General features: G+C 27.6%; 18 protein-coding genes, 2 long non-coding RNA genes and 3 other non-coding genes across 37 annotated transcripts; 10 read left to right on the top strand and 13 right to left on the bottom strand.

Moving 5' to 3' along the window:
• The first annotated feature begins 2,481 nt into the window (after positions 1-2,481).
• LOC107068871 (odorant receptor 49b) lies at positions 2,482-5,666 on the top strand. The gene is made up of 5 exons (XM_089178030.1): positions 2,482-3,394; positions 4,083-4,182; positions 4,276-4,371; positions 4,902-5,057; positions 5,145-5,666. The coding sequence occupies exons 1-5, from the start codon at positions 2,583-2,585 to the stop codon at positions 5,193-5,195; spliced, it is 1,215 nt and encodes a 404-aa protein (XP_089034156.1). The 5' UTR covers positions 2,482-2,582; the 3' UTR covers positions 5,196-5,666.
• A 10,671-nt stretch (positions 5,667-16,337) lies between these two features.
• Positions 16,338-51,432, top strand: Vmat (Vesicular monoamine transporter). 3 transcript variants are annotated; one of them, XM_015325811.2, is made up of 13 exons: positions 16,338-16,573; positions 28,376-28,518; positions 32,296-32,526; positions 32,611-32,767; positions 32,915-33,057; positions 33,131-33,313; positions 33,784-33,885; positions 33,979-34,153; positions 34,585-34,636; positions 36,428-36,611; positions 36,863-36,996; positions 42,727-42,838; positions 50,886-51,432. In XM_015325811.2, the coding sequence occupies exons 2-12, from the start codon at positions 28,404-28,406 to the stop codon at positions 42,793-42,795; spliced, it is 1,545 nt and encodes a 514-aa protein (XP_015181297.1). In that variant the 5' UTR covers positions 16,338-16,573; positions 28,376-28,403; the 3' UTR covers positions 42,796-42,838; positions 50,886-51,432. The 3 variants fall into 3 exon arrangements, with proteins under 3 accessions (XP_015181297.1, XP_089034118.1, XP_089034117.1); XM_089177992.1 differs by lacking the exon at positions 16,338-16,573 and adding an exon at positions 20,203-20,298; XM_089177991.1 differs by lacking the exon at positions 16,338-16,573 and adding an exon at positions 25,778-25,963.
• On the bottom strand, positions 31,878-31,949 carry TRNAA-CGC (transfer RNA alanine (anticodon CGC)). The gene has a single exon. It is a non-coding gene; the product is annotated as a tRNA-Ala (tRNA).
• TRNAK-UUU (transfer RNA lysine (anticodon UUU)) lies at positions 34,374-34,446 on the top strand. Its single transcript has one exon. It is a non-coding gene; the product is annotated as a tRNA-Lys (tRNA).
• TRNAG-GCC (transfer RNA glycine (anticodon GCC)) lies at positions 36,687-36,757 on the bottom strand. Its single transcript has one exon. It is a non-coding gene; the product is annotated as a tRNA-Gly (tRNA).
• A 247-nt stretch (positions 51,433-51,679) lies between the features above and the next one.
• On the bottom strand, positions 51,680-53,028 carry LOC107068872 (uncharacterized; the record flags this gene model as incomplete). The annotated part of the gene is made up of 4 exons (XM_015325693.2): positions 51,680-52,040; positions 52,114-52,197; positions 52,424-52,556; positions 52,771-53,028. Coding segments are annotated over 4 exons (624 nt in total), but the record flags the coding sequence as incomplete, so codon positions are not given.
• A 695-nt stretch (positions 53,029-53,723) lies between these two features.
• Sou (required for meiotic nuclear division 5 protein souji) lies at positions 53,724-56,598 on the bottom strand. Of its 2 annotated transcripts, none has more exons than XM_015325830.2 (7): positions 56,424-56,598; positions 55,758-56,041; positions 55,336-55,473; positions 54,951-55,249; positions 54,787-54,889; positions 54,530-54,705; positions 53,724-54,471 (listed from the first exon to the last, which is right to left on the bottom strand). In XM_015325830.2, the coding sequence occupies exons 1-7, from the start codon at positions 56,557-56,559 to the stop codon at positions 54,408-54,410; spliced, it is 1,200 nt and encodes a 399-aa protein (XP_015181316.1). In that variant the 5' UTR covers positions 56,560-56,598; the 3' UTR covers positions 53,724-54,407. The 2 variants fall into 2 exon arrangements, with proteins under 2 accessions (XP_015181316.1, XP_015181317.1); XM_015325831.2 differs by having other exon boundaries at positions 54,551-54,705; positions 56,424-56,597.
• A 574-nt stretch (positions 56,599-57,172) lies between these two features.
• Positions 57,173-58,680, top strand: LOC107068913 (uncharacterized). Its single transcript, XM_015325759.2, is given in 4 exon segments — positions 57,173-57,491; positions 57,580-57,660; positions 57,849-57,937; positions 57,939-58,680. Coding segments are annotated over 4 exon segments (927 nt in total). The 5' UTR covers positions 57,173-57,403; the 3' UTR covers positions 58,608-58,680.
• Positions 58,681-59,211: 531 nt separating this feature from the next.
• On the bottom strand, positions 59,212-61,213 carry LOC107068914 (V-type proton ATPase subunit e 2). Its single transcript, XM_015325760.2, has 4 exons — positions 60,994-61,213; positions 60,776-60,823; positions 60,615-60,702; positions 59,212-60,175 (listed from the first exon to the last, which is right to left on the bottom strand). Exons 1-4 carry the CDS (start codon positions 61,089-61,091, stop codon positions 60,155-60,157), a joined length of 255 nt encoding a protein of 84 aa, XP_015181246.1. The 5' UTR covers positions 61,092-61,213; the 3' UTR covers positions 59,212-60,154.
• A 349-nt stretch (positions 61,214-61,562) lies between these two features.
• On the bottom strand, positions 61,563-64,948 carry LOC107068873 (uncharacterized). Its single transcript, XM_015325694.2, has 7 exons — positions 63,981-64,948; positions 63,809-63,903; positions 63,539-63,721; positions 63,048-63,265; positions 62,587-62,807; positions 62,253-62,494; positions 61,563-61,904 (listed from the first exon to the last, which is right to left on the bottom strand). Exons 1-7 carry the CDS (start codon positions 64,191-64,193, stop codon positions 61,670-61,672), a joined length of 1,407 nt encoding a protein of 468 aa, XP_015181180.1. The 5' UTR covers positions 64,194-64,948; the 3' UTR covers positions 61,563-61,669.
• Positions 64,949-65,115: 167 nt separating this feature from the next.
• Positions 65,116-71,760, bottom strand: LOC107068874 (glutamate receptor ionotropic, kainate glr-3). Its single transcript, XM_089177990.1, has 7 exons — positions 68,949-71,760; positions 68,125-68,219; positions 67,871-68,044; positions 67,412-67,638; positions 66,645-66,862; positions 65,964-66,217; positions 65,116-65,563 (listed from the first exon to the last, which is right to left on the bottom strand). The coding sequence occupies exons 1-7, from the start codon at positions 69,165-69,167 to the stop codon at positions 65,311-65,313; spliced, it is 1,440 nt and encodes a 479-aa protein (XP_089034116.1). The 5' UTR covers positions 69,168-71,760; the 3' UTR covers positions 65,116-65,310.
• Positions 71,761-71,965: 205 nt separating this feature from the next.
• Ror (tyrosine-protein kinase transmembrane receptor Ror) lies at positions 71,966-316,729 on the bottom strand. The gene is given in 15 exon segments (XM_015325750.2): positions 71,966-73,679; positions 73,754-74,022; positions 74,104-74,445; positions 74,533-74,749; positions 74,822-74,955; positions 75,049-75,273; positions 75,375-75,928; positions 76,002-76,126; positions 76,218-76,246; positions 76,249-76,481; positions 77,560-77,653; positions 100,240-100,399; positions 100,608-100,818; positions 109,539-109,632; positions 316,587-316,729. Coding segments are annotated over 15 exon segments (3,459 nt in total). The 5' UTR covers positions 316,660-316,729; the 3' UTR covers positions 71,966-72,980.
• LOC149030722 (uncharacterized) lies at positions 77,557-82,239 on the top strand. The gene is made up of 3 exons (XR_016178407.1): positions 77,557-77,694; positions 78,015-78,660; positions 78,795-82,239. It is a non-coding gene; the product is annotated as an uncharacterized LOC149030722 (long non-coding RNA).
• Positions 210,811-255,452, top strand: LOC107068912 (uncharacterized). 3 transcript variants are annotated; one of them, XM_015325755.2, is made up of 6 exons: positions 210,811-212,633; positions 223,882-223,920; positions 224,015-224,380; positions 225,997-226,386; positions 249,796-249,932; positions 250,365-255,452. In XM_015325755.2, exons 4-6 carry the CDS (start codon positions 226,218-226,220, stop codon positions 253,080-253,082), a joined length of 3,024 nt encoding a protein of 1,007 aa, XP_015181241.2. In that variant the 5' UTR covers positions 210,811-212,633; positions 223,882-223,920; positions 224,015-224,380; positions 225,997-226,217; the 3' UTR covers positions 253,083-255,452. The 3 variants fall into 3 exon arrangements, with proteins under 3 accessions (XP_015181241.2, XP_015181242.2, XP_015181243.2); XM_015325756.2 differs by lacking the exons at positions 210,811-212,633; positions 223,882-223,920; positions 224,015-224,380; positions 225,997-226,386 and adding an exon at positions 233,553-234,447; XM_015325757.2 differs by lacking the exons at positions 210,811-212,633; positions 223,882-223,920; positions 224,015-224,380; positions 225,997-226,386 and adding an exon at positions 237,155-237,862.
• Positions 316,730-318,468: 1,739 nt separating the features above from the next.
• LOC107068876 (uncharacterized) lies at positions 318,469-324,016 on the bottom strand. Its single transcript, XM_089178275.1, has 11 exons — positions 323,952-324,016; positions 322,759-322,903; positions 321,524-322,004; positions 320,946-321,024; positions 320,682-320,853; positions 320,498-320,579; positions 320,188-320,295; positions 319,965-320,121; positions 319,268-319,486; positions 318,740-318,809; positions 318,469-318,607 (listed from the first exon to the last, which is right to left on the bottom strand). The coding sequence occupies exons 1-11, from the start codon at positions 324,014-324,016 to the stop codon at positions 318,539-318,541; spliced, it is 1,647 nt and encodes a 548-aa protein (XP_089034401.1). The 3' UTR covers positions 318,469-318,538.
• On the bottom strand, positions 322,955-329,911 carry Spt5 (Transcription elongation factor subunit Spt5). The gene is given in 12 exon segments (XM_015325698.2): positions 322,955-324,780; positions 324,875-325,050; positions 325,164-325,565; positions 325,696-326,051; positions 326,255-326,841; positions 326,962-327,313; positions 327,423-327,552; positions 327,555-327,920; positions 328,023-328,255; positions 328,367-328,622; positions 329,172-329,260; positions 329,355-329,911. Coding segments are annotated over 12 exon segments (3,354 nt in total). The 5' UTR covers positions 329,525-329,911; the 3' UTR covers positions 322,955-324,543.
• Positions 329,912-330,419: 508 nt separating this feature from the next.
• On the bottom strand, positions 330,420-351,826 carry Gyg (glycogenin 1). Its single transcript, XM_089177988.1, is given in 10 exon segments — positions 330,420-332,903; positions 334,527-334,629; positions 334,780-334,992; positions 335,881-336,978; positions 339,156-339,185; positions 339,187-339,337; positions 339,436-339,725; positions 340,356-340,530; positions 340,617-340,752; positions 351,522-351,826. Coding segments are annotated over 10 exon segments (3,741 nt in total). The 5' UTR covers positions 351,529-351,826; the 3' UTR covers positions 330,420-331,365.
• On the top strand, positions 343,447-345,706 carry LOC149030721 (uncharacterized). The gene is made up of 2 exons (XR_016178408.1): positions 343,447-344,023; positions 345,578-345,706. It is a non-coding gene; the product is annotated as an uncharacterized LOC149030721 (long non-coding RNA).
• A 581-nt stretch (positions 351,827-352,407) lies between the features above and the next one.
• Positions 352,408-369,029, top strand: LOC107068887 (guanine nucleotide exchange factor DBS). 3 transcript variants are annotated; one of them, XM_015325709.2, is made up of 16 exons: positions 352,408-353,070; positions 359,429-359,524; positions 359,633-359,747; positions 359,835-359,925; positions 360,027-360,257; positions 360,359-360,618; positions 360,710-360,944; positions 362,028-362,222; positions 362,300-362,476; positions 362,577-362,762; positions 363,493-363,828; positions 363,916-364,233; positions 364,323-364,523; positions 364,589-364,797; positions 364,866-365,064; positions 365,207-369,029. In XM_015325709.2, exons 1-16 carry the CDS (start codon positions 352,893-352,895, stop codon positions 365,432-365,434), a joined length of 3,255 nt encoding a protein of 1,084 aa, XP_015181195.1. In that variant the 5' UTR covers positions 352,408-352,892; the 3' UTR covers positions 365,435-369,029. The 3 variants fall into 3 exon arrangements, with proteins under 3 accessions (XP_015181195.1, XP_015181197.1, XP_089034109.1); XM_015325711.2 differs by lacking the exon at positions 352,408-353,070 and adding an exon at positions 354,726-354,866; XM_089177983.1 differs by lacking the exon at positions 352,408-353,070 and adding an exon at positions 358,961-359,182.
• LOC149030719 (uncharacterized) lies at positions 354,727-358,253 on the top strand. 2 transcript variants are annotated; one of them, XM_089177987.1, is made up of 3 exons: positions 354,727-354,866; positions 356,642-356,798; positions 356,943-358,253. In XM_089177987.1, the coding sequence occupies exons 2-3, from the start codon at positions 356,697-356,699 to the stop codon at positions 357,960-357,962; spliced, it is 1,122 nt and encodes a 373-aa protein (XP_089034113.1). In that variant the 5' UTR covers positions 354,727-354,866; positions 356,642-356,696; the 3' UTR covers positions 357,963-358,253. The 2 variants fall into 2 exon arrangements, with proteins under 2 accessions (XP_089034113.1, XP_089034112.1); XM_089177986.1 differs by lacking the exon at positions 354,727-354,866 and adding an exon at positions 356,203-356,383.
• An 874-nt stretch (positions 369,030-369,903) lies between the features above and the next one.
• Ak2 (Adenylate kinase 2) lies at positions 369,904-373,668 on the top strand. Its single transcript, XM_015325714.2, has 4 exons — positions 369,904-370,260; positions 370,339-370,575; positions 371,069-371,236; positions 371,339-373,668. Exons 1-4 carry the CDS (start codon positions 370,156-370,158, stop codon positions 371,735-371,737), a joined length of 909 nt encoding a protein of 302 aa, XP_015181200.2. The 5' UTR covers positions 369,904-370,155; the 3' UTR covers positions 371,738-373,668.
• LOC107068921 (M-phase inducer phosphatase) lies at positions 373,524-472,960 on the bottom strand. Of its 7 annotated transcripts, none has more exons than XM_015325773.2 (5): positions 472,277-472,960; positions 465,315-465,536; positions 440,982-441,021; positions 380,860-381,040; positions 373,524-378,309 (listed from the first exon to the last, which is right to left on the bottom strand). In XM_015325773.2, exons 2-5 carry the CDS (start codon positions 465,505-465,507, stop codon positions 376,777-376,779), a joined length of 1,947 nt encoding a protein of 648 aa, XP_015181259.1. In that variant the 5' UTR covers positions 465,508-465,536; positions 472,277-472,960; the 3' UTR covers positions 373,524-376,776. The 7 variants fall into 7 exon arrangements, with proteins under 7 accessions (XP_015181259.1, XP_015181258.1, XP_015181260.1 ...); XM_015325772.2 differs by lacking the exon at positions 472,277-472,960 and adding an exon at positions 468,891-469,784; XM_015325774.2 differs by lacking the exon at positions 472,277-472,960 and adding an exon at positions 468,952-469,784.
• Positions 472,961-473,135: 175 nt separating this feature from the next.
• loco (regulator of G protein signaling family member locomotion defects) lies at positions 473,136-487,717 on the bottom strand. The gene is given in 16 exon segments (XM_015325779.2): positions 473,136-474,587; positions 475,098-475,189; positions 475,277-475,421; positions 475,525-475,608; positions 475,710-475,858; positions 476,004-476,277; positions 477,420-477,629; positions 477,969-478,161; positions 479,053-479,273; positions 479,403-479,627; positions 479,768-479,878; positions 485,055-485,452; positions 485,455-485,716; positions 485,803-486,405; positions 486,485-487,203; positions 487,302-487,717. Coding segments are annotated over 15 exon segments (4,107 nt in total). The 5' UTR covers positions 487,121-487,203; positions 487,302-487,717; the 3' UTR covers positions 473,136-474,083.
• Positions 487,718-488,483: the final 766 nt, after the last annotated feature.

Raw genomic sequence — 488,483 nt, 5'->3', positions numbered from 1 at the left:
ATAATAATATTAATAATAATATTTAAAAATAATTACAAAAATAATTGTACTTATTTATAAATATTATTTTAATATTTTAATATATAACACGCAGGTTAAAAAATCCAATATGTATTGGTAACGTGATAAAATACTTTAACAAATAAAATTATTTAATTAGGTAACTTATTATTATTTTTTTCATACTCCACCTTCAAATTTCATACTTATCACTTGTAATCTATGCAATTTTTTTATAAATAAAATTATTATTTATAGTAAATATTTTTTAAAATTTAATTTACATAAATAATTTTAAATACTGTTTTGACTAAGTTCTTATGATAAAAAAAGAATTTATTTTTAACAAATGTTCATATTTCTGAAATAAAGTTATACTTATAACATATATATATGTATAGTTAAAACATCATGCGCAAAAGTACGTATGTCAGATATGAAAATTATCAATTCAACTCATCTTATTGCATCGTCGATATTAACCTGCGCATTGACTTCTTATTCTTGGATGCAGTTGCGCATTTAACAGCGACTGGTTCATTCGAACCAATGGAGTATAACTTAGACCCCACCCCCATTTACTTAGAATGTATATATGTATTTGTATGGTATGTGCTTAAATGTATGGAGAATATAAATATTACTTTTAAATAATAATTAAAAATTATTTTCAATAGTTAATATTTAGTTTATTGTCAAAAAAAAGAAATTAATGAAAAATATTATTAAAAAAAAACTAAATGAAATATTTTCATTTATTCAGATGTGAATGATCAAAAAATAATATTATTATTAAATTATTTGACAGTGTAAAACATATTTGCAGTTATATAATGAATATAAAAGTATTTATTTACAATTATACTAATAAATTATTTAAAATAATTTAACGTAATATTTATTGTTTAATGTAATTTTATAAATGTGAATTAGTTAATACGATTCATTATACTAAACGCTTTTAAGGATTATTAGGTTTAATGGTAAATGTGGTTTACCCCATGTTACTTTCTAGAACAAAGAGCATAATCTATCTAACAAAATTAATAATTATTAGAAAATTCATAAAGATTATTTATCATGGTTTAGTTATCTTGAAATTATTAATTAAAATCAATGATTGATAAAAAAAGAAGAGTGTGTTTCTGAAAATCTGTATACAATTCCAGACACTAATCTCCAGAAAGATCTTTTTATTTATTCATTCTCAAAACGATCGATTAATTATAGTCTTTTAGTTTATATCTCACATATACACACACACGTATATATCAATCGTAAAAGTTTTCTTTTATCAAAAGTCAACTTTGATATTTTTCCTTTCGTGTCAGAGAGTAATTCCGTAGCAGAAACAAATACTTTCTTCCAAAAATAGTAAAAGTAAGTCTGATATGTTTTTTTTTTTTATTGACGACTGTAAAAAAATTTACTAAGAAAAATTTACGAAAAAAATGTTTAAGTGCATAAAAGATTGATTCTATATTGAACATTATTTTTTTACCATTTTAAAACTGAAGTGTTCGATTGTTGTTTAATTTTTTTTAGATTGATAATAAAATTTTAATAAATAATATAATAATGTTTATAATTATTTTAGAATAAATAATAATAAAAAGTAAAATATTTTCAATAGTTTTATTTTATGTACATTAAAATAAGAAAATCGGAAATATATATTTTGGCAAAGTTTTATTAAATAATTAATTACAAAACAAAAGGACACTAAATTTTTTTAATTCCTAATAATTATTAATTATTAGTAATTATTATTTTAATAAATATTAAATTTAAATATTAAATACATTGACAATTTGATTTTTCTTAATTTATATTTTGTGATTCTAATTTTTTAATACTACTTTAATTATTAGTAATTATTTTTTTTAATAAATATTAATTTAAATATTAAATACATTGACAATTTAATTTTTTTTAAATTTATATATTGTGAAATAAGAACAAAATATAATTTTAGAAGTTTCACGTAAAAGATTCGTAAAAGAAGAAAAAATTTCAATTATATATTTTAACAATGTTTTATTAAATAAATCATAAAAAAGAAAAACTGCAAAAAAAATAATATAAAAAAAAATATCTAAATTTCTTAATTTCCATTATTCATAAAATTGAATTATTTATTAAATAATAATTCAATTCATGAAGATACATTTAATATCAACAACTTATACGTAAAAATACAACAGGAAATGATTTTTGTTCAGAAATTTCATCCGTCGGGCATTGAAACACAAAAAAAAAACATTGGAACTTTACTCGAGTAAGCAAATACAAGTAAGTTAGGAAAAGAACTATTATAGTTGGAAAATATTGGTAAAGGGTTAGTGTTAACACGAAGGTACAAACGGAATTGCGCAGGTGCAAAATTCTATCTTCACCACATAACTGATTTTTATTCGGATACAGTGTAACTCTTTAGTTCTTCGTGATATCAATTCGTTTTTTTTGTGATATTAAAAAAGAAGAACACAATAATTGAATAAAATTTCATAAAAAACTTCAACAAAATAAAGAAGAATTAAAAACAAAAAAATATTAAAATACAAAATAGAAAAAAAAATAAAATGTCTGCCGATTCGTTCAGAAAAAACGTGATATCGGTGAATTTGTTTCTTTTAAAATTCAGCGGAATAATACCGTGCAAAACAACCCTATTTTTCAACATCGATTGGACCAATCTACTCACAATAATTGCATTTTTTTCTTTAACAACTTATTCAGTTACTTACACTTATGAATTTGTTAAAATAGTTAATACAATACACGTTGACATTGCTTTAGAATTTTTTTCTATGATAATATCCTTAATAAGTGGACAAGCACGTTACATCATTTTATGGATTAAAAGAGAGCAATTTTTACGAATGTTAAACGTTTGTGAAAATCTTTGGATCGAATTGGATAAATCGGAAAAACATTTTGTTCGTAATTGTACAAACATAACTAAACGTTTGACGTATTATTATTTATTCGGTTGTGCTTTTACCATTTTTTTTTATGCAATTGCGTGCCTTTTCGTATCACCAAACGTAGATGAAAATAATCCGAATGAAACTGTTCAACGTAATTTACCATACGCTTTTATAATTGAAGTTCACGAGTCACCTTATTTCGAGATTGCTTATGTTTTTCAATTGAGTAGCATGATTAATGTTGGTTTGACTTGTGTTGGTGTAGACACCGTTGGACCAGTTCTTATTTTAATTGCTTGTGGACATCTTAAAGTAATACAAAATAAAATGTTGTCGTTGAACGAAAATATGAAATCTGAGTTCATTGAAGACAAAGATTTTGTGGATTTTCATCAATCCATTGTTTTGAAAGATGTTCAAATTAAACTTAATAATTGTGTTAATTATCATATTACGATTTTAGAGTAAGTATATTAATGTATGTGTATGTGTGTAATTTTACAGGGTGTCCTTAAAATCTAGATACAATAAATACATTTGAAATAATCGAAATTATTTAAAATTTATTTTTATTTATCAAAATTTTTCGCTTAACAAATGTAATCAAAGGTAACGATTGTAGAAAAAAGAAAAAAGAAAGAAAGAAAGGAAGACGGATGAGTGATAGAGTGAGAAGGATGATTTTGTTGGAAAAAAATATTTCTACAACGATTTACTTTTCATTTCTTATATTCTATCATACTCTAACACTTTTTCGTCATATCTCGGTATATTTATAATCTTTTTTTTTTTTAGTTTACCTTAGTTAAACTTACGTTCCCATTTTTGTTATATTTTGTTTTGGGAAGATACGTTTGATATACCAAAATTTTTGTTTAAAAATTTGTATTTATGATACAATTATTGGATTAACATATTTTAAATAAAAAAATGTTTGACTTGTAAGAAAAAAAATAATTATTATTATTGTAATTAAAATAATGTATTTTAATACAAATTAAAATTGCAGTAAAATATTATAAATATTTTTAATCAAAAAATACAACATAAATAAATATATTGAATATTTAAATATTTAAATATTATTAATAAATATTTTGAAATACATGATGTAAAATATTTGAAATAAATTTTTGTATTTTTTTTGTATAGATTTTGTAAGAACATCGAAGAATTAACAAACATCATGTTCCTAACACAATTAATTGGCAGTACTTACAACATATCATTAGTTGGATTTAAATTAGCTGGGGTAAGATGAAATTATTTAATTAAATTTAATTAATAAATAAAAATCATTTAAAAGATTCTGGATTGTTATGTCATTTTTCATGTCATGTTGCAGAATGACCCTGATAAGTACAAATATACTACACAAGTATTGATTGCAGTAATACAACTTTTCCTTTGCAATTGGCCACCAGATGTACTACTTTTTGAGGTTGGTAATACTTATATTATCAATACTAAAAATCAAATATTTTATTTTATTTCATTCTAAAACAAATGTAAAATTTAATATGAAAATTTAATATGAAAATAACCACAAGTTTTTATGAACATCTTCGTGTGTAAGTCTCATTTCTGTAACAGAAATCTTTTCAAATTCATTATAAATAAAAATTAAAAACTATAATGGTTGCATTAAAGGTTTTGCATATGTATAAACAAAAAATTTATTCGTAATATTATATTTAACAGTCTCATAACACTTTGTTCTTATTTTTTAATGTAAAATTCAGCTATCAAAGTTTAACTGTCTACTTTTAGGATAGGTTGTATATATTTATTTATATATTTATATATATTTATTTATTTAGGAAACTTTGTATATATTTATTTAAGTTTAACTGTCTATTTTAGGACACTTTGTGTATATTTATTTATTTAGGACTCTTTGTATATATTTATTTAAGTTTAACTGTCTACTTTTAGGAAACTTTGTATTTATGTTTCAATTTTTTATTTTAGACTGCTGCAATAGCTAATTCGAGTTATTCGGTGCCTTGGTACAATTATTCAACAAAATTAAGAAGATCAATTAATATTATTATTATGAGATCTCAAAGAGCTGTACGTTTAACGGCTGGCAAATTCACATCTCTGTCCTTGGAAACTTTTGCTTCTGTAAGTGATACAAAAAAGAACAAACAAAAGAAACAAAATTTGCGAAATTTAAATAAAAAAATAAATCATTCATAAATTTTGTTTTAGATGATTTCAACGGCTGCTTCTTTCTTTACAGTGATAAGTAGTATGAATTAAAAATGATAAGAATGAATTTTTATCCTACTTTAATCTCGCATTTGCTTATTAAGAAACAAACAATTTAATATAATATTATAAACAAAATGTCTTTTCTCGATAGTTTTTTTTTTCTATTCAGAATTTAGTGTTTGTTGTACGTGTAAAAAGAATGGAATGAACAGATGAAAATGATTCAGATAAGGGATAAAATTAAACGAACTTTGACCTTGATAATAAAAAAACAGTAATGTCCGAATTATAAGAGAAAGACAGTAAGAAAAAAAAAGAAAGAGGAAAAGGCTTTTGATGTAGCTCTTGAGTTAAGTCGAGCATCGATCATTTTCCTTTTGCTTTAGCGTTTCTTTTTTCTTTCCCTTTCTCAATTCACCCACCCGAAATTTTTATTTCATTTCATTTTTTTCTTTTCTCGTGATATTTTATATTTAACTAGGATGTTATTTATCAAATTATTTATTATATCTTTTAATATTTATGAGATTAGTGTTTTAGATATGTTATTTATTTGTTTGTTTATTCATTATTATATTTCTTTTATATTTGGTGTATTATAATTAAATAACAAATAAAGTAAATATAATTTATTATAATTATTATAATAATGTATTATATTTATTATTAATATAATTAATATATTATAATATTATAATTATTAAATATATTATATTTATATAAGTTATAATAAATTAAATTATATATTATATTTATTATAAAAATTATAATAAATTAAATTACAATTTATTATAATTAAATATAAAACTATAATAATAAATTAAACTAATTATCAAGATTATAGAAAGAAAGAAAGAAAAAAAATTATAAATAAACACAAAATTTGTTAATATTTTTATTATAATAAATGATCGATATAAATAATCACACATTCTATGATCTTTTAAAAAAATATTCAGAAAAACAAAAATATTAAATAATATTCACTATATAAATTGAAAACACCTTTTCACAATTATTTAATATAATAAAATTATTATACTTTAATTTATCTGCATAGCATAAAATATATTTTTTATTCTTGTGTATCATTTACTAAAAAAAATATGTTGAATAACCAAAAAAAAAAAAAAACACACAAAAACTCAAGAAAGTAGAAAAGTAGTAGTAGTAGTAGTAGTATTTCAGAAAGGAAATCCATAATTATTGGCTAAAAGGAAAGAAGCCACGTTTCTTGAGAAGTTGCTTGCTTCGATCATTATAACACTGGAATCGGAAACATTCTATTGGCCTAGCTATCGATGATCACGTTCTATTTTACTTTCTTTCATTCTCTTTCTATCTCTTTTCCTAAATCTCCATGCTCTCAAAAAACTATGCCGTGATAATCCCATGAAAATTTCAACTAAATCATTCAACGTATTCTAAAATAATCAAAAATACATTCACATGTTGCTTTTTTTTTTAAATGAAAAATAATTTAAAGGGAAAGAGAAACATTGTTAGTAATACTCGTAAAATAATACTAATTCATATAAAAATAAAATTAGATCATTTCACTGTCAATGTTCATCAACGTAAGTTCGTATAAAGACAATCAATCAAAATAATCGACAAAATTCAAATGATATTCGATAGTTCAAAGATCATAATCAATAAGAAATTAATCCTATAAATAAAACGTTATATTAAATTATTATTTTTTCACATTAAATCAACCCTCTTGGACCCAATCTTGATACAACCTTGTTCTTTCGTATAAAAATGACAATGAAAACCTTTATACAATTGGATTATTATTTCGTTCATTGTACGTTTAACGTATCGTGAACAAAATAAGATACTCGAGGTACACACAATAACTTTAATAAAAAACAAAGAAGTAGAAGAATAAAAATAATAATAAGAAGAAGAAGAAGAAGAAGATACGAGATAAGGTGAAACTATAACACAAGTGACACGGTAAATAAACAGGAGCCCCTATAAACGTTGAAATCGGCTTGTTGGATATAGAAAAAAGCTAGAAAAAAAAAAGAGAAAAACAGTGGAGAAAGGGGAGGGTGTGGGTAAGAGAAAGGTAGAGAAGAAACTCATTGCTTTTCATGAGAACGCCCACGAGACGAGGAAAGCTAGTAACTCTGAGACCGATGGTCATTTCTAGATCCCATCCAATTCTTCTGCTAAAGTACTGCTCCGTCTGTTCGTTGGATTATAAATAAAGATGAGAGAGAAAGAGAGAAAGTAAGAATGAAAGAAAGAAAGAAAAAGAGAGAGATATATATATAAGACAGGTTTGCTAGAAGCTATCGAACTTTTTGATAAATCGTCTGGACTATCGGCTAAGCAGGAATGTTGTCTGTCATCAAATCAAATTCGATTAATATTGGTCCTTCTTCTTGTTTATTTCTGGATTTGAAAATAAAGGAAGAGAGAGAGAGAGAGAGAGAATGTAGGTAGGGAAAATTAGGGCAATGCACTTTTATTTATTTCATCAATTCTGAAATGTTATTGATTGGTATTTTTTTAAATAAATGATAATTAATTGGAATATTTGTTAAGCAGAAAATGATTTCTACCATTAGTTAGTTATTTAAATCATATTCGATTAATGTTATGATTATTCCACTTATTTATTTTTGGATTTGATAATAAATATCGACGTAACAAATGGCAATGATTATTTTATAGCTCGAAATTTCTTTTGAATTTTATCTAATAAGATTCTATTTTCGTTGCCACTCAAAGGATAAGAGATCCTGCGAAACGAATCACAGACATCCCAGTTTTAGTATTTTCCTCTCTTCTTCTCTCTCTCTTTCTCTCTCTTTCTTTCTCTTGTACTTTCTTTCTTTCTCTTCAGCAATTACAGGATAAGTGAGTTCTCCTGTAATCTTGTTATATTTGCCGCGATCCATCTGAAACCTTCTCGTATAAACCTTCACACCATTCTACTATTTCTTTCTTTTTCTTTACACCAAATATTCCACCCTCTTCCTTCACCTATCTACCCCCTACCCCTATTCTTACTTTTCCCCTTCCAAAATATCAACTTTATCTTATGATAGTTCGATCAATGATCCTAATATACGAACATTCCAGTTGTTTCTAAAAAAGAAATTGATCAATCGTGTATTTAACAAAGTATTGAATAATTGATCAATAAATAATTTAACAATATTTATTTCGTTATATTTATTAAATTAATAATGTTATTTATTTTTGATTATATCAGTCATTGAAAATATGTAATTTTATCAAAACTTTTGGTTTATTAATGATTAATAATATCATAATATTTATTCGTTTATATTTAATTTAATAAGAAAAAATTAATAATTTATTAAGTAATAATTGGAATATTAATAATTTTTAATTTTAAGTATTTTCTATTAATAGTTTCTAGTATTTTTTAAATTTAAGTAAATAAAAGATACTATTTTATATTATATTTTGTATTAAAAATATTATTTTTATTTTATTCGAAAAATAATAAAGTTTATATTTTATTATTAAAATAAATCATAGGACAACAAATATTAAATATTTTATAATTAAATAAATAATACGTAATAGAATATTTTATTTACTGAGAATTCTTTTAAATAAACATCACTAATATTTGAAACAATTTAAAAATTCCAACAACACGTGTAAACTAATCCCAATTAATAATTTAAAATACCAAACAACTTATAATTTAACTTTCCTTCAATTTTACCTGATGTAACCTTGTTGCAACTGATATAATGTTAAACCAAAAAAATTCGAGTACATGTATATTCGAACTGAAAATAAAAAACTTAATAAAGAACACAACGAAAAAGAGAAAGAGAAAGATAAGAAATAAAAAAAGAGAAAAATAGCAATTCACTTTAGAATTAATTGCAAGAGACGAAGATGTGTTGATGGAAGTGAGTGGTAGGGAGTAGAATAGGGGAGGGGTGTGGGTGGTTGGTTGAAATGAGAAAAGAGTCTGCCTGCCACGAACAGCCCTTTAGAAGGGTTGCTCCTGCTACTGGAAGGAAAGAAGGAAGCAAGCAAGGAAAGAACGAAGATGAAGAAAGAAAGGAATGGTGAAAAGGATGAAAGGGTGAAAGAGAGGAAAAGAGAAATACTAGTCCGTCGTTCTCTGATATAGTCAGCTCAGTACTCAATGTAGTTCGCACAATAAAGAAATTCCGCGATCCCCGACGTAGGTGATGATACTGGCACACGAGACCTAAGAAGAAGGTTAAATGAGGAATAGGTGTTGGGAGGGATGAGGAGGGGGCCGAGTTCAGAAGGTGATGGGCTGATAAAGTGACGTTGGTAGAAATGGAAGAAGATGGGGATGATTTAAGAATCAAGAAGGGCTTGAGTAGTGAGTATATTGGAGGGGTGAAAGGTTGAGTAGTGAGTACAGTGTGGAGGGGGAGGTGAAAAAGTGACTTAGGAAGGGATGGGTAAGAATGAGGAGACTGAAGAATTGAGAATCGAAAGGGTGAAGGGGGACGAAGGGGTTGATTGGTAAGTACATTGGAAGATGAGGTGCTGAGAAAGTGACATGGGAAGAAATGAGGGAAGATGAGGAATCTGAAGAATCAAGAATCGAGAGAAGTGAAAGGTGAGAGGGTGAAGTAGAAAGACAGAGAAAGAAATGCCAATGACGAAGTGAAGAAGATGAAGAAGAAGAAGAAAAGGGGAGGCTTCTTAGCGAGTGTTCGACGAACTTCAACGGAGATGTACGATCCTCGAGAGTTAATGAAATCCATTTTGCCTGGTGACTACTTTTTAACCCTGAGAAATCTTTACTCGAATATACAGACAACATCGATACCGCTGTAAGATATTCTACCAGCCTCATTTTATTTTTTTTTATTTTATGTTTTTTTTTTAACTTACTTCTTTTTTCCCCCTCTTTGTGAGTATTGGCGTTGTTTTGTTTTTTATTTTTTTCTTTGCAATCGTTATCGATTGGTAAATGGTATTTTGTTGGTTGGTATTAATGAATGGTATTGAATAAATTCGAGGTGGTTGCTTTTTTTTGGATATGTTTGAGATGGAGAGATTATTTTTTTAAATATAGTGAAAAGGATTGTTATATTATTGTTAAAAAAAAGTCATTTTTTTGACCCACCCTAATATATATATATATATAATATATATCGAAATTTAGTAAATATTTAGAAATATTTTAAATTAGGATAAATAATTTTTAAAGTACTATAAATATTTCGAAGTAATTCTAGTTTTATTTTTTATTGAATGATCCGAAATTAGATTATTGAAAAATTTAGAAATTTTGTTGGTAATAAATACACTGATAACAAAAACAAATAAAAAGTATAATTAAATATAATTTAGTTTAATAATTTAATTAATAAATTAAATTGATAATTTAAATAAAAATTAAAATAATAGTAAAAAAACATACCAATACTATTAATAAATAAGGAATTTTCTTTTAATTAAAATAATTATATACTTCACACATACAAAATAAATTACATTGAAACATTTATAATCTATTCTCATCAAACAAAATATTAGGTGGACCAGAAAGTAATGTTACTTTTTAACTTTAAAATTCAAACAAATCAATTTTTCAAACAAGTTTTTATTATTAATCAATAATTAAATTAATTAATCACGTTATCAACAACTTTTTTCTATCTGGTATTTAAATTTGTAATATCGTAACGATAAAAATCATCAATCGTTTTTTTGTTTGAAAATATTAGAAATAATTTGTCATGCGTAGTAACGATAATGACATTACTTTTCAGTCCCCGTAATACTACAAATTACAATGCTATTTTTTAGCCAACCCGATAGAAAAATGAAAATAACAAATAGAAGACAAATTAGAAACTAAAAATAGTGAAAGAAAACAAATAAATCGATCGTCCATTTCTCAAACACTGCATTACCATAACAACGACATGAATTGGCATAAACAAACAATCCAAATCAGACTAATCGTTACCATCTCGTCATCATGGTAGGAAGAAGGAAGAAAGAAAATACTAAAACCCGATATCAATGAAAATTTTCTAGTCAAAGTTAAAGTTAAAGTAATTCAATGCCAAGTGGACGATGATCATCACTGTCTAGAAGAAAACCTTTCAATTAACCCCACTTTCAAGATGGCGAAACAATCAGGATTAAAAACTTCTTCTTTGCTTTCTCATTATCGTCCCATGAAAAGAAGAAAAAAAAAAAGAAAAACTATTTTTAACGTAAACGGTAAGCTAACTAATTCAAAATCAAAATATTAAACCAAAAAATTGATTGACATTCTGCAAATCGGCACGAACTCTCTTCATTGGCAGTTCGTAATGGCTTCCCAAAAAGTTCATGCCGATTTTTTGACATTTTTTCAAATTTTTAAATTTAAAAAAAGATATTTAATTTGGTAAAAACTTGTTGAACAACCCAACGAAATTTATAATCCTTTATTTTATCTTAAAATCGTTTTATCTCCTTGATAAGAAGTTAGATCAAAGTTAGGAAACTTAGAAAGTGTTCATAATACCTTCTTGCTTTTGTGGTATGTGTGTGTGTGTAAATATATATGTATGTTTCTCGTCTCTTTCCGTCTCTCTTGTAAATAGTGTATTCGCTCATTGAATTCTATTCACTTCCAACGGCTGAAGTTGCACGCCGATTCGATTATACACCCTTCTGGCCCTCCCTTGGTCTCTGCTTTGCTTAACGAATCTTTCACGACGCGTCTTGATTCGTCTACTGATCGTCTTACTTTCGTCAAAACGTCATATATACATACACACATACACGTGTTTCAAATATTGTCCGGAATATGAAAACCTTGATTTTAAATTTCAATAAAAAGAACAAACTTTTTAGTATTTTCTTTCCATAAAAATTGATTTGTCAAACTTCGACGATGATAATTAATTTTTTTGTGTAATAAATTAAATATAAATTATTTAAATTTGTTATTAATTAAATTTTATTAACTATAAAAATTAATATTAAATTAAAATTAAATTAAAAATTAATATTCACATTTTTCTCTTCCTTTTTTTGTTAACAGTTTATCGCAAAGATTTGAACTTTGAATAAAAATTCTGAAAAATTTTGCATCTCTTGCAACGAATAACAGAATCCAAACACCTGTAAATAAAAAAATAAATTCAAATGAACGAATTGAGATATTCAAGGATGTTAAAAAAAAATCACAAAACACGATTTTAATTCTGAACAGTTGGTTATCATTCATTTGGATAGAAAATAGAAACGTTTCAATCATTGACACCAAAAAATTCGTTTAAATCAGATGAAATATTTGTATTTTCTTTCATTTTGCGATCTACTGAGTTCTCAATGAAGGAGGGACACTTATCATTATCAAAATCAAGTCAAGATTTTCAAGTCAATAAACCCTAAAGGCGGAACAACTCCCAGGGGGTCCTTCAACGTCCTAAACTTTTATCCGATGATTTCTATTATTTTATTTTTTTATTCCTTTCTCTCATTGTTCATTCTATTTTCTTTCTTTTTTCAACTTATCACCATTCCTTTACTTTCTTTATTCCTTCCTTCTTTCCTACCTTTCTAAATTTCGTCATAAAAAATTAAAAAAAAATAAGTTTACAAATACAAAATACAGAATTGCAACAAAATTAAAATTTCGATGTTTATGAAACATGATAAATATATGCAAGCAAATGTATACCATTTATACAAATAAAATATGCTAAAAAAATGCTAAATGTGTTAACATATTTTAAGTTTAATATGACAAATAATTTATTAATATATTATACAAAATATTTAATTTTATTTCAAATATACATTTTAACTAATTAAATTTTGATCAATAAATAATTAATTATTTAATCTGTATAAATTTTTATATTACAATTACAAATGTTATTAAAATATTGATGCATTAAATAATAAATTAAAATTATTAGAATATAAATAGATGGAGGCAACAGGAAGAAAATGTAAGTACAATTATAAATGTAAGTCTCAAGGAAAGGGACAGAGAAACACAGGGCCAACTGCAAACCAACAAGATAGACGAAGCGAGGTACAACAGGAAGTATAAAAGGATAATATCGGCCACAAGACCAGAATACCTCAACAGGTGTAGGAGAGGAGGAAGCCAGAGATTAATAGCGAGGGCGAGATATGGAAACCTAGAGGAGTGCAATAAGTATTGGCTAGATGAGCGCAAGAGGAAGTGTGCACTATGCGGTGTAGAGGCTGGGACATTGAGGCACCTGATGGAAGGTTGCACGAAGCTTGAAAGAACAGACTTGAAGGAAGAAGAAATTTTAGAGGGGAAAATGAACGAAAAGGTGGAGGGATGGTTGAGATATGTGAAGAAACAGAGGAGGATTTGCAGAGAACATGACAAAGGGAGAAGAAGAGAGACAGGCCTAGGGATGATGCAAGCAGGAGAAGCAATAAGGAATGAGTGGGATGGATGAATGAAGAGAAGTGGATGGATGAGTGAAGAATGCAAAAATGTAAACCAAGTCACACCACATGGCTGTAAAGCTGGGTTAAATAAAGATTATCTTATCTTATCTATCTGTTAAAATATAAATTATATTAATTTATTATAAAAAAAAAATATTAAATCAAGCTAATACCTTTTTATATTAATTAATATAATCCTAATTATTTATTTATACTATTTATGAATCATATTTAATTATTTCAACAAAATAAAATCACAATCCTTTTAAATAAACTTTCCAGTTTATAAAATTCCAATGAACACTGTTCTTTTATTTTTAATTCTCATTGCATAACAATAGAACCATTTAAACTTTGCTAAACTTTTTTTTCATTTAATGAATTCAATTCTTGAACAATGGACCATTCAATTGCTAATTATTTGTACCTGTGTATCCGTAATTGTGACTTCACTTTGAAAAAAAGTTTCTTTTTTATCCATTTCAGTTTATCGCACCTTTAAGACGATTATTTATAATAAACGCGTGCGCACGATGTGTGTATATGTGTGTGTGACGTCAACTACTACTATACCAAATCGGCTCAACGAAGAGGATTCAGTTTTAGCAACAAGTTGCACTCTACCTCGCGTGTTTTCCTCCCGGGAGCTTGATAAAATCAACAAGTGAGTTCGCTTTCTGTGCCTGGAATTTATATGTCACCTTCCCGAGACGTCGACTCCACAGGTGGTAATAGAAAAACTTTTTTAAATTTATATGCAATTATTCATTAATTATTTTTATTATAATTCAAAACTAAATACATGAATTTTTATACACAAATATATTGAAATTATTATTTTGATAAATGGTGTTCAAAAAAGTTTGACGATCAAATTGCAAGGATTTCAGAACTAAATACATAAATTTTTATACACAAATATATTGAAATTATTATTTTGACGAAAGGTGTCCTGACGAAAAGTTTTGCTGATCATTCCAATGTTTTCGAAAGTAAACTCTCAACGAGTAGAATAATTTTTCTGATCACGTAGAAGCCATAAAAAAGAAGACATAAAGAATTACTGAATCCCAAAGCCGATGATATGTGGAAATCCAAGATGATTTTTTCATTGTCAGTGAATAATAAAAATTAGATACCATTTTCAAGATATTATTTTCAACTTTTCTATCATTTCAAAAAGAAAAAGATTCAAATAAATAAAACAATTGTTATTTACATATTAAATAATTATAAATATTATATTATATATTATATTATATTAATTGTTATTTTTATTGTGTTATATATAATAATTTACTAAAAATCAGCAGAGCCCTTTTTAAGCTTCAAAGCCACACATTAAGATAAAAATATAATTCAATTATCAATAAAATAAGCAATGAAAAATTAATTAATCTTATTGATTAATTATGTTATCAAATTTTAGAGACAATTTTTATTCGAGTTTTTATTTTCATTCAACATTTATAAGGATCACGTGTTACGTAAATATTGTTCAACGATTCTTTTCATAATAAAATTTATTGAAAAAAAATGCATGGATATTTGAATGAATAACCCTTTAAATATACTTTAATGTTAAAATGACAATTTTTCATGGAATCATTTATGAGCATGATGTACTCAAAATCGACGTATTTCGATTTGTAGTGGTACGTGATAAAAGGCATCTTAATAAAGAGCCAGTTCAAGCTCAGGGATCCCTTCATATCGAGAATTCTTCGGAATCTTTGCATTCCTTTTGGTCGCACATTACATTCCTTTACTATACTTAGATGTTCTCATTTCTCGACCATAAGCGTCAGAATTTTAATAGTCTATTATTCCTTTCTAAGTAATTTTTCCTAATATTTCATTTAATTAATCACCATTCCGTTAATTATAATACAATTAATCTATTGGTTTTGTTTTAACATAATTATAAAAATTAATTAAGATAATACAGGATACGAATACTAAACATGATTTTTATGAAAATAATTTAATAATACGCAAAAATGAAAACAAATTTTTAATTTATATTATTGAATCGTTAAATATTACGTATTATTATGAAAGAAAATAATTAAATAATTGTTCCATGGAATGCAATAAGAAGAGTTTAAATATAATCTTCCATTATAATCTCTAGAAAATAATTCTCTAATAATAAAAATTCAAATATACTCAAATTTAAAACCAAATTTTTTAATTTTTTTATTCTAGATAATACACCAAAATAAAATTGTTAACTAATTATTTCATAGAATCTCCCTTAAAATAATTGCAATATAATCTCACCCGATTATTATATAATTTCCACAAAATAATATCTTAAAGAAATATAACTGAAATATAAACAAATTAAAAATAAAATCATTGAATCCTAATATAAATATCCAAATATTATTTCTTTCAAGAAATCATTGACAAAAGTTATAATATATACACCCAATTCTTAAATAATTTCCACCAAACAAAACCTTAAAGCAATATAATTGAAATATCAACAAATTTAAAATGCAATCATTAAATCCTATTATAAATATCCAAATATTGAAATCATTGACTAACCATACTGTTTGATAAAACTGGAACATAAGTAATAGGAGAGTAGGTGATTTTATCGTCTATACAGTTAGCAAGAATAAAATAGTGGGGGATGAAGGATGGTACGTTCGTGTTCGTTGGGTTAGTTCGGTAGTTGGTTTGGTGCATGCGCCCAAGTGAACTTTTGACGCGCGCGACCATTCCTCGAGGATTGAGAAGAGGAAGCTGAAGAAGCAGACGCAGAGAGACGCAGACGACGGTGGGTAGAGCGACGGCCCCGAGCCGGAAACACCGGGGTGAGATGCACCCTTATCGCTCTTATCGCTATCAATCGGCTGTGGGGTTTCCATCTGGGAGCACCGCATTTCCACGAAGGCTGATTCAACTAACAACAACTTCTGACTGTATCCTAGATTAACACGGACTTTTTAATCCCGTCTAACGTTCTCTTCAACTTCGGGGTAAGTACTTTCGATTCTTTCTTTTCTTTTCCATCCTTTTTTTTCTTCTCTATATTTATTTTTATTCAGTAATTTGAAATTTTACAATTTATTTTTATTATATTTGAAAGAAATTGTTGGAAAATAACATAGTCAATTTTATTCTTAACTTGCGTTTTGTTGCACTTATTGTTTCTTCGTAATTTTTATCGAAACAAGGATTACCGAGTTTAAGTTGAATTGTTTAAATATTGTAAAAATTTAACTTCAATTATATTTGGATAATATAATTATTTTATAAAGATATTAATTAATATTACTGATAAATCCTTGTTAATCTTAATACTGAATTGTATAAATATTAAAATATATTTAAAAAAAAATATAAATATTAAAAAATATTAAAAAATAAATCTGAATATCAGAAAATATTAAATTCTTTGTTTTTCTAATTTCCACTAAGCAAAAACAGATAAAATTAAACAACAATTTTTCTTAAACAATCGGAAAATAATTTAAAAAATAATATAATATAATTACAATGAAAATGATCAAATTATTCAATCAATTATTGACAATGAAAACCAAAGTGTGAAATCTTTTGTCCGGTGTGAATTTCAATTACACGTTAGACAGAAGCCAGGTGCGCTTTTCACTTGGGAATGTGTGTTTGAAGTGAACATATCCTGCGGGAAGCATCTGACCACTTCCGGTCACAGTTTAAAGACCCTCTTTCTTACCCTAATACGATATTTCCTGATTGTCATTGGTCGGGACGCTTTTCTCATTTCCACTTGTCACTTGCACACAATTATCTGATGTGTTTTGTTTTATTTTTTAATTCAATATAGCAAACAAACATACTGAAAGATTTTATTGTACCGTATATACATACTATAAGAACAAATACGTAACGAAATTATTTACTTAAGAATACTTGTAAACGTTCGGGAAGTGTGAATTATGGCTGATAGAACAAAATTAGCCCTTATCGGTTTTTACAGTACGATTCTAATTTGGTTGTAGCTGATTTTGGTTTGTATGCAATTATGCATATGTCGATTGTCATTTTTATGTGATAAAAATAAAATGAATAGTACCATAATTATTAAAAACAAAAAAAAATGCGTAAATATGTAAAAAAGTATAAATTATGTAGATAAAATTTATACAGTAGCAGTTAAACAACAAACAAAATGTATAAAAATAATTGAAATTATTTTAAAAAATACCCACAAAATATAGATGACAAAATAATAATCTTAGTTTTAAAAAAACAAAATATTAGCAAAAACTAAACTTTGAAAATGATAATCGATAAAAGCGTTTAGGATAAAAGCAAATAATGTTATATCCGATTGGTTCTTATCAGAGATTTCGCTACTCCTCTTCACCCTTCTTTCATAGTTCCGACAAAATCATTCGACAGGGTAGTATCTAACAGTTACAGGGTCCTAAGGTTAATAGAATGATCGGTAACAAAGTTATAAAGCAATCTGCATAAACCTGTCTCGGTACTTTGCACTACCTGGGGAGAAAGTTCTCAGCAGTAGTGCAGGCAATGTCGCAATTAACGACAATAATACGATTACCTGTTCGTCAAGGACCGTAACTGAGAAGGTTGACACAATATCCTTACTCTTCAGAATGGACACGTGACCATTAATGTAAAAAAAAAACTATTTAACATCTTTTACACATACTCTCATCTTTTCTTGGATTTACATTTTAGATTTTTTCAGTTTCTTTTCTTTTTGGTTTGTTTTCTGTCACAATTATTTTTTAAATATATGATTAGTAAAGTGAATATTACTGTGTGTTTGATTTTTAATAATTATTTATTAGAATTACATCAGGATTTTCTTTAGGGTTTCTTTCTTTTTATTATATTGCAAGAAAATGTTCACGATATTTTTTACCTGGTTACTATTTTGTAAAATATAATATATTTATGATCAATTATATGTGAATACTATTTTTATTTGGAAATAAAATTTATTTTATAGAAAGAAAAAAATTATTATACAATATAAATAATAATTTATCAATATTTAAAATAACATAGTCACTATTTATAATAGAAACAAGGTTGCATCATTTTGTTACATATTAATAAAATCTATTTACATACTAATATTCCTTTAGAAATTTAATTATAAAATTATATTATTATAAAAATTTAATTGAAATTTATAAATTTGAAAATATTGATCATTATAATATTTAATAATATATTTATTAAATTTAAAATTTTGTAGAACAAGTAAATAAAAAAAAAAACTATATTCACTAATATTACATATTTAAATTGTTATCATAAAAACAAACCATAATTAAAAAATATAAATACCAATTTACTATTCCGAACTTATATTACATATTTAAATTTTGATCATAAAAATTAATTAAGAAATATTGATCCAATATAAATATATCAGCCGATTTACTGTTCTCATTAACCCATAACTTTCAATTTACAATTTAATACTTCTATAAAATCCTGGTGTTACAAATTTCTTCATCCGATCTAATTGAATCGTAAAGTGTAATTTTATTTTGTACCTTTCTTTCGTGCCTTTCTTTCTCATCCCTCTACTAATCTTTTTCCACCTATCACGTGTGTTGCCATTTACATATATCCCCTCCCTTTTTTTCCCTCTTTTCTTCGTATCCATGTGTCTTTTCACGGATTTCAGGATATCGAATGTAGAAACAATTTTGTCATTCGTTTATAGATTTTACGAGGAAATAGAAACGAATAAGAACATACAAAAGCTTGTTCGATTGTTCCATGATTTTACGATACTGTCATTTAAATCCTGTTTTATAAAATTCAAAATATACAGTAGACATTTGTATAACATATCTAACGTGTTACGTGTTATATGAATTTCTTCTTTTAAAAAATTGAATTGTATGAAATATTTTTCACGAGTAATATAATTTCATTATTTTTTTTTTAAATATAATAATTTTATTATTATTATTATTATTATTATTATTATTATTATTATTATTATTATTATTATTGTTATATCTAAAAAGTATATAATATATAATAATATAAATTTATTATTTTAAATATAATAATTTCATTATTATTATTATAATACCTAAATATATATAATATATAGTAATATAATTTTATTATTTTAGATATAATAATTTTATTATTATTATTATTATTATTATTATTATTATTATTATTATTATTATTATTATTATAATATCCTTTATTTGTCATGGGTTTTCCTTTTAGTCACCTCTTACGACAAGCAGGGATTACTAAGGGAGGTATTCTTACCCACCCCCTCACGGGTATTATTATTATTATTATTATTTAAAATAAATATTATAGCTATGATTAAAATTCAAATTTGTTGACAAATATTGAAAACCGTTTCAGATTGATTATCTTCATCTTTGTTATTATAACAATAATAACTTTCATAATTATTGAAAATATTTGTAATTAATTTTTAATTTGAAAGAGAACTCATGTTATATATGAAACTTTAATATATTTATTTTAATCATTTGTTGATTTCTTGATAAGTATCATCCTTGATAGAAACAAATATGTTGTCTCGCCATAAGATTATGGGTAACATATTATTCTGGTTTAACTCTGTGTCACTCGTATTGGATTATTACTGACAAACATCTGTTGATATTCAAATCGAAGAGCCAGTAAATATCAGACCATTTGTACGAATAAACGTCTTCTATCAATCCTCTACTTTCGTGTGAGTTTATTATTTCATATGTTACGATTTCTTATGTAAGAATTTTGAATAATATTACTAAAATAATATAATAGTTTATTTAACACGTGCATCGTTATACATTTTTCGTTATACTTCTCTGGTTAATACATTTATGGTAATAATATACAATGTTTCATTTGTTTTGTTACAAATTTTTTCAATGTTTTTATTTTTCTGTTAATTCGATTATTGATAATTTAACGGCATAATTTATTTCAACGTTTTATTTATATTTTATAAACAAAAGTGAGAACAAACTGTTATATAAGCTTTTAAATGCCTTCACACAACTGAATTTTAAACTTAAAATTGGAACACTGAGTATATTATCATACGTGTATTTTTGTATAAAACTATTCTAACAGATTATTTAACACTCTATTATTATAATTGTTATTATTTTTTTGTATTACTTTTTTTAATAGTTTATTATAATTATAATTATATATTATATATTTATATTTAATTCTATTTTATAATTGTATTTATTTCTATTATAATTATATAAAAGATAAACTTTAAAACAAAATACAAATATAATATACAAAATTAATATAATTATAAATAATTAGAATTATATAAATTATAATATAATTAACAATTAATATACAAAATTATTAACAAATGTTGAAAACCATTTAGAAAATATTGATTACATTAATATTGCTACGAGTTTTTATTTTTATTGAAAATATTTGACGATAATTATCAATTTTATTTTATTTTATTTTATTTCTTTTATTATATTCCGATCGAATAGAAAAAGAATTGTTTAACGTTTCGCAACAGTATCGAAATGTGTTCGAATAAAACCACGATTTCGATCGGAGGAGTGTGAAAAAATTGTTCGTGTGTTCGTTTCTACGTGAAAAAAATATTACGTTGGTTATAAATTAACAGAGCAATTGCATGGAAAACTTTATGAGACGTAAAGACAAAGAACCGAGAAGGGAGAAAAGGGTTGCTCGATTACTCGCACGATCAAGTTTCATAATGTAAACAGGAAAAGACTTTTCCATTTATCGTTCTTTTTAAAAAGTACACAAAAAATGATATTTATTTAGATAGATATATAATCTTATTACAAAGAAAAACCCGAATGAAACGAATGTCATTTTTTTATCTAAGATTTTTGTTAGATGATATCAAAAATCAAACGTTAATGATAAAAGACAAAAGGATTCATTTGATCTACTTGTTGAACCACTGAAGCAACAGTTTGTTCTTGATATTTGTTCACAATAACTTTCTTGTTTTATTCTTTTCTTTTTTCAATTTCTTTTTTTTTTTTTTTGTATGTTTATAAAAACTACTTATGTAAAAATTCAAAAGTTTTGTATAAGAACAATTATAGGTTAGAACCTAACCTAAATTATTCACAAACTTTCTCATAACCCGTATCAAAAGTTATTCTCAGATTTAATTAAGCAATTCATTCATTTGACAAAACTGCGTTATATGTTCTCTGAATGTAACTGGAAACGATAGTCCCTTTAAACTGGATAGTAACTGTGCAAAGATTATAACTTTGACGATGCATGCTGGTGGATAGATAGATAGATTTCAAGAGTTATAAAGAACCCCAATTTCTTATTTTACGTTTTGTCTTTTATTTTTAGAATATATTTCAAATAATTCGATTCAATTTAAAATCAGGCATATTCATTTTATTTTTTATAAATTAAATGTAGTTTCAATAACAAGATTGGGAGGTTATGAGTTAATTTTATTGGGTCTATTTAAATTACTATTGAATAGCATATTTAAATTTAAATAAAAGCATTTAATTTGTAATCCAATTTTTGGTTTTTTAGTTTCATTTCTTATCTTATAATATTTATTTATAAATATTAATATATAGCATATTAATTTATATTATATTAGCATATTATATTAGCATATAGCACATATTATATTATATTATACAAATTATTATTATATATTATATTAGCATAGCATAATATATTATATTAATATATAGCATATTAAAATTACAACTGGGTAAATAGATTTAAAAAATTAAAAGGAACATTCAATATACACCCTAATTTCTTTTTATTTTATTTGTTATTCCCTAAATATATATATATTAAATGATATGATTAAATTCATTATTAAATTTTTTCAAACACCTATTGAGTAGATAGTTTCATAGAATTATAAATGTGAAACTTTAAATTCATTCTAGTTTATTTTTCTCTTATATTTTATCCCCATTTCAAATAGTACGATTAGACTTATTACCAAATATATCAAAAAAATCAATTTTCTTAATCATTTACCATAATATATCGGACCCACTCTACTACTATAAAAATAATCATTTCAATGACTTGCTTTTTTTCAAGAAAGTCCTTTTAAAGCTAACGCTAGAGGATGATAGTCACGTTTTACAATAAATTTGCTGACCTCGGACACACTGGACAAGATTTTTCTATTAGCAGACTTGCTCTAACGTTTCCCTTCCTTCCTTTTACTCTCTTTCTCTTTATTCGTATTATTATGGGCACAGCTATGTATGGGGTGTCATGTATAATTTAAAAAAAAAAAAAAAAGGAATATACGTATGTGTGCATGTGAAAGAGAGGAGGCAAATTAAAAAAATAAACAAAAATAGAAGAACAATAAAGAACTAAAGAAGGTGCGAATGTAGTGGAGATAACGAGGTCGAATGAGTCGGCATACAATCAAGGGGGCCCACTTCATCACCGACCAACCATGTGAGCTTGTCAATTGCAAAATCCTGTCAAACCCTTTCAACAATCCCCTACAACGCATCAACATCCCTCTCGACTCTGCCAATGCAGCTTTCCCATTCCCTATCTATCTATCTAAACTATCTTCTTGGATTTTTGACAATTCCTTCTTCAAAAATTAATTATTTTTTATTTAAACAATTAACCTAGGATATGAATAAAATATACCGATACTTTCAATCATCTCAAATTGAATAAATTTTGTTCAGAGCAGTTAATTAAAAATAAAAAAATATTATAGTAAATTTATATATCTATCGGGTATTTTGTTATATGGAATATTTTTTTGTATAATTTATTTAATGGTGAATAGTTAATTAAAAAATAAAGTAATAATAAGCTTAAAATTTAACAATAGTTCAATAATTTTAAGAATTTTTTAAGTTGTAAGGGTTCAATTTAGTTGGATATTAAAATTACAAAATTAATTTATTACAGTTTCTGTATAATTTGGACGCTATTTGCAATATATTTCCTTATAGGTCGCTAAAAAATTTTACTATCTAACATTGTAACTAAAAAATCCCCAATAAAAAAGTTCACTGTATAAGACAAATTAATAAAACAAACCTAACCTAACTTAACTTTTAATATAAACCGATTAGAAAAGTTCTGATTAAAAAATTGAAGAAGATACATTTAGAACATAATACGTATTGATAAATGAAGTAAAAAAAAAGGTCCTTTCTTTTTTTCCAAGAGAAGAATCTTGACGTAACTCACAGAATGTCAAACTTTGATGAGTGTCCACCGAATGAAGTAAAAAGTAGCAAAGCAAAGCCTTGTACAAACAGAGTGGGTGCATGGTCATTCTTCGTTGTAATTACCGAGAAGATAAGAAAGATGGTGGGTGCAAAAGATAGAAAATGAGGGGGTTGGTAAAGGGAGTGGTTGGAAACGTTGGATAGTAGGAAGGCATCGGAGCTTGTAAGTGGCAAGACAAGAGCCACTCTTTTCTGAGAATAATGCTGTGACCCAGGGGACCTGCCTTTCAAGAAAAATGCTGATTGCTTCCCCTCCATTTCTCTTTCTCTAACTTGCTACCCTCTTCCTTTTTCTTTCTTTATATACTTTTTTCCTATCAATCTTCGACTTTTCATAACGCATACATAAGTATATTTTTTGTCCTACTCATCCACGTCTCTCTCTCTCTCTCTCTCTCTCTTATATATATATATATATATATATGTTTAAAGTGTAGGAATAGTTACGTGCTTTTATTTTTTTTTTTTATGGTAAAGCCAGTATCTCATGGGAAATAGTATCTATTCTTTTTTAAGATAAATATCTCAATTCATTTAAAAGGGACGACTGACTATATCATTGATTTTAAGAATATTGCACAAATGAAAATATGTCGGTAATTATGAAAATTAATAAACAATGAAGTATAAAATTTAAATAAAATTTCTTTTATATTAATTTTATTTATAATAGGTTAAAAAATTAATCATTTATTTATTTAACCTAGTGTCATGATTATGGACACAAAATGTGAGCTCAGTGCACTGTGAGGGGTTGATAGTTTGAATTCTGGATTCTATAATTTTATTTTAATGTTAATAATAAAGAAATATAAATTGATAATGAATTATTGGAATGTACAGGGATCAATATTTATTGATTTTGAAATAATATTATAATTATATTTAGTATTATAAGATAATAATGTCTTTTAAATATTTTATATAAAAAATTATATTCATTTATTATTGTTATATATATATATATATATTAGTATTTTATATAATAATTATTAGTATACTATATAAATATACTAATACTATATACTATATACTATAAATATATTATATACTATATAATAATTTAATTAGTATATTAGTATTATGTATATATGTATATAACAATAATAAAGGAATATAATTATATTTTCATTTTAATTTATTTATGTATGAATTATATTTTTATATATAACTTAGTAATGGAGTCTTATTAATGTTTATTAAAATGATGTTAAAAGTTTTATCATAATATTAAAAATTTTTAATGTCAAAATTTTTAATAATTGTTAATACCTAATATTAGACAAACCTAATACTAATCTTATCTAGTATTTCTTATAGCTTCTTTTAGTATGGGATACTATCATATGTTTTTGTAAATTTATAAATAACAGATGGGGTTCTTGATCATACTTTAGTTTCTTTTCAATCACTTGAACCAAACTAATGAAATGATGAACTGTTGATCATCTTACTTGGAAATGAATTTGTTCTTCTACCTTGCTATTTTATACTCATTTTCTATTTTGGTTTTTATAATTTTTCCATATGCAATGTGTTGATAATTTGAACATTTGTATCCGTTTCCTTTCTTATATATCGTTTTTAATTGACTTATTTTTCATTCTTCCGTCATTTCATATGAATTTATGTATGTTTGAAATAGTTTTGTTAGATGTTTGTACAGTTTGTTGCTAACATATTTTATCAGTTCTTAGAAAAAATTGAATGATTGTGTAAATTTTTAGTAAACATATGTATGAACAATATCATATCATGTAAGAGGATTTTATATTTGTATTGTATCTATGTGAGATGTAAGAAAAAATAAATGTATAAGTGTTGTGTGTGTTTCTGTAAGAGAGAAAGAGAGAGATAAAGATAGAAAGAGGGGTAAATCGTGACTACCATTAACGCTAGCCTTTTCATCGAAGCGAGCGTGAAAATTAGGTGGCTTAAAAGCATCAGGTAACTGAGTTATTACGTATAAAGAGAAGTAGCGAGGGTGTGAAGTACAGAAACGGAGGAGTACCAGCAACAGCTCATCGGAGTAACACAGGAAGTGCCGTTAAAAGCTCGTAATTGATACGGTTAATTGTGTTTCGTTAAATGAATGGAAATTAGGTGACTCCCAATCGTGAAAAGGTTATTACATACTATATCAAAGAATAATTGTCATCAAAGTTCATCGTTCTACTTTTTATTGTTCATTCTAACATTTAGAATTAACAAGAATCATTGTTCGTTTTATTTCTATTATTTGATTAAGTAATTCCACACTTTGTATTCTTTATTATACTTTCTGCTAATTTGAGGATAAAAATCTTGGGTTGTAAATGTTGGGGTTCTTATAAAAAGAAAAAGAAAATGATGAGAGAACGATTGTGATAAAATCGTCACTAAACTTGATGATAAAAATCTTACATTAGATTGTAAATTGCAACAAAATGTAGTGGGGTTCTTAAAGAAAGATGAAAGGGAGCTAAGGGAGGTGGAAAAAGAACAAAATTGTGATAAAATCGTCACGAACAGACGTAAGTGGTAGAAAATCGGTTCGCTAGTGGTTACGAATATACGCTCGAATGAGCTCACATCTTTCTCACTTTACTATTAGATATATATAGAAATAAAGAAATATAATCATAGTTAGGTGAATAAAGTTTCATTTTTATGAAAAGTGGTAGATTTGAAATATGCAATAGAAAAATAATAATAATGATAATACAAATATTACAGATATCAAATTCTTATATATGCAAACGATTTTTCAATCGCAAAAATAAAAAAATTAATATTATTATTATACAAATATTACAATTAATAAATATTATTACAATGTATTTTACATTTATTAATTTTTGTATGTATATTGCAATTATTAATTTTTATTGAAATTGTATTTGCAAAATGTGATATATAATAAAATAAAATAATAATAAAAAATAATAAAAATAAATAAATAAAAATAAATAAGAAAAATAGTAATAAATAATTAAAACAATAATTAAAAATAAATAATGCAAATATTACAAATATTACATTCTTACATAGACGATATTAAAAAAAAAAACATACAATAAAACAAAATTTTATAAAGTTTAAAAAATTGTGTAAAAACATAATATATTAGGTCTACCGGAAAATTCTTTCCATTTTGAAAATAAAATAATAAATTATTCATAATTTGAACAATTAATTAATTGAATTACTTTTGGTTGCAATTTTTGTATATTCCATTTTAAGAAATGGGGCGTAAAATAGTGACGTAAAATTGAACTAATGTTTCTTTGAACGGACAGAATTTTCCGGTAGACCTAATAGTAATAAAAATAAAATAATAATTATAAAATAAATAATAAACACGTTAGGTTTTTTTCTTTTGTATGCACTCATCGTCAGTGAATTTGAAGAGTGATGAAAATTGATGAAAATAAATACAAATATCTTGTAAAGACGAGATAGAAAAGGAAGAAGAAAACTTAAGGGAATGAAAGATCCCAACGAAAAGGACCGAGAGAAAATTTAATTAAAAGCGCGTTCGAGCTGTGAGATCGAAATGTGTTCAAGCCGGCAAACGTCGCGAAGTGTTAATACAATACAGCCAATTTGCGGCTTCGTTCTTACTACGAACGAAGATGCTGGGCTGTTTTCCTCCTCGAGTGTTTGGCTCGATAAGCAATCGAATTTATCGTGTCGTACAGAAGATTTCTCTTTACTTTTCCAAAATTGACAAATTTCGATTTCTTACGTCTAAATCTTCCCTATGTTCGGTCAAAACCATACAATTAAAAAGAAAAAGGAACAAAAAAAAGAAAATTGTTAGGTTTCTAATCCTCCATTTTGAAATGATAATCAGAAACAGGATATTTAATTGTTTAACAAAATAATTAGAATCTTAATTATTGTTAATTTGATAGAAATTTGTTAGTTATCTTATTTTTAAATATGGTGGTGTAATAAGTATTGAATTTTCTTTTAATATTATTGTTGTAGTATTATTTAATATCGTCTTATTTAAATTTTCAAAATTAATCTTCGATAAGGTTTCTTTTTTAAATATTTAATTGGTAACAAAATAATTAGGATTATATTTATTATTTTTATATTTATTATTGTCAAATTATTAATTTTTATATATATTCTCGTAAAATTAATTAATTATATTTATTTGTTTAATTAATTATGGAAATTATTATTTTCTGATATATTAGGTTGATGTACAAATAATTGAGGTTATGACGCCATATATGACGTCAATTTTTCAAGTTACTTTGTGTTTAATTATTGTCATATAATACTTCACTGAAATGGATATTGTTGCATATTTTTCAACACTGTAAATATCGACTATAATGATTTAAGAGTTGTTAATTATTAAATCGAATTCATGTAAAACAATACGAGAGATAATAGAAGAGTCCATTGTTAAAATCACTGAACAGTTTTTTACTTGACATTAAAACAATGTATACACCATTTTAATTCGATACTTAAAAATCATAATTGATGAGTTAATTGTATTGAAATAATTTGTTATATGATTTATATTTGTTATAGATCTGGTAAAGGATAGAAGAAGAAGAGAATGGGAGGGGCAGAATGGAGTGGTTGGTTGCAGCGATGTCGAGAATCACGAAGACTTGTCCTCGTGATTGTTGCCATTGCTTTATTGCTCGACAACATGCTTTTAACAACTGTCGGTGAGTATTTTATTTATTTTAAATAATATCAATACATATTTTTAAAATAAAGATACGAAAACCGCGAATGGAGGGGTCCGCGCTCAGGGATTGGAACAATGGCGGGATTTGGTATTTGTGGCAATGAATTTTCTAGTTCCTAATGCCAATTAATAATAATTATTATTATTAAAATAAGTAAGAACTATTAATTTTCAAAAACAACAATTATTATATATATAGAAATTATATATAGAAATAAATAATAATTATATATAGAAATTTGGATTTGTGATAACTAAGAAAGGTTGAGGTTAGGAATTTGATTAGAATGAATGATTGTAAATTAAATTGAAATTCTAAACTTTTTTTAAAAACAATAAAATTCAATAACCATATTACGTCCTGTGGCATAATAAAGAGTGTAAACAATTTTTGGTCAAACTGAAATTTGGATTTGTGATAACTGAGAACGGTTGAGGTTAGGAATTAGATTAGAATGAATGATTAAAAATTAAATTATGATCCTAAACTTTTTCTGTAGCTTGTGGAATAGGCGTCTGTCACTACTTTGATCAAAAACAATAAAGTAATTCTAATCGTAGGTAATACCTGCATTTTACATCGTTGCATAACGAATAAGTTTATAGGTTATCCAACTTACTATTAGTTCCTTATTGGGTTGTTACATTGACGTCTAGAAGACTTATTGGTTTAGGAAGTTAATAAAGAATAGATTATACCTTTCGGGGGTGAAGTTTAAATGATTTTCACAAGAAGCAGCAGCAGGAATCTTTACTTTGTCTAAAGAAAAATTCGTTTCTTTTTAAATCACATCGACTTCGACAATTCCTTTTATCTCTTATCAAAGTACCACGAATGTAATCGCTTGTAAAAAGGTACACACGAAAAGAATTCACACGCAGCTCGTTAAAAACTTCTTCTACGAAGCTTGACGAAACGCACATACTGTGATAGGGAATGAAAGAAAGTTTTATATATTTTTTTTTTTTTGTTTTCTTTTCTTTTCAAAATAAAGTACAGTAAGAACCTTCTGATTAACCAATGTGATCGAGGAGACAAATTACGTGGATAAATCAAAGTTCAATGGATACTTAAAACTAGGGTGGAATTTCTTTCAAACGCATTTTATTTTTTTTTTGTACAAAATAATATTTTTTACTGTTATTCTTTTTTTTTATAGTAATGCATATGCATATATTATTATATTATTATTGCTTACATAAATAATTGCATTTATATATTATTATTATATTAAATACATATTACAAAATAATATTTATATGTTTTTTCGTTTTTTATTTATTTATATAAATTTCGTTATTATTTTTATCATAATTTTTGTATCAATTACTAAATATTTATAATAATAATAATAATAATTAATAATAATAATATTATATTATCACATATAACAATATTGAATGATATGCCTGATGATGATTTTTATATTATCATCTAAAATATTTTCGTTATATTTAATTTTATTTACAAAAAAATATTCAATATCATTTTTTTTATTAATAAATTATTTATTAACCTTCCGTCGGTATGGTGGATTATTATACTAACGCCATAGGATCAGTTTTTATCAATATTATAATTTATAATAAATTTATAATTGCTTTTTAAGATTTTTAAAATATTATCTCCAATAATTTATTTTATTATTTATAATTTTAATTTAAGAATAAAATTATTTATTCAAACATGACAATATCAACATTATCGACTGAGGGTTAAAATAAAACATCAATATACCGTCTTAAAATTAATAAACAATTAAATTGATTATTATTTAAAGAATTATATTTTCTACAATTTGTACTTTTCAAAAAAAATTTCCTTTAATACAATTCGACGATCATTAGAAATAAAATAGAAGAAATTAATAGAAATGCTTCCTTTTTTTTATTTTTATTTGGAGAATAAATCCTCGCGAGTAAAAAGAAGAGAAAAAAAAAGATAGAGACAGGAGAGGGGTAGGAAAATTGAAAATCGTATCACGGGGACATAAGTCGAAGGTAATATCAGCTCGAGGAATCAGAATCTTCGATGAAAACCTGAAAGTAGACGGGTCTCAAGATCTTGACGAGATTAGGGCTCTGATCCTCGAGACGGAAAACAATATCCCAAGGGGCGCTGGGGGTGGAAAATTAATCTAAACAACTGCATTTCTTATTTTTTTTTTCGTTCTATAAAAATTTCATTAACTAATTACGTATTAAAAATTACGCTAGCAAAACCAATAAAAATTATTTGCTAAAGTTAAATTATTTGTTTTATTTCTTTCTAAACTAATACTAAAAAAATAAAATAAAATAATTCACTAAAGCACAGACAAAGACAGACAAAGTACATGCACATAACCTTGATAAATTTTTCATTGAGTACATTAAAAATATTGTTGAATTATCTGCAACTATGATCAAAGTTCTAAAAAATGGTAGAAAACAAAAATCTAATCCTTGATCTGAAGTTGGAAGTGGTCACGCAATTTTCCGCCTTTTAACTTTTGCACTGGTACGAAACCTCGACCATTTCCTTTTGGCTGTCATGTATAATTCAAAGAGTACTTCATTCTGGTGTGCCGTATCGAAGGACGTCAGAAACGTATGGTTGTGGTCGTAGGGGTGAATAAGTAGGAAAAATAGGGGTGGAGGGTCGTGTATTATACCACCAATCCGAATAAGTGCCTCATGCATTTATGTAGTGCTATGAGATTTTTGTAATGGTAAAAAACCTAAACGTTTGTTGGTCATGTAACGTTGAAACGTCACGTGATAACTTTCAAAGAGAATGATTTAAGTTTGATGACGTCAAACTATTATTTGAATTGTTGTTATAAAGAAAAATGAAATTTAACAATTAATTTGTTGGGATATTGTCTCGATGATAGCAATTTCCACCTGTTGCTATACAATTTGTAAATGAAATTCCACTTGGTTGAATTAATAAATTGATCGAAAGATTATTATCGCAAATGATTGCACATGTTGAACACTAAAAATTGGGACATGAATTATTTTCATACGTTTATTAATTTGTAACTTTTGTTTCAATTAATTGATTAATTCATGTAAAAATTAGTAAATTATACTTTTAAATTTTATTTCTGCATATAGTAGTAAATGAATTTTAATGTAATTATATATATTTATTGTTACATTCATAAATAGAAGATAAATGAAATTTAATAATTAAGCCATCTGTGCATACTGTGCAAATAATTGCATGGTATTATTCTGTTCTTGTATTAAGCTTAGTTACAGTTAAATACAAAAAATTAAAATAATTTTCTTACGTACATTATTATTATTTATTTATTCTTTGGAGTGTTAAAAAAAAAACTGGTTAGCTGGAGGTGCTGGGATTTGAACCCAGGACTTTCAGCATGCGAAGCAGACACTCTACCACTGAGTTACACCCCCAATGTATTAAATATTGTTTATTATAATTCTTATAAACAAAATACTATAATTATTCGTTTTCATTTTATTTTCTTATAATTTATGGTATTTTATAATTCATTTTTCTTAACTCAATAAATAGAAATTATATTGTTTTATTAGTTACACCCCTAATGTATTAAATATTGTTTATTATATACTGTCTTAACACTCTGAGAATTCATACGTATTGTTTAAATAAAGTGTCTTAAATAAATACTGCAACTTCACACTGCTTTCTCCAACAGTTATTATTGAAAAAGTAAAATTTATATTTGACTAACAGTGACAATATAATAAATAATTAATATCCATGTATTGTACACAGTTCCAATAATTCCGGAATTTCTCTACGACATAAGACATCCTAACTCAACCCTAAGTGAACATCTCGAAGGAAATTACAGAGCAGAAGTCATAACAACGACTACAACTATGACTACATCAACCTCACCAATTACACCTCCAACACCAAGATGTTCTTGTCCCTGTAATAATACATCCAATAATTCTCAATTAGAATTTCTTTCTGGTACCACAATGTCTGCTGAACTGACAGGTGATACATTAGAACTTAAAATCTGGGTATTTGTTGATTTAATCTAAAGATTAGAAATTTTCATGAGTGATCGTGTGAATTTAGATTCAACTACGATAAATGCAACAATGGCTGAATTAGAACAAAAGGAACAAAGGCATAAAGAATTGTTAGAAGAAACGGTTGCTGTTGGGATGATGTTTGCATCTAAAGCATTTGTACAATTACTTGCTAATCCTGTTGTTGGACCACTTACTCACAGGTATTTGTAAAACCATCATACAGGATAGGGTCTTAATATTTCTATTTTAAGTTATTAAACAATTACTTAGGATTGTAAAATAAATCTAAGTTAGTAATTTTTAAATCAATGTTGTAATACAATTAATGATTTGTTTTGGAATTTTAGAATAGGCTACAGTATTCCTATGTTTACTGGATTCATTATTATGTTCATCTCAACGCTGATATTTGCTTTTGGTCGAAGTTATGGTATATTGTTTATGGCACGTGCACTTCAGGGTATTGGTTCCTCGTGTTCCAGTGTTTCAGGTAAAAAAAATAAAAATAAATTAATATGTATTTTATTATTGAATAGACTAGAATATGAATGTATGTTTTAAAGGTATGGGGATGTTGGCTGAAAGATATCAAGATGATAAAGAACGTGGTAATGCAATGGGTATAGCTCTTGGTGGATTAGCCCTTGGAGTATTAATTGGACCACCCTTTGGTGGAGTTATGTACGAATTTGTAGGAAAATCTGCACCATTTTTAGTACTTTCTGCATTGGCTCTCGGTGATGGACGTAAGTAAACTCATATTTGTGAAAAAAATAAAAACAAAAAATTAACGAAGAAAAAATAAAAAAAACATGTGTGTATATCACACAAGTTAGAAGTGAGACTTTCAGATAAACAAGTTTCGATGATATAATTTATTATATAATATTATAATAATATTATTTGTACTTTTAATTTGTAATTATTTCTTTAATTACACTCAAAACTGTTTATACACGTATGTATGACGGATTGCCTGCCTATCTTTCGGGCAGAAAAATTCCGTCCCGACAGATGACGCTTGCAAGCAACGTTTTTAAAATATGTCTAGAGAGTTGCATTTATACAGGCGTGCATTTTTATAATAATTACAAAGAAAGTAGGGCGTTTCATTTTTTCAAATCACACCCATTCTAAAAAAGTTTTCACTTCAAAAAGTTAAATAAATAAATAAATTATTAATTAGAGTACATATAAATGACTTGATTTTTCTCAGTATTACAACTTTTGATGCTTCAACCATCCGTGGTGTATACGGAAGCCGAGCCACCATCTTTAAAATCATTAGTTACCGATCCATATATTATTTTAGCTGCTGGTACGCATATTTATTAATTATAATTATATTTAAAAAAATATTTATTTAATAATTAAAGAGAATTTATATAATTATTAATTTATATAATTACAGGTGCAATAACATTTGCAAATATGGGTATTGCTATGTTGGAACCAAGCTTACCTATTTGGATGATGGATACGATGGGTGCTAGTCGTTGGAAGCAAGGAGCAACATTTTTACCTGCGAGTATTAGTTATTTAATTGGAACTAATCTATTTGGTCCTCTTGGTCACAGAATGGGCAGGTAAAGTTAATCATTTATTCGAATTACGAAATCTACAAACAAATTTTTTTGCAATTATTATAAATTAAACAATAAAAATATATTTTATTAATTTTGATATATAAATATAATTATTTGATTTGGAGTAAAAATATATAATAAATCAAAATTATTCAAAATTATTCAATTAATTATATCGAAAATCCGAACAAAACTAATTTTAAACTGGATCCTTTCACCGGCCTGGATAGCTCAGTCGGTAGAGCATCAGACTTTTAATCTGAGGGTCCAGGGTTCGAGTCCCTGTTCGGGCGAATTTTTTTTTCTTTTTTTTCTCGTAATTCAATATCATTTATTATTAAATTTATATATATATATATATACTCACATATGCAATTTGTTATTAATAATTTGATTATTATAATTATTAAATCGCAAAATTTATTTTACAGGTGGTTAGCATCACTAATCGGCCTCGTTGTAATTGGCCTCTGTTTAATGTGTGTAAGTAGACAAATTTATGTTTAATATATTTATTAATTAAAATATTATATTATATTCTTTTATTTGTGGGGTTCAGCCAGAAAGAAATAAAACTGAAGATGATATAATATAGTTTATTAAATTATGATGATGTGATGTAGAGCGGTATTTACAAAAAGTTTACAAAACAGTGGCGTGGTTACAACAATACAGAATACAAAAAAGTTATGAATATAAGACGGACTGACTGACTAATAAACTGATAAACTGACTGATAAAATACGCAGACGAATATAACAGACTGAAAGTATAATTATTAAACTGAGAACTAAGGACTAATACAGACGGATATACATATATTATGGAGGGTAGAGGTAAGGAGTAACCTTCTCTGTATATGAAAAGTGTCCGTCGAAATCCAACCAATTCAGGTTGCGCCACAGGTAGCATCAGGGTAAATTTTAAAGGAAGCACCAAATATTATTAGAGTAGGATTGAGAAATAAACAAGAAAAGAAAAACTTCCGTTAAGTTATAGCGCGCTTTTCACAACACAAATTCTACCCATAACTGTTTTATTATTCACATACTTTTTCATAAAATTAAATTATAAAAAATCAATAAACGTACTATTCACAGTTCACGAAATAAAATCACTTTAGCAACACATTTTCTCATAATAATTCTTTAAGGTTATATTTACTACATTATTTTGTACTACACAAGTTGTAGAAATGTTCAATAATTAACTACTTTAGTCGCCAATAATATTAAATTTTTTAACTCGGCATACTTCAATTCGTTTACAATTGCTACATTCATACATACCTGGTACCTTCACCAGTGCCATTCTGGAAAGTTTTTGAACAAATATTTTCAGAAAACGCTGGACACTTTTTCACATTTTCTCCCATAAGAGATGTTACTCCTTACCTCTACCCTCCATAACAGATATACAGACCAGTGCTGTCAGATCGTGGGTAAATCTTACCCTCTCCCTGTGCCACTGGGATTGCACACAATGAAAGTTTTCCATGTCCGTGTGTTTGGGATGTCGAGGAAAGCCGAGTGTAACCGAAGTTGGCGGTTGGCCACGAAGTGGTACACTATGAAAGCGACTCGTGTCCATGTGTTCGGACGACACGAGTCGCTTTCATAGTGTGTCACTCCGGCGTGCCCGCCAACTTCGGTTACACTCGGCTTTCCTCGACATCCCAAACACACGGACATGGAAAACTTTCATTGTGTGCAATCCCAGTGGCACAGGGAGAGGGTAAGATTTACCCACGATCTGACAGCACTGATACAGACTGATACAGATTAAGAACTGATAGACTAAGATTCACTTTCTTACTTTCTTTCACATATTTATATCATAAAAGAGTAACATACACACACACCCCTTTGGAGACGGAAGGAGATTATGAATATTACCGACCAATAGCAGAAGGATCCCCCTCCATAGTCAACCGATGGGTACAGCTTTTGTTTTTGATAAAGATCGTAGTGAAATCATGTATAAAGGAACTTCGTTTTTTAAACAACGGAATATCGTTTCCCCCCCCCCCAATTTCCGAGTAGAATTTCCTGTTACTAAGATCGATAGCATAATCAAAAAGGAAATAAAATAAAGAAAGAACTAAATATTAATTTTATCGTCTACGATAGCGTATTTAAACAGGAAATAAAATAAAGAAAGAACTACATATTAATTAATTTTATCGTCTACATATTCTATGAAACTATTATATAATAAATTAAAATAAATAAGAGAATTGTATGAAAATAATAGAATATTTTGTTTCATTTGTAGATACCTCTAGCTACCAGTATCAATCATTTAATAATTCCTAATGCTGGATTAGGATTTGCAATTGGCATGGTAGACAGTTCTATGATGCCAGAATTAGGATACTTGGTAGATATTAGGCATTCTGCTGTTTATGGTAGTGTTTATGCTATTGGAGATGTGGCATTTTGTTTGGGCTTCGCTATAGGTAAGAATTAATAAATAATTAAATAAAAATAACAAAAAATTGTATTCAATAAATATTAAATAAAAAAAAAGAAATTGCATCGGCCGGGAATCGAACCCGGGCCGCCCGCGTGGCAGGCGAGCATTCTACCACTGAACCACCGATGCTTCTTATTTAGACAAAAACGATAGTGAAATAAATGTTAGAAAGAATTAATAGCCCTATGATTCATTGATTAATTATAAATTAATAATTATAATTTGTTTATTTAGGACCTGCATTAAGTGGAACGCTGGTTAATACTATAGGATTTGAATGGATGCTCTTTGGAATCGCTATTTTGAATTTCCTATACGCTCCTTTAATGTATTTCCTCAGAGCACCACCGACAAAAGAGGAAAAGAAGGTATGTAATAAATATTTACACTTTAGTCTTACGATTTATGCGAATTATTCGTTCCATGTGGTAATTTTTTTTTATTTCACAAATTATTCATTAAATGAAGTCTTTCTTTACACGCGAAAAAAAACGAATTCAAATTCCGTAAGAAAAAAAAATCCCAAATAAATTTGATTTGTTGTCGTTAACAAATAATATTTATAATTTATAATTAATAAGTATTATATATATATCTAATCTCCCCATGTTGCCGGTACCACTTAAGATATAAAAGATATTCCTTTATTCGACAAGTTACTATTTATTACAATTAGAGTAAAATAACAATTCACAATCTCTCACACTCATTCTGACCTCAAAAAACGTATGAAACCCGCGAATATCCGCAATTTTACCGCAACTCGCTACTCACTCTCTAATTGCACATATCGTATCGCTTTTTGTCATTCGCTCTGATCACTCGGTTCTCCACACGCTTCCACACGCGCGACTGCACTCTCCTTTTTTGTTTCTGCCCCCACCCTGCATCCCTGATGGATGAACCATCATCCGTATCGTTCTCGAATTTTTCCAACGTCCGGCTCGGTCTAATAAACAAAGCACCGATATCGCTCAAGAACCTTCTAGATTCACACAGACTTGCACACACAACTTACACAATTTACAAAAAATAGACCACGCATCGTCTTTCTTTATTTCGACCATCGGGTCCTTTTTCCCTTTATTCCTTCGTCGCCTATCCACTTATCTATGTTTACTCTTCGACACAACTTAAAACTCCCCTACATATATATGTGGAATTCCCCTTCTCCTGTCAGTCTTCTGAAAGGATATCTAACAAATAAAAAGGAAAGAATTCCGTGATGTTGTCAATAGATTGATACAAAAGAAAAACCTTTCTTCACGGATATGCAATATATTTAACACATTCACGACCGGCATATTTTTTCTAATTCTTATACTAAGTACCGGCAAAAATAATGAAATTTTGAAAAAAAAAAACAATAATTTTTACATATATTCTATATATAAATAAATAAATATAAGATTAAATTATTTAAATTTATATTTAAATAATAAAATATAATAATATAATAAAATATAATTATTTAAATATTATATATAATATTATATAAATTATTAGGTTATTAACTATGAAATGTCTGATTACTCGGATTATTTTCATCTCGAAATCAGACATTTCATATTTAATGACCTAATAAAATAATATAATAATATATAACATTTAATTATATTATAGTATATAATATTTAAATATTATATTTAAATAATTAATATAAATTTTATTTATATAAAATACAAATAAAGTAATAATAAAATAATAATAAAAATAATAATAATTATAAAATAATATAAATTTATATAATATATAATATATAATATATAAATTTAGTTTTATTAAAATTTTTAAAATGTAAAATGACGTGAATCACGTTAGCGGCAACTAAGAATAGAACTTGAAAAGACGTGAATTCACGTTCAACGGTCGTGAATGTGTTAATATAAATGAAATAAAAATACAAAATAATGATATAATAAACCGTATCCTCTGATTGGCTACTAAACAATAACTGCCTCTTGGTTTCTTTTCTTTAATCTACTTCTTTGTGCGACGCTTTCGCTATCGATATTCAGCTATTTATTTTACATTGTTTGTCTTCCGTTTGATCATACCCGATACTCTCTGGCCCACCCATGCTTCAGTGTTCTCACTTACACTCTCACACCCCACGGATATATATATGTAGGGAATTTTATTAAGGGTGAGAGGTGCGAGGTGAACATACACCCAGTTTAATCCTACTAATAATATATATTTAAATTAGATATTAGAAAAAGTACAATAAAAACATCATATGTGCAGATCACACGTGTTAGAAGTGAAACCTTCCAAAAACTAAGTTTCAAGAGAATCAGACGAATGCACAGTTTCAAGAATAAGATAACTATAGGATTTATTTAATTTAATATTATTACCATATATAGCAAAGGGCACTGGTATGGTCTCTGGGTTGGATAGTTGATAAAAAGTACACTTTTTCAAATTCAAGCAATAAAAATGGAATGCTGAATGCAATAGTCATAGATAGAACCAAAATCGTAAAATATTTATCGAGGGAAATATAATGTGTCGTAAACTAAGTAAATATAGAATATCCTTTTAGTAAAACTCAGATATAAAATTTTATTTGTTAGGATAGTTTTCGATTTCTCACTTTCATCTACATTTTTGGGCTGTCTAAAAAACATTTTAGGAATGACGAAATAAAGACGTTATGAAAAACAAATGGAAAATACTACTGGACTGAAAGAAGGTTCTAGTGCAAATGTAATGAGAGATCTAATAGAGATCTTTTCTAGAAATGATTTTTCAACTCCATAGCCTGCCACACTTTGAGACCTTTATTATTTATAACATATCTCGTTTTTATTCTTTGAACCACAAACTTATCTTCTCTAAATACTCTCGTCTAAATAAAGATCTGAACAACGAAAAATCTAAAGAACGCATTGAATCGTATCGCTCTCTCAGCTTATCGATCTGTGTAAACAACGAGTCTCGAATTTGGGACCCGTGGTAAACTCCACCAATTCACGCTGGGTGTTCAGCCTGTTAAAAATGTTTTTATTTGATTAAAAAATTAAAATAAATTTCTTTATTACGTGAATATTATAATGAATAATATAATTTTCTTATATGCCTGGTTTAATACATGTCTTTGGATATTTTTTATAAAAACATATAAAAATTAAATTTAATAGACATATTTTGTCTTTATGAATTAAATATATTTTATGAAGAAGCAAAATAAAAATGTGACAGTAATTTACTTGCTTTTGAATGGAATTTGTCAGCTGTTAATAATATATTCTACAGTATTCTCTAATTCTTTTTCTCTGATGTATCTTTTAATCATTCTTTTTTGTAAAATATTGCAGACAATACAATTATTATATATTCTATGTATTTCATAATTATTTATTATAATATTTGCGAAATGAAGAATTTAATACTAATTTTTCAATAAAATAGAAACATTTTTAAATAGAAAAGATATGACACGTTTTGTAAAAAAAAACTACAGGCATGAACATTATCGCATCGATAATAAAGATTATGAATATAGATCAAATTTCAACGGACCTTCCCTGTTTTTTATAATTCTATTCTCATAAAAAGGAACCGGCTTTGGGGTGTAGGTAGCTGACAAAAACTAACATTTTCAAAATTCTATCTATCAAGATGGAATGCCGAATGCGATAGATATAGATAGAAACAAAAATGGTAGAATGCTTGTCGGTGAAAGATACCTTGTCCTAACCTAAGTAAATATAATACATCCTTTTTTGTAACTCAGGTAGATGAATTTTTTCTTTCACACTTTTCACACTTTCTGTGAATTTGAGATATCTTTATTATGGGTTAACATACACAAGTATTTCTTTTTGTGTTGTAACTAATACCTATAGATGCTGTAACAGAATGGAACAATTGTGGTGGTATTTTGTTCGTTTCATCGGGGTTTGAGATAGAACGATTTTAAAATCTATTTTTTATTTCCGTCGTTTTATTTTATAATTTTTAAAATTAAAAAAATTTTTTTTCTATATTTTAAAAATAAGTTATATTATTTTATTTTTATTGGAAATATAATAGTAAAATAGGTTTATTTGTTTGTGTCACGTGTCCAGTTTCTACTATTTAAAAGCTTTTCTATTTTATTGAAAAATTAGTATAAATTTCCTAAATACGCAAACATTATAATTAAAAAACATGTCTTTGGATATTTACAAGAAAAATATTCTACAATGTTATCTAATTCTTTTTCTCTGATGTATCTTGTAATCAATTTTTTTTTCTGAAATATTTCAGACAATACAATTATTATATTCTATATATTCTATAAATAATAATTATAATATTTGCGAAATAAAGAATTTAATATTAATTTTTCAATAAAATAGAAATATTTTTAAATAGAAAAGAAATGACAAGTTTGGTAAAAAAAACAGACCACGCACCTTCTTTTTTTATTTCGACCGTCAGTTTGTTTGTATCCTATTCTTTTGTCGAATACCTACGTGCTTATCTTTGTTTATTCTTCTACCCCTCTATTGCTCCTACCTACAAACATTTCGAGTATCGAAATAATATGTGTCCACGCTTTGTACTATGCAGTCGTACACAACACACACATATACAACCAGGAGCGATACTACGAAACATAGCATAAAGAGGAGACCGAGAATAGGAAATTCTGTCTCATTCTCTCGCAGGCTCAATCCTATATGTTTGTCTCTTTTTCTCTTCTTACTAAATATGTTGGCCGTTACAGAGCCGCTCACCGCTCTGTTGCATTGCCGTCGTGTTTTAATTTTTCAAATCACTCCTTATTCTAAAGAAGTTTTCACTTCAATAGTTTCACAATCTTACGATTACAACGTAGATAAGCGACTGCACTCTTATAACCGATAACGACTTATATTAACTGCGATTGTTACGACTGATTTACTGATTACGACCGAATATAAACTGATAACTAACTGAATAATGAACTAACCACTGCCTCAATCTATGTCCCTTTATTTTCATCCGCATCGTTCTCGAATTTTCCAAATATCCGTCTCGATACGATTAACGAAACATCAATATCGCTCGAGAACCTTTTAGATTTAAAAGGCTTATAAAGAACAGACCACATACTGTCTTTCTTTATTTCGAATATTGGTTCCCTTGTTCTTTATTCTTTCGTCGCCTACCCGCTTATCTATGTTTATTCATACACTCAAAAACTCTCCTACATTTATAGTATACCAAATATATATAATATTTGTAAATTAAATTATATTATGGTATTGTATATTATATTATATTTTAGCATTGTATATTATATTATATATTATATATTTTTTTTTATTTATTTATTTAATTATTTTTATTTTATTTATTTAATTATTTATTTATATTATATATATTAGGGTGGGTCAAAAAAATCAATTATTTTTTTTTACAAGTGACACGGAAAAATGGGTTGCTAGACACCTTAAAAGAATTCTCTCCAAATATGAGCTTTTAATTTTAATTTTAATTAAAATATTCAGAGACAAAAATCAGTACACCTGAAAGTTTGATGATGAATATCTTTTGAACGCTTAATTTAATCGCCAAAACATAAGACACCATTTTTATAGAGCAGTTAATTTCCTACAAAAATTTGTATTGTGAAATTTTTAATAGTCATTTATTGTCGAGTTATAAAATTCATAAACAAAAGGAAATTTGTCTAAAAATCATCAAATTTAAATCTTCAATATCATTCAAATGGTGAGGTTTACGAAAAAAATATAAGATACCTTTCTTGTAGAGCATTAAATTTCCTACAAAATTCGTCTTGAACATTTTTCTGTAAAATCAATAAATAATGAGGTATGAATTTTATTCTATTAGACTGACAAAAAAAATAAACTGCGATGCGGAAGATCTTCCTATTAAAATTAAGAGCTCATATTTGGTGAGAATTGTTTTAAGGTGTCTAGCAACCCATTTTTCCGTGGCACTTGTAAAAAAAAAAAAATAATTGATTTTTTTGACCCACCCTAATATATATATATATATTTGAATATATTGGAATTGTTATTTTTGAAATAATACTATATTGTTATTATTATTATTATTTAATTTATAATGTTAATATTAAAAAAATTACATTACAGTCGTTGATAATTGGCGAAAAATCGTCCGTGCGCTACGTAACGTACCAGAACGAAGAGGATGATCAATAAATCATGCAACACAATTGGCATAACTGTGACGCTTTAAACCACGGTAAATCTTTTTTTCTTTTTTTTTTAATTAACTTTACTCTCTCTCACTCACTCTCTCTCTCTCTCTCTCTCTCTCTCTCATTATCTCTCATTCTCTCTCTCTCTCTCTCATACTTTCTATCATTTTATTAATATTTTGTATTTATTTGTATTTTCTTTCTTGTTTTAGTCTTTTAATTAAAATGTTTAACAAACAAACAACGTAGTGAAACCAAAAAAATTCTACATCTATCCGAACTCCTATATCCTTTTATTCTATTTGCAATTTTTGTTTAAAACTTTGTTTTTTAGATAATAATAAAATAATTATTTATCGAAGAACAAAATGGCAGAAAAATTAGAAAACAATTCAAATGAAATAATCGCGATAATATTATTTTGAATTTCTTCGAATTAAACGCGCGCACGAATTGATCCAAATAACTTCTACTCTTGGTATATATATACAGATTACATATATACATAGGAAATTAGATAAGCATAAGTGTATAAATCCATATATATATGCATAACGCATACGATAAACAATATATATATATATGTATACATAATTGACAAAATATGTAGGCGGGAATATTATATTATTAAAAAATTATTCAAAAAATTACGCAATAAGAGTTCAAGCATCGATATCTTAGAGATGATAATATAAATAAACAATATATATGTATATGTATCATGTTAGGACAATATATTTCAGCTGTTTAAGCATTTTCATTAAAATAACGAGAACAACAGGAATGAATAAAATCAAATAAAATAACAAAATTGTTTGGAGATATCGCAAAAGTATCATCCTGAATTTTTGAGAGTGTTTTTTGAGCAACCTGATGAGGCTAGAAAAACGACGCAATGAAATTTCTTCAATGTAAAAAAAAAAACAAAGGCTTTATCTTGATAATTAGAATTGAATCATGAAAATATTCGTGTCGATTTTGACATATAATTTACGTTTTCAAATAAATCGTCACGAATTATTTTTCAATCGATTCTAATTCATTTGTAATAAGAAGGATCAAACAAAAAAAAAAATAAACAAAAAACTAACATGTTATACCGTAAGAATAAGTGTGTGCGTTCACGAAACATCGTTTAAATTGAAATATATGAATGTTTGTTATATTATGCAAGAACAAAAAAATATTGTCACATATTTATTAGTATTATTATTATTATTATTAATTAATACGATAAATGTTAAAAATACAAAAGTTACGCGCATATATATTATCTGAAATTTAGATTATTAAAAGATGCGAGTGTATTTGTTGTATCGTAAAATTAGAGGGTTGATTAATGTAGTATTAGAATAGAGCAACAATAAAAAAAAAATAAAAAAATAAAAAAAAAAATAAAAAAAGAAGATAAATAAAACGCGTTTATCAGAACGCAAATGAATTATTTTAATTTCTTTTTTTTATAATTTATTTGCAATTCGTTTATCTATTTTTGTTTTCTCAGGTAAATTTTCTATAAGCTCGAGATTAGAATTGTACAAAATTTATTTGATAACAAAAATACGATAACAGGGGGAATCACCTAATTTGGATTCCCTGAATGGCTGCAGGGAAACCGTGCGAATTGAAAAGCGATTAGGTACGATGAAGTATTCTCTAATTATTAGAAATAATAATAATAGAATTTTATATATGATTAATATAAATATTGAATAAAATGTTGAAAAACAATTCTTAATTCTCGAGCGAGAAAATTCTAAGAGAAAATAAAACTCGGTTTACCAAACTTCGAGAGTCTTATATAAAAAAAGAAAAACATAATATATATATATATATTAAGAGTAAATAATACTAATACATATACATATTCATAAACATATGCATATATTGATGAACAAAGATGCAAGAAAAAAAAATTTTGACGAGTTTCCAAGATGTAGAAGAGGAATATATATATCTATATATATTTTCATATATATGTAAAAATATTGTTAACATTAATATGTTAATATGATTATTTTATTAACATATTATTATTAACAACATTAATTTGAAAAAATATTTAAAACATATATATGTAAATATATATATATATATGTATATATTTTCTTGATATTCACGATCGTATCTCGAAAAAAAAGTCCCTCGAAATTTGTAAGGGCTTAGGTTTCGTATTTTCGATTATTTTCTTCTACGGGGGATTCCCTTGGAGTACTTTCGTGAAAGTCCTCTTTCAAAGATGTGTAATCTTACTTCGGCTTCAACGTAAACGAATAAGAATAAGAAGAAAATGAAGAAATAGAAATATTTCAAAGATTGAATTATAAGAGATATGCTAAAAAAAAATTAAAAAATAAAATTAGCATGCGAGACGTTCGCGAAAATAGACGAATTACATGAAAAAACATTATGTGAATTCGCGACGGAAAATTCTAGATGGTATGGAATTACAAATAATAATTATAATAATTAATAATAATCGTTATAATAAATAATATAAAACCGTGTTTGTGGGATCTCGAAAGAAAAAATATTAGAACGTTCGTAGAAGCAATACAAAATTAAAAAAAAATTGTAATTAAATAATATTATAAAAATATATATATATATATATATATATATATATATTAATATTTAATACATATATACAAACATACATATTTACATAAATATAATCTTATGTTTCAAATAAAGAACTCTGTATACGTGAGCGTTAAATGTAAAAGTGATATACGTATGTATGTAAAAATATATACGTGTAATAAAATAGATAAATTAATTATATATATAAAAAAAATAAAATAAATATATATATATATATATAAATGTTAGAAATGTATTCAAGAGCTTTAAGCAAGGCACAAAAAGGTTAACCATCGTATATTTATTACACTAATGTAATTTAACAGATGTGAAATCTGTTGTAACTTTCATAGTACTCGTTGAGATCCTAAGCTACCGTATATCGAGTAATTAATTAGATTAGTATTGATTAAAATGATTAGAATGGTGATATAATGTTTGCCCTAATGAAAATGCTGATATACATAAATATATATGTATATATAAATATTAATATTAACACAAACACACAATACATATTATACAACTATAGGAACGTGATATATTATAAACAAAAAATAATGCTTAATAATTTAAGAAATTATTTAAACAAATAAATATATATCTTTCACGCGTGTGTTAGTGTGTCGTTCTTTTTGTCGTAGTATAGTCGAGAGACCCACGGTTAAAAATAATTTTAAAAAAGAATTGAGAAGGTTACAAAGATCAAAAATCAATGTTTCTTGCGTGTTAACATTTGTTTCTTTGAATCTTTTGAAAATTAATTATGTTAGTAATTATGATAGTGGATTTAGAAAAAAATTGTTTAATTCAAATTTTAGTATTTTTAATATTTCGTCATTTATTTTATTAAGAAAATATTGAAAAAAATTAATTGAAAAAAAAAAAACAACAAAATTATAGAAATAATAAAGTTATTCTTTTTTTATGTAAGATTAAAATTTGATTTATTTCATACTTTTATTTTAACAAAGAAAAACAAATTCTAAAAAAAAAAAAGATTTTTTTTTCCTGTTAGAATATTAGAATAATAATTTTAATTTTTTTTTATACAAAAATTTATTATTCTAAAAAAAAAATAAAATAATTCATTTTTTTCTGTCAGAACATTAGAATAATAATTTTAGTTTTTTTTTTTATACAAGATTAAAATAAATTATATTATTAACATATATATTTTTGATTGAATTAACTGTTATAATTATCAACAGAATTAAATTATGTTCGTTTACATCGCGAGACACATTGTGTGAGGATAAGAAAGAGAAATAATATTTCTAATAAATTGCCTACAAATTCCCGTTGCGGATTCGGAAATCCACGAGGTCACGGTTTCATTGCTGTGAACTTACTCCCGGTACGAAACGCGAGTCAATTCAATTCGTGATTTAAATTTCGCGAACGTCCCGCTCCATTAACTCTTAATGTTTCAACAAAATAAACAAAACATGGATGATTAAATGATTAATAAATTGATGATCCAAAAAATAATACAATGAAAACGTGTAACAAGAAATCTTTTTGCGACAAAATAAAAAGAAAGACAGAAAGAAATGGAATGGAAACAACATTGATAAAAAATCGAAATCGTTTGGCGATTTCCAGAACTCGAAAATGAAAATGTGTTAAAAATGAAAAATATATTTGAATGTGAAAAATATATAAAAGGAAAATAAGATGAGATAATTGTTTATGTGCTACAAATGGAAACGAATAATAAAAGAAGAAAAATAAATAAATAAATAAATAATAGTAAAGAAGAAAAGGAAGAATGATGGTTAATAGAATTCATTCTATAAATCGTTAGAAGAATCTATGTATATACATAGATAAATACATATTTACTTAAATACGAATACATAAATGCATACTGATGTGTATTTCATTGATAATTTATTTCCTTGTATATATATCTACAAAAAAGATACTATATCATTAAATATGAAATATCCGATTTTTAATTGAAATTAATCTGACGTTTTATACTTAATGATTTAATAATATAATAAAGACGTATTATATTTAACTCATTTGCATCATATGAAAAAAAAATTGAAAAATTCATTCTCATCACGAAAATTTTTCTTTTTTTTTTTTATTGTATGCACTTAAGTGATTTGCTTAACAGTGAAGTGCGTGCAAATGCACAGTGCAGTGCACTTATGGTGCAAATGGTTTAAATGATTTATCTTCTTCATATTTCTTATTTGATATTTTAAAAGTATTGGTGACAGTGGCCAAATAAAATGGGCGCATATATGCGCTTATGATGCAAATGGGTTAATGGACGATTTATAATGGAAATACTGCCGCCGCTGAGATACCTTCATGTCGGATGTTCTCGCAAATTCTTCTTTTCAATCCCTTAGAAAACATTTGGAAAGTTTTTCCTAAAAGATTGTATCGATTACAAAGAAAATACCGACTGAGAGAAAAAGAAAATGAAAGAGAGAGAAATACAACAATAGAGTATTCTATAATTAATTAATTAATTATTAGAAAGGTGTATAATTTATTAGAAAATTAATTATTGTTTGTGTTGTAATATGATCTTTTTTATATTGTAGAATTGCAATTTCATTAGTTTCAATAATACTCTATAAAAAAATAGAACAAGAATAGAACTGTAGATGTGATATTGTTGCTATTTGTTTGTATTTTTCTTAGAATACAAATTTCATTGGTTTCAATAATATTCTGCAGGAAAAAAAGGCATGAAATAGAACTACAGAAGTGAATACAGTTGATATTTAATTATGTTTCTGGGTTTCGTAAAATAAAAATTCTATTTATTCCAATATTCTTCTGCAGAAATAAATAGAAAAAAATTGACAAAGTGTGCCATTTGTTTCTGTGATTCGTAGGATACAAATTTCACTGGTTCATATGATATATAGAAATGACGAAAACTGCTAATCGATTTTATATTTTACGTAAAATAAACAATTTCATTTGTTCTTACAATATTTAAAATTATTTTTCTTATTATTTATATTTATTTTTATTCTTATATATATGTCTTCATTTATTTATTATTTATTATTAATTTTTATTTTTTTTTATTTAATATTTATCTTATTATATATAAAATTATTTATCTTATTTATTCATAGAATACAAATTTTATTCATTCCTATAATATTTTGAAAAAAACAAATAGAAAAGAAAATTTTAAAAAATATTAAACTAATAATAAAGTTCAAAGTTGTTTTCGTAGAATAAAAATTGAATTAGTTGTTAAAAATATTAATGAAAAATTATTTTTCGTCTATTCTATTTCTTCCTCTCTCTCTTTCTTTCTTTTTTTATTCACAATATTTATAACATTCTCAGGACGATTAGGAAAAGTCATATCGATGGATAAAATGTTTCTATCCAATGGTTATAACATATGGAATAAATGTGTGAGGGTGCGTGTGTGTGCGTGTAAAAAAAATTCTAATTGAAAGAAAGAAAAGAAAGAAATTTATTTCTAAAGAAAGGAAGAAAAGTAATCGTGTGCATGTTCAATGTATTTTAATTGATAAACGTCATAAAATCGGCATTACTTAGCCGAAATTCATTATTCGAATTGCCGATGCAATCAAAATGCGATAAAACAGATAAAATATGAATGAAAAACCGTCGAGAGATACATGAAGTGTACGTGTGCTACGACGGTAAAAATCATATCATTAACATTTACATAAAAAAGAAGAAAACCAAACGCAAAATTACATGCATTACAAATCTTATGATAAACAAATATATCAACAATGGCAAATGATTCCTTAATTAATTATTAAATCAATTAAAATCAATTAATCAAACTAAATCAACTGAAATCGAATTAAAATCAAATCAATATTTTTTTTTCATTTCATAGTTAAAATCGTCAAAAATTTAAATTGGGTAATTGAAAAAATATTTAAAAGAAAAATAAGAAAATAAAACAAAACAGTTGCTCTATATTTAATTATTTAATTAATTTATATTTACAAAAAAAAAAAAAATAAAAAAAAAAATAGAAAATATAGAAAAATTAAATACGAAATTTGTTATATAAATAAATAATTACAAAATTTTTCGGTTCGCTTAAATTTTCCTCGTAGATCATAGTTCGATCTGGAAGTCAAAGGTTCGCCATTACTGCATTGCATTCGTATGATATGATTTAATTAATAACTAATTAATTAAAATTTCGATTAGTAATTATTAATATATATTATTACAGAAAGAATTTTTTGTTTATTAAATATTTTTAGAATACTTTTTTTTATTATAATTTTAATTTTACTAAAGTAATATAATTTATCAATGTAAAAATTTTGATAATTGACAAAAATTATTTTGAACTTTTGCATTGATAAATTTAATCATAGACCTGCTATAAATAAAATTCACTAATTTTTCATTTAATATTGCAATTAATCGTATCATATTATTAAACAAATAATAATAATAATAATAATAATAAAAAACTTGTTACTTTTACATCTTCATGCTGTCTCTCGACAACATACAAAATAATCCCAAAAGAAGCATATTTACAAAAGTCTAAAAAATAAAAAAAAATAAATAAAAAGGATAGAAAAAAGAAACTAAAAAAAAAAAACCATAAACAAGAAAATCTTTCACAAAGGATCGTCGTATCGCACGTATTATTTTAAAATGAAATATAAAGCAAAAAAAAAAGAATTATTTGAAGAAAAACATTTTAGCGAGAGTTACTCGTCGCGTTGGCTGCTATTGTGAACAGACAATAAGCAATGAAAGAAAAAAATATAACGATATTTAAATAAAAAAAAAATTACAAATAAGCGCTGAAACATTTCCTACATTTCTAAATGAAGGAGAAGAATCTGTATTCCGTATATTGTTATTTAATAATATTTTTTATTTATGTTTTACGATTGTTGCTTGCGCGGAAATGTATATCAATTTTTGTGATAAACAAAAAGAGGAAAAAAATATGAAATGATATTAATCATATCGGTACATTATTAATGTATCGAATCATTAAACAAACAAACAAACAATATAACGGATATTCCAATAATTGATCGACGCTTGTGTCAGTGTGTGTGTATACTAACATAAAATATAGTTTTCTTTCCCTTTACTACCCCCATCATCCACCTCTTACTTAACATTTTCTCAAATATGTATTAATCATTATCAGAGCACTAATCTAAAAGTGTTTCTAAACAATCCTATCGTTGTATCGTTGTATCGTAGTAGTGATATGTATTTAACCAGCTGGTGTATGGGCCCGACTTTACGCCTGTGTAATTGTCGATAATTAAAACAAATACAAATAAAGTAAATCAATTATAGGCGAGAACTAATAAAGAAGAAAAAGATGATGATGATGATGATGATAATGATAATGATGAAGCAGATATAAAAAAACATTTACAAGAAAGAGAGAGAGAGAGAAAAAGAAAAAAAAATACAAAATGAAACTATAAAATGCTCATGTAGGTATGTCTTACATTTTTAATTTATTTTTTCGTTTTGTCTTTTTAGATAATAACAGGAAATGATTATATCGATAGTAAGATATATGTAAAAAAATATGTTTTGTGAAAGATAATGATGAAATTTGTATGTCGAATCTGAAAATCGCCAAATAAGTTCGTTGAGGATCATCAAACAAACGTGTATGTAAATGGGAAGGATATTTTATGGGGGCTTATTGAGAACGTTTAAAAAATTCTACTCGTGTAGATAGAGTAGAATAATGTCTTGTTAAAAAGATTTAAGAAAAATCTTTTGTAAAAGTAGCATCAATCGAATGGTAATTTTCTGAGACAAAGAAGACACAAATAATAATAATAATAATAAATAAAAAGAAATGAAAGTGAGAGAAGAAACCGACATTTTAATAATAATGTTTGAAATATTAATATTAATATACATAGCTTATAATATACATAAAGTTACGAAGGGGTCAAATCTGTAATCTAATGCAACGTTTGTTCTAATTTATGTATGCCGCATCTATGTGTATATGTTGTAATATTAATATGGTAATATATAATGTAACGAATAAATAAATGTAATAAAAATTCTATCACCTTTTTCTTATTTTTTTCTACCCCTATTATAACTTTAATTAATAAATAATATTAATAAATAAATTTATGGTAATTGTAAATAAATTATGGTAATGTAATTAATTAATAAATAATAGATTATATTATTTTTATGTTAAAATTTCAGTTAAATTCAACTATTGAACATGACGAATAAAATAATTGTAATAAAGATAAAATTATTTATAGTTTTTGTTTCTCTTATCAATTTTGATTATTTTTATGACTTTATGATAAGCTCTTAATTATGAATTAATGTTCTTATTATTATTTTATTTTATAATTAATAATATTTTATCAGATTAATTATTATCGTTTTATAATATAACTATGGCTAAAAAATTTTAGTTACATTAAAAATTGTTATTCAAGTATTTAAAATAAGTATTTAAATATATAATACTTACATATCTGAATAAATTAATTTTATTTTTTTGTTATTTTTGATTAACTTCTTTTAAATCAGACGATTTTACACGAGTCAAAAGTTCTTTCGGTAAATCGTCCAAAACAACTTCTCCTTTAGAAATCTTTTTCATATAATTTAACACATCTTTCATTGTGTTCATTGTTCGATGAAATTCCTCTGATTAGTTAAATAAAAATTTAAAATATTGAAATCAAATTTTTCGTAGCAAATTATTAATAAACATTTTTACCAATTTCCGGATATTCGACTTGAGATGCAATTTTCGAAGATTCTGTTGTTTCGGCTGATTTCATTTTCTTGAAAATATTCTCATCTGTAATAAGTGTATCAAAATTATATAAAGTGTCTTGTAATTAGTGAACAGGAGTCGATTTTACATGAAAAACTAAGTTAAAATGTAACATAAAATTTGTTGTAAGAGAAACAAAAAGTTAGCTTGAAAATCTGTTGTTACAGGACATTTTATATATTATTATTAACACAATTTTATTTATAATAAATTAGTTATAAGTATAAAATTTTGTTTATTATTTAATTACCATAAATTTGATTTTTCGGTAAAATTAATTCACTTCGTTTTACAAGATTATCAATGTCTTTAACCCTTTGATTCGTTCTTTCAAGAAGAACTCTATTTAATTCTATACGTTTCATCAAATTTGTTAATTGAATCTGCAAAATTCGAATAACAAAAAGATCAAAAATAAATACAAATAATTTATTTATACTAAACTATTGTCAAACACTAAAATTAGTATAAATATTAGTAAAAAATAAAACTTTGAATAGTTGAGCAACTTTAAAATCTGTAGCGCGCGAAATTTGAATTCAAAAAATGACATTTGAAAATAAAATTTAGAATAAGTTGTTGTTTTTAATTACTTACGTCTATTTCCGTCGATTCATTCTTCGCTTTTACAAAAGAATTTCCCTCGATCGTATCTTCAACCGGAATTTTATTTAAAAATGTAAAAGGTTCAGTCGGATTTTCTTGTGCTCTTTTCAAAGAATCTTGTAAATTTTTCAGCTTTATTTTATCAACGTCGCAAAGTGAAAATGAAGATTTTTTAGAACCAAATAATTTTTCATAATTTCCTTTTTCAACAATAATTTTATCCAACGATTCAGAGGTTATCTTATTTTTTTAAACTACAATAATTCTTCATTATTAAAAATTTAATTTAAAAAAAAATATATATATATGCATAAAATAATTTTATAATCGTTATTAATATTACCTAGTTTTATTTTTGGATTCCATATTATTTTAAAATAGTTAATAACGTTTAAGAAAATACAAAACCTCAATTAAACTAACCCCGAGTTTGTATCTATGAAGATTAAATTCGTTTGATCAATAAATTTTCCTTCAGTACAATATTAAGAATAAAAATAAGATACAATAAACTAATAGTTAATGAGAATACTAATAGTTAAATGCTAATAGTTAATTAGAATACAATTGCATTTATGGAAAATTAGATTTAAATTTTGTATAAGAATAAAATTTCGATTATAAATAAATCACTGTAAACGAAAAAAGTTGATATGAGATAAAATAACAATATATAATACGTAATATAATTTGATTTTTTTTTTTTTTAGTAACGCATATATAACCCACATTCTTATAAATACAGTAAAACGATATATTATACAATTGATGATGAAATTAGAGAACTATTTATTATCTAATGCTTATATGATTAGTTGTACTTACAAAAGTATTATTATTTTTAATAATAATAATAATATTATTATTATTATCCATATTATATTTTTATCATCTCAAGGAAAAAAGAAATTGATAAAGACCAAAAATAATAATTACTATAATAATACGATTACGAAGCAAATATCTTATTAAATATAAAATGATATGAGATATAATTTATAATGTTGATTTGAGCGAATTAATCGACACATACACATACACATACATACATGCGAAAAAAATGATTATTCGTTAGCTTTTATATCATTTGAAATAATATAAAAATTGAAGATATTTATCTTTTAAATGCTAACGATAACAAAATAATTAGTAGCAGCCAGAACAAGTAGCAAAAAAATAATTAATTTAATTTTGATCATTTTTCAAATCGTCTTTGACTAAATATTTTTCTATGGGAAAGAAGAAGAGAGCAACATTTTTAATAGATAATTGCAAATAAAAGAAAAAAACTATGTTAATTATTATACACTACTGCTTGAAAATCAGTCTTTTACATATGAGAAATAATTAAGTGTTAATAGTAATTAATTACATTAGCATAAATCTTCTTTTAATATATAGAAAAAAAGTAAATGATTTTAAGCATCATAAGCATGAGAATTTCCTTAAAATAATAATAAAAATATTAAATATGCTGCTGTTACTGCTGCTTCTGCATCTTCTCACAAATGTAATATTTTGTCCTATCATTGGAACCTAATTATCAGACAAGAAAAAATTGCAAAACTAAATATATATATGTATATAATTTAACAATAAATTCTTCTCTATATTTATATCACAGTTATCTAGAAGTATATAAGTCTAGCATCTTCTGGATTTTGTTCCACAGGACAGTACGGGCATTTCAATCTAGAAATAAATAAGATTTGCTTTTATATAAAGTTAATTCGAAGTTGATCTACTTTACCTTCTCGTTATGCTAACATACTTGTTCGCATTGGTGAGCTTATTTAATGCATCCCTTGATATTACATGACCACAAACTAATTTCATCGGTGGATTATTTTCTGTACTTTGTTGCCGAAGAATCGGACATGCAAAAACAGAATGATAACGACTCTGTTTACCCAAATCTATTTCGATCTATATATTAAAGACAAAAAGAAATGTAAAGATCAATTTTAATGAATATTTATTAAGCATAATACTGTTAATTAGATTTACCGGAAGTTCATCTTTACCACTCCATATACCAGTTACTTGTCTTTGTTGCATGACCTGTTTAATATTAAGAAGAGCAGGAAGTGCGGTACATCCAGCATTGATACTATATAAAAAAAATATCTTTTCATAATCGTCGTTAGTAATTTTAAATTTGATCAACTTACCAAACAGAGAGCGGACTGTCAACGCTTAGGCCTAATAATGTACATGCTTCTTTAGTAAAAACATCATGAATGTCGAGCCATAATGTAGGATCTAATAAATGGCTATACGGAGATGATTCTATTCCGTTAGGTAAATAAAGTAATGTTCCCATTAAAGCCTGTACTTCTTTTTCATGACGTCCAACAAATTGTGTAAGATTTTGACGTGCATACATTATTGCTTCGGTTTGTTTTGTAGGTCCTTGTTGTACAAGTCTTATGAAATGTAATCTATGTAACTTAAATTCTAAAGATGAATTCTGTAATAATTTAAATTACATTTATTCTAAGACTAATCTTTTCTACTTCTTATATGTTAGGAATGAAATCGTATTAAAAAATTTACTTGCGCTAATAGGGCTTCTCTGTGCTTTTTAGCCCATTCAAGTGCAGGTTCTAAATTTCTTTGCTTCAAGCAATCAAGTATATAATTCAATTCTGTGAACGGTTCTTTCCTACCTTCATCGGTTTTAATTCCTGCTTCCTAAAATATTTCTAATTATATTCAACAATATGAAAATAAACATATGATTGTACACTTAAGTATTGTGTTAACAATATTTCTATACGTAATCTACTTTCAACTTCATTTAGAATGTTTTATTATTAATTAGATAAATATCATTTAATAATGAGATAAGATTAGATAAGTATTTTAATATTGAAATAAAGAAACGTTTTCATAATTAATTAAAATATAGAAATACGTTAAATGATATTAAATGATGAATAATGAGATGCAACTTCAATTATAGGTTATAAATTTACTGTTGCTAATTCATCTGCGATATCCAGCATTCCTTGACGGTAGAAATGTTGGCAGATAACTTGATTAAGAAGGTGAGATTTTTCTGGACCAGAAAATACATCTTCTCTACTCGTACTTGCAAAATCAGCAATAAAATTTCTATCAATAGCTTTTCCCACTTTTGATACTGTACTGTGTAAGTCTCGGTGATCGGTAGCCAAACGTTGTACAATATCACGAACCTTTGACATTGCCTGTTTTAACACTTGCACTTGACCTGGTGTTAATTCATGATCAGGTGGTGCTAAGAAAAAGTAATATAATAATTCTTAAATTACAATTGAATTTCAATTAAATTTCAATTAAATTTCAATTAAATTTCAATTAAATGTCAATTAAATTTCATTTATATAACCTTTAAATGTATACAAACAAGTTTAAATGCTAATTACTAAGATGTCATTTTAAAGAGGTTATAAATGTCAAATATCGTTTAAAAACATAGACATTGAATTAAACTTCATTTTGTTCATTTTCAATAATCAATTTTGATATACAATCTATAAATATAATCTTGTCAAATTATACATAATATATGCTGAATCACAACAACAACACAACGAATCTGTCCTGAATCAAATCAAGGACATGATACATCATATAATATATAAAACGATAATTCTTACCTTCTTCTAATTCTTTTTTTAACGACTCACTGTGATTTATTAAATCTCGTAAAACTGTATCCGCATGTTCGTTGATAGCACCAAATTTTAATAAAACTTTGTCAACTTCACGTTCGACAGCATTACAAGCCTCCATTGTTGTTTGTCTTCAATATACTTGTGTCATTAGTAAAGAGAATACTGAATTCCGAATAAAAATAAACGTTGATTGAAGTACACTCTAGTGGTAAATTTTATAACTTACATTAAAAGATGGCTGGCTACTAAGAAATATATATTTAATTTTGGTAATGTTGAGGTTAACTCGTTGACAAAAGTTGGCAATACTGATTAAATGCGATTACTTTCTTCCGGCTTCGTAATGTAAGCTCACCAAAGTCGCCATTTGTAAAAGTTTCCTTGATCACTGAGCGTTGAGCACCAAGAAACATCCTAGGGAACGTTTGGAGAGGCTATATTTAAACCGTAAGAAGGATATAAAGTCTAAATACATATCAATATATATAATAATCTAAATTTTTTATTGATATGTTTTCCTAACTGAAATTCTTATCTAATTCAAATTACATATTTAAATAAACATATGTCCAAAAACATTATTTTATAAGCGACTTGAAAATAATATTTAATATTTCTAAGATGATGTTAATGAACATTGAATGGAATCGGATATTATCTATGATAATAAAAATAGTTATACAATTATTTTAATTATTATTATTATTGTTGTTATTATTAGTACTATTACTATTATTACTATTATTATTATTTTATTATTTTTATTATTGTTAGTATTACCGATGATGTATTATTTAATTTCTTAAGAAATTATTATACACATAAGAGTATTGTAAAAAACAAAGTCGTGTAGAATATATTAATGTATTAATTAAATTAATATTATATCAACAATGCATATGTTCATATCGTAAAAAAATATCATATAGGTCATGATACTTCACTTTTAGGTAAAATATATCATGGAAGTAATAGAATGTCAATATAGGTTGGGAAATTATATTTATACTATCAGAGACTCTAAGGATGTACATGCTAAATTGAAAAGTGGTAATTTAACGATACTTTTAAATTTATATTCTAAAATCTTACGATTTAGGATCGATCGTGCTTACACATAGACATCTTTAATTTCCAGATCCTGTTTTTATTACAGAGTATATTAAATTATATGGTAATCATATGGAATTTGGAGTACAAAGTGTAAAAATACCAACAGGTTGGTACACACATGTGTCCAATCATAAACAATTTAACAATTATTTTATCAATGTTATATTATTTCTCTTAATAACTATAATTAATTTTATTTTTTTACGTTTGAAATACGTTTTCAATGGACATTAGTAAACTTCGACTTAAAAATGTTCTAATATTTGAATTAATTTATAGCATGCTCGATTTTAGATACTGGATTCGTTTGGACAAAAAAAGCAACGTTTTTGCTTATAGAAGAATACTATGCTAGAAAAGAAAAGTTTAAAGATACTACGATAAAAGAAGAAATCATTGTGGAAAGAAATAGCACTTGTATTTGAAAAGAATAATTATTATGTTTCTCCATTAAATTTAGATAAAAAATTTAGAAATTTAAAAAGAACTTATCTTAAAATTCGCGATAACATTAAAAAATCACCTAAGGAAAAGGTTAGAATTACGTGGGGATATTACGAATATTTAAAAACTATTTTTGAAGATTATAATGTAGATAACTATAGTACGACAAATAAAATTGTAGTTAAGACTGAAGATGATGAAAAGATATCAAAAAGTATTGTTCATAATGAAAACTCGTTATCTGGAAAATCTGTAGAGGATGATGATTCTATTTTAATATTATCCGATCAATCAGATCAATCAGATCAGTCAGATCAATCAGATTATTATAATAATACTAAACAAATTATTGATTATGTAAAACCAATTAATATACAGAAAAGAGTTAAATTAAGGACGCAAAGAAAGAGACAAGTAAAAAATTTTAGAGAAGAACGTCTTAGTTTAGAAAAAGAAAAGATCAAAGAGCTTAGACGTTTGCGAGAGGCTATAGAAAATAATAATGAAATACAGAGAGAACGTAATCAATTATTCTCATCTTTTATAATGAATATATCATATGAAACATTAAACGAATATAAGTTTGGAACTTCTTATGAGAAAGCATAAATAATATAAATTTATATTGCGAACAGGGTATCAAATGTGAGTAAGAATAAATTATTATAAAATTATATCTTTATGAGATCATTTTCTCATTATTAATAAATTTGAATTTAATCAAAATCGAACCAAAGCTGTCCGATTTGACCTAATTTATTTATAAATTATATTTACTTAGTATGTACTTTTTGTATATTGTATATTCTTTTTTGTATATTGTATGTATATTTACTTAGTTACTATAGTATGTAAATATATGTATGATAGAATCTAGCATAAAAGTGCACTTTTTAGAAAACATGTAATATCTTCATATCTAATAGTAGGATTTCAATGAAATTGGAAAAATAAGTAGCACATAATGTTTTGACGATGTAGATGAAATTTAAAAAAATATAAAAAAGAATTCAGCGCCAGTCTGTAAAAAGTATTAATAATACCCTTTCCGCCGATAGTGTATTAATCTACTGATTAGATTTATATATGTCTATAAAGAAAAATGTAAATAATAGATTTTTTTTAATAATAAAGAATATACATTGAAGATAATTACTACACGTTTGTGATAATAAAAAAAAAAATAACAAGTAATAAATAATTAATTAGCAAATTTGTCAAGAAAATTCAATTTAATCTATTTCGTCAATCATATTCTTATAATTTTGTAAGATCTAATTTTTTTCAAATGAAAATTATTTAAATGCACATCAATACACAATATTGGCAGTATATATTTACATGATACAACAATAAAAAGTAATACCATCGTTTTGTTGTCATTGAGCACTAAATGTAGAACTTGGATATAATCACATTTTTATGGAATTATTTAATACTACACAATTTTGTTGTCAATAATTCTAATATGAGCGAGTTTTAAATGGAAAATTCAAAGATAAGAATCTATGCTATATACAGGTTGTCCCAGCTAAAAGAAATCACCTAAATATTTTCTTTGATTTTTATTATACGACAAATTTTATATGGCATTACTTTGAATGGTTTAGAAATCTACAATATAGAAAAAAATCTAATGGAATTAGATCAAGTGAATATGCCGGCCAAATTATTAATTGTAAACAACTTTATTAATTGTATTAATGCCAAAAGACATGTACATTTTACTCGCTACAAGGGATAATAAAAAAAAATGACCTATAAAAACATAACTCTTTTTAAACCATTTCAAAGTATGCCATAAAAATTTGTTGCATCATAAAAAACAAAGAAAATATTTAGGTGACCTTTTTTTTAGGTCATCCTATATAAATGTATATATCTTACAATTAACTGAAAAGAAGTTTTTTTTTTTGTTATGAATATGCCACTTGTTATTCGTGCCATAAATTGCCTAAAAATATTTGTACACAAATATTTAAACTTAACATATAATAACATATAATTAATTTCATATTAATAAATACAAGCATATTTTGCCTATATATATATAACAGTACTCCTAGTTTCTCAGAATATACATATTCAGTTAATTAATACGTTTATATATATATACAAAGAACGAATTTTCATGTTACATCAATTATTTATGCGTTTTATTGTTCAAGTGGTGTACCCTAAAATAAAAGTAAACAATTTAGATTAGAATTAAAAAATTTTGGTTGAACCATTAGTAAAGTACTAAATCTAATAATTATATATACTACTTAAACTATTTGTTTGCCTAATCGATAAACTCTACAAACAAGTAATACATTTTTCATATCATTTATTATCAAATAGTCATAAAAAATATTCTCATTTATAGTAGCATTAAGTTTAATTATTAACCCCTTGCATTATTAGGACTTGTGTTTCTACTGTTTAAATAGTAATGAGTATCACGAGTCCAATAGGTTATTTTAATGCAAGCAGTTAATTTATTTCAATTATAAAAGGTTAAGTATCAGTTAAGCAATTTAATATTTTTTCAAATTCTAAAACTAAAGTTAATCGTTTAGGTATTTGAATAATTTAATAGTAAATAGAATCAAAGATTATATAAAAAATACTAACCCATTCTTGAGCCATCATAAGTATAGTTTTATTAGATAATTTAGGTCCAATTAATGGATTCATTTGTGCCATGTAACAACATAACCAACTACAATAATAGAATATTATTATCAATATTAATAAATAATTTAGATTAGGATATTAAATATTGTAATACTTACAACAACCAACAAGTAAATGCTGTTAATATAAGAACAACTTGTAGGATTCTAAAAAAGAAAAAGAAAAAGAAAATGAACAATAATAATAATTAATTGATTAATAATTAAAAAGGAAAAAAATGTTTCTGATTATTTGTTTTTTTCTTTTTTTAATTAAAAAAATTTGTTTGACAGATAGTGGGATGGGCACTTTAAAATATTTGTATGTTAAAACGTACCCACGGTTTGGTCCAGTAGGCACAAAACACGGGAATGCAATCCCAACTGCTCCCCATAAAATGGTGAATATTAATACTGGTGCTATGGATGCTGCCATTTCTCGAGACTTTTAAATTTTTTAAAAAGAAACAGGTAGAATATATTAAAAAAATATATGAATTTCAACCAGCGGATTTGCTTCTCAGGTGTGTGTAGTAATCACATGAGTGAAAATATCGATACTAATCGTTTTGACGTTTAAAGTGTCATGTGATGTGGCTTTCGATTAGATTCGATATACCGCGACTTTCAAATCGTGTCTTTCCATTGGATTCGATATACCGCGAATTTCAAATTGTATGTATAAAATACATTTATATTATTAATAATAATTAAAATTAATAATAAATATATAAGCTACTCTTATATATAAAAATCGATTAAAAATATAAAAAATCGATACAATATAAAAATTAGGAAAAGATTGAAAAAGTTATATACATCTTTATATCATTTGTTGTTTTGTGATATACGGAGTGTTACATAAATTAATTGACAAAAATGTATTATTATTTTTAATAGATTTAATTTTACAAACATTAGGCCTTACACATAATATTTTAATAAAAGAAAAAAAAACATATATTTTTAAATAATACGACAATTGCAACGATCATCATATAGATTGTTTTTATTTTATTTAAAAAATTTTTGTAATCGATACTTTCGTTGGTTCCAAACAAATACTAAATTTTCAATTACGAAAATTATGCTAGCTAAAATAGCCGCAAAACATGGTATCAAGAAAAATGTAGACACCTGTTCCATTTCAACCGGATCTGGTTGCTGCCAATCCAAATATATCTTTTTATTAGCTTTTATTTGCTTTTTTAATCGATCTATTAAACCAATCTCGAGTAATTTTATGACACTATTAAATAATATAATATATTATTTATTTCTACATCGTATATTAGCATCAACTCAATAATATATTTATTTATTTATATATTATGCTAACACTTTGAATGCCATGCTCATTTTACATGACTTGCATGTTATGTCAAGTCGAATTTGTTATTATATTGAAATATTATTTAAAATAGATAAGGTAAAGTAATGTAATCATGTGCGATGTATTTATTTTATTGAAAGTCACTGATAACCGACGCAGCGTCACGAATAAACTTAATGCTGGACACCAATGACCCCCATGGCATTCAATGTGTTAAATATATGGATAATATTTCACAATTAGAAATAATATACTTAAATTTACCCCATATCTATTGTCCTTTTATATTTGAATTTTTTACTTATTCCAGATGCAACCCATGTTTCAAAATAAACTTGTCCTACAGCTTCCAATTGACAAATATAATCTCCTTTTGTGTCATGCACATCTTCGGGAAAGAACATAACATAATCGTTAAAACATGCTTGTTCATACATTTCTTCATCCGTCTCAACTACAAGAAGTCGATTGCTTTTCCATAATTCTTTTAAAACTACATTACTTATCTAAAATTGAATTACTCTCTATAAAAAGGATTATGCACTTTTTTTGTAAAATTATCATGTTTAATATTATAAAAGTGAATATATTAATTTACCTTAAATGCTATATAAGGAACAGATCCGTTGACGATAACGACGTTGTAATTTGTTTTATTTTTCAAAGATATAAGATCATTGAATGTCGGTAAATCTACGATTTTCGTTGTCATGTAAGCAAATACGAGCACAGAAAAAGCTATATGCATAATAGTGCAAAACAAACTCAGGGATAATTCTATTATTCGTGATCTTCCCTCAAATTCTTCTGGAATACAACCTGTAAAATTTATTTTAATGAACCTAAAAGTATTCAATAATTAAATGGTTAACGTGCATAATTTAATCTCAAATTTTTCTTTATACTTGAATAACGTTGAGTAATTTCAAATACATTTTTTCTTTTTGCAAATCTGATTACACAGATTTAAAGTTTAATACTATTATTACAAAAAGTATCTTTACCTTTTTTTTTTTAAAAGTGCATAGTTGCCGAAATATTAATAAGAGTTAAATTTACCTTGTTTGCATAACATACCAAAGTTGTAGAAACAATGATCGATTAAATCTGCTTTTTGTTTGATTTCAATGTAACATGAGAATACTAATTGTGATATGTAACCGCAAATAGTTAATAAAACATACGTTGCTGCAATAAAATACCAAACATTCCAATCGAATAAATATAATACCCAACCGGAACTATATGCTGGATCGACTCGAAGGAAAAGTCGATGTCTACATGTTTAAAATGAAAAATAAATACATTTGTTGAGATATATACAATGTTAATTATATTAACACTTTGATCATCATTAAAGTTGTCATCATAAAATGTTTTAATTTATTTATAATTGATTACACTCTAATGTTCGAAATATTTAGATGGATAATTGTAATTTTAATTTTAAAAACATTTTAAAAATTGTTCTACGTATTTAATTGTTCGTTAAAAAATTGTGTTAATTTTGATAAATATTATGCAATATAATAAATCAAAATATTACATACGGTGTTTTCCAAAGTGCAGGTGTAAATCGAGCAGCATTGACTCGTTTAGAATACATCCCTATTTTTGGTACTACATCGGTTTTATTTTGTTGTAATAAACCTAACAAACCTTGATAAGTAATATTACCATTTTCATTAATAAAAGTACCCACAGTTGTTACATCTGAACGTATTGTTTTCAATCTGAACAAAATAAATATTTTTATATAAAATAATATTTCACATTAAGAAAACATTTATGAAATAATTCTTGATGATATTGATATTTACGTAAAATTTAAAGATTCAGAGAGTAAATTCCATATGTCAGCTGCAAGACCACTGACCTTAGTATCATTGTCACTGTAAGAGACTATATTTGATTCCTGTAGTAAAGATAAATATAAATTATTATTGAATATTATTTTTTAAATGATATCAAAAATGTTCTATGTTTGTTTACCTCAAAATAAGTAAATTCAATAATTTCTTTATGAAAATTATGTGTTTCGATTAATCGTTTTTTCGACAAAACTTCTTGATGAATTATCCAATAACGATTAATGCTAAATATGGGTACAAAGACACCAAGATTTTTGTTCCATATTACACCACCGATAGTTAAAGAAAATACAAATAAATCTTGAATAGTTGCTATTAATAATATACTTTTCATAGCGAGAGGAGAGAAAAAGAAAGTATTTCACTAGATGTGAATAGTAACTGAGTGCATGTGAATAAAATTCATGTTTCTCGATGAAAAAAAAAATGTGAAGATTCCTTAAAAAGTTAAAAAGTTGCGTGTTATTTCATCATTTAGCATGTTTGCATGGCATGGTATTTAGTTTAGACATTTCAATAGTGATTCGTTATCTAATTGTTTTTTTTTTCTACAAATTAGAAGTCACACATGTGACCAGAAATGTTTTATAATAAGGATTGGTTTTTTAAATGCGACCGAGTTTTCATTTCCATTAGTCATATGTTATTCTTTCGTGCTGTTTATCGTATACCTAAGTAATAATACACGTAATAATAATGTTTGCATATAATAGTAAAAATGAAAAATCAATTTCAATTAAAATGGAAAAAAGAAAACAAAAAATAATGTTAGTAGGTTTATGATTTTTAAAAATGTTTCATTTTGTTTGGTGGTGTACGTTAAGTGTTTTTGTTAAATGAACAATGAGTTAAGTGTAGACAAGAATTTAAAGATATATTTTTTTGAAAAGGTTTAATTTCGTTAAGTGTGTATTAAATTTTCGTACTAAATTGAATTTGCTCTCTTGTTTTCTTTTTTTAATTTCATGCTGAATTTTCTTCGGTATTATGGGGGTAAGGAATTATTATTTTTATAATATGACATGAGATACATAGCTAAATTATTTTCTAATTTAATATTTAATATTTTATTGTGTGTGACACTATTATATATTATTCACGCATTTATGTGAAAGCTTTATTTAAATATAATTCTAACTATAAATATAAAACTATATTTAATATATTTAAATATAAAACTAAAATATTAATAATTAAATATGTAAATATAAACTATATTCTAAATATAAAACTATATTTAAATACAATTTTTGTTTATACCATTAAGTGCCACCAGACCAAACCAAACCAAACCAAACCAAACCAAACCAGACATGTTAAACATGTTAGCATAATTATTTCAGGATTAAATTAATTATGAGTATTTTATAAATTAACAAATTTGTTACTTTGACAATAACACACATATAAGCTTAATAACATATTTTGTAAATGCATTAATTTTATTTGTATTAATATTTTAAACCTTTTCTTTTAACGCGTTTTTTTCTCATATCTTGTTTCGATTCATAATAAAAAATAATATGTTCCATAGCAAGTACTATTAAGGATATTATAAATCCTATCGATAAAATGATAAATATTACATATATTTGATTGAAATCGATCTTTTGAAATTCAGTCTTTATCTTGTTGTCAAGTTTTATAAACAACCAAGAATCTTTAAATTTGTCGATCAATCCAACTTCGTGCATTTTTATGATCCTACAAATAAATTAATATATAAGTACAATATACATACAGAATCTTCTATAATTAGAATTAAAAATACAAGTAACGAAGGGGGAGCGGGGAAGTTGTGATTTTACATGGAAAAATTAAATATTGAAAATATAGAATACAATTTGTTTAGACAAAGCTTTGTTTTTCGAAGAAAAATAAGTTTGTACATTTTTATTTAATTTATTTAATTTATTATTTTATTTAATTTATTATTTATTTAATTTATTAAGTTTGTACTTCAAATAAATTTTTTTTTTTCAAAAACAAAACCTTGTACTAACAATTTTGATTTTATATCTATTTTTCCCCCTCAATGCTCGCTTATATTATTAATTAAAAAAAAATAATTAAATAATTAATTTTTCTAAATTTAAAAACTTACGCCACATCGATCGTACGTTTGTAAGGAAGATGTTTTTGTATCCCAAAAGTAATCCACGTTTCAAAATAAAGCTTTCCTACAGGAATTAAAGTACAAATGTATCTACTTGACACTATATATATGTCTTGTACTACAAATATCGCATATTTGTCTTCAGTTTGACAAACTTGTGTAAACAAATCTTGATTTTTTGCCACGTATTGTACTCGATTGTTCCATTTAGGATTAGTTTGAAAATGTTGTTTTATTCGAGTCTAAAATATAAATTAAATATATATTTTTATGTATCAAATTTATTACATAAGCTTTATACATTTAAAATATTTTATGAATTATTATGAAAAATAATTTTTTATGACGAATGACCTGAGATGACTGAAAAGAAAAAAAGATACATGTGTATTTTAAACACTTTCCAGAAAAATCAATTCATAGTTTGTTGACTATTCGTTTTACGAAAAATAATCTTGAATTTAATATTTTTCCGAAATATTTCAGTTAATTAAGTATGACGATATATCTTGTATATTGTTTATAATTATATCAAAAGTATTTAACTATTAATTTATACATCAAATGAAAAATAAGTGAAATATTGGAGAAAATAAAGTTAGGTGGTTAACCTGGTATATGAATAATAGAAAAATTAATTAAATTTACATAAATTAATTAATTTCATACCTTGAATTCATCGTGAACCATTGACCCAAGGAAACTGATGATTACATAATCTGTTTTATGAAATAAATGTGTTATATTGTAAAACGGTGGTATCATTTTTCTATTAGTCATTTGATAAATCAAATTGGAGCTAAATGTTAGGAAAATTAACCAAGAGAAAATATTCTTCGAATAAGTGAGTATCTTGAATTTGTCGAAGAAATCTTTTGGAAGATAACCTTGAAGAAAATAATATTTTTATTTCATATATCACTGTTTTATATTTTAATTAATAATTAATATATATATATATATATATATATATATATATATATATATATATATATATATATATATATATATAAAATTATTTTTAAATTTAATTATTTTTAAAATTAATATATATTATAATTATTTATTTTTTTATTATTTTTTAATTTTATATTTATTTTTAATTATTGTATTATCTATTAATTATTATATTATATTATAGATACTGTATAATATTATTTTATAAAAATTATTTTTTTATTATTTAGAACAGAGCTTCTCAAATTGTTTACTTTTCAATTTTTTAATTTATTTTTGTACAAATTTGAAATATCAAATCCAATTAAAATTCAAAAAATTACATTTACTTTATAATTACTTGAAAATAATTAAATTTATTATTAATTTAAAGATTAGTTAAAGATTTATAAAATTCGATATTTTGCAACAAATATTACGAACAAATAATACGAAAGAATAAAATTATCGATTAATCGATATTTTCCATTTATTTTTACCTTGCGAACACATTATAGCAAATGTGTGGAAGATGTGATCACTTAAGTTGAAATTCACATTATTTTTATATTCTTTAGGATTAATTATAGTTATTTTTTGCGCCAAAAAACCGAAAAGACTTAGAATCACGAATATTGATATAATGAAGTACCAAGTGTTGGGTGAAAACATTGATATTAACCACATATTATCGTAATACAATTTTGGACGGATAATTAAATTATATCTGAAAAACAAATACAAGAATATAAATAATAAAATAAATTAAAAATTATTTTACAAATTTTTACATGAAATTCGAATTGAAATTCAACCATTTTACAAATGAAATTGAATTTTAATTTATTTTAATAATGAAACGTATAAACCATAATGATAAAACTTGTTAATTAATTAATTTGTATTTCAATTTAATTTATATATTTTTTTTAAATTTTAGAAATTTAACTAAAAATTACCCTGTTTTGTAAATGGGCATGGTATAAACCATATTATTTTGTTGAAATTTATATTCTCCGGTTCGCAAAATGACGTCAGTTTCATTTCGTTGAAACATACCCATAATCCCATCGTAAGAACCATTTGGTAAAAGTTTACCGAATGAAAAAATCGGACTTTTTACTGGTATTAATCTACGAATAAATCAAATAAAATCTGATAATCAAATTACCGTGATATTTATAATAGAAATCATTTGATTTCTGATACGTACGTAAAATTTAAATATTCGGAAAGAATTGTCCACAAATCACCTGCTAAACCTGTAATTTTGGTATCATTTTCGTAGAACATGGTCATATGAGAAGCCTAAATCAAATAAGAATCATCATTTACAATGATAATTAATTATAAATATTTTTTAAAATATCAAATTACGATAATAATTTGAAACATTTGACATGCATATTTTGTTACACCTTATTTTTTAAATTTATTTACAAATTACAATAATACAATTGTTTTTGTAAAATAAATATGCTTATGTTAGTTACAAAGTAGAAAAATAATTAATAAATAATTGAAACCTAAGTGTTTCAAAATATTACAAAACGAAAAATATTTAATTTACATTTAATTAGATAAATTTCGTAAAACTGTTATCTACTTATCAGTAAATATGTGTAAAAATGTTTAAATTAGTATTTTAAATAAATAACCTGTATTTATAATAAAATATCAAATTGTAGTATAAATGATCAGTTGTTATAACATATATATATTTATATAACAAGTTAGTACAAACGAGTAGGGGATGATTCTGTATAAAAGATAAAATTAAAAATGTAAAATAAAATGATATCAATAAAAATCTAAACATTAATCATATAAAACAATTTGAAACCTATTTTAGAATAGACTAAAAATAAAATACGAACAAAATCTATTTCATTTTTGCATTTAAATGTAAAGAAACATTTTCCTCTATCAAATATATTGAAATATAACTCGTATAGTATAAATTACACAAATAAAAATATCAAATAAATGCATATAACATTATAATTATTAACAAATATAAAATAAACATATACAAACCTCATAATAAGTTACTCTTATAGGTTTACGATCGAAATGATACAATTCTGTTTGTCGATTTTTCTCACGTGCTTCCGCATGTAAGATTGCAAATTTTGGTATAGAATACAATTGCACAAAATTTTGTTGTCTTTTGTCCCATATCAAACCACTCACTGCAAGACAATTGTTAAAAAAATATTGAAGGATCGTAAGGATGAAGAAAATTCGAACGATCATTGTAAAGGTTCTTTTGTTTATGTTATGTTTTTTTCTCTATTGAATTATTATGTTAGTTAGAAAATAGAATAGTGACCTGAAAAATGTATAGCAAAGTATTGAACGGTATTTGAAATGATTACTTCATGTTTCACACTCTAATGAACGGATGTGTCAAGATTGTATATGCCTGATAGAAAAAAAAAATACGTTCGATAGCGATAAAGCTTTTTACCTCCATTATGCCGTGATTATGTTTAAAAAAAAAAATAACAAGAAAAATGTGTGTGAAAGTAAGGAAATATTTATCTAATGCATATACGAAAGGGTATATAACTAACACATTATATATACAAAAAAACATTAATTGTATATTATACTTGATTTAATATATATATTGTTTATATATATATATATTTTTTTATTTATTTATAAACGTTATAAATATATACATATATAAATTTATAGTGTATATATATGTATATATTTATTGTGTGTATATATATATGTATAAATTAACTTAGATACTAAAACTTACTCGATGCGTCTATAATAAAAAGTACGAAAACAGTTTTATTATTACAAATCACGCGTTACAGATTCTCGATAGTTTTTAAAAAAGTTCTTTTATTTTTTGTCTTTTTTTTTTTAATTCTTTTCTTCTTTTTAATATAAGAAACGCAGTAATTCTTAATACGTTCAATCAAATTAAGATTAGATATTTATTTATCGTCTTAAACCCAACGCGCTATCCAATTTTCAAATATAATAAATATTCATAATAAGAAAAAATATATATTTGTATTTATAATAATAAGTTGAAGTTAATTTAACACAACAAATACGAATATATTTAACACCATAAAGTACGAAATCGTTAGTTTTATTTATATATTAATATTTTTTTTGCATAGGAAATAAAACAATGTTTTATTGTTTTACAAAATATTTCTTTCACGTTTAAATATAAATAACTTAAATAAATTATGTTTTTACATCGAAAAATTGATAAAAAATAAAACCTAATAATATTGTTTATTTTGGTCTTCGACAAATTCAAAAAAAGAAAAAAACAAATGATTCAAGATTCGAATTTTCAATTTCGCCATGATGGCGCGCTGAACTCGCGACATTTATTTCTTTATTTATTAAATTCTTTTGTTTTTGTAATTTTTTTTTCTTTTTTTCATTCCTTCTAATATTTTTTTTAAACCCTGACGAAACGATTCCTACGTTTCTCGTAATAGAAAAATGATAAAAAAGTATAATACAATCTTAGTCAGTCACTCTCTCGTTTCTAAATTTCATTGTGTTAGACGATATTTTTTCTAACAAATTCTAAGATCTTATCTTAGTTAGTTAGCGCATTTTAAAACTTGTATACCATTCTACGGTTCTATACACATACATGGTATGAAATCGCATAATTTTTTTTTCTTTTTTTGTCATTTCTTTTTTCTTCTTATATTTTCTTGTTTTTTTTTTTTTTTTTTTTTTATACACACAAATGGCAGCATTAATTTATATTAACATCGTTTTACTATTTTTACGAGGACAAATGGTACTTCCTTATTAGAACATTAAATATGTTCGACGATTAGCTTAATTGTACCTTGACGATACTTTTAAAATTATAAATCTGATCGTCTTATAGATTATGGAGATGCAGCACGCTAATTATGTATTATACGTATATAAAAGAACGAGTATATGTATATATATATTAGGGTGGGTCAAAAAAATCAATTATTTTTTTTTTACAAGTGAAACGGAAAAATGGGTTGCTAAACACCTTAAAAAAATTCTCACCAAATATGAGCTCTTAATTTTAATAGGAAGATCCTTCGCATCGCAGTTTTTTATTGTTTTCTCAGTGCAATAGAATAAAATTCATACCTCATCATTAATTGATTGTACAGAAAAATGTTCTGGAAGAATTTTGTAGGAAATTTAATGCTCTACAAAAAAGGTATCTTATATTTTTTCCGTAAACCTCACCATTTGAATGATATTGAAGACTTAAGTTTGATTATTTTCAGACAAATTTCATTTTTGTTTATGAATTTTATAACTCGACAATAAATGACTATTATAAAATGCGCAATACAAATTTTTGTAGGAAACTAACTGCTCTATGAAAATTTCTTATGTTTTGGCGATTAAATTAGATATTCGGAAAATTTCAATTTAATTTATAAGTTTTGAGAAAATTTACACGAATTTTAGTTTTTATCAACTGAGAAACTTCAAAATATTTTTCAAGTTTTTTTATGTGTAAGTATTAAATTGAATTTTTTCGAATATCTAATCAAAAATTTTTTAAATCAGTACACATGGAAGTTTGATGATGAATATCTTTTGAACGCTTAATTTAATCGCCAAAACATAAGAAATTTTCATAGAGCAGTTAAATTCCTACAAAAATTTGTATTGCGCATTTTATAATAGTCATTTATTGTCGAGTTATAAAATTCATAAACAAAAATGAAATTTGTCTGAAAATAATCAAACTTAAGTCTTCAATATCATTCAAATGGTGAGGTTTACGGAAAAATATAAGATACCTTTTTTGTAGAGCATTAAATTTCCTACAAAATTCTTCCAGAACATTTTTCTGTACAATCAATTAATGATGAGGTATGAATTTTATTCTATGGGACTGAGGAAAAATAAATAACTGCGATACGGAGAATCTTCCTATTAAAATTAAAAGCTCATATTTGGTGAGAGTTTTTAAGGTGTCTAGCAACCCATTTTCCTTGTCGCTTGTAAAAAAAAATAATTGATTTTTTTACCCACCCTAATATATATAATTAATGTACATATATATCATAAAACATGTGAGTAATTTTTTTAGGAAACTTTAAATTATAACACATATTTTAAACATAATCATATATGTGTATATATACGTGATACACAGTCAAATGCTTCACAACCTCTTATTACAGAGCGAATAATAATAATAATAATAATAATAATAATAATAATAATAATAATAATAATAATAATAATAAAAAATAATAATAATAATATAATTAAAAAAGTGATATATAAAACCAGCCTTTTAAAAAGATTATTTATAAATAGATTATTCAAAGATAGAGAATTCGAATTACAAAGTTCATGTATATATCTTATTGTTAAATATATGGGAAAATTCATCCATGATGGTTCAGTCCATATCATTTAATAAATATTTTGGCAGTATATTAATATATATTGTATTAAGGAGAAATAATTATTTCATTATTTAAATACGTTATATATAGTATATATACAAGATTCAGCATAACAGGTAATGATATTTTTACATATAGAAAAAAAGTCGAAGAGAATCGAGTAACACTTTTACGTTTTTCAATTTTCGTTTCCAAGAAAATTGTGTTTATGTCAGAATTCTCAGAATTAAACGTACACTGAAATCTCTCTAATTATTTATTAACAATAAACATTTTTTTCTTTTATGTTTCCGTACTCATTCAATACAAAACAATATTTAATACGAATATAAAAACTTTCCGTATGTTAAGTTGAAATATTTCTCCTGAATACAATCATTGGGATAACGCGGAAATATTCGCATGTTAGTTGTAAAAAAAGGTGACAATAAACAAAAAAATATTAAAAAAACACCTCGAGTCATTTTACAGGAGCTAAGTAAATATAATTTATAAAATATCACATGACATATATATATGATCATGAATTCATCGGATCAAACGTCGACTTATTTCAAATGCGATTTCACTTTGCTTGTGAAAACATATAAATGCATTATTATAGAAATGTGTCTTCTCAGTTATAAGTCTTTTAGAAATAATCGTTTTATTTTCACTTAGATACCCTGGTTTCAGTTGTAACTTTGCTTGGATCTGGTAACCTGACAACTAATTGTGCACCGTTTTGCATTGGTCTCGTGCCATTAGATGCGTTTGTTTTACCTATTATTGGTTGAGGAACAGAAGGTAAAACTTTCTTTGCACCGCTTAGTTTAGGTGAGCAACACTGTTTTTCATCATAGTCGTTTAAATTAATATTTGTATTTGGAGGTGGTTGGTAATTAACAGTCTTTGCTGGTGTACTATGTTCGTTAAAGATACAAGCAGATCTTTGTTCGATCGATTCAACAACATTTGAAAAGTTTTGTTGATGTAACTTCATGGCATTATTGTGATCATTTAAATTGCATACCAATGAATCCATGTTGCTTTTAAACATTTGATCCTTTTGATCACCTTTGTAAATTGGTGCTGACAGTTGTGTGGAATTTGTTTTATTCGTGCTTTTATGACTACTACCAGAATAACTGGTTATCGATTCGTTGCAAAAATCGCTTAAATATGTTTGATTCATATACCAATTGTGTAGACGGTGATGAATTTCTGGAAACTGTGGCCTTCGATTGGCTACTTCGTGCCAACATTCTATCATCAAACTATAGATCATCGTTGGACAATCTTCTGGACATGGTAGTAATTGACGAGAACGTATCATGTCGATTACTTCTTGATTGTTGTACCCATAATATGGCTACAAAGAAAAATAAAATTTAGAAAGGAATTCTTGTGTATGCAAAAAGAAATTTATAAATAATAATTACTTACTTGTAACCCATAACTATAAATTTCCCATAATACAACACCAAAACTCCAAACATCTGATTCCGTAGTGAATTTTCCATATAAAATTGACTCAGGTGGCATCCATCGAACTGGTAATAAACTCTTAGATTGAACTCTGTAATAGTCACTACTATAAATATCACGAGACAATCCAAAATCAGAAATTTTCACTGTCAAGTTGTCTCCTACTAAACAATTTCTAGCAGCTAAATCTCGATGAACGTAGTGATGACTGGCCAAATATTCCATACCTAGAAAAATATTCACAATGAATAAGAAATTACAAATTAAACTAATCAATTAGACTTCATTTGAAATTAGCTTTGACTTACCAGAAGCTATTTGCAATGCAATATGAAGAAACTCTGGTTGTTCTAATATCTTTCCAGTTACATTATTCAATGGAACATCTGATCTTGGTGAATGACAGATTAAAAATTCATGTAAATCTCCTTGCGTCATATATTCGAATAACATACACATCGGTTCTCCTTTTAATATAACACCTAACAAACAGATTATATTTGGATGTCGAAGATCCGTCATGAGATCGACTTCTCTTTTAAAATCACTTTGTGTTTTTGGACTTGCATTTTCTTTTAGAGTTTTTACAGCAACGTATATTGGTGGTTCGCATTTATTACCAGTTTGTAGCTCGCCTTTATATACTTTTCCTGTCAAAAAAATGCAAGTAAAATATTATTATTATTTCTATATGTAAAATGTAAATTAATTTACAGATATATAAATTTTGTATTTACCAAAAGCACCTTCTCCAAGTTCTTGTAATAATACCACGTTGTTTGTGGTAAATTGAGGTACTCTGTTATTCGAAGTTCTACTACTACCACTACTTAATGTTCCTGTACCTGGAGTCGTGTTACCGGGTCCAGCTAAAGAAGAACTCATTTCCATTGGTTGCGTAGCACTGCGTCTTCCATCATATATGTTTTTGTCGCACTGTATTCCAGTTAACATCTACAAACAAAATATTTAGTAAAATATACAATTATTTGAGATTATTGATTATTAAATACTTTTTGTACTAACTTTATTCGAGGGTAAATGATTCATTTGTCTTCTGGACTTTCTACTTCTGTAGCAACAGCAATAACAAATAATTATAGTAACAAACCCTCCCATTAGTACAAAACCAACAACTCCATAAATCCACAAATTTTCAACTGTAAAATAAAAATGATAAATTATTCATTTTAATTAAATTGATTAGTCATATGTGTATGTGTATATGTGTAATACATCATACGATAACTTACCACATTTAGGTATATGACAAAATTCTTTTTGCATTCTATTATTAGCGTCAACAAAACACCAAGGTTGTAAATCTTGACCGCTTGGATTTCTACAATAAGAATGTCGCCAAACAGGGTATTTATGAATCATTAATAGATGAGACCATTTCAAACAAGGTCTACCACTAATGCTGGTATTCACAGCACCTCGATAAGATTCTCCGTTACCCCAATAACAGTATTCGTCTATTAAATTAAATATACAAATACATGTATTTATTTGTAAGCATAGAAATTTCGTATTTAATGGCCTAATAATTTGTAATAATAATAATAACAATACTAACTTTCTTGTACATCATTTTCAGTAGAAATACTAACGCTCAAACAATCTTGAGCTTCTGGACTGCCTTTGAGCGGTAAGTCAGAACATTCGAGTAAAGGCACTTGTCCGATAAGTGGATGTCTTTTTGCTATAGCATATTCCGTTCTACATAATTCATTTTCCAACAATTCACATTCCTCGCGACATATTCTTCGTAATTTTCGATTCATCTCATTTTTATTTGACGAACGATTGTCTCCATAGCTTTGATTGATTATTTTCTGATTACCTCCTTTTCTTTCCTTGCTTGGATTAAATTCAAAACCAGGACCTAGTGTAGGATTTCTTTTTTTACGTAGTCCATGTGTTCTTGCATATTCATCTACGGAGTCCTCTCCTTCACCGTCTTCTAAATGTTCTTCTTGATTTGATTGAAGGCGATTAAACAATTTACTACTGAATTCAGAGAATTCACTATTCTTTGGTTTAGGATTATTTGGTGGATTTCGACAAATAGGAAACGTTGAGTAACATAACGACGGTTTGGCATAGCTTTCACAATTGGAAGATAAATCGCTATAAAAATGTAATTACTATTAGTTTCAATATTTCTTGATAAGAAAAGTTAATTAATTAATGAAGTACTTACTTAGAAAAGTTTATAACACCGAAAGCTTGAATCAATTTGTCTTCGAGTAATTTCTGCGTCATTGGATACAAAATGTAAACGGTCTGATTTCCAACAAATTGTGCACAGGTTTTACCTACGTAGGTCTATAAAATCAAAATCCAAACATACAAGATATTATAATACAGTGTCTTTATTTTATTAAATAATTATTTTGTAAGAAGTGGAAAAATTTACTTCGCAAGTTCCTTCATGATTGTCTTTTTTCCAGGTATTGAATTCATACCAGGAAATCCAGCAAAATTGACCATACCCGATGGTACTTGTATATTGACGTTTTTAAGGCCACTGAGTGTACTAAAATCCACAGTGCTTGACTGGGAACTAGTCGGTTGTGGACTAGGTGATAATACATTCAAAGAATTTGTTGGTGCCAGATGAGAGATGTGTGGCGTTGACATACCAATCCCTGAGATGTCCAGTCTGTTAGTATTATCCATTCTAAAAAATACGAATATTACAAAATATTCTTAAATTTATTTTATTTTCATATTCATCATAACATGTCATCATCATAATACATCTTTTACAAAACATAAATAAAAGTATGAAACCTAACCCTATTTAGAAATTAAAATAAATTTAACAAATATAAGAATAATAATATTATTTTATATATATTTACTTAAAATAAAATTATTATATATACATAACCTCATACTATGAATAATAATGAATAATAATAATAAATAATAAGGTAAATATAAACAAAGTTAGAATAAATTAGACAAAGATAAGAATAATAATAAAAATATAATATTGTTTTTTTAAATGAATTTATTTGAAAAAAATTATTACATAACCTTATATTATGAATAATTATAAACAACAATAATAATATAATTACAAATAAAAATAACAAAAAGAAAAAATATTCATATCTCAGAAAACGTCATGTTTTACAAAACATAAACAAAAACATGAGACATAACCTTATTTTGAAATTAAAATAAACTTATTTGAAGAAACATTTTATGAAAAAGATAACAATAATAATATATTCTTTTTAAGTATTTATTATAAACAAAAAATAAAATGACATAATACATTGTTTTTATATAACTTTTTGTCGCGAATAATAATAAAGGTTAATAATGAATATAGCGTCACCTTCTTTCCGAAAAGTTAGTAAGATTATTGCCGATGTATAACGCTCGTATAAAAATACATGTATTATTTAACAATGCTAGGTACAATAGTAGCTTCATTATTGTAAATTTAATTATCAAAACATTTAATATATATCAAGCGTTAAAAACACATAAATCATTTAACACCACACTCGCGGAGGCCATCGGTAAACTAGAATTCTGCGTGCTTAAGGGTTGTTAGAAAGGGGTTATCGCGCGTTTCTTACTGCGCATGCGCAATATCATTTTACTTGTCAATTGTGAATTTCAAGAGACGCGCAATACTATCCGGTCAATAAAATATAAATTAAAATTAAAATCTATAAAGAACGTATAAATAAGTGAATAAAAATATATATAAATAAAAAAATGAATAAAGTAATGATTACCCTTCGATAAAACTAGAACCAGCTGGTAATCCGGATGAAAATTCGTCGGTGTTTGATGTTGGATTATCGGAATGAACAATTGGGCTTACTGGAGCTACAAAAAAAAGGTTTTTTATTAATAATTAAAAATATAATGTAAGAAAAATTCAAGTAATATTAATTATTTTCATGTTTTTGTGTGTATTAATATTATTACTTTTTTTTATATTAATTTTAATTATTATGCATTTATAGATAATTCTTAGATTAATTTGTTTTTTTGTTTATAATTTAAATATAATTCTTATATTTATTTTTGATAATTAAAATGATTATAATACTTATAAATTATTATTCTATATATATTCTAATTATTTATTCAAAAATATTTATCAAATAAATAGAATGTATTTGATTATTTATTACAATTAACTATGGCGTGAAATTCAAAACTTCGATGATTATCAAAAAATTAGTTTCAGATTTTTCGTTTAATCGAAGAGAGAGAGAGAAAGAGAGAGAGAGAGAGAGAGAGAGAGAGAGAGCATGTATTTGACGATAAAACGATATATATATATTTATAAAAGTAGTACGGTATATTCATTTATTAGATGTCCAAAAGAAAAGGAAGATAAGGGAAGTACATTTACGATGATAGAAGCAAAGATGAAGGAGAAAACTTCAAAGCTTGACGCTTCGTATCATCTTCCACGACTCAATTTAAGTGTAATATCATCTTACCGCGATATCCTTTGCTCATTCCCCTTGTTCCTCCTTTCTCCCACCTCTTGTTTCTCTCTTTTCTTTTTATATACAGTTACTGTAACTTTAGTTATGAGTTACATATACTATATACTCTCTCGTTGTTGTAAAAAAGCAGAGCTCGCATAAAACTGATGTCCTTTGTAGTACCCATGTAGTTTTCAAATATAATGGAAGTTACTCCCCTTTTGTTTCTACCCATTACGTTCCAGTTCTTTTTTTTTCTTTTTGTTTTTCCCTCATCCCTTTTCCTTTTTCTCACACACGAAATAGAAAACAAAAAGGGAAACGAGAAATCTTAGGTACTTTCTAAAATACAAATATAGGAGTGTGTACCTATATACTACAAGTTACTAAGAGGTACGTTCAGTTATTTACTTTGAGGTAGTCATGATTCACTGTAGTACTGTATAGTAACGGTATAGAAGAAATAGAGTCCCCTTGGTGGTTCATATTCGAGGGTAGATTCAGATTTTTGATATTATTTGCTTTAGGCTACTGTACCAACTGATTCTGTATTTGAAAGAGAACGGGGAGAGAAATAGAAATAAGAAGAAAATAGAAAGAGATAGGAAATAAAGAAGAAAAAAAGACGAAAAAGTAAAAGTAAAAGAAGAAGGAGGAGGAGGAGGAGGAGTTCACGAAGAGAGGACAAATATATAGGGCGTCTCCCTAAAAACCAATTCCACTATAATAAACCCAAACGATTACCGTACAAAATTGCTTTCTCTTTTGGTAGAATTTGAAAAGGGATGGCTGAATAGAAAGAGAAAGACATATATCAGGGTAGGGGGATGGTTAAGGGGGAGGGTTGGAGCAAGTGGAAGAAGAGAGGTGGAAGCCAAGAAAACCGTTTGATGTGGTTCCTCCTTTTTGTGAAAGTTTCGTCCATTATAATACCAGAAAAATCGTTGGGCCCCCATTTAGTCTGCCAACTACGTAGGAATAGGTACGTGTACTGTAGTCGTTTGAAATGTCACTCAGTATTAACTTAAACCGTAGAGGAGGGTATCCCCCTCCAATTCGTGGTTTAGTTAATTTTTTTTTTCATCCTTATGCGAATAAAAGTCGCATATATTTGGGTTGACAGGAAATTTCCTGGGTGATTTATAAAAATATAACTTTTAAGATATATATAAAAATGTAGTCATCTGTAATAGGGAAGAAAGGAAGGAAGGGAAAAAGAGAAAGAATGAAATGAAAATAGAATAGGAAAATAGAATAAAAGTATTTCCAACTCGCAATACGTGAAATTTGTTGTTCACTTTTGGTCTTTTCTTTTTGTCGTCCAACCTCTTGAAAAAACAAAATGAAAGAGAGTAAGACAACAGCTAGCTGGTTCGGTTCTGCACGTGTTGGTTGGTATAGTGTGTACATATGTGTGTATAAGCGTGGGTGAAAAAAAGAGAGGGTGGGGTCCATGAGGAGTTGTAGAGAGAGATCAGATCTCCCCCCTCTCGTAACATACCTTGTCTCACGATATCTCACGATCGGTTGATCGAAGGGGCACTTTGTCACGCCTCGCTGAATTCGTCTCAATCCCTGCTTACATCGAATGTTCGAGGAGTACAGAGTTAGAGTGAGAGAGAGAGAGAAAGAGGGAGAGGGAGATATAAATCGTTCCTTGTAAAATCTACGCATACGTTTCTTACTCCCAATGTTTCGAATTCAAGTGAGAGTAATAGTTCGATCTATTCGATCAATATTTTTTTTATCAATATTTCGTAAAATAAATGATAAGTTTATATGTAGGATATTTTGTTTAATCAATAAGTAATTATTTAATTGCAATAATTCAAATATTTCTTTTAATTATCAAGAATTATTACGTAAGTTGGTAGGAGTATTATTGTATTAATATTTTTGTTTAATTTATATTTATTCGATAAATATTTTGTAACATTTTTCGTCAGTATTTTAGAAAAAATTTTTGGTTTGGTATAATTAAATTATTTTTTTTTTCATTAACGTGTGTCAGAGTTGCGTCAGGGGGTTGCGTATTATATTATTATTGTATTAATATTTTTGTTTAATTTATATTTATTCGATAAATATTTTTTAACATTTTTCATCAGTATTTTAGAAATATTTTTTGTTTAGTACGATTAAATTATTATTTTGTCATTAACGTGTGCCAGGATTGACAAACATTTTATTACAAATATTAGTCATTTTTTTTATATAAAATAAATATTATTAGAAAAAAAGAGGGTATATATAGAAACATTCACCCTAATAAAAACACACCCAAAGAAATAAAGGGACAAATATCAAAAGATAATATCAGAAAAAGCAAATTCGAATTTAACAAGATGCGAAAGAAATTAAAGTTCCAATGTCACTCGACATTAAAGAGAGATCGTGTTTTATCTTTGAGTAACATTGATTGATCTTCTGCAGTCATCTGATGTAGACGAAAGATAAGATCTCTTTCTCTCTCTCTCTCCCTTTCCATCTTAAACGCATTAATTTATTTTTCTTTTAGATCTCTTTGGAACAAGTTTGTTGTGTCCTTTCACGGTGAGGACTAAGATTTTCTTTCGTTGCTTCTTCGTTCATTTCCGATGATAAATTTTCAAATACAAACAACACATACACACATACATAAACACACACACACACACACACACACACACTATATATATAGACACTTGTAATACTTATATACATTTTTTTCTCTTTCTTTCTCTATATGTTTGTTTGTATTTGTGGTTGAGGGAGATACGTGATGCGTCCTGTGTCGTTACGTCTCGTGCGAACGACACACCACGTAGTCGATCCAAGGCATTATGTATCGCGAACAGGAAGTGGAAGAGATAAGCAGAGTCGTAGTCATTAATAACCTCCCTCTTCCATCCTCTTTCTATACTCGAGTTGTACTTCGTTCTACCTACACTTTTTCTTTTTTTTATTATTTTTTTTCCACCCTTTCTCTTTCCCCTTTTTTCTGTTTTTTTATTTTATTCTTTTTAATTACACTAGTTTTATATTTATAATCATTCATTATTTTAATTTTCATTTAAATTATCGAAATTACAATTTCATTGATTTATCTCTTCTTCCTTTTCATTATTTTTTTTTCTCGATTACAATTTTAAGTCAATACTTTGAATCATTTATTATTCTTACGTGAAAAATTCTTGTAATATAAAATTAATTTTTAACTTTCTTTATTATTTTTTTATATTATTATCTTTTTTTTAGTAATTAATCTTTCAAGTTACTCAATGTCCAACGTTCAGGGATAAAACTTATGGTTTTTTCTCGTAACGCAACAGTAAGTTCTCTTTTTACACTTAATAATGAGCAAATATGACACGATGGTCAATGATTTTACGTCAGAATGAAAAACTGGGAAAGTAATGGGACTATATATGTACATATATATAAAAGTTCGTTTAAAAGGTTTGAGTAATAGAAACGATAAAAACTACGAAGCTTCTCGTAATAATACAATATTTCTATGTGTCCTAAGTTCACACACATGCGCATACTACATGTATGTGCATCTATATAGTATCACAAAAGTAATATAAAAATACGAAAGCTCGTAGGTTCTAAGGAAAAGGTAGATAAGCATTAAAGTAGGGAGGATGATAAAATAAACCATTAACTTACGACGTTCGTTGTGACATTACGAAGAAGGTAATGTAATCTAGCCTAATGTCGTCCAATGAAACGAAACCATATTCCGGCTCATGTATCATGACTAGTATCGCGTGGTTTTACACTATTACGAGAGTCAGTATTCAGGAGGAAAAGAAAAATAAATAAACATGGAAGGAGAGGGAAAAATTACAGAAAAAATTGTCACCAGTTATATACATTTAAATGTATATATTCGATAATTAGTTTTGCAGGAAAGTTGTAATTACATACAGTGGGTGTAAAAAGTATTTGTATACCAATCAATTTAAAATAAAATCTTGTGAAATTGTAGTTTATTAACTAATTTTTTATAAACAATGAATTTGTATATATTTTTGAAAGTTTCTATATATAGATATAATGAAATAAAAGATTATTTTGTATATATAATTATTCAATAAAAATTGAAAAATAAATTTTATTATTTATATTTTAATAAAATTATAATATATATATATATATATATTATAATTGCAATACTATAAACAAAATAATGAAATTAATAATATTAATTATTTAACTTAATTCATTATCATAATTATTATCACACATACATCTACAAATTCTACTAAAAAAAAAAAAATAAGATTCATCATTTAAATTACTCGAAATTCGATTGTAAGTAAATATATCGTTCAATAGTTGGATTAAAGGGAACTTGAATAGACAAATAACATCACACACAGACACACACACGCTCGCGCGTGCGTCCATACACATGAGTACAGAAAGTAAAGTATAACATAAGTGTAAGTATGGTTTTCTCTTGGTAGTAACCTCTTCTTCATCTTTTGGCTTCTCTTCGTTGGTTGGTTCGTCCAGTGGGAGGCAAATCACGTACACGGTCTTCGTGGGGCACACTACTGAATTGAATTTCGGACAACACTTACCAGACCGAGTTCATGAATAATGCATTTAGCCGTACTGCGACCGGTGCTGTCGCTCACGGAAAAGTGTTGACCCCTTTGACCAAGATGGATGGGACATCCGTTGATTATCAAAGACAAATCTTCTCTCTCTCGCTCTTTTTCACACACACACACACATACATTCTCTCAATCTCTTTCTCTTTCACTGTCACTTTCTTGCTACCCACTACTCTCTTTCTCTTCTCTCTTTGTAAAGTGTTACTCTTTCTCTCTCTCTCTCTCTCTCTCTCATATACATACACACAAACACACCCACACACACAGAATATCTCTCTCTCTCTCTGTTCGTCTTTAAAAGGACGACTCGTAACGTATGCACGAGACAGCAGCATTTCAGGGTGGCGTGTTCCCTTGCAACCGTTTCTCCGGTAATTTGCCATAAAGAGAGAGAGAGAAAGAGAGAGAGAGAGAGAGAGAGAGAGAGATAGGGAGAGAGAAGGAATAGGAGAAGGCACCGAACGCGATTACGATCTCACGGAATCGCATGGATTACTCTAGAGATAATTCTTTAGAAAGATCGATCGAACTTCGAGAGAAGGAAAGATCAAATGAAAGTTTCTCTTGCTGGTGGTATGTAAGGGGTGGATTAATGCTTCTCGACTTCTGTGAAAAGGGTTCAGTATAAGATCGAATGGGATGTTAGGTATTTTCTTATATATATTTTTTTTTCTTTCATTAATCTTTCCTTCTCTTTTATTTTTCTTTTCTGTACGGTTCAAAGTAAGAACTAAAAGATTATGATACATATATTTGTATAATAATAATTATATACAATATATTAATCAACCTAACAGTTGTTGATTCTATATATATAAATAAGTTGCAAAAAAAGAAAGTAGCATTTATTCGTTTAAAACATTGTTTTCAAAAAAAAAAAAAAAAATTCATGTTAAATATTCTAAATTGAAATACAGTTAATTTTGATAATTTATTGAAAAAGAATAAATCTAATTATATAAAATCTTAAAATATTAAGTGAAATGAATGTATCGATAAACTCAAATCGAGACAATTATCGGTGACCACAAAATCGTCGAAATTCCGTGGTGATATCGAATTTCGTGCTAAACCACTATTGGGATAGACTGTGGGAGATATATCCGATAGGAAAATTGAAAATTCAAAAATCTCAATTAATAAACCGTATATTGAATTATCTTCGCATATTTTTACTCAATATACATACATTTTTGTGATTCCTTTTTTTTTTATCATGTTAAACAAAAGATGTATAAAAAAGAAAGGGTTAAATGAAAGATAAAATAAAATTGCACTTGACTATGAACTTTGTTCTTAAAATAGAACAGCTTTAAGTGGACAATTTAATTAGCATAAATTTAGCATAACGCATCAAGATATGAGGGTTAATATAATATAATATAATATAAAAAAAATATATATATATATATATATATATATATATATATATATATATATATATATATAACAGTAAATATTAAAAATATTTGACAACTAAAGCATGATTATTTTATTCTTGAATATACTTGAAAAATAATTTATTTCAAAGTACCGAAAATAAAAAATGCAAATGTAGAATTGTAAATGAATGACCGAATTATAAACAATAGAATAGTGTTAAAAAATTCTAAATAAAATGCAAAAACGTATTACGACATATTCTAAAACAAAATAATTATAAATTATGATTCATTAAATATTAAATTACATTGAATAAGTGACGAATAAACATTGTCCGAATATTTTTGTGAGTTGAAAATGTGTTAAGTTACTAATAATTAATTAATAATTATTAAATATTTGTCGAGATTAATAAATAATCTATTGTTAATAAAAATAATTAGAATAACATTATAAAAATATCAAAATATGAAGCAATAGAATTAATCATCATAATACATTGTCCTATTGTATAAATCACTATATACAATTAAATAAAAATTATCACAGATTTTGCGTAAATAAAAATCTTAATAATTGGTTCAGATAATTGTTCTTTCAACAACGAAAAATACACCAATCCCTAGAAGAGTAGTAACAATAAAAAGGAGGATATCTTAGCGGTGGAGAGAATCGGATTAGCTTTAATAGTGGGATGCTGCGATATCTGGTTAAAAAAAAAAGATAGAAAGAGAGAGAGAAAGAGAGAGAGAGAGAGAGAGAAGAGAGACAACGTGAGAATTATCTTAAAATTTCGGCGTAGCATGCATTTTTCAAGGAGACCCACAGTTTGGCTCACCGTTGAGACTAAAACCGTTAGAGTAGGGAACCATTTTCTAATGGTTAGTCTGACAAAGATGCGAGCCATGAAAAATAATCCTGGTGCATATTAAGGTGGATTAAGGTTTAAATTCGCGTTTCGTCCTTTAGAAAAAATAAAAGGGTATATGCGTGTATATACGAAAGAAAAAGAAGATAAGAGAAAGAGAGAGAGAGAGAGAGAGAGAGAGAGAGAGAGAAAGAGAAAGAAAAGCTTTTCCTTAATATTATTCTACGGCCATCTACCGACGGCTAATCTCCATTAGCAGAATTACATGAAATTATAATAAAACTAGACCCCTTTCGTTTTCGCCTATCTACACATTAAACATACTCTCATCTTCCATTTGGGACTGGTATAAAAGTATCATATATAAGTGTCACTTTTTTTTCTTCTTTATCTCTCTTATGTTATTATATTTTCCAAAATATGTCTAATCTAATATAAAGTTTCTTAAAATTTAATGGAAATTTATTATTGTACGATAGATTGTTTAAACATGAAATAAACAGAAAAATAGTATTGTACATATGCACGTACATAACAAACGTCTACATTTAACATATCATAAGTTTGTTCATATTCAATACAATTAAATAATTTGGTCTCTAATAATAAATATATACTAAATAATAAATACTTAATACTTAATATATTATTATTAAATGTGTGTGTGTACAATTTAGAATATAATATAAATAATTTCAAAATATATGTATATATTGTATATATGTATAGTTAAATGCATTCATTGTAACCACGTTGACGATTCTAACTATCGTGTTGAGAGGTTCGGGGGGTCCGATCATTAACATTTGTTCGTTGTTGCCATCAGGCTTAATGACGTATGCAAAAAGGTGTCCGACGCATAAAATTCGATTATGGACCGTACAAATTTTCTGTGTAAATATACGAACTAACAGTAACCTTGTGTATTCTCTCTCTCTTTCTCTCTCTCTTTCACTGTTTTACCAACAGAGAATTATCGTGAAATGCAAGTGTGTGTGTGTGTGTGTGTGTGTGTTAGTGTTGGTAGGAAAACGAGTAGGTGTTGGGGAATATTTGCGCCCTTTGTTCCTTGATTTTCCACGAGTGTACGTTGCCTTGTCCCAAAAGAAAATTAAGGACAATTTTAACAGAATAATCCTTTTAGGGGTCAAAAAAAAGTCTAACTTTACTTTTAAGTAACTTTAGCTTTAGTTTTTGAAATAAATTCTTTCAGTAATGTTAAATTATTAAATCAAAGTAGTATAGTGATTGATTTCATGATACTGGTCCACATCGAATTACTTAGCAAGATAATTAACGAGAGTATAAAGTGAACGTGATTAGTAACATGATACGTTGTCGACTTCTTTACTAATTTAATTGACGTTTTATTAAACGAGGATGTATCTACCTAATTAGTATTACGTGTGTATATAGAAAGGGGAAATCAATTACTCGATGAACATTATAAATGATACCACCTATGTTATGTACAGTATTTTAGGTATATACAATTTATAAATCAATGTGGATACTAGAATACGTTCCGATAATAACACGATAATATCCTTGTTATTTTACACCACATCATGATCGTTTAAAGGATCGGTTTTCAATTTCAATTTTGAATTCTACGTTTAAGATTATTCTGTTATACTTTCTCAATTCATTTCATTTCATTTCCTTTTATGATTTATATTCAATTTGTGATATGAAAGTTGGATATATAAATTGTTTTATTTATTAATCAGGTTAATAAGAAATTTATTATTATAAAGAAATGCTATTTGTTAAATCGGATTTTTAATATAAAATGAAAATTTTCTGTTTTAGATTATTTTGTTATAAATAAAATATTACTTGTTTAATTTGGTTTTTAATTTAGTTTTAATTTAGAATTAATATTTTAATTTAGTTTTAATTTAAAATTAATATTTTGTGTTCAAAGTTATTATTATAACAATTATATATAACTTATTTTATTTATTTTCTTTTAGTTAATATTAAATTAATTATTATAAAAAATATTATTTGTTAAATGTTTGTAATTTGATCAGTTATGATATAAATATATTTAATATAAGTATATATTTACATCAGTGTGTGGTGTCAAACACGTGGTAGTTAAATCTGGGGATGTGACCTGTGAAGTTTGAAGGGTTGATAGTATATAAAAGACCTTTATTTTCATACATTTTTTTTTGCTGGCTGAAATTTTTTTAAGCTGACCCTTATTTTTTTCGTCTACTGTCTAGACTAAGACTTTTAATACTAAAATTAATGAATACTTATTTTTAAAAGATCAAAATAAAAATTACTGATCATAAAGTATCTTTTTTAAAGAAAAATAAATCTTTAATGATAATTTTGTTTTAAAAAATTATTTTAACAAGTTTGAATAATCCTAGTGTAAAACCAAATACGTGAAACCATTGTGCAAATATGAGTTTGACATCACTGATAAATACACATAAGCTGTTTTTGTTGTTTCTTTTTTTAGATAAAGAAATATATTATCCATATGTAAACTAAAATTAAACCTAAAAAAATAATCTAGACTCCCTAAATTTCAATCTATCATTTAGACAAATTTAGATAAGTCTAGAGTTTAATCCAAATTTGATAGCTCGCTTAAAAAATATGACTTTAACACTATTGATAAATAAGCTGTTTTTTTTGTTCTAGATAAAAATAAAATATATATTACCACCCATGCGTATATTAAAACGAAACATCAAAAATAATACAAACTCCCTAAACTTTAACCAATAATAATTTAGACAAGTTTAAATATAATCCTACCGTTAAAGTAAATATATAAACTCATATTCAAATATGATTTTGATACCACAGATTTACCGCACATAAACTGTCAGTAAATTTACCGTTAACTCGTGAATCGCGTGAGAGAAATAAAGACAGATAGATATATAGATAGAGAAAAGCCAATCTATATACAATTCACGGAAGCATACGTGGCTAGAAGGTACGAATGGAATACAGAAAAACAGAAAGGGAAAAAGAGAGAAAGAGAAAGATACGAGGGTGAGATGGTCCCCGGGCAACGAAAAGGGGTGGCAGTGAGGGTAGGTGATGTCCGGTAGGGAGAAGGTTTGTCGGAGAGAGTGAGAGTGGAAGTGGGAGAGGGAGAGGGAGAGGGAGAGGGAGAGGGAGAGGGAGACGTAGTGGCCATGTTTAATAAATACATGACCGGTGCTCGGTTGCATAGTTTACACAGTCGAGCGATTTACTATCGTCCATGGATGCGTGAGCGTTTCCACGGGCCGTTGCGTGGCCTTGGGATTATCCCAAAATGTCGATGCCGAGAGGCCGTACTACCAACCGACCAACCAACCAACCAACCAACCCCATACCATTCCCAATTTATCCGTTTTCCCACTTTCCAAAACCACCGAACCTATAGCTAACTCACCCCCCTTCACCCAATACTCCACCCTCAACCCACCACCTCTTTCCGTTGGTTTTGCGATCGCACCAAACCCTTTCTCTCATTTTATGTATATGTATTTGTATACACATGTGTATAATCCTACCTCCCCCTACTCCCCTCTTTCACCCTTCCTCTCATTCTCTCACATACTCTGAAGAGTTTCTGTTCTAATGGACCACGATGGACACACTGTAAAGGATGACGTATCTCTCCCTTTCCTGTCTATACGAGATACAACAACATCAATCAGTCAGATCAAAATCGATATTTCGGTAAACGTAACGTCAATCTCCTGGGTTTAATTCTTGAAATTTGTATACTCTTTAACATTTTACTACGACTCGTTTAAAGGATTATATTGGATCGGAGAAGAAGTCTTTCGTATTTTAATATTAAAAGGAAATAAATGTTTATTTTCGTATTTATTTAGTCAATCTTCTTCTAACAGTTTACAATCCAATCTATTGATTTGTTTTTTTTCTATTGAATAAACTATGTATTTTGTTCAGTAAATACATTATGCTAATTTGTTTAGTAGGAGGTTATAAAGCTAGTTTAATTACTATTAAGCAATGCATTCCTCATTAGGAATTATTTGTGCTTTTGTTCAGTGAATATATCAGGTAACTTTGATTAACAATGTTAAGCGTTTGATGTATTCTTCAATAAATTTTCTACCAGGACTATACTGGTCATTCACAGTTAAGAAATGAGTAATTTATCTTTATAAATCTTTCGCGTATTATCAGAAGCTTCGTTCGAACTCATTCATTTATTCCTCCCATCAGGCAAGCACCCACACCTACACCTACACCCACAATCCATCCCAATCTCTGTGTGCCCCTCTCTTTAACTTTAATATACATAGAATATAACGTGGTTGCACGTGCACGTATTATCGTTATCGTTTCTAGTCGAGAATGGAGGACGATAAGAGGATGTTATCGGTGAGATCGCAAAGCGAATCACGCTTTTTCCGGTCTGTGAGAGTACCGCAAAGGCACGTATCACTTTTGTGTATATGCAAAGGTATATATGTGTATGTGTGGGCAGGTGCGTGTAGATGTAGATGTAGATGTGTGGGTGTAGAGCCGAGTGCTTAGATAGAGTGCCTAGAGAACGTAAGTGGGGTGAGGGAATAGTAGAGGGATAAAGGGGTTGAAGGGGGGTAGATAGAAGGTATAGTAGTTGGTGTTATACGGATACTGTATGCTCGTACATAGATCCTGGGATAACAAGCGTGGTCCCTCTAAAAGCTGGGATTAAAGGACTCAACAATCCGCATTTCGTGTAATCTCGCATGAATCTTCATCGCTTACCGACGACTAAGAGGACGAGGACAAGGACAAGGCTATACGATGTAACGATCTTCTCTACCATCTCTCTCTCTCTCTTGGTTTTGTACTCTCTTAGTCTGTCCTTGTCGTATGTGTATTCCCTAAATCCATTGAAACAGTTCTAATCTAACTATAAGATTCTCTAGGGAATCTTCTGTTTTTGAAGATTAGAAGAGATATTTGATCATTATCGTGACAATATTGACGAGGTCTCAATACTTTGTTGTCACAAGTTAAATAGAAAGGTTTGGTCTTGGTTTTGGAATAGTTATGAGAACTGATATAGTTTGAATTCAAAGTTTACTAAAGAATCTTTTGTTTTAGAGGTTAGGAAAGATTTTTTTGATTATTGGTGTTATAATATTGAGGAGAGTTATATCAATGTTTTGTTGTTTGAGGTTGGATAAACGTTTTAGTGTTGTTTCGGATTTTAGATTAATTACAAGAATCAAGAATTTCTTTTAATTGTTATGGGTGTTGTTTATTGGTTTTGGATTTTATATCGGTCGTATATTGGTGTGAAAATTATTGGGTTTTTCGGTTTTTGTATCAGTTAAGGTTCATTTAGTCACAGAACCGAAAAATAAAAGTTATTGGTGCATCGAACTGAAACATAACCTAAAATAATATCAAATCTAAAAATTCGCAATAAAAAACCAATACGAAAAATAATCGTATTATCAATACAAGTATTTTGATTCCTTATCAGTTTTAATCTTGCTCAAATTAAAACTTAAAAATAACAATTATAGAACATTCATTCAAAATGAAAATTTAAGGAGATAACTCTGTTATTTATAATAATAATAAATTATTCTCAATATTATTTTAATCGTATGAAAATTCACTAAACCATAAAAATAACAAACCGTAAAAAGAAAGAAAAAATAAAACACATAAGCAACAACGTTTGCGAACTTTTAACCGTACTTTGCGAGTAAAAAAAAAAAATGACGACGATGAAAGTTTTTACTTATTTTTTTTTAGTACAAAATTATTATTTCACGCTTGGCTCTGTTTTTATTTTCCATTCTTTTTTCTTCTTTCGCCGTTTCTCTCCTGTGTGTATATTTTTTTCTTTTTCTGACGTAAAAGAGAAGTTAGGGAGTAGGATAAGGAGATAAGAGAGTCGAGATTCGCGCGAAAACGTCAGCTGCTTAAAGGGAAACGAAATCACGTTGAGGTTATCGTTGAGAGTGTTGCCTGAGGCAGGTAGAAGAAGGTATATATGTATGTATCCTATAGGACTGAGAGGGCGAACAGTTGGTGAGTAACCTTTCTCTGTATTAGTGAATAAAGAAAAAAAAACCTAAAGGAAAAGAAAGATAGGAAGATAGGGGAATGTAGAAGATAACGTAGATCAAGGGGGATAGAATCTTTAGGATTTGAGAAGTCTACAAAAAAACTAAAAAGAAAAAAGTGCTCAAAAAAATCCTTTCAAATTAGTTGAGTTAGAATATTAAACAATGAATGATGAGGGATCATTAAACACGAATAATCTTAAAAACCATTTTTAAAGACGTTTTATCGTAAAGTTTGAAAAGAGATTATCCATTGAATTGAAAACTCAATAGAGAGGGAAAAAAAGAGGGTTAAAGTGAGAGAAATATCTAACACTAGTAGTAGTACCAACAATAATCATTGATCCGTACGATCGGTTGGTGGATTAAAGGTAAAAGCCGATCAAGCTCTTAAACCGATCCCCTTTCTAGGATTTATTATCTATCTAGACCGTTAACGAGAGAAGAAGAGTTTGCTTATTGCGGACTCGCTTCACGAAAAGTTTTTAATTGAACGGAGAATCTTGAACAACGAGGAAACTTTTCCGAAAGATTCAATCTCACTCTCTTTCTATCTTTATCTCTTTCTCTCTCTCTCTTTCTCTTTTGATATTTTTTTTCTTTCTCTCGTTTACTCTGTTCTCTGTATTTCTGTCTCTGTCTTTCAGGTTTGAAAGGAACGATCTTGGTATCACGTAGTTGGGATGTAAGTACTTAGATACGCGGTGTAATTACATAATTAAAGTTGGTATATAATATGTAGTAGTGTTGAATGTGTGTACGTGAGTTGCGTATATAGGAACGTTTCCTTAGAGAGCGTGTAATTACATATCTAGTTTGGAAAGTTTATATCATCGTGACAGAAGTGATAGAAGCCTTCGAGCTTTCACCTCCAATACGATATTCTCGTAATCTCAAGAGAATAAGAGGGAGGGAGAGAGATAGAGAAATAAAAAATTGTGGTCTCGGTTTGGTTGACCTATAACTAATATAAATAGAAAATAAAGGATTAATACGTTACGGTTTGATTTTGTAATTGAATAATAAATCTAATATTGAATTAAGCAGAATTTACTTATATACAGGTTGAGTTTAAATTGAAGATTAGATTTTAACATTATCTAGGAAATTACAGTTTTATTAATAAGTTTCTTATTAATTTAATTCAATTTATAATTAATATGTAATTAATTAATATGTAAAAGTAATACATTTTATTTGAAATATATATTTATTGGTATATAATATATTTATTAATATAAATAAATAAATATATATATATATATATATATATATATATATATATATATATATATATTAATATTATAATATATTATAAAATATTATTAATAGTAAATATTTAATAATATTATAAAATATAATATTATAAAATATATAAAATTATATAATAGTAATTAATAATAATATATAAAAATAATTATAATAATATATATATATATAAAATCCTATGTATAATGTTTCTTTATCAATTTTTATATAAAATATTATCACTAAAATAAATTACACCTATCAAACCTACCTTTTTGTAATTAAAAAATAGTACAAAATAATTAAAAGTAATATTAACAATATAATATAACTAATTTTAAAATATATTGTAATTTTTATTCGATTCATTCAAACACGCACACAAAATTATGTCTGTCCTAACAAATAGGAATAAAATTGTTGAGTAGCGAAAATATTTCAAAGGTATTAGAATTAGTTTTAGGTATCTACAAATTACGTAGATATAACGTAGAATTGTTGGGCAAAGTCATGTACACGCGTGGCTTGACCGTTCCAAACATTATACTCGAAATTATCCTTGGTGGGCTATATAGAGGTTTGTACTACGATGGGTGTACGCGAATGTTCCCGTTCGCTATATCGTTCTAACGGCTACAGGATGTTTCACCCGGCGTGTTAGTAATTACGTTTCGCCGCGGTCGTTTCGCTGATGACTTTAGGCACAAACGACGCGAACGAGAATTAATTAATCGCGTTGATCCTACTAACTTCAATTAGTACGTGCGCGAGCGCTCCTGTGTTTCCTCGTTCGTAGAAATAACCGTTCGCGTTCGGATTTATATTCTTTTTTTCTCTCCCATTTTCATTCTTTGCTTTTATTTTTCAAATATAAACTTTATACCATTCATTGAAACAAAAAAAGAAAACATTCATTATAGCTCGTGATTTTTTATGTTCATTTTTAATAATTCAAGTCAAAGAAAAATTCTTTTCACGGATTGTACCTGTACCCTAAAAAAATAATAAACCAAAAAAAAAAAAGAAGAAAAAAACAAGACAATAAGACGAATTAAAATCTAACCCAAATCTTAAAAGCATCCTCGATACATAGGCGTGACTGTAGGCCCTATGATTTGAGATAAGATCGACCTTAAGGCCGTCTGCTTGCATTTAGAATTTGCCTTTGCCAACTTTAGATGAGAGCCTCAGGCACTTCGGCAAGATTTCTAACTGAATTTCCGTTACCAGGTTGCTGAATATTTATCACGTTTATTTTATGCTATTCTCATTAAATTATATTTTATGATATGGATTAGAAAGTAACAAAAAAAATATGTAGAAGGTTTATAGAAAAGCAACGCGAAAATGTTATGTTCAGTTAGAACTGTTCTATGGAGAGTTAGATTAACCTCAGCATTCGTGTACAATGCATTGTGCATATATGAACTCTTATGTATACGTGATTACCTACACACGTACTATACTTCACTTTATATGTACTAACTTGGTCATAAATTGAACAGCAGCATGGTAAAGGATAACCCAGTGTTGATTCCTCGTGGGAGTCGTGTGTAGAACGTGTTTTATGAATACAGACATATGTACGTACATATATACGTATGTACGTTCACGTTTGTGTATATATATGTATATAAATATGAATATACCATATAGGAACATTTCAGTTGCACATATCAACCTGTGTCAGGAGTATTATTGTAATATCTCGCATGGGGTTTCGTATATTTCTCTCTTACTCTTTTCTTCTTCTATTTTGTTCTTTTTTAACAATTCTAAGTAGGAAGTTGAGTAAACACTTAGGAAATCCACAAGCTGGAGTAGTCTAGTGTGTATTCATAGGATTTGGAAGATAATCAAGTTCTATACCGCTTCTCTTCGTTAAAAAGCCAAAGGCAAGAGGGATAATTGAATTAGAACTGAAGCGTGGACTCGGACACCCTTTTAGCGAGGACGACGACAGCCATTTACCTGTCTCGTCGTAAACGTGTTGATAAAAATAGACTAGTTCTATATATATATCTACTGGGTGTCGCAAATTTTGACGAGCAAACTATGAATCATTTAATCTATTAAGGGGACTGAGAAAGTAATGTCGTTTCTATAAATGTCCAATTTTTTATATTTTTATCAAAAATCAATTGATTTTGATCAATTTGGTATTAAAAATTTTCCATACTACGAGGGGTGGTTACATTTATGGACTACATTATTGATTAAAAATAACAACTTGTTAGAAAAAAATTTATTCGTTTGAATTTAAGGTTAGAAAGCGACATTACTTTTTAGTTCATCTAATATATTAAAAAAAAAAAGAACAAAATATTGGTTTATAAAGATTTTTTAGAAAATATTACCCTGAAGCAAATTTGACGTATAATTCTTATTAGTTTTTGATTTTTATTTATGAAGTGTTTTCAAATTGAAGGTTTAGGTTATGGAATTGATTTCGAGCGTGAAATTTGAGCAAATAATTAAAAATGCAATTATTGAAATATTGGAATATTCTTCTCACGAGCAACATTGCATTGTTTATTCAATTGTTAATTGATTTTCAGTTTATGCTTGAACACAAAAATCACGTTTTACGTTATATTATTTTACTTAACTGTATACCAATGATATAAAAATTACGTGTTACTGCATAATAAAAAAATAAAACATGTAATTTACACAGACCTAATAAACACTCTACAACCATACCGTGTGCTTTGATAGAAAATTGAAAATTTATTCCAGACAAACTTCATAAAAAATTTTGATACAGCCTAAGAGCTCTTGCTGTTTTGTTGTTTAAATTTGAGACACCCTGTATATACTAATAAGAAAAAGAAGAAAGGAAGGAATGAAGTTCAACATCGTTTTAACAGTCCTTCATGCTAACGAAAAATTGACTTCCATGAAAATTCATCAAAATCAAGAGAGAGAGAGAGTGTGAGGGGGTGGTTTTATGATATTAGATTTTCCTCCAAATTCGAAGGTTAATTTAGTTTTTCGTTACATGATTTAAAATTTCTATTTATAAGTAGAGTATCCAGTGAAGAGGATGGTAAAGATAATTAATACTTTCGAGAAAGTGGTCTTTCTTATTTAGCTTCGAGCTATGAAACAAAATTGTTAAGGTAAGTTTGAAAGTGAAAAAGAAAGAGAGAGAGAGAGAGAGAGTGATAGTAAGTGAATGAGTGAGTTAAATAAGAGTGTGTAAATTTGTGAGTTAGTGTATGAAAGTGTATGAGAGAGTTAGTCTATTGAATTTGTTGAAGTGTATGAGAAAGTGAATGTATAAGTGAGTAAGAGTGTGAGAGAATATATGAATGAGTTATTTGTGTCATTATGAGAGAAAGAGATAGTAAATGATTGTACTTGTATGCTTGTACTAGATAGAGTGAATGCTTATGTGTGACTATGTGAGAATGAATGAGTGTTTATGTGTTAATTATGCGAGAGAAGATGAGAAGGAAGAGTATACTTGTGTAATTGTAAGAGAGTACGTGAGTTTTTGTATGTAATTGTGTGAAACAGGGTGGAGTAAGTATACTTGTGTAAGAATGAGTGAGTGTATATATATATTTGTCTGTGTATGAGAGAATGAGAAAGAGAGAAAGAGAGAGAGTGAGTGAAGGAGTGTATTTGGGTGCTGTGAGAGTAAGAGTAATTTTGTGTTAGTGTGTGAGAAGGAGAGAGATTCGTTTACAAGAGGAAGTAACTTCGCAACGTTCTCAAGGTGGTAGGCACCACCCTGTCTAACAAATTCTAATCTAATCTTGCGTGGGCGCCTTGGCTAATGTGCGAACGACAAGGGGGTACCTTAAGTTAGCGAGAGTAAGAAGGATAGAAAGATGCAAGAATATTAAGCTGTCTATCTCTCTCTCTCTCTCTCTCTCTCTCCTTGTTACTCTCGACTCCTTCGAAGGAGTCTGGTAAGGTGAAAAAGGAAAGGACGGCTTGTAGGAGGGGATGATGGTAGGAAGACGAACTTTAATATTAGCACTCTGCAAGTCAAACTCGGCGTTGCAAAATTAAAACTTCTTACGGTCGTGCGTTCGTGTGTCAAGTGGTTCGTCGTGTAGCTTTTTCAAGCTGACGAACAGTTTCAGAAAGAGAAAAAAAGAAGGAAGAAAAAAAAAGAAGAGAGAGAAGATTTTATTCCTGGCTTTGAAATGCTCAGAAGTACCCCCTCCCCCCCTCGAAGATCTTCTTTCTACAGGAAAAAAAAGGAAAAAAAAATAAAAAGACAGGAAAAGGAAGAAAGTGAGAAAAAGAGAAAGAAAAGAGTCAGAGTGTGTGTGTGTGTGTGATAGAGTGAAAAGAGAGAGAAAATTCGGAGATTACAAGGTGGTGAATTATAAAGGGTGGGCCGTGTTAGGGATAGAAAAGAGGGGTTGTTGAAGAATACTGAGGGCTCTACCGAATCCCCAGTTTTTTACGTGAAAAGAAACTTAATCGGGTTGTTTACATGTCCAAAGTATTAACGTTACTTTAAATTCATTCAATTTATATCTGTATAAGTAACTAATGTATGTATGTATGTATTTACTTATGCGTGTATTTAAGTATTATTATGTATGTTGGTTGTAAATCAACATTTAATGTAGTTCGATGTTCGTGTGTTAGTGTGAATTGTATAAGATTGTACATATGTTGTATTTATATGTTGGTGTGTATATATATACTGTAGATTGTGATATGTTTAAGTTAATATTTAATTTCTCGGACGAAAACGCGAGTTGATTAGCTCGTGATTACATTATTCAATACGTAAGCCAATAAAGCCGCGAGCCGTTTGACGATGGGAGATCGAATTAGAACGTTTAACCCCGTATCGTGATGTTATATATTATGATATAGGGTGATCTTATTAAATAACATAAATAATATTATTTACACGTGAAATAATATAAGTGAAAATAATCTATTAAAATTTCGAAATATTTTTAATACTTATTTTTAATAACATTTATTATGATTAATGGCTTGATATTATAAAGAAATTATCAAAGGTGGTTAACAATTAATAAATTTTTTATAAATTATAGTGTGATAATTATTAATTATTAAATTGACACTATAAAGGAAAAAAATTTATCAAAGGTGATTAACAATTAATAAGTTTTTTATTCATTATAGTGTTAGAAAATTTCTTTAAGAAATATATTGTATTAATTAAAAATATTACTTATGTGAAAGATGATTAAGATTTAATAATTTTTAGCTTAATTATAATTTTAAATTAATTAAAAAAATATTATTTATACATTTTTTCAATAGTGATTTTTACAGATTAAAAAATTTTTAATGTCACAAAAGTTCTCTGAAATGATAAACAATTCAAAATATTTATAAAATGTGTTTACCAATTATAATAATGTTATATTAAATATAAAAATATATTAATTTAAACATTCTTATGTTCTTTAATTATTCAGGAGAGCTTAGAAAACATTTTGAATACTTAATTAATATTTACAATTTTAAGTGTTACATTAAAAATATTTCTAATCAGTATTACAGTGCTTATCTTGTAAAATCTTTTATTACTTTTTCCAACTCGCAATTAAAATCTATTCTGTAATCTGGTAATGTTTAATGAAGGCGATCAAAAGGTAGCTCTTGAGTTCATGGTTAAATCGATTCGTAGTAAAAAAAAAAAGAAGATTCGTTTGAAAGAGAAATGTAGATAATAAAAGATCGTCTCAAGTGTAGTCGACTTTAAATGAGTAAATAATTAAGGTTCATCAAAAGTACCTGATAAATAATAATTTAAAAAAAATACGAAAAATGTACTAACATCGTTTTTGTTAATTAACTTTTGTGACTTCCTATTATTTAAAAAATACTAGAAAATATTTATTATGAATATATTTAATTGAATATTTAATTTTATACTTAAGTAATTATTTAATATATTAATATAATTAATAATTAATATATATTATTTAATATATATTATTTATCTATATATTATTTATACTAATATTAATATTATATATTATTTAACTATTATTAATATTAAATTATTTATTATCTTATTATTATTATTTTATTTATTTTCAATTCTAAATCCAAACAGTTTTCAATCTATTAACACTAGATTTACGGATGTTTTGTTCATTATTTTTTAATGACGTAATAACATTGTTTGAATAAAGGATTGAGTAAAGGAATTGAACTAATATTTACGTATATTTCATTACGTAACTAAAAACCAATAAGTTTTCAAAAAATAGTATTTAAATTTTATAAATATATAAAATAATCAAATGTTCAATGAGTCAAATTGGCTCAATTCGTAAATCTAGTGTTAAATTAATTTATTCATTTATTTTAATATTTAATTAATATTATCTACACAAAAATATATTCTTTATTAATAATTAAATCAAATCAATTAAAAACAAAAATACAGATTATCCGATTTGTTAGAAAGAGAGATAACAAAGACAATGAAAGATCGTTTGACAAGAATTCGACTTTAAATAAGTAAGTAAGTATGCAAGTATGTAAGTATGTAAGTAAGTAAGTAAGTAAGTAAGTACGAAGTTCATGAAGTCTAACTTTCAACAGAGGGTAGGTAACGCTTGGAAACGATTAAAGGTTTGAGCTTTTTCGATCGTCCGCACGAAGACTACTCTTCGAAGCGCTAATGCGGAAGTTCCACCCAAACCCACCCCATTTCCACCCTTCCCTTCTACCCAATCTACCTTTCTCTTCCATCCAATTTTTCCTCTCTTTCTTTTTCTTTTATACAAAAGCGGTGGCTGACTGTACGACTCTCGAAACGAAGAGTCCTTGTAAAACCGTCTTGATTTTCTCTTTTCACGAAAAGAAAGAGAGAAAGAGAAAGAGTATTAACTCTCCTCCCCACTCTTTTCTTCATTTTCTCTCTCATTCTATCTCTTCACCCTTGTCAGACTAGGTGCTAGGGTGGAGTTAGAATTCACAGGGAATGTCGGGGAAACATTTTACAGAATTCCGCGTCGCGATGCAAACGTTTATCGAAGCGGTTCATTATGCGAACTATGCGACAAAGTTTCCTGGACAGTTCTAAGAGAGACAGGTGGTGGTGGGTGGTTAGGGGTGGACAAAAATCTATGTATATGTATCCTTAAACTCGTAAAAGTGGTGTTTAAGAACTTTCCCCAAAGAGATGGGAGGGAATGAATGGGGGTAAAGATATTCGATGACGTCATGAAATCGTTTATGTTCAATCAAAAGTTACTAACTATTACACTATTGTTTAAATTACTATAATTGTATTAAATTATTTTTTAAATTGTTGAAAAACCGTTTTGCTAGCTATTACTTTATAAGTAATACTGAATTAGTATTTAAGTAATTTTTTAAGTAAATTACTTAAATTATTTATTTTTTATATATTATATTTTATATATTTATATTTTAATATATTATAAATTATTTATTAATTATTAAGTAAAAAATTTAGTAAAGTTAATTACTTTATAAGTACTTATAAGTATAAACTATTACTTTATAAAAAAAATAAAGTTAAATATAATTTATCAGAATAAATTTGTAGATAACTTTTTGTTACAAGTAAAAAAAAAAAAAAAAACAAATTGAAACATTGAAATCATTTGTACGTTGATTTATTGAAACAATTTTGATAATATAATGCAGAAATTTCAAGTGGTTGTAATAAATCTTAACGTCAACGGTTAAGTCTTGCATACTTGGAGTGCAAAAGGTTTTAAATTGTTGTTTGATAACATTGTAAGATGTTTTACGTTTTTTTTTTTTTATAGAAAGGAAAAGAAATAGAGTTGAGAGTAGTACTTGCCTTGCCATTTCTGAGTGGAATCGACCCGTAAAGTTCCCTCACTCTGAATCTGATCTTTACCGTTGGTCACGCGACACGAGTAAAATCCAACGTCGGAGACGTCGAGGTTCGTGATCTTTAAACGACTACCGGCTACGTTTTTAGCTGCGTGTTCGTGTGCCTGTAATATAGAAAGAGAACAAAAAAAATCAAAATGAATGATCGATTATACGTTTTATTCATCCAATCTTATTTAATACTATTAGGACCATTAAGCATGGAACGTCAGATTTTATACTGAAAGTAATCGGAGTAATCATACATTTTATACTTAATTATCTAATCAAATTAATTATTTAGTAATTTAATTGTACGAATATGATTAATACCTGTGCATGAATCTTCCTGATAGTAATTTTCGGCCGTTTTTCTTCCAATGGTGCTTCATTTTTGTACCAACGAATTTTGGTTGGTGGTGGATCACCGACAGCCTCGCAACGCATATGAGCTACCCCACCTTCGTCCTTCGATATATTTGAGAGGGTTCTGACAAATTTCAGAGTTCCACTTTTGCTGCCAGCTGTCGCGCCAACATCGGTGCTGCAAATTAAAAGAAACGATCGAAATTGAAATAAATGTAGAAAAAAAGGTAGAAGAAGAAGACAATGATGATGAAGAAGATGAAAATGAAGATGAAAAAGAAAAGAAGAAGAGTACGTTCGCTTTATTTCTCGAATAAACGCTTATAAATCAATTTACGAGCGTTCTTTAGTCGACCCTCGAGTACGATCCGATCCACCCTCTTTCTCTTTCTTTCTCTCTCACATTCTCTCTTTTCTCTTTTAACCTTTTAACCTTGCCCCTTCCTTTTCCTTTAGGCTAGCCCCACATCCCCTTGACTCTGCTTAGCCTTACTGTGTGTCGCGAACGTAGGAGAAAACGAAGCCCAATCAAAAAGTGCTTTGTCAAAGGCAGCATAGTAAAAGCTCCTCCTTCCACGATTTGCATCGGGAGAAGTTTCATGGAAGTCTCAATCAAATGCAGCTTCCGGTTTCTCTATTCGAGTGGGAACAATCTCGAGTTCGTCTACTTTGTACCGATATATAAATTCAAAAATAAAAGAGAATGAGAGGTAAATGAAAGAGAAAGTGAAAATAATGGAAAAGAAATACAGAAAGAGAGTTTAAGAGAGAAAGAGAATTTCAATTTGAATTTGAATTTATTAAGAAATTTTATAAAAGGGTTAATTAGCTTTACTGTAATGAAATCTGGTCTCATTAAAGATTTGCTTATTTATCAAATAACGAATAATGTAATATAAAAGGATATATTATTTCGGTGAGCGCGCGAAACATTTGAACATAACTTAATCGTTTGTTCCTAATCGCTAATCTGCAAAAGTACTTTACCGATTGTCTTGAAATTCTGACACAACGTTGCATTCGCATAGAGCTAGGTTTTTATTACATTAATTTATTTAAAAATTAATCAATTAATTTAAAAAAATTAGAAAAAGATACAGGTAAGTCCAGCGCCATCTGTTGGCCATAAATTTCGGTGAGTGCGTGATACATTTGAGCATAACCTAATCTTTATCATGAGCCACAGTAACGTGTAGCGGGGCACAGTTAGTATAAAATAAAAATAAAACGTTGTAAAATGTTTAGAATATTTTAAATAACTAGAATTTGAATTATGTTATGTTACTATGTTATAATTATGTTTTATTGAAAACGAAACTAGGTCTCATTGGAGACTAGCTTATTTAATAAATAATACACAGTATAATATAGAATAAAATAATATAAAATATATAACACAAAATAATACAAAACTACCTAAGATAATATAAGACAAATATAATATAAAATAATAATATAAAATAAAACATATATAGTAATAGAAGTATAAAACCTAAATAGTATTAGTTAGTATTATTAGTTAAAATTGCGGAATTATAATTTTATTTTTTTTATAATAACACTATAACTTAACATTCATATCTTCAAATGTATAAACAAATAATTATTATTCTATCGATAAGTAAATAATTATTTTATATTTTTCTTTCATTAATTAAGAAAATTGTAATATACACCCTGTATATTGTTAAAATAAATTTTAATCATAATTCGTATTCTTAATTCTACAATTAAATTTTGTTTCTTTCAAAAATTTATAATAATAATAATTCCTTACAAAAATTAGATTTTAACACATTTATAAAACTATAAAAATAACTATTTAAATATTGTTTCATTATACAGAAATAAAAATTAATCGAGTTCCGTATTAATAGAATATAATTGTACATTTCTTCTTATAGAAGAATTATATATCTTCAAATTACTTTCGCAGAAAGCAGAAACCAATCGTCGAGTTTGCCTTATCGGTTTCTCTGACCCTTTAACTATATTATGTATGTACATACTTTACCAACACATATGTGTATGCTCACGCAAACACAGAGTTACACATACAGTTATATACTAATACATATAGACGAGCTTATGGTATTGCTTGGTAGACGTATTCACGGCAGGACGTGATTGCACGTAGTCACTGAGAGTAACTAGCCCTACGTTTACTAGCTGGTTATTGAATATAAATCAAGCTATGATCAGTAAGTCATCGCTGCTATAGTACAGACTAGTCAAGAAGTTTCTATTTCTATGTTAATATTGTTTCTATTAAAACTGTCAATAAATATTTACAATTAAATTTACTTTCAAGCTCAATCTGGTATTTTCTAATCATTTTTATTGAGTTTTTTCATAACGATTGTAAAATTAATTTAGGGCTTATTTTTTTCTAAATGAAATATACATTTATGGGTTAAAATTTGCAAGAAATATTTGAAAATTAAGTAAAATAATTCTTGCGTTAATATTTTAGTTATTTATAAGATAATTGTTTTAGTTTTTGTTTTTAGCAATTATATTATTATAGCAACTAAGTATAGAATGTTGCAAAAAGGTTTTATAAATATACTTAAATATACTTTATAAATAATTAAATTAATTGAAATAATTAAAAAGGATAATGTTTTGTTTGCGACATTCAGTATTATTAATTTTGATTAACATATTATATACATTTATATTAAAAAATATTATGTGCAAATATGCATTAAATAATTTTTTATTATTAAAAAAAATATATTATACTATTAATAATTGACCTATCGCTAAAAAACAATAACAACCGTATTGTAAATAATAATAACCATAATATAATAATATATAGTTAATAATAACTAACATTTTATAGTATATTGTAGAGTTAGAATATTTTTGATATTCACTGTACATAAAACAACGATAGAAATAGTGTTAATGTTAGTATATTAAGTATAATGTTTTATAATATTAAAAAAAAAAAGTAAAATTGTATTCAAGCATGCAAGTTGAAATTTTTGTTACTATTCTTTCATAGTTAATAGAAAACGTAAGTTAACTCACGCATAAATGCATAAAGTTTTTTTTTACGATCGATAACATAACTTTAACACTCTAATAATATATTGTTATATGTACTAAACTATAGAAATGAAAATTTTCAAATAGAAAATAATAGGATAGACAAAGTTCTTTTTTTTTATTTTATGTTTTGTATTTTGTTTTTTTTTCATAGTGATCGAGAATGCGTCAAAAGATGATATTCAACGAGCAAGACGATATGCATAACACGATGTTTTGCATGGGACTATACTTATATATGGGGAAAACGAGCGAATAAGTGGCTATCCGTCCTACCATGGGACCTAAAAGATGATAGGTGAAAGAAGGCTTATGTGTATCTCCATCATCATTTTTCTTTTGTTGCCTTAAGGCTTCTAGTCAATTTTCAAGTAAATTTCTATCATCAAACGATCAGTCAAAAAAACAATAAAAAATAAAAAATAAAAAAGAAAATCATCTTACTCGAACGATTGAGAAATAATGAATGTTCAGAAAATAGAAAGAAACGTTTTATAATTTTATTCTTATATTGTTTCTATCTTATTATATCGGGTGCTCATAAATTATAAACAACATTTTAGTATTCATTATAGAATTTTGTTTTATTCGTTTTCAACAGTTCGTAATAAATTATTTCTTAATTAAACTTACGTTTTTGACGGTATTTTTAGGTTACTTTCATTTTAGATTGCAACTGTCTGTTGTATTTTAGTAACAAAATGGCGTCAGTTTTAAAGGTAGGTACAATGTATATTTGTTTATTGTGGTACGTAGAATCAAAATCAATTGTCAGTGTCAAATAATTTCAATGAAATGTTCTGTTCGGTAGATGGAACGTTTCCAAATTTCAATTTAAATATTGGAAATGCATTGAATGACAAATGCAGTGACCACTGGATTGATAGGAAATGGAAAGCGGGGAATTACTACCAATCGTCTTTTAGGAATTCCGATTTAATATCATTTGATTTTCTTTTTTGTTGGGGGGTTTATATAGAAAATATAAAATACTGAAAAAAATAAACATTAAATTTTACCATGAAAAATTGTATATAATCGATACTGTTAATGTAAACCAAGAAATTGTATTGAACACACGTTTAGTGAAATGAAACGTCGTGTGTCGCGTAATCAATTCAGAACTTGAATTTTCTTTAACAAAGATTTAAATTGATATAACAATAAAATTGAAAAAAACAATTTTATAATCGTCATGGAACAATGATAATAATCTAGTAAATAATTTTGATTATATATAAGAGGGATCGGAAAGTAATGTCGTTTCTACAAATGTGTCCAATTTTTTATATTTTTATCAAAAACCGATTGATTTTGATCAATTTGGTATTAAAAATTTTGCATACTAGATGGAACAAAATTGTTGATAATAAGGGGTGATAATTATATTAATGATTAAAAATAAAAACTTATTAGAACAAAATTTATTCGTTTGAATTTGAAGTTAGAAAGCGACATTACTTTCTGGTCCACCTAATATAATTGCTGTTTAATTTAATTTGAATTTATAAATGCATTAATAATGATCGTCGAACAAAAGAACAGTAAGCGTGAATCATAGAAAGGCAAGGAATAAAAACAAAAAAGGTTGAAAGGATTCTCGTTCCTGGTTAGAGTTCCCAGTATATTTTCTCAGTAAAAAGAACATTAGTCAGAAGACAGTCTCAGACGAGGATTAGTCGTCCGCAAGGTTTCTATAAATAATGCAACGCCTTACCTCGCCCAACAACGCAAGTTTTGTTTTCTTGATGTCACTAGCAAGCCGAAGAACGAAGAGGTTTTAAGCGGCACAATTTGTACCGCTTTTAGGTATTCTTCTTTCTTCGCCTTGCTTTTGAGTAAATACGAAACGACGTTGACGATAATGACAATCTCAGATATTCGTAAGAGAAATAAGTTTAAGAAAGTTTCATTAGAATTTGAGATTACCGAATATAAACGTAGCCCCCATCATGTGGAAATATAAATTAGATCATTAAATATTAAATGTCTGATTATTCGAATTATTTTCATTTTAAAACCTAATATTTCATACTTAACAGTATGAAAGAGTATGACATAGACAATTTTTGGCATATGGTCGACGATTGGTGCCTACACCCTAAATATTAGGTCTATCGGAAAATTCTGTCTGTTCAAACAAACATTAGTTCAATTTTTCGTCACTAGGGGTAAGGCCCCATTTCTTAAAATGTAATATACAAATTGCCACCATGTTGGTAAGAGTTCAAAAGTAATTAAATTAATGAATTGTTCAAATTATGAATAATTTATTACAAAATTTTATTTTATTTTCAAAATGGACAGAATTTTCCGGTAGACCTAATATTAAATTAGTTATTGAAATGGTATTGAATTAATTTCTACAAATAACAAAATAATAAAGACATAACATAAACGTATAGGATTGGTATTGCAAATATCTTTGACTCGAAATCTCTTTGATGTTTCTAATCGTTGTAATCGATGCTTCCTTAACACCGCATATAAACGTATACTTTCTCTTTGGAAAGCCTACAAGGAGCTGCTACGTAGGGCATCAATATTAATGGAGGTACGGCGCGTTTAGGGCGGAATAATGTATAGTGATCGCGCTAGAAGTCGACTTTGAGATCGTGCATGCACGTACGTTATACACCATAGGTGCCCATGCATATGCAGAATGGTAAGCTCTATGTTCATATATCCATATATCTCTCATTCTCTCTCTCTCTCTCTCTCTCTCTTACTCACTCTCACTTTCTGTCTCTCTATATTTCTCTCTTTCACTCTCTTCTCCTTTAATAGTCGCGTGATATCGATATGTCGCTGTTAAACTAAAATATGTCAAGACGTTTGGTTACGACATGCACTTTCAATACTCTTAAGTACTCCTATTGCATAGATTATGCGAACCTATTCGTATTTTTTTTATACTTATCTCTTGATTGCTTTAATGCTTCTTGCTTTTATTATTATATACTTCGGATTTTTAATAAAAGAAACGATTAGATTACGAACTGTTAATATTAATTTATTATACGTTTGTGTATACAATGAATTACAAAAATATTTAGATATAATAATAGAAATGTATTTATGGTTTTATTTTTAAGATATTTATTCTGCAATCATTTTAGTTATTGTTTTTAGCAATAGTTCCCCAAAATATTCGAATATCATGGTAGGAGCAATTTATGACTTTGTTCTTTGGTTTTTTATTTTAGGAATCAATCTGGTTATTAGTTTTAGGAATAACTAATAAAAATATTCTGATATAATAATAATACGAGAATAAATTTATAACTTAAATTATTGTTTAATTATTACAATTTCATATTTGAAAAATACTATTAATATTTCTTAACCTAATAATTTTGTTTCAGAACACGTTTTAATTTGTTTGTCATATTATTTATAATTTTTGAAAATTATTCTAACCTGATGTTTGCTCATTCATTTTCTAATCGAATACTTCTACCTAATTTATCCCATAAATTTTTAATGATATTTAAGTTTCGTTAATTGTGGTTGTAGATGAAGAATTTTAGTGAGTTTGAAATATTTTATGATATTAAATAGGATTTTATTAAATTCAAAATAAATAAATGAATGAGTGAATTGAATGGAAATTAATAAATGAATTATTGAATTAAATTATGAAATAATTAATTGATTAATTGAATTAATGAATGAATGACCTAAATAAATTGTTGGAAAGAAAAAACTGGTAGGAATAGTACTCGTAGTAGTTACTAGTATAGTAGAGTACTAGTATACGTTAACTGATGGTGGGGATGATAATCCCATGGGTGAACGTTACGGCACGTGCCAGACTATGAAACATATGGTGACAAAAAATGTGTCTCGTCAGGTATCTTTTCTTCTTATTTCATGGTTAATTTAAAGCAGTCAAAATAAAAGTTAAAGGTAGATCAGTTCTGATTGCTATTTTGATTTTGTTTTTCAATGGAATTATTCGGTTGTAACATATACGAAATAAGTCATGTGTATGCACATGCATGATTTTTATTTGCGAAAAATATGATTGCAAATAAATAGTTCACTTGGCACTAATCTTCTTTTTCCTCTAACATTTATTTTTAACTTCAACCAAACAAAAGATTTGCAAGACTTGAAAAAGTTGCATGAATCATTTGATTAAAATGAATACAAGTATATGATATGTCTCAAAGTAATTATTTTTTTATTCAAAAATTTGCACGGAATAAATTTAAGTACAAAAAATGTTTAGAAAATATTGCATTAATTAATTAATTATTAAAAAATACAGATGTTCTTAAAATACATTTAAAATTAACCCTATATTGTTCATTGACGACCATACACTGGTAGTATGATAAAAAATTATTGTTGAATATAATAACAATTAATTTAGTTAACAATTTGTCAATTTGTAATATTTAAAGAGGATAAAAATAAATAAATACATATTTACTAGTGATGATAATGAAATAAAACAATTTTTAATGATTAAGTCATACCGAAGAAGATTAATGAAAACCACAAACAAATGGTATTACTTTTATCTAAAATCTGTAATGCTACAACTGAGTAAATCTTAAGATTATAAAAAAAATGTTGAGATTCTTAATAAGAAGTAGATCAAAGTGAACGAAACAGAGGTGAACACAGAGGACCGGGATTGTCGTTCGTAGTTGAAAAGAAAGAGCTGATTCCGTGTTAAAAAAAAAAAAAAGGAAGAGAAGAAAGGAAAAGAAATGCAATTTGTACGTCCGGTATATAAGGGGATGGAAATGGAATTCGCAGTGCGGAATTGTAGATTGGCCCTATCGCCGGCACCTCTGTAAATTAACTCATCCGGCATCCGCGGGGATAGGGAAAATTCAAATTTAATCATGCGGCCGGGCCGCCGCAAACGCGACGAGTAACAGTGCCTCCGAGACACTGTACACACAGGAAGTGGCATTATTAACTTTCGAATCGAACCAATCAAGTCGCTTCCTTATTAAGCCCCGCGGCGTACTACCAACTCGGTTTCCTAGTACACAGAGAGATAGAAACAGAGACAGAGAAAGAGACAGGGGGTAAGGAGAGGAAGAAAAGGTAGGAGGAGGACGTTTTCCATTCTAACCACCTCTTCTTCCACCCCTTCACTCCCAAGCCAACCCTCTGTCCCTTCCTCTTACCATTATTCTATCCAACTCTGTCACTTTTCATCCCTTTATATCTCTTTAGTCCTTCCTACGCCCCTTTTACAATTAGACAGTACCCTTCACATCGTCAACTTGACATTTCTTGTACATTTAGACGATAGTTTTTTAATATTTTAAAATATAAGGAAAAATATTGATGAGATTATATACTGGGTGTTATTCAAATTATTTCTACTTATTTGTATACTTTATGTAATTAATAAAATATTTAATTATTAGGTATATTAATTAATTCGGTTTTCTTAAATTAATTATAATAAAGTAATCATACATTTATTATTTTTTCAAATAATTTCCAGTATTATCGATTACTCTTACGTGATTATTTGCATTCAAACCAAAGTTTAAATTAATTTAATATTAAAAATATAAAAAATTTAAAATTAATTAATTTAATATTATAGTGGACGTCTATATATAAGGATATGTAATTATAATTAGTTATAGTCAAACTTTTACTCTGATAAATGTGTCTAATAAATTATTATATACATATATATGGCATTCGGAAGACTTTAATTTAAAAACACTTTGCTTTAACAATATAAATATATCTAGCCCCCAAATTAATTTTTGCACCTAATATACCTAATCCAAATAATGCAATTATAATATCTTACTTTTATTAAATATTAAAATAAATAAATAATATAAAATACATTACCCGTTAGTCGTAGAATCGTATACATCATTGTAATCTTCTTCAGTATTATAATCCTGTACATCCGAGTCCAAATCTTCAACCTCGCTGTTACCACCTGGAAACAAAAATGCAAAATAAAAGAATTAATAAATAAATATCAAATTAACAGAGATAACATGAATACTTAAATATTCATTAATTACAAAATTCACTGTTGTGATCGTAGGTAGACAAAATATTTATTCAATATTAACGATACGATCGTAGCTTGGTAAATTTGATTGATTTCTAATGCGACAATGAATATCGTTGCTTATACCCACGCAACCACAACCGGGCTTGAATTCAATGAGACCTTGAAAATAAAAATGATGATAGAAAAAGAAAAAATAGAGAAACAAAGAGAAAGATAGTCACAGAGAGAGAGAGAGAGAGAGAGAGAGAGAGAGAGAGAGAGAGAGAGGGCTAGAGGGGGATGGGAGTTATGGAGAGAAGATTTCATTCTCACTGAATTTATCATTCTTTCCGATCCTTTCACGCCCACGCTCGTTCATCACTAACGCGAAGATACAACGCCATTGTTTCGCATTGCTTTTCTGTCCTTCTCTTTTCCTTTTATCTTTCTCTTTTTCTGTCTTTTAGAATATTTTTATTTTTTTTAATGGGATCCATAAACGTGAACAAACTGATTCGAACTACGATAATACTTGGTCGTTCCTTTCGATTATCCCTTTCATCCTACGAACAAGAGAAGATTAGCCTCGAGAATTGGCTTGTCGTCTCGTTATACTTCTATAATAAATCATTCTCTTTACACTTGACGTTTCTCATCCTCTATAAAGATATTAAATAACAATGATAATAATTATCCGGGAGATAGACGTGGAAACTTTTTTTAAGTATTCAAGTACTAATGTAAATTTAGTTAGGCCAATGAAAATGGAAAGAGAAAGAGAGAGAGAGAGTAAAAAGATCATTTATTTTATTAGAGATGACAGGAAATCTTTACCTTATTCTTTGTTCTTTTTTTTCATTAAAAACGTTCCAAATAATTCAAATAAATAATTTTTACGTGCTTAGAATAACAATTGATATGAGTGTCATTAAACTCAGACAATTCTACACTTTCTACCTTTTTTTACCCCACGTGACCTTTAACCTTAGGAAGGAATGCGCTTAATTTTCCCTGATAATAGTCCTGACAACCCGGTTCTATCCCATTCTATCCCAGGTCTACAAATTATCAAGAACAATATCCCTTACAATTAGTTTTAGGACAAATAACCCTATGAGATCACTTTCTTGCATAGTCAATTCCATAAACTGTATAAAATCAAACTATTTGCGACTGGATGTTGATAAATAATTACCTGACGACGTAACAATATTCATATTAAATAAATAATTCTAAGTGTCAATAAAATAATCATTAAATGAACATCTTTTGTCTGTGAATATTGTTGGTTGAATCAAAGTTGGTTGATCGATATAAAATAAAATAAAAATAAAATGAAAAGTAAAAGGGTTGAAAAAAGGGCATGGCGTTGAATTTAATTGGCACTTTGTAGGAAAATTGGCTGACGCGTAAAAATAAGGGGAGAGAAAGATAGATAGATAGAGAAAGAGAGAGAGAGAGTAAAAAGGCAACGTGATCTTTCACACCATTGTGTTTAATAAGTTGGCCTCGTGCCTAAGCACGGACCACCATGATCGTTTGAATCTACACCCCCGTTTATACATATACTATGTATATATATATAATACTTGAGTATTACATATTATATGATGAGAATGTGGTCTTGACATCGGCAAACCAACTCGATATTAAACTTTTCAGGGTGAATTACTCATTACCACGGCAACCATGTAACAGTTCAGCAGTTCTCTCTCTATTACGATTTAACGTTCCCCAATGTGTAAATACGGTCACGTAATTACACGAGGAAACGGAGTCAAAGCTTGTTCTCCTGGGATTCTCACGCGCTCTTACAGGTCAAAAACATATCCCTCTGCCATGCTGATTCATCCTAATCGTCTTAATTATGATTCATTAATAATAGGACTATTATTAACAATTCTTTTTGTATTTCAAATATACCGTAAGATTATTGAAAGTTACAAAAAATTGATAAACATTAATTATAGTCATAGTTAGGTAACGTAAGAAAATTATTTAAATAATTAAATATAATATATATATTTAAAATAATTTATATATAATTTATATATATTTATATATATAAATAATCATAATATATAATATATATTATAATATAATATTATATTATATTATAATAAATTAAATATTATAATAATATAAATATTAAAATATAAATATATAAATATTATATATATTGTATAATTTAATATTTTTGGTACTATTATTAGATAGTGTTTCTATATATATTATAGAATATTTTATATTTATATATTTTATATATATATATATATATTAGAATATTTTATATACGTAGATATTATAGAATATATATATATTTTTACATGAAACGTTTGAGGAACAGCTGAATACGAACTTGGCAATGCTGTGTGATAATTATACTTCGTTCAAGCCAAACGAGTCGCATCATTTATGCGAACTCCTCTTCCCGTCTGTTTCTCGTTAAGAGAACCAAAACCTATTATCTTTTTTTTACTTTTTTTTCTCTCCCCCTAAAAAAAATAAGTAACAAATATTTCATGTATACGAAAAAAGAAAAATATCAAGAATTCCCATCTCAAACGATAAATCTTTACGTAGGTTGTGTCCACGTGTGTGTATGTACTATTCGTTGAATTTTTTTTTCATTTTTTTTTTACCTCAAAAATATATCATATTTCGTTAGATATTTCATTCATTCGTGTCATGTACGTGTCAAGTAAAAACCGGACGGTGATACCCTATGATGATAGGAGTATAAATAATAATAAACGATTTTCAAAATAATTTAATCACGTATCTCTGATCAATGTAATATGACGTAGAGACATTTGTTTTCATTTATTTACTGTTTAATTTATTCTTACAATTTGTATTTCAAAATAATTATTTATCATATTTCTAATCATATGAGATAAAGTATTGTATAATTTAATATTTTTTGTACTATTATTAGATAGTGTTTCCATATATATTATAAGTAAATATAATATCTAGATGTATAATATTCCAATATCTATATATATATATTCGCATATAATATCTTGCGAATTTATATATCTAAATATAAACGAATATAATATATAATTACAATTGTATTTATATTAAATAATAATAATATAAAAATATATATATTCATATCATGTAAAAGAATATTTAAAATATTCTATATAAGATTATTTATAATAAAATTATATTACATTTATACATTATATATAAATAAGTTTTATTACAATAGAAGTAGCAATAGAATAATAGATTACATGATCAAACTAGGTTAATACCATATATATACTCTCTTCAATATTATAAATATTATATATGTATACCTATAAAGAATTATATAAACAATTGCATATAACTGCATAAGCTATATAATATTTATTATACCTATAATTTGAACCGAATCATTTACATTTACCCCATTAAAGTTATATAAATGTACAAAAATAAGAATTCAAATAAAATATTATTATGCTTATGAACAATAATAAATAAATTATTGTTAAAAATAATAATCAGTACGAATTTTTGACAAATAATTGAAGAAATTATTCGTAGTATAGTGTCCAAATATTTAGAAAAGTCACAGAATATTATTAGATAAACTTATTGACTTTTATTTCTCTGTCAACAAAAGAAATTGAAAGAATCATTTGAGAATTCGTTCGATTTTGAACGTAATAACATTCAACGTCTTTCGAGGGTCATTTAATTTTTCTTTTATTTCCTTCTATCCATAGTATCTATCGTAAATGTTAGGAACGTACTAGAATTCTGTATTAGAAGTAGAACTATAGAAATATAACGTGACGATGTCTGTAGAATCATGCGATGCATTTGTTGCAACTGTCGTACTTGGTAACGTACCTCGTAAAAATATACATTTAGTATTCTATACTATATACGTATCTGTATCTGTCCAGTGTGTGTGTGTGTGTGTGTGTGTGTGTGTGTGTGTGTGTGTGTGTGTGCTTATGTAGATGTCTGTGTGTTAGTATAGTCATTTCCTAGTTCGCTTTATTTCTCAATGCAAGAGAGAGAGAGAGAGAGAGAGAGAGAGAGTCCAATAAAATCGAACGCTATTGTAATCGTGTACAACCTACTCGTTTCTGCTGTTCCACTTGTCCATTCGTTTTTCCATGTTCTAGTCACGAAATACTTTTGACAGTATAAAAACATTCGCATGGTAGAAGTAAAAGATAAAAAAAAAAAGTTTAAAAAAAAAATACGGAATGTGTATAGGTATATGTGGATAGGAGTATGTGTGTGTGTTTGTGTAGGTACGTTTTCAATATACGTAAAATACAGATATATATATACACACTATAGTCGTTTTTTACGTTTCGAGACGATTGACTGCTCCGTATATATATATATATATATGTATGTACATTTGTATATATATGGTTGGTTTTATTCTTGTGAATGAGAAGAAAATATTTTGAAAAATGATTCAATCTAGATTGCACGAGTAACTTTTTTATCAGTCAATCGTAAGAGTGATTTCTGTTATATAAATATATATATATATATATGTGTGTGTGTGATTTATTTGTTTTTTTTATAATCTTCAAACTATATTTGAAAAACTGTATATTGAAAAATATGAGTTAAAAAACAATATATTTCGAGTTTACGAGATACGAAATAAACAATTATACATAGAAAACTTCAAATTTTCTAAATCAAAAAGTAATCAAAAGGAAGATAGATGTTTTTTATACTATTACAAAATATAATGCTTTTAAAAAATGAAGATATTGATAAGTGCTATTTTGTATTTTTGTTTTACTCAATATCATTCAATAATAATAGACATAATTTCAAACTAAACGCTATTCAAAATAATTTATAATCTTGCAAATAACATAAAAAATAAAACAAATATAACAAATATTAATAATAAAATAAATAATATTAAAAAATAAAACAGTCATTAGATTAAAACTTAATTAAATATTACAAACAATTACAAGATACTCTAGGCTACACAATTTAAGTACACACTTTTCAAAGTTGTAGCCACCACAGCTGATTGGTTAAAATATTAACAAAAAATTCAAAAATTAAAAATAAAGAAAAAATTACCTATTCAATAAACATCAATCATTATTCTCTTTCAAATACAATATTTCTCAGAATATAATAAATTATTAGAAAAAAACAAAATCACCCAATATCTTGCTTTAAATTGATCTCGTTCGGTTTCGAACCCTCGATCCGAAATTGTCTAAACAAAATTTCAATTTCTCTATTCCTCTCTTCCCTCTATCTCTCTCTCCCCTCTTTCTTTCTCTTCTCCTTTTCTCTTTCGAGCCAGAGAGCAATACGAAACAAGAGAACTGGCTCGGCGTGTGTCAAGAGCAGACTGACAAGCCGCCATAATATGAGCGACCCACCGGATAGGTGAACGTATATACAATATAGACAATATATACAATATATACATACACATACATGTATATACATATACAGGGTGGTCACACAATTTATGCATCTATATAACTTAGAAAATATACGTGGTACGAACAAATTTTGTATACAAAAGTTGCATGGTTTAAAGGGATACAATGTTTAGTGTATTTGTTTTTTACAGGTATTTCAAAGATTTAAATGTTAATTTTATTTTTTTAACATCTTAGGCATAGCTAAATACACAGGTTTTTTTTTGTATGGTAAAAGTTCAACGAGAATTACGTGTCAACGATAAAACGACTTTGTGTGACGAACAATGGCTGTTTTATATGCGAGTATATTTTAAACAAGTTGTTCATGATTAAATTATAATTTTTTTTAAAGAAATAATACTCGTATACTTTATTTAGACAATTTACTTTAATAATAAAATTAGGTATAATATATTTTAAAAGATGTTATCCGCAAAAGCCACTATAGTGGCGCGTAGTGCCAAAGAGGTTAAATATAATACAATATTTTACTATATTATACTTAGAATACTATATTTACTATATTATACTAAATAAGGAATATAGTATTCCATTTAAAAAAAAACAAAGAGTTAACCTATAAATTTCCAAAAATCATCATTACTATATTATTACTAGTTATTACTATATTATTACTATATTATACTATATAAAAAATATAGTATTCCATTAAAAAAAAAAACAAAGTAACTTACAAATTTCCAAAAAGCATTTACCTATAAAAATGTTGCATAACTTTTGTAGATATCATTTTAGGCAACATACTTTGAAAGTTATAGAAATGCACAAGTTGTATGACCACCCTGTATATATTTACATATACTTTCACAAAGATATATGTGAAAATCAAGTATTTTTGGCATCTCGCTAATCGACTCTCTCTCTTTTCTCTCTTTCTCTTTCTCTTTCATTCTCACACACTCTATTGTGTTGTCTGTTATTCCTTACGCATCGTTGGTTCGTTCAAATTGAATTAATTATTTAATTAATTACCAATACCTACGCATTTTCCAAATAAAATGAATTATTTTCTACCAGTTCAAAGTGTTCTACCCAAAAAAAGTCTTTTTTTTCTTCTTTCTGAATTAAATTATTTTAATACTCGTATCGCGAATTCCAATCGGGATTATTTAAAATCGTTGAACACCCGGTTAAAGCTGGCGTGGCGTTAGAGAAGGAAAAAGAAGGGAATAAATTTTCGAATAAGCTTGATTATGCCGTTAAATATGCGTACGTGAACGTTATTTGAGTATAATCTTTTTTTTCTGTAAAATGATTGAATTTAAAAAGTAGTAAAAGAACGAGAAAGACAGACACAGACAGATTCAGAGAGAAAAATTAATGTTTAGCATTGGTTATTAAATTCCAACGTCGATTCAACCATCATTGAAATGAATTTTACGTGATTAAGAAAAATGCGTTTGATAAAATACTTCAAATGTATCGTTAACGATTTCAGATAAATATAATACTTACTTACGTGCCCGTACAATGCGAGATCAGGTTTTTAGAGTTCGAGTAGTTCGTGCGAAAGTAAAGCGGCTTAGACTTTCGACGTTGAACAACCACAATACAAAAGGGGTAGATAGGAGGGTAGCTACATTTCCGTGAGTTAAATCGAATGTAAGATGTAAGCTCTATACAGGTTGTTTCATAAACGTATGTTCATATTTCAAGGGATATATCAACGCAATAAAATCAGTACAAAATTTCATACAAACATATCTCTGATAAATATTTATTTTCAAAGCTAGAAATGATTAAAGAAAATGTTTGAAGTGTCTATCTTTTTGCTCCAATTATTTCTACGAACGGATAAAAAGAATATTCTATGAAACGAAATTCTACGTTTCGAACAGTTTTCTGTAATTGACGTATTTCCAATCACATTCCTAAATGAAATACATGTCGGTTATTTCAGAATTAGAATGCAAAACAATTTGGTTGATTTCAAAAGGATTATTGAACGCTACACTAACATTATTTAAAGTTTGACAAATGGTGGGGTCTTTCGAGATCTTTAATGATTCAAAATTCGGAATTTAGTATACTAAATTTATTGCAGTATGTGTTCATATGACATATTTTATATAATTTAATAGATATTTACTGTTAAAAGTTGACATGCATTTATGAAACATATTGTACATAATAATTAATAAGTCATTACTTAAGAATTTAACATTGCAGGTTTCATAAAATATGAAACACTAACTATTCTATTACAACTATTGCAAGCTTTCCACAAATCTTCAGAAATGCTTGAGTTCTTCAGTAATTATTCATTGTTTACACACTAGTCTTCTGTATACAATTAATCGGATACTTAAATATTTTATTTTAATGTACAATTTATTCTTAGAAGATAAATATATGCATATTATTTAATTATTTATGTATTATTGTGTTTAGTTTGTTAGCAGAAAATATAATAGCTCAGGTGGCAGAGCATTTGTTCAAAAACCGAAAAATCCCAGGTTTGATTCCCTGGTTTTTAAATCATTTTTATTTATTCCATCGGAATTTGTAAAAATTGGATAATATTAAAAAATGAACCTAACTTCATTGGCTTCTGAGTGATTTATATCTTATTTTCCAAGTAATGGATGATTTTGAAGAAAATGTTTAAAGTGTCTGTCTCTTTGCCCCAACCATTTCTACAAATGGATGAAAACGTTCTACGATCAGCAACATTTAGTTGTTACAATCGATGTGTTTCCTGTTCATTTCCGTTTTCATCGCCATACACGAAATTCATTTTGATCGTTTTAGTAGAAGCATACAAAACCATGTTCTCGATTTTATAACAGTACTGTGACAATGCCAACCATTAACACTGTTCGCGAGAATATGTCACCAATAGTATACAATTTTCTTGTACTTTCTAGACAATGGACATTATTTGCAAGTATTAGATAAAATCAAAGTATTTTATATAAGATATAAAACAGTTTTTGTTGAAACAATTTTGTATCATCCGTAAATTAAAAACACTGTATGTTTATGTCATCATCTATTTTTAATGTTTAGATATATTCCTGTAAAGTATTGATAAAATAAATTCATGAAACACCCTGTATATTTATCGTAGTAACGCGCGAATAATCTAAAAGGATTGAGTCCCTATCTCAAACTCGTTTGGTCAACCTGTTTCTTGATCCTTCGACAGAAACGGAAAGCAATTTCAACGATTACTTGGTTGATGAAAAAGATTAGAGAAAGAGAGAAAGAGAAGATATCGATGTTGAGCTATTTTCAATCTCTATATCTTCTTCTATTTCTGTTCCTTTCTCTCTCTCTTTCATCCCTTCTTCAAAAGTGCCATGTCGACGCACAGGAAAAGCCGCAACGGTGAACCAACTCGAAGTTTATAGGGTTGTCTCTGACAATCGCTTTAAGCTTCCACTCGGTTTATCTTCCTTCCTTGTTCCACTAACTCAGTTCTCTTCCACTGTTTCTCAGTAGTTGTGAGAGTGCATGCATCGGACAGTTCTCTGCCGTTTCGTTGCTCTTGACCAACTTTGAGAATTCTATTCTATGTTCGTACAGCTCGTTCATGCGATACGAACCAAACGACGCTATGCACAATGCGCTATTTTCATCGATAAAAACTTATAGAAACTTAACATATATAGAATAATAAAAGATGATAAATAAATAATACCATCTGCGTGTGTTACTCTGTGCACCTGTTATACATAAACTTTAATAAGAATATTATTTTAACTGAAACACAATGAACAGAATCTTCGTACAATTTTTAATTATAAATACAATTTCTGATTCGTTCTTACATTTTTGTTCTCTACCTAAAATGAAAGGGAAAATAAAATAAAAAAAAATAAAACAAAAAGGATACATGGTCATGGTAACTATATTAGAAACAAAATCAAGTTTTCTCTTTTATTATTCTATATGTATGCACGTATGTATGTATAAAGAATACATATATACATTTATGTATGTATTTCCCAAAGGAACGTCAGGAATAGGCACGAATTCTGGTTTGCATCTACCTACAGAAGCTTTTTCTTCCTTTCTACGGCGTGTCGCGAAATTAAATTTCTAAAAGAGCGACCTGGCATTGCTTGCCACCGCATAGTACTCACTCACGAGAGTGGTAAAAAGATAAAAATAAAAATAAAAATAAAAATAAAGAGAAAAAGAAAAAGAGAAAGTACAAGAGTAGACATCGTGCGCGTTCAGCGTGAAATTATTTGGGTAGCGTCAACGCGAAATGAAACTTTAATGCGAATAGCATAGCACGAACGAAAGGGTGAAGAAGTTGGAGTTGAACATTTTGCAAGCTGGCAAACGATCCTCTCTGTCTCTCTCTCTCTCTCAAAATTTTTCGTAACACTTACATTCAAAGTGCAATACGAACATTTAGGAAATGTTGATATTTTGATAATTTTTTTATACAATTAAAATGAATTTAAAATTTCTATATAATTTAAAAAACAAATGTTTCTATTGGTAAAAAGAAAAGAAAAGGTAAATTTCTATGAAACGTGATATTGAAGTTTCGATAAAAGAAAGAAAGAAAAGAAAGAAAAGAAAGGATGCAATATCCTGGAAACAAAGCAAGAAAAATCGAGACGCGAAATATTGACTGTAACGTAGATAGTCTGTAGAACTGGGTGGTAGAACCTTATACCCTTCGGAATATTTCGCATATTCGAGTTTCTATTTCTGGTCTGAGGAAAAAGGACGGCACAGTTGTATGTCTCGGGCGTTCGTAAACCCGCGAAAAAGCTCATCGAGGCGAAGAAGAAAACGAGTTGGAGTAGTGTATAGTACTTAGAGTAGTATGATGTTGGTACGTGGTGGTAAAGTTTAACATACGTATGTGTGTATATACATGTCGTGCATGCAAAGAGCTTGCGAACGTCGAGACGATCCCCTCCCCACCTTTATAAAACTTTTATATATAGAAACAAGTGAGTGGTATGCAAGTGGAGTTTCTACTTCTCAATTAGCCAATTCTCAACATACATAATTCTCTATCTCTCTCACTGTCAAAAAAAAACAAAAAAAATCTTTAATTAATATGTAATTGGATTATTTACATATACTTATATTGTATATTATAATTATATAATTATAATTTTTTATATTATATAAATATAATAATATATTATTAATATAAAGTATATAAATTATAATATATAATTAATATATATTATTATAATTATATTAATTATATTATTATATTAATATATATATATATAATATATATAATTATTTATATTATATAATGGTTATTTTTTAATATTATGTTATTATACCATATATATATGGTATAACATGGTTCGTTATATATATATATATATATATATTTATAACAAACACATAGAAATTTCTTTGTTCGGATATAATAAATGAGAAATACCAACGGACAGTTGGATCGTTTTACGACATTCTCCTGTCAAAGAGAAGAAATTAATTTATTTTCACGTAGACGTTCTGCGGGTAGTTAAGCGGCGTATCGTCACAATGGACGTAACTTCGACGATATTTCATTGGACACAAAGGAAAAGTCGAGGTCTTTTTATTCCCTTATTCGCATTCGCAGGACCATACGCATATGTGAGAACCGTACATACGTATTGTGAATATTGTTGAAGAGCGCAGGCGTAATGCGCTTTGCCGTTCTAAGGTACAACGACGACGAGAAGGGTCCAAGAGGAAAAGGGTGACAAAAAAAAGGGAAAAAGCCGAGACAGAATAGGGGACGGGAAGGGAGGGGAGGGAGAGAGTTCATTCTCGTATATTATGCCGAAGAGTGTAAGGGGGGGCGGAACCAGGGAGAAGGGGTAGTGCAAACATGATACAGTTGTCTCGATCCCATTTCAATTTTACGTCTCACGTTGTGGTATCGGGTTGCGTCAGTAAGTAATGTCGGATTTTTCCGTATAATATCGTTTTTAGTTATTTTTTGATTTATTTATTTTATCTATTTGGTTTTCTTTTTTTAAATGTAACGTATGAAATTTTAAAATTTTAATGCACAATTTTTAAAACGAGAGTTCATCGCTTGTGAATATGTTTTGGAGTATTTTTTTAGGGTTGACGATAAACAACGTGAAGGTGTATTTTATTGATTTTTTATCTATTTTGTTTTATTAAATTTTGTTATTTATAAAATTCGTTTGATGGTAAAAAAAAATATGAGCATGTGAAATGGTTATTTTTTGATTTTTGTTTGCAGATAAAGATAATAAATATTAGATTAATGGTCGTTATAAAGTTAACTATATAAACTAGATTAATATAATAATTAATTTATATATAATAAAATAATATATATAATATATTAATAATATATATAATATAATTATATAATTAATTAATATATATTAATATATATAAAAAAAGATTTAGACTTTTCAGTGCACATTTCCTTTCCTTTCTCCCCACCCATCTACTCATCTATCCTTCCATCCATCCATCCATCTATGTATCCATCTTTCCATCTTTTCATCCATCCATCTATCCATCCAGTCATCCAACCATCCATCCATCCATGTATCCATCTTCCATGGATGGTTTATTTGGTTCTTTTAACGAACCAGCACGAGTTCCTAGCACTCTCTCTTTTTCTTTCTTTCTACACTGATACACACATAGAGATATACATAACAGTTGGATAGAAGGTAAGAAAGGAAAGATCGAGAAACGAGAAGCACGTGACGCAGAGAAATGGCATTTCTAAAGAAGGCACGAGAGGAACCTTCTGACAAGGCTCACAATGCTCCAGGACGTCCTTCTGAATTTATGCGCGTGTCAAAGTCCCCGTACTTGCACTTTGGTATGCAAGCGAATAGTTGTTACTGTGCGATATCAACAAAAAAAAAAATAGAATAAAAAAAAATAATAAAAGAAAAAAAGAGGGTTGAGGAGAGCAGAAGAATAACTTTTAACGTGGTTGAGGGGTCGCAGGGGGAAGAAAATTTTATTCGAGATCAAATGTCACTGATATATGTAAACATATTCGACGCCTCTAAAACACCTCGGATTATTTGATTCTATCATTTCGTAATAATTTTAAAAATCTATCTCTTATTAATACTACAAACACAAAAATGTAAGGATTTATTTTCAAAATTGGTTTAAAGCAAATTTATAAAATATTTCTATTATTTTCTAAAGTGTTTATCTCAAAATCACACCTTGTTGGTTTGTCCCTCTTAGTTTTCAACGTTTTATGTATCTAACATGAGTATTTATACAATTTGTATTATTTTTTGTATTAATAAATATACAAAAATATTTTTATTTTTAATTAGTAATTTAAAATATTCGCATGCTCCGTTTATTTTATTATAATACATTCAAACCTTTGTAAATTGTTTTATTAAGTATTTTATTTTTTGATTTTCTTTTTCTTAATACAATATAATAAGTAATAGTTCTTATTTATTAAAAAGAAATAATAATAAAACTCCAACTGTAATTTCTACATGAATGAAACTTTCTCGCATAGTTGAACAATTTCCTAAGACACTTTCTAAATCATTCCCGTAGAATTAACAAGTAAGATTCGTTGTTAGAAATTGAAGTAGTTTAATTTTAGAATAAGAACACTCGTACGTGATGAATAAACGTTTAATAATAATTATAAGTTACAATACCATTAACGATTACGATTAACAAAGATGTCAGAGTCGAAAATGTATTCACTTTTCTTACCGGTTTCTTACCGACACTACCATCTTTGTTATAGTAGTAGTAGTAGTAGTAGTATCTTCTCCATTTGCTTTTACTGGCAATTAACAGAAGGGACGGTAAAATTCGCTATCTACGAAATTGCTGCATTAACGTGGGACGTGTCTCTGAAATATGGCACAATCTCTTTCTTCTTTTACCTCTGAATCAGGGAAAAGGGAAGAAAGGTGTGCATATAATACTCTCCTTTTCTTCTTCTTATTCTTCTTCTTCCTCTTATCGTGTCTCTTCTTACACTTAACTGTGCTTTCTTCTTGCAGAAAAAAAGAAAGAAGAAAAAAGGAACATGAAAAAATAAAGCTGTTAAACTAAATTCCAGTTCTTTCGTCTCCAAAAATTGGTCACTTTCGAAGGGTTGATTAATCCAATATCTGAACACTATTATTACTTTATATTGTTATATATATTGCTCTTGTGCGATAATTTCCGAATGGCACCAACGTGAAGCTACCAACACTTACAAAAAGAAACAATCCATTAATACAATCATTTTTTAAAACTTTTCGTGATTGAAAAAGTTTGTGTCTATTAACACGTGTTGTATTCATTCAGAAAGGTGATAATTGAACGATGTGAGGTATGGAGAGGAACGTTGAATGTGGGAGGACTTCTCACTCGAGTTCTAGAAACATGTTCATCACGATTCTCGCAATTTTACCTTGATTGGTGGCCACGAACGATCTTTTTTTATTCATTTCTCACTCAATCGTGGATTAATTGACGTTTGATAACGATCCACTATGACAGTTTGGTTCAGACCCAAGAATTCGTAATACATCACACTATTTTTGATCCCACCAAATATATCAAGGTCTTATAGGTGTGGATATTCCTTCACAAACTCTTGAAAGTTGAAGTAGAGAGTTCAGTAGGATCCCACTCATAATTTTCTTCCCTTGGGATTATCAAAATAATATGCGACGTACTTTAACTGCGATTTTCTTGCAGTCAAAGTAATGAAATAACACGTGTTTTGAATACCAGTAATAATTATAACATATTTGTCCTTCTTCTAATAAATGTTTCAATAAAAAAAAATCTATATATCGTGACAATCATAACTATTTCATGAATCTGAACATTTTTCACTAATTTTCTAAACACATACCTATTAGCTCACTTTATATATCATATAATTGAATACAAACAAATAAAATAATAATCCTTCGAAACTAATACGAGTAAGAAATTGATATCGTACTTAACGGTAAAAAAAAGTAAAGAAAAAAAGAAATGTGAAATAGAGAGATAAAAAAAAGAGTAAAAGAGAGAGAGAGAGAGAGAGAGAGAGAGAGAGAGAGAGAGAGAAAGGGAAAAGGTAAAACTCGTTGAACCGAATACGCACGCGATATTCTCGCGACACGCAATGCAAAGCATAGGTTATCTAAAGATAGTTATATGCTTTCTCTCTCTCTTTCTCTCTCTTTCATTCATTGTGGTCGTTTGAGTCAACTCGATCAAGGGATGCCGGTGGTGACTCTCGGAAAGGACGGGGAAGGGTGTGCGAGGGTGGTGCTGTCGCATTCGCTTGAATAATGCGCCAATATTGTTGGTAGATAAGGAAAGGCGTCGCATTTATTTCCCTCTCTCATTCTCACTCTCTCACTCTCACTTAAAACTCCTCCTGTCAAGGGACAAGGGTCCTAGGTACCCACCAGAGTTCACATTTTGCTCCCGAGCGTAAAATATATTTCACTCGATTGGCGACATCGCGGCCGACATCGTTGTTGCATCGATATATATAGTATATATACATAATATAGATATAAATATGTATGTATATATGTATATATAGGGTGTCCCAGGTTATAATGAGGAAACTTTATCTATATATTGTATTTTATGACGATAAATAAGACACACATTTTTATATAAATAAAGGTTTATTAAAAAGTTATAAGAAAAATATTGTGAAATGCAAGTAATATGAAATTACTTATTTTTATATAATACATTACTATTATATTAATTATATATTATACTTATATATAATATATAATATATAATATAATATATAATTACACACATTAATTTATATATAATATATATTTTATTATAATATATATTATATTATATAATTATTATATAATATAATTACATTAATTACATATAATTGTATTAATATAATATATTATACTAATATATTATATATAATATATAATATAATATAATATAATTATTAATTATAATAACATTACTAAATTTATGTTAATCAATTTGTTATTACTACGAGCATTATTAACTCTAATAAATCAATAATTTCAATCATATATTGTAAAAAATGATAAACATTTTGAAATGAAGTATTAATTAACTCTAAAAGCAATGATGTTAAAACAAAAATACATTTATCTATACGAATTCTCAATGTGAATAGTAACAGCAATCCTGTTATTATTATTATTATTATTATTATTATTATTATTATTATTACTTGTGTATTTCATATTTTTGTTATTACAACTTTTTAATTAAAATATTTAATTACAATTTATATTTTGAAAATATTTCCTATATTTTGATATGCGTGGATACAAGCTCTACGTGATTTATATTTACATAACATTTGTTTTTTTATTTAATATGATAGAATAAATTAAAGAAAGTTTCAATATTAAAACCTCGGACACCCTGTATAGTTACTTATGTATAATGTGTAAAGGCGACAATGACAATGCGAACCTAAGTGGCGAAAACCACGCAATAAGAGAGTAGAATGAACGAGCGTGCTCCTTATCATAATACTCGGCCATAAATTCATGAAACTTTTAGATGTCTTGTATTAGTCATCGAACGATACGATCAATCGATTTTTATAATAAGAACAATTTCATTAGTTATTTGTTAAGTACATGCAGACCTTATTCTGGTTTATCTAAAAAAATATGGAAGAATAAAAAACACTAATTGTAAGATAAAAATACATTTAGATTATATTGATTTTTCTTTTTTGTGATTTTGTTACGTTCATGAAAGAAATAATAAATTAAAATCAATTTGTAATGAATAATTATTTATAAATAATTCTATAATACCAAGTTATAACGTAAAATGAAACTTCTGTTGTTTCACATATGTAGGAAGAATCGAACTAATTTCAAAATCGATCATGATTTACTTCAACGATAGAATGAAAGAAAAAAAAACGAAATAGAAGAAAAAGAAAAAGAAAAAGTAAGAGTTTCGTAACCACGATGCTACACATACACCTCTGGCATTCTCGCTTCGTGAAAGAGATCCGAATTCCACGTTAATTAGCAGGTGGCACTTTAATAAGGACAAAGAGCGTCTAGCCGTCGAGCCGTGAAACAATTCGCCTGTTTCGATACTTCAGAATGGTATAGTCAAGTATAGTACCCTTATACGTATATGTATAAGTGTATGTGTGTGTATGTGTGCGTGAGCGCATCCCTTAAAAAGGTTGGAATCACGTTAACGATCCCTTTCTAGTACCTCGAACGATTCCTAAAGTTTTTTACACTTGAACAAGGAAAAGTTGCTAATAGTTAATTAACTTGCATTTAATTACCAATTTTTTTCTCAATTAAGTTAACTATAAATACGTGTTATATATTGTTTATTGTTGTTAGTACTTTATCATCAATTTTTTTGTCTTTAATTTGATTAGTTATTATTATTTAATTGATATAAAATATAAGATTAGTTTTATATGAAGATAGATATAATATATTGTGTTAATATGTTGTGTAATAATATATATTTTATTATAAAATATATATTTTTATTAAATATTTATTCTTATATAATTTATAATAAAATATATATCTTATATACTTTATAATAAAATATATATCTTATATTATATTTTATGTTACCTTATATTTTATTAAATTATTTTTTAATTTATTTTAAATTTTATTTCATTATATTATACCTTATATTTTCTTGAAAATATATTTAATATTAAATATAGATATAAAATATACATATCAGAGATAATGTACATTTCTTATATATATTTCGAAACGTATTACTTACAATTACTATGATTCATATGTATATTTCGATACATTACTCGAGATACATATGTATCTTACATTTACAATATGAGTATTTCTATGTGAAACCAGTTTAAAACATTCAAAAGAATTATTATTGATACGATGAATTAAAAAAGAAAAAAAACCCCCCAAAAAAAGAAAGGATAGAAAGCATGAGTAAATTAATTAATTAAAGGATAATCCGTATATGCTCATTCTACTATTATATATTCACTTTAATGGACTTCTATTCTTTTTGACTTTTTTTCTTTCATTCTTTTTACAATTTTTTGTCCAAGAGGAATGCAACGGTTCGTTTGACCAACGATTATGATTGAATGAATTTTCCGATTTATCGCGTCAAAAAGATTCATTCTCTTTTCTCTCCTTTCACACATTAATTTTCTTTGTTCGTTTATATGTATTTCTGCTGTAAAATTATTGAAATGTCTGAACAATTTGTAGAATGTATAAATAGTTCAAAAGCATGCACTCGTACAAGCATCCTTTCACGTATTATCGAAACTTCAAACGCATTTTTTGCTTAAAATACAATAATGCATTTGCAGAACTGGCTTTTATAATAATTGCAATAAAAATAATTTAAAGTCAAACTTTTAATAAAGCTAATTCAATTTGAAATTGGCTTTTTTGCATTGTTAGATTTATCGAATAAAAAGAATTAACAAATATTCTTTCAATCGATTCCTATATTAATTTGTAAGTTCGATAAAATTAAAATGAAATATATATATAAATTTAAAATAATATTATAAATTTTTTGTAAATATAAAAATATTATAAATATATAAATTTTATTTATTTTTAATTTATTTTATATATATATATATATATATATATATATATATATATATATATATATATATATATAAATTATATATAATTATATGTATAAAAAAATATTATATATACATATATAAAAAAGATTTAACTTACTTTTCTTGGAAAATATTTTGTAACAATTTTCAGACATTTCGCTAGATAAATAATTGACAAAAAAAAACAATTATATAAAAGTGTATTTAAATAATTCTTTAATTACTGAATTTTTTTAATAAAAAAAAAAAAAAAATAAAAAATAGAAAAAAAAAGAAAAGAATCAAAGAGAAATCACATTCGTCGAGACGTTATATACGTTTTGACGTTTTTACGCACGTGCGGATTATCAAGTAAGTGCTTAAACGTATACACACACGTATAACATGCACTCATAACGTCGGTTGATAAAAAAAAAGAAGTAGAAGAAGAAGGAAAAAAAAAGAAAATGTTTGAAAATGGTAGTGCAGGAAACGACGATGGTCATGGCCATTACTCACGCATTGTGGAGAGAAACTCACTCGTCTTTCCCCTTCCCTTGGAATAAATACTCTCTCGTTCATCCCTTCAACTTTACCCTTAGCCACCCCCACTTACTCAAAGCCCCCCACCCGGCACTATTTTCTTCCAAACCCTCTACCACCTTTACGCGCGTGACAAAACTTCTCTTTGATGTGTCAAACGGCCGAACGAACGCAGACAACCGTGCTGTGTCCTCCCCCGCCTTCCTTCTCCACCCTCCCACCCCTTTTTTCTCTTTTCTCTATGTGCAAAGCACGATTATTGCATTCAACCTAACGTCGTAACGCTCCTTTGGATTTTCGAGTGTGCTACTCATGGATAATACGAAAAAAAGGAAAAAGGAAAGAAGAAGGGAGAGAGGTAGGGTGGTAGTAGGATTCGATAGGAAATTATGGCGAAAATGCAACGAGGATTATTTTTTTTTTCGCCCTCAAAACTTGTGATTTTATTGATTACAACGTCATCTTTAGGACGCACTTTGTTTGTTAATTCGAATTATTTTTAATAAAAAACTTATTAATTATTTAATTTTTTTATTTATTTATTTATTTTTTTTAATGGAAAGTTTCGGACATTGGTAATTATTTTATTTTAAAATGCATCCTTTGAATTTTGGTAGATTATTTTTTTTTTTTTCAATAAAACTTTGGTTTCTTTTTTCAGCCCTTAAGATATTGTAATTTTATTAATTTGGAGCCTTCCAAGTTATTTAAAAAATAGATTAGCTCATTAATTAAAATTATTTGTAATAATAACATTCTATTATTTAACTTTTTTTATGTACAATTAATAAAATTTAATTTTATGAGATATTATGTATTTTTTCGAAATTTCGAGTATGCTGTTCATTATCAAAATAAATAAATATAGATTCGTAAAAAAGAAAAAGATGATCTTGAAATTGCTTTAACAAATATTTTACTAAATAAACTACAATTCAAACTCTCACATTTTGTCATAAATAATGAGATAAAATTTACCCCACCAAATAATTTGAAAAAACCTAAATATTTCCAAAAATAAAAATTTCCAAATACTTAAACTTCAAAATATCCCATAAAACGTATTCTCACAATCTTCTTTTTCTTTTATTTTTCCTCATCATTTCTAAAGAGGTTCATAGTACCTTGAATGACAGGAAAAAGGTCGTTGTTGATGCACACATATCTCTATAAAAAAAAGACATAATAAAAAAGAAGGAAGAGGGTGTGATGGTAGTAGTAGTAAAATAAAGAGTTGGGTAGAGTAGGTTAGGGTAGGAAAAAAAATCTGAAGATACTTTCTTTTCTCCATTCTTTCATCCTTTTCTTTCCCCAACCTGAACAAGAAGAAAAGAAAGAAAAGGAAAAAGAAAAAGAGAAGGAGGTGTAGGGTGTGTAGGTGAAGGTGTAGGATGAAAAATAAGAATAGAAGAAGAAGAAGAGAAAAATAAAAAGAGAAAGAAAAGCAAGGAAGGGCTCGAGCACGCGAACACTTTTCCTTTTTGTCTCGCACTGTCTGCTCTTGACGTTTGCATTAAAGTCTCGAATGTCGAGCTTGCGAACAACCAAGAGCAAGTGAACAAACCGAACGAATGATTTTTACCGGCCAATACCATTTGCATTCGATCCTCTCCTATATTTCGAAAGATATAGACCGAGTTATTATTGCTTTCACATCGATGGATTTACAAACTGTGAAAGAAAGTAAATTCTTTCCCTTCTCCACCCCCTCCATCCTTCCCCACTTACTTTGTCTCTGTTTTTCTTTTTCCTTTTATTTTCTTTCCTTTTTATCATACCATACTTTATGTTCTTTTCAATTCTATACCGTCGAATAAGGGATAGGAAGGGGAAAACGGGACAGGACGAATAATAATGAAAATAAAATTTGTTAGAAATTCGCGCGCGTCCGACTGCGTTAAAAGGATCAAAGGAACCTAAAGAGAGAAAGAGAGAGTGAGAGAGAGAGAGGGTGGAAAAAAATCCGTTTTAATATGTCTTGTTCGTTGGTCTTTGAAAAATTCCGTTACAAAAAAAAGGAGTTCAAACCAACGTTAAAATTTCCATACGACTGTAATACCAAGATGATGAGAAGAAAAAAGATGGCGACGACAGAAATAATGATTTTTATATATGTCGTATTAATTTTTATTATCCTTTTTTTTTCGATTATTATATAATTTGTAATAATTGATAGAAATTATATTAGACTAATTTCATAGGAAGATTTATACTCGTAGTTTAATTACTGAATATAAATGTACCTTTAAGTATAAAAGTTATATAAGTCCAATAATTGATTTTATGATTTATATTGTAATACCATTAGTGATTTATTGCTTTTTTAATGTAAGTGTAATATATAATATATCTAATAATCTATAATGTAGATTATTTTATACTAAGGAGTATAAAATACAATGATAAGGTGAAAGATAACTTCAATGTATAATGGATAATCTTAATTATGGTTTCTCTGTAATCAAAGATTTGAAATTTATTTTATAAATTATATTTACTCTACTTGCAATAATTTTGTTACCTGTAATCAATTGGTTTTTATGACAAACACATTTATTTGTAGTACATTTAAATTTTACAGTCACATATTTTGAAACTTTGCTAAGTACCAAGAAATTGTTTTATTGCTGCTTGACGTAAAGATATTTTTACATCAGAGACGTCTTCTTTAATGATACTTTAATGATACGGAAGACGTTAATGTGCACATTACTTAGATAAAATGCAGATAAATTCTTGATTTCGCAGGTTCACGGAACAAATCAATAAATCTGCAGATTAGCTAGGTTATGTGAACATTAACTGCTTTCGAGCCTTAGCGGTAACATACATAGATATGTTATATTATTTTGTTATCGTAAGTTAGTATTTAATATGATTGTATTATTTATTTTTAAATAATTTGTAATAATTTATAAAAATAGTGACTGACATTCAACTGTAATTTTACAAAGTAACACAAGTGGCCTAACAGAGATTTCTGTAGAAATTCGCATGGCGCTTAGTATGTTAAAAAACAAAAATGGAGATAGAAGAGGTTCTTAAATGAATAATAAATTAAACTACACTTATTTCATTCTTCGTATATGTATTTCGATACTCTGCTGTATTTTAATAGACGTATGATATTCATATTATTTTATGTGAAATATTTTCAAGAAATTTGCAAGCGTCCAACTGCATTAAAAGGATTCAAAGGCTTCCAAAGAGAAAAAAACAATTAAAGAGAAAAAAAGAAAGAGAGTGAGAGGGGTGAGACGGTGAAAGAAAAAAAAGAAAAATAATGAGTAAGAAAGAGAGAGAGAGAGAGAGTGAGAGAAAGAAAGATTCATTTTGTTACGTCTTGTTCGTTTGCCTTTGCAAAATTCTGTTAAAAGAAAAAGGAAAGAAAAATAAAAAAAAAGAGTTCGAGCCGACGATAAAATTTCCGTCCGACTGTAACGACAACGACGACGAACGACTACGAAAAGAAGAAGAAGAAGAAGAAGAAGAAGGAGGGAGGGGGTAGAAAAAAGGGAGAGGGCAATGCAACGACGCTTCCTTTTGTCATGATAATTAACAAAAACTCGAAATCGTGGAAGAGATGGTATAAAAGAGACTTACCTTTGTAAAGGTATCATCGATCACGAAAGAAAGAAAGAGAGAAAGAGACAGAGATAGAGAGCGAGAAAGAGAGGGAAAGAATGAGGAACTAGAAAAAGAGGGTAGAAGTTCGTCGATATTCCACGACTTTATTGAAGCGTGGAATAATTCATGAAAGAGGGCGGATAGTGCCAATTATAAAATAACGAACCTGGTATAGTGTAGGCTTCGTAGTACCGATCGAAAAGAGTAAGAGAAAAGGGTAGACAAAGTAGAGAATGACGTTGAAAAACACAGACTAGAAAAAAAAAGAAGAATGAAAGATAGAGATAGGTAGATAGATAGATAAAGATAAAATAAAAATAAAGAGAAAAATGGAGAAAAGAAAGGAAGGAAGCTACCCTTCAAGCTTTTCGGTAAAGTATCTTTTGAATATGTGGTGACTGTACACCTTCTGAAGATTCTTTACCCTTTCTATCATTTTTTTTTGGTATAATATTTTTATTTTTTTTTATAATTTTGATTGTTTTTTTTTGTTTTTGTTCTGTAAATTATTCATTTGGGATAAGTGTGGTTTAAGTTTCAAGTTTGATCAACTGTGTTAATGAATTATTATTTTTTGATTAGAAATATTTTTGGGTAATTGTATAATATTGAAAGAAATTTATTAGAAGTAAAAACTTACACACACACACATAATTATCCATTAATTTATTGAATTTTTTTAAATATCCATAGCTATTTTTAAATTGAGTTTGCCTTTGTTTTTAAATTTGCGTAATTACTTGATACCTAAAATAATAAAAAATGCTTTTTAATTATTACTTTTCAATTAAAGTACATTCTGTACTTTTCATTTGCTTTATATTTTATTTATTTTTCAATCTGCAGTATTATACACGCATATGATATTATTTAATAATTGACTTTTATTTAATAAAAATACATATACTTTTATTATTTTAAAAACTTTTGTATTTTTTTTTATCAGACTAATGTTAAACATTGATTATTAAAAACGAAAATAATCGATATCTTTCATTAAAAATTTAAAATAGTCTTGAAAAGACTATCGTAGATTTTCAATTTCAGCAATACCCAAAGTTACCTATTTTGTTTCTATTTTTTTCTCAATCATCCCCTTTCTCTCTTCCTCCCTCTCTTTTGATCGTGTGGATGAATCGAATACGTTTTTTAATTCGCGATATCCAAGTTTAAAAAAAAAATAAAACAAAAATGAAAAACAAGAATAAAAGAATGCAAAAGAAGGAGAAGAAAAAAAAAGATGTCGTTCATAGCGGTATCTCGGTTGGTTATCTACTCTCCCACTCCTGTCCCATCACTATCCCCACTCCTTCTTATTCTCTTGGTTGGCAAGTGGACGCAGACTGTCGCCAATTTCGGATGTCACCGGCAGATAACGCGGAGAGCTTTTAACGGTATCTCCTCTTCTTCTTCTTTCTAACAACGAATATACTATAAAAGAGAAAGAGAGAGAAAGAAAGAGTAGGAGGAAATAGAAAGGAGATAGAGATAGTTGATCTTCGTTCCGTCACGTAGTAGGTAATCTCCTGGCTTTAATTAAACTTTAATTTCGACTCGTTCCAGGCTGTCGGACGTCAAACGCGCAAGGTGCACTGGCTATGCACCCCGAAAGAATATTTTACCGACCGCGAAGGTATTCGTCTTGGAGAGTATGCGAATCGAATGATGAAAATGATAAGGAAATAAATAGATTGTATTTGAGAGAGGGATTACATTTGGTTGTTCGGAATATCAGATTAGTTGGGTTTTATATGGGCTAATATCAAATGATAAGCTTTTTATTTAAGCTAATATCACCTGATTGGCTTTTATTTATGCTAATCTATATTCATGTATACCGAAGTTTAAGGATTGTTGATATAGTTGAATCTGTGTTGAATTAATTTAGCGGTGGATGAGTTTGATAACGAGTTATTTTCCGTTCAAGCCATGTGGGTTGTATATGACTCATTAATGAATGGCAAAAGTTGTATACGGCTTGAATGGAAAGTTTAGGAAGTTTAGTTCGTAGGTTGTATTTAACCCACACGTGGCATAGAATATATTTATAATGACTTTATTGTTTGTTCTAGGTAATCATTATTTAGGAGAATGTTATATGTGTTCTTATTTGAATGTAGTAAGCACAGTAAATCTCTTTTTATTTTACTTTAGTATTATCAAAGATTTTCGGTAATATAATTCTGATAAAAATAAATAAAATTATTATGTAAAGTATTCTAATGCAATCCTGATGATCACAAGGAAGTCCTGTGTTTGAGATCAATAGTTTTACAATTATTTTTATAGTTATTACAATAATTTTGATAATAATGATGATCATATGATGACGATTGTAATACAATAATAATAATAATAATACCAAATATAGTCTTGTGTTAGTAATGAAAATAGCTTTAATAGAAGAAGGGCAGCATAGGGTGGAACACAACAGAATACTTCTAATGAACTATCCAAGAAAACAATTGCGTAATTATGAAAGGAATAGCACGAGAAGGTATTTCTGTAAAGAATGTATATAGAGAAGGAAGAAGGGGAGTAACCCTAAATCCTTATATTGCTTTAGCAACATTTTCATGCCTAAATTTTTAATTAAACATTTATAGTAGCCTCAAAATTCGTATCACGTAAAATAATAAATTTTTATATCTAAATAGTTAATTCAAAAATTCATAAAATTATGAAATTTTGTTTTTAAATAATAAATATCCACAGAAAAATTTTAAAATGAATAAATTTAAAAAAGTATCTTTGAAACAGTTGAATCCATCTCTCAAAATTATAGTTTCAAAATGTCATCAACCCCCTTCCTACCAATGTCCCTATATTTTTATCTCTTAATCAATCATATCTACCGTGAAAAATGTGCTTCGAAGTTGCCACGAAACGAACGGTTCTTGTTGCTCCCGTGAGTTTCGTAGCCACCCCAATTTCAGATGTCACTAGCAGAAAATCGTTTTAGCCTTTATGGCGGTCCTCTAGCACCATGCACCCCAATCCACCCTCTATCCCCTCATTCCCTCTAGTTTTCCAAACAGGAAGGGAGTGTTTCGGGGGTGGTGGTGATGGGTTTGGTTGGTTGGAGTTGTCTTTCCTTCGACCGCGTCCACGAATTTAGCTTTAATTAAAGTCTACTCCGTTTGAGACAGTGAATTGGTTCCCTTCATTGAACGAGAATCACCCACTGACAAAACGACGGCCTATCGGGAGGGGTAAAAAAAGGAACCAATAAAGAAAAAAGAAACGAATTGTTCAAAAATATCGTTGATACATTTTTCTGCTGTTGTTTTTCTTTTTTTCCATTGGGATTTTAACAACAGGTTTTAAATGCGGTCAAAAACAGTGCTCGTTATTCAGAAGCGAATAATTATACGGCTTTATAATTATGTACTTTACGCCTTTTAGGGGCGAATTAACGAGACCCTGTCTCGCTTTTTCTCTCTCTCTCTCTTTTTACCCTTGTGTATAAGCATGCCAGTTCATCCCCCAGTAAATTTCCGGGGCGTCTGTTCCACTAGGGTGCGAACTTTTCTCTCTCTCTCCTGTATGTTTCATCTCTCCTATATTTTCTTTCTTTCTCTCTCTCGCGTTTTTGTTTCGAGTGTTGCCGTGTTTTGTCGTACTACGAAATTCGATTCTATAAAATCGAAAAACCGCTATTCGAGATGTAGCGATGTTTGGCTAATGACTAAAATTCGTTCGATCGGCAATTTGATTTCCTGATAAAAATCGATCCGATGGTTGGTCGTTGGACGAACTAACGTAAACTGCTCCTTTTTTTCTTTGTTTTTCTTTTTTTTGTGTCAACAAATCCGTATAAAAACAAATAAAAAAAAAATGAACGCTATAGAAAATTTGAAACAATTAATTAAATTTTGAAATGTAATACCGTCAGGAAACCTGACAAATGTTTTCTCGTTTTTAATTTCAACAAGCAAGCCTCGATAAAATTGTGTAGAGAAATTTTTACGGAATATATATAAATGACAACGTGTGTACAATTTCAGGGTTGCATGTAAAATGAAACTTTATGTGGCAGACAACAAAATATATCCTTATATTTTTTTTATTTTTTATTTTTTTTTCTTGAAATATAAACCGTAAGCTTTTAGTTTTTGACAATATCATTAGTGTGAATTTAATTATGGTTTATTTTTTAGTAATTTATGTAGCAAAATGTGTGTGTTTATTTAAAAAAAAATTACACGAATGAATTCTTGGTCTACAAAAATAGATAATATCATCTTTATTTAAGTTTATTTTTAATTTCGTTGGTGTTTTATTGATGCTCCTTCAGCATTCAACATTTTAATAACCCAACTAGCATAATGTTATTAATAAATACTTGAACATTGTTATGGTATCTCTTACCTTTGACAATTATCAAGTAACCTTCATATCTGATCAAACAGGAACATCATACCAAACGCAGTTCTCACTTAACAGGGACATGAAATTCTATACCATTTGTAGACACCCTGTATATATAGCTTATTGTGTTTCACATAAATTTGGATAGTTGTCAATTAACTTTAATGCCTGATCAAACAGGACCATCATACCAAATGCAGTTCTCATTTAAAAGGGACATCAAATTTTATACATCATTTGTAGACATTCTATACATTACTGTACTTACTGTATTCGACGTAAATTTTGATGGATGCCTATTATTTTACATACCTAACCAAACAGGAACAGTACATGAAATGTATAGTTCTCATTTAACAGAGCTATGTTTCAACAACGTAGTACACTTGTAGACACACTATACATTCAACTGACTATGTTCAACATAAATTTTGATAGATGCCTATTATCCTTCATACCTGATCAAACAGTAACAACATATGTAATACATAATCCTCATTAAACTGAACAGTACATTAGTAGACACCTTGTATATTTAGCTCGCATTCCATTTTCACGAAGTACCACTTGCTGAACAAGAAAATATTCATCTTCATCTCTTTTCCTATCTCCATTTCTATTTTTTTTTTCCTAACTGGTACAGCATACATCCCCTGAACAAGTCGTTGCAAGAAAGCGCAACTCACTCTGACTCAACCCCTAGGCGACCACCGGTAAAGTCAACGTGGCGTATTTGTTCGCGTGTAAGGGAAAGCGAGAGGACATAGACAAGAGAAGAGAATTCACCCCATGTGAACTCTACGCCTCCAATCCCACCCACCTCACAACCACCACACCAGTAACACAATCCTAATGTAAAAAAAAAAAGAGAGAAAAAGCAAAGAGAAGGAAAATATCGATTCAGGTTGGTGCAGTAGGAACTTGCACCACTTTAAATCGAAATCGAAAGGTGGACGAAAGGATGATCGCTACTGAAAGGGTTTCACTAAACTAGGTTCCATATACCATTTTACCAATACCAATACCAACATTATCCTCCCAACACTATCGTGCATTCAGTAGGGTGAAAAAGAGTCTTTGCTGATTGTACAAACGTTTTCTTCTTTTTCTATCATTCACTTCTACTTTTAGGAATATGGTCGATCCCACAATGTTTTCCAGATCGATCCGTTCACGTATCTTTCTCTTTCTCTTTCTCTTGTATCTCTCAGGCGTGGCTTAACGCTAAAAAAAGATCGTTCGAGCGTAACAAATGTTTCGTGCTCCTTGAATATTTCATGCGCCTCTTTTCTAAATCGAACATGCTCTCTACTTTTACAGAACCCTTTTTTCTTTTATTCTCCCACTCTTTGCTTCGCCCACTCACCCACTTATCTTAACCTACCCTATACTATTCTATTCTTACTTTACCTTACCTTACCTTCCATCTCAAACCCTTTTATCAAATTCTTAAGCATGCGTAAAAATGAATCAAAAATACCCATCGAAAAAGCACGTTTGAATTCTTTGAACACTACAGTACAGTACAGCAGTTTGGACGCCATTTTAATAACCGGAAGAACGTTGCCGCTTAATTAAGGGAACTCTGATTCTGAGTTGAAGGTAAATCGAGGGTGCACGCGTGGTTAACGGCTGTGCTAGACGGCTCCTTTCTTCTCCGTTAATTCTAAAGTCATTTCTTCTTTTGATTAAAATCAAAGGTTGTTTAATTTCATCGTGAATGACTGTTACTTAAGTATAGATTACGTGTAAAATAGTAGAAATAATTTTGTTTGTTGAGTATGCGAGTGCAGTTAACTACGCAATCCAATTTACTGCAATTAAAAAAGATAAGTAATTATTTTTATTATTAATAGAAATTCTAAAATTAAATTCCTTATAATTCAAGCGATCAATAAAAAAAGAAAAATATAAAAAATTGTTATGACAACCATTAGGTTACCGAGACTTCACCATTAAGCCTAAAATATTGTTCACAATTTTCTAACCAATTTACATGAGGTTACGATCTTAATTAAGACGAAAAAAATGACTACTTAATTGGAGTATTAACGCGTGCGTGCTTTACGCTTAAGAATGAGAAGGGTGAAAGGAAGAAAGGAAGGAAGGAAGGAAGGAAGAAGGGCAAAGAGAAATCCTGACCTGGACATCAAAGCAAGCCTTTAAAGCACTGAGGTACCTTTCTCGCGTCGGCTTATAAGGGGTGAAAATCTCCCCTGTAACGGGCCAACGCGGATATCCTTGACGAAGCCCGGGGCAACTACTACGAACAAAGACTAGGAGAAACTGATGAAGTAGGATGATGACCCCATCCTATCATTCTTCAAGAGAAGGAAGGATCTACTCGGTTGTTGTTCTGTACTCGACAATTACAATAGGAAGAGAAGAGATTTTTCGAAGAGAATCGAGTCATTTGACGAACTCGTTAGAACCATTCTCTGTATTTCTTGTCTCTCTGACAAGAGAGAGAGAAAAAAAAGAAAGAATTTCAAAACAAATACCTCTAATGATTCTATTAAATTGCACGAAAAGTTCTTTCCAAGTTTTGTATTGAATATATATTTGTAAATCAGCACGAACTTTCTTGGAAAACCAATAAAAAAAGAAAATTGAATAAATATTAGCTTTTTGTTGGATCAATCATGTTAAACAAGTAGCACAAAACTTGAAGAAAGATAAAAGATCTTTTTTAGTATACTTTTATATTTGTTTTTAACTACGATCGTATCCACAGACTATACTAAAACTAAATTTAGTGATTCATGTTCGTATTTAAAGTTGATTACATATGTATGTTACGTGGTTCAGCCTGTATACCAGCATTTCTCAAACTTTATAGGTTTGTACACCCTTTTTCATATAATGCGGATTTTGTTGAATCCCTTAGCATTAACTTTATTGTTTTATACGTTTGTTTAGTACAAGGTTATAAAAAACTGTCCTAAACTGTATAAGCCACATATGCTTTACTGAGTTACATTCTAAGATTGTATTTATTAAATTTTTTACTGGAATACTTGGGTTATAGAAAAAATAGTAAAAAAGTAATTTTCAACACAATTACAAAAACAAATAAAACATATTTACAATAACAAACAATCCTAATAATAAAATAATGTCAAAAAATAGAATTACAATTCCACCAATGAACATATGATGGTATGATTTGTTTCTTTCAATTAAAGAATAACAGATAAATACCAATTACCCTTAAATTAACGTTAGTGTAATTAATTGAAGTTATCAAGCGAGTTAACCCATGATTTAAACAATTTGTTCAAGAGCTTTCTAGCATCGTTAAGTCGACGAAAAGAACTAGCCACATTCTTTATACTATTAGCCGTTGTCTGTTTCACAAGAATGAGATAGAGAGAAGGACAGTAGGGGTTGAATAAGGTTCTTTAGAACCACCCCTGTACGAACCGGTCTGAAAACTTTGTCGGAGCTCACTCTGCAGTTGGGGTGGCAAGTGATTCTTTGTAGCTTGAGGGCCGTTCCTGTGGTTATGTTGCAAAATGCGAGGCTTTTCCCATTAAGGGCTCCTACCATTTCTCTTTTCTTCTTCTTCTTCTTCCTTTTCTTCCTTCTTCTTCTACAAATCCCCCTTCCCTTTCTCTGATCAACCCGTACACACTTTTCTTCACCTACATTAATTTTGTTGAATGTGTCGAGACGGTAAAGTTCAGCATTCATGTATGAGATGAACATTTTAAACATTTTACGTAAAAATAATTCAAAAAAATATCATATGTATCATAATTCTAATAAATGAACATAATTCGAATACATTCAAATCATATTTTACATCTTCCAACTGATAAAATGAAACATTTACTGATCAATTTTGACATAATCTATAAATATTTTTTAACAAACATATCTCTTGTTTAAGAATTTGCCAGATATTTTTATTACACCGCGTATACTTTTGACAAAAGAAGAATTATTTGAAAAAAGGGATAGAATGGATGTTATCAATAAAGGGCAAGAGAAGGTAAGAATAAAATCGAAGCGACAACTTTCTTGCGATGATATATCTTCATTATCTGATAATATATCTTCCAAGACGACATACACATTTTTCTATCTCTCTTTTTTCTTACTTATCGGTCAGATTCTTTTCAAAAGAATAAAAAAAGGAAAAGAAAAATATAGGGAAAAAAAGAAAAAACAAAAAGAATAAAGGTATCGTTTCTATCTTGACGAAGAACAAAAGTCGGTGAGAGACCGAGTTTCCAATAGGATAAAGAGGAATAAAAGAAGAAAGATAAGACTTGGTACTATAACTGATTGTATAACAGAGAGAGAGAGAGAGAGAGAGAGAGAGAGAGAGAGAGAGAGAGAGAGAGAGAGAGAGAGAGGGAGCATACAGACAAACAGACAGAAAATACAAGAACGAAAGAATGAGATGAAGTAGTAAGAAGTAAAGAAGAGTCCCGTTAGATTGAGTTTCAAGTTGTACACCAACAAAACTCAAGCCCCGTCGTTCTTCCATCCTTCGAAAGGAAACCCTTGACTTGCCACGAGCAACGGATCAGGGCCGTATCTCTGTTTTGTTGTTACCGCTGATCACTAAGAAATTACTCTTTTTTTTTCCTGTTTCCTTTCTCTTTATTTCTTTCTTTTTTTTAATGTTTCTATGCTTTACAATACGAAACAATAGAGTAGCAATAATAATTTTTTTGTAAGGATCATTCACGCGTATTACATCAAGAGTTTGAACGATTATTTTCATCTTCACTTTTTTATCATTTCATTACTTTTATCTTCAATCAACTTTGCACTTCACGATATACTTAAAGTATTATACTTTGGGGAAAGGGGGTAAGAGAAAAGATGGGGGTTTGTCTTTGTTCAATGAGAATAAACTTTTCCATTTAAAAGAGATCTCCTTTAACACTGGTTGCTTCTTTTTTCTTCCTCTTCTTCTTTTTAATATTTACCATGCTTTTAGTACGTTAAGTTTATTGATACAACAAGAGAAGTATAGGGATATTAAAAAGTACCCTATTATAATCAAAGTTTCGATTTATTTTTAGGTAGGTAATGCGTACGATATAGATTTATTAATTCTAACTAAATAGGAAAGGTTCTGATCGGTAAATATGGCGGGATTTGATCATGGCACGTGACTACTTTGCAAGTTTAATAAGTGAGGTTATGTTTATGTTTTGTATTAGGGCAGTTTTATTTAAATTAGCAAATTAATAATTTTTTTTTTTATATGCATATAAAGTAATGGGAAAATAAACAAAACAGTTTATTGAATAATTTATTATACGAAATAGATAGAAGATTAAAAATAATTTTTTAGCATGTACAGTCCACTAAAAAATATTATATACATTATGCTATAGCATCGCAAGTAACGAAAAAATAAATTAATTAAAAAACACGAATTTGTTAGATTTGGACTGACAATAAGAGTGCCTCGAGAAAACTTGTATTCATCAAGAACATCAAAAATAGAAAATGTTTAGCAACCCGTAAAACCATAGTGTTCAAAAATGTTTGATAGTAATCGTATAACGCAGTACTTCGAAATTTGATATCAAGTGAAAATGAAATAGTAAAGAAAAACTAGTAATGTAGGTGTGAAGTCCCCTAACACCTCCAAATTTACTATCCCCCACCCCCATATGTCTACAAAATATCGAGGGTTCATAGTGAAGAATACTTTGATGCGTTTCCGAGTACCAAATGTGCCCCAATTTTTCGTTATCCCCTATCTTATAACGAGAAAAAGAGAGATATAAATGAAGAAGGGATGGGAATGAGATAGAAGAAGGAATGGGAAGAAATAGAAGTAGATAGATAAAGTAGGAATGACGCATGTGTTCTCTCATTGAGAATTGGCGTAACGTTCAAGAAACGAGCGTTCAAGTATCACCCTTCGTACGGTAGTAGGTTGGGGAAAGAAATATAGGGGTGAATATTGGAGGAGGTTTGAAGAGTTACCCCCTGTTGAGAGATTCTACAGTGGACCCGTATTTCTGTCTATCGAAAAATATGAGTAAGACAGAGACAGATATAGTAATGTACGATTCGCGAATTAACTTAGTTTCGTCGTTAAGTGTTCTCTCTCTCTCATCCCATTTTCCTTTCTAATTCATTTTCTATTTCTCTCCTATTTGTACTCAGGACTTTACTTCTTTTTCTTTTTCTTCGTGACTTGTAGCAAATTGAGTTACGTGCCGCGGTGAGACCTAATTAAATTTCATAGAGTTAACGAGCAGTCCCTCGTCTTTCTCGATAATTCACGTTCGGATTACAAGTTTCGTTGTTTACTAAAGGAAAAGTCACGATCTAATAGAAAAAGATAAAGAAGTTAGAGTTCCTTATCTTAAAAGATATTTTATTTTTATTTATACTTATCAAGTATATAATTGTAAACGATTGATGAGAGAATTATTCGATTATAAATTTGATTCTAAAGAGTTACTGAAGTAGAATGATTAACATTTGTATATAGGGTTTTGATGATTGAGTAACATTGTGTACAAAATTAATAAAAAAATAATTTTATGATCGATATGATTCGAAAAGAATGAATGAAATAAACTGCTAGTTGCATCTAAATAAATAAATCAGTGAATAAAAGTAGAGATATAGAAAGAGATAGATAGATAGATAGAGAGAGAGAGAGAGAGAGAGAGAGAGAGAGAAAGAGAGAGAGAGAGAGAGAGAAAGAGAACTAAATAATTTAATCTAGGAGATTATTAACATGCAGTAACTCGTGTATTTAACGTGAAATCGCATTTCCAATGAAGCATCACCTACAACAACGTGCGATGATGCGCAAACGAGTAATGGAGTGTCTCGAATGTTCATAGAAAATGAATATCACTAGACAACGATATATTTATGTATTTATGTATTTACTTCTCTACATACTACGAGAGTTGTACATCTGTGCACATTTATGTATAGTTCTTGTCTGTATATACGTACATAGAAAATGTATATATATATATATGTATGTGTGCATGTGTATTTACCGTGCATAGAAAATGTGTATGCGTGTACATACAGAAAATATTTATAAATATGTATTGTATATGTAGATCTGTGTAAACATCCTCGTATACATAAATTTGTATAATAAATACGTATATGTATATGTAAATGTTTAGATGTGTATGTATATGAGAAAGAGAGATAGGAAGATACAGCAGTAGACAACAAAACGTAACGTCCGTTCTCGCACGCTTTTTACTCCCACCCACCCTCCTATGATGTTACTGATTAAATCCTTTTGTGATTTATCGTACAAAATACGAAACGCGACGCGTTAACCCTTCTCACGGGTATTTTAATTCCCCAAGGACGATACTCGCGGCTTTTCGAAGGTTACTCGTTTTATCCTCGTTCGTATATAGGTACAACATATGTATAGAAATATATAAATACTTGCACGAATGTATAATTTATGTTTACATACAAATATTTGATATTTACCTACATATGAATATGAATACGTATATGTATAATACTTAAATAATATATATTATGTTAATATTTCATATGTACACTTTTTTACATGTTGTTTCATTCTTTACAATTTTATTTTATGTAATTTTTTCATGTTATTTCTACCATAATTGAGGAATACTTTTTTTCAAGAAAAGAAGAAAGAAAATAAATTATTTAATTAAACAAAGTATCAAGCATTAATAATTATTAGTTATTAATATATAATTATAATTGTATCACAAGTGAAAATTAACTTAATACGATTTATCATTTTTTTTTTACATTTTCATATGCACTGTTGAAAATAAATCAAATATATGTCATAGTATTTTATTTACAACAATATATGTGAATATAAGTATCTGTATAAAGATATATGAAGTAAGCGTGAATGTATTTGTCATCACAATTTTATTCTTTTTTTTTCTTTTTCACTCCCACGCCTATTTCACGATATAAAATCATATATTTCACCCACTCGTCGATGAAAGTTACACTAGCCGGATAAAGATCAAATGCTTCACGAACGAACTACTAATGCAATCTCGATTAAAGTGTATCGAATGATATTTATCAAGCTTAAATCGATCAAGATAACTTGATCGATAATATATGGTAGAGAAGTTGGACTTAAAGGTTGCAGACTCACAAGCATTCAAGTTACTTCAATTGCAGATATAAATTATCCTATAAGAAACCTATATAAAACCGTCTTTCAATTTATATGAATTATTTCAAGCTAAATTACTTTACTTTTTAAACTTTTATTAACACAACAAAATTAAACTTATTGTTAGATAAAAAATAAAATAAATAAATGATGTTAGATTTGCAAAATTTTGATAATGATAATTGCAAATGAATTGTAAATATTTACGTGCATTTGATAATTGAAATAAATCAAATAAATTAATAAAATTTCTGATGTTTCGTTTACTCAGTCAAATTTTCTATAATCAAAATGTTTTTAATTCATATCTGTGTTTGTCTGGTTATTTAAATAAAATAAATATCATTTATTTCAATATTGGTATCAAAAAAATTGCGTTAGGATTATAGGTCTCAGGTGGCAGAGCGTTTGTTCGAAAACCGAAAAATCCCAGGTTTGATTCCCTGGTTTTTAAATCATTTTTATTTATTCCATCGGAATTTGTAAAAATTGGATAATATTAAAAAATGAACTTAACTTCATTGGCTTCTGAGTGATTTATATCTTATTTTCCAAGTAATGGATGATTTTGAAGAAAATGTTTAAAGTGTCTGTCTCTTTGCCCCAACCATTTCTACAAATGGATGAAAACGTTCTACGATCAGCAACATTTAGTTGTTACAATCGATGTGTTTCCTGTTCATTTCCGTTTTCATCGCCATACACGAAATTCATTTTGATCGTTTTAGTAGAAGCATACAAAACCATGTACTCGATTTTATAACAGTACTGCGACAATGCCAACCATTAACACTGTTCGCGAGAATATGTCACTAATAGTATACAATTTTCTTGTACTTTCTAGAAAATGGACATTATTTGCAAATATTAGATAAAATCAAAGTATGTTATATAAGATGTGAAATAATTTTTGTTCAGACAATATCTGAGTACTTCGAAATCTTGAATCATTCTGTAATCTAAAGTTACATTTTACATTATGTTCATATAATAATTTGTTCTAATTTTATCTCGTAAATTTTGGACATGTATTTAGGAAACATTCAGTATACTTTTTTCTTTAACATTTCATTTCTAGCGGATAAGGTAAATGTATTTATCTAGATGCGCTAGGATTGATTGCCGAGGGCGAAGGTCACGAATTTACGGCACGCCACAATTCGAGAGTACTCGGGGTCCAATTTGTGTCTCGATTGGAAGTAATGGCTAACGGCGGTACAATAACCATCGAACGATATGCATTACGTCGATCCATTTTGTTCCAACGCATTGTAGCACCAATGTATGAATGTCTTTAAAAATACAAAAGCGTATAGGTTGAGCAACGTTGTTTGTCCGTTGTTTCTCGTTAGTCAATTAATTTCAATGCGATTGAACTTTACGCGGATACATTCGTCCCCTGAAAATGTCATATTTTAATCGAAATTCTACCAAAAAAAAAAGAAAAAAAGAAAAACGTTATAAACGGCTACCATATACTCCCCCTCCACCGTTCGGAAAATAGAAATTACAAAATGAAAAACGGAGTAACATGTAGTCCGATTGTAACAAACAAACATCATATTTCATCTAGATTATATAAACTTAATTAAATAATCTATCGAACGCTAGTACCATTCGGATTAATTTTTTTTAATCAATTTCTCATTTAATTGTATACCATTATTATTATATTGTTAAACGTATATATCTAATTTAAAATTTAAAAAAACATTTCTTAACATAACTTTTAACTTTCAACTCTTAACATAATATTTTATTCGCTAATAATCCCCGATGGTTGATGCGATATTAAATAAAGCTATATAAAAAAAATATTATATTCTTCTTATTGATATAGATTTTTTCTTATAGTTTGATCATTTAAATTTGGGCCACCCTGTATAAATATACAGAATAGAAGAACATCCGCGTTCCGTTGCAACCAAGCAACCAAATGACGCTGTTCTGAACATATGGATCGAATCGTAAAGGTACATCGTGGAAGAAAATAAAGAAGAATACAAGAGAGAGACAGAACAACACAAATAAAGAAATAGAAAGAGAGAGAGAAAGAACCGTGACGTGGAATACAATGGTTGGCACGAGTTTACCACCGACGGTTTTGCTTTTATCGCGTCCATTGCACAGCAATCTGTTCACTTTTACTCCTCTCTTTCTCTACGATTCCCCTTCAAGGAGAGCAAATGTAAACGGTTATGTTACTTTCTTTCTATTTCTCCATCTCTGTCTCTGTCTTTCTTTTTTGTTGAGTTCACCAAAGCCCTCGAACGAACGTCCAAGCTTAGGCCAAGTAACAAGGACCATTCTAAAATACGATGCATTTCGTTTAGACTACAAAGTACTTCACTTTATTATTTTTATTTAAAAAAAAATTTAGGCACGAGTTTAACGTAAAGGTAATCACGTGGGTGACGTTCGAAGATTAATTTTCTTGGATAAAAGAAAAATGATAAATAATGAAGGTAGAATTTTAAAAATATGTATTATATCTAGCAACTATTTTATTTGACATCACCAAAGTGCATACAAGTTGCCATCAATATGACCAGAAAAAACGAACAAAACAAACTAAAAGAAAAAAAAAATACTAAAATTATAAAATAAAACACAAATTATTAAAACCATCACCAAATAAGAACAAACACAACCAGTGTGAATTAAATAATATCCTAAATAAATTTTCAAATCCTATTATTAGTAACCCCAATGATAATCATACGATAACGTTAAAGAAAACAAAAAAAATGAATGAAGGGATATCTAAAAAAACAACAAAAAGAAAAGGGACAACACGTGCGTTAGATCTGGTTGCCATTTTGTCTGACATCACACGTGTTATACTACAACTTGCCATTCAATATGGTTAAGAGATAAAAAAGGGAATTGTACTGAAGATAGAAAAAGAAAGAAAGAAAGAAAGAAAGAAAGAAAAAAAAACCGATGAAATAAAAACTAATATTGCCTTTAACGTCGCCCATTGTTTTCACCCCTCCGTTTTGGTAAAGAGCAGCGCGAGTTTAAACGTGTTGGTCCGATACAGGCCAACCGGAAGAAACGAGGGACGATCTCGTTGCTTGCAAAAGGTATACTACATCAACCCCTCAGTACCCTGTCCTTCTTCTTTCCATTCCCATCCCCCTCCACTCATATTCTTCTTCCTCTATCTCTCTCTTTTGGTTTCAATGTGTGCGGTCCGATCCTAAATAGAGACCATGGTCTTCTGTAAACAAACTCTATCTCTCTCTTTCTCTCTCTCATGCTGTTGAACCGGCTTACACGTTCGCTCCAAAACGAGCAAGTCTCGAGAATATTCCAAAAAGGAAAGAGCAAGATGAAACAGCATCTTCGTATTCACTTGATGCCCTTCGGGGTACTTGCTTTCGCATGGATGCTTTTTCACGAGTCGGCTACTCAAACTTTTTCCACAAGAAGAAGAAGAAGAAGAAGAAGATCTGTAGGGAAAGGGATAGAGAAAGGAGGAGGGAGAATAGCCAAGATGAAGTTGAAGTACATTCAAGATGGAAAAGACGGTACGACTAAAGTTCGTTTTAGTTAACAGAATTGAAAATTAGAAAACAGAGTTAAATTTTATTTTACATTAGTGTTTTATTTTTGGGGCAAATGTTGGAGTAAATGATGGATATCAGGTTATATTGTATCAGACGAGTTAGTATGAATGTAATGTGTAGAATAGTTTGGGTAATAATAGGTAGAATATATTGGATATGATGTATTCCATTTATAAATAGTAGGTAAAATAATTTGAAATAGTGAATAAAGAAAATATATAAAATATAAACAAATAGTTTAAAAATTGTTTAAAAATTTGGTTATAATATTTTAAGCGGACACATATTTAATTAGTAATAATAATTTATTATTGTTATTGTATCGTACTACACGGAATAATAAATTGCCATTTGCTAACGAACATTTTTTATTACAATAAAATATAATTTAATAATTTAATAATTTAATTTATTATACAATTTAAATAATTTAATATATAATTTTTATTATATTTACTTTAAATAAATATATATTCATTTAACTTAAATATATAATATTAACTTACACTATATGAGTTTTCAATAGTAAATGATATAGATAAATTTTAAAGTCACGATGATAGTTTCCTCTGTGTGTATTTGTCGCTTAGAATGTGTGTGTTAGCGGTAACGAGCTGCATTAATTACGAACATCAACGTAAGATACGCGTTGAAACGGAGAAGGTATACAAGTTTCTCTCGAATGTTGCACGAGTTCGAGGTAAAGTGGAGATGCTTGAGATGCTTGTGGAAAAGGAAGAACAGGGTTGAGAAGCAAGAGGAAAAGTGAGGATAGGCTCTTTTGTTCAGGATTTCCAATTTACGCTCGCGAGCCTTAAGGAATTTGTAAACTTTAACAGTTATTAATTTCACCACGAGGCAGCTACTAATCAAGCTGTTCCTTCTCTAAACGACTTTTCAAGGACTTTTCTAAGATATCTTCTTGTTTCTTGGATATATATGTCAATCAAGTTAATAACTATTATTACGTTATTTATGAAAGATAGGAAATATGATCTGAAGGAAGTTTGAAGTTAATAATTTTCATTGAAATATTCATAGAGATATTATTTTGTATTGTATGAAAAATCTGTTATATTAAGCAAAAAATATAAAAATACAGGGAATTTTATTCGCAATTTTTTGGTTTTTATATTTTATTTTAATGACTTTTTTTATATATTTAGCATTATATTATATAAATATATAATATACTATATATGTATGTATTTAGTATATTATATATATTTTGTATATATTTATTATATATTTATATATATTATAGTTTATATATTTTTTATATTATATTATAATTTTCCAAATATTTTTAATATCAAATATTGATTACTGTTATTATTTTGTTTATTACTAACGTTATGTAATATCAACAATATTTAAATAGATAAAATATGAAAATTACTAATCTCCATGCTAAATTAATTATTATATATAATATATTTTTACTTACAAATTTCAATATCTTTGAAAGGTTGTAATCTTTTCCTTCAAAATACCAATTACAATAAACCTAATAAACTTCTCAGTATTAATTAAAAACTAAAAGATACAAAATATCAGATGAAAGATGACAGAAAAAAGGGGGAAAAAGAAAAATAAATTGATCGTCTCTATTTTTCTATATTTTTGTTCTTTTTAAAATCGATGAAATGGCTCACGCATAGGATTGATTCCTCCTCCCTTGAGATTCTTTTGGATCACACGAAAACCTAACCGACGAAAGCTCACGTCCAACTTATCGCTTTTCAATGTCCTCCTTCATCTGCAATTGGAAAACTTTTCTCGTAATCCGTCAGATAAATCACACGTCTTTTATCTCCTTTTCTCTCTCTCTCTCTCTCTATCTCTCTTTTACTAGGGTACATTGAAATATTCTAAAAGGTTCCAACAACGCGTTTGGAATTTGCATCTGTTTCCGTCTATGTCAGAACAGCACCGTTTCAAATGCTTCCTTCTCCTATACTATTCTTCTTTTATATTTCTTTTTTTGGATTCTTTTCTCCTTTTTTATCTTGCAATTTAATATGAGATATATATTTTATGATATTTTATTTTCGCTCATTTTGATTTTATGAACAAAATCTTTAAATCGACTAATATAGGGTTCTTTGAACTACAATTGAAGAATTACAGTAATGCATGATCATCTTAATTATAAATTAGTATACGAAATGAGTATACATATATTATAATTTCATTTTAATAAAACGATGTAAGATAAAATGTTAATAATCTTCTCGAAATTGAAGTTATTATTATCATGTATTTCATACCTTCTCTGGTTGTTGCATATATTGCTCTTCTTGAAATGACAGCTCAATGTTTGTGGTTAGTACGAAGATATTCTCTATGTATGTGTATAGAATAAGTGTGTAAGAGAGATAGAGAGAGAGAGAGAGAGAGAGAGAGAGAGAGAGAGAGAGAGAGAGATAGAGAGAGATAGATAGATAGATAGAGAGGGAGAGAGAGAGAGAGAGAGAGAGAGTATTTATATCGTAAATATTGATCGTGTTATATCTCGCTCGTACCTGAGGGTTTCTAAACAAGGTTGACATTCTACGATGTTTACATTGACATAAGAGGAAGCAGAAAAGAGATAAACAAAAGTAAATGAATTCGTTGCAATCGTGTGTGTGTATACTGCGAAATAACGAGATATTTATTTCAAATATAATTTTTAATATAAAAATAAATAAATTTTAAAATAAATAATGTTTTATGAAAAAGATAATTACTATTTAATTAAAAAAAATTAAATTATGTTAAAAATATTATAAACAAAAGAAATATATAATAATTATATAAATAAAATATATATAATTAATAAAAAAAATTAACTAATTATGCTTTACACTTTTAATTTGTGTTAATATTTAAAAGATATTTTAATGTCGCGGATTTATTAAAAATTTGATCACATTTTTACGAACAGTATTTTGACACCAAAACCATTATTAATATTTGAAAAATATTTCAAAAGAATATCATTTATCTCTCAATGCTATGGATCATAAATTTGCGAAGTGAAGAATGCGAGGCACGTGACTCCTCGATTGTAACTTTAAACGAGTCACTTTGTTCTCTTCCATTTCTCTTTCTTTCTCTTTCTCTTTTCTGTCTCTCCAGGCAAGTTTCTTCGACTCCGTCGTAGACAACGTCCGTTTCACGTGTATCACATCAACCCAACCAGTCCACGGTATGTCCTCCTTAATTGCACACGCGCTTTCAGACTCGCGACTAAACTCGTATCACTCTTCCCTTATACCCAACCCTTCCTATTTACCACCAACCTTATCCTTCTTACCCTACTACCTTATTCCACTCTACCTACCCTTCTAGCCACCTTCCTAAAACTGTCCGCTTGTCTACGGTGACGATCGTACACCTGCCAACCAACCTTCTACCCATAAACTTTTGAATGAGATCCATTACGAACTGTCTCTATATATTTCTCTCTCTCTTTCTCTCATGTCTGGGATAGAAAATTATGATTAACTATAAGAAACTGAAAGGACTAATTTCAACTGCACAATAAATTTAAAATTAGGTAGGATTAGAATATAATATTGCATATACAAAAAGTACAGTTTTATTAATACTAATTCGAAAATATTAGGGGGACTAGAAAGTAATGTCGTTTCTACACATATCCATATTTTTATATTTTAATTAAAAACCGATTAATTTTTATCAGTAATATAACGAAAATATATATTTATATAAAATATAAAATATAATTAATAAATAATAAAATATATAAAATATATCGGTATAATAATCGATTTATTTATTATAAAATTTGCATAATAGATAAAAAAAGGTTTTTGATAACAAGGTGTGATTATATTATTAATTTAAAAACAAAAATTTAAATTAAAATTAAAAATTTATTTTTGTTTGAATTTAAGGTCAGAAAGCGACATTACTTTTCGGTCCACTTTCCAAAACTTTAAAAACGATTTGAAGTATTCAATGATTACACAATTCGATGATGTTTATTTACTGGAATTAAAATAAACACTATTGACATTTCCTAACATGAAATGTTTCAAATGTTTCACCTCCCTACCTTAATACAATCCTCAAGCTCGTCTCATTAAGTTCCGAACACATTCCAAAATTCCTGAGAGTAGTCTGTATTGTCTGACAGGCTTTCACAATTTGCTCGAGAAGCAAATTGCTGCATTATTCACATCAATTATATATAGAAACAATTTTCAATAATGTATCAATTATTAGAAGATAAATAAATTTCGATCGAATGAATGTAAAAGAATAAACTATTCATTTGTTTACATAATATAAAGTACATTAATTATAAAATTATATTTAAAATTAAATACAAAATTAAAACTTATATTCATATTTAGGGTGTAATGACATTTCTTGACATAAAAGAATCAAGTAATAAATCGATATGCATCTTCTATTTATTCAAGTTGAGATAACGTTATTTAATCAAAGTATGATACTTGAATATACTAATGAATCATTTTGATAATTTTAATATTTTTCATCGTCACGTGAACGATGATACGTAATGAATCGATACACATCTGTAAATCGTTTAAATTCATACTAAATTATGATAAAATTAACCGTTTGAGTCCCAAGCAGATTTTGTGTCAAAAAATCCTAGAACATTTCGAATGCTATGACAAATGACAGGTGTCGTCACTTATTGTCAAATTTTTCACACTCGATTAAGACAAGTTCGGAATGTTTTCTGTTAAAAGCCTCTGAAATTTAAATAGTTAAGAAAAAACGTGACAAATGGTTCTTAAAGCATTTTGATTTGAGAAAACAAAATTATTAGAAAGAAAACGCGACACAGGAGGTTAGGGAAAGATAAAAAGATAGTGTGGATTTTCAGCGGTTCTGCGGTTGAATTAGAATATAGAAGGAGAAGAAGGGGCCAAGAGAAAGAGATGAGATTGGTGAAGAAGGGAGGGAAGGGGAGGGGAGTGAAAAGTGAGTGAAGGAATAGAAGAAGTAGAAAGGCATGTTAAAATTCATGTCGCGCGCTGAGAAGGGTGTTCGTTGAAAAGCTTAGCTTCTTACTTCGTAGCCCACCCTCTGCTCCCGCAGCATCCTCACCCCCATCACCCCATTACTCCTTTTCTTCTCCTCTTACCAGTTACTTGTCTTTCTCGCATCTCCATTGCGCCGACAAGGTGAAAGAAGAGGAGAAGAAACTTTTTCTCTTTGAGGAGCTGTCCGATAGAGAGAGAGAGAAAATAGACGACAGAGTGGGGGAGGAGGTGTTAGGAGATTGTGGAGGGGAGGGGTTAGAGAGAAGAACGTTTTGTTACGGAAATTTGGTTACGTGTTAAGCCCCGTAAGCGATAAGAACGAAGCATGAGAGCTCCAAGGATATTTTCAGTCGAGAATAATAGACAGCAAAAAAAAGAGAGAGAGAGAGAAGCTTAAATAAAATATGAAAGAGTGAAAAGATAAGAACGAGAAATAATTTATAAAAAAAAAAAGAGAGAAAGAGATATGAAAATAGAATAAAATAGAAAAAAAATAGTAAAAAAGATAAAGAAAAAGAGAAACATAAAAGAAGAAAATAATATTAAAGAAAGAGAGAGAAAGGAATAGAAATTTTCTTCTTACGCTTTTGTACTTTCCTTTCTCAAGGCACGCAGGCATAAGAGACAAACGAAATATTCCGTTGAGTTCTTCTACTATCTTTTCCTTGTAGAAACAGGGAAGCACGGTAAATAGAATCTTCCTACTTTCTTTCTCTCTCTTTCTCATTTTCTTTTTCTTTATCTTGCTTTCAGATTTCAATAGATATCGTCTCTTCTTCATAAAACTTCATCAAATGGAAGACAAAAGATAAAGACTAAATAAAAATAAAGAAAGGAATCTGAAGACTAGAAGAACGTACAAAAGAATTTTTATTTATGAATTTGATATATTCTTTTGTAGATTACAAAATTTGATTTTATATTATTTATTTGTTTTGTATCGAGTATTTTAGAATTATTATTATATTTTAATAATATATTATAAAGTTATTAATACAAATAAGTGTGATTGACTAATATATTTGTAATTTGGACAAATTTGGTAACATTTGTTATTTGAATTATATATTTTTACTTTAAGGATTCAAGGATTAACACATTTAATGGATTAAAATGTGTAAAACACGAATATTATTGTAATTGTGTAATAATAAATCTATAATATTTCTGAAATTTGGTAAAATCCAAAAAATCCAAATCCTTATCCAATCATCAATCTCAAAAAATCAATACGTATATCCAAGTATCGTAACAACATTACATTCCATAAAAGTACAAACAACAAACTTTATAAAAGAAAATTAGAAGAAAATAAAATGATTTCTTCTTTCATTAGATTCGACCATCTTTCGTTTTCTCTCGTTTCGTTTATCAAAGCCCCCAAAAAGAAAAGAAAAAAAAAAAGTAAAAGAAATAAATCAAGAAAGAAAAGACATAATAGTAGACCTTGAGAAGAAAGCACGAGAATGTTCTCATAATGTGATCAAAATAAAAAGCTCTAGGCACGCGAATGCTACTACTACTCGTATATAATTCCTAATATGATACAAACAAACTAAAAAGATAGTGAAGAAAAAAAATTAGAAGAAGTAGAAAGGAAAAATGAAGAATAAGAAGCAGAAAAAGAAGAAGAAGAACAATTTTGTTCGTAACAAAGCTTCGAGAACTTTTTCAAAGACTAAAAAGAAGGAACATTCCTCGACTGATAGATACGAACACCTTCCACTTTTCTTTAAGAAGTGAGCCGCTAAAACTCTTTTATTTCATCATCCGTTAAAAGCAGAAAGAAGAAAAAGAAAGAAATAATGATAAAGAAGAGAAAGAAAAAGAGAAAGATAGAAGAATATAATAATATTTCATTCAAGAGATAGATCGAAGACACCTCTTTCGTCTTTTGCGTCAGATGAAAAGAAAAGACTATCGTTGTTCTCTGTTCTCTTGCACATTTTCAGTGAAAAATCACTGGTGATAATAAATTCTTCTCTTTGGGTAAGGAGAAAGTGAGCATTTTTTTTTTATCTGTCTTCCTTTCTTTCATTCTTTTTCTTTCTATCACTTTCTCTTCTGTCTTTCTCGAATTTCTAACGAAATCGTGGACAAAGGAGAGACGAATGTTGAACCATTGAGAATCAGGAAATGGCTCGTTTCCTCGAAACTTTCCACGATTTACGTCTTTGAGATAACTTTACCGATAACTTCCAAGATCAAACAAGATGTATTATCTTTTATATTTCGTTTGATTATTCTCTGAATACTTTAATTATTAATTACAATAGTTGACAGCCATTTTGCATATATCTATTATTACGTAGTTTCGTGCTTAGAATTCGAATTTGTATTTTAAAATATACTAGCAGGTCAGATTTGTAAGTATTTCTAATTGTTTTAGATTTTTTATTAATAGCTAAGGTCATTTTAGAATTTAATTAGTTAAGATGTTTCTTAGAATATTTAAATACGCTGAAAGAAGTATCATAGAGGTTAGAAGTATCATTTCAAGTAACCTTGTCTTGTCAAACAAAATGGCTACTCGGATGAATGCTTAGAATTACATAACCTAATTTGAAACATTCGATATAATAGTCCTATTATGCAATAAATTTACTATATTGTATTAAATATCGAACAATTAACATTTAATGATTTATTTTACAATCAGAATGAACATCAAAGCTTATAATGGCCACTTTCCTTATCCGATATATTAAAGCGTGTATAAAAGTATACATGTAAGCATATATGTATGTAATTGTGAATATTAATGATATATAAATATAACATGACGAGTGATAAAGATTTGATCTATCATTTCGTCTTCTGTTCAAACTTTGAAATCCGCTTAGAAATATCGTTCGGTTTAAAGTAGCACAGAATGGTCACGTTTTCTACTACGTTCTAAGGGACAAAAGGACGTACTTTAATCCTTTTTTCTTTTTCTGTTCGTCATAGACGAACAATTGTGTCATTCTTCCTTAAATCCTCTTTTTTTTTTATTTTTAGGTATTCTTCACGATCCCATTGAGTTTTTTATTCGAAGCTCTTATTATCGAAGTCACGAAACGTTTTCAACGATTGTTGGTACTTGTTTTGTTGTGGATTATTTCTTTTTTTATTCATGTTTTTTTTTTTCAAGGTTTTATTCTCGGTAGCTTTTGTTGAACCTGGTCAATTATAAAGTCTTCTTATGGAAGTTGGGTCGTTGACTTTTAAGTCCAAAAAATTGAATGCAAAAAAAAAGTCCAAGAATACAAAGAAGTGAACTTTTTTTTTATTAGATTAGTATCTTTGAATATTTTTGATTAGAATTTTGTACAATTAATTATTTAAATATATATTAATATTTTATTCAGTATATCAAATTGATTACAATATTATTCTTTTTAAATTTTAATTGCAGTAATGATAATTCAATTATATCTAATATTAAGTGTGAAATAATTTGAATATAAAAATACTGATCAAATAAATAAACACATAAAATCAAAAAAAGGTTCAGTATATATAAAATTAATTTAAAAATAATTATATATTGAAAATATACAATTACAGTAACAATAATTCTATTTAATTAAACATTAACTGGGTAATTATTTGAATGTTAAAAATATAACTAAAAATTATCTCGCGAAATATTGATCAATTAAATAAACTCGTAAAAAGAAAAATGATTTATTTGTTTTTTTTTCTGCACTGCATTAATTCACTTCTAAAACTTGACCATCTTACCTTTACTTTATTTTTATTTATTTGTTACTTTCAACAGAGCTTAGCAAGATATTGCACCCAGTAAAAAAAAAAAAAAAAAAAATAGGAGCCTCAAGCTGTGGCAGTTGTTTTGTGGTTGTGGTGGTCTCTTCCACATCTTTCCTTTTCCATTTTCAACGTAAATTGAATGCAGACGGTCGAAGAATGTCGCGGACGCTTTTCGAGCTTCTTAAAAAAGTTCTTGCAAGAAATGGACCAATTCGGGTTGGGGATGAAGGTCGAATAAAAGGAAACTTGTGTAGATCTTGTGGATGGTCCGATACAGGAGACACGAAAATTTCATTTCCATTTTATCGTCGCCAACGTACTTGAGCATTTTATTATTACGTATGACGTTAAAAGGATGAGAGGGAGGGGATGAGCTTGGTCGTAGGACCTCTGTGTCGAAAGACCAGACTTTTTTTGAATTTTTAACCCCTAATATATTTTACATATTTTTTCCCTTCCGTTACAAATGTTCAATCCAGCTTTTGTTAAATTAAATATGAAGGAAAAAAAAAGGAACGAAATATAAAAGATGTATACGAATGAATAGTTAAATCATGCAGATAGAAGAAGGGAAAGAGTTTTAAGTGTAAAAAATAAATCCTATGAAAGAAAAAAAATTTTGTTAATCAGAAATTTCCTTTTAGAAAAATAATAAATTACAATATCTGTTTGTTACAATCAGGATTGATGATAATAATGAAAAAAATAATAGTTTATTAACCTTTTGAATGCTATGAACGCATATATGCGTTTGGTAAAAATTACTTACCTTATCGTTCGAAGCATAATATGTGTTTGTTAATATTTATGTAAAATAATTAAATATTTATATTAATTAATTAAATTATATTCAAATACTTTATTTTTTTTTCTCATACCTTACTTCTCTTATACTTACTTTTATTCTCATACTTTAATTATTAAATATAATTTATTATTAGAATCCAGTTAATAATAAATTATTCTGTTCCAACAAAATATTTTAGGTAAAAGTATTCAACACTCAAAGGGTTAAATTTTCGTATTTGATTTTTGTATTATTTTTCTAATCGGATTACAACGATTTAGAATTCGTTATATATAAATAATTACTTGACTATTAGTTTTGTGTCCGTTTTCACGTTTAAACAGAGACAGCGAAATTTCTAAGCTTTCAGTTTATTTATTAAATTAAAAAATTTTTAAAATATTTAAGAATATTTCTCACATTAATCGTTTATTAAAAAAAAAAGAGAAACTATCGAGAAAAAAATACTTGTTCAAACTTAATTTATTTTCTATTTGATGAGGTCTGAATTTACCTTGTGATTTTATTTATTTTTTTTCATCCCTCTTATGCTACGAAAAAAAAAAATATATATATATATATATATATATATATACATGTGTGTGTGTGTGTGTGTGTGTATACAAAAAAAATATAAAAGAGATCAAAAACATTTCGAAAACGTGAGAGAAACTGGTAGAATTTTTCAACGAGAACGTGACATATGGAGAAAAACGTAAAGTGAGGGATAATCGAGAGGATTTTCAGTCTCTCTTTTTCTTTCTCTCTCTCTCTCTCTCTCCACACACACGCTCTTTCATCGATTATCGATCGATACGAACAAGCCGAGCGCGAACTTCGTGATCGCTTTATACGAGATCGTCGACCACGCCCTTTGAGAAAATCGATTTACCTCGAACGATACGTAATAATACCCACGTATATACATAATGACGGTAGACTATAATGATCTCGATAACAAGCCACTTCCCGTTGAGCAAAACATTTTTTTCTTGACATCACCGATCATCAATATAAATACACGCATGTATATATTTCTTTTTTTTATTAATTCTTTTATAAATATATTTTTCTTTATTGTTATATCGAGTTGGCAAGAAAGTAATTTCGGCTTGCACCAATAGATAGTGTTATGCTTGTTTCATTATTCTTTTGTTAATTGTGTGTACACTAAATAATGATAGTTATTTAATTTAAAGTTCATTTTTTGTACAGAAACAATAGAGTTTTATTTGACTCTAGAAAACCGAAATTACTTTCTTGCCAACCCAATATATATACATATAATATATGTATTTGTTTTTTTATAATTATATTTATATGAATGTTTTTGCAATGATGAACATTTTTTTAAGAGTGGTTTTAGATCCATGTGTATTTCTTTTAAGATTTATGCATTCAGAAATTGATTGGAAACATGTTAATTGTATACCCATAACTACCAGTATATGTTTGTAAATGGATTTATATCATAAATTACAATTGTTTCTGAGAAATAACGTAAAAGTAATTGATATATAACAAAAAAAATAGTCTTCGTTCGATTTTAACAAATTATTGGATTATCTGAGCTACTATGAACAATCTTTAACCTAAATGTGCTATTAAGAACTGACAATGCTAGTCAAGACGTCTAATGACTAAAAAATAAATCAATTGTAGTGTACAGTATCATAAATTATTAAAGATGTAACATTTATTAAAATAAAATAAAAGAATAAATAAATATTTTTAAATATATACTATGAAAATGATAAAATTATTTCTCTGTAAACAGAAAAAAAGTAGAGTTTATTGTATATAACCTAAAAAATACATACTAATTAAAACAATTCAATTTTTAATTAATTTTTAATATTTTCTGTAAATATTATATAAAAAAAGATGACTTTAAAGAAGACATGTGTTTCATCATGTAATTTTCCGAGTAATGAAGCATCTGAAAAAGCTGAAAACAGTAAAATAAAACAAACGGCCTCGACGACAAATAAAACTGAGCTTACAAAAGGAAATTATAGAAAACAAAGGAAGCCTTTGTGAAGATTTTAGTGTCGCTAATTTAGATAATATTCTACTAGATAAAAGTGATGAAGAGTGTTTTATAAATGACAAGGTTGTTGAGATGCCTGGTAGTAATGTAATAAAATGGCTACCACATGCTTACATTTTCAACTCAAACCTGTTTTACATGAGCATTTGAGTGAACAAATTTTTCCACTTTTGGAAACTAATCCGTTAATTTAATGTTGTAGTTATTTTAAATGAGAACTTTTTAAGCAGTGCTGTAACAAACATTTAACAAACAATATCATTATTTTCACATTTTATTAAATGTCCAGCTTGAAGAATTTTTTCAGCATTAATAAAATTTCGTTAAGTTGTATCGTCAATATTTTTAACTTACCAATAAAATTTACCAAAACTCAAATTATTAATTTTACCAAAGTAAAAATTAAAAATTATTGTAATAAGTAAAAATAAAAATTATAATTAATTTATTAGCTTATTTTCAGTTAACTCTGTTTGATTTTTGTTGCTTTTATTATTGAATATAATTTTATTATTGAATTTTATTATTTTATTATTGAATAGAATTTTTTTAAATACAATACTTTCTTATTATACATAACAGTGTTGAGAAATAATATAAATAAAACTGTTTCACACTGATAATGTTTTGTTTTAAAAATTCTAAGAAAAAAAGTAAAATGTCGTCATATCAAAAGTGATTGAAAAGTTATAAGAAAATAAAGTTTTCTCGCATCATCAGAGATGACTTCATGCAAACGAGCTAATTATCTCATTTATTAATATTACTAAACAAAAATGATAATATAGCGTTACTGAACAAAATATTCCTCTATCAAAAACAACAACAACAACAACGAATTAAACTCAACATAATTATAACGAACAAGTGTTGTTCGTGATCCACTCGATGCATATGCAATAAGTCCATTATTAATCTGGCATAGAACGTGAAATGATTTTCTCTCTTTTACCTTGATTACACTCACACACATATATACACATTACATATAACACATGTACAAAAATCCATGTTGTAGACGACATAGCAATATTTCGTTTCGTGACGCGAATTATCGGTGCTGATTTTTAACAACAATTTGTTGAAATATTGCCGACGAAAATTTTCCATCCAACCGAACGTTACGTGATCTACATTGGATGTGGTAATGAACAGATACCCATCCCCTTGTAACGACTCAAACCACCCCACCCATATCCCCTTCACACCACCAACCCAATTCCATCATCACAAACTCTTTTATCCTTGTCTCACTCTCGTTCAGACAGCTTTAATCGAATTTCCTGGACAAAACGATTAATCTCATTTAATTTGTCACCGAAAATGAAAGAGCGAAAGAGACGAAGGGCTGGATGGTAGGTGGATGGAAAGGTGGTAGGAGATAACATATATAGATGGATAAATACTGATGAAAATGAATACACCTGGAACATGTGTTGAAAGCAAATCTCGAAAGGTTCCTTATCCGTACCGTAATAATGGCCGAATACATTTAGGACCATTATTCGAAGGGAGCAAGTTATGTAGTCATTTTCAGATCATCAATCCCGATTGGCCTACAACCGAGTGCGTAAGCATCCGAACATCTGCACGTTGAGTTACGTACTACGGTTGAGTTACGTTCGCGTAATACATGCCAGATAACAGTGTACATAGTTTAACGAGACATGGAATTTCCTCTTCAAGGGAAATTCATTTTGGTTAAGTGAGAATTTGTTGTTGTATCTTTTAAGTAATGAAAAATGATTTTATAAAGAGGAATTTTATAATTGTTTTTAATTAAAAACGATGCATCCAATGTGACGCCTTTTTGAAACAGACAATGAAGAAATAAAATGATTTTCGTGAATGTTGTGTTTTATTTGAAAAGTATGTGAAATAAAAATAGAAAATAAAAGAATATTAATTTTTCTTAAAATTTGTATGGCTAATATAATTTTTCTCAACTTTAAAAAAAAGGCTAATCAATTGAAAAGTTAGCAAAATAGTTGATTAACGTGTAAATTAACTTCACTTCAGCGTAAAGTTTCACATAAACATTGAAAATGGCTAAACGGTATCCTTGTCGTGTTTGAAATGGCAACTGATTTAACAGAAAGGGGTAAACGAGTTTCCTAGATGTATAACCTCGCTTATATTACTTCAAGGATAAACTTTATATAACGTTTCGTCGGAGTTACACTTATATTATACTACAAGTTTGATATGCATTTGATATCAAGCTCGGATGAAGTACTTTCAAAGTCTCCTACCTTTCGATCCTACAAAATAACAACCTTACCTTTTCTAGTTTAAGATCTATCAAAGATAAATTAATAATCTGTATATTATAGTTCAACATTTCACAAAATTCATTTTTATATTAACCTTCAATAGGTCGAATATTTTTCTAGACTAATAAAAAAAATATATACATATATCTATAAATATATCTATAAATAAAGATTAAAAATAAATTCAATAGTTTCAAAAATTCTTTTTTTTTTTAAATACATTTTTAACTATTATATTATAATATATAGTTAATATATTTAATTATTATAATATTATTATAATAATTATTATTTATAATTATAATTATTATTATTAGATATATTATACTATATATTTAAATTATTTTTTAATCTTTTACACATAAAAGGGTTAAAGCAATATTTTCAAAATTGTAATCCAAAGATTCACAATTAAATGAAATCCTTACACAAAACTATCCCTTCCAATATAATTAAAAACGTAAGAAAATATTTAGAAATTAATAAATAAAATTTATTTACAAATGTGTGTGTGTTATTGGAATAAAAAATAAATTCGATTTTTAAAAACACCTCATTTTTTATAGACAATAGAAAGAAAGGAGAATGAATGGAAGAAAAAGAAAAAAAGAGGGTTGTTTGAAGGGTGGTAAAACCGAGAAACGGGAGCCAAAGAACATCCCAACCATCTGCACGTTCGGCTGGTCTTCTCAGCGGTGAATTAAACGCTTTCATCGCCCTAAGACCTTGTAATTCTCCGGTTTATTCGAGCTGAACTTAACTTGAGCGACAGGTCACGCTTGAAAGATCGTTCAAAGCTCGCCGGGGCCAAGTCGTTTCTACGCAAGCTTACTTGGTTTCTATAGAAAGGACTAGAATATAATATTACATTATGTTATATAATATTAAATTAGTATCAAAATAATTGTGATATTCTTCCTTTTTAATTATGGGATTGAGTTATTTCTCAATTATTATCATATTATATAATACTATAAAGAATGAAATTAATATTATTGATTTATTTATATTCTTTTATTTTTATTTTATTTTCATTATTTAGTACAGTACAATTTAAATATTATAAATAATTTTAGATAAAGACCCATCTAAAAATACTTACTTGGTATACAAATTATTCTAGTTTATTTAATTAAATTATTATTATATTACTTTTAATAAAATATTAATGTGTGTGTATTATTTATTAATATATAACCCTGAATCAAATTTTTATCACAAATATTGGACCATCTATCTAAAATATTGCTAAACTATAATAAAGAATAAACAAAATATTTGTACATACAAAAATTTCTATATAACAATACTAAAAAAGAATAAAAATATATTAATTAAATAGAGAGGAAGTATTAACATAATCTAATAATTTGTATCCTACTATTCTACTATAAAATAAAATGATTCACGAATTAAATTTCCTTAGTCGACAGAAATATCGCATCAAAGTTTATAATACTGTAATAAAACTAACAAGATGATACTCGTAGATAGGATTTCTAGTTGAATTCATAAATTTTCAACGACCCACGCTGGTTCTTATTACAAAACAGAAAAATGTTTACAGAATATCGTTTCATGCAGTTCTAAGCAACTCTTACAAGGACAAGGGCATAATAACAGAAACGGATCGTATGTTGTTTTCCTTTACTATTGAACAACAGCAATTCGAACGAGCAACATTCATTCGAACGGGGAGGTTAACAACGAACCCAAGAAAGAACTTTATTACGCGAATACGCGTGGGTTCTCATCATTTCAGGGATTCCTATAACGCTAAGCTAGCTTGGACCACATCATCTTCTTCCCCCACCCTTTATTCTCATTCTATTTCCCACTCACACCCACCCCCCGTTGGGCCAATAATCTCACTCAAGCAACGAAACCCCTCATAAAGACTACTTCTCTTCGTGTGTTCAATGTTCTGACTTTAATTCTCTTCTTTCCTCCTCTTTCCTCCTCTTCGGTATCTCATTCCACCACCCCCTACCATTTGGCACGATTCCATTCCATTTCTCTAGCATCACCATGCACTAATTCCTTCTAACCAACGATCGATTATTTGCTTTATTTTTTTTTATAATATACTAGGTAGATAATCTTTTTTTTAACGTAACCTAGTTCAGATTGACATTAAAATTTTTTAATAAAAATATTTTTTTTAATAATGAACTATGGTAGATTTATTTTGTTCATCATTTGAGTTTACTTAACTTAACACAGATTAACATTTGAAGGTTTTATATAATATATAAAATATTATATTAAATTTAATATTATTTAATATTAAATTAATATAATTAATATATCTTTATCTCTATAAAATTCCCCTGTCACAGTGTTTGTTATTCTTATTCTCCGAAACGACTTGACCGATTTATATGAAATTTTTTGTGTATATTCGGTAGGTATGAGAATAGTTTTTCTTATATTTCTTATACCCCTGAGTGATAAGGGTGACCCACCATAATTATTTTTCCTTTAAAAGGATATTAAGAAAAAAGAGAAAAAAAGACAAATGTTATGTGCGTAGATTCAGATCTATCTATATATTTATTAGCCACAGCAACGCGTGGCCGGGGCACCCCTAGTATTTAATATAATATTTAATATTATTGTATTTATAATATTTTTCAACCCTTTCATGATTAAACTAGTTATTAGTATGACACTGTTTAGTATGACAGTGTTTTACATTTTGTGAAGCTTTCAATGCGTGTTTGAAGATGAATACACTTTACTCGTGTCAAGAAATTTGTCTTGTACGCTAATCAAATTGGTGGTAACCAAACTCGGGTTGGTTGTCAATAAGTACTTTGTTAATTAAATAGATCATTTATTATCCTCATTTTTTAATATTTAAAATTTAATAAAAACTTACGTTCAAGTGTTTTCAATATTTTTAAATAATCAATTATGGTATCCAATTTTCTTGTTCTCCCTTTCATCCTAGTTCACATAGTTAATTCACATAATTTATTATTTATCAAATGTGGTATATAATTTTAGTTTCATTTTAGTATTTTAAATGTAGTAGAGAATGACGCATAAAAGTTGACCCCCTATCGATTTGTTTATGAATTTACGATCACGGCACGCGTTTTGATGACTCTCATGAGAGAATGATTCGTAGTATTGGAAGAACTTGCAATACCTCGGAGACTAATACTCCCTAGTCCCAGAGGTAGATGAAATTTAATCATCGATCGTAACACTCCAAGTGGTTCTACAGGTTCCACCTAGAGTCAAGTTATTCTCATCGTTATTGGCTTCTCCGTTGGCAGCAGAACGTTGTGCCGATTCGTGGCCTCAATGATATGGCTTCTCAGGAAAATTGAACTCTCTCAGTTTCCCCTAGTTTCTATTCTTTCATTCTTCCTTTTCTTTTTAGTTTGGTTTCTAACTTATCAGAATTGCCATTCGCCATTTCGTCGAATTATCCTTGATCTCATTCCTTTTCTCTCATCCCTTTTCATTTATTTTTTTTTATTCCTTACCCTCGGAATGACCTGAGCTATTCTATGTGGGTCTTCTACTAATCGACCAATGTATATCTATATATATATATCACTATCGATTATTTTATTTCTTCGAATTCAACCTTATCATTCCCGATTAACAGGATTCAATTTCGACGAGTCGTCTGAAATGAAATCTAAGAAAAATATAGATTGTAAGTGATATAGGGGTATAGAAGAGATGATAAAATATTTCTTGGATTAATGATATAGAAAAATCAAATCAAATAAAAGAAAACAAACATAAAAGTAATATCAAAAGCAATGCCAAAATCGGACACCTATCGCACGATCAGCAATTTTCTTTTCAAACCACTACCCATTATCGAAATTGTCTTCTCATTGGCTGATAAGAATTCGATAATGGGTCCTCCTAATGGATTTCACGAGATAAACTTTGAAATGGTCAGAAGAAAAAAAAATTAAATAAAAAAATTATAAAAAAAAAATCATTAAAATGGTGTTTGGTATAAAGAAGATAACATACATTGAATTATGAAAGAAACAATAAATATTTGAAATTACATTTTGGTTCTCGTTAAACGAAATATATGTTTTAACATAATGTATCTCATGTGAACGGTAAAAGCGATAAGAACGATAAACGATCTATCGAAATGCAAAGCATGAAGCAATAAAAGAGCAAACAATGTTGCTTTAATGTGTGTGTGTCTATGTGCTCGGATACGTTATTCTATTCTACGATTTATTGTATATCGTTGAATGGGAAATTTTCTATGAATGAATAATGATATACAAGGTGTTCGAAATTTCTAGTGAGAGTATTAAACTCAAAAATAAGAACAAAATGTTATATTACCATAAGTCCAGCTTTATTGAAAAATTTGACCGAGTCCATTTCATGTTGTTGCTAAATATTTAGTTGTTTTTATTTAAATTGGTTTTAAAACATATTACTAAGAAATAACAGACTTATTTTGTATTTTAGAATATTCATTGTAAATTGATTACAAATATATTATTTAATAAAAATATAGATTGACTTAGAATTATATTATATTTATAATAACAATTAAATTTAATTATTTATATAACTTAATGAATTTATATTTATTATAATTTATTATTAATGAAATTGGTCATATTAATTGATACAAATAAGGTCAGTTTTTATGGTTATCTATTTATTTATTATAATTTCTTTCTTATTTTAATATAAATAATTATAATATTATTTCATTTTTGTAGTATTAGAAAAAAACACCCCACTAGTTTTTTTGCTACTAGTATCAAATTATTTTATCCTATAGTATTATTTGATATATATATTATATAACATATAATATATGTTGTAACATATTTATATTATATAGATAACGAATATTTGTTTTAATATATAATATATATTAAATATTTAAGTATTAATTATTAAGTATTATAATTAAAAAAGAAACAAATTTACAGGATGACCTGTAACTGGTGGTACAATCGAAAAAGGAAATGATTCTGCATAAAAAAATGAATTGAAAATATAGAATAAATTTTTTTCGTTTGAAGCTTTGTTTTCGAGAAAATCGACTTTGAATTTTCGCAAAGTACGCGTGCACTTGATCATGTCTCGTTATAACGGATCTAGGAACTTTTCAGAAATACCCAACGAACTTTTCGGAAATAACCTACGAGCTTTTCGGAAATAACCTGCGAACTTTTCGGAAATTACCTACGAACTTTTCGGAAATAGTAGGTAATAAACGTAGATCCGTTATTATATGACGAGACATGATCAAGTGCATGCGTATTTTACGAAAATTTAAAGTCGATTTTCTCGAAAACAAAGCCTCAAACGAAAAATTCTTATTCTATATTTTCGATTTATTTTCTCATGTAGAATCACCCCTTTTTGCGTGTACCACCAGTTACAGATCACCCTGTATATTAAATATTAAGTATATAATAAATATTTGTTTTTAAATTTATACCATAATTGGTGTAACTTATACTAAAATACCAAAAGGTTTATTAAAACTAAACATTAAAATTGAAATTGAAATTTTATTTAATCCCTGTTACAAATTATTATATTATTTGTAATATTTTATTTTAATTTTTTTTTTTATTATGACCATGATGAATTTTATTATGACTTTTAATGTTATTGAAGAGAATGTAATTGAAAAAATGGTTGGAAAATATTACATAGCTATGTTGAATTAAATTTGAACCTATCTCCTTTAAAAAGTAACTGAACTCTAGAACGGAACGTTTCAAGAGAATCGATCTTTAAGGGTCGTAGAACGTCTTTTACAGTCCAGTCTATAGTCAGCGGATACTCCATCGCTTAAGTATCCGGTTTGGCCGTATCCGTTCGAACCGACACTTGTCCTACCGTGCCAAAAGTTTCCCAGAGCAAAGCCAATATTGAAAGTTGGCTTTCTCGCTAAACGAAAGAAGAACAAAAAGGGATGAAAAGAGAGTGAGGGAATAGTGAGGAAGAATAATGGGACTATGGTATATCATAAGATACATCTTTTTGTACTGTTTTATTACAAACCAAAAGTACTATCAAATATAAGAAATATCATGAATTATAACCATAGAAAATACTATGAAACTTTCCATTAAATTTACGTTAAGGATTGATAGTACTTAGACTTACTTACTAAATTAGTTTAAATAATTTTCGTATATATTAATATTATTATATTATATATATACTATTATTAACATTACTATATTATATACATATACACTAATATTATTATATTATTAATATTAGTATTAATTAATATTATTATTATATTTTATATTATTATAGTATTTATTAATTAATATAATAATATAATATTAATATTAATTATTAATATTTCTATATTATATATATTAATATTATTATATTATTATATTAGTAATATTAGTATATATTAATATATTATAATGTTAGTATAAATATTATACTAAACATATATAATAATAATATACTAAATATATTTAAAAAAATAATAATAACTTCCTACTGAACTTGAAACTTGAAACTTAGTGTTTTATCTTACCAACTGAATATTTATTTCTGCAATATTGTTCCATCAAAAAAAAAAAAAAATTAAATAAAATTTGATGGTACGTTAAATCGAAGTAAATCAAGGATTCGAATCCAATGGTATATATTACAACATCGAAGTGTAAGAATTTGAGAGTAGAGAAAGATAAGGGATAGAATAAATTGGAAAAGAAGTATAAAAAGAAGAAAACTTTTTGAAGCAAAAAGAAAGAAATAAAGAAAAAGACAAAAATAAAGAATAAAGGAAGAAGAGAAGAAGAAGAGAAGAGAAGAGAAGAGAAGAGAAGAAAAGGCGATGAAAAGGGGAAAAATGTTACGTAGTAGATTTGGTAGGGCGACTCGGCTTTTCCCAGGATGCTATCAGCAGTTTCGAGGCGAAGTACATCATCCCTCAGGAATACTGGACCCAGAAAGTCTCTGGAGAGTTTTATCCGAACTTGCCTTTATAAAGGGTCTCGGTTGAAGGGATGAAACGGGAGAGAGAATACGTAGATACCACTTTCTACTTTTTCTACGGCCTACATTCTCTCTCATCCCTTTCTCTTTCTCTTTCTCTCTTTTTTTTTCTTCTTTTTTCTTTATTTCTCTTTACGTAGCATGTACTAAAAGAAACTCGTGTCGTATCCAGATAAGAACCAACGGAGAACGAATTTTCAAACTAGAGTATTCGCTTTTCTATCGATGCACGGAGTTAGCCTCAGCAATTCGTCCTTCTCCTATCTTTCTATGTATCCCATTTCGTGTAAATTCTATTCAAGTGATCGAATAAAAAAAAACAAGAAAAATAGGAAAAGAGTGAACGAATAAGTGGACTTGTGGAAAACAAAACGGATCGATAGTATTTCTCTCTGCTTTTAGTAACGAAAATAGAACCTTTGATTTATCATTATCTTTTCTTTCATTTTTCATTTTTATCACCTATTTATTTAATTATTATTATTATTATTATTATTATTATTATTATTATTATTATTATTATTATTATTATTATTATTATTATTATTATTATTATTATTATTATTATTATTATTATTATTATTATTATTATTATTATTATTATTATTATTATTATTATTATTATTATTATTATTATTATTATTATTATTATTATTATTATTATTATTATTATTATTATTATTATTATTATTATTATTATTATTATTATTATTATTATTATTATTATTATTATTATTATTATTATTATTATTATTATTATTATTATTATTATTATTATTATTATTATTATTATTATTATTATTATTATTATTATTATTATTATTATTATTATTATTATTATTATTATTATTATTATTATTATTATTATTATTATTATTATTATTATTATTATTATTATTATTATTATTATTATTATTATTATTATTATTATTATTATTATTATTATTATTATTATTATTATTATTATTATTATTATTATTATTATTATTATTATTATTATTATTATTATTATTATTACTATTAATTTGAATTGGGAACTCAAAAGTTTATTGCAGCAAATACCAAATCCCTCCAGTGTTCTCGTCCCTGAGCTCGACTATTTATTTGATTTCTATTTTAAATACTAATTTTATATAATGGATTATTAAATATGAAATATCCGATTATTTTAATTACAATTTACAATTCAAAATCAAAAATTTCATATTTAATTAATTTAATATAATATTTAGTAAGAATATTCTAAATATTACATTTTGATTATTTATGAAGTAATCGTTATGATTATTAATTTTTTTAAACAATAATTAATAATAAATTTTAATGAACATAAAATACTCCGACAGTATTCGTCTATTTTGTCTAAATATATTATATTTATTTTTTATAATCGACGTACTCATGTAATACAAAATATATTTATTTAATATAATATTATTTTTATTATTATCATTTATTACTATTAACATAATTTATTTGATTGATCATTATTATCATTAAATATGAATAATTATTTGAATTATTGCAGATTATTATTTTCATCATTATCTTCATATATTATTCGTCATAATTATAATAACGATGATTATTATTATCATTATTCATATTAATATTATTATTATTATTATTATTATTATTATTATTATTATTATTATTATTATTATTATTATTATTATAATTATGCAGAATTGAGGATGTTTAATTAGTAAAATCCAATGGTTGATGTTTCAACCGTTTACCAAGAAAATCGGTCATAAATCTTACAAAGTTTACGAAAGTTTTGGTGCTGGAAGATAGCGAGCCAACGGTGGCTTTTGATCATAAGATTTCATTAGCTTCATTCCGTTGAGAAATCGAAAGGAGAATCTTGCGATAATTACTTTGCTCTCGCCTTCTTAAGTAAAGAGTAAAGAAACTCCTTCCTCTTTCCATCCCTTATTCCACCCACCCAGGCCCCACCCATCCTTTTCCTCCACATCATCCACACCTTTCCATTTTACGTTCACTTCCAACATACTTTCTTCTCTCAAAGGCACGCGTGTAATTATAAAAGTAATTCGCAACAATTTAAAAATGTCCTTCCTCGTTTCTTTTTGTAAAAAAAATTGAAATGAAAAATAAAATTTAAAAGACGTGGAATACGAATGATATTACAAAAAAAAATTTACTAATATATTCTTTAGGATTTTTAGAATATTGTTTTATGGTTTATTTGGTTACTAATAACTTCATATTAGAATAAAAATTGTTATCCAATCACGGCCCCCTAATATACTTGATTTATTAACTAAGGGGTCTATTATATTAATTTACTAATTTAATAATTTAATAATATTATAATTTATAATATTATAAAATATAATATTATTAAATAATAACTAATAAATAAATAAATAAATAAATTAATTAATTAATTAATAATATATAAATAAATATTATACTTAAAATATTAAATAAATATTAAAATAATATTAATATATTATAATAAAAATAAAAAAATTAAATAAATAATAAAATATTAATTAAAAATAATTAATAAATAAATATAATATTATTAAATTAGTTATTAATTTACTAATTTAATAATATTATAATAATTATTTTAATAATCTATTAAATACTTGTTATTATAATTCAATAATTAATCTAATAATTTAATAATTAAATTTCTTTATAAAATAACAGTTTTTATTTCTGATACCTTTTTATTTTAATTCTATTACAAGTACTGACTATTTATTTGAAAATAATAATAAATTATAAACATTTAACAAAAAAACCTTTTAGTCAAACTATTAAACATTTTCTTTTTATCCATCAATAACTTACAGATAATACAAATTAAAAATGAAAATTTAAATAAACATGATTTATTAATAATACTGATTAAAAATTAAGACCCAATAAAAAACAACAACCTTCAATAATTTTCTCCTAATGAGTGTTTCTGAGATTGGTTTAACGCCTTTTCTGAGAGAAAAAAGAAAGAAAAATGATAGAAGATAAAGTAAAAGAGGGGTCAAAGTTTACGCGTGTGTGCCTAACCCGTATCCTCACACTAAAAGGGGTTGTAGGATCGAACCCTTAAAACGAGACCCTGTGAATCTCCAGCGAGTCTTTACGCATCGTTTTTTCCTCTCTCTCACTCACTCTCTCTCTCTCTCTCTCTCTCTCTCTCTCTCTCTCTCTCTCTCTCTCTTATATCTTTATCTTTATTTTTATCTTTTTCTTTCTTTCTCGTTTTCTGTCGTCGTCGAAGAGCGCCTGGAGAGACGACGTGAAGTAATTAGAAATAATTGCGTCTCGAGGGTGAAGAGTGGCACCTACCTTTCTCTTGCATGAGCATGACCCTTAAAGCGAAATAAATGTTCGTGGCTGACTGCGAAAAGACGTTCGCTACTACTCTGTACGAGATTTCTTTCTCTTTATCTTTTTCTTTCTTTTTCTATCTCTTTCTTTTACTTTCTTTCTTTCTCTAATTGATATTTCGAAAGCTCCCTTTCACTTAGTGCCCACGGTAATTTCGTTTCTAACAAAAATTAATTACTTGGATTTCATTTCTGAAAAAGTCAAGTAAAAGATAGAAAGAGATAGACAGATAGATATTATTCGTAATGGGTTAATAAAATATTCTTTGTTTCGCGAGATATTTTCGTTGCATTATTTTCCTATTCTATTTTTTTTTTTTTATGATTCATTGTATTATGAATATATTTTTTTTCAGGGGTTTTGTATCAATTTTTTACTCCTGAAGTTTGTCCAAAGTATTATGTGAATATAACTACGGAAAAAAGTATAATTTTATATTTATTAAATTAATTATTAACTTAATGAAATAATATAATAATTGTATTATTCATAAAATGAATTAATAAAATATTTTTACTATTCATAATGAATTGATTCAAATAGTTTTACTATTCATAAAATGTATTAATAAAATATTTCGACTTGTTACACATAATGTATGAATTAAAATATTTGAAATTAACTGAGAATAAAGAAAAAAAAATCAATAAGAAACATAAAAAATAATGAAATTATAATAACATAAATTAATTTTTAAAATAAATTGAGTAAGTTGGATTAAGCACGTAGTATAAAGTTAGTCGAGTGTTTTACATAAGGGTAAATTGAACGTAGTAGACAGTACGCAATAGTGTTAATGTAACGTGATCACGTACGAACTCTGTCAACCCTCCTTTTCCGAAAACCATCTAGAGATCTCCTAGCGACGATGTTACAAAGGATTTCAATATCCTTCAGTATCCTTGGCGTCCAATCTTCCACGGAATTCGTGCGTAGTATGGTTACAATTTTACTCCAAGTTATTTTACCGAACTTTCAGTGAATATTGTTTTCTCTCTCTCTCTCTCTCTCTCTCTCTCTCTCTCTCTCTCTCTCTCTCTAACACATTGTTTCATTATGTAATTTGCTATTTAATTAAGATCTATCTAACGAAGTAAAAGCTACATTGTTTCCAACTTAGAAAGTAACATAACCATAATTTCGATACACCTCGGCTTAATTCGACTTGATGCGGTTTAGTTTGAGTTGACTTGGAAAATTTATTTCAAAAATTTATCCTAAAATGTAGATTATGTGATTAATAATTTTCAAATAATTAAAAAAAAACTATATTAGCATCTTTACGAATAAAATTAATAGAAAAATATCCTATGTTTTACATAAAATGTTAAAATATGTTAAAGTAAATTGAGGAATAATAGACTACATTTGTTTTTAAAATTCTATGGGTGAATAATAAATTTATTTGATACTCAAAATAAAAAAATATATTACAAGATATTGGTGATATTAATATTAAAATTAAAATAAAAAATAAGTGCTTTCCCATTTACAAAGCTTATTTCATTTTAAAATGTATGAATAAGGCGACCTATCACATAATTTAAATTAAAAATTATTATCTAGTAATAAAGTTAAAAAATAAATATTTCTTTCAAATTTTTCTCTAACATCAACCCACCTAAAATCAATTTACATAGTTTCACTGAAATGATTAGAGTCACCCTATAGTACATATCGACTAGATACGTCCTTGCTAAAAGTTGTGAAACGTTAGACTCTATATAACTGAACTTATGAAAGAGGAAACGCTTTTCTACGTTAGAAGAAGAGGTTCGGAGACAGCAAATAACTTTCCAACTTGCTTTCCTGATATTACGTTTCGGTAGCTCGTGCGTTTCCTCGTTGGCACGTCGATAGAGACGAAAGAGAAATACTGAGAGAAAGAAAGAGAGGAAGCTTGAATACCGTTCGATAACAATCGATATCGAACCCACTATTTCCTCTCATTCTCTTTCACTACATTCAAACCGGTCACGCTTCGAACATTCGCTTATGAGAACGCTAGAGTGGAATAATAATAACGATAATAACGCACGCACTCTCGCAAAATTTCCACACACAGTCACATACACCACATCTATTGAAAGATCTTGTTATACGAGAGAATAATGATCGAAAACTAGAACGATATTATGTTAATATTTAGTTAATTGCATTTGTATTCAATATTCAAAACCACATATTTATTTTTGTCCAATTAAAACAAGATTTAAAGGACCCTTCATTTTGAAGCATTTTGATTGGCATTAGGAAAATTATATAGAAACCAATTATACGATATTTTCTCTCATATTCTTTTCGTGATGATTTTTTATTTATTTATTTCACTATACAAATATATATCCATATGTATTTTCTTTTTTAAATTGTTTATGTGGTGTACCTTAATTTTACACATATCGTTAAATTAACGTAATACTTTTATTATATTCTTGTATTATCAGTTTTTTTAATATATGACACTAAAATAGAGAGAGGGAGGGAGGGAACATAGATTAATTAATTTCAATTGAATTATTTAAATCCCCACTATCGTTTATACATAGATTCCTAAAACATTTAGAAACTTAGAGAGTTAAATAAAATATTTGATTTTACTATCGCATCAATTAAACACGTATTTATATAAATATAAATTTTAAAAAAATCAGTAAACCTTTTATTATAAAAACACTAAAAAATAGATATATGCTATATTTTAAATATAATTGTTTATGTTGAATATTTATTTCAGTGTAGTGTGTCAACGAAGCGTAACGCGTACAATTCTAGTCTTTCAACCCCGTTCGTTTCTACGAACGAACGGTTAAGAGCCTTTTAATACCTCTCCCTTTCTCTCTCTCTCTCTCTCTCTCTCTCTCTCTCTCTCTCTCAACACGTCATCCAGTTCTCTATGTTACACGCATACACGCATTTACATTTACACATTTACATGTACAATCATATACACATCTAACTCATATATTCGCGTTCGACATTGTGAATGAACGCGAAACACCCCGGCGTAATAACATAATGGCATGTTACGGGTATTACGCAGATTACGCAGTTTCCGTTTGGTCACGCATGACGAATCCGAATTGGGGAGGAGAAAGAGAAAGAGAAAGAGAGAGAGAGAGAGAGTTAAGGGGGGAGGTGAGGGTGGTAAAAGGGAAGGCGGCGGCCCTTGGCTTCTATTCGCGATGTTTATGGGATGAATTCAACAGGACGAGGGTGCAAAGCGAGAACTTGGAGAACGAAGGCGTGGACAAGGCTTAGCCTTGTGGCGACCCATTAACAGATTAATGATTTCATAAAGGCCATTATCTTCCGGCCAACCCTAATAAATAGCTACGATGGAACTTCTGTTTTAATAACCACGTGATGACTAATGCACGATCGTGATTTTCTTGTCGAACATGAACTTCTTCCACGTTGAAAATGATTTTCTAAATGCGTGGTTAATTCATTTAGGTAACATGAGTTATATGTAGTTTGATTGATCATTTTACTGAAGTAGACAAATCATTAGGGTAATTGATTTTTTTTTCTTCTGCTGTGATCGCTAGATTAATGAACACGTGTAATATTTAAAATAAGGTTTTTGTTAACGTGAAGAGTTGTTTTACTTAACTTTTTTTCTCTTAAATTTAATCCTTAATTTAAATATTTATTATTTATTTAAGGTATGGACAAATTATTAATTAAATTATTTTATTTGAACACTAAATAAATTTGAACTAACTAAAATAATAAAAATCATATTAATTGATAATAAAATTTATATAAATTTAATAGAAGAATAATTGACTATAATGATAGGAATACTTTCGTGACATACTGTACATACAAAATTCATGCATACCCTACATACGTATATATTAGATATACAGAAGATCATAGTTTGATAAATTTCCAAGAGAATAGAAGGAAAGTTCGTGAGAAATCTCAAGACCTTAGAACGTAATTGATATTAGCTTCGATATCCTTGGTGCTTATCCGTGCTTGTAAATTCGCCTAGACAGTAATGCATACGTAAACGATGGGGGCTCGCCTTCTCTTCTCCACCCTTTCCCTTCATTCCTTCCTTATCACCCATCCCTCCCCTGAAACCCCTTCTCTCTTTCTATATCCGTCTCTTTCACAACTTAGGAAACATCCACACCGTATTCGTCTTCGTGTGTGTAGACACGTATAGTGAATGGAATTCGTCTAACCTTCTCTCTTTCTCTCTCTCTCTCTTTCTTTCTCTTTTCCACGGAATTTCATTTTCCAAGACATCCAGTATCTTCCTTCTCACCACCATCCCTCTTTTTAAACCCCCACGGGAGACAGGCTCTTACAGGGTGGGATCTTCTAAAGGCGGTGTTATGTCACAATTTGCAGGCTGACACAAGCGCGATTCATCCCGATCTTCAACTGCAACGAATTCGTCTTTCTTTCCTTCTTTCTTTCTGTTCTCAACCTTATTTTCTATTTTCTTCTACTTTCCTGATTTTTGTGATCATGATAAGTAGACTGTGGATGTTTAGGTAAGATAAATATGCAAATACGCATGTAGAACGAAAGTGAACACAGTTTGCACATTTTTGGAAATAAATTAATACATTTCAACATTTTAACAATATACAATAAACATTTAAACAGTCCATGAAAAGTATTTATATTTTATAATCCAATTCTTATTTTTATTAGACACTAATATTCTTTTTATAAAACATTGAAAATATTGACCAACAATCTTTAAATATAATGTACCTTAATAAATAAATAATGAAAAGATATAAATAATCATTCGTTTATATATTCTAATAAATAAAATAACAAAGTTAATGGTTAGAAGCCGTACAAAATGAATATTATATGAAAGAGATCCACGAACTCCTAAAGTTTAAGAACCTCTTCTCTAATCTTTCGCAAAATTTCGTATACGCGCGAAGTACCTTGATTAGTCGCCCCTGAAGCTCTTCCTTCGCATATATCTTAGAGCTTAGGGACTCCCAAATCGGATCAGGAGGAACGTAACGTGACGTTATAGTCTGAGCCAAAGATGTCTAAAATAAAATATCTTATTTCTCATTGGTTTCTATTATTTCCAAAACAAAATGATTGAATACAATAATAATTTCAATAAAAGAAATATATTTTTAAAAAGAAAATATGAAGATCAATTACAAATCAAATAGTTCATCGTTAGAATAAAATTTTATCATAATTATGGAAAATGAAATTTAAATAATATATAATTATTTAAATACACACAATAATATATATGTATATATATTATAATAAACACAAAAATATTCTGACACCAGTTTAAATTTAATATTTTATAATATTTACTTATTATTTTTATTTAATATATATTTATTTATTATTTATATTTATTTATATATTATTATTTAATATTTATATATTTATTTATTATTATTATTATTATTATTTATATAATATTTATTTAAATTTAATATTTTATTAATATTTAAGTTTTTTATTTCTTCACATTATCACTTTCCTATTACCACCATTTTGTATTTTTTCTAATAATTTAAAACATTTAATTTGACGATTTAATTGATTCCATCTTCATTTTTACATTTTTATATGATATCTGCTATGGTACTTTATTAATTTTAATTGCAATTTCGCGATACGATTTTTCCTTTCCTAAATTTTCTGGGAATTGAAGTTATTTTACAATCTTCAAATATTTTTTTAACCTAGAAATTAGCGACTTGTTCAATTCTCTTCCATTATTAAACAATTATATTATTATTATTATTATTATTAGCTGGCATTAGGAACTTGAAAGTTCATTGCCGCAAATACCAAATCCCGCCATTGTTCCCGTCCCTGAGCGCAATCCTTCCATTCGCAGTCTTCGTATCCTAATTAAACAATTATATATAATAAATAAATATTTTAAATATTTTTATTCTTTAAAAAACATGCTCTACTAAACTATAATATATTTTTTTTATATATTTATACATAAAATTAAAATACCAAATACAAATCAAGTTTATATTCGTATTCGAATATTTTTCTTATCGACTGTAGATAAATAGATAAAAGAAATAGGAAATATATGGGAAGAAAAGCGAAGTAAATGGTAAGAATCAAACCGAAGGCTATCAAAATGGCATAGGACGTTTTTCCAATAGTACACATTGCGATTTTCCTATCGCTAGTCCAACTACACACTTGTATATACTTACTTAGGTTACGTGCGTGGATACAAGATCCGTATACGCATTTCCCTTCCCACACTATCCCTTTTTTATAACGTTGCACGTGCTTCCCTTACGTCATTCGTGGTTATCGGTAAAACGTGACGTACGAGAAGCTTTCTCTCCCTACGTCTCTCTCTCTCTCTCTCTCTCGTTTTCTTCTGAAGAAAAATGTAAGTATGCTATCTAAAATTCTATCCGTCGAGAAGGAAAGAAAAAGAAGGACAGGGGGAGGGGTGGGTGTCAGATGAGGGAATGAGATATGCGATATCTTCTAAAGAAGAACAAAGAAAATCGATAATGGAAAGTAAACGAATTTCTAATTGAAAATTTTATCCGGGGTTCTATCATTTTTGATAAGATGAGTAAACTTACTTTGGTAAACTTACTTATTTTGACCATTGACAAACTTCCTTCTACTTGTTTATCCTGTCTCGAGATAATACTTTCATCTTACCTGAAAGCAGAAGAAAATTATATTAATTTTTTATTTGATAATATATTTAACGATTAAAAATATAAACTAATTTTGTTAAATGATTTACAATAATCGTAACTGTTAGCAAAAAAGAAATGTTTATAAATTATTTTAAGAATATATTCAAAGAACTATTGTTTAAAAAAAAAATTAACGATAAAAAGTTTTTCTATTATAAGCGATAAATAAATCTTACTTTGATGTAGAATTTTTTTAATACAAGATTTCAATTTTATGCGATTAAAGCATATTTTATTTTACATATTAAATTTACGTGAAACGTTTGAAGGGTATTAAAAATGAAAAAGAAGGGATTACATTTTTTTTTGTTACTCTGACACCAAATAAAATTCATTACGATTTCCATGAATTTTTATAATTAGTTTTTTCTATAGAAATGAGCGAATTAAATATAATATATTTATATATGAATATTTTTCTTTAATATTTTACTTTCGTATTTGGGCAAACTCTATTTACGTGGATTTATTTCTTCCTAGTAAAATCCCCCAAAAATATATCAATATAATAATCTTCGTAAATCGAGAAACGTATATACTCGTACAAAATTGAAAGATAGAAAAATAGAAAGAGAGAAAAATAGAAAGAGAGAAAAATAGAAAGAGTGAAAAATAGAAAGAGAGAAAATATATGTTGAGAAATACTCGTATTTAGTTTAACCATTAAAGGTAACTTCCATCGTAATGGCTCAACATTATCTCAGGTTCAGCTTCGTTAAGGTGGCACACGCGAGATCGTATCTTCTACTTCTCTCTTTCTCTTTCTCTTTCTCTTTCACTCTCCTTAAACGGCCAAGAATTCGTAGGAACTTAGGAGTACGATATTACAGAGTCGTTACTTCGCGTATAGAATTTCATCGAGAAGCTAAAGTCTAGAAATCTCCCCCTTCTCTCTTTCCATCACAAACGAACACACACACATACTCACATACACATACCTTCAAACATACTTTCGTAGATGCACACCTTTATATGTACACCTTTCCTCATACATACATTCATAGAAACTTACTATAAACGCATATCTTTATACATACAAACCTATCATAGATACAAAATTATATACGTATAAGCTCTTTTACATACACAAACATATCTTCCTACTTACGATGTTTTATATATATACGGGCTTTTCATATAAACCTTCATACATACGAATCTTCATACATACAAACTTTTCAAATACACATACATCTTCATATATATAAAGCTTATATATATATATAGATACTTTCACGTACACAAATACATATGTGAATACATTCATAGATACATACATGAATACTTTCATATACATATATAGATAAATGGAGAAGTATAAACTTGTACTTTTGATATTAACCATATAGCTAAAGTGGAGGTGCTGGAAATAAAGTTCAGCAGAGTATGCTCACGTCTGAGCGTTTAAAATCGGAGCCGGTATTGTTTGCACGAGCACCCACGCGACCTTAACGAGCGTGCCGAGACCGTTGAAATAACTCGACCCGAAAGTATGGCAGCTTTTACCCGAAAGGTGTTCGATTTTATTGCCAACTGGATATCGAGTTTCCTTTTCCTTCTTATTCTTATTTCTCTTAATCGAGGAAGGAGTAAATAAGAAGGAAATAGGAGATATATAAAAAATGATACATATGTAAAAGCGTAGGATTGGTGTACAGAAAAAACGGAAGAAGAAAATGTCACAGTCCTTGAATCCTCTTCTTTTTTCTATTTTTGTTTGTTTCTTTGCTTTTCTTTTTTTTATTCCAGATTTTGCAAAAGATAGTTTGCATTCGCACCAGGGTTCGAGCAAATTGGACGAGGAATTTCATTTTACCGGATGAGAGAGAAGCCCCCCATAAGAAGAAAAAAAAATACGGGAGAAGTTTTACAGAAGAATGTAATATTCTGTGAGAAAGGCCAAGAAAGAAAGAATGAAAGAAAGAGACAAAGAATGTCATCTTGCGCGTGAAAGTGGATACCTAGAACGAAATTCAATATGATAACGTCGAGATCATCTTCCCTACTTCTGTAAAACGTTTTCTCTATTCTCACTCAACTAAAGAAAATATTTGACTTCGTTGTTGTTGTTGCTGTTGTTGCTGTCTTTCTTTTTCTCTCTTATATTTTTATTCATATTTTTTTTTACTCAAATGTGTCCATGTCGTTGCCTGTTGCATCGTAAATCCAGGAACGTTGCATCGTAAATTCGCCTATCGTGTATGAACCTTCACGTAGCCCGTAAAATTTCGAATTCTGACTTAGCTGCGTATGCAAGAAAGTGAGTACCTACTTTGAATATAAAAAAGAACATAACAAAGAAAGAGAGAGAGAGAGAGAAAGAAAGGGGGTGTGGAAAAAAAAACAAAAGCTTTCATCCCCTTTTTTCCTTTTTTTTTCCTCGTACTCATCTAACAATGGAATATCTCTAGCGGGAAGGTGCACTTCATTCGAACTGGCTAGAAAAATTCTGTAGAAATGTAAAAACGCAATCGGTCTCTCAACTCTTTCAACGTGCATGCTCACAAAAGTCGAATCGAGAATGTTTGTTCACGGTGAACTCCATTGCATGTATATATACGCACATGAACTATTTCAATAACACACGTATAAACCAGATATACATGCACATATATAGAAATATTGATTACGTAAAACGAATTCGTTTCCGGAATGTTTGCCTTTGACGATTTCTCCTTTTATTAACAAATTAAAGTGACGAACAATGATATTCTTTTTCTCGGTCGTTGAACTCTCACAACGTTTAAAAGAATTTGTATTTGTGTGTATTCATGTGAGTGATAAGGTAGGTAGATGAGAGGTGAAATGAGAGTGCCACCGAGTATTATCATTATTCTATGGCAAAATTGGTATCCATTGTTTGTTGATGGGCTCGCTAATTACCTAGCGCCACGAACTGACGTTCCAAAGGGTTCGAGGATTAAGTAGATCGGATGATATTAGTCTGCGGTTTCTGCTAAATGCGTACTGTCTACTACAGTCTGAACCTTGCAATAAGTTTCCTTAATGCTTATCTCTTCCCTTTCCCTTCCCTTCCCTTCCCTTCCTTTTACTTTAACGCTTCTTCCTTATCTTTTTTTGGATCATTATCGATATGCTTTGATTAATCCTTTTTTCACTTTCATCCATTAAATGAATGAAAGTGATATATATATATATATATATATATATATATATATATATATATATATATATATATATATATATATATATATATATATATATATATATATATATATATATATATATATAATATAATATAATATTTTTGTTACATTTTTTAAAATCTATATTTTGTATTTAATGTTATTAAATGGAATGAAGGATTTTTTTCTAAAAGGAAAAAAGGTTTTCTAATTTTTTGGATCGGTGATATTTAAATTTTTACATATGTTTGATAATGTTTTGTGTTTTATATTTATGTCAATGAAGATATATTTAATGATACTCAGTATAAACCTTAGATCCTAATATATTATTAAATATTTTTAATATTATATATGAAAATAATGAAACAAAGTTGACATTAATTGGCCAAATTATATTATACATTCCCAAATATAATATGTACATGCGTAGATAGTACATAATATATCAGAAGCTTCGACGCGCGAAAATCTATTACACGGAATGGACTCCGAGACAATGTGGTGCATTCATGTTGAAACAGTCTGTAGATTATATGTATGCTAAAGGACTTGGAAGCTCCGTTAGAACCGATCTCTCGGTGTATCGTCCTCATGATATCTGTGGGACCGAATACACGCGGTAATGGATCCTCCGAAGGGTTGAAATTAATTATAGGACGTTGCAGCTATTACAAAGGGTGGGTGAGTGAAAGAGAGAGTGGGTGTGAGAGGGTGTATGGTATGACGCGACAGCGGGGTCAGAGGACAAACTTGTTACCTGCAGCTTGCACAGGGAATTTCAAACGTTTACACGTTATGTCGAGGGTTTGTTAACTGGAGATAAGCGTTATTGATTTTTAACTTTTCTCATCATCCTTCTGACATTTCAATCTAATCAATGCATGAACTTGAACCGAAAACATAAGATATTGATATAAGATAGGTATTATTTTAGTTGTATTTTCATATCATATTTTAATAAACTTTATATACTAATAAGTATAATAGATATAACATTATATATATATATATATATATATTGGTTTTATACATTAGTATTGTTAAATATGATACTATACTGATAATTATGATGAAGATCAGTTTTTACTTATATAATTTATCTAAGGATAATATTTAATAATAATAATATGTTAAGATTTAGGACTATATTAAATAATATTAAATATATTTTAATTAATTTTAATTATTAATAAACAAAAATATAAATTACTATGTTCAAAATAAAAACATAAAAAAGAAAACATTGGTATTAAAAAATAATCAAAAACAAACCTAATAAAATAATTAAAAACAAACCTAATAAAATAATCAAACAAACCCGTTCATTTCAAACTGGAAAAAGAAGAAATGGAAGAAACGAATTGAGGAAAAGAAAGAAAATCACAATCCTGAATTTGGGATAAAACGTAGAGTTGTAGCATATCTCGACGTTAAAGAACGACTTCGATACGGAAACGGTGGTGCACTTGGTGAATTAAATCGTTTCTCGTACGTGTGCCGAATCGAGAGCTCGGCAAATTTTGTGCTGGCTGGATGGTTGGTGTAACGCGTAGCAGGTGCACGAGCCTAAACTCGGTTTAGGCGAGAGAAACGACCGCTACTTTCGAGTGTCTTCTTGATACGACGTTGTAGAAACGTAGTCAACTGTGGTAGAGAGATTCTATCGTTCGAGATTTTCTCTACCTCTCTTTTTCTCTTTCCCTTTCTCTCGAATGAAAGCCAAAGACTGTATTCCAGAAAATTTATCGACCCTGAGATCGTCTTCGTAATATTATTCTCCATGGAATAGGCTGCTTCTGAAATGATTGCATCAAGTGAACCTAGATTTTCCTAATGTTTTTATATTTATTTAACTAATACGTTTATAAATATTTATTTGTTAATATTTTGTTAAATAAATAGTCGATATCTGGATAAATGTGTATTTTATAAAATACTTGATTTTTAATTTTTGCACAAGATAGTACTATTATAATATTTTTTGTTTTAATGAAATTTTGTATTTAAAAATGACAAAATTAATATAGATTTATATTTATATTTATATTTAATACATGTTTTTTTATTTTATTTGGTTACTATTTTTTAATATATATATATGTATATATAGAAATAACTAAATAAAATAACTAAGAAAAGAAATAACTAAATTAAAATTATATATATATAGTTATGTATAGTGTATAGTATAGTATACTATATATAGTAGAAAGAGGAGAGAGAGAGAGAGAGAGAGAAAGATAGGAAGATCAAAGTCCAACGAGACAAACATCGACTATGTTTATATCGATCAGCGAATTCTAGGAAATTCAATCTTTTCAAATATACTAAATAAAAACATTCCCGAAAGACCGAGTAAGGTGAGTAAGAGGTGAGAGGTGATTCATACGAGTACATACGTGTCTTATTTTGATTTTGAACGACGTAGAGACGAGTCGTAATATTTTCACTCTTCTGGTAAGAATTTATACATACGTAATTAAAAAAATAATATTTTATTACAGAATATTATTAAATCTTATTTGATTTATAGATTTATGCAGTCATCACCGATGATGTGAATATCTCGAAATTATGTAAGTAGATCTGTAATCAAAATTACAAAACCTTAATATTTTTTTATGGTTTTATGAAAGATTTTTATCATAGTCTGACTCTTTTTATAGTTTTAGAAAAACATTTATTATCATTCAATTTTTTTTATGGTTTTAAAAAGACGTGTTCATTCTTTTTATGATCTCGGGAAAATCATTGGAAATCTCTCATCCCATTGAAATCAGATTAATCAATAGTGGAATATGTAACAACATGAAAATATTTGTATTTTTATTTTTTTTAATTTTAGAGATTTATTTGTTAATTTCCAAATGGACGTAACAACCACCCTGTGATGAGATCCGGTAACCGATATTGCTTACGGTTTCCATAAAATTAGTATAGTGCAACGTAAGCACTGTCGGGTTAATGATTGACGTTTGATATATTAGAAAACATTAACTTCTCGTTTTGTTAATTAAATGTAATGTGAATGTAATGATTTATTTAATTAATTACACGTCATGATTACTTTTTAAATTTTGATTTAAATCTATTTTATTTATTGTCATAGAAAATTCACATAAATAATTTAAAACACGTTTAATCGATGACACGAACAACTTGCTTTAACTAAATTCTGATTTTCAGAACTTCAATTGCTATTGCATGCAATGTATTCTTATAGTCAATATTTGTTTAAAAAATGTTGCATTTTGTGTATGCAATCGCAATTACTTTAAAAATAATTGATAAACAAAGCTGCGTATTGCAGAGTCAGTCTTTTTATTCGACGAATAAAAAAATCTCTTTCGGTCGCATTGAAAACAACGTAAGAATTTATTAAAACATTTTTGTTAAAAAAAAAAAACAATTTTATCGGCACGTGATTAAAATTATTAACACATTTTCGGCTAATTCGGTAGACTAGAATTTCCATTTCTATTTTGTTCACATTATATACAATATTTTCATAATAATTATTTCTATTTTTTCTAGCCATAATCTTTAATAATTGAAAATATCTTGTGGGGAATTGTGAATATATTTTATTTTAAATTAAAATTGCAATTTAAATAATAAATATTAACTATTAATTGCAGCATTTAATTTGGTGCATTGATAATCAATTTATTATGGAATAATAACAGTTGTATTATTATTTTATAAATAAATAATTATTTTCAAACGTATTAGCAGCTTGTATTTACAAAAAGCAACCAAATTAATTTCTGCATTTAATATTTACTTGTCTCGTGTGACAAGTATACTCGTCATTTACAGCTAATTAATTTAATAATATTAGTTATTTATTATAAATATTAATCACTTTTATTTTACATTAGAGTATCAAAAATTTTGCAAAATTTTCATTCAGAAAGATTATTGCTCCTTTTATAATTGTAGCAAATATCGTATATTTAAATAAAACAATTTACAAAGGAGTATAAATGAAAATGAAAATAAATAAAAGAATAAAAGTGTGATGGTGGATGTATTTACGGGGTGGAGGGTTGATGAACAAAAATATGATAAAAGAATATTAAAATGTATAGAAACATATTACATTTCAATTGATTTTAATCCAACGGATTTCTCGATGACGATTCTATTCTGACCGGTTTCGACGGATGGATTAGCGTTTAATCCGACGCGAAGGGCCGGTTGATTTTTTTGTTTTTCCCCTTTTTTTTTGAGTTCTTCCCTGAATAGTACGAATAGAACGAATAGTAGAGGAAAAACCGTGACATGAGTTGATCTCTCGCTGGGGGGATATTTTCTCTCTCTCTAACTCTTTTTTTTTCTTTCTCTTGCTCTTTGACGATATTGTGTAAAATTTTTTGACGCAAACGCATGAACCTTGCATAAAAAGAGAAATAGAAATAGAAAAAAAAGTAACAATAAAAAAGAGTACATAACAGAATGAAAGAGAGAGAGAGAGAGAGAGAGAGAGAGAGAGAGAGAGAGAGAGAGCAAGTAAAAGAGAGTAGAAGAGAATGGATGAATGAATGAATGATAAATATTTATTTAGGTTTTTTAGTTATTGTACATTGAACTATGAATTTAAATATTCTATTTTAGTTTTAAACCTTTCGCTACTATAGGCGACTATAGTCACTGTTCATAAAATGCAGCGTATTTTACATACGATTATTTTATTTATTTTATTACATTTTATTTATTTTTAATTATTTATTTTTAATTATTTCATTTATTTATTTTACATACGATTATTTTATTTATTTTTATTTATTTATTTTTTTTTATTTTACATACGATAATTATATTCATTTTAATTATTGCAGCGCATGCAATTATGGTGCATATCAAATATCCCACTCTGAACATATAATTATAGTGTTTTGTTTCTTTCGAACAAAAATAAAATATAAATATTATATATAATAAATTTACTTTTAAAATACAGGTTATTTTCTTAGTAGTAGTAAATTATTTATGACATTAAAGATAAATATACATATATTATAATATATTTTCTGCCTTATTGACACAAATTGTATCGCATGCAGCATATCTTCCACCTCGTAAAGTGGAACCTCTCTCAATGTAAAATGACTGTAAAATGATCCAGTGGGAAAAATAGAAAAAGAGAGAGAGAGAGATAGAGACGGAGGAAGGTAAAAGGAAGGGAGAGGGGGGGGACATACGAGTATCCATTGTACTTTTTTTTTTCGCAATACGTTGTTAACTCTTTTCATCGGATGCGTGCGCGACGGAGAACGGATGTGGACCGAAAGAGAGACGTGAAAAAGGGCGAAAGGGAAACGAAGAGGAGAAAGGACACACACACAGAGAAAAAAATAAAAAAAGAAAAAGAGAGAGAAAGAGAGAGAGAGAGAGATCGTTTGTCCGTTATTCTCCGCGAGCTTTTCGTTCGGTTTCGTTTTCATCCGTTCGAAGCTTTTCGGATAGCAGGGCTTTGTTTTATGGCAATCGACAAACCGCTATGGAATTTAAAAGCTTCACGTGGGACACAGAAGCTAAGGGAAATAGAGAGATATAGAACGTCCAGGGACTCTGCACAGACCTACCTCCCTGTCTGTCTACCTGCCTACCTGCCTGCTTAACCAAATTGCGTGGAATCAAATTTCTATCTCTATCTCTGTCTCTTTATTTTTTCTCTTTCTCTTTCTTTCTAAATGACATTCAAACCACAAAAAATGCTTGAAAAATCCCTTGCCAAAGGAGACTCATTCAAGGACGAAATTACAATACCGCAAAATCCCATAATGCGGTGAGGAGGTGAGGATGTTCGGGGAAGAGACAGGGGAGAGAGGGACTAATCAATCTTTAAGATAATTTTTTGTTATTTTAATTTTTTTGTTTCCCTTTTCTAATGTTCTCTTATCATTGCTCCTGTTTTAACGCATTAATTCGATCCACGTCATAGGAATTGCAGCCGTCCCACGTTCAGCTACGTGAATAGAATATTTCATGAAAGACGTAACGAGCGTGAGATACTTCGGTTTAGAAAAGACAACGAGGATAAGGAGAAATAAGGAAGAGGAAGATACATTCCGTTAATTATCTAGGGTGGCACAGAAAAATCTAATACGTGATATTTGAATTTGTATATTTATAGAAAGAAAGGAACAATATATCTTTTATGATGATTTCAATAATATTCAAAAATATTTTATTCATAATTTTTATTAAAGTGTTTATATACATACATACATGAATAAATTTTTAATAAAATAAACGATGTGAGCATATAATATAATTTTGGAAAATAATATTTGAAAAAATGATTTATCTTTATATAAGATTTAATTATTTATATTAAAAAATATAACTTATGCATATGCATATTTATTAAAATAAATTTATTAGAATTAAAATAAAAAAATAAATTTATTAAATTTATTAAAATAAAAAAAATAAATATTTGGGGAATTAAATTTTTTTATAAAATAATAATGAAATAAATAGTAATACGATTTTATGAAATAAAACAATATTAAAAATATAATGCAACTTAGGAAGATAATATTATACGATATATGTATATTATACTTTTATCAAATAACAGAAATGCTTGCACACGCGGAAACACAATTCACGTTAAAGTTGAACGTTAAGAGAGAAAGCATTAAAACCGTCTAGTTAGAATGATTGACTAAAAACAGTAATGGCGACAAGTAAGAGATAACGATACGATGTTATTTCCCTCTGTACCCCTTAATGACTCATCGATAAATTATTACCTTTATCGCCCTTAACATTAAGTATCAGGAGGGAGGGTAGAGGGAGAGGTACGGTAAAGTCCTAGCGTTATTTTCCTCGACACCTCGCGGGAATTTTTACGAGCATGGAAAAAAATCTCGATCGTGCGATCACTCGAGCGGATACTCCCGTTTAAATCTTCTTACGAGACGTTCCATTTAAAACTTTTTCCATGGTAAAAGGGAAGGCTAATAAACTTCACTGATATCTCCCTCTGGAAGTGCAAAATCGAGCGAACGAGCGTGTCTCATCTTTAAAGAGTCCCACAAACGACCGATCGAATTCTTCCATTTTTCCTCTTCTTCTTCTTCTTCTTATTTTATTTTCATCTTTCTTACACCTTTTCAAAGACCTACGTAATCGAAATGAGCTTTGGGTTCAAAAAAAATGGACGTAATTTATGTTCCTTATCTTTTTCCTCTATTAATTATAATTATTTCAGGTGACACTTAATATTATGCATTTACAAAGTAACTAATCTAAAATATATTTTGCAATAGTTGGTATGCTGGACATATTGAGTTGGAAAAGAAGTTTATTCGTATTTTAATAGAATGGTGAAATAAATTTTTATTAATAATCCATAATTCGAAAATTAAAGTATATTAGATATATATTTATATAATATTGTTTAGTTTCTTAATGTATTAACACTATGCCGTCCGGTGGCACCACCGTTGGTGCCATGCGAAAATAATCGGATAAATGCCGGTGGATGGTTTCATTTAAAAGATAAATAGTATATATAATAAAAAAAGTATCCAAAACAAAATATGAATAAATAGATAAACACATAATATAAAAAAATATAGAGGGATACCATTGCAAACTTATGGAAACTGACGATAAGATTAATAATACAGTTGTGAAAAAACTTGAGTATTTCCGAAGATTTTTCAAAAGATTATGATAATCGTAATGACATAAATAATGTTTAATATCTTATAACCCTTATTATGATAGATTTTGAAGTTATAGTTTATTATTTAAAGATTGCTTCATAAATGCATGTCAAACATTCAGGGAGAATACGAAATTTCATATGAAGTTCGATGTACTTGAATTTTCGAGTTATGGGAATAATTGAAGACAAAATGGTTTGCATACTAATGCTGAAATGAGAGACGTGTATTTACTAAATGCCAAGCAAAACGGAAATGGATTGGAAACATGTCGGTTATAGAAAACTTTCTGGAACGTAGAATTCCATATCGTAGAATATTTTCATCCAATTATACTACGTTATATCTTTCAAAACAATGAAAGTATTGCCAGATTCGATTAGTATTACCAAAGTTATCCAATTTTAAAGTCACCTATAGGAAAATAGGAATAAACTTTTTACTCAATTCAATAAAATATCAACTGATATCAGACAACAAATATGTACTTTGTAAAAAATTATTCTTCCATTAAAGTTACGAACAAGTTGAGCTTCCAAGTCTCGTTTCTAAAATCCCTCAAACGACTGATCGATTTCTTCCATTTTTTTTTCTCATCCCGCTTTAAAAGACCAACGTAATTGAAATGAGCTTTGCTTCATAAAAAAATCAACGTGATTTATTTTCGCTATTTTTCCCCCCTCAAAGTTTAGTAATGAATAATTAATTAAATAGGATGCCATAGATATCACATACTATTTTTTTAAAGTAACAAATTACAATTTGTTTCAGTTGAACTGTTAGAAATAATATTTTATGTTATAAATTAAATGTTATCAAAAGATGAATTCACTGTACAAATATATTTTTATATCATAACCAACCTTCAAAGAATTTTATTAATATTTTAAATAAAATATTTTCACATTGTACTCAATTATTTCTTTTGTTTTTTTATTTTTTAAAAATATCTACTATATTGAAATTATTTTTTCACTCACGAATCGATTAACTAACGCGTTCAAACAAAACACTTAACGGTGACCTGATAGAACGTTTAATAGGAGCCAACAGTTCATGTGAAACTTTCTCTTACTCTTTTAACCCTCTTCTTCTCATCTTTTTCTCACCTTTTTCTTCCCTATATCTTCTTGTCATATTTTTACCACGAAATCTCTGCCATACGATAATAAATTTCTCTACGGTCGCCGTAAATTTCACCGTTAGAGCGTGCTCAGAAACTTTGGTAAATAATTCTTCAAGATACGAAGAAGGTAGGTCCTTTCTATATAATTTTACACATTCACATGTAAATATATCTTATTATTATTAATATTATTATTATTGTTTTCTTTGTCAGAAAACTTTTACTGAATTTAAATATTAAATAAGCACAAGCACAAGCACAAGCACAAGCTCAAGCACTTTGACCATTTAAACAACTACCATCAACCATCACATCACTATTACCACCTTCTACTAACCCTTCCCGCCCTTTTTCACCCCTCTCATACTTCTGTCTTCTCTCTTTCATCGTAGTTGTCGTCTTCGCGAGACTCCGAACTATTCGAAATCTTCGCGGAAACTTACGAGACAGGAAACTCAAACCAGACTTGGGATTTCTACTTCAGCAACCCTCTCATCCTGTCCCCCCTTTGCCTTTTTGGGTACAAGTAGAAGCTTTTATAGGAAACTCGTAGTCAACGAGTGACGTAATCGTGCGTATCGTAAAAAAAAATCTGATTGGTTCGTTGATTTCTTTTTTATTTTGTGTTTTCTTTACTAACAGCTATTTTTTTATTTTTATATTAACTTTTAACTCTTATTTTTTAACTCCCTAAAAAAAGGGTATCGATATTTGTATTAAATTTAAACCTTTAATTTTATTTATATTTTAAATTTATTTATTATAAATAAAATTTAGAAAATAATAAAAAGCACATTTTATTTGTAATATTTTACAATCGAAGATCTGTAATATCATAAAAATCGTTGATTTTTATACATTGAATTAAAAAATATCCTGCAATTGAAAAGAAAGATGTGACTGCCATAAAAAAAGGAAAAAGAATAAGGAAGAATAAAAAAAAATCCCTATGAAGAATTCAATAAAACCCTCCAGGGAATTGAATTAAAAGGAACAATAATAAACGAAGAGCAGGACGATGGTTTTTCCCTTTAAATGGAACAAGTGATGGCACACGCCATGTAAAATGTATTTTTATATGGTGTGCGTGGTTTGTCTCGAGTACACGTGGAAATGATCTTTCACCATTACCTCTTTCTCTTTTTCATTCTTTTTTCTCTCTATCTTTATCCTTTTCTACGATTTTCTTTCACCAGGTCACCAAACTCTTAGGTTCAGCAGCACTGCATGCGTGTATTCATATGCGAGTATGCACTTGCATTAGTCGTATGACCAAAGTCGCGACTGTCTGCTGCTGTGCATCGGTGTTTCAAGTCCCGTAGCCTTTGTAAAGGGACACAACACAATAGGGGGTCGATACATAAAAGCAACTTCAATGCAACTTCGATGCAACGCGTAGCTACCTAAATGCATTTATACGTGCCGCACGAACTCACCGATCGCCCATCGTCCTTTTACAAAAGATTTTGACCTCGACCCATCCCTCCTACCATTCCCCCCTTTCTCTCTTCTCCCTTCTCTTACCGTCTCTCCTTTTATTGAACCATACAAGTTGCTACGTGTGTTTTGTTAAGGGAGTATTCTAGTGTGACCACCCATTTCGAAGTGATTTTTCGAAAATTAATTGAAAGAAACGTTTTAATTTCTACGATGTTGCTTTTTTGTACATGTAATTAATTTTTATTTGAATTAAAGATATATCATAAAATATAGACGTTTCGATATTTTAAGGTGTATTAAATAAAATGAATCAATTGATTTAAAAAAAAAATAAGAAAATAGGTGTTAGGTTTAAAAAAAGAAAATGTAATTGCATCTGCCTGATGCCTCAGTGATGTGTTCATACATAAAATATAATCGTAGAAAGTAAGAAAGCTAGTTATGTCATATAATATTATTCTTCAATCATTTATTATTTGTTATTTTTACTTTAAAAAAAGAATAATAACTCGTCCTAGTTTGAAGATTCATACTCTGCATATATGTAACTTGATCGATTTTATTGAGTTGGCAACTAAGGCATTGCTGATTTTAAAAAGCCACCTATCGATAAAATATGCAATTATTTACTTGCCAATCCAATAGATATTTTCAGTCTATACTATTTAAACGACATAAAAATAATATCAAATTAAAATCACATTTCTTATATATTAGGTCGAGTCATAAATAACTTCCGTTTTTTATGAGACAAAGAATGGCATTTTTGGGACTGATAAGTACAAGACACTTTTCAAGGAATTTTTTTTTGCACTCTTTGCAATTGTTGAACGTATCTATTGGATTTTGCTTCAATATTACCTTTAAAAGGTTCATCAAAGTCGGAAATACGTCCTGCACTCGGTTCATCTTTTAAGATCGTATCTCTAGAACGGAATTTTACAAACTAATTTCTGACTGCCCTATCAGTTATCAGTTCTGCATTGTATACGCTGCATATTTTTTCAGTTGCCACTTTAGTGCTATTGCCTTGTTTCAATTCTTAAAGCATTACATATCGAATATGCATTTTTTACTATCCATTTCAGTGGTTAAGAAAAACAGTTAAATGTAACATTGACTACATAAAAAATTTGACAGAAGACTAACTGAATCCTCATCTATATAGTGATATCGAAAATCCGTTTGTTTCGGTGACTTATAGTAAGTAAATGCGAAAAATAGATTCTGCATAGTCGCATCGGAAGTTACTTATGACTCGACCTAATATTATATCGATTAACCCGATATATCATTATGACATGTAAAACATGACTAAAATGATATTTAACAATTTAACTACTCACACATCAGTTTAATTAAATTATTAATAAAAGATAACATCTTGTGTACATAAAAAAAGGAAAAGATAACAAAATGTTTGCTTAAACGTAGTCTTATCTTGTAATCACTCGTTTTAAATGATTTATCCAGTAGGTAAGACTATTAAGCCCTTATGTTATTTTTTTTTAGAATAAAAGTTAAAAAAAGAAAAAAATGATAAAAAATAAAAGACTAAAGATAATCGTCGAGTCTCCCCAGTTGGGTATTTACGATCAAACGATGTTTATAATTATCGATGGATAGTCGATTAAAACCCATGCAGAACCCATTCGAAGGGCGGTAACGAAACGAGACTCAACGAGTACGCGTTAGTCCCTGTGAGATGATCGTTTTTGCTCGTAAACGGTCTCGAACGTAGCAATTAATACGGTGATTAAGGGGTATGGTCGATCGGAACTGAACGTTCTACTAATTTCATCTATCTAATTACCTAGTATAATATATGACCAATGAAAATGGATATCTGCTCTTTTACATTCAAGGACAACGGTTCTTAAAACTATCGATTAAAGGTTTAAATACATAATATCAGTTTATCAAAGTAAAATTATTATTGTTTTTAATCCTTTGAATCATTGAAGAATCTGTGTATATTAAACACTGTTGTTGTACTTTCAATAATAAAATATGCTGATCAATCAACGTTCTAACCACATTGGGTTGAATGAAAAAATTGAGTAGATGTCAGAAGGGTTAGTAAAGATGTTACTCGAATCCTAAATGGAAAGGTAAAAAGAAATCCAATACACTGATCATAAATATTGCGAAAAAGAACCAGAACAAACTATATGAACATGCTTTTTTTTAAATGTAAAAATGTAACTCATTAACTTCGCGACTTAATAAACATTCCTTTAATCGTACGAGTCTTCATTTGAAATTGAAATGAAAAAGAAAAAGAAAGTAAAGCACTCTCGACTAGTTGGATATCATTTTGAAAGCATTAAAATACGCAAGGGGTGGTGTTGCGTGTTAATAAGCTGTAGGACAACAAGAAAAAATCGTAAAAGAAGAAGAAAATAATATGTACACGTCTACAGAAGTATACAGTAGATTCTTGTAAACTACGAGTTGCTAGAACGTAACAAAAATATTGCTACTAGTGTTTTCATATTACAAGATTTTTTGAAATAATAAAATGCAATTGAACATAATTTAAAAAATGAAAAATACATAAATTTATATAATTAAATTTTTATTTAAATTTTAATAAAATAAAATATCTTTCACGTGTATCAATAATATGTTTGTTTGATAAATCTCACATGTGTGCAATTTATTTTAAAAATATTGTCATATTTGATAAAACATAAAAAAATGTATCTATAGAAATGATCATTAGCAACATTTGCAATATACGAAAAAAAAAAAACAATTTCTTTACAGTACAATTTCGTATACTACAAATTCTCACAACATTAAGGGTGCATTAATTCGCGTTATAGATGAGTCTACTATATTTCAAGCTAAGTCCAAAGATCAATAAGACTAAAGAGCACACCGAAATATACTAAAGTACACGTGCTACGAATAACGAAGGACGTGTTTTATCTTTCTCTGTCTTTCGTTTTCTCAAAAAAGGATCGAGAAAGGTTGTTTGGCGGCCCTTTAACGCTCGTCTTGATATTTGCATACGTCTCATTAGCGATCGTTAATTGTAAGTGGACTGGTAGGTACGAGTACTCCTTAAGTACTCCCACGGACCCTCTTTTTCTTTCTTTTTTTTTCTTTTTCTTCCTCTTCCTCTTCCTCTTCCTCTTTCTCTCATTCTCTCTTTCTCTCTTCATTCTTCTTCTTCTTCTTCTTCTTTCTTTATCTTTCTCTTCTACACACTGTTTTTCCAACGGATAATGAAGATATACACGCGTACGTTGGCGTACGATTAACCAGTTGCAACGAAGTTATTCGCTTCGAGAAAAGGATAATAAAGTATATACACTACTTACCTGTTATACCTGTGTGCCTCTATAATTAGACGTAAATGAGCAAACAGTATAGGTCGAGTTTATATTTGAGTTATTTCAGCTACGTATAATAGGTTCGATTGTAATGCAAGGAAAGAAAAACGTATTTTAAAATGATTAATGATGTATGATTAATTTTCTGTCATTCTAATGACTACTTCAATATTAATTAACTGTATAGTAAATTAATCAAGTTACTGAAAAAAATAAAGGAAAAATGAAAAGTTCTTTTGATTGTTTTAAGTAATGAGCTAATTTTTCATAGACAGATATCAAAGTTAATGTATTGGGATTTGATCAATGACGTTTGTAATATTTGTCTATAGTCATGTTGTAATTTAAATAAATACTTTGTGTATGAGTGTGTGTGCAAATACTTATAATTATATTTCGATATTTTTATTGAAAAAACTTAATATACATACAATGAAAATGATATAATTAAAAAAGTATTTGCCGTAATACTAAAAAATAGCAAAATTTTTATTTGATATTAATCAACTACCAAAAAAATATAATTTGTTATAATTAATTATAAAATAATATTAGATCTATATATATATATATATATATATATATATATATATATATACGAAATTTCTATCCTAAATAAAAAGATAAAAATAGTCGGTTTAACTTTGATTCGATTCGTGCAAACAGCATCGAAAGGAACACTTCGCGCCTCGGTTTCCCATACAGACGATAGGAAAATAAGTGTAATGGAGGAACAACGAGAGCGTGTTCGAAAGATAGAGTCTGAGTTCCCTTTTTCAACCCCTTTACCACCCCTTCTAACCCTTTCCAACCCCGTTCTTTATTATTTCTCTCTTTCTCTTTCCTATCAAGTGGAAATTCACTTTCCGTTCTTTAAAAGTAACATAGATAGGTGTATGTGTGTGTGTGTTGTACTACGTTCTATACTAAAGCACTTTAGCAATATAATACTATAGTGTAGAAAGAAAAAATTCTATACTACATATGTACTACGTATCTCGAACTCGATTAAGAAAATTCAACGCGTATTCGATTCACTAGATGCCACGTGTTATCATTCACGTGTATACGTGAGCACCGGGTGCACACGAACACATACACATATATACAAAAACGTGCGTGCAAGTGAGGGTAAAACAACGTAGGCGAAATCGACTGGAATTCCTCTTCTTGCATGCTGTTGCAAAATGTAGACACCATAGAACGTATATGGAGTATATGATGTATATGTATGTTAGAGTAGAGTATATATATATCACTTTCTTCGACATTTTCACTTCACTATGGGAGGTTGTTATAATCGTTTAACTGTTGCTTTCATCGCACGCGAATTTATGATTAATTATTCCTTCTATTTCTGAAGATGAATAACGAGTTTCGTGTTGTTTTAATAGTTATTTCTCTTTATGATTATTTGTAAAATATTTTTATTTGTTTTTTTTTTATTAAATTGAATAATTTTATGAATGTTCAGTTGAAAATTTTATTTTATATTTATTTTTTATTTTATTATTTTTATTTATTAATTTATTATTATAATATTATTTATATTATTTTTTATTTATTAAATTTATTTTATATTTTTTTATTAGTTTCTAATAAAATAACATGAAATAATAAATTAAAAATTAAATAGTATTAGAGTTATTAATTTTATTTTTTAAATAATACTATAGTTCATTATTCTTTTTATTTATATAATTTATTTATTTGATAAATTATTTATGTTACGTGTCGTAATATAAAATATTAGTATATATCAACATAGTAATGAACAAACATTAATATCTATGTTCATATTAATAAAAGGGAAAGATTAATTGCAAAGTGGAATATTTACAATTAGTATAGATAATAATTTGACAATATCCTAAATAGATGGCCACTATTCATGATAATGGTAAGGTTTTGTTAGGGTAGTTTCTGGGTTCCAATAAGGTTCCTTCCTACAGAGTGAAACAGTGCACTTTCTATCGAAACCTCTTGGGAGTACATTTAACAGTACAAGCACTGTAGACTATGTTCTAATGATGGTATACAAAACATAGTTGCTTCAGGATTATATATTTACATAGAGTAAATATGGATATTTTATCTAAATACTAAATTATCTATTCAAAATACTAACAATTTTTATATTATATTAATTAGTATAATATAACATTAACTAACATTACATGGGTAAATAGAATAAGAAATTATATAAAAAAGAGTTAAAATTGGAGTCTTGTAATTTTTAAGATGCACACACACAATGAAGAATATATTAAATTATATTACTACCTTCTTCATCTTTTATAAGATTATTATAATGATTATATAACTTACAATATATAATATTACTAACCAATATTGCATATTGATTTTTTATTGTAAATGCTAATTAAAAATATTTTAAAATGTTTTACTAATAAATAGAAGTAATTTATAAATAATATTTCTCTCTAAGCAATAAATAATTAATTTTAACAATTCTATCATTAAATATATTATGCATAGATTAAATAAAAAAATAACATTGGTCAATTATATTCTTATAAATTCCAAATATAAATTAAATAAGTAAACTTGATATTAAAATTATTGTAATTTAACCTATTCGTTTACTAATATTTATTTATTGTTTACATAAACATTTATTAATTGTTTATATAATTATTAACAATTTGATTAAAATATATATTCGTATAATTTGTTAGATCGAATTTTCTTGAAAATAACCGGTAATAGGAAATACATTTTTTTATTCTTTTCTTTTTCCTTCTCTTTCATTCATTCATTCTTTTTATTTTGATCTTTCTTTTTGTATGAGAAAACTTGCAAGTGCTTCGGCAATTTCTTCGAGATTCTTTTCCACACCCCTCGATCAAGCGCGGAGTTACTCTGAAGAGATGAAAATGAAACGCCTGGAAAGAGCCCCGGAGTCTATTGATTTCTTAAGTTTGAAACAACTGAGTACGTTCGAAGTAATAGTTTTCTTAAAAGGCATTTTCTATCTAGCATTTTTTGTTATGCAAACATTTCTACTTTTTAATTTATTTATTTTCAAGAAAATTATTTGTATCGATTACTAATAAATAATAAATCATTTAATTCATATATAAATTACTTTAATTTAAGGATTGTCAAAGAATTGTTAAATTCCACTTTTAATTATTGGAATACATAATTTTAATTTAAAATAATAATTTTTCACAAAATTTTAAGAACAAATATGAAACTAAATGTTCAGTAATTATCCTTAATTAAAAGCACAAATCATATTCTCACCAATTTCTACTTTTTTTTACGTCCGAATTAAAAATTCAATCAATATATTAATGAATCGATTTCTTTTTTTTGTTATTATTAATTAAATAATATAAATTAAACGATACTAAAGAAAAATATAAGCAAAAATCAATAATTCCAATACCTATGTTACCACCATTACACAATCAAAACTAAATAAAAAACAATGTCAAATAAAAAATTAAATACCGTAATTATTTTCGCAAAAATTCTATAAATAAATCACAAGAACAATTTAAATGTTATTAATTAATTATTAATTGAATAATTTAAATTACTAAAGAAAAATATAAGCAAAAATCAATAATTCAAATATACAACCACCCATAATACCACCATCACACGATCAAAACTAAATAAAAAGCAATATTAAATAAAAAATTAAAAAAATTAAAAACCCAAATTATTTTCGTAAAAATTTTATAAATAAAACACAAAGACAATTTAAAGGTATTTTAAGACGAAGAAACAAATTGTTAGTCCCAGTACTTTATAGGAAAACTAGTAGTTATAGCGTTACTTAAAAGGTACCTGTGAGATCCCATTATCGTACTTTCTCATTCTCTATTCTTCTTGTGGTCTAATAACGTAACAATGAAAAGAGTTAATTTGAAGTAGTTAGTAGGAAGGAAGAAGACTCCAGAATAAGGAGCAACCTTCCAGACGGTCGTTTTCCACTTGGATCCTTCTGGACGAAGGTGATCCTGGCATCTGGTACGTTATCTTTGTTTCGACCATGCTAGCTCGAGCGTACGAAGAGATCGTTTAGATAACGATCAAGAGCGTAGGGCTCTATAGAGAGAGAAAATAAATACGATGGGTAAAAAGTGAGATAGAATAAGGGAGTGAGAGAAGGTACTGGGCTTGATAAGAAAAAAAAAATACGAAGATTTCGACGAAATTCGAATGATAAGCCATTTCTTGTAAACCTTATAGAAAAAAACTTTTATTTTGCAACAGTTTTTCTTTTTTTGAGATTGTTTTTTTTTTGTCAATTTATTTATCGTTATTATTTAATTTAATTTAATTATTATAAATTACTTTTTAAATTTATTTATATTGTCAAAGTTTTATATTGCAATATATAATATTGAAATTGGAGTGCTGCCATCTACAGTGTTCAGTTAAGAAAACCAATATGGCTGATATATACTCTTAAATAGGTGCTTTGTATATTTATTATATAATATATAATCTTTGCTTAAGAAAATTAGATTATTTAAATAAAATATGTAAATTGAAACTTCACAATTTTGCAAATTTTATAACTTAATAGAAAATTTATCTAATTTAGAAATTAATTCGTATATTTAGACCTATAATGCAAATGGGGTTAATTTTTCGAGTATTTAACCTTGCAAATCTAAACCGAAATCATTTCTGATTTAAATTACAACTAATACTATTGACGGTAACATAAATTCTTAATAAATAATTTTACCAACACAGTGATAATTATTTAAACATGAAAATAGTTTCCTCTTTGAAGAATTAAAAAAAAACTGAATGTTTTTTCGTTTTAGTATAATAAGAAATGATCCACAATCTGAATATTTAAATTTATAGTTTCGTTATTGTTAACATTATTCCTCTAAAAATAATAAATTCAACAAATACGAATAATCCCAGTACACTATACAAAAAATTAATATCAAGTTCACTGTAGCATAAGTTAAATCATAATCCAGGTTGAAGATATTCTTCTTATCAGAATGGTTTTAAGATACGATTTAAACATATGTTTCAAGCTTCCATACGGAACCTGAGTTAATCCTTACGATTACACAACAAAGAAGAAATCTTATTCCTTCGGAGCTTGGTTTTCTCCTAGAACATTTCTTGTGGGATCTAGTTGAGATTACCTTGGTAGTTGTCTGCGTCTTGGCTTAAGTATCGCAACCACCCCATCTCTATCCCTTCGACCCTCTTCTCACCACACAGCTACGAAAAATCGCAAGATGGCTATAGTCTTTGGAAAAGAAGAAGAAGAAGAAGAAAAAAAAAGGAAGAAGAGAATGAAGGGGAAAGCAAAAAAGAATAAGAAGAAAAGATAGAACTAAACGAGACAGAGAAAGAAGGTGGTGCAAGTTCAACAAACTGCGCACCGAACTTTTCTGGATTCGACTTCTAGAAATAATACGAGCTTTTCCTATTGTTATGATGCCTCTTCGAGGACAATGGAAACTCGTTAGCCGCTGATAACATCCCCTCCTCCTCATCATCCCTCTCGAAACTTCTACCCTCTCTCTTTCTCTCTTTCTTCACGGTTATCTCTGGAACAACGAAAAAATTCTAATACGTGCGTATTTATTGATCATATTTTCAGTCTTTATCGTTATTTAATTTTGCTTCTTTCTTTATGTATCGATAATTCATTAATTTATTTACAAAATAGTTCGAAAAAAGGGGGTTCTTGATAAGATGTATTGTGTATTGTGTTTGTAATAAATGTTAGGTTAGAATTGATATTATTGGGTTTTTCGGAAACTAATTTCGTTTTTTCTTGACACAATAAAGGCATTAGTTAATACAAACCGACAAATAACAGCACGTGAGATTGAGGAGAAGTTAAGTTTATGAAATTCAAGAAATGAAAATTGTATTCATTTTTACAAAAGAAAAACGAAATTACTTTCCCAAAAATCCAATAGAAATTTGATGTCTACTTTTAGGTACACGTTTTTCAAAGAAGTCACCACAGCTGATGGGTTAATGGTAAAAACATTGAAATGAAATATTAATAAGACATAAAAACGTTTAGTCTAGTGATAATAATGACAAATGTTCTTTGGATCATTGTCAAAAGTATGTTGATTTAGGTAGTTTAACGGTTCGTTTATTCGCAAAAGCAAATACGTAAGAAGAAGTTAGACTTTGATCCGAAGGAAGACATCATTGATAATTCATCGAAAGTTTCCTTTACTCCCAACGTTCATCTCTTTCTCGTATCGAGCCGTACCACTCGCCGTGGCAGCTTAATCAATTATTTATCGTCACGATTAGTTCGTCCGACGAAGGGGAAAGGAGTGAATCAAGGGGGGAGAACGTTCTCTGGTGTTAACCTGTTGCTTCACTGACGGATTTATTACCTTGCGTCGATGAATATTTCAATGCGGATGTCTACCTTACTTGACATTAGCTCGATAAAAGTACAAGGAGAACTATCCTTGATAATTTTATATTACTACTTTTTAATATTGTTTCGATTATATCTAATTATTACAATTTAATAATGTTTAATCTACAGTTTAATTAAAAATTAAAAGAAAATTTTACAAAACGTGACTAAACCTATTTTACTTCTACACGTTTCGTACTATTTGTATATTTTAGTCAAAAAGTTGGATGTACAAATGTTTAAATTTTTTACTACATTTTTTATTTAATTTGATTGCTGCTCTTTTATTTATCATCTGTGATCTATAATTTATTGTTTATATGATACCACAAGTTTGATTACACGTTCAATAGAATTACTGTTACTAATTGAAATTTTTTTAATATACATTAGCAAACGTTATATTTAAGATTTTTATTGAAAATAATATTGCTGAATTAATTTATGTCAAAAATAAAAAAAATAATTAATAAATTATCTATTATACACATAGAAGTAGATTACAAGTTAGGTCTCTCAAATTTCATTAATGGAAGAAATAATGAGACAACCGATAAATCTATGTTAATTATTCCACCATATTTGCATATTTTATGATTATAAATTTCCAATACTTTGTGCATATTTTTCGTGCATACAAATTTTCAATTTTATTATCACGAATATTCAAACAATCAATTGTATTTACTTGTACTATGAAAACAAAAGAAAAATAAGTAAAAGGAAATATATAACCAATATGAAGTTTTCCGAGGAAATCGTTAAGGCAATCGAGCTTAATTAGTTTAACGAGATCTCTCGAAACGTCCTGCGTTGGTTATTGGTCCGGATGGTTGGGAAAGTTCAGAAGGGCCGACTGTCCCACTGGATTGCATCACACAAAACATCTCTCTCTCTCTCTCTCTCTGTGTGTGTGTTCCATTCTCTCACACTCTCACTTAGAGTCCTAGAGTCCGATGTTGCGATTCAAGTTAATTTGTCGCATGGCCACCGATTCGTAGTACCCACGGGATTTCACTGGCTTTGAAATCGACGGGGATTGGACCGGGACGATAGTAAGGGCTCACCGTGCTTAATGGCGCGCCATGTGGATCGAAACCTACGTCCTGTGTTACTACATCTTCGCTTGTCCTTGTCTCTGATTATCTGTACCTCGATGCTTACGTAAGTACATAGACAGATTATACAAGTTTCTAGCATTGTTTATGTTTACTCTGATCGCTGAAACGTCTATTTATAAATCCCTAGATGAACTTGGATTTAAATAGATCGTAAAAATATAACCAGTCTGTTCTCATTTATTTCGTTGTATTGTATTGACCTCAAAAAAAAGTCTATTCGTATTTTAATACAAAAGTAAAAAACAAAAGTTTCTTTTTCCAATTTTTCTTAGTTCGAAAATTAAGGTATATCAGACATATATATATATATTCATATTTTATATTGTTTAATTTTTTAATATGTTTATATTAATTCTAATTTTATGTATTTCTATAAGTATCAATATGTTTTTGTAATTAATAATTTATATTAATTTATAAATAATTATATTATAATAAATTATAATAAGTATTTATATTAATTTATTATATTAATTAATAATTTGTAATTTTATAATTGCAACAGTTTATAGAAGTTATCGTAAAGTACAAAATTAAAATATAAAAAAAATGGTCTTCGCTCGATATTTTCGGGCGACTGCTCTTACATCCATCTGAGCTGTCTAAGAAACAAGTTTTGGTTGAAAAGTGCGATTACATGAACCAATCAAGAAACTAGTAAAAAGCTTTGAAATAGTATCCATACCATCCTCTGTTCACAATTTTTCCTTTTTCACTTCCCTTCACATGTTTTCATCATTTCTTCAAAATCTTTAGCATTACAACCGCTTGTTTACTAGTTCATCTTGTAAAGGAACATATACAAACACAGTTTAAACCTAGTCATTGTTAATTAGACCGGGATTCGAACCCGGGACCTTTCGCTTTCCGAACGAACGCTCAATCACCTGAGCTACGAAGACCTATGTTCAAAACATAACATAAATAAGCTTATAAACGCTACAAATTCCTAACAACTAAATAATTGCGGATTTTAAATAAGAATGAAAATTCCAAATTTTTGAAAATATAAGTTTATTCAATTAGGTACTGTCCATTTTTGTTGATGACCATTTACACATGTGGCAATGTCATAATGCCACGTTTATAACATTTTTTATCTTTGTTATCAAAAAACTAAATTAGATGTAAAACAAAAATCTGCAATGACTTAGTTGCCAACCCAATATATAAATATATACATATATATATTGAATAATTTAGTAATATTAATAATAGTAATATAATTTTAAAACATAAAAAAGAAAATATTTCAAATCACCTCACTGTGCACACCGAAATTGTTAATATTAAAATTCTTTTGTTATTTTATATTAACAATTTTCCAATAGATTTTATAAACGAATATGAAATATAAGATTTTATCGTTATTTTTCCATAAAATGTTTCATTTTTAAAATGTTTTTAAAAGAGTTGATGAAAACTGTGTTTCATTCGTTAGCCGTCAAGAAATTACGAAGAAACACGTGAAAAATTACCCCGTGAACGATGGAAATAACAAAATGAACGAACGAAGAAACGATGGAATGATGGAACGAACGTGAACGTCTAGCAGTAAACGCAAGCTGTCGTTGACTTAGGGAGAGCTGCTTGAAAAGATAAAATCGATCGATCGATCCTTGTTGATTTTCGAAAGGAAAACTCGGAAGGATGAGACGAACGAGATGAAACATTTCTCTATCTTTCTCTTTCTCTTATTTTCATTCTCATTCTCACTCATTCTTTTTGATACTCTTTTTCTCTATCACCATCGAAATTGTCGTTTTTTTAATTACCTGAGAAACTCGACTCGGATGTTCGATTATTCATTGCGTAGAACGAGTTGCGTATCAAACGAAACGAAAGAAAAGTAAAATAAAAAAAGACAAAGAATAAAAATGAGAAAGAGAGAAAGAGTTAGTGTAGGAAGAAGGAGAAATAAAAATAACGAAGAGAAATATTCATAGCAATCCTGAGTATCCTGCAGAAAGAAAAAAGAAAAAAAAGAGAATAGAGACTCACGCCTATCACAAAAATATCGATCAACAAGAAAAAATTGTTGCGTTTTTCCTGTCTGCCGACTGAAAGTTTAATTAACTCGTTGTTTCCGTGCCCGCTCACGTTCAACGAGATGAACAAAACTCACGGATCTCGTAGATGAAACGAATAATCTTGTTTTTCTCTCTTTCTCTCTCTCTCTCTCTCTCTTTCTCTCTCTTTCCTTCTATCCTTGTCTTTTTCTTTTTAACTCTTTTTGTTTCACTCATTTTCTCTCAAACACTAATTTTAATTCTAACTTTAAGTCTCAGATACTCACCCGTACGCATACATATTAACACACATACTCAAATACAAATCCTATACGTACACGTGTATACACATATCAATGATCATGAATAAAAGTACGAACACATAGGAGAAAAAAATGAATACGCATATTCACGCACATATGGTACGAACACATAGAAAGGGGGGAAAGAACGAATACGATTTAATTCGCGTTAAATATTCCAAATACCTCTCGGCATCGTTCGGAAGGCGTTTTTAAAAATTCCATAGAAAGAATTGTGCCGCTCTTGATTAAAAAAAAAATAAAAAAATAAAAAAAAATAAAAAAACAACAATAAAAGAAATCGAAAGAAAGAAAGACAGAGAAAGAGAGACAGACAGAGATAGGAAGAAAAAAAATAAAACTAGCAAGACGAAAACGAGAGGAAAACTCATCAAGCGTGTGTCTAAAGAGAAAGAGAGAGAGAGAGAGAGAGAGAGAGGAAGAAAAAAGAAAAAGAAAAATACAAAAGCATATTTTTGGGAAGGTTGTTTTCCTTTTTTTAATTGTTTTTGTTGTTGTTGTTTCATCGACGCAGGTTTTTAATCAGCGTTCGCGATATATTTTTCATCGTGTGTATTTTTCATCGACGACTAACTACTACGACGACAATGACAATGGCGACAACGATTTTCCTATTGGTAGAGGAAAATGCGACTCGTCGTTAAACATTGACAGGGGAGATCGACTCAATTTTCGTTATTATTTTATACGAAGAGAGATGTAGCTCTTGTTAAAGGGCGGGGAGGAGGGAGGGGGAGGGAGTTTGGAAAGAGTAGAAATAGGTTGAGAGTTATGGGGGTTGGAAAAAGATAGGGGAAGGTAGTATGACACGGTATCTCGGAAAAAAAATGTAATTTCGCTGTTGGCGAGTTTTTAATCTGTATATATATATATATATAGAGAGAGATATGAGTATATATACAGGGTGTCCCATTTAAATTGATCCACTTAAATATTTTTGAAACTGTTGATGATAGCAAAAATGTGTTAGACAAAAGTTGAATGGTTTAAGGGGGTGCACATTATCTGATATTATTAGTTTTTTTTTGTGGGTGGAGGTGTTAAGGTAACATGAAGATCAATTTCAATTTTTTAAATAGAGTTATATATTTTTTAATGCACCACTAAAACTGTCATAGGAATGATTTGATATACTATTTATTAACGAATTCAATTTTGTCCCCTATCTTCTAGTATCAAAAACGTCATAAAGTGTACCATTAATTCCGAAAAATAAAATTCAAAAATTACTTTTCTTTACTCACTTAAAACAACCTTCAATTATAATCATAAAATCATAATTTCTAATATATTTACCAAATCCACTGTTACAATAATTACAAATATGTAACATCGAATAATTGATAAAATCCAAAAGTGTGCTTGTAAATTAATTAATGCGATATCAAAGAACAGTAAAACAATAATTAAAAAAAAATGATAAAAACCAGTTCTAGTAATAATTCGTGTCTGCGCGTAGGTGTGTGTGGCTGTATGTGAAAGTTTAGGGATGGCAAACTGTTGCAAACAAACAAACCGGTTAATTAAAACTCTGAGCAGAGCGAATAGCACTCACTCTCTTTCACTTTGAGAATGAAAGAAAGAGAGATAGTAGAATACAATATAGCGTTAGAAAGAGGAAACGAAAGGTCCTGGGAAATAGTCATGTGCGCGCGTGTTACTGGTGACTGTGGTGCGCCTTCCTATTTAGGTGCTCGCAAAAATATCGTCGGCATCAGCATAGCCTGCGGAGGACGAGCATTTTCTAGTGTGTTACGTGGGAGCGGATATGCATATGCATTTTCTGTGGCGTGACGTAAAGGATGCAATTTTTCGACGCCACCAATTCCTCCTCTTCATTCCTCTTTCAAACCTTCCCTCCCTCTCTCTATCTATCTATCTATCTCTTTCTCTTTATCACGAGAGAACTGAAATTATTCACCCGTTGTTTTTGGCAAAGTTGTGAGGAAAACGTTCGATCGTCCAATGAATTTGATAAATCGAGACCGAATTTTGACGAGACAATTCTTTACTGATAACAAAAATAAAAATCAAATGTTTTTTTATATGAATGATAAGTTGTTGGTAATATTTAAAATGATTTATTAATGTATAAATGTTTAATGTATGTTTTACGTGACGTTAAGGATCGAATTTTTTCAACCACACCAATTCTTCTTCATCATTCTTTTCTCGAACCATTTTTTATCAATTTCTTTCTCTTTATCATGAGAGAACTGAAATTATTCATTCGTTATTTTTGACAAAGTCAAATAAAATATAATTTATTTTATAAAAAAAAAGAAATTAAATAATTTATACCACACTTGTTACAAATTAATCAAAGATTATTATGATAAAATTTAATCTATGCCAATACTACTTCTGTTCACCATTGTATATTCAATCTCTATGTCTCTTTTACGATAATTAACCTATTTGAATCAATGTCGCATAAGTATACGTAACTATACTGATTGCTATCATCAAAGCGTATGCAAACGTTTAATTTTCACGATAATTATAATCAAAAGCAATTAAAAATCTTAATTTTTTAAATCACCATAATCAAAGTATTTTACATTCATATACAATATACAAAAGTTATACAACAAATACTTTTTTCGATATAAAAAATTCTATTAAATACATCAAATGAAAACAAAAAGAAAATGTTAACAATATACACACACACACACACACACAATTGATTTTTATTTTAAAAATTTAATAATTATAATACAAAAAAATACAAACCTTAAATATTTCTACTATATTGAAATGTTTAATTAATTTTTTAATAATTTTATTTAATATTAATTATTATTACAAAAATTATTTAATATTAATAGAATTATAAATATATATAATTCTAACTTTAAATATATAAAATTAAACTATATTCAATATGAACAAATTCATAATTTGTTATTCTCTATTATGATAGAAATGGGTTAAATAGTTCAGAATCATCTTAAGAAACATTAAATTTATCTACAAAATATGTATACAGAAATAGAAAGACTGTAGTTAGAAAAGGATGGAAATAAAGACGACAGGTGCAACCAAAGTCACGAATTTATTCCGGAACATACTGAACGAATTTCTTGAAGACTTGACAAAATTAGTAATATTTAGATACTTGCTATGAGAGTGAGTGTATAATCTTAGAAAATAATGTTGTTGAAAGTTTAAAGTATCTGTTTCTTTTTCTGTTTCTGTTTTCGCTCTGTCTCTCTCATACTTATCTGTGGGTGTGGTGTGTGTGTGTGTGCGTGTGCGTGTATGTACTTGAGAACCATTAGTAGAAAATTTATGTCAAATGTGTTGAAACGGATCGATAAAACGATCAGCAAGCATTCTTTTAATCGACAAAATCCTTGACGATAGTTATGTTCACTATTCAATGAACTTGATCACCGCCATCTTTGCATTGACAAAAGCATGAATACGCTCAAGAAGCGTTTCTCGAGTTCTCTTTTCCCATTCATAAGTTTATGACGCGTGAAACGTTGAACAGAAATTTATAGGATATAGCTATATAGTTCAGCGTTTCTCAATCGTTTTTTAATAAAATTCAGTAGATTTGTTTGTAATGTTATTGTTGATCGAATGTTTAGTATATCGGAATATTTTACAAATTTAGTAGAAAAATAAATTGAAAATATATTTTATATTGTTTTTATATATATGTTCCTCGTAATAATATTGATGCTGGAATGTTTAGAATATCAAAGTTTTTACAAATGTCATAGAAAAATTCATTTAGCGTAGTTCTTTAATACTAATACTACTAATACTAAATATACAACTTTATATTTTGAATTATACTATAATATAACTAGTATATTTTGAATTATAATATTATGTATAATGATGATAGTAATAATCGTAATAATAATGATAATGATATTAATACATTATCATAATTTTATTTAATCATTTATCATCATTATATTACTATTACGAATAATAAATGTAATAGAGGGCTTTAGTAATAGTGATAGTATTAAAAGAGCAAAGGTGATTAAGTGGAATGTAATACAGATATTATTTTACAATCCATTAAAACAAAGATTCATATATACCTAATTATATCGTAACAAGTTAAATAATTGATCAAATTATCGATTTCTAACGAAAATAATATTTCTTATTATTAAATACACAAATATTAGTTACTTAAATATATGTTTAAATAATAGATAATACTAAATATATATAATTAGATAATAATAAAACAATATCGTAAAATGTATTTTTATATTTTTAAAGAAATCAAAATCTACTTTTTTAAATTAATCTTTAATCAATGATATAATAAATTATTATAAAAAATAAAACAAAATATTTACACTTATATTTGTAAAATCAAATAAAATTTCAAAAAGAGAAAGGTAACATATTATATTTCAAATTTCAATTTGACGATTTGATTATTTGTTTTACGTTTAATAATTAAAAATATTGAATTTTTGTTAAAGTATTCGAATAACGCTGATGTATTTTATATACTGCGTCATTATGATCTCAAACAATCGTAGATTTAGACAAACATAACGAATTTTGTTAGGAACAGATAGATAGAAATAGAAATATGTGAAGAGTAATGGAAGAAAAAAAAATATACTCAAATCATTAAATCATTCAGGAAAGGTTTGTGTTTCCAAACGATTCAAGGGAATTCTTCGTTTTTTTTGTAGAAAATTTATACGATTAAATGTTTAGAATCTATCTATATAAAAACCCATATGGATAATATCAATGTTTGTGGAAAAATTTTCCGTTTTTTCCCTCTTTTCCTTTCTATTTTTCTTCAACTTTCAAAACCAACAGACGGAGTACATACAGTGAATAAATAAATATTTTAATACGAATAAAAACTATCAACCAATTTTATAATCGTTTACTGAGTTTGAAAAAAACATTGATATCAGAAACTCATTTACATCTGGTACGTAATAGTATCGAAAAAAAAGTATAGTAAAAGTATAATAAGATCGATAATAAACAAAATTGATAAAAATCTTGTAATATTTTGAACGTTTCTAGAAAATTTTGTAATATTTTTTACTATATGAAAATTTTTTCATCCGAACATTCATGTATTTTAATTAATTCGTATATTGCAAAAAATTGTATTATATCCATTTATTAATATTAGATCTATTTATTAAATTAAATGTAATTCTATTATATATATATATATATATATATATATATGTATGTATTTCTAAATTTACGTAAAAATTCGAAACTTATAATATTGCAATATTATTACTTTCCAACACTCAAATTGTATAAAATTATATTAAAATAATTATATAAAAGCTTCCAACACTAAAATTTTTATTTATAAAAATAAAACAATTTAATTAGTTTTCTAAGAATAAAAACGTCCAGTGAAACTAACCAAAGAATCTTCAGAAATAAAAACTGATGTTGAGCCATATTGGACATAAGAGTAAAAAGGTTCAAAGAGTAAGTGTTATTAGTCTTCAACTTCAACTGCAATATTTATCTTGAACCATTATATTATACATCTTACATATCATCACGTTAGAAAATTCTCTCAAGTACTATTACCATTCTTTCAACTAACCTATCAAACTCAAACATTACCACGATCAATCTCGTAATCCTGTTAAGCAATTCGATCTAACGATATTTCTGATCAACGATCTAGTAATCCATATATCTCTAACTAGTGTACTCCCTTTAAACGTAAAACGAGATATAGATAACCATAAACATGATCTACGGATGATAGTAAGTGTATAAGTATTTCGGAGAAAGATATGGGAAGATGAAACCGAGAAAAAAACAAAGACAGAGAGTATGAGTGTGAGTAAAAGAGGAATGGAGAAGGTAGTAGCTTAGGGGTTAGGGAAGAGAGGGAGGAGAGGGATGGTTAAAAGAAGAGAAGAAACGAGTCGCTCACCCCGGTGTATTCGCTTTTGGAAACGCATGTGCGATGAAAAGCTCGCGAGGGGAGATGAAGGGTGAGTGAGGAGAAGGAGAAATCAGAGGAATCGTAGGAATTGTAGAAGGAGTATGAAGAAGAAGAGGTTGGAGAAAGAAAGAGAGAAATAATAGAATGACAGAGAAAGAAAGATAAACTGAAAGGAAGAGAGAGAGAGAGAGAGAGAGAGTGAACGAAACAGTAATAGAGAAAGAGAGAGACGGAGAATGCGACGTTCATCGTTTCTGGGGTAATTTTAGATCGGTAAGATAGCGGGTTTGGATCGAAGAGTAGGAGAAAGAGAAAGAGGAGGAGGGAGAGAAGAAGAAGAAGAAGAAGGAAAAGGAAGAGGTGGAGGATGATGAGGAGAAGAAAAGAAGAAGGGGTGAGGGTAGAGGTGTTTACGAAAGAGGAAGAGAGGGAAACAGGAGTGTTAGAGTGAGAAAGGAGGCCAACAGACAGAGTAAGCAAGAGAAGTGTGCTGCTGAAGGTGTGAGAGAAAGAGAGAGAGAGAAATAGTGAGGATAAAAGAGGAAGAGGGAGAAACCGGGAGCGAACGGTCCACTCTAACGCAGTTATGCCGACCAACTCCAAGCGGGTACCGGTGAACTAATCGAACCCCGTTTCGAATTCCGCACACCCGTGCGTGGATTCGTAAAAGAACAACAAAATATTAGAAACGTGAGAAAGTACGTAAAGGAAAGTAAGAAAGGAAGGAAGAAAGTTAGAGAGGGTGCTTGTTGAATTGGGAAGAAAGAACTGATGGGGGAGTTTATACCCCGGGATAAAAAAAAAAGGGGAAAATTAAGAATAGGGAGAAAGGTTTGAAGGTGGGGAAAAAGAGGAGTTTGAAGGGGGGGGACAAAAAAATTGTTAGGAGTGATCGTCGTGTGAAAATATTGAAAAAGTAAGAACCGAAACGGAGTGTGAGAGAGTAGGGGAGTGAGGTGGAGTGGGGGCAGAACGAACACGTGGAGAGGATTGAGACACAGTGTATAAATACAAAAAAAAAAATAAAAACATATAGGAAGGAAGATAAAAACAAGAAGAAGAAGATACAAGTTGAAGAAATATCTTGTCTTCTATTCCAAGTTGGGTGATAAAAAAGGAGACATTTAGTGACATTCGCGAAAAAAGTGGGCCGGAAGGTGAAGTCTTTGGACAATTTCTTGCTCTTCTTTTCCTACGAAACCAGAGGTGGGTAACATAGCAAATAAAAGAGAAAAGAAAGTTAGAGGGTATAAAAAAGTAAGAAAGAAAGAAGAGTTAGTAAAAAAGAAAGAAAGAGAAAAGGGTGAGAAAGAAAAAGGAAGAGAGAAAGGGAGAAATTGTGTGGATGTGTGTATGCATGTTTGTGTATATGTAGAGAGAAAGAGAATGAAAGAATTAAAAAGAGAGGAAAATACAATGAGAGAGGATTAAAAAGAGAATTAAAGAGAGAGAGAGAGAGAGAAAGTGTGTGTGTGTGTGTGTGTGCGCGCGCGTGTGTGAAGGGGAGTGAAGGAATAAAGGAATGAAAAAGAGTGATAGTTTGAGATAGTTAAAGAGAGAGAGAGAGAGAGAGAGAGAGAGAGAGAGAGAGAATGAAATAGAGTGTAGTTTTGTGTGTTTATGTGTGTGTGTGGTGAAAAAGAGAGAGATGAAAAGACCATGTTCTCACTTGGATCGCGTGGACCGCGTAGCAAACGTTATTCGAGGCATCTCCATTCATTCTTTTCTCCGTCGTTATTTGTCGTACGTTCAGAAAGAAGCTAGGTAGCTAACCTCGCATTCTTAGATCGAAACGTGGTAGGAAGAAAATGCAGAGAAAGTGTGAGGTGGTATGAGGGGAAGGGAGAGGAAGTAGGAGGAACGAAAGATCTAGGGAAGAGAACTGGGAATAAAAATAAAAATACAAAAATTTCGAGAAAAAAGGGGAGAGAATAAAATAGTAGAAGAGAGGATTTAAAAAAAAGGGGGAACTGTAGAGGTTGAGAAAGAAGTGAGAGGAGTAGGGGTAGAAGGCGGAGAAAGTGGGTGGGGTAGCAGATAGATTCTTCTTCTACTTTTTTATTTTTTATTTCATTCTTTTTTAGGGCGTAAAAATATTTTATTTCTTTCACACTTTTTAAATCCAGAGCACGATCGGAAGATTTCGAATCGATTTTTTCAAATGTGATTTCAATTATTTTGGTTCGTTCCTATCTGTTTCTTTTAACTTTTAATTTTGTTTTTCTTTTCTTTGATTGTATTTTAATTTTGATGTTACTTTTAATTTTGTATTTTTCTTTCTTTCACAGGGTTGTGAAAGAAAAGTGTACAATTTTCTCTTTCGAAGGGTCTATTTTTATCTGACGACCGCTTATGTCAGCTGTTCGATGATTGTCAGGTTTCTTGTGGTTAGCGGGACACACGCTTGACTGAAAGCTTTTTCTACGTCCTACTTTTTTTTCTGTGCTGTTCATATTTTCTTTTGTCATTTGAACTTCTTTTCGTTCCTAGTTATAAATAATATGCGTGTTTTTATATTATACATACATACGTACGTAGATGTTCGAATAATTGTTTTTTGCAGTATGACGAATAACTCGAGAACAAGAAAAAATTAATACAACAATTGTTATTTAAAAGTGAGAATGTAATTTTATTTACAACTATATTATGAAATTATTTTTTTTAATTTTTACTCGTCTATTTTTATTCTTTCTTTTTCCTCAAAATAAACAAATATCATATCTCCAATAAATTACTTTAAAGTTTTTTCTTTTACTTCTTCAGAAACAAATATTTGAAAAAATAATAATAATTTGAAATATATGAATCAGAAATCTTTTTTTTTTTTTTGAAAAATTCATAATATTTTTTGGATTGAGTAAAAACAAAATTTGTAAAACTTTTCAGAGAGGATTTTCAATGGGATAGAAAATGATAACAAAGTTTTAGCAAAATCGAAAAAAGGGTCGGGTTAAAAAATGGACGATTTGACGTAGAATGTCCCATATGCTATCTATAAAACAGTAATTACACATTCAAATGAATTTTTACATAAAAATGTAACCTGCAATATATGCATATCTATTTTGTGTAAAATATACATGTGCAATCTAAAAAAAATGTAATTATTATACATACAGAACGATAAATAATCAAAATATACCTTTCAAAAGAAAATATCTGAAAAAAAAACCATGTAACATTCATATACGTGCAAATTTTTGTGAATTACGAGAATATGGATATCACATAAACAATCTACAAAATACTATAGTATTATAATTGCATTTCAAATTGTGTTAGTACATGAAAATCTGAACAAAATTAAACATTCATATACATGCAAATTCATATTTTGCTAAAATACACACGAAATATGTTACCTATAAAAAAAAGGAATTACATATAAAAAAATATACATAAAAATCCACAATTTACTCATTTCAGTTTCAAAAGTATGAAATTTTAATTAGTTGATTAAATGACTTAATTTTGTTCCTTTTTATTTTCTTCTCAAAAAAATATTATTTTTCTAATAGTAACTTTGATATTTCTTTATTTTAGTTTATTTTCTTTTTCATCAAAGAAATAAATAATTTATGAACTTTAAGATATAATAAACTTAAATAATAAATAATTAATATACAATAATTATACATAATACAAATTTATATATAATACTAATTAATATAAATAGTAAATAATTAAAAATATAATAAAAGTTATGCCATATTAAGTCACATTCTAAAACAAAATTATTTTGATTTATAAAAAAATAAATAAAGATAATTTAAAAATAAAAAGTAATTGGTTTTAACGCGATAAAAAATTTGATTTCAAAGTAAAACTAAAAGATTTTTATTAACATATATATATGAAGAAAAAAGGTGAGAAATATGAGAGATGAAATTTTGATTGAAAAGAAACGTCCAAAGTAAGTAAGTACACGATCCAACTATAAAGTTTTCATCACGATCTCTAATCGTTAGGGGAAAAAGTGATGGATAGGGGGGTCCAGGAGAGGGGGAAGGATCCGTTAGGATAAGATTCCTAGGGATCTCGAAGAGTTTTTTTCACGAAAATATATTCTTTACTTACTTCTTTGAAATTGTCGATGTTTTTTACGATAACGATGAAGGAACGACGATAAATTTATTGCGAAAACTTTTTTTCTTTCAACTTTGCTTCTTCTTTAAAAAAAAAACAAAATGAACAAAGTATACGGTAATTCACAAAAACATTTGGATATCATAGTGGAAGCGAATTTGTAGTTTGATTTTTTGGTTAACAGAATAAATTATAATTATATAAAAATATTCTATAATAATTTATTAATTTAGTATATAATAATGTATATATAGTAAAAGAGAGAGAGAGAGTAATTAAAACATATAACAATAAATTATTTATTAATCTTGATAAATATTATATATATAATATTACTAATAATACTAATAATACTAATAATACTATATACAATATGTAATATATACCTATATATAATATTACTAATAATACTAATAATATATATACAATACGTAATATATATATATACTTGAGACGAATGATTTTCGAATCACGTGACACTTTATTTCAAACATTTTCTACACAGAAATAAATTGTATTTTGATGTTCGAATATTTTGGGAGGCGGAGGACAAAGGGTAGTTTTATTGTACATGAATTCGATTTTTGGGATTTTTGTATAGAAAATTTTGGAAATAAAGTGTCACGTGATTCGAAGATCATTCGTCTCGAGTTAACCCGCATTCAAGGGCAGGACGATAGCGATCGTGACCGAAGTTTAAATTGGAGGGTCCGCTACTTAAGATTCAGTTCTACAAACTCGAAAGTTCGGTAAAGCCTTACTAGAAGGGACTAGAAGAGAAAGAGAATGAGAAAGATAGAGGGAGAGAGAGAGAAAAGTTGAACTTTGTAGGTACTGCAAGCTTCTCGAGAAAGCGTGTATGACAAAGATAGAAACTTTCCGTTGCAATTAGAGGAGCATTTTCGATGGAATTCAATTAACCAACAGCATGTTCATATATATATATGTATGCAGCAATAAATGTGGTAATTAATTTGGTATCTTAATATTAAATATTTACCTTGTACAAAAATCGGTCATATTATTTTTTTTGTAGAGAAATTCAACAGTTGTTACAAAAATGTACTAAAAAGAATAGAAACTATTTCGAATAGTAGCAGATGTACGATTACTTTATAAATAGATACTAAATTTGTTTTAGAAAGCTTCAAATTATTTGCAACGCTTAATATATTTTAACGTTAAAGTGTAAAATTTTTTAATTAATCTAATAACTAATTAAACCCTAAAGAGAACTATTCCAATTTGTTTAAGTATGAAATAAAACAGAATTAAATACTTTAATTAGGAAATAGTACACATACATTCACGAAACACAATTATTTATTTTAAGTATAAAACACTTAATTATTTCATGTAAGAGGGGGGGAAGACACAGGTTTTTTTTATAAATTAATTGAATTATATACACTTAATATAATAGTTTAATTATTGATATGTATAATGTGTTTATGCAAGTATTTCTTTTGATATATTATAAACTAAGAGTTTATATTTTGTAGAAAATATTGAAAAGAAATTTGAGTATTTGAAAAAAAAGAAAACAAAAAGAATTTTTGTTGTGTAACTTTAATAAATGAAAAATAAGAAAAAAAAAAGTATGACATTCAGCACAGTTAGGCACGAAGCAGACAAGATAGAAAAATCGTAAAGGGAACATCTGAGAGACACGGAACAAGGTGGCATTTGGATCTTTGCCAGTGACCCACCGCCTGCTGAGTCACACTCTCTTGAAAGAGAAAGAAAAAGGAAGAAAAAGAGAGAAAGGGTATAGAAAGAAAATGAGAGAGAAACAAAGAGAAAATGAGACATCGTCTAGGAAAAGTCAGTTGAAAAGTTATAAAAAAAAAACACACACACACATATAAAATACTGTAACAATGTTACAGAAATCCTAAAAGTTAATAAAAAATAAAATAAACCTACTTTTTTGTTATAAAACTAAGTTTTAGTTGAAAAGTCAAATAATGGTAATAAAATACTCGAGCAATGTTATATAAATTTTAAAAGTTTAACAAAAACAAAGTAAACTTACTTTTCATATAAAATTATATATATATACGCGTAACTTTGGAACTCTTTCTTTTTTCATTCTAATTGTAAGCCCAAGAAAACAAATTGGGTTACAATGGGTTTAATTACGAAAGAAAAAATTCATTAAAAAGTCAAAAACAAAAAGACCTAAAATACACCAGCAGTATTCCACAAATTCTGAAAAGTAACCACGCCTTTTTTTTTGTTTGTTATAAAACCAACATTTTCTTCTTTCATTCTGACAATGAGCTTAAAGAAACAAATTGGCTTACAGTGAGTTAAATAACAAAAGAGCAAATTAATTAAAAAGTTACAAACAAAATACTTAAAACAGTGTTACAGAAATTCTAAAAAGCTAATTATCTATTTTTCTTTGTTAAATAAAACTAACATATTAAAACTATTTTTTCTTTAATTTTGATAATGAACATAAGAAACAAATTGGGTTACAACAGTGGATTCAATTACAAAGCTGTTTGTCCAAAGTAGCTTTTGGGCACCTTTAGGCAGCCACTTCCAGCTGGTGTTACGTGACCGCATGTAAATCATCCGCAACACGCGAGCCTATTCTCTTCTTCGTTTCCTTCCTCTCTACTTCCTCTCGTCCTCATACTAGTTCTCGTCGTCGTCCTCATCCTCATCCTCGTCCTCGTCGATGCACGTGTTAACGTCATGCCGTTAAACGTCGGTAACACGTGTCGCGCATGTAATCCATGACCTGTCGTTACTATACTTCGAGCTAGGAGTCATAAGCGCGCTTAAAGTCTGACGTTTTCTTCATGTTTTACTACGTAAACGTTTAGGAAAACGGATTTTAGACCATACCTAAGTAAATACACATATATGATATCTATATACAAGTTGAAATCTAATTTTATTTCAAATCAACGATTATTTTCTATTAAAAAAGTATTTATTTTTCATAAATTATTTTAATAAAAAGAAGAAAATTAAATTTTTGTTGTTAATTACGTCATCAGACCTCATCACTGTGACCACAAAATGTTGGTTTCCGTTTATCAAGTTGAATCTTAAAGAGATCGTACAGTGTTAACGATTTCCGGTGTGGTATAATAGTTATACGTTGTACGAAAGTCGAGTTTAAAGTCGACGTTAAACAGACGCATAAGAAAGTAAGTAAGTATATATGTACCATAGGTATAGGAGTAAATAAAAGATGGCGGAGGGATGTGGGCGGGGAACGATATTGCTTCTAATAATCACGAACCTCGATGACTAAGCAACAGACCTAGTTTCGATCATGTGTACGTTTATAGAGATCAATAAGATCTTTTGTTGTGGTTATCTACTACAATTTTAACACCTACATACAGTTTACTGCCAAAAATATATGATCATTATAATATAATCAAATTTATGATTCGATTATTTCGAATTCATCGATTATTTATCAACCAAAATCATTCCAGTTAGCGTTTTGGACGATTTATCATTTAATAAGCTTGATAAACATATGTAGTTAATCATAAATAATTATATAGATTGAATAATTAAAATTAATCAATGGTATAATGAGGTCTGAATTTTTACTATACTGTAATACCGTAAAAATGAAGTATTATTTTTTAACTTTATAATATTTCAAATATATTATAATATGTTTATTAAGATTAATAAATAATTTATATTTATAAATGACAATATAATAATAATTGAAAATACAATTTTATTTATTATATTTATATTATATATTTATATATTTATTATATATTTCATATTATATTATATTATCTTTTTCTTTTAATTTTAATAATAATTTATTTTCTATTTGTTATGGATTATTAATTTTTGTTAGTTAATTTCTTAATTTTTTTCTACCCGTTTCCATCATTTAGATTTAAATAAAAATTTTTTCCTTCATTCTTCCAAAATAATTTTGTAAAATGGGATACAAAGTTTCAAATCAAAACGATCAGATTTTATTTTCAATCTCTCTCTCATTCTTCTCGCTTTCTCTCTTTCTCTTGCTTGAAATTAATCATAGTAATTAAAAGAAACCTACAATGTTCTTCATACAAACACCTGAAAATCAAATTTTCTGATTTTTCCAAAAAAAGAAGTTTCTAAATAATTGAAACTAAAAAGTATTCTATAAATAAAAAGATTGAATATTTGAATTTTCTTTAAATCCTTTTTCTTGGTAGCATGAAATATAGGAAAATCGGTAAATGCGTATGAAAATAATCGAATCTGGTCGATCCGTAAACGAGGAAAATAAGTTTAGGCGTCACGTTTAGAGATGGGAAATGCGCACAACTCTCCTCCCCTTCCCACAGCTCCTCACCTCAAAGCTCTCTCTCTCTCTCTCTTTCTTTTTCCTTTTCTGTTTCTCTATCGAACGATCGTGAAAATCTCGTATCGACACGGCAACCCTCGTCCTCCCGTCTGGTTCACCCTCCGACGTTAATCCGAAACGACGTAATACGTTTGGTACAGGCCATACGCTAATCCGTCGAGAACGCGACGAGAAACGGAAATCGTTAAAATTCGATGGACCACAGTAAAAGCAAAAGCAACAGCAACTGTACACCACCACCAACATCAACATTCAACATACTGACAATGAGTACACCGATATGGATATTTGTTATTCAATTATTTATTTTTTTTTTTTTATTGAATAACTTCACGCGAATATATGTGTTAATGTTAAATATATTTATATAATATATAATATAAATAAATAGTATTATAATACATATTTATATAATATTAATATAATAATTATATAAATAATATTATATATTCGTCTAGATATACCATACATAGAATATTTAAAATATTGTTCTAAATTTTATAATTAAAAACTTTAAATTTATATAATTTTATACATAAAATATAATGTATATGCTACCGTTAAATTATATAAATTAATTAATTAATGAAAAATCTAAATCTTACATAAAATAACAAAGTCTCACAAGAAAAGTATATAAGAAGAATTTTATTATACACTTTAACTAGTTATTTTAAGAAATATAATTAATTAAAATATGAATTCACGAAAAGTGAGTAATTAAAATATAAAATAATAGTATGATTGTAATTATGGTGATAATACGATATTAATGATAATAATAATATAATAATAGTAAGCATAATACTAGTCTTACATTAGTAACAGTAATAGTAGTAAAAGGTGGGAGTAATAGTAGTAAAATGAAATAGAACATATGATGATGACAACACCATGATAATGTTTGCAATAATAATAATAATAATAATAATAATAGTAGTGAGTATGATGGTAGTCTAAGTAATGGCAATAATAGTAAAAGGGAAGGTATGACGTTTAGTAGAACATAACACTGAGTACTCCAGAGTACTACAATTTAAATTTAAGGGTGAGAATACATATGGGAATATAAAAAATAAACTATTTTGTTTATATCACGCTTATAATCATTTATATTTTAAAAATTTTCTTTCAGAAAATCATTTAAGACATTTTGTTTTCTAAATTTTTATATTGTATATACAATATATACACTATAATTAAATATTAATTAAATCATTACACTATAAAATAAAAATAAATAAATGTTTAACGTAATACAATATAACCCGATATTCAGTGAAAGATTGTTAAAACAACATATAGTTTCTTCAAAGCATTAAAAATATTAAAGATCATTTTAAGGAATCAATTTTAAAAATCACTCACATAGACATTTTTTTTGTATCATTACGTTCTTTCCTTTAGATATACGTGGGACAAAGAAGAAAATAAAAGGAAACTTATAATGCTTTTTTTATATCCAAGCAGGTAGACAAAAAGTGTTCGCTTTTGCTAAATATGAGAGGGAGATGAAGGGATAAAGAAGAAAAAAGAACGGGACGGACTTTGGGGGTTTCCTGAAAATAAAAAATAAAAGGATACAAGTTGGGAGTAGGTTGTACCATCTCGCGTATCGTAGTATTTGCGTAAAAATGGCAGGAAAAGAATGGAAAGATAAAAGAATGGGAGGGGGGAGGAATAAAAAAGTAAAGTAAAATAAAAAATAAAATAAAATAAAATTTAAAGAGAGAAGAAAGGAAAGAATAAAAATAAAATATAATAATAAAAAAGGATACAATATCATTCTGATTATGCAATGCAACGTCTGTGCGCATTTTAAACGAAATTATTAACAAAAACGCAATCATTTTTCGTATACTTTTTTCTCAACGTGTTATGTGTGTATGTGTGTTTCTTTCAATGTACGCTAACGAGTGAAAGAATTATAGATGCGTAGATATATATATATATATACCCTAAAGAAAAAAAAGGGTGATTATTTAAACCTCCACCTTTCAGCCCTGTTTTATATTTTAAGCTAAAATCCGATTCGTTATTTAAAGCTGATACAAATTTTTTACTTGAAACCTTGATACGCTAATTAGATTAATTTTTGCGATAAAAGGTTACAGCAAAAGTTAATATTTAATTTTTATTTTATGTAGATCAATAATAATATCTTGGTTTGAAAATTATTTATTGAAAATATCTTTTTTTTTTATAAAAACAAGTCCTCTTTATTATTTGGAAATTAATTCAAAAACAACTAATTGTCAACTATTTTATTAATTTAATTTAATTTTTATAAACTATACAACCATTTCTTTTCTATTTGACTTACAATTGATAACAATAAAGAAATACAAATTGTGTAGAAATATTGAATGGTTTCATAAAAGAAAAACAAAAAAACGTACACATACAAACACACACAACTTTGAAAATCAAGCAAAATAATGAAAAAAAATTCGTTCCAATCCATTCCACTCTGTTGAATGATCAAAAAAGAGAAAGATAGCTAAAAAAAAAATAATAAAATGAAAGAGACAAGGACAAAGGGCGAAAAAGTTAGATGAAAGGTTTGAAAAGCTAGGAAAAGCTTTGGAAGGTCTCTACGGTTGTTTGTTAATCAATTACTCTCGCTCATTGTCAAAGCTCTATGTCCTCTGTTCGTATTCGATTGGATGAATCCACGCGACGAAGGATGCTCGGAGTAAGCTGCCATACTTCACGGAAAATGTAGGATGAACGTATCTGGTTTTATGATTTAGCTTTTTGGTAGATATCCACCCTTTTTGAAATCCCCTAAAAAATCCTCTGACCCCCTAAAACCACCCAAACGTACACCCCAACAACACTCCCAACTACCATCTCTAAACTGTTAAATCTGCACTCCCATACAAACAACACTTCCTACACCAACACAATACTTCGACTTTCACCAAGTTCAGCGTCGCGCCTCTGTATGAGCTTCTGTACGCCCTTTGATGTCATTTCACAGACTAACATAAGAGAAAAAAAAAGAGAAAGACTGAGAGAGCAAAAACGCTTTTCAAAGTACGGATTTACCTACGCTTGCTTTCCACAAGCGACATGTTTTGCTATTCTATGCATTTACTTGGTACACAAGCGGCCAAACACCGTGTCCTTGTACTCATCGACAAGAACCATGGCCTTTTCTCTCTTTAAAATCTATCTTTTAAGCTTTCTTTCTTGTTTTACATCCCCTTCTTTTCTTTCCTTTCAAGTACACTTTTGTATTTTCTCTCATCCCTTTCGATGTTTTACTAAAGATTATATTTCTTTTAATTTCAAATATGAAATGAACTTATTAGCAAAATATATTTTAGAATAGTTAGATCAATATTTAAGTTTAATAGTTTTGTAATAATATTTGCAATGATTACGATAATTATGATAATTGAGATAAAAATAATACAATTATTACTATTTATGATGGTGACAAGAGTTAAATAACGCTTATTATATTACTGTAATGATGATGATAATTCTAATATAATAATAATAATAATAATAATAATAATAATAATAATTATTATTATTATTATTATTATTATTATTATTATTATTATTATTATTATTATTATTATTATTATTATTATTATTATTATAATTAAAACAATACCTAACAATATTATTATAACGGTGATAAAAGTAAAATATTAATTAATGATATTATAATAATTATAATAACAATAGTTATAATAAAAATAGTTACAATATGATGGTAATTGGAGTAGTACGATGATAGGATAATTTAATAATAACAATATTACAATAATGATAATAAAAAGAGAATATTATTAATAATATTATAATGATGATATAATTATTAGAACAAAATTAGTTTTATCTTTCTCTCTCTCTCTTTTTTTCTTTTTTAAAAATTTATCTTAAAGTTTTCTCATCTCACATTTTTATTTTCTTTTTTTTCATGTACACTTTTGTTCTATTAAAACATCCCCTTTCAATATTTGACCAACTATTAAAGATTATTATTGTTTATTTCAGACATTCAAATATGATTAGAAGAAGATAGAAACAATACACGTGAGTATACATTGATTTACATTCCAAATGATAACAAAATAGAAAAAAATGTTTTGATATGTCTTTAAACGACTTGTATCATTAAATATTACAGTGTCACGGTTACATGTCGAAGACACATCGTCGGCTTTAAATCTCTCAAGAGGATAATGAATGCACCATCGTATCAGACGACTACTACAACGACTACTACAACGATGACTATGTCACCGACAAACACAATACCAACACTAGCACGAGAAAGTGGATGACGAGGAGACATGAGGTGGTTTTCAAGAGTCCACCAACGACGACGACTAGACCGCTTGATTCCTCTGCTAACTGTGCTCATGCGAAAAGGGAAGAAACTTTAGAAAATAAAAAATAAAAAAAAGAAGAAGAAGAAGAAGATGGATCGTAGAAAATCCATCCATTCCAAAGAGATAAATTCTTCTCAACCTGCGGGATAAATTACAACGAAGTAAGGATGAAAAAGAAAAAATATCAGAAGGGTGGGACAGAAAGTAGGGGAATGGGGCGGGAATGATGATAAAAAGAAAGAAATACGTAGTTAGGGTTTATTTACACTCACCCTCGTAAATCAAGCAAAATCTAAATTATAGAAAAAGAACTGGCAATGAGAAGGATGAGTGTACAAGATTTAAAAAAAAAAAAAAAGAAAATGAAAAAGAAAAAATGGAATAAAATAGGAGAAATGTAAGAGAGAAAAAGGGATGAAAAGAAAGTGCAGGGTTGCTTTCGAGCTTTTTCTGATAAACGCTGAGTAATGGAACGCAAATTACGTTGGCGCGACCAATGAAAAATGAAGAATCCTTTTCGAACGATTTACACCATCACTAACCACCTCCTAGTCCTACCAACCTCACTCCATATACTCCCAAACGAACGAATGAGAGGGTAATTTCGTTTAAAAATTTTTCGTAAAATCGATAATTTCGATTAGATTACTTCGATTGGCCAGTTCGAATCTGTCGTGAACAATTTTTGTAAAATATGTCTGTGCCAGAATTTAGTTTTATTTTTTTTTTAATTTTTTATTTTTATCTACTCGAAACAACTGGAAAATCGTAGGGGTTTTTGGTCGTTAAAAACGAAAAGTAATCGTAAAAAAGCCGAGAGGTTAGGAAAAATCGCGTGAGCGATTACGATGGCATTAAAAAACTTACTCGAGGAATACGAAGGTCTCTCTTTCTATTCCCTGAGCTGGCTTTTAAGCGAGAAACGCATATATACACACACATGCACACAAGTATGGATATAAACAGGGTGAGAGAGAGAAAGAGGAACAAGTAGGAAATGAAGGCTGGGTAAAAGTGCATGACTTTAAAAAGGACGAGTTTTTACCAACCTACCCTTGACATTTTTACTTTACTCTCTTAATATTTTTTTTAATCTTTTTTTCTTTAGTATATGTGATATATTAAGGAAATATATTTAATATATATATATATATATATGATATAAATATTCTATATAAATGAAATATATTAAATTTATATAATATATTAATATTTTATATGATACATATAATATATAAAAGTATATGGTATATATGGTGGTTCGTATTCACATATGGTGGTGAGATAAAAAAATTATTATTAATATTATTGTAAATAGAATTTATTTAAAAACATTCGGTAATATAGAAAACATTTTCTTCATTTTTTTTAATTCAACTCTAAAAGGACTTTATGTCGACTACTAATTACTAGCAGCAATATAACTTCAAACAGCTACTACTTCAGTCAAGTGGCTACTGTGTTAGTCAATGCAGTGGTGAATAATTACCAATATCAACTTATTTATGGACTACTTAATGTATAAATGAGTGTAAATAAACCCTAATTGTATTTTTTAGTATATACGAACATAGAATATTATTATATTAATATATTTCATATAAATATTGGTTTCTTAACATAAATTTATCCTGTTTTCTGTATTTGAAAAAAACACTCAAATTTTTGTTTCCTTTTGTTTTTATATTTTTCCAAATAAAGAAAACAAGACAGATAAATGTTACAACTAAATATATTATAAATTATTATATTTTTGATCTTCAAAATTTGTTGTTAGCAACGAAGAAGAACACAGTACACGCAACGTCTTCGAGGTTTCGTATTTTTAATACGAAATCCTCGAAGGTGAAAAATTTCCATGGAAAAGGAGTAGCAAGTGGAAAAAAATCAGGCATATTTGATTCTTCGAAGAAGACAAAAACAATCGTTAAGAAAGAACTACTAAAAGTGTCAAATCTCGAAACAGTAGAATTCGAAGAAGAAATAAACGAGAGCAACATGATGGCGGGTGCCGGTGTCGGTGGTGTTGGGATGCTCAGAGCAAGAAGGCGGGACGTCAGTGTGAAACCAAATAGAAAACTCGACCGGAAGTCCTCTAGGGGGATGATTTACGAGAACGAAGAACTCAGATTGAGAACCATTCATATTAACGCCGAGGTTGAACAAGGTAAGAAAGATTTTAAATTAGAATGAATAAACATTTGCTATCCTCTAATCTAAGAATAAATGTCATTTGTCTTACAAGAATGATTTGGATTTTTAAAATTCATTTTTTTAACTATTATTAAAATCGATTTCAAATTTTATGTAAGAATAAATCAAGATTTATATTGACATCAAATACCATATTTATGATTTTCTAATTTCCGTTGCTATGATGTTGGATTTGATTTATAATAATTTTATCAAAGTTCCTGTCAATTTAAAAATTTAAATTTAGTAGTCCAATAACTATGTTGTGTACAGTGTCATACATAATAAATCTCATAAATAGTTCAAACTAAATTGTAATATTCTAATGAAGAGATTTTTGTATTTTGTTGTTCCTGCTAACAACATTGATTCATGCATTAATTATTTCATTTGACGCCACAGTTATGTATAACTAAATTTCAAGTGAAATCGTGCATTTAATATACGGAAAGATTAATGATCGAGTGAACCAAAATGATGGCTAGTTCCAATATATCAACACAGAGACCACCAAATTTAATATAGCACTAATTGCATTCGCGGTGATTCAAATCACCGGTTTTAAATTATAATTGAAAATTTTACGTTCAATTGCTTTCTTTTATTCAATTTTACAACAATTATTACTATAATTATTTTTATACAACAAATTTTATTTTATTTTATTTATTTTAACCTAATATCAAAATGATAACACTTAATGCAACAAAAATTTAATGAATTAATCAATTTTGTTAAGGTTCGGTTATTTGATCGGTTAGGGTATAAATAAATGTATAATATATAAATTAATATACAAAAAAAAATGAAAAATATTTACTACCAAATTTTAATTATTAATATAAGAAGATTTGTTGTCACATTAACTTAAGAGGAAAACTTAAGTTAGGAAGCCGAAAAATGCATTATATACTTTAAATAATTATTCTTATTGTTAGTCAAAACAAAATCCAATATTTTGAAATTTAAGAGAGAAATTTGTGCATCTATTAACAATAACAAATAATAATAATTTTCTCTACAAAAAATTATCGCTATATACTTGACCATGTATTTGAGACACCAAAACTATAAATGACAAAGTAGAATTTGATTTGGTTCGATAAAAGCAGTGTCTCACTAGAATATCGACTTACATTAGAGTCGGTTGTATACTCTGGAGATCAGAAACCAATAGGAAATGAAATTTGGTGAGTTTGGCAGGTCTGGGTTTAGTTAGTTTGTGTACAGCGGTCACCTACAAATAGACAGAGCCCGCGTGGCAACGTATTCGGAGCTGCCGCGTGCCGAAACCGCAGCGAACTATTTTAGAAACTCGCCTGGCACCCACCAACTTTGTTCAGTCGACAAAGAGACTCGCCCAGTTTCCGTTATCGAGCGTCTTACGCGATTTATCTTCAAGAAATATACTAATAGCTCATATGAAGTAATTTCTAATTAAATGAAATTATCAGAAGTGAAACAATAATAATTAAAAATTTGTTTAATTTGATTATGGGATTGGGAAATTGGATTGGGGATCAAAGACTCGTCCAGTTTCCATTATCTTATGCGATTTATTATCTTCAAGAATTATAATAATAATTTAAAATTAAACGAAATTATTAGACATGAAGGGACAGTACCTAAAAATTTGGTTAGTTTTGAATTTTTATTGGGGTGGGAAAAATAAAATCACCTAATTTTTTTTATCGAATATCTTATCTTCAAAAGGTACACTAATAGTTCATATGAAGTAATTCCAAATTATCAAAAGTGAAAAGCATTACCTAAAAATTCGGTTAATTTCGGTTTATTGGAGTGTAGAAAAAAGAAAGAATCGACAAGTGTGTTTAATCGATTTTACACACACAGAGTTCATTTGAATAAACACATAAAAAGGGGGTAAAATGTTTCGATAGATGAGACATTAATGGCGGTACGTATAAATCTGTATTATTCATAGTCGTATATTAGTCATTCGCTTAAGATTGTTTGAAAAGACGTCTGATTAATTTTCGACACATTTTATAAAACATTTGTTTAGCAGAAATAGAAATAATTTGAATCTTTTTGATCCCACGTGTGAATATAAACATGTATCAATTCTCAATTGAATATTAATAACATAAACTAGACGTAATTATGAATAGAAATGTTTCGTTATTGGATAATACATAAAAAAGAAGAATAATAAAGCTAATAAGTTTCGTTATGCTCTCAAAAAAGAAAGAAAAAAAAATGTCTTAAGTTACACACCGACCATGGTTTATTATTATTTCGTGTTTATGACTTGCTAGCTGTTTGTATAAGGGCACAGTTATAAATTTAAGTCTTCTGTGTTCGCGTGTCTCACGAATGTGACTGGGTCGACAGTAAAGAAAGTCGACTTTTACTTGTCCAACCCGTTACTGATAAAACACTAAGACCATGATCGAAATCTAAGAGTGCTGGACAAACTGTGACTCGTGAACCATAAACTGGTCTCACAATTATTTCCTTTGATTCCTAAAACATTTATAAAACATACCAAATACTTTGTGGATCCTATTTATTCAGATTTTATATCCTTGTTTTGTTTAACGTGTAAACTTTTGAATGAATAATTTTTATTTGATAAGAAATTTAAACTATCGGAGAAATTGGACAACCATGATATATAAAAATGAACCCAATGAACGAATGAGAAAAAATGATGGAACGAATAAAAGAGAAAAATCTTTTCGAACTGAAAACGTAGCGTCTTTAATGATAGCTCATGTATGTATTGGACCCCACGCCGTGTTTTGAGAAGAGACCTTGGGGGAGCTGAAAAAGCAGATCAAACGTTCCACGACGTCGTCCTGTAGAATTTATTTCTCTCTTAACGCGACGCAAACAGCATACTTTCGAGACTAATGGTTGTAGTACACCATGAGTAATATTAAAGAAGAAAAAAAAAAAAAAGAAAAACAAAACAAACAGAAAAAAATTATCGTTTTATTTTAGTATCGTGTTGGAACGTCTTCATTTGAATTTACCGCGCTTGTAAAGAAAATCCAAACGTTTCAAATCTATAATTAGTTCATCATGGTATTTAAATCTATTTTTGCTGTCATTTTAAGATTTATGTACTCAAGTATACTATTATTATTTTTTATGTAAAAATTCTATGTGGCAATTAAACGATAAAAAAATTCAACGCTTGGATGAGAGTTTAACTTAAACACACACACAAATGCACATAGATATTGTTGATCAACCTTAACATGCAAAAAATTAATATATTTTACTATATTTATAGTTGAATCAAAGTTGTTAGTAAAATATTAAAAATTTAGTATAATTGATAAAATTAAAAATTTAAAAATTTGTTAATATTGTAATAATAATTTAAAAAATTTTATTATTATTATAATTATCAGGAACCCAGGAAAATTTGAGAAGTTCCTATGTTCGTTTGTCATTTGTCAAATTGTTTTTTAGTATCTTTATTGATTAAAACACCATGAACTTTCTTGGTAATCTGATATTCTAATATATGTATAATATAAAATATTATTTATTATAATAATATTAGATAATTGAAAAAGTTTGTTTCAAGAAAGCTTATTTTAATTAATGAAAATACATAACCTATAAGATGAATGAACTTAGGAATGACATAAAATGACTTGTTGATAAAAGAATCTTGATTTATATGTTTATACAATAATTCGTTTTTATAACTCCTACAATTTATGTTCCATTCAGATGAAGATTTATTTTTCTTTTTCTTTTTTTGATAAAAAGTATTACTTAATTTTCCGAAATATTAGCTATAAAATAAGCTATAATAATTTAAACAAATACACGATGAAATGTATAAAAAGAACATATGTGTTATACATCCTCCATTTATTTTAAAATTGGAAATTTAGATAATGCACACATACATGCAAAATTACATTCTATGAAACTTTAATTAAATATAAAATGTAATATGCACGTAAAACTGCATAAATATATTTAAACAAAGAATTAATATAACTTCCAATATTAAGATATAATCATGGAAACTTTAACAGATAGTAAACACGAGATTTCAGAATGTTTATTTTAGGTTATGTGAACCTTTTGTTTGTGAACGATACTACGTGAGCCTGGAACATGTTTATCAACCGGTCCCTTAGATTAACCATAAGTAATAAACCTATATTGGGTTACCTGACCATAGCCTTCGACAAGGAAAATATCGAGTATAGCAGATAAAACAAAGAAAACAATCTAAAACATAACAGAAAATTACAGGAAATTGTATTGTTGAGTATTTTCACAAATATTGAAGCTCAAAAATATTCTTGTATGTAAGAATGTTATTTAAACTAAATTCAGTAATCCATGCTATATACAATACACTCATACTCACCTAAATATAAAATTAAAATTATTTATTAATTGTTTATTATTAATAATTAACCTCCAAAGTTGCACGCTCGAGTTAACTCGAGCGGCGATGTATTACGTTGTGCCAAAATTGTTCCTTAAGAGGTTAATATATTATATAATATATATTATAATATATTATTATTTATAATATTATTTTAATTATATATAAAATATATAAATAAAATAATAAAATATAAAATTATATATATATATATATATATATATAAAATAATATTATTTACAATATTATTTTAATAATATATTGTTATATAATATATATCACATAATAAATTATTATTTAATTATTAAATTAAATGTATATATTTATAATAAGATATTTAAAAGTTTTAATTTAGCATAAAATGCCTAACCAAAATAACGCTAACCAAAATACCCTAATAAAATGTAAATTTTAGTTATATCTATGACGTCATCTTTGACAATGAAATATATAATATTTATAATTTACAAATTGCATAAACTTCTACGCATAGTATATAAATATACATATACAAACATAAATATAAAAAAAAAAATAAAGAAAAATAGCTAAGAATTGGCAAAAGAGAAAGAGAGAGAGAGAGAGAAAGCTTTTATTCAAGAGATATTTCTTCGCGTACTCTGCACATTCGCTTAAAGTGCGATGAGAAAGAAAAGAAAAATAGAAAAAGTAAAAAAGTAAGCCATAGGGTATTTAAGCCGCGTGGGATAAAAACACCGAGCGATTAGAAGGAACGTCGAAAAACGTTTTCCGGACGATTTCGAAATGCAAGGGATGGAGGAAAGAAGAAAAAAAGATGCTCCAAGTGAACGAACAATTGAACACCCAACCCTCCTTTTCAACTTTTTTTTTTTTATTGTACTTTCTTTAGCTTCTATATTTTTTATATATTTTTTTCTCGACACACCCGTTAGAGTAAAGCCGATGAAAAGGCCAGATGCCAGACTATGAACGATACTATTGGATACAAGTGAAAAAAAAAGGAAGAGAGAGATTATTTTGGGTTGTTTTTAAGACACTTGACAGATTACGTTTAAGTGTTAACGAAAATATTGCTGTTTAAAATTTCCGACATTTTTATTTATGTTTATGTATGTGTATAATTAATCACACAAATATTCATATATCCTTAAATTGTAAATATTTAATTTTATTATTATTATATTAACTTTAAGTAAAGTATAAATAAATTAAATAATAAAATAAGTTTAATATATAAAATATTTAAATAAATAAATTTAAATTTATTAAATATATAAAATATAAACTTTTTAAATAAATAAATTTCAATAAATATAATAATAATTAAATATTATTATATTATATAAACTTTATAATTCATATATAAATTTTAATATGTGAATTTCAAATAATTTTTATATAAATGTTAAATAATTTATGTAATTTTATGTTTTACATTTAGTAAGATTGTCGAGGTTCTATCCACTAAAACTGTTGCAGTCAAATCAAACTATTACAGCAGATCTATATTGTGATCAACTATAACTTTACTGATTACAAAAATATGTAAACTTTATCCAGCACTGTATAATCAAAAAGGTGTTGTCTTCCAACATGAAAATTCGAAGCCTCACGTGGCTTTAAAGACGAATAATCGAATGAAAATAATCCTTTTGTATATAAAAATTCGCAAATATTGATTACGAGTAGAAATGAATCGATTACAATTTACTGTATAAATACTTTTATGACCATTACTGTATATGAATTACTCGTGCACATACATGACGATTATTCGAACGTAAAACTTGCGTGCATTCACTTTAAATCGTGCCTTGAGTAAAAAAATATAAAAAAAGATTCTTCCACATGATATTGGAACGCAGGACGAGTTTAAAAAATAGTAGAAAGGGAGGAGAAAGGGGGAATAAAGAGGAATAATTATGTCAAGTGGTACGATTTTTTTTCCTCACGTCACGGAACTTGCACTTTTAAAACTTTTCATGAGTATAATTTATAGGTATATGTGTTGTATTCGTATTTTTTAAATGTGTATATATATATATATATATATATATATATATATATATATATATGTATTTGTGTGTGTTTGTATGTATATAAATAGAATTAATTGCATAAGGGAATGAAGGAAGTAATTTCATCTTTTAAAATCGTTGTCAACTTGTTTATTTTAATTTGAAATGGAACTAGGAGATTAATTGGTATAGTTCTTTGCATAAAGCATGACATCATAAACTAAACTGATTGTGAAACTAAAGTCAGATCGTAGTTAAAGGAAAACAACTAGCTGATTGATAGAATTTTATTTATAGATTATCTAAAAAGGTTTAATTTGAAATTAAATTTAGATTGTTTGATGATTTCAAATTTCTTAATTTCATTGATTCTTAATTTAGAATGAGGTATAATACATACAAAATTTTAATCAATATTTAGATATAAAATATAACATATGAAGTATGAAATATATATATATTACATATTAAATATTAAATATTAAATATTAAATATGATTATGGCAAAATATAATTAAATTGATATTAGTTGAAAAAAATTGGAAGATAATCAGGTTAAGACAGTTTCACCCTGACGATTCACTGTAACATGACATGAAATATAAGATATTATATATTTAAAATTAAATATCTTATATTTATAAAATTTATATTATTATTATATTATATTATTATATTATTAAAATATAAATATAATAATTAATTAGAATATTATTTAACATATATTAAATTATTAAATTAATTAGACATAATTGATTGAGTTTAATCATATTAGACAGTTCACTCTGCATAAAAGTTTATATGCGTGTTACCTCTCATGACGCGATGAGGAAGAAGACGAATAAGAAGAAGGAGGATAAGAATAAGAATAAGAAGAGATAGCTTACGGAAGCAGAAACTGGTAGGGGTCTAGAAAGCTTTGCCAGTGGCGTTATAACCACCCACTGACTAGTTTTGCCCGGTAACTCAAAACGACTAGCACGTCCTCGTGCCAAGCTTTTCTCAGTGCTCATCGGTATCGACGAAACCGTAGAAACTTATAGACCATAAAGAGAGAGAAAGAGAAAAAAGAAGAGAAAGATAGAACCAAAACGAAAAAAAGAAAAAAAGTACGAGAGAGAGAGAGAGAGAGAAAGAGAAAGAGAGAGAGAGAAAATATTCTACTTTCTGCTTTCTACACTTTTGCAAGCTCACGAAAATCTGTAGAGGGAATTCTTCAAAGCCAACTTGAAAGCCCGAAGCAAACATGGTGATCGATGTTTCGCTTTCGCGAAGGGGAACTCGAGCGCGTTAAGATGCATTTTTCCGTACCGCCAAACGTCATGATTCATGAGATCAAGAAATGAGAATATGAAGAGAAGAAAGTTTATTCCATTGGTCATTGTTATATGATTAAATAGTAATCATAAAAGTGAAGAACCATGATTAAGACAATAACATATTTCGTATTTAAAATCATTGGAAAATAGTGTCTATTTTGTACACGGATAAATAATTAGATTTGATGACAAATTGAATGAAGTATTGTTTGATGATTAGGAAACTATTGTTTGAAATTAATTTGAAAAGAGAGAATGAGGATTACGGAAGGTCATGAGCATAATGCAGAGAAGAGAAATAGGTCGAACACGAAAGGATGAAAAGGGAAGTACGTTTGTTTTTTTTCAAAACTACTATATTCTATGCTATTTTTTATTAATAACAATCGTCATAATTTTTGTTTATAATTTGTATTTAATTTGTTCATTATTATCGGATATTATTAATAAGTATTTACAGTAAAATAATTTGTTATTTCTTTAACAATATTTTATGAATTTAATAATCAGTGAGCATTAATTTGAATATGTATTTTAAATAGATTATAGAAATTTATAATAAGAACAGGGTTGCATCAGGGTTGAAATCTAGGTTAAATTTTGGTATAAGTGAATATATATATATTTTGTTATAATTAGTCTTTAGTTTGATTTAAAATATTTATTAATAAATTGGTAATCGTATTTATTGATATAATATTAACCAATTATATTGCTTAATAATATCCTGTTATAAATTTTGAAATATAAATAATAAATATATAATATTTATATAAATAAGAGTTATTAAAATATATAAATTTGTGTTGAAAACATTGACGGTAAATATTAAAAAAAATATATATATATTAAAAATTAAATTAAATATTAGAACTTTTCATATTAAAATGTTCTATTTCTATTTATCTTTTCTTAGATTTCTTGTAATTATTTTTTGTTGCTTCTTTTATATATCGTTTTACTCGTTTATAGTTTTTTTTTTATTTCTTACAAAGATACCGTCTACTCACAACATTTACACACCGATAAAGATCTCTAATTACACGAAGTCCCGTTCTACTCGTTTAATTTTCCCGCGTCAAAGTTTTCGCCGTTCATAGTCAACGTCGCTTGGGCAATGTTGAATTTTAAGCAAAAGAAACTAGAATGCTAAAAAGAGATAGAGAAACAAAGATAAAGATAGAAGGAAGAGAAAAGGAAAAGAAAAACTCTCGACAGATCTTTTATAATGTCGCGTAAAGCTAGATACCACTCGTTAAAAACTTTTTCGGTCGAATTTTAAACAGTCAGTACGAGCGACAGGATTAAAGAAGTCGTGATTTCGACCATGTTTTAATAGAACAATGTGTAACACCAGTAAAACTAAACCTACACCATTTTTTCTTCCATACATATACAGTCACACATGCACATAAATGAAAAAGAAAAATTAAAATATAGAAACAGACAAAAATTTATAAATGATAAACCTTGTCACTTGATTATCTTTCAATTGTTTTGAAATATTGATAATTATTATTATAATTAGTGTTAAATTTTTAAATTCATATATTTGTGATGTTACTCTAAAAACTCGTATTATTTATTTTTAATCATTGATATAATTTTGTTTAATGAAAATAGAAAGGTGGTATCCTTTTCTTAGAATATGCCATTGCAATTATTGGTTATTGACAAAATTAGGATAATTAAATACGTGTATATATAAATAATAAAATACTAATATATAAAAAAATAATAATATAAAAAATAAAATAATAAAATACGTGTTTATAAAAAAACAAATAGATGATTATTAAAACAAACTATGTAACCTGATGATCTTTCAATATTTGACAACTAATATTTACAATAACAATTAATAACTAATATTCCAACTTACGATCAATGGTGTTGGCAAATACTTTGACTATAAATTTTTAATAATTATATTTAGATAAAAAGTTGTTTATTAAAAATAAAGATTGTTTTCCTATAAATTGGTACTCTCTTTCTCTTTTTACTTTCTTTCTTGAGTTTCTGAATAATACGTAAAATCGTTCGTTGCGGGGTAAGGAAACTTTAGATAAAACACTTTCCACCCTCAACCCTCTCTCTATCTTTCTCTTACTACCCACTTTACCTACCCCTACCCACTACCCCAGACAACTCTCCTTCTTTCTTTCTTTCTTTCTTTCTTTCTTTACCTCATACTCTTCGAGCAGTTGTTACCTCACGGCGACGTTCTATGGAAAAACTTTTTAATATCTTTCCTCTCGTTGCGTAAGAAAGGAAAAGACAAGATAATCGCCACGGGGCACCAGGTGGATATGAGTTTCGTTGATAGAATCTGCGTAATCTCACAATGTTCCTTTTATACTTATTTCCTTCTCTTAGTCTTCCTTTCCTTTACCTTTTTCACTTTTTTTCTTATTCATTCTTTTACTTTTCCTCGCTTGGTATATTGTACGATTAAAATGAGTACTACGTTTAGGCCAAGTTCAAAACGAATGAATGAAGAAACGAGAATAGAATAAAGAATGAGAGAGATAGAATATCTATCATGAAAGTATATGAAAGAAAAATGAAAAATAAATGTAACGTTTCGATTCAGTAAAAGTAATAAATATTCTTTTTTCTTTTGAACGTTTCTTTATAAATCGTTGATATCAATCAAACAACCTTCCTTGTTTTTTCAATATTGAGAATTGGTAGTATCAATATAAAAGTTTAAAATTTAGAAACGATGTGAAGAAATTAAAACAAGACAATTTTGCATAGTTTTTTCATGAATTATTCGTATCAAACATTTGTTAGATGAGTATTGAGAATTGGTAGTACCAATATAAAAGTTTAGTATTTAGAAATGATTTGAACAAAGAATTAAAACCAGACAATTTTGCATTATTTTTTTTTATGAAATATTGATATCAAATATTTATTAAATTAAACAAATATTATTGATATATCTTTTATTGTTTTAGAGTATTGAGAATTGGTATTATAAGAGTTTAGTATTTAGAAACGATTTTAAAAAAAAGAAATTAAAACAATTTTGCATGGTTTTTTGGTGAAATATTGATATCAAATATTTATTAAATTAAACAAATGTTACTGATATATTGTTCATTGTTTTTGGAGTATTGAGAATTGGTAATACCAATATCAAAGTATCAAATCTCTAGTTTCGAATCGATGCATGCTATTTTAGAACTCACGTATTCATATATTCGACATGAAAGGTGGAAACACGATGACGACATGTAAAGATCCGACGTTTCGATAGATATGTTATAGAGATATATATCACCAAAATATTTCCTATCGTCTCTAGAACGAGATATGTAACTGACTGCATTTCTGTACTCTACTACGAACGAGAACGTTAGAAGTTGAAGAAGCAGCAGCAGAAGAAGAAGATGTTCTCGCGTTACGAAAGCACGTGACTTCACAAGAACAAAATTAGCATAAACCAAGATAGAAAAAGAGAGAGAGAGAGAAAGAGAGAGAAGAGAAGAGTCTACCGGCCTCGAAAACGAAATTCTCAGAAAAGTTCTAACACTCGTTGACAATAACTATACCAAAATAACAATAAAGTGTCTTTGCGTGTGTATGTATGTTTCGGTTGGTTGGTTAGTTGGTTGGTTGGTAGACAAGTTTTAAGTCCTCGTACGGCTAATAAAACGCCTCACGGTGCGGAAACGCGACCTACGATTTTCTCCTTGCCTGCTTTCTTGCTTACCTTCTTGCGAGATATGCAGTACGGTGAGTGTCGTGCTTTTGTACTTTCCTACTTTCTTACTTACTTATTTTGAAAAGAGAGAAAAAGATATATATATATATATATATATATATATATATATATATATATATATATGAATGTTGGGTGCACGTGCATAAAGTGTTTAAAGTGTGTATCATAGAATATGCTCTTAAAAGTAGAATTTCATGAGCGTTTAAATGGTTTATAGGTTTTATTATGGTACTTGTTCGTGACGTTACATTTCAAGTTTTTCGTGTCTAGATTTTAAGTAAGATTTAATATTATTTAGAACAATTTCAATCCACAATTGTACAAACTTTGTAATGATTTATATTTATGTTAGGTAAATTTTATTTTGAAGATTTTTTTCATTACTTTTTGAATATAATTTAATAAAATACGGAGGATTATTAAATTATTATATTAGATTAATTATTATATTATATTAGTAATTAATTAACAATCAATTTGATCTTATATTTTTGTTTGTATTTAAATAATATTAATTTAAAACACGTTTTTCGACGATTGCATATTTTATGTTTGCATATCTGACTACTCAAGCTTTAAATTTAACCAATCAGTGATAAAATAATAAAATAATAAAAAAGAAATTCAACAAGATCAAAAATTGATCAAATAAGTAATTACACATCGATCACATCGAAAATTTAAAAACATTTGAAGAAAATTAAACAAAAAAATTGTGTAATTCACACGTTAATATACAAACGAAACATTTTATCAATCCCAATATACAATCCAAACAACATTTAAATAATTATAAATCATTCATAGCTATAAATTCCCTAGAATTTAGACCGAATACCACGAAACATTTTCGCTAAGAAATAAACCCATTCGATTCGAGATATCGATTTCTAGATTCTAATAAGACAAAAGCATGTTGCGGTGTCTTTGGAATGGGGTTGGTTGAGAAGATAGAATAGAAGGAAGAGATGGATAGATAGGGATGGGTGGATAACTCGAACGGGTTTGGGAAAAGGGGATGATCGAGACATTAGCGTGGTTTGTTGCAGCTAGAAACTGTAGTTCGATCCTCAAACTCGCACCTGCGACGTAAGAGAAGTTACCCAAAAGAACGTAACTATGTCTGTATAGATCGTTCCAAACCGAAGAGGCCGGAACATTTGAGTTCCATGAGAATTCTCAGAAGGAAACTGTAAGAGAGTGAGGGCTTTGGGGGTAGGTAGGTGGTAGAAATAGAGTAAAGGGTGAAGAGGGTTAAGGAATAAGAAGAGACAGAGATCTTGAAGATAATCTCACGACGATGATGTTAAATCTGCTTCTCCTGGTTGACGTCATCCCTCTCGACACTTTATTAATGCTAAAACTCATTCCAATATCGTTCGAAACTCTGAAGGATATTTTGCTTCTCTCTTATCTCTCATCTCCATTTCGATGTACCCCTTAAACGTTATTATTTCGGTTTAATAAAACAATGGACTTTTAACAAGATATTAATTAAATGCAATTTTTGAAACGTTTTTAATAAACCTAAAATTGTTAGTTAGTCATATGTGTATTTAGGTCGAAATGCATATTTGCTGATTTGTAGAATTGATCTTATGTACACCTAATAATTTTCTATATAGATATGCATACTAAGGGGTTAATTTAAAACAATTAATTGGAAATATATTGAATATATTTGGAAATATATATATATATATATTACTTATAATAAGATTATATTACATTTTTAGATTGAATAAGTATGTAATTTATATGTCAAAAATAATATAATTTTTTTTTTATATTTTAAAATACATAATTTAGATATTTTTTATAAATTTTTTTTCAAAATATTTCAAATTACATAATTTAAATATTTTTAATAAATTTTTTAAAAAATATATTTATTTTTAAACGGGATAGTTTCTTATAAAAATAAAGTGCAATTGCTCTTGATAGATGCATCGGTGCATCCAAATAAAAAATAAACAAATATAAATAAAAAAATATAAATATTCGTATCCTTATTATTACCCTTTGTATAATAAAAAAAACTCATTAGTAATAATAATAATAATAATAATAATAATAATAATAATAATAATAATAATAATAATAATAATAATAATAATAATAATAATAATAATAGGTAAAAATTAATTAGCAAAGAACAATATAGCCTTTTTCAGTTCTAAGAATCAACCTGTATAGAGGGTGTCTTATAACTTGCTGTAACTGTTTGATTGTACCTCTAATTACAGGACACCTTGTATATATATATTAATCCATATACATGCACGTATATATCTGTGTATGATCTGTAATGGTGTAAGTATAAGCGTACAAAGCTTTTATGGCCAGTAGAATTTTGACAGGACTGAAGAAGAATTATCGTTTACATTAGTGTGGTAAAGAATAATACACGCATGTACACTTGTGTCTGTGTTCCCGAATACAGCAAACTTTCATAGAATTTTGTATGACGTTGTCTCTCTCTGTCTCTCTCTCTCTTTCTCTCCTCGTTTCACGCTTTAAATAATTACCATCGTAGGTATTTTTAACACGTGGATCATCCGTTAACGTCGGCCAGTTTCGTGGACCTTCTCCTCTTATGTTAGATCACTTTTCAGGGACATTTATAAATTGACGTTAAACAGAAAACTGTGAGAAAATTCTTGGAAAAGTTTTCATCTTCCTGTGACAAAGTTTTCGAAGAATTTTCATTTTATAAAAGATTCTTCTTATCGTCCCTTAATCCTCGTCTCTTCTTATCGTTCATAATGTTTCATTATTTTTGGATTATTATATTTAAGTATCTTCGTATATAACAGTCTTTTTTTATGTAAAACTATTTTCATCCTGAATAATTAAATGATAAAAAATAACATTAAACTTGATAAGTTAAATAACCGATTATCAATTATGAATTTAATTAATTACTTCTATTACTTTTTATTATTGTTTTGTCTTACATAAGATTCATTTTTATATTGTTTTAATTATTATTGAAAAATAATTTGTGTGTTTAGGCTTTGATTATTTAGACTAATAACAGATTATTGAACTATTATTTGAGAGTTCGAGTTAAAATTAAAATTTATATAATATATATATATATATACAGTTATTATTATATATTTTATATAGAGTTCGAGTTAAAATAAAAATTTATATAATATATATATATATTAATATTTAAGAATTATTATAAAAATTGTAATATAAAAATTATATTAAAAATATATTAAAAATTGTATATATAAGTATATAATTTTTTTAATTTTAATAATAAAAAATAACTTTTATTATAGTAATATAAAAGTAAACAAAATATTTTCCATTAATAGAAAATTTGTAATCAATGATAACAATTTTATGTTTTTTTTTTTTTGATATATTTAATATGGGGGTTTTTGAAGAGACACTTATTTAGCGAAGATCTGTCAACGATGAGATGTGACGTAAGTGTCACGAAAATAAAACGAAAAAAAGATAGTCATACAGAAATAGAATAAAAGAAAGAAAGAAAGAGAGAGAGAGAAAAAAAGAAAATGTTTTAATTGATCATATTTTATTAATTTTAATATAAAATTAATAAAATATAAAATTATATGAGAGTCCTTATTTAAGTGCATTTAATTATGTTGAATATAACAAAACAATTAATTTTATATATAAAAATCATCTCGTTCCCATAAATTTCGTATTCAAACGTAGCTTAAATTTTACTCTTCGTGGTTCATCCACCCAAACAAAATTTATGCTTGAACATAGCTTAACTATAATCTTATGTTAGAACAAACCCATAAATAATTCGTTCCCTTTTTTATCTATTTCTTAAACTATAATGATCACACTGGACGCAATTTTTTATATAAGTAAAAAACAATAAAGTTTTTTGGTAGATTAAACGTCGGTTGTTGCGTCAAAAATTCATGAAATTCCGGAGATGGGAGCAATTAAATCGAGCGAACAACAAAAAAGAAAAAGAAAAAAGTATAAAAAAAAAGAGAGGGAGAGACAGTCTCATCTAAAAATTAGTTTCTGGGAAATTCCTTCCGACGTTTTAATAAAGTACAATGTGTTGTATCTGTCATAAAACTAATAATTTTGAACATAAAATAAAAAAAGAAATATAAAATTGAAAATAGAATGAAAAAAAAAAACCAACAAAATTGAATGTGCCATATGAGTAGTCCTTTTTTCAAAGTTTCTTTTATAAAAATTTGTATCAACCAAATTAATTTGTACACAATTGCAATAATACACTCATACGGGGTATTATTTATTATTATTTTGAAAACCTCTATTTTTTGTATTAAAATAATGTTAAATATTGATTATTAAAAACAAAAAGAGTTGATATCTTTCATGGACTATTTAAAAAATCTATTTTTTAAGAATTTAATGTATAACATTTATAATAATATTTTTAATATTATATAAATATTAAATTTTTAAATATTAAATATTAAATATATATATATATTATGTTTATATATTATAATATATATGTATATATGAAATAATATTTGTATAAGAATATTTTGTAAGAATTACCCTAATCACTTTAAAGTATATTTGAACAAAATAATAGAAAAAACTAGGATAAAATGAAGAAAATAAAATGAAAGAAAATCATGAGACGCAAAACGTCGAAGTCTCTAACCCTCAACATCGAAATGGAAAATATCGCGTGATTTATGAACCCTTGGCGTAACCGCCGACTACATAGAACGTTCGTCATTCTGTCAATGGAATATGGCTGCCCCGTGGCGATAGTCTCGTATACACAACTTTAAATTCTACCACCCTTTTGGAAAAGGAAACAACCTGTAACGCGTCTCGTTACGATCCAATTTTCGATAGGATTGTTATCACCCAATTATATTCAAAAACATTGTGTATATTCCTGCAACGGTGATTAACAACCAGAAAACCCTTAGGCCGGATGCAGTCCCTTTAGAACTAAATACTAACAACCTATAGAAACATTGCACTTCGTTAATAAAAATATAACCAAATTTATTTATTTTTACTAAAAAATAATAAATCATCGTCTGAATGGTTAATTAATACTAAATTGTTTTCAAATATGTTTTTCCAATGTTGGAAAAAAGTTTATGAAAATAAAAGTAAAGTAAACTTATTTTTTTAAATAAGATACAGTTTACTATTAATTCATATCTTTTTATATAATATGCAGTTTACTATTAATTCATATCTTTTTATATAATATACAGTTTACTCTATTAATTAATATTTTTTTAAATAATATATTAGATTTTTGATATACTGTAAAATTTTTTAAATCATAAAATAACATAAAATAGAACCTAAACCTGTACTAAACATTTCCAATTTGAGATATTAAGCTTGACATATTTCCATTGCATTTTATGCACTTACTTTCTCTACTTTACTCAAAAATTAAAAAAGAAAAGGAAAAGAAAATATCTGTGAAAAAAGCGTATTAAAAATTTCTTTTAAAAATACGGATATTTTCTCATAATTGACATGAAAAATTCGAGTTAAAAAATTCAATAAACTTTTCGCATATTTAAAGTGCATAAAAATCAATATTTTAATGAGACAACGTGATCGTAAAATAATATCATATATTCCACTATCTCTAGTTTATTTTAGCAAAAGAAAATTTCTTCTAGTATTAGTTAACATGAAGATAATAATCGATTGAAATTGGTGGTTGAGAAAATCGTGCATAAATTTCATCGAATTTTCGGGATAATAAATCTTATGATTTGCTGTTGCATCTTCCTGATGCTTCGAGTAGCATCAATAGAAGCAAAAGCAGAAGCAGAAGCAAGGCAACTACTTTGGGCAATTTTGGCTCCCAGTGTAGGAGAGCTCAGTCTGTTAGTGATAATCTACATGGGATATTGACTTGATCTAATTTTGGCCGGCTGGCAACGGACGGATGGACGTCGGTGTCACGTTCGATTATATCTACCAGCACTCTCTCTCTCTCTCTCTTTCTCTCTCTCTCCCTCTCTCTCTCTCTATCTCTGTGTCTCTCTCTATCTCTGTGTCTCTCTCTCTCTCTCTCTCTCTCTCTCTCTCTCCCTCTCTCTCTCTCTATCTCTGTGTCTCTCTCTCTCTCTCTCTCACTCTTGGTTATCATCTGTCCAGTTTACCAGACCTCGAATGAACTAGTAATTAACGCGATGAACCTCCTATCACCGGCAATATGCCATCAGCTTGTCTTGCTTCAAACATAAGCGTGCTAGTATATTGTACAAAAATGTTCACATTTGTATTTATCTGAATAATATTGTGAAATAATTTTCATTGATATATTATTAAATAAATAATGTCAATATAAATGAATATTAAAAATTTTTATCAGTATTTTTTTTATAGATGTAATAGTAAAATTTTAGATTTTTTTGCAATTATTATAATTTTTTAATAATGATGATATTAACTATGTTCTTTATATATAAATATGTAATTATAATATAATATATAATATAGTATTATTATATTATTTATTATATAGATACTATTATATGTTATAGTAAATTACATAATATAATACCATATATATAATAAATCGATAATAATAATAATAATAAAAGTAATACAAATTATAACTATATTCTTTATATATAAATATATAATTATAATATAATATACTATATAGTATTATTATATTATTTATTTTATATATAATATTATACATAAAAGTAAATTATATATAATATAATACTATATATATAGTATATCGAGAATAATAAAAGGTTAAATTATGAATATATTAATTATAATAAAAAAAATTAATAATAATAAATAAGAATAAATGAAATAAAAATAATAAACCCTACAAATATCAGTCAAATTAAATTCTAATAATAATAATTATAATAATAATAATAATAATTATAGAATAAAAAGAATAATAATCATAAGTAATAATAAATTAAATAAAATAAATAAACGCAACAAATATCAGTCAAATGAAATCCTTCAAAACCAATAAAATTTTGGTAATAAAAAGAAAAGAAAATTTAACGATTGATAAATATGAAAGAAAAAGAAATGAAGAAAAAAAGAAACAAACCAAAAAACGAGAAGATATTAATAAAAAAAAAAAAAAAATAATAAAAATCCAAACAATAGAATGAATCAAAGACATTGAACATAGAAAAGCAGCGTATCGAATAAAAACTAAAATGCAACTTGCCCCCTTCACCTTCTTTCGAATTTTATCGTTGCGGCAGTGCATTCCATCCATTGGAAGTGCGTTTAATGGTCGTTTTGGTTTACTGCCAACATTGTGGATTAGCACTCTACCGCTCCATTTGTTTATCATCATCATCGTCTACCTATGAATCATCCCAAATGCGGATTGCCTCTCGTTTAACCACCGAGGATCGAAATACCCTCGATCTTCCTACTAAAGTGCCAACATTATTCCTCTCTCTCTCTCTTTCTCTTTTATTTTTCTCTTTTTATCTCTCTTTATCTATATCTTTTTATCTTTATGGTCGTTCCGCGTTATTAATGGTCGATTATAAAGATGAATGGAAAAAACACGTCTTTACGAAACGATGTGTTCCAACAATAATATTGAAAAAATAAATCAAAGTAAAAGAAAGAGACAATCAGAGTGAAAAAGAGAGAGAGAGAGAATAAAAGTGAATGAATTTTTGATTTCATTTAAATGTGTGTTTATGTGTATGTAGTTGAAAGTGAAATTAAGAAATAATAAGAGAAATATAGAGAGAAAACATAATAAGAAAAGAGAGGGTAAGAGAGAGATGGAAAAAAAATAAATAAAGACAGAAAGAAAGAGAAAGATGAGAAAGGTAAAAAGAAAAGCAAACCTTTTGGAGAGGTTTTCGTTTGAGAACTCAGATGCAGTCTATTTCCTTCTTATAAAAGAAAGATAAATGATAAGTTCGAAAAGGAATTCAAAGTTTAAAAGTTACGTTGGTAACTAAATATGTCTCTGGAGTTTATCTTTGATCAACATCGTCATCGCAAAAGAGAACGACACAAAGAGAGAGGAGAGGGAGAGAGAGAGAGAGAGAGAGAGACAGCAAAGATTCGAAGAAAGAGAAGAAGAAGAACACGTGAGAGATTACGAGAAAAACTCGAAGGGTGAAGTTCTCCTCAAGAGAATTCGTACCTGTGATCTTGTTTCTGCTTTCCTCACCAACATCACCACCACCACATCCACCACCACCCCTCATCTCACCCTTCTTTACCTGATTTTTTTTTCTTCTTCCTCTCTATATATTCCTTCTTCTATCATACCCTTTGCCTCTGTCTCTCATTCGTTCGTTCTCTATTTTAATATGTAAACTCTAAAGTTAATATACGCCGTTTCTGTTTATGCACTTCTTTTCGAGAATCTCTGTACGGAGGTTACTTTTTCCGCATCAAGAGTAACAGTAGTAGAAGCAGCATCAATTTTATCTTTATCCTTAATTTTATCACAAACAAACAAGCAAATAATTAATACGAACGCGTACGGTCAGATGTAAACAAGCCAATGTTATTGCTATTCCTTGAGGCTACCAAAACGATGGTGTAGGTTCAAGTTTAAAGATGGATTGATGTAATAAGAATATACTTGGAGTCTGGTTAAACCAAGAATTGGTTTTTTTATGTTTTTGTGTAATTTATCTTGTCATAAATTTTAAAAAGATTTGTACCAAGAGAAATGAGATATGGCTTTAACTCCCACAATGTTGTTTCTAAACATTTACAAATGTTTCAATGATGAATTAATATTAAAAAGTATATTAAGGTACAAAATATTGATATAGTAACTAGAATTGCGTTTATTTGACTTATTAAAAAAATAAAAAAATAAATAAATGAAAATATTTATTATTATATTATACATATTTAAAATAAATATTATATATATTTATTATACATATTTAAAAAGAATGAAATGCACAGAAGAAATATTTAATTAAAAATATAGAATGTAATGTTTTATTGGAACATATGAATCTTCAATTATTATGATGTTAAGAATGTACGGATTAAAATAATAAATAATACTATACTCTCTATATACTATAATATAGTATTAATATTATATAGTATATTATAATAATAATAATAATATTATATATAAATATAATAATATTATATAGTATATAATAATAATTAATATTATATTATTACATAGTATTATACTATATAGTATAAGTATGTATAATAAAATACCTATATACCATACTTATACTATATATCATATAGTATATACTATATATACCATAATTTATAAAATACCTATAAAGGAACAATTTTATTAATTGTTTATTTCGTGAAAAACCCCTTTTGTATTGAATAAAAATATATAATACTTTCTATAATGATCAAAATAACATATTGTTTCAATATTTAAACATTAAAATTAAAACAAAAAGAGTAATAGTAAAAAATAAATAACATTTAAAATAAAATATATAAAACGATAAATTACACACAAAAATTCATACGAAATAAAATGTTGAAATAAATGACACAAATAAAAAAGAGAAAGATTAAAAAATAAAAGAAATAATCAAAAAGAACAAACGAAGAATAAAGAGAAAATGAGGGATGGAAAAGGGGTAGGATAGGGGGTGGGATATGTGGAAGAAGAACGATTTCACGATGATAGGATGGATGGTTCGAGGTTTAATAGGATCCGAATGGGCGTTCGTGTACGCGCGGGAAATCCGAATTTATGAACCTCTGGAAGGATTTAATTTATTTAAATCTCGCGCCTCGCTAAGCTTCGTTTTAATCCTGATTTACCACATGGCTTTTCTTGTTATGCGCGCTCGCGGTTCGTTTTTGGTTAGCTGTTATCGCACGCATACACTCAAACACACGCGTACGAACGAAAACGTTCACACAAATGGGAAGCATTCGTATTGAAAAAAAGAAAGGAAATTAAAAATACAAAAAAAAGGAATATAATAAAAGGATTCGCGAATCGAGAGCAGAAACGAAATTATTCGTCGAATTAATACGATATGAAAGATTTGTTAGGAGATACTGTGACAGGAATATAAAAAAAAATTATAAGTAGAAGAGAAAGAGAACAAAATTTTAACAAAATATTAGTATTTATAATAATATAATAATAATTATTGTTAATATTAACATTTATTTTAATTTAATAAAATAAATGTAATATTATATATTTATTCTATATATAATATCATTATTATTATTATTATTATTATTATTATTATTATGTTATTTTATTTATTTGATTATTAAAATTTAAATTATATAACAAAGCATAATTAATATTTAACTAATATATAATTTAATTATATATTGGTATTTATATTTTTATATAATTTAATTATATATTGGTATTTATATTTTTATATAATTTAATTATATATCAGTATTAATATTTATTTAATCTAATTATATATTATTATTAATATTTAACTACTATATAATTTAATTATAATATAATTTAACTAATATATAATTTAATTAATATTTAATAACTACATCTCGATTCAATGTTAAAAAAATGATAAAAAATATATTAAAATAATATTTCAAGACCCTTAATAGACAAAGATATGAAATAAATCTAGATATAGTTATTAAATAATATACCTCTATCGATCTAGTCAAGTTTATTGAAAGGAATCGTTTCTCACGATTCTCAGTTTCGATTTTTCCGAAGAAGACGAGCATGTCGGTATATTAAATTCGATCTGAGAACGTAACGTTCGAGAGAACTTTACTCGTTTTCGCGCTGAGTTAAGTAATTGGAAGGTCCAGCACCGCGGTGATTTATCACTCGATCCTTGACACGTGTGCGCGAGAACGCACCAACGAGAAAGGCGAATGGTAAGAGGAGTAAGAGAGGAATAGGAGGAGGAACGAGACTAGGGGATATGGTAGGTACTAGCAAAAGGGCTTGGGGAAGGAGAGGGGGAAGGCAGGAGAGAAGCTCCTCAAAGCCCAGAGATTGTTCTCCCTTGCTGACCAATGATCGATCGATTCAATAGGTGTACCAGGCAGCCCTCAGTGACTCGACTAGTGCTAGTGATTAAGTGATTTTCGCGTGAAAGAATGAAAGCAAACAACAAAAAATACAAAGATACGAATCTTTCAGAAAAATACGAAACTTCCTCCCTTTCTCAATTTTTTTTCATTTCAGATGATAGTTCAAAGATGTCCAATTCATGGCTTACCTTGGGTAGCACAATATTCAACACTATAATGATTATATTTTAACATATAGGCTTCTTTTAAAACATTTAGGTAGTATTTTTGGCATTGTTACTGTATTTATTACAATATATTAAAATTTGTAGTAATTATATTTATATTATCTATTATTTATTTATTATAGTTTTAAGATTATGCTACTAATGACTTAGTATTACTTATTACAAAGTAATAGTACAGTAATAACTAGTAAGTAGTTATAGTACTACATATAGTATATAATAGTAAATATATACTATATAGTATATATATATATATATATATATATATATATTGGTAGTATATATACATATAGTAGTAGTAGTATATATAGTAGTATAATAGTATAGTAAAACTTAGTAAACAGTAATTTAGTAATAACTAAAAAGTAATATTACTAGTAGTATTACATATTACTAATTGTAATATTTATTTTTATCTAAACCAAATTACGTAGTTTGAGTATATTTTGTTTCTACAAATGTGGAAGCCAAAATGTTGAACATTTTTGGTATATTTATATAACACACAATTTACTTATAAATTAATAATTTAAAAAATCAATAATATATTATTTTATTAATTGTCAAAATTTCGTGGGGTAATGATTTTATAAATAAAAACGAAAATTACAAGGCCATTTCTAAATATTTGTTCAAATATGAAAGCCATAAAATGGGTACTCCGTACCTATACCTGATTGAAGACGTTAAATCATTTCCTTTGCTTTTGTTCATTCTTCTTTTAGGTCAAAACGATATAAAGAAATTGCGAAGGGAGAACGAACAGCTGCGCAGAGAGATATGGAGCCTTCGGGATGAGTACGATAAGCTCGAGGAGATACTGAAGAGACAAAAGAATCGTACTGAAAGCGACGAATCTGAGGTATGTGTTCTATATTTCTATCTGTGTATATAAGGTGTTTGTGGTTTTTTCGTAGAAACATTGTGAAAATATTCCACTTTCAAAAACAAAACACAAATGTTAAATGAACCATCAATTGTAAAATTGGTTTAAATTTATACAATATTATTTAGATAGTTACACTTGTAACTAATAATAGTAATAGCTACACTTGTAAACTATATATATTACATAATTATTATATATAAACTCTAATGATATTAACTATTATTATTATTATTTATTTGGTTTATATATATATATAATATAATTAATTATTATATTAATAAATGTATATATAGAATTTTTGAAGTTATACTGTAGAAATAAAATAATTACGTTTTTAAGTACTTCATTTACCAAGGCTTTATTCTTCGGACAGTTATTAATGAGATACTTTAACGAACGTTTCAGGATCGCTCCGAAGATGATGACGTGCTACATTCGGATTATTCCGAGGAGAACGAGCAAGAAGAGGAAGAGCCTGAGAAAATTCAAAATAGTAACGAAAAGACAAGGCAGGAGCACGATCAAGAGGAACAATTAGAGAATGCTGAAAATCAGAAAATATCGACGGAAAAGATGAACAATACCAATTTGCATCGATTGCACGTTGATTTTGATGATCTTTCTGTTGTCGATGAAGAAGAAGAGTTAAAAAAAGAAAAAGATAGAAAAGAAACAACAATAATGAGTGAAGACAATCAAAAAAAGTCTAAAGTTAGATTGATAGAACCTAGAAAACTACACGACAATATACCCTTTTATCCAGGTAGTTATGATTCTAGTCAAAGTTTTACAGACGCCAATTACTTTCCCGAATATCCATGTCCAAACACAGTAGATTCATTAATGCGAGGTGGTAGCAACTTGTCAACTGTCTTACCACCTCTTTGTCCAGCTATTTATGCGGATCCATTAATTCCTTTGGGTACATTGGATTCTCCAATATTGAATCCAATAAACGATAAGATAATACCAGAAATCCACGTGCCACCGATTGGTTGGCAAAACAATCTGTTACTTTCGGAGTCAACGGCATTGCCAAGTTATCCGAATGTATTGGCTAGCAGTAGTGTATCAAATTCAACTATGAGAATGGCAAACGTAGAAAGCTCGCAGCAACAGCAGCACTTAGAGAGTCACGCAGTTGGAAACTATCAAAGTTTCACGAACACGGCTAGTATACGACAAAAGAGAAACTTAGATGATTCGAAACAGCAGCAACAGAAGCAAGGGAAACAGCTTGCTTTAAGATTATTTGAAAATTCACATGCATACATTCCAAGACAACAAAAAGAAGTGTCGTTGGGTAACCTTTGGGATGAAATCGATGCATCCTGCGAGAAAAATATTGAAAATGAAAGATTAAATGGCTATCGGAATATCGAAAATAACGAGGAAAAGGATTCCGATGAAAATTATGCGTTCGATGGTGTGGAAAAACCGAAACACTTTTTTGCCCCATTAGCAACGACAAAATCGAAGAAATTATTGGACGAGGAGTCACCTACCGTTTGCGGTTCAAATTACTTTGGAACTGGAACTAGTTCCAGTAGTGGCAAAACCGGGTCTACGGTGATCTGTGAAAGCAATCAATTGTTAGGGTTAAAGGGTTCCATTGACCTTTGCGTTAACGGTGCAGTTTCCTATGGAAATAATTTCTACCGAGAGAAGGAAGATCTACAGAGAAACGTGTATCTAAGTACGGACAATCTGTTGATTGAAAGCGTCAAGCCTACACCGATCAATCAGTTAACTAAATCAATGTCCTGCCAGGATTTAAGCAGTGATTCGCAACCCTTGACAAAGATTAACTACAACGAGAAAGGACAGACAATGACTATGAGCGACAATACTTTAGACAATTTAACCAACGAATCATCTTCGACTAAGGCTTATAGAACTCACTTAAATGTTACATTAAAAATTCCACGTCACGATCGTGAAAAAAACGCGAATACCCCAGAAATACCACAGTTACCATCGGTGGATTATAGAATTCTCACGAATCCATTTCTCAGGAATATTGAACGAAATGTTCTTGAATCTTCCGATCGAAATTCTCCGATAACCAAACCACTTTCCGTTCAAGTCAGTGAAAACAATATAAATTATAGTTATCCAAGTTCACCGCCAATACCACCACCACCACTACCACAGCAACCAATGGGCTTTACTAGAGGACTTAGACCTAGTGAAAGATATCGTAGAAGGCAAGGAAATTTAGTACCCGATCAGAATCGATTGTTGATTCCTACCGATCAATTGATCCCAAATAAAAATCTTTCTACACCAGCACAAGACTTTCAAGTAACCTCTTTCGAAAGACCAAGTCCCCATGCACTGTTACCATCAGCGATGCCCTATGACCTGGATACTTTAAGAAGAATAAATGCAACACGTTATCTACAGAATCAAAATCTTTATCAAAATATACCATTCGTCCCAGCTGGACCATCCCACGTTTGTCCCACTTTACAAATGTATTATGATCAAAATACAAAAAAGGTACCAGCTCAAACACAAACATCAATAGACGGTGATTCCCATATCGAGGATGATCAAAGTTGTCTGCATCATCAAGAAGAAGAAAATAATATCAGTATACCGAACTCACCGAGCGGACAACGACGCAAACGAACAATGAAAAAAGATAAACTAAGTACAAAACCTCTTTCACCGTTAGCTCAAAGAAAATTGAAAAAACAGAGTAGCGTAACATCAACGGAAATGCCTGAATCCCCAGGCAAATCTGTGGTACGTCAAAGAGCTAGAAAACTGAGTATCACGACAACTACGACATCGGATGCCCTTGAGGATAAAAACGAGAGTAGATCATCATCCTCGGGACAAGATTCACCAAGAAAAGATCAAGTCAGACGAATATCAACTTATTTCAATCCAAAAAAACGACCGTCGTTAACATCAATCAAAACAACGAGAAGTGGTAGTTTAGAAACATCGAAAGACAAATATTCAGATGGTCTAACTACGAGTACATCGGACAAAGAAATAATTCATTCTGTACAAATTAAAGAAGGCACTAATATTGCTGTTAAATCTAGAAAAGGAAGCACAAGTAGTGGAAACGTTCCCTGGTGTGCTTGTTGGGGTAACGGTTGTGTTTGATTCGGGACCAGGTATACGGGTTTAAAGGTTCTCTATATATTCTTAAAGTGAGATAAGATCTTTAACGCTGTTGGTAAAGGTGAATCGTTAAATTCAAAATACCGCAGGAAACGGAATGAACTTCCAACAGTCTCGTCATGAATTCAATCTGAAAACTGTGAAATATAGGTTGAGGAGGGGTATGGTCTACCAGGAAACTTGGAAATCATTCGAAATTCAAATCTACGGGTTCGTTCGCAACTGCGACACCGAATGGGACCACGATAAATTCTACAGAGTAGGGAAACTTCAACTAACCTACGCGTCATTTTCCGAAACTAACTCATAGAGTATACGTATGCATAGTTTGTGTGTGTTTGTGTTAACACGTACGTATAACTCTGAGTGAAATTGTGACCAGGTGTATCATAAAATCAACGCACTTCTTGGAAATGAATCATAAAACTAGTCTCCAATGGTAATATCACCTTCGTGTATAAGTGAATCATTATATTTCTACATGTATGCTTGTGAGTGTATCTGTGTTAGTAATGTGAACGAAAACGCGTATGAATTACTGTGTAAAATATGAATGCACCTGCGGAATAGGTCAAAAACCTATGTATTGAAACGACTGCAAAAACGTGACTTGAAACTTTACAATTTGATCATATTTAAAATATAATATTTATATTCATAAATGAAAGTAATATACAGTATATGTATATGTGCGTTATCAGTAGGTCATTACATAGAATTTAATATTATTTTCTTTAAAGAAAATTTTATGCATTTATGCACACTTTATCGGTCATATTAACTGTGCTAACGTATTTAAAAAAAAACACACACACAATAATAGTATAAAGAAAATAATTTTTATTTTACATAATTACAATAATTAAAATAACTTTTCATATTTTTTATTTGAAAGAAAGAAAATTAGGATCGTAATATAAGAAACAATTAGCGTTCGTGTTAGTGTAATTTGATGAAGAATTGTTTATTATTTTATTATTGTTCTTAATTGAACAATTTGTAATTCTCGTTGTAACATTGATCAATATCATTGTTGGACAGTACGAAGTTTGATTAGAATTTAATGATTGTACGATAATCCGGATCATCGATAATTTGTAGCTTATCTAATCGAGAAGAAGGATAAAATCGGTCCATGAGTTACATAAGAAATTTATTAATGTTCAACGACGTGAAGGAGTACTTATGCGTAGAAGTTGTTGCCGAACATCCGGCTTGAAAAGTTCAAGAGAGTGGCGTTAAAAGTTTCGTTGAAAGTTTCACTACGGAAGTTTTCCTTCCGCTTCATTATGAGTATACGAAGAATAATGCTTAAGGACTTAAAATTAATCTAAGAAAAAAAAACTAAACAATATAGGAAAAGAGATAAACAAAAATAATTATAACAACAAAATTATAATAATTACAAAAAAGAAGAAATGAAAAAGAATTTTTGTTTTATATTACTTTTTCTTCAAATTGTATTTTTAAACTTTCTACGAGTCACGTTTTATTTATACGAAATTCAAAAAATGAATAAAATGATAAAAGAAAGAAAAAGAGGGAGCAATCAATTATTTACTAACATTTTTGTTCGAAATTGGAACAAATTGTGTAGAAAATTTTCGACAATCAATGATCTGGAATTGAATAAATTTCATTTGCAGAAAGAGAGAGAGAGAGAGAGAGAGAGAGAGAGAGAGAGAAAGGGAGAGGATTTTGTAGTAATCTAAAAAAATACAAGAAAAAGTGGATTTATTTTTAGATGGAGAAAAAAAAAATTATTTTTACTATCATCTTTGTTCGAAATTGGAACAAATTGCGTAGAAAATTTTCGACGATCAATGATCTGGAATTAAATAAATTTAGTTTTAAGAGAGAGAGGGAAATTATTGTATTTCGAAAAAAAAAAGAAAACAAGAAATATTGCATTTATTTTTATTTAATATTTTATTAATTATGAACAAGAACTTAAAATTAATAAAAGAGAAATAAAATAACGATATCAAACAATTACAAGAATAAAAATATCATTTAATAATAAAAGGAAAATAATTATTGTTAATATATACTTTACATTGCTACTTTTTTAACCTTTTATTTTTAAACTTTTAACGAGCCACCCTTTTTTATACGAGAACCAAAAAATTACTAAAAAGATGAAAGAAAAGACCGTGAAATAAATTTTTAATTCTCAACTTCATTCAAAATTACCCATCGGATATTTGGAAAACATTTTACCACTTACAGAAAAATTTCTCAAAATTTATTCATTGTAAAACAACGATCTCTATTTTTAAAGAAGATCATCCAATTGTAAAGGAAAAGAAAGTAAAAGAAAGACAATGAAATAAATTGTTCACTTTTAGCTTAGTTCACAAAATATATCGATTGGTTACCCAAAACTTCCTTCTCACGTCCTTCTCCCCTCTCGAAAGAATTCTCAAAATTTATGCATCGTATAATAACAGCCCATGGAGTAAAATAGGATTCAGGGAGTAGAATTCATGAAGATCCCTTATGAAAATTTTTCACCGCCCTTACCACCGTCGTTATTCTTCATCTGGTAACCCGACGAATAAAAGAGAAAAAAAATAAAGTAACCTGGTAAAAGAAAAAAGAAAAAAACAAAAAAAAAAAGTAAAGGAAGTAAATCGAGGAAGATAAAAAAAAAAATAAAATAAATATAATAATAAAATAATTATAATTTATAGTATTATATAAAAATCAAAATTAACGTCAACAAAATCTCACAAAATTCAAACCTCAGGAAACGTTTAATGAACGAACGAATGAGCCGTCCAGAAGAGATTTCGCCTTTAAAGTGCCATTATCGGAATCGTTGTAAATTAAATTACGATCGATGGAGGTCCACAGGAGGATGAATGCTGGAAAAGATTTGAGAGAGAGAAAACCATACTTGTAAAATACTTTCTTTCTCTTTTTCACCCCCATATATATCCTTTCTCTTTCTTCGTGTATATATGTGTACATATATAAGCACAAAATTTAGCTGTGTGCGTATTTTTCATAGACACGATCACAGAAACACGGACACGTATTCAGATACTCGACAAATACACAGGAAACACAGATACCCAAACAAACGCACAGAAACACAGAGCCACGCATTCAGATAACACACACACAGACATACGCATTAGAATGTAGAATAAGAGAAGACGGGGATAGGGTGGTGGTTGGGGGTAAAGGGTGGAAGAGAAAGCAAGTATGACTTTCAATTTTAATGGGAACATTATTTTTGCAAGAAGAGAAGGGAAAGCACAATGCACGCCGACTCGTTTTAGTGTCAGCTAGGAAGACGAGAAAGGGGGTGAAACGGGGGTAACGCGCGAGCGTTTCGAGAGGGAGGACGTTCGGATGGTGCAATTAAAATGCAAATTATCCCTTTCGCGGAAGACTCGTCCTTGCAACCCTACACCCCGCGATGTTAACGCCGTAACCGATTAACTGGGAACTAATTTACGAGACGACGTCGAGTCGAGTGAAAATGAGAGCGAGAGTGAGATAGAGATAAAGAGAGGGAATGAAAGAGAGAGAAAGAGAGAAAGATAAAGGGAAGGAAAGAGAAATGGATAGAGAAGATGACGTTTTGTCTGTCTCTACAACGACTAGCGACGTGACTAACACTCTTAAGAGAAATACGTAGACTAGAAGCGAAGGTTAATTCTGTTTCCTACTCACAACTTTGACATCTTATTCGAGATTGAAAGTTTCAACCTATTTCCAATTTTCCTTAATATTCTCTCTGTTACTCTTTACTTGTTCTTTCATTTTATTCCATTTTATTTAGTTTTATAAATATTTTGGTAAATCTTTACATTTATTGGGTAAGGTTTGCGTCAGGATTGTAAAAATATTTCACTTTTATACACTTTATTTATTATACAAAATATAAGAAAAATTATGAAAAATTTTCATTCTAATGAATAATTGTGTTAAACATTTTTTATGAATTTTTTATTTGTGTTTTTGTGTTTTTATAATTCATAGAAGAAAAAAATGTAGTCGTTGGAAACTCTGACGCAACTTGACTCTCACCGATCGGGCAAACTTTGCAAACGAAGAAAGTATTTACTTTTCCTCGGTAAAATGTCGTTTTTTTTTTGTTTTTTTACTTTCTTTTTCTTGACGTGGTAGGTTTTCTCTCTTGCAAGTTCCTTCTCCTACTAGCTAAGGAAATTTTCCACGATCTACTTCGAAGTTCACTGAATTTCACGAACCCGCCGGGCCTGGCCTGTTTTCTCGTTACTTTATATTATGTACTTTCAGCAGTTTCATTACTCTTTCGTTTTCAACTTCGCATCGTCCACCGTTAACTTCCGAACGAATTTAAAAAAAGAAAACTTACAGTACCTATGCAAGTGCGTTTTTAAATCAGCGAACAATTTTCTTTCAATTTCTTTTCTTACTTTTGCTGCGTTTAATATCTTGTTAGAGATAAAAAAAAAGAAACATGCAATATATTTCATTTAGCGTAAGCTCATCCCCTCGTCTTACAATTAGAATTAATTGCAATCAAATGTTAATTAAACTTTTCTTTCACATTTTTTATCATATTAAGGAACATTCATGAATCTGTGTATTAATTATGGTAAAAATATATATAAAAATTAACCTTATATACCAGATCACTCATGTAATCATTGACTTTAAACAACCTAACCTTTCTTTTCCAGTTGATTATTGGAGTTAATAAATTAATTTTCCATTATCGAATAATTTATTTATTTTAAAAATCTAAAAAGGTTATATGTTGCTTATTTTTATATTTTTAATTACCATAATGAACAATAAATATTGTCTACATTTTACAATACATTTAATAATACATCAGATAAAAGTTGTCCTAAAAATTTCTAATTTTTTCTAAGAAACCTTAACGAACAGAATATTTTACATATTATATTAATTTATTATATCATGTATATCATCCATTTCATTTTATTACCTTTCTTTAAATAGTATTAAAATTATTAATAAAATAACATACAATAAAAAACAATTAAAAGTATAAAATTAACTCAAAAACAAACGAGAAACTTTAAAAGACAACTAAACATTTGATTTCTTATTTTATTTAAATATACCCATCTAAATAATAATAATTATTATTATTAATATTATTAAAATAGTATTAACTATAAATAACGAAAAAAATTCCTTTTTTACTGGAACGAATCCTTACCGGGTTCGAACGTTTTCATCTCATCGAAGAATTTTATTATCAACCAGAAGTTTGCTTGGGTTTGGGGTAAATGCAATTTTCTCGAATGGCGTCGATACGCACGCGGTACTGCAATTTGATCGCAAGAAACATTTCGCGAAGCTTTCAACGTATTCTTTCTCTCTCTCTCTCTCTTTCTCTCTCTCTCTCTTTTTCTCTCATTTAAGATGCTAGACAGACGGTTTCAAATTTCTTACAATACCTACAATCTATAGAGACCAAGCAAGCAACCAAGTAGGAGGTGATGAAAGGTAGGCTATACGTAAAGAAAAGAAACCTTGACGAGAACCCAAGAGAAAACTAAGAAGAGAAAATAAGAGAAAGAAGAGAACGAATGAAAGAAAATAAAAGAATATAAAAAGAAAGAAATAAAGAAGAGATCGAGTAACAGTACCAGCAACCATCAGAAGTTTCGAATTCAAGAATTCTCTGAAGAGTAAACTGACTCGATTCGATCTTCGACTTCTTGATCCGAATTTTTCAGTTTTCAGTCTACCATAAAAATAAAAATAAATAAAAAAAAATTGGAAAAAGATGAAAGAATGCCAAAGGAAAGAAAGAAAAACAAGTAAAAACAAAAAAAAAATAACAAAGACAAGAATTAAATGTGGAATTACTCCTGTTAGGCGTAAAATAAATTTAGTCGATCGTGGATGCCCTAGCAATTACGTTTTTATCGGTATTTTCTCTCTTTCTTTCATCCAAAAGCATCCTCCACCTTTCACCCTCTTTCACCCTACTCTCCTCCTATTTTCCTTTCCCTAAAAACATTTTGCCTGGCGTTCCTAAAAGCGGAATAAAAATATTTGCTAACTTGCTCCGGTGTTCAAGCTTACCCTGTAGTAGAGTTACTCGCTGTACTTTGTGAAAACTGTGAAAAAAAAATAAAAGAAACGAAAAAAATATCCGTAAAATAGAAAGAGAGAGAAAAAGAGAGAGGGAAAGAAAATGAATGGAAATTAAGCGAACAAAATTGCGAATTGAAACGAAAATGAGAAATGTTGAGATTAATTAGAAAGAAAGTGAAATATATCTGTTAATGAAGATTATTCTAATTTATTGTTATTACTATTAAATATGAAATTATTGGCTAGCATTTTTGAAATATATCGTTGAAGTGATTTGAAAGGAATGGTGGTTCATTCCTCGGTGATCAACTCGATTCAATTACGATCCTTTCGCGTGCTTTATGCAAATATTACGAGCCATTCCTGATAGGGTGGTGCATTCTTCGTGCCGACAGCTAATAATCTCCGTGGTTTCGTCCCAAGTTATGAAATTAATGTCGATGAAGAGCGTTATTGTTCCCCAATGGTTGTGGTGATTATGGTGATGCCAATGGTTGGATAGTAATGGCGGTGATAGTAGTAATAGTGGTCAAAAGGAAGACATTTCAAGGGTGTACGGATGTGATTAGGGAATATTCCCCATATTAATTCCTCGTTCGGAAAATACTTCGGAATTTCACCAACCTAAATTCGTCGACAGACATTCCAAATCAATTTCCATTTTCGTTTCATCAATTTTTTTTCAAGGTTTTTTTTCTATGATATTGTGTTAAATAAATTAAAAATATTTGATTTGTAAACCGTGTATTAAATTCAATTAAATTTGAAAATTAGATTGTAGTGTTTAATGTCATGAGGGTGGGAGTCACCGGTGATTACCAGTAAAATAAATTTCCCCTAGAACTCCTAGAACAAAATAAATAACTATAAAATAGTTTCATATCAAAAATCCATACGAGATTTATTTCTCAATATTATAATATGAAATTAAAAATTAGCATTATAGAAAAAAAAAACAATGTTTACAATAATAAACTAATAAAAATTTAATTAAAATTGACAAAGAACAAACTAGAAAAGTAATTAAAATATAAACTAAAAGGAGAGGGATGGAGACTAAATTGTCATCTATTTATCTATTGGACGATATTCATAAAATTTTGATTAAATATAAAATATATATTAAATTTTGGAGGACATAACAACGAATAAGTTGATCAACGTCAGAGAATCGTCAATCTAACGAAAAAGTTCGTAACTACCTGTCAAGAGAGAAAGAGAAAGAAATAGAATAAGAGAGAGAGAGAGAGAGAGAGAAAGAGCGAAAAAGAGATGAGATGGTAGCTGAAAGTCTTGTTATTGGAAGTGCACGTGCGATCCATTTAGCCGGTTGTTCGCACGTGACGCTGCCATCTTTCGACTAGGTAGCCCAAGCCAACAACCCAGTCCAGGCTAGAACAGTGCAGACCACGCCAATCCAGAGATTGAAGCTACGAAGCAGCTGTTGCAATTCCGATCTGACGAAATCTTTCTGGTTATTCTATCGAATGCATAAATCTCTGAACGTTATTGTTGTTCTATGCTAAATTGAATGAAACGTTTCCGATCGAAAGATATATTTGAGATTATGGATTTGAAACAAAAAAAAATCTAAAAATAATAATATATCATATAATTTTATAGACAACAAATTTTATTTATAGTCTATGAAAGGTATATCAAAACGTTTTAATTATTTGTGTATTTAAAAATACGCTTGTTTAGAATGTACACAATGTACAATTGATTAAATCTTTCACATTTTCTAGCAAATTTGTATGGGGGTTATATTATTCTCCATTACGAAAGCCCAATATATAGATAAACCCGCATAATTTCGAAAACAATAACGTTATATTAAAATATTTAAAAAAATAAAATAACCTATTGAATATCAATATTACATATATTTTATCAAATAAATTTCAACATACAACTTTTCAACTTTATCAACTTAAAAGAGATTTTTTACCAAAAATGCAAAAAAAAAAGCTTTTCAAACTTTTAAACTCAAAACATTTATAAACAAATTATAAATGTAATCCTAAACTGATTTTTCGTTTCTATCATATTTTCATAAATCAAAATGGCGTCCTAACCTCTCAAGACATTTTGTATAACTATTAGAAGCAACTGGTAGATGAAATCATAAACCGTTAGATGTCAGTTTTATATTAGAAAAATAAATTACCAACAAAATGATATAATAACGTACTTTCCTTTATACTAATCGTATATTTTGAGATTTACGTTTCATTATAACATTGGAGGATTTAATTAATGTCTTGTAACTTGGCAGTCTTCGAATAATTTTCTGGTCATTAAATTCTCGTCTTATCTATAATATAATCGTTCTCTCTCACGTAGCATGAAAAAGGTGTCTCTGAAGTCGTACCATAAAACGAGCACTACTTAATTCCAATTGAAAGACTTCATCCGCTAATTGGAAGACGAGAAAAAGAGAGGGAAAGAGTGAGAAACTGGTCGGCACGTTAACGAGGGTTAACCTGAAAAATATTTCGATCCTGGTTCGAGTTTATCAAAGATTCACTGATGAGATAAAGAGTAAGCAAGTATTTCATGTACTATCACTGTAATTTGTATTCGCTAAATCTATCGAGTTATCTCTGTTTCGAGATTTCATATTTGATTCGTAAGAGAAATATTTCTTTTCAAATAAGAATTTTTTATTGGACTGATATTTATTTGCTCTAAATTCTTAAATCGTTTACCAGTTTACTTTCAGTATGGAGACGAGGTTCATAAATTCTACTGACAGTTAGAATTTATTATAATCATTTTTATTTCTAATCTTTAAATTAAATTGAAGCGTTGATAACGAGAAAATAGACTTTCACATTTTCTCATTTTCTCCTAAAGTATCCAGTATTTGATGGTTTTATTTTCATATAACCATAAAAAGTTTTGTTGAACACCATTTTAATGATGTTAGACTAAATGATTTTCAAAAGATTTATTTTAAATCTAAAAGTTAAATGCTTTAGTAATAAAATTATAAAAAATTCTGGAAGTAAAATTAATCATTTTGGTCTGTGAAATATTCAAATAAAAAAATAAAATTCATCGATAATACTCTAATAACACCAAATTATTTTACGTACCACTCACAAGACATGAGCAGATTATTCCATGGTCAATGATAAATGATAGTCATCATATATGCATGAATTATTTCGCTTACGGATGCAAATGGGTTTTTTTTTTTAATATTTTTAGATAGTATTGAAAATAAATGGTAGATTATATGTAATAAAGTGTGTAATATCAGTGAAAATTATTTTGTTTTAGCGATTAATCATAATAACTTATCAATGATTTATATTAATGGTCAGAATATATTATCATAATATAAATAAATTATTATTATAATAAAAAAGGATTAGCTTGCGTTACTATTTAATTCTGACACTTTATATTTCTGAACATTTATTGATCTTTTATTTAAAATAAATACAAAATACTGATCTAAAATTCTAACCAAATAAATAAAAGTAATAAAATTTATCAAGGATTTAACTATAAAGAGCGTTTAATGTATTTTAATACAGAGCTACATATTGAGATTTCATATTAATGCATAATATATTCTCATATTTTATTAAAAATACTGACCACATATTTAAAATACATAGAAGTTATTATTTAATACTAACTAGAATATTCATAAAACATACTTATCATTTATTTTTTTTTAAATGCTAACCCAATAATTACAAGAGATAAAATTTAAATATTAAATATATATAAATGTATAAAAAAAGATTGAACAATGTTTCAGCAAATTTTCCTTGTTAAAGGAAAACTATAAAACCATAAAATCAATTTATAAAACTTTAATACAGGGTTGCATCAAGGTTACATAAAAGTACATCATATATATTTATTTAACCTTGAATAATTATAGTCACTGAATTTTTAATGAAAAGGACTATCATTGTAAGTGTTACAAAAATGATGGTTGCATTTAAAAAAACGAAACGGTGACTTTGATTTCTTTAAAAAGTATGATACAATTTTAAATTTGGCGCTAATCATCAATGCATCATTTTAGTGTAGATGGCGCATTGTATCTAGGAATATCTAGTAATAAAAAAGAGTGTACTGGGATTTTCCGATGCAATACGAAAAGGGAAATCCCCTTTTAAGATACGACAACGTTTTATATCAATATAAGAATCGTTTATAAAAAGCTTTTAAATTCCAATAATCATCGTGCGATTCACAGAAGTTTTTTTAGCACATAAATATAAAATATATGTTTGAAAACGTATTAGTTTCATTAAATTATTAAACCTTTATCTTTAAAAACAATAAAAATATTTAAACTACCAACTTTAGCTGACTCATCCTGTATATTTTAACATAAGTTAAACAGGAAACAATTATCATATACCTTTTTCTTAATATTCTTAGAGTTGCACTACTTAATAATATCCTATCATTTACATACTTACACATAATCTTCATCCTACGATCAGTATTACGTATCCATAGAAAAGCAATGCATAAATACTCTTACAAACGATAATTTTTTTTTTTTTAACCAATCACCCTGACTGCTGCACTTCGCCTAATTGCGGTTAGATAAATGCGAATCGTGGCATGAAACGCGTCCTCCTCGGTGTCCGTGTTTTATTGCACGAGAAGACCCACGGGGCACGCGTCGACGTATCGTAGAAACGTCTCATCTATCCTTCCTCTTCCCTCTCTCTCTCTCTCTCTCTCTCTCTCTCTCTCTCTTTCCCTTTCTCTCTTGCTGCAATATCAGCAACAGCAAAATCACCTCCTCGGAGGCCAATCGATTGCTTTCAACGAATCCGGTTCTCTCGAGGACTCAGAAGAGTTCTACTACCCCCATCGATATTCAACCTCCATCATGACTTTTTTTTTGCAATCCGTAATTACTACAGGAGTGTACAAAAAAACTTCTTACTCGGATTGGGTTGAACATTTTTGTTGGACATTATGACAAGGTTTCTAAAAATGTTCAATTGGGTTATAAATTATATCGGATTTTTTCTTTTTTTTTTGTAAAAGATTTTTTTTCAAAAAATAGTTTTTCTGTTTTTAAATAAAACGCAAGCATAATTTACAAACTTAAATTCTAAAGTGTAATTTATAGAAAGAGTTCATTGTTTTTAACCAAGTTTTGTATTATTAGTTGGAATTTGAATATTTCGGAATGAATTTTGAAAATTTTCAAAATAAAAACCCCAAATCATTTCGTTTCAAGCAAAACTATACATCTTTACCAGAACATTCAAATTCAAACTAACCCATCTCTACGATGTGTTGATAGAATAATTTCAAAAATTGTCTTATAAAATTAAGTAAAAAAAATAAGAAGAAATTTTCCCTTCTTTCAAACGTGACCTTATTATCAAACAAACGTTCAAGGTTTAAGAATATAGATTAATATGCAACAAGGTACTAGCAACATCTGAGCCAACATAATCTCCAACTCTCTTCATCAAAACTCGCCAGCGGACGCGTTTTCGTTAGGTGTGCGCGCCCACAAACCCTATATACCTTCACACGCATACACATATATGTATTCGTGTGGCTCTCGCAACTAATTCAGCTCACAGTGCACGCACGAATTTATTCAAGGACGGGCGTTATACGACGACGAACGAGATGCAACGACGAGGAACGGCAAACACATACACATATACACATGCACATACGCTTATTCATAAACATGCGTATGAATACACATACGAACATATACAAACAGGTATATACATACATAAGAACACACATACACGCATATATATAACGTCGACGCGATTAATTTAATTCGACGTTTCGCGAATGCGGCCCACTCGGGTTCGCAATTTAATTACCGCGACGCAATAACTCGCCATGGCACTCGTCCACGAGATATTCATTCGGTATGGCCTATTCCATTTGTTGTCTATCCTACCATAAAGTCCACCTTTCCTTTCTCGTCTCGTTCGTGAATAAAGACAAAAAAAAATAAATTTTTACAAAGGAATCATTACAATCGTAAAGCAATATCAAACGATTATTAATTTTTGTTTTTTTGTTTTTTGATAGAATTGTCTTTATAAAGTATGACTATATTTGACCTCGTTAGCAAAGTATAAAAAAAAATGTTACCAATATCTGAAGATTTTATCTTAAATTATCTTTCGAAATTTTTACCACTTTTCATCTCATTCTCACAAATAAGGGTCAAATTTACGAAAAAAGAAACTGAAGATGCAAAATAATCTTCAGAAACATCGTACGATTTTATCTATGAAAAGCTTCTCTTAAAATTTTGACTATTTTTTTTATCTCGTTTACTAAAGATAGAAATGAAGACAATCGTTAGCAATATCAAACGACTTTATCTCAAACAATTATCTTTCGAAACATTTTAATATGTTTCATTTCATTTACATTTACTATTTTTTGTCTAGCTTAAAAAATAAAAAAAGAAGAAAATAGAAAACAATCTTTAGAAACATGAAAATGATTTTATCTATGAAAATTGTCTTTCTAAATTTCGATTATATTTTTGTTATCTCGTTCGTAAAATCAGAAACAAGACAATCGTTAGAAGTATCAAACGATTTTATCTCACAAAATTATCTTTTGGCAACGTTTAATATTTTACGTTCTATGAAATTTAATGTAATTGTTTAAATTTAAGTTATACTTGTTTAAACATTACTTAATCATACTTTACGTAAATTTTATCATATTTAAACAATTTGAAAATAATTATTTAAGACTCACTTGTAAAAAATTTCGATGTTCTTCACTCGTCGAAATACGAAATAAAACCATTTCGTATATTTTGATTAGAATTTCGATATGGATTTTCAAAAATTCGATCTTAATGACGATGACAACTTCAAATTGAAAATTTACCTGCAACAAAATATGGAATTAAAATAATTAATAATGTATTATAATTAACTTATATAATTTATAAGTATAATAAAAAAGAAAATATAATATTAATAATATATTTTTAATATATTATAAGTATAATAATATAATATATATTATAAATTATATACATTTATCATAGTTTAATGTAATAATGTATAAATATTATTTAAAAAAAAAAACTAGTAAGTTCAAATAAAAAGATTTTATCTGAAAACATTATTTTTCCAAACTTTTACTATTTTATTCATATCGTTTGTAATAAAAATTAAAAAAAAACACGACAATCGTTAGCAATATAAACGATTTTATCACGGAGTATTATCTTTCAAAACTTTCATTTTTTCTGTCTCGTTTCTATAAAAAAAAAAGAAACAAACAAACATAAAACAGAACAGCGGTCAGCAATATCAAACTACTGTATCTAGAAGATTTATTTTTCATACATTTTATTTTTCTCCGTTTTATTTTTCTCGAATAAAAATCAAATTTTTATTGACATAACAAACTTTAAAAATAATAATAATAATAATAAAAGATTAATTAAATATGAATTAATGTAACAAAATGAGTAATGTAGTAGTGTAATAAAATCAGAATGACAAGAAACACTCATGTAAGTAAACTAAATAATTATTTAATATATTAAATTTGAAAAATCACTGCAAACAAATTATTTATTGTGTTTAATAATGATATCTTAATTTTAATATTGCACATTTTCCAAAATTTGAAATATTTTAATTGAATAATTAATATAACAACTGTAAAACGCGTTACTTTTGTAGAAATTATTTGAATAAATTGAAATTATTAAAATTATTATTTTTAAATTATTTATCTCAACGAAAATTTGAATATTTCAAAATATTTCAATATAAACATAATATACACTTTATAATTAGTAGCAAATTACTGACTAACAAGATTAAACGATCACGCAAGCATTAGATCAAATGTCAAATATAATAGAATACTACGAAATAGATCACGAAAAGTATCGTCCATAATAACAAATAAAGTTCCTTTTCTTAGTTCTTTTTTAAAGATAAGTCAAGGAATATAAAGTCGACGATAACGAGGAGGATCCTTCTCTCTCTCTATCTCTCTATCTCTCTTTTTCTCTCGATGACTCAATTTATTCGATTTGAACGATTTACGATCTGTTCCAACATGCGATTATTTTCACGATAATACTAGAAAATGCTTTTTATCGTCAAAACGGAAAGCTTTTTCCTCTTATTATTATTATTATTATTATTATTATTATTATTATTATTATTATTATTATTATTATTATTATTATTATTATTATTATTATTCTTCGTGACTCGATAAATCGGATTCTATTATACATTGTCGTCGTTCATCGTCTTCATCATAGTTGTCGTAGTAGTAGTCATTGGTAGTTGTGTTGTTGAAATGACATTCAGTATACGAGTTGGACACGCATAACATCGCTGTGCATATCGTGTGTCTCTTTTCATTCTCCTACTCTTCAATATATACCCTTTGACGGTGAGAAAGGAAGAATCGAAAAGCCCGTCGGGGCACGTCTCCATATCCTGATTTGCATTTATATCGATCGCGCCCCGTAAACGAAAATATTAAATCCCCTATTCGCTGGTACGCTTGAGCCACCCACGCGTTCCTGTCATTTACGTCTCAGGATGGTTTGAAAATCAATCGGTCGATTCGCATCACGTGTTGTTACTCAAACCAAACTATTTTTATCAACCGTTATTCTAACACTCATTTTTTCTTAAATCATATATCAATATACCTCATATTATTAATATATATTTATAATAATTAGGGAATTATTATTATTAGATCATCCAATTTGTTGCATTCATATTGATCCTATTTTATATATACAAATATTTCAAATCTTTATTACTATAATATATATATTTATGTCAATTGAATTTTGTAAACAAAAAATATGAAATTCCTAATCATAGTACAATTAGCACATTCATAAATTCATATCTTTATATGTTATTTATTTTCCAGTCAACAATTATAGAAAATTATAGTGTCATCTGTATTCGATTATTAAACTAAACGAGTAGATTTCGTGATAACTCAATCGTTAATAATTACTGCATTGATTTATTACTGTACATATGTACACATGTATATACAAACATACTATGTACACAAATATAATTGCAATCTCGTAATTTCTAATTATCCAATTTATAAGATCGTTCGTTGATTATATGTCAGTCAATGTTGAAAGGAGACTTGTGTACATTGACTCACGTTCGATAATTGAAAACACTAAGCATGAAATGACAAACGTGAAAAATTTCATTTATTATTATTATTATTATTATTATTATTATTATTATTATTATTATTATTTACTCGATGGTATGTATATAAATAAGTACTTCAATTAACTCGGCTGACAACGATGCTGCTTCTGATGATTTTAACGATCTAGAGAAAATCTTGAAATGCTTTCTGACACAAGATCGACGTTGAGTATTTCGGTCTGACAACCATTCGGATTCGCTCTTCACTTTATTCCACTTCAATTTTTTTTCGAGCTCGAAGTTATATATCTAATAAGAACTCCATCAAATCTTCAAGACGTCCATTTTTTTTTAAACTATACACAATTGTAAGGATCTATTAAGATCATACACTATGCAAATAATAAAACTCAATATTTAATCGCTTTAAAAAAAGAAGAAAAAACTTTTATATGCATTTTTATATACAACTATGTTTAATAAATAAAAATATTATTTTTTTAAATAAAAAAACTTCCTTTATTTTAATTTATAGTGTTTTGTATGATGTATGTCGTTTAAACAGTAATTGCAAAATCTTTGATTAGTAATAATAATTTACTGTATACTGTAAGTACTGGAATTATAGGTTATTCTACTGTAGAACCCTTATACAATAATAATTATATTATACTATTATAATATAATTATTAATTATATATAATTATTATATATATATAGGAGAGATTTGAGTGTAGCAGATGTAGAAGAAAAACTAGTATTCAGTCCTTTCTTTATATCTTATTTTTTGGAAAGGAAAACTCTATTCAGAGACTAAAAAAAAAAGATTCGGAAGGCCATAAAACAATAAACAATTCTTAGGATTATCGGGATATATTGGTGCAATAAAAACCCTTTGTGCAGCGTCGGGATCCTTTGAAGAATTTCGGATTGCTATGTAAACATATGCGATACCATAAAAAGCGATAACATTAGGATGTTCTAGATCAAGTTTCTTTATGCATAATTCCCACTACCGAAAACCATAGGCTGTACCCGTCGGTGGACTATGGGGTGGATCCTTATGCTATTGGTAAATAAGATTCGTAAGCTCCTTCCCTCTCCAAAGGGGTGTAGGTCATTTCTGATATAAAATACGTGGAAAGAAATAAGGGAGCAGTAGTCACAGCAGTAGTCATAGCAGTAGTCGCAGTCGTAGAAAGCAGTCATAGTCGTAACCGTAGTTAGTCATCAGTCACAGTTGTATTATAAGTCGTTATCAGTTGTAAGAATACAGTCGCTCATCTAAGTTGTAACCGTGAGATTGTGAAACTATTATTGTACTTTTTATAATACCTGTTTTAAATAAATCTTATTAGTAGGATTAAACTGGGTGTATGTTCACCTCGCACCTCTCACCCTAAATAAAATTCCCTACATATATATATATATATATATATATATATATATATATATATATATATATATATATTTTTTAATCGTAATTTGATTTCTTATTCTTGAATTAGTCTTATTTAATTTAATTTTTAAGACGTGAATATAAAATTTTGAATGAGTAATTTTTGTCTTAATTCTGTACGATTAGAATGAATTTCAATGTAGCCCATAGTTATTAGCAATAGGTGCAGATAGGACTCGTAGGCTCTCTCGGGCATTAAGCCAGGTTTGAAATGCGACCTGTCGTAAACGTTAATTTGATACTGAACAACGGTTTTAGTCCTATCGCAGCCGAACAGACGACAATAATGATGCCTCGCAATGCGTCCCATTGTGTTTCTCTATGAGGGCTAAAGACGAAACGTTTTGAGTCTGCGTATTTCCAACGTGTACCCGCATGCACAAATATATTCAAACCTTAGTAACTATATATTCATCTATATACATATACATACCTATTCTTGTTTGTATATACTTGGAAGGATATACATATATGTACACGGTAATTCTTGGAACTTGAATCGGTTACGTTGCTTATTATCAAATAAAAATTAAAAAAAAAAAAAAAATACGTTCTAACTTTAAAAATATAGACAAAAATTAATTAATTTAAATATTATATAAAAATTAATTTTTTTATTATAATTTATATTATAATTAATTATATTATTAAAATAAAATTATATTACATTTATATATATTATAATTTATTTAATTATATAATATAAAATTAAAAATTAATATATATTATGTTATATATCTATAATTTTTTTATTAATAAATAACCAATAAAATAAATTTTGAAAATTTCTTTTAGTTTAGTTCACTATTATAATTACCTACAAATATTTTCTAATTAAAACTAAAAGAAAAAAAAAGAAAACTTTCTACTAAAGTGAGATTCATCCAATAACAAATTAACCGTGTTATACGACAAGTCCGTTGTATATCATCTAATGTAAAAGAAAAGAAATAGAAATATGATAAAATAGTCGTAAATTGAAAGAAGCTTTCGCAAGGATTGTCAGCAGCTTACCGAGAGAAACGATCACACCTGAGCTCGAAATAGATCTCACCTTCTTAGTTGAAACCGATACACAAGATACAAGTTGGGAATAATTTGTATAAACCACAAAAAATATACAGGATGTTTTACAAATAATTGTCTATACTTTAAAAAATAAATCTATATATATATATATATATATATATATATATATATAAAAATATAGAAATATAAAAAATATAAAAATATTAAGAAAAGAAGTACATCATCTTATATTATTCAGTTCGGTCTGTACTCATGAACATACATATCTGTATTTGAATCATTTGCATATATGGTGGGAAGTCAAACCTGCCGTGCGACAGATAAAAATCAAAATCAAAATCAAAATATATCCTTTACACATTTACATAAACACATGTATGTTTATGTGTGTGTATGTTGTGTGTATTAAAAATCAAAACATAAGAAACCATGTATGAGCAATGTACGCATACGTAGAAAAGTTACAGAAGTAGGACAAAAATAAACAGTGTATCATTTTCTTAATGTACAAGAGAGACGGATATATAATAGCAAAAAAAAAATAGATACAAGATCGTAAGATATACGTTGGTAAAGATTTGTTCTTTATTTTTCTTCCGCAAGATCACTGATCTGAGCATTAAATCGTAGGGAACGTTGTTTAACTTGTCTCTCCGAGTCACCCAGCCGAGAATAGTTTGTGCTTGAATTTCGCTTAACTTTACTTTTCACGGGTTACTCATCCAAGTAAAAGTTTGGTCTTGAACGTTGCTTAATTGTTTTCTTAAAAGGGTTTCTCATTCGAGTAATAATTTCTATTATTTACTATTTAATTATTTTCTACTATAGTATTAAGATAAGCGTAAATTTCTATTTTCTATTCTATTTTTTTATTATTTTCATATTTTTCTATTAATTTCTATTATTTCTATTTTCTATTTCTATTTTTCTAACCATAATAGAAAAAAGTATGTGTCATTTTCTGAATAATTGAAAGAAATTCAAGTAAAGCAATAAAACTCTATATGCCTATACGTCCGTTCACTTCAGCAACCTGTCAAGATCTCCCTGCTAACTTCACACCGTAAACAGCCTCCGTGTCGCTTGTTAACGGCCTTCTTGCCCTTCTTCCCAAGGCTACCCAGAACGGATAGCAACATAGCCCTCCCTTTTCGAAGTTGTCGTCCCGACAATTGTGGTACTCCACGAGCAGGACAATACTCTTCTGCTCCTTTCTATAATGCTCTAACTCAGTCCACTTGATCTCTCCCTCGAAGAACGGCGCACCTCTGACATGAAGGTGAGATGTTCTGATATGGCCTCCTCCATGCCACTCATCAAACTGGTATTCACCCAAAACTCAAGCTCTCTCTCTGCCTGAAGGGAAAACTGTGGCGTAAAAACCTCCAGGAGGTCGTTGATACCAATTCCCAAAACGCTTCTTCTTTCATTTGGCTCCTCCGATATGGGACGCTTACCCAAGAAAAAATGTGTTCCTCTGTGATGGCTCATCGTCTTCCGAAACTGATTGTCTTCCTCTGAAACAGTTTATCTTCCTCCAGAGCATGTCTTCTATCTCCAGGACAATCCTCCTTCAATCTGGACGAACACTGATTTCCTCCTCCTGACCCTACGTGGAAACTTCACTTCCTTCTTAAGAGTAAAAACATAAAACCGCAGATTTTCTGAAGAAGAAAACATTCTTCATTCCTTCTCTTGAAAATTCACATTGAAAATCGACGTTACGTTCTTCATTCTTTCATAAATAAGGGACAAGGCGTACTGCGTGACTTAGTACACTGCTAAACCCGTCCTGAATTTCCTAGCTGCATGTCCCAGGCGTAAAACTCTCTACAACGCCCCCAGAGGACATGCCCGCAGCAATTCAGAGGTTAGAGCAAAACTCTTGCTTCCAGTATCACCGCTAGAGACGACTACTTCGACCTTTTACCGGGCATACCACCTGAAAGTGTCCTTCTACCCTGCACTTCCAGCAGAAGTTTCCGCCCTCGATTCGGCTTTCTGTTTTCCCTCAAAAACGGTATGGAAAAGTCCACACCCCTTTTCTCGTTGGAATAGTGGACCTCGGGCGCATTCACTGACAGTGGCTTTCAATCCTGGATTATACTCCCTCGTCTAAACCGGTCCCACAACTCCCATAGTGTCACTAACTTGACAGCTACACGGGGGCCCTATCACCCAGGCGTAATTGGGCACTCCTCGGCGGCCATTTGCTATCCCAGACACGCTTCTAAGTCCGCATAGCCTCACTTTTTATGTTTATTAGTTTTTTAATAAATTTTTTCCACCTTAATTGTTTTCTTTAATATGTTTATACCGATCATAAAGCTCGGTTTTCAATTTGGGATTGAAATTGTGTATAGAATGTTATCGTTTTCCTTCGTTTAATTATTTCTATACTTTAATAATAATAAATATTACTTTAGAGTTATTTGAAAATTTGGTTTTATTTATTATCAAAGGCAAATGCCAAATTGATTATTGTAAAAGCGGAAACATCAATCTGCGATTGTCTAATGCAGTAACAGGACGTAACATATAAATAAGATAATATAACAAGATAATATATATGAAGTTCTACGAATGGTGGATATCCATTCATTCACGTATGACGAATGATTTATCTTGAATGAAATAATATTATCAAATTGCGTGTATCTATGCGTAATTGTATTTGAGTATAATACAATAAGAAATTGATTTCTAGTCAAAATACAAATAATTCAGTGTTATTTGAGTAATCAATTTGAAATAATCTTACGATCAGATTAAAGAAAGGATATTTTTAATCAATAAACGTTGATAAGCAATCAAAATAGCAATAATTTTAAAATCTTAAAACTTAAGTGGACGAATTCTTGGAATTTTAGATTTTTAAAACTTTGAAACTTTAAAATTTTGGTACACTTACATTACACGCGTCAATTTTAGATTAAATTCTTTGGATAATGTAAAAACTTAGAAGCATATTTGTGAGTTTTGTTGAATTATCAGAACTGGTATGCGATTATGAGATCCTAATTTTTGCACAAAACGTTCGACACATTGCTAAAATGTAATTACTCATGGTTAGAACTAAAAGCATTGAAAGAACATTGAAGAGTTAATAGGGTTATTTTATATTTTATTCTATTATATAATTTATATTATAAATTTATTATTATATTATTATTAAATTTAAACTTAAAATTTATATTTTCATTAAATATATTGTATAAATTTAAATATATTTATTAATATTTATAAATATTATTATTATTATTATTTATTATAAATTTATATTATAAATTATATATAGTTATTTATATATTAATTCTATTTATATTTAATTATATTTATATTTATAATACATATTATAAGATGTAACAAAATAAAAACGTATTCTACCAACTCTGTAGTTTTAAATCTTTTCTACTATTTACAGTATTGAAACAGGAAAAAAGATAAAAGATTATCTTACGTTTTCTGAATAAACAGGGACAAAAACGGGAAGAAAGAAATGGAAAGAAAGATAATAAAAGAAGAATAAATAAAAATGAAAAGAAGAAGATTGCAAAGATTGCATGATATAGGAATAAAGGAGAAATGATTTCTCAAACCTAGGTTGGTACTCTATCTCTCGATTCTACTGCGAGAGAACATACTACATTATAGATCCAAGAGTTACCCACTCACGCACGTTCGTGCGGGATTACACGATTATCCACATCTGTGGATGAGGTTCAAGGATCACTCGACCGGGATTTTAGCTCGTGCACGTTTGAATACCTCGTAATTGGTTCGCAGCGAGGTGCACCAGCTTCATCCCTGTTCAGAGAGAACGCGAGAGGGATGATGCCAAAGAGAAAGAGAAATACAAACGGTGGGTAAAGGGAAAGTCGAGGGAAACATCCGAAAATTGAAAGTAACCTTTGCTAAAAACTTTTTACCCAATGCTTTGAATTAATATTTATATATGGAAAAGCACACGTTGACCGGTATTAAAACCATTTATGACTCTCCCCCTTAAATGACCTTTAACCCTTTTCAAACCATTTACAAATATTTATATACAGTAACTACCAAAAATGTTTGAATGTCTAATTGGATTTCATCATATTTTAATTGTTTATAAATCAATCATTTTAATTATTATTTTTTCTTTTAGAAGTAGTTCAGAGACAGAAATCAGTACACATGAAAGTTTGATGATGAATATCTTTTGAACGCTTAATTTAATCGCCAAAACATACGATACAATTTTTATAGAACAGTTAATTTCCTACAAAAATTTGTATTGCGCATTTTATAATAGTCATTTATTGTCGAGTTATAAAATTCGTAAACAAAAATGAGATTTGTCTTAAAATAATCAAACTTAAATCTTCAATATCATTCAAAGGTTTACGGAAAAAATATAAGATACTTTTTCATTAAATTTCCTACAAAATTCGTCTAGAACATTTTTCTGTACAATCAATTAATGATCAGGTATGAATTTTATTCTATTTGACTGAGAAAAAATAAAAAACTGCGATGCGGAGGATCTTCCTATTAAAATTAAGAGCTCTTTGGTGAAAATTTTTTAAAGGTGTCTAGCAACCCATTTTTCCGTGGCACTTGTCAAAAAAAAAATAATTGATTTTTTTTACCCATCTAAAATATATATATATATATATATATATATATATATATATATATATATATATATATATATTTTTATAATTATATAATATTATATATTAATAATTAAATTAATTATTTAATAATAAATATATATTTAATTTAATTATTATATTAATTAATATTTAATAATAATTAATATAAATATTAAATTAATATAATTAATATTAATTACTAATACTAGTTAATATAATTTAATAAATAAATATTCACCGGAATAAAAAGGAACAAAATATGCCTGTTTTTATTTTATCGTTGTAAATTATTAAGAAAATAGTCTTTTTTATGAAAATGATTACATATAAAGAAAAAAAGTTGTAAATTATTTATTATTTACAATTCGTGGATAAATAGGGAAGATAGATACTCCTATAAGTACAGATTAGTAAGTAACTATGTCGGAATCTCGTAATCCACTTTAAACTTGAATAGCAAAAGGAAAGAGAAAGAGAATCCTACACGAAAACTGCAACTTTCCGCTAAATCGTTGAGGCGTAATACCGGCTGGCAAGATTCCGAGAGGAATCGAGCGTAGAATTTTATCGTTTGCACGTGCATTCGTGCTTACGAAGAAATTTCGATTGAAAAAGTGAAATGCGAGAGAAAATCAATAGAGAAAAAGAATAAAAAGATCAATTATGTAATAATTGTGAACAATTACAAACAAAGTAATTTATGAAATATATAATTATAATTGATTCTAACTTATATTTCTCTCTACAAACAATTCGATATGAAGAAAGAAACAAAATATAAAAAAAAAAGTTTAGAAAAAGGTAAATTAACCAATAATTTTTTATAATAATAAATGAAAAATGGTGAGATGCAAAAAAATTACATTTTATTAATTTATTAACATAATATATAATTAATATTAATTAATATAATTATATATATATATTAATTATATAATAATAATAATTAATAATAATAATAATATTTAATTATATAATATATATATATATATATATATATATTAATATTATATTAATATAATATATATTTATATTAATAATAATTAATATGAATATATTTATTAATTTATTTATTTATAAGAAATTAATTAATAAGTTTTTATGTGACATGTTTAATGAAAATATTTTAATACGAAAATTCTATTTTGTTTTTCTCTCTTTTTATTTTTCCTTTTATCTTAAGTAAGTAATAAAGCTGTTCATTACAGTTCTCTGGTAGAAAATGAGTTAATCAAAATCGCGCATAAGCTACACAACGATTTATCGAACGTAGCAACACCAACATCAACATCATATCAGTAACTGCATCAACAGCAGCTATGCTAATTACAAAGCTAATTATGAAACGTCAAGCTTTCGATAAAGACTATATTTTGTTAGTCGTGTTGTTGTTCGTTTAAATTTTCCTCTGAGAAAATATGAAACACGACAATATACCATTAAATGAAGCAAGGAAGGTAAAATGAAGAAGACGTTTGATAGTAGGGAAGTAGAAAGGCAAACTTTGAGAAATAAGAAAAATAAAAGAGAAGGAGAGAGAGAGAGAGAATGGGAAAGAATATGGTACCCGAGGGGTGAACTAAAGTGTTTTCGTGAAGGAAGATTTTCGAGGAGTAAAAAAAGAAAGAATGAAGAAACCACTAGAACAGAGAATTTTCCACAAATCTGACAAAAAAGTGTATGTGTGATAAAAAGAAAAGAAATAAAGTAAAAGAAACAAGAAAGAGATAGAGTAAAATAAGGAGAGGAAACGAAAGAGTAAAGAGATAGAAATAAATTGTTTAATTATTTTCTACAAATTTCATTGTAATTTTCAGAATATTACGTAAAGATACCATATATTATAATATTATAAATATTAATAAATGCAGAGATATGTAATTTATTCAATTAATACATTATGCGCCACCAAAGTAGATTTAAATTATATATTTTTATTTAATTTATTAAAATAAATTTTAATATTATTAATATATAATATAATAATAATATATGGTTTAATATTTTTTTTAATTTTGATAATATATATTTATAGAGAGAACAATAAATTAATTTAATTGTAAGATTCATAATACACAGAATGGGTGTTAATATTTTATTATAAATTATAATATTTTAATAATTATAATTTTATTATTTTATTATATTAATATATTTATAATACAATATAATAATATTTTATTATTAATATTATATTATAATAAATAATTTACTAATCACCAAAGTGAATTTAAATAGAGTGAGAAATTTTGTAATAATAATTACCATATTTATTTAATATCAAAAACATAAATAATATATATATATATATATATATATATATATATATATATATATATATATATATATATATATATATAAATAATTTAAATATTTATATAATATATTTATATAATATATTAAATTTAATAATTATAAATATTATTATTATACATAATATATAATTTAAATATTATATATATAATAATTATGAATATTATTATTATATAGCAATATTATACTGCATAGTATAATATTATTTATTTATTAAAATTATTGTATATATTTATTGTAATCTTAATAATATATGTTTTATTTATAGAAAGAAATAAGAGAAAACAAAATAAAAATATAAAGAAAAAGAAAAATAAATAGAAAGAGAAGATAGGAACAGACTTCAAAAAGACGCACGAATAGCTCGTGGATCTCACGTAGCAATGATACCCGTCACGATTCATTCCTTACGAGTACCCTGACCAAAATTCATCCCCTTTTACGCAACCCTTCGCTATCCCAAGACGACTATTTTGTGGTGTACGAAGAAGCTGCCAGGAAGATACTTGGAAACCAACAAGCACGCGCAAAATGTAGACGTTCAGGACCGTGATAATGCGTTATTGTATTTTTCAAATGCGGACGTTTCTTTATTGGATCAAATTCTTCACTATATATTTTTCACATTATTTATATTTATTTTTCAACTCTTCATGTATTACATATTTATATATTACTTTATATATGAACTATTATATATTTCTTTATATATTATAATTATTGTGTTAAAACGTGAAATTCATAAATTCATAAAATAAATAAATTGAAATATTTAAATATGAAAAAAGACAAAATTACATAGTTTAATTAGTTAATATAAGATTTTACCAGAAGCAAATAGTTTAAATATTTTATTTTTATTTTTAAATAGCTTTATTTAATGTCGCATCAACCATCGGGGGTTATTAGCGACATAAAAGTTATACATTAAAGTTTGTTATACATAAGAGTTATACATTAAGGTTTGTTATACATATTAGTTTGCTTAATGTATTTTAGTAAATTTATTATAGTTGTTTTGGAATTTAGGTTGTCTTTAGTGGTGGGTTTCGTAAAGAATTTTTGTCAGACTGAGGTGAGTTTTCTGCAGTGCAAGATGATGTGATGCTTGATAAAGGTTACGATTTTTTTGTAGGAGGTTTTGAGGTTTTCCAGTTTTCCTGAGTTGTCGTTTTCTTTGAAATTGGTTCCTTGCGTCAGATTGTTTCTGGTTGTAGTTCGTTGATTAATGTTTGTAAGTATTCCAATCTACTGTAGGGACCATTAGGTTTCAGTTTAAATATTAAATTGAAATTTGATTCGTAAATTAAATCCGATAGAATAACACGGTTAACAAAACTTTATTGAATTTCGAAATACATCCAAAAATAAGAACTGACAAATACAAGCACCTACACCAAATGTACATTAAAAAAAAAAACCCAACTAAAAAGAATTGGTTCAAAAAAATGTATGTAGTTTCGGAAGATGTATGAGCGACTAAATTGCAAATTCCAAAAGTCATTTGTAAACGTTCATGACGGTGATAATGAATTACATTGTATATCGGAAATTCGTATGTACTTTATTGAATGAAACCTGTTCATATCGTTTTCGTGTTATTTAAATATATATATATATAAAGACAAGAAAGAAAAAAAAAGTGATACGAAAAAGGTTCAAAGGTTTTTTTCGAAGATGCACGTTCAACTAATTGCAAGTTCCGAGAGCCATTTATTAGTCCGTTCGTAACGGCACGAAAATAATACCGAGCGTGTAACACCTGGTCACCGTTCTACAGAGTTCTCCCTTCGATGTTACATACCATCACCAATATATATATATATATAAATGTATATATAAGTATACACCAGCTATCTCCGTTTCTCGTACTAATTGCAAATTCGATCGATCGATCGACAGTCGAACTGCACTGCTGTTACCCCTACTCCCTACCCCTACTACTCCCACTACCAACACTACTCACCCCTTTCCCTTACAGCGTTAAATTCGAAAGAGAAAAAAAGGAAATGAAAGAGCAATCTATTTCGTTTCGTTATCGGCCAAGTTAAACTGAACCCTGAACAGAAAAAAAAATAAAAAGAAAGAAGAGAATTTGCTATATTAAATTTAATCAGATTAATTTACGATGATCTAAAACTATTACATGCTCTAATGAAATTTGATTTATGTATTTGATTGGTATTTTATATAATTTGTTTGTATTTGCGATAAAATATTATTATTGTAATATTAATGGTCATTATTATATGGATTTATACCTGAATTTAAGATATTTTTAATATAAATTAATTATATTTATTTTTTTTAATAATATTAATTACATATAAATATAATAAATATAAATATAAATATTTATAAAATAAAAATAAATATAAATAATAATATAATAATTTATATATGTATATATATGGGGTATTTCACATCAGTTAAATTCGATTAAAAACGTCAAAGGAAAAAGTTGTAGTATTGAAAGAGAAGGGGAGGAGAGAGTTACATGTAATACGATTAAAAGAATGTTTTCTTTCATTTTATGGCTATCGATATTTCTTTTTTTTTCTTTTTTGTTTGAATGAAACTGAAGTTTTTTTTTTCTTTTTTTTTACGATATTCTTTTAAAGCACGAAAGAACAAATTAATATGATCATAAAATATGATCATATTAAATACGATCATTTATTTTATATATAATATAAATATAATATATATTATGGTGGGTAAAAAAAATGACTTTTTTTTTTTCAAGTGCCACGGAAAAATGGGTTCCTAGACACCTTAAAACAATTCTCACCAAATATGAGTTCTTAATTTTAATAGGAAGATCCTCCGCATCGCAGTTTTTTATTTTTTTTTTTCAGTCCAATAGATTAAAATTCATACCTCATTATTTATTGATTGTACAGAAAAATGTTCTAGACGAATTTTGTAGGAAATTTAATGCTCTACAAAAAAGGTATCTTATAATTTTTCCGTAAACCTCACCATTTGAATGATATTGAAGATTTAAATTTGATGATTTTAAGACAAATATCATTTTTGTTTATGAATTTTATAACTCGACAATAAATGACTATTATAAGATGGGCAATACAAATTTTTGTAGGAAATTAACTGTTCTATAAAAATGGTGTTTTATGTTTTGGCGATTAAATTAAGCGTTCAAAAGATATTTAGAGACAAAAATCAGTACACATGAAAGTTTGATGATATATATATATATATAATATAATAATAGAAATAATAATAATTATTATATAATATAATAATATAAATAATAATAATTTTTTAATAATTTACGAAATATTATAATAATATTTGTTTCTATACAAGGAAGATTAAATTTTCTATAATTAATAGCAATAATAATAATAATAACGAGGGCAGCAGGTTTGAATAAAATAAATTATAAATAATATATTATCTTTTTAATTAATATCGGAAAAGAAGTTTAAAATTATGGAAAAACCTAAAAGTTCATTACAGTTCCAATCATATAAATAATTCATAATATTTTTCGAATACATGCCACATATTACTAACATCTTATTACAAATAACAAATATATAATTGATATCAAACAAAATATTAATTCAATATACCCAATGATTTGTTTTAACTCAAAATTAATTAAAAAAATATTTATAAAATATTGTCCTTAAAAAATATTATATTTCTTCCTGCTGGTATCTCAACCCTATCGTTCTCACTTGCAATTTATCGATCGAAATAGAAGAACCATCCTAAAAAGAAAATATAAAAAAAATACACCAAACAAAAAAAAAAGAGAAAGCAAAAGAGAAAGAGGGTGCAAGTTTGCTCCTTTGCAATATTTACGGGCATCTCGACGTGTTTCGTGCTACGGAAAGGACAAAGACAACGACTAGACATCCCGCAGTTTCGAGAAGGCGTCGTCGTGTACATAATACCCGATCGTCCGATGATATCGCCAACTCCACACGCCGTGCAACACGAAAGAGAAGAGAAAGAAGATATAAAAAAAAGAAGAAAAAAAAATATAAGAAAACAAAAAAAGATAGAAGAGAAACGAGAAAAGAAAAGCAAGAATAAGAAAGACAGAAATATTCCTTTCCACATGCACACACACAACACACACACAAATATATTTAACACGAAATATTTGTTCAGGGGAAAAAGTCTTTTTGTATTTTTCTAGTAAATAATTTAAAATTCATATAACTGTATGGTAATATTTAATTTAATATTTATGTTGCTTTTAACAAATGACATTAATAATTTAGTTTTGACAAATTTGTTATTTTTCAAAATATTAATGTGTGCATTGGTAATTTAAAAGATATAGAGAGATATAAAAGATAACTTCAGGAATCGTAACTTTAATAACTTATTGTTAGTTGTACATTTATAATGTAATAAAAAATATAATTATTAATAATACTCCACTTAAATTTAATTGTAAACAGTTCCTGCATTTATTATTTTACCTATTACTATGATTTCATATACATCATTGAAGTAATTCGCTTACTTAGCGTGTAATAAAATGAGCATGTATTAATATGTTTAGGTTTGTTTTAATCATGAATTATTTTTCATTTAATTGTTCATTCAATTGAAAAGAATTAACTAAAAGTTTATATATCAGATATTCAAACCTAACTTTCTTCAATGACTAACTTCATATTACAAATCCTCATTAACGGCTAACTTCATACTGTGAAATCTCATTAACGGCTAACTTCATGCTTTATATGGCGCGCTCAACTAAAATTTATCTCTTAACACGCGTAAAGAAGTATAACTTTAAAAATAAAAACAAAATAAAATAAGAGTGAGAGAGAGAGAGAGAGAGAGAGAGAGAGAGAAATCAAGGATCACCAAGTAGTGGAGAGTATTTTAAGCGGTGCCAATTACACCGTCGAGCGCGTTCTCGTAAATATTTCTACGGGATGTTCGATAGGATCTGGGGAACATCCTGTCCCTGAGGAATTTGGTTGGACAAAAGTGTTTGTGTGTCGAGAATGAAAGAATGAAAGAGAATGAGATAGAAGAAAGATCGTTTCGGACTGATATTCCATGGTATAAAGTTACTTCCGAGGAGGCCATCATGGTATCCTCAACATCTTGTCCTGTTGAAAGTCTTGTTGGTCCTTGGTTTTGGTGCTAAGCAAATATGTAAATACTGGGTGAACCAAAAATCAATTTATTTCATGATGTTTATGTTATATTATATTACATTTTCTTTTTTTCTTTTTATAGTTTAGAAGAAAACCCATAATAAAAAATCATTTAATTTTGTTAATAAATATAATAATTCTATATGTAATCTTATCATTTATTGTTCACCTATTTTTGGTTCATTCTGTATATTGGATTGGAGAAAAAGTTTCTTTGAATTTTAATGCAATATTTAAACGGGTTGTTGTATACATGTATTGTATCCAATCTTATCAATCTAATTGTTTAAAATTGTTTTGTGATTGATGATTAGTTTCCTATTAATGTTATTCGAAATGATAAATTGAATTTTCAATTATGCATCTATTTTTCTTCTATGCAATTATTATTATTAGGATTTAAATCTGATATTAATTGTAAATCAATAAATAATAACGTTACTTTATAATATACTATGCTATTAAATTTGCTAAAAATTGTGCAACAAAATTTGAATAAGTGTTTACAAATATTTTAGGTTAATTTTTGACAAAATGATTATTTAATTAAATTAATTAAAATGGATCGTAAAATTATATTTACTAAATCCCCTTACCTTTTTTGTTCTTTTAATCGTATAAATTTTTAGCATGCGTTTTTCAAATACGCCAAATAAATTTAACTTCTGACACGCCATTTTTATTTTGGTTGTTCCCTTTTTCTCTGTTTCGTGGTTTCTATCTTTTCTATCTCTTTGACTCACCTCAGTCGTTCTCTACAAATTACTTGTTGTATGTTTTAGTCGAAGAACAGGCGGAAAACAAGATCTAAGAGTCTTGATGAAGATTTGGTGATAGAAAATAAAGGGAATAAAGGGTAAGGAGGTCTTGGAGCTCGTTCTTAAAAATAATGAGCTTAATCTACTTGAATTTAACGAGCCGTGTCGTCCTAATGGCCGCGACACAACTGGACTGTTAAACTTGTCTCTTTATACCGGGTGAATCTAACTCTAACCCTTTTTGCATCGATAATTAAACTAATGAAACCTAATTCATTTAAATCATTTCTTATTGAAAAAAGAATTTGTTTATACAATATTTAAATGGAATAATTTGAAAAAAATGTTTGTGTTAATCTAAAAAATAAATTAAACACATTTGATCACAAATATCTTTCCTATCTTTTAACCATAAAATTAATAATATTAATAAAAAAACAAAAATGGAAACACTTCATATGGAATTTGTTCTGAAAAAAGTAAGTAAAAGATTACACAAGAAACATCTAAGAATTTATCTATAAAATATTAGATATATTCCATCATATTCCATCCACATTCTCTCCTATTTTTTGATCTTTAAAGATACCAAATCAAAAGGATCACCCTGTGTATATAAACGTACACACAGAGAGACATACATGCATGCACATAGATGGAACACGATATATGGAATCTTTTATACTAGACTTGATTAAACCTTGTAACGTGTAGATACTTGTAGTCGCTTGGGTACCTTGATTTATGAACTTTTCGAAAAGGAACGATCCTCTTCTAGGATTGAAAAGGAATAGAGTAAAAAGTTGAGTAGAAAAAAGATTCAAAGAGTTGTATCTATTAGAATATATACATATATATATATACTTACATACATACATATATATATATCAGTGAAAGATATACAAGTATATCGCGTTCGCTTTTAAAGAAGAATTTACGCTTACATAAGCCAGTAAACGAATTTGCGCTAACACGCCTCAACTACATTCTCATACATAGATACATGCATAGATGGATACATACATGCATACATAGTAGAAGGATAAGGTTCACGGTTACAATTCCGCGTGCGTTTCGAGGGAACGAAATTGGCGGAGAAACGTGTACAGCGTACGGGAAACGGGAATCGAGAAAAACGAGAGTTCCTAAACATTAGCAAGAAGTCTCGAGGAAAGGGAAAGAGGTGAGATGGGGAGTGCAGGTAGAGATGGGGGGATTATAGGGAGTAAGAAGAAAAGAGAAGGAAAAGGTACCTTTCGACAAAATGGGTTGGATCGTAAAAATCCGAGGACTAGTAACTACCACAAACGTAAAAGATTCTTCTTTTATTTTTTTCTTCTGATATTTTCGACCAACATTTAAATTTTTTTAAAACTGAACAAATCAATTTTTATTGATTTATTTTATATTGAAATTATTTAAATAATTAAATCAATATATTGTATATTGAGATATGTATAAACGAAATTATAGTGGTTTCGTAATTTTTTCAATTTTCAACACCCTTGATGAATTATATAATATAAATATATATAAATAATAATAATTTATTTACATGGAAAATAAATATAATAAACTTATAGCTAGCTATAGCAACTATAATTGTTGATAAGAGTTAACAGATTGAAAGAAAATTAATTGTAAGACAAATTAGAAATTTCTGTTAGCCTACTTTTAAACACCCATTGATATATATGTTAAATGTAAGCTAATGTTCATAAAATTGACAACTACCGATGCAATGAACCGTACACGATGCATAGTTAAAATTTATTACGCATGTCGGAATGAGAGTATTGATTTTATGTAGTATGCGTTAACGTGAAGATCGATAAGCGGAATTATTATCCACTGAATATCACGAGCGAATATTTCTCTTGCTTTTCGTCTCGTACCAACGAATCTCTCCTCACTCCCTCTCATCCACCTCATCCTCTCTTCCATCTCTTCCACCTTTATCTCTATCTATATAGGGTATGTATCTGTAAGCGAATCGGATTACAAGAATCGCCAAGTAACGGAATATTTTATACGAGTGCGTCATTCGCTCGGATGAATTTTTTATCAGTTAAATATAATTTTCAATTACTTTCGTTCATATCAAACGTTGTTCGTGGGATATGTCGCTCATTCATATGTGCCGGTAATTATAACACTGAACTAATTGTAATTGTAGTAATTTTTCCAATAAAATGTTTTTTATGATTTATTTCATATGAAAATTATTTATATTATGAAATAAATAGTTGACAAAAAGTCATTTTTCACTTATACAATTAATATGAAACAACGTTCGATTATAACTTTGATTATTTTCAGTTAGAAACGTTTTAATTAGTTGAATTTGTTCAATTACATTATTTTATAATTTAAATTTTATTTAATAACAAATGATAAATATATAAAATAATATAATTAAATAAAATATATTTAATAATATAATGTATTATATAATTATTAATATAATTATAATATATATAATTTATAATATATTATATTATAATTTATTATTATACATTATTATTCAAAAATAATATAATATTTATGACGAAATTAATTAAAGAAAAACATATTAATAATACAAAATATAAATTACATATTTTAAACATATAACATATTAATAAAAAAATACAAAACATATTAAAAATATGAATAGTTTGTAAGAATTTCAAACAAAAATTTAAAACCATAATTCAACTGCTTCTTTTATTGCTGCAATGAACAATAAATTGTTTGTATTTGTTTTTCTTCAAATGAAATAAAATATAAGATACACCCTTCATTTTTAAAACATTCATTCATATAACAGAAACCGATTTGAGTAAGAAAAAATAATTAAATAAAAATGACTTGAATTATATAGATGTATATAAATGTATATATATATATAGATTGGAAAAGATCAGGACGGTTAATTCTTCTTCCATTTGGAACGAAAATAAGTAGAAAGACGTAGTAAAGGTGGTTGTACAAGAAGTGGTAGAAACGATCCAGCTCGAACAAGTAAGGAGAAGAAGTGCATTTCTAAAGGAAAGGTAAACCCAAAGAGGTTCGTAGAGTCAACTCTCGATGCTGCTTCTCTCGCGGTAATTACTGTTTCTCCACCAACAACTCGACCGTGTTACCGTAATTTTCTGGAAGAAGGACCTCGTACCGAGATCGTCGATGTCCCATTCGAGTTCTCTTACATTTCTCTCTCTCTCTCTCTCTCTCTCTCTCTCTCTTTCTCTCTTCCTCTTTCTTTTTCTCTTGCCTTCTTTCTTTCTCTTTTTTCCCATTACTTTTCCCTTATCCTTCTGTCGAGTAAAGTAGATTATTTCTAACACAATTTAACGTCTATTTGTTAACAGTTATTTTAAAACATTTCTATTTATTTCATCACTGTTTCTTAACATTTCTATTTATTTGATCAATATTTGTTAACATTTGATGAATTTTTCTGGATATTTATGGTTACAAATAATGATATTTTTAATATAATATAGTTTAATAGTAATATAGTTATTTTTAGTATAAATAATATTAATATATTTATACTATAATATAAATTATATAATAATTTAATTAAATTAATTTTAATTTAATAATAATTTTTATATTATATAATTTATATTTATATAAATTATATAATAATTATATAATATTTTTTATTATTAATAGTAACATAGTAATATAGTTAATTTTAATAATAATATAGTTTAATATATAGTTTAATATTAATTTTTTAATTTAATATTTAATTTATATTTTAATATTAGTTTTCAGATGACTAAATCAGATCAATTCTAATATAATTTATTTTATTTATAAACATATATTTTTTCGTTTATTTATATATAAAGTACGTAAAATATATTTGACGTATTTATACGGTTCGAACGGTTAACAGGTTAAATAAATAAGTGTATATATAATTGATTTATATATCTGTTATAATAAATAAATAAGTATACGTAAGCTACATCGATAAATTTCGTATTAAATTCGAGTTAGTTTGATCGAATATTTAAACAAGATTAGACATCCAATTTTCAAGATAGATTAACCTTAACCTTAATCGCATTACAATCGATAAAATGATCAATTTTCGAATTTGAAATTGAATTCTGCATTGAATTTAATTGATTTCATGCATTTAGCTTTTATTGACATTAATAATAAATATCATTTTATTACTATATAAAAATATGATTTTATATGTCATTTAAACCAGTATGAAATGAACTATTATCTGTATCCAATTGTAAAAAAAATATTCCGGTTGTAGACCGGTCATTTGATCGGTTACGGTATAAATAACTAAATATGCATAAACTATCAGTAGGTTTGATATCAAAGTAAAGCTAGTTTCGAATAAATATAAATATTTTATTAACTTTAGAAATCCAATTTTCAAGTTAGATTAAAGTTAAACGATTCACAACCGATCGAACGTACGATTTTCAATTTCTAATACAAATTCTGTATGCAACATCATCTCTTCGATTCATTTGAGTTTATATTTATTAAATAATTATATTTAAAAAATATGAATCAAATAATTCAAATTCATATCTCGACACAAACCTTAAAAGAAACCCAATATTTTAATTCAATTAAAATATTGAACCAATAAGATATTTCAGTCGAAATAAAAAGATTGTCAAGAATTAGATTAAAAAAACAAGATAAAATTAAAAGCAATCGTATTAGTATCCTTTCAAAAGGATGCATCATCCATCCTTCTCCATCCCCTAATTTAGGAAACGTAAACCACGCGTGTAAGCGTCGACACCAGAAGGATGAAGTGGAAAAAGAGGAGGAAAGTCCCCCAAAAAAAGGTTTATCGTAAAACAAGAAGCCTTGTTCGGTTTACGCCTGCCATCGATGAAACCACGAGCGAATGTTAAAATATAGCCATGAAAGAGGAGGGTTCTCCTTTCGATGCACGTGAGAAACGAGACACGTGGGTATCGCTTGAGAGACCGGTTTTCAAGCACGTGCAACACTATTTGTATATACAGTCGGATACGAAAATATTCGGATACTAATAATAGATTTGATATTTTTGTTCTGTATTTTTAATAAACAATAATATCAAAAATATTTATTTATTATATCTGGTTTAATAATATATTATATTGGGTTGGCAGTATTTAGTTATTATTAAAGTAATTTCGGTTTTCTTGTGTGAAATATTACTTTCTTGCTAACCCAATAATATAATATATATATATATATATATATATATATATATTTACTTACTACCGAAATTCCTTTCTTGCCAACCCTTTATCGTATTAACGTATATTTATCATGTTTAGTATTTTAACTAATGTTAATGTACAAATAATTAAAAAAATATATTTATGCTATGTTTATGCATGGTTTCTAGATAACAAAAATATAACAAATATTTTTTTATCATATAGGATTGTCTCAATAATGGAAAAACTAATATGTAGATAAGAAAAATATTCGAACACAGTAGAATAAGTCAATGATTAAGTGTTCTTAAATGGTGTTTAACATTTATTGAGAAATGAGTCATAAAAGTAAGAACATATTTTACAGTTATTTTCAAATAATCAAAAGAAAACCGTTTTTTAATAGAATAAACAATTAACAGAATAAAGAGACTTCAATTTGTTAAAACTTACATTTAAATAATAATGAACAGTGGAATGAATTTATTTTTATCGATGATAACGAATTTAATGTTGAGATCGATCAAAAAATTCTCATTCACACTCTCGTGTAAAAAAATACAAAGCATAAATATCAAATCTATACTAGTGTCCGAATATTTTTGTGACTGACTGTACGTAAATGTATGTAAGTATATGTAAGTAAATATATCTTTCTTGGCCACACTCGACTTTTCATTTCTTTTTTTTTACATCCATGTACAAATACATACCCAAACTCTTATTTACACACATCTGTACGCATATCTTGCACGATTTTGCTTACGAAAGCTCACTAAGAAGAAGACTACTTACTTGTTGCAGTATTCCTGTCATGTTCACGCCAAAAGACACTCGCCTTCTCGTGAATACACGTGTTTTCGATATCGATTTAAACGATTTGTCGATTAAATATCAACAGTCTTTTTTAAAGTTTTTTCTTATTTATTATCATAGTCATAATGACGATGAATATGGTTGTATGATTGAAATGTTTCTTTGTATGCAGTGATTTGCAAGAATATTCTGGGTAATGCAATGTAATTAAATTTGTTAGTTTCATTTTAAAGTTTTCTGAAAAGTAATTATTTTTGATTATTTATTAAGTTAAACATTTACAATATTTATTAAATATATTAGTAAAGTATAGTAATATGTAGTTATATAAATATATATATATAATTGTATATAAAGTTATATAAAGTTATTATAGTAAAATATAATAATATAAAGTTATATATATAAATATTATTATATAGTAAAATATAATAATATAAAATTATATATAATAATATTATACTATATAATATATAACTAATATTTATAATTATATATATATACTATCTATATACTATAAAACTAATATTTACTATATAATAATATAAATATTATTATATAGTAAAATATAATAATATAAAGTTATATATAAATATAGGTATAATAAATATAGTTATATATAAAGTATATTAATATATATTTAAAGTATATTTAAAGTATATTAAAAATATAAATTAATTATGCATTTATAGTTCAACACTAATTCTTAAAAAAACATAATATTTAAATTTATCTATTTAAATAAATTAAATAAACAAAAAATGGGATATATATTACAATATATGTATTAACTTTTAAAAAACTAAAATACTTTTACAAAATATACAATTCCTTTTTAAAGTAATACATATATATTTTTTTTATTTTCATAAAATTACATTTGTAAAATAATTCAGAACAACCTAATATATAAATTTATCTATTTAAATAAATAAAATATAAAATATAATTACATATATATTTATTTATATATTTTTAAGAACCTAAACATCACAAACATAATTATACGAAATGAAAATACATATATACTATATACACATGTCGCAAACGAGTCATATATGTGTCTATCACGAAAAGAGCTCGAGTTGGGTTAACGATCTATCAACGTCAACATTAACACGCTATCAAAAAGCTTCGTGTAACTTCTTAATAATATACTACGTTTCAGTCTCTGGCACTTTAATTATTTTTTTCTTCCTTTTTTTTTGTTTCTCCCTCTTTCTCTTTCCATCCTTTTTACTTTCATAGGACATACGACATACGATAAACAACACACACGACGTTAAACACACGCAACCAACACGACTAATACTTTCTCCATAGTTCTTGCACCTTCATAAGGATTTCTTTAAGCCGAAAGGAAGAAAATAAAAAGAAAAAAAAATGAATGAAAACAAAAATGATAAGAATTATAAAAGTGGGGGAATTATTTGGAAGAAAAAAACGTCTGTTCTTTCTCTTATCTTTATCTGATGCCAGTATATACACAAAAGACTAGTCTACAGGGAACTGATAACACTCTTGTTCGTCTACCTTTCTACGTGTCCTATCTGTCCTACCGCAACGTAGAAAAAAGGAATGAGTGGGGGTAGTGTGAAAGTGTTCTTTGAAGAGAAACACTCACGATATTCTCAGTAGAAAGGATGTATAGAAAGGGAACAAGGATCGGGGGAAAAGGGTTGTGGTAGAAATGATACTAGTAGGGAGAAAGGGCTCGTAATTAACCAGAACCCTGAATATACCCATGTTGATGAATCTGACCTCGAAAGCTTGACTTTAGTCTTCCCTTAGGCATTTGTTTACCTACCCTTCTTTTTACATCTCTATATATAGGGTGATTTACATTAGTTGTACAATTCTAATTACTTTTTAGAAATATTGTTAAATATCAAAATTGTATGGTTTTAAAAAATAGTAAATGTTGGTCAAAGTATATTCTCTTTTATATTAATGTTATTTATTTATAGTATTTATTTTTTTCATAATTTTCTTATATAATTATAATTATAGTTATTTATTTTTATAATGCAAAATATCTTGTTAATTACTAAATTTAGGATCAATATAGTCTAACACTTTTTATACTTAAAATTTAATATTTTTTCTATTTGTAATAAAAAAAAATATATAATTATATATAAAGAAACAAAATTGATCTTGAAAATTTGGATACCTATCGACTTATATGATTTGAAAAACTATACAACTTTTGTATTTAACAATCTCTCATAAAACGTATAAATTTAAAATTTACAATTCAAATCAAGTCACCCTATATAGGGATATATTTTTTCTATGAAATATCTGTTTCACAAATAAAATAAAATTAATGTAATATAAATATTAGTAATTTGATATGCGAGGGATGTTTGTGTATACGCATATTTTTTCTAGAAAAACGTAATAAAACGATGAAAAAAACCCTGGATCAAAATTTGTTTTTTTTTGATTGGTGGATTTAAAAAATATTTTGCAAATTTTACATTTTTTTCCATAATCCCCATATGCTTTGCATATTTACATTTTATAACATATGCAAAAATATATATTGCGTGTTATTTGCTATGCACATGCATATGTCATATTTATCTGGAATATCAATCGCAACAAATTACTTTCTTCAATCAGTAAACATAATTAAAAATATTTTTCCAGGGATATTTGAAATTCCCCTAACAGATAGGTACTATAAATTTAAATAAACTTGAGTCACGTATTACATTTATGTTGAAGAAAAATATGAAACAAACAAAAGTCATTAATTATCATTTCAAACCAAAAATAATTTATTGTATAACTATAATAATTATAAAAATTATTATTATATATATTTCGAATACTAAATTGTATAGAATATTAATACATTGCTTATTATACTACATATGATATATATACATATTTTGCATAATTGTAATGGCCATTTGCATATTTCATATGAATAATAAATGTCATACATTTCTTGAATATTTATCATGCATAAAAATTCTCCTTATTAATTCGTTTGTAATAAATAAATAAAAAAAAAACCTTCAAAAAAGATTTATGTAAACGTGTACATAAATAAATAGTTACATACATATTGATATTACTCTAAAAACAAATTAGTCCGATGAAAAATTTTCATTTAAAATTCTAACCTCAAAATTTAAGTTTCAAAAGAAGATGAAAAAAAAAGAGAAGACATGGTTAGTTTCAGTTGGATGCTTTTAAGCAAGCTTTCAGTGGGTGTTTAACCACCAAGCAGGCTTCATGATTACAGGAAAGACTCCTCTGTTGAGATGCTTGAAAGTCTATTACTTGAAAAAAGAAGAAAGGACGATAAGAAAACGATCTTATGTTAGTTGAACGTTTTCTGCTCCGAAGAAAAGACTAGAGGCGCCCCCACATCGAAGGTGAGTACCGTGGACCCAACCGTGTTACGATGTAATCTTGAAAGAAGAAGAAGAAGAAGAATAACGCCGAAGGGAATGAGGGGAAACGAAAAGGGATAGAGATTATGCCACAGATCCCTTCGAGCAATCTTGTTAGCGCTAACTCGATGTCCGTGCAAAGGAAAAGACCATGTCGTATAATGCTTTACATAGGGTGTCCAAGATTCTTCAACTCTCATTTTCACAGTATCCTATTCAGTGGACAAAAGTAACAAATTCTCAGGGATAACTTTAATTTATTTATAAGAAATTTTAATAAATATATTGATTTATTGTTAATGGAATGAATGTCACACTTGGGGGAGGGGACACTGCTAAGCTTCATAACGTTTACGTGTTAATGTTACCACTAAAGTGCAGAAATCATTCTGTAGATTAACTATGATAATCTGTTAAAGTATCGAAAATTGTTTAATTTCTTAAATTACCTAGATAATCTGCACATTATTTACTAGATACTTGTTAAAGTGAAACTAAGATCTTCACTGGAACAACAGCAATGTTTCTGTATACTTAAATTAATATAATACTATTTATTTTTTTATTTTTTATTATATATTTAAAAGATCAAGTTAAATACCATGCTAAAAATAACAATAATCACTTACTGTTATAACATATTCATTAATTAACAAATATAAATGATAATATAAATAACCAAATAGAACACCTAACCTAACCTAAACAAAAATGAAATTTATATAATTAATATTTCTTTGTCAAAGATTACAAATTCATTTGAAATTGCAAGTGTACTTTCTTACAAATTACAAAGTCCTTACACCAACTCCCTCATATTTCCCCGTGTATCGTTTGTTTAGGGTGAGAAACTCAATGATATCGCAATACCCTTAGAGACCGATGAGAAGGAACTCTCTTAGTACGTTAAAGGAAAATACAAGTAGAGCCTTCGAGAGTAGTCAGATCGATGACACTGTCAACACTTTATAGAACACGTTTGAAAAGTTCGTGACCGGATCTTCAAGTATAAACTTTCTTCGAAAGGAAGGGATGTAAAACGATAGGGTAGATCTTTAACAACGTTCTCAAATGTCTTCTCTCTCTATTACTCCTCTCCCACCTCCTCTTTCACTTCATTCGTTTTCGTTAAGGAAGAGAAGATGATTTCAAAAGTGTTCGCGATTTTCTCAATAAACTTTTGGACTAGTTGACTAACCTGTTTGAAGAACTGTGCACGATAGCTCGTTGAAGTAAAATGGAAATATCCAGTTTAAGGAAAAGGACGTCTGAGACTTGGCCAAATAATATAAAAATGAAGAAAAAGTCAAAGTGGAGAAAAGTAAGATGTGAATAAAAAGAGTAATTTCGATGAGAAAACTACTTGCTTTTATTGCTCGGTAATGCGGAAAAGCTCGCAAGCAGGAAAATTTCTTCAAACTAGTAAAGGCTCCTTTAGCATCGGCATAACGCTTACCCTATCGATTTTCCATTCTGGCAAAGGCGTCCGCAGACGTCGTCGTCGTTCTAGTCGTCGTTGTCGTCCTACTCGTCATTGGTAATTTTCTTGGCTACACTAAGACATTGGAAAGATTTTCCGATTTTTGCTTTTGAGAGATTTTTCTATGTGATACACTATGACCCTTATTTAATGCATTAGATTTGTACAATTATTGTTAGATTTAACGAATCCATTAATATCTGCATAATCCTTCATCATATGATATTTATTTTGAAGTAATATTATTTGTTAATGTATATATAACTGTCCTTTAATAATATTTAATCAATTAAATTTTACCGGAATATGTAAAACTATATTATAATTATCCTATGTGCAAGATTATGAAATAAACTTATAAATCTGAATAATAATCAACTTTTAAACCAAAACAATTGTTTGGGGTGTTCCATATAAGGTACAGTTATTTCCAGAGCTATGAATTTAAAGGAGTCAGTCACGTTTTCCAATAAGATAAATGAAGAATCTAAGTGTAGCTCATCAATGTCAGACAAATTCCTTTAAGATTTTCTTCAGGGAAGTAGAAGAAAATGAAGAATCAATTGAGCCGGTTTCAATTACTTCCAAACATCCTAAGCACTCTGGACATGCACCGGCTAATCATCTAAACTCCCTTTGTGCGTGAATCCCAGCCGGTCAAACTGACCTTCCTAATCAAAATCAAACAAGTATCTACACCGACATCCCAGTCCAATAGCATGGATCGAAAGTCCAATTTACCGCAGCAATTTCGAACAAGGATTAAAGTACGCGCACTTGCTTGTTATTGAGCTATTATCAGGAAACATCCAGAAACGCCTGAAAGCCCTTTATAATTATGCCAACGCTTTCGTACCTAAAGCCAACCGAATCCCACAGTATGGCAGGCTTACGAATAATACATCAGTGTTATCAACATGCGATCATTTAAATTTCATAATATTACTTTCGTTCAATTTATTTTTTTTTTCTTATGATTCAAAAGGGATATGTGTAGTACCTATATATTTGTAAATGTGTTATGTACTTGTTAAACCTTTGAGTACTAAATACTTTTACCTAAAATGTTTTATAGGAACGGAATTGTTTATTATTAACTAGATTCTAATAATAAGTTATATTTAATAATTAAAGTTTTTCTTTATAAATTTAATTTAATTAATTAACACTATGATGTCCGGTGGCTTCACGTTGGTGCCATGCGAAAACTATCGAGTAAGTGCCGGTGGTTCCACGTTGATGCTATTCGGAAATTATATTATATATAATAATATATAATAATATAAATATTTATTAATATAATAGTATCAATTAGATTGCTAAATATTATTTTGTAATTAATAAACTATTTAGTTCAATCAACAACTGCATGGGTTTATTGACTAATCTGAAAGGGTTGCATCAGGATTGGGTATTGTAACTTCTTTTTTAATTTGGTATATAAATACTAATAATAATCAATATTAATATAAAATAATAAAACAAAAAAACGTTTCAAAATATAAATCCAATAAATAAAAGTTTAACAAAAATAACTGAAAATAAATGCAGCAAATTTTTGGTTAAAATTTAAGAAAAAATTCAATTAGCGATAGTCGAAGGAGACTAAAAACAAGAAAAAAAAAAAAGAAAAAGAGACAAAGAGAATTTGTGAAAAGAGCGTAAGAAGGAAAAAAAGATGAATCCTGGGTCCAGGTATGAAAGAAAGAAAAAAAAATTCAAAAGTAGAATCTCTCTCTCTCTCTCTCTCTTTCTTTCTCTTTTTCTCTTCTTGCACGTTTTCCTATCGAGAAATCGATCGTAGCCTCCCTGATCCTCATCCTCTCTCTCCCATCAGCATCCACCGTAGTTACCACGAGTCCCGTTAAAATCCGCCGCGAAAATCCAAGCAAGCGAGCGCAATTAAACCGACAAATAATTGCATCGCCGTGATATCCGAGAACGGTGAGAAAAGAAGAAAAAGAAAAAGAAAAAAAGAAAAAGTGGGAGGAGTCGGAATAATTAAACGAAAACGTTGACCAAAGGTAAGGAAAGATAAAACAAACAAAAACGTTGAAGAATAAAAAAGGAAAGATCCGAAAAGTGAATTCGACGTTGAACATTTTCCCCTTTTTCCTGTCCTAACCCTAGGATTCTATTTCATTTAAAAAAAAAAAACATAAAAGTAAGACGGGAAAAAATAATATAAAAGATCTGAGAAAAAAAATACTTTTTTCGTTTTGGAATGGGAACGAACGTTAACATGAACATCAAAGAAGCAAAAGCCAACGAGCAAACGTTTTCACGGTCGTCTGTCGTGCGACGAAACGTAATCGGCGACCACACCGCGGTTGGAATCCATTAAAGAACCACAGACACTTGCTGTACTAATAATGATCGTAAAGCCACGAAAGCTCCAACGTGGTGCATGGGTGGCTGGGTGATTGGGTGAATAGGAGGGTGAGAGAAATAGAAGGAATGTTAGTAGGGATGTTCTATAGAAAGAGAAATATAGATAGATAGAGACAGGAGTAAAAAGGGTTTCCAAGGTAACTGTGTATGCATGGACAGACCGGCACAAATTTAATATCCGGAAGTTCATAATGACACCCCAGGAAAATGAGCCCAACCCCTCGTACTCCTCTGAACCCTCTTTCTATCCCTCTCATACTAGCTTTGTATCCATCCATCTCATTCTCTCCTCTACGCCAAGAGGAGTAAGCAAATAAATAGGGAAAGAGAGAGAGAGAGAAGGATTACACGTAAATTTAGCGCGCACGAACGCTTTATTACTAGGATGGAGGATTCGAACCCTTTGCTCTTTCTCTCTCTCTCTCTCTCTCTTTCGCATGACCTTCCTCTTTTGCTTACACCCTCTTCTTTATTCCTTTAGAAAAACATCACAGAGAAAAATAAAACAAATCTTTCGTAGTTGTGATCGTTAAAGAATGCGACCGAATTTTCGCATAATTAAAATCTTTAATATATTTCTCTCTCTCTATCTCACATTTTTTGATCACATGCATTAAACATTTGAATTAAATATCAACCCTTTCTTACCTACCTATCCTCAATATTTATTTAAAATTAAAAAACTGGAGGAAAAGATTGCTGAAAGTCAGGAATGTTTGGTACACTGATAATGAGAATAGAAAATAAAAAGAAAAATTTTAAGTTAGATAAGTCTATGGGGTTTTTGATTAAACATCAGCCCTATTAGAAGTCGACTATTCCTTCATTATTTTTTTTATCTACCAATCTTAACAAAAAAAAGATTGTTCTTAGTCAGGAATTCTGTTTGGTATGCAAAGAATAAACGGAATTTTCGAAAGGTGGCTGATGCGTAATGCTTAGAGATCACCAAGTTAGTAACAATCTCTTTCTCTCTTTCTAATACATAACAAGACACAAGAATACTCTCTCATATATATATAGAAGATCCAATGTGGTAACACAGGTCAGTAGAAGTGCATTGAGTATAGAGTAGGACGCGTTCAATCGGATTAGCTTTGTCGACGGTAACGGCATTCGCAGCTCGCATATTAGCAAAGGCACGTAGCAACGGGACACCTCTATAGAGTTTCTAGGGTCCCTAGACTATTCCTACCAGCTAGCTATTCCTTCCAATGCACCACAAACCACGATCGGGAGTTAATCAATGATCTATGTTACTATGAACCTACACGACGAATCCTTGACATTCGATATACCAAACGGATTCATAGAATTACTTTAAAAATCTATCGAAGATATTGAACAGAATATTCATTTCAATTATTACTAAAAAATTTATAAAGAATAATATTCAAGAATTTTGAGTAATTAAATTATTCTCTTATTAACAGCTTTAACGTATGCATAACAAATTTGGTTTATAGATTAAGGGTATATCTATATATAAACAAGAGTATTATAAATATATATTTTTATATAAATTATATAAAAATATTGTATATATTTATTATAATAATAAATTAAAAATAATTTTAATTTTAATTTTAATTTTAATTTTAATTTTAATTTTTATATTAAAAATAATATAAAAAAATATTATATTATATTTATTAAAAAAATATATTTTTATATTCAGATATTCCCCCCAAAAAATAATATAAAGATACATATATATATAAATTAGGGGTATTATCTAAAAAAATTCACTTAAACTTATTACACAAACTTATAACTTATAATCAAATTATATAATAATTATTTATTAAATATTTATGTATAATAATATGATAAAAGACGAAAAACCGACAGGAATTATATTGACCACCCTAATAATAATTGAAGACCAATAAAAATATCAATCATTAAAAATTAAATAAATATATTTACTATATCATGTTAAAAAAGAGTTGATTTTCAAATCTTTGAAAAATGTGTGTTGAAAACCACTGGGAACTGTCGTGCGCCAATTAACAAGCCACAATAAAACTTCCACACACACACACACAATCACACATAGCAGTCGTAACGAGTGAATTTAACGTAGCGATTAGAATTCAACGAAATCGTAAATGTCTATCACGTAGTAACGAGCTAGAACAAAATCAACGTCGTATATTTATTTTATTCGTTAAAAAAAGAACAAAAAAAAATAGGCAAAAATTTTATAATTGAAAGAAAACAACGAAGAGACAACAAAAAATAAAAACAACAAGAAAATAATTAAAGATATAAAGGAAGATAATCGTTTGGAAAAGACTCATTGTTTACTTTCCAATTTTTTATCTTTTTTTTTTAGATTCAACGAAGATAAGAGATAAAGGGAAGGGGGTGGAGTGGTTAGAGACAAAAAAATAAAAGGCAGGTGAATCGATTGTAGTTTCCTACGGTTACTTTTCGCGAGCGTGTTTTGCCAGGTTTTAATTAATTTCTGTGAAAGAGGAACACAGAAACAGAAAGAAAGAAATGAAATGAGAGAGAGAGAGAGAGAGAAAGTGAGAATGAGAATGAGAATGAGAATGAGAGAAAGAGGACAACGCGATCGCGAAACGAGAAATGTCGCTTTTGAGGGAGTAGAAACGAGGGATTTCAACGTTGCGTTCATTCCTGCCTGAGGATTAATTAAAATCGTTGGTAATTTGCGAAAAAGATAGAAGGTAACAAAAGAGAAGAGTGTGCTCGGGAGAGCGAGAGATCGTTTGCATTTTGCGACTATTCTATTACGTGATGATACACTACTACCATTACCTATTATTACATAAGAATACAAATAACAGATCATTTCAATGACCTCCATGTTTGTACCGATTTATATTTGTATTAATGGATAATAAATACATTTATTAGAAATTATTAATGATTTATACATTTATTATATTTACATATATATTTAATATAATATAATATAATATAATATACATTTTTATATTTATACATTTTATTTAATTAATATATTTTTTAATATATATATTTATGTAATTTGTTTTTCAATTTAACTTCATAATCACATTTACAGTAATCACATTTTAAAAAATGTAATTTTTTTCAATTGTTCCAACAATTATTGACGAATTTTTAAATGTTTCTTGAAATAAGAAAATTATAACTTCTTATTTTTTATTTGACTGTCCGCAAACTTTCTACCGATTTATAATTATATATTTATTTCAATTAATAATTTTTTAAATTTGTATTTATGTTTGTCCTTTGAATTTTACCCCGTAATTAACATAAGAAATTATTTAGGGAAAAGAAAATTTTATTTCGTTATTCAAAAAATTCGAATTAATTTATAAATGAATAATCGAGTAAAATACACTTTTAATTATCACTTAATATAAAATTGTAAAACTTTTGCTTTTAAGTTTAACTTAAAAATCTTTACGAACTTTTCGAACAACCAATATGGGAAGCAATGTATCCTATTTGATTGTCTAAATTAATATATTTTTATTAAAAATATATATATATATATATTGAAATAAAGAGTTTTTACTTTGAAATATTCACTTCAAAATCAGCAAGTATTTTTCAATTTTCTAAATAATTTTTGCCAATTTTAATACAAATGCAGAAACTGAATATCTTTACATTAATAAATAAATCAAATACAATAATATACATTCAAAAAATCGACCAAAAAAATTTGTCAAACAATTCAATACAAATATACAAAACGTGATAATTGACTTCAATTACAAATAGAACATTTCTTTTGAATGAAAATCAGAAAACTGTATTTTTTGTCCCCTCCCCCCTTCTTTCTATCCACCTATTATACAAAGTGTATCGAAAATATATTCAAAGTCACTTTAGTTAATTTTAATTGGACTAAATGAAATATTAATTAACGTTACGACAGTAGCACCGAATTCTACGATGCTTCGGAAACGTTTTACCCAAGGGTACATAAAACGATTCCGTTTATACATATATATATATAATACATAGATACATACATATATACATATATGATTGTATGAATACGTGTATATATGAATCGAGCAGTTCGATATTAATTATTAGCGCATGAGAGAGAATTTCTCTCTCTCTCTCTCTCTCTCTCTCTCTCTCTCTCTTCTTTCTCGTTCTCTATGGACACACGCATACACAAATCACACACAAATGCACACAAGTACGTTTGCTTTTCCAACGTGAATATTCGAATTAATTTCTGTTTTGTGAATAAAAATAAAAAAAAAGGAAGAACCTTTAACGATAGGTCATTTAATTTTTGTACAATTCACTGATAACGATCCTTCAACTATTGTAATCGTTATCACCATCGTTATCAATATCATCGTTTATGGTTGGTATCATCGACGTCATAATCATCGTTGTATTCATCTTTCTTTTTTTTTTTGAGATAAAAAAAATGTTGAATGAAGCAAACATTAATGTAATCCATGGTTTCTTCTGTATCAAACGATACGCTAACTAAGCTACGGAGAGGGGTGGGGTGAGCTATTATCCATTCAACGTGAACGAATTATAATCGTTATCACAAGCGTTTACGTTTTCACGCGATAAGAAGGATTAAATTCGCGTTTGATCGAACGATGCTATTATATGCAAAGCAGCTTGTGAAAGGGATTCTATTCTCTTGTCAAGAGTGAGACAGAGAGAATACGAATGATTTTGTAGATGATATATGTGTATAGTATCATGCTTGTATTTGTGTAACATCTACACAAAGATATTTACGAAGAGGAATCAGAAACAGCAACGTATCATATGTACAACTCGCCTCGTAGCTATCAGACAAAGTCCGCTAATTGGGATTAATTCCTGCTAATTAATTAAATCAAGGAATGCCAGGTAGTCTGTGTTACGTGAGAAGGAGAGACAAAGACATAGATAGAGATATGTAGAGAGAAAGAGAGAGAATCAATGGTTGAAACTCACGAATTGCGAATCGGTTATATGAAATATGCAAAGGGGATGAGTAACTAGAATGAGGATCTATACACATGGGGCTGGTACACGCATAATAAGGTACCAACTTGGAAGCCTTAGAAGCACTGATAATAATCATGTAAAGCTGCTTTCCAACGTTTCTGCAAATCACTGAGTATTTCATTCTACAAACTCCTATTCTCTATCTATGTATCTTTCTATATCTCTAACTACCAACCCCTTACATGCTCATTCTCAAATTTACTACCTAGAATTCCTTAAAAGGGAATATGGAAAATAAAGAAGTTGATACAACAGTAGTAGCATTCTTTTGTTAAGTTGAATATTCATTTGTTATGTATGTTCATGTCAGTAATATGGTTTTGTTTGAAAAGATAAGTGTGTGTTGTATTGTTCTATAGAATAATATTAAATTATGATACTGAAATAAACTAATTAATTATTTGATATTTTGTTATTGGAAGATAAAGGATGATGCAAATAAGTAATATTATTGTTATTTACTTCTTTAGAGTTGAAAGTATTTGCAGGGTCATTTTTTGGTAACATTTTTGGTTGGTTTTGATGACATTCATTAAATTGATTATTATTATATTATATTTATAATTCATACATAATTATGGAACAATATAATAAAAATATTTATTCGTATTTTTTTTGCTTCAGCATGTAGGATGTATAAAAATGTAGGAAGTTGTTGTTAACCTAAGAGGTGAACTATGAAACTGAGATCTAATTTCTCAGGAAAGGGTAGTTTCATAACCCTCATGATAATAAATTAAAACCGTTTGAAATTTTCATAATAATTTTTATAATGTTAAAAATACATTTAATGAGTAACTGCATCATTTGTTGCATTTATTAAATTGTAAATTGGATTTCCTAGAAAATTTGTACTAATTTATAAATAAATATTTGATTTATGTTTCCACAATACAAAAAGTTTTGTTTCCTATACTGAAGGATAATATGGTCCCCAGAAAAATTTATGAGAAAAAAATAAAAAGGGTAAAAGAAGCCAAGTTTTTGGTGGTTTCATTTCTTATAAAATAATTTTAAAAACAAATTACAATTAAAAATAACAACATAACATATTTCGTGCAAATCGTGTAAAAAAGACAAATGTGTGTTTTATTATTATTTATAAACAATATAAAATTTATTTAATTACTTTAAGTTTTATCGAAGAGTCATTTTAGATGATTTTTATTTAAAAATCATATCAAAATCACAATTTTTCTAAAATTCTAAAAATAATTTTTGTAATAAATGTTAAATTGAATGAAAATTATTTTTTCTTTATTTTCATCTTTTACTAAATAAAACCTTATCTATTTTCCTACGTTTTAATCAAAATTTTCAAGCAATTTAAATTGTGAATCAGATTTCAACTTGAAATGTAAAACTGTTGAGGCCATATTACCTTTTCCTCTACTCATCTGTAATACGATACGAACATATGTATGCAACAAATGGACACACACTTTTGGGAATTATTCAATTCAATAAACAAATTATTTTTAAAATAATCTAATCAATGAAATCTAATATAATCAACACCAAACTGTAGTATCAATAAAAATGGTCATTATTTTCTATTTAATTTCAATAACTAAAAAATTAATAGTAAAAGAAAAATTCTTATCAAAACAACTTAATCAATTGATTTTTAACCTAATCAATACCATCGATCATTACGTTCTATTTAATCTCCATTACAAATTTAAAAATGTATAATATGATATCGAGATGAATGCTTCCACTTTATCGCAATAAATACTTCCTGAAAAGATTTCCAATGCTTGGAGCTGTTTTGGTTTGGTAATTTAAGCCGATAACGAGTCTACGAGTCGAGATTTATATATATGCGTTCCTAGTATCATATAAATTAAATACATAAATATGATATATGTATTATATAATATATAGTTCACTTATAATAAAACAGAATCGTTTAATCTTTCTCGCGTTTATATAATAGAAATTATTTTTTAAATAATAATAATAATATTATTAATAATAATAATAATAATAATAATAATAATAATAATAATAATAATAATAATAGTTTACTTAATATTTATACAATATAATCAAGCAATAAAAAAAAGAAAAGAAAGGTGAGAAAATTTTAAAATAATAATATTAAATTAATCGGAGAATGTTTATGCAGATGAATATTTTTAAATACATTAAGTTTGCCCAGTGGTTCCCAAAATGTGGACACCCTGTGGAACACCCTGTGGAACACCCTGTGGGACACCCTGTGGGACACCCTGTGGAACACCCTGTGGAACACCCTGTGGAACACCCTGTGGAACACCCTGTGGAACACCCTGTGAAACATTCCGTGGGAATGAGTCTATCTTATGAAATATTACACTATTTTCATTATTTTTATTATAATTGCAACTTCAAAATCAATGCAAAGAAGGAAGTAAGGAAATAATAATAAATAATAGTTATGTTCAGTTTAATCTCATGTTTTGAGAAATTTTGTAACGATCGGTAGGCTCATCCATTCCAATAATTATTATAATTACTTGAATTTATTTAATTACATTTTTTTGTAATGTAAAATGTAGTATTTATATTTTATCTAACTTTGACGACAAGTTATGCAATTGTGCTCTTGTTAAAATGGGACATAGGAAGTTTTAGGAAAATCTGGATTCAACAAGGGCTCCGTGAATCGAAAAAATTTGGAAACCACTGGGATTAAACATATTTAAGGATTATAGCTAGATAGAACTTTCATGTATTTATAAAATAAAAATAAAAATAAAAATAAAAATAAAAATAATAATAATAATAATAACAATAATAATAATAATAATAATAATAATAATAATAATAATAATAATAATAATAATAATAATAATAATAATACATATATACATACATACATACATACATACATATATATTTATAAAGTAATTAGAAAATTTTTAAATTCACTATGCAATATTAATACGTTTTACTTAAACTAATTCATATATAGAGATGATAACTAATGGTATTTTTTTATATAAAAAAATATGATAATAATTATATTAACAATTAAAAAAAAGAAAATGAATATAAAACAAATATAATAATAATAATAATAATAATAATAATAATAATAATAATAATAATAATAATAATAATAATAATAATAATAATAATAATAATAATAATAAATACATACATACAATACATATATTATGATTAGAAAATTTTTAAATACATTAACACAAATGCAATATAATAATAATTAATTAAAAATATAATAAAGATATAAAAATATAATAAATAAAACAAAATAATTAAAAATTACATAAAAAATACAAAATAATAATTTTACTTGATCTTATTCATATATGGGGAAGATAACTAATTGTATTTATTTTTTATAAAAAAAAAGCAACATGTGCGCAGATCACACATGTTAGAAGTGAAACCTTCAAAAAACTAAGTTTCGAGAGAATGAGACGAATGCACAGTTTCAAGAGTAAGATAATTGTAGGGTTTATTTATTATAATATTATTATTATTATATTGTTACCACATTCAAGAATTATTTTACGTTTTATTAACATATAATACATAACAAATTACACAGTAAACAAGTTCTCAATTTGAAGAAATGAGACCAGTTGCTTGTGGTAACTAAAATATGTATGGTAACTAAACACCTCTCTGCGTGCACGAAATGCACGAACGCGTTCCGTCGAACTCTTTGAAACTTTCCTAATATTTTATTTCTGCAGATTTTCACGACACTGTTCGGCGTTAATTTTCGGTCGAGAGATCGAGAATATCGCGAAACGCGTATAGCTATATTCTGTCTCATTCTCTCGCAGGCTCAATCCTATATGTTTGTCTCTTTTTCTGTTCTTATTTAGTATGTTGGCCGTTTTATAGACGCCCGCCGCTCTATTACACCGCCGCCTACACCGCTCCGTTACATTTTTTCAAATGACACCCATTCTAAAGAAGTTTTCACTTCCAAAATATGACAAAAATAATTATATTAACAATGAAAAATAATAAAATGCAGTAAAGAATACTAGAAAAAAGAGAAGAATCTATCGAGCAAGCTGGTACACTTCAAAGAACACAATTATTCTGGTCCAGAGAATATATATATATCTGACAAAAGCGTATAAAATAATTGTCGAGATTCATCCATCCTCCATTCGTAAAGTAACGAAGGCTGTTCCACGTGATATCAAAAGCATAACGTAGTATACACACACACACACACACACATATATATATATATATACATATAGTAACATGGATTGAAGTGGAATGGAAAATGGTGGATGGGAGGACCTAGTATAGAAATTTTTTTTCAGCTGCACATAGCGAAAGGTTAAACGAACTCAAAACTACGGACAATGAGGAAGAAAGAGAGAAAAGGATAGCAGGATGGAACATACACGATCGAGTAACAGCCTCCGGCAATGGCGCCGAACGCAACAAAAGTTATGCACGTGTGCGCGCACGTGTATGTAATTCGATCGTATCGATGCCCTACCCTACCCTCCCCTGCCTACCACCCTCTTTTTCCCTGCCCTGTTCTGCCCTATTCTACCTTGCACTTCCCCGACATCAAACGCAAACAGGATACGCGACTCTGGAATGCCGGAAAATAAACGCAATTCGTCGTTCCCTCTGATTAACGTCTTGCACCGATCTCGCTAGAATCGAAAATCGATTTCTACCATTTTCCCTGCTCAACTCAGAATAGGCTAATTGTAAAACTTTCTCGGTTTTGTGTATGTATATATAATATTTGTGAATTAGAACGTATTGATGTGAAAACAAAACTAAACGATTCGTTAAGCAAACAGAAATTCAACTTCAAACTTTGAAATATTTAAATATTAGGTGGATTGGAAAGTAAGGTCGCTTTTAACATTAAATTCAAACGAATAAATTTTTAACAAATTTTTAACAAATTTTTATTTTTATTCAATATTATAATCAACCTTGTTATCAAAAACCTTTTTGCATCTAGTATGCCAATGTTTAATACTATTAATTAACACTTTAATGGCCGCTCACACAACATGTGTGTGATAGCCGGAACATTGGCCGTTATTTTATTTATAATTTTATATATATTTAAAATTATATATATAATAAAATGTTATAATATAATTTAAATATAATTAATATATTAATTTAAAAAAAATTATATATAAAATTAAATTTGTTGTTAAATTGTTGTTTCTTGTTTTATGTGTGTTAGTTTTAATATAATAATAAAATAATATAAATTATATTTAAAATTAAATTTGTTGTTTTTTGTTTTATATTAATTTGTTTGTGAATGACAATAAAGCTTTTTTTAAATTAATCCTTGAAAAATATTACCGGGCCCCTGACGACGTTTGACTGCGTGCACGTGCGTCCATTAAAGTGTTAATAATAATATTTGAAAAAACTGGAACTAACCATTTACTAAAATTTGACATAGAATCTTCTTGGAAAAAATTTTAATTCAACAAGAAAGTCGAGAATAGAAAAAAGATTGGGAACCACTGGTCTACGTTATTTTGTTCTACCCACACAGATTTGACTTTAATTTCTATGTGTTTGTATCATTTAAATATGAAAGAAAAAAATGAATTTATAAAAGGGTAGAAAGAAATCAGGGAATTGGCTAAAAACAAACAAGTTGTATAATTAAATTTCATTTTTTAAAGTCTATTTCAGTTCGTTAGGCGTACAAAGGTTCTATTTTAACTTCGAAGTACATATTTATATCATTTTAATAAGAACAACAAAATAAATGTATTTATAAAGGGCAGAAAAAGGTTTGGAAAAGATAAAAGAATTGTTTTTAAAATAAATACAAAAAAATTATATAATTAACAATTTAATTTTTTGTTGGTTAATATACGATAGAAAGATAAATATATGTTTGATTATTAATTTAAATAAATAGAAATTATTTAAACATAAATAAAAAAATAAATATATCTATAAAAAGTTTAAGAGAATAAAGGAAGGAATTTGACAAAAAAAATTAATAATTTAACAATTGTTGTACTATTAATAATTAATTTATATTTTCGAGTGACCACAATTGTTTTTATATACTTAAGCATAAAAATATCATAAATGACAAATTGCAAATATTGTCATACTTAATTTCATTTTTAAAATTTTATTCTGCATTCTTTGTATTACCCTTGTTTTTCTTTCATATTATTAATAATTGTAGTAAACAAAAACAAAATTTTAAACAAGTCTATCGACGCATATACGTGTCTGTTAATATTAATGTAAAATAATGTAATGTTTATATTAATTAGTTAAATTATATGCAGAAATAAAAACTTTAATTATTAAATATAATTTATTATTAAAATCTAGTTAATAATAAATTATTCCGTTCCTACGAAACATTTTAGTTAAAAGTATTCATCACTCAAAAGGTTAAATCAATGTATATTGTTAAAAAAAATATACGTATGTGTTAAAAAAATCTAAATTATAAGTAGAGTATATTAGAGTATTAAAATAATTGTTAATTAATCGAAAAAAACTATGTATTGTAATTTAAAAACACCGAGTATATGTCAGGAGTACCGACCTGTTCGAAATTCACCTTCAGACTGGCACGTTATCCTCAATGAAAGTTCTTATATTGAATGTTGTTTATATGACTTTCCGAACATTTCGCATATTTACACCGGTAATAATATTCTTAATAATGCGAATTTAAGATTACAACGTTCTGATTTGAACATTTTTTAACATTCTATATATTTATTTGAATTAAAATATATTTTTTTTAACGATCATGCGCAGTGATAACTTCAAAGGGTAATATTTTCGTCTAATATTATATAAATATATTATTTATTATACAATATATATAATATTATATAAATAATAATAAAAAAAATAATATAAATTAATATATATATAATAAATATATGTTATATATATTTATATTATTATAATATAATAAATAATAAATAATTTATAAATTTTTTATTATATTATTATAATTAAATTAAATTAAATAATTTAAATAATTTAATTTGTTTATAATAAATATATTAAATAATAAAAATTATATAAAAATATATAAATATATTAATCAGAAGTATTATTTTTGTCTTCTTTAAGAATTTTTGCATTTTCTACACGATATATCTATATATAATAAATAATAAAATAAATACAAAAAAAGAAATTGAAATGTTACGAAAGAATAAAACAACGAAGATAATAAATATACGCTTTTAATTGAACGTTAAAGAAAATAAGAGTGTATAGGAAAAAAAGGGGGAGGAAAAGCTTTAGTTTTAGAAATAAAAATAATAACGGGGGGATCTAAATTTAAGTCAGGGATTTCTAACGCCCTCGCTAGCCGGCCATTGACTTTACGCGAACTCAACTTTCTTTCCTCCCTTTTGCCTGCTCTGTTCGCATATAGTATATATGCATATGTATATGTATATTTATGTGTATATGTGTATGTCGTGTCTCTGCGGTTCGTGACTTTTATTTTTTTACCCTTTCCTGATTTCTCATCCTTGTGCATTTCTTCTTTTTCTTCTTTCGGATATTTTCTTTACCAAACACTTGATGCACTTTCAGTGCTAAGACTAAAATTTTTGTAAATAAAGAAAGAAGCTTAGAATATTTTAACCCTTTGAGTTGCTGAATATGTTACCTAAACTGTTTTGTAGAAACAGAATAATTTATTAATAATAAATTATATTTAATAATTAAAGTTTTTGTTTTTGAATATAATTTAATAAATTAATATAAATATTAAATTACTTTACATAAATATTAACAAACACGTATATGGTTCGAACGATAATGTTAGTAATTTTTACCAAACACATATATGTGTCCATAGCACTCAAAGGGTTAAATATATATTACATGAAAAATAAATCTATTATTGTTAATCAATATTTAGTGTATTTGTTAATAATTAATGGTGAAATGTATAATTATATATAATTGAAATTAAAGTTTTATTAAAATAATCAAAAGTTGGATGATGTTTCAATAAATTCTATTATATGGTTTTTTATAAAATATATATGGTTTATATAAATATATATGTGGTTTTTTTAAAAATACCTTTGCACTTTTCTTCATATCAGAAAAAGAATTTCTAAGTTCATACTTTTACGTCTTGAAGATATAATGTAACATTCAAAAGTTTCGAAGAAGAATTATTGATATTTGGAATATCGTTGAAACTTTTGGTTCAAACTATATTAAAAATTTCTGATATTATTTATTAAACAAGTCAATATTTCAATTTTTAATCTTGTAAATTTTATATTTTGTAAAAATAAATGAACATAAAAAATTTCCAAATAATATTATTTACCGACCAAATAAAAATTTGAATTCTTACACTTATATTTGTAAATCTTTCAAGAGAAAAATTAACAATAAAAAGATTAACAATAATATAATAAATTTTTAGTATAACATTGAAATTATTGCTACAGAAATTGTCGATTATTTTCGTATTAAAAAATTGCAACACCATTTATTAGCCAAGATAATATTTTAAACAGATGTAAGCTTTCAACTAATTCAATCGAGCTTTCGTGCATGGATGCTTGCTTGGTTGCTTGGTTGGGTTTATCGTTAGAAAGTGAAATCGTACGTCAAAGAGGATTTATTATTCAGATTCACGTCAAACTTTATCATCGTCCAACGCGCTTCCAAATCGATCGTTGTCCAACCCCCGATAGAAACACTTTCCCATCGCGGAAGTACCGTTGATACTTTCCCCTTTCGAGTTTGAACGACTAACGGATGCGTTTTACGTTATTTGTGATATACGAATCCCCCACCCACACCCTATCCCTTCGATTGCGATGCAAGAAAATTGCTTTGACAAAAATATGAGAAATAAAAAAATAAACAGAAAACATATCAATCGTTTCCATCGTTTGATAAACGAAAAGTCAAATAATTAAATAAACGTATGTTAATTTTATTATAAATTAAAATAAATTCGAAATATTTAGGTAAAAATGGTAACAAAAAAATTCATATAATCAAAAAACTATGGACAAATTGTTGATTATAAAATGATATTGGATTTTACTGTTACTTTTTCAGAACTCTCATATTTATAATCTATTGTAGTATGGTAAATAACAATATTAAAATAATTTATATATGGATGGGTTATTCACCACTTTAGGTACCTGATATGCATTCATGCAATATACCACATAACAATATCTTTCAACTTCCCATCCCATACTTTGTTAAGTTAATTTTGTAGTAGTCCACGCTAATTAGTCCATAATTATAGTACGTGAACATTATTCCATGCCAACAGTGGGCAAACTGTGGCCCCTGAAGCCACTCTGTGCGGTTTCCGAGACAATATTGGATTTTATTGTCATTTGTCCTAAACTTTTATATTAATATATCAATATTAAAATTGTTTATACAGAAACAATTGGTATAAATATATGTCCAAATTATAATTAAACTTCTAAGTATTAAAAAATCGTATATAAAAGTATTGTATATGAGTTTAATTATTAAAAAAGTTGCCCACTTCAGAACTAATGTGTGTGAAAGCTCTGGAACATAGTATTGCAACTTTATGCCAACCACGTGCTCGTTGTTAGTTAGATCCTCTTTGTTTTTTAATAGTTAGTGTAACTAGAGTTGTGCCAGAATAATTGGAGTAATTAGTAGTGTAGGAGAATCGTAGTGCAGTTTAATTAACTAGGGTTGTATTATGTGTTGTGAGAACTATCTTTATTCAAATGCACCTCTCATTCATACCTCAATATAACTTAACGATATACGCTAATCACTCTAATCCCTTCTCTCCCATACGTACTGTATATAAAACATATATGCATAGTATATAATATATTCACTATAGTTATAATATATATATAACTAGTTCATTAATTTTTTATGGTGAGTCATTCTGTATTTTATTTATTATTGTGATATCAAGAAAACCTTTAATCTTTTAATAAATTGTAAACTTATATGAACTGATATTGAATTGTTTACTCCATAACTAATTTTTATTACTGAAGAATACCAAGGATTTTACCAGCTAAATTATAGAAACATATTTTACTAGTGATATTCATTTCTAGATCAAAATAAAACCACAAATTATATAATTTAAAATTCATATTAACAAATACAGAAAAATGTAGTATTGTTTATCTACTAAAATTTACTGTTATCTATTTCACAATTTCATTTGATTATTCAAACTACAAATAACATTTTTTTTTTCTTATTTCCACTTGTAGAATATGCTCTCACAATTTGACCAGTAAACTCCAGAATATTCTGTATATTTCTACTATATTGTATTAAACTATACTATATATATATGTGTGTGTGTATTTGTAAAAACAAAAGTTTTGAAGGGACAACTTAGCTATATCGAACGCAAGGTCAATATCTCTGCTCATCAAAAGCCCGTGTGTTTTCTCTGGTATTAAACTGGCAACTATAATTCTGTCGACGATAGGAACGCATGTCACCACCACCACTACCAGAACCACCACCATAACTACACTACTACTACTGTAGAATATAGTTTTCTTCGAGTTACGTGATAAACTGCACCAACGACAATATTTTACCAGGGTGATACTTCGAATTTATTTCACTCCTCGAACTCTACCACGGAACTATAGCGAACCACCCCATTTTGTACGATTTTCTTCTATTGTACATCAAGAGAGAAAGAGAAACACACACTGCAGAATTTTAAGTAAATTCTCTATATATCTGTCTCTTTCTCCCTTTTTCTCTTTTTGAGATTTTAGAAAATTTATGAACAGAAGTAATGACCTAGAGTTTATTCAAGATTGTTAAGAATCACTTATTTGAATTCCTGTTAACCAAGCAACCACCACTGTAAATTTACATACTCACTCTTAGAAAAATATTTCTTTTCTTTTTCTTTTTTTTCTTTTCTTTTTCTTCTTTTTCAATTCTTTTCGTTTATACTCATCCCTTTGGTACTATCCTCTTTATTTTTCTTCCTTACGAAGGTTAACGTACAGTCAAAACATTTGAAGGATTGAAAAGAATGTTGAATTAAAGCACGTTTTTATTACACCTACGTACTTTTAAAACTTCTTTCACACGAGTATATATATATAAGATAGGAGTATGATACTGAATTTACATATACACCCAATGGAAACGTTCACACGACAATTCTCTTGAGATATTGTTAAATGTAAGGATACTGATCTCGTGAATCCAAGTAACCTTGACTGTTTGGAATATTTTTTTTTGCAATCAAAACGTTGAATCAAATTCACATGGGAACATGAGATAATTTAATAAGATGTAAATATTAAATAAAAAATTTAAAAAATACCAATATAATAAATTAAAATAAAATTCAACGTATTTTTAAAATTGATTAAAAAATTTGTCATTAAATAAATTTATTAACACATTTTTAAATGAATTATTTAATATTATTAATATTAATAATATTATTAACTAATTTTATATCTATATATATATATATATATATATATATATATATATATATATATATTTTTTTTTTTTCTTTATATTATTATATAAACATTTATCTCATATTTGTATTTCTGTGTGAAATCAGCTTTATATTTTATTATAATAAATAAAGTGAATGTAAGAACAGATTGATAGTCTCGTTTCGTTTAGAGTTTTAATTTAAACGTTTATCTACAATACGTTAACAAACTTTTGACCACGAACTTTATGAAACTAGGACAAGCTCTAGGGAAGCTTCTCTTCCATAAAAGCTGAACGTTTAAATAGATGAATTTAATCGCGATGGAACTTGAAATGTTCCTCAAACGTTCTCGAATGCGATATACCTAAACGTTTAACAAACTATTTCTATAGTTCGGTAAAATAATGTCCTATGGATAATTTCCTTTGTTCAATATTTGAGCAATTTTATGAAGAATATTTTTTCAAATATTTTCATAACTATTTTTCGATAATGCCATAACGATTTATAGATATTTTTGAACATTTATTATAATATTATTAACAAGCAGTCCGTAAAATATCATTTATTATATATAAATGTATAATAAAATATTATTTATTATGATAAAATATCATTTATTTATGCATTAATTACAATGATTGACAAACTATTAGCATAATTCGTCACTCAACTACACACGTAGTTCCACTATTTCTTCAAAAGTTACACAATCATCAAGGAAAGAAGTTATTGAACTTTCAGCTTGAAATAAAATAAGAGGAATGGATTTTATTTGCTAATAATTTTGAATTATTAGTATTTTATCAGAGGAATGATAAATGCAATATTCAACCCTCAAAAAAAATGAACTCCAAAGTTCATTAGTAAATAACTAAAAAACAAATTTGAAAAGAAAATATTTTTTTACTGGATTATTGGAAAAAATTAATAATCGATATATTATTATAATATAATAATATTATAATAATATTATATAATAAATTCAAATATCGATAATAAACTAAACATCAACCACAAAATGATTTACAAATGATTAAATACAAAATGTACACAAAAAGAAAACAAAAATTTGTATAACTTTTGTATTAAAAAACGAAGAAAAGTATTTACCCAAACGAAAATAAATCGTCGCAAGTATTATGGGGTAAGGAATTATTATATTGCAAAATACTTTCTTTATGTAGCATCTGTGATATTCTCTCAATTTTAATTGAATCAACGACAGCTGCTGTCGATATCGAAAAAGTGTCTAGGAGACCGAGTAACCGCGGGCTATTCAAACGGATTCAACAAAGAGTTACGTTTTCTATATCGGTTATTCGAACGTACTTGTTTATTATATGTGTATATGTCTAAATGTATATATATGTGTGTTATTTTGCGTATCTGAAGATATTTTTTTTTGTTGTGTCTGTATATAGGTGTGTACATATATATATATATATATATATACATGTATATCAAACAGCAGCGTTCCATTTTCAAATGGCACGCTTAAAGCTCAATTATTTGTTAATGCTCTCGAATGAAATTACTTTTAATCGAGAGCCCTGTATATTTTCACTTAATTATCCTATAGCCATTAGCGAGAACGTTTTAACTCGTTACTACACGCCAGCTAAAGAGGATACACGATATATTTGATAATAAATCGTTACGTTATGTTGCGTTCCATTTTCGTTTCGTTTCGTTTCGTTTCGTTTGGTTTAGTTTAGTTTTGTTTCGTTAATTCGTTCGTTAAATAATGATAATATCTTCGATTGAAACGAGAAATTACAATTAAATCTGTTTAGAGACCTAATGAGAATAATAGATCATTTATAGAAATGATTTTGAGATGAATTCAACTAAAAAGAGATAGAAATATATCTATAGAGAGATAAATTAACATTTAGTCGAATTATCTAAATTATTATTTCAATGTACATATGGATGTAGAAAGTTCATATGAAATGCGAATGTCAAACAGGTCCAACTAAATCTCTTCAATACATATAAATATATATATATATAAAATACTGACAATAAATGAGATTATTTGACAGAGTAAATTTTCCTATAATATTCTATATATATGTTTCTGCATAATGTACAATTATTACATTTATTTTTATTTATTAATATATCTCTCAAATGTAAAATTTAAATAGATGTATTACAATATATAAAGTTGGAACTAGTGTATAATAAAAAAAGAAAAAATAGTTTTTAGATGAAAATGAACTTTTATGTGGTTTCCACTATATTTTTTAATAATTACTATTTATTAATAATTATTATTTATTAGATTACTATTTATTAACTTTTTTAACTTTTTACCAGTATTTTGTTAAATAAATAGTTAATATATTAAAATATTTTATTCAATATTAATAATAATTTATTAATCTTTACAACAGAAGCAGAACTGTGTTTAGGTTGTATTACGGTTATATGCTGATAAAAAGTTTATATTGATATTTTTTAATATTGATTATTTATTTAAAATACTAACTAATTAGATTTACAAATATTTTAATTAAAATATTTATGGTTTGTATACTAATTGGTGGATATAATACTAATACTTATATATTGTATACTGATATTTTATTATAAATACTAACAATATATATATTATATATTATAATTACTATAATATATATTACTAGTATTATTAATATATAATATTAAGAATACCTTATTATAAATATTATCTAATTGTTATACTAACAAATATTTTAATTAAAATACTTAATTTTTCTATTAATCGTAATATATAATCTATTAATAATCTATTAATAGTAATATATATACTACCAATCATTTATAATTTTAAATAGTAATATATATCTTACCAATCATTTATAATTTTTATAAATTTTCCATTATTCCATACAATGTTTTTAAACTTTTTAAACTTCACACTTCTAGAACAAATATATAAAAAAAAAAAAAAATTAAAAAAATAATAACAATTTAACCAAATAACAGTTATTAGAGGAAAAATATAATTTGTGCCAATAACTTGATCCTGTACCCCAATAAACAAGCCCATATACGATACAAATATATATTTATGGTCTCGAAATAAAAAAATAAAAAAATCTTATATATCCAAAGAGGTAAAGATAAAAGAAGAAAAAAGAAAAGAAGTACTTAAGTACTTACCTTGTAAGACGTCTGCGAAAATAAGGAAGAGGCATAGCAGGAGAGACAGTTTCCTGGAATCCCCAGCTTCCATGTTGCACGTTGCTGTTGCTTTCTTCTTTCGTATTTATTTTTATCTATATATATATATAAGTGTCTCTTTCTTTTATATTATGACAAAACTTTAGTTTCTTTTTTCTTATCCGACCGAACACACACAAAAGCCTGATTTGATTAACACTTTATAACACACAGAGGATATACACACATTAGAAAAAAAAATAAACAAGAAACACACAAAAAAAATAAGTCAAATTCGAACAAAAAATTAATTATTATAACAACGACAATTTTATAATTAAATAAATAATTTATCTATTGTTTTAAAAATTGTTCAATTTATTTCAAATGATTCCACGTTATTTTTCGTTATTTAAAAAATATTTATCAATCGTCAAACGCTTTGTGCTTCCACCTTTGAAAACGCGCGACAAAGCACGCTTTCAAATATTTCGCGCGGGCTTCGCGCTTATATTCAAAAAAAAAAAACGTTCTATCGAGACCACGTTACCTATTCCTTTTTTAAAACTTACTTATTTCGATATTATTACATCCAAGAATATAATAGACTCGTCCATTATTCATGTCTCATAAGAATAGAAATCTTTTAGCAACGTTGACAAACTTATCATTCATCTTGATTTTTCAATATTTAAATTTGTTCAATTACGCGCCAAAAAATTCAAATCATTTAACAAGTAGATAACCTTTAAAAACGTCCAATCACAATTGACGATTGTCGCAAAAGATTTAAAAAATTAAAACGTCTTACTAACTAATTTATCCAAAGTACACAGAATTTAATTAAATACGAAAGAATTTTCAAAAATGACGTTTCGATTGTGAAGATGATCGAAATGATTTGTTCGCGTTCTCGATTAATTCGAAAAAATTCATGTTCTACGTAAACAAATCATCACACAAATGTTATAAGTATTCTTGAATTGTTTGATTTCTTTTTTTATATAAAATTTTGAATGTTATCACCAAATATCAATAAAACGCGTGTGACTTTCTCTATCTTCGTAAAGAAGCAAAGAAAACCCTTCGATCCACTTGCAACGATGTGCTGCACGAGACTGACATCCCCTCCGTTGTGGTACTGTTCGATGGATTCAAGATGGCGCATCCAGTTCGCGCAGCTTCTCACCCTCTCTCTCCCGCACATTATATCCCTCTCTATCTTGTATCTTCTACATCTCAACCAATAGCAATGCCTCTGTTCTTTACTTTCGATCCCTTCCTCTCTTCTTTAATGCTTGCAACAAGTTGCAGTTGAATCGTGTAATACACACGTTGATCTTTCACGTATTGTTATAATTCTTTCTATTTTGTTTTTATTTACGTTTCTTTTGTCTATTATATTATAGAGTATATTTCAATATTTCAAATACTATGTGCCGATTAATATATGACAGTTTATAACTAACAATAAATCAAAAACATTGAAAAAAAATTAATCTTACAATTTATTATTTAATTAATTATCGTAATAATATTAAATATAAAAATTATTGTCATTTTTTGACTTATTGTTAGAACACTGTCATTATTAACACTTTAATGGCCGCACGTGTGTACGCAGTCAAACATCGTCAGGGGCCCGGTAATATTTTTCAAGAATTAATTGAAAAAAAACTTTATTATTATTCACGAAAATATTAACATAAAACAAAAAACAACAAATTTAATTTAATATATATAAAATTATAAATAAAATAACGGCCAATGTTCCACACACATGTTGTGTGAGCGGCCATTAAAGTGTTAATACCACATATATCAATAATTATTTTTAATGATACCGTAATCCTTTTTTTTCTCTATCAAAAGATCTAAGTTTATCTTCATTTATATGTGAGTACATCTATATAGATCAAAATTATACTGCTAAAAAGACGACATGTTATTAATTATCTTCTTCGTTTTCCTGGATCCTCGGATACTGTGCTCGAAGCATCGGAACTGTAGCAAACGCTTTGCTAAAAAGAAAATAAACGAAAAGATAAAAAATAAAATGTTGTAAATGTCTTTCAAATGTTCTCTTCACTTACACACTCATATACATGTACATCATATATGTTTATATTAAAAAATATTTATGTAATGTTTACCCTGAATATTGTTCGTTCTACCGGAGAACTCGAAGGGGATGCTGAAGTTGATTTCACGTACTTTTTCCTCCTTTAACAAATAAAAACGTATCTTTAAACAGAATTTTGAAAAATATTGAATTGATGCATAAATAATTACGATTTTTACATTACTTTTATCTAATTACTATCATGTAATAAATAAAGATTTAATTAGGCAATTTTAGATCATTTTTTTATTTTATTTTTATTTTTTTTTATTTTTTATTTTTTATTTTTTTTTATATATTTTTTTATATTTATTTTATTTATTTTATTATTTTTTAGGCAAAATTTAGGTAATTAATTATGAATTAATTATTGTAAAAAATTAACCAAATTTACAACTGAAGAAATTACAGTACAACTCATTATTGATTATTTAACAATAGCCCGACATTTAAAATATAATACTTTTTGAAACTCGATATTAAAAATCCGTAATTACATTTGCACCAACCCAATAAGAAATGTTTGTATATCTTTGTTTGTTTTTATTGTTCATCTTACTGGCAAACTCTGCTTCCAGGTATTGTGTCTTTGCTGCTGTAACTAATAGCAGCTAAACAACGTTCCTCGTCGTATCGATCCTGACAGCCTCCAGGACATCGTCCGAACTTGTTTTTGTACCACTCCTTTAGCTTTTCTATCGGTCCCTTCGGGACGATCGTTTTCGAGGTGCACCTTTCACCCTTAGAATAGTCCGTATTTTCGTATAACACTGCGACACTAGAAAAATAATCACATTAATAGGATTATTCTATCTTAGTTTACAATATTAACCACTTGACATACAATGACATCTCGGAGAGGCTGTTTCTGCTTTATCACACGTTACAAAATTATTAAATTATTATTTTATAGTATTACTTAATTAACCCTTTGCACTCGAAGTTATATTTTTCATTTCACATATTATCAACAACTTACAAAGCAATTTCAATAGAAAAAAAAATCATATTCACGTATTATAAATAAATGACATATGTGTAATTAAAAGAAAAATCATAATTGATATGTTGTAGACTGAATTGAATTTGTTTCAATTTTTATTTTTTTTTTATTGTCTCCGTAAAAGAGCCCTCGAGTGTAAAAGGGTTAATTATCAACCTTATTGAATTTTATAAAGCAATGTAAATTTCAAAATAAAACGCCACGCGCGTATTTTATTTGTATGTCAAGTGGTTAATGTAAGAAATAAATTTACGGTGTGTTCGGTGATTCACACGGTGAACATTCCTCCGAGTGTCTACTGAGATATTTGTAGCAAACTAAACTCAAACCAACCAACAACCAAACCAATAATGCACTCACTACTGCGATTATAATCAACTCGGTAGTTCCAAACATTATAGCTTCATCATCTAAACATAAAAATAAATTAATTGAATGCTGTATATCAATAATTTTATTTTATTACTAATCTTTACCTTTATAAATGGGTGGTTCATCATCGATTGGCAAACTATTAAATTCGACCTCCATTTTTGGCAATACTCCATTAAAACTATTTTTGATTTTCTTATTTCTTTCATTACCTGAAGAAAATAAAATCATAAATCTGTTTTTTTTTTACAATATAACTGGTAATCAAGTATGTTCGTGCCGTTTCTATGTTGTATATCGTTTATCTTTATTGATTAAAAACAGCACACGAATTTTCTTGGTTATTCATAAAACTGGACGGAATTTTATTGTTTTTTGTTTTTTCAAGACTTCATTTTTGTGTATACAAAATACCTGTTTTTTTCAGAGTGAAAATGATTCTAGAAACTCCACCGAACGCTGGATACCATTTTTCATCGTTCAAACGTTCCTTTACCTATAACGTAAAATAATATTTGAATTTTCTTAATATTATAAATTAAAATGAAATAAAATAAATAAGTAATAAAAAAAAGTAATAATAAAACTCACAACGTACTGATTGCTGCAGCCAAGAGAAGAAGTTACTATTAAAATTATCCAACGCAGCTTTCGTTTTTGTCTTCGATACAATACACTTCACACTAGCCGTGTAATATTTAACGAGAATGAATGCCGATTGTGGAGAATACAAAGACTGAAGACTGTCCGATTTGAATGGTACTGCGATACTGTTAGGTATTATTCAATTATATTAATACGAGACAAAAAATATAAAGAAAACATTGAAAATACATTTGAAAATTCAAATTTATAGATAAACCTGTTCGGATCAGTTTCGTCATCCAAAAAAGGAATTGGAACAATCGCTGATTCGTCAGTATTGTAAACATCGTTGTATCCTTAAATTGAACATTTCAAAAATTATTGTTAATTATTTTTAATGTTATGAAGTGTTTAATAAATATACAAAATGTTCTATAACTGATAGTTTAATTATTAAATTATATTGTCTATATTATAGTATAACTATAATATTAATTTAAATTAAAAACTATATTTGTAGTATAATTATACTAATTTTATATTAAATACTTTTCTAACAAAAATAAAAGAAATTTAGATTAAAGACAGTTGTTAATAATTTTTTCAAATATACATTATACTTCTAGAGTTTAATTTATAATATAAATAAATAAACTATACTATAATATAATTATATAATTAAATATTTTTTTAGTAAATCATAAAAAATATTTGATATTTCTATTTCAAGTATAATTTATATTTAATATGCAATAGTATAATTATACTAATATATTATTAATAGTATAACTCCATATCAAATAATATTAAGAACAATTAAAAATTAAAACCAATCATTATAATATAAAAAAATACCTGTATGTAAAAATCTTCTCAATCTAATTCGAGAAATAAATCGTTTTATCTTTCTACGAGCGTGTCTTCTTTGTAAATGACGAGTATCTTTATCATCACGAATAGGAAATGTAATTAATCCATTACAAGCTACGGAAGATTCCGATGGTGTTGTTATAATTAACGACATTTTCATAGGTGTAATTTCAGGACGTGGTTTGGACCAACCAACGCCATTTGTATGAAGAAAATCTTTTAATTCATCGTAAAGCTCGAAAAGTTTTTTTGCGTTATGATACTTGATATTTCCTGCGTAATATGATTGTTTGGTAAGTGGTAATATGTAAGCTCGCAAATAACCACCCATTACATCGGCCAGAGCTTTCAACATCAAATGTTTCGATTTTCCTATTGAAAGCTTGCGTACGGATTCAAAACAAATGTGAAAATAATCCATTAACAAAGCTATGTATTGATCGTTCTGATAATCAATCGCATTCACCTACAATGTTACAATAAATCTGATACAATACAATAATCATATTAAGTATCATCACGTAAAGAGTTGTTATGCAATGTTTAAAAATAAAAAATCAGCTAATTAGATTTACAGATCAAAAATTTTACTCAGTTCGCAAAGTACCAAAGTATTTGAGTAAGACACCCAGGTAAATGAAAAATACAAATCTAAAAAGACTTACGGCAATACAACTCACATTATCATGAATCCTGTTACTTACAATTTTACACAGTTTATTATTATTTTAAAAAATTGTATTTGAATTTGTGTAAACAATTAATATAAATTTAATTAATTTTTTGTATTATTATTATTATTATTATTATTATTATTATTATTGCTGTTGTTTTAAATGTTTTTATTATTATTTAGAAAGCTTTGAGAAACATATTCCTAATAACCAGATATTCATCTACCTTGGAATTTAACAGATCGTGCAGTAAAATCTATATTTTTTATACTTTTTTTAAATTCAGTCAACAATATTTTGAAAATATAAATACTCCAATATATTTTAAATACCAAAGTAATATGGATAAAATATTTGAATAAAACATAACCGAGTATTTTCATTTACCTTAATATCTTATCAGGTACCATATATCCAATGGATCAAATAACAACTGTATTTTTCATATATTTTCTCAAATTCAATAATTGCTGATAATTAATGAAAACTGCGTAACAACTCAAAGTCTCTTTTTATCCTATTATCATCATCACATGTAATTTGTACCTTAGGTAAAATATCTTGAAACATACGTCGACTATTCAAAATAGTAAATTCCTCGTTTGACCAACAACGTTTCATGCAATCACTCCTCTCAAATAATACCGTACCAATGTTCTCGTTATTTTTCAAAACTTTGTTACCTGTTGTTCTATATTAATAAGACAGGTAATATGATAAACAGGATTATAATAAAGCAACATTATTAAATTTTTCGATTTTAATTCGAACATTATATTTTACATAATATTTTTTAAATATACTTAATAATAATGCAAGTATGACATTCGTTAATCAGTTAATCGTGATTGACGAATATACTCGTCATACGGAAAAATTAATTTCTATTTCCTATTTAATACTAGATTTACAGAAATTTTATTTATTCAATAATACAAATACATATATTCGAAATCATTTTCCTTCTCTCAGCATTCTAATTTTTAAACGTTGTATGATGTATACTACAAAATACATATTTCTTTTTTTTATTCATCAATTTCCTAGTTATTTTTTCTCATTACTCGTAAACTTACTATTAAATTGAAATTTCAGTAGAAACTAAAATATATTCGTAAATTTCAAAATGTTAGAAATATCTAAAGACGAAGACAAAAAATAAAACAAAAAATAATTTTTATTATAAAAATGCTATACATATAATCTAACAAAGTAGAACAAATTCAGCCAACTAAACCTAACCGCCTATACATGTCAATGGAAAGTATTTTCCACATTATATATCAAGCATATCTTTAAAAAATAATGATACACAAAAATGTATTTTACAATAATTTTGCAAAAATAATGTTCGGAAAAAAATAAAGATATTATTGTTCAATTTACGAAATATCATTGTGTTTCGTAATCTGATTCTAATCATGTTTCTAAGTGACTGATTTTTTACAATAATTTGTTAATTATAAAATTTACTTTATCAAAAAAAAAAAGGAAATAAAACTATAATTTGATTACAACTTAATTCAATATTATAATTACACGTACTCTGTATTTGACGAGCGCACTCGTCATCGCTTCATTTTGACGACACAATTAATGTACACACTTTTTAAAGAGATTACCACAACTAATTGTTTAATCTCACGTTTCCTAACTTTTGTAATGAATTTTGTTGTTGTTGAAGACATTAGGTGATACATTCTGAATTATAATTTAAATTACATATACGAATTAGATACCTTTGTTTGTCAGAAGTTATACTTATTACAAGTATTAAAAGAAACCATAAAAAATGTGGTTTCATGCTCCGTATAAACAAATTTCGATTGTCTCTATCCGTACAATTTTTTCTTTGTATTTTTTTTTGTATAGCTTTTCAAACAAATGTTTTCCTCAAAAATCGTTTTATGACCTTATTTCAATCAATTTCTTTATCCCCTTCCGTCACGATTTTGTCGTCCATTTCTAACGCAGCAAACTTCGCATTTGAGATTAAAATCGAATAAACAACCATTTCATTAAAAAAAAAAGTTATATAGATACCTATATAGATATTATACCTATGTTGCAAATTTGTTGATTATTTCAAATCATAGTACATATCAATAATAAAACAAATACAACATAGAAATGAAAAATATTTCATGTTAAATGTTCAAATTCTTTCATGAGTCACTGTAAATATATCCACAGAAAAAGAATATACTCTTGATGGCTTAATCATAATTTTTCCTAATAAATAACTTAAGCCTAATTCGTTTATAATATTAATATTAATATTTCAAAATGCGTATATTACTTTCAAATTTTGTAGATGTAAAAATGGAAAGATTAGGACGACTTCATTTTACATAAAAATCGTAAATGTAACATTTTAACTTCGTCGGTGTTCAATTTAACAACACCTTCCTGATTGTCTATCGAAAGTAAAGTTCCAACAGCTTCTCGTTCTTCTCCAACGATTACTTTCACTCGGTCTCCTCTTGAAGGTACTACAGGTTCCAATTGATCGCAAACCAAATTTACGACTCTGTCTTCTACTGGTAGAAACACAGCACACATACCGGCCTAATTGATAAGAAATTATTATTATAATAAATTATTTATTAATATATATAAATAAAGTTTATGAATAGTATCACAAGTTATTTGTAATACTTACAGAAATTCCTCTTATTATACCCTGCTGTCCAACTAATGCAGGATCCGGATGGGAATCTCGTATTCGTACTTCTATATCTGTTGTGTGCCATTCAGTATTATTAATCATTCCAGAACCAGATCCAGCATCTAAACCTGAACCTGGTGTTTGTGGATTATAAGGACTTCCTGCTACTCCTGTAATACAAATTAATATTATTTAATAAAACAGGATATTTTATCTTATGAAATATTTCAACAAAACTGGAAAGTGAATTTCCATTAAAGCTAAATAGGTTGCATTTTCTTACCTGGTGTCATAGGACTGTAACCCATTGGTGAGGGAGTAGCGAATGCTCCATGAGGACTTGTAGTATATCCAGTTCCACTTGGTGATGGTGTAGCAACATAACCTGCAGGACTTGGACTTGCAGTCGCACTACCAGCAGGACTAGGACTCGCTTGATATGTACTGTAACTTTGCTCAGATCCATACATAGTACCTGGTGTTTGAGGAGTGAAAGGATTACTAGTAGAAGGATAACCAGATACATATCCTGGTGAACCAGCTTCTTCCATGCCATAACCATCGAAGTCATTTGTTCTAGCTGGGGTATTGGTGATTGTAGGATCCCAAGCACCAGATTGACCAGGTGTTCGTGAACCATCATGGGATGGAGTCATAGAACCATAATGAGGTGTACGTGAACCATCTGTAATAGAAATGTTATCGATTATTTTTCATAGTTGATATTTATTGGAGTATAATTTTTAAACATTTTTTGTTAGTATTTTATAATAAAATAGCAATATTGATGATATATAATTGTAAATGACACTTACTTTCGTACATAGGTGTTTGAGATCCATGCATAGGAGTTTTGGAACCATCTCTTGCATACATTGGTGTTTGTCCACCAGCTGTATATGCTGGTGTACGACTGTAACTGCTGAAACCACCATCTTTTGTTGGTACTCCAACGTTCGCTATGTGAGATCTATCCACAGATATTGTTTGACACGTAGAATGTAATTCTACACGTGCAGTATTTTCTGTAGCATCTTTAACTATGCCTACGTTTCCTTTGTAAGGTCCACCAGTTATTTTGATTGTAGTTCCTATTAATTCCCTGTCTCTTCTTGTACCTCCACCACGACCTCTGCCTCTACCACCACCACCACCTCGGCCCATTCCACCCCTATTATAAAAATTATTTACATATTCATTATATTATGTTATATATTATGAATATCAAATTAAATTGAAAGTATCGAAAAATCTTTTCATTTTTATTATAAAATTTAAAAATATAAATATATTTAATAATAATTAAACTATCAAGTATGAAAAGATTTGTTGGTACTCCTAATATAAAAAACAAATAAAAGATTTAATACTAACCCACTGGGATGCATCGGAGATGCAATTCTTGGTGACATAAATCCTGAGATTGGTGACATAGATGTAACACCTGATTTATTTCCACCAGAAAGTTGTAAATGTCTTGTTTTACATACGAATATGCCTCCATTATCAACAAACATTCTTGAATGTAAGAATGCAAAACTTCTATAAAGATGTTTTATTTCACCACCTCTTCCTGCGTGTGGTCCATCGACTACTTTAACAATATCTTTTTTTTGTATTGGATTTTGTTGTGAATCTAACGCAACTGCGTTCCTATTTTCTCGACGTTTCGTTAATCCTTGTGGTCTAGCTTCGATTACTTTACCGTGCATAGAAAGAACATGGAAATTCTCACGTTCAAGACGAACTATAACGCCAACTGTTTGAGCATCAAGTTGAACTAAATCACCCCACTGAAACTGGCCTAAACTATCAACACCAGTTGCCATATCTGAACATAATTGTAAATCTCTGGGAAGCACTTCCAATTCGTGCATTGATAAATCAGAGAACAAAACAACTCTGTTTGGTTCCACTCTAACAATCAAACCAGTGTCTCCTTCGTATCTTCCAGCAACTACCTGGTAAAATCAAACATTTATTACAATTATTATAATTATTATTATTATTATTGGCCATTCTTATAATATTAATTACTATAAATTATATTTTGTACTATATAAAGTAAAACGTATACTTACTTTAACATGATCACCCATAACAAAATATTTCCTCAACTCGCATGATCGGAATTCTAAAGCATCTTTCAGTTCTTCATGTTTTGGCATAACCATTATTAGGTTTCCATCTATTGAGACTATTTTTCCTTGCAAATTTATCAATTCACCCTCGCATACTTCTACATTATCACCATTGCTGAAGGAATGTGTTACCGCTTGATCTTCTTTTCCAGCAGGTGTTCCTGTTGCTGGAGCTCCACTTAAATCTATTTCAACACCTTCTGGTGCTTCTTCAAATCTTTCTAGTTCTGAAAGGGACGGTTTAACTCCTTCTGCTACAATAGCACTTGTCGTGAAATTTTTATACAAAAATCTGAAAACATAATCCAAAATTTTTGATAAGAAAATATAATATTAGAAATTAATAGAATCATAAGACAATGGCACAACATATGCATATGCATTATACTAAATATATTTACCCTTTTCGACTATATCTGTTGCCTTCAAAAATTAAGAAATCTCCATCGCTAGTAACCTCCCCTCCAATAGCACGAATTGCTTCAGGATTAAATGGTTTCGCAGGTGGTCTTCTCTTTTTCCTTCTTTTAAAGCTTCTGATTCACTTTGAGCTGTTCTCAATGCACCACGAGGCCGAGTATAATCTATTCTTGGTAATAATTTTAAATGCACTTGATTTTGTGCCAAATCAACGTAATCTACTTGTGCTATGTCATCCTTATAAATGCCTCTTTTTAATCGGACCCATTGTTTAGCCTTTAATCCTGTTTGTTCTTTAACGACTCTTAATACATCAGTCATTTCTTTAATCGGTACCATCTGTTGTTTCCATATGCCCATTCTTAAATTACCAACATTTTCTATAGCAGCTTTTATGTGAGGTTGTTTATATGCTTCTATATAAATGTAACCTTTTACACCTTCCGGTACAACAACTGATTTAATTTGAAGTGGTTCCCCTACAAGAAAAAATGTCAATCAAATAATTAATTATATAATAATTATTTAATAATAATTAATTCAAATATATATTTTGAAATGAAATAAAAAACATGTCATACCAGAAAATTGATATGTAATAAACTTTCGCATCAATAAAAGCGCCGTTGATTTTTCTTCTCCAATACGACATTTGACCATCCAAAGATTAGGATCTTTAACTCCAGGAAGTAAAGTTTGTTGAGTTATTTCATCGCTCATTTCTTCACCACCATCACCAAAGTGACGAGCAGCTGCAGATTCATCTGCATACTTTTTTCTCAAGTATTCTTCTATTTCATCTTCTTTCTGAGAGCTGTTAAAAATTATTTTTAATGAAAAATGAGTGTTAATTATGAAACATATATTTGTCCTGCTAGCAACAATATGTTATCAATTTTTAATATGTTAAATATTTAAAACTTACTCCCAAAGATTAGTGCCTCTACGTCTTCCTTCAATTTCTCTCGCAGTAGGTCCTAATTCATCCACTTCATTGCCTACGATACCAATTTCTTGAGCTCCTTCTTCCCATTCTTCGTCATCTTCTACTTCATCATCTACTTCAGCTTCATCAATGATAAATCCACCAAATCTGTCTTTTTTCTTTTTCTTTCTAGGCCTATCTTCATCTTCTTCTTCTTCTTCTTCATCATATTCGCTACTACCATCAAGATCTTCACCTATAATCATAGAAAACTTTTATTGATTTCATTTTCTAGATGATGAACAAAGTGGAGCCATTAAATTGATAATCAGTTTAGATTATTCTGTTGTTAATAGATCAATGAACAATTTTTTTATATAGTTTAACATGGCTCAATAAATTAATTATGAAATGTTGTTGTTAATTCTTTTTTTTTATTGAATTTTTGGTACTTTTCTGTTAGCCAGGCGGGAAAAAAAATAATGTAGAATTCCGCTAAATTTCTTACAACCATAAGGTTCTTTCTTACAGCCATGTTCGTTTGGGGCCATGTACTCTATTCTCTGAATTCATTCAAAACAGAGTTTTCCTTTTTTTCTTCAATCTTAATTTTTTTACGCCCAGCTAATGGAAAAGTACCGAATTTTTTTACTATATTAAAAAACTGAAGATAGATTCAAAATTTTTTGTATCAATAAAAGTTAAAACTAAATTGATTGCATCTTTGAACCAGATTTTATATTAAATAAATAAAATTTCAATTTTTATGAATCAATTAATATTGAATATACTCAAATTAATTTACCTTCTGGTTCATCTTCTGGTTCCACGACTTCCTCTTCATCAGACCTAGCCTCTTCAGCTTCGTCAGCTTTATCATCTCCATCTTCTGACCTAAATGTTCAAATATGGTAGATACAAAGAATTAGAAACTGAGCATTATATGAAATCAAACTTATCAAGAAAATAAAAAAAAGCCACTACTTACCCAGATCCTGATCTAGAACGTGATCGAGATCTTGAAGGACTCCTAGAGGCTGATCTGGAAGGACTTCTGCTACGAGAAACGCTACGATTTTCTTCCTGGTCGCTTTCACTACCTCTTCCACCATGTTCACTTTCATTATCGGAAAAGTTACTTCCCTCTGATTCAGACATTTTTCTTTTTTCACTTAAACAATTATTATATTATTATCATAAGAAATAAACACTTTAATGCCACGTATACCACGTTTACACAAAGTTAGATTAATGGAATTCAAAGTAAAACAAACTCTTGAGGTTACGTTTACGTTACTTTTATAACATTCCCTGACAGTACTATCAACTTAAAAAAGTGTAAAAATTGCCAACTGCATTATCGAGTGCAGCAGATGCACCATACTATTTAGAACTAGAACTTATAATTTTCACCACATAAGATTTTAGATATTGTTTTTGGTAATGAACCGAGACACATGGTTTGGTAACACAAAAAATGTTAATTCTTTAATTCAACATTGCACTATGAACTACACCAAGTAAAAAACAGATGCTTCCTCTTTGGTGTCCAGATTAATAATGAGAAGCGGACGGAAATCCTGTTTCCAATGCGTATTTTCCTATTGGCGTAACTGTCAACCAATGAGATATTAGTGATTAACTGTGGTCGATCGTTACGCCATCTAGCATCGCTTCTCTGAACGCCCTCTGTCTATATGAATTCCCTATGGCATATGTAATTTTTGCATATATGATATTTTGTTTTTATTTGTCACTATGATTATTTTATTTACTTTCTTTTTCTATTTATTTACAGTATGTTAAATTATTTTTATGGAAAATATAATAGCAGAGGAGAGAGAGAGAGAGAGAGAGAGAGAGAGAGAGAGAGAGGTATGGTGCATTTTTATTACAGAATGTATTAAGTTTCTTCTATTTACAATATTCCTATTTTACTAAAAAATTATCAAATTCTTTATTATGCTAATAATATAATTACTAATTGTGAATTATATAAAATATAATAATTGTATATATTAATAAGAAAAGTAATTATATTTCAACTTAATAATTGCTTTTTGATGGATTCTTTATTGAGTTAGAGGATAATATATAAATATACATTACTTCAAGTTTCAATAAAAATATCTTAATTAGTTAAATACAATTCATTCTTAATTCATTTGGTAACATGAATAAAAGATGATGCAATGCAATGAATATATAATGACATTATTAGATTATGAATAATGTAAATATATATATATATAATATATATATATATTAACAAGAACATTGTGAGATACAATGCTTTCTCTGTGCATAACTATTCCATAATTAAGAATATCATGTACAGTGTTAATAAGAAAATATCATCTGTAAGCTGTTCGACTAGTTAAAAAATACATCATTCGTTGTTTAACATTCTTGCAATTGATCATTATTTTAATCTTGCTTATACGCTTATATTATTAACATTTTGAATGAATCACAATTGGCAATATATATATATTTTTTTTTGTAAATATCAAAACTGATTGCAAATATAAAATATTCCTTTAAAAAAAAAAAATAATAATAATAATAATAATAATAATAATAATAACGGTAACAAAAAAGAAATTTGTAATCCAAATTACGAATTATGATCTCTTAATAAAATAGATAGAGGTGAACTACAAAAAGCAAATGCTGTATTTTTTTCATTCTGTGGTAAATAATGTTTCTTAAAAAAAAAAAAAGGTTAACTAAAAAAGAGAATTAATAATAAGTAATATAATATATAAATAGAGACGCATAGCATAACAAATAAATGTACTGATAAAGTAATAATTTGAAAGGGTATACAGCATCAGGTGTTTAAATTTTTGTTAGATAAACTATAATGTTTGAAAAGTATCAAAAATCATGATAGACTAGCAATTATCACCCCTTTACAATAGTTTATATAAGGTGCCATATTTAGCATAGAATTTTTGCAAATATTTCAAAACATTATTGTCAATTAGTTATGCTTATCATGATCCTGTATCAGATTTTGGAGCAGTAGATGCAGGTTTATTGGATGCAGAAGTTTTAACTTTCCTTTTTGGGGGAACTGGTACATCAGAATTACCAGGCGGTGGAGTTTCAGGAATAGATGTATCAGTTTCTAAACTTAACGAAGGTTTTATTATTTTCTTTGTGCTTTTTCCAGTCTTTTTAGGTTTATCAGTAGAACTAGAGCATTCTCCGCCTTCTTCCTGACTTTCTTTTGGTTTTTTCACAACCTTTTTAACGACTTTCTTTGCAGTCTTTTTTTCAGTAGTATCAGTATCAGCTCGTTCTGCTGAATCACTTTCTACGCTTGCTTTTTTAGCAATCTTTTTTGTAGTTTTTTTAGCAGTCTTTCCTTGGCTTTCTACATCTTGTGTACCGACATCTACAGGACTAGTTGGAGGAGTAGGTTCTGTTACAGTTGGTGTAGAAGGTATAGATATTTCTTTTGTTCTAGTAGGCCTAATTGGACATTCTATTGACGTTGATTCCAAAGAAGAAGGCTCTAAAGTTTTTTCCACTACTGCTGCAGCTCCTTCGACAATTGTTTGCACATCTTCCGATTGTTTTATCTTTGATTCTGTTGAAGTACTTTGACCTTCTGTTTCTTTCTTTATTTCAACATTTTCAGTTCCTTCTTCTTGTTTAATTTGTGAACTCTCCGTTGGACTCAACTGTTCACTTAACATTTCAGTCTTTTGTGGTTGGCTTTCTTCTACTCGCGAACTTTGAATTTCCTCTACTACTTGCTTGAGTACAGATGGTGTTAATAACGAATCACTTTCATCTAATTTCATCGTCGATCCATTAACAACAGTACCTCCATTTTGACTTATAGTTGATGTTGTATTTGGATTTATTATATTAGCAGCTTCGTTCGATGATACTAATAAAGTTGAATCGCATAATTGCGTTCTATCAGTTAATTCAACTGGTGTTTCAGAAAAAGCTACTACAGATTCTTGAAGAGGTGCAACCGTAGAGGAAATTACTTCTTCTGTTATTAATTTTAGATCTTGCGAAACAGATTCTTTCGGTTCAGCTTGTAAAACTGATTCCACTACTTGTATTGGTACAGGATTAGTAAGCATAATTTCAGAAGCACACACAGAAGAACATTTTGTATCTTGTTCAATACTCGATTCTTCTACTTTGTCTACATTTGTTTGAATATCAACATTTTCTTCTTCCACTGTTTTTTTATTTAATTCTTCTTTAACAGTAACGTCTTGTATCGGATCTATTAATAAATTTTCTTTTAAAATCGTCGTTTGATCAGAAGATAAGGAAGGTAAATCTGTTTCTTTGGTAGTTTGTGTCACAAGTAATCCTGCATCTGCTTCATAAATTTCTTTTGATTCTTTTAAATCGACTTCTTCACATACGGAGGAACTTTGTTTATTAATATCAGCAGATTCATCTTTTATAAGCATTTCAGACGTTTCTTTTTGTGAAATATCATCCTTAGGAATATTACAAATCAAAGATTGTTTTACGCTCAGATCACTAGTTGTTTCAGCTAAAGAAAACATAAATAATTAACATAAATTTACATGAGTTTTATATTTTGATTTACAGAAAAGTAGATTTTTGGTTTTATATTTTATAACCATTTTACCTTTAAATTTAATAATTTTTCTTATTTACTAATTGTAAGTTCTTTTTATACAAGATGATCCATAAATCAATTAACAAAAATGTATTATTATTGTATGTATTAATATTGTAATAATTTATAACAAAATTCATGTTTCTGTATTGAATAGATTTGATTTTGCATTGAAAATGAAGCACAACACTTTCAGCATTTAATATAAGTTAGTAATATGTTATTGCAGTTTTTGTCTTTTGTATTAAATGTTATTTGTATATAACTTTAAGTATATAAATTAAACTTGTTTACAATAATAATGTATTTTTGTCAACTGATTTATGAGCCATCCTGTATAATACATTCTAATTACTACTTTTCTGTAATTCTGATTTGTGTATGTATATGTGCAAATAGTAGTCTATTGATAAAATAATATAAATTTATTAATATTTTTTATTAATTATTGAGAAGCCTATGACACTGATATTCATGAGAATGAAATTATAAATGATTATTAAAAATATTTATTTAAATAATAATAATAATAATAATAATTTGTTATATTAAAGCATAAGAAGCATTGAAATAATAGGTGGATTTAATTTTTTTTTTAGAATATATTAAACATTTAGCATGTTTTAATTAAGCAGCACTGTTTATTAACTACTTTGCTTCTTCCATTTAAATTAAAAGCTAATTAAGTAAGCATTTTAAATGGCGTGCTGTTATTGAAAAAATATGAAAATTACTATTTGTGCTGTTTTCATACTCCCATAGCACATTTATGATGATATTTTTAAGCAGTTTTATTTGTTTATCGACAAAAATTATGAAATAAATGTGAATAAGTATGATTTATAATTAAAAAATGTAAAAAATTAAGTATGAAAAATGAATGTATATATTACACAAGGCCAACATTGTTGTCACGATTAGTGTGAGCACTTGGAATATTTACCCCAGTAAAGCATAACGACAAAACAAGACGCAGCAATGCTATGGTGCCATGGTCTGTTAGTTGCTGTCCTCTGTTCCTGTTTTAAACACTCAAACTTGATTAATTGTATTACAATCCATTCTTCGTTTTTTACTTCTTTGATCAATCAAAACAAAATATTAAGCCTTACAAATCAATATTCAAAGTATTTTTTGTTTCTTTTCTATAAACTATATTTATATATTCCGTAATATATTTCTCTTAATTTTTTATGTCAATTTTTATAGCACATGCTGTATTAAATAGAAATAAAGAAACAAACAGAAAGGCAAAGCAAATTTGAAACAATTGTTAATGATATCAATTACGAGCGTATTCAAAATTTCATTGCAATTATCTTTATGACTTCGTTCATGCAACTTCTTTATTGTTTTACCATGTTGTTTTTTTCTCTTTAGAAATCCCGATGAATCAATCAATTTTTAAATAATAATCGATTATTATCATACTTTAATATGAAACAATTTTAATATATTATATTTACTTTTGTATTCTATATTTAATTCTTACATCTAAATATAAAGTAAAATTATTTTAAATATTGAATGTACCTTTTGTCGGACTTTTAATATCATCGCTGCCTTCAGACTTAGGCACAGAATCGGTACTTTCTTTTTTAGTTGTTTCTTCTGTTTTATCAGTTTTTACCTCATCCTAAAAATAGTATACGTAAAATATATAATATTCGTTGACACAACAAACAGATTTTATTTTTTATAAATAATAATATGTTTACCTGAGCCTTAATATACCTTATATATAATATAATATAAACCTTAATATATATATAAATAATATGTTTACCTGAGCGGTTGTTTTAGGCGGAGAAGGTTGCCTTGAAGTTGATGAAAGCGTTTCGCAAATTTTTTTCCATATATTATCGAAACTGTCGCGACCCATATAATCAATTTGACCTTGTTCCCAACTTTGTTTCCTCATGTGTTCTTCTAAAGCAATTTGTTCTGCACTCCTTGGTTCTCCCAATGTCATTTGAGCTAATGCACCAGCAAGACCAGCCTATGAAATTAATTATAAATAATTAATTAAGTCATTTCAATACACCTTTAGCAAATTATTATTCTAAATAAAGCATATATAAATATATATTTATTATAAATTATCGGATGCAACATAATAAAAGCGGCATATATTCAAAAGTATATTGCAAATGTAATATGTAATTTACACGCCATGTTTTAATTCTTATATATATATATATATATACACATGTATATTATTACAAAATATTATATAGATTTAATAATAATAACGTCAAGTGCACAATATAATAATTAATAGAGTGTAAAAGAATTTACAAACATTTATAAGCTTTATTATAATTATGGAATGCAGATATCATCAGTTAGTAGCATAATAATTAAAAATTAAGCATTACTTATGCTTTTTGATGAATTATACGCTATAATTATATTTGTTAAATTATTTATTATTATTCATTATAATTCGTCAATGATTTAATATGTCTACTATGTAGTTTTTTAACTATTGAATCTTGTATTTTAGTGAACAATTATTCACTAAATTTAAAACATTGACGAATTACACTGTATAATATATATTTCCGTTTTTAATTTATTATTATGATTAATTTTTAAATAATACCCAACACTGCCTAAAACCCAAAATTTATTTAAAGCTACTCTACGTCAAAACGACTTTTTCTTTTCTTTTCTTTTTTTTTTTTTTTGATCTATTTCTTGTTTTTATTTTTTTCCGATGATTTTAATATATTACAAAGATATTACCCCAATCACGTATTAACTAATTTTATTTTGTTAAAAAGAAGTTTTTAGGATATATTCGGATAAGGTTATCAATTTCTTTTTTTTCGTACTTGTTTCTAGTTTAATTTAGGAGAACAAGTATGGGAACAGAGTTACTTACATTTGAACTGTCTAGATGTCCTGTTAAATTCAGGTCAGATTGCGTTGCTACATTGTGGAGATCTGTACAGGGCTCAGAGGAAGGATGGGATATTAATTTCTGTTCGTCTGTCTGTTTATCTATGATATTACTAGAATAATTATTTTGCTCGTTAACTATTGTCTCTGTAGTCTTATGTTCACTGTTATGCGTACTGTCGTGACTAGGTTGAATAAAGTCTGTCATTTGCTGTATATTATGTTGATAATGTCTTTCTTTTTGTTCTTCCTGATTTGATTCTTTTTGTTCATGATAATCATGATGATGTTGTTGTTGTTGTTGCTGTTGTTGATGATGCGAGGTATTAGATTCTTGTTGTTGATTAATATGATATGCCTGTTGATTATGAGTTTCATGTTTAATATGAAAATCGACATGACGATTGTCAGATGTAAATTTCTGATCATTTTCATTAGTTTCATATCGAAATTCCAAATGATGCTGATGTTGTTCTTGCTCGTGCCGTTCTTGAACATGTTGATGCACATCAGGGTGTATGTGTGACATATGTTGATATTGATCATTTTTCCAATGATGTTGTTCCGATTCTCTAGAATAATGTTGTTCATAATTATCTTTCGAATGTAAATGAGTTAAATCATCATGTTTCTTATGTTCGGTGATTGATAATACATTCTCATCATTTCTGTTATACTCTACGGAATGTAGATTAGTCGAACATTCATCGTAATTAACAGGATGAAATTGATTAGAATCTTGAGAAGGTGGCTTGTGGTAATTATAATTCACGGTTTCTTCGTACACGCAATGATGATGATTTCCACTCGATGGAAATTCAGATATTTGATTATTATCATAGAAGTATTGAACATTTTCAATGCTTTCTTTATCCTTATCCATGTAGATAGTTTCAGTTTTTTTCCAAGAATAATTTTCCCAAGGATCCTTGAATTCTGAGAAGTCTGGTGTTTTTGAGCAAACGTCACTGTACGATGATTTATAGTTCGTGTCATTGTAAATAGGATTGTTCGATGGGATAAAGGATACGAAAGATAAAGGAATAATATCGTGCCAAATTGGTGCCAATGTGCTGGTGGCCTATGCAAGCATCATGCCAAAACAGAAAAATGCACACTCAATTGGTTAGTGATGAACTAGTGTGGCAGTGTCCATTTTTCTTTAAAAAAGTGCCAAATAACAAATTTTATATTCCCATAATTAATATATATATATGTATATGTAAAAGATAATTCGTTTCGCACGATAAAATAATCTCAATTTCTATCGAAAACTATCTTTATATTACACACTATTAATATTTGTGCATTTGCATATTAATATTGTGCATTATGTGTAAATGACAATTCTTATTCTATATGTTAATACAATTCATTGCAATTAAATGTACAATCACAATTACTTGGACTAGATAAAAACCTAAATTTATTAATGCCACACTAGATTACCATAATCATGCTTAATCCATTCATTTTGAACATAAGTATTATAAATAGATATATATAAATCTATTTATTATCATGGTGATAGCATACTAATGTCATTCGACGAATGGATTAATGGGATAGAAACAACATTAATAGAAAAAGAAAAAAAATAGACACTGTCCAATGTTTATGATAAAAAAAAAAATAATACGAACGAAAAAGAAAAAGAAGAAAAAAAAGGAAAGAAAAAATGTTTTTCAAGGCATATTAAAAGCTGTATATAACAATTATTATCATAGGTTAGCACTGTGACTAAATACAATGATTTTATATGTGTCTTTTTTTTTTTTTTTTTTTGAGAAAACAAATATTTCTATAAAATAATTATCAATACAGCTATTAATATGATTAGTGGAAAAAAAAAAATATATATATATATTACAAGAGAATATACAGAAAATAATGTAGCATAAATTTTGAATTGTAATAATTAAAAACATAAGAAATTGAAAAAAATGTTAGAGTTTAACAGCTACATTAGTGATCTGTATATTAAATTTCATTTTATAAGCAAAATAGGTGCAAAATAATAAAAATAATAAAAATTAATCTATTTATAGCACATCAAGGTGTAACAGCCTCGACAAAAGTTGGTCAAAAGTTTCTAAAATTTGTTTAAATAATAAATATCACAATTAACTGGTTACAAGACTAACATAAGTAAAAATTTTTGTTTAAATCTGAAAAGAAAGATTAAGCTTTAATGGAAAGAATTAATATTGAAGAATTATTTAGAAACTTGTGACCCATTCAAGTATATCTATATAAATTATATATATAAAACAAAATGTATATTTACATTACTAAAAAGCACATAATCTCACATCATTTTTGTTTTTCTTACGTTTTTCCAAGGTATCCCGTAAAAAATTTTCTAAAAAGCATTTTTCTTTATTCTAAGTACGAATCATACGCTACCATATAATATATATATATATGTGTGTGTTTAAATAATCTACGGTGCACGCTAATAAATATTGAAGTAAAAAAATAAATAATATATATAATATTTAATATACTACAAGAGCGTACTAGGAATTTAAAAAAAAATAAAAAGCAATGATCTTGATCTATTTTCTTACCTCTTCATTAATCTTACTTGAATTCAATTGGTCATTGCTTTGCTTGGAAAATTAATAGATGGATAAACAAGCGATACGAGGTGTGATTTTTATGTACGTTGATGACATAAGAATTTTTTTTTTTTTCATTCACAAAAATCGTACTTTTTCTTTCTCCCTTTTCTGTCTCTCTTTCTTTTTCTCCTTTTTTTTTATACCCCATTTTAAAGTTCACTCAACGATTATCTTTTTATTAATATTTTGTATGACGTGCAAGACAGCTTAATGTTTCGTTTCGAACGTTCATAAAAGAAAGAAAGAAAAAACGTGTCTAAATATCTTTTCTTTTCTTTTTCTTCATATTTTTAATTTTTTTTTATTTTTAAATTAATATACGTCATCACGATAAAAAAATTTATATACGTAACGTAAATTATCTACTTGAAAATATTTATCGCTCTTTTAGAAAAGAAAATAAAGAAAAAAGAAAACATAAATTAACTCGACCTTTTATGTGCTTGCGAATAGATACGTAATTCATAATATATGTATATAGATATTTCTTTTTCTCAATAAACAAAAAAAAAATAGGAAAAAACAAAAAATGATTGTTCGTTATTTGCTATACACATGAAATTTAGAAAAGCATTTTCAAAAAAAAGTAAAATAAAAAAATACACTCAACACGTTCTAAACAATGAGAACTTACCATAACAGGTGATAACTGCGGATGCACTTTTTTCGCAAAAGATATTCCACCATAATTGCAGCAATGGTTGCAAATGATTCATGCCTGATGGTGGTTGTACGATACCGGTCAGAGTATCAAAATACTGTAACCATGGTTTTGTGATTCCAATGAAGTGTATTATTCTAACATCTTCACCAAATCTAAATAGAAAAACCAATGACGTTTACAAACCAAATGAAAAGAAGTAAATAAATATACAAAAATATAAAAAGAAAAAAGATGTTCAAGTAAATCTTACTGTTTAAAAGCGGGAAGATAAGAATAGGATGCCGTAGAGCACATATTGTAGATGAATGGTAAATGTTTCGATATATCTTTTCGTGCCCAATCATTAAAGTACATATTTAATAACCCTTGATCACCCCCATCAAAAGAACCTTTAGCTGCTGCAAAGGCAGTAATAGAAGCGAACGTTTGTTGAGATGGTCTGTACACAAATACACCGGAATTGAAACAATCTGGCCAACCAACGTCATGTGCGGCTGATAATTCTTCACGTTCGAATAACTCGTCACAGTTTCTTACCACCTGAAAAATTTATTCCATTAATAAAGTAATACAAAAAAAAAAAATAGACATAAATAAATGAAACAAAAAAGAAGAAACAAAAAAGAAGAAACAAAAAAAGGATTTCTCTTCCTATTTCTATTATTTGTCTTTAATTAATTTAATTAATGTTAATTTTAATTTAATTTTTAATATTTAATATTAATATATTTAATTATAATAATAATATTTAATATTTAATATTAATTTTAATTTTTTGTTTATTGGAATTGATTGAATTAATTTTAAAGAAATTAGGGGGGAAAAAATAAAAACAATAAAAAAAAAAATAGGAACCAAAGATATATGTTCAGTTTTCTTTGATTTCTCTTGCAATGCAATAAATTACAAATCATAAAAAATTGATTGTATTCATTCAAAAAAATATAATAAAAATAAAAATAAATAAAAGAATATAAAACTATTAGTAATATAAAAAAGGAAAAATAAATGCATTTTATTTATTTATCTTTTTTTAGAATGCAATCAATTTTTTACAATCTGAAATGAATTACATCGTCTCAAGAGAAATAATGAAAAAAGAATGAAATAATAAAATAAAGAATTTTTTCATTGAGTACCTTGACATTTTAATATCTATCAGTTACTCACAAGCGTATCAGCGTCTACAAACACGCATTTTTCGTATTGAGTTAGCCTCCAACAATGTAATTTCGTAAATGTGATACCCAACTCTGGCCTTGCCAAAAGTGCCAGATTAGCTTCGTCTTTCGAATCGAGAACGTTTACTTCCTGTACCAAATTGAATACCGCTGCCAATTTTTCTCTAAGAAATAAAATAAAGAAATTTAATCATAAAATTTAAATTATTATTATTATTAAAAAAGAAAAAAAAGAACATGAACAATGTACCTCATCATACTCGTTACTCCTGTAGTGACCAAAACTGCAAGCTCGTGTTTGGTGTCAACTCGGCGCAAAGAATGCGCCAATACCAATGCTCCCAAAGAATAGGCATCGTTTGTGGCCAATGTTACCCAAGCATATCCTAAACAAACGCATACAATTAATTAATATATTTTTACAACAATAAAGAAAAAAATACTTTAAATAAATTGCAAATTATATGCCACGTTTATAAAATGTCAATTAAATGATTCTTCATGTGCACACAAATTAACTTGATAGATGGGATAACGCCGAAATTTATGAATCAATTTATTCCCCTTGCATAATCTTTCTGAGAAAGTGAGAGAGAGTGAATGATAATGAGTTGAGAAATTATGTCAACGAGATTTGTCCAAGTTCACAATGTTATCGTTCGCAAAGATATAAGAGTTATTACAAAAGTGCACTCTTTCCCTTCATACTCTTCCAAATTTATTTTATTTTTTTTTTCAACTATTTTAAACTCACAGGTATACTTTATTTATGTATTTATATATATATATATATTAATGTACAGTTACAAAGAATGAAACGTTTTAATCTTTTCAAGGCTTTTGGGACAAATGTGTGAACATTTAAATCTTATCAAAAATTAATAAGTTACGAAGATGAATGTACAATTTTGATTTTTTAACCAGTAAATAAATTTTAATTGATTCTCTTTATATATTACAAATAAAATAAAAAATAAATATATTTTATGGTATTAATAAAATGAAAGATTCTTGAAGAGATTAAATCGTGAAGGAGTACATCAAAATTCATAAGATAATAAAATTTCAAGAGAATTTAACAAATCCCTCAAAGTTAAATTATAAAATTAATGGAATGCGAAGAAGAAGCGGAAGAGGAGAATGGAAAAGGTGATTTTAAACACTCCTAGAGAAGTTGGCACTTATCCGAAAGTGAAAATATATATTTAGATATTCCTCCTAATCGTCTTCCATACAAATTTAACTATTGTGAAAATTATATATCTTTCTTCCCTGTTCGTCAAATATATTTTTCCTATTCATATTAATATTTTTTTCTTTTCTTTGATGTCTCTCTTTTTGATCGAACAACAAAAAAAAAGACAAAAAAGAATATTTTATCGTTGGAATACTCCGAAGGGTAGACGTAATTCGTGACGTTAAGTACGAATGGTTTTGACAATGCTTTTCTATCTCTCTTTCTCTGGAATATCAAAAAGAAATTCAATAATAGACGTGAGCGATAGCATCGATTGTCAATATGAAACACCCCATCGGTCTTTTGATTCTTTCGTCTAGACAATCGTATTTCTATTTTTTTCCTATCAATGAAAAAAGAATTAAAAAAATAAATAAAAAGTATTAATGTTAGACGATTGAACAAGTATCATTTATATATGTGTGTGTATGATAGAAACTTATATTTGTAAAATAAAATTGTTGGCACAAGATTTAACATAGCACAAAATTTAAAACATGGACTCCGGTTATTTAGCAAGGAATCTACACGTTTACATACTACAGTTGTTTCTAACCAATTTATTGAGTAACTAAGTATATCCAATAAAATATCTGGATAAGTGAATAATAACCAGATCTGATTGATTCGAATAATCTACCTTTGTAAGCCAGATGTTTTTTTTAATAGTTTAAATTTTCAAAAGAATTTGTTCAAGATTCAAAAGAATTTGTTCAGGGTTTAAAAGAATATAAAAAAAATAGATGTTTTTACCTGACCCAGCATGTAACAGAATAAACTGAACAATAAGTCAGGTATATTTGATTCTACTGATCTACTCCTATAACCTGGATGTTTATAATAACTTGGGTCGTTTATATTGTCAAAATAATGCGTTAAATGGATTCAAAAGAATAGAAAATAGAAAATAAAGATATTTCTATCAGACCTGTTAGGTTTCCATATAAATGAACAATAGCTAGATCTGTTTGACTTCATTAATTTACTCTTTGTAATCCGGATGTTTGCAATGTTTCAGTTAGTTTATATTTTTACAATAAAATACGTACGTCATAAGATGCTACTAATATCTTGGTCATGATGAGTATGTTTAATCCTCTAACAATAGAAAACTACGTAAGTTCGTATGTAACGTGGTCCATATTCCAATGCATGTATAATATAAATGTATAACTATAAATTATAATATTAATACATTAACTGCAGTGTGCTTTTCAGATGCTTTTCAGACATGCCTACATCAATTTTTTTATTATGGGATGCATATTTTGTTGAAATTTTTTTTACAGTAAATAATGGGAATTGTATAATTGTGTTTAATGTATTATTTATGGTGAAGTCATCAGTGATAGGTGAAGTCACCAATGTAGACCATTTTCGTGATTATCAGCTGTTTCACACAAAATGTTGTTTATATAAATAAGTATAACACAAATACAAATAAGATTATTTTTGCATGTTCTATATTTCATTATTGTCTTCAAACCCTTATAAAAACAATGGTATTATCTAACAATTTATCAGTATCGATATTTACTCTCTCTCCAATTATTATTATATAAAAATATATTTATTTATATTAATTTAATATTATATTATACAAAATTATATAATTATTTTATTATAATTTTTTTATATAAATTATTTTTTTCCATTATATAAATTAAATTAATTATTATATTATAATATAATATAAATGTAATATATATATATTATAATTATATAATTTAATATTATATTATATAATATAATATTATTATTTATTTATATTATATTTAATATTTATTTAAATTTTTATATATAAAAAAATTTATAATATATATTTTTACTATTGTTCGCGTTGAGTTCATTGGTGACCTATACGCCAGTCAACATATTAAAATTATTCATATTATAAAATAAATTGTAAAATCAATTGTTTCTATTTTTGTTTATATTTATAAACCATTTTCATAATTATATTTACAAATGATATATTTGTAATTATATTATATTTGTATATTTACAAATACGAGTGTTGGAAATTGTTTCAATTTTTTTTTATAACTTTTTTTATTTTTTTTAAAGAACATCGCAAAATAACACATTCACTTTATTTATAACGAACATCTATTTCTATTTTGCGAGCGTTCACGAAGCGCTACGCAGGCGGATTATCGCAAAATTTGGCCACCGTCCGTTCGTTCTTCGTAATAAAAAGCGATCTAATATTAGACACTTTTATGTATGTATATTTGTATATATATGTGTGTATATACTCGAAAGATATCCCAAAGAAATGGCGAATCTTTGAAAAACACGAGACGACGAAATTCGATGCAAATTCCAAACGTTCGTGAATAATGAGAGCGTAACGTAGAATCTGTCGAAAGTAACGCGTTTACGTTTGAAATAGTATATCTACAACAGGATATAATCAGGTGACCTAAATCCTAATTGTTTTTTTATCTTTTTTTTTTTAAATAATACAAATTTATAATAATAATAATAATAATCCCTAGTAAAAAGAGATTTAATTTCTTTCAATATTAAATACACATGTATTCAATATTTTTCAATATTTTGTGTTACTAAAGAATAATATTATTCTTCAATAAACAAAGTAAAATTACACGTAGTAAAATAAATGCAAGAGTATCGGATAAATAACCTTGCAAAGACTCGTTTTACGTTATCGATTAACACCGATTAATTAACGTTCCTCCTATTACGTCACGGTTAATAAACATCAGTCTACTTGCAAATTAAGATCAACGATTGTGTATGTTAAAATAAATTAATAATATTGAAATACATTTAGTTAGTTAGATAAAAATCTCTTTTTCGTCGAAATGTATTTAAAAAATTGAATACTTTGTCGTGATGTACAACGTATAACGTTTTGATAACCTTTTGAACGAGGAAGAATTTCACAAATGGCGGACGTGCCAGAAAAATAATCCATCTTCTTGGCTACTTTACGAATTTAGAAAACTTTCGAAACGTTTTCGTTCGCCAACACTTTCTTTTTGTTTTTTTTTTTTTTCAAATGATGAATATTTTTTTTTGAGGGTCGTATTTATATTTGTTTATTTTACAAAGTAAACAAAATATTTAAATAGATAAATGTTTGTTTTCAATTATATACATTATTACTAAAAATATTGCGTTGTTTATAATAATAATAACAATAATAATGATACAAAATCAGTTATAATTAGATTTTATTTCTTACGAAAATAACAAGAATTTTATTAAATTTATTACACTTATAGGAACGAAAAATTAATATACAATTAATTTTCATGGAAGATTCATTCAAATTGCATAATATTTTAACCAAAAAAAATATTTAATCCAATTAAAACTAAACCTACTTCAATCAAAATTTTATGGAATTTTTCATTACAATAAATTATATAAATTAATTAACAATATAATAATTAATTAATTATTATATTATATTATAGAATTAACTATAAATTAATTATATAATAAATTATATAAATTATATAATTATATAAATTATATAATTATTAATAATTATATAATTGTATAATAAATCGTCATCCTATTTATGGTCCAGCAAACTCACGTAAATTCAAAATTTGTAAATCAGTAAATTATGTTTAATGAATTGTATCATTCATGGTGCAATAAATCTTAAAAATTTAATTAACAATTGAAGAATTGCAACTTTAATTTATTGAAAAAAAGAAATGGAAAAAGGGAATAAAAGACAACAATAAATTCATCTAACTCACAAAATCAAAGAAAAGCGTCAGAAGAGATTCGCATGTGCAACTTTTGAATTTGTTTGAACTAACGTTTGCCAAAACGCTTTTGGAATGATTTTCATGGAACGAAGGTCGTATTACACGATCTTTTAACAACACTCTAATGATATTATACGAATAGATTTGACGCGTTTTCTAGAATAGTAGGCGTTAGTTAGATTTGCTATCCAAAATGAGAGGGAGATTGTGTCTTTGCAGAGTTGTACAGAGAAGATTGAGACTAAATAAATGCCAAGGAACAATTATGATTCAGAAAGTGTCGTTGAGAGAAAGACGAACAAAGACAGAAATAGAAAAAGAAAAAGAAAAAGAGAAGGAAAACATAAACGGTACACTAAGGGTGATCCTTGAAGATCATATTTCTACCGGTGATGTTTCTTAAGAAAGATCGGAAGTTTCTTGTCTCTCAACTTTGTAATCTCATAAGCTACACTTTACAAGATTTTACAAATATTTTTAATAAAAATCATCTTCTTTTCTATATCTTTTATATTTCGTTTAATTTATTAATCATGATGATTAGAAATTATGTTGATTAATATTGAAGATCAATTTATGTTAAGTTTGTTAATTTAAAAATAATTTTAAAAATAAGTTCAATATGGTATGGATCTTTATCATTATATTTGGTAATTTTTATTATACAAAATATTTCCGATTTATAGAAAATTGAAATTTATTGGATTAGGGAAACATATTTTTAAATATAAAATATAAAAAGATAAAAGAGCACAAAATGCAATTTAATATTAATTATTTATAGTGAAACATAATATTTTAGTTTACAAAATGCTGATTAAATAAATAGAAGTACCCATAAAACAAATCTTACTTTATATAATTAATAAAACTTACAATTAATTTTTCACCTACTTATAAAAAAAAAAATTATACTTTTTCGTTATTTAAAAATAAATAAATTTTATAATAAAAAAATAATACAGTAGAGATAAATACTATTGTGAAAAAATATTTAATTTACTAAATTTTAAATTACTCAAAGATTGATAATTTTCTGTATAACTTGGTTAAATTAAATCAACACATAACAAAATATGTTTCAATAAATTTCTTTAATATGAAAACGTAAACGTAATTGTATCAATAACTATAAGATTTCTGAAAAGTTTTGATATATTAGAGAATTTTCTAACAGTTATGGAACCGAAGATTCTGGATACCATGATAGCTTTTAAAAATAGTCTATCTTTTCTCCCAGGGAAAGAGAAAGAAAGATAAAGACAGACAGAGAGAGAGAGAGAAAGAGAAAGAGAAAGAGAACTACGAAGATATAGTCTCGCCATGGATATACACATATTATGATACGGAGACGAAACCCGAGAGGCAGAGTACCGGCCGTCCGTCGTTTTCTACCACACAGAAAATAGTTTATATTTATACGGGCAGGATGGCTTATAATAGCAAAGCGGCCACACATTTGTACGAAATGCAATTCATATACCTTGCCTTAGGTCAAGCACTCGTTTAACTCTCTCTTTCTCCCTCTCTTTCCCTCTCTCTCTCTTTCTCTCTTTGTATTTCTCAGTTCCAGACAGGCTTCCTTATAAGATAGTTCCTCCCTTGTCTACCATTCCTAGATCTAACGAGACATACATAAATACCAAAAAATCGAACTGTCTTCTCTATGAGAGATTGTATATAATGGATAAAAAGGATAAAACATATTGAGTAATATTTAGCAAATATTTTTAGAATATAGGTTCGTCAATTTTAAAGATTTATGTAGAATTATTTTTAGGATTAATCTTTATTTTTATTATTCTTAGTTATTTATATAAATGTTAAGCTATTCAATTGTATTTGCTATAATGGAAATAATTTACTTTATTTTATTATAATTTATATAATTTAATTAATTATTATATGTAATTTAATAATTTATTTTAAATTATTTTAATAATTTTTATATATTATATAATACTATATTTATTATTATATAATAATATAATATTATAATAAATAAATATTATATTATTATATTATATATAATTATATATTTATTATAATTATAATTCAAGTAAATTAATAATTTACTCTCTCTCTCTCTCTCTCTCTCTCTCTCTTTTTTTATTTATATATTATAATTTATAATGGAATACGAGGGTAAAATATGTTTAGTCGCATTTAGCAAATTTGGAAACACAAAGGGTATTTAAACTTTATTTACAATGAATGTTTTATGTGGGGTTGTTTGTAAGAAAAATATTTATTGTAATTATTCTTAATTATTTATAAAAATCCTAATAAATTCAACTATATTGGGTATAATAGAAATAATTTGTGAAATATCTTTTTTTTTCATGTTTATATTTGTAGACTGAACACAATGATTACATTAAAAAAAGATTTTTTTTTCTGCAACATCAGGTAGGAGTTAAAACAAAAATTCGTATAATCTGGACTAAAAGGTTTCACGCTTGGATCTATCGTATAAATAAGTACTACAGATAAGACACTAAAGATAATATCTATAGTTATATACAATATATAAACTTGTATTTTCTTTTGGATAGATCGTACGTTCTTGTTCTTTTTATCTCTGAAATTTAATTAGAATTTTGAGCGTACTTGAGAAATAAGAAAATAGATAAATAGATAGAGAAGAGTCTAAACAAAAGGTGGGATAATATAAGAACCATATATAATACTTTGCATATATTTTTGAATCCCTAAAAGCAACAAAAACTTTAACCAATAGTGTACAAAACTAATTCTAATAACAGATGTTTAAAAATATTATATAATTAATTCATTTATATATAAAAAAATATTCTTTAAATATTGATACATATTATAATAATACTAAAATTTATTATTAATACAAAAGTTTAGATAAAAATAGCAATGGGATATCATATTAAGTCTCCAGAATTGATCTAATGTAAGCCAGTATTATCAAATTCACATTTGAATATGAGCCAGCAAATTTAATTAAAGAGAAATTACGGTCCGTAGATAAAAAAGAAAAGTAATTTTATTCTAAAAAAATGTTAGTAAGCCAAAAAAAAGATAAAACGACGCTTGAAGCTTTATTCTAAGATCTTTGACATCACTGCTGTAGTAAACAACAAAATAAAATTTGCATATTTGATAAGAGCATTGGACTATATTCTTGGGTCTTGTGGGCCACCACTGCTGGAATAAACAGCAAAATAGAATATTCATGCTTGATAACAGCATTGGACTAAATTTTAGAATCTTTTGGGCCGAAATTTTGGTATTATTATTGCAATAAAGAACAATATAAGATTTACTTATTTAATAACAGCATGGGGTGTCTCATTCTAGTGTCTTTACGTATTTGAGGTCAATGTTAAATGGTAAAAATGAATTTATTCGTTTGATAACAGGATTGAAATTTTGCAAGCCAAATGTTTGACGTCACTAATGAAATAAACAATAAAATAAAATTTAGTTGATAGAAGTATAACAGGAGCATATCCTAGAGTTTTGCAAGCCACGTGTTTAACTCTTCTAATGATTGAACCTTTGTACAAATATAGAACTGATTTAAAAAAGAAAAGAGTATTTCTCGTAAATAAAAGTAGAAAAGACAGTAAAAGAATATACACGTGTGTCAGAGACGACCGACTGTCTCATACCAAAAGACCCCGAGTGCTGATCTTAACCGAGACAAGTTCGACCTTGCGTGAAAGCAACGCCAGTCCGGTAGGTACGTACGTATGTATGTATCGTTGTATCGGCCAAAGGAAGGGTTAACGAACCTCGTTGCTCGTAAAACAAGCTCGAAATATTTAGCGGAAGAAGATTGAGAAGAGAATATATCTCAAGAAGTAACGCTCGTAACTTGTAACTCGATGCTTTTTTCCCATAACTGTAAGACACCGTTTCTTTCATATGTATGATTGTATATAAGTATGCGTGAGTACACGTGTGTATATATATGTGAAGTTAGTTCTTCCCGAGTTGTAATTATTTAAACGTCTGTACAACGATTTATCATCCTTAACTCGACCCACGTTTGACGATGATTTTATACGTTGGTGATTTCATTAAAAAAGTAACATGGTTTGTTTACTGCTGTTGACTTTTTGATCGATTGATCGAGTTATACTTATTGTTAGATAGGATCGGTATCGTCTTCCTTCTCGAATGCTTACGCGATCTAACGTATCGTATGTTTAAAAAGATTTCTCCGAGGATATATCAATTACATTCTATATAATCGCGTGTTATTCGATAAGCTCATTGTATGGATCATACGACGTAGTATCGTACGATCGAGAAATATCTGTTATACAAATGAGTATTAAATCGGATTTAAAAATGATGAAAGGTTCGATATCAAAATTGTCTTTCAAATATTTATATATTTCTTATACAGATATATGTATTTATATTTAAAAATTACAAAGCCTTTATGAGTGGTTAAATATTTTTTTTTTATGTACTCGCGTCGGGGTTGAGATTTTAAAATAGACCAAAGTAAGAAATAAATGCATGCCAAGAACTATGCGGGAGGGGTTTAAAAGGAATAGGAAGGACCTGGAGGGGGGAGAGATAGAGATAGAACGCGCGCGCACGACTAGGATTTTTTTGCGCAAATTCTTTTCGGCGCGGTACGAAACAATTTCAGGACGTATCAGAATAAGTATAACAAGAGATCTACGACATTTGGCAAAGAGCCGCAAAGTTTCTCCCTTGGAACAGCCAGGAATAAACTGCCGGAGATACCGTCGAGACGGCTTGTGACTTATCTTATTTCATATAAAAGGAACCTCGAAAAAGAGAGAGAAAGTTGTAATGAAACAAAGTAATAATAATAAAAGAGAAACTTGCAATTGTTTTATTTTTAAATTTCTATTTCATGATGAATAAGGTTCTTTTTTTAAATGTTACAGATTAATATTAACATACGATTTGTAAGGAACAAAATTGAATATTTCAAATTTCTAAATTAGTAATTTTATTGTATATATTTGGTATTATTACAATAATTAAATATGTAAATAGAAAACAAATACACCATTATAAAAGAAGGTAAAATAATCGCGCGATTATTGTTAAGTTTCATTTAAATTTAGGATAATTATAATTGTAAATATTATTTAACTATCTATTTAACAATTGGTTTATTTAGTATTTAAATCCAATAACAAATTATTACCATATTAATCGTATTGAAATTAAAAAAAATATAACTTTAGTTAAAAAACAGTCATTCAATTGATTAAACGTACAACGACCTATTAAATGGCCGGTTTTAAATATGAAAAAATCGGCTATTTGACTGGTTATAGTTTTAAAAAAGGGTATACCTGCATAAACTGTCTGTAACTTTATTATTAAAAATTTCGTAGCTTGTTTCTGCATCCAATAAAGAACTTTAAAGTTCATTCTCCGTGAGAAGCAATAAAAAAAAAGAAAATTGACGAATTTCCCGCCTAATCGGCACGCTACAGTATGAAGATAATTAAATCGTACGAAAAAAAGGGCGGGAAATTGCGCACGCGCGTTCTTCAATCATTTCTGCGCACGTATCCCTTCCCTTTCGACAAATGGAACATGATTCGAAAGAGAGAGAGAAAAAGAGAGAGAAAGAAAGTGAAGGAAAGAAATAGAAAAAGAAAGCAAAAGAACAGATAGAAAAAGAAGAGAAAGAAATGATTGCCGGCGTAAGTAAATATATAACTAAATAAGTATATATATATATATATATAACTAAAATTAGATATACTTATTCTCTTGATGAAGTACGCGTTCTCTAATCAAAAGGATTAGATAGATCAATGTTTCGGCCGTTGGACGATGCTAATCATGTTTGAAAAGGTTATTAGGTCAAGACCGGTTATACCGGCGAGCTTATCGCGTGCCGGTTGGCACAATTCTCTCAATGGAATATAACATAACCTCTCTTTTCCATTTTCTCTAACTTAAATAGAAATTTCTATTCGAATTAAAAATTCGAACAATATTTCTAAATCGTTAACGACAATTAAAATTAATAATAATAATAATAATAATAATAATGACAGTGATAATGATGATGATGATGATGATTATTATTATATTGATAATGGGATAATGATGATAATGATAATGATGACGATAATGATGAAGATAAAAAAAAAGAAAGTAGTAGAAAATAAGAAAGACCTACCGGCCATGATCGCAGAAAACTTTTGAAGAACTCTTTGAGTTTTCCTTCTCTTTTATTCTATCCTTCTCTTTTCTATTTCTTTCTGTTCGTCTAGTTGATGAAATTCGTGGAGAAAGAGAGAGACACCGATGTACACACCCACGAGCTGTCGGCCAAAGAAGCCGTAATAAGAATGAAATAATAACGAGAAATACGAATACGTGCACACTCAGCCGACCTCGCGACGCGAGTGATCACGATGAAGTGATGCTCGTATATACTTCTTCTCTAACTCGATTTCTCTTTTCGTCTTCTCTTCCCCACTTTAACTCCTTCTTTTTCTGTCTCATCTCGCGAAGAACAGAGATCTTAATCTTTTTTACCGAGCGAGTAGCGAATGAACGAATAAACGAACGCACTAGCAACAAGGAATCGAACTTCGATATCTTATTCTCGTATGATCAAAATTAAATGATTGAATTTTATGAATTATTTTTATTTCATTTTCTTAAAAAATATAGGATGATATAAACTTATATATTTCTTTCTTATATGTTTATGCATTTAAATACATATAATTCGATAGTTACATCGAGTTAAAAGCAAATCGAATCCCTACAAGAAAAGCTCCAGTTATGAGAGCTTATAAAAGGGACTTGGTATTAAAATATTTAATAACTACGAGGTCAAAGTATTAAAAGGAATAGAAAGAAATGAAAATGAATAAAATGTATTTATAATAACGTTTAAAGATGTTAGTGGAATTTGATTCTAAGGATATATAGGGATTAATAAAAAAAAAGTAATTTTATGTGAAAGTCAATGCGCAAGGTATGTAATTGAAGGTGGTGGGAAGGATAAAAGGGTGGATACAGAGGCGACACCTGCCGCTGGAGCATTGCGGCAGGCGATGCGTCGTTTCAGTTCCGGTCGTTCCTCGAAAGCGAGCGAACATGCGACGTAGAGCGGGAGGTGGTGCTACAGGGGCAGAAGAGGACACGACCGAGGATTCGTTTGGTGTTAGCGCGCGTGACACTAACAATCGTCGAGACATTTGTACGACTAATCATGGTAAAGAACAGGCCAATTGGAAAATGTAGGCACGTATAACGGGCCAAACGTGCGTGCCCGTTTAAAGCACGACGAATCGATCGTAAAAACGTCGTTAGAAGACATACATCTCTTGCCCTCCTCTTACTCCTCCTTCACCGTTACCTTCTTTTCTTTCATTGTTATTGTCTTCTTCTATTCTTGATTTCTTACTTACTCTTCTCTTTTCGTCTCTTATTTTTATTTTTCTGCCTATCTTTTTCTAACCTCTCCTTATTGTACATCAACAACGACGCGACGACGACGATACAGAGCAAAGGTCTATCGTTCGATATCCGAAAAATGGCCAGCTCACCAAGCAGCATTGAAAATCAGATAGACAGTTTCTTGGAACAGTTCAAGCGTAGTGCATCTCGCGCCATGGAGGAGTCCCACAGGTCCGCTTATAGCAATGCCTGCGGAAGTAGTAGCATCAGCCGTAGCAGGAGCGGCAATCTGGACCTCGAACTTCTAGAGGCTGGTGAGTCGCGAATGATATGAACGTTCCTTTTCTTGCCAATGGAACGAAAAAACAAACAACCCCTTTAAAGCATTTCATCCCTTTTCGCCGATTTTAACTTACCCCTTTCGCTTTAAATTCTTTTCACCCTTCTGTATCCTCTTACATCCTAGTCTCCTGCAATTCTCTCTTTTCTGTTGTTAGGGCGTCAACGGCATTATTCTTCGATCATGAATATTTTGATTATTCATTCTGCATTGTATTTTTGCTACATTTTCTTTTTGCATTTGAATATATAACAATTGAAATCAGTTTTTAAATACCCTGTTATATGTATATATAATTTTGTCTTTAATTCATTCGAGTCACTTTTGAGATACTTTGACTCCTGAATTTATATGACTCTTGAGTTAAAGGGAAAAAAAGTTTTATAAAAACGTTACACATTCTTGCTTTTTCCTTGTTTTTTACTATCGTAAGCTATTAAAAGGTATTATCTCTAATGCTCTTTCAAGGTATTCGTGCGATAAAGACAAAATTAATGAAGTTTTTGGAATGTCATTTCGTATCAACGCGTTTAAAAATTATGACTTTTACGTAATTGCTGCTACAATAGCTTAAAAAACGAAATGATAATGAATTTTCCCTAGTAATAAATTCTTGACATTCCGATAAGTAAATTTTCGTTTATATTTCGATCTTGTTTTTCATGGTCGCATAATTTTCGCTGAGTAAACGATTAAAAACCTATAATTAGAAGTTACAAGGTAAGTAATTACGAATAACGGTAACAAATGGTATTTGAAAAACCTAATGTTACATAAGAAACCTTAAAAGAAATAATACGTTTAAAAATACGAAAAATTCCGTGTAAAAACATTTAAAAATAAACAAAAAAACAAACGATAATTCTGTTAATTTCGAATGACATACACTTTGAACGAAGATGCACACGCCGCACGGCGAGTCACGTGTCAGTATCCACCTTACCCCTGTAGCATAGCTTCAATGTGATTGGTCTCGGCTCACGATGCGCCGTCATGGTGGCGCCGTGCATCTCGGCTTGCATAAATGATGCGCATAAAGAGAAAGAAAAAGATAGAAAATAAATGAGATACTCATCTTGTGAGTGCATAAAAAGAAGGAGAGGGAAATAAGTGTATTAAAGTTGTCTACATTGCATTTCCTTTGTCAATTTTGTCATTATTAAAGAATAAAAAGAAAGGAGAAAATTAAATTGGGAATGTCACGATTGGCCAATCGGCGATCGATTTTTGAGTTAGTGCAAGCGCGCGAAAGGTTGTGGGAGGACGAAGAGAAGAAGGTTGCAAGACCGTAACTAAAGAGTCGTCGACTCCGAGTGCATCGTTCGAGAAGGGCGGTGAGAGGAAACACCCCTCGTGTTATACCCGTTCGTACGTTCGTAAGTTCGTTCGTCCGGTCGTTCGTTTATATACGTTCCTTTACTCGCTCGGTTGCTTCTTCTCTTTATCGATCAAATGAGGAAACGGTATATCCTCATATAGCACTCCTGTGAGCCTCCTTTCGTCGTCGTAAGTCGGCGCGGCATTCGACCAGAATTCGTCGTCGTGAAGATCGGTTAAAGCCGACATCAGCAACACTGCAGCAGCAGCAATAGCAGTAACAGCGGTAGCGGTTATAGTAGATTAGACACTAAAAAAAAAGAACATAGAAAAAAGATAGAGATAAATAGACGTGAGTTAATCGTCGTCGTGGAGGCAAGATGATCCTCCGTCGAAAATCTGTCCACAGCTGCAATTGTCCCTGCCATCAACATTGTTCGACGAGATGCGCAGGTTTGAATCGTTAGCCGGTTTTCTATCGGAATTTATATTTTTCCTCGCACACCTTACATACACATATATATATACATACATACATATATTCGTTGTAACTCTTTAAACTCTGACTGTGTTTAATATTATTTTCTCTCTTTTTCCGTCACTACTTTCTTATCATTCGCTGTTATTAGCTTTTCAATTATTAATATTCTTTGACGCATGAGGCAACATCGTGATAAGTACGATAAAGATATATCGATTTATGAGAAAATATAGTAAAAAGTCTTTCATTAATTATTATCTCGATTATTATTTCAAATGATTATTGTAATAAAAAATTCATTAGTATTCATTAGAGATCATTAAAAAATGGCGCGATATTTAAAAAACGTTCTATTCTTAAGTGGACTCTTTTTTTTATGGGAGGGAAGAACGTTTCATGACTCGTTTCTTTGTTTATTACTATATATAGAGATTGTGCTTAGGTCGCTTTTTTTCTTCTAAAAGTCAACGTACGTCCTGTGTTATTTGTGGACCGTTTTACGTATCATACGACGTACAAGACATGTTTACTCCCGCGAAGAGTGCATGCGGTCTCAAGCCCCTCCTCTCTTGCATCATTATACTCCTTTAGTCGATATATCAGGGCTGTATCTATCAAGCATTAGCACGATTTAATAAAAATACGTATAAGCATACTTTTAACGTATAAAACAAAACTAATCGTAATAGTCACCATTTTTTCTAGTTATTTTGATTAATCCATTTAATGTAATGAGCATTAAACATAATCCGTTGAAAGACCACATGGTTCATAAAAAAAAATATATCATTATCAATTAAAAAATAATTACTAATTGTAAGGTTCTTATATAACGTAGACGTAGGACTGTTGAATGCAATTAGTCAGATAATTATAACTCATTGTTCTAATGTAAAAGGAACTCCACTTAATAATTTCGTATCTTCTTTATACGGACGAAGATTATTTTTTGTATGCTAAAAAGAGAAAGGTAAAAGAAGAAAGAACAACGTGCTTAGCGTATTAATATCGATTCTTCCTTTATAAACGCTAGACCGATTTTTATTTTACAATAACATTTTTTTACCTATAAAAGATTATTTATAATTACTTTATCTTTACATAAAAAAAGAAAAACAGAATATTTAACGTAAAATAATTTTATATTTATTTCACTCTTAGCATCATTTTTTCTGTCCATGTTCATTTAAATACAAAGATGAATAATTGAATATATAGAATTATATTATTAATTTGATGACAAGTATTATTTTATATCTAGGGTTCCGATAATAACGAATACGGTCCTGGAAGTTCTTCCCCCACTCAATTTTTCGTACGAACGAAATGTTCGCCATATCGTCGAACGTTCTGTCTAGTAATGTCGATAACATTAAGCGAAAATAGTATTTAAATAGTGTTTTATAAAAGTTAATTTCTAAATATTGTGTGTTATTAATATTAATGGAATTCGAATTAATGGGATATCTACAAAAAGAAACAGTTAAAGGTAAGTAAGGTGTTAAATTATCACGTTTAATCAAAGTGAAAATTTGTGAAAAGAAAAGTGTGACAAGCGATATTCGACCTTTTTGCAAATTGATTTTATGAAGAAGTTTGTTTAAAGAATTTTAACAAGTGTTTCTTTCTTTTCTTAAATGATATACGTATATTATTTTAACGATTGGAACAATTATTTTACTTGTACACTTCATTTGAATTAAATATTCCTTATTTTATCATGATATTGTTTTTTTTGACATTATAGTTGTAGCAGATAATATTTCCTGTATTAAGAAGAAGAAGAAGAAGAATTGAAGATAATGGAAATGAATGAAGAAAAATCTGCTTTGACTTGCCAGAATCAGGTAGTGAATTGTGTAAATAGTAATGAACATGTGGAAGAAGTGGAATCGAAGAAAGAGGTAAACAGTATAATTATTTTTATTTACAATTGCATATTATTTTAGTTGTAATAATAATTTATAATAATTTTAATCTGTTACACCTTATGTCAAATAAATAATTAATTTAAATTATATTTTTTAAAATATCATATTTATCTTTAGGTAAAGCAAAAAGGACATTCGAGTACTTCCAAATCAAAGAAACATATGACTAAAATGAAAACGAAAACGGATACTAATTATGATCCAACTAAATTAGAAGACAGTCCTAGTCAAGTGTTGGAACGATTTAAGCGTGGTTGTGAATGCCAAGACGATCAATGTTTTAAAGGACTAAATCCTGAAGCAGTGTATAAACATAGATTAAATATCGCTGAGTTAACAAAAGCCGAACATGATATGTACTTAATGGGTGTAATTATGGCTTGTTTAACAAATCCTTACAAAACTGCAAGACATACCGAAAGGCGTAGATTAAGAGCTCATTATGTATACCAAGGTAGAAGAGTATGCTTAGATGCTTTTTTATATTTAGAAAATTGTACACATTATCAAATAAAAAGGATTAGAAAGCATTTAATAACTCATGGTGTTACTCCAAGAGTACATGGCAATCATGGAAAAGTTCCACACAATACATTTTCTTTGGATATTTATAAAATAGCTACGAAATTTTTAAAACATTTTATTGAATCTCAGGAAACTAAACAAAAAACTAAACTTTCTAAGAATGCTCCATTGCATCTTCCACCAGATATCACTCGTAAAACTGTTCATGATTTGTATACCAATTATTGTACCAAAGTATCACCAGATATTAAAATTATGGGATATTCTACATTTAGAAGATTCATGAAAGTTCAATTTCCGCAAGTTAAATTTGCTAAATTGGAATTCGTAGCTAGGTCACAACCTATGCAGAATCATAGTGGTATTAAAGTTGAAACTGATAAAAAAGATGTACCTGAGAAACATTCTGAATCAGCGGAAATAGTTACCGAAGATGGTACAATATTGCCTGTAGTCATTTCAAGCGAAGCAGTAGGACAAAATAGTAGCACTTACTTTTTAACACCGGTTAGTAAAACTAAAGATGATATTAGTTATCAAATAACAACCGATGGTTTATTAGTTGACAGGACAACGTTACCTATTGCAGTAACTAAAGTAAATGTTGTTTAAAAGTATTACAAGTATTGTATATCTTTTTTTTTTTAATATATAATGATAATGTACCTGTACAAAAGAAATATTATCCTTATGTATTAAAATATGTAAATAACGTGATATATATCTATTGCACATAAATTATTTTTAATTAGTAAAAAAGAAATTGTGTGTAGGTGGTATTAATCATTGGAAAACAATAGTGTAAACTCTGGGTGAGTTTTTAATTTATAAATTACAATTAAATATAACAATAAATTCTAGGACTATCCTGTGTTTTCGGATAATTAATAATTAGAAATAATATATTTTGTGAAAAATGCAGTTTTGTGTAGTTGTTATATATAAAACAGAAAGAAAAGAAAAAATATATATATTTAATCATTTTGATATTTTTAAGAAACAAATATTATCCAGATATTATTTAATATCCATATTTACTATATACTTGCTACATACGTATATATATCATATATATATACATATAATAAAAATTTCATATATATTATATATTTAATAATAAATGTTTAATAGATAATATATAAATGTTTTCTATTTTTATTTTGAAAATATATTATTTAAAATATAAAGTAAAATTGTAGTAAATATTTTTTCATATATATAAAAATATATATCCCTAGATAATTTATACGCGTGAAGGAACACAAAAATTCGAAATATCTCTCATTTCAGATTCAAGAAATAAATTCCCATCTAGAAGCTCAGTGTTTCTCAATTTAAAAATCTGAAGAATATTAATATAATAAAAATATGATTTATATAATTAAATTTTACTATTAAACTATCTAACGCAAAAGAAATCACTTATAATAAAATAACATTTTATATAATAAATAATATTTAAGCATATTTGAATTGTTATTTCAGTTTATCTTATTTATATAGATTAATTATAAATTGTAATGATAAAAAGATTATTAAAGATAATACAATAATTATTTATAAGATATATACATATATCTTAAATATTCGCAGACATTAAATGAATAAAATGCATCACGTTTGAGAGCCTCTTATTTTACAGTTATATTAGCAATATTGTAGGTACAACAGGGAACTATTTCAACTGGTTGGGTTCTGCAAGGTCATATGAGTGCAATCTAGGATCAAATACTATTCTCACAGTTGTTGTGTACAGTTTATAGTGAAGAAGTGCATATTAGTATCGATAGATGTTATTAAAAAACATTAGTATAGTGAAATTACATACTTATGTATTTATATTTAATTAAATTTATAATATCTGTATATTATAATGATTATATTATAAATTTGATTTTTTTAAATAAAACATTTTTAAATAATTAGATTGGGCTTTCTAATAGTTTAAATAAACTGTGTGCAGCGTCCTAATGAAATAATTATAATTTGAAATAAAATGTTTATATATATAATATTTTAAAATAAAATCTTCAAAAATTGTTAAACTATATATTCAATTATTTTTATTATTCTTGTAGAAGATGTCGAGAGTATGACCGGTGAAATAGAAAACGGGGATCTTGCAGTTCGAGATGTTGCAGATCTTCTTCAACCACAATATGCTATAATTGCTGGTAAATAAAAATTAAATTTTTATTTAATATAGATAATTGATCAATAATCAAAACTTTAATATTAATACTTTATTTATTTATTTTCTGTATTTATTTAATTTTGTGTAGGAGGTAAGACAAGAGAAGGATGTCCAATAATTACTTTTCCTGATAATGGTAGCTTCCATAATTTGACTGATTTGGATTATCAGCGTCTCATGCTATATCTCACTTCAGTGCCAACGTAAGAATCAATTTTTTATAATTATAAAAAACAAAGAGAGATATCTAATATTATTTTTGAGTATATAATAAAACAAATATTTTTCAGTTTACAAGAAGCTGATCTTGGATTTCACTTAATTATTGATAGAAGAAATGATAAGTGGAATTCAGTCAAAACAGTCTTGTTGAAAATTTCTGTAGGTATTATTTTGTTATTATTGTTTTATTTTTTTTTTAATTTTTGTTACTGTCTTTGTTGATAAAATATATCATTGTTTTTTATTTTTTTGTATATTAGGGATTTTTCCCTGGATTGGTACACGTAGCGTATGTTTTGCGACCAGCTGGTTTTTTACAAAAAGCTATATCAGAAGTGTCAAATAAATTGTTCAGAGAAGATTTCAAATTTCGAGTTATATTTTTAGCAAATGTTACCGAACTCTATGAGTTTGTAGACAAAGATCAACTTACTGAACAATTAGGTGGGAATCTACCATATTGTCATCATACTTGGATACAAAATAGAATTGTAAATATATATATAAATATATTTGTTTTTTTAAATATTTAATATTTAATTATTATAAAAATATATTTCTAATAATCGTCTTTATATTTTATAATTTATAGAGTTTAGAAAAATTTTCATCTATGACACAAGATGTATCACTTGCATTGGATTCTTTTACTCAACGTTTAGCTGAAATAGAATTTCCAAATAATACGATTGCTACTACAACTTTATTATCACAACAGCAAGCGGAATATAATGAATTGAAAGAAGAAATACTTAGTGCTGCTAGACATGGTGAGGCTCTTTTAGATAGCGTACGACAATTGACTGGCAAAAGTACACCAGATAGATTAGGAAATGTTGCAGCAGTAGAAAGGTAATAATAATAAATTTCAAAAAGAATTCTTAATTCTGGTATAGTATTAAAAATAAATCTATATGAGATTCCTTTTCTACTTTCTACATAGATTACTTGTGCAACTAGAAGAAACCGAACGTACTTTTGACCTATTTTGGTCGCATCACAGTTCACGTTTGAGACACTGTCTAGCCTTGAGACAGTTCGAACAAGACTTCAGAGAGCTGCAAGCAACGTTAGATCAACATTTAAAAACTGTAGAAGAAATGACCGAAGTTGGAGAGACTCAAGCAAGAGTTGAACAATTACTCTGTGATACATCAGCATTTCAAAGAATATGCAGGGTGTGTATGTTAATTATAGTTTGTTGTGCGTTATTAACTGCTTTATTTGAAAAATATATAAGTCAAATATTGAATAAAACAGCTACACTGAGGAGGCTATCAACTTGAATAAAATTTATGGTAAACATAATAACCATTTGAAAATTTGTCACTTTTAATGTCTCGTGTGTATATATTGTACATATATATGTATATTTACATATATATGAAAGAGATATCTCTAAATTGAACACACATAAGTGTTAAATATAAATTCATAGGACAGTTAATTTAAAAAAAGAACAAAAATAATAATTACGTTAATAGCTGTACATTTAAAATCGTAAATGTTGCACAAAAAGCATTGACCGATCCAAACCAGTATAATCTTTTTTATTCAAAAAGTAAAATTCCAAAATAAAATTTATATATAATATAAATATTTATTTTTTTTTAAATGTAGAAATATAAAGAATTCTGGTTTGGATATTTTCACAAGCAGTAACATATATAATGCACATCATGCACAAAATGTTACTCTGCACCGCTTTCCTCATTTTGTCGATAGTCCTATTTGTTGCATACCATGTGGATTTGGGTCTTGGTAAGCAATCCACTTAACAAAATACATCTATTCTGTGATAGAATTTACATTTTCAAATATTTCTATCTGTAATTTAGTATCTACATTTCTAAATTTTCTGTCTATTGGTATATACTTGAATCTAAATCGAATCTATCTTTTTATTTTGTCAAGTATTTGCCGGTTTTAATGAATTAAATCTCTATCTTGTAGTATAAATTGTTATATAACATATTTATGTTTTTTATATTGTAAAAAAAAGAAATATAGAGATTTGATTCATGCCGTATATTGGCATGATATATTTTGAGAATGAGTACTGTTATTTTTCACTATGCACTGCACGTATATTATATATATATATATATATACATATATATAATAGTCTATTTCTTTATAAAAAGATGTTATTAGATTTAAAAAAAAAAAGAAATTTCTAAAAATATGATTGCTTGTAGAGTTTTATTGTCTTAATAATTTAAGTTGCATATAAGTATAATTATATATATATATACTTATAGGGAGACATAGATCGTGCTGAGGAAGTGATATCTGCAGGTCAACAATTGTTATCTGGAAGACATCAGTGTCCTGCGGATGTCGTCGAACCAAAATGCGTGGAACTTCAGAGGATTTGTACTATCCTTAGTCAACGATTAGAAAGGCGATTACATATGTTAACAAAATGTAGAGAACTCATGGAGCGTATAGATAAGGTAATTACACAGTTTATTTAAAATCATTCTCAATTACTTCATTGATCGATAATATTTTGTATTTTATTTATATTTAGGCTAATACTTGGTGCACACGTGGTATAGAATTACTTGCATCACAAAACAGCACTACGTCTCCAGACCAAGCACTTCAAGAACTGCAACAATTAATAGAAGCTGCAGAAGAATTTCATCATCCTAGATGTATTTTTCAAGATTCAATCATGCCAGAAACCAAGGCACTTATTACTCAGGTTTGAATTTGTTTTTATAATTTTTTTCTTACGATTCGTTTTATCTACCTCTTTAAACAAAAAGAAACACTTTTATTTAAGTTCATAATCATTGTATAAGGTTTTACAAAGAATAGAAGATGTATCTATGATGTGCGATAAAAGAATAATGGCACTGAAGCAACAATTAATTAAACCAGCAAAACCAGTTCAACCTGTAACACCAGAACCAGTAAAGCCATTACAACCACTGCCACAAATTGTAAAACCTGGTAGAATCTTGAAGAAAGCTAATACAATGCCAAAGGTATTTGAATACATTTTTTCAAATATTTTAGGAACATTAATTAATCCTTCCGTTATGGCAGTCCACTTCTCCGGAGTAATGTTATTGAAGGGGTGGGGGGGCATCGTACCAAAAAGTGTGCACATTACACGTTAATAGTCTTTGGTATTTGTGCTTATGTTTTTCAAAGCTACCTTAACATCTTCTTATATGTACATTTTTTAAGTGTTACATAACAACTATAATGTAATGTAAAGTAATGTATTTTTTATTGCATTCCAAAGTACATAACAACAAACAAACAAACATAATTACATTTTACGCATACAGCAGAGTTTACAATAATATTCAAGCATGAAAAATAAAAATGATTTAAATATGCAAATCATTGAAGTGGTATTGCAAATTTATTTACATTTACTAGATATATGCATGTGGAATGCTTATTGTTTTTACAAACATAAAAAAAGAAAATCTATATCCATGGCAAAGTTCAATTACAAAGTAAATTTGAATGAAAAACAGTCATGTTGATGCGAATTACAGTGGGCGCTTGTAACGAAAGGGTTAATATGTCAAATTATAATTCTTAGTAATATGATTGAGAATGGTAAATTTCAAAACAAGGATCGACACATAATTGGCGCTTGTATACAAATGTTGCATAATCGCTCATTTTTCTGGGGGGACTCTTAACAGATTAAAATATATTTACTTTTTTAATATGATTATTTATTTTTATATATGAAAGATGGAAATGAGTCCTATAGAAGGAGAATCTTCATCACCAGAAAGTGAACCACGAGATATAGAAGCTTTACGTTTAAAATGCGGCCATGTTTTAGCAGAACTTGTTGATACCGAACGGATTTATGTTGCTGAATTAGGCTCCATTATTAAGGGTTATAAATTAGAGTTAACAAATGAATCGATGGCTCATTTAATACCAGCAGCACTCGTTGGCAAAGCTGAAGTGTTGTTTGGAAACTTAGAGGAAATTTACATGTTTCATGGAGAGACATTTCTAAGGGATTTGGAAAACTGTATTTCAAATACTGAACTTGTTGCTCTTTGTTTTGTTCAAAGGGTATGGATATGTCTGATGATAATCATTACTGTTAAGTCAATGAAGAATTGAAATATTAAATAACATTGTATAAATAATTTTTTTTAGAGAGAGATATTCTTCAGGCTGTATAGTTATTATTGTCAAAATATTCCAAGATCAGAAAGATTACGAGAACAAATACAAAACGAACCACAATTTTTAGCAGCATGTCAACAAAGACTCGGCCATAAACTTCCGCTTGCAGCTTACCTTCTAAAACCTGTTCAAAGAATTACTAAGTATCAACTATTATTAAAAGATTTATTAAAGTATAGCAATGAGCCATCGTGTTGCACAGAATTGCAAGAAGCCATAGATTGTATGCTGGTCGTATTGAAGTGTGTTAACGATAGCATGCATCAAACTGCTATCACTGGTTTTGGTGTAAGTAAAGGCATACATATTAAATTTGAATTTTTAATTCTTATAATGTTCTTAATTCTTATTTACTTTTTATTTTATTTTATCTTCAGGGTGATTTAAGTGCACAGGGTGAACTTTTATTGCAAGGTTCATTTAGTGTTTGGAGCAGCAGTAAACGTGAACTCAATCTTTTAAGATTAAAACCATCACAACGACATATTTTCCTATATGAAAAAGCGCTTATATTCTGTAAGCACAGTAAGCCTCAAGCACACAATAAAGCTACGTATCATTTCAAAAGATATTTAAAGGTACGACTGTATAATTTGAATTTTTCATATTTTAAAGAGTATATAATCGTTAACTTTTGATATAGATGTCTCAGATTGGTTTAACAGAATCAGTAAAAGGTGATGCAAGACGATTTGAAATTTGGCTTCAAGGTAGAGCCGAAGTTCATACAATACAAGCACCAAGTATAGACGTCAAACAATCTTGGGTAAAACAAATCAAAGGTGTTTTAATGTCTCAATTAGCTGAACTTAAAGGGAAACAAAACTCGGCGTTTGGCAAATCTAATCACAAGTATAAATTTCATAAAATAGTTTCCATTCTTATCGAATTGATTTACTTCTTTGTATTTTTTATTGTAGGCCATTACGTCAAACGATATCGTGGGAAGCTCAAAGTAGTATTTCTGGATCTTTACGCACACTTTCAGTGGATGGCAATAGCGTTATATCACACATAACTGATGTGTCTCAATCAACGGAAGACGATGTTGCTTGGAGTTCAGAAAATAGTAATACTGACGATGAAGATGCTTTCGGTGATAGTCCTGGTTCGGCACCTGTAAGTTTATTATTTCCAAGTTAATGGGAATATAATATTAGCTTTAAAAAGAAAAATACATTTATTATACATAATATATATTTATTTATATATATTTATGTATAATACATATATATGATAGAAAATATTTATTTACCATTAGGGTGGAAGATATGTAGCATTAGCAGATTATTGTGCTGTTGGACAATCTGAAGTCACTATGCATGAAGGTGACAATTTAGAACTACTGAAAGTTGGTTGCGCAGGTTGGTGGTTTGTTAAACTCATAGGAACAGGTCTTGAAGGATGGGCACCAGCCGCTTATCTGGAACCAATGAATCGTAAAACATCACGCAGTTCACAATCGGTTAATAGTCAAGAGACTATATGAAATAGGCGATTAACACATTAGATTAACTAATGTGTTAAATAATCATTACACTGTTGAGGAATATCAATTGTTGAGAATTACTGTTAAACACGGTATTTTGAAACTTTTTTCAAGATGAATATACAAAGAAGATTAAATGAAACTTTCTTCTATATAGATTTCAGCTAATGGTTTGTATATGGACTTACACTTTTCTGGTAAGGTATTGATGGATAAGATGCATTTGGATAATATTTACTTCACTTTTTAAACATGACCGATATTTGGCATGAAATTGAAATATTGAAATGTGAACAAGATGATTTGTTGGATTTTAATTACCGATGAAAGATGAGGCAAATAATTTATTATACCCAATTAATGTAAGAATGTAAAAAAGTGAGAGAGAGCAAGAGAAAGAGAGAAAAATGAATTTGATAATTACATTGCGTTAAAATCTTTGCAATGTTTCTTGATGATAAATAGCGCTTATATTAAATACAAAAATGTACCTACTACAAGATATATATATATATACATATATCTTTGTAAAAGGTAGAGAAAGATATTTATTATTAATATAGTATTGTACAAAAATAATTGCTCGGTGATGAATTTCCCAAAATATGTGCACGTACATATGTATATTTACAATAAAACTAAACGCGTTTGTATAATAATTAACATGCAGATTTAAAACTCTGTATTGCACATTATAAGCAAAGGACGATGAATAGGGATGACGAAGATGAAGCTGTGCTGATTTATATATGAATAATACCATCCTTGCAGTGTTATTTAACATTTTAAAAAATGAACTATAAGTAAAAAAAAGGTTTGCAAATAGTAGTTTTACCATGTGACCTGTACAATCAGTTAAATCGATTATATGCAAATATTCTAAAGTTATTATCATTACATAGGAGTATTATTGTTTTTAATATATTACATTTTATTATATTATTATTATTATAGCATTAGTATGTGAATGTTATTTTATTGAAAAGAGAAAAAAATAAGAAATGCATATAATTTGGGGATAAATGCAAATATATTTTTCTTCTACGCTTTTTCACGATATTAGTGAAAGTTTGCGAATTTGTACCTTTAAATTAGAATGATTATCTAGTTTGTTCTTTCTATAAAGCAATATAGTACAATTTAGATTAGACATTTTTTAATTAAGTATTCTTATGCGATATATGTATATGAATATATATATAATAGAATATTTGCATACTATCGTAAAAAGAAATGAAATGGTCACTTTGCCTTGAAAGGTAAAATGTGTGATACATACAATGTTAGTTTTCATGCTTCTGTGATTATTTATTTTACACATATGCAGAAGTATTTAGTTATATATATATATATAATATTGCCATTTTTAGGATATTACATAATATTGTTAATGAGTCATTATGACCAGATAACTAAACATTTTTAACGATCGTGAGTAAAACCAAAAAAGAAAAAAGAATACAAAAATTTGGTAAATAAAATGTTACATTTAAAATGCGAAACAAAATAATAAAAATAATCGTGAGATGTACACACAATTTTTCTAGATGATAAAATGTTAACACCAAGTATCATGCAATATTTGAGAGAAAAAAAAACATAATTGACTATGATAATATTTCTAATCTTAACTTAAAAATACATAATATTTTAGGAATCAAACAGACAGTCTCAGTTTTAGCTAAATGCGTAATCCACAAATAAATTCATAATAATAATAATAATAATAATAATAATAATAATAATAATAAAAAAACATGTGTACATATAATTTGTACTCAGAGTTTGTATGGACATAGATTAACAGAACGAAACTTAAAAACTTTATAAAAAAGCGTCTATATGCTTTCTTTTACTAAGTACTATGCAGGAACTATGTGCATTAAATCAATGGTATTATCTATAAAAAATGATTAATTGATAAGTTTGATTTAAATTAAATTTTTAATACTAAATACAGGGTTCCAAATGTAATAATTATTAGACACGCATATATTTATTAAATATTGAATTATTTATTTTTGCAATCTACAATAAAGTAGAAAAGCAAACTATATATAGCAATATTATCACATTTATGTAATTTATAGTTTTACGATTTATTATTATTATTATCATCTCTATTATATATTTGCTATTTAATATGTCAAAGAGTTCAAATGCAATAGAAATTTGTAGTTTAAATATATTTTTATCCATTTTCACGCCGTCCTCATATCGATTCTAAAATTTTGGTCAGATAAACTAAAAAAATCTATTTAATTATATTTACAAATAAATATATATATTATTATTTATGTTTTTTGTTATTAGCGTTTGTTTAAAAATGATTAAAATAAGTAAATTATAATTGAATAAAAAAAAGGCATGAATATTATCCAAATCTAAGTTTACAATAGGTGACAAATTTTTAATATTTAGAGTAATATATATATATGTATACATAAGCCCAACGATTTAGCAAAGATTTTTATTTAAAATAGGTCAAACACACAGACACACACAACAAGTTTACCTGCATAATACAGCTTTATGTGGACAAAAAGATTTTATATGTTTGCACTGTTTGTTAAAAAGAAAAACAAATTTTAATACACTGAACGCCGGCTCTGCGTGCAATAGCAAGATTCCTTTGTTTTTTTATTTTAAGTAAGCACATTTTATGCATAATCATGTTGTATTTGTTGTCGTTTACTTTTTTCTCTATTTAATTAATTTTTAAGAAAACACAGAAAAAGTTCTGTAATAAATCAGATCAACTATCAATCTGAAAAGAATTTATGTAGAGAATCAGTATCTGTTTAGTCGTAGACAAGCAGAACAAGCGCTAATATTTAATATGTTAATTGCACCATCTAAATATGTTCATATAATCTTTGCGAGAGAGAGAGAGAGAGAGAGAGAGAGAGATGATGTTTTATTTATATTTTAGTTAGAAAAATAAAAAAGAATAAGAAGAAGCTGAAATACATCATAAGTAGAAAAAGTGATTCAAACCATTAAAAAAAACAAAAGATTTTGTAGCGATTATACATATATAGACAATAATCTTGTCCATTGTTAAATGATATTATTCAACTTCGAAAAAACATTTTGTGAACATGATAACAATTCACACAATAATAATATTACAATATCGCCATACTTCCCTAAATACACTTGCAAATATAAGCAGATTCTTGCATACAAATTTTTTGATGCAGGTAAATCATTTTATTAATAAAACTATAATAAGAGTATTAAGATCTGTAAACATTCAGAATGTATACAGGCGGATAAACTCTTGTTGGTGTTTAGAGATATCAACTGCTTTTTACTAAAGGGTTCCTTTTGTTGTTCCTTCGATGATAAAGAGGAATAAATTATATTTTTACACATAATTTGGATGCTGAGAGAAATTGCTTCTATTTGCTGTAAAATGCTATTATATATATATATATATATATATATATATTGACATATACAGATTTCTCAATTCATATACTTTAAGAACTAATAAGAAAACTAATTAAATATAGGATCTTACTTTGGGGAACAAAATTCTGGATTTTATCCTATTATCTGGTAACAATAAATAGTCATATATTTTTCTGGAGTATTATGAAATATTATTTATGTATATCATGATGATTAATATATTATATTTTAGGTATTTTCTTTTTCTTTTTTCTCACAGTAATAGAATTTTGATTCTCAAAGATGTTGAGGAAAAATCAAATTTATTATAATGACATTAAAGAAAATTTTCTATTATGTTTTAGACCGATATTTTTTATAATCATTGCTACGTTCTCAATATATATAAATTGTAAATTGCTTAACGAAAAATTTCATTCAAAGATAAAAAAAGGAAAAACATATTACAGAATTTAATATAATAAAATACAAATGATATTACATTTATTTTCATACTTCCTATGTATATTTTTAAACAAATATAAGTGAGAACAGGTATATAAATAATAATAATAATAATATATCTTTATCATTTATTTGCATAAAGTATTTTTCTTTTTTTAGCAATTTTTTTTTTTTATATATATGGGAGATTAGATAATTTTAAAATAATAAATTAAATTGTTATGTAAGATAATTATTTTTTAAATCAATACGTAATCATCTAACAACATTTTTTAAGATCTGTATATTTTGATCTATTATAATATTGTTATACGTAATAATAGGTCATGGGAACAAAGATAGGTTTGCATAAAATTACAACCTTATATAATCTAAATTGCATGCAAAATAAGTCACGCGAAGTTAGGTTAGATTTTTAAATTCCTTTAAAATTCATTAAAAACGATATAAAAAATAATATCAAATCATTTATTATAGCATGATATTTATTGAAATGATCATTAAAAAATAAATATTAATCGTATTTAATATTATTTTTTAAATTAAAAATACGTGCGAATGTTCGTCGCCATTTTTAATTTCTAATATTGGCGGTAAGCAGTAAAGTTAAAGCTGATAGGTCGAAGATCAATTCACTTTAAATAAGTACTTACGACATAGTAAATTAAAGAGGGAGACCTTGTGGCAAGTTCGTCTCTGATTGTTCTTCCATACATTTATTACATACGTCCTATGACCGAATTCGTACGGACACGTTAACATCTGGTCTTCAAAATTTTTTTCTATTATTATATTAAATATTTTGTATAGTTCCATCATCATTTAATCATAAATTTTAACAACAAATATATAGAAGAAAAATGGCGCCTAAAACAAAAGAAGTACCAAAAGAAAATATTCAAATACCTTCGAGAGGTATTAATGCTATTTTATTAGGACCACCTGGTAGCGGAAAAGGAACACAGGTATAAATTATTATTTATTATTTTGTTCATCATCATGATATAACAATGAATATAATAAAATAATCTTTTGGATTATAGGCTCCTTTATTGAAAGAAAGATATTGCGTTTGTCATCTATCTACGGGAGACATGTTAAGAGCTGAGATAAATTCTGGCAGTGCTCTTGGTAAAGAAGTTAAAAAGATTATAGACGAAGGGAAATTAGTTAGCGATGATCTTGTAGTTAGTATGATCGATTCTAATCTGGATAAACCCGAATGTAAACGTGGTTTTCTTTTGGATGGCTTTCCAAGGAGTGTTCCACAAGCTGAGAAGGTAAATTTAAATAAAATAACTATTATTAATTTATATATAATGAAAATATCAAAAATATATACAAGGTGACTAAAAAATGTAGTTTGGTACTTGAAGGGCATATATTACTTGTTATACTAATCACAAAGAGAAGTCAAAATTCTGTCAATATAAGTCATAAAATTAAATGTTATTCTACAATATCAATTTTTATATATTTAGGTTACTTCATTTTCGTGATTGTATCATTTTATTTTTGATATAGATAAATATAAGTTCAAGGTTCTAAAAAAGATTATTATGTACCAATGTCAATAGAGGTTATTTTGACACTAACATTGGACAGCAATGTCCTAACATGCTAGGACATTGTTAGCACATTGCTAGCATTAAACTTTTGATGACTATAGTCATCAGTAGTATTAAAAAGATTAAAAGTAGATATTTAATCTTTTTAACTTGCTAACTACACTCGTACGTATAAATATATCTAATAATTATTGTATTTATGCAGTTAGATTCAATGCTAAAAAAGAGAAAAACAAAACTCGACGCTGTAGTTGAATTTGGAATTGATGACAAATTATTGATAAAAAGAATCACTGGTCGTTTGATACACACTGCAAGTGGTAGATCGTATCACGAAGAATTTGCACCACCAAAAAAACCTATGACAGATGATGTAAGTAATTTGATTTATTTGAATATTAATGAGATACATATGTCATTTATATCACTTAATGAATTCGCATATATAAAATAATAATAATTTATTTATTAACAGGAAACTGGTGAACCTTTAGTTAAAAGATCGGATGATAATGCAGAAGCTTTAACAAAACGATTATCCGTTTATCATACTCAAACGCAACCACTGGTCGATTATTATGCTTTGCAAGGTATTCATTACTATATTAATGCAGCACAATCAAGTGCTAAAGTTTTTGAAGATATTGATCGCATATTTTTGAGAGCTATTGATCAAGATCGGAAAAAGGTTTTTTTTATAGATTCTTTTCATAGATTACTTTATTTCTATATACGCACACACACACACATACACAATACATACACAACAGAGACACATAAACATCACATGGGAACAGATAATATTCCAAATAATATTACTTACATTATATTTAATAATTTACTTACTTTTATTGTTTTGTCAATTTATTATTGATATTAATTTTGGAATATAATTGGGGTTTATTAAATATGTTTATTATCTACTTGTTTTCAAAGTAGTTTTTAGTAATATGGTAAGAATATTATGTATATGTTGTGTACCGTATTAATTAAATATCGATTAAATAATATCATTGAAAATAATCTTGATAGCAATATGTAAAAAAAACTATGTAAGAATAATATATCATAGAAAATTGAAATAGGATGATGTTGATTATAATGATGACGATAATAATGATGATAAAACAAGGCACTATAAAATATGTTACAAAATAGGATTTATGATTTTAAAGTCACAAGAGCACAGATAATGTTTTTATCGATAAATATAGTTAAGGATACATAATGGTTACTAACAAAAATTTAGTACGTAGTTAAAAACATATAATACAAATGAAACTATATTTACATGTATATATTTTAAGCAAGGAAATATCACAGTACGATATACATCTTGTATATTAATACTTTTGTTTCTCTTTTTAATTGTAGTATCTTTTGTAAATCAAATTTTTATTTATTTACTTTATATACATATAGATTAACGTTTAAATATAATATTCTTTTGAGTATATTGCATTGATATTGAAGATTTGTGAAAGATACAATAACAATATATTGCAAAAGTTTGATTTTCACCAACTTTTAGAATCACCTAATATTATTTAAAAAATATATATATATATATATATATGTATATAATTTCAACAACAAAAATATGCATATATTATATACAAAAAAGGAAAAATATTCTATATATATATATTTATTTTTTATCAACAATATATATATATATATATATTAATATAAATAGTAAACACACATAACGTCAAATAATAAACGTTATATAAATACGTATAAGACATATATATATTTATATGTCTTATAACAATAATAAAAGAAAATAAAAATTTATCTATTAAAATTTTGTTCTCAAATGAAAATGTAATATCAATAAAAAATGTAATGCTACTTGAATCATTAAGATTATTTTATATACGCACATTTGATAACGTCTATATGTGATCATATTAATTCTTGCATTTATTTTAATAATATAGTAGTTTAAAATTGATTTTAATGTTAATTGTAATAAGAGACAAATTAATTAATAATACACATGTAGGAAAAAAATAGAAAAAAGAAATAAGCCTATATATATACTATATACTAAACGCGTAATTATATTACAAAAGACTATAAATAAGACATGTATCATAGGTCAAAATCTATTTTACGCAATTGAAAGTAAATTACAACGTACTAAACAGTACAATGTTACTGCCTACATGTATACTACCTACAATGTTACAATATATTTGCTCGAAATATGTTTATTTTAAAAGTGTTATTAACACGTTGCCGCACACTTTTAATTTGACGATCGTGCTTAGAAATACGAAGATCGGACGGCTATAGCCGTCATTTGCGGCAACGTGTTAAAATGTAACTTTCTTTTATTTTTGATAAATTATGGTTGATTGATGCTACGTTAGGATCGTTTTCAAAAACAATTTAAAGATTAATATTATGTATGCATAAATTGTGCTGAGCTAGCTTATATCAAGCTCAAGAATTTGTTTTTGGAAAAAAATGCGAGTCTAAATAGCTGAAACAGTTGATCACTGCCCTACTTTTTATTTCAAGTGACTACGTCACACAGATATTTGTTTTATTGGCAGAACAAATTGAATCAATTAATCCAATAAATGAAACACAAAAAAACAGCATAATACAAGGAAAATAAAACATAATCATTGTAATCATTGGCATAAACGTTTAGATATTATTAAATACTATTTATTAGTTGTAATAACACATATGTAATAAAACTATTGTATTGATAAGAAAGTAATTTCGGTTTTGTAGTGTGAAATAAAAATACATTTTTTTTATACAAAGAATAAACCTTAATTATATGTATATATAATATTTTCCATTTTGTTTGATGATTTTTTGTCATTTTTTTCTGGCAACTTCATGATCACGTGCTGATAGTACTTTTGGTTCTTATCAGTAAAAACTGTATTAAGGTCATTATCATTAGTGATTTTTCGTCATCAGAATTGAGTGTTTAATTTTTTTTTGAATATTAAAATTGACTCTAAATTGACAACTGCAAACAAAATAATGCACAATTTTCTTTTAAAGTAAACTACATCAAATATCAAAAGGAAAAAATTATAGCATTGACAGAAGTCCTTTGAGACAAACAATTTTGGTAAAAATCAAAATTACTTTTTTGCTAATATAATATATTGCTAATTGAGTTTAAATATAAGTTGGAAACATATTATACAAATGATATTATTTTTTTGTTATCTAGTAGAGAACTTTGTTCATTATGCGCATGCGCAATAATTCTTAATTACAGTAATTCCCAATCTCATACTAAAAACATACTATTTAGAGGTTAAGGTAATGAGAAATTTATTAATTAATAATTATAATCTTTCAAATTTCAAATAATTTTTCTATTGTATTATTTAAATATATTACAGTGCAGTTTTTTTTTATAATTTTTGATTTTATTTATACATTGTATTATACTTTTGTTGTCTTATGATTGTATGATTTAAATTTATGTTTAATAACCTGCATATATAACATCTGGCGCACAAGAAACAAAGTAATTTCCTCTAATAAGTTTCGAACCTCGCATTAGAAGAATTGAAAAGTTTGTAGTCTCACATGAGCAGGATTGAAAAGTTTTGAGCCTAATAAGGTGTGGAAAATCATAAAATTCAAGACTTTTTCAACCCATCTCATACGTTAGGTTCAAAATTTTTCAATCCACCCATTTATTTAATGGGGTATAATGTACAAATAATATTTCCATGTATAAATAATATTCCAATAAGTGGAAATATTATTTCCAACACAAAAACCAGGTCCCATGACTAAGGGTAATAGAAAGAATAATTTTTCAATTATTAGCAGTTTTATATCATTTTGAGATAGTTAAAAGAAAATTGGTAAAAAAAAGCTACTGAAAATACAATACCTTTGATTTATGGTGTTTCAATAATGCCAACAACAAATTAGAAATAATTGATCACTTTGAAAGTAATGTTAATGTTAACAGAATATAAATTACTAAGAAGCAGTCATTTCAATTTATTCAGTGATATGAAAATTTATGTTAAAAATGAAAGTTATATATACATATGTTTGTTAATTAATAATTATTTATAAGATTTCTTTTACAAAAAGTCCCAACTGCATTATTGATCCCAAGAATTTCGTAATTTCCTCAGCATTAATTAATTAGTAATCCAACTGTACATTTCAACTATCTTTATATTATATTTTTCTCACATTGTTTTATCATAAACATAATAATAACATAAAGAAGAAAAAAAGGAAAGAGAAAGACCATTTAAGAATGAAACAAATGTACATTGATAAAATAAAATCAAATTATGTATGTATAGTTTTAGCTTACAATGTATATTTAACTTTGAAAATGATAGTTACGTTATATAACATTGGGAACTTTGCACATTTAGGAATACTCTTGTCATCCATTTATGTTCCATAAAGCAATACTCTGCCATTTTGAACGTAATAGATGTTGTCAAAAGAAGAAAAGGTAATTAACTTAGATAATTTGCTAGATAGGAAATACTTTGGTGGTATCGTCTATTTGAAAGTGTTCTCAATGACGATAACAAAATACTACATTTTTTTAATTTGTTTTCTATCTCTCTTTCTCTTATACACATATGCATATTTTTTATTTTTTTCTCGTAAACATACTCATACGCATACGTATACATATATTCATACTCGCACACACATACGCACACACACACACACCTCTCTCTCTCTCTTTCTGTCGCCCACATTTACAGCAAAATTATTTCTTTAAAATAAACAATGATGATGGAGTAAAAAGACTACTTTTACATCGTAAAGTCATAAGAGAGTAGAGCGTCTCTGTGTACAAGTGGGATGCTCGCCCAAAATTATTTTAAATGGAAGCATTAAAGATTTGCGACGCGATAAACTCTCTTATGGCTCCACGCCGCTCCTCCTCTGATCGTTTTTTAATAGATCAGGCTAATGGAGCTATTGCATCTTTGATTTATTCATTATCTTTTGATTTGTTTTTGTTGTTTGCCTTTTCTTCTCCAACGAGAAGGAATGATAAAAAAAAAAGACGTTCTTCTCCTAATTTAAATAATTTTTCTTTTAGAATTGATGCTTATGATGTAATATATTAATATTTTATTTATATAAGCATCTTAAAAGGTATAATAGACCAGAGACATTTTTTAATTTTCTAATATTATAAATTATTTTGCTCTAAAATTCTTTTTTTCTAATTTGATTGTACGTTCTTTTCTCTTTAAATTTTGTTTTTTTCTGTCTTGTTGGTTAACGTGATGATTTGAATTGATTTTAAATCTATTCATATGGAAGAACGAAAAGTAAATAATAGAGATATGTACAAAGAAACAAAAAGTTAAAATAAGAAAAAGAAGGATAAAAAAAAGAAAGAGAAAAGGGAAGGAAAGAAATTTTTCACTAAGAATCACTACGATGTAATCTCAAATCGGATACTAAACAAGTTCACTAGCTTACATATTTATTGAACAAAGATAATTCGATCCGAGTATCCTTGTTCCTTTTGCACTTTGAACGCGCGATTGTATTTTGAGTAAAGATAAGAAAAAAAATAATATAAAGAAAAAGAGGAGAAAAAGAGGAGAAGAAAAAGAAGAAGAAGAAGAAGAAGAAGAAAAAATAAATTCGCGCGTTCAATCCCGAAACATACATAATATAATATATATATATATATAGATAGATATATATATAAAATTAAATTAAATTATAGGATTAGTTAATGTTCTTTTTTTTTTTTTGTAACAATACATCACCAAAAATTAGTTGATCACTTTTAAACGTATCTAAGTAAGTAAACTTGACGTGAGAATACGAAGAAGAGATTCGAAAAAAATAAAGAAAAAAAATATTACAAAACAAAAAATAATAATAAAAGAAAAAAGAAAAGAAAAGAAAAAAGTTTTAGAAACCTAATCGTTTGATATTCGTCCTAACCACAAGACTGTTCAACCTACTTACAGGTTTTTCACCCTGCCAACTTTTGCTCTTAACACGGAATTGTTTAAGATCGGCCTCGTGATTTGGATCAGACATTGGTTTGTAACCTTGAGGAACACAAAGATTACGTTGTTCTTTGTAGAATTGTTCGTAACCGCCGTGTAAAAGATAAACTTCTGGATAATGAAGAGCAGGATAATGTTCTTTGTTACGTTGACGATCGATGTTTCGTAAAAATCGTGAAAGATTTGGTCCACGTTCCCAAGAAAATTCACAATGGAATACGAGAATACGTCGTTTGATTGAATTTGGTTGAATTTCTGGTATGTTTGTTAAGGGATCGAGTAAATGTTGTTCAATTAATTCTTTACTATAAAGATTAAGAGCTCCTTCGATGTGTCCACCATCGAATTCGTAGGGATATCGACAATCAACGATTACAAAGGAATCGATGTATTGTTTAAAATCACCACGCATCAGAGCAGCTAATGTATCTACAGAGATAGATTTAAGGTCATCGTGTCGACCCTCGGCAAGAGGTAGAATACAAGGTTTACTAAAATCACCGGTTAGATCGGCATCGGTCACACTACGATGTATCGCTGATTTGATCAAGGCATGCGCTTGGCTATCCTCAAATTTATCATCAAAAGATTCTTTCATCGAGACATTACAAAAGTCAACTTCATCCGTGATATCCTCTATGCTTAAATTAGATTTTTTGACTAGTTTCGTTTCGATATCCGTTACGTATGATGCCTTTTGATTCGATGATATTTCCAATTCTACATTCTCTGGTATATGTTGAAAATCAATCGATATTCTAGACCTTTTGCTTAACCGAGGACTAAGTGATGCCGGTGGTTCTGATCTTTTATAAGATCTTACTGGTTGATTTGAGGATGAATCCATGATACTAGAATACGACTGTGTGCGGGATTGTACATTTTCATCGAAAGAAAGTTTACGAGTTGAACAGGTTGTTGATGGTGAACGAAATAGACAGGAACGTACTTTCGATATCGATGATTGTGGACTAGTTCTGTCATTTTGAAGTGATAAAGAACGACGAAAGGAACGTTTTACTTTTGTACGTGGATATTCTGGGGTTGTTATTATTGCATATTTCATTATTTCTGATCCAACAATGCTACCAGAGAGAAGACTCGTCAAACCGTTTGGTAAATGGGTTGCCTCATCCAGTGCATCCAAATCCATTAGATCGTTCAAGTCATCGTCCATACTCTCGTAACCCGATGATAAACTCCGAAAGATCATTGGATCCGTCACTAGTCCATGAGGTGATGATCTTATCGGAGATTGCATCGGACTTCGTTGATCAACAGACATACGCCTTGGTGCAACCCCAAGAGGTTCCGCAAATTGAAAACCAGTACGGTTATCTCTCTCGAGTAAATTAGTATTTCCATATTCTTTATCTTGATTGTTTGGGTCGCAATCTTCCAATGGAAAACGTGATTTTTTACTTACAGTCGTCTGTAATCAAACAATAATAATACTAATCAATATTTGTCTAGTTTATCATGTTCATTTTCTTTTTTTTTATTAATATTTGTATTTGTTAATATAATATTATTAAATATTTAATATATTATTTAATAATTGATATTAAATAAATAATTTAATAAATAAATTAATAGTTAATATATTATTAAATAATTAATTTTTCTATTAGGTGTAGAAATTAATTCTGTGCTTTGATATTAAATTCATTGCATCAAAATCGCCATTTTGTTTTTCTTTAAGAAATTCGGCACTATGTATATAATTATTTAATAAATAAATATTAAATTTATTTTTAAATAACACACAATTAATAATTACATCGAATGTTTATATAATCATTTTATTTTATTAATTAATGGTAATAATTAGAATGCATCAACTGTATGTATACTTGACGAATTTTCAAATTTATTTTACTCGAAAACAAATAATTATATAAACAAATTTGTATTCTAAATTTTCGAATTAGTTTCTCATGTTGATAATCCCCCTTCGTTTGTGTACTACCAATTACAGGATACCCTATGTATTTGATTAAGCTGTAAAATTTTGGTTTACTAAAAGAAAACAAGTAAAATATGCAGAAATATTTTATTTTTATTTTATTACATTTTAATATTATAAGGTGTACAATATACTACAAATTAAAAATTAAACATTGAGCATAAAATATATTTAAGATTTTAGTAATTATGTGGATTTTCTGTAATACAAATAAAATAATAGAATAAAGAACTATAAAAATATATATTAAAAAAAAAAAAAATATATAATTAGTATTTAAAATAATATTTTAGTATGTAAAATGATACTAATTAAATAAAAAATATTATACTTACGTAATAATGAAACAAATGTTCATATATATAGCGTGCATTTATTATATAAAATACATTTACACACATACACACACACATATGCGTTTATATATATATAATAAAAAATATTAATCAAATAAATAATTATATTTAAAAATTTTAAATTTTCTTCTATTGAAAATATTTAACATTAAATTTGTTTTTATTTTTTCTTTTTAATTAAATTATTTAATTTTTATAATCTAATCGAAATTAATTAAAAATTAAAAAGTTTATTTGTTTTATTTATTTAAAACACAAAAATGTTTTATTTTATTTTTAAGATTAAAATAATAACCGTATCGTATTTCCGTTTTAGAAAATTTAAAGTTGATTTAAAAATGTGAAAGAAAAATATATTTTCCGGTAGTTCGTGGATGCACCCGTCGATAAAGTGCAAGGTGTTGCGCATACGATTATGGAAAAATCTGAAAAGCTAACGGACCAACTGGAACTATGTCATTGTATGTTTATCAAAGCATATGTTTTACAGGATGTTTTAGAATAATATATTCTAAATTTAGTAGATCGAAAATATTTAATTGTAAGATAATCAAACAAGAAGAGACACATAATCAAACACCTTTTCCTAAAAAAATACGAAAGAAATGAAAGAGAGAAATGAAATAAAAGAAGACATAAAATAATCTTTTTTTTTTATTCAATTTTAATAACTAAAAATGAAATAAATACAATATTATGTATTAAAATAATTATTACAAAATTATTTCAATTTTTAAATCGCCATTATTGACTTACAAATGATCAAAATTCTAAAATCAATCGATTAATTCTTCGAAATATCTGAGAACTGTTGCGAACATCATCTAAGGGTTGTTATTTATTGAATTTGTTATTTTTAACATTTTTAATCAATATTTTAAATAAATGTAAAATATTTATAATAAAATACAAATCTTATTGTAAATATTGATCATTTATTTTACAAAATATTAATCAAATAAATAAAAGTAACGTTTTATCAAACAATTGATGATCCAAAGTACCAAAATGAACTCATATCTAAATTTGTAAAATAAAAATTAGTATATCTGTCCACTCGATTTAACAATTTGAAAAATTGTTAACAAATTTATTATCTTATTATCTCAATACGGGAATACTTCCGGTGGTACAGGGGGGGGCGGATATTCGATTAAGGATTAAATTCGAAAAAAAAAGGAATAACTGAGAGAGTCATTCGTCTAAAGATCTTGTCGTCTATCTAGGATCTTTCGGATCTACTGATGCGACTGAAGACATTTATTTATTTTGTTCTTTTTTTTTTCTAAAGATATCACTATGACAAAATGTCTCAGAACAGGACAGCTGTATTTTACAACGGCACATTGAGTCGTCTTTAATCTAAAGTACGTTTATTTAGAATTTAGGATAGACTTCGATTATCACCGAATCTATCACCGAATCTATCACCGAATCTATCTCCAAACGGAAATTGAATGTAAAGTCGAGTGATACGATTTTGCATAAACCGGATAAATAAAATATGGAAAAGTGTACGGTAAAATATCAAATTTTAATTCGAATTCGTTATTTCATTAAAAAAAAAAAATAAAAAAAAAAAATAAAACGAAATGAAACGATTCAAATGCATGTTGTAAAAAAAAGATTCGTGAGTCGATAAGTTAGAAAATTTTCTTACCTTCTGTGGGCTAGCGATAACGTTTCGGTTAATAGTTCCATTTTCTTTGTTGGTAGATGGCGATATGGTGTCGAGACTGATAATCCTTCGTGCTGCCATGCCCACTAATCTTCGTCCTTTTTGTTTAGGAGTTAACTCCTTTTCCGGCGTACCTCTAATTCTAAATACATTCTTGAAAAGACTGTAATTAAAAGAAAGAAAGAAAATTTTCCTTAATTAATGTACGTAAGTAAATTATCGAATATAAAATAATATAAATAAGATGTATAAATACAAAAACAAAACAAAAAAATTAAAAATAAATAAATTAGAAAACGGCGGGAAAATTACGACTCGACCAATTAACCTCTAAACTATCTAAATTTATCAAAAAAAAAAAACAAATTAATTAAAAGAATAAAAGAAAATAAACAATTTTTTTTGCAATACCTTTTCAATTTACTAACTGCATCAATAATCTTTAAAACTGTGTGCTATACTAATCCAATAACTTGAGAAAACCATGAGATTAAAAAAAAAAAAAAGAGGGAGAGAGAGAGACACTAAAAAAAGAGCAAACAATACGTGCGAACAACAAAGCATGCCTGTGCATGCAAAGGAGTCGAGAGAAACAACGTCCAAGTTAAAGCAACGAGATGTCAAAAAAAAAAAAAAAAAAAAAAAGAAAAAAAAAATAATCTATGAAATTTATTAGGAATTTTTTAGTTTTAATTGTATTTAAGAAAAATAATTTTCTTTTCTTTTTTCTTTTACGAAGTAAAAATGTATCACACACAAGCATCATTGCTTCAAATATGTTCGCGATCTCTCGATGCTCCTTCGAAGCGTGCGTATTGATAACAAATCGGTAAAGCTACTCTTCCCACGTGTTCAAGTGCTATTACGATAATTGTTTTACGTTCGAAAAACAAAAACAAATTCTGCTTTATTTCGTTTTTATTTTTATCTAAAATGCTTTAGTCATTACCGAGGATTTTTTAGATCGAGATCCTATTCAAGTTGTATTATCCTATACGTATTGTATATACATTTGTATAAATAAATATATATGTATATATGTATACATATATGTATATATATATATATCTTCGATTTTCATTCAGAAACTTCACCGTCCTACTTTTTGGCCCTGACTCGTTCAATCGCTAGAACAAAATTCACGATTCTTTCGTGCCGAGAGTTGGCGCGCAACTGGCAATAATCGTCGAGTGGTGGGAGGTGAAGGGAGAAAGGGAGAAAGGAAGAAAGAAAAAAAACAAAGAGTTAGAGAGAGAGAGAGAGAGCACAGTGGAACGCGCGACACCACGCGAAGACGCGCGAACATTGACGACAAGTACCGATCGAACGCGCGAAACCAAATGACGCGAGTACCAATCAAATTTGCACAAATCGAACGACAAGTAACCAATCAAATTTGCTCAAAAATTTACACTTGTTTTTTTTTCTTTTATTTTATTTAATAATTAATAATATCAATTGTAAATCTTTAAGATGTTCAAATATAATTTTTGTAGACCATTATATATATATATATATATGTATTGTTATTATTAATATAATATATATTTTGGAACTAACAAAATTTTATTGTTGAATTTCGAACACGAGTAGTGTGTAGTAGAAATTTATTTTTAATATACGGGGTGTCTCAAAAATCTTTTTTACTGAGAAAATAAAAATAAAGTGATTAATTAATATTAGATTTATTCAATAGAATTATAATATTTTATTGTTCGTTTTAAGATACGAATTTTCTGTTACATGGTTTGGTTAGAAAGTAATGCCGGTATTTCAAATATTTGACGAAAAAGAATTTTTATGGTCAGTAAAAAGACTCTTGGGATACCCCTTATTGATCAAGAATTTCTATTTTTTTCTCCATTCTTCCCCCTCTTGCTTTTTTCACATCACAATGTTAAAAATCCGTATAAAATTGAACGAGAATAGAAAAATCGCACAAACTCTTCGCATTTCCAATTTACTTGGAAATTTACTTCGAAACTAATAAAACTCGTTCACGACACTGCACTGTACTGATAAATTAGAATTTGATGAACTGTGCTTTCTTTCTTTCGTAGTATAACGACTTATAAGATAGGGAATGATATAACACGATACAACAGCTCGGTAATAGAATTTCTTATTACGATTTGTAATCGAAAAGCTATACCTTGCACATTTACACACTTCACAATTTTCCATATTTATTTTTCCCATTTTTTTGGCTTCTCTTAACATATTTTTTATCTTCAATGTTGTTAAAGTAAAAACATAATTTAATATTGTAATTAATAATAAAAAGTTTGACTTGAATAAACTGTGAAATATTAGACGAAATGAAATCGTTCTTATAGCACTTGTTGCACGAACTAGTAGCATACATATACGCACGATGGTAGAATTCCGTTGCAAGTGGGAAAGAAAAAAACTAAGCAGAAAGAGAATAAAAAAAAAAAAGAATTGAGAAGATAAATTTAAGCGAAACGATGTTGCTTGCCCGGGAGACGCCGAACGACTGACTGAAAGTCGTGCGCGCCGGGAGAAACTAACCAACTTCGTGCAATGTGCCTCACCTTTTATAAGGAACTTCATTCAATGGTAGGGATAGAAAATAACCAATGGCAAGGGCCGGTGCCCTTAATCCACAGGGCACACCGTATTGGAGCACCGAGAATGCACGGTAACTTCTTTACGGTACTCGCTGTGGGGGGGCTATGGTTGCTGCACCGTCTGACCTGTACATTCGAACTGCTGCACGTGCAAATACAACCAAACCAAGACGACCCTTTTCCCTCCCCCCTTAATCCCTTTTCTTTTTTACTTTCGAAATTGACTGCCCGTTTTCTCAATTCTTTTCGATCTTCGATGAACTTGCTTGTTATGTTTATAAACAATTTATATTTAATATGTAAAATCAAAAAATAGGATGTGTAACAAAATGACGGAATTATCCTTGTTCAATTTAGTCTAAAAAAAATAAAAATATTGTAGATTTTTCTTTAGATTTGTTTCGAGATAAAAAGCAAAAATAACAAAATTAAGCCGACCTTTTCCCTTCCTTCTAACCGAACTATGGGGGTTAGTACGTTAAGATTTGTAAATTTTAGAAATACAAGTCACACATATAACAATCGTGTAAAAGGTAATTGTTTGATTTCTATATTATGACCATTCATACTATATTTGGAATAGTTCATAAACAAATGCGATTTTAGGAAATTGAAGCATATCATTTTAAATAATTATTAACATATTATTTAAAAACTTAATTTGAATTATGCTACCTCATCTGCATGGTGAAGATAAGTAAGTAGAAATGTACAAAATTGCAGAAACTTTGAAAACAGATTTAATCTTCAAGCTCACCGTGTCGTTCGTAAAACAAAGTCACCGTTTAATCGAATAATTAGACTACATATTTATAATTAATAAATAAACATTATTATTATTATACTATATGATATTATTAGTAACAAATCGGAGAATTAATTTGTGTTAAAAATAATAATAATTATTTATTTTTTATTAGTTTAAGTAAAAAGCTTTCAACACACACATTAATGTCCTTAAAATGAAAAGTCTTTCAAGCGTGGTTCGAGTCTATTCATTCGTGTTTTCCTTTCTATCCTACATCTTGGAAATCCATGTCCTAGATGCACTGACTGCACTCAAGAATGGATGCTATGCAGGTACCTCTAGACCCACTTTTTTCTATTCTTCAGAATCAGAATGCTTCACCTGACGGTTATAACCACCCTCGCATATTTCATTTCAAATTTTCACGCATCAAATACTCAACCTTCACAAGGTTAAAGTATAAATACTGAAGGTTACAAAATTACCATTTTTTATCATTTAATGAAATAAATGAAATATTTTTTTGAAAATATAATTTGGGTTCAATTTAAAACTCTGACACAAACTTTAGATTAATTATAACATCATTAGTTTCAGATTATTACGAAATAAATTTACAAAAACTTTGTATACAGTGACATGAAGTTATCAAATAACGATAGATGAAATTTCAAAAAAAAAAAAAAGAGAGGAGTAAAATGGATGTTGCATCGACACACATTTTCGCACGTGCTAAAGTTCAAGATATCAAATAATTTCTATTTAATTGTAATTTAATATTTTTAAATAATATTTTTAATATTAAATATTTATAATATTAAATATAATATTTAATAATATATATTATTAATAAATTATAAAATATTTATATAAATTATATTAATAAATATTTATTATAATATTTAATATTTAATATTATATTTAAATAAAACATTTAAATATAATAATATATATAATATAATTTTTATAATATTATATATAATATTTTAAATATTTATAATAATTTAACAGTACTTTAAATAGGTATAGAATTGCATCTGTATTAAATAAGGGTTGCGTCAGAGTTGTGTACACAATTTTTTTTTTATATTTTGCAAATTGGATAAAATAAAACAAATATATATATATATATATATATATATATATATATATATATATATATATATATATATATATATTACGATTTAATAATTATATTTTAATTGTATTAAACTTAAATTAAAAATATAAAATTATTATTTAAATTGATTACAGATACATAAAGATAATTATTATAAATTTATTGATTACTATTGAAAAATATTGACCCACCAAATATCGACAAATAACTTAACAGGATTTCTCTATAAAAAAAAAAAATTTTTTTTCAATGATCATCAATAATTTTCATAAAAGAAGATACAGCGAGGATAAATAAAAAGAAGAAAATTTCTCTAAAAGGGCGACAAACCGCAACGACAGCAACTTCCGATCGCATCTGTTGCAATCAAGAAAACTATAGAATAAGAATAAGAATAAGAAAAATAAAATAAAGAAGAATAAGAATAAGAATAAGAATAAGAATAAGAATAAGAATAAGATCGGCGAACAAACACTTGCCATAGGGGTGTCCATTTATTATTTGAAATCGCGTGAAGAAAATTGGACGTGCAGATTTCTTCTTCCCCTTTTACTCTCCCACCATCATCATCCATCTTACTTCTTCATCTTTTTCTTTTCTTCTAATTTGACCCCACACGGGGAGAGGTCCAAGATGCGTCCAACGTATTTATTGACTTATGTAGTATGTGCATGTCCTCCTGAGGAAAGAAATCAGCTGTCGTTTGACTTAATCGGGGACCCCTACTCGGCTGTTTTCTTTGAACCCCCGTTAGTTCTTTCGCGCTTACGATTGTTCCATACTCGAGAGGGTGTACTCCTACAATGGTTCCTTCCGTCCAAAGAGTCACCAACCTTCCTAAACTACCCCCCATCGTATAACTTTAAACGGCAAACCTTTGATATAGATTTCACACATATGTGTCACAGACATGTACACACATATATACACGCCAACATATATTTATTCTTATTTTCTTTGATGATGATGATGATGACGTAAACGACGACGAAGACGACGACAACGACGTCGAGTACGATGACGACGACGACGACGACGTTATGAAGTCAATGTCATAGAGGGGTAGTTCAGCTGCTTTCTGTACTGCATGAAACTACTAGGGGTGGCAGGGGTCGGAGACCCCCTCGTAGTACAGCTGCCTCCTCCTTCTCTCGATCGCGTTCACCTTCGACGATTTCTCCTCTTCTTATTCTTTTTCTTTGCCTTTAACTTCGCATATGTCCAATTTATTATAGTACCCACAGACATTGACTTCTCATCGAAATTATCTTGACCGCAGACTCTTTCGGACAACGTTGCTATCCGTCATGAAATCTTTTATTATAGGTTTTCGTTAAGTTTATACAATATATTGTTTATCTATATAATTATTTTAAATAAATAGTATGAATTATTATTTATCAATTTTATAGTAATGGAATTGTGCACAAATATTTGGATTTTTAAAATACTAAATTTATATATTATATAATTAATATATATTAATTATTTAATTGTTTTTTTAAATTATATAATTATAAATTTATATATTATTTATATAATAATTATATAATAAATTAATATATAAATTATATATTATATAAATAATATGTAATATAAAATAACATTATATATAAGAATAAATATTGTCTTTTTAAAAATATATTTAATAATAATTTAATTATATTTAATAATATATTAATTAAATTAATATTAATTAATTTATATGTAATAATTATTTTTTTTATTATTTTTATTTATTTTTAATTTAGTATTTTTTTATTTATATTATATATAATAATTAAAAAATAATATAATTATTTTTAATAATATTAAATTTATATAAAATTAAATTATTATAAAATTTATTTTTAATAATTAAACTGTAGAAATATTTTTCGTTGATAAAAGGATAAACCAATGGAAAACTATGATAAAAATAATTAAGTTAGATGCTTAAAAATAGAGTCAAAAAAATAGATAGATAGATAATGTTTTGCCAGATCCTGTCACCTTTTGAAATCATTTTTTTTTGAAATCTCTATGAATTGTGAACTCTCTCATTCATTCATTCCTTCTTTCTCTTTCTCTTAAACTCACTTACTTTCTCCCCTTTTTCATACTCTCTCTCCCACTTACTTTCTCTTATTCATTTCATCTTATTTTCTCACTCACTCTATCTCTCTCTCTCTCTTTCTTTCACACACCTCTTACTCACACACATTTTCTTTCTCTCTTACTCTTTTGAATTTTGTTTTATTCATTCTATCTCTTTTCGTATAAATAGTACATTTCTTTCTTTCCCAAGACGAGACGATACGTCCCTGCGTACGACTTTGATTTTTCTGTGAGAAAGAGTGCAGATGGTTGCGAGCATTGTAAAAGTCGGCGCGTGCCAAGGGTGTCGATCGTACGCTCGGAGTAACAGCACTACGAAGGGATGCGTTTTGCTAAGGGAGACCCAAAGGTAGTTGCCCCGACGATACATACACGGTCATATGTGTTGTTACCATACCAGAGAAATTTATCCACGTGCGGGCACCGCTAAGTGCATGTTCACATCCTCCCTTTTTTTCTCATATCTATGTATTTTGTATAAAATTATGGAAATCGAATTCTTTTTTGAAATAAATTCAAACCACAATATTCAATTAGATTCTTTCAAATGTTGCTATCGAAATTAACCATGTATAGTTTAGATATTTTTTTTGATAATAATATAAAAATTAATGTAACTAGAAATAATTAAAAAACAATTTATAATCACTAACGTTACTATTAATTCGTAAAAAATTATACTTTGTGTTATATCATTACTTTTATATTATTAGTAATTAGGTAAATATAAATTTATTTCTTACCTTCTTTTTTAATTAATTTAAATTAATTTTTTATAAATCAAATCTGTTATTATTTGAATCGTTTTATTTTGTCTTTGTCTTCAAATATTTGAAATATCTTAAAATTAACCTAAAAATTTGTTAGTTTTACTAAAATGACAATATAAATAACAAATGATAATTAATGACTCCGCAAATCCCAATTAACTGGTTAAACATAAAACAAAAATATTTAAATATCTGTATATAATTTTAAAATTATACAAGATTATAAAAGAATTAATATAAACCAATATTTTACATCATTTGTCATTTGCACAAATACAATGTTTTAATATTAAATACTCTTTAAATGATTATAATATCATATTATATATATATATACCACGTGTATATTATATACTTTATCTATTGGAGTGTGTGTAATATTGAATACTCAAAAAATCATTAATTCAAATCAGAAAGAGGTTATGTTAAGCTGTAGTGGTATATGATAAATGTATTAGTAAAGTTGGGCGCGTATTTTCTCATAAGTTCGCGCACGTGTTACAATACTGACACAGGTACAACAACGAAGATCTGGAGTATCGTAGTGCTTGTGCGTTTTCTGAAGGTATGATGAGGTATACGACATATGGGAAAGGACGATGTCTCCCTTCGATCGAGTGTAGGGAGCTACTTATGCAATACCTGCACTTATCGCGGTTCTCAAATCGAACTAATAAAATTCTACTTTTATTTATTATATATATTATTCTCTTTATTATAATTTTTATTATTATTGTTTATTAAATTTTTAATATTAATTGTAATATTTATCATATAATTTATATAAATTATATATATATTGAACATTTATTTTACAAAATAGATTTTATTAATTATTAAAAAGATTGATCAAATAAATAAGAATATTTTCAAAATATGCTTCGAGGTTCATCAGATATCGATCAATTTGCATATTGATTACAGATATTGATTTACAAAAAGACTATTTTAAAATAAATATATATAAAAACATTTGATAAAACCCGTATTATTTACGATAGAAGATAATCCAGTCGAGACAATCTCTTAAGAATATTGTGGACAAGCCTCATCCGTTTTTAATTTATTTTTTATTGATTTCTCTATTCAATTATTTATATAAAATAAAATATTCATACCTATATATTCCCCATTTTTTTTTAACAAAATACTAATTAAATAAATATATGCTTTAATAGCATTCATTTTTTAATTCTAACCTCTAAAATAATACAATCTAAGATATTCCAATTGATTCAAATTTGATTTCATACTTTTTTACTCTATTTAATTATTTCAATTAAACAATGATCATTTATTTAACAAAATACTAATCAAAAAAATAGAAATATTTTTAAAAACACGCTTCGATAGCACCCATTCTTCATTTATTACGATCAAAGATCACCTAACCAAAAGAATCTCTCAAATACACAATAGAACAGTCTCGTCCGGTTTCAATTCGTCGTTGATGTAAAAAGCATTTGTCTACCTGAACTACTATCCATGTAATCATATGCACGTTCTTTTTTATCTTCTCCCTCAGGATATAGGTATGTTTAGAAGACCGGAAACGTTCTGAAGGTGTCGGATGAAGAAGAACCACAAACCAAAACGAAAGTAACAGACGAAAACGAAAATGACAATAAAGAAGACAAAGATTAATAACAATAGGTGAAATAATTACAGCAATGATAACTATGACGATGATAATGATGATGATGATTTTGAGCATTGACGGTAAACAAATTTGTTTGCAAAAATAATGACAACGATGACGAGTATGTTGAAAATGACGAAAATTACGTCAACGACAAGGACGACATATAGACGACGAAGACGGGAATGTCGTAACTGTAAGTCTCGAGACAAACGGGACACCTTTTGCAGCTTCCTAAACGGGATCATCATCTGTTCCTTCAGGATTCTCCACCCTAGAAGGTACCCTGCCCCGTTTCGCGCTATTCTTACCGATACAAACGCAGCCGCCGCAGATGTGGGACTTATAGACAAGAAGAATTCGCAACAGCCAACGTGAAGGAAGAGTGAGATCGAGATGATCGTCGAGGGATGTTGATGATGAGAAGGGGAAGGGAAGGAACTTTCAAGAGCACAGGGGTAGAACCAGAGAAACGATAGGCAGAAGAGGGAAAGAAAAAAGTTGATCGACCTGGTTTTATGAAGGAATACTTTACTGGAAGGTAGCTTTTGAGTAAGTGAGATGAAAGATTCTCTCCTGTTTGGGATCTGGTAAAAAAAGTTTGAAATATTTTTGAATTTGTTCGGTACCTATTCCTTACGTAACTTATTTTATTGATTTTAACGATTTTTTTTTTATCAGAAAACTTTTTACGGATTCTGTTTTTACATGTCAAATATGCTAATCGTAGATATATGGAATTTATGGTCGTTAAATATATGTGTATGGACAGATATGTTCAACAAACATTTATAGGTTATCTCAATGGTTCCAACATTAATGAAACTTAAGTTCATTTACACTTGATATTCTTTTCTTTTTGTATTAGAGTTATGTTATTATTACAGGGAAGAAGGTGTTGATTCTATATGAACAACTGAACCGAAAATGTGGAATCAAATTTGTTAATATAAACCTTTTGTGTTCAATAAAAATAAGTTTGAATATTTGTTAAATATACGAGCAACACTTGAGCTTGCAACCCTGCAAACTTAAACCTTCTTGTGGAACCCTATAAAATATAAAAAATTTCGTAAAACAAAGACTACTAAATGTAATATTAATTTTTGATTTATTTAATATTAAAAATGAAGATCAATTAAAATATTTATTAAGACGTGTAATTAAATGTTGTTTATTATGTGCATAAGCAATAAACGAATGCTTGCACGTAATTGACATTTTTTGTGTACAAAATGCAATTCTCGCGTCTTCAGTTATGTTAATAAAATATCGTTTGATAGACAATGTTGATGCTTTGATCGAGGAAACATGAGTATCGGTTATTGATCAATTATGTTTAACGAATTTTATGTTCAGCATTATTTTATGAACTTACTCGTGTTTCGTATGTTCCGAACGATATATTTTTTTCCTCTTTATAGCTTGCTTTATAACGGTTTTATCGTACGTCCCCTTCGGCCCAGTTATCAATGCCGTTACGAACAAGATAACGATTTGCAGATATGCTTACACTTTTAATGTTTATAAGTAACGGTAATTCATCTTTACTTTTGATGGATAAATTTTTATTTTATGGTTATTATCATGAATGATTTCAATAATCATTCATGATATCTTTGTCAATGAGATTTACTTCGTTTTAGATTATTTTCATTTTTTCAGACAAATTTTCATTCGAAGAGAAATTTGTATATTTTATTAAAAAAATAATAACAAGGGTGTATTAAATTGTCATAAGTGTAATACATTTAGTACTTAAGGTTAAGTATAATTTTTTATTTTATTATTATTATTTATACTATTAAGTAATAGATATTTTACTACAAAGTAATAATGCAAATTTTTGAAAATTTAGTAATAAGAAAAATTATTATTCCTGTAATATTTTTTTATTTTAACCCACCCCTCTACCGTTTAAAAATTAAAATAAATATTTATTTGTATTTATTTTTTATTATTTTAATTTTTAAATATTTTTGGTTTAATTTTTAAAAATAAAATATTTATAGTTTTTATATTAATGGATATAAATATTAAGCAATTATATTACATACTATTGGGTTGATAACTAAGTCATTGCTAATTTTAAAAAGCCACCTATCGACAAAATTTGCAATTAATTACTTGTCATTGCAATATTTAAATTAAATGTCTAGTAAATTTTTTTACTAATCTGTACATAATATTGATTATATGACATATTGATATTTTATTAAAATATTTAAAAAATATTGTGACCTTATAGTCAGGTTATGTTAGATAATTGCAACCTTTAGTTTGATTCTTCAATTCTTACCCACATCAGTTTTATTGAAATGAAAAAGAATCCTGAAAGAGAAGCTGAATCAAATAATTCGACTTTAAAGTGTGGGTGAAGTACATCACGTGCCAAACGGCAGCTGCCAAAGTCAAAAAGTAAAGTTCCCTTCATACAACATAACCTATCACGTAAGTGTGTATTTATTTGTTTCGTAGAAGTATTTATGACCGTTATCCCGCTTATCAATATTCTCAAATTTCTTTACAATATAAATATCCTATACAACATCCTATGTATATAAGATCAACATATATTTGTATATACATGATAAAACATACAAATCAATGATTACCAAATGAAAGGTACATAGATATCAAAACAACAATTGTTTTAAAAAATTAAATCAGTGTAATAATATTTATTTGTTAAATAACGTAGATTTAGATAAGTTTTAATTAATGCAAAAATAAAATAAAATTCTTAAATATTATTATTTCTATACAGGAGTACATAATAGGAGTGTAATGGGTTACATAATATGATTGTGTATATATAATATATATAATATATAATATATTTATAATTTATAATATTATAATATATATTATATATTATATTAATATTAAAATATTAATATTATTTAATTAATAATATATAAAATTATTTTTATATTAATATCATATTATTAATATTATAATTATATATATTGTATATTATATTAATACATATTATAATTATATTACATATATAATTATAATATATATTATATTATAATATAATAAATTATTAGAATATAAATATTATAATATATTATTATATAAATTTATATTATTCTTTCTTTATATAACCCTTGGGGTTTCACTCGTTATTTGCACCAATCGCTGCGTAACGAGCTAACGCACACATTATAAATTTATATTATATTATTATATATAAATATAATATAATTTATATTATATATATAATATATATTATATATAATTATATATTATATCTAATTATATTATAATTAATATTATATATGACTATATATAATATTAATATATTATAATTATAATATACTTATAATATCACATTTCTAATACTAAATTTAATAACTATCTAAACTAGACATTATACAACACAATTTTTAATAATAATTGAAAATATTTAAAAATCTGAAATTAAGGGTTAAAAATATATACTCTTTAAATGTTCTTATATGAATATACGATACTATACTAAAATAATAGAGAAAAATTCGCGATGTGGAATGAGATTCGCGATATTGGACTGATTCGATCATAGTCCTTTTTTTCGGACCCTTTCTCGAATGTCCGTCGACGTTATTGATTATTCGTAGAAGCTGAATCGTGCGTATATAACAGCTGCACCCGTATGTGCCCTAGCAGTCGAGCAATATTAAACAATACCAATGGGGTTACCTACGATAGGGGAAAGAAAGAGAAAGAGAGAGTTAACGGGGCTTATGGGGGCGTATATACTTAGTCTACGTGCTACGCACTCAAACGTATGTCACGTTCTTTCTTTGATCCTAACCACGTTCGATCGATAATGTCCACTGATAACTCGAGTATTCGATAGATCCGAATGAATCGTTTACGTTATTTCCTTCATGAATGAAAGATCTTATGAAATCAAAGAAGATGATTTAATGAGAAGATCATTTTTAATGGAAATACATTTTTTCTTTTATTTATTATGATATTTATAAAATGTAATAGAAAAGAGGGTTGAGAGAGAGATTATTTAAATTAATAGGAAATAAATTTGTTTTGATAATTTGGTTTTTTGGATAATCAATTTTAAAGAATCATATTCTTAATGTAATAATTTAATATAGAAACGTAAATATGTGTGTGTGTGTGTGTGTGTTGGAATAAAAGGATATTATAATATTATATTTTTGTTTAGTAATACTTAAATATAAATATTATTTTAATATTACTTATTTTAATATATATAATTTTATTTGAATATAATAATAAATTTTATTTTTTTTATTGTAATATTTATTATTTTAATATAATAATATTAAATATATCTATATTTAATGTATAATAATACTTCATAAATAATATTAAAATAATAAATAATAAAAAATACTTAAATTTAAATAATATTTAAATTCTGTTATTAATCCTATTTTATATAATTAAATCCTATTAAATTTAGAGAAGGTTTTTTGCAATTTTGTAGGTTAGGTACTATAAATAAAATAAAGAAAGACTTCGGACACAACTAAAACAATATAATTTATAAACAAAAACCTAGTAAACGTAAAAATATAAATTTAATTTTAATTTGAAGAGACACTCATTTTATGTTAACTGATAAAACAATATATCGCAGATCTACAGCTGTTTATATTCTTCTCTAACTTTGTACCGTTGCGGTGGTCTCTCTATGGGGTACTCGAAAATAACGAGACCAATAAAAATTGTCTAAACTCTAAAAAGAAACTTTAAAGTTTCTATCTCTGTCTTTGATTTTTTTTTAGTTCGTTTCCATTTCTATCTTCTTTGAGGACCACTTTGAAGAGTCACACGAGATCTTTCTTCCTCTTGTTTCTTTTACTTAACGAAATCGTGTGTAATCTGTCGGCGAGGTGCATTCGTTAAAATAGGGAAAAAAAGAAGATGAAGAAGAAGAAGAAGAAAAAGGCGAGAAATACGCGACAAACGGAAACGGTCCTAGTCGTAAGAAAGCCGGTAAAGTTTGAAAAGATGAAAGGACAAGAAACTTGTTGAACCATCAGGTCCAAGAAATACTATTTTAAAAACATATCCCAGGAGATGGCAACATTTTCACTATGAATGCTATTATCCCATTTATAGATTTTACGATAATCTATAAAAAATCACGTTATGGTTTCTTTCACTGTTACTCCCTTTTATCCATTTTTTCACACGGATAGATCAAGTTATATAGTATACATGATTATACAGTAAGTTACTTAACCTAAAAAGTATTGTACTTGAATAAATGTACAGTAATTTAAATATATTAATTTTTTTTTCAAAGTATTGTTTGTTTGTAAGTTTGTAAGTTTGTAAGTTTGCCAATGACTGATTTAACATTTAATAGTATAATTAATTAATATAAAAATAATTATATCTCTAAAGTGGAATTATAAAATGGTAATTATAATAATTTTAAAGTGTTCTATATATTGGTTGATAATTACATTTAAACTAAATACTATAAAATTATAAACACATTCGTAATATGTTAAATTAATTTTGTATCATTAGGATTCTTATTGTTAATAGGTTTCTGCATAATTTACTCTAATTGAAAAAAAAAATGATATACAATTACATTTTACAAATCCTTTAGCAATACAAACTAACAAAAATCTGTAGAATGTTTAAGTAATTTTCGATTATATTCAGGCTTATTGTTAAAGAGTTTTTAACATAACCGGATCTAATTGCAAAATCACAGCATGTAATTTCGTTCATTTTGAAAATCATCCAGAGGCCGGTCCTGTGGCAACACCAAAAAAAGGCGAGGAATTATGAATGATACGGGATTTGGGCCCTTCAATCGAGATACCCGAAGGACAAGAAGATTCCAGTTACCGACTGTGAGAGAATTCATGCGAGACCGAGTGAAGGATGGATGGATGGTGAGAGGAAGAAGGAAAATTAATAGGACGGAAGACAAGATAAAGAGAAAGATAGAAAGATAAAAGAAAAGAAAAGAGAAAGATAGTCAATAGTTTTTCCTTTAACTTCCACGAAAACTCTGTTCCTATCCTGTTCTGTTTTTCTGTCTTTATCTTCCTCTTCTCCTCTCTCTTTCTCTCTCTCTCTCTCTATATATATATATATATATTTCTTTCTTTTTCTTTCTTAAAGCCAGTCGAAACGACAAGGAGTCGGCCTTACAGGTCGAAGTAGAGAAACTCCAAGCCACATTCCGATCTTCCATTCCCACTCCTCTTTTCGTCCGTTACAGCGTTAATGATAGCACTAATCACTGTTATCATTAATATAAAAATATATATTTATAATAAAATATATATATAGTATAGATCGATATTTTGTTTGTAAATAAATATTTTGTTCTAATCGGCAAAAACATTTCGGTTAATACAATGTTTATACGTAAAATGGATTGACAAATGTTTGCCAATATTGAACAAAAATTTATATATATATATATATATATATATATATATATCAGAAATCAATACTACGAATCGCTAGGTTTGTTATCTAGTGATAAGCTTATTTTCCACAGAAAAACAACAAAAATAAAAATAAACACAAAATACTAGATACAAAATTAAAAAAAAAGTTGATTCTTCGAATCCATATATGTGTACTTTCCCAGGACGATTATTTCGTTTCGAGTTTCTTTGAATAGAACTCGTTTCCTCTTTTACTCACATCGTATACTGTATACTTACAAGTCTCTTGTTCGGTATGTTTGCAACGGATCGTTTAAAATAGTGTTAGCGATTGGAGAGAGTAGTCGGTTATCGTTTGATAAATTGAGGCGGGGCATTTAATGATTCTCCCCTCATTTGATTGTGAACTAACAAGTTAGGACACTGCCAATGGAAGTGTGATAAAATGTGTGTCCTATTTAGCATATGGTTATATGAGTGAAAGTCTTGCTCAGCCACAAGTGTCTCGTTTATGTTACAGAGACGACTCCGATTATATACCTTCCATCTTCTAATATTTATCAACGTTTATATACATATTTAACATATATTGAATTGTTTGAAAAGTTCATGACGATTTGTTTAATTTTTAATATCTATCTTTCCAAGATAAATCAAATGCTTTTAGATTAGATTTGTAAGTTAGGTTTATTAAAAATATCTATTGTATATTTTATAAATATATTATTATTATCATTATATATATACACTTTGTCTGAGTGTTTTTTTTCTTTCTTTTTCGTTGCCGGTGATCCCGTAGAGGCCATCGTCGGCTGTTCCCAGGCTGAAATCTCCTCGTCCTCCCGCAGAAGAATTTAAATCTCAACGGTCGTTCTGACCGGCCTCGGTGCTAGGGAGGGGGAGTAAGAGCGAGAAAGAGTAAGTAACGACATAGGAACTTGCGAGGAGAGACGACCGATAAAAAGGAAAAAGAGAAAGAAAAAGAATAAGAAGAGTGAACAGAGTAGAGTGATGTTAGCCGAGGAAGTGAGAAGAGGAATTAGATGGAGGGAGGCGGAAGAGGCGTGGACAGACACGTGGGAGTGGGAGAAAGAGAGCGAACACGAGGAAGGAATGAGTTAGAGGGAGACAGAGGTTCTTGTTTGTAAACAGAAAGGCACGATGCATCGCGGTATTCCGCGAACACCGGTGCATTCTCGGCAAGTCCATTGCCCCCCGCATGCGTCGCGACGCTATTCATTATAGAATTACGATTCCTTCACCCCCTCACCCAATCTCTTCACGTAACCATCTACCCCCACCCTCTTCCCAACTATCCCACACTCTTTCAAACCTTTTTTTTGCAATATTTTCCAAAATACAATATCCATTTTGTCCTACAGAAACATTGGATACACGTTTGTTAGTGTCATGCTATTCGTTTATTTATTACAACAACACATTTTTAACACCCCCCATCTTTATTTTTCATTGAAATATTTTCTTAAACGGTATTCCTCTTGTACCTATAGAAATATTGCATATACAGTCATGTGTATTACCTGTTAATGAAACGATACTTGTTTATCATATTTTGCATTGAATGGAGTTTCTGTTTAAGTTGCATAATTCGTTTATAGCTTACCAATGAATAGTAAGCATTTTGTTATGATCTAGTTAAGAGTTGGAAATATAAGGCACTATATTTAATATGAAAATAAATTATAATGAAAGATCTGTACTGTATTAGAGTATGTGGAAGTTTCTTGAACGTTAGTGAAACCAAATCAGAGAGCTTGTTAAACTCTAGACGTTAGCAAAAAGTAGGTACAAGGGGGAGGGAGAGAGGAGAGTGTAAGCTTGGACTACCCAGCAACGGAACTCGATCGATGGATCGTTCGATCGGTTACCTCCCTCGCGATCCTTTCGAAAATTCGAGGAGCCATAATCCTTTCTCTGTTCAATCCTCCCTCTCTCTTTCTTTCTTCCTCTCCTACTCTTTCGAGAAACGTCGTTCCTCTACTTCGTTGGTGGTTCCCGCGCATTCTCGTTTGGCCCTTTTTCTTTTCTCTCTCTTTCTCTCTCTCGCTCTCTCTGTTTCCCTTTCTTTCTTTCAGTGTTTTTCTCTTTCTATCTTACTTCTGGTGCTCCTCCTTCGTCACCATCTCCATCTCCAACGGCATGCACCACAGGGTTACCATCAGCAGCAAGAGGAGCACCAGCACCAGCACCAGCACCAGCACCAGCACCAGCACCAGCACCAGCACCAGCACCAGTACCAGCACCAGCATCAGCAGCACCAGCAACGACAACGACAACTACGACGACGACGACGACGACGACGACGACAACGACAACGACAACGACAACAGCAAGAGCGGGAGTGTACTCGTTTTCTCTTCTCCAGCACACACCGACGGATTCTCTCCCGTCAGAACGCGGGCCACCACCACCACCTCCTTCGTCTCCTCCTTGCCCTTGGACCCATCCCCGTAGTCTCTCCTCTCGCGCATAGCAACACGAGAACTCTGCCGGCAACGCGACCGACGAGGAAAATGTTAAGCGCGTTGGATTCGACGTAAGAGAGACTCATGCCGTGCAACAACGCCTTGCTCGTTCCCACCGCTTAAGAGAAAGAGAGAGAAGAAACAGAAAGAATGAGAGAAAGAGAATAAGAGAGAGAGAGAGAGAGAGAGAGATTCCATCTCAGCATTTCTCTCTCGCTCTCTCTCTTCTCGCGAGAGAGAACGCGCGTATCGCCCACCGAGTATCGGCCTTACAATTTTCAACGGCTACGGCCGTTTGAATCCTGCGCCGCCGACCGCCAGCGACGAACATCAACATCGTACACTCTTTCATCTATCAGACACTATCTAAAAAGAATGTTATCTAACAATCCTCTTTAGATTGATATAATTTCACTGCTTTGTAATCAGAAATGTTTTTATCAGAATTCTACAGCTTTTTGGTTACAACGTACTTGTTATAACATAATTTGTTTTTGTTTTTTGTGAATTATTATATTAAAATGATTTAACTTGTTATTGAAAATGTTCTTTATCAGCGTTATGGGAATTATTGGATTATAAGACTGTAAATGAAAAGGATTTTTGTAGTTCAAATCTAAGAAGTTATTCTAAAGACTACCAGTTACTAAAATAACTTAGTTATCTCTTTGATTTATCAAATGATATCTACAAACAACATAATTTTACACAAGAATCAGTTGATCATTTGTGCTTTTAAATAGTACATATTCTGGTTGGGAATATATTATGTAAATACATTACATAATATTCATCATACAATTTTACATTTTAACAGGAATGTATTCCCGTTATACATTTCAGATAAACACAATTTTTCTAAACACAAATATAAACAGAATTCTTAATCTATCAAACTAATATCTAAAAACAATGATAACTAATTCACAAAACCTTTTTTTAATGTTAAAATGATTTGTTTCGTTAATCATAAGATTATACATTAAAAGAGTATAACTTTTGAATGTGAATGTTATATGCAAATGTTACAACAGGATTTATCACATTCATCATTAAGTCTTTACATTAAAATGGTACAATTTTTGGATAGGAATGTTGTAAGTTAACTTTACAGGATTCATCTTATTACGAATCTCGATGATGAGTATATTTATATTCTAAAGACCACCTGCGATGAACATCAACAGTGCAAGGTCCTTGATCTCCTTGATACCAGACAGTGTCTAAGAATAACGTTACCTAATATCTGAATTCTTGTTTTTTTTTAATCCTACAATTTAACTTTAAAATGATACAACTTTTGAATGGGAATGTTACACGTAGGCGTTACAGGATTCGTTTTATTGTGATTTCAGATAAACAGTATTCTGGTATTCCCATAAAAATATAATTTATCTTAAACTTTGTCGGTACGTTCAACTGCAATACCATATCTTAATTATAAAAATACAGTTAAATAACTTCCCATGATAAATGTCTAGTTTATGGCTTAACCATTAACTCAAAATAACGATGGGAATTATTGATCTGTCTTAAGAGAACCTAGTTTATTCAATTTATTATAATTATAGATATCTGTAAAGAAAAATAAAAAGATCTTTTATATTATGTATTCATAATTAAACTAATTGGTGATACTAATTTTTGCTTTATGATTCCAAAATAATGAAATAAAAGTTAAATTTGGTTAGAACATATAAAAAAAAATAAAAATGAATGTTACGTATTACAAAATTTATGTTGTAATAATAAATGAATAATATTGAATACGTTCAAGAATAATATTATTAATAGATAACAAATATGAATACATGGTAAAATATTAAAATGAACATAAATTTTAAAACACAGTTATGTTTAGGAACAAAATAATTAGTTTACATATTAAGCTAATTAAAATAAAGATCTGTCAATTTTAGGAACACGAGTTGTACATATATCAGTTTTTATTACATGTAGAAAATGTGAGGTCTAATTTATAGAAAATGGAATTTGGTAATTCCCATAATAATATGAGAATGGTCATAAGACCATTATGACTGTTTTTTCTTTTTAAAGTAACTATTAAAATTTATTAAATTAGTACATATTAAATTAATTTACTTATTACAATTAATACTTATTAATATTAGTATTTATATTACTAAATAGTACTTATTAATATTAGTACTTATATTATTAAATAGTACTTATTAAAATTAGTAGTAATTAAATTAATGAAATTTATCAACTTAGTAATTTATTAAATTAGTATTTCTGTTATATTTTAATAATAATTTAAGTAAAAATGGTGCGGAAAGTAAAAAACCCTTATATTTTCATATATTTAAAAAAAAAACCGATCAGACTGAAATTGAAGATCGAAAAAAGAGGAAATTTCCAAGAAAAAAATGGTAACTTTAATTATACAAGAAAAAATTTTATTTAACGCAACTTCTTACAATACAGATTCATACCACGCATAAGAAATAAACCACAATATACAGGAGTCTACTGTACAATATTACAACTCTAAAGAATTTTAAAAAGCAACAAAAAAACAAGTAAAACAAAAGAAAACATTTTATTGGTATTGATAAGTACAAATCTTGATTGTCGACATGTCAATTTGTTAACCCCACGTTAATCCAGAAAAGAGGAAGGAAGGACGGAAGGAAGAAAGAAAGAAAGAATGAAAATAAGAAATTTCAAACATCGTAACACCTTAAATTAGGCTCGTTAATATAAAGAAAGTTTCGTGCGTCGACGCAAAGACGATTAATCAAGATGCTGGAGTGAGATCGTTGTAAATTGAACAAGCGACTGTACGCGCGCGCGCGCCTTGCGTGAGCACACAACACATACATACACATATAAAAATGCGTATATATATATATTCATATATATACATGTAAATATGAACAAGAAGGCAAAAGAATGAAAGAACAAGAGAGAGAGAAAGAAAGAAAGTAAGAGAATGAGTGAGAAAGAGAGAGATTCAGAAAGTGTGTGTGTGTGTGAGAGAGAGAGAGAGAGAGAAAGATAAATCGAAGATCTCTTTTCTGGCCAGCCCATCCTTAAACGGTCTCTCTTTTACGAACTTCCAATGCGCGGCGGAGGTCCTGTAATCAAGAAACCTCCGCAAAAATAAAAAAGACTTCCGAAAAGAGAGAGAAAGAGAGAAAACCCTTCCGCAGTTCCAACGTTCACAGGGTCCCCCTCGAAGCGTTTCTCTTTCTCCAGCAAGAATGATCCGACTTGTTCCGGTAATTGCTCTCCTTTTTTCTCTTATTTTTTCTTTTTTTGTTCAAATATCATCTTTCCTTTTTCTTTTATCTTTCTTTTTATCCTCGCACTTGACCAACGGTCAACTTACTTAACGCGGGAAAATTCAAATTATTTTTGAATATTTATTAGCAATTGCATGAAAGTGATTCGTGTTGGTTTAGACATATTTGTTCGATTGACCAATAAGATCGTACCGATTTGAAACGGTTCGTTTAAATGGATATTAATTTTATATCGATTTGAAAAGGTTTATTTGATTGGATAATAATTTCATGTTGATTTGTAAAGGTTTGTTTGATTGGTAAATTAGTTAAATAATAAGAATTCTTGTTATTGTTAATAAATAAATGATATTATTTGCAATCTTGATGAAACCAAAGTTTTTTTTTATCAAAAATGCAATTTTTCATTACTTTAATCTAAAGAAAATTGCAATTGAAACACATCGTTAATTATTTGAAGTATGCTGATGAAATACTATTGGAAATAGAATTGCAATAATATAAAAATATTATTAAAATAAATATTGCAATCATTGTTCGAGTAAAACGCTTTCAGAGTTGTCGAAAACGTTAAATGTTATTCAAATGACTTTTGCATGACACGTGGGAAAGAGAATCCATTTTGGTGACGAAAAAATGATTGGAATGATATTAACCACCTAATGAAACAAATCTAATCAAATTTTGATTAGTATTTATTTAAGGAATTGAATTAATTTCTACGCATAATAAAAAACAGGATTTGTTACATCTGATATAAATTTGTTTTTCATTAAGTTTAATTATTATGTTTTTAAATAAAATAAAGGTGGATGTGTTATATAACTGAAATTTGGTATTAATTGCAATAGATACTGACGAAAATCTACGTTTTAACGTTTTAATCTATAATCTTATATAATTATATCTATATATAATAGAATTTATTATATTCTTCTTTTAGAAACCGATTTAAACTGCGAATGTACCACGACCAACCCAAAATACCGGTTTTAAATTTAGAATTAAAATTCTGCGTTCTTCGTTATTGCTTTATTTTATTTGATTTTGACGATAACTATAATTATAAAATAGTTTCTTTATCTATTTAATAATTATTTTATGTATTATATTATGTCAACAAATTGATTATTATTTGCACATCAATCGTCAAAAAATAAATTAATAAACAACTTTTATTAAAAACCGATCGGTTAGAAGGTTTAACGTTCATTTTGTTTTTTCAGATAAGAAATGACCATTTGGAATTAAATGGATACACAAAAATAAAAATAAATAAAATGAAGATAAATAAACAGTATATTTTTGAAAGTATGAAAACAAATGAATAGTGTTCACATTCTTCTGTAAATTAAATTAACTGTAAACATACAATAATGTCGATATTTTATTCAATCATTTAACACTAGATATACCACCATTTTCAGTATACCTATTTCTACCACACTAGTCGAAATGACTGGTGTATAAAAAAAAGTGCTTTTTGAGGCTTCCAATCTTTATTTACTCTTAAAAAATAACAAAAAATGTTTAACAATAATAATTTTAATAGATAAATGGATTTATAGATATTTTTAAATAACAAAACGCTTAATTATTTACAGAACTCAAATGTTACATGAAGTAGAAATTTTGAATTAAAATGGCCCAACCAGTCATTTAGACTGATGGTATATCTAAGTGTTAATTTATCTTTTGAATAATTTTTAAGATTGAATAATCTATTGAATAATGTTTTTGTTAACCAATAAAAATAAACAATAAAAAAGAATAATAATAAGAATAATATAAACCGAGTATCATGTATAAATACAATGAACAATGAATTAGGTTATGTTTGTCCTAAAAATCGAATGAATATGCAAACGTGCAAATTTTTCTAGGTATCCATTTAAAATGAATAAAAAAGTATATTTCTTAGGTATTTAAAGAATGTATAAAAAAAAAGAAAAATAATGTAAACAGCATAATCGTGTCAGATAAATTGTATAATATGTAACATACGCCCTTCTTTTAGACACCCATTTAATTTAACATTTAGAGATAAGAGACGATCGTTATGTGTACGAAGGATGCGATAAAAAGGAACCAAAAAAAAACAAAGAAGAAGAAGAAAAAAAAATACGAATAAGAATGAGAATAAGAATAAGCCGCATATCGTCTGAAAGTAAAGAAGAAGAGAAAAGAAGAGATGAGAAAAGATGAGAGAAGAGAAGAAGAAGGCACCGATTCGTGCCCGGACTATAACGAGTCCGAGAACCCGACAAAGGACTGGGCCTCTTAGTCGAGGCACCGTAGGACCGGAACGACCCTTGAATTCGGTCTGCCCTTCTCGTCCCTTTATACGTATTTTCTCTCCCTCTCCTTCTCTCTCTTACTCTTTCTTTCTTTCTTTTTTCTCTTTTTCCATCTCACTCAGTCTGCCTTTAGCCGGCTTATCCACGTCTGCCCTTTAAATTCTTTAAGCGTAAACAGAGCAACGTGCGCCCTGCTGCCTGCGTTCTGTTTCATCCGCACATTTAAACTCACTAGTTTAAAATGCACACCCGCGAACTTTTGCGATTTCTTCTTTATAGAGATGTTTCAAGATGAGAATAAGAGAATGAGAGAAATAAAGAAAGAGAAGGTTTAATTGGATTTTAAATTGGTGAAATCGACTTTCCTTGTGGGATTATATTGTAACGGGATATTTAATGAAAGAAGAAGTATGTAAGTAAGTATGAACCTGTTATTCCCAGTTATCTCTTCTTCTTCTTCTTCTTCTTCTTCTTCATATTACTTTTATTTTTATTTATTTACTTATTTTTTTGTTCTCTTTTATTTTTATTCTTCATTTTCCGTTTCGTTAACTTGACATTAGTAAGATCCGAATAAACGTTTTCTCTTTCTTTTTATTTATATTCATGTTTTGGGGGATAATTTGTTATATCGACATATGTAAGGTCTAAAAATAAGTAATTGTATTCTTATTTTATCATTTTTGTTTTATTTATGCAGATCTGTAATATTTTGCTCTAATAATAATACTGTAAGATAGAAACTAAACCATTACTGTACTACTACCATTACTAATATATATTATTATTCTTTTATTTTTTTATTTAATTTTGTCCGATTCTTATTGTGAAAATTATTTTACCAATATCATGAATTCTGAATTGATTAATTAATTGATAAAAAAAAATAAAATATAAATACTTTTAACACACATTGATTGATCGATTTATTTATTTATTTATGTTTTTCTAGATCTTTTGTATCAATTCGTTATATCAATATCAGTTAGACTCAAATAAAAATGTCAATCATTGTACCATCTATGGCTTGTCGATGCAGAATCGCATTCCTTGCGTTGGAAAAGATCGAACCAAAGATGGAAAGGATGATGAAGGGAGAAGAGAAAGGGTGTTGGTAAGGGGTTGGGAGAGGGGCAGGGTTTAAGGAGAAGTCGGAGCTTGGCAGAAGAGACGGTTAATGTACCGCTACTGTTACCACATCGTGAGACAACCAATGCGAATACGAATAAGAATGAAAGAAAGAAAGAGAAAAAGATAAAGAGAGTGAAGAAAAGGAATGTGATAAGATTATTGAATTTGGCGCGAAATTGAAATCCGTGGGAATGAAAAATAAACTTTGAAACTTTTGATATACGATAGAATGAAATAATAAATTAAACGACACCGATTGAATCAATATGCCAAAATTGCAACGAACGAATTGGTTTAAACACGAAAAGGTTGGGAATGTTGTAATGACACGCAAGAGAAATGATGACGAGAAGACGATGAAGAGGAAGACGACGACGACGACAACGACGACAACGACGACAACGACGACGACGACGATGGTCGTTCTTTCTCGCTGGAAACAGACGAGTTTCATACGAAACCAGTTTCTTCACTTACGATACTTCGTGTATCGGTGACGTTCGATGATGCGACGACGACGTTACGAAGGCGTGACGTTGACTTGTCTCTAGGTGTTGCTATATCATTTTTTTTTATACACTTTTTATTTAGTTAGACAGTATTTTTTTTACAGTATAATATTTCATTGGCTATCCTAAGTGATTTTTGCTTTTTTTTTCGATAAATAATTTATTATTTATTATTTTATATAATAATTTATTATTTATTTATTTTAACCCAAAACGCAAATAACAAAACATTAATTTTGACATGTTCTATATGGATTTGTTATGAAGAAAACAAATTAAATTTGCGACCATTGAAATCAACACTTTTTCACTTTCTTCTTTTTTATCTTCATCTTCTTTTTCTTCTTCTGCATTTTTGCTTTCAACTTCTGCATTTTTTTTCTACATGTTCGTTCCCGTCTACTTTATCTTCTTCGTTATTTTATTATGTTAACTGTGGACCGATTTTCGCGGATTAACTCAATCGGAAATGCGATAAAGAAACGGATGCGGTGACCGTGATATTTGCGTGGAATCATCGACCGGAAGTTCTCAAACCGAGCAGCGGTAAGGCCACCTCTTCTTCTTCTTCTTCTTCTTTCTCCTCCACATTCGTTTCTTCTTTTTCATATACATATGTATGTATTCAGCATTATTTCTACTCGTCATGTAGGAACATACAACGTAGACACTTTCCTCCCGCGTTATATCACGAAACAGAAAGAAAGAGAGTAAAAAGAGAGGAAAAGAGAAAGGAAAAGAAAGAGGAAAAAAGAGAAGAGAGAGGAGAGGAGAGGCCCACCTTCTCATACGTACACAGGAGAGACGCACCAAGGCCATTCGGGACCGTTGCTCACTTTATGCATCAGGACAAAGGACCCTCTGTACGAGTGGCCGAGCACCGAAATAGAAGTTTCTTGTGAGAACTCCCGGTGGTATCCCTTCTGGGCCCTTATCGAATGCACGCGACGTATTTCGATCTTATGTGACAAAGAAGAAAAACAAAAACCAACTTAAATAACCTACATTCATGATATATGTGAAACAAATGTAGGTTATGTACTGATAACACCAATACCACTGATAACACAACAATAACTATAATAATAATAGTAGTATTTATAAATAATAGCAATGCTAGATCTAATCTAAATAATGATACCAATAATTAACTGATAACAACAAATATAACAATTACAATAACAGCAATTATAGAATATTTGGGTGTTCAATTCAAAAGTTTAATAAATTAAGCAATTGAGAAAGCTGCAAATTGCAGGATTTCTGAGTAGAACTGAAAAATGTGCAATAATTTTAGGTTATGTATCGTACAGTAAATACAACATAATTATTGGGTTGTCTGGAAAATTCGTGCCGATTTTTGGTAGATGGCATTAAAGTACTTTTGCTAAAAAACCTGAAAAGTTCTGAAAAGACAACATTTTGAAGTTATTATATTATTATATTTATTACTTATTATTATATATTATTGTATTATTTTTATAATTATATATATTTATATAATTATTAATATATATAGTTATATTTAATCTGAAAGAAATAGGATACGAAGACCGCGAATGGAAGGATCGCGCCCAGGGACGAGAATAATAGCGGGATTTGGTATTTGTGGCAATGAACTTCCGAGTTCCTAACGCCAATTAATAATAATATTAATAATAATAATAATAATAATAATAATAATAATAATAATAGTTATATTTATTATTTAATAATTAAATAACAAACAAAAATTTAAATGGGATTATGAATTTCCATCTTGCATCAAAATCGGCACGAACTTTTAAGGCAACTCAATACAATAATATCAATAGTAAATAATAGCAATGTTAGAGTACTCGAGTATCCAATCAAAAAATCAGATTAAAATGAACAATAGAAAATGATAAAAATTGCAATGTTTATCAGTGGAATTGAACAAAATGAAAAATAAGAGGAATAAGATAGAAATGATGTGGCCCGGTAGCGGATCACGTTTACCCGAACATAATGTTAATCACTTGCATTTCGAGAAAGTAGAGTATACGTAGAATATGACTGGCATATACGCAGAAAAGGGAGCTCGGAAGGAGGAACCGTGGTTGAGTTAACAAGGGGAGGAAATTCCCCGTTTAGCACGAGAAACTTTGCTATGGCACATGCTACCTATCTTTTTTCTCTTTATCTTTTCTTCTTTCTTTAGTTCATTTTTTCGTATTTAGGCACCCTTCTGTCTACACGCGTGAGCGCAAAGAGGAAAAGACATATGGTTATCTAACAGGTGTAACTACTTGGAAAACCTACGGAAGTTGGACAAATTGGTAGTACGAGACTTATCATAAATATTATCTATTATGTGTACACAATTATAGATTAAGTTCAATTTGTTTAATACTTTGCAATTATTAATGTTTCTTATTTAGTTTTATGTGGTATTTTATATGTCAATGGTTCTGAACATTTTGTATTGCACATTTCAATAAATTATTTTACTAATCATCAAGGATAACAAATATTTATAATATAATAATTTGTAAAAACCTTGACATCAATCTTTCATTAACCCAACATAACCTAATTTGGTCTTATGGTTACTCATTGTATTTTATTACAAATACTACTAATATTATTTCTTTATATAAATAATTTATGAAAATCATATCATATACAATAAATAAAGATACCATAATAAAAACATGAAACATATCTAACGTTAGTGTTGTGCATGGGTTACAAGTTGAGAATCACTGTTATAAGTTTCTCTAAGAATCGTCGATATTTAAAAGGACCGTATTGCGAATAATTTGCTGATCTTTGCTTGCTCGTTAGAATATTGAAGTTAGGTGAAGAGAAAACGGTACGTTTAGAAGAAATATAATCCTATGATGAAACGAAAGGGAGAAAGAGTAAAAGAGATAGAACGAGATGGGTCGACGTTGAGAGACCGAGGAAGGTTGTCGACCTTCGAGAGTCACGTTTGTGGATCGTTCGACCGGTAGACGTTATGTCACATAGAAACACGTCGTATAATCAAGACGTTCTTAAACTGAACATCAATTCCCTAAAATATATATCTAAAGCATATACATTTTAATTAAACAATTATATATTATTTTCACGAAATATAAGACAACGACAAAATATAATCATTGGGACCTATAATTTTAATGTACAAGTTAGAATAAAAACACTAAGTCATTCGGTATAGGGTTGTTGTTAAAAAGAAAATAAGAAAATATTAATCCCGAGCTTAGAAAGCATTACGATTGAATACTATTTATTTATTTCCTGATGTTTGTTTATAAAAAAAAAATAAATAACTGAATAGAAGTGGATGTGCATGTAAGCACGTGTGCGTGGTGCGTGTTCTTTGGAATGTCAACAATATTGATGAGAATTAGTGAGAATGAATAAATGGTGAATTTTCGATGAACTTATTCAATATGAGAGAGACGTAGAAAGTCGTAAAGTAGATATAGGAGAGACCAAAGCTAACTTAAAGAAACGAAAAAGAATAAGAGAAAGAGAGAAGGAGAGAGAGAAAGAGAGAGAGAGAGAGAGAGAGAGAGAGGAAATTGCGTAATCTTCCAACTGTCGCGTTCATTATCTTCAACGAGTTGGCATAAAAGCGCGGGTAAACGAATGTAAGATAACAAGCGTACACGAGCAAAGGTTCCTCCTCCTTTCGTGTTAAGAAATATTTTAGATTTTTTTTTTTTTATATTGCCATTTAAACGAATTGTGTGTTGATATTTCCTTTTTTAGGATTGTACGATTGCTATGTGAAAAATTAGGTCAAGGTATAAAGAAACTTATGTCAATCCTTCAAACTATTAGAAATGCAATTTTATAATAATTTGGATGATAATTTTATGATTTTTATTATATAGATATATATATTTTTAATATTTATAATATTAATTATATATTATATAAATTTATATATAACATTTATATAAAATTTATATAAAATTTATATATATATTAATAAATTTTATAATAATAAATTTATATATTATAAAAATTAATCTATGTTAACTTATTTATTATATATTTAACAAAGTTAAAGTATTGTTAGAGAAAATATTTAATTTTATTGAAGTAATTTTTATGAGAATGAAATTATTAAAGAGTTTTTGTACTCTAGTTTTTTTTCATTCTTTTTTATTTCTTATATTAATTCGACTATTATAAACACGTCTTTCTTTTCTAACTTCTTTTTTTATTTTATTTTTTTAAATTTATTTAGAGTATTTGAGCGTATTCTATATTGGATTGAATGACCACAGGACCATTAGTGTTTTCATAACGGATTTTGTTTCTCCTTTTTTATTTGCCTCGTATTCATTCATCTTTTTTTATTTCTTTCTATTCTAATCTTTTTATTTATTTTTTTCTTCTAATACCATTAATATTCTCTCGATGATTATTTCTCTCTCTTTTTTTTTCTTTTTTTCTTCTTCTTCTTTGTACAAAGAAAAATATTAGATATAGTGTATTTAATTTATTTTAAAATTATTAGACAAATTTATCTTCATTTTTATATCGTAAATAAGATAATACAAATATAGATAATGCAATATATAATAAAATTAAATATAACAATAATATCAAATATTGATCATATTAATAATTATTATACAATAATTAAACTATTACATAATACAATTTTCGATTTAAAAATCAAAGAAAATCTTATATAATATTAATTATGTTATTCACTATACAAAAAAAAAATTATTATAAAACATTGTAAAATAATAACAAAAAAAAAAATAATCTACCACCTAATAGAAATAAAGCTAATTTTTTATTTAAAACATTTAAATCTATAAACAATATTTTTCAATATTACGAATAACAAAAAAAACATATTAACAAAATTCTAAATAAAGTACTATACAAATATAAAAATTATTAATAAAATTTTCCCATAGAATGATAATTGATTTAATAAAAAATTAAAACCAAATGACTTAGAAGAAGAAATTATTAATAAATATTATATTATTATTATAAAATAAAAAATGTTATTTTACGAATTATTCGATTGAATACACAAATACTTTGTGAACCACTTTCTTAAGGCTACTAAACATTATTCCATTTTATTCTTCTCGTATTTAGAAAGATTTTTCATTTCTTTTTTTTCTTCTTCCTTTTTATAACACGTCTTTTCAAGCATTGAATTATTTGACGGTACCCTTTGACGATCTTTTTAACATCCCGACATCTTTTTTTCTTTCTCTTTCACATTCTCCTAATCTCTGATTCGTGCAACGTCATTCCTCTCTCTCTCTCTCTCTCTCTCTCTAATATTTTTGAGAACACAAAATATTACGTTCACCATACCAAACTGTCTATTCTATTGACATGAAAAAAGAAAGAAAAAAGAATAATAAAAAATGGAAACTTAAATGTAGAACAACTCGTTAATTGAATTTTCGTCACGAATACGATAACACGTGCAAGTAAACCATAAAAAAAAAAAATAGTTTCTTCAACGATCAAATTCCATCGAAGGATGGAAGAAGAACGCTGAGGAAATGGTTGTTCGTTTTTTTTTCTTTTTTGTTCTCCTTCCAATACGTCGGTGTGTTGTTAGATGCACTTCGTATGCAAGAGTCGAGAAGCATAGATACATGTAGGCGCCAGAATGAATTTCCGTTCGAATATTCTTGAATACAGTAACCAGGGACTAAATAGAATTTCTATGAAGCTATTTTATTCTCTTAATAATTGTAAATTGTTTTCGATCGAAAACAAAGTAGACAGTTTGCTTCTTTTGTTATAATTCATATTATTACATTTAGACAATTTTTATTTTATTTACGAGAATAATTTCAGTTTCGTAATTAATTATTTTAGTTAAATTTATGAACACTATGCCGTCCGCACGTCTAATTTAGATTTTTTCGTGTCGCACTGGTATTTATATTATTATAATAATATATAATGGTATAAAACGATATTTATATTATTATATATTTATAATATATAATTATAAAATAATAAATAATAATATAAAATAAATAATATTATAATAATATATAATGCTCTTGCGCGATAATTTCCGATTGGCATCCACGTGGAGCGACCGACACTTATCCAGTAGTTTTTGCATGGTACCAACGTGGAGCCACCGGACGTCATAATGTTAAGAAATAGAATCACTAGTTTTATATATTTGCTGTTTAATTATTTTGATAATAGGTTATTTAATTAAATTTATTAAGAAACTAGTTTTATATTTGGTGTTTAAAAATCTTATTTCGTATTGGTCGAAATTATCAATATGTCTGAAAAAGTTTGTACACATTTTCAAACAAAAATTTATATAAAAAATATTTAAAAAATATAAATCGAATATTTTTTTTAACATTGAAATTACGTTTAAATACAAATGTTGATGAACAGAGTACGAAATTAAAATTAAAAATGGAAAAAAAAGAAGAAAAGGAAAAGGAGGAAAAGATAAAACTAGATTTTATTCTGCATGTACCGCTTTGTACTTTACAAGTGGTTGTTCCTGAACCATTGGTACACAATCCTGTAGGATTTATGCGAAACGGAAACGAGTCCGTTGTTCTATCCGGTATTGTTTCTCTTCTTCTTCTTCTTCTCTTTCTTTCTCTTCATCTTCTTTTTATATTTGGCATAATTTTTTGTTCGAACTTTTAGAGTACGAATTAGGACAGGGTGTGTGTTTAGAATATGATCAAGTGTTGAGAAACCTTCTTGGAAAAGAGGATTTAATCTATTCTTAACGAACAATAATAATAAACAAAAAAATAAATAATGCAACACGTAAAGGATTAATTCTAAAATTTGTTGTTTGATATAAAAATTCAATAATTTCAATTAAATTGCAAATAATCATTTAACGAAGTTGCAACAACAATGAACAATCCTATTTAATTAAAAAAAAAAATGTAGAAAATTAATTCTTAAATTTGTAAAAATTCAAAACTTTAAGAAAATATATTCAACAAAATTCACAATATTACTTTCGTACCTTTTACTGTTTTATAAATGGAAATTTCTTATTTTATTAAGGGTTGATACTTTTCCTAATAATTTGATTCAAAAAAACGTACATAATATCTTCAAATATCTTGCAACAATAATTTAACAAAAGTTGAACCAATAATGTACAATAAAAATCTAAAGAAAAGATAGCAAAGCAGAAGAAGAAGAAGAAGACGATGAAGGAAAGGAAAAAAATAATACTCGACCAAAACCAACGTCAATCCCGCATCTTTTATTGTTCTATAAAAGAAAAATCGTTTCTCCGGCTGTAAGGATTTATGGTCAAGAGTGAAGATCTTTTTGAAAGTCGGTAGAACGAAAATGGGCCTGGAGGGCGGTTTGAAAAGAAACCATCACAGCTCCCACGCCGAAAAATTTCACTGCCCTTTTCTCGAGAACAGAACAAGAGAAAAAGAGAAAAGTGAAAGAGTATCCTGACGTGGTGAGAGGGAGTGCGGAGGGGGGTGAAGGCGCAGAAAGAGAAAAAGAGTGAGAGAGAGAGAAGGAGAGATTGCACCCTCCTCCCAAGGGTAGGTTTCTACGATCTTCCTAAATTCTTTTTTATGTTTTATTTGCCTTCTCAGCTGATGATGCATTGCCAAAGATCCCATAAGGTTCTTCCATTTCCGATTTTAAACCTAAGTCCATGTGTTTTCTTAAAAAAAAAAAAAAATTTCAATATGAAAAGCAGAAGAAAAAGTGAGAGATATAACTGTGAAAGTATTGGTGTGGTATTTAAAAATGTCTGATTATAGGCGCCGCAGAATTTTGAAAACATCTTTTGACCAATAGAAAACCTCTGTATATGTGTGTATCTGTATATATGTATTTCTTTTCTTCCTACTCCTGACCTAACACATGCACTTTGTTGATCTTTAAGACGTGTCTCGATTTCTTAAAAGACGAAATCTGACACGTACCAGTGAGGGAGGGAAGGACTTGCTAGGAAAGGAAAAAAGGTAAATGAGAAAGAGAGAGATAGAGAAAGAGAGAGAGAGAGAGAGAGAGAGAGAGAGGGGCGATGAGGATTGAGAATGTAGGGTCTGAACCTGCGTGTTCTGCACAGGACATCAAACATGTACGTTTCCTGCCAACCCTGTCATCGAGGGTGGTATGAATTGTACACGGGGGCGTGACCGTGTTATGGTTCTTTCTTATTAGACTGCTTAATATCTATTGTGTTACATTTTTGATAAATAAAAAAGAAATCTTATCCAACTAATTAAAGTCTTCTATTCAACGATTTTATATTTTTTTGGGGAGGGAGGGGGGGGGGTCAGCTGTTGTAGTCAGTTTTTGTTATAAATGGTTTATATTTGTAATTAAATGTCAATTGATTTGTTATAGGATTGTAATTAAAATATGTATATGTAATATATTACATATTTTATTTTTATATTTTATATTATATTATATATATTACATATTATTATATTTATATTATTATAATATATATATATATGTTATAAGAAATGGTATAATTAATCAGAATAATTTATTCGTCAAAAGAAACCACTTCTATTAACAATTATTCAAGTTCAATACTACAAGAGATAAAATATTAGAATTTCTACAAAAAAACAAAAGAAAAAAAATTGATGACACGTGTCTCGTATTTTTGAATAAAGAAAGTACACGCATAAGCAAAAGTTAACAAAGTGGAATACATTTCAACATATTTGTTCTTTGTTGACAAAAATGTTGATTTTCACTTATTTTTTTACCCATACATCCATAAATTAAAAATACATCCACACATATACACAGCTATGTACCAATTATCAATCGTTTTTAATTATTTGTAGTTCGAATTAGAGCAAAAAATATTTGATAGAAAAAATATATAATAATAAATATAGATATATATATATATAGATAAAAATGTCCTTTTGAAGTTGTTCATTTGGAAGTAGTCCCTTCGGATGTACTTCATGAACGAAACTTCGTTGTCAGTTCAGTCGCGCATGAGTGAATGGTAAAAACGTGCTTCCACGTCAGAACAAACGTTTTATCGTCAAACGGTTAAGAATTTCTAACCCGGATATGTTACGTAAGTCAATTACATAAAAGAATTTTATTTCTTTGTCTAACATACAGAGTTTGAAAAAAAGAAAGGCAAAAAATGGACAAATAGAAAAGTAATTAGAAATTTAATTAAAGATTTAATTTAATATATAATTTTATATTTAATCTAATATATATATTAGGGTGGGTCAAAAAAATTATTTTTTTTTTTACAAATGTCACGGAAAAATGGGTTGGTAAACACCTTAAAAAAATTCTCACCAAATATGAGCTCTTAATTTTAATAGGAAGATCCTCCTTTATATATATATATATATATACAAAACTGTATATTTTTATATTTTTTATATATAAATGTTTTTATGTATCTAAAAATTATATATTATTTTAATAAAAAGATTGTAAAAGATTGAAGATTCGAATAGATGTGTTTTCCTAGCTCATGTCCAGAGAATTCTAAGGGTCTTCTAAAAATCTTCTTTCAACCTGTTCAACTCCCCTTAAACGTGTTTCAAAAGGATTTTATTTTACAGGCGAACAATTTTTCTTTGAATTTTTTCATCGTGAAGAGAACTAATTTTGTTTACTATTGTAAAATATACAATAATAATAATAAACCGAATTACAGTGCAGTTTATTTGATTTATTTTTTGAGACATTTATCTCATAATTTAACTACAGAAATATTCAACATTTTGTATAAAGTTCAACGTTGCTAATAAAATTTGCCTAATGTTTTCAATGAACACAATTTGTAAAAAATATAATATAATATAATAAACAAAAACAAAAATTTGTTCGATTTACTCACACTGATTTTAAAATTTGTAATATATACACTTTTATATATATACTAGATATTTTTTTAAATTTAAAAATAAGAAAGTATTAATGTTACATTTTGTTTAAAAATTCATCAAAAATTATCGAACAAATTCCAATACTTATCTACATTTATATGAAAATTTGAAACTCAAATAAGAATTTTCTTCTTCGAAGTTCCAAATATGCTTTTTAGACTGAAAGGGCTAAAGGGTCCTCTTAGAACGTATTTCAACCTGACCAACCCTAAATGCTTTTCAAATGATTTTCTTTTATGCTAAGAAAATTCTTGCCAGAATTTATTATCGAGAAGATACAAATCTTCGAAGTTTTCAATAGTAAAAAGATTTTCAATGGAAAATATTTGAACCTTTTTTTTATTTATATTTTTAATCTGATAAAAATATGTTTTTAGGTAAACCAAAGAGGTTTTTGGTTAAACCGAAAAACCATCAATATCAAAATGATTTGAATTATTCAGATATTGGTTGATTACAACCATCTAATCAATTTATTTAAAATGCAAAGCGTTAAATATAATATAATTAATAATTCAGCAGGCTTGTAAGCAAATTAATAAACACAATTATTAAATTATGCAATGTTTTGTTCACTTTATTTGATCTTTAGTTAGTTATTCTGAATTAGAAACTCAATTCACTCAAAACAATACCAATAATAGTTACAATAATTGGACTAGTAAACAATAATCTAACTCATTATTGTCAAAATAAAAACTTATTATTATTATTATAAAGTTGAACAAAATATTATATTTGTATAATTAAATAAATTTGTTCAATTATTTAACCAAGTTCACTGTTATAGTTAGGAATAATTTATATATTGGATATCCCAAAAAATTCGTGCCAATTTTTAAATTTACAATTTTTATATATAAAAATATTTAAATAACATAGAAAAACATTGCATTTATAATAATTGTACAAAATACATAAGATCTTTCCACTAAATCCAATAAATCTCCAAAGAATAAACAAACCATCTACTACGATAATCAATTAAATTATATTAAACACATACTTAACCTTACATTTTAATTGTCCTACTATATGTAATTGAATTTATAAAAACTACAAAAAAAAGAAGACAAAAGAAGAACACAAATCCAATAAATCGCAAAAAAATAAACAAACCATTTACTCTATAATAATTAATTAAATAATATTAAAAATACTTAACCTTACATTTAATTGTCCTACTATATGTAATAGAATTTATAAAAATAAAAAAGAAAATGAAACAAAACCAAAAAGAGAACGATTACGTACCATATGTTGAAGAAAAAAAAAAGAAAGAGAAAGAAGAGAGCCCGAGTAGAGCCCGGGTAGAGACCGGGGAGTGTAGGAATTTTGGCGGGAAACACAGGCCGGTTTGTCCCGTTTGAGAATCCCTGTCGAAATAAAGGAAGAAATAAAATAGGAAGGAAGGAGACAGAAAGTGGTATATCTTCTCACGTATCTCAAGAGCTTACCACGGAACTAAACAGACAAACGTGACTGCACAGATTCGTCCTACACACACTCTTACGTGAATTCATTACTCCCGAACCGAAAAAGAGCCCTTCGACCATTACCGTAAAGAGCCAGTCTTGGATCGATGAAGAAGAGAAAGAAGAATACAAGAGAGAAAGAGAAAGAAGGAAAGAAAAAGAGAAAGAAAGAAAGAAAACCTATACGAACCGTTTCGAGTCTCTACGCCCCAACAACGCGACGTAGTCGGGGCATAAAAATACCTTCGAAACTTAAATTAACATAACACTATCCTTCCAAGACGTCGTCGTCGTCTTTCCAGTGGTTTGTCTACGAGCATGTTCTTCTCTATCTTTCTCATTCTCTTTCTCTTTATTTCCATTCTGCTTTTTACATTCCAAAATCGAGTACGGACGTAACTACATATAAAGTAGGTACTCGTTTCTAACGAAAATCCGTTTTAACGAACCTTAACCTCTTCTTCTATTTCTTCTTGCTTCTTTTTTGCTTCTAATTCGGTTCTTTTTTTACTTCTACTTATTGTTCTTTTTGTACTTTTACTTATATTAGTATTTATCATTCTTTTTTTATTTGTATTTTACTTGTATTTCTATTTCTACATTTTTTTGGTACTTCTATTTAGGTTTTTTATTTTAATTTTACTTATATTACTACTTCTACTTATTTTTTTCTTGTACTTTTACTTGTGTTACTATTTCTCATTCTTTTTTATACTTTTTAACTTGTATTTCTATTTCTACTTGTTTTTTTTTCTAAATTCTACCTTCTACTTTTAGAATTCAATTTAATTAAGGTTAGAAAATTAAAGTTTAATCGTACTTTTGCTTTTTTTTTAACGTTTTAATGAACCTCTTGTAACTTCTACTTCTACTTCTTCTTTTTTACTTCTACTTCTATTTCTACTTTTACTTCTTGTTTTAAATCCTCTCTCTTTTTCTCTCTCTTTTTTTTTCTTTCTTTTTACTTTTCTATTAGTTCTCTTTTATTTTTTTTATAAAGAAATGTTTCTACAAACTTATATCATAGCAGACTTCATGTACTATCTTTATCATTTCGATTAGATAAAATTTTTCTAACGGTATATATCATAAGATAAAATGTCGGTTGTATGAATGGCCAACTGTAGAGCAACGTTGAGATCTTATTATTATATATTTATCATATATTTCTTTTGTTTAAATATTATCTAACAATGTATCATCCTATTATTTATTATATTCAACAAAATATGAAATTAGATTTGATCTTGAAATAACTTTTGTAATCTTTCATTATAAAGAATAACTTATAAATGTTGAAATTGTTTTATCTTTGCAATCAGATAATTCCTTTTTTGACTAATTTATTGAAAATAACAAATTTGCTGATTCTAAAAATATTTGCAGGTTCTAATTTGATAGTTTTTATTTATAAATTTAGATATAAAAGATATATTTCACTTTGATTGTAATTAACCAATTAAAAATACATTTTCATATGTCACGAAGTTCATCAAAGATGAAATACAATTTATCTGAATTTTTATTTTGTTTTAATTATTGTATAATCAAATCAAAAGTTAAACAAAGGAAAATCAAATACAAACTAAAATTATTCCTTTCTTTATGTATTTTTATTATATTTTAAAGCACTGTAAAAAACAGGTGTTGAAACGTCAATGCAGTGAGTTAGACCACCAAAAAAGAACATTACACATACATATATATACCTGTACACGTATACGAGTTAAATGATAAATTAAAAAAATTGTCGGACTGTAGAAAGGATACAGTAAACCTTTCCAATGAAGAAAAAAAAAATAAAAAAAAAAGTGACAAAATTGATTAATAATCGTGAACAAACGAATAAACGAAACTGTTCAGAGATGAAACGTCGAACTAAACTGTTCGAAATTTTGAATTGTCATTTTGTATAAATTTTATAAACGCGAACGGAACGAAAAAATGGTTTTCTGAATTTTATCCAACCTGCGTGGATAGAAAAGAAGGATCTTTTTTCTCGAATAAAGAAACCCAAGGATACAAAGGATATAGAATAGTGAATAAGAAAGAAATAACCGAAATTTCTTAAAGAAACCTGTACAAAAATCATGAAAAATGATAATTCAAAAGAAACTTTAAAATATAAGTAGGTATAAGGTATAAAAAAAAATCAAAAGTGTAGCGATTTTCCGATTGAACGGCAATGCGAACAAGCAAACAAATCAGCGAGCACGAATGACGGGGTGGGGGGGCGTTGAACGAATGGCGATAAAGGAATCCACGGTTTTCCCTCCAAAACCGGTCAGCTGATGCCCCCGACTCAACGACGACGACTGTGCTAAGGCCAAGGACGAACGGCCCGAGCTGACTACGGCCATTTTTAAATGCCCGCTTCTGTGAGCGGCGATTTAAAAGGCCTTCCGACAGACCCCGTGGGTTCGTCTGTATTCATCTTTCTCTTTCTCTCTTTCTCTTATACTAACATAAGTTCTTCTTTGAAACCCCCACCACCCTTTACAATTCGTAGCCCTACCAGACCCTTTGCTTTCATTCCCTTTCACGTTTCTCTTTTTTTCTTTCATATGTTCTTGGCGCCCTTTTTCTCTCTCTCTCTCTCTCTCTCTCTCTCTCTCTCTATCTCCTTCTTGTTTTATCTTTCATGCTCTATTTTTCTTCTCATTTGTTTTTTTCATACACTTTTTTTTCCTTATGATGTTATGTATATATATATAAATGTGCATATATATGTATATATATGTAGTAAATAAAAAATAATTCAATAAGAATTATTTATTTTATTTTATATTATTTTATTACGCTTAATTTAATATTATATTAAATTTTTTGTAAATTTTTTGTAAATTGTTATATAATTATATATAGTTAATATAGTATTATTAATATAGTAATTATTAATTATATTATAATAATATAATATAATATAATTAATACAATACATAATATAATATAGTATAATTAATAATATATTATTTTAATTATTTATATTATTAGTATAATTACTATAGTAATAATAATATAGTTAATTAATATAATAAAACTAATATAGTCACTTATATATTATTACTATAGTATATAGTAACTACAATATAATATATTACTAACTATTTTATATATATTATTATTATTACTGTATAATAAAGTATAATAATAATATAGTTAATTAATATAATAAACTAATATAGTTAATAATATTATATTAATTTGAATTAATATTTAGTATTACACTTATAAATAATTTAAGTTACTAAAAATCTTAAAGTATCTACAACCGGTGTTTCTACTCTTCCTTTCTCTTTCTCTTCCTCTCTCTTTTGCTCTCCTTTCTTTCTTTTCCTTTTGGTAACCGTTAAATTTTCTTCTCTTATATTTTCGAATCCTTTTTTTCCTTACACCTTGTCAGAGAAACTCATAAATAGTCCACCAAGTTTTATTTTTTTTCTCTTCCGCCTGATCTTGGTTTGGCCCATCGAAGTCCACAAGTTTTCTTTTCACAAGAACTTATAAAAGATATGGCAGAAAGGGACAAGGTAAATAGAAAAAAAGGGAAGAAGAAGGAATTTGGAAGATTTTACAAAGAAAGAAAGAAAAATTGTTGTTGGGTATATGGAAAATAACCAAACTTCTACAACCGAATTTTGACTACAACAGAATCGATTAACGATGTATTATTTAAACCATAATCTATCTATTTGTTTAATTGATTATAAATAATTTACTATGTTTTTCTTTAATGAAGTATAAGCTACTATTTTTTATTTGTAATAATATTATTTAATTACAAAAATAATCAAATACATATTTGCTTTAATTCTTTTCAGATTGAGAACCACTGCAAATCAAATTAAAATATTCAAAGAATTTAAATTAATTGAATTTAATTAAAACATTTTACGTGCTATGAATAAAACTTAAAAGTTTCTTTTGTTAAATTTTGTTCTTTGTTAATTTACTTTTTTTTCATTACTTTTGTTTATTGATTCAATAATAATCACGACAAGAAACAATCTATTAATAATAATAATAATAATAACAACAATCGTTTTTTAGAATTTCACATACTTTTTTTTATTTTCCTGTATTCAATAAATCGACACGATATCTTTTTCTTTTTTATTTCTCAAAAGTTATCGGTAACGCATGTACAACACGCGTGCTTTTTTGACTTGTCTACTGTCGGGACAAAGACGGAAGAAACAAAAACACATGTGTGTGCCTACTACAAGATTTTCGAAGCGTTAAATGACACATGTACAACGTGGAAGTACACTTGTCAATTATTCACATAGTTCTATTATTTCGAAATACTCACTTGTCACCTAATTCTGTTTTAATTATCTTGCACGGTATAAGTACACACATATATATATATACCAATACATACAACTATAGTTAAACAACATCTACAAACGAACACTACGTAGTTCCACATGAAAAAAGTATGAAGAAAATGTGAATTAAAAAAAATTGTAAAAAATTCAGTACAATTATGATTAAAATATTGTTTATTGACTACCATGTGTTCTTTTTAAACAAATCTGATATTTATGCAACCAATATTCTATTATTATATAATATAATCTAATATATAGTATATAATAATATATATAATATATAATATAATAATATATATCTGTGTGTGTGTGTGTGATATTATGCACCAAATTGCAAAAAACAAAATGGCGATAATTACACTGGCCAATAATTTTATGAAACATTTTACTAATTAAATAAACGTCAAAATCTTTATGGATTTATAGGTTAACACCTAACATTTTAATATTGTTATTTAAATTTATTGTTATTAAAATATTGTTAAATCTTCAAATGTACGATTAATATTATACTTGATAATAAGTGATTGAAACTTTTTCAATATTCGAACTACAACATATCAGAAGAACATTGTTTTCACTTGATTTGCATAATTAACTTAATTTGCATATTACATGCAGTGGAAATGTATTTTTTAACAAGGGTTCGAATAAATCAAATGTTATTCTACATTTTTCATGTTGAATTACTGCACGTCCAATATCAAGTTACATATGAACATAAACATATCAAATTACAGATTACAAAATGTCGATTGATCATAGGAAAATTGTGTTAAATTTATCTACACGCATTTCTTAAAACTTCTTCATCTTCATCACGGATTCTGATTATACGTTTATCTTCGATAAAAAAATAACGACAAAGATGTAGAAGAAGTAGAAGAAGAAGAAGAAAAAGAAGAAGAGAAACCGGTCTTATGGTAGCTTTGGAAGAAGGAAAGATCCTTAAGGACCATCGACCTTGGCTTTCCCGCCAAAACTCAGCAGCCCGAAGGGAAGCCTACATATGTTCGAACATGTCGAAAGAATTATTTACACGTAACATATATTTGCTACTCCTACATCATTTAACCTCACTTTTTTTTATCATTAGATTATATAATAAATTTATATAATAAAATCAAATTATATTTAATATATATTAATTAAATATATATTAAAAGGTTATGTAATAGATTGGGTTAAATGCATAATTATCTTTTATATAATTTTATAATTTTGACAGAATCCTGACGCAACCTGAAGTAATAAGATATAATTATCGAAAATAATATATGTGTGTATATTAATATATTAATTATATAATAATAATATTAAATATATTATATTTAATATAATTAATATGTAGTATTTTAAAGTAATAATTTTTATTTCTATTTATGTATTAGTTGTTATTGTTCACTTAAATAATATAATAATAGTATATTGTATAACATAGCCTATAAATATAAATTATAATATATTTAATATTAAATGATATATATATATATAATATATTATATACATTAGAAAGTAGTGGGGGAAAATAAAGAGATAAAAAGAGAAAGAAATAAAAGATCGTCGCCGGAAGGGCCAGGCAGATTGGGCCATGCAAGAAGAAGGGTCTACTCCTCGACCGCCTTCGCCGATAAATATTGTAAGAGGATGTCAACCTGTTTGTCCGTATGTAACAGGACTCTCCAGAAAAGATTCCACCGTCTAAGTATAATCTTTCCCAGGATTCTAAGACACCCTCCGTTTTTTTCTCTCTACCCTCTTTCTTCACCACTCCCCCCTTCTTCTTCCCTTCATTCTATATCTATCTCTTAATTTTCACAAAAAATACCACTCCTATTTGAGCCAACCTTTAACCGCCTTTTTAATTTTAACATCCAACTTAACTTACAGGAAGTTAACGTTTTTTAACAAATAAAAAAAACATGTTTTCTAAGCATTTGACTTCCATCATAAAGGTTTTTAACCCTCTTTAAATTCTTGTTATTAGAAAATCGTATTTTTTAAGTTTATGTTTTTCTTTGTATGTATTCTTGTAATTTTATTCATTTTTTAATTATAATATATAAATATTTGTATCAAGTTATATATTATATATCATATATAATATTAATATATAAAAGTTATATATAAAAATATACAAATATTATATATATAGTATAAGTTGTTATATATTATTGTTGTTTTTAAAATACATTTATTGTTCCTTATTTAGTGGTAGGTTTTAAAGCTGTTTTAATGCCAAATTTGATTTTTATTTTAATATTTTATTTATTTTTAGTATTTTTTTTAGAAAAAACTAAATTGTTTTATTGTAGCCATATAACTTATTTGTATTAAAAAAAAAGAAGAAAGAAATAAAACACAAATAACTTTAATCATAAATATTTTTTCAAACCAAATCCAATAAAAAGTGAAAAGAAGATGAATCTACAGAAGACCAATTAAATTTTCATCAAACTTAAGATTAAAGATAATCCCTCCTTTTGAACTTAACACATATCATAAATATGTTTTTAATAAATATACGACACGCGGAAGAGGACAGATGTTAACGATGATGACAATGATCTTGCAGTAAACTTGGAAGGCAAGAGATGTAAATTACACACTAACGCAAAATACATATACACATCATATGTAGAAAGAAAAATGAACATATGATATTTCTTTGTGGTAAAATTACGATTATGCAAAGGAAAATACTCCTCTCATTCAGTCTGACATAAGAAGGAATTTATTTTCCTTTTTTGAACCTCTGATGTACGACTGATAGATCCAACTGCTTTTTCATCTTCCACTTCCTTCACTTCTTCTTCTTCTGATGCTCTTTAACGTCTTGAAGCAAAGGCATCAAGGTGTTCGGTGGGTTTAAAGGGACTGATCTATCATTCTATTTCTTCATAAGGATGGATACAACAAACCGGAGAAGCAACAACAGCAGGTCCCACTGTGAGGAAAAAAGAGGGGGAAAGAAAGAAAGAGAGAGAGAGAGAGAGAGAGAAATAAGAGTGAGGGAGGATGTGAAAGGAATAACTGCAGGTTCTATCCTGGGCCTCTTTCGAAGACCCTTAACGCAGGTAAGGTCTACACCACCATCCAAGCTAACCGGCATACAGGTACCACACAAAGTGGCCAAGATCTTCCCACACCTACCTGAAAAACGGGGCACTCTAGCTGTTTCATTGGAATCATCCCTAGCTTCTTAGGGGAAGATAAAAGTGGAATTTAGTTTGTATTGAACAAGACAAAGAGTGTCTGTAAATATTTCAATATTTGACATTTTTTTTTTGAAGAAGAAGAAGATATAAAAGACTCTAAGAATCTAATTACTGTCATTTTGTTTTATCTTTGATTTTAAGATTATTTCATAATCAAATTATCTTTCAGATTACATAGTAATCGAATTTAGATAATGTGTATTAATTTAGCAGGATTTTAATATTTCTTAATTGTTGTTTAATGATTGCTTTTTTTTTTTTGAAACCTGTTGTGTGTGTGGTCTCAGAGTTCTACCTGGAAACGGCGAACTTTTTGGTTTTGATTGAACTCATCCCTAGTCCCTAAAGAAAAATGGGTGTAGGGCTTCTTGAAAGATACAAAGAGTGTAAACTTACAGATATTTTTTCTAGAAAGATCGAAAATTCCCTTTTTGTTATACTCTTTCACTGATTTCAACAAATTCGTAGTCAAATATGGATGACACCGTTAATTAAGCTATTTTAATATAATTTATCTTATATATGTTGCGTCTGTAATATACAAAACAAACATTTAATCTATGGACCAGTTCTGTGAAATTTTTATAGAATATTGTTTTAGTTTATTTAATATATTTAATATGCAAAGGTTAACTATATTTAATAAAAAATAGTACTGAAAGTAGAATCCTGCAATATTTTGGCAAGTAAACAAGAAAAATTCGAAAGAATAGCTTAGTAATGGTAATGCAAGGTTTTACAATTTGGCAAACTTTTCAAATCAAGTACAATTAACCTATAAACGAACAAGTGTAACAAAACAATATACAAGTCAACCATTAATTGTATCTGCAATTTTTCCAACCAGACCATGACACTAAACACTTTAAGATCTCTTAATAACAACTATATGAATCCTAATATTACCAAACAAATAAACCCTCAAACATTTCATAATTATTATCTAGTGACTTTGGTGAAAACCTGCTGAGCATGATAGTGCGTAGGTGTCTTTGGAGTATCGCGTTCCTGGAAAAAGGATTACATAAAACTAAATAAACCGGAGGGGGTGAAAAAAGGAGGACATCAAAAGAGGATAAAAAGAGAAAGAAAGATCAAAAAGAAGAAAAAAGAGAGAGAAAGAACAGGAGTGGGATACGTGGGACCACCGAGTCCGAACGATCAGCTGAGAATCTTGAAAGACAGAGATGGTTGTATACAAGTAGTGGGAGCGAGATAATGATAAAGACTCTCGGTTGCTTGGCGCTAGTCTCCTTAGAAACTGGTTCCAGTCTTGGCGGGAAACGTCAACCAATCGGAGATCGAGAAGAACAGCACTCGCCGCTATGGTCCTGGGCTATGGAATGCCGAGACGTTCGTTCGTTCAGTGAGAAGCTTCCGACGATTCTTGGAACGAGCACAAAGCATTTGCATTCACAAAGGAACGCATGTAGATTCTCAACACGTAGAGAAAGGAGTGAGAAAGAAAGAAAATGTAAAGAGTAAGAGAAAGAAAAATAGAATGAGAAAGAATCATTCTTTACCTTCTACTCTCGTCATATCGGTTTTTGACCTTTGCTCCTCTTACTCTTGCTTTCTCTCTCTCTCTCTCTCTCTCTCTCTCTCTTTATCTGTTTTTTCTATCTTTATCTTTATTTCTATCTCTCTCATCCCCTCTCTCTCCCCTCTTGTGTGTACATTTTCTCTGATGTATCCGAAAAGAGACATGTAAACAGGATAGAAATTTGTTATTAAACATTACACGTTTCTCATAATTTGATTATCTTATTCGAGTAATTTATTTAATGTAAACAACGTAGATATAAAATACAAAGGTGATTACATGTTAATAATATGTAATATATCTTTTAAAATGAAACAGCCTGTAGATTTAGAAAACTGGCAGTGTGAGACGTGCTTCGCGACGAAATCCGAAGCAACGCGCCATTTTGCATGACATGCCCTACCCTGATTTCTTGTTAGTATATAAATAAGTATATATATATATATATATATATGCGAATTATGGATGAAGATTCGATTAGAAGATTAATATAAATCCGAATTTAAAAGAAGTTTACTGTATAAATAATTTTGAAAATTAATAAATCCAAATTTCGAATGAATTATTATTGTATACATTGTTTCTAAACTTTATATAAAATATTTCTATTTTAAAAAAAAAGGTTATTGTATACACATATTCATAAATATATATGTATATTCGATTTACATATTTTATATATATATATATATATATATGCAATCTTTTTCAAAATCAGTAAAAACATATGGGATAACATAATCTAAAATTGTAGGGTTGTTCAAAAAATTTACGCCGATTTTTAAACAAAATGTTAAACATATAAATCGACACGAACTTTCTGGATAATCGAATGTGTGCGTGTGTGTGGGGGGGGGGGGTTTATATAGAAAGAACGATCGTGTTTTGCGATAAGCGAATTCTTTAAGCGATCGTTATAAACATGGTTGCTATACTCCTGTTAAACCAGCCGAATCTTAGTGAGATAAACAAATACACGAGATCGGGGCGTGATCCGAGACACGAGTGTATTCATAAGTTTCAGATACTACTGTAAACCCAGTCCAATCAAGTACTAATAGAGAATTGGATAAGAAAATGTAAGAAATTGAAGAAAACAGTGGGAGACAAAAAAAATATGGCAGAAATATTTTTTTTACGAATTCGAAGAAGGTTATTTAATGAATAAAAAAAAGTTAAAAGATCAAAAAACAAAGTTTAATTAAAGATAAGAAATAAAATAAACGAGAAGGAGGTTTAGTATTTGTAAAACTTTAATTTGTTTATTTATTATTCGTTTGTTGATTTTTTATTTATTATTGATAATATCAAAATTAAATAATTTTTAATTTATATATTATTTTAATAATTTTAATATTATATTAAATTTATAATATTATATTTATTTATAATATTTAATATTTTCAATAAAATCGATAATATCAAAATTTAATTAAATTCTTAAGTAAACAAAATAAAAAATTACATATTATTGTATAATGAGTTGAAGTAATTTGTTATTTTAATAATTATGGAAATTTTTTACATGAATTAAATATAACTATAAATAAGAATGGTCAATGATGTGTTAAATAATTTATAAGAGTACAGTCTGCATTAATTTTAAAAAATGTCATTTAAATGATATTTAAAATTGTAAATTATTTGTTTTGAAAGTGTATAAATTGGTACAAGATTTACAGTCAATTTAATATCAAAGGGGTTATCTTTTAACGTATGGTAATAATTTTTAATTTCTTTATCAATAATTTTGTAAGTTAATTTTGTAATGGTATACACTAATTAATATCATATATACACATTTTAAAATTATTCTATACCACAAAGTAGATAAACAGTGGCCATTAAAATTATTCTGCGCGGTTTTTAAGACAATACTGAGCTTATTAGGTTATCAAAATTTTTTTGTATCATTGATTTATAGTAATATAATATTTAGCAATATTAGAAAATATTTTTTTTATATATAAATAGATTATACATACTATTTTTTCGAATAGTTATATACATTGTATTTAAATTACTATATCAGATGATTTTACAACTATAGAAAATAACAATATTTAAATTACAAAAAATATTGAACAAAACTACTTTGTTTATTAAAAGTTACGGAAATAAAACCAAAGAAATAAGAGTTACTGTATTATTTAAGACAAAAAAAGAAACAATAAATTTAATATAATAAATATATAATGAATATAATGTATAATAAATCCAAAAATTTGGATCGTATTATTTAATAAATAAATAAATATAAATAAATAAATTTATATAGATAGATATATTATAGATAAATTTTATTAGAAAATAATAAATCCAAATTTGGGTCGAATTACTTAATAAATAAATAAAAAATAAATTTATATAGATAGATATATAATAGATAAATAGATATAATAAATATCCATCTATAATTTAAATAAATTTATTAGAAAATCAATAAATCCAAATGAAGAATTTGCTACTATTTAAAAATTTTCCAATATTGCTATGTAAATTCCTTTAAAATGCAACTATTTAACTTTTACTACTGTAATAATTTAATTTCCTATTATTTATAAATAAAATTATTAAAAATACTTTTTTACAACTTTTGAATAGATAAATGACTTATAACACGTACCTTCCTTAATTTTACATGCATTTATTATGATTCATTCTTAACTAAATAGGTTGAATGAAGTATAGTAAAAACTTAAGTTTACAATCATGAATGTAATTGATTCGATTCTGTTATATTTATCAATTGATATAAAAGAAATAAAGAAGGATAGGTCCCACCCTCACTCATCACAGTTCAACAAGAAAAAAAAATGTTATCCTATCTACAACTTCTCCTATTCTTTATGCACGCACGCAAACATGCTTATCGTTCGGTCTATATCGTGGACTGTAAACGATAAGGCATGATTCTCCTCTCTAACCATAAGCAAAGCCCTCAAACGTCTCATTTATCGTTTCGAGATAATATTTAAAAGACCGATGAGATGATTTTATCGTCTAACTGATTTCCTTGGCGCTAAGCATACGACAGAAAAAAAACTTAATCTATTCGTCCAGACTAATCAGCTGTCTATTTAAAATTGTAAATACAATACCTCAAACTTGAAATTAAATTTATACTAAATTTAAAGTGTAAACAAAAAAATTATAATAATTATTATTGAGTTATAATATGTGTTGTGCAAAAGATTAACTATTACAGTTAGAAAAAATTACAAACTTAATAATTATAATTAATTACAATACACTAATTAAAATTATTATGGTAAATTCGTGTCACAACTAACTGTGATTGTGAAGTGTATTTGTCATAATAAAAATAATAATATTTTATATCACAATGAGTATAATTGGCATGCGTTAGAAGTGGGTATTATTTCTAATATATCAAACATTTAGTATTATTAAAAATATTTAAAAGATATCAAAAAATAATATAAAATATAATATAACTAATTAACAATATAGAAATAAATTCGACAAAAGATTAGTAATTTTCTGATAATTTAACTTTAACTAATAAAACCTTATTATTTTTTTTTTATAATTTTAATTTCTAGTACAATGCTTTAGCTAAAGATAAGATAAAATTTGAATAATAATAATAAATAATAATAATAAAAAAAATATTTTTCATTCATCTTTATTTTCATTCAACTTTAATTTCAATCTCATTGATAATTTTCTATATAAATAGATCCAATTGAAATTATTCAATATTACTTTCATTTGATAATAACTAATACATATGTTTTTTAAAAAGTATGTGTATTGTAAATAAAAATTGAAATAATATTATACGTTTAGATATATTTCAAAACAATTTACTTAAAACATCTTCCGTTAAGAACGAGCGTTGTTGTCACTCTTGAAACCATGTAACCCACAGCACCCACATCCTGTTGTACTTCTGAGCGTTATATAGTATTACAATAACGAAGTTTGATACCAAAAGGTACTTGGAAATACCTCGTAAAGAAAACGTGCCTAAAACGCGATTTTTATATTTCAAAAGAATACAAAAAGTATTTTTCAACATATGCAATAAATAATTTTAACATTAATACAATTTTTCCATCATTGCATTGATAGTTCCTTTTTTTTGTTATGACGATAACAAAGTGATTCAAACAAATAAAATCACTAGAAATCAATTTAACACGAAATACATTTAAAATAAAAAAGTTTATCATAATTTAATTTTTATTATTATTATTTAAAAATAAACACTCATGCAGTAATTTCTAAAAGAGAGCATACTTAGCAAAATTTAACCACAACTACAAAATTAATTCGCAAATAATCAAAATTAGTATTATAAATGTTTTATTTTATTATATAATATAATAAATTTTATTATATTATTTATATAAATTTTCTATTTTAATAAATAAATGAAATTTAAATCCAATCTTAATTTTTAAGAAATTTAGTTGTACTATGTTATCCATTAAATTCATTTTTAACAATTGCATATTAAAGTAAGTAATATTTTAATAATGTTTAATAACAAACCTTATAATAAAATTGCTATTATATTTAACCCTTTGAACCCTTACATCACCTTATTATTAGTGATAAAAACATAAAATAAAATATTATTATAAATCTCCTACGTCAAATCTAAAATGAAAATCATAATTATTTTAATGTTCTAACATATTTTTAATTAATTAATATAAATTACAAATTTTTGTCCGATAATAATGTAAATTATTTTCTATGGATACACATGCATCGATAATGGAAGAGAAAAAAAATCAAAGGGTTAAAGAATGTTCTTTTTCACAAATTTTCTAACGGATGAGAAAAGATGTGGGTGGAAGATAGAAAAAAAGAAGTAAGAACTAGACTTTGTCCAAGATCTCTAACATCGACAGCACCTGGTGTCTTATTGTCCAATCTTTTCAAAGGAAAGGAATGAAAAAAAAATGGGAAAACTGGACAAGTACATGGAAAACGATAGATACTAAAATATAGAAAGGACGAACCAACAACTAAACGGAATAGCAAGTCATTCTATTCGTTTTCTTTCCATCTCTGATCTTTCGCTACATTTACATCCGACCATCTATATTCTGACCCAACTCATATCCATCTACATCTACATCTATAATATCTATAGGGTGTTCTATAAATGAACGTATTGTAACCACATCATTTTCATATATAACCGTGCAAATGGAAAATTGTCGGTTTTATTGAGAAAATCCTCTCAGAATGGAAAATTTATTTATTCATTCGTAGGAATAAATTGGAACAATTATGCTAAACAATTCGAATATTTTCCATATTCTTATATAAATCAAAAACTAATGTAAATTGGACATATATTGGGTTGGCAAGAAAGTAATTTCGGTTTTCTAGTGTGAAATAAAACTCAATTGTTTCTAAACTAACAGTTGTAAACAAAATTACACGAAATTTGTTTCTATAGCAACCTAAAAGTGTCAACTACCAAACCTCAAAAAAAAAAAAAAAAAAATTTTCCCAATATTTATTATATTAGAATTATTTCATTTTAATTATATATTATTTTAATTTATTAATATCAAATTATTTTAATTTATCCCAATATTTACCTATATGTGAATTATTTACTTGTTTTAACACTAGAACTACTACACTAGTCATTTTGACTGGTTGGTTCTTGACATGATTTGGTATCAAGAATATTTTGATACTTCTATTGTACTTATTGTTACTATTATAATTGTTATTATATAATTTTTAAGATCTCAGAAAATGTAGTTCCTTTTGTAAAATAATAATAAGTCAATAAACATAAAAATATTTTACTTTTCCATGATTTTTAAATAGATAAAGATAGAGATAGCTATGTTTCAACTGTCGGTAGTTCTAGTGTTAATGAGCAGATATACTTTGTTCGAAATATGGGTAAGTATTTATGAAACACTGTGTATATCTAAATACACTTCTCTCGAAGGCTTACATAAAAGGTCTGGGCGTTTTCGTTCCGGTATATCAGTCACCCTTGTCGGCTTATTTCTAGCGGGCTTGTTTATTAACGCACGAAATATTAACGAGGGACAACCTGTAATGCGATTCTCAAAAAAGCGAAGTTGTTAGTCTTTGGTTACAATCAATTTCTTTTTCTTTTTTGAATTTCAAACGAATTTGGAAAAGAAAAAATATACACATGAAATGTGAAACTAGTAACATCATATGGAAAATAATCAATTGATTCATATATACAGTATGAATGACTGTTAAAACGTAGAAAGTTACAATTACTATTAGGTGGTTCGGAAAGTCGTTTCGTTTTTTACTAACGCAATAATGGCATTAGTTGATGCAATCCGACAAATAGTAAAACATGAGATCGATAAGAGGTTAAATTTATCAAATTCAACTGTTTATGACCACTTGAAAGGTTTAGGTTTAACCTCGAAGCAAAACTTAACTTCATTTTTGCAAAAGAAAAATGAAACGACTTTCCGAACCACCTAATAGATTTTTCCTTAGAAATTATTGATACAGTGTGTTTGATATGAAAAAAAGTTTAGAAATAAATACATCAGTAAATCTTAATTATATATTTAACGAGTTTAACTTAAAAGCTTTAATTAAACAAGTAAATTAATCAAATGCAAAAATAATGTAAAAGGAAAACCTGTAATTTAACCCTTTGAGTGCTGAATACTTTTAACTAAAATGTTTTGTAGGAAAGTAATAATTTATTATTAACTAGATTCTAATAATAGATTATATTTAATAATTCAAGTTTTTCTTTCTGAATATAATTTAATGAATTAATATAAACATTACATTATTTTACATTTATATTAATATTAACAAACGCATATGTACGTCCATAGCACTCTAAAGGATTAAAAACGTACACGTTGTTAAACTCGGGGAATATCCAGTTTTTTCATATCAAACAATTGGTCATTCTTTATTTTTACCATTATATAAATATTTTTTAGTATCAGAATCAATTTAATTACCCATTTGAATAAACATAATATAAAATAAATTTATTTAAAAATGATGTGTCTATTACTATACTTTGCATATTAAAAAATTTCAATCTGATATTTAATTAAATGAACATTTTCAACTCAACATCAACACTAACCAGGAACGTAAAAACAAATGTATTTTTATTTAAACAATCCAAATTATTATTAAAATATGTTAGAATATGTGATATACCTTTAATAATTGATAATTAATTGAAAGAAATGTATATTGTAATCTAAAAGTAGAGACAATGAGTTCGATGTACTTTTCGTAATCCTATATTAAACTGTTTCTTTACCCTCTATGAAAGTCAGGTAATATTCTTCTATTTACTATTGTTTATATGACTTTCCTTATATGGCACATGCAAGTAACAGAAGTAATATTCATAATAAATATAATGTATTCTTTTGAAAGTTTTATAAACAAAAATGAATAAAAAGATTTCTACTGACTTTCATAAAAGACGATGAATCGGAGTTTACGATAGATTTTGAAGAGGATGGTACATCGAATTTACATTTTGTGGTTTTAAACAATAATATACATTTCGTTAGATTATTTAATAATTATTTGCAGTATATCGAATACTCTCAAGGTATGTCACATTCCTATTTTCTTTTCATAGATAAACGTATATATATACACGCCACATTAACACAAAAATATGCTATAATTATATTTTTATAAATTAAAAAAAATAATTTTATTTATATTACTTAGAAATTTATATTATAATAAATACAAGAAAATAAAAAGTTATCTAAGTATTTAATATAATACTTTTTATAGTAAAAATAAATATTATAATATTATATATTAATATATATTATAATATTATTATAATATATTTACACTTTTATAAACATAATATATTAATATTTTTATATTTAATATGTGTATATAATTTTATATTACATTTATTATATATTATACTTATTATATTATATTATGCACCTTATATATAGTTTATTAAAATTATTATTATACAATAATAATAATAATTTAATATATATATATATATGGTAATGTGTAAAGGTAAATTAAATAAAGGTAAATTTAATGTGTAGGGTAAACATTAACAAAAATAGAAAATAATCGATCTATTTTCTTCTAAAACTCAATCATAAATTTCAACGTGCCAAAGAGTTAAATAAAAATACAATGCAACGATATATCGTTAGTTTAATTGTTATTTAAAAATTTACAATCAGACACGATAAATTTAAAGTAAAAATAAAAAAAAATAAATAAAAATATAATAAAGTTCTTGAAAATAATCGATATGTTGTTATCAGTTTTTGAATCTCATCCTCAATCATAAATTTCAACAGACGCGAATCGGTTGAGCGTACGAATAAAAATATAATAAATAAACTAAAAGAAAAACTCGTTTCTTGTTAAGCAACGAAAGGAATGATGCTGATACCGTTATACCACTTACAATAGAAACTTACTCGATGTTCGAAGGTTCAGAAAGCGAATAAAAGGAGCAACACACCTAAGACGACTAACATAAGCGCCCCAAGTGTGCCCAACCATTTTCCAGCTCGCGACTTTGAGAAGGACAGTGGAGAGTAAAGAAAGAAAGAGAGAGAGGGATAAAGAAACAGACGGAGTGAAAGAAAGAAAAAGAGAGAGAGAGAGAGAGATAGTGAAAGAGAAAGAGAAAGAGACAGAGACAGTGAGCAAGAGACAGAGAGAGAGGGAAATACGTGCCGCGAACAAGGACGAGTAAGATGACGAGAGAACTTGTGGAAGAAGTAGGGAGGATGGACCTCGTGAGATTCGATGAATGAACGAAGTCATGAATGAACTCGAACCCTCCTCGTACCGGTAGGTATATACACATTCGTGGTACCTACTCTCTATAGGTATACCTACGTCAGCGAGGATACATGAAAGCCGTCGTCAGTGTGCCACTTTGTGTAAAGAAATAACAAGAAAATACTTTAAACGGCTGTTATACGCATTCCACGGATATCAAGTGTTTATCGATACGTGAAATAACAATTTGTATAACTTTTATTTTTAATTAATATTTAGTGAAAATTTATTATTATTGGGTGTATGTAAAATTTATTTTATTTTATTCTATACGAGCTCTTTTATATTTAAATGTTGCGCGTATGAGTGAGTGCGTGCGTGTGTTGTGTAATTGAACAGAAGCGAATATAAGACTGCAAAATACTCCTAAATTGTTCTCTATTTAAACAAATTTTTTTATTCATTTATTTAAGTTAGATTGTAATTTATAATTTTCATTATTCACAATCCTACAGAATTCTATATATATTATATATTCTATATAATATTTTTATATATAATATTCTATATATATTTTATATATTATATAAAAAATATATATTTATTTATTTAATATATAATTTATATTATATTTATATATATAAATTATATAAAAAATTATATATATTATATAATATTATTATATTTAATTTTATTATAAAATTATTATTTAATATTATTATAATTATTAATTTATATATAATATTATATAAATTATAATATATTATATATATTACGTAAAAAATAATAAAATCTATGTATGTTGCAGATTAACAGTATGCTAATGTTTGTTATAAGTTTTGCATAGTGAAATACAAATTTTTTTTTTATAATTATAAATTATAATATTTATTATTAATATTGCAAATTATAATATTTGCACTATACAATATTCGACATTGTTTATCTTACGGTTCGATTGTTTATTCAACATTCAAATACAAACGTCAAAGAAAAGGAATATATTTTAGGAAATATTATTTCAATTTTATTACTTAAAAATAATAAAGTTTAATAAATAATAAATTATATTATTTATTAATATATTATAATATATTAATAAATAATATATTATATTATATAAAAATATATAATATAATAAATAATTATAGGAAAATTAAATATAACTTTAACATATATATATATGTTAAAGTTATATGGAATTTTCTGTAAGCCAAATAAAAACAAACAAAGAAAAAGACCTAAAAAAATGTTTAAAGCAAAAAGAAATGGTCCAGTATCCGGATTTGTTTGAGAAACGTGAATAAAAGGAGAATAATAATCTTTTGAAAGGGTTCTGCTTCCTGCTAAAGGAAACAAGTTTCCTTCGAAGAAGTTTCTCTAACTGGTAGGACATTTGAGGTATAAGCTTTGAAACTGAACAAACAATTTTCTAACTCTTTTTTATTTTTACGTGAATTTTTAAACCTTTACGTGAACCTTTGAAGGTGAATAAGATTGATGAACGTTTTTTTTCTTTTTCAAAGAAAAAGTGTCACTTTAAAATTTTCTTTTGTCAAGAATAAAAATGTTTGGGAAAAGTTTTACCTTGATTTAGATTTAAAAAGGAAATGACAATAAATGTAAAAAAGAAAAACTGGTTGGAAAGTCAAGGTTTTGTATAATTCGATACGTTTTGAACATCTTCAAGGATTAATGTGTTTTTTTTTTTGAATATTTTGTGTTATGCTGTTCACGAAAGGATGACGAAAAAAAAAAGAAAAGGTGTTATCCGCTTTTATTTTTTTTTTATTTTTGATAAAAACTTTTATGTATTTTTTTTTTTTTATAGTAAAAATCTGCAAATAAATTTGTTCAAATTCAAATCACTTCAATGTTATAAATTATCTACGCAATTTGTTTCAAATAAAAATATTTGCACTTCTAGATTTGTTCCATTTTACGTTATAGAGAAATCAATTTTTCTTTTTCTTAAATAATAAAAATAATCCGCCCCTGGTTATTTAAACAAAGATGATTGATAGTTTAAAGTAACAGTAGAAATATCAATAATAAATATTATTTACTGTATTTTTTTTTAAATTGTTTATAAAACATTTTTTATATATATTATAATATATATTATAATATTATAATATTATATATATATATATATTATTTAATATAGTATTAAATAATATATAATTACTACATAATAATATATTATATAATATTAATATTAAATAATATTATATTTAATATTATATAATATATCTCTCATAATAGTTATATATTAAAATATTATAAAATATTAATAATAATATATTATAGAATATATTAATATTAAATAATATATTAAATTACATATATTATTATATTAATAATTAAATTATATATATATATATTAAGTTGACCAATAAACCTATGCATTTTTTTTACACTATTATTAAAAAAAAAAGTAATACATTATAAAAAAATATTAAACAACTAAAATAATAATATATTATATACAAAAAAATTGCACAGAGTTGCACCACAGTTGCGTCCTTTTTTTTGTCCCTTATCCCACCTCCCTTTTTTTCTTCTTCCATTCGTATTATTTCTTTTTATTATAATTTTTTGTTTATCGTTAATTATAACTTGAATTAAATACAGGTCGGTTAGAAAAATTTATGCCACGATGCGTACCTTAGTGTACTGATTTTTTGTTTGTTTCTCTCTCTCTCTCTCTCTCATTCCTATGATTTCTTTTTATGATATTTTTTTTTTTATCTTATTTCTTCTTCCCTTTTTCGTCGCACCGACCCGATAAAAGGATTTCCGGTGTAGGACCACTGAAGCAAGGCTCTTCTCCTTTTATATCCTCGATAGCAATTGTAAGCAACTCACACGCTCAACCGAGCGTAGGACTCGTCTCGTAAGAAAGTTCGCACGAGGACGAACCATCTTAGATGGTCCATTCGAACAACCTAATTGTGAAATAAAGATATACCTATATATATATATATATATATATATATATATATATATATATATATATATATGTATGTATATGTGAAAGCGGTTGGTCCGTTCGCATCGATCATTGTACGAATTCTCGTACCTGCTGTTCGTTCAGAATTACTTCAATTTACAAAACGGCCCTTTAAATGTACCTGACTCGCTATTTCCCACCCACGAGGAATTTTCAACATTTGTCCAACATGTTCACCGAATAAAGATCGAAATTCCGTTTCTTAACCCCTTAAGCAGCAATGATTTTGAGAAAAAAACAACGGCAAAAAAAAATCATTTTTTTTTTTTGCATAAAGACATAGTTTAGAACATTGTTTTGACAAAAAAATTAAAAAAATACAGAAATAATCAATATTTTTATGTTAATTTTGGATTTTGTTCCACATTACAGAGAAGAGCCGAATATTGCAAATGTTACACGTACGTCAACTTTTTAATCTTTCTTTTCTAATTACTATTTCGGAAAAAATATTTTTCAAAAAAAAAAAAAGATTCTTTTTCTTTGTTTTCACACTCTCATTTTCCATTTTCTATTATGTTTAAGTGTAAAAAATCATAGATATATAAAATAATACGCCGCTCGAGTTAACTCGAGCGTGCGGAAATCGGCCGGTTTAATGCGATAATATATGTTTATTATCTAATGCTCAACTTAATTTTTTTATTAATATATTATTACATTATATATAATTAAATTTAAATCTGTAGTTTCTTAATCTTCAAATCTAATCTAAAACATCTCTAAAAAAAAAGTGTAATTAATTTTTCAAAACCAACCTAACAATTTTGATCCACCCATACCATTTGAACTACAGTCCATATAATGTATATACATAATATAAACGAATATATAGAAACATACAATAAATTTTAATTGATAAATTTTTGTCGTTAGATTCGCATAGAAGATAGACGCATATAAATTGTATACACACAATGTTATAGAAAGAAAAAAAAGTACTTTTATACCAAATCCTGAAGAAACGAATAAGCCCTCTTTCATGGGGGCTTTTAAAAAGGATGAGAAAAAGTATAGTAACTTTAAAGTAAGAAAGGAAACCATAAAAAGAAATAAAAGAAGTAGACGAAGAAGTAGACGAAAATGTAGAAAAATTTGTTCTTCTAGACGAAGAGAAGTTTGTAGCTCGCGAAATTTCTTTAAGGGACAAGTATTAGTGAGGCTTCTCAGTTGCCACCATATCAAAAGGATCAAGGAGCCGCATGAGAGATTTCAAATCTTCCCTTCTCAGAGGATTTTCAAATCTTCCACATTCCATTCTCTATTCTTATATTTCCTTGTACGTTGATATGTATACCTGTTGGGACCGCAACTATCAATACACCTTATGGGAAATAAGAAAATTCTTAGTATATATATAAACTTTACAATATGACACGAGCCCGAACATTGTAAGATGAATCAAATTTTAAAATATTAACAGACACGTACGATTTAAGATTTCCTCCTTTTTTCAAAATCCTAACTGTTCTATAAATTTTGTTAAAACGGTAAACTGAAAATCTATTTAATAATAAAATCTATTTGGTCCAATGGCATACATTTATGGTGTAGAATATAATATATGTTCTACATATAAATATATATAAATATATGTATATAAATATATGTTCTAATAAAAATAACATATATAAATATATGTTCTAATAAAAATCATACAACAAAAATAAAAGTACTCATAGCACAAAATTGTAAGAATTGCACTAAATGCATAATGAAATTTCAAAATTAAGGATAAACGAAAAAAAACTAAAAAACATAAACAATATATGAAAAATATCCTAATCAATTAGCAATAAAAATTTATGATAAATTCAACAAAAGATGAAAGCAAACAAATTGTAAAATATTAAATAATAAAATGGATTGGACATTAATGTGATAATAAATCAGAAATGATAAAACAATTTGCTAAACGTCAAATAAAATTTATTGTAAATAATATGTAATATGTAAAACAAGATGTTTAAGATATATCAGAGATTTTTGGAATACTGAAAGATGGATAGGACAAATCCAAGTAATGGATCACCATGGGGAACAGTAATGGACCCCTATAGAAAAATATTAATCTGAAAATACATCAATGCGGGCTGTCGGCAAGATTATTTCAAATTTATTGATAACTTAGTAATCTGAATAGATTTTAACTCGACAAAATAAATTTTGATGATAATTTATGTATAAACGGTATAATCTAGCATACATGTATAATTACATATATACAAATGTATATACTATATACTAGCTTACCCGGAACACATTAATGTGGCTTATATGAGCCAAAATATGACGTTGTAGTATAGATAAAATTTAGGTTATGTTCAAATGTTTCGCGCGCTCACCGAAATCTATGGCCAACAAATGGCGCTGGACTTACCTGTATCTTTATCCTTTTTTTTTAAATCAATTAATTATTTATTTAATAAATAAATGTAATAAAAACCTAGCCGTATACGAATGCAACATTGTGTCAAAGTTTCAAAACAATCGATAAAATACTTTTGCAGATTAGCAGTTAGGAACAAACGATTAGGTTATGTTCAAATGTTTCGCGCACTTATTGAAATCTATAGCCAACAAATGGCGCTGGACTTACATGTATCTCGTTTTCCTTTTTTTTTAAATTAATTAATTATTTTTTAAATAAATTAATGTAATAAAAACCTAGCTGTATGCTAATACAACGTTGTGTCAAAATTTCAAGACATTTAATAAAATTTTTTTTATTAAATTACTTTAAAGACATTTTCTAGAAATATGTTATAGAAAGTAGATAGAAACATAAGTTGCTGATAATTATCACTTACCTTTCTTCTTTTACTACCTGCGGCAAAACTTTGGACGCACCTGAAATAAAAAAATCATTATTTAGAATAAATAAATAAAAGTTAAATTAATCTTTTAGAATACTTTGTAACTTTATAAAAATATGCTTAAATATCTAGATTTATAAGCTTTATTTTATTTTGCTATTATAACAATATGTTAGGGTCAGATTATACAGAAATTTGTCAGTCCAGAAATGAGATAAAAAATTAGTAAATAATAAATCCTTAGCTTTTGATCTTTATTTTGTAAAAATTAAACCATAAAACAATAGTATAAAATACCAAGTTTTATTATTTTAAATACTATTAATTTTATCACTTATTATTCAAATAAACAAGTACATTATAAAACAATTCTAAGAAATAAAATAATTGTATTATATTTTTATAAAAAATTTTCAATTAACGTTTACTCAATTTCAAGGATAATAAAAGATTTTCAATAAATTTCTGTATAACTTGACGATACAATTGTTACTTTATATGCAAAATATATAATATTTATTAAAATTATAAATTACAATTACAATAATATAACAAAACTTGTATAATTATATAATCCTATAATTATTGCAATAAATCATTATTAATATTTAACAATATAAATGCATTGATATAAAAATAAATGTGATTATTGTATTTATATAACAAAAAATTGGGATTATGTTGAATTATATTTATAAAAAAAAAAACAAATAAAAAAAAGTATATATTTAATAAAAGAAATTAGCATGCGAAATGCGACGTAATGGAAGGAAGTTAATGCGATTGGATTGTACAAAAAGAAGACCAGTATAACAAATACGTACAATGTAGGTAGAATATCACAGTGAATGAATAAACCTAAATGAGATCGCAAGATGTCGACACAAAAGGGGGAAGTTCGATAGTCCAGCAGCATCTCTATGCTTTACCAAGAACACGTGTTCTCTCCCATATGTGCTGATACCCGCATGACAATTACTATGATTCGTTGACCGCATGTGCACAACGAAAGACTCACGAAGTCGACTAAGAAATCACAGATTCGCGGTTTCTTTTCTTTCATTTAAAGTCAACGTTTATTATGATTGATTCTTATAGATCCAAAAGAAACTTTTCAACAACAACTTTTTTTTCAATAATTTAACAACAACAAAAAAATTAACATTGTAAATATTCAACGAAATAGTCAAAATAAATATTTAACCCTAAAATAAATTTCCGTTAACCCAATTATAAATTCTAATCATTATATTGATAATTTTATTGATTATTTATACTAAAATAAATAATTCATAGATATTAAATATTTATCTGAAAAAAATATGTTTATTAGAAATTTGGAAAAAAATTCAAATTAAATCAAAAAGACTACGTGATCCATTATCCACTGTCAATTGCCTTTTATTGGGGCGCATCTTCAAATTACTTTTTTAATAACTGCAACTTCATGAGAATATTAAAAATTCTCGCTATTTTATTTGAAATCAATAATTAATTATATAAAATAATTTTTATATTTAAATAAAAAAAAAACAATTGTGCAAAAATAGTTCTATTTGGTTAGTATAAACATCATTATATACTTTACATTTTATATTTATTCCATTTATATTTTATATTTTTATTATATTTATATTGTATAGTTTATAGTTTAATATAATAATTAATAATTATATATTAGTTAGTATAAGTATCATTATATAGTTTATATATTATATTTATTATATTTATATCGTATAATGTATAGTTTAGTATAATAATTAATAATTATATATTAGTTAGTATAAATATCATTATATAGTTTATATATTATATTTACTATATTTATATTTTATAGTTTATAGTTTAGAATTTAATTGTGTTCGTATTGTGGTTGGTAATGGGTTAAAAAAAATTTTTATTTTACCCTATCCTGAGTTTAATCAATTACTATAACTTGACTTTCGAAAAAGGGATAAGAATATCATAATTTATTTCATTATTCTAAACCTATCCTATAAGATATAAATAATAGAAGAGAAAAACATAAGGAAGGGTGGAATATTCTATAAATCGATTACTTTAGCACGAAGCTTATATAACATAGAGGGATAGATGAGAACAATCGTTCATGAATCACGCGGTCTACCGGCTGCTGTTGGCTATCTTCTCCCCTATCACGTACCGTTCCATCTTTTGATATGTGCACAGTAGTGCCTAGTACAGTATATAGTACAGTGAGTAGTAGTAGGTACTGACATACGTCGTCTCGATGCTATCCCAATGAAGGTTATTGGGGGATCTTTTACCCCAGGACACCCTTAAATACGATTGCACCCTTAACGAATCGCTAGAAAACGAACGATCGAACTTATCCAATTGATATTTCTCAACGGACTTTCGCAAAGTTAAACTCAAATCTTTTACATTTTTACCTTGTAAAATTAAATCTCACGATTAATCAATAAACTGTGATATGTGACGTGTATACTCGTCGTGAAGAAGTGACACCATTTTGTGCATTTGACGTGTATACTCGTCATTGAGAAGTAACACGATTTTGTCTATTGACGTCTATACTCGTCATTGAAAAGTAACACGATTTTGTCTATTGACGAATATATACATCGTGTGTATAAATTAAGAACCATTGGCTATTTAAATTGTAATTTTTGAGAGAAAAACAAAACATATTATCAAATTTCAAGATATTTAGAATATTTTGAAGACTATGACGTAATAAAACAAACAAATAAAAAATATAAATATTTTTATCACCTTTTCGTAAATAGAATTACAGCAAGAAGAGGTTTGTTAAAATTTCGAACATTCCCTTTATCTTATTATTATTATTATTATTATATTATAAAGTAATAATATTAATATTAATATTTATAATAATTGTAATATTAATAAATATTAATATTAATATTTATTATATATTATATGTTCTATATTGTAGTATAATTACAATTACTGAACTATTAATTAATAAAGTAATACATAATACAGTAATAATATATATATTATTATATTTATTTTATTTATTTTATTATTATATTATTATATTATTATATTTATATATTTATATACAGTAATAATATATAATAATATATATATATATGTAATCTTAACTTATTATTATTATATCTTCCATAATTTTTAAACTAAGATAAGTCTGATATATTTACGATATATATTCTTGTGTATTACGTAAATAATCCTAAAAAAAATTGTACTCTTCCAACCGTCTACATATCTTTCGATATCGTGTTCAAATTTGTTCGGTCTTCTCGAAAAAAGGTAAAAAAAAAAAAAGGTCCAACAATAGATTAACGTAGTTGTATCTGTGAATCATTGGAATCTTCTTTTTGTGGGTTATGGATGGGATATTATATCCTTTCGTTTATGGGTGTTAAACAGATTTCAATGTCAATGTGGTCAAACCAAAATAATTTATTTTCCACAATTCAAGTTCTATTCACTTGAAAATTCTATTAATCCCTTTCGAATTTTTTTGTTTTCGAAGAATTTTTCAAGAATCTAACAAAATGTTCTAATGTTTTGTACCGAAGTACGCAAAGAAAAAGGGGAAGGATTATATCGTTGGACCGGAAGATACTAGAAATATACAGACGGATTCATTTAATTATTTCATTGCGAACGAAGGGAGAAAGAACATGGGGAGAATGAGGAAGGGGGGAAAAGAATGAGGGAGTGGGAAGATGGGAGAAAATTACCAACTCGTACTCGACACCGGAAGATGTGATATCCCGTAGACTACTGTTTATCAAGTCAATATTTTTTAAACATTTTTTTATGAATTATTTATAATAAAATCTCTATATATATACTATAAGTAATCAAATGATCATTACACTGATTAATATATAAAAAAAAACAATTTTAATATCGATAATATATAATATATATAAAATATTATTATATTATATTATATTATATTAAATTATAATTAAATTAAAATAATATTAAAATAATATTCATATAATATTCAAAAATAATATTAAAATTATATTAAAATTATATTATATTATATTAATAAATAATAATAAGTATATTATTATTAAGTAGATAATATATAAATAATAATAATAATAGAAAGTAATATATTATCTGCAATAATTTATTAGTATTAATCAAATAAACAATAATATACTAAAAACCTACAACTTGTTACTGAAAATTAATTATTCATATTTATAATAACTATAGAAAATGTTTATATAATAGGTGTCCAAAAAAATTACTATAATCATAGAAAAAATTCAACTTTTTTACAGTATGAGCTTATATTTTGTCTGATAACTGAAACTTCATATCAAAGAAATAAAATATCTAAACAAAACAACTTTGAAGACATTTGACATTTATTTAACAAAATATTAAACAATAATGAATAGAAATTATTGATAAAATAAAAAAAATATTTGAATATTACGATATCAGAACTACGTTTGTTGAGTGTAGGAAGGAACGCGTGGGTGTGTCCTGTGGGAGACATTACCAAACATAAAATCATCAAACGGAGGGTTCATGCAACCAAGCCTGATCATCTCGTCGCATATGCGCCAGATATCACATGTGTTTGACTCTGCCTTTCCTCACTCACACACATATACATCTAAGCTTAACTGCAGTGTGTAGGAAGTAAACGCAAATGTAATATTTTGTACGGTCTATTCAGTACACTGAATAAAATATCAAGTTCTCGTTGACTCGACAAAAAATAGACGAGGATCAAAAACAAGGACTAAAATCTTGGTATCTTCAAAAAAAAAAAAAAAACTTTCAACGTACTTTACAAATATTTTTTATAAATAAAAGTATCACTCGCAAATTTAAATTTGATTTTTTTTTTGTATAAAAAAGTAAATTAAACTCTTAACTTTCTAGATTGTTTTAAATAATTATTCAATTAAATAAAGTGTATTATTTAATTATTAATAAATTATAAACATTTAATACTAATCGAGTTACTTGTACAATTGTTACATAAATATAAACATGACCTCCTGTTTGAATTTCACCCGATTTTACCTACATTTATTTATTTACGTATGAAACATATGCAAATAAATTTTTTTTTATTATAAAAAAAAATACCAAACTGTTAATAACAAAAAAAAGAAATGTTATTAATATTTTTTATATCATTTTTTGGTAAATATTTTAATTTGATTAGTAATGTAATAATATTTATCAATTGTTTACAATTTATTTTTTCATAGTAAAAATCTGTAAAAAAAAAACTGTAAATAAGATATATAATACCTATATATTAATACAAAAATAATAAATAATTTTAAAAATAATATATAAAATATCAATATATATATACACACGAATCCTGATCAATGCATAACCTAACATTAATACAAATTTGATCTACTTTTATATTTGTAATAAAAATAATCTAATTATATATTAAATAATTATTTACAATAAACAAAAAATATTAACATAAACTTACAATTAATTCTACAAAATATTGTACAAATTAAATTGAACTATGATATTAAACAAATTAAACAAAATTGTGTTGAAACTGTAACAATAATTTACAAAGAAATTAGAAACCCCAACACCCAAAAATTCCTTAACTCTTAGAATATTCGAGAAAACTAAACGCAATCATCTAATCATCATATATTTAAAATACTGACAAATAATGATTACCAATAAACAAAAAAATATTAACATAAACGTACAATTAATTCTACAAAATATTGTACAAATTAAATTGAACTATGATATTAAACAAATTAAACAAAATTGTGTTGAAACGGTAACAATAATTTACAAAGAAATTAGAAACCCCAACAGACAGAAGGAAGCATCATAAACTCCTAGAATATTGGAGACAATTAAAGTCAATCATGAAACAAATTAGAACGATAAAACGTCTTTGAGCAGACGTATGTAGAAGCAAACACGTTTCCCGCGTAAAAGGAGGCCTTAGTAACTGGCGGGAAGCTCACAGCTCGCACTAGTTTCCCGCGTTTTTGTCCTCTCTCTTTTATTCCTTCTCTCTCTGTTATTCTCTCTCTTTAGATCCTTGGTTCAAGCGGTATAAGAGATGGGCATCCTCGACCAAGGAAGAAGAAGGTCCAACCACATAATACTCAGCCGATGTGGTTTCTCTTAACGAAAAAGAATTCACATCACCACCACCACCACCACCTTCCTTTCGATCCTCTCTTCTTAACAGATCTCTCTCCTAACTTTTATTCTCGTTTACCGACTGAGTTTTATCTTCGACTGTAAGCCGATAAAGTCAAAACCCCGTCGCACTCCTACGAGTTAGACAACTTTCACAATACGGACATTCAACAACTGTTATTCCAAATTATCGACTATGGTACTATACAAAACACAGTTACCAAATACTAACTTTACTTGGCATACGAATACATTTCCTACGAAGTTGACACGTATTCCTGTCAAACTGACATAAAAAGAAAAAAAAAAAGACAAAAAAATAAAAAACCCCCGAAAAAAGTGATAAACAATCGGGGTAAGTAAAAGCATCCAATAACGGTTCCCTTTTCTTAAAATAGAGATCAGAGGAGTAGTGAACGTCAAAATGCTTGTGAGTTTGAATTTTCCTCATTCATAGAACGAAAAGGAAAAAGGGGAAAGAGACGTGAGGGGGGTAGGGGGGAGGGCAGAGGAAGAAAATATACCTACGTATCGTAAAACTGGAGAACACATGGCGCATAGTTACAGATACGGAACCATCGAGGGAGAATACTATTGGGGTGACGAGGTGGAGAGGTTAAGGTGAAGTAATTTCAAATATATACACTTACACTTATAACTATACCTATATACATTTGAAGAAAGTAAAAGAAGTAGTGGAAGGAAGAGACGGGAAGAGGTCTCCTCGTATGCTTTCACCGTGACAGACTTCCGCAGGAAGTCGAGGCATCGCGCGTGACACGCGCCCTCCAAGTTCACCTAGTTCCTTCAATTTTTTTTTTTTTTTTAGAGATATGCATAGTGGACAATAGTTATTGCAGATTATCAAGATAAGATCAAAAACTTAATCGAATACCTCCGGTTAGTATCATTGACCTAACATAAATTGTCGACAATATTAACACGTTTCTTGTTGTTGAGTTTATCATTTTTAATATTTTAGGTATGTAAAATATTTTTCTTTAGGTTAAATTATATCAAGGATTTAATTATTGACACCATAATCGGTCATTTGAGTAATTTTTAATGGAAGCTATAATTTTCATAATTAAATATAGACGATAGTTTATTTGTGATACTGTATTTAATAAAATAAACCAAATAAAGAAATTAACCTATTGAGTTTTCTAAATACATAAAATATAGGTAACCAATTCGTTAAAATAAAATAATTTGTTTATTATATATATTATTTTTTTATAATTTATTATAAATTATAAAATTTATTCTATATATATAATAAAAAAATTTAATTTATTAAATTTATATATAATATATAATAATTAAATTTATATTAATTTATTAATTATTAAATTATTTATATATTAATATATTATTATATATTATATATTATATATTAATTTAATAATTTATTTAAATTATTAATAATTTATTAATTTAAAAAAATTTATTACAATTAATATATATTTTTTATATATTATATTTATATGTATATATATTTTGTTTCTATTGAGTTAGCAAATAAATAATTGCAGATTTTGTCGATAGATGGCTTTTTAAAATTAGCAATGACTTAGTTTCCAACCCAATAGTTTGAATATTTAGTTTATTATATATATATATATATTTTGTTTCTATTATAGTTTGAATACTCTACGAATAAATAAATAATAGTTTGAATATTTACTCTACAAATAAATAAATAATTAATTTTAAAAAATAAACTGGAAAAGTATAATATAATATTTACAGATTCGTCAAAACTTTGATACCATACACTGGTATTCGGTATACCCAAATTAAAACCGGTAATAAGATTTGATAAAAAATATCAGAGTAAAGAAACTCGTACGAACATAAACGAGTTGATTATCGAATAACTAATTGGTATATCATGTAGATAATGTGGTATAAGAATCGTTAATGTAGAATATTCGTAAAAGATTTAAGAAGTGAATCGTGACGTTCGAAAAAAAAGAAAAAATAATGAAAGAAAGGGGGAAAAAGTAAAAGGAAGCGCTTTCAGCTGTGATTCCTTCCTCCAGTTTACCGGCTTAACGATGCAACGTCGTTTCATCGTTTCAACGTTTCTCTTCATCCTGCCACACCGATATCACGGTTACAAATATAAAGCCTTCCCTTTTTACTTTTACTCCCTCGTATTGCTCGTGCAAACGTCTACCTTGCAAAAGGAAACTTAAAACCGGTCTTTGCGGTTTATATATATATATATATATATATATATATATATTCGTGAGCGCAGATTTTACAACAAGTACGTATGTAACAAGTTAAACATCTGAGAAAGTTGGTAGTGTAATTATCACACTCATGTTTTAAGAACTTATATTTTTGTTGTCAACAAAACAACTTTAAACATAATGTTAAGTTATTCGATAGTTGAATTTGTTTCTTTAATTCTTCCTTCAATGTTTTCCTATGTTGTCTGTTAAACTGCTTATCCCCAAAACTAATTGGTCTCTACCCGAATATGTATTTATAAACGAATATATATATATATATGACACTCTCTTGAAGAAAATCTGTCGCGCACATGTAAGAACGACTTTGAGAAATTAACGTCTTCTTCAGCGTTCTCGTTGTCCTAGCTCAATATAGAAACTGCAGACCCCTCTATAATACCACGATAGGAAGGAGTGACTAAATATAAATTGTAATACCATCTCGAGGGATCAGTTAGGATGTAGAAATCAAAGGGGCATCTAATTTTAGAGTAACTGTCATCTAACATCCGCCGTTGCAACTTGGATTATTTCAAAAACCATCCACCCACCACCAATCATTCAAATATCCTAAAATCTCGTTCATTAATCATTGAAGTTTTTTAAACATGAATAAAAAGAAAGAAAGATAAGAACATAAGGGATGATATTACGTTCAATAATCTGCACATGCGTCGTACATACATGAATTCGCAGGGAACATGTGCTTGCCATTGTTATCAACAGACAATGTGACTAGGAAACGCAAGTGAACGTACATACATGAACATGTACCAACCTACTACTGATTACAAAGAACTTGTATATGTGTTTGAAATCACAGGGTAGTGTCCAATATCCTCATATATATATATATATATATATATATATATATATATATATATATATATATATATATATATATATATATATATCACACACATATATATTTATATATATATATATGACGACGCATGGAATAATCGATATAATAACGAGCTGCTTGAAGGTACCCTGTTCGTTGACTCTCAACGACACTGGCGTACAAACTTTCAAATTCTAACCTCATCTAACAAACCAGAATTGTCTTATCCTACATTTAATTATTTAACTCGTAAGAAAAACTAATCAAATTCTTGTTGATAATATTCCGTTTGAAATATCTGTCCGATTCAAAGGTTCCTGATTGACAATCCCGTAACAATTCGTAAGACAATTCTTTGATAGAAAAAGTAGACTGAAAAGAAATAATAAAAAAAAAAACAAGAATAATAAGAATAAGAATAAGAATAAGAAGGAAAGGTTGAAAACGGCCGATCCCGTTTTAGAATTTTTCCTAAGGAAGAGGATTGTTCAGGGGGCTCCCTTTTCGTTCTCTGTTAACGTTCTCTTCAAGAAAAAGGGCGAAAGAATCGGCTAAAAGATATCCAACTGATGAATTTATTCACCCTTAAGACTAGTGTAGAAGAGTAGCGAGTCCTACGACAATGTACGGTGGCACGAGCCAAGTCGAGGGTTGGGATCGTAGCACGTTTTTGGGGGTACGTAGTTAGGTACAAGGGTGGCGCGTATTGAACTGCACCATGCCAGGTGGTAGCTGCCGCCCCATGTGTGTGCTCATATGTCTGTCCCTTACTACTACTAACCTCCCTTTCCCTGTTCTAACCAACCCCCTTCTCCTCACCACCTCACCGTTCCACCTACCTCACTCTGTCACACTTTATCGACAAGTAACGTTGGTACATCGCTTTTATCTATCCGCACGTGTGCAGAAATTCTCTACACACATTTGAGAAAATATAGTATGTGTATGAGTACTTACTACTACGTGTATTTATTATTTGAGAAGAGAATTTATACGAGTTAGCAACAAGAAATTAGAAGTTCTTCATAGTTGGTTAACAGTAGTGTACAAATTCGGTACACGTATTTGAGAAATTGTAGACATGTACACGAATGTATCTATTACTGTTTAGGTTTATCAATTGAAATTAGAATTTCGATGAGTTAGCAACAAGGAATAAAAATATTTGTATACAATTTTTAATTCTAATAGTTGGTTAACAGTTGTGTACAAATTCAGTACATGTATTTGAGAAATTGTAAATGTGTACACGAGTGTATTACTACTTTAGGTAGGTTTATTACTTGAAAGTAGAATTTTGACGAGTTAGCAACAAGGAATAAAAATATTTGTATACAGTTTTTAATTCTAATAGTTGTAAACATTGCATAAAGTTAAGAAAATGCAACCAAAAAATGTAAATGTAATCAAATGAAGTTTAGGTTACCTAATTTTAAAGTTAATCGTAAAAAAGTATATGTAAATGTGTAATTTTTTTATCATAGTTAGAAAACAAAAAAAAAAGGTAAAGGAAAAAAAAGAAAAAGGGGGCACGTGGGTGCACGATATCGATTGACGGACCGGTCTAACGGGCGCGTGCCACCGTTACGAACGGCGACTACGAACCCGTATGACACGCCATGCGTGAGATATTCTTTAGATGTATTTGAAAGTATGCTCTCTCTTGCTAGAACCCGATGTGTGTGCACGTGCGCACTCGCCGTTACAAACGCACGTACGGTTTCGACCATTTAAAAAGGGACGTCCGATTTTTCGGATCATAAAAAATTCATTTTTATTTTTTTCTGCACGCTTCTCTCTTTTTCTACATTTTTTTACCTGCATTTTGGATGGATAAGTATCTAAATATTTTTGAAATTAAAGGAAGACATTAAATGCTCGAACGCATGCGCTGTGTCTTTCAAATTTTCAACGAGTTTTTTTTCAGAATTTCTTTTTATTGAACTGGAAAATAACAATAAAAAAAATTATTATTTAAATATATATAAATGATTAATATAATAATATATATAAAAAATATAATATAAATTAACAATAATATAAATAAATTAATATATATAAAAATATATATAAATTTATATATATTAAATATATATAATATTATATATTTTGTTTTTGTTATCCCTAAAAGCTGAATGGCACTACATTCGAGCTTTTATAATTCTAAATATTTTTTAATAAAAAATGTCTAATTTTTTGCTTTAAAATTTAATATGTACTAAAAACTAAATAAAGAAAGAAATAATTATAAAAAGAAATATTTCAAAGCAACAATAAATTCCTTTGAAAGAAATTAAATTCGTATATTTTTGATAAGCAGATTAGAAAAAATGTTATTCATAAAAATATTAAAAAAAAAAAAAAAAAAAAAACACATAATCAAAGGTAAAGTTGTAATTCAACGTGTAACGTATGTCTCCAAATTCGCAGTGGAACCAAAAGGTTCATTGTTTCACGACAGGGTTCGGCGGCACCAGGTAACACAGGTAATGATCGAGGAACCTACCTACGCAAGGGAGGGGGGGATTTACGGACGATCAAATAGGTAAGGTACGTACCAAGGAAGGAAACCCTATGTGCCATGTGTTATACCTACTACATTCGAAACGGAGCCTTGCACAGGTGCAACCTACCCCACCGTGACCGTCGACCGCGATCAAAAATTAACATTCTAATTTCTTACCAACTATTTTCATTTATATACGTATTATTTTCTTGTCTCTTTTCTGGAAATGATAAATAATGTGCATAAACAAATGTATTTTCAAAGAAAATATTATAATAATTAAACAATGTTATATCTTTACCAATATATATATATAAACAATTATATATTTAAAAAAATAAATTTGCTAAATTTAAAATTGGAATATAGTATCAATTTATATAAATAGTTAACAACATGTAATTATGACAAATGAATTTTATTTTATTTTTTAATATATAATTATATTTATATTATATAATTATATAATATAAAATAAATAATATATATATATATATATATATATATATATATATATATATATATATATATATATATATAATTATTATTATAATTATTTTCTTTAATTATATAATATAATTCTATAATATAAATATAAATTAATATTAATATTATAATTATACATATTACATATAATATAAAATATAATATTATAATTATATTATATAAATATAATTATATTTATAATAAAGAAAAGTCACTCTCTCTCTCTCTCTCTCTCTCTCTCTCTCTCTCTCTCTCTCTCTCTCTCTCTCTCTCTCTCTCTCTCTCTCTCTCTCTCTCTCTCTCTCAGGGATGGGAACACTGGCGGGATTTGATATTTGCAGCAATGAACTTTCGAGTTTCTAATGCTAATTAATAATAATAATAATAAAGTATAATATTTATCAATGTATATATATACATATATATATATACATATTGGTTATCATAAAATGTTTTTAAATGACAATATTTCCAAATGCTAGCAACAATAGAACAGACCCTCTTAATGTGGCATTAAATGTGTGTTCCTTTAACGGACTAAAATATCGATCAAATGGGAACCATGGTATATTTCTATAGAACACCACGATGAATCCCTTCAAGTGGCATATCACCATGCACAGACTCCCACGTTCAACGGTCGCGTGCCGTAGCTCGTGCAGGAAAGTTTTCTATCTCTTTCTATCTCCCTATTTCTGTCCTTTCTTCAGCAGGGTGGAAACGAATACAACCGTTGTATGTTATTCGCGAACCCTTCGGGGTTGATGGGATGATTCACGACGACGCATTAACGCAAAACATTAACTATGGACCTTCTAGCTAGGATAACGAGTCATTGTTACACCCTTTCTATGTATAAAGCGATAATGAGCTAAGCTTTGTCTGGTCCCTATCTGACCATAGGACCAATAGTCACACCAGGTATATAAAAGTACAAGGATCTTTGAAATATTCGACGAAATTAACGCTGCATAAGCTACCAGGATACGAAATGTAAGATGGGTTTGATAAATAATCGAATATATATTTTTAAGTATCTTATTAGCATTAGAATTGACCTGGACAGCTTTTTTTTTATAATGAAAGTTATTTATAGTATTTTTTAGATATTTTTAAACTATTAAAAAGATCATAGAAGATGTAGCTTTACTGTTTAAGCTTTTGAATATCTGTTTAGGTGAATGTTTGAAAGAGTTGATGAGTTAGGACTTTTATAGGTTAGGAAACTGTTTTTTTATATTCTTCAATCGTCAAGGAAATTAGAAAAAATTTTATTTTTAAATAATTATTATAAGTAAAGTTGTTATTATTATTTTATTGTAATTAAAGTTGTATTTTTAAATGACTTGTATTTAAAAATTTATACAATAGCCCATAACGAATTTTGGTTTTTGGAATTGGGTTTTATTGAATTTTACGAGTATGTATTAACAAAATTGATTTGTTTTATATTTTTGTTAAGAATTATACCTGTAACTATAGAACTACACCTTGAATAACAGCTTAGAATAATTTATGTGAATATTTGCAGCAATTTATAGGTTAGAAATTTAATTGATTGGACATAAGCAACTGCTTTTTTTACAATTTTACAATATTTCAAAGTTACTAAAAATATATGAAAAATTCTATTTATAAACAATAATAAAAAAAAATTATACAGAGCTGAAAATTGATATAAAATTAAGTTGTAAACCTAATATTGTTTACGAAATCGCATTGGACTCACGTATTACTTGTTGTATTTGATTTACATAAAATAATATTTACGTACATTAACATATCTGTGAATACGAACTAATTAGTTAATAATGGATTGCTAAAAAAATAAACTAAAAAAAAAAGTATTGCTAGCGAAGTTGAAAGATATCGCCATATGGTGTGTTGCGTGTATGCACGACATCGGGTAAATTGGTATACGCTGTACATTATGTACTATAATACGATGATCATGATATAGATAAATATTGTGTTGAGTGAATTGTGATAGGTCGAGAGCAGAAAATTAAAAAGGGGAAAGAAAAAATATATATTGTCATATACAAAAAAATAACTAGAAATTATTTAATTTTTTTTTAATAGAAACTTACATTGTTTTTTTTTTTTTAACAAAATAATCACGAAATATTCTACATGAAAAAAAGAAGGTTTTACTGCTAAATAATTTTCATTTTTAATCTAAAAAAAATTATTTGGTTAACAAAGTATTGATAAATATTAAATTTAATTTTATTTATAATTATACATAGATTTTCATATTTATTATTAAATAATTCTTATAAATAAATGAAACTAGCTTATTGGTTATTTTAATGGTTTTCAATATATATTGGATTGGTAACTAATTCATTGCTGATTTTAAAGAGCCACCTATCGACAAAATCCGCAATCATTTACTTAGCAACCCAATATAAAATACGTTTTATTTATTTTTATCAAACCCTTGCAAGCAATTATTGATTATTTCACAAAGTGTACTTGTTAAAATTCAATATAGAACACTTTAAGATAATCTGGGCTCAGCAAAAGTAAAACTATCAGAGGTTATCTCCGGTTCGTCAGGTTCAGTAAAACTATTTGAGGTTATCTCAATAATTATTAATTAATTAAAGTATTATAATTGATGTTGTCAAAAAAATTGATTTTTTTTCATATTTTATAATTAGGGGTCTTAAAAATAGGCCCTGAAAATTTCAAAATGATATATATACATACATTAAATAAACTTCACTAATAATCGAAAAAAAAATTAATTTATTGTATAAATAATAAATAAACCATTTTATATACAACGAAGAATAATTAATTCTTCTTAACCTAATCTCAGAATAAAAAAATTGACGTTAAAACCGTGCGTAAATTTCCGCATCCAGTTCTTGAACGTTAAAAAGCGCACCCGTTAATTTACATCTGCGATAGATCGCACAATGGTTTGCACCTTGTGCAGCATAGTCTAGAGAACTCTGACTCTTGTCATACGTTATATACACATATGTATGTATAGATATATAGATATACAGGGTGATAAAAAGAGAAAGAGTTAGATATTTGAAAAGTTAATAATATTCACTAAGACAAAAAAAAATGTCTAATTAACATGTGTCATAAAATTCATGACTTGTAAGTAAATAAATTTGTTTTATTTTAATTAATGTTATTTATTAATTAATGTTAATTAAAATGTTAAATAAATAATATTAATTATATATATATAATATTATATATAAAATAATATATAAATTATAAATAATAATTAACGTTAATTCTAATAAATGTTAAATTAATAATATTTATTATATAAAATAATATAAATTATAAATGTGAATTAATAAATATTAGTTAATATTGGTAATTTTATAAATTTTTAAAACTTTAATTTATTTTAACAACCATGAACTATGGAATCTTTTATTTTTTACCACCTCGTATATATATATTGCACGCGTTCACGTTTAATTATTACAAAGAGTAAGACGCGTGGTGCGAAGACGAAAGAATAGAAGAAACGCGAAAAGGAAAGAAGAAAAAAAGGGTAAGGGCTCACAAACGGGGTGAGAAACGTTTGGGCGAGACGTAAATTGAGAACTACGTCTGTAAATCTATACATACGGTATAAGGACCAAGCATTTGTATGAAAAACGTGAAATAATTAAGCAATGAAAATCAAATACAAATTTGTCAAATTTTTCATTATTTTAATTGTAAAATACCACCACTAAATGGCAACAATTTTTCTAACAACTGAATAATAAATGATATAACAATATTTTATACATAATTTTATTCATTATTTTTATATATAGTACAGTAGTATAACTTCAATAATAATAATTTACAAAATTTAACCAATTTTCTCTGAAATACATTTGATTCGATCAACAAATATAAAATATACACAAAGATAAAACATTTATGATAACAAACAAGTAAAAAAAAAAAACCTATAACGGCTATTCTCAAGAAAGCAGAAGAAAAAAAAGAAAAAAAGAAGAATATTCGACCAAGTAAAAGTTGAATTCGTGTGAAATGTCTTGGGTGTAACGACTACGGTGAATTTGTAATCGAGTATTATGTATTATAGTAAGTACGCTTGCTCCTTGGGTAGTGTATACTCGAAATGATTCTTCTTATTTGTAAAAGCAAAAACCAGAGAGAGAGAGAGAGAGAGAGAAAGAGATAAATGTATGAATAAAAAAAGAAAGAGAAAGATGTGGTAAACGAAACAAGATGAGAAGAAGACCAGACGAGAAAACCAGTGTCGTGTGTACGTAAGAAGAAAACAGGGGTCTAGGGGAATTGGTAATACTCATATACCCACCACCACCAACACCACCACCACCACCATCATCACTAATAGTTCACTAACTGGAACTCTCCCTTTTTCACTGGATCTATCTTTCTCTGTTCTTTCGTTTTCTTAACACCCAACTCTCACTCACTTCATCTTACATTCTCAAGTCTGTCCCTCACCCTCTTCTTAACTACTCGTCCCGTACCGTTCGTTCGTTTCCTTACATACATCTCCTTACTAACCTACCCTTCTTCCAGTATTCACCTTCAGGCTGCAGTTTCGGTAAGCATTAGGAGAGAAAGAGACAAAAACTACTCAGACGAAGTAGAAGAAGAAGAAGATGAGGGGTTGAAATCGTGGCAGCCGACACGCGCTCAACGAATTTTTCACCCAACGGATATCTAAGGAAGAAGAAGAAGGTTTTAAAGGCCTCCCCACGAAGAGAAACCTAAGATCAACGGCGACGAATTTTGCCGTTCATTTATGACACCAATGTAAGAATAAGAAAAAGAGAGAGAACAAGAGAAAAGGGATTTCAATCTGGGATGGGCAATTTCTTTGATAATAACAGACCTCCTTTGGATTATGAACAGTTCATGTATATAAACGATTAACTTAGTTTTTAGTATTGTTATTGATTTTCGGCCTAATGAATTTGATCGATGCTGAATTTTTTTTTTATGTTTTAAATAAGAGGCATCATATGAACTGTATACAAGATAAAATGATTATGAGAGTACTTTTAATGTATTTTTTTTTTTAATTTTTAATATTTTATATTTAAAATAATAACCACTTAGATACCATTCGGCAAATTACTTTTTAAAATTATTATATAAATTATTTATTTAACAATTTTAAAATTTATTAATTTAAAATAATTAATTTTTAAATTTATTGTTATATAAATATATTATTATATATAATATATTTATATATCTATTGTATTTATATATTTATATAATATATTTAACATTATTATTTATTTAATATATAATAAATATATTATATATATTTTACTTATATTATATATATGTATATGTATATGTATATGTATATGTATATGTATATATATATATAAAATGTTTTTAAAAATTCTTTTCCAAAAATATAACCCTATTGGCACAATTTAACCAATTATTTATCTAACAATAAGATATTTATTATACACTCAAAAATAAGATTGTATATATATAGCACCTATTTATAAAATATATAATGCATATAATGTATATATAAATACGTTGTACAATAGTTGAACGACGGGACAAGACCAGGGATGGTTGTGATTGCGATAAAGGAAACAAAAAAAGGGAACGAACGGCCGAAACGAGAAGCGGCAACAACCTTTTTTTACTTGGCCGATGGCTTTCCGATCGGGATTTAAAATTTAAATATCTTCGAGAAAGAGAAGAGAGTGCGTCAAGTAATTGTGTGAGGAAAAGGGAGGTGTAGGGAAGGGGTAGCAAAGGGTAAAGGGCAAAAAAGTAAAAAGAGAGAGAAAGATAGAACGATGATCAGGGGAATGAAGGGGCTTGTTGGGGGGAGGGATGAGAAGAGAGGAAAGACGTAAAGGGTTTTTTTAGTACCTTTCACATCTTCGACGGGACACATTAACATATCCTGTAAGGCCGGTAAGGCAGGTCGCGCAACATTTTGGAATATGGAAGCTTACACTTTGGCAACCTTTAACGGTCACAAACCGAATTACTAATCGTGGATTTTTTCCTTTCTTTCTTTCTTTCTTTCTTTCTTTTACTTTTTTGAACATGGCGAATAAATTTTTCCTTAACGAACCTTTTTCAGTTGGCAAGAGGAATACAAAAAAAAGAAAAGAAATGAATAATTAATATATATATGTATATATATTACAAATAATATATATTATTATATAATATAATATATATAAATATATTATATAAATTTAAAAAATATAATAAATTAATTAATAAAAGTAAAATTATTATAAATATAAATAATTTTATATACATATTATAATTAACAATACTCGGTTTTGGTTTTTTCAAACGGGTCACTAATCAGTTTTATCAACCTTACCCACATCGCTTGATCTGATGGAAACTAGTAATGAAATATATTCAGACTAAGTTGGTATCCTAAAATTTGTATAATATAACAACAAGTTGTCGGGTTTCTTTTTAACAGTCGTCCGATGGGAACGATTCTTACGAACGATGGGAAAGTTTTAATATAAGAAGTTTGACTTGCGGAGGGAAAGAAGGGTGATCGTATGGGTACATGTTATAGTGGTCAGCATCATGAATCAAGGACGACCATGTAAATCGGGACTTCAAAGGAATAAAAGTTTTTAAACAGCTTTGAAAAGGTAGGGTGGGCGGGCGTCTGGGAAAAGAAGAGCTGAATACAAAAAAAAAATGTTTTCGATTGTTAGTTGATTATTAATTGTTAAGAAAAAACTAAATAAATAAAAAACCTGTAGAATAAAGTTAATTCTTGCATAGAAACAGGTGCATTTCCACCTTACACTGCAATGTTTTCATCGTCAGTGCGTTTTCCGTTGGACGTGTGTAGTTAACACTGTCTCTCGTTCACTGAGGCGAGAAACCCACCTTCCTCACCTTCTTTCGTGTTCAGGTAAATGAACGGAAGAAAGTAGGAACGAATTACAAGTATGACTAGTTTTCTTTTTACTCCGTCATTTTTTTCTTTTTTTTTTCAATGATTTTTATTAACCCATTGAGTTGAGTGCTGAATACTTTTAACTAAAATGTTTTGTAGAAACGTAATAATTTATTATTAACTAGATTCTAATAATAAATTATATTTAATAATTCAAGTTTTGGTTTCTGTGAATATAATTTCATTAATTAATATAGACATTACATTATTTTACATTTATATTAATATTAACAAACGCATATGTACGTCCATAGCACTCTAAAGGATTAAAAACGTACACGTTGTTAAACTCGGGGAATATCCAGTTTTTTCATATCAAACAATTGGTCATTCTTTATTTTTACCATTATTTAAATATTTTTTAGTATCAAAATCAATTTAATTACCCATTTGAATAAACATAATATAAAATAAATTTATTTAAAAATGATGTGTCTATTACTATACTTTGCATATTAAAAAATTTCAATCTGATATTTAATTAAATGAACATTTTCAACTCAACATCAACACTAACCAGGAACGTAAAAACAAATGTATTTTTATTTAAACAATCCAAATTATTATTAAAATATGTTAGAATATGTGATATACCTTTAATGATTGATAATTAATTGAAAGAAATGTATATTGTAATCTAAAAGTAGAGACAATGAGTTCGATGTACTGTCCTCTTCGTAATCCTATATTAAACTCTTTCTTCACCCTCTATGAAAGTCAGGTAATATTCTTCTATTTACTATTGTTTATATGACTTTCCTTATATGGCACATGCAAGTAACAGAAGTAATATTCATAATAAATATAATGTATTCTTTTGAAAGTTTTATAAACAAAAATGAATAAAAGGATTTCTACTGACTTTCATAAAAGACGATGAATCGGAGTTTACGATAGATTTTGAAGAGGATGGTACATCGAATTTACATTTTGCGGTTTTAAACAATAATATACATTTCGTTAGATTATTTAATAATTATTTGCAGTATATCGAATACTCTCAAGGTAATGTCACAACCCTATTTTCTTTTTATAGACAAACGTATATATATACACCATATTAACACAAGAATATTCTATAATTATATTTTTATAAATTAAAAAAAATAATAGAGATATAGTGAAGCATAGTTTATTTATTTATTTCCTAAAAAGAAAAAAGAAAAAAATATAAATTCTTTGAAAGGTAATAGTACTACGATCTATAAACTTAGAATGTACTTTAAGTTACCTACTCCCTTTAGAAACGTTCAACGTATTTCCGGAGCAACGAACGAGAACGAGGACAACATGTGGCAGAAACTAAGTCGATATTACGATATTATTAGGGTTGGTGCAAAAATAATTATAGCATTTAATAATATTTTCAATTTGTTAATGGGTTATTTTGAATGTTTCTCTTCTTATTTTTATACTTTATTATGATACATAATTATATTTGTATATCGAAAGATTATACACTCAAATATCTTCATTATTTCTTGACACTTTCGTTACAGACGTGTTTTTAGTATCCTCTTACTGAACGAGCTGCTGCAACGCGTTTTAGTAAAAATTGTACGAATTGAAAAACGGATCGTTAATAATTATTTATACAATAATCAATTAATATTTGCAATTGCAGTTATTCAAAAATTAAATAAACAATGGCATAAATAATAAATGCAATATTTCAATTCAAAATTTAAAACATAAAAATGGTTTTGGTTGGTATGTGTAGTATTATTAGTTATTGTTAAAATAACTCAAGAAATTGCAAAAAGAAATTCAATTTAATCTTTAAATAATAATAAAATAAAGAATAAAAAAAATAAAATAAAGACAAAATATTATTAATAATACAATAATAATAATATAGTTAATAAGTAATACCATCCCCTAAAAATACAGTAAAATTAAACGATTAATTGTAAGCAATTATTTTAAAAAAATAAAATAAACATAAAATATTAATAATAATAATATAATTAACAACGAGAAGGAATAAAATAAGAATTTAAAACAATACATAAAATAATCTAATATAAAAACAAAAAAAGAACTAGAACAATATTAGCCGAAAATACCACCCCCCACTCCTTAAAAAAAAAAATCGTAAACGAAGGAGAGGACCCAAATGGGTGTCCCGTCGCGATAGGGAGAAACGCGCGAATCTGAGGCTTTTTGCGAGCGAACAGCTGATCTCTTAACGGTCTTCGTATTACGGGGGTAGGTCAGTGCCCTTCGAGCGAGAGAGACATCCATGCGTAAGTATGCGAAAGAAAGAGAGAGACTATACGTAGAGAGTTAAGCCGTTCACCAAGAGACGACGAATAGGACGAGAAAAAGAGAAGGGGGAACAAAAAGAGAGAGGGAGAGGGAGAGGGAAGAGAACAGCACAGAGTCTGGGCTCCCGCCAGGGCAAAAGAGGGCACCAACCCAACCCGCTTACCAGTCAGCCAACCAACCAACCAACCAGCCAGTCAGCCACCCGACGAAAAGGCAGGTGAGCACCTGGTCTAAAAGTTCGGCACGAGCTACTACTTGCCTCTTGGTTAAGAAGGGGTGCTCAACGGTCCTCCTGTGACCACTCCAACATTCCGTCTCAAGATGCTGCCAATAACATACAACAGAACCTACCGCATTTTACTTTTCGTATCGATACGACTTCAAGGAGTTTCTAAGGCAAGCTGTTTTCATTTATATTACTTTCTTCCCAGATCCCCCAACCTTTTCATCTCCCACCTCACTCTACCATGTTATCTTTTTCTCACTCACTCTTCTATTGCCTTTTGTTAGCAACATATCTTTTTTTTTTTTAAATAATAGACTCCGTTTGTTGTTCGTTGAATTTATGATTTGACGGTTATTTAAAATTTATTTATTGATTTTTTTATAGGGGTTGTAACATCTAATTTTATATAATAGACTAGAACAATAGACTTCGTTTGTTATTCGTTGAATTTATGATTAGACATTTAGATTAATTTTTTTTTTCGTTATGCGACGTTTAATTAAAAATTTTTTTCTATAGGGGTTGTAACATCTAATTCTTTCTTTTTTTATTATTAAAATATATTTTTTTTAGTAAATTAAAGTTGAATTTTTTTTAGGTAAAAGTATTAAATAGAATGAGAACCGCGAGGTACTTAAAGACGATGGTCGAGAAGTTCAAAGACGAGGCAGACATCCCCGGACTTCTCAAGGACGGGGAAATCCCTCTCACCCCATACCATCCTGTTTCTTCCCTGATACACGCCTCTTCTCGTAGACCAGCCCTAAGAACTTAGTGTGTGTGTATGTGTGTGTGTGTTCGTTCTCTGACCATCTTTTTTAAACAAATTTGACTTCTTCTTGAAGTAAGCACGTTAGGTTAGTTTCATAACAACGGAATTTGCAATCGGACGATTTAACCCTTTTATCGTGAAATATTTATAAGTTTAACTAATTTTGATAATTTTTTATATGATCAATAAATAAATTTTATAATTTTGGGATTAGAAATATTTAATTTTTAATTAAAATTAATTTAAATAGTTTAAATAAAATATTATTACTAAAATTACCGATCTTTAATACAAGTAAAATTACTTATAAAATATTAATACAATATTTATAAATAATATTATAATTTATATATAATATATAATTTTTTTATAATATAATATTTAATTATATATAATATTAATATATAATAATTAAATTAAAATATAATATAATAATAATATATATTATTAGTATATATTAATAAATAATAATATATAATAATATAATTATATTATTAAAATTTGTAATTTGTAATATTAATAATTTATTACAAATACAATTAATATATTGTATATACAAAAATTAATATATATTATTATAATAATATATAATAATATATATCAATTTATATATAATTATAATTAATATATATTAATTTAATAATATATAGTAATATATACAATATATAATTTTAATTAATAATAATTATATATAATATAATTAAATATAATTATAAATAGAAGACTTTTTAAATAATAATTTTAAAAAAATAGAATTTTTATATAATTATATCATAATCGATCAAATTACCGATCTTTAATAAAAGTTTACAATAATATATAAAAAATTGTTAAAATAATAATTAAAAAATACGTGTTACTATAATTGTAAAATAAAATCAAATAAATAAAAAAGTTATAATATTAACTGCAAAAATGTAAATTTAAAATATAAAACTGGTTAGTTGATCGGTGATGATACATATGTATAATAAATGTAACTTTAACATTGGATTTCTAATTGACATTGCATTTACTTTTTATTATAAAAAAAAAAAAAAAAACCAACTCGACTTTAATATTAAACTTACCGACAGTTTATTTATACCGTAACAACCGCGATCCACTTGACGATCTTTATTAAAAATTTCAATTTTTTGTAGATAATATTAAAAATATTTATAATTATAATTATTAAGTAAAATGAAATAATGAAAAATGATAAAATTGAGTAGAGAATTTTACTTCAAAATTTAAAACCGGTTAGTTAACCGGTTTGTGATACGTTTGAAATGTTAATCTAACTTTAATAATTGGACTTCTAATCTTAATGAAATATTCATAGTTTTCTAGAAACTAGTTCAGATTTAACACTAGAATTACCGACGATTTATATAATATTGCATTTATTTATTTATACCATAACCAATCATTTGGCCGACATTAAACAAAAAATTATATTTTCTTTTCCAATTCAATGCAAATTATAGGGTAATAACTTAGTACTCTTACTGGTTTGAATAATAAATAAAACAATATTTATGAGTATATAATAATTATCGGTATGGTCAATAATTTTGAAAATAAAACAATAAAATTAAATGCAAAATTTTAAGTCAACATTTAAAATCGATTTTGAATGATTGAAGAATTATTTAAAAAATAAAGATATTATTTCATTTAATTGGTGAATCAATAAATTAAACATTGAAATAAATAAACATGAAATTTAATTTTATATTTAAAAAAAGAAAATATATTAACAAAAAGCTAATATAGTAAATCATAAAACTAATGTAAATAAAATTGGATTTTGTGGGCATAGATAAATAAAAAAATATATTAAACAAACTTATAGATTAATAAATATTATTAATTAAATAAAGACTTACCTAAACACGGATCTAAATTGTTTGAATCATCCTCCGGAGACGAGATCGTAGATTTATTGAAATCACGAATAATGTTAGTTACCGGTGAAACTATTTCTAGTGATTTTAGTGATAAATCTTCATGTTTTTGAGATAAATTGTCCTCGTCTTCTGTGATTTTTCTTAACGGAACTACTTGACGCACGTATGACATTTTTGTTCACCTATATGTCGTCTCAGTATCTGTAAATAAATAAAAAAACAAATTTTTTATTCTACAAAATGTCGAACATAAAATGAAATAGAAACCGTTGATTTCATATTATCAATTATTTGAAATAATAATTATAAATTATTGATACGATAAGATGGGACAAATAAAACAAAAACAATGAAAATATTTTTATTTGAAACAAATTACAACGAAACTTTCTAATCTTTAATTAATAATTCGAAATTGAATAAACACATTTGAAGATTTTTATTTAAAAATAAAAGTAAATTTTATCTTTATCGAATATTTAGAATATTTTAATAGCTTTTATTTAATTATTTGTAATTAATTTTTATAATTATATTTTATTATATTTTTATATTTTATATTTATTATTATATTTTATATTTTATATTTATAATTATATTGTGTTATATTTTATGTTTTATAATTACATTTTTATAATTATTTGTAAATAATTTTTAAATTTTGACCAATTTTTCTTTTTGTTAGATTGTTCGAAAAGTTATATCGTTTTTTCAATTGTAAATAAAAAAAATTTTTTTTGCATTAAAAATCAAAGACGTTTTTATGATAGCAAATTGTCAAGTTTTGATAAATTCAACTTCTCAGATATTTTTTTGAATGTTTATTTTGCAACAAACGCAGTGTATCTTTCAAATCAAAATTAACAGAACAAAATTTCGAAAATTCATGCACTGAATTTCCCTGGATTATTACTTTTACAGTAATAAAAAATAAAAAAAAATGACGAAAATGTTGATTTTGAATTTTCTATTTCTGATACGATACCAAAATAAAACTACTTAACAATTCGAAACACAAAAAGATTTTAAATCACGTCAGAAATGTCTCTTACTGGAATATAAAATGATTTTAAGGTTTACAGTAAGATTAAGTATCAATAAACGCAGCTAATGAAAACTTCTGTACAAAAAAAAACAAAAAAACTTTTCGAACAACTTAATTTTTTCAAATAATTTGCCAGTATTTTAAATAGATAATCAATATTTAAATTAGGAGAAAGGTTATATCACAATTACGTGAACTGTAGATTAACACAAGATATATAATGTTGTTTTATTATAAATATTAATTATTTATTTAAAATACTAACCAAAAATGTTAAAAAATACTAATCACATAAATAATATTCAATTTTATTTTTTAATACTGTTTTACAATAATTTATTAATAACTTATTTAATAATAGATAGTATAATAAATATTATTTCAATATTTTTGTTAATTTGTTAACCTAAAATCAAAATTATCATATAACTTTTGACATTTTTATAATTGAATGACTAAACAGGAAAAAAAGTACAAGTAACACATTAATGTTTAATTGGAGATAAATATATAAATAAATAATATCTAATTTGTAATTATTTACTTATATCAAATTAAAACTAAACCTATCACGTGCAGTTAAATAATTTTATGTTATATAATTTGTAAAAATTCTGTAATCTTGAAAAAATTTTGTACAAATGTATAAAATGTAATTTGCCTTAAAATAATCAAACTTAAATCTTGAATATCATTCAAATGGTGAGGTTTACGGAAAAAATATAAGATATCTTTTTTGTAGAGCATTAAATTTCCTACAAAATTCTTCGAGAACATTTTACTGTACAATCAATTAATGATGAGGTATGAATTTTATTCTATTGGACTGAGAAAAAAATAAAAAACTGCGATGCGAAGGATCTTCCCATTAAAATTAAGAGCTCATATTTGGTGAGAATTTTTTTAAGGTGTCTAGCAACCAATTTTTCCGTGGCACTTGTAAAAAAAAAATAATTAATTTTTTTGACCCACCCTAATATATATATCATCAATGTTTTAATTTAACAATTAATTTTAACGTTTAATAATTAAAACAAAGAATTTTAATTTAAAAAAAGAAACTTTGATAAATCGATGTATAATTTTAGAGAATCAACAGTAAAATCTGGACAAAGAAGGCGTGGTATATATACAGTTGATAGAGAGAAATATCAGCTGATTAATCGAGAGACCAAACGTTGCCTGAGATATGCAGTTCAATGCCAACTGTGACGGTTGACTGTTCACACACTCTCGTAAGTATTTATTTCTGAACGAACTTTCCAAGCGCGATAAATGTATATAAGTATGTATTATATATGCATATGTACTTATTTATATATGGTACATATATGTATGTACGATATTTTATACAATCAATATTTTCATATGAATGATATTTTCATTAACAATAATTTATCATTCAAAATTTATTTACTTTAATTATAAAGCATAAAATGTTTTATTGTATGTATGAACTATAATACATATATGTGATATCATAATTAATTAATATGGACTTCCGTAAACGAGCTTTATTCTAATTAATTAAAATTAAATTCTAATATAAATTAGAATTATATAACAACTATAAATATAAATTATTAGAATTTAAAATTATTAATATTTATATTTATATTAAATTCTAATAATTTATATATTAGTGTACATTTATAAATTCTGGTAATTATGACAGTGGACTCTAAATTATTTTTTACATATTTTATTTTACAAATTTTTATATTACAAAATAATTTTTTTTTTATTTATATTCATATTATATTACAATAATTTATAGCATAAAATTGATTTTGATATTTATTTTATATTAACAATTATTTAAATGATAAAAATAATTTTTACTTTTATTGTTTTAAAAATTATTTAATATATATTAATATTAACTATAATATATATTATTAATATATATTAACAATAATATATAATATTATTATAATAAAATACTAATATATATATTATTATAATTATTATTATTATTATTATTATTATTATTATTATTATAATATATATTAATTTTTCGAAATAATGAAAATAAAAATTATTTTTATTTATATTATTAAATATTAAATATGAAAAATAATATTTAATAATTAAAAATTTTTTAATTTATCATTTTAAAAATTATTTTTAAAATAATATTTAATTCAATTATTTTATAACACAATTTCATCTTAACACAAAATTGATTGATTTCCATTATTTTTTAAATTATATTTCCACTGCCATAATTATCGATACATATACATACAACTAATATTAGAAAAAAGATAAGATCGTTTGAAAGATGATTTCTGTAAAAAAAAAATAATAAAAAAAAAAGCAAGAGATAAAAAGTGTCCAAATAGTATGGCAACGATCGATAAAAATGGGGAAAAAAAAGGCAGCCAAAAATCAACGAACGTTACCGCGATCTTTCTCTCTTTCTCTCCAACATATATATCAACGTTCACGAAAATGACAATGACAAAATAATAACAATAATAAATCAATCTATTGAAAATATATAATACCAAAAAATTGAGATCTCAAAATGATCATAAATCTAACACGACGTTGCTTATTGGATGATACCTCGACATAAACTGACTGTCCGTTTTCACTGTCTCTTCTCATGGAAGGCGTATACTAAAGTGAGCATATTTGCGATAAACAAAGCACCAACGACGACCTCGAGACGCGGGATCAGGAAGAGGACAAAAAAAAAAGGGAAGAAGAGAGAACGAACACAGATCGAGGGAGTCAAACGGGTGACTGAAAGATGGTCGGGGTGAGGGGGGTGTAGGAAGACGGATAAGTGCGTGAACGAACACATACATACATATATAAATATATATATACACATATTGACATGTGTACATGCGAATATATCTATAAGTGTATGTGTGTGTATACATATGTTATATGTATCTGTATACATTTATATGTGTACATACATTCATTTCTATAACCAATAAACCCATGTTTCTAAAATAGCAAAAACCATATTACATGAACTTATATAAAATAAAATATATAAATAAATAAATAAATAGCAAAAACTATAAAAACTTATATTTTATATTGGGTTGGCAAGAAAGTAATTTCGGTTTTCTTTCTTATCAACCCAATAATATTATATATATACATTTACTTACTACCGAAATTACTTTCTTGCCAACCCAATATAAAATATATAAATAAAAATAACAAAAACCATATGAACATATTATTACAACCTAGTGTTATATGTGTGTATGTGTACGCACGCACATATGTGCGTGAAGAAGAGAAATAAATGAGGATTTATATATATATGTACTACTACATATAATATATAACAGAATCGAATGTCGTCGTCTGGTATTATGGGGGGGTCCAGACCCTTCGTAACAGTCGACAGTTTCGTATGTGATCTTTTTTACATATATATATATATATATATATATATATATATACATTATGTAGTATAAATGTAAAAGAGTTCGCCCACGATATGGCGAACACAGTCCGTTACTCGGTTACTCGAGCGACTCGAAGTGATGCGACCAATCTCTTGTGTTACATGACATATTCATGTATGTGTATATATGTAGGAGATGTAAGTGATAGTATATATATATGTGAATCACCTCGTGTAACATATACGGAGAAACTTTACGCTTCCTCCCTTACCCTTCGACATGGACGCCGATTGGGTTGCCTACCCTCTAGGAGATTTAAATTTCCAACTGTTTTTGTATATATGTTGTGTATGTGTGTGCGCGCTCGCGTGTACATCTAATTTTTCGCCTGTTCAAAGTTTTTTGCTCAATTTAATTAAAATGAACATTTGGAAATTTAATATATTGATTTTTGTCAAATAAATTGATGTGAATAGAATATGAGAAGAAAAAAAGAAATACATACTGTAAAAAAAAAATACAGATCTGGTGAGATAAAATACATGAAATAGGAGTGGAGAATGTGTCGGTTAATTTTAATCGTTTCAAATTAATACGTCAAAGGAATTTGACCGTTAGTTTCTAGGAAATTTAAGAATGAACATTGTGTGCACCCTTCATTATGATGACTCGTACTATTTGTGTGAAAAGAGGATGTAAGGCCCAGGAAAATTTATTAGTAGTATATTTAATGTTAACCTTAATTAACGTAATAATATTTAATGACTAAATGTACTTTCAAAATAATAATTGAATAGATCATTTCTAGAAAGGGCATATATTAAAAATGTTTAATGTTTTTGGATTCATATGATACAATTTATGAATTCTGAAAAATGCAAACAATTGTATACAAATGTTGCCTTTGTTTAATATTTAATCTGTTCATTAAACTGAAAAAAAAAGTCAGAAATTTCTTTTTTATTAGTATGGAACAAATTATTAATTTTCACGCAAAATTTTATACATTGCAGTTAATAAAAAAATTTGTTACTATTGCATTATTATCTACTATTAAATATAAAAAAAAAATCATATGCAACAAATCGTAATTTTTTGACATTGCAGAATGAACAATGAATTGTTTTTATATTTTTCTATAAATTGAATAAAATGTAAACAATTCTATCAAGTATTGTGTATTGCACGGTTAATAAATTAGTGTCTATCATTATTAAATAATTTATATATATCTTCAAAGTGAAAGAAAAATTATATGCTACACACCCCCATTTTATTTCAATTACTACAGTGAACAAATGTGAACTATTTTTAAATTTTCAAAATCTAAATTTAATCAAATTTGCTTAATTATACTCAATTTTATTTATTGCATAATTATTAAAATATTTTCATATTATTAAATTATTATTTATTTTAAAAAATCGTTACACTAACACCTCACTGATTTGTTTTTTTAAATTGCACAATGAATAATAAATTGTTTTTTTTTTGTTTCTTTTTAATTCCCTATAAATACAATAAATTTTATAATAAATAAACCCTTTCTTATGAAATTATATTTAAAAAAAACAAATAAACAAATAAAAAAACAAAGAAAAAAGAATTTAAAGATAAAAAATATAAGATCCTCATTGAACTCTTAGGAAAGTTATGGTATCATCTCTCTCGTTGGTTCATAAAATGCTCATTGACCCGTCGAATTTAAATAGATCAAATTTCATGTATATAATATATCTATGTATATATATATACACAAAACTGAATCTCGCGTATACGGTGACATAGGGTCTATCGCTGTCCGTATGTTCCCTCAAAAAGTGAAATTAAAGAAGACGATGAAAGTTACGTAACAATGACCCACGTAGTAACAAATATTATGATTATCTTATTATACGCAATAAAACAGTTAAACAAAAATAATCTATTAATTAATTTATAATCTTAATCCATAATTATATTACTTACACATACACACACACACAAATATACGAATATATTTGTACATTTAATTATTTATATATAAATAAACAAAATTGAATATAGTTACCAAAATTGTATAAAGTTTATATTTATAAAATGTATAGAAGAAAAAAAATTATATATATATATACATATTACATACATAGTACATTATATATACATATATAAATACATGTATGTATTTAGTCACAATTAATAGGAAAAAGAAAAAAAATATTTATATATATATAGAACTAAGAGCAACAAAAATTTGACAAGCAACCTGCCCTTTAAGTTTAGAAAGTTCACCATATTTACTAATACATCGCGTTATATATTAACCTTAAATAAAAAATAAGAGCTGTTATATATAATAAACATGAAACATTTGTTTTCAAGGGTTATGTTTAAAGATATTAATCTAATTAATGTGTTAACTTCTACAAATATTTGTTAAAGAATAGACGATTTATTAAACATGTATCTATCATTTGGAACATGTGATTGTAAAGAAAAAATATAATAATTATTATAATAATAATTATGATGCTTACCTCGACGAGATGGTATCACGACGTGAGAATCTTGTTTGACAAGCAAAATTAAGGGCGTATACATGACAAATAGAGAACTATCATTCGATATTATTAGGTTGGAAGCAAGTTCCAATATGATGATTAATTGTTAGCCTTCCATAATACTAACGTTTGAAATTAATCGTTTATCTGTAGGAGGATACTAGCAACGGCATTGTATGCGCGCGCCAAAACTGTTGCGCCATCTGTCTATAGATAATGTGAAACCAATCGGAAATACAAAATTGATTTATTGAACTCTAATCATCTTTTAAAATATTCTTTTTTATGCATTTAAAACATAAAAATGTATTTAAAAAATAACGAATTATTATTAATTATATGTAAAAAAAGTTTTTTTTATCTTTTACTTGATATTATTACGCATATTAGATATACGGATAATTTGAAAAATTCACGTCTTTTTTTGAACATATACACATTTATATTAAGTTGGATTTATTTGGATGAGCATTAATTATTATTTTTATTTGCTTTACCAATTTATTTATTTTGTTTAATTTATTATTTATTGTTTTATCTTTTTTTTCCACGTATTGGTCTATTATATTTTACTCCTTGTAATGCTGAAAGGCAAGTAATAAATCACTATTAGTTCATAAATTTGAATTAAATTATAAGACAATTTAAAAATGAAAGATAAAATATCTAAATTCTTGTTATCTCAATAACATCTACATAATTAGAATTATGCAGATGTTAATTTTTTGTAAATGAATTTCTAGAAAAAAAAATTAAATAGAAGAAAATTAATATTATTTAGATATTAGTAATTAGATATTACAAAGGAAAGAAAAATTATAAATAGTACAATATCTCAAAACGAAATTTCGATAATTTATTTATTCGTGTAAAAAAATTTGTGTGCTTTCACTTTGTTCACAAATCTCTTGTTAAAAATCGTTGATGTAACAACATATGCGTCGATTATAAATATAATAAAATATTCCTAACGTGTCCTGTACAACCAGGAATAGTAACAATATATCATAAATTTATAAATATAACGATTACGACATTGTCGTGATATTTTCTCAATCTTAACATGAAAGGTATCGTTAATTTTAAAAGGCACGTACGAAGCTATTGCTAAAACACAGCTGCATGTAGTTACATGATTCTGAATATGATCATAAAATATATGTATAGTCATTTTTTGTTTGTTTGTTTATAAATCTTGCCTAAATTACAAAAGGAGTATTTTCAAAGGCGACGATAATAATTTTCTGGAGCATTTCAAATTTGCGTTTACGAAAAATAATAAATAAAAATTTATTAGTAAATTATTAGATTTTAATAATTAATATTGTCTATCAAGAAAAATTAATACTATGATTTATCATTTAAAAAAATATCTTTTTCAATTTACTTGCGCGTCTAGCACCGTCCAATTTTTCCTGAGTTTTATTTTTTCTGTTTTTTGTGTTTTTTTTTTTTCATTTTTTCTTCCTACACTTTCACCGATTTCTTATCATAGAAAAAAAATACGATTTCATCCACGGACACATTAACCTATTAATATTTATAAGGCCTCTTTATGTTAATTTCCTTAAAATTTCTATATATAAATTATAGAAATTAGACGAACACAATTTTTCATATATATATATATATATATATGAAAATAATCTAGTTTTTATCTATATAAACATATATAGATATAAAATTTAAGAAAGTTTATATATATATTATTTCAAAGAAGAATTTGAATTTCGTTAAAATATTAAATATTTCGATATTGTCATTATAATGAATAAAATGTTAATTAAATAATAACATTTTTATTTTGACAGGATTCCGATTGATTATTAATAGAATTCTCCTTTGGAGATTTTTGTATTGTCTTTGAAGTCATAATATAACTAGTCTTGACTACATTCATAACAAGATTTTTAGGTTTTGGTGGTAGAGGTGGTGGTTTTGATAATTTAGTAGGTGATACCTGACTATCCATAGAGAGTGATGACTCTTGATATTTTGAATCCGTACGAAATCCATTTTCAACAATAGTCTGATCCCCGTCAACAATAGTTCCATCCAAAGTAAATGACGAATCGAGACCTTTGTTCACAGATTCTATTGTATCAGGCACTGTTGTTAATCGTTCAACGATTCTACCATTTGTTAAATAAGTGGAACGTTCTTGTCCTGTAGATACTTCTTTTTCTTCTCCAGTATCATAGAATTTTGTGGTTCCCTCGTAATTGGTAGGTGTTACCCGTGCTCTTCGAACCTTGTTGCGATCCAAAGGTTTCCCATTTTCCTTGTTCTGATTAGTAATTTCATAGCTTTAAGAGTCGAAATGCATTATGACAATGAACTTAAGATTACGGTGAATGTAAGCATGACAACATTTCTCATAGATTTTTTTTTAAGCAGTTAACTGTTAATATGATTTTTGATAATTAATGTTTCCTTTTTTTCCCTATTGCTAGATGATTTAAATCTATTTATCAATTAGGATAAGTTATACAAAAAACTACCAATTATTTCTTCTTCTTATCTTCTGTTTTCTAATGACTTGTTTAACAATGAGTACCATATAATATTATAAAAACAAGAGATAAAATAATAATCTTACAATAATTGTAAATAATCGTATGATGTTACAGTTGTTATATTATATTTCATAATTTTATGCAAAATAAAAATTACGTACAATTATCAAAATCCATTTTATGTTTAATTAATTTTGTATCATTTTAAGAGTAAGTAGATTTCTTTTTAAACTTATCCCAATTACAGTAATGATTTGAAATATAATATATGTTTTGTTTACCTTTAAGAAATCTGGCAATTCAAAATTAATTTCTGTCCCTCTTTGATCTTCCAATCTAGATCGTTGTGCCCTTTTTAATCCTTCATACAAATCTATAACAAAATACAATTTTTAAATATACATATATATATATATTCAATATAATAAATTAAAATTTTCATCAAAGATTAATAACTTACCATCACCGTCAAACCTTCCAGGAAGTTGCAATTTGACACCATTACGCCATTTTGCGATAAGAGGAGGATGAGGTCTAGAAGTTTCTTCACTAACTGACTCTGTAGTACCACTTTTCTCACTTCCTGTGGTATACTTCGATTTCATCTTAAACGTGTTGAAATAAACATTTAATATCTTACAATAAATAATTTAATGTCACATAATAGAATTTTTATATAAAAAAAACAAGCAAATTATTGAACCATACCTTCTTTTTTCCATGCATAGTAGAATCACGGACAAAAAATTTACTTGGTAGTATAGAAGAACCTTCGGAACGTTGATCGTCAGACTGCGATATTAAAAAAAAAAAAAAAAACAAGCATAATTTTTAATAAAATATATATATGTATTAAATTATAATAGATTTTTGTATTTATTGAAAAGACATACTTTACACGAGCCTTCGTTGTATTGATATTTGCTTGCACTTTTTCCTACTAACAATTCTTCAAATACTTTATTTGTTATTTCATCCAAGGTTGGTTGTCCGCGGGATATTTCATCGGAATATTTGACCAAAGCTGGATCTCTTTGGGCATCTATAAAATTATAATTAATAAATTCTTATAACAAAATTTATATATACTTTTATATATATATATATATATATATATATATATATATATATATATATATATTTTATTTATTTATTTATTTATTTATTTATTTATTTATATACTTCACCTTCACTATTTATAGTCAACGTAAGTCTTGTGGGTGCATTAATAGCTGATATGTCCATACAAACACGATGACCTTCACTCCAAATACTAATTAAATCCAAATTGAAACCATATTTGTTCAAAAGAGGCCTTAATACTTCTTTAAGGGTTCTTCCCTTATGTGCAATCACAGTAATTACTCTACGCGAAGGTAAATCAACTTTTAAAACTTTTGTCGGTACAACTTCTACCTCTTGTCCTGCTAATACTGAAGAAGGATATTTTATATCCATTGGCTGAAAATAAATTAAATTATTAATTATAATGAAGGTCATATAATTAATTTAACACAGTATATATATATTTATGATATTTCATATACATTAAATTATAAGCATTAGCAATATTTAAACCACAAGTATATTTTAAATTATACAGTAGAGTATTGATTATCTGAATATCGGTAATTTGAATGACCGTTTATCTGAATATAAAATGAAACGTATTTCATGTGTATATTATGGGATGCATAAACCTTATTGTTCCTATTAAACATTTATATTTTGAAACTATGTAATTTGGAGGAAAGTATCTGTGTTCTTCAAGTACCATGTTTTTTGGGGGTTACCTGTATTTCATTTATTCTTGACATAAATGATAATACTATAGGATTCATGGAAAAAATTGAATTGTAAGACTGACCGAACCAGGACTTGAAACCAGAATCTTTCGTTTACTGAGTGACTGCTTTAACCATTGAGCTAGTTAAGACCTCTGATCAACTTCCTTACGAATGTCTATCATATTTGGCATAAAGGTGTTCAATCACAAAATACAAATATCAGTATAAATGAAGATACAAGGAAATATAGCACTATTCCAACACATAGCAAATCTGTAAATACATTGAATATTGCTTTGGAATGAACAAAATATCAAAATGAAATAGATATGATACAAATATTCATCTTTCACCATATCAACTTTGCAATATCTAAGAACACCTAATTGTTGATATTACACTTTTCTTTTTATTTAATTATAAATCATTCAGATAATCAACGTTCTACTGTATTTTAAATATAAACAACATTGAAGCCTTTTTCCAAAATGACGCTTATATCATATATTAATTGTGCATAGTCAGAGAATATTTAAGCATTTCCAGATAACCCTCCTCACTTTCATGACAATATATGTGCATATAATAAAATTCGCTGATAGAACCAAGAAAGAGAAAGAAAAAAGAGAATAAATACAGTACGTGCAAAATACCAATATATCCCGTAGTCCTTATCTATTTTCTAACAATTTCAATATAAGTGTGCTTAGCGATATCAGCCTGAATGCATACAAATATAACAACGTATTTGTTGATTTGTGTTAGTTATTTGACCGCTTTTTAAGTTGCATTATGTAAAAAGAAAGAGACACAAACCTCTTGTGAAGCTATCATAACAACATCATAGTTAGTATATCGAAGAGCTCTTTTATCAAGGAGGCGAGTAACCACATCTTTAATGCTCTCGGTTTGGCTAGTCTGCACTACTGTAGTTGACCCGTCAGACAATATTACTCGACACAACCCGGTACATTTGCTGCGAGCTTCTTTCTTTTCATTCAACTGTCCTTCGCAGGACGATACTGACTACAAGTTATACAAACTAGCTCACATACATGAGAATAATAAATAATAATTTAATATCTATTTTTCTCTGATATTAAAGCCATACTCAATATATACGATATTATTAGATTAAATATAATAGATTAACTTGAAATACTACAAACTAACACACACGTTTAAATAACTGTATATATAGTTTTTGTTTCATGTATAAAAAATAATACAAATTTATGTATGTAGAGTTGTTTTCTAATAAAGAAAAGAAATCTTTTCCCCCTCACACAATATCAGTATTATAGAATCTAAATAATATAAATTTTTTTTTAATTTTTTTTTAAATATATGTTGTATAATACTTACATGTTTGTTAAATGATTGCCTCAATGCCAAATCCCATGATGCTAAAGAGGACCTGCTACTAGATATAGATACGCTATCCTCATTGTTATTACCTTCTGCTTCTCTCTTAATGGTAGTAAAACTCTTATATATAGTTTCACTTCGGTTGGGGGCTTTATTATACTCTGTTTCACCACGATCTTTCGATTTTGACCTGTAAATATAAAATTGTATAATATAAATCTATATCATCCAAATTGCTTATAATTTAGAACAACGTTTCTCAACTTTTATGGATTAAATTTTTAATAAAATACGCAATGATACTACTTTACACTAAAGTAAAAATTATTGTTAAATGTTCTTACGAGTTTATGAGAATATTGGAATAACAGTAACAATAATATTCAATGTGACTTCACTTTATCAATTTATTAAAAATGTTATATTATAAATATTTAGGTCATTAATTGAGCCGTTCAGTGCACACATCGATTAACTCCATAAAACAAAAAGTTGAGAAATGCGATGAAATAATGTATATTGTTGTATTACTTATTATTCAATGGCCAAAAAAATTTTGCCATTTAATGGTGTTAATCTTTATTATTCAGGAAAGTTATTATAAATATAAAAAGTTATGACTATACCAAGTGCTTTGACACTTAAATTTAAGATTTTTCAAAAAGTGGAGTTAATCGATGTGTGCACTGAACGACTCAATTAAGTAATCAATAATTAATTAATATTATTATTATTAAAAAATTGTTAGTATTTTAAATAGATGATCAATATTTATAATAAAATATCAATATATAATATAAGTTTTATCAGTATTACAGTGATTAATATAAAAACTATCAGTATTTATAATGAAATATCAGTAATTATCAACATATAACCCTGACACGACCTTAACACAAGCTCACACTTATTATAAATGCTGATAATATACTTAAAATACTGATAAATTATTATTTATACTGAACAAAATATTCAAATATACTGATATGTATAATTGTCTTATAAAATAATATTTAAAAATAAATGGAAATGTTTTATAAAAGGTTGAGAAACGCTGTTTTAGATGTAAAGTAATAATTACCTATTTTTTCTATGCCAAGGAAGAATAGATTTCCGGCAACGGTCTTCCGCATCCGAATGGCTCTTCTTAAGTTTCACGCTAGGTGAACTAATAAGATTTAAATCATAATCTTCTATATTGATAGCACTATTTCCTGTTTCTAAACAATGACGATAAAGTTCAGATCTTAGAAATCTAGGGTAACTATCGAACTTCATTAAATTGAACACCTGCTTTTGTGCCTATGACAAACAAAAATACAAATAAGTGTTTTGTTTTGTAACTATAACTTTTGCACGTTTATTTAATTTGAAAATTAACAAAAAAAAAAAGAAGAAAAAATATACACAAAAATGTGGTTTATTATATACTTGTAAAAAAAGATCCGCAGGGGCCTCATTAAGAAGTTCTTGCGTAATTTGTCCAGAAGCATGGCTGTCAACATTAACTGGTTCTGCAGCAGTATTTGACAAATGACGTTGGTAAATCTGCCAAGCTAATCTACAACGACTAATTGAGTCTTCCGTATCCTTATATCTTTCACAAGCAGCCCAAAAATAAATATTCTCATGACTAAATTCCTTTTTCAAAAATTCCTTTAAAAAAATAAATACAAACTATGAACATTATTTTGCGAACATTGTTTTAATTAAAAAAAAATTAATATTTTATATGCATTTAAATACTTTCACAAGAAAAGAAAATAAAAATAAAAAGAGGATAAATTTATTCTTACTGCAAACGTCTGCAAACCCTTTGGATCACCCAACAATTTTTCAAATCCATTAGCCCAAGTATGTACGCTTTTACAATTGTTAACTTTGTCACATGATTCTGTACTTCCGTGCTGTAATTGTAAAAAAAAAAAAAAAAAAGAAATATAAAAGGAATTATTTTCAATTACAATAATTATAAAGAAAAAATGTGTGTGTGTGTGTGTGATGAATATTTATATTATTGAATAAATTTTTGTTATTGTTTAAATTAACATCAATTTCAAAGAACAAGCTTTTACATTACAGGTTGTACGGAAATTCAAATTGATTTGCATAAGAAAATATATTAAATATTAAAAATATTTATCTTATATATAATTTATATATATATATTTATTATACAATATATATATATTTATATTAAGATATATGTGTGTTAATATATCTTATATATTATTAATATTATACTTTATAATTTATATTATAATATATTATTTATATATATTTATATTTATATATTTATATATAAGTTGTATATATATACAACTTATAAATATAATATAATTTATATTATATTATAAATATTTTAGAATTTTACAGTCAACCTGTTACAAGGATAAAAATTTAATTTGGTCACACGATTCTGTCCTACCATGTTTACCAATTTTACAAAAGAAGCAATTATTTTAAATTACGACGATATAAAAATATAATCAAAAAAGAAGAAGAAAAAGGAATAACAAGAAAAAAAATAATAAAAATGTATGTTACGTTTTATCCGTAACAAATGACCGTAAAAGCAGCATAAGAGAACGAACGAAGTTGGCGTGCTCCGTTATGCATTGTGAACGATGTTGAAAGAACGGGAGGGTTGCGTATTAATAGTCAAATTAACAGTTCCTGTTTAAATAGACGAGACTTTTAAAGAACTTAACTATACGATACTGTGTATAGTTTTATGGTCGTACAATAAAAACAAAAAGAATATTAAACAATATTCTTGGAAGTTCAAAATTAGAAAGAAACAATTTGTCTACCGACAAAAAAAGGTTCATTGAACAAAATTCATTTATAAAATCAGTTTCTCTCGAAATTTGTAAGAAAAACTCTAACTGTAAGAACTTTAACTGTAACAGTCTAAAACTGTAAGAAAAATGTTGTGAATTTTATACAATACTACAAATAAAATCAATTTGTAGATCAGTTTGATTCGAAATTTACAAAAAACAGAGAAAAATAAATTACTGTGGATTTTATGCAATACTAAAATATGATTTAATTTGTGAATCAATTTGATTTGAAAAATATACAGTAAAAGTACAAAATAATTGAATGGAAAGTTTAAAAAGAGAAAAAACTGTAAACTTCAATACAATGCTAACAATAAAATGAATTCAAGAATCAGTTCCACTTGAAATTTGTAAGAAAAGTGCAAATTCATTGTACCATAACTAACTAAAAAAAAGAAAATAGGAAAAAGAAAATACTTGCGAATTGTATACGATAATAAAAAAAAAATAAGATCTATCTATAAATCAGTTTGATTTGGAATTTGCAAGAAAGGTGCAAATCATTGCATCGTAACTAAAAAAAAAAAAAAGAAAAGAAAAACTTATGTGGACTATAAGCAACACTAACAAGACCAATTCGATAAGAATCTGCGTTGGCTCGTCACGAAGCACCTGTTTCATGATGCCTTTTCCATGGTGAACAACGTGAGAATATACACAAAAGTCCCACGCGATATTCAATTCAAGTCCTGCTAGTTTCCCATGTACATATTTTAATGGGACGCACTCGAGAGTTGTTACAACCTTACTTACAGACCGTGTGTCTCTAATAAATGCAACAACGCGTACATGTAATAAAATAAAATATAAAAGAGAAAGAGAGAGAGAGAAGAAGACATTTATATATATATATATATATATATATAAAGTCTTATAAAATAAATCTAAATTAACACAGGGAATGTGAAAATTATATTGATAAATCCTTAATTGAAACTGTATTAAAAAAACCAATCATCAATTTGATTAATTGTAAATTTTATGGTTTAAATTTTACTCTGTAATCATATATATATATATATATATATATTTATATAATTAAAATATAATAAATAAAATAATATTATTAAATATATTATATACATAAGAATTAATACAATATATTTATTATTATTAATCTGTATTAATTTAATATTATAAATATATTGTATAATATTAATTTTAATTACAATACAATATATTGTAATAAATATTAATTTTAATGTTATAAATATATTTTAATATATATATATATTTATATTAATTTAATCGTATATATAATTAAAAGAAAACAATATACTTAGCATATATATATATATATATATATATATATATATATTTTAGCATTGTATTTTGTAGCAATGTATATTTTACTCTATTGTATGTAAATAATAAAATAAATTATAAGAAATAAAAAGAGTAATTAGTTAACGTATCTATTAAATTGTTCAATAACTCCGTATAACTTTTTAATATACAAAAAATATTAATAAATACTAATTAATGAGAAATAAATTACAAGAAATAAAGAGTTGTTAAGGTGTTATTTACTTGTTGTTAAAAATTTGGCCAACTTAATATATATCTTTAATTAACAATATATTTATCACAAAAGTTAATTTGAAAGACTTTATAAATATAAATAAATAAACAAAAATTTATTTATGTTTGTTTAATAAAATATTAACAAAAGTCCCTCAATTTGAGTAGGTTTAAAATTTGACAATTTATGTAACAAAATCTATAGCAATAATTTAAATTCATTTCATTTGATATAATATGAATAAATTTGAATCGAAAAAAAAAGAACAGTGTACTCGTCAATGTCAAATTGATCATAATAAAAATAGTTAGACAATTATCGTCTCGATAAATGAAATTAAAATCAAATTAACTAAATCATAAATGTGCCCTTCTTAACGTAAGAAAAGAAAAGAGGAGAATAAATTGGTTTTTTTTTATCAACGGAAAGTAAATCCAATTCCACGAAGTTGATGCCGTTCGGGGAATCCATGTCACAGAAATGCGAATGGAATCACGTACACATGTATATATGTGATGTATATATATAGTAAATTCCTAATGACGATGCTTCATTCATTCGTACAAAGTAGGTCGAAAAAAAGATTTGAAATCGACTAAAGAAATAAATAATAAGACATTATTTAAATGCCCACCCACAACCACCACCCCCACCCAAAATAAAAATAAATTTCCCGCGTGTCCAATCGTGTTACTTAACATAGACAAATGTTATTTCTTTATCAAATGTTATCCCATCCAGAGATAGGAAGATTCAAATTAATAAGAGCGAGAGCAATTTAATTCGTTTGTTAATTTATAAACGATTGCTTAACTATCTAACCAATAAATCTCTTCAATCTAAAGAAAAGAACATTAAAAAGAAATGACTTGTTAAAATGGGCTAACAATCATCGATGATTAGATCGTTAATATGATCTTATTTCCCCTGTTAAATTCTCATACCGATTTCCCCAACGAATCCATGTCCTGTCCAACGAAGCTCCAGCCTCGGAATGGCGCGCAATCCCATGTAATAATCCGTCTTGTACACGTGTTTCGTAATCCACAATAAAAAAAAAAAATAACTCGCCGAGTGGCAAAGGAAAAACTCGTTTGAAAAGGGGTGAAGAAAAAGTGAAGAAAAAGTGAAGAAAAAGTGAAGAAAACAAAAAAAGAAAATAAGACAAAAATAAAAGAAGAGGAGGAGGAGTGGGGAAGAAAAGAAACAGAAAGAATCACACACGGTAAAGGCCGTTCAACAACAGTAGATCACAACCGAGGGCTCCGCCCAACCATGACAAGCGACGCACGATACGTACGAAACGATTCTATGTATAATACAAGGAATAGTATATAGTAAACGTTGATTAATATTTTAAACACGATGATTAATACAAAAAGATTGACGCTGACGGTGACGTTAACTTGGATTTAAATAATGAGCTAGCACACTACGTGTAAAATAATCTTGATGATAAGGAAATGATTAAATGTAACTGAAATGTAACTCAGTTAGCAGAGACAACCCTAAGAAGAGGAAAATGCGATGCGCGCAGTTCCGTCCGTCTGAACGAACGGACGCGCGCAACAGCGCGCACTACCAAGCGCAACACTGACCAGAAGAGGACTCATGTAAAAGCCGCAACTTCGTATCCAACTCAAGCCACTCTAATCACTGCGCGTGCGAACCTGCGCCGCGTGTCTACGTATATGTTTGTAGTTGTATATTTGGATCTATATATATATGTATGATGTATGAATGTATAAGTGTTATGAGTCAATCTCTGTATGATATGTGTGTGTATCCATATATATGTATTATGCCTATGGTTTGTATATTTATGCGCGCGCACTTATTGTGTCTATGTGTGTTGTGACTCACCGTATTTCTCACACGTGCATACAAATAATACAGCATACCCGTGAAACTTGTGTACGTGTATTGCATACAGGGTGTCCTTTTTCAAATTGATTCTACATTTATATTTATATACTTGAAATAAATATGTAGAAATTAAATAGGACACCCTATATATTTTCGTATGAGTCACGTATAACTTGTATAGCAGGCAACACGTTTTTGGCACGACTAGAATAATAATTGAGATTTCAATTGATTAAGATTCAATTGAAGAAGACAATTTTGAGAATGATGTTATTTTTACATGTAGTTTATCAAAAATTATTTTTATAGGTGAACACTCGTATCTAAAAAGTATATCTATTGTATAGACATAGATGATATGTCGGGTTTCATCTGTATATCTAGAGCAGCTACGGATCTGCCCTACGAAGCAACGGGAACTACAAGCAGGAAATGTGATGACGCAGACTTCAATAGCGAATAAACTAGGGAGGGAGAAAAGAACGGAAACCGTGAAAAAGACGTACGCGCGTCTTACCTAAATTTCTTTCTACGAGTTTGATTATTTCGATGTATAACGGGTGATTAATCAAAATGATAAAGAATATAGGTCATTGTACATACTACTTAATAATTACGGTTTGTCTCGTTATTTATGTGAATGCAGATTAGCAATTATCAATTTCACGTACTATTTATTGTTTCAGACGTGAAACTTTTTTTAAATTATGTTTATAAAGTTAATAAAAACTCAGATTCTAAAAAAGTTATCACTTCAAATATAAGTAAGGCATGAGACAAACTATCTATGTTGATAACAGGTATAAAGCAAATGATGATAAAATGTATGATAAAGAATAAAAGTCTTACCAAACAATTATCCGAGTTGCAAGTACGAGTTGTTCTTATTTCTTGTAAACTTCCCCATGGACGTGGTTTATCCTTTTTGTTACCATAAGTATGTAAAAATGAGGCTGAATGTTCCGAGTTAGCATTCAAATCTTCCAAACTGTGCACTAACGATTTCGACATAGCGAAATACACTTTAGGACTCAATTTATCACAATCGGTGTTCGATATTCGCGTTAATATTTGAGATTGATTCGACAAATTTTCCACAGTTTCGATAACTTCGTCCTTACCGTGAAGCATTGCAGTAGTACAGGCAGATGAAAGAGAACCAACGGACGAACTACCGAACCCTTGCATGACCACAGGAGCAGATGGTCCCGGACAGGTGGTGGCATCCCCACTCCTCCATGAGTTTTCCCTTCTGAAATGATCGTACGATTCCCCGCCACTCCTGTTGGCGCACTACACGGAATTCCATCATGTGAATTGTCAAAGTTCATGGATACTTTATCGTTGCCAACCCCTGTTGCTGTTTCATACGACGATGATACTGCATTTTCCTTGGAAGTACCTAACCTTATTATATTTTCCCATCTTGAATCGGATATTGCACGAACTGTGAGTCTGGAACCTGCAGTCTCATTAAATGTTCCTCCTCTGCTTGAAGGCATTATAAGACCCTAAACATAAACAACATTTCAAGTTTGTATGATATATAGCATATATGTTTCTAATTATTGATTAATACGTTTAGTAAATACTATACTCTCTGCAATATGGAACGCTGTCTGGAATGAGAAAAATCAGCATTTCTCTCCGAACGAGAACGATAATCATCTTTGAAACCTATACCGGAATCACTATTGCTTGAATGGGCAGTCGATGTGCTAACATTGCTAGGTTGAGGCGAAGCAGCATCTTGACGCCTTCGTGCTTCGTTGTATGGATTAGCATCACCATTTGTAGAATCAGATATATACAAGGTTTGTATGGCTCCGATTAAACTATTGCAACTATCAGGAAATTCTTGGCACATGTTTAGTTCTGAAGTTTTTGTACATGTAAATCCAAATACATTACAAGTACTTGAGTGTATTGCATGATCTATTAACTTATAATATATAGTGAACACATGACACGAATTAGATACTATATCATCCTTGTCTTTGACCGATTTTGTTAATATTCCAAAGTACTGTTTATCTTCTTCAGAAAATGAATTACAAAATATTATCCTATATGATGGATATTCAGCGATAATAAGATTTTCTGAATTAGTAAGTTTGATGTTTGCCACGTGTATCGTTAAAAGTACAGTTGTTGGATTTCTTTTTTCTGCTTTTAATCTTTTTATGCATTTCCGTAAAACCTAAAATATTAAACAAATTAATATTAAACAACTAATAAAGAAAAACTTACTGTGAATATCATCTATGTGTAATACATACCTGCATCATAGAAGAAGGATGCAACTGATTAGGAATATCTATAGTACCCAAATAACCAACTACAGTTCTATGTACAATTTTTTCCGAATCCCGTTTATGCGATGTAGGTGGAGGTGGTGGAGGAAGAGGATTACTCATATTCCAACGATGATGAAGATGATTACAATGTATTTTACTTTGCTGTATTGCTCTTCCAGCTGTATCGAACATGGCACCACTTTGTAAATCTCTAACAACTTTAGCAACTCTACATTGTAATTGTATTGCATTTGTATTATTAGCACGTGGTTTATGTGCATATTTAGGTTTAGATCTAACGGTAGCAAAACCTTCCTCGTCCGATGAATCAGAATAATAATTTTCAGCTATTTGTAATCTAAGGACACCTTGAGAGTGTCCTATCAGCTGTACTACATCATCATGAGGTACTTTACTAACATTGTGACCATTAACAGCAACCAAATAATCTCCTGCTCGTAGTCCAGCATGTTCAGCAGGACTTCCTTGTACAATGCAACTTAATATGCATGGTTGTTGTCCAGAAATAGTAAAACCATATCCTTTAGTACCGCGAACCACTTCCACAGCTCTAACACCATAATTTACTCTTTTCTTTTTCCTTCTGTTGTGGTGCATAGTTGTATTTGTATATCAAAAGATTATATGCTCAAATATCTTCATTATTTCTTAATTGTATCTTTCGAAGTATCAACATTATCCTTTATAAAGCAAAATAAATAATTTTCATTGGATTATTAAAACGATATCAATATCAATATTAATTAGTAAAGTTAACTTGACAGCTTGACTTGCTTACTTTATTCCAAGTGATAAATATTAACGAGCATGTGGATAAAAATATGTTTTCTTTAATTATTTTGCACAAAACTAGACAACAATTTTAACAACGAAATTATAAAACTTATTTAAAATAACCGCATACAAATTTGTCTATCCAATCTCACATACAAATTTGATAAAAGTCATAGAAGTCTTGCGGTTAAGGGTAATATGGAGTGTTTTGGAACTCCATGTCTTCCATATTTACATTCCTACGTTCATACAATTTATGTGATATAAAACATATTTAACAAATTTTCATACAAATATTATAATTATTTATACAAAAAATAAACATACAATTATTCCTACATATTTATCCATTATCACGATAATATATTATAAAAATGGTTATACATTTCATTCAAGATTTACAGTAATTGGACAATTCACCACTCAACAGAATGGGAAATTCAATTCAAGCATACCAACTTACTAAACTAATTTCACTAGAATATATTCATATAGTAATAATACCTTTCTTCACAAATCTTTTGATACTTTTAAATTATAAGATAAATTATATTTATATAATTGAATAATCTGCTTAGTAAATTCGTATACAAACAGATACACAAATTAATTAAATAAAATTAAAAATACATAACGTACCGATAAATAGTCGTTAACGTTTATTAATAAATTTTAATATTGATGTTTATATAATTGATGACTTTAAACTTACATAAGCAGGTAAAAACGATTGATAATAATCATTTATTTAAATTCTAAGAATGAAATATATATATTGAATTATTGTTAATATGTTATATTAACTATGAGAAATGAAATGATATGATAAATATTATTGATAGAAAATATTATTTAGACATTAACAAAATTCTGTAAACTCTTTAAAATAATGTAATGCTATATAAAATAATTGAAAATTTCTAATGAAATAATATAATGATATTTTTATTTATTGATGTGATTAATGTATTTGTACCAATTTAAATTGCGCGCCAAAACAATAGTACACCATGCGTCACCTAATGTGATATTTCTTCAACAATAAGATCAGAGTACTATACCAAGCGAGTGAAATAATGTGAGTTGTACTAGTCGAAGGACCTCCACCATACTTATGTGTTCTTATTAATTGTAAGATTCCTTACATTTTGACGACAACATGGCGACCATTATAAGCATTTATCTA

Source organism: Polistes dominula, unplaced genomic scaffold (genome assembly GCF_049000335.1).
Source record: "Polistes dominula isolate Pdom_NZ unplaced genomic scaffold, Pdom_raw_medaka contig_77, whole genome shotgun sequence".
In the NCBI taxonomy this organism is placed as follows: Eukaryota; Metazoa; Arthropoda; class Insecta; order Hymenoptera; family Vespidae; genus Polistes; species Polistes dominula.
This window is presented reverse-complemented; position numbering and strand designations above follow the sequence as displayed.

Excerpts from the sequence above, each read along its gene's own strand:
- LOC107068871 (XM_089178030.1), top strand. The coding sequence starts at position 2,583 with ATGTCTGCCGATTCGTTCAGAAAAAACGTGATATCGGTGAATTTGTTT. Across the intron at positions 4,372-4,901 it reads CAGATGTACTACTTTTTGAG|ACTGCTGCAATAGCTAATTC; the intron begins GTTGGTAATACT and ends TTTTTATTTTAG. Across the intron at positions 5,058-5,144 it reads CCTTGGAAACTTTTGCTTCT|ATGATTTCAACGGCTGCTTC; the intron begins GTAAGTGATACA and ends ATTTTGTTTTAG.
- Vmat (XM_015325811.2), top strand. The coding sequence starts at position 28,404 with ATGGGAGGGGCAGAATGGAGTGGTTGGTTGCAGCGATGTCGAGAATCA. Across the intron at positions 32,768-32,914 it reads GTTGGACCACTTACTCACAG|AATAGGCTACAGTATTCCTA; the intron begins GTATTTGTAAAA and ends TTGGAATTTTAG. Across the intron at positions 33,058-33,130 it reads CTCGTGTTCCAGTGTTTCAG|GTATGGGGATGTTGGCTGAA; the intron begins GTAAAAAAAATA and ends TATGTTTTAAAG.
- Sou (XM_015325830.2), bottom strand. The coding sequence starts at position 56,559 with ATGGAGGCTTGTAATGCTGTCGAACGTGAAGTTGACAAAGTTTTATTA. Across the intron at positions 54,890-54,950 it reads GACAGTCCGCTCTCTGTTTG|TATCAATGCTGGATGTACCG; the intron begins GTAAGTTGATCA and ends TTTTTTATATAG. Across the intron at positions 54,472-54,529 it reads TATGTTAGCATAACGAGAAG|ATTGAAATGCCCGTACTGTC; the intron begins GTAAAGTAGATC and ends ATTTATTTCTAG.
- LOC107068914 (XM_015325760.2), bottom strand. The coding sequence starts at position 61,091 with ATGGCAGCATCCATAGCACCAGTATTAATATTCACCATTTTATGGGGA. Across the intron at positions 60,824-60,993 it reads CCTACTGGACCAAACCGTGG|AATCCTACAAGTTGTTCTTA; the intron begins GTACGTTTTAAC and ends TTTCTTTTTTAG. Across the intron at positions 60,703-60,775 it reads GCATTTACTTGTTGGTTGTT|TTGGTTATGTTGTTACATGG; the intron begins GTAAGTATTACA and ends CTATTATTGTAG.
- LOC107068873 (XM_015325694.2), bottom strand. The coding sequence starts at position 64,193 with ATGAAAAGTATATTATTAATAGCAACTATTCAAGATTTATTTGTATTT. Across the intron at positions 63,904-63,980 it reads TTGAATTTACTTATTTTGAG|GAATCAAATATAGTCTCTTA; the intron begins GTAAACAAACAT and ends TCTTTACTACAG. Across the intron at positions 62,495-62,586 it reads TTCCTTATATAGCATTTAAG|ATAAGTAATGTAGTTTTAAA; the intron begins GTAAATTAATAT and ends ATTCAATTTTAG.
- LOC107068874 (XM_089177990.1), bottom strand. The coding sequence starts at position 69,167 with ATGATCGTTCGAATTTTCTTCATCCTTACGATCCTTCAATATTTTTTT. Across the intron at positions 67,639-67,870 it reads ATGCCCATTTACAAAACAGG|ATATAATTTAATTATCCGTC; the intron begins GTAATTTTTAGT and ends TTTGTTTTTCAG. Across the intron at positions 65,564-65,963 it reads AAACGTACGATCGATGTGGC|GATCATAAAAATGCACGAAG; the intron begins GTAAGTTTTTAA and ends ATTTATTTGTAG.
- LOC107068912 (XM_015325755.2), top strand. The coding sequence starts at position 226,218 with ATGATGGCGGGTGCCGGTGTCGGTGGTGTTGGGATGCTCAGAGCAAGA. Across the intron at positions 226,387-249,795 it reads TAACGCCGAGGTTGAACAAG|GTCAAAACGATATAAAGAAA; the intron begins GTAAGAAAGATT and ends TTCTTCTTTTAG. Across the intron at positions 249,933-250,364 it reads CTGAAAGCGACGAATCTGAG|GATCGCTCCGAAGATGATGA; the intron begins GTATGTGTTCTA and ends CGAACGTTTCAG.
- LOC107068876 (XM_089178275.1), bottom strand. The coding sequence starts at position 324,016 with ATGAAACCACATTTTTTATGGTTTCTTTTAATACTTGTAATAAGTATA. Across the intron at positions 322,005-322,758 it reads TTCAAGATATTTTACCTAAG|GTGAATGCGATTGATTATCA; the intron begins GTACAAATTACA and ends GTAACATTGTAG. Across the intron at positions 318,608-318,739 it reads TAGAACGAACAATATTCAGG|CAAAGCGTTTGCTACAGTTC; the intron begins GTAAACATTACA and ends TTTTCTTTTTAG.
- LOC107068887 (XM_015325709.2), top strand. The coding sequence starts at position 352,893 with ATGGCCAGCTCACCAAGCAGCATTGAAAATCAGATAGACAGTTTCTTG. Across the intron at positions 359,748-359,834 it reads TATCTCACTTCAGTGCCAAC|TTTACAAGAAGCTGATCTTG; the intron begins GTAAGAATCAAT and ends AATATTTTTCAG. Across the intron at positions 364,234-364,322 it reads CTGCTATCACTGGTTTTGGT|GGTGATTTAAGTGCACAGGG; the intron begins GTAAGTAAAGGC and ends TTTTATCTTCAG.
- LOC149030719 (XM_089177987.1), top strand. The coding sequence starts at position 356,697 with ATGGAAATGAATGAAGAAAAATCTGCTTTGACTTGCCAGAATCAGGTA. Across the intron at positions 356,799-356,942 it reads AAGTGGAATCGAAGAAAGAG|GTAAAGCAAAAAGGACATTC; the intron begins GTAAACAGTATA and ends ATTTATCTTTAG.
- Ak2 (XM_015325714.2), top strand. The coding sequence starts at position 370,156 with ATGGCGCCTAAAACAAAAGAAGTACCAAAAGAAAATATTCAAATACCT. Across the intron at positions 370,261-370,338 it reads GTAGCGGAAAAGGAACACAG|GCTCCTTTATTGAAAGAAAG; the intron begins GTATAAATTATT and ends TTTGGATTATAG. Across the intron at positions 371,237-371,338 it reads AAAAACCTATGACAGATGAT|GAAACTGGTGAACCTTTAGT; the intron begins GTAAGTAATTTG and ends ATTTATTAACAG.
- LOC107068921 (XM_015325775.2), bottom strand. The coding sequence starts at position 383,451 with ATGAAGTTCCTTATAAAAGGTGAGGCACATTGCACGAAGTTGGTTAGT. Across the intron at positions 381,041-383,029 it reads GAAGTGTGTAAATGTGCAAG|TCTTTTCAAGAATGTATTTA; the intron begins GTATAGCTTTTC and ends TTTTAATTACAG. Across the intron at positions 378,310-380,859 it reads TTATCGCTAGCCCACAGAAG|ACGACTGTAAGTAAAAAATC; the intron begins GTAAGAAAATTT and ends GTTTGATTACAG.